The 576716-nt window shown below is 46.3% G+C and overlaps 2 protein-coding genes and 1 long non-coding RNA gene across 5 annotated transcripts; all 3 read left to right on the top strand.

The window, feature by feature from the left end:
• The first annotated feature begins 85471 nt into the window (after positions 1-85471).
• On the top strand, positions 85472-138995 carry LOC126065780 (uncharacterized). The gene is made up of 3 exons (XR_007514928.1): positions 85472-85578; positions 135804-135908; positions 138716-138995. It is a non-coding gene; the product is annotated as an uncharacterized LOC126065780 (long non-coding RNA).
• Positions 138996-215341: 76346 nt separating this feature from the next.
• TMEM132C (transmembrane protein 132C) lies at positions 215342-569997 on the top strand. Of its 2 annotated transcripts, none has more exons than XM_049866224.1 (9): positions 215342-215609; positions 344384-345272; positions 452523-452669; positions 500699-500882; positions 540925-541068; positions 560434-560639; positions 562802-563075; positions 564984-565175; positions 567371-569996. In XM_049866224.1, the coding sequence occupies exons 1-9, from the start codon at positions 215525-215527 to the stop codon at positions 568526-568528; spliced, it is 3279 nt and encodes a 1092-aa protein (XP_049722181.1). In that variant the 5' UTR covers positions 215342-215524; the 3' UTR covers positions 568529-569996. The 2 variants fall into 2 exon arrangements, with proteins under 2 accessions (XP_049722181.1, XP_049722182.1); XM_049866225.1 differs by lacking the exon at positions 215342-215609 and adding an exon at positions 340584-341692 and having other exon boundaries at positions 567371-569997.
• LOC126065777 (vasculin-like protein 1) lies at positions 527470-535445 on the top strand. 2 transcript variants are annotated; one of them, XM_049866229.1, is made up of 2 exons: positions 527470-529435; positions 535161-535445. In XM_049866229.1, exons 1-2 carry the CDS (start codon positions 528270-528272, stop codon positions 535414-535416), a joined length of 1422 nt encoding a protein of 473 aa, XP_049722186.1. In that variant the 5' UTR covers positions 527470-528269; the 3' UTR covers positions 535417-535445. The 2 variants fall into 2 exon arrangements, with proteins under 2 accessions (XP_049722186.1, XP_049722185.1); XM_049866228.1 differs by lacking the exon at positions 535161-535445 and having other exon boundaries at positions 527470-529782.
• Positions 569998-576716: the final 6719 nt, after the last annotated feature.

Raw genomic sequence — 576716 nt, 5'->3', positions numbered from 1 at the left:
TTTTACAGACCTCAGTCTTTGGGTCCCTTGGTATCCACCAGGTATATTTCAAACCTTCTCTAGTTTACTTTTAAATTAAAACCAGCGCTATTTTTAGAGTGTCTTTGTTTGAAAATCGAAGAGCAAGAGTGTCTCAATGTTCTTCCCCATCCCCTGGTATAAATCAACTCCTTTAAAACAAATTGATCAAAACTGACCTTTAATAGTGGTTGTTCTGGAAGGAAATTCAATTTGAGTATCATCTGTCTTGAACTCCATCTGTGGGTGCTTTATTCACTCATTCATTCACTCACTCACATATTCACTCTACTCTCACTCATTCATTCACTCACTCCACTCATTCACCCACTTATACACTCACTCATTCACTCATTCATTCACTCTCCCGTTCACTCACTCATTCAGTCATTCATTCATGAACACCTACCACATGTGGAGCCTTGTTCTAGGCCCTGGGGATACGATGGTAAATATGACAGACAGTGTCCCTGTCCTCAGGGTGCTCACATGTAATAGAAGACCCAGACAATGCACAAAACAAGCAGATAAATACAGCCTTCAGGTGATGGTAAATGCTGGAAAGGTAGCACAGGCAACTTGATGGGGAGAGACTGACGGGGTGACGTTGGGTTGGCCACATGGCCGAACAGGGCGCCGGGGAGGTGGCACAAGGACACTGTCCTCCAGGGAGGGGAGGCACAGAGGGGCCAAATGGGGACACGGGCTCTGAGGCAGGAAGAGGCTTGGCTTGTTTCAGAAGCAGAAATGGACCTGGGGGCTGGAGGACGGATCAGGTACTACCTGACTGACCACGGGTCTGCAAGACCCTGTATAAGGCAGCTTCGAAGCAACTCATTCTCAATCAGCTACAGAACATGGGCAGTCTTTGGGGATGTTTCGGTTGGTTGGTTATTTTTTCTTTCTAGATCATGGCAGGATCACAAGAAATTTCACTGAAGCCACTGATGACCTAACTTCCGGCACCGAAGCATTTAGGCATTCTTCTAACCATTAATTCCCAGCTGCAGCTCTCGTCTGACAGCTCTTCCTGAACAGAGCAGAGCTATCATAAGTTGGCACGTGCAGTTGTATTTTAACATCAAAGGTTTAGTCTGCTAACATCCTGGGTAGTAGTCTCATGTGGAACAAGTCCACTGTGGCCTTGGAAACACTCTAAGAAGATGCCTGAGTCCCTGGGTGATGCAGATGGTTAGCAGGGCTAACACACTCAGCTGCTGACCACAAGGTTAGCAGTTCAAGTCCACCCAGAGGCGCCTTGGAAGAAAGGCCTGGTGATCTACTTCTGAAAAATCAGCCATTGAAAACTCTATGGAGCAGAGTTCTACCCTGGCCCACATGGGGGCGCCATGGGTCAGAGTCAACTCCACGGCATCTGGTTACCTGGAAGAAGACGCTGGTGTCCACTTTCGTACCCCACCATGAGTGATGTGCACCTTTGTTACTACAGCTCAAAACTTAATTAATGCTGAATATTTTCCTTTTAAAGCCTGATTTCACTTCATTTGATCAAATGCTGAAATTTTCCACTAGGCCAGTAACACAATTCGGTTCTTAAAAGAAGCTAAGCCTGACTTCGTCTGGACAATTGAGTTATTTAGCTTGAATCCCACAGCACACCAAATGCCTGACAAAATGAGCAGCTGTGGGTAATACTGCAAAGATGACCGTGATTATGGGGTTTGCCAAGTTTGGTGGAAAGAAAGTGGATTGAAAAGCTTCCATGCTTGTCTATGGAAATAAAAAACAAAATCTACACATGACATATTAGAGGTTTAAAAAACAGGCTCAGACGTGCAGGGGAATTTGAACAGTGACTAAATATTTGATGACTTTTAGGGCATCTTTTAAAAGCTGTTTAAGATAGAGGGTGGAAGTATGGTCCTTTTTTTTAGGCGTGCTTATGATTTAAATTTTTTTTTTTATGATTTAAATACATATAAGGAGATATTTATGTATCATATTAAAAAAAATAATAACTCAAAAGGGATCCATCAACCCTTGCAAAAATTTCTGATGACGTTTTGTTTCCAATTTTTGTTTTTCTTGGTTGGAGTATTTTCAGCTGATGACCATGACATTTGGAATTCAACTCCATGCTTCTCCAACCACAGAGAGAGGCCGCAGCCATTGTATCTGGGTCCTTAACATTTGGACAGCTATCCTTCAGAAATTTGCCCGTCTTTAAACACTTGGCCTGGAGTTTTCCTCCTGAATGCACAGTGATGAGCTCTTTGAAGGCAAGTTTTGAATCCCGTGTACAACAGAAACTTCCAAATGGACTGTTTGGCCACAATGAGAAATCTTTATTGAAAAGCCTTCTGAATACAATAATTGAATAGACATAATTGCCAGGCTCCTTGCCATGTAAAATTGTAAATAGCACTGACAATGTAATTTGCACTCATTTATGATACAGTAGCTCATTACGGCTCCAATTTTCGTCCCCTTCATTAGCAAGCTCATCTGTTTCTCTGATGATAGGCGTTCCTTTTGTAGTTTCAACAGCCCTTTGCCCAGGGAGATTCTTGGGCCCGTAGATTGGTGGTGAGGACTGGGCATCATATGGCGCTGACGGCAGGGCTCACGGCACAGTTGTGTCCTAAATGTAATGTGATACCACATCCAAAGAGAGGCAGGTCCTGTGGAACAGTGGGTGCAAATATTGCACTTGAGTCATGACTGCTACTGCTTGGGGTTCAAGAATACTTTCAAATAAATGGATAAAGTGGGCCCTGGTGGTGGTGTAAATGGTTAACATGCTTGGCTGCTAACCAAAAGGTTGGCTGTTCAAGTCTACCCAGAAGCACTCAGACCCCTGGCGATCAACTTCCCCAAAATCAGCCATGAAAGCCCTGTGGAGCCCAGTTGTACTCTGATACACATGGGGTCACCTGGAGTTAAAATCAACTTGATAGAACTGATTTGGTTTTGGTTTTCACTAAAATTATAACAGTAATGGCAATGATATGAACAGTAGTGTGAAAGAGGTAGGCGTGCCATCAAGTACCATATTCCTTGGGGACAGTTCGTAAGGAATGCTCAGTCCATGGATTTGTTGTATCTTAATTGCTGTAGCTTACTACTCCTCCATGAGATGCTGACAGCCGGTCGTTCACCTTTTCCCATCAGGCGAGATTTACGAGGGTGTGAAGGATGTGGTTATGTATGTTCTCACGGGGCAGGCTCCTGGGCTGCCTGTGTATGCCCAGGTGCGAGGCAGCTTCTGGTTCTCCAAAGGTCTAGACCTACAGGGTGACGTTTAAGAGGACAAGTTTACTTATGGGCCAGTTATATCTACCAGTCTAGCATTGTTGTCACCTGCCATCAAGCTGGCTCTGACTCACGGTGACCCCATGTACATCAGAATGGAAACATTGTCTGGTCCTGTGCCCCCTTCATGACCATTGGTTGTGGCCGTTGTGTATTTTCAGTGCCTTACAACCTAGGGGATTCATCTTCCAGCACTATATCAGACAGTGTTCTTGTGATCCGTAAGGTCTTCACTGGCAAAGGTTCAAAAGGAGATCACGAGGCATTTCTTCTAGTCCCTGCCAGTCTGGAAGCTCTGCTGAAACCTGTTCACCTGTTTGAAGTACTGGTGTCATAGCTCCCAGCATCATGGCAGCATGCAAGCCACGACAGTACAACAAACGGACAGACGGTGGAATTTAGCATTAGGAGCAATAAAGCTGCTATTGTTTATATAAACATGTCCTTTATTTTATTTCAGTTGATTCCAAACTCAAAGAGGAGGGCAGTAAAACCTCATAAAACCCGACAATGAATGTGGTGAAAAACAGGCAAAACTATGCACTGATAAGTAAGCACAAGTAAGTCTGTGCATACCTTGCTCACTGTAAGCAGGTGTGTACCTTGCTCACTGTAAGCAGGTATGTACCTTGCTCACTGTAAGCAGGTGTGTACCTTGCTCACTGTAAGCAGGTGTGTACCTTGCTCACTGTAAGCAGGTGTGTACCTTGCTCACTGGTTAATCGCCACTGCCTGGAAGCTACCGCGTGACGCTCTGCTTCCATCCCGTTGGCTAGGACTTAGTCGCCTGACTATGCCTTGTCCCCGGTTGTGCTGGGTAATGTAGTCCCTACTCTGAGCAGCCACGTAACAAATTAAAAACCAGAAACCCCACTGTTACGGGAAAATGTACAGAGGAACAACCAGCAGTCTGTCCCACGGAAAATACGGTTGCCTTAAAATGGAGAAGACGTACATTTGCTGGACCCACAACTCCCTGCCCAGGTCAAGGGCGTGTACCATCCCATCTGTGGCGGTGCAGATGCATGATGGGATACTTCTGACACTACAAAAGGCTGTCACTCAAATGGTGAAAATGGCATTTGACGAGAGGCAGAGCAAGACGTATATGAATGTAAAACAGTATGATTTTTATTTTACCTGTCGTACATTCTGCTCTGCCCTGTAGGATTGCTATGAGTCAGAATCAACTCTATGACAGTGAGTTGGCTTTAAGGCATAGTGCATTATATAGCTTAAAGAACATATATTAAGTGCTTAGAACATGGGCTGACACAGAACAAAGACTCATTAAACAGGTGTCATTTTTAGGAGACCGGTAGATTTATTCTTCTCTTAGTTAACTGACATGGAGTGGGTATCTCTTGATAAAAGAGAATTTGTAAGCCCAGGCTGTCATCCATGAGGGAATTATGGTCTAAATTGAGAAGGATTTAGAGCGCATTGATTTTGATCTCCCAGTCCATGAACTCTGCCGATTGGGCCATGTGGAGCATCGCCAGGGCCCCCGCCTCCCTGTCAGTGGGACACCAGGGTGGCTGATATCTCTGATGAGTCCATTACCTGCATCTCATGCCACACGGGCTCTGGCAGAAACCATTAAAGACGAGCTCTTTTGTTTTAAATGAGACACTCTGAAAGGCCTTCTTCAAGTCAAAGCACATAAGGGCATTTTTATGGCAAGGGTGAATTTGTTTTCCTTTTGCTGTCTTGTCAAAAGCACCAGGCCCTCCTCCCCGATGTTTATTTCTCAGACCCAGATAGATTAGATTTTGACCTCATTTTCCCCGTTATTGAATCCATGGGTTCCGATACCTGTTCAAGTAGCAGAGAATCAAGGAACAATAACCAAATATGGCTAAGTTATTCTTTTGTGCTAAATCAGTTACACTCCGATGTCGAGTTCTTATATACACTTAAGTAGATCATAATCATGACCACCACATGGGGTTGTTGTGGGGCTGATACGGAGCAATATTGGCACACAATGTTTGTTAAATGCTGTTATCATTAGTTGCTCCAACTCAAGGCGACCGTATGTATAACACAATGAAATATGGCCCAGCCCTGTACCATCTTCCTGATCGTTGGTATGTTCGAGCCAATTGTTTTGAGTATTGTGTCAATCCATCTTTCAAGGTTTCCCTTGCCTTAGCTGACCCTTCACTTCACCAAACATGATGTTCTTAACAGCAACCGTCCTTTCCTGATGATATGTCCAAAGTAAGTGAGTTGAAGTCTCGCCTTCCTCACGTCTAAGGAGCATTCTGGGTGTACTTCTTCCAAGACAGATTTGTTCTTTTGAAAGGCCCCAGTATATTCAATATTCTTTCCAACACCACAATTTGAATGCATCTGTTCTTCTGTCTTCCTTTTTCATTGTCCTGCTTTCACACACATATGAGGTCATTAAAAAGACCATGGCGTGGGCCAGGCGTACCTTAGTCATCAGAGTGACATCTTTGCTGGTGGATATTACTGGGGAAAACCTTAAGCTGAACTACAGGTTCGCAGGTATTGGTCTTTGGATGCAGGGTGGTCTAGGACCATTTCATAGCTCTATGTTGGATCAGAGGGGGCCTCCAGCTACATGGCCAAAGGAGCGGGCAGCCCCATGCTAGACCCCCGATCTTGGGAAGATTGACCCCTTCTGGCCTTGCAAGGAGAAGGAGGTGCATCTGAAGAAGCAGGAGCTTCCAGTACCAGCACCCCAGGATCAGGCAGGGGTGCAGGTAGCTGGAGAGAGTTGGTTGGGAAGACCCCCAACCCCTCATAAAGGGGCTGTGGCCACTTGGCCTCAGATAATCTTTGACAAGTGGGAATATGTTCCCAGTATTTCAAAACCATCCAATGTTTCACAAAAAGCCAGATATAGAACTTTTATGTGAAATCTCGGAAACCCTGGTCAGAAGTTCGAATCTGCCAGGCGCTCCTTGGAAACTCTATGGGGCAGTTCTACTTTGCCCTATAGGGTCGCTATGAGTCGAAATCAACTCGACGGCAGCGGGTGTGGTTTGTAAAATGTAGTTTTTTTGTTTTTTTGTTTTTTTACATGTTGGCTACTAATTAAAACGTTTTTACAAACTCTGCAGGCCAGGTACAGTGCATTTGCAGACTGCATTTGGTCGGATGGCCACCAGTTTACAACCTTTGTTCTGAAAGAGCAGGGTGTATCCCCACAGATCTTGTTCTCAGATCAACAGAATATTTCAAAACAAATGAATGTTAAGAGTGTTGCTTACAATTTGTTGACCAAATATGAAAGTGGAATTTTGAGTGAACAAATGAAAGTTTTTGAATAAATAAAAGCATCAGTGTAGGGGTTAAGAGCATAGGGTTTGGAGTGGGCAAGCCTCAATTATGATCTGGTTTCCATTGACCAGGAAACCCTGGTGGTATAGTGGTTAAGAGCTCAGCTGCTAACCAAAGGTCGGCAGTCACTCCCTGGAAACCCTATGGGGCAGTTCTACTCTATCCTGTATGGTCACAATGAGTCAGAATCGACTTGATGGCCGCAGGTTTGGGTTTTGGTCCCACTGCTAGTAGCTATACCTAGGTATTGAAAAAAGGCTCAATATTTTGTCTGTAAAAAAAGGGATGAATGCACACACGCATGCACACACCCGCAGGCTCACACACATGCGTACACACGCAGGGACACGCACACACCAGGCTCTCGTGAGGATCATTTCAATACCAGTACAGTACCAGTTGCCATCCAGCAGACTACAACTTCCAGGGACCCCACGTGTGTGTGCGCCAGAGTGTCTCAGCGGCTGGTTTTTCAGAAGTAGATGGCCAGGTCTTTCCTCCGAGGTGTCCCTGGGTAGACTTGAACCTCTAATCTTATGGCTCGAAGCCGATTTCCTTAACCCTTTGCACTACACAGGGACTCCATTGCGTCAGTAGTGTAGGTTAACTTGTCAGAATAATGAGCCAAACCCAGGGTACCATTATGTAAATGGTCACTGTTCCTGTTGTTCAGTTGTAGCAGCCAAAGGCCTTAATTCAGCTCAAGAAACATCCTTTGTTTAACTGAGACTGGCTTGTGAGCAAAACTACTCCTGATAGCAAATTAAGTTGCATTTATTGCTCAGAAATTTGGGCTTCAGAGTCCTGTGGAAGACAGATGCAATTGGCTCTGGTTTTTATGTCTGTGTGATGTGTGTTCCTTTGTGAATTCCTGGAAGGGACTTGTGTGTTTATGGCTTTTCAAACTAGCTTGCAAGTTAAAACTGCAGAGCCCTTTATAGTTTTTGGTCTGGCGGCAACGGGCTCAGTTACATGGTAAGAGAGGTCCCCTCCTGTCTGTTCATCTGACACTGTAGTCTTGGTTCCATTATCTCTTCTCTCCATCCATTATGCTGATTGGAGCAGAGATTTCAGGGACCCCAGCAGCAGAACGTGCCTGAGGGAATTAGAGCAGAGGTAACTCCCCCACTTTCCATTCCACTGCTAACACAGCTCCTTTTCCTGCAAATGCTTACCTCAGATATTGCGGTGATGCATTTTCCCACTAAAACCTCTCCTTATGTATGATTATGACTGTCATTTCCTAAGCAGGAGGTTGATGTAGATGTTTTGTCTCTGGTTCTCCAGGGAAATAGCTCACGCTGTAATTCCCTTATCCTGAGTGGCCGCCTTGTCCTTTGGCCTGGGATGTGGGCAGACAGAGCTCGGATGGAGCCATTTTGACTAATGGATTTCCTCTTGCTTCCCCACATGTGGGGAAAGGATGCTTTCTCAAAGTGAGCTGTGTTCCTCCCAACATAGGTTATGGATTAGCAATTGAAATTTAAGGAAGCATATGTCTTTTGTAAAAATAGATCTTTTATTATTATAAAATAAATCTGTCAGGGAAAAATGTGGAAGATTTATAGTCAAAGTAGAAGATAGAAAGAAGTCTTCAAATGTTGACTGTGATTATGTTAGTCCATTTTCTTAATGTCTTTTTTTCTGTGCATTTTAATTAGTATTGTGCTCATGCTGACATTACTTTTAATCCTATTCCCATCATTCAATATTAAATATAAACTTTTCCTGTAATTTCTGACTTCATTGTGAACATATTATTAATGCCAAAAATATCCCATCTATGATTTTGCTATAATTAAGCAAAAGAATTTCATCTATTGTTTTGCCATCATTAAGCAGTCTCCTGCTTTGGGATATTTAGATGGTTCCTGATAATTTGCTATTATAACCAAGAAACCAGGTGCAGTCGAGCTGACTCTGACTCACGATGACTCCACGTGTGTCAGAGTAGAACTGTGCTCTGTAGGGTTTTTAGTGGCTGGTTTTTCAGAAGTAGATCACCAGGCCTTTCTCTGAGGCACCTCTGGGTGGACTCGAACCTCCAAACTCTTGGTTAGCAGCTGAGTAGGTTAGCCATTTGTACCACCCAGGGACTCCAATTTGCTATTATACACAGCATTAATAATGACAACAGACAAGGAGCGCTTGCTGAGGTAAGTGCTTTATATTTGTCATCTCAGGGATCCTCACAAACCCCTAACATAGATTCTGTCATTGTCCCCATGGACAGGTGAGAACACTGAAGCTTAAAGAACGTCAGTAATGAGCCCAAGGGTAAGTAGTTCACACGTGGGAGAGGCAAAACTTGACAGCGGTTGGAGCTTGGGGTATTTTCCATGTTGGATTCACTTGGCAGGGCGAGTGATGTGGAGCTCTGCTCTAGCGCTGACCCGTCCCGTCACGGCATCCTTGGGAAGACTGCGACTTAGGGCTGGGATCACAACCCTTGGTCCCCCACCTCTCTGGGACCAGAGGTGTCATATGCTCCATAATGATCTCAGTTCTTACAGCCTTTGCTCGAGGGCTCCAAACGAGCTCCTTCTAGTTCATGCCCCTGCTGGGAATTTGCCTTTCTAGCAAGTTCCCAGGAGATGCTTATGCTGCTGGTTAGGGACCAGTTCTGAGAACCCCTAGCAGAGCAGTGATGCTCAAAATGTATCATAGATAAGAATCACCTGGGGATCTTGTGCAAATGTAGGTTCTGAGCCAGAATATCTGGGGTGAAAATGCAAATTCTCAGCAGGGGTTCGAACCAAACTGAACCGGGTTCAAAGCCCTTCTTTCGTCATTGACTCATTACCAACTTCCTGTACATTTATTTCCTTCCTTTACCTCAAGGCCTCGGTGTCCTCATTGATTTTGCTGCAGCTTATTCTCATGTCCAACCTATTTAAGGCACCGTACTCTGAGGAGTGTCTTTAAAGGAATATGTTGTTTTAATTTCCTGAGCTTTGTCATCCTGGTAAAGTCATAATACAGTTAGTTACCACCTATTGAATACTTACTGGGTGCTGAGCCAGACCCTTTACATTGATCATATTTAACTCTCACAACCATCCTCTGAGATAGCTATTATCATTTTCCTATTCTTCAGCAAGAAGAAACTAAGGTCTGGGATTTTCTTTTTTAGGCTTGGGATTTTCACCAACAAGTCCACAGTCATCAGCCCATGAGTAACAGAACTTGGATTCAAACCCAGATCTGAGTCCAGTGCCAGTGCTGTGAACTATTATGTTTAATTCTCCCTCCATGTTATTTCCCACAGTTTCCCAAAGCCACTCAGTATGTGACCCAACAGGCCATTGGCCCCTAGATGGACCACTTCAAATTCCCATGGCCTCTCTGGTGCTCAGACTCTTGACTGGGAAGATAAATGTTTCCTTGCCAGATTTAGGTGCCTGCTAGCGTGGGCAGAGCACCCCAGTGTCCATTCCTTTTCCATGAACTGAGCGTGAATGAACAAGCAGAAGGGAAGTTCTGAATTGCTTAGGTGTTTACTTGAATGGGAAACCCTGGTGGCGGGGTGGTCAAGAGCTATGGCTGCTGACCGAAAGGTCGGTGGTTCGAATCTGTCAGGCGCTCCTTGGAAACCCTATGGGGCAAGTCTACTCTGTCCTAGAGGGCCACTATGAGTTGGAATCGATTCGATGGCACTGGGTTTCGGGTTTTTTTTTTGTTTGTTTGCTTGTTTGTTTTGGTTTTACTTGGTTGGGAACCCTGCTGGTGCAGTGGTTAAGAGCTCGGCTGCTAATCAAAAAGTTGGCGGTTTGAATCCACCAGCTGCTCCTTGAAAGCAGTATGGGACAGTTTTACTCTGTTCTGTAGGGTCACTATGAGTTGGAATTGACTCAGTGGCAACAGGTTTTGGTTTGGTTTACTTGGATCATCTGTGTCTTTTTTCTCCTGGTTACTTAGGCCGTTGCTCTGTCTCTCCAGGAACTGAGGGTCTCATTTGGGGACCCAGAGGAATGAATGGGCACTTTCTTTGTATTTTTTTTTTTTTTTCAGAGTAACATGTAAGTAAGTGTAGTCCAGGGTTCCTTCTGAAATGGCTCAGATGAACGGCTATACAAATACTCTTCCCACATCCCACAGAATGATCAGTGGGACTAGGCCAGACCAGACGTCCTCAGCTGGAGGGTTCGCCGAGCTCCACCTCTTAATAGCTGTGGGAAACGTGTGCGTGCCCATTTGTGCTCATTGCTGCAATTTCGTCATCTCTTCAGTGGGAAGGACAGCATTTTCAATTCCTACGCACTCAGGAAGCCCTGAGTGGCGTAATGGTTAAGTACTCGGCTGCTAACTGAACTCGCCCAGCAGAATTGGCTTAACAGCACACAGCAACAACACACACTCAGGAAGTTTTGTGAATCCAAGGGAGGGTCATGGTGTACATCTGTTGTCCCTGCCGCTCAGGCTTCTGTTCCACCTTCTGACAGCAGCACCCTGCATTACCTCCCAAGATCCACTTTTTTCACTCTCAGTCCATGTCCTTCATGTGGGGTTGGCGCTCTTCTCTAGGTCCACCTCTATGACCCTCCCAAGCCACAGAGGGCACGTGTACGGAGCTCTAATGACAGGCTCAGAAGTGGGTCTGCAACCGAGGCCACACTTGTCTGAGCTGATGAGTTTCACCCTGAGACTTTTGAAGAAACACCTAGGAGACAGGCTCTCTTTTACTGGAATTTCCGAGTTAGAACTGGTAGATGACTTGAGAACAAACAACGGTAAAGAAACCCAAAGTTGAGATGGAGATGCAAATTCCTAATTACCTGATTTAGGTACCTGGATCCAGCCAGTCCTGAAATTATCAGATGTTCAAGTCAAAAAGAGTCTTTGTTTCATTAAGCAAAAGTTATATTTTCTGTCTCCACCCAATATAATACAAACTCCATGAGTGCAGGCATTCTATTTTGTTTTGTTTCATTTACGGTTATGTCCCCAGCACCGTGAACATAGGAGGCACTCTTCAAATATATGTGCATTTGAAGGAATGAGTAAATGAATAAATGATGTTCCGCTAAGAATAAAAGGCCAAAGCTTAAATTTTACCCATAAACTTCTGTACATTCCTGAATCCATACCTTGACAGAGAAATCCACCCTGGCTGTAACTTGGCCTTTCTTAGCAAAGGGAAATGCAGTATTCCTTTTGCCTTACTCAGTTTTTCTGCTCTTTCCTGCTTATCGTGCTGTGGGTGCCACAGTTCAATTCTCTGTGACCATCTGGCCATACTCCACCCTGGGGTCCCAGGGAATTAAGGTCCTCAGAACAGGGCTCTCTTGGTTTGGTTTCCCCAGAAGCAGAGCCAGAGACAAGGATTTGAAGGCAGTTGGTTTGTTTGGATGGTGAAAGAAATGCGGCTAGGGGTATGGAGAGGCGAAACAAGGCAGGAAGGCAGCTAATGAAGGGCGGTGTTTTGAGCCTGCTACCACTGTGGGCCACGAGCCATGGTGGCACAATGGCTAAGTGTTTGTCTGCTAACCTAAAGGTCATTGGTTCAAACCTATCCAGTGGCTTCTCGGGGGAAAGACCTGGCGATCTGCTTCTGCAAATGTTACAGCCAGGACACCCTATGGGGGCAATTCTACTCTGTCACCTGGGGTTGCTATGAGTCGGAATTGAGTGCATAGCACACAGCACCACCATCGTTGTGGGTAACTGTGGTGAGACGCTGGGAGTCTGCGTTGAACATACGTTCCTGGTTCATGTCTCCTGGGAGGGGGCAGGGGGCACGTTTATGCGCTGACTTCCCATGGCCACCCCTCCGAGTGCATCTGCTCCCAGACCCTTGCTTTCCAGCAGGGACAAAGTGCTCTTGAAAAGCCACGGTAGGCTGAGGGATGCGCTAATGGCGGTTCAAAGTCTGGCTGGCGGGCAGTGGCGGCTGAGCAGGCGGTATGTCCTGCACACTGTCTGCTCCAGGCATAGAGTCTGTTTGAGCCAGAATTTAAAGGCAATGCAAAAAGTACACTTTCCATGCACTGTGAGTGTGTTCTAGATCCATTGTAAACGCGGGGTTGCGGAATGAATACTTCACAGGGAAACTGCGGGAGGGCACCTCTGAGGGGAAGATCAAGTCCCAGGAGAGCACTCTCTGATCATGATTTCAGAAGATTCGGGGGCCTTTTGGCCATTTTATCAGAGAGGGAAGAGATGATCAAATGCTCGTGTGCCTGGCTCATGACTGCTGCTTTGTCTTAGCTGGGGGCACTCTGCAGAGCCCCCTGCACCTACCTTCTGAGATTGAGCAAAAGCGCCCCCATCTCCACTAAGCCAGTTTTGATCTCCCAGCCCTCACAGAGCCAGCTGCTGCCTCTATTGTGCAGGGCCCCCTGCCTTTGTCCCGGCTCTTCTCAAATCCTCTCACCAAGGAGAGGTTGGCCTAAGCACCAGGTAGAACAAGCCAGCCTCCTGCTTAAACCCCGGCGCTCCCCACTGCCTTCTGCTTGAAGCCTCATTTCTTTGATTTAGGAAATGGCACACACACACAGACACATATACGCCCACATCCACACACACTCACATGTACACACATGCATACAACACATACACACACTCACATATTTACATACACCACACACAGATACACATGTACACACATACATGCTCATGCCCACACATGCTCACACATACACATGCACACTCATGTACACACACTCACATACATGTATACCCACACGCACACAAACATACTGTACATACACACACCACACGTACACACACCACACACATACACACACATACATCCACACACTCACACACAAACGCAGATGCAGACACACTACTCACAGTCATGCACCACACCCCCCCCACACACACACACTCACACAGATGCACGTGCTTTGGCCCCAGCTGTCTCTTCCTCCAGCCCCGTCTCTCACACCTTCACGCGCTCAGTACACCCCACACTGCGTGGACACTGAACTGGCTCCATTTATAGAACGTCGGGGCCTCATTTCAGGCCATTGTCTACGCCGTTCTGGTTGTCTGCATCATCCCTTTTCATCTTCATCTCCTGGTAATCGTATATATTGACTATGGTGGACCTCCATGGCTATTCCCTGCCTGACGTCCACACCCGCAACCATCTCCTTCTTCAGATAACAGCGGGGATCTCCCAAGCCCCACTGGATAATTTTAGGCTGAACTGTCCATGAAAACGCCGGAGGCTCCCCTGGCTAAAGGGTGGGCAGGTGACCAACCTAGGCCATTCATACTCTCTCCTCAAGGATGCAAATCTCCAGCCACAAAGTGAAGGCAGTGAAAAAAAAAAAAAAAACCAAACCCAGTGCCGGCAAGTCGATTCCAACTCATAGCGACCCTACAGGACAGAGTCGAACTGCCCCATAGAGTTTCCAAGGAGCGCCAAGTGAAGGCAGTAGGGGCTCATTTATCTGTCTGTTGCTGTGGTAACCAATGTATCCCTGAAGCTGTGATTTTGGTTCCTGTCCTTTCCAATGCCTGCTTTTTCTCTTTGCCTTTTATTGTGTGATTGATCTTATTTCCCTCCAATAAAGTTTCATTCTGGGTTAAGTTAACCAAAATCAGTTTCAAAGAAAAATTCAGCTCAGTCTTTCCCTGCTCTGTACGTTAGTCCTGTTGCCCCCTTCCTCCTTCTAAATCTTACCATCCCTCTCTTTATCTCCTCTTCCACCCTTTATGCACTTCTTCATAAAACCCCAATTAACACATGACTGCTGCACAGTGATTAAGGGCTCAGCTGCTAGTCCAAAGGTTGGCAGTTTGAGTCCACCAGCTGCTCCGTGGAAGAAAAGACCTGAGAATTTGCTTCTGTAAAGACTACAGCCTAGGAAACTCTATGAGGCAGTTCTACTGTGTCACATGGGGTCGCTATGGGTCAGAATTGACTCAACGGCAATGGGTTTGGGGTTTTTTTTTTTGTATATATTGGTCCTGTCATCCCCTTTCCTCCTTATAAAATGTATCCCTGACTCTCTTTACCTCGTATACCACCCTGTATGTGCTTCCTCATAAGACCCCAGTAACCCATGACTGCTTTCAGATCTGTCTTCCCATAAACCATCAAGCCTTTGAGCACAGGACTCTGTCTGATATACCACTAAGTCCCCAGTGCCAAGGCCAGTTCTGGGGCCGTGGGTGACACCACATAAATTACTTTGGAACAGTGCTCCAGTTGGCTGGTAAAGCAGCAAGTGACAATGAATTAAGGAGGGAAGTGAGAAAGACCTGCCCCAGGTGAATTGCCCACATGTTCTCGATCCTGCTGTAAACAAGGCATCAATCAGAAGCTTAAGTCGAGTGAAGTCAGATGAAAACATGCAGACTGCAAAAACCCAGAGAATTACCTTAAAGCTACCAATTAATTTTCACCTGTCTGTAAGTGCAAAGACAAGGAACTTAGACATGTGACTAGAAAGAAAGCCTTGAATAGATAAATCAGCCAGCCTATCACCACGCAGTTAGCACAGAGAGGAGCAGCCTCCAGGTAAAATATCAAGAGGAGATGAGTTTCCCAGACCTGCCCCAATGCTTCTAAAAATGTAGTATAGACTACATTTATCCTCCATTGTGACCTACAGATTTTTTTCTTTTAATGAAAACCTGACTTTTTTTCTTGTTACCTTCTGATATTCTTGCTTTCATATTTTTTGGTTACTTGTGGTGTGTGTGTGTGTGGTGTGTGGTGTGTGGTTTAATATTCTTTTGAAATCAAAATAAACCTTTGCTTATGTAGAACTTTTCAATATGAGAATTTTCAAGCATGCACAAAGATAGAAAGAATAGTATAATGAGTCTCCATGTACCCCTTAAGCGTGTTCAACACTTATTGACACACTGCCTTGTTTGTTTTATTTCTACAAACACCTCTAATTCTCTCCAATATGGAAATACTAAGTACCACGTCGCTCTACCTAGAGGCACCTTGGAAGAAAGGCCTGGTGGTCTACTTCTGAAAAACCAGCCATTAAAAACCATGTGGAGCACAGTTGTACTCTGACACATGTGCGGTCACCATGACTCAGAGTCAGCTCATCCTTGGTTTGGAAGAAGTACCCCATTAAACTTCCAGATATAACCCTCCTTGCCCCTATTATGTAGCAATAATCCAGTTTCTTCATTACCGTTCAGTAATCTGTATCAAGGAACCCTCCTGGTGCAGTGATTAAGCACTCTGCTGCTAACCAAAAGGTCTGTGGTTGGAACTCACCAGCTGCTCTGCTGGAGAAAGATATAGCAGCCTGCTTCCATAAAGATTACAGCCTTGGAAACCCCATGGTGCAGTTCTACTCTGTCCTATAGGATTGCTTTCAGTTGGAATCGACTCTGCAGCAGTGGGTTTTGGTTGAACCTGTATCATTCACTGTAGCCGGTAGAATAAGTCCTTTTCCCATCTGTTGGTTCAGTGGCCTAAGGAGCAGCAAATGTCCAGAGAGCAGTCTCATCCTCCAACTCAACGGAACCATGGTTGAGTCCTCTGGTGAACGAATTACTCACTTGGGGTCTGTCTTAGTCATCTAGTGCTGCTGTAATAGAAGTACCACAGCGGATGACTTTAACAAAGAGAGCTTTTTTCTTTCATGATCTAGGAAGCTAGAAGTCCAAATTCAGGGTGCCAGCTGCAGGGCAATTCTGTCTCTGTCTGTCAGCTCTGGGAGGGAGGTTCTTGTCATCAGTTTTTCCCTGGTCTAGGAGCTTTTCACTGCAGGGACCCTGGGTCCAAAGGACACACTCTGCTCCTGGTACTGCTTTCTTGGTGATACGAGGTCCCCCTGTCTCTCTGGTCACTTCTCTTTTTTTTATCTCGAAAGAGATTGACATAAGATACAACTTAAGCTTGTAGATTGAGTCCTGCCGCTAACCCCGCCTTGTTAACTCATAGAGGTAGGATTTACAACGATAGGGAAAATCATCAGATGACAAAACGGGGGAAAACCATACAATACTAGGAATCGTGGCCTAGCCAAGTTGACACTTTTTTTTTTTTTTTTTTGGTGGGGGAGCTGGGGAGGAACACAGTTCAGTCCATAACAGTGTCTCAGATCCAAACCAGCAGAACCCAAACCTCTGTACAAGAACACTGACTCAGAGTTTTTACAGTTTTATTATTGCACGTGAGTATTTCTGGTATCCTCTGCAAATTTCACGCACTGAATCTTTTTTCATTGACTTATTACAAATCTGAAACTGGCCTTTGCCGTCAACATTATTCATGAAAAAGGAACACATTTTGACAGCTTTAAAAGGCCAGTCGTCTGAGCTGGGGTGTTTATGGGAGACTTTACTGTGAGATCCAGGACACAGGGAAATACCCTGGACACCAAGCAGATCTGGATTGTGAATGTGTGGGGGACACACAGCCAGGGCTTCCCCTCAGTTCCTGAGCCTAGAGTGTCTGTTTTCAGTGATGCACGTGAATAATAAGCTTGGCTGCCCCAGAGCTGGGATCTTCCTTTCAAACTACAGGCCTCAATATATCAGTCACATAAAATATGTTAACATCAACTTAAAAAGATTGAATAAACCGGAACAGAATAGAATAAAAGAGAATAGAGGAAGAAATAACAGAGAACACTGCAGGCATGAAGGGTATGTTCAACTCGTGAACAGATCGTGAATGGTTAATGGGTACAGGGTTTTACTTTGGGGCGATGAGAATATTCTGGAAGTCCTGGTGATGATTGAACAACATTGTGCATGTCCTTAATGCCATGGATTTGTACATTTAAAAAATGGCTAACTTCTGGCCTGAGAGAAGCAACCACAAAAAATCCAGGGACCAAAAATCCTTCCCTAATTGGACTAAAAACACAGAACCAGCTCCAGCCAAGCATATGTGATCCACAGTCTCCGGCTTTCATCCCTGCAGGGAACAGGGTGGCTATTATAATGCAAAGACATTTCTGATAGGGATCTGACTGCATTTTTTTTTTTTTTAGCGAATTTACTGGAAAGACAAGTTTCCCAGGTCTGATATCTCTGCCTATTCAACAGAGCCCTCACTGACCCACAACAGGGAACTGAGGGCTGAAGCTCCCCCCAGACCACCTAGCCTCCTGCCTTCGGGGTCTAAAGAGCGTGACACCTACCAATCTGTAGAGGTACTTGCATTGGGGGCCTAAGGTACAAATGCAGAGCCCACCCACCAAGGTGCTTTAGGAATGGAGACACACCTACCTCACTGACACCTGGGGGAAGCCTGTCAGCATCCTGCCCCCCCTGGAGTGTGAACCCCAGCTGCTACTAGAATCTGGTGCACACAACTATCACCACTACTTCTCAAGGTGGATAGGTGACAGGGTGCATCACACACTTGATGACCCAAAATCAGATTCTACTCAAGAATAGTGAATGGACTCAAGCATATATATCTGGTAACAGCCCAAACCAGCTGGTAATAGGTCATAAGTAAGTCAAGGGCTACAACAATCAAGACACCACAATCTAGTAGCCCATCCATGTATATTGAAAGAAAACAAAACAAGGTAAGACTCAGTGAGCAAATATAGAATAAATCACTGCAATATCTTAGTGATGGCTCGGAAACAGCAGTCGATATCAAACCACATAAAGAAGCAGACCATGACAGCTTCTACAACCCCCCAAACGAAAGGATCAAAATCTTTCCCAAATGAAGATACAATCCTGGAATTATCAGATACAGAATACAAAAAACTAATGTACAGAATGCTTCAAGACATCAGGGATGATCTCAGAAATGAAATAAGGCAATCTGCAGAAAAAGCCAAGGAACACACTAATAAAACAGTTGAAGAACTCAAAAAGATTATTCAAGAACATAGTGGAAAAATTAATAAGTTGCAAGAATCCATAGAGAGACAGCATTCAGAAATCCAAAAGATTAACAATAAAATTACAGAATTAGACAACGCAATAGGAAGTCAGAGGAGCAGACTCGAGCAATTAGAATGCAGAGTGGGAAATCTGGAGGACCAGGGAATTAACACCAACATAGCTGGAAAAAATCAGATAAAAGAATTAAAAAAAATGAAGAAACCCTAAGAATCATGTGGGACTCTATCAACAAGGATAACTTGCGTGTGATTGGAGTCCCAGAACAGGGAGGGGGGACAGAAAACACAGAGAGAATAGTTCAAGATCTGCTGACAGAACACTTCCCTGACATGAAAGACGAAAGGATATCTACCCAAGATGCTCATCGAACCCCATTTAAGATTGATCCAAAAAGAAAAACACCAAGACATATTATCATCAAACTTGCCAAAACCAAAGATAAAGAGAAAATTTTAAAAGCAGCCAGGGAAAAAAGAAAGGTCTCCTTCAAGGGAGAATCAATAAGAATAAGTTCAGACTACTCAGCAGAAACCATGCAGGCAAGAAGGCAATGGAATGACATATACAGAGCACTGAAGGAGAAAAACTGTCAGCCAAGGATCACATATCCAGCAAAACTCTCTCTGAAATATGGAGGCGAAATTAAGATATTTACAGATAAACACAAGCTTAGAGAATTTGCAAAAACCAAACCAAAGCTACAAGAAATACTAAAGGAAATTGTTTGGTCAGAAAACCAATAATATCAGATACCAGCACAACACAAGGTAACAAAACAGAACATCCTGATATCAACTCAAATAGGGAAATCACAAAAACAAATTAAGATTAATTAAAAAAAAAAAATGCTCAAAACAGGGAATCATTAAAGTCAATATGTAAAAGATCACAATAATCAAAAAGAGGGACTAAATACAGGTGGCATAGAACTGCCATATGGGGAGGGATACAAGGTGATATAGGACAATACAAGTTAGGTTTTTACTTAGAAAAATAGGGGTAAATATTAAGGTAGCCACAAAGATGTATAACAACTGCATAACTCAAAATAAAAACCAAGAAAAACATAATGACTCAGCAAACATAAAGTCAAATACTATGAAAATGAGGAACACACAATTCACAAAGAAAAAGTCTCAGCACAAAAAAGTAAGTGGAAAAATGAAATTGTCAACAACACACATAAAAAGGGATCAAAATGACAACACTAAACACATACTTATGCTGAATGTAAATGGACTAAATGCACCAATAAAGAGACAGAGAGTCTCAGACTGGATAAAGAAACACGATCCGTCTATATGCTGCCTATAAGAGACACACCTTAGACTTAGAGACTCAAACAAACTAAAACTCAAAGGATGGAAAAAATATATCAAGCAAACAATAAGCAAAAAAGAACAGGATTAGCAATATTAATTTCTGACAAAATAGACTTTAAAGTTAAATCCACCACAAAGGATAAAGAAGGACACTACATAATTATAAAAGGGACAATTGACCAGGAAGATGTAACCATATTAAATATTTATGCACCCAATGACAGGGCTGCAAGATACATAAATCAAATTTTAACAGAACTGAAAAGTGAGATAGACACCTCCACAATTATAGTAGGAGACTTCAACACACCACTTTCGGAGAAGGACAGGACATCCAGTAAGAAGCTCAGTAGAGACACGGAAGACCTAATTACAACAATCAACCAACTTGACCTCGTTGACTTATACAGAACTCTCCACCCAGCTGCTGCAAAGTATACTTTTTTTTCTAGTGCACGTGAAACATTCTCTAGAATAGACCACATATTAGGTCATAAAACAAATCTTTGCAGAATCCAAAACATTGAAATATTACAAAGCATCTTCTCAGACCACAAGGCCATAAAAGTGGAAATCAATAACAGAAAAATCAGGGAAAAGAAATCAAATACTTGGAAACTGAACAATACCGGGCTCAAAAAAGACTGGGTTATAGAAGACATTAAGGAGGGAATAAGGAAATTCATAGAATGCAACGAGAATGAAAATACTTCCTATCAAAACCTCTGGGACACCGCAAAAAGCAGTGCTCAGAGGCCAATTTATATCGATAAATGCACACATCCAAAAAGAAGAAAGAGCCAAAATCAGAGAACTGTCCCTACAACTTGAACAAATAGAAAGTGAGCAACAAAAGAATCCATGAGGCACCAGAAGAAAACAAATAATAAAAATTAGAGCTGAACTAAATGAATTAGAGAACAGAAAAACAATTGAAAGAATTAACAAAGCCAAAAGCTGGTTCTTTGAAAAAATTAACAAAATTGATAAACCATTGGCTAGACTGACTAAAGAAATACAGGAAAGGAAACAAATAACCCGAATAAGAAATGAGAAGGACCACATCACAACAGAACCAAATGAAATTAAAAGAATCATTTCAGATTATTATGAAAAATTGTACTCTAACAAATTTGAAAACCTAGAAGAAATGGATGAATTCCTGGAAAAACACTACCTACCTAAAGTAACACATTCAGAAGTAGAACAACTAAATAGACCCATAACAAAAAAAGAGATTGAAACGGTAATCAAAAAACTCCCAACAAAAAAAAAGCCCTGGCCCGGACGGCTTCACTGCAGAGTTCTACCAAACTTTCAGAGAAGAGTTAACACCACTACTACTAAAGGTATTCCAAAGCATAGAAAATGACAGAATACTACCCAACTCATTCTATGACGCCACCATCTCCCTGATACCAAAACCAGGTAAAGACATTACAAAAAAAGAAAATTACACAATGGAATACTACGCATCGATAAAGAACAGTGACGAATCTCTGAAACATTTCATAACATGGAGGAACCTGGAAGGCATTATGCTGAGCGAAATGAGTCAGAGGCAAAAGGACAAATACTGTATAAGACCACTATTATAAGATCTTGAGAAATAGTAAACCTGAGAAGAACACATACTTTTGTGGTTACGAGGGGGGGAGGGAGGGAGGGTGGGAGAGGGTTTTTTATTGATTAATCAGTAGATAAGAACTGCTTTAGGTGAAGGGAAAGACAACACTCAATACATGGAAGGTCAGCTCAATTGGACTGGACCAAAAGCAAAGAAGTTTCCGGGATAAAATGAATGCTTCAAAGCTCAGCGGAGCAAGCGCGGGGGTCTGGGGAACATGGTTTGCGGGGACTTCTAAGTCAATTGGCAAAATAATTCTATTATGAAATCATTCTGCATCCCACTTTGAAATGTGGCGTCTGGGGTCTTAAATGCTAACAAGCAGCCATCTAAGAAGCATCAATTGGTCTCAACCCACCTGGAGCAAAGGAAAATGAAGAACACCAAGCCCACATGACAACTAAGAGCCCAAGAGACAGAAAGGGCCACATGAACCAGAGACCTACATCATCCTGAGACCAGAAGAACTAGTTGGTGCCCGGCCACAATCGATGACTGCCCTGACAGGGAGCTCAGCAGAGGACCCCTGAGGGAGCAGGAGAGCAGTGGGATGCAGACCCCAAATTCTCATAAGAAGACCAAACTTAATGGTCTGACTGAGACTGGAGGAATCCCGGCGGTCATGCTCTCCAGACCTTCTGTTGACACAGGACAGGAACCATCCCTGAAGACAACTCATCAGACATGAAAGGGACTGGTCAGCGGGTGGGAGAGAGACGCTGATGAAGAGTGAGCTAATTATATCAGGTGTACACTTGAGATTGTGTTGGCAACTCTTGTCTGGAGGGGGGATGGGAGGATAGAGAGAGAGGGAAGCCGGCAAAATTGTCAAGAAAGGAGAGACTGAAAGGGCTGACTCAAGACGGGGAGAGTAAGTGGGAGTAGGGAGTGAGATGTATGTAAACTTATATGTGACAGACTGATTGGATTTGTAAACGTTCACTTGAAGCTTAATAAAAGTTATTTAAAAAATAAATAAAAATAAAAAAAAATAAAATAAAATAAATTAAAAAAAGCCCTGGCCCGGATGGCTTTACTGCAGAGTTCTACCAAACTTTCAGAGAAGAGTTAACACCACTACTACTAAAGGTATTTCAAAGCATAGAAAATGGCGGAATACTACCTAACTCATTCTATGAAGCCACCATTTCCCTGATACCAAAACCAGGTAAAGACATCACAAAAAAAGAAAATTACAGACCTATATCCCTCATGAACATAGATGCAAAAGTCCTCAACAAAATTCTAGCCAAGAGAATTCAACAACATATCAAAAAAATAATTCACCACGACCAAGTGGGATTTATACCAGGTATGCAAGGTTGGTTTAATATTAGAAAAACCATTAATGTAATCCACCATATAAATAAAACAAAAGACAAAAACCACATGATCTTATCAATTGATGCGGAAAAGGCATTTGACAAAGTCCAACACCAATTTATGATAAAAACTCTCAGCAAAATAGGAATTGAAGGAAAATTCCTCAACATAATAAAGGGCATTTATACAAAGCCAACAGCCAACATCACTCTAAATGGAAAGAGCCTGAAAGCATTTCCCTTAAGAACGGGAACCAGACAAGGATGCCCTTTATCACTGCTCTTATTCAACATTGTGCTAGAGGTCCTAGCCAGAGCAATTAGGCTAGACACAAAGAAATAAAGGGCATCCGGATTGGCAAGGAGGAAGTAAAATTATCTCTATTTGCAGATGACATGATCTTATACACAGAAAACCCTAAGGAATCCTCCAGAAAACTACTGAAACTAATAGAAGAGTTTAGCAGAGTCTCAGATTATAAGATAAACATACAAAAATCACTTGGATTCCTCTCCATCAACAAAAAGAACATCGAAGAGGAAATAACCAAATCAATACCATTCACAGTAGCCCCCAAGAAGATAAAATACTTAGGAATAAATTTTACCAAATATGTAAAAGACCTATACAAAGAAAACTACAAAGTACTACTACAAGAAATTAAAAAGGACCTACTTAAGTGGAAAAACATACCTTGCTCATGGATAGGAAGACTTAACATAGTAAAAATGTCTATTCTACCAAAAGCCATCTATACATACAATGCACTTCCGATCCAAATTCCAATGTCATTTTTTAATGTGATGGAGAAGCAAATCACCAACTTCATATGGAAGGGAAAGAAGCTTCGGATAAGTAAAGCATTACTGAAAAAGTAGAAGAAAGTGGGAGGCCTCACTCTACCTGATTTTAGAACCTATTATACAGCCACAGTAGTCAAAACAGCCTGGTACTGGTACAACAACAGGCACGTAGACCAATGGAACAGAATTGAGAACCCAGATATAAATCCATTCACGTATGAGCAGCTGATATTTGACAAAGGTCCAGTGTCAGTTAGTTGGGGAAATGATAGTCTTTTTAATAAATGGTGCTGGCATAACTGGATATCCATTTGCAAAAAAATGAAACAGGACCCATACCTCACACCATGCACAAAAACTAACTCCAAGTGGATCAAAGACCTAAACATAAAGACTAAAACGATAAAGATCATGGAAGAAAAAAATAGGGACAATCTTAGGAGCCCTAATACAAGGCATAAACAGAGTACAAAACATTACCAAAAATGATGAAGAGAAACCAGATAACTGGGAGCTCCTAAAATCAAACACCTATGCTCATCTAAAGACTTCACCAAAAGAGTAAAAAGACCACCTACAGACTGGGAAAGAATTTTCAGCTATGACATCTCCAACCAGCGCCTGATCTCTAAAATCTATATGATTCTGTCAAAACTCAACCACCAAAAGACAAACAACCCAATCAGGAAGTGGGCAAAGGATATGAACATGCACTTCACTAAAGAAGATATTCAGGCAGCTAACAGATACGTGAGAAAATGCTCTCGATCATTAGCCATTAGAGAAATGCAAATTAAAACTACAATGAGATTCCATCTCATTCCAACAAGGCTGGCATTAATCCAAAAACACAAAATAATAAATGTTGGAGAGGCTGCGGAGAGATTAACTCTTATACACTGCTGGTGGGAATGTAAAATGGTACAACCACTTTGGAAATCTATCTGGCGTTTTCTTAAACAGAAATAGAACTACCATACAGCCCAGAAATCCCACTCCTCAGAATATATCCTAGAGCAATAAGAGCCTTCATACAAACAGATATATGCACACCCGTGTTTATTGCAGCTCTGTTTACAATAGCAAAAAGCTGGAAGCAACCAAGGTGTCCATCAACGGATGAATGGTTAAATAAATCGTGGTATATTCACACATTGGAATGCTACACATCGATAAAGAACAGTGAAGAATCTGCGAAACATTTCATAACATGGAGGAACCTGGAAGGCATTATGCTGAGTGAAATTAGTCAGAGGCAAAAGGACAAATATTGTATAAGACCATTATTACAAGATCTTGAGAAATAGTATAAACTGAGAAGAACACATACTTCCGTGGTTACGAGGCAGGGAGGGAGGGAGAGGGTTTTTTTACTGATTAGTTAGTAGATAAGAACTGCTTTAGGTGAAGGGAAGGACAATACTCAATACATGGAAGGTCAGCTCAACTGGACTGGACCAAAAGCAAAGAAGTTTCCGGGATAAAATGAATGCTTCAAAGGTCAGCAGAGCAAGGGCGGGGGTTTGGGGACCATGGTTTAAGGGGACTTCTAAGTCAATTGGCAAAATAATTCTATTATGAAAACATTCTGCATCGCACTTTGAAATGTGGCGTCTGGGGTCTTAAATGCTAACAAGCTGCCATCTAAGAAGCATCAATTGGTCTCAACCCACCTGGATCAAAGGAAAATGAAGAACACCAAGGTCACACGATAACTATGAGCCCAAGAGACAGAAAGGGCCACATGAACCAGAGACTTACATCATCCTGAGACCAGAAGAACTAGATGGTGCCTGGCCACAACCGATGACTGTCCTGACAGGGAGCACCACAGAGAACCCCTGAGGGAGCAGGAGATCAGGGGGATTCAGAGCCCAAATTCTCATAAAAGGACCAGACTTCATGGTCTGACTGAGACTAGAGGAATCCTGGCAGTCATGGTCCCCAAACCTTCTGTTGGCCCAGGACAGGAACCATTCCCGAAGACAACTTATCAGACATGGAAGGGACTGGACACTTGGTAGGAGAGAGATGCTGATGAAGAGTGAGCTATTTGTATCAGGTGGACACTTGAAACTCTGTTGGCATCTCCTGTCTGGAGGGGGGATGGGAGGATAGAGAGAGTTGGAAGCTGACAAAATTGTCACGGAAGGAGAGACTAGAAGGGCTGACTCATTAGGGGGAGAGCAAGTGGGAGTATGGAGTAAGGTGTATATAAACTTATATGTGACAGACTGACTTGATTTGTAAACGTTTACTTGAAGCTCAATAAAAGTTTAAAAAAAATGGCTAAAATGGTGTATTGCATGCAATGTATATTTTGGAACCCTGGTTGGTGCAGTGGTCAGGAGCTCTGCTGCTAATCAAAAGGTCGGTGGTTCAAAACCACCAGTGGCTCCGCAGGAGAAAGATGTGGCAGCCTGCTTCTGGAGGGATTTACAGCCTCGGAAACCCTATGGGGGTTGCTGTTGAGTTGGAATCAATTCGATGGTAGTGGGCTTTGGTTTGGTGAGTGGCACAGTGGTTAAGAGCTCAGCTGCTAACCAAAAGGTCAGCAGTTTGAATCCACCAGCCACTCCTTGGAAGCCCTATGGGGCGGTTCTACTCTATCTTATAGGGTCGCTGTGAGTCTGAATCAACTTGACAGCAATTGGTTGTTTTATTTATTTGTTTTGGTTTATGTATATTTTACCACTATTAAAAAGAAAAAGTAATAGGCGTTAGGTATTGCAGAATAATAGTTTATGTTGATCAACACCTCCAAGGCATCAGCAGTGGCAGTAAAACCCAGATACCACATACAGACTCAGCGGGAAAGTGCTGCAAGCGATTAGCAATGTCTGCCATGGGCACAAGACAGTAGAGACATGTGCGTCGCCAGGTGTGCACTATTTGTTCTCTTAGTAAATCAGCATGTATTGAGGGCCTAGGCTGTTGCTGTCATTGTCATAGACCCTGAATATACAGCAGTGAACAAAATGGACAATCTTTCCTCTGAAAGAAAGACACTACAGATAGACAATAACATAAACTAAATACATAATAAGATGTCAGGTAGCGATAAGTACTCTGAAGGAAAGGAAAGTGGTACAAAGACAATAGATTCCGCAGAGCTGGGAGCCGATATAGGGTATCAAGGAAGACATCTCTGCTGGAGGACTGTTGCAGTAAGCCAGAGTAAATCAAGGAGCGAGCCATCAGGTATCTGCAGGAAGAGCATTCCAGACAGAAGGAAGAGCAGAGGGAATGTCTTTGGCATATTCAGGGAACATCCAAGACCTCTCCTTGACCTCATAGCCACCTATGTGCAATTTTGAATTGTACCTGGAGTCCAGAAAGAGAGGCACAGGAATGCTAGGAACAGTCGCCTCCAGAGAAGAACAGTGGGAAGGAGAAAGAGACTCTTGCGTTTCCTACTTTGTGCATTTCAGTGTTTTTGAAATCGTTTATAACAGCACGTACTACTCTTCTGAGAACACACTCTAAGACTTTATAAATGGTACGCATGCTGTCTCAATTCACAAAACACATGAGGTGACGGTTTTTGAGTCCCTTCTAGGTCTTCAGGGAGTGCCAGCTGAGCAGGTATTGGCTGGTTTCCCTGGAGCTACCAGACAAAGCTTCAGAAGTTCATTTCAAAAAGGATCTCTCAAGACCCTGTCCAACTTGGTACTGTGTTTCAAGGATCTAACTGAGTGCTTCTCAGTGGGGAAGGAGGGGTGGTTTTCTCCCCCCCTCCAGGAGATATTTGGCAATGACTTGAGACATTTTTGGTTATCACACTGGTGGGGGGGTGCTACTGGCATCCAGTTGGTAGAAGCCAGGGAGGCTGCTCAACATCCTGCAATGCTCAGGACAGCCCCTACCACAAAGAGTGACCCAGCCCATAATGGCAGTAGAGCCAGGACTGAGAAACAACGGTCTGGGGACAGGCATCACAGACAAACGGGAACCGAGTCCCTGGTCTCTCCCCTGATTTTGTCGCAGTTGCCATGGAGACCAGGTGATGCCCGCATGCACACTGAGTGAATGTGTAGGAGTTTCAAGGTCAGGGCGAGGGAAAAAGACAACTAGTAAATGAGACTGCCAGGGAAAACTAGCAAGCTGGGCTCTGCAGGTGCTGGCCGTCTCATCCATCACACTTGGAGATTACACCTGGGAGTCGCACCTGGAGCAGGAATCCCTGAGTGATCAACTGCAGTGTCAGTGCTGAGGACCACGGCCGGGAGCACCAACTCAAAGAAAACACGATAACGAGAGAGGTAGCTGCACAAACTCTTCCGAGAGACCACGGTCTCCGTGATCAGGGTATTTCTAAAGCCCAAGCAGCACAAGTGGAGTGGAAATGTGTTTTGGAAATTCAGAAAGATGGAGAGAGTTTGCTGATTGGAGAACAGATCATTTTTGTCATTTCTTCTTTGTGGTGAATTTGACATTGGAAGCAGTCACCTTGATTTTGCTGTTGCTCCTTTCTAGTTTCAGTTTCCTTCTATTTGACTTTATTGTTACTTTTGAAAAGGCATTTTTTTTTAAACTTGATATTGATCTTCTTACCGATGAGAACAAAAAAGTGTGGCCATTTTCAGGGAGAGTTATTAATGCCATAGTGGGGACAACTGAGGTATTGTCTGTTCAGGCGGCAGAAGAGAGTTCAGTCTTCTCTAACAATGGCCCACCTCTGTTTATTTTTTTCTCTCTTTCTTTCTTTATCTCTTTCTGTCTGAAAGCTAATACGAAGGTCTCATTTTAGCTGTAATTGAAACTTGAATTATTGGTCAAGGTCTTAGACTGGGTTCTCCCGAGGAGCAAAACCAGTGAAGTGTATATATAGAGAGAGAGAGAGAGAGAGCTTTATATCAAGGAAATGGCTCACGCAGTTGCATAGGCGGGAAAGTCCCAAGTCTGTGGGTCAGGCTGGAGGCTTCTCCTGACTCACGTAGCTGCAGCACTGATGAACCCAAGATCGGCAGGTCAGAGAGGAGGCCTGTGGCTTATAGGCTGCAGAGGCTGATGAAACCCAAGAAAAGCAGATAAGCTGCCAGCTCAAGTCCCAAGAACTGGTGGTCAGAGGCAGGATCCAGAGCAAGCGAAAGCTGGAAAGTCCAGAAATACACATGCCAGAATGGCCACATATATTGGATGCAGGACACACCCCCAAGGAAACTCCCCTTCAACTCACTGGCCGCTCATAGCATGTGCCATCACGGAGGTGGTTACATCATTACGTAGCTGCCAAGCCACATCATAACTGCCAACCCCCTGGGAATCACGGCCCAGCCAAGGTGGCACACAGCCTTAACCATCACAGTTGACATTAGGCTAACAGCTGTGAGGGAAGGGCTGCGGTTATCAGAACTCAACTTAATGTACTTTCAGTACTTGTGTAAGCCCCAGGTTTTGTTATTTTAACGTCTTATACCACTAAAAAAATCACGCAGGGGTCAGGGTACAAATAAATTGATATAAGTTGATGCATTTTGGAAGACAATTAGCGATTACAACTACAAAAAGAAAGAAAGAAAACCAAACCCGTTGCCGTTGAGTCCATCCTGCATCCTGGTGACCCCATGTCTTACAGTAGAACTGCTCCATAAGGTTCTCTTGACTATAATCTTAACAGAAGCAGATCACTGGAACATTCTTCCACGGTGTCTTTGTGTGGATTCCAACCACTAACCTTTGTTTTAACAGCCGAGAGCAAACTGTTTGGGCCACCTAGGGACGTATAGCAATTGCCTCAGAAACCGTGAAATGTGCGGTCTGTTCTCGTTATTTACAGTAGTCATGCAAAAGGGAACAACAGTCGTCTTGTTCTTCCCTGGCTCAGCCAACTTGACACCCCTGGAGATACAGTCGATTCTCATTATTTGCAGTAGTTCTGTTCTAGAAAGTCACCGTGAACACTAAATTAGCGGGAAGCAATGGGTCAAAACAAAAATCATTTTTTTTTTAATTTTTGTTTTGACCCATTGCTTCTGGGGGAAATACTGGATTAGGTTCCTGCGAGCCTCTGATCAATACGTAACCTTGTTTTGTGTGTGTTTCTCTTTAAAGACATCTTATTTAATATATATTGTTGATGCATCCATATTGAACTCATGGCCAACACCACAATAACTCATAGCTGAATAAAGCTTATCTAACGCACTTATTTTCTCCACAAGGCGCACCACAGCTGGTTTTCACTTCTGATCGCCATCAAGCCAGCCCTTCTGATCGCCGTCAAGCCAGCCCTTCTGATCGCCGTCAAGCCAGCCCTGACTCGCGGGGACCCCACGTGTGTCGGAAGAATTATGCTCCACAGGGCTTTTAATGGCTGACCTTTCACCAGGCCTTTCTTCCAAGGTGCCTCTGAGTGGACTTGAACCACCAACCTTTCAGTCAGCAGCTGAGTGCATTAACTCTTTGTACTACCCAGGGACCCCCTTCTTAGGAACGCTAAACAGCTCTTTAGCATTCTGCTTGGGGACTATCTTTAGCAGCAAAACCAACAACAAAAAGCGCAAAAATGTGACAAAGTGACCCTAAATAGACCACAAAAAGGACACTGATTTGCAGCATGAGAGCTAAAACAAGAAGGCAGAGTGTCCTCTTGTTCTACCCCAGCTGGGAATATGCATGTGAGTGACTCAAATTTTTCACTTCTGTGTGCATGTCCATGAATGACCCTTGTCCTCTTCACATCACTGGGCTTCCTTTTCTGCCTTGCCTGTTATAGTTTGTCCAAATTTGGTGGCCATTTCAATATGTGTGGATTTTCATCTTAATGTCCATATTTTAAATATTCCATTGGCAGATTGTGCCTGATGACTTATTAACCCTTCACACTGTTTGTGTGCTTCTAAATTTCTCTCTCTGGGGGCATTGGTGGTTCGTTGGTAGAATTCTTGCCTTCCATGTGGGAGAGCTGGGTTCAGCTCCTAGTCAGTGCACCTGCCGCACAGCCACCACCCATCTGTCAGTGGAGGCTTGCATGTCGATACGATGCTGAACAGGTTTAGCAGGCGTCCAGCCTAAGATGGACTAGGAGGAAAGGCCTGGTGATCTGCTTCTGAGAATAGCTAATGAAACCCCATGAGCCTTTGCCATGAAACCAGAAGAACTGGATGGTGCCCGGCTACCATCGCGGAACATTTTCATCAAAGAATCTATAGAAGACCCCTGAGCAAACAAGGGAAAATGTAGAAAAGAATTTCAAATTCTCATGGACTCCAGACTTCCTGGAGCCACGCAGTTTGGATGAACCCCTGAAACTATTGCTCTGGATGATCTTTAAGCGTTAAAGTAAAAATATACCCTGAAGTTTTCTTAAAACCAAACAGTAGTTTAGCTTAACTAGTAAAAAAGATCTGCCTAGAGCATTACGCTCTTTTAAGAACTTTCTATATGGGATTAAATTGATAACAGTAACTGAAGATTAGATAGGAGCCTTAGGGGGCTCTTAATCGGGGAGGAACAACTGGGAAAAGAAGGGTGAGAATGGTTGCACTACTCGAAGAATGTAGTCAATGTCACTGAATCGTACGTGTGGAGACTGTTGAATTGATGTATGTTTGCTGTATGTTTTGCCGTGTATATTCTCAACAACAACAACAAAACCCCGTGGATCCCAATGGTTCAATCATGGGGATGATGTAGGACCGGGAAACACCTCATTTGGCTGTGCCTGAGATCACCATGAGTCTGGGACAGACTCCAGGGCAGCTAATGATAACAACAACTATTTCTGTGTTTTTAAAATGCGTTCAAGGACATTCTAGGCTCCTTTGCCCGCAGAGTCCCGGTTAGTCTCTGCCAACGTGAGGTACTGAGATGAGATTTAGAAGGTAAAGGAGAAGGAAAGTCATTATCTGCCAGCGGCAGGCGGGCAGTGGTGGATGTGCCGATGTCGTTTTGCCAGAAGCATCCTGGCTTCCTCTGAGAACCAGCCATCTGGGAGCTGCAGAGGCTGCTGAGAACCCTTCTCATTTCGCTTGCTCAGTCCTTCCCATTGTCGGGTAAACCTTTGATTCCCTGTACAAAACAACGCCTGTTAAAAGCTTTGTGGCTTCAGGTTTATTGACCAAACCCTGCTGAGAGCACCACTGGTTTCTCAGTTTGTTACACTTCATGTATGGCTGACGTGCCCTAGGATAGAGCACATGTTTGGACTGGGCAGAATGAGGTATATTTCTTTCCTAGAATTCCAAATTGTGTCACCCATGAAAAGATTTCACATAATTTGTTTCTTATTTTGTAGCTGTCTATCAGCCTGATACACAGTATGTCCAAGGGATTGGTGATTTGGTGTTGTTAGTTGTCATCGAGTCAGTTCTGACTCACGGCAACCCCATGCACAACAAAATGGAACATTGCCCGGCCCTGCACCATCTTCATGATCGTTGGTATGTTTGAGTCCATTGTTGAGGCTGTTGTGCCAATCTGTCTCTCTGAGGGGTTGATGATGGTGAGGTTAATACTGCAGAGATCAACTACTGACTGTTAGGCCCCAGGAAACCACCCCTTCTCCATGAACAAGTCTCTGAAGTATGCTCTCACCCATGATGAGTGTTATCTAGATACAATTTCTCTCCAAATCCTGTTATCCGCCTTTGGCTGCAGACAAATAAGTTAATTCACATTCATGTCAATAACTCAGCCACACTGAAATTAAATCAATGAATTTAATTGGGTTTCCATGTATGCTATAATTTCGCAATGAAAGCCCTCACAGTGAGCGGTTAGATTAACCTTTGGATGTCAGAATCGAAGGCCACAATTTGGTGGAGAATCCAGCCCAGATTCCCTGCCTAGGATAAGGACTGTCAGTCACGAGTCTTCGTGGACAATACCATGGCCAAATGCTTTAAGGGGACTAAGTTAAAAAAAAAAAAAAAACCCAAACCTGTTGCCATCAAGTCATTTCCAACTCATAGCAACCCTATAAGACAGAGTAGAACTGCCCCATAGAGTTTCCAAGGAGCAGGTAGTGGATTTGAACTAATGACCTTGTGTTTAACAACAGAGTTCTTAACCACTGTGCCACCAGGGCTCCCAGGGGACTAAGTAGGCCTCCATATAAAGATGACTGTGTAGCTGTTTTCCATCACTTGGAGATTCAGGATCAAATGCTCCAATGTTCTGTTTTGGTTGTCCAGGTTTTAGGGGACAGGAGATGTCTTTTGTGAGTATAGGAACCTGAGCTCCATCACCTGTCAAGAAAGCAGAAGTTAAAAAAAAATCTTGGAAGTGAAAATACCTAGTACATGTTCTAAAACTGACACACCAAAATAAAAATTCATTTTGTTCATAAGTATTGTGAGTTTGGTTATTTGGTTTACAAACCCACAGCAGATCAGGAATAGAAGATTCTGAAAGGAGACAGCAATGTGCAATGAAGTGACAGTGATAAAAAAGGGAAGACGCTAAGAAAAAAAAACACAGAAAGCAGCTACGGGAACGCGGAAAGCATACCGGCTCGGTCCATCCCATGTAGGAGCAGATATTTGTACAGACCACAGTAGACCCCATGTTTATCTACACATGTCACCAAAATGTCAGTAATCTTTATAACCATGAATTTCAGACACGTGATGATATTAAGTAATAATCAGTAGAGTCTGTTGAAGGAGTTGTTGTTGTTAGGTGCTATTGAGTTGGTTCCAACTCTTAGTGACCCCACACACAACAGAACAAAACACTGCCCGGTCCTGCTCCATCCCCACAATCATTGCTATGCTTGAGCCCATTGTTGCAGCCACTGTGTCAATCCACCTCGTTGAGGGTCTTCCTCTTTTCCGCCTACACTGTACTTTACCAAGCATGATGTCCTTCTCCAGGGACTGATCCCTACCGACATGTCCAAAGTATGTAAGACACAGTCTCATCATCCTTGTTTCCAAGGGGCACTCTGGTTGTACTTCTTCCAAGAGAGATTTATTTATTCTTTTGGCAGTCCATGGAATAGCCAACATCCTTCTTCAACACCACAATTCAAAGGCATCAATTCTTCGGTCTTCCTTGTTCATTCTCCAGCTTTCATATGTATATGATGCGATTGAAAATACCATGGCTTGGGTCAGGCGCACCTTAGTCTTCAAGATGACATCTTTGCTTTTCCACGCTTTAAAGAAGTCCTTTGCAGCAGATTTACCCAATGCAATGACTCTTTTGTTTTCTTGACTGCTGCTTCCATGGGTGCTGATTGTGGATCCAAGTGAAATGAAATCCTTGACAACTTCAATCTTTTTTCCGTTTATCGTGATGTTGTTTATCGGTCCAGTTGTGCAGATTTTTGTTTTCTTTAGTTGAGGTGTAATCCATACTGAAGGCTGTGGTCTTTGATCTTCATTAGTAGTGCTTCAAGTCCTTTTCACTTTCAGCAAGCAAGGTTGTGTTATCTGCATAATGCAGGCTGTTAATGAGCCTTGCTCCAATCCTGATGCCCCGTTCTTCTTCATATAGTCCATGGACTATATGAAGTTGAAGAAGTTAGGGAATATACTAATATATTTAAGGATGAAGCCCATCCCCTACATATCAATAAACTTGTACGTAGATCTTAATAGGTGTCAGGTATTTGTTGATGAGTATTATGACCGTGGCTGTCTTCAGATGAGGAAACTGAGGCACAGAGAAATCAATGAACTTTCCCCCAATCACAGAACCATTAAGTGATGGAGAGCAATTTAAGCCCCAGCACCCCAGCTCCAACCCCAGGTTCTTAATGGCTACAACATGCATCACTCGTTCATGAGAATCCAGATAGCCAAGAACTGTATTCCACTGGAAGAAAAGAAAAAAAACGCTGTGTGAAAATAAAAATGATTAGAAACACTCAGTGTACCTTTAATAGGAGGGTAACAACACAGCTCCTTGGGGCCCTGTGGAGGCCGTACTTCCTCAGTAAACATTATCATTGCTGAGCAGATTCTAGTTTCTTAAGTGAACAGGTGTGGGGAAACCTAAATAGGAAATAAATGACTCAGATGGATCAAAATGATGGGAACAGAAATCTGAAGATTATACTGTCTTTGTGTTACAAAGCACTTGTCTGTTTGCTGCCGTCTGCACATGTATATAGCATTCCTAATGACCGATGGTTTTGTAGGAATATCACATCTCTTTGGGAAAAAGTATCCACACGCATTTGATAAAGCAGCACAGGGCAAGGAACACAGTTTGAGCTGGTGGCAGGTTGTGTAGCATAAAGATTATGTGCTCTAGGGCCAAAGAGACCTGAGTTTGACCCCTGACTCTACTATTTATAAGCTCCTTGATCTTGTGACAGTGAACTCCTTGTACCCTTCATTTCCTCATCTGTAACACTGGGAAAACAGTAGTAAGTACCTCATCAAGCCATGGGGAGTATTAAATGAATTGGTCTCCATAAAGTTCTTAGGACACTGCCGGAGATTGAGGTCAATTTTCTGTAAAGAGCCGGGTAGTAAGTATTTCCAGCTTTGTGGGCTACTGAGTGTTTGCTGCAACTACTCAACTCTGTGTTTGTGGTGTGAAAGCAGCCATAGGCATTAGCCAACCACTAGTGTGGTTGTGTTCCGATAAAACTTTATTGACAAGAACAGTGAGCCCAGTTTGGTCTGAGGGCCATAGTTTGGTATACCCTTCACCCAATAATGTTAGCTATTATTATTATGTATTTTATGAGACGTAAAAGACATGCTGTATGTAAACTGCAGTCCCTGGAACACAGAAGTTATTTGACAAATGGTTACCAGTTGCCATCAAGTTGAGTCTGACTCGTGGTGACCCCATATGTGTACAACTGTGCTCCACAGGGTTTTCAAGGACTAATGTTTTTGGAAGTAGATGATCACCAGCCCTTTCTTCTGAGGCACCTCTGAGTGGACTCAAACCTCCAATCTTCATTAGCACCTGAGTGCATTAACTGCTCCACTCAGTAACTCCCTGACAAACGGTAGTTATTATAATAATGCAGACACTTTTATATTTAACCTGTAAGATTGCATCTAGCTTTGTGAAGACAACTCTTAGGACCCTTTATCCTTGCTTTTTAGTTTTCAGCAAGGAAGGTTAAGAGAGAAGGTTAACTAACCTAAGAAGCAACTGTGGGCCAGAATAAAGATAGGAAGATGAAGCAATTTTGTTACAGTTCTGAGATTCGTCATTCAGACTGAAATGTGAAGAAGGGCAGGTTTTCTTCTTATGTGCACTTTCTTGACCTTGGGCTATCTATCGCCCCAGAAAGCTGCAGATCCTGCCCCCTTTTTTAAACGTTAAACGTGGCCACCTTAAGTCAGTGTAGGTGCGTTAATAAAGGTGCCAGGGCAGGCAGGAGGCAGGCTGAATGACAGGAGCTCTTGGCTTTCTCAAATGGGCATCACTCTGTAAAAACACAACGTCATTTGTTGAGTGTCAAGCAGACTAATATTTCAGACCTGGGAACATTCGCCTAGCAGCATCAAAGTAATTGAGTACTGTAATGGCTCAGCATTCTGCTTAAAGTTAGACTACTGGGATTTTCATTATTCTTTCCACAGGCACATTCTTCAACAGCTTTTAACTGCTGCCTCCCCCACCTTGCCCCCCCCCCCCACAATAACTAGAATGTCTCATCCAGTCCTAATGCAACAACCTTTGAAGGACATCAGCTGCTGGAAACACGTGCACTTAACCAGAGAAGCACGACCATCATCCAGCAAAGATAAACCCTTACTTAGTAGAGCTTGAAATTACTTCCATCTATAACGCACAGTGAGGAAGAGCAGCCTCACCTGCCTGCCCTATCAGCTGTCGTTATGGAATGAATTGTGTCTCCCGAAAAACGATGCTGAAATCCTCACCCCTGTGAATGTGACCTTGTTTGGAAATAGGGCCTTTCTTTTGTTGTCACTTCAGGTAATGAGGTCATACTGCAGTAGGTTGGGTCCTAATTCTAATCCCTTCTGAGCGGTGTTTTACACAAGCGGAGAACGGGCATGGAAACAGTCACACAGGAGGGAGACACCATGGGAAGATACATCTCCAAGCCCAGGACCACCAACAAATGCCCGGGACTACCAGAAGCTGGAGGAGATAAGGAAGGATCTTCTCCTTGAGTTGGCGAAGAGAGAGCATGGCCCTGCCGTCGCCCTGAATTCAGACTCCCAGCCTCCAGGACTGTGAGAAAATTAGTTTCTGTTCTCCGCACAGTTCTACCCACTTTGTGGAGTCTGTTATGGCAGCGCTAGGTGACTAAGACAGCTGTTGACTCTCCGTTTGACTTGGAGGAACTCTAAGGGGCCCACCCCTTTCAAGAAGCCTTCAGAAACCCCTGACCTCTTCCTCCTCATGCAGATTACAAGGGTAATCACAAAATTATCCTTGTAATGACTTTCTTTAGGGGTCACAATCTCAAATCCCAAAAGTCACCAGAGAAGGGATATCAGCGAATGAAGCAGGTCACGTGGAGACTCTGGACAGCATGTGCCCCAATAAAAGAGAACAGCCAGGCTCACCTGCAGTCTACCACATCCATGCTGGCATGTCCCCAGTGCCTACTGATTGTCTCCATTTTCAAGGACAGCAGGGAGTGTTGATTTCCATAAGCATTTTTTTATAGAACAGTTACAGGTTCACGGAATTATCACAAAGATAGTACAGAGGTTTTCCGTACACCCCACATCCAGTTTCCCCAATTTTTAACAACTCTACATTAGTAAAATGCATTTGTCACAATCACTGAGCCAATATTGATACATTTATGATGAACTAAAGTCCATACTTCATTCAGAAGGAGACTTTATTTTTCAAGTAAAATGTGACTTTTAAATGTTGATCATTGTGGTGGCTGAAGGGCCTCCAATCATGACACGTCCTAGCCCCCAAAAGCTGAGAATGTGGTACCTTGTGGGGCCAAAGGGACTTTAGGGATGGGGCTAGGTTGAGGACCCTGAGATGGGGAGATGGTCCTGGATTATCTGGGTGGATCCAATGTTATCACAAGGGTCCATATAAGAGGCAGGAGAGTCAGAAGGAGAAGGAGATGCGCGGAAGCAGAGGTTGAAGCAATGTGCTCTGAAGATGGAGGAAGGGGTCACAAACCAAGGAATGCTGACAGCTGCTAGAAGCTGGAGAGACCCAGTTCAGACTTCAGACCTCCAGAACTGTAAGAGAACAAATCTGCTCTTTATTTTAATTGTGACAAAACATATAACAAAACATTTGCCGTTTCAACCATTTTTACTTGCACAGTTCAGTGGCTTTGATTACATTCACGATGTTGTACAGCCATCACTGCTATTTCCATAAGTTGGTGTTGTTTTAAGCCACTGTGTTTGTGATCATTTGTTATGGTAGCAGCAGTAGGAAACGGATGCAATCATTAGTTCAGTTCAAGGAGAAACACTGAGCCAACCAAGCACAGACTCGGCTCCTGGGCAGCCACTTTGCAGAGGGTCAATGTCTGGTTGAGTGTTGATCACCGGGCTGGCCCTGGCCCCAGTGAGGACTGAGACCATGCTCCCCTTCACATCTCACACTGTGGCACAGCACCTAGCACATAGACAGGACTCAGTATATATGTGTGTTTTAGTGTCCTAGTGCTGCTGTAACAGAATGACCACAAGGGGGTGGTTTTAAAGAACAGAAATTTATTTTCTGACAGCTTAGGAGCTTAGTAAATTCAGCACACCCGCTCCAGAGGAATGCTGTCTTTGTTGGCTCTGGGGGAAAATTCTCATCTCAGCTTCTCTAGCCCAGGCCTTTTTCTGTTACTGTCTTGCTCCTATGCCTAATCTGCTCTTTTTATATCTCAGAAGTCCTTAGGTTTAAGACTCACCCTAAAATGATATGCCTCTATAACATTACAAAGAATATCTATTCCCAAATGGGATAACAACCGCAGGTAAATTGTTAGGTGCGCTGGAGTCGGTTCCAACCTTATGTACAATAGAACAAAACACTGCCCAGACCTGCGCCATCCTCACAGTCATTGCTATGTTTGGGCCCACTGTTGCAACAACTATGCCAACCCCTCTGCTTAAGGGTCTTCCTCTTCTTCTCTGACCCTTTGCTTTACCAAGCATGATCTCTAGGGACTGGTCCCTCCTGACAACATATCCAAAGTACGTGAGACAAAGTCTCACCGCTCTTGCAACTAAAGAGCATTCTGGCTATACTTCTTCCAAGGCAGATTGACTTGTTCTTCTGGCAGTCCACATTATAGTTAATATTCTTCGCCAACACCATAATTTAAAGGAATCAATTCTTTGGTCTTCCTTATTCATTGTCCAGTTTTCTCATGCATATAAGACAATTGAAGATACCATGGCTTGGATCAGTTACACCTTAGTCCTGAAAGTGATATCTTTGCTTTTTAACACTTTGAAGTCTTTTTCTTTTTTTTTTTTGCAGAAGATTTTCTTAATGCAATGGGTTGTTTGATTTCTTGACTGCTGTTTCCATGGGTTTTGACTGTGAATCCAGGTAAAATGAAACCCTTGACAACTTCAATATTTTCTCCATTTATCATGGTGTTGCTCATTGGTCCAGTTGCGAGAATTTTTGTTTTCTTTTTGTTGAGGTGCAATCCGTACTGAAGGCTGTGATCTCTGATCTTCATCAGTAAGTGCTTCAAGTCTTCTTTGTTTTCAGAAACAAGGTTGTGTCACCTGCATATCACAAGTCATTAATGAGTCTTCCTTCAGTTATGATGCCGTGTTCTTCTTCATATAGTCCAGCTTCTCTGATTATTTGTTCAGCATACAGATCAAATAAGTACAGTGACACACACATTTTCTGATTTTAAACCACACAGTATCGCCTCGTTCTGTTCAAATGTCTGCCTCTTGGTCTACGTACAGCTTCCTCATGAGTGCAATTAAGTGTTCTGGAATTCCCATGCGACATAAGCAATGACATTCCTTGTTCCACATCCTCCTCTGAATCCAGCTTGAATTTCTGGCAATTCTCTGTCAGTGTACTGCTGCAACTGCTTTTGAATGATCTTCAGCAAAATTTTATGTACATGTGATATTAATGATATTATTTGATAATGTCTACATTTTTTACATTCTGTTAGATCAACTTTCTTTGGGATGGACACAAATACAGATCTCTTTCAGTCACTTGGCCAGGTACCTGTCTTCCGAATTTCTTGGCATAGACAAGTGGGCACTTCCAGCATTGCATCCATTTGTTGAAACATCTCAATTGGCATTCTGTCAGTTCCTGATGCCTGTGTTTTGCCGATGACTTCAGATCCGCTTGGAATACTTCCTTCAATAGCGTTGATTCTTGATCCTGTGCTGCCTCCAGAAATGGTTGAACATTGACTAGTTCTTTTTGGTACATGACTCAGTGTATTCTTTCCATCTTCTTTTGATGCTTCCTGCGTCATTCAATTTCTGTCCATAGAATCCTTCAACATTACAACTCTAAGCTTGAATTTTTTCTTCAGTTCTTTCAGATTGAGAAATGCCAAGTGTTTTCTTCCCTTTTGGTTTTCTAACTCCAGGTCTTTGCATATTTCATTATAATACTTTACTTTTGTCTTCATGAGCCTACCTTTGAAATCTTCTGTTCAGCTCTTTTACTTCATTATTTCTTTCATTTGATTTAGCTGCTCTACATTCAAAAGGAATTTTCAGAGTCTCTTCTGACATCCATTTTTGTCTTTTCTTTCTTTTCTGTCTTTTTAATGACCTTTTGCTTTCTTCATGTATGATCTCCTTGATGTCATCCCACAACTCATCTGGTCTTTGGTCACTAGTGTGCAATGTGTCTATTCTTGAGATGGTCTCTAAATTCAGGTGGGATATACTCAAGGTCATACTTTGTCTCTTGTGAAATTGTGTTAATCTTCTTCAGCTTCAACTTGAACTTGCATAGGAGCAATTGATGATTTCTTCCTCAGTCGTCCCTGGCCTTGTTCTGAATGATGATATTGAGCTTCTCTATTGTCTCTTTCCACAGATGTAGTCAGTTTGATTCCTGTGTATTCCATCTGGCAAGGTCCACATGTATAGTCGCCATTTATGTTGTTGAAAAAGGTATTTGCAATGAATATGTTGTTAGTATGGCAAAATTCTATCATGTGACCTCCAGCATTGTCTTTATCACCAAGGTCATATTTTCCAACTACAGATCCTTCTTCTTTGTTTCAAACTTTTACACTCCAATCATGAATAATTATCAATGCATCTTGGTTGTATGTTTGATCAATTTCAGGCTGCAGAAGTTGATAAAAAGTCTTCAGTTTCGTTATCTTTACCCTTAGTGGTTGGTGCATAAATTCGAATAATAGTTGTATTAACTGATCTTCCTTGTCCAAACCAAAATCAAACCTGTTGTTGTTGAGTCAATTTCAACTCATAGCGACCCTATAGGGCAGAGAAGAACAGCCCCATAGGGTTTCCAAGGAGTGGCTCTTGAATTCAGCTGACCTTTTAGTTAGCAGCTGAGCTCTCAACCATTGCGCCACCAGGGCTTCCTTGTAGGCATATGGATATTATCCTATCACTGACAGCGTTGTACTTCAGGATAGATCTTGAAGTATTCTTTTTGACAATGGATGCAACGCTGTTCTTCAATTTGTCATTCCCAGCACTGTAGACCATGTGATTGTCCTATTCAAAATGGCCAATACCAGTCCGGTTCAGCCTTAGGATATTGATTTTTATGTGTTCCATTTCATTTTTGATGACTTCCAATTTTCCTAGATTCATACTTCATACATTCCATGTTCTGATTATTATGTTTGTATCTGCTTCTCATATTGAGTGGTGCCACCTCAGCAAATGAAGGTCCCAAAAGCTTGACTCCGTCCATGTCATTCAGGTCAAGTCTACTTTGAGGAGACAGCTCTTCCCCAGTTGTATTTTGAGTGCCTTCCAACCTGAGAGGCTCATCTTCCAGCACTGTATCAGACAATGTTCTGCTGCTGCCCATAAGGTTTCCACTGGCCAGTTTTTTCAGAAGTAGATCGCCAGGTCCTTCTTCCTAGTCTGTCTTAGTCTGGAAGCTCTGCTGAAACCTGTCCACCATGGTTGATCCTGCTGGTAGTTGAAATACCTGTGGCATAGCTTCTAGCATCACAGCAACATGCCAGCCACCATAGTAGGACAAACTGACAGGCGAGAGATGGACCACAGGTATAGAGATTAGGATTCCAGCACATACTTTGGAGGACGCAATTCAGTGCTTAGCAGTGTAATAAATGAATGCTTCTAACATATTGAAAATCACTATATAAATGATAGATGTCCTTGGGCAAGGAATTCTATATATTCCTTATACTTCTTGGGCAAGAAGTGCAATAAATACAGACTCCATTTATCTTGGCCACTTAGGGGTCCTGAAGTACTTCACCTTAGTTCTAAGCTACTTGAGTGTGTCTTTGATTTCTTATAATGGAACCAAATGAGGCAGGTACTTACAGTTTGCAGGTGGAGTCTCATTACAGAGAGGGTAGCTATGCTTTTAAATATTATACAAATGCAGAGAGCACCATTTCCAAGTTCATTGTCAGTCTTTTTAACTTCAAGGAGCTAGAAAAAAGCTCATTGGCCTATGTTAGTTTCTCTTAACTAAGGCTTGAACTGTTAAGCTTTGCTTTTGTTTGGCTCATACCCCTGGGGTGAGTGCAGCATGAATTTAAATCTGCACAAAGAAAGTTGGACTAACAACAAGAAAATCATCAATATCATTATCCTCTAACCCTCTGCAGAGGCCAGGGCTTTAGCTCCATTGGATAGAATTTATCCTTTGGAAAGAGAGATTAAAGGCAGCATGAAGAGACCCCACACATGCAAAGCACAGACACTGGATTCTGAGTATCAGTATATTTAGTCTGCTTTCCCTGCAAGGACCCAATGGAAGAAAGGGCTTTTCTGGACTTCTTTCCCCATTTCTCCCCCATTTCTTTCCCTTCCTGTACAAATGCATTTGTAGACTTTCCCATTGAATATCTGTGTATATTTTGCCTATTCCTGGAAGATAGCCAAGCTCTTTGTGGCCTCCCGAACTCTGGGTAGACTGAGGTGGCCTGTGTCGTTGTGGGTCTTGATGTTTGCTGACACAGGTGGGATGCCCTTCTCTACTCATCCTGGGTTCTGCACTCTCTTCCTCAGCCTTTCCTTCTCTCCATCTCCCAGTGAGGCTGCAGACTGTCCCTCCAGAATTTTATTTCCGTGGACCTTACTCTTCACAGATTGGGAGAAGAAACTGATGTGGGTGATGGTTAAAAAGGGAGACTACATCACAGAAGTGGCTTCTCTTTTCTGCCTCCTCCTGGAAAGTCTGGGCTCTAAAAGCTGGCTGTGCTGATACCAGACTGTGGCCATACTCTGCTCCTCCTACCCCCATTTTCTCATCTACATAAGAGGACAGTTCCAGCTGCCTGTCAGCCTCGTGAATTTAAGGCGATGCACCGGAAGGAACCCCAGCAAGTTCTTGGTTCTCAGGAAATGACAGCAATAACTATCAATCATTCAGTCTTTCTTCATCAACAGACAAGTTAGCTAGCCCTTAGCAAAATTAGGTAATACTAAAACCATTATCGTCATAGTAAGGCTCTGTTCCTTTGACTCCAGAGTCCGTGCATTGACCACTGTGCTATCCTACATCTGTAATTACTGCTGGTAATAATAATAAAGCATTTCTATTTATTCAAATTATGCACTATGCGTATGTAGATATAGATGTAATGGCAGATGTAGGTAGAGGTTAGGGACAGAGACAGAGATGGGAGAGAGATGCACTGTTCCCCTTAAGGAGCAAACACCCATTGGAAGACAGAATTAATGAACTGCCCCGAGCATTTAAATGTCAGATACAACACACTGAGAAACAGTCAACAATTATAGACATGGAGGATAAAGTAAGCAAGTATTCCATAAGGACAAATAGAATGAATAGAGGCAATATTTAAAGAGCAAATTCTAAGGATCTTCCAAAACTGGTCAGTGACATGTATCTTCAGATTCAAGAATTTACATCAAATCCTAGGCAGATTAAAAAAAAGTCCACGTCTAGATAGTGTATGGCAGGTAAAATCAAACACACTTTAACAACACGTAACAGTAAAAACAGTAAGAATTATGAATAGTTTACCCAGTAACCCAGTGCCGTCAAGTTGATTCCGACTCTTAGCGACCCTATAGGACAGAATGGAACTGCCCCATAGAGTTTCCAGGGAGCGCTTGGCAGCTTCCAACTGCCGACCCTTTGGTTAGCAGCCATAGCACTTAACCACAATGCCACCAGGGTTTAGTAATGATTAAATTTGAGGATATAAAAAATAAAGTAATGCTAGAACTCCGGGTAATGTTAAACTCCAATTCTGGAAATTTTTACATGGTATATTTTAAGATTATGTGGTTAGGTACGTACGATTTGAAAGTATATTAAAGTGCCCTAATACATGGATTTGGAAACCCTGGTGGTGTAGTGGTTAAGTGCTATAGCTGCTAGCCTAAAGGCTGGCAGTTTGAATCCACCAGCTGCTCCTTGGAAACTCTATGGGGAAGCTCTACTCTGTCCTATAGGGTTGCTATCGACTCAACAGCAGTGGGTTTGGTTTGGTTTTTAATATTTGGATTTAAAAAAATCAAGCATATTTTAAGAGTCATTCATGAAATATAATGATCCAGAAAGAACAATGGTAAAATATGGAAATATTATACTTAAGAAATACCAACTAAAGAAACCTGATATAGCATTATTAAATATTAGATAAAACAGGATTTGAGGCAAAAAAATTATACAGACAAAAAACAAACCCGTTGCCATTGAGTCAATTCCAACTCATAGCGACCCTACAGGACAGGGTAGAACTGCCCGATAGGGTTTCCAAGGAGCAGCTGGTGGATTTGAACTACTTACCTTTTGGTTAGCACCTGAGCTCTTAACCACTGTACCACCAGGGCTCCATAAGATAAACATGGAGTTCTAAATAATGATAGAACATTTTTACAAGAAGGTGTAACGTATCTGTAAATATATATAACTAGGCACATAATTTTAAAATACATAATGCAAATATTGTCAGAATTATTAGGTGAACTTGACGAAGCCTTTATAAAAGTAGGATTTAATATATCCCATTTCAAACTGATATGTCAAGCAGATGAAAATTAGTAAGAATAAAATATATTTGAACAAATTTGAACTAAAATGCATAGATAGAACTTTGTAATCTTTAATGAAAGAATATGCCTTTCCAAACATAGAAGAACATAGTTTTAATTATCTCAATAAATTTTAAAGAATTAATATCAAACAAAATGTGTTTTCTTACAAGAAAACAGTAAAAGTGAGAACCAAAACTTCACGTATGTGGGATTCATGAGTTAAAGAGGAAACTGTAATCGGAATGAGAAACCTTCAGTGTTGGGTCAGCAATGAAAACTACACGTACATACCTTGGGAGATGCATGAAAATGGCATTTAGAGGAAAACATTCCCATAAATGCGTTTTAGGCAATAGAGTGTTGGAAAATTGGAACAGAAGAGCAAAAACAAGTAGAAAGCAGAAAAGGATTTTTAGAAAATACCGAAATTAATAAAACAAAAACTGAAGGGCAAAGACTGATCAAAAGAAATTCACGTGCATGAACACACAAATGAATATATATGTATGTATGTATCTTATATATGTATTTTGTATGTATATTATATTAAGAAAAAGACACGAAAAGAGGTAGTTGTAGATAAATTAGCATCATCAGAGAAAATCAGAACATTTTCCTTGTGTCTTAGTCATCTAGTGCTCCTATAACAAATACCACACGTGGATGGCTGTAACAAAGGGAAATTTATTTCCTCACAGTCTAGTAGGTTACAAGTCCAAATTCAGGGCGTCGGCTCCAGGGGAAGTCTTTCTCTGTTGGCTCTGGAGGAAGGTCTTGTCCTCAATCTTCCCCTGGTTGAGGAGCTTCTCAGGCACAGGGAGCCTGTGTCCAAAGATGAGCTCTGCTCCTCGTGCTGCTTTCTTGGTAGTATGAGGTCCCCAACTCTCTGCTTGCTTCTCTTTCCTTTTATCTCTTGAGAGAGAAAAGGTGGTACAGGCCACACCCCAGGGAAACTCCCTTCACCTTGGATCAGGGAGGTGACCTGAGTAAGGGCGGTGTTACAATCCCACCTTAATCCTCTCAACGTAAAATTATAATCATAAAATGGAGGACAACCACACAATACTGGGAATCATAGCCCAGCCAAATTGCTACACACGTTTTTGGGGGGAGATAATTCAATTCATGACACCTTATAATTGCAGACTGTCTTTCTTAGCTTCAAAGAAGTGAAGACAGAAAGTAAGAATGATGATCATTCACAAGTCACGTGGGGAGAATTTTTACTTAATTTTCATTCAGTCATTAGAAAAAACAACTAATGCCCGATTTGAGGGGCATCCGGGAAGATTGGGATCACATGGGGTTTTAGGCTAGGAATTAATTGTCAACAGAAAAATATGGGAACAGAAAAAAAAAAGCCTTTGCAAACTCATGAAAACAAGGGATGTTGATGAAACTTTTGAGCCAGCGTTATAGAGTAGCCTGATGGAAAATGTCCCTCACCCTAATCAGATTGCAAGCAGGCTTCTACTGCTCTGAACTTTCTGTCACCTAAATCTGTGTGCCCTGTGTTCACGCTCTCTCTTTGCTTTTTATTGGTGAAAATGCACACGACAAAACATACGCCCATTCAACAATTTCGGCACCGCAATTCATTGACAACGGGGTCCTGCTTCACACTGTGTCACTGTTCTCCCATCTCTGCCTGCATTGTCTCACCACCACTAACTTACCCTCGGCCCCTTAAAGTCCTCGCCTGACTAAGAGTTACTGTCGTCCATTTAATCTCATGTAGATGACTTCTTAAAAGAACGCAATGCTCAAGGCAAACATTCTTTATTAAATGAGCTAAATTGTTGCTTAGTTTAAAGAGGACTTCATGAGATAGTTTTGGCTCGAGGTTTAAAGGTTGTTTCCAGGCAGTAGACTCAGGGGTTCCCCCAGTCTCAATACGTCCAGCAAGTCTGGTTTCCAGTAAAAATTTGAAGATCTGTTTCACATTTTTTCCTCCCTTTGATCAAGATCCATCCATTAGGTCCTTGACGAAAACTTTCACCATACTTTGTGTTTTAGTGGGCACAGAGTAGTTAGGGCCCTGATAAAGACAAGGACTGAAGAAAAAGGAATTGGCAAGACTTGGCAGAAAATAATTTAGTACAAAGAACTATCTGTAACATATCAAATTTGGTCCACTTGTGTATTTTGCTGCTTTGTACACGGGCTGCATAAAAGTTTACTTTTTGGACAAGAGGGTGTCTTAGTTATCTAGTGCTGCTATAACAGAGGACCCCTGGTGGTGCAATGGTTAAGAGCTCGGGTGTTAACCGAAAGGACGACAGTTCGAATCTACCAGCAGCTGCTTGGATACCTTACGGGGCATTCCTACTCTGTCCTGTAGGGTTTCTAGGAGTCAGAACTGACTCAATGGCAGTGGGTTACCACAAGTGGATGGCTTTAACAAACAGAAATTTATTCTTTCACAGTCGAGGAGGCTAGAAGTCCAAATTCAGCGTGCCACACCCAGGGGAAGGCTTTCTCTCTCTTTTGGCTCTGGGGGAAGGTCATTGTCATCAATCTTCCCCTGGGTGTAGGAGTTTCTCAGTGCAGGGACCCCAAAAAACACGCTACATTCCTGGCTCTTCTTGCTTAGTGGTAGGAAGTCCCTGTCCTCTCTGCTTGCTTCTCTCTTTTATATCTCAGAAGAGATGGAATCAAGATTTAACCTAATCCTGTAGATTGTGTCCTGCGTCATTAGCATAACTGCCTCTAACCCTGCCTCATTAACATCGTAGAGGTAGGATTTACAACGCATAGGATAATCACATCAGATCACAAATGGTGGACAACCACACAATACTGGGAACCACGGCCTAGCCAAGTTGACACATATTTTGGGGGGACACAATTCAATCTACAACAGAGCGCTTGATAGGAAAATTGGTATTAACATATAATAATATTGTTACCATTTTGAGTCCTCACTAGGCCAGATGCTTAAAAAATAATAGTAACTTATCCCCAATCTTTACAACACCCCAGCTGGACAGATATTATTATCCCCATTTTACAGGTATAAAAACTTAAGGCAGACACTCTAAGTACAGTGGTGGTAGAATTCTAATTCACGTCTATCCAGAACTCAAGCCTAGCCATGTTTTGTTTTGTTTTATTGTACTTTAGATGACCGTTTACTGAACAAACTAGCTTCTCATTAAACAGTACACATATTGTTTTATGACATTGGTTAACAACCCCACGACATGTCAACACTCTCCCTTCTCAACCTTGGGTTCCCCATTACCAGCTTTCCTGTCCCCTCCTGCCTTCTCGTCCTTGCCTCTGGGCTGGTGTCCCCTTTTAATCTCATTTTGTTTTATTGGCCTGTCTAATCTTTGGCTGAAGGGTGAAGGGTGAAGGAGTGACTTCGGAACTGAGCTAAAAGGGTATCCAGGGGCCATACTCTCAGGGTTTCTCCAGTCTCTGTCAGGCCAGTAAGTCTGGTCTTTTTTTGTGAGTTAGAATTTTGTTCTACATTTTTCTCCAGGTCTGTCCGCAACCCTCTATTGTGATTCCTGTCAGAGCAGTCAGTGGTGTTAGCCGGGCACGATCTAGTTGTACTAGATTCAGTCTGGTGGAGACCATGGTAGCTGTGGTCCAGTAGTCCTTTGGACTAATCTTTCCTTGTGTCTTTTTAGCTTTCTTCATTCTCCCTTATTCCTGAAGGGTGAGACCAGTGGAGAATCTTAGATGGCGGCTCACAAGGCCTAGCCATGTTTTGATGCGCTGTTATATTTCCAATTAAAAGGGAATGTATAGACCAGCCCACCTCCTGTCTGTCAGTGTGTCGTACTGTGGTGGACTGAGTGTTGCTGTGATGCTGGAAGCTATGGCCAGAAATTTAACTACCAGTAGGGTCACCCGTGGTGAACAGGTTTCAGCGGAGCTTCTACACTGAGACGGGCTGGGAAGAAAGGCCTGGTGATCTATGACTGAAAATTGCCCGATGAAAACCTTGTGGATTACAACAGATCATTGTCTGACTCCCTTGGTTTGGGAACATATTCAGGAGGGATCAATCCTTAGAGGAGGACATCAGGCTTGTTAACGTAGAGGGCCAGCGAGGAGGACTCAAATATGCCGGCGATTGTGAGGACGATGCAGGACTGGGTGGCATGTCATTTTGTTGAACATAAAGTCACTGTGAATCAGAGCTGATTCGATGGCAGCTAACAACAGCAACATAGACCAACAGCTGATTTCTCAGCCAAAGGATAAAAAATATCCCTAAGAAATATCCTTCAACAATGACAGTGAAATAAAGACTTTCCAGACAAACAAAAATTGCTTCTGTTTCCAGAAAACCATCACTAAAGAAAACACCAAGCGGTGCTCTTCAGGCAGAAAAAAATAGTCTTAAGTCTTGGGCCAAAAAGACAAGAAAGTGAAATCACCAGAAAGGGTAAACATGTGAGTAAACATAATAACTGCACACAACAATAATAAAAATAATTATTTGAGGTATTTAATATATGTGTGTATACACACAGAAGTACCCAGGAGGTGCAGTGAACGTGCTTGGTGGACATGCTCGGCTGGCAGCTCAAGTCCATCCGGAGGTACCTTAGAAGAAAGTCCTGGCAATCTATTTCTGAAAAATCAGCCGTTGAAAATCCACTGGTCATAATTCTACTCTGACACCCAGGGGGTCACCGTGAGTCAGTCTACACGACAGCAGCTGTTTTTTTTTTTTTTTTTTTTGTATACACATACTTACATACACACAGACGCATTTTATGCATAAACTTAGTTTGTAAAACTTTAAAGGAAACCGAGGTGGCAACTAACTTAAAAGTCTGGAAGTGGTTACCTTTGAGAGGGAGACTTTGGCAGTAGACCTGGGTGGGCTGAGGGTGGTGCTTCTGAGATGTTGTCAAGTGTTAGTTCTTCATCTGAGTGAGAGATGCTGAGTTTCCCTTTGTGATAAATCATTGAGTTATGCATTCCTGTTTTGTGCACTCGGCTATACAGAGAGTATATTTCACAGTAACAATTTTGTTCAAAATGCACCTATTAAATTGATGAAGGAAAAAAAAAATCAGTAATCACCAGTTTTGAAACAGGTGGACAAAAGATACTCTTATACATATTCCATTGTTTATACATATGCAGTTGTTCTAGAAATATGTCTATGTTTCCTGGAGAATACTTGGCAACACGTATCAAATGAACATATCCTTTGAACAAACCATTGTTTCTCAAGAACAGAAAAAAGACTGTGGTCAATGATTTCACAATGAGAGGTTTATCAAAGCATACTTTATTGTAGAACACAACTAGAAACTATTTAAATATCTTATTAGAGGAGATCATTTAAATAAATTAGGCTCTCAGCAAAGAATGGAATATTACTCATCTTTAGGAAACCCTGGTGATGTAGTGGTTAAGAGCTATGGCTGCTAACCAAAAGGTTGGCAGTTCAAATCCACCAGGCATTCCTTGGAAACCATATGGGGCAGCTCTACTCTGTCCTACAAGGTCGCTATGAGTCAGAATCAACTCAAAGGCAATGGGTTTGGGTTCTGTTTTGGTTTGGTTTGGTTTATTCATCATTAAAAATAATATTGAACAGTGCTGTAATGGCATAAGGTAAAAGAATAAGTGAAAAAGCAAGTCACGTGATACCAGTAGTAGCAAGCATCAGTGTGCTGCTTAGCTTGGCCAGGCCCTATTCTAAGAAGCACTTCACCTTTATTAACCGGTTTATTCTTCAAAGCAATGACATGACTCAGGTAAACAGGTTCCCCTTTCACAGGTGCCAAAACAGCAGCACAAGAGTCGCCTGCCTGCGTTGCTTGTCTCGGAGGTGGCAGGGCTGGGATTTGAACAGGGGTGATCTGATTTGAGCAGGAGACGCTGTGTTTCCATAGAGCAGCATGTCCTGTAATGTCTCATCTGAATTTTGTTTCAAAAAAAAAAACCAAAAAACTCAATATATATATAGAGGTAGGTAGATAAATTAAGAGACAAAGAGGTAGAAACTGACCTACCCATGATTGCCTTCCTACATGGGCAAAAAGCAATGTCTGGAAGACTTTGTGACAAAAATGTTGATGTTTGTTCTTTTGGTGGTTGTTAGGTGCCATTGAGTTGATTCCAACTCATAGTGACCCCATGGGACAGAGTAGAACTACCCCGTAGGGTTTTCTAGTCTGTAATCTTTACAGGAGCAGGTCATCAGATGTTTTTTCCACAGAGCTTCTGGGTAGGTTCAATCGCTGACCTTTTGGTTAGTAGCCCAGGGCTTAACTGTTGTGCCACCGGGGCCCCTTGACAGAATTTTAAGAGTGGTTACTTTGGAAGTTGTTGTTGTTGTTAGGTGCCATACTGAGTTGGTTCTGACTCATAGTGACCCTATGTACAACAGAAGGAAACACTGCCCGGTGCTGCGTCATCCTCACAGTCCTTATGCTTAAGCCCATTGTTGCAGCCACTATGTCAATCCATCTCATTGAGGGTCTTCCTCTTTTCTGCTGACCCTCTACCAAGCATAATGCCCTTCTCCAGGGACTGACCCTCCTGACAATATGTCCAAAGTATGTGAGATGCAGTCTCACCATCCTTGCTTCTAAGGAGCACTCTGGCTGTACTTATTTTGGATAGTATAGATTATATATGTTTTCTGTTTGTATCTGTTTTTCTAATTGTTTACTATAATTACATTTTGGGCTATTATGGACCTAAATAACTTTTCAAATGGTGATCGTCACATAATGGAAACTCAGGGAATAACAGCTGGCATCATCATCTCATCATCATCATCTTTTTTATCAAGAAAGAAGAAGAATAGTAAAAGCAGGAACAAACAGGAATTGGTGTTCTACAGAGCAGACTACTTTTACCTTAGTTTATTCATAAGATCAGAATGTGAAAGTCACTTGTGATAAAGGTGGTGGCATCTGCCATTAGTCCTCCTTGGGACAGTAGTTCCTCCTTGGGTAAAAGCAGGACTTCCAACTGGTTCTGTTCAGTTCAGTCATGGCTGATGAAGCAAAATCAGAACAGACCGAACGTTCTAAAATTTGTGTGAAGTGGAAAAATAACCACAACAGGAAAAATTACAGGTCAAAGCCCTGGAGTGGGAGACGGGGCAGAGCTCACTGCTGTTTATGACTCTGCCAGTCAAGAGATTTGGTTGCTATGTAATGCGCATGCTGCCCTTGTTTTCTAAAAAGGAGATTAAGTTTCTAGCAGGGCTTTGATCCATAATTTTTCCCATTCTGGTTATCATTCAGGCTCACCCACATTTTTAAAAATCAGGGTCCATTTGGGTTTGCTTCCTCTGACATGACTGAACAGAGAAGAACTGGTTCGAAGCCCTGAATGAAAGGCAGTGGGGGGATAGCAAAGCATAATCATTACTACTTAGTATTTAGTATTTCCGTTACTCAGCTAGGTCATGTTTTTGTGTTTTATCATGTTCAGTTTTGTCTCTGTCAGAATTCAGGGTACCTTTTCCTATCCTGGGGCCACCTGTGGGAAACCTGGCTGTGAGGAGGTTTTCAGACTGGTTGGGCATTGTGGCTCTCATGGATAATTCGTCTGGCAACTTCCTTTTGGGAGGCCCAGGGCCAAGAGAGCCATGAGTAACTCCTGACACCTGCTGGTCCTTTTGCCCCTGGTCAGCTCACTGCATGTTGAGATCCAGCTGATGGCCACTCATGACAGACTCGACTCTACACTGGGTTGATAAGGTTCACAGTATAATGCCACCTCCAGAACTGGTGAGTCCAGAGGCTTTACTGTAAGCTAAGAGGAAATCAAGAAACCTGAGATAGTGGGTAGAAAACTTAGGGCAGCAGAGTACAGTGGCTATGTGCCTGGATTTTGAAGTCTATCACATAAGCCAGTTGACTTCCTGATGGGGTATTTTTTTATCCAAGTTGAACAACCCCTTCGTGTCTCAGTTTCATTGTCTGCAAAATGAGACTGAAAATAGGACCTACTTTTGGGGGTTGTTATGGAGAGAAAAATAAGACATGTTAGAACAGTTCCTTGCGTGTCGTTAATCCTTAACACATGATGGATGGATGGATGGATGGATGGTGGGTTGGTGTGTGGGCGGGTGGGTGGGTGGTTGGTTGGGTGGGTGGTTACTGCTGTCTAGTCAGCCTCCAACTCATGGCAACCCTATGCACAATGGGATCAGACCATTGTGATCCTAGGGTTTTCACTAGCTGATTTTCAGGAGCAGATCCCCAGGCCTTTCCTCCTAGTCTGTCTTAGTCTGGAAGCTCCATTGCAACCTATTCACAACCGTAGCAGCACACAAGCCTCCACTGGCAGACACGTGGTGGCTGCACATGAAATCCATCAGCCAGGAATCGAACCCGGGGCCTCCCGCCTGGAAGGTGAGAATTCTGCCACTGAGCCACCACTGTCCCCTAATACATGACAGTCATGCTTAACTCTAAACATGTGAGAACATACAATCCAATAAAGCTATTTAATGCATCTGACTCACCTTACCATGTAAAATGTACCCTGTAAAAGAAAACTGGAACTGGTGACAGGAACCATTCCCGTTCAGTGTTTTTGTGTCTTTCCCCCCAGAGTCCACAGTGCTGCAGGCAGCGCCCAACAGCTTTCAGAAGTAATAAATGTGCTATATATACCAACTGCTTTTATCCCTTGCCTTTAGTCTAAAATACAGGAAGGCTTGGATGTACATATAGCTGTGAAGCCTTTTATTATTCCTATTAATGGGAAAATGAGCTCAGGTAATGCACTCAGATTGTGTCTCAGTCACCCCAGCTCGTGCCTGATTTCGCGCTGTCTCGGAGACAGAGGACTGGACCTTGTACCATAGTCACATGGTAACAAGCCTGAAGAGCTGCAGCACAAAGAACTTTTTAGGGCCTCGACTGAAAGTCTCACTGTGCAAGCTGCAGCACCTCTGCCAACGACAGTGAGCCTGCTCTCTCACAATTAACAGTGCCTAATCTTTTTTTTTTTTTAATCTAGTTTTTTAATGAAAACTAGACGGCAGTGGGTTGATGAAAACTGAGCAGTGTCGTAAATCTCACTGCCAGCGTTTTGATAGAAATCACGAGACTGAGCCGTCCTCATTGCAGAGTTTGGAAGCAGCATGGATGAGAGGTCAGGCTGTACGGCATCAAAGGAGCCCTGGTTGCGCAGTAGTTAAGCACTCAGCTGCGAACCAGAAGGTCAGTGGCTCAAACCCACCAGCCACTCCCAGGAGAAAGATGTGGCAGTCTGTTTCTATAAAGACTACAGGCTTGGAAACCCTATGGAGCAGTTCTACTCTGCCCTATAGGGTCACTATGCATCAGAATCGGTTCAACCACAAAGGGTTTTGTTTTGGGTTTTGGTATGGCATGAAAGTTAAAGCCCGGATCCTATAACCAAGCCTCTGCACACTACCAGCTGTGTGACCTCGTCCTCTCTGTGCCTCAGTTTGCTCATCTACTAAATGGGGATGATGATAACACTCACTACATCATAGGGCCACTGTGAGAATAAAGTGGAGGCGGGCTAGCATATGTGAGCACATAGAACAGGACCTGGTATGTAATGAGCACACAGCAGTCTTAGCTATGATGACAATGATGATGATGAGGGAAAAGAGACACCTCCTGGTCTCCTTCAGCATCTGTAGCCCCCGCGTTCCTGAGCTCCTTGGTAATCCATCTTCCCCCGTTTGGGCTTGCTTGTCTCTGTGACTATGCTGGGCTTTACTTAACTTGGGGGTGATTATGTTTAGCACACACCCCACACTGATGTGAGCTTGTAAAAATAACAAAGAAAACCCTATTCCAAAATGGGATCTCATCCATAAGATAGGAGTTAGGATTCTAACCCATATTTTGGGGGACACAATTCAATCCATGTTGTTATTGTTGTCAGGTGCCGTTGAGCTGACCCCGAGTCAATCCAAACCACGTCCTTTGTCCCTGGACACTATTGGCAACGTCCCCTCAGCGTCCTCTGCCAGGTGGGCCCCTGGCTCCCGGTGGGAAGGGTAATCCACCAGCACTCCTGATGTGATGTGTGACTTGGGATTAACAGAAGAGGTGGGAGAGGACTCCCCATGACAGCGTTAAGGGTGGCTGTGTACACTTCTGTGTGGCTACGTTTGCTGAAGAGAGAGGGGAGGGTTGGCTGCCATGAAACATTTTAGTTTCCATGCTGAGCACTGCTCTGAGAATTCAGGAACAGAGCTAGGCTCTTCTAACAAGTTAACCACACAGAAAAGCCATTCTGACATTCAATTTGGGAAGACGAGAAACTGCCGCACAGCGACCCATGTGTGTCAGAGCAGAACTGCACTCCGTAGGGGTTTCAAGGCTGTGACCTTTTGGAAGCAGACCACCAGGCCCTTCTTCTGAGGTGTCTCTGGGTGGGTTTGAGCCGTCAGCCTTGTGGTTAGTAGTTGAGCGCTTAACCATTTGCAGCACCCAGGAACTCCTGAAAAGACCACGGAGGTCATCAAGTTGAGGCACTGATGTTCATATTTAAGTCAGCAGTGATTTCTCTTGGAAGTTTGTGATTAGTATCTTCCTATCATTTTGTCTCCATTTTCCTTAGAAATGTGTCCAATGACTGATGAAATTTATCAGTTTGTGAAGGAAGGAGGGAAAAAACCAACCCTTCAGTATTGCTTTCCACCGATTATTATTTTCCCATTCTTACTTGTTTTTTGGCCATTCTCCCAGAAATTCTAATGAATCGCTCAACACGACAGCCCACTCAGTATTTGGACACAAGACGCGGTTCAGGCTGAATTTCCTATCTCACCTTCAGCCAGAAAACCCTCCAAACCATCTGTCAATGTGGAAAACCATCACTGAAAAGAATCAAAAGAATGTATTCTTCGTAAATAATATCTGCATTTTATTGGCTATTCTAATTGAATATTTGGAATACTGTTCTTTTTTCCATAAGAAATTTAAGATAGTTTCACAATTTAATCATAGACACCAGAAAGAAAAAAAAAAAAAAACAGGTATGGACGGTGGTTCTTTGAAACCCGCTTTGAGAGGCTCTCTAATTAGGAGCGCGAAGTGCCCAATGTCAGTCTCTTCTCCTCCCCTGACAGCAGAGACTCATGTTCCTGTCTTAAGACTGCTCAGGGACTAGTCTTAGTTCCAGCGACAGAGTAAAACGTAGCTGCTAATATTGCAGACTCTTAAACCACACTTGGCCTGGGTTCAAACCCCAGCTCAACTACTGATTATATATATATATATATTTGAGCAATTTATGTGATTCTGTTATTCCATTTCCTCATCTGTAAAAAAGGTATATTGAGCCCATTTCATAGGATAAAGAGATGATGTAATAAAACAATACAGGTAAGCAGGTTGCACACAGTAAAAGCTCAATAAATGTTAAGACTTACTATTTTTGTTTGTCTCAGCAATTCATGAAATTAAGATAAAGTTGCTGGTACTGTTTGGCTAAGTGCTGCCTGATTGAGAAACCCAGAAGCACTTTTTATTAGGGCTTCGAACCAGTTCATCTCAGTTCGAACCCCTGCTGGTAATTTTCGTTTTTAATAAGTCCCAGGAACCCTGGTGGTGCAGCAGTTAAGAGCTCAGCTGCTAACCAAAAGGTCGGCAGTTTAATCCACCAGCTGCTTCTTGGAAACCCTCTGAGTCGAAATCAACTTAATGGCAGTGGGTTTGGTTTTCAGTTTAACGAGCTCCAAGGCGATGCTGATGATTCCACCCCAGATATACTGAATCAGAATCTACATTTTAACAAGTTCTCCAGGTGATTCTTATATATGATAATAAATTTTGAGACTCATTGTTCTACCCGTGGTTCCCAGAATTGGTCCTTAACCAACAGTGTTAGCATTGTATGGGGCAGTGGTTCAGCTTTGGGCTGCTAGCCGGAAGGTCAGCAATTGGAATGCACCAGCTGCTCCTTGGGAACCCTGTGGGGCAGTTCTACTCTGTCTATAGGGTCGCTATGTGTCCGAGTCCACTCAACAGCAACGGGTTTTTGGTTTGGAAATTTGTTAGAAATGCAAATTCTCAGCATTTCCAACCAAAAAGAACTGGTTCAAAGCCCTGCATTTAACATTTATTGCAATCATATATTTTTAATATTGTCTGTTGCTATTGTAATCCTTTAGACCAATTAGGGAGTACATGAAGACTCTTATATGGTAGTAGGATTGTTGGGAATAGTAGCCAAGATTGGGGGATTACTGAGTTGTTGTTGATGTTGCTAGGTGCCGTCAAGCCAGTTCTAACTAATGTCAAACCTGTGGACCGCAGACTGAAACATTGCCTGGTCTGGCCCCATCTTCGAAATCATTGCTAAGTTTGAGTCCATTGTTGCAGCCACTGTGTCAGTCCATCTCCTTGAGAGCCTTCCTCTTTTTCACTGACCCTTTACCAAGCATTATGTACTTCTCCAGGGACTGGTCCCTCCTGTCGTAACATGTCCAAGGTACATGAGACAGTCTTCCCATCTTCGTTTCCATAGATCACTTGGGCAGCACTTCTTCCAGGATAGGCTTGTTCATCCTTCTGGCAGTCCATAGTATAGTCAATATTCTGTGCCAACACCACAATTCAAAAGTGTCAGTTCTTCAGTCTTCTTTATTCATTGTGCAGCTTTCCCTTGCATATGAGGCGATTGAAAATACCACAGGTTGGGTCAGGCACATCTTAGAACTCAAAGTGACATCGGTGCTTTTTGTTGCTTTAAAGAGGTCTTTTACAGCAGATACGCCCAATGCAATAAGTCGCTTGGTTTTTTGACTGCTGCTTCCACAGGCATTGATTGTGAATCCAAGTAAAATGAAATTCTTGACGACGTCAATATTTTCTCCATTTGTCAGGATGTTGCTTATTGGTCAAGTTGTGAGAATTTTTGTTTTCTTTATGTTGAGGTGTAATCCATACTGAAGGCTGTGGTCTTTGATCTTCATCAGTAAGTGCTTCAAGTCCTCTTCACTTTCAGCAAGCAAGGTTGTGTTATCTACATAACACAGGTTGTTAAGAGTCTTCCTCCAATCCTGAGGCTGTATTCTTCTTCATATAGTCCAGCTTCTTGAATTATTTGCTCAGCGTACAGATTGAATAAGTATGGTTTAAGGATACAACCCTGACACACACCTTTCCTGACTTTAAACCAAGCAGTATCTCTTTGTTCTGTTCAAATGATTACCTCTTGGTGTGTGAACAGGTTCCTCATGAGCACAATTAAGTGTTCTGGAATTCCCATTCTTTGCAATGTTATCCGCAATTTATAATCATCCACAAAGTCTAATACCTTTGCATAGTTAGTAAAAGACAGGTGATCATCTTTCTGGTATTCTTTGCTTTCAGCCAAGGTCCATCTGACATCAGCAATGACATCTCTCCTTCCACCTCCTCTCCTGAATCTGGCTTCGATTTTTTTTAGTTCCCTGTTACGCTATTGCAACCGTTTTTGAATGACCTTCAGCAAAATTTTACTTGTGTGTGATATTAACGATATTATTTGATAATTTTCACATTCTGTCAGATCACCTTTCTTTGGAATGGGCACAAATATAGATCTCTTCCAGTCAGTTGGCCAGGTAGCTGTCTTCCAAATTTCGTGGCATAGAAGAATGAGCGCTTCCAGCCTTATATCCCTTTATTAAAACATCCAGTGGGTAGTCCATCAAATCCTGGAGCCTTGTTTTTCACCAATGCCTTTAGTGCAACTTGGACTTCTTCAATAGCTTCAGTTCTTGATTATATGCTGCCTCCTGAAATGGTTGAAGATCGACAAGCTCTTTTTGGTGCAGTGACTCTGTATTTCTTCCATCTTGTTTTGATGCTTCCTGCATCATTCAGTATTTTGCCCACAGAATCCTTCAATATTGCAGCTCAAGACTTGAATTTTTCCTTCAGTTTGTTCAACTTGAGAAATGCCAAGCGTATTCTTCTATTTTGGTTTTCTAACTTCAGGTCTTTGCATAGCTCATTATAATATTTTACTTTGTCTTCTCAAATTGCCTTTTAAAATCTTTGGTTCAGCTCTTTTACTTCATCATTTCTTCCATTCACTTTATCTTCTCTAAGTTCAAGAGTAAGTTTCAGAGTCTCTTCTGACAACCATTTTGATCTTTCTTTCCTGTCTTTTTAATGACCTTTTGTTTTCTTCATGTTTGATGTTCTTGATGTCATCCCACAATGCTTATGGTGTTGTGTTATTAGTGTTCAGTGCACCAAACGTATTCTTGAGATGGTCTCTAAATACTCAGGTGAGGAATACTCAAGGTTGTACTTTGGCTTCCATGGACTTGTTTTAGTTTTATTCAGCTTCAACTTGAAATTGCAGATGAGCAATTGATAGTCTGTTCCTCAGTCCGCCCCTGGCCTTGTTCTGACTGATGATATGGAACTTCTCCACCTTTTCTTTCTACAGATGTAGTCAGTTTGATTCCTGTGTATTCCATCTGGCAAGGTCCACATGTATAGTAGATACTTATTTTGTTGAAAAAAGATATTTGCAATGAATAAGTCATTGGTCTTGCAAAAATTCTATCATGAGATCGCTGTTGTTGTTTCTATCACCAAGGCCATATTTCTCAAGTACTGATCCTTCTTTGGTGGCGTAGTGGTTAAGTGCTACGGCTGCTAACCAAAGGGTCGGCAGTTCGAATCCGCCAGGCACTCCTTAGAAACTCTGTGGGGCAGTTCTAGTCTGTCCTGTAGGGTCGCTATGAGTCGGAATTGACTCGATGGCACTGGGTTGGGGATCCTTCTTTGTTTCAAGCTTTCACATTCCCATCAGCAGTAATTATCAATGCATCCTGATTGCATGTTTGATCAATTCTGGACTGCAGAATTACCCGTCAGTTCCTTCATCTTTGGCATTAGGGGTCAGTGCATAAATTTGAATAATAGTCGTATTAACTGGTCTTTCTTATAAGCCTATGGAAACTATCTATCCTGTCATTGATATACCTCAGGATAGGTCTTGAAATGTTCTTTTTGAAGATGAATATGATGCCATTCCTCTCCAATTTGTTAGTCCCGGCTTGGCAGCCCGTATGACTGTCTGATTCAAAATGGCCAACACCAGTCCATATCAGCTCACTAATGCCTAGGCTATTGATCTCTATGCGTTCCATTTCATTTCTGACAACTTCCAGTTTTCCTAGTTTTATACTTTGTACATTCCACATTCTGATTATTGATGGATGTTTGTAACTGTTTCTTCTCCTTTGAGTCGTGCCACAATCAACAAATGAAAGTCTAGAAAGCTTTACTCCATCCATGTCTTTAAGGTTGGCTCTACTTTGAGGAGGCAGCTCTTCCCCCGTTGTATTTTGAGTGCCTTCCAACCTGAGGGCTTATCTTCCAGCACTGTATCAGACAGTGTTCCACTGCTCTTCATGAGATTTTTGCCGGCCAGTTTTTTTAGGAGTAGATCGCCAAGTTCTTCTTCCTAGTCTGTCTTAGTAGGGAAGTTTCGCTGAAACCTGCCCACCATGGGCGACCCTGCTGATACTTGAAATACAGGTGGCATACCTCCCACCATCACAGCAACACGCAAGCCACTGCTATATGAGAAGCTGACGGAGGAGCAACTACAATACAACACACCCAATAGATGCTCTCCACTGCTTAATAGCCATGTTGTCGTTAGTCGCCATTGGGTCAGCTCCAACTCATGGTAACCCATGAACAACAGAATGTAATGTTGCCTGGTCCTGTGCCATCTTCAGGACAATTGGTATGCTTGAGACATGTTGTAGGGACTGTGTATTTGGAGTGCCTTTCAGCCAAGGGAGCTTACCTCCTAGCACTATACTGGACAGTGTTCTATTGTGATCCACAGGGTTTTCACTGGCTGGCTTTTGGAGATAGATAACCAGACCTTTCTTCCCAGTCTGTCTTTGTTTGGAAGCTCTGCTAAAACCTGTCCACCATGGGCGACCTTGTTGGTATTTGAAATACTGGTGGTAGCGTTGCTTCTAGCATCCTAGCAACATGCAAGCCACCACAGTATGACAGACTGACAAGCAGGTGGGGCTAAATAGTCACAGGAAAGTATAATTTAAGTGTATTTAAAGCCCTCTTTATTACGTCGTCTCTCAGAGAAGTCTGCTTCTACAAATAGGATCCCTCCTTTTTATTTTGTCTGTTTGTTTGAAGAATAAAAACAACCAATTTTTAGAAAGATGTAATTGAAGTGGATATCCATAGAAATATTTTCCCCCAGTGTGTTCAGAAGCATAACTCGTGAAGTCCACAGTCATTGGCAGAAGTGAAAAGGACCCAGCCCACATTTGGCGGTCTGCGTGGAGCGCAGAGCGGTCTCGGAGATGGCAGCGTGTTGAGAGGTGACTGCCGCATGAATTCTGAGAAATGACTGGGTGGGATAGGCTGGTGGGAGGAGGAGCCTTTAAACTGGCCATGTTTCAATCTGGAGCAATTCATTATCCAACCAGGAATTCTAGGCCCCAGGAGCAATATGGCAGCCTTCACAAATACCCAGGCAACAAGAGCAAAGGGATTCATTTGCATTTAAATTAAATTTGCATAAATATTTTAGCAGAAGTAAATGGAGACAACCACAGTCTTTGTTGAGCTTTGTGTCTCCCTGGCAGGGCTTAATAGAAATGGCTTGCTTTGTTGTGAGCTCCCCAGCTGTGAAAGCTAGACCCCCGGCACCCAGAGAAGGCCTGGAGACCAGCCCCTGAAATAATGCGCTTTCCACTGAAGTATACTCTGGGATAAAATGAGTTAAGACTTTCCCTCCCTTCTGCTTTTCAAACCACTACGGAAGACGGCTGTATGTATTTTCAGTGTCTGAGACATTTCCTCAGGGACATCGGTGGCTCAGTGGTAGAATTCTCACCTTCCAAGCGAGCACAGCCACCCGTCTGTCAGTGGAGGCTTGCTTGGTGCTATGATGCTGAACACGTCTCAGCAGAGCTTCCAGAGTGAGACAGACTCGGAAGAAAGGCATGACGATCTGCTTCTGAAAACCAGCCAATGAAAACCCTGTGGATCACAAGGTCCAATCCACAGCCGATCACGGGGATGGCACAGGACTGGGCAGCATTTTGTTTGACTGTGCATGAAGTCACCACAAGTCGGGGACCACCTTGGCGGCGGCTAACAAGAGCAAAAACAGACTTTACCTCAGTTAGAACCGAGTGAACTCTGGACCTAATAACACTCTAGAGGTAGGTGGGGAGGGAGAGGCAGAATATGACCAAAGCAGTGATTGGATTTTTTGTTGGAGCCACTTATAAAATGCTCCCCCCCGGCTCTTCAATGCCGAGCTCACCCCCAGTACCTCCTCACAGAAGTGCAGGGGGGTCCTCAAGTGGCAGAAGAAAACCTGGACTAGAGGTCACGGGGACTAGAGGTCATGGAAAAGGGCTACAGTTCTCCACGAAGCTCAGGGGAGGGGTGGGGACAGAAGGCCAGGCCAGGGCCTCGATCCCGAGCCCGCTACCCAGAAAGGCTGTACCGAGATTTGGCTGCACAGTGGCACATTGGATGATGTGTGGCTTCTGGGCACCTGGGTCCTAAAGTACTTCCTGCCCAAGGATGAGAGCTCAGGGCCTGCAGGTGTGTGAGAGGACACAGGAAGAGGCAGAAGAACCTCAGTCCCATCTCGAGAAGGCCATTCACATTGCATTCTACCTCAGCAGAGCCCCTGGGATCATGCTTGGGGAGGGCAAGGGCCACCTTGGAGACTGGAATTTGCATGTTGTTGTTGTTGTTGAGTGCCATTGAGTCCGATTTAGACTCATGGCCACCTCCTTTGTTACAGAGTAGAACTAACCCCTTAGGCTTTTCTAAGCTATAATCTTTACAGGAGCAGATCACCAGATTTTTCTCCCGTGGAGCCGCTGGGTGGGTTCGAACCACTAACCTTTCATTTAGCAGCTGAGTGCTTAACCACTGTGCTACCAGGGCTCCTTGGACATTGCAGTCTGGTAATGTTACCTATGATACTGATGCAGGCTAGATGTCTCCCACAGGCTTCCTTCCTTTTCTGTATAATTGATCCCTCTTAATTTTGTGAATCCTAAATATTCTGATGAGCCCTGGTGGTGCAGTGGTTAAGAGCTGTGGCCGCTAACCAAAGGGTCAGCAGTTTGAATCCACCAGCTGCTCCTTGGAAACGCCGTAGGACAGAACGCCACCCATAAACTGGATCTTCAATAACTCAGTCTTTACGTACAAAGAGCTCCTCTGATGGAGACAAATGTAGCTTTACCATTCACACTTATTCATGCTGAATGGATTCGTCTAATTTGCCAATGCTACTGAAATGCAAAAAGTAAGCGAGTGGCTGTGATGAGGTGCTGCTATCGTGAGGTGGTGTTTTGGGTTGCCATGGAGTTTTAGAATTGTCTGTGTAGAGGAGGTAGCTAGTGCTGCGTGAATTTTTTATGCTTTATTTTTCAAGCAAAGACATGTGTCCTGTGCATATTGCACAATCGATAAGATTGTATTGAGTAAATATTGTGGAGAGAGGTCCATAGACATCCACTGTTGTTGTTGTTCTTGTTGTTAGCTGCCACAGAGTCAGCCAGGCTCTTGGCAACCCCGTGCACAGCGGAATGAAATGCTGCCAGGTCCTGTGCTCCCAAGTCATGACAAACCCATGCATAACAGAACCAAATGCTGCCTGGTCCTGAGTCATCCCCATGACTGGTTGCAGATTGGACCATTGTGATCCATAGTGTTTTCATTGGTGAATTTTCAGATGTAGATCACCAGTCCTTTCTTCCAAGTCTCTTTTAGTCTGGAGGCTTTGAGTCAGCAGCACTTTTCACCTCCGAGGGAGTGCTGTCTCTCTCCAAGCCCTATGCTAAGTAGCTGGTTCTGTTACCACAAATTGCGGGTTCGAGCCTCCTGTCACAAAGCCAGTACTGAGACAGGAGGAGGTAAGCACTAAGAAAGCTTTATTGAATACTGGTATTCAAGAGACAGGGGGCGTTAAATTTCTCCCAAATTCTGTCTGCCCTAAATGGTTGATAGGAGGGTTTTATATGGGAAAGATTAGGGTTACCTAATGTTTTGAGCACGTAGTCCACAGATCCCCCACCTGTCTGCCAGTTTGTCCTACTGTGGGGGTTTGTGTGTTGCTGTGATGCTGGAAGCTATGCCACCAGTATTCAGATACCAGTAGGGTCACCCATGGAGGACAGGTTTCAGCTGAGCTTCCAGACTAAGACAGACTAGGAAGAAGGACCCGGCAGTCTGCTTCTGAAAAGCATTAGCCAGTGAAAACCTTGTCTGATATAGTGCTGGAAGATGAGCCCCCCAGGTTGGAAGGCACTCAAAAGATGACTGGGGAAGAGCTGCCTCTTCAAAGTAGAGTCGACCTTAATGATGTGGATGGAGTAAAGCTTCCGGGACCTTCGTTTGCTGATGTGGCATGACTCAAAATGAGAAGAAACAGCTGCAAACATCCATTAATAATTGGAATGTGGAATGTACGAAGTATGAATCTAGGAAAATTGGAAATCGTCAAAAATGAAATGAAACACATAAACATCGATATCCTAGGCATTAGTGAGGTGAAATGGACTGGTATTGGCCATTTTGAATTGGACAATCATATAGTCTACTATGCTGGGAATGACAGCTCGAAGAGGAATGGTGTTGCATTCATCATCAAAAAGAACATTTCAAGATCTATCCTGAAGTACAACACTGTCAGTGATAGAATAATATCCATACGCCTACAAGGAAGACCAGTTAATACAACTATTATTCAAATTTATGCATCAATCACTAGGGCCAAAGATGAAGAAATAGAAGATTTTTATCAGCTGCTACAGTATGAAATTGATCGAACATGCAATAAGATGCATTGATAATTACTGGCGATTGGAATACAAAAGTTGGAAACAAAGAAGAAGGATCAGTAGTTGGAAACTATCATCTTGGTGATAGAAACAATGCTGGAGATCGAATGATAGAATTTTGCAAGACCAATGACTTCTTCATTGCAAATACCTTCTTTCACCAACATAAACGGCGACTCTACACATGGACCTCGCCAGATAGAACACACAGAAATCAAATCGACCACATCTGTGGAAAGAGACGATGGAAAAGCTCAATATCATCAGTCAGAACAAGGCCAGGGGCCAACTGTGGAACAGACCATCAACTGCTCATATGCAAGTTCAAGCTGAAACTGAAGAAAATCAGAGCAAGCCCACGAGACCCAAAATATGACCTGAGTATATCCCACCTGAATTTAGAGACCATCTCAAGAATAGATTTGACTCATTAAACACTAGTGACTGAAGACCAGACGAGTTGTGGAATGATATCAAGGACATCGTCCATGAAGAAAGCAAGAGGTCACTGAAAAGACAGGAAAGAAAGAAAAGACCAAGATGGATGTCAGAGGAGACTCTGAAACTTGCTCTTCAGCGTCGAGCAGCTAAAGCAAAAGGAAGAACTGATGAAGTAAAAGAACTGAACAGAAGATTCCAAAGGGCCTCTCGAGAAGACAAAGTAAAGTATTATAATGACATGTGCAAAGCGCTGGAGATGGAAAACCAAAAGGGAAGAACATGCTCGGCGTTTCTCAAGCTGCAAGAACTGAAGAAAAAATTCAAGCCTCGAGTTGCAATAGTTAAGGATTCCATGGGGAAAATATTAAACGACACAGGAAGTATCAAAAGAAGATAGAAGGAATACACAGAATCATTATACCAAAAAGAATTAGTCAATATCCAACCATTTCAAGAAGTGGCATATGATCAGGAACCGATGGTACTGAAGGAAGAAGTCCAAGCTGCTCTGAAGGCATTGGCGAAAAACAAGGCTCCAGGAATTGATGGAATATCAATTGAGATGTTTCAACAAACAGATGAAGCACTGGAGGTGCTCACTCATCTATGCCAAGAAATATGGAAGACAGCTTCCTGGCCAACTGACTGGAAGAGATCCATATTATGCCTGTTCCCAAGAAAGGTGATCCAACCGAATATGGGACTTATAGAACAATATCATTAATATCACACGCAAGCAAAATTTTGCTGAAGATCATTCAAAAACGACTGCAGCAGTATATCGACAGGGAACTGCCAGAAATTCAGGCCGGTCTCAGAAGAGGACTTGGAACCAGGGATATCATTGCTGATGTCAGATGGATCCTGGCAGAAAGCAGAGAATACCAGAAGGATGTTTACCTGTGTTTCATTGATTATGCAAGGGCATTCGACTGTGTGCATCATAACAAACTATGGATAACACTCTGAAGAATGGGAATTCCAGAACACTTAATTGTGTTCATGAGGAATCTTTACATAGATCAAGAGGCAGTTGTTCGGACAGAACAAGGGGATACTGATTGGTTTAAAGTCAGGAAAGGCGTGCATCAGGGTTGTATTCTTTCACCATACCTATTTAATCTGTAAGCTGAACAGATAATACAAGAAGCTGGACTATATGAAGAAGAACGGGGCATCAGGATTGGAGGAAGACTCATTAACAACCTGCGTTATGCAGATGACACAACCTTGCTTGCTGAAAGTGAAGAGGACTTGAAGCACTTACTAATGAAGATCAAAGACCACAGCCTTCAGTATGGATTGCACCTCAACATAAAGAAAACAAAAATCCTCACAACTGGACCAATGAGCAACATCATGATAAATGGAGAAAAGATTGAAGTTGTCAAGGATTTCATTTTACTTGGCTCCACAATCAACAGCCATGGAAGCAGCAGTCAAGAAATCAAAAGATGCGTTGCATTGGGTAAATCTGCTGCAAAGGGTCTCTTCAAAGTGTTGAAGAGCAAAGATGTCACCCTGAAGACTAAGGTGCGCCTGATCCAAGCCGTGGTATTTTCAGTTGCATCATATGCACGTGAAAGCTGGACAATGAATAAGGAAGACCGAAGAAGAGTTGATGCCTTTGAATTGTGGTGTTGGTGAAGAATATTGAATATACCACGGACTGCCAAAAGAACAAACAAATCTGTCTTGGAAGAAGTGCAGCCAGAATGCTCCTTAGAGGCAAGGATGACAAGACTGCGTCTTACATACTTTGGACATATTGTCAGGAGGGATCAGTCCCTGGAGAAGGACATCATGCTTGGCAGAGTACAGGGTCAGCGGAAAAGAGGAAGACCCTCGACGAGGTGGATTGACACAGTGGCTGCAACAATGAGCTCAAGCGTAACAACGATTGTAAGGATGGCGCAGGACCGGGCAGTGTTTCGTTCTGTTGTGCACAGGGTCGTTGTGAGTCGGAACCAGCTAGACGGCACCTAACAACAACAGTCCACAGATGGTCTTACGTATCACAAAACAACTACAAAAACTCTTTATTAAACTAAAGATAAACATGTGAGGCATCTGGACTCTAATGAGTATATTTATAACAGGCTGAAAAACTCTCATAAGAATCTCTTGGCTAGTGGAGCTGTTTTGCCAAGTCCACTGTGGCTGAGATAGGGAGCAAGAAAGAAAGCGTGCCTGTCGGTTTGGAGGCTGAAGGCCATTTCTCAAGAGAACAAAGAAGAGGGACCGAGGCCACAGAAGCTGAGATAGCTCCGCACCCCTTTGGAAGAGACCGGTGCAGCTGGTGCAATTAAAAAATGTTTAGAGATTACTTAGAGCATCATTATGGCGTTAGTCATGTCAAGCGCTCGATCACCTGAGTGTTTGTTATGTTTTAAGAGTGGAACAGGCTGCTCAGCTATGTTTTGAACAGAGCTTGCACCATTTTCCTTTTTGTTTTTAGAGATCAATCACAGCTTATACAGCTGTATTAAAACAAATGGGAAAACATATTCTCCCTAATATTAAAACACTGAAGAAAATGCATTTTCGCTACTTTAGTTCAGCAGGTCGGGCTCTTGAGCAGGCGTGCCCTTGGGGTGAACAGCTGCAAAAGGAGGAGGGAAGCTGGAGTGAGCAAAGGGAGGTAGACGTTGAACTGGGGTGAGGCAGCAGCAGCCTCAGCTAACCCCGTGGGGGTGCTGGAACCGGAGCGGCCGTCAGAGCTGTCCTGTACTGGCCCAAAGTGGCCAGGCTTTCATGCGCCAGCTGCAATCGTTTTGGAGCATGCCCCCCTCCCCCCGAAGTGCGTGGCCTTGAACGAAAAGGTTTTCTGCCACTGAGATAGTACCGGTGCCAGCTGGGACCTGAGGACTGCCCGCTGTGCCCCCGTGTCCCAAAGCTGGGCTACACGTGGGGGTCTGGATGCCACGTGTCCCATCCAAGTCCACCGTGGTGCTTTACTTCTCGCAACAACCCTACGGGGTAGATCATTTCATTTTCCCACTTTACAGATGAAGAAACTGAGGCTCAGAAGGGTCCTTGGAGGGCTTAAATTGGAAGGGGAAATAATCTAATTGAACAAGTGGAAGAGCTCATGTACCATGGTTGGGCACAAAACCATGTATCTGTAAGATGTGTTGGAGTCAGGTTCAGGAATGTCAGGTGTGGGCCAGGTGGGCAAGGTGAATGTGGGCAGGTATAAGACAAAAGGGAATAGAGAAGAGTCTGGGGAATGGAGGAGAACCCATGCCCCATGTAAGGACCCTATGCGTGCTGCCCTGCAGGAAAGTAGGCCCAGATCTCTCGGATTTGCCAACCAGTATCAGAAATCCGGGATTTGGTGTCTAATCTCCCTCTTTTTAAACTCTGGCGACAGCCTTTTTTCTTAGTGTTTTGCAGGCCAAGCTGACTGGGGCCAAGCAGATGAGGAACAGGTCCTTGGGAGGGGCACAAACAGCCTCCAGGTAGCAGTCTACGGTAATGCCTGTAGACTGGGGGTTTGGTCTTGGGTCTGAGCTTCGTTGACTCCTTCCACGAGGGTTGTCAGTATGCAGTGAGTTCTGCCTGATGGGCTGGCAGTTGTTGGTTCTAAATATTTTTCACAATCCTCCTAACTCATGGCCAGAGGGACCATCGTTGGCTGCTTAAGGCACGGCCCACGCTGGGGCCCAGAGGCTCAGAAGAATGAGTTTGCATAATTGGCCCTAAGGCACAGCGCATAGCATGTCGTACACGTGAAGGACATTATCAGCCCGAGTCGGGAGGGTCTCTTTCCACCCTCCACTACTGGGTCAGCTCTGTGAGGAACGTAGACCTCGGCTGTGACTTAAGAATTCTAAGCTGGAAGAAGAAATGATAGGGCAATGTAAGTGCAAGCCCTCCACCTTTCTCTGAACTCCAGCCCAGGCTCCACGGTGGCTGTGTGGGCGACGTTCCCATTCAGCTAAGGAGAGCTACACATGCAAATGGGTCCTGGGGTTTGGGCTAAATGGTCACAGCCTGGCTACATTTTAATATTTCATGTGCCATTTCGTATCCCAAATAGATTCATGGAAACCTGTTTAGCAATTTAATGAAAAGAAAATCAAGTTTGACTTAAAGATGCATTGATATTTTTCTATAGGCAGAAATGAAGCAATTGAGTATCTCTTTTAACTGGAGGTGCTGCTGTTCTCTGCCTTTTCAGCTAAACGCGAACACGTTTTGAGAAGGGAAATAATGTGGTTTCATTATGGAGGGACTGAGTCCGACTGACGGCCAGGGTCTTTCTGGTGGGTAAGAACAGTGAGTCCCCATACACACAAGGGCTGTTTTCAGCAATCGGTGGCTTTCATTGTATTTGAAGTAAGCCGCATGCATTTTCATTGCGTTGGAATTTGTTTTTTGTTTGTTTGTTTGTTTTTATTTTGTTCCGTGTTTTAACAAATCAGCCGTTAGGTTTTATACTCCACAAGGGCAGGCACCAGGCCTGTGCTATAAACCAGGGTCTACCTACTGTCTTGCAGAGTGCTGGGCACGGAGCTGGTGCTCGTATTCACGTCTTGTTGCAGCAGCCCCTAGTTTGTGTTCTCAGTACTTCAAAATGCCTGAAAATCTTGGTGTTGATAAAAGAAACCCTGGAACGGTCATGGGTTTAGGGATTAGTGACACCTGTCTTACCCCTTCCTCTGCCATAAACCTTAAGCACACCACAGGCCCACACAGGCTTTATCTTCTCGTCAGTAAATGAAACTGTTAGACAAAGCCAGTGTTTCTTAAAACAGAAGACATGCATTTTTCCTGGAATACAAGGTGAATTCAGGTGGCACCGGATAGAACGTCATTAAATCACACCATGAGAAAGTATTTCCTGTTTACGTCCTCCTTTAGCCTTCTGGTGCCAAGGGGGAACAGTGTTTTGGGTAATTGCATGTTTTTAAACTGTCTAGAATGCTGGTGTGATGGCTGGTGCACAGATACCATCTTGTGAAGCTGAGGTAACTTTGAAAATAAAAGCTAGGGACTAAAAATATCAGAGAAAAGAGAGAAAGACAGTATGTACATGGATATTGGTGGCAATAAGGTTCCACTATACCTACCTCTGGACTTCATGTTACATGAGAGAAAAATAAACCACTATTTTTAAGGTAATATATATTTTCTGCAACTTAACAGAATTCCTAGTTCTGACAATCATCTGTGCCTCAAATCTTCGTAAATTCCTACAAATAAGGCATCTTTAATCTTTATCCCATTATCCTACCCTCACTTATTCAATCATTCAGCCTCTCAAATCCCACCCCACCCCACCCCCCCCATCTTTGGTAACTGATAAAGAATTACTTCTATTTCTGTAATCTTTGTTCCACAGTTAGTAGTCAGTATTGTTTACGGTCAGTAAATCCTTGACAGCTTCTCTCAGTGACTCCAATTCCCTATGCAGAGGAGCTCTAGGATTACAAAGGTCCAGCTCTTCCATGAGTCCGGCCCTGCCTCCCCGCCAAACCTAATGGTAACTGTGAGACCTGCTCCTGGCAGACAGACAACGCCTCTTCCTGCCACTGGTGGGGGGTGGGGGGGCTGGAGAACGCGTCGGGGCATCCTGTCTCCGAGCATCTGATAGCTCCGAGCTTCTGTTAAGGATGATGGAAAAATTAGGAGACAGATAGTGATGGTGATCACACAGCCTAACGAACATAATTAGTGTCACTGAATTGTTCATGTGAAGATGTTGGAATGGCAAACATTTTGTTATATGTATACTTATTGTTAGCTGCCTCTATGTTGGCCAGCAATTCATGGAGACCTCACTCACAATGGGATCAGACCATTGTGATCTATAAGGTTTTCGTTGGCTGATTTTCAGACACAGATCTCCAGGCCTTTCTTCCTAGTCTTAGTCCATGAGCTTTGCTGAAATCTGTTCAGCATCATAGCAACACACAAGCCTCCAGTGACGGGTGGAACCCCTGCATGAATCGCATTGGCTGGGAGTCAACTCAGGTTTCCCTCATGGAAGGTGAAAATTATGCCTCTGAATCACTGCTGACCCATATATATATTTACCAGAATTCAAAAAAGGAAGAAATGTGACCGTGTTGAAGTGGAAGCTCAACAATCCTTAACTAAAATGAAACAACTTCAGAAACACACTTGTGAATGATACACTCTGGCTTAAGTCAGATCCTGGAGAAAACCCCGGAAAACAAGCTGACTTTCCACTTGTTACAGAGAGAGACGTAAAGATTATTCCTTTCTAAACACACTTTACATTCCCAACATCTTCGGGGTGGTAGAGGTTAGTGGTCACTGATGGGATTTACGATGCTTGTGATCAAAAGCTTCATATTACGTGTAGCAAGTGTTAAAGCTGGATTTTTGAAGACTGGGTCTGGGTACAAAAAAGGTTGAGTAGGTGTCAGACTTCTGTAATGGCTTCTGAAATGGCATAGAAATGCTCTTACTGCTTCCATAAATAATTGTGGTAGTAGAAAAAAACACTCCAAACGACCCTTAAAAAGCTTTTAACATAATCAAATTCAGCTATTAAGAAAACAGACCTTTGCCACATTAATACCAATTCTTTTCAGAAAATTAAAATTTAAAAGTGATTAAAGATTACAATGTAATTACTTCGATCTCATTCAGATATCAATAATTTCTTCAACTGTGAAATAATTTTCAGAGATAAATGTCAAATTAAAAAACAGTACCCATCCAAACCAAACCCGTTGCCATCGAGTCGATTCCGACTCATAGCGACCCTATAGGACAGAGTAGAACTGCCCCATAGAGTTTCCAAGGAGCGCCTGGTGGATTTGAACTGCTGACCTTTTGGTTAGGAGCCGTAGCACTTAACCACTATGTCACCAGGGTTTCCTAAAAAAACAATAGGCAAATGTAAATTAAAAAATATAAGTTTTTTCCCCCAAAAGTAAAGAGACAAATAAAAAGATCCCAATTATTTCTTCCTTCTTATTATTTTTCCCATGGAAGGTTGACTTTGCCAGTCACCGTGACTTTGTCCTTTCTTGCAAATATCTGTGTGCCTGGAGTCAGGAGATCATGTAGAATATTTGGTGGTGGAGACCCTTCCAATGAGACAACAAACAGGATGCAGGCTTAAAATGACTTATTAAAAAAAGAAGAAAGTAGCCAGTCATTGTCAGGTTGATTCCAACTCATTATGACCCTGTCTGTGCAGAGTAGAACTGCACTCCATACGATTTTCAAGGATTTGACCTTTTGGAAGCAGACCCCCAGGCCTTTATTCCAAGGCACCTCTGAGTGGATTCCAACCTTTGGGTTAGAAGTCAAGCACTTAACGGTTTGCATCACCCAAGGACCCTAAAATGATTTATATAAGTAGTAAATTTAAATACCAATAGGTGCCAGGGAAGGCGGTGGGAATGAATATACTAGTGGGCTGATTATAAGGCAATAGGGAATGGTGGGGACTGTGGTAAATGAGGGAACTCATGTCCTGTCTAAAAGGGGGCAGCTGGGACAGAAATGTGAACACCACCATGTATAAATATATGTCCAGTAGTATTAGATATTCTGATTTTTTAAAGAAACATCCAAATATAGATTTTGGTGTGAAATTTCTCAAATTGGGGGGAGGGCATTTCTTTGTTCATTTGTTTTTTAAACACTGTCTGAAACAACACCATCAAAAACAAAGCACTTCAGTGAGCCACACCCCACCCATGGGTCTGCATTGGACTCAGTGACCACAGATCCTAAGGACCAGAGATGCCCAGAAAGAAAGGACTGGGTGTGAGGAGACACCTGGTTCCATAAGAATTAAAAGGACAAAGAGATGCAATTCCATCTTTCAATTTATCCTCCTTCTTAGAAGTCAGTTCAGTAGCTGCAATGGAGAATGGATGGAAGCGAATAAAAAATGGGATATTATCCATCGTATTTTTGTTGTTGTTGTTACCAGCACCCAGTGCAATTCTCACTGAGTTAAAACCAGCTTTTCTATAGAAGAATTATTCTTCTGATTTCCTCTCCTCTGCCCATCAGTAGGCCTAAAGCTGGAAGAGTGGAGGCCAGTTCTTGCTACTTGGCTCTGCTACTTGTAACCTGCGTTGTGTCAGCAAGTCTTCTAAGTCGTGCTTTTCTCTATAAAGAAGGTTAAGCCTGGTGGGCTGTGAGGATAATCAGACTACAATACTTAAAAACCCGTAGATATTTGCCATGAACAAGTGTCAGGCCAAGGAGTTTTCTGCAGCCCTTTCTTGAATTCTCTTACCTACCCTACCAGGTAGTTACTGTTATTATTTTACAGATGAGGAAACTGAATAGTATTAAAGACAGTTAATGACTCACCCATATGTGTGGCCCTGGTGGTGCAGTGGTTAACAGCTCGGCTGCTAACTCGTCAGCAGTTTGACTCCACCAGCCTTTCCTTGGAAACCCAATGGTGCAGTTCTACTCTGTAGGGTCACTGTGAGTCAGAATCAACTCAAGGGCAATAGGTTTGGTTTTGGATTTTTCTTTTAATGATTCCCCCAGGAACTGAATGGGAACAGGGGCCTTTGTGACTCTCAAGGCTATGCTTTCAACACTCTATTATGAAGCTGCTAAGAGGCTGCTAAAATCCTCACAACTGGACCAATAAGCATCATCATGATAAATGGAGAAAATGTTGAAGTTAAGGATTTCATTTTACTTGGATCCACAATCAACGCCCATGAAAGCAGCAGTCGAGAAATCAAACCATGTATTACATCGGGCACATCTGCTGCAAAAGACCTCTTTAAAGTGATAAAAAGAAAAGATGTCACTTTGAGGACTGATGTGTACCTGACCCAAGTCATGGTATTTTCAATTACCTCATCATATGCATGCGAAAGCTGGCAATGAATAAGGAAGACCAAAGAAGAATTAATGCCTTTTAATTATGGTGTTGCCAAAGAATATTGAATATACTTGAATTGAGTATACTTTAATATATTTTAATTGAATATTCTTGACTACTGCATATAATTAAATATTGAATATGGACTGCCAGAAGAACAAACAAGCCTGTCTTGGGAAAAGTACACCCAGAGTGCTCCTTGGAATCAAGGATGGCAAGACTTTGTATCACATACTTTGGACATGTTATCGGGAGGGACCGATCCCTGGAGAAGGACATCATGCTTGGTAAAGTAGAGGGTGAGAGAAAAAGAGGAAGACCCTTCATTGATGGCCTCAAGCATACCAACAATTGTGATGACGGCGTAGGACCGGGCAGTGTTTCGTTCTGTTGGATGTGATGTTTCACTCCGAGGGAACTGACTCGACAGCACCTAACAACAACGAGACGCAGGTGAAGATACCTCGTGGTACAGTGGTTAACTGTGCACTCAGCTGCTAACGAAACAGTCAGCGGTTCAGAACCGCCAGCAGCTCCGCAAGAGAAAAGACCTGGTGATTGGATCCCATAAATATCACAGCATAGGAAACCCTATGGGGCAATTCTACTCTGTTACATGGGGCTGCTATGAGTTGGGATGGAGTTGACGGCACCTAACAACAATAAGAGGCCAGTGAGGCATCTGCCCATGAGAGGAATAAGTACCAAGCTTTATTCAAAGGTTTTCTGACATTTATGCAGAGACAAGTCTAGAAATTTTGTTCAGCAGTCTTTTAAGGGAGTTGGGAAAACTGAAAATTATAATTCAGTATTGGCTAGAAGCTTCAGTTATCAGTTTAATAAGGAGCTTTGTGGACCTAGCTGCTTGGAGGAGGAAAAACACCAGGGCGTATCAGCCAGTGAAAACCCTGTGGATCACAGGGGTCCAATCTGCAGCAGATCACGGGGCTGGTGCAGGACTGGCAGCACTTTGTTCCCTTGTGCATGGGGTCGCCATGGGTCGGAGGCTGACTCGATGGCAGCAGCTAACTTAGCATCCTGCTAGAGAGGTAGGTACAGAACACGTGGACGGATATTTGCACACCCACTACCATGAAATTTATGTTGAACCTAAACCTGGTGTGTACCTTATCATCATAAAATTGATACTAATCTCCACCATTTACAATGAAGAAGAGAGAAATTTCCCAGATATTCAAATATTTGTTTTAAGACAGCTGAGCCAATGGGTGCTTGCTGCAGAAAACTATGACTGTTGTAGAAAGCTACGCTTGATTGCCTGTGGAATAAGCCACCAACTTTGTAATGATGAACTTGCTGCCCGTGGCCTCGCTGGCTTTATTTTGTAGCTTCACAACTCTGTAAGTGACCTGACCTTATAGGTCATGTTCTTGATTTTCTCCCTGCAGCCTGTGCATAACTGCATTATGACACTAACATATCCATTTCCAAGGAGCAATGCAAATGTGTGTTTCCTCCCTCCCTCTCTATACAGAGAGAGAACACGCTGCTTCATAGACGTGTTGTCACCAGTCCTCTGCCCTCCAGGAGCTGTAGGTAAAGGGACCTAGCAATAATAGGGGGAAAACTTCCAAACTCGAAGGCTGGGGAGATGTGCTCAAGAGCGAAACCTCCCTGAAGAGTCTTTGGCACAAAGCATTGCCTTGGGGTGGATGATATTAGAGAGAGTCTGAGGATGACATTGATCGCAAAGGATTTTTTTTTTTTTTTTTAACTTGTTGGGTGCCATCAGGTTGATTTCAACTCATAGCTACCCCATTGATAAAGTAGAACGGCCCCATAGGGTTTTCTAGGCTATAATCGTTATGCGAACAGATGGCCAGGTCTTTTCTACTGCAAAAATGCTGTGTGGGTTCGAACTACCCACTTTTCAGTTAGCAGCCAAGTGCCTTACTGTTACACCACCAGGGCTCTTTATTTTAACTAGAGGGAAAGTGAATATTGTCTGATGGTTTCTTCACTCCATTAAATGTATGCAGTGTGGTTGTTAAGATGCCACTGGTAACCCATTTGCCTCCACAAGGGCTTTTACCCTTCATAAACAATCTTTGCACACCTCCCACGGCTCTCCACCCAGGACCTTCCCAGATGCTTCCTCCTGCCAGGTTCACCTGGAGGAGCTGGTGGAGGTGAGTGTCTGAGAGCCTTGCATATGGACACATGACTGCAGTGCTAAGAGAAATCTCAGCAGAGTTTAGCAGTGGTTACCACGGGTGGGAGGCAGGGGGAAGGACAGTGCTAAGAGAAATCTCGGCAGAGTTTATGAGTGGTTACCAGGGGTGGGAGGCAGAGGGAAGGACAGAGCTAAGAGAAATCTCGGCAGAGTTTAGCAGTGGTTACCAGGGTGGGAGGCAGAGGGAAGGACAGAGCTAAGAGAAATCTCAGCAGAGTTTATGAGTGGTTACCAGGGGTGGGAGGCAGAGGGAAGGACAGAGCTAAGAGAAATCTCGGCAGAGTTCAGCAGTGGTTACCACGGGTGGGAGGCAAGGGGAAGGACAGTGCTAAGAGAAATCTCGGCAGAGTTTAGCAGTGGTTACGAGGGTGGGAGGCAGAGGGAAGGACAGAGCTAAGAGAAATCTCGGCAGAATTTAGCAGTGGTTACCAGGGGTGGGAGGCAAGGGGAAGGACAGAGCTAAGAGAAATCTCGGCAGAGTTTAGCAGTGGTTACCAGGGGTGGGAGGCAAGGGGAAGGACAGAGCTAAGAGAAATCTCGGCAGAGTTTAGCAGTGGTTACGAGGGTGGGAGGCAGAGGGAAGGACAGAGCTAAGAGAAATCTCGGCAGAATTTAGCAGTGGTTACCAGGGGTGGGAGGCAAGGGGAAGGACAGAGCTAAGAGAAATCTCGGCAGAGTTTAGCAGTGGTTACCAGGGGTGGGAGGCAAGGGGAAGGACAGAGCTAAGAGAAATCTCGGCAGAGTTTAGCAGTGGTTACCAGGGGTGGGAGGCAGAGGGAAGGACAGAGCTAAGAGAAATCTCGGCAGAGTTTAGCAGTGGTTACCACGGGTGGGAGGCAGGGGGAAGGACAGTGCTAAGAGAAATCTCGGCAGAGTTTATGAGTGGTTACCAGGGGTGGGAGGCAGGGGGAAGGACAGAGCTAAGAGAAATCTCGGCAGAGTTTAGCAGTGGTTACCAGGGGTGGGAGGCAGAGGGAAGGACAGAGCTAAGAGAAATCTCGGCAGAGTTCAGCAGTGGTTACCACGGGTGGGAGGCAAGGGGAAGGACAGTGCTAAGAGAAATCTCGGCAGAGTTTAGCAGTGGTTACCACGGGTGGGAGGCAGGGGGAAGGACAGAGCTAAGAGAAATCTCGGCAGAGTTTAGCAGTGGTTACCAGGGGTGGGAGGCAGAGGGAAGGACAGAGCTAAGAGAAATCTCGGCAGAGTTCAGCAGTGGTTACCAGGGGTGGGAGGCAGGGGGAAGGACAGAGCTGAGAGAAATCTCGGCAGAGTTGAGCAGTGGTTACCAGGGGTGGGAGGCAGAGGGAAGGACAGAGCTAAGAGAAATCTCGGCAGAGTTCAGCAGTGGTTACCAGGGGTGGGAGGCGGAGGGAAGGACAGAGCTAAGAGAAATCTCGGCAGAGTTTAGCAGTGGTTACAAGGGTGGGAGGCAGAGGGAAGGACAGAGCTAAGAGAAATCTCGGCAGAGTTTAGCAGTGGTTACCAGGGGTGGGAGGCGGAGGGAAGGACAGAGCTAAGAGAAATCTCGGCAGAGTTTAGCAGTGGTTACCAGGGGTGGGAGGCGGAGGGAAGGACAGAGCTAAGAGAAATCTCGGCAGAGTTCCCCAGTGGTTACCAGGGGTGGGAGGCAAGGGGAAGGACAGAGCTAAGAGAAATCTCGGCAGAGTTTAGCAGTGGTTACCAGGGTGGGAGGCGGAGGGAAGGACAGAGCTAAGAGAAATCTCGGCAGAGTTCAGCAGTGGTTACCAGGGTGGGAGGCGGAGGGAAGGACAGAGCTAAGAGAAATCTCGGCAGAGTTTAGCAGTGGTTACCAGGGTGGGAGGCGGAGGGAAGGACAGAGCTAAGAGAAATCTCGGCAGAGTTTAGCAGTGGTTACCAGGGTGGGAGGCGGAGGGAAGGACAGAGCTAAGAGAAATCTCGGCAGAGTTTAGCAGTGGTTACCAGGGGTGGGAGGCAGGGGGAAGGACAGAGCTAAGAGAAATCTCGGCAGAGTTTAGCAGTGGTTACCAGGGTGGGAGGCAGAGGGAAGGACAGAGCTAAGAGAAATCTCGGCAGAGTTTAGCAGTGGTTACCAGGGTGGGAGGCGGAGGGAAGGACAGAGCTAAGAGAAATCTCGGCAGAGTTCAGCAGTGGTTACCAGGGTGGGAGGCAGAGGGAAGGACAGAGCTAAGAGAAATCTCGGCAGAGTTTAGCAGTGGTTACCAGGGGTGGGAGGCAGGGGGAAGGACAGAGCTGAGAGAAATCTGGGCAGAGTTGAGCAGTGGTTACCAGGGTGGGAGGCGGAGGGAAGGACAGAGCTAAGAGAAATCTCGGCAGAGTTTAGCAGTGGTTACCAGGGGTGGGAGGCAGGGGGAAGGACAGAGCTGAGAGAAATCTGGGCAGAGTTGAGCAGTGGTTACCAGGGTGGGAGGCGGAGGGAAGGACAGAGCTAAGAGAAATCTCGGCAGAGTTTAGCAGTGGTTACCAGGGTGGGAGGCAGGGGGAAGGACAGAGCTAAGAGAAATCTCGGCAGAGTTCAGCAGTGGTTACCAGGGTGGGAGGCGGAGGGAAGGACAGAGCTGAGAGAAATCTCGGCAGAGTTCAGCAGTGGTTACCAGGGTGGGAGGCGGAGGGAAGGACAGAGCTGAGAGAAATCTGGGCAGAGTTGAGCAGTGGTTACCAGGGTGGGAGGCAGGGGGAAGGACAGAGCTAAGAGAAATCTCGGCAGAGTTTAGCAGTGGTTACCAGGGTGGGAGACGGAGGGAAGGACAGAGCTGAGAGAAATCTCGGCAGAGTTGAGCGGTGGTTACCAGGGTGGGAGGCGGAGGGAAGGACAGAGCTGAGAGAAATCTCGGCAGAGTTGAGCAGTGGTTACCAGGGTGGGAGGCGGAGGGAAGGACAGAGCTGAGAGAAATCTCGGCAGAGTTGAGCAGTGGTTACCAGGGTGGGAGGCGGAGGGAAGGACAGAGCTGAGAGAAATCTCGGCAGAGTTTAGCAGTGGTTACCAGGGTGGGAGGCAGGGGGAAGGAAGGGGAAGTCATTGCTTCAGAAGTACTGAGTTTCTGTTTATGGGGATGGAAAATTTGGCAATGGCTGTCGGTAGCGGTTTTCACAACATGATTGTTGCAATTGATGTCACTAAATTATACACAAGAAAAAGGTTAAATTGGCCAATGTTCTCCTAGGTATACATTTTTTACGACAACAACAAAACACTCACCAAGGAGTCCTTCAGAAGCCATCTTTCAGCCCAGCTGTGTCTGCCATGCGGATGTTTTTGTTGTTTATTTATTTATGTTTGGTACAAATCAGAAGCTTTAAGGAGGTATCGAAAGAGCCATGTGCCCTTCTGTCCTGGGGTTGTTTCTGTCTTCACAGCGTCCTGACCCCCACCCCCATCCCTGAGGAAGCAATGATTTTTTTCCAGAAAAGAGTGATTGATGCTGTTTAAAAATACTTGAGCAGGTGGTACATTATCCTGCTGTCAGAAACCCAGCTCACTGGGTGGACCCTGGTGCAAGACCCATCTAATAAAATGCTTTTTGAACATCATAACGAGAAAAAAAAATGTCATCGGCGTTATTGTTCAACGATTGTCTTTGCTTGTACTAAACCATGATTACATTTTAAAAACTAAAAAAAAAAAGATTAGCATGAATAAAAGAAATAAAAATTAGCAGGATTTAGAGGGACAAGGGCAGCTGAATTAAAAATGCTCATCTTTTATTAATCAAATACATTTTGCATAAGATTATTTTTATTAGCTTGGGCCAACATAGCTCAATTATTTATACATAATCATGGCATCGATTGGGCTATGGCAATTTAATGCTGCTTTAGAAAACTGTAATTTTGCAGAGGTTTAGATAAGCTGAGTTCACATGGGTGTTTTCTTCACGTCTCAGTCACAGACTATCTTGGAAGCAGTTGCCAAAGGCCACCGGTTGATATGCAGCTATTGAGTGATGCTGTTGTCAGCCCCCAACTCCTGGCCACCCCATGCACAATGGGATCAGACCGTTTTCATCCATAGGGTTTCCGATGGCAGGTGTTTTGGAAGTAGATCTCCAGGCCTTTCTTCCTGTTGTTGTTAGTTGTTGTCGAGTCAGTTCTGATTCATGGCAACCTTATGTCTAACAGAATGAAACATTGCCAGGTCCTGCGCTATCTTCATAATTGTTCGTATGTTAGAGCCCATTGTTGCGGCCTTTGCGTCGATCCATCTCATTGAGGGTTTTCCTCGCGTTCACTGACCCTCTGCTTTACCAACCAGGATGTCCTTTTCTACTGATTGATCTTTCCTGATGAAGTGTCCAAAGAAAGCAAGCCGAAGTCTTGCCATCCTTGCTTCTAAGGAGCATTTCAGTCTTAGTCTGGAAGGTCCACTGAAACCTGTTCAGCACCTTAGCGACGTGCAAGCCTTCGTTGACGGATGGGTGGTGGCTGTGCGTGGGTGCACTGACCAGGAGTCAAACCGGGGTCTCTCATACAGAAACAGAGAATTCTATCACTGCACTGCCACTGCACCCTCATTTACAGGAATAGGGGCCGGGATTTCAATACATATTTTGGGGGACACAATTTAGCCCATAACAGGATAGTTGTATATCCATTCTTAGACTTTATTACCACTTCGTTCTAACAGTTTTTAAAAGGATTAATAATTTACTTCGATCTATTTTAAATATTTTATGCTGTAAATTAACTAGGTATTCATATTACTTGCAAGCAAATTCTGGGTCAAGTTTGGCTCTGAATGAGCCTAAAACCTACAGGAGCACAAGTCATTGAAAATTCTGCCAGAGGCAGATTCCAGGGTCTGAGTGAAGTGAGCAAGGTGAGGATAAGAGAAACCATCAAAGACTTCGTTGAACAGGGGGCCGGTAGGGGAAGGTGTGTTGACTCTGCCCCAGCTGACTGCTGCCCATTGGGAATTCAGCCCAAGGGGAGTGGGGGGACTGACTAGGGATGCTTATGTGAAATTTACCTATTTTAAAAAAGCTTTGGCAACTGATTAAAAATTAGTTGAAAATCTGTATTAGTTTCCTAGAGCTGCCACAGTAGAGTACCACACGTTGTCGGCTTAAAACGTCAGAAACCTATCATCTCAAATGACCCTAGAGGACAGAATAGAACTGCCCCATAGGGTTTCCAAGGAGTGGTTGTTGGATTCGAACTGACAACCTTTTGGTTAGCAGTCATAGCTCTTAACCACTGTGCCACCAGGGCTCTGCCTCTGGAAGCTGGAAGTCCAAAATCAAGGTGTTGGCAGGTCCGTGCTCCCTCTGGGGCTCTGGGGAAGGAACGGCTCCATCCTCCCTGCCTGCTCCCGGTGGCTTCCAGCATCCTTGGCGTGCCTTGCCTTGTAGATGCATCACTCCAGTCTCTGCCTCTGTCTCCACGAGGCCGGCTTCGCTGTGCACCTGTGTACATTTCCCTCTTCGTGGAAGGGCGACTGGAGCCCCTGGGCAGCGCGCACAGTTAAGTGCTCAACTACTAGCCGAAAGGTTGGCAGTTCAAACCCACTGTGCCTTGGGAGAAACCCCTGGCTATCTACTCCTGAAAAATCAGCCGTTGAAAACCCTGTGGAGCACAGCTCTGCTCTGCAACACATGGAGTCACCGCGAGTCAGAATGAACGTGATGGCACCTAACAACGACATAAGGACATCAGTCACACTGGGCGTAGGACCTGCTCTCACCCAGTATGACCTCATGTTAGCTTAAGTCTACAAAGACCCTGTTTCCAAATAAGGGCACATTCCCCGGTTTTGAGCAGACATGCATTTAAACACTTAGCACCTTAAGTAAAACACCATCGCTGAGACTGCCACGTGACAGCCCTGGAATCCATACGGCTGTTCCATCGGAGATCTGTAGTATCTTACGGAGCTGGTGGTAGCAGCAGAGTGGATGAAGCTTTTTTTTTTTTCTTTCTTTAAGTTGTTGTAATGTTCCCAGCACTATAGCTAAACCGAGGAGTCCCTGGGCAGCACAAACGGTTAAGCATTCAACTTCTAGCCAAAAGGTTGGCAGTTCAAACCCACCCAGAGGCACCTGAGAAGACAGGCCTGGCGATCCTCTTCTGAAAGGTCATACCCTTGGAAACCGTGTGGCGCGCAGTTCTACTCCACGTGGCTGGGTTCACCGTGAGTCGGAGTCCACTCGATGGCAACTAGCGACACAGCATGGCTAGACGGAGAATTATGAGAAAATCCGATTCTGAATTACATCAGACTTGGTTTGAGGAAATTAAGAATAGCCGGTGTGGGAAGCCAGGGCTGAACGCAGGCCCATTGCTTCATTTCAACCAGTTCCCCTCACACAGTAGGTAAAACAGTAAAGAACATGCCTTCTCAGGTGTCGTTAGCAAGGGTTTAGCTAAAAAGCTGCCCATAAAGTTACTTCGTTTTGCATATTTCATTTCAGCATTACAAGCGCTGACGTGATCGTAAAGGGCTTGTGTTGACGTGAAGACGGCTTGTAGACTGACTTGGGGCCAAGTATTCTTCCCGTAGGATGTCTTATTACAATGCTTATCTTATGCTTACCTCCACTGAATATCTACTTACTGCCAGTTCCACACAGTACCTGGAATTTAGGGTGGGTGCTATGGTATCTAAAGGAACCCTGGCGTCACAACAGTTAAATGCTAGGTTGCTAACCAAAAGATTAGTGGCTTGAACCCACCTAGTGCCATCAAGGGAGAAAGACCTGGCCATCTGCTCCCATAAATACTGTTGCTGTTGTGTGCCATCGAGTTGATTCTAACTCACACAGGGGTCGCTATGACTCTGTAAAGATCACAGCCTAGAAAACCCTATGGGGCAGTTCTTCTCTGTCACATGGGGTCGCTATGAGTCAGAATCCGTTTGACAGCACCTAACAACAAGGAGCCCTGGTGGCACAGTTGTTAAGAGCTACAGCTGCTAACCAAAAGTTTGGCATTTTGAATCCACCAGCTGCTTCTTGGAAACCCTATGGGGCAGTTCTACTCTGTCTTGTGGGGTTGCTGTGTGTCAGAATCGACTTGACGGCAACAGGTTTGGGTCTTTTGGTTTGAGAACAACAACGTATAATATCTAGAGTCCCTAGGTGGGCAAGTGGTTAAGTGCTGGCTATGAACAGGACATTGTACATTCAAACCCACAGAGAGATGCCTTGGAAGAAAGGCCTGGCTATCTGCTTCCAAAAGGTCACAGCCTTGAAAACATGGGAGCACCGTGAGTCGGGTCGACTCAAGCAGCAAGAGGTTGTTTTTCTTGTATATAATATCTGCCAATGCAAATAACTTTGCAAGTCATGATTTAGACATGTGTTCTGTAAGAAAAAAAAAAAAATCCTGTTTTTCTGATTTTTGGTGAAGTCTTCCAGCTCTTCAAACTTGAAACCATTATTGAGAAGAACAAGCAGAGAACATTTGAGAAGGTAAATATATTCTAAAAAAAAAAAAAAAAATATTTTCTAGCTGTGAAATATTATGGAAATAAGGTGCCTGGTTAATTGTATTTGACATTAACTTTTCAGCTTATCATTTGGTATTGCAAACCACAATTTCTAAGAGTTGAATGAAAAACAAGTTGAATAGGCATCGTAATTTCCAACTCTTTCTTTTTTCCCCTTTTGAAGAGATTGCAGAAGCCCCATTGAATTTTTTAGAAGAATGCTGGGGAAATCTGTTGGGTGCCAATCACAGTAAATAATCATGGTCTCATTGGAGCCTCTGGCACAAGTTGTAACGTTGTGTTCAAAGTAGGTCCTTCTGCTGTGACAGCTGCTGCTTGTACCTGTGCAAAGTCAAATATGGCCTTATTGCCAAACAGATTCAGACCGCGGCTGGCAGGAATGTTTAGGGGCTCCAGGCTTTACTGGGACAGGCAAACCCAAAAAAAAAAACCCACCACTGCCATCGAGTCGATTTTAACTCATGGTGACCCCGGTGTTACAGAGTAGGGTTTTCTTGGCTGTGATCTTTATGGAAGCAGACCACCAGCCCTCCTTCTGCGGTGCCACTGGGTGGGTTTGAACCACCAACCGTTTGGTTAGCAGCTACGTACAAACTGTTTGCAGCACCCAGGGACCTACCTGGGATAGGCAGGAGGGTCGTTATAGCTCTGAAGGTGGATAACAGGAGGATTTTCAGGCCCAACATTGAGAATAATACAACTACCATGATGTCTTTTATCCCTAACTACCTTGGACTTCCTAAAATTTCCATTAAATAACAAAAAGATGTGCCCCTTCACCCAATGAAGGATAAAAAGAACAACTGAAATAATTAAATTTGTTTAAAATTCCCCAAACTTTAATTATTTTAAAACTCATATAAGAGCTCTTTTTTTTTTTTATTATAAAACATGGGATTAGAAATCATAGTTCAAAGAGAGTTGGTCTTCCTGCATTGCTCATACATACATATGATAACCAGTTGCGGTGTCAACTCCAACTCGTGGCGAGCGACCCCATGTGTGTCAGAGCAGAGCTGTGCTCCATGGGGTTTTCAGTGGCTGATTTTCAGAAGTCGATTGCCAGGCCTTTCTTCCTACTCCTTAGTCTAGAAGCTCCACTGACACCTGTTCAGCATCATAGCACCACAGAAGCTTTCACTGACAGCTGGGTGCTGGCTGCATATGCGAGGCACTGGCTGGGAATTGAACTCGGGTCTCCCGCACAGAAGGCAAGAATTCTACCACCGAACCACCACTGCTCTCAAACACAGGTGGTGGTTGTTGTTGTTGTTAGGTGACGTGGAGTCCAATCCGACTCACAGTGATCTTACATATAACACAGGTGGGCCTGGGAGAAGAAGCCAGTCGCACCTTCCAGCTCTCCCTCCCTGCTCAGGCAGTTCCCGCCCCCCAGTGCAGGACCACAGTGAGCCCTGCCGTCCCCTTGAATGCAGCCGAGAGGGAGAGGGAGCATCTGACCCTGTAGGCAGCCAGCTGGGAAGGGGAAATCAATGAGCTTACCAGCAGGTCCTCCGGGAGACATTCTGAGGGAACGTAAGGACATTATTTTATTACAACTTGAAACAAAATAAAACACTGCATCAGAGAAATGTCCTGCCCTAGAAAATGCAAGTCATTGGGATTATTTTCCTCCTTTTTTTTTTTCTCTTCTCGCCTGTTTATTTACTGCACTGGTAATTCACCAGTAGATAGAAACTAAATTGAGACCCTTCATTACTGTCGATTGTAGTTCCTGGGTGGTGCAAACAGTTAACGTACTAGGTTACTAACTGAAAGGTTGGCGCTTCTAGTTCACCCAGAGGTACCTCGGAAGAAAGGCCTGGTGACCTACTTCCAAAAAATCAGCCGTTGGAAACCCTGTGGAGCCCAGTTCTGCTGTGATATACGTGGGGTCGCCGTGAGTCAGACTGACTCGACGGCAACCGGGACTGTGTTACTGCCGATTGATAGGGCATTTGTCTCCTACCCTGCAAAACTAGCAATGAAGCGAATCCCATCTGTTCAGGAAACTTCTGCTGTGTGCCTAGTTAACTTGTGCTTGGTGCCCTAGGAAATGAAGAGTAAGCTGTGTAGGAGTCTCCTCTCAAAGGTCCCTCAGGTAGAAGAGGTTATTCTAATGATCATAATAACTGACAACAGTTAACAAATGCTCACTGCATGCTTGGTCTTTTCCAGACCCCTTCTGATGTTAACACACTTCAGCACTGTAACAACCCCATGAGGAAAATACTCTTATTAACCAACCTCATTTTACGTGTGCATAAAACCAAGCGATAGAGATGTTAAATGACAGCCCCGAGGTCATGTAAGTAACCTACAGAGACGATGTGTGAACCCACACATGAACCCTGCAGATCTGGGGGGTTTCAATCGTGTATTTTACAACTTCCGTAACTACGGCAGGATTTATTCAGTGGGAAACATTCGTATAAGTTATAGGGAATAGGGGACATTTTCTTAGGAGAAGCTGGGTTTCTGATAGCAATAGAAGGAGGAGTAGGGCTTTAAATATACAGAAAGATTAAAACTAGTTGCCACAGAGTCAACTCTGACCCATGGCGACCCTGTGTGTATCACAGTAGAACTGTGCTCCACAGGGTTTTCGGTAGCTGATTTTTCGGAAGCAGGTCTCCAGGCCTTTCTTCTGAGGTGCCTCTGTGTGGACTTGAACCTCCAACCTTTCAGCTAAGCAGCTGAGCACGTTAACCATTTGCACCATCCAGGGACTCAGCAGAAAGTTTAGAGGGGAGGGTGTTCCAGGTAGAAAGGAGGATGAGAGTAGGTGTGGGAAGGTGGGAACCTGTGGATGAGGTGCGGACACCCTGGGGTGACAAGCTAGGCAGGCTTCCTGGAGGAGGTGCCCTGTGGGAGTGAGGAAGAAAAGTGCACATGATACCTGCATGCAGGGCTCTGAGAGGACCGCAGGCCCCACAAAGCAGCCGAGGTATAAAAGATGATGCCTGCTGAGGATAAGAACGTGAACATAGTTCTCACAGGGATGGGGAATGCAGAGAGGAAGTCCTTTCCATCAGCTAAGGAAGAATGTGAATTATACGCTTAAAACAATTTCATCACATAAGTAATTCGTAATATTCCATATAAAATATTAAAGCACTGCAGAGAAAGCTAAATTCCCTTGGATCACAGCCTAGTCCCCTCCCCTATGCCCAGATGTAACTAAGGGTATCAGGTTGATGCATAGCCTTCCAGAGCTTTTTCTAAGATTTTACCAACAAATTTGACTATGGTTAGGAATTGTGTGTGTTTGCCTGACAACTCTCTTACTGCATGTGTTACTCAACAGCGGGCCTTAGCCCTCAAGTGTGTGTGTTGGGAGTTCTTTCCGTGTCAGTATTTGCAGCTCTTCATAGTGATCCGTGGAGAGATGAGGGTGTGTCAGCCATACTCCATCGTGGACAGACATTTAGAGCATTTCAGACTTGTCGCTGCAACAATCAAGGCTGCAGTGAGTATCTCGGCTTGGGCCCTTGGCCACGCATCTGTGCTTCTCTGGGCTGCTAGAAGATGCGGAATTACAGGGCAGTGGGCGTACCCACTTTAAAATGGAATAAACCAGTTGCCGCTGAGTTGACTGTGACCCATGACAATCCCACGTGTGTCAGAGTAGAACTGCGCCCCATGGGATTCTCAGTGGTTGATTTTTCACAAGGAAATCGCCAGGCCTTTCTTCCAAGGGGCCTCCAAGTGGACTGAACCTACAAACTTTTGATTTAACAGCCAAGCACGTGAACCATTCACACCACCAAGGGACTCCTATTATTTAGTAGATACTCTCAAACAGCCCTCCATAGTTACTGTGCCAGTTCGACTCCCACCAGTAGTCTGTAAGACTCCCCACTCTATCCCCTCTGGCCAAAATGTGATATTATCAGATTATTCCATGCACACTGTTTTAATTTGCTTTTTGCTGATTGCTAGTGAGTTTGATCATATTTTCGTGTTTACCAACCATCTGTATTTCTCCTTCTGTAGCTGAGACTTCCTAGGTGTGGGTTGGGGCTACCTTAGGGTCACACAGTAGCCTCCAGTGTTGTGTGGACACATGAAATTGTGTTGGGGATGGGCCTTGTTGAAGCAGTCGGAAGACCTGGGATGCTTGCTGTAGTTAATATTTCATGAACACTCACTGTGTGTAAAACATTGTGCCAAGTGCTTTAAGATGTATGTTCCTGCTTAATCCCAAAAGCAGTCCTGCAAGGGAGATGTTATTATCCTCTTATCAGATGACAAAACTGAAGCTTAAACAAGTAAACTTAATTTGTCTAGGGTCACAGAGTTAGGAAGCGGTAGAGACAGAATTAAAACCAGAGCCCTGTCCTTAACCAGCAGTCATAGATTGAATCGTGTCCCCCAAAAATATGTGTTATAAATCCTAAACCCCTATACCAGTGATGTGATCCCATTTGAGAATAGGGCTTTCTTTGTTATATTAATGAGCCCACCCTATCAGTGTGAGGTGTGTCTTAAGCCAGTCTATCAAATATAAAAGGAGCAGATTAAGCACGGAGAACCAGAAAAACCAAACCTGTTGCTGTCGAGTCGATTCCGACTCATAGCAACGCTGTAGAACAGAGTAGAACTGCCCCATAGAGCTTCCAAGGAGTGCCTGGTGGATTTGAATTGTTGACCTTTTGGTTAGCAGCCAAAGCTCTTAATCACTGTGTCACCAGAGTTTCCAGACACAGAGAAGGAAGCACAAATGGAGGGAAAGATACACACCACATGAAGATCGCCAAGGAACGCCAGAGAAGCTGAGACAAGGATTTCTACCCAGAGTGGACACAGAGAGACTTCCCCTAAAACTGGCACCCTGAATTCAGACTTTTAGCCTCCTGAACTCTTTAAAACACACACACACACACAAATTTGTGTGTTAAAGCCACCCAGTTGTGGTATTTCTGCTATAGCAGCACTAGGTGACTAAGACATCCTCCCTGTCCTGAATCCCCTTGGGATCCTGGCTAAAGACAGGGGGGACAAACACAGATGGAGAGTCCAATAATTTCACAGAATGCCGGAATGCAGAAGCTGGAAAGTTTCCAACCGCCTGCCTAATGTGACCCGAGATAAAGTTTTTAATAAATCATTCCACAGTCTGACTACAGCACCAAAGGACAACAGGTTAAAAACTGGGTGGGTTCCAAATTGTAGCTTTATCACTCTCAAGCTGTGTAACCCGGGGCAAACATTTGAATATACTAAATCTAAAGTAAGGAGCCTCAGTGGCACAACGTTTAAGCACTTAGGTGTTAACCGAAAGGTTGGCGGTCCAAACCCTCCCAGAGGCTCCGCGGTAGAAAGACCTGGTGACCTGCTCCCATAAAGATTACAGCTTAGAAAACCTTATGGGGCCAGTTCTTCTCTGTCACATGGGGTCATTATAAGTCAGAGTCGACTCGACAGCACCTAACAACACCACCAAATTTAAAGTACTTGTGCAGATCTCAAAAAATCACCCATGCAAAGCCCTTAACACATAGACTTCCTAGTGCACAAATAGCTGGTGCTTGATCATGTCGACCCTGCTGAGTAGGCAGCCACGTCAGCTGCAAGACTGTCTGTGTAGCCCACAGGGCTGTGAGCAGAAGGCCAGGACTGACTCAGAGTGAAGAGAAGATGTAGGTTGGAGGAAATGATCCAAGCGCTCAGATGTCACGAAGAAAGAGTGTGTCATTCCCAATCCGTTTCAGCCTGAGCACCAAAATGTCATAAAACGCGAAGGCTCATTTTTATTCTTTGCCTCCACCAACCTCACTTCAGCTTCTCCTTAGCATACCAGACAGACTCCCTTGATAAAAAGCAATCTCGTCAAAGCCAGCCATGCTGGGCCCTCTGCAGATTCGGCCCTTGTCTCACTCTTATGAAATCTTGTGCCCTCAGTTACTAAAGCCCCCGTGGAGGAAGGAGCCACGTTACTGCCACCGTGTCCACAGCAAAGGTGCAAATCCCTTCCAACCCGTTTGTTGCCCAAACTAGAACTTTCACCTGAAGGAGGCTTTGAAAGATGCCATTTGCACATCAGCAAGTACCTTCAGACATGACAGCTTATTACTTCAGCGCTGTCCTCCCCTCCTGTCCTGCCTCGTGGCTTTTCTGGTTTGGGAGGAGGCCTCACCTCTCATGATGACAAGCACACACACGCAAATCAGTACATAGGCCACTCACTGTGCTTCCCGGGTGCCTCTTCTCAGCCACGGGGGACCTCTGCTTGTCTCCTTTCTGCAGATGAGCTTGCTTTCACATGAACAGGCATGCACACCAATGAGTATTAGCGTCCTGTGCTCACCCTGGGCTTTTTTCAAACAGACAAGTCCTGCATTCCAGGGATTCATTGACACCCTGTAAGACCTGTCGTTCTTTGGATCTGAGAAGGGCTAGCAGGCAGGAGAATCATCCCTCCTCCTTCAGCATGCTGACCAGTAGCTCTTGTGCACCAAGCCCTGGCTATGCTCCAGGCACAGATCTAAACCAAAAAAAAAAAAAAACCCAAACCTATTGCCCTCATGTCAATTCTGACTGACTCATAGGGACCCTATAGGACAGAGTAGAACTGCACCATAGAATTTCCAACGAATGGATGCTGGATTTGAACTGCCGACCTTTTCCCCAGCCGCCGAGCTCTTAACCACTGCACCACCAAGGCTCTGAGCACAGGTCTAAGGATTAAGAATTCACAGGTTTTAGAATATTTTACAGAGTCCCTGGGTGGTGCAAACAGTGAGAGCGCTGGGCTACTACCTAAAATGTTGGAGGTTCGAGTCTACCCAGAGATACCTATGAAGAAAGGCCTGGTGATCTCCTTGCAAAAAAGCAGCCATTGAAAACCCTATGGAGCAGGATTCTACTCTGACACAGATGGGGTCACCATGAGTTGGAGTTGACACAACGGCAACGGGTTTTAGATCACAGATAATCTGTTCATTAATATGCACAGTTCCATGTTATAGAGACCATGTTAAGGGTTCACAGTTCCATGTTATAGAGACCATGTTAAGGTTTCACAGCTCCATGTTATAGAGACCATGTTAAGGTTTCACGGTTCCATGTTATAGAGACCATGTTAAGGGTTCACAGTTCCATGTTATAGAGACCATGTTAAGGTTTCACAGCTCCATGTTATAGAGACCATGTTAAGGTTTCACGGTTCCATGTTATAGAGACCATGTTAAGGGTTCACAGTTCCATGTTATAGAGACCATGTTAAGGGTTCACAGTTCCATGTTATAGAGACCGTGTTAAGGTTTCACGGCTCCATGTTATAGAGACCGAGTTAAGGTTTCACGGTTCCATGTTATAGAGACCGTGTTAAGGGTTCACAGTTCCATGTTATAGAGACCGTGTTAAGGTTTCACAGTTCCATGTTATAGAGACCGTGTTAAGGTTTCACAGTTCCATGTTATAGAGACCATGTTAAGGTTTCACAGTTCCATTTTATAGAGACCGTGTTAAGGCAACTTGCTCACCCACGGGGGCCTAGGCAGTAGTTACCTGGAGTCAGGATTTGAACTCAAGCACACTAAGTCCTGAATGTGCACTTGTCACCATTACACGATCGCTTTGGGTCAGTTGTCCCAGAAAGAGCCCAGGGCGTGGATGACTGAGAAAGTGACGTATTAAGAACACACCTCCAAGGAAGCGAGACAAGGAAGGAAGGAAGAAGCAAAACCAATGGGATTTCCTGCAAAATCCTACAGAGGTGGCCCTCTCCTGACTCTGCAGGGGACTGTGGAGTGAAAGTGACATCTCAGAGCTGGGCCCAAAGGAGGCAAAGGGCTTTCATATGCGAGCGCCTTTAATCATTGGCTAAGGGCCCGGGGAGGCAGGAATGTCAACTCCCAATCTTTGCATCTCTCCAGTCAGAGAGGAAAGAGCTCCAGGAGCCCTAGGTGGTGCACATGGCTAAGCGCTCTGTTTTAAAGTCCTGCGAGTCCTTCACTTGGCTGACTGTGCTGAAGGCACCCATTCGAATCACCTTCAGGCCAAGTGCTGAGCAGTTAGGCATAGCTCCTCGACTCGATGGCACTGGGTTGGTTTCCTATGCCTCACAGTCTGCAGAGTTACTCAGAATGTCCAATCCCAGATAGCCCACGCAGTCTGGCTAATGACACCCTGCTTTGCCACGATACATAAGCTTCTCCTACAGTTCCAGCTAGTTGTTACCTTTTCCTCGGGTGCAGCCCCCCGTGTGGCCCTGCGTCCTGGCGTGTGTGCCTCCCTGAGTCTGGGGGCTGTGAGTATAATAAACCTGTTACTTTCCATGGCCTCTGTGATGCCTCAGTCCTGCCCTGAACCTGGCTTAGCATCCCAGGAACTCGTTAAAGCATGGTGAAAGAAGACTTTTGGTTCTTATTTACTTTGTTCTCTAAAAAAAAAAAAAAAAAAATTTTTTTTTTCTACTTATTTAACAACAATAAAAAATATAGCACTCAAATAGTTTAAAGAAATACTTTCAATTGACAAAAAAGATACTTATTTGCCCTACGTTGATAACTAGACAGTCTCTCTATCCCATTTGTAGCACCATGAACTTCAAACATACAGGCTGATATTGCAATATTAGAAATTTCTAGGATTGGAACCGTGAGTATTGCTGGATCATAACATCTCTGAAACAACTTTTTTTTTTTTTTCCAGCCACAAGGACAATGCTCCTGACAGCCCGGGCCTTTCATTTATTTTGTATATCCTGTAATCCTTCTGTTGTCGTTGTTATGAAAACTATTAATGCTGATATAGTTTAAAGCAATAACTTTAATAAGTGAAAACAGCACTCGTGTGTCCTACATCTCTGTCCTGTTTTTAGCACTGTGCACTTTGGAAGATAGAGGCTGTGTTAGTTCCCCAGTGCAGCTGTAACAGGGTACCACAAACTGGGTGGCTTATGAGAACAGAAATGTGTCGTCTCACAGCTCTGCAGACTGCTGTTGTTAGGTGCTGTCGAGTCGGTTCCGACTCATAGCAACTCTGTGTACAACAGAGCGAAACGCTGCCTGGTGCTGCACCATCGTCACAATTGTTGCTAAGCTGGAGCCCATGTTGCGGACTGGGAGTCTGAGGTCAGGGTGTCAGCCATGTCGATTCCTGCTGAGGGCCCTGAAGGAGAGTCTGTTCTCTGCCTCTCCCGTGGCCTCCGGTGGCCACAGGCATTCCTTGGCTTACAGCTCTGCCTCCTACGATCTTTGCCTCCACCTTCACGTGGCCGTCCTTCCTCTGTCTGTCCCTTGGGCTTTTTTCTCCTCTTTCATAAGGCACCGCTCATATTGGATTAGGACCCACGCTACCCCAGTATGGCCTCATGCTAACTTAACCAGTAACACCTTCAAAGACACTCTTTCCAAACAAGGTCACATCACGGGAATGGGTGCTGGGACTTCAACATATCTTTCTGGAGGACACACTCAATCCATAACATAGGTCAACACTGAAATATTTTAGCAGACGCTGATATTAGAACCATGAGTAATACTGCATCCGGAAACGTCGTCAGTAATTTTTGTTGTTGCTGTTGCCACAAAAGGCCATGCCAGTTCCCCCGGGCAGGGGCATACGGAGCCCATCCCCCTCAGGCTCTAAATGACAGCACATGAAAAGGAGCAACTCAGGGATCCAGCAAAACTCAGGAGCATTTTGGGCAGTTATGCTTCCTTCATCTTTATTTAGCAACTTACTCCAAGAACTATTTACTGCACATGAAAGCTTATCAGGAGTCACTCAGCAAAGAAAGACTAAGAAATGCATAAATATGAATAATCACCTGAGAAGTATAATTAGCCGTGGGTTTCAAATGTGAAGTGGTGTGACGCTCTTCCTGATGTTTCCCCTGCTCTTGGGGAAGGTTGTCTGATGCCGTCAATTCCGCCCCACGGATTCATCTCCATCAATTGCTGTTTTGCGGGACCTACGAGCTCCACATTCAGGGCTCTTTGTTCTGTTATTCTTTCAACTAAACCCTGAAGATAAAAGGTATTTTACTTCAAAGAATATGAAGTCCTTCTTTTAGTAAGCCGTGTATTGGAGTGGCATATTTTCAGACATTCAATACGAGAATGCGGCGCAAACCATAATAGACGTCTCCCTGTTTGTTTTCAGATCACCATAAACCACTCTTTTCCGGGCCATTAGCCTTTGTAATCAGATAGAGTGATGTTTGTGTGTATAGATAAACACGTTTGCACAGGTCTGCAAATGTAGAAGCCACATATTGAAATAGAACCATTGCCAGTGAGTTGATTGTGACTCCTAGCGACCTTGTGTGTATCAGGAGAACTGTGCTTCACAGGGTTTTCAGTGGCTGATTTTTTGGAAGCAGATCACCTGGCCTCTCTTCTGAGGCATCTGTGGGTGCATTCAAACCTCTAACCTTTCGTTAGTAGCTGAGCACTTTCTTGTTTGTGCCACCTGGGAACTCCTGTTGGGAATATAGGAGAGTTGATAAGATAGAGTTCACCCAAGCTTTGTACGCCACGAGGAATCCAGTCCTGGTCACCAGGACGGCCATTGCGTGTTTTGCGGATGCTGTTTCCAGAGCCCACCCAGCACCACCTACAGCAGACAGCTTGGGGAGGAGGGTGTGGGGCAGAGGGGAGGGCTGGGGCCAGCTTTGCCATTGGCCCACCTGCCTCGCAGTCATTCAGACAGGGTGGGAACCTGGTCGGCCCACCTTCGCTGGCCTGGGGAATGTGGTGAATTTCTTTCGCCTGAACTTTGCTGAAATGGAATGTGAGCACTGAACCCTCAGCATGCCCAGAGGCCACAACTAGTTTAAGATGAAATGACCTTGTAGTCTTCAGGGCCCGGCTAAGCACGCAGGCCGTGGTGGGGGGCAGCCCGAGTCCCGACCTGGCCTTGGCACCCCTGCTTTCTGTTTTGGTTCACAAGCTTCACCCCTCTTGTCCCATTTTCTTACTTACAATCCTGTAGTAACGCTCCCCTTCCTAGTTGCACTGAGAGGATTGACCGTGATCGTGGCTGTGGTCTTTGATCCCAGGCCTGTCACTTAGTAAGTGCCCAGTACACATGGCACCTGTTGTTGTTCTTGCAAAATTACAATCTGCATCTGCTTAGCGGGCACAGCATGTGAGGCATGTGTGAAGAGCGTGTGTTGTTCAGTCATCACAGTGTTGCTGCTGTTAGTTGCCATCGAGTTGGCTCTGACTCATGACAACCTTACATGCAACAGAAGGAAACGTTGCCTAGTCGTTTGCCATCTTCATGATCGTTGGTATGTTTGAGTCCGTTGTTGCTGCTATCCTGTCAATCCATCTCGTGGTGAGTTTCCCACATTTTGCTAAGCCTCTACTGTACCAACCATGATGCCCTTTTCTAGCAATTGGTCTTTCCTATGGCGTGTCCAAAGTAAGCTAGTAGAAGTCCTGCCTTCCTCGCTTCTAAGGAGCTTTCTGGTCGTATTTCTTCTGAGACTGACTTGTTCATCTTCTGGCAGTCCACGGTATATTCTTCCCCAATACCACAGTTCGAAGGCATCAGCTCTTCTGTCTTTCCCATAGCCATCTGTAAAACTCCTACTTTATAGACAAGCAAAGCTGGAGTCCAAGGTGAAGCCTCACAGCCAGTAGTGACAGAAGACCTTCTGCTCTAAGGCCACACACGTGTGGTCAGCTACCTCGATAGTTACAGACTCAGGCTGCCCAGCCCAAAGTGCTCTCATGCATGTAAAGTCAAAAGGAAGCATAGGCATCCTGGAAATGAAATCAATTTCCTGAATCCTTAAACCTTAAGTTGAGCCTGGGGCCATCTTGTTCCCACGCCGCAGCGTTTCGCTCTCAGATAGAGGCCTCTTGAAACAACCACAAAATGGCAGCCTGTGGCCTGGATACAAAGGACGGTGTGTTTGTCTGGTCCGTGCAGCATTTTTTAACTTGTCATTTGGAAAATTTCATAGATATTCAAAAACAGAATCATGTAACTGAACCCGTAAGTTCCCGCCCTCCCTCTTCAATAATTATCAACTCTTGGCCAATATCCGCATAGCAGTTAAAAACCCAGCATAACTGGCAAATGTTTGATTTGGAAACAACGCAAATATCGTTGGCTTTTGTTGACTTGATCCAACCTGCTTCATGTAAGTTGCCTGCTTTTGAGTTTCAACTCTTCAACCTTCCTCAAGTGCTACTGGAGACACAAGAAATGGTTCTTAGCTTTCGGGAGCCTATTATCAGCGCACTTCCAAACGTGATAAAAAAGAGAATATAAAATAGGTCCTTACCAGTGCAGACATGTGGAGCACACCAAGATCTAGAAGACGGCACCCTCAGTGGGACCCAGGCAGTCCAGATGAGTGCCATGTGGGAGAGGGAAAGCACATGAGTGTGTGTGTGTCTGTGTCTGTGTCTATGTCTATGTCTGTGTGCGCACGCACAAGCATATGAGTGAACGTGCATGTGTGTGTGCACGTGTGTGTGCGTGAATATGCACGTGTGTGTGTGTGCGTACACGTGCACATGCACACTGTGTCCTGGGACTACCCCACAGATACTAAAAGTTGTGCATTGTTTGCTATGAATGACGGAGCGCCATTTTAATAGAATAACCATGGAGGGAGTACAGCCAGAACGCTCCTTAGAAGCAAGGATGGCGAGACTTCGTCTCACATCCTTTGAGCATGTTATCAGCAGGGACCAGTCCCTGAAGAAGGACATCATGCTCAGTAAAGTAGAGGGTCAGTGAAAAAGAGGAAGACCCTTGACAAAATGGATTGACACGGTGGCTGCAACAATGAGCTCAAGCACAACGATTGTGAGGATGGCACAGAACCGGGCAGTGTTGCATTCTAATGTACATGGGGTCACTGTGCTTGGAACCGACTGGACACCACCTAACAACACCACCACCAAAGGTAGGGGGGAAGGAGATACAGATACACTCTCCTCAGTCATGAACCCCATCCCTCTGAAGCACAAGTGACAGATCCTTCTCTATGAAATTTGCATGTTGTCACTCTCTGGCCTGTATTTGGATAGACAAGAGTGAGACTGGAATATTTTACATATTTTGCTGCAAGCAGAGAGTATTTATAATTATGATTGTTTAATATGTATTAGTTTCTGGTTTGCTTCCCCCTAGTATAATCAAATTCACCAGGATAAGTCTGCTAAAGGCAAGTAGATTGGTGGAAACTACACTTTGTTATAAGGAGCCCTGGTGGCACAAACAGTTAAACACTCAACTGCTAACCAAAAGCACCCAGTGGCTTTTTGGAAGAAAGACCTGGAGAACTGCTTCCGTAAAGATTAGAGCCCGGGGAACCGTATGGGGCAGTTCTCTGTCACACGGGGTCGCTGTGAGTCGGAATCAACAGTAACAACAACAACACACTTCATTATGGACCCTGCAAAATGCCTAGATGCTGCTGTTAAAATCAGTCATCCAGTGTGCTTTTAAGGCCTAACGTGTTTCCTCTTTAGACTGTCAGCCTTCTTCAACACGGACACGATGCGATACGACCAGCTTGTGCCACTGGGGCCTCCGCAGCCGAGCTCTGTAACCTGTAACTTGGGTCATTCGCCCTGAACTGATAAATTTCCCATTACCCTAGAGCGAAAGCAGGCATGGCTTCTGTAGTTTTCTTATTCTGAAAGTTAGTTTGCTGATTGGAAAAAAGAAAAAGATGACATTTGTAGAAAAGACTGCTCAGCATAAAAATGAAGTGTTTTCCTAATGATCTTTCATTTCTTTAAAAAAAAAAGACCTTTTTCATTAGCCATAAGAAGGATACACATATCAAGTATCTTAAAGAATTTCATGCACAGATGTTAAAAATTAATTTCTACTAAGGATGGGCAGTCCAGTGAATAGTTAATGAGATGTATGCAAATAATGTCACATTATAAATACAGACTGATATTTCCTTTTTCCATCAGCTACGAAAAATCACAATAAAAATGTCAAACAATGGTGGGGAAAATGGTATTTGGGAAGCTGAGGGAGGGCATTTATGCTTGTCTTCATTAAATGATGCACCTTTTTATTGTCCAAGTTATTCTGCTTACAAGCTTTCATATTCTAATTTATTTCTCAGGCTGCAAACTCTTTCCTCGTATGAAATTCAGCTCAGTAGTAATGTCTAGTGGAGCTGCCTGCCTCTTAGCTCCATTCCCCAAACGTGCTGAGCACTGATGGCGCGTCCAGACGAAACAACAAAGAAATCCTCCCATCCTTCAGCACCCAGCCAAAGCCCCCCTCTCCAGAAAACTGCTTGTCTCACAATGAGCACACTTCATGATTTTCAGATCTTACCATTTGCTCTTACACAGTACGGTATAGTGCAGGAGCCCTGGTGGTGCAGTGGTTAAGTGCTCGGCTGCTAACTGAAAAGTCGGCGGTTTGAACCCACCAGTCTGCTTCTGTAAACATTACAGCCTTGAAAACCCTGTGGGGCAGTTCTACTCTATCCTGCAGGGTCGATATGAGTCAGAACCGACTCGACAGCGACAGGTTTGGTTTGGTTGATGGTATACTGCAGAATCCTCAAATTTAGAATTTGCAGCTTCCTTCCTCAGCGTATTGTTGTTGTCAGCTGCCATTGAGTTGATTCTAACTCATAGCGACCCCATGTGTGCCAGAGTAGAGCTGGGCTCCGTAAGATTTTCAAATGACTGATTTTTCAAAAGGGGATTGCCAGACCTTCCTCCTGAGGTGCTTCTGGGTGGATTCAAACCTCTACCCCTTCAGTTAGTAGCTGAGTGTGTTAACAATGCGCACCACCCAGCGGCTCCTATATAAATAAAAAAATATATATATACTAGGGAATATTCATGTGCACCCCTAAGAGTCAGCCATCTCTAAATTCAGCAAAGCTGCATTAAAGGTTGCTTGTTATCCTAGTGGAAACCCTGGTGGCGTAGTGGTTAAGTGCTACAGCTGCTAACCAAAGGGTCGGCAGTTCGAATCTACCAGGCACTCCTTGGAAACTCTATGGGGCAGTCCTCCTCTGTCCTATAGGGTCACTACGAGTCGGGATCGACTCAAGGGCAGTGGGTTTGGTTTTTTGGTTTTTGTTGTCCTAGTCAGAGTATCCATATGATGCCAGATCATTAATATATCATAATGCTCATGAAGACACTGAAATGGTGAGACGTAGCTTGCTTTTAAAGTAGCCACCCAGATAATCCTGAATATGCCTGAAGCCAAGAAGGGATTTATATCCAGGATGTCTAAGAAACTCTTGCAAGTCAACAAAGAAAAATGAATGAACACAACAAAAACAGAGAATCCAAAAGTAAAACAGGCAAAAATATTACAACTCACCTCCAACCACTGTGGCCAATGCAGAAATGCAGGCCAGGATCCCGGAACTTCAGGTGTCCCAGGAGATCTACAATATCTGGACATTCATGTGAAATGTTCGAATGTTAAAATGCCAACCGGAGCAGTTTTAAAACACTTTGTAACCCAAACACAATCCATCAGATGTCAAAGGCCATGCTTGCTACAGAGGGTTGTAACCTCTGTCTTAAAGTCACAATCAAGATGCTATTCATTCCAGACTCTGGCCATCCACATTGGAACTGAGGCCCAGAGAGGGGGAAAGACCTAAAGATCAAGTGTGAACTAAAAGCAAGGTCACACAGAATCCCACATCTTCAATCCAGGACTCTCCACCGAGGGAAAAGAGGCCAAGGACACACCAGTAGTTAATTCCTATATAGTAGGGAGATTCTGAGCCCATGATCATGAAGGGCCTCCAGTGTGTATGTTTCAGTTTAAAAGACACACACACACATATATAATTTGGATTTGTTCTGTGAATACCAGTTGCCACCAAGTTGACTCCCATTCGTGCGTGGTGACCCTGTGTGGGGCAGGATAAATGGCTCCACAGGGTTTTCGTGACTGTACCCTTTCCGAGCAGATCACCAGGCCTTTCTTCCTGGGTGCCTCTGGGTGGGTTCAAACTGCCAGCCTTTTAGTGAGTAGCTGGCTAAACCATTGGCACCACCCAGGGATTCTTATTCTGTGACTAGCATAATAATATTACATTGTATTTTGTGGGGTTAAAAGCATCGATTTTAAAAAATATATAAGCATGTAAAATATGCTACATTTCTGCCATCCTGTTTTGGCATTTATTCATTTTAAACTGAAAGCCTTGACAACAGGTGTGGGTCAGGTTGTAAGCGGTGAATAAACCTTCTGTGCTTCAGTTACCCCCTGTGTAAAACGGGGGTGCTGTAATTACTGTCCAGTGCTGTGGTGAGAGCTGAATTTACAGCATGTTATTTTTTTTTATTATTGTTAAACCTCCCACATTTACTAAGAAATGATTTATTATACACTTAAAAAAAATAATCTGACAATATGCTCTCATTCCAAAAGAGAAAAACTAGAAATTAATTTTCTTCCAACAGCTAATGGATAAGATACAACTCTCACTGTTTTGTTTTAGTAAAGACATCGTATCCATAAAAAGAAAGTCATAACTCAATTCTATAACTGGTTTAAATGCTGGTGTTTGCATAATGCATGATTTCTTTATTAAAAGGCCACGGCAGAAACACATATCACCCCATTTCCAAAAAAGCCTCAGGAAAAATCTTTCCTGTAGCCTCAGTTGATTTGAAATTGCCCTCCTATTGCTTGCCCTACTTTGATATTCTTGGCAACAGACAAAATGGCTCCTTTTAATTCTAAGTCAAACTGTTTGAGGATACAGGGGTTGAGTTATATTGCTATTTTCAGAGTGTACTCCTGGGTTTATTTTATCTTTCCTGGGTAATCCCATTACAGAGGGGCAAAAAGGCACTACCACATTTATTTCAGATTCGCTTGTGTGCTGTAAGCCTTGGTTTTTCTCGATGATCAGACATACACGCCAAGCTGATGTGTTTGTCCTAGCACACACCCTCTTGTGTGTCTACCCATGGATAATCAGACTATGCAAGAGAAGTCTCAACTGTGAGGAGGAGGATGAGCAAGTCTGGGGAGGGGAAGCCAGGAGACCACAGTTCCCATCTGAGTAAATGACTTCTGCTTTTGTGTTACATTTTCCCTGACTATTACCTGTCAGCCCTGGGCCGGGCTGTGGCTGTGGGATCAGAACTTAACCGGAACACAGACCCTGGCCTGAGGTTGTCACGATCTAGAATGGCTTGTGAAGAAATAACTGTTGTCCCTGGTAGGCACAGGGCATGGGCTGGTGGAGAGAAGAGTTGATGCCCTGTGAGCTCAGGGAGACATGCTCAGCTTTCCCATGGAAGACAGGAACCCCACTATTTGTGGGAAGTAGGTTTTGAGTGGAGTCCTTGGGTGGCACAAATGATTAAGCGGTCCACTGAAAAAAATACCCGTTGCTGTCAAGTTGATTCCATTCCAACTCATAGCGATGCTATAGGACAGAGTAGAACTGCCCCATAAGGTTTCTAAGGAGCGGCTGGTGGATTTGAAATGCTGACCTTTTGGTTGGCAGCTGAGCTTTTAGCCACTGTGATCGACTACTAGCAGGAAAATTGGCAGTTTGAACTCACTGAGAGGCATCTAGGAAGAAAGGCATGTTGACCTGCTTCTGAAAGGCTTCAGCCTGGAAAACCTTGTGGAGCTCTACTTTGCATACATGGGGTTACCATGAGCAGGAATCAACCCAACAGCATCCAACAATAACAATACCCTAAATATTATATATGGCCAACCATATAATAACAAGTATTTTATATGGCCAGCATAAGGAAGTCCAACCTGGACCCCATGGAAAATGGTCCCAGGACCCAAGGAAAACAGTGACGATTTCCCTTGTGTCCACAGGAAAGTGACATCATCTTGACATTATTAATTAAATATGCGTGAAACAGTGATAACCTGCTCTGTCATCATACTGAAATGTCCTTAGAGGATAAAAGGGACTTCACCTGCATTAACTCCGTGGGTCAAACCAAACGCTGCGTTAACCACAAAGGATTTTGTAGGACAAGCCACCCTCCAATCCATGTGGGAGCCTAAGAGAATGGTGTTTAAATTTGTCTGGGTGACTCCCATTTGAACCAGATGGGGATTTTTTTTTTTAACTTCTTAGCACCTTATGGGCCAAGCAGATTCTCATTTAGAAGCAGGAGTGGAGCAGGAATGCAAAATCTGAAATGATTTTCCAGGTTCTCATTGATCCAAATGCATGAGGGTTAGCTGGCAGCTGCTCCCCTGACATCGATCTCAGAGATGTCTTACGAGCAAGTCCTGCAATACAAGACAACTTTATTTTCATTCTCTGTGCAAGGGAGAGAAGTCAGAGAAATTTTCTATTCATTTATGGCGATATATAATACTTAGCCCAATTCTAAAACACAAAGGTCAATTGAGCAAATACAAATTTTTAAAAAATTGCCTCTGCATATAATGCAAAAGTGCTGTGGCCAGAGAGTCTTCTCAGAATGCCTTAATGGGAGCAGCCTTGAATATATCATTGTGTACTATTGGGTACACGTGTTAAACTGTACTTGGAAAAGAATCCCACCTTTGTAATTGGAAGAAAATTCAAGTCAGGCATAGAAGAGGGTATTTTATGTATTTTATATTTTACTAAATGCAAGAAATCAAGCTTCCATTTTAAATAAAACAAGTCATTCAGCTCAAATGAAAAGCAATCAGAAGCCAAGCAATGGACGAAATCCACATTGATTTTGAGCCAGCTGTCTTGTAGATTCTGAAGTCCTTTGTTTGGTATGTCTCAGCTTTGAAAACGATGAACAAGTTAAATAAATGCTTGAAGCAGTGCTAACTGGAAACTTAGTACTTGAAGAAGACAGAGTGGTAGGTGCCTTACTTAGTATGTATTCCTAGCACGTAGCACAAGGTTATGCTTATTGTTTATTGAATTAATTATATCAAAATATACCCATAACTCAGATGAAATGATAGCAAAATTCCAGCAGAGATGAGAAGGTAGTTTATGATGAATGAGTCCTGGGAATATAGGTCCCAATCCTGGCCACGAGCTCACCACCTGATGTTGGAAAGTGTCAGAGTCCGGGTGTCAGTTAAACCCCCTATAAAATGAGAGACTGGCTCTCCATCAGTGTCGTCATGCTCCAGGGCAGTGACAGGTGCAAGGGTACAGACTTAGGGTTTTGAGCTGATGTTGTGGTCCGGGAAGCCTTGGTGTAGCTCTGTTCCTCTTGTTTTACCAAAAGTTAGAACAAAAAGGGATTAAGTACTCAGCCATAAAGAGAAACCAAGCCCTGCTGCATGCCACTACGTGGATGAACCCTGAAAATATCCTCGTGATGAACAAAATAAGTCAGTCCGGAGAGGACAAATACTGTGTGATCTCACTTATGTGCAGTAAGCAAACATATAGAAGCCAAAGATTATTAGTGGTTATGGGGGGGGGGAGTTTTTGTTTAGGAGGCATTGAGTGATTTGGAAAAAGATAGCAAGACTGGTTGCATAGCTTGAAGAAAATAATCAATATCACTGAATTGGACACGTTGAAACTATTGAGATGGCATGTGTTTTAAGCATCTTTAGCACAATAATTTTTTTTTTAAGGATTAGGCTGCTCAGATTCTGTGGTCCCCATCCTCTTGAAGACTAGTAGCAACAAAGACACGTTCATCCATTTGTTCACATAACAAGCATCTCGTTAGCCCCTCTACTATCCTCACCCCCATCTCTCTCTGGCTCCCCCTGCAGGGCCTTGTTGATTGGACAGGCACAGGTCGCCCCAGGGCTTGTCATCAGCTAAAGACTGGGACCTGGTGGTGCAGTTGTTAAAGCACTCAACTGTGAACCGAAAGGCCAGCAGTTTGAACCCACCAGCCACTCCACAGGAGAAAGATATGGCAGTCTGCTTCCATAAAGATTTACAGCCTTGGAAACCCTATGGGGCAGCTCTACTCTACTCTGCCCTGTCGGGTCGCTATGAGTTGGAATCGACGCAAACACAGTGGTTTTAAAGATTGGGAAAACCTGAGCGAGCACAGAAATTTGAGGGCAGCTTTGCATAAGGCTGGCTTTCTGATACATGAGCGTCTTTTCACCCTCAATCAGTTATTTGTTGCAAGTGCAGTTGGGAAATGCCTTGTAATTGCTACACACACACACAAATAATAATAATGGTGATGTCTTGGTAATGCTGGCCAATTTACAAAGAAAGGCAACAAGTAGGGAGAACCCCTGGTATTCCCAATAAAGCCAGATGCAGCTCTCCACGTGGCAGGGAAGGGACATGCTAAGTCTATGCAGTCAGGTTATTCAGTATAGACAGCCAAAGGGAGAAATTCACCCTCATCAACTTAAAGACAAAATGCTGCCCCAACACTGCTGATACCTTTCAAATTAATGGTCACTCACCATATCATAGTACCAGTACATCTAAACAAGGGAGTACCCCTAGTTCATTTTCTAGCTTTTCGTTTATCTATATCCACTCCTTGGGTCATTTCATCCAGTCCAGTGGCTTTAAATTTAATTTATACACTGATAACTCCTAAATATATATCTCCAAAGTCCTTTATCCAGTTGTATGCTTGACATATTTTAAATCTCTAATACACATCTCAAAGTCAAATTGTCCAAAGCTTAATGCCTGATCTTCTTTTAAATCTCTCCTCCCACTATCTTCCAATCCTCAGTGAATGGCAACAACATTCATCCACTGCACAGGCCCGGAAATTTAGGGCTGTGGTTCTCAAATTTTAGCATCAGAATCACCTGGAAGACCTATTAGAACACAGATGATTGGGACCTTCCCCTAGAATTCCTGATGCAGTGAGCCTCGGGTGGGCTTGAGAATCTGCATTTCTTGCAAGTTCCCAAGTGATGCTAATTGTCCAATGATCACATTTTAAGAGTGACCTAGAGTTATCCTGGACTCCTTCCTTTCTCTCAGAGCCCATACATAAACTCTCAATAACTCCTGTTGTCTCTATGTTCAGAGTATTCCCAGATTCCAGCCATTTCTTACCACCTTCTCCACCATCACTCTGGTCCAAGCCACCATCACTGTCTTCTGGCAATGAAGATAGTCCCTCAACACTTCTCCTGGCTTCTGCCTTTGTCCTCTTCCGATTTATTCCCCATAGAGCAACCAGACTGATTCTTTAAATATCTAAGTCAAATTGTATTATTCCTCTGATCAAAATTCTCCCATAGGTGCCCATCACACTCAGAATAAAGTCCAAAGCCTTTCCAAAAGCCTACAGAGCCCTTTAGGTAAGGGCTTTGATGGGAAAGTGGGGTTAAGAGGTAAACTGCCTGCCTGAGGTTACATGCAGAGCAAGTGGCAGAGTTGGGATTCAAAGTGAGTCAGTCTGGCCCCGGTGTCTTCATGGTGCATCACCAGTAGCTCCCGATAATGACTCAGGAATAAAGAACAAGGTTCTTGTTGGTGGCCCATGCTCGATCCAGCATATACTGATATTAGTAGATAATTCGCTCTGCAATTCTCTAGGTAATGTTCATCTTCCTGCTAGAATGTAAACTCTACCATGTTGTTGTTGTTAGGTGCCTTCTAGTTGGTTCCGACTCCTAATAACCGTATGTACCACAGAATGAAACACCGCCCGGTCCTGCTCCATCCTTAAATCCTTGTTAGGCTTGAGCCCATTGTTGAAGCCACGGTGTCAGTCCGTCTCATTGAGGGTCTTCCTCTTTTCCGCTGACCCTGTACTCTGCCAAGCATGATGTCCTTCTCCAGGGACTGATCCCTCCTCACAACATGCCCAAAGTATGTAAGACACAGTCTTGCCGTCCTTGCCTCTAAGGAGCATTCTGGCTGTACTTCTTCCAAGACAGATTTGTTTGTCCTTTTGGCAGTCCATGGTATATTCAATATTCTTTGCCAACACCACATTTCAAAGGCGTTCATTCTTCGGTCTTTCTTATTCATTGTCCAGCTTTCACATGCATATGATGCAATCGAATATACCATGGCTTGGGTCAGGGGTACCTTAGTCTTCAAAGTGACGTCTTTGCTTTTCAACACTTTAAAAAAAAACTACTATGTTGGCATCTAAATCTAACTTGTTGATTGCCTGTCCCCCATGCCCACAAAGATGCCTTACACAGAAAAGTCGCTCCATAAACATTACTTCCATCAATAAATATCAGTCCCACCCACTACTTAATTATGAGTTGTCTTAGATTCAGGTTAGTCCACTTTGTGCCAAAGACAGAGTGTAGAAAAGCCCTCTGTATCAACACTTTTAATCAAGCTGATTTACATTGGTCTGATGGACCTTCTGGTTTAGAGGAATAATGTTATGAGTACTTTGTCTCTCATTTACCGTTTACTTAATCTGGATTATAATGTTCCCAGTGTCTTACCCAGCCTGACAATTTCTTCTCAAGAGCTCAGTGCACATCAAATGTATACTCTCGTATCTTTTAACAGAAACATACTGGTGATTTAAGGTTTCTCCCTGTATAGAAACTGAGGTCTCAGAGAAACACAATTTTTGCAAGTTTTCCCTGAGGGCAGAGTTCAAATCATATATTGCTGTTCAGAAACCTGTCAATTTCAGAACCTTTTCCTCTAGCGAGAGTCAAACATCCACGGTGCTTCATCTACAAATGAAGAACTGTAGTTGGATTCACGAGCTTTGATCTCCAAGGGAGAGTCTTTCTTAAGAATTTCAACTGTGGAAAATGTGTATTTGAAAAAAAAAAAGGGAATCCTTATAAAGATTTCATCCACAGAATCTTTGCCCCCCCCCCCTTTTTTCTTTTACCATATTGTCTTATTTTGGCTAAAGGTAAAAGCTTTAGAAACAGGTTGACAAATAATCAAATTTTCTAAACGTTTTAAGATTCTGCTTCCAAGGAAGCTGCTCTCCAGAGCTCCCTCTCTGTCCAATTTCACTTATTTCTGCGTTTATTCAATTAATCAGTCATTGAACAAGCAGTGAATGAGGCCCAGTGTTACGCTGTAAGTTGTTTTCTTTTTCCTGGGGCGAGAGGTGGGGGGAGGTTGGAATGGTTTGATGAAACATGAGGAATAGGGTCGTCTTAGCTTAGGAGAAGCTGTAATGGCAGAATCGATGCCCACCCAGCTGGTAGTGAACCAATCCTATTCCCTGGTAGGATACTGTTTGTTTCACTCAGTTGTCACATACTCTTAGGTGCATAGTTCTTCCAAAGAACCTTTTATGAAACCCTCAAATTCCCTCCACTCTGTTTCTCAGAATAGAAAAAAAGTTACACCAGGTAACATGACATCCAGAATTGGAGCCTTGCTCAGCGGCAGCAAACTGCAGGCGGGCCCTGCAGTGGCTGAGAATCTGGCCGGTTTCCAGTATCTGGAAGACGGGCATCGGTGCTGGTGTGCCTGCTTGGTGTGCTGTCGGCTTGTGGGTTGTGTGTGTGTTGGAGGCAGGTGTGGGCAGGTCGGAGGTGATGTTTGTTTCGTTGTTGCTGATTGGTTTTATTTTTTCCAGAGTGGATTTTGATATTTGAAAGACAGTGTTTAAACTGCAGACTTTTACTCTGTTCATTTTAACATTAAAAAAAAATAAGCTGATGAGAAAAGAAGAGAGAAGAGAACCCAGGTTGCATCTGCGTCCACGCACGGTGCTGTTCGGCTGGTTGTTGAGTCCTGGAGTGATACCTGAGGACGCTAGCGTGAAAAAATAGGGCAAGACTCGATTTAAATGGATTTCAAATAAGTAATGTTTTTTATTTGGAAAAGGAGAACTTATGGTGGGTAAATAACTTGTGCTCCAATATCCAAATTGGCCACTGGACAGTGGGTTTTGCCAGAGATAAACTCATCTGGAAACACCTGTCCCTCTACTTGTCATCGTCTTTCGGATGTGCCCCTAAATTTCTAGTACCTGTGGATTTCCATGTGTTTCGTCTATGGCTCAGTCTGCATTACGAGAAAATGTGTCGTCTTCCAGAGAATACTTCTAGATATGTGTAACGGGACAGCATTTCAATTGTTTCCGTCTGCCGAACTGCCAAATTGGAAGTCTGATTTTTTCTTCGACCCCTCATTTCTCTCCTGTCTGGTTCCTCTCGGCACTGTAATCGGCCACGTTTCCTCCCAGCCCTGATGGCCTCCTCCTGGCCTCCTGTGCCCTCTGCGACGCCTCCCTGGCCTGATGGCCCTCTCCTGGCGTCCTGCCTCTGTGTCTAAGGGGGCTTCCATGTGCAGTGGCGCCTCCATGCATGGGGGGGATCTCTGTGCGCAGGGGGGGCCTCTGTGCCTAGGAGGGCCTCTGTGCCTAGGAGGGCCTCTGTGCCTGGGGGGCCTCTGTGCCTAGGAGGGCCTCTGTGCCTAGGAGGGCCTCTGTGCCTGGGGGGCCTCTGTGCATAGGGGAGTCTCTGTGTGGGGGGGGGCCTCTGTGGGGGGGCCTCTTTACCCTCTGCTGAAGCAGCACACCTCCCTGGCCTTTCCCATCAGTGCCCATTTTGTACATTTGGTTTTGTTTTGCTTTTTACTAAAATGGGTCTTTGTGACCCCATATCTTTGATGGGCAGGAGCTTAGACAGTGGAGTGGTTTTCCTGTTGCCACAAACACGGGGTTTCTGAGTCAGAGAGAATATAGGATAAGAACAAAGGATCGTTCTACCCACCCACCCCTCCCCCCACCCGAGTCATTCTTTCAAAAAACAAAGAAAATATTTAAGTACAGGTCATGTTTTCTAAATTAAGGTCCAACAGCCTTGTATATGGGGTGGGGCCGGGGGGGTCTTTGGAGATCTGGAAGCTAGACTACCCACCTTCCACAATTCTGGCTGGACGTGACTTTAGGGATTCTTGTTTATGTCCCTGTGGATATTCCTGTGGAGTAGAGGGTGGGCACCAGGGCTGCTGGCCACCCTCCTCCTGGGACCATGAGATCTGACGAGAAGCCGCTCAGAGCGGTGGGCGCCGCCAGGGACCCTTCTGCCAGATGCCTGGGCTGAAGCATGCGTCTGCCACTAACTACCTGTGTGTGACCTCAGGCCAGGTGCTTAACCTGTCTTCATTTTTTTTTTTTTTTTCCTATCTTCAAAATGAGGTTGATAATAGCATTACCTAATCAGGTTCTTAGGAAGGCCTCATTGGTTAATATTGTAAGGCACTTAGGTATCAGTATCTGATAAATAATCGCCACAGTGTGGCTGCAACCCTTGGCACACAGCAGAAAAACAACACATAGTTACAGACAAGACGAACTCCCAGGTTGGGAGTCAGCCATCACTGGTGTTCTAGCTCTGTTCGTGGACTGCTGAACGTACAGGGAAGAAACCTGAGAAGGTAAGTGAAAATATCACCAGTTGCCATGGGTTCATGGGAAGGAAGACATGGATAGGTGGAGTACAGGGGATTTTTAGGGCCTGATACTGTAGTGGTGGATACCTGACATTACGCATTTGTCAAACCCCTGGAAAGTGTGCAGCACAGAGTGAACCCTAGTGTAAATCATGGCCTTCACTTCAGGATAAGTTATCAGCTCTGGTCCATCAGTTGTAACAAACGTATCACCCAAACCCATTGCCGTCGAGTCGATTCCGACTCATAGCGACCCTACAGGACAGAGTAGAACTGCCCCACAGGGTTTCCAAGGCTGTAATCTTTACAGAAGCAGACTGCCACATCTTTCTGCCACAGAGCAGCTGGTGGGGTTCGTACCGCCAACCTTTCAGTTAGCATCTGAGCACCTAACCACTGTGCCACCAGGGCTCCAACAACTACCACAGGAGTGCAAAGTGCTAATAACAGGAGAAACCGTGGGCAGACGGGAGGGAGCATATAGGAACTCTTTGCACTGCTATGCAATTTTTCTGTAAACCTAAAACTGCCTTAAAAAATAAAGAGAGAGAGAGTGTGTGTGTGTGTGTGTGTGTGGCAGGGAGGGCTTAGAAAGGTCAGAGGAGGATCGAGGCCAGAAGTAGAATGTGCCAGAAAAGAAGATGTGGCCAAGAGTATCACACAGACAGAGAGGCCCAGGAAGACTGACTGTGTTTGTGTTGTTATGGGGAGAAAACCCAGTGGGCCTGACATCAGAGATCTATAAAGAGATAGTGATTGTTGTTCAAGGGGAAGAACGTTAAGGGCCTTTGTGTTAATTAAATTACTAAGTGGGTACAAGACAGGGACTATCCGATATTTCTTTCTCTGTCTCTACATCCAGAGCCTCGTGTGTAATAGGCACTCAGTGCATATTTGTTAAGTAAATAAGGACTGACATTAAATTGCAACAGTTTAACACTTACATAAACGTTATGAGGCACATTGGCTACTAACCAAAATATGAGAGGTTCAAATCCACCCTGGGGTACCTCAGAAGAAAAATCAGCCATTGAAAACCCCTTGTAGTGCAGTTCTACCCTGAAGCACACAGGGTCGCCATAGTCATAATTGATTAGACGGCAGCTGGTTTGGTTTTTGGTTTTAGGTACTGCAGGCAACCTCGCACTCCCCATTTACGGAGTGAGGAAACCATGGCACAGAGAGGTAGACTAAGATTTGAACCTGATTCTAGTGCGAGTCTTTACCACCATGCTATATATGGCCTTTTAGGGCATGTGTGACTCGAAGGGAAAGATACAGGAAGTGGAAACCAAGTAGGAAGAGAAAGGAATAGAGGTTGTTAGTGGAGAGGACAAAAGACTGGAAGGCGATAAGGAAGGAAATATCGGTCAACCATTATTGGGTCATTAACGATCTTCTGGAGTCCCTGGTGGTGCAAAAATTAATGCACTCAGCTGTTAACCCAAAGGTTGGAGATTTGAGTCTGCCCAGATGCACCTCATCCAAAAAACCAGCCTTCAAAAACCCTGTGGAGCACAGCTCTACCCTGACACGGATGGGGTGGCCATGAGTTAGAATCAACAGCAACTGGTTTTTAATCCTAGGGAAATTTCCACTTTATAGAGTTTTGGATAATGTACTTCCTTTATAACAAAACAAACTGTACAGTTTAAAGGAACTTACTTGGTTGAGTTTTATGATTAAAATGCACACTAAATACGATAGTGTTTCAAAGAAGGGAAGTCGTGGTTTGAGCCTTCTATCTCTTGAATTTTCCATGGAATTAAGGTATGTTTTCAGCTACTGCTACTGCGGTTCCTTTTTTAACATTTCCGGAGTTGTCCACAGGCTTACTGTGACGTGTCTCTGCAAAGCCAGATTCAAGTTCCTTTGCCTAATAGTCCAGTCCCTGAGTGGGACAAACGGTTAAGCACTGGGCTACTGATCAAAACGTCGGCAGTTCAGATCCACCCAGAGGTGCCTTGGAAGAAAGGCCTGGCACTCTGCTTCCGAAAGGTCACAGTCATGAAAACTCCATGGAGCAGTTCTACTCTGCAACACACGGGGTCACCATGATTCAGAATCTAATCGAGTTGATGACAACTGGTTATTATGTAATCATTCACTTAGAAACAGCTTGTCCAGGTGCTCCAGTGAGGGGCCACCCTGTCTCACTCCTCCTATTTTCAAGTGATGACGGGTACAAGGTTGGATCCTGGTACTCTGCAGTTTATTTGGGGATATACGGTAGACTAAATGCAGAGGTGTCTGATGACCAATAGGACACAAATTTTCAAATCCACGTCCTCTGAGGAACTGGCTTTTAGGAGTTACAAAAAGGAAGCCACTAGTATGTGAAATCCGTGCTTGGGTTCCCCGTTAGGAACTAAGAAGTGGAATTCAGCTAAATGATATGTCACCAGGGGTCCTGCAAGGAAAAGCCTATGCTGAATATTGCCGTGGATTCCCCCAGACCGTTGCGGAACCCACCGTGAGAGAAAGATAATGGAAACAAATTGTTTTCCATCCAACTTCAGAAATGTAATTAGGGACAGTCTTGGGCAACCATGGCTCTTTATGTGTGGCTCTGAGGCGCGTTCAGACTGAGTTTGGCATTGCTTGCCAACTTTATGGATCCTTTTTTCTAAAGAGCTGTTTGTTAAAATTCTTTGCCTTTTAAACCAGGCTCCAAAGTTAACTGGGTGGGCAGGAAGGAAGGGCTGAGACTTTGTCACATGTGGGACTTTGTGTACTTTCAGAAGCTGCCTTTGTTCCACTGGGTGCACATGTTTTCAACTTCTGCTCCTTGCACCTCACGCAGCCACAGGAGCCGAGATCCTTGCACCTCACGCAGCCGCAGGGGCCGAGATCGGAATCTTTCTTCCATTAAGAAGATCAAGGATTTAGGAAAGCCCTTGCAGTTGGGAGGAAAAAGCTATTGGCTGCACTTTTTTTTTTCCTTTTCCGAGAGAAATACAAAAGGAGAAAAGAATGGCTTCATTAAAGTCCTAACTAGTTTTGAAGGCAGCTATGCTCCACAGTTTCACTCCAGGCAGGCGTGGCTGCAAAGCCAACCTTATCAAACCTGCACCACACTGCAAAGCGTATGTTTAACTGTCTTCCAGAAGGTGACGGGTGCTCAACCTATTATTCAGGTGGTAAACATAGAGGACAAATTAACCATCGCCTCCGGGCTTTCCAGAGGGTTCTAAGGCAGCTCTGGGCAATGGAGAGGTGGGAGGGGGCACTGATCATTACGCCTTGAAAGAAGAAAATGTTTTGAGCATCACTTGGAAAAGCAGTGCACTTACGAGCGGCTTAATGGTGGCCTTCGACCCTAGGGATGGAGGAGACCCACACCTCTTGAATTCTGAACATATAATGAAGCAAATTCATTCATTCAACCCCTCACTCACAAGCATTTACCAAGAGCCAGGACTAGTGCTAGTTTGTAAAGTGCTGGAGATTAAAGGAGGAGCCCTTGTGGAGAAGTGGTTAAGCCCTCAACTGCTAACCGAGAGTTCAGTGATTCAAACCCACAAGCCGCTTTGTGGCAGAAAGCAGTGTCAGTCAGCTTCTGTAAAGCACTCTGTGGGGCGGCTCTTCTCTGTCACTTCCCTCTGAACACCTCCTGGTGAATGGATTAGAGGCGGAGCACTTGGGCCTTCTGCAGGTGGTCGGGGTGATGGAGTCTAGGGAGGCTGGTAGTGGTGGGAAGGCAGAGGTTGGATGCATGTGAGTGACACCAAGGACTGCAATGCATTCATTTTGGCTTTCAGAACAGCATGAAAGAAAACTTTAAAAAAGTAAGAATAGACTATCTCACCGTGCTGAGGTATATACAGATTCCTGCAACCCCTGGGTGGTGAAAACGATTAACACGCTCAACTGCTAACCAAAAGTTTCGAGGTTTGAGTCCACCCAGTGGCTCCTTGGAAGAAAGGACTGGCAATCTACTTACAAAAAATCAGCCATTGAAAACTCTGTGGAGCACAGTTCTGTTCTGACACACATCGGTTGACTCGATGGGAACTGTTTTTTGTGGGGTTTTTGTTGTTGTTGTTTCTAATATACAGATAACTGTGCAGCTTCCCTTCCACTCAGCTGAACTGTGTTGAGTGGGTTCCACCCTCCTCGGTGGCTACTAGGGGCAGATAAGCAATCAAAGCTACCGCCCCATTGCAGGTGACCAAACCCAGGTTATGAAAAAACCGGTTGAAAACACTGCTGAATCTCAGCTCTACCTGTTCAGGTAATGACTTTTCAGTCAGTTTGCACTGACCGGAAACCCGTCCTCAGGAGACACAGCAGGTCTGCTTTTCCCAAGATGTTCCCCAGCACTCAGGTTGCAGACAATCCCTTCCACTGAGAACCTGACCTGCCTCCTGAGATAAGATCGATTATCCCGGCACAGCGTTCTCCCCTGACCTTTGCTCACCGTGTCAATCGATCACTAATTAGTAGTCACTTCATTTCCAGGTGACCTTTCTGATTATAAAATCATTACAGGAGAGGGACTCAAATCCAAGTAGCCGGAAATGGTATCCATGCAGTGAAAAGTCTCAGCTGATCCTCTGCTCGGTTTTGCAGAGTCACAACCACCTGATTTGTCCCTCTTGCTCTTGGATGTGCTGACAGCAGAGGCCCTGTGGGAGCCACGACTGGGCATTGTGTGGTATTGGTCCAAGCTGCTAATCTGGAGCGGCCTTTGTTGTTGTTAGTGGCCGCTGAGTTGACTCCGACTTGTGGTGACTCTATGTACAACAGAAAGAAACGCCGCCCGGTGTTGGTATGTGTGAGCCCGTTAGTGCGGCTACCGTGTCAGTCCATCTCATGGAGAGTTTCCCTTGTTCGTGCTGACCCTTCACTTTATCAAACATGATGTCCTTTTCTCGCCATTGGTCCTTCCTGATGCCATGTCCAAGGTAAGCAAGACAAATTCTCTCCATCTTCACTTCTAAGGAGAGTTCTGGCCGTACTTCCTCCAAAACTGATTTGTTTGTCCTGCTGGCAGTCCTTAGCCCTCAAGTGACGACTTTGCTTTTCAGGAGTGAGGCTCATCGATACAGACATTAGACGAGAGTGGCCCTAGCTCCACCCTCCCAGCTGTTCTCCTGTTTCTCTCTCCTTGTTGCATCCTCTTGGTCATTTCTCCTGCTGAAGTGTTCCTAGTTAATGTAAATCAACAAAAATGTGTCTGGATCCAGGCACTTGGACTCTCAAACCTGTCCTCTTTGCCCTCGCCACAACCACAAGTTCACCATGTTTGTGTGATTATCTGGTTCATGTCAAACAACTTCTTGAATAGCCTGGACTGGCCCCAGGACTCGAGTCAGCCTGTGAGTGAAAATGGTTTGCATTTCTAAAAGCTCAGGTACCATTGTGGGAGAGCTTTCATCCAGAACATGCTTGAGGACCCTCCTTATCCATATGAGTCAATTCTAGTGAGGCTCCCTGGGAGTGCTTGCAGAAATGACTGCAAGTGCGGTGAAAAAGCCTAGAAAATAAATATGCTTGGAGGTAAGGGGACACGCAAGTGGAGCAGTCGCATACTGGCACGTCAGTTACCAAATCTTAGCTTTGATTTCTGTACAGTGAACGTTACCCTTTTCCTAAATGACCTCAAATTCAGCTCAGAGGCTCTGGGTTTCTCCTTAACTAGTGGTTTTATTCTTTTTTTTTTTTTTTCTCTCTCTCTCTCGTTAAACAGTTAGTACACCTACTGTTTTATGACATCGGTTAACAACTTCATGACATGTCAACACTCTTCCGTCTCGACCTTGGGTTCCTTATTACCAGCTTTCCTGTCCCCTCCTGCCTTCCTGTCCTTGCCCCTGGGCTGGTGTCCCCTTTAGCATCATTTTATCCTATGGGTCTGTCTAATCTTTGGCTAAAAGATGAACTTGCGGAGTGACTTCTCTACTGAGCTAAAAGGGTATCCAGGGGCCATACTCTAGGGGTTTCTCCAGTCTCTGTCAGGCCAGTAAGTCTAGTCTTTTTTTGTGAGTTAGAATTTTATTCTACATTTTTCTCCACCTCTGTCTGAGACCCTCTATTGTGTTCCCTGTCAGAATAGTCAGTGGTGGTAGGTAGCTGGGCACCATCTAGTTGTACCTGCCTCGGTTTGGTGGAGGCCGTAGTCGATGTGGTCCATTAGTCCTTTGGACTAATCCTTCCCTTGTGTCTTTAGTTTTCTTCATTCTTCCTTGCTCCGAAAGGGGTGAGACCAGTGGAGTATCTTAGATGGTCGCTCACAGGCTTTTAAGACCCCAGGCACTACTCACCAAAGTAGAACGTAGAACATTTTCTTTAGAAACTGTGTTAAGCCAGTTGAGCTAGATGTTACCAGTGGTTTTATTCTTGTCTGAGCTGTTATTAGCACTGGTTGTACTCGTCGTCTGATCCTGGTCAATGTGATACATGAATATATAGATAATAACATTGCATTTGCTTTGTGAATGGGCTGACAACATCCAAGTTTGAATTTAGAAGTATTAATGCTTAACTGGTAAAGAATGTCTGCCTTGAGCATTGTAATCTTTTATATGGGATCAAATCAACAACAGCAACTCAAAAGGTTAGATGCATAGCTTAAGGGGCGGGGAGTTTATGCTAATAGGGGAGGAACAATTCAGAAAAGGGGGGTAAGAGTGGTTGTGCAACTTGAAGGATGTAATAAATGTCATTAGATTGTACATGCAGAAATCGTTGACTTGGTGTATATTCTGTTGTGTAGGTTCTCAACTACAACAAAAATAAAATGAAAATTTTTTTAAGTATTAGTGGAAAATGGAGAGGGTCAGCAAAAAAGAGGAAGACCCTCCACGAGATGAATTGACACAGTTGCTGCAACGATGGGCTCAAGCGTAACGACGACTGTGAGGATGACGCAGGACCGGGCAGTGTTTCACTCTGTTGTACATGAGTCGGAACCAACTCGATGGCGCCGAACAACAATAATGTAAAATGGAGAAGCATTTCTCTCTCTTTGTCTTCAGATGGCACTCTCATTCCCAGGTGGAGAGAGTCAGGCTTGAGCCACCCGAAAACATCAATGGCCCAGTGACAAATGTCACCCTGAAGGTGAACCAATGTCATAATCATTTTCAGAAGTTAATTGCCGCTCAGGAAGATCTGAAACTGCATACTAGACCATACACTGGGGGGGGAGGCGAGGGGTCCGAACATTGTTCAGTGGCCCCCACCATCAGACAGGTCCCACATGACGACAGCTGAAGACAAGTGGCTGTGGATTTACAGAAGCTTCGGGGAAGACTGTTATATGAGAGCCTGTGTGCCACAGTGGTATGGTATTGACGGCGTGCAGTCTAGAGCTCTGTGTTCAAGTCCTGTTTCTGACTCTTAGTAGCTATGAGATCATGGACAAATTACTAAGAAGCGCTCATCTTAAAAGCCCTCAGCAGTAAAATATTTTGTCATTGATAGCTATCATGGAGTCGGCTCAGATGCATGGCAACCCCGTGCGCAACAGAACCTAGTATTGCCTGGTCCTGCTCCATCTTCACAATCATTGATAAGCTCCATTCCACTGCCTGGCCACTGTGTATTTTGAGTGCCTTCCAACCTGGGAGGCTCATCTTCCAGCACTTTATTGGATAGTGTTCTGTTGTGGTCCAAAGAGTTTTCATTGGCTGATTTTGGGGAGTAGCCTGTCTTAGTGTGAAAACTTCACTGAAATCTGTCCACCATGGGTGATCCTGCTGGTATTTGAGATACTAGTGGCATAGCTTCCAGCATCACAGCAACGGGCGAGCCACCACAGTACAACAAACGGTCAGATGGGAAGTGGCTTTGAAATATAGACGTCAGTTTTAACTAGCTCGTAAGTTCGAGGAAACTAACTGGGAGAGCCCATGTGATTGGTTAGGGACGTGCCTTGCATGTGGCACTGTAGTTACGGTTAATCCTACCGTTGTTCATATTGTGACCATTCTTCCCAAAGCATTCAGACCACCATGGCTTTCGTCACGTGCACGTGGGTTTGCATGTAGAGGACATTCTTTATCCAAAGTTATTTTTCCCATGGTTCCGGCATTATTGGATCCATTTCTTATCTCAACTCTAACAGAATCCTTGACGTTGGCAATATCATTTATCAAGCCCTGGGCAGCCTTCCCTAATGGGACTTTTTCAAAGATTTATGTAGCCCATTGAGCTCAGGGGAGCACTTATTTGTTTGTGTGTTTGTCTTCTTTGGGCTCTCTACAAGATTCTTAGGGCATCATTGTAAAATACTACAGGTTGGGTGGCTGAAAACAACAGAAGTTTATTCTCTCACAGTTCTGGAGACCAGAAGTCTGAAACTGAGGTGTTGGCAGGGTTGGTTCCTACTGGAGGCTCTGAAGGAGTTTCCCTTCTATCCTTTCTCCTAGCTTCCGGTGTCTGCCAGCAATCCTTGTAGCTGCATCACTCCCGTCTCTGCCTCTGTCTTCACCCTGGTTCTTCTCTCTGTGTATCTCTGTGTGTCCTCTTCTTAAAAAGACACCAGTCATTGGATGTAGGGCCCACGCTCCTCCAGCAGGATCTCATCTTAACCAATTATATCTGCAAAGACCTTATTTTCAAATCAATTCACATTCTGAGGTTCCGGATGAACTCCGTGGGCCCTACAACCAATGACTGGTGTCCTGATATAAGAAGAGGAGAGGTCACAGACACACAGAGAAGAAGCCATGTGAAGACAGAGGCGGAGATTAGAGTGATGAGCCGTAAGCCAAAGAACGCCGAGCGTTGCCGGCAGCCACCAGAGCTAGGAGAGAGGCTGGAACGGATCCCAGGGGATCTCCCCCATCCCACTACAGGCACCAATGCTCTTGATCTTGCAGTGCCACGATCCAGGCCCGAGCTTTTAATCAGACCTCTCCTTTTTCTTCTCCTTGGGCAGGAGAGGCATCGTTTCTATTTCTGCCCAACCAGCTTTCCTCTTAATTACCTGAAAGCCCGCTTACAAGTGATGGCAGTAGAGGATAAAAATCCGTTGACAGGATAAACCTCAGTTCAGTCCTTTGGCAGCTTTTTCCACACGTTGAAAATTGAAAGCCACTGCAATGTCAGCTGTAATTATCCGAGCCCATTATCTGGCTGAGGGCAGGTGACACTTAAAGAAATTGCACAGATGCTGACATTAGTCTCCAAGAGCCAGCTATGAAGCCCCAATCTGAGCACGGTGGAAAACATCCTAAAATAGAGCAAAACCTCCTGCATCAGGCAGGTGACGGGGGAGTACAGGGAGCATTGATGTGGCAGGTGAGCACTTTCAAGCAGGGAGAGCATCTTAATTTCTCGCTGTTGTGTGCCATTGAGTCTATTGCAACTCATGCAGCCGCATGTGACAGAGTAGAACTGCCCTGTAGGATTTTCTTGGCTGTAATCTTTACATCAGGTCTTTCTCCCATACACCCACTCGGTGGGTTTGAATCTCCAACCTTTCAGTTAGTAGCCGAGCACTTAACCACTGCATCACCAGACTGCTTTAGTTTCTTAGTGCCACCGTAACAGAAATACTGTAAGTGGGAAGCTTTAACAAATAGAAATTTATTTTCTCACAGTTTAAAAAAAAAAAAAAAACAGTTTAGGAGACTAGAAATTCGAGTTAAGGGCCCTAGCTCTATGGGAAGGCTCTCTGTCTGCTCTAGCATAAAGTCCTTGTCTCAGCTTCTTGAACCTTCTCAGCATTCCTTGGAGATCTCCAACTGGGATCTATCTTTCCCCCATTCACGCTTGCTTCTTCTCTGTGCCTAATCTGCTCTTTTTATATCTCAATAGTGATTAGGTTTAAAACACACCCCACACTGATATGGCCTCATTAACATAACAAAGAATTCTATTCCCAAATGGGATTACATCCACAGGCATGTTGTTGTTGCTGTTGTTATTGTGTGCCCTCCAGTGAATTGCGACAGAGTAGAACTGCCCCAAAGGGTTTCCTAGGCCATCTTGAATCAAACAATATTATGTTTGATGACAAATCAAAGAGGAAAGATGTCACATTCATTGTCAAAAAGAGCATTTCAAGGTCTATCTTGAAGTACAAAGCTGTCAGTGATAGGGTAATTTCCATATGCCTATGAGGAAGACCAATTAATATGACTGTTATTCAAATTTACATGCCAAACACTAAGGACAAAGATGAAGAAATTGAACACTTTTACCAACATGTACAGTCTGACATTGATCAAACATGCAGTCAGGATGCATTAATAATTACTGGTGATTGGAAATCAAAAGTTGGAAACAAAGAAGAAGGATCAGTAGTTGGAAAATATGGCCTTGGTGATAGAAATGATGCCAGAGATCACATCGTTGCAAATACCTTTTTTTCAGCAACATCAACTGCAGTTATACATGTGGACCTTACCAGATGGAATACACAGGAATTAAATTGACCACATCTGTAGAAAGACACAATGGAGAATCTCAATATCATCTGTCAGAACAAAGCCAGGGGCTGATTACGGAACAGATCATCGGTTGCTCATATGCAAGTTCAAGTTGAATCTGAAAAAAAAATTAAGTCCAGGAGAGCCAAAATATGACTTTGAGTACATTTTTTGTATGCAAATAACGTGCACCTTTTCATTTGGCTGCAAACGAATCCCTCCTCCTGCTAGATATTCTTGTAAGCATGCTATGCTAATTTTTTTAAAGCAGCATGTAAAAAAAAATTGGCATAGTGGTACCTATGAAAATACCTCACAGGGGGAGGATGTGGTTGGCAAACAAAGAAGTTGTGCATTATTTGTGAAAAAATACGGTATACTCCACCTGAATTTAGAGAGCATCTCAAGAATAGATTTGATGAGTTGAACACTAATGACCAAAGATCAAGCAAGTTATAGGATGACATCAAGGACATTCTACATGAAGAAAGCAAGAGGTCATTAAAAAGACAGGAAAGAAAGCAAAGACCAGAATGAACGTCAGAAGAAGCTCTGAAGCTTGCTCTTGAACTTGGAATAGCTAAAGCAAAAGGAAGAAATGATGAAGTGAGAGCTGAACAGAGGATGTCAAAGGGCGGCTCAAGAAGACAAAATAGGGTATTACAATGAAAAGTGCAAAGGCCTGGAGTTAGAAAACCTAAAGGGAAGAACACCCTCTGCATTTCTGAAGCTGAAAGAACTGAAGAAAAAATTCAAGGCTCAAGTTGCAATTTTGAAGGAGTCTATTTTATGGGAAAAATATTGAATGATGCAGGATCCATCAAAAGAAGATGGAAGGAATACACAGAGACCGTACCAGAAAGAACTGGTCGATGTTCAGCCATTTCAAGAGGTATCGTATGATTAAGAACCGATGGTTTTGAAGGAAGAAGTCCAAGCTGCACTGAAGGCATTGGCGAAACGCAAGGTTCCAGGAACTGACGGAATACCAGCTGAGGTGTCTCAATGAACGGATGCCGTGTTGGAGGTGCTCAGTCATCTATGCCAAGAAATTTGGAAGACAGCTACCTGAACAACCAACTGGAAGAGACCCATATTTGTTTCCACTGCAAAGAAAAGGGATCCAACAGAATGTGTATATTATTGAACAATATCATTAATATCACGTGCAAGTAAAGCTTTGCTAAAGATGATTCAAAAATGGTTGCAGCAATACTTTGATAGGGAACTGCCAGAAATTCAAGCCAGATTCAGAAGAGAACGTAGAAAGAAGGATATCATGGCTGATGTCAGACGGACCTTGGCTGAAAGCAGAGAACACCAGAAAGATGTTTACCTGTGTTTTATTGACTGTCTCGTTTATCTAGTGAAAGTGAAGTGAATTAGACCATGGTGTTTTCAGTCGCCTCCAATGCACGTGAAAGCTGGGCGATGAATAAGGAAGACCAAAGAAGAATTGATACCTTTGAATTGTGGTGTTGTTGAAGAATATTGAATATACCATGGACTGCCAGAAGAGCAAACAAATCTGTCTTGGAAGAAGTACAACCAGAATGCTCTTTAGAAGCAAGGATGGCGAGACTACATCTCATGTACTTTGGACATGTTGTCAGGAAGGATCAGTCCCTGGAGAAGGACATGCTTGGTAAACGGTCAACAAAAAAGAGGAAGACCCTAAACGAGACGGATTGTCAACAGTGTCTGCAACAATGAGCTCAAGCATAACGATTGTGAAGATAGTGCAGGATCGGGCAGTGTTTCGTTCTGTTGTACATAGGGTCACTATGTTGTACATAGAGACGGCACCTAACAACAACCACACTTATCTAGCGCTGCTCTAACAGAAATAGCACAAGTGGATGGCTTTAACAAAGAGAAATTTATTCTCTCACAGCCTAGGAGGCCAGAAAACCAAATGTAGGGTGCCAGCTCCTGGGGAAGGCCCTTCTCTCTATTAGCTCTGGGGACAGGTCCTTGTCATCAATCTTCCCCTGATCTAGGAGCTTCTCGGTGGAGGGATCCTGAGTCCAAAGGACATGCTTCCCCCCTGGTTCTTCATTCTTGGTGGCATGAGCTCCCCCGTCTCTTTGCTTGCTTCTCTCTTTGTTATCTCAAAAGAGACTGACTTGCGATACAACATAATTTTGTAGATTGAGTCCTGCCTCATTAACATAACTTCCTCAAATCCTGCTTCCTTAACATCGTAAAGGTAGGATTTACAACACAAAGGAAAACCATATCAGGTGACACAATGGTGAACAGTCACACAATACTGGAAACCCGCATAGCCAAGTTGACACACATTTTTGAGGGACACAATTCAATCCATAACATTGACCGTGCAAACACATTTGACTGTATGAATCATAACAAATTGTGGATGACATCGCGAAGAATGGGAGTTCTGGAACACTTAATTGTGCTCATGAGGGACCTGTGCACAGACCAGTGGGCAGTCATTCGAACAGAACAAGGGGATACTGTGTGGTTTAAAATCAGGAAAGGTGTGCGTCATGGTTGTATCCTTTTACTTATTCAAGCTGTATGCAGATGAAATAATCCAAGAAGCTGGACCATATGAAGAAGAACGGGGCATCAGGATTGGAGGAAGACTCATTAACAATCTTCAATATGCAGATGACACAACCTTGCTTGCTGAAAGTGAAGAGGACTTGAAGTACTTACTGATGAAGATCAAAGACCACGGCCTTCACTATGGATTACACCTCAACATAAAGAAAACAAAAATCTTCACAACTGAACCAATAAGGAACATATGATAAACAGAAAATATTGAAGCTGTCAGGGATTTCATTTTACTTGGATCCACAATTGACGCCCACGGAAGCAGCAGTCAAGAAATCAAATGCACGCCCACGGAAGCAGCAGTCAAGAAATCAAATGATGCGTTGCATTGGATAAATCTGCTGCAAAGAACCTCTTTAAAGTGTTAAAAAGCAAAGATCTTTGCTTAGTCTCTTTGAGGACTAAGGTGTGCCTGATCCAAGCCATGGTATTTTCAATTGCTTCATATGCATGGGAAAGCTGGACGATTAGTAAAGAAGACCGAAGAAGAATTGATGCCTCTGAGTTGTGGTGTTGGTGAAGAATATTGAATATACCATGGACTGCCAGAAGGATGAACAAATATGTCTTGGAAGAAGTACAGCCAGAATGTTCCTCAGAAGTGAGAATGGCGAGACTTTGTCTCACGTACTTTGGACATGTTACCAGAAGGGATCAGTCCCTGAAGAAGGACATCATGCTTGGTAAAGTAGAGGGTCAGCAGAAAAGAGGAAGACCTTCAATGCGATGGACCAACACAGTGGCTGCAGCAGTGCACTCAAATGTGGCAACGACTGTGAGGATGGTGCAGGACCCGGCAGTGCTTAGTTCTATTGTACACAGGGTTGATATGAGTCAGAACCAACTCAACGGCACCTAACAACAACAATAACAACAATCTTTACTGGAGAAGATTTCTGGGTCTTTGTCGCAAAGAGCGGCTAATTGGTTCAAACCACGGACCTTTCAGTTTGCAGCCAAGCACTTAACCATTATGCTACCTGAGTTCCTTTCCACAAGTATAAAACCATGTTGCTGTTGAGTCACTTCCAACTCATAGCAACCCTATGGGACGGAGTAGAGCTGCCTCATAGGGTTTCCATGGAGCGGCTGGTGGATTTGAACTTCCATCCATTTGATTAGCAGCTATAGCTCGCTGTACCTGTTAACCACTGCGCCACCAGGGCTTCTCATGTATGTTACTGTTGTTAGGTGACGTCGAGTCGGTTCCGACTCATAGCGACCCTGTGCACAACAGGACGAAACACTGCCCGGTCCTGCGCCATCCTTACAATCGTTGTTATGCTTGAGCTCATTGTTGCAGCCACTGTGTCAATCCACCTCGTTGAGGGTCTTCCTCTTTCCCGCTGACCCTGTACTCTGCCAAGCATGATGTCCTTCTCCAGGGACTGATCCCTCCTGACAACATGTCCAAAGTATGTAAGACGCAGTCTCACCATCTTTGCCTCTAAGGAGCATTCTGGCCGCACTTCTTCCAAGACAGATTTGCTCGTTCTTTTGGCAGTCCATGGTATATTCAATATTCTTCGCCAACACCACAATTCAAAGGCGTCAACTCTTTCGGTCTTCCTTATTCGTTGTCCAGCTTTCACGTGCACATGATGCGATCGAAAATACCATGGCTTGGGTCAGGCACACCTTAATCTTCAGGGTGACATCTTTGCTCTTCAACACTTTGAAGAGCTCCTTTGCAGCGGATTTACCCAATGCAATGCGTCTTTTGATTTCTTGACTGCTGCTTCCGTGGCTGTTGATTGTGGATCCAGGTTCAATGAAATCCTTGACAACTTCAATCTTTTCTCCGTTTATCATGATGTTGCTCATTGGTCCAGTTGTGAGGATTTTTTTTTTTTTTCTTTATGTTGAGGTGCAATCCATACTGAAGGCTATGGTCTTTGATCTTCATTAATAAGTGCTTCAAGTCCTCACACAAGTTTAGGGGGCAGGATTTACAACACATAATTATGAAGGAGGGAAACCCTGGTGGCACAGTGGTTAAGTGCTACAGCTGCTAACCGAAGGGTCAGCAGTTCGAATCTGCCAGGCGCTCCTTGGAAACTCTATGGGGCAGTTCTTCTCTGTCCTATAGGGTCGCTATGAGTCGAAGGACGTAATTCAATTCATCACAGAGAAATGGTTGCCTTCTGACTCCCTCATTGAAATCAACTCCATGGAAACTTTTGTTTTTTTTTTGTCCAGAGTGAGTGTCTTCATTTAGTGTCAGTCTGGCCTTGGAGGCAAGGAATGTGTCTATCTATTTTCTGCTTTGCCTATCACCCTGGAGCAACAGAATGTAAAATGAAAGACACTCCTGTAGGTGCTTGGTGTTATCAAAGTCTAACATTCCTTAGTGGTTTGAATGAACAGGAGAACAGAGGATCAAATAATTAATGGCTTAAGTTAATGAAGGTATGGCCTGTGTCTCTCTTTCCAAATTAGGGCTGTATTCGGAAAAAAGCGGTAACATCTTAAAAACAGAAAATTAAATCTAACCTACAGACACACATCGGAAAATAAAAACCGCCATCACCCTCGTAATTATCACTCTTGCTCAGTGTCTGTCAGATTCTCATATTAGGACAGGCACAGAGAGAAGGTTTGTAGAATCACCGCTACCCAGAAATTTAATTTCCTTTGGAGACGGACGATTCTGAGTGATTTCATAACAAATGTGTTTCCATTTGCAGTAGGAGAGCTGTATCTAAGACCCTTGGCAAATGAGATCAACACGCTGGGAGGCGTTTGTTTTGTCCGTTTGCTTGTTTTTCCTTGGTTTTTTTTTTTTTTTTTGGTTTGTTGGTTTTTAAGCATGTTTATCAAAGGGTTAGGTAATCACACACCTTACTTTGCAGCACTTGTGTCCACCTGGGGCCCCCTCTCTCTGTAGTCTTCACCCTCAATCATAATCCCCATCATCATTGCCCCTGCCCTCTGCAGAGGTCCCCTTTCTGGTATATTTCAGGGTATCCTTCAGTGTCACCTGTGAAAAGGACACAGCGGTGGTATGTGGATATATGTGTTTGTTATTGTCGTTAGCTGCCATCAAGTCAGCTCCGACTCAGGGCGACCCCATGCCCAGAAGAATGAAACGTTGCTTGCTCCTCTGCACCTTCACGGTCGTTGGCATGTGTGAGTCCACTGTAGAGTCCACTGTTGAGTCCACTGTAGAGTCCACTGTTGAGTCCACTGTTGAGTCCATTCTTGAGTCCATTCTTGAGTCCATTGTTGAGTCCATTGTTAAGTCCATTGTTGAGTCCATTCTTGAGTCCATTGTTGAGTCTATTGTTGAGTCCGTTGTTGAGTCCGTTGTTGAGTCTATTGTTGAGTCCATTGTTGAGTCTGTTGTTGAGTCCGTTGTTGAGTCCATTGTTGTGTCCGCTGTCTATTTTGGCTGTGCTCCAACCTAAGGGGCTCATCTTCCAGCACTACAGTGGGTACTACTCTGCTGTGACCCATAGGGTTTCATTGGCTGATTTTCAGAGGTAGATTTCAGAGGTAGATCACCAGGTCTTTCTTCCTACTGTGTCTTGAGGCACCTCTGAAACCTGTCCACCATGGGCCACACTGTTGGCATTTGAAATACCGGTGGCACAGCTTCCAGCATCACAGCAACATGCAGGCCACCACAGTCCAACACACTGACAGACGTTGGCGGGTATGCGTTTTAAAGTTACGTAAATGTTATTCGCTCTCCATCCCGTTGCGTTCCACACTTTTTGAGCCAGGACTGTCTTAAAGCGCTCCCCCAGCTGTTGTGGGCTCCTCCAGCTCATTGCTTCTGCCAGTTTCAGCGGGTGTAGTTCTGGCTCACCAGCCCTGCTGCCACCTCAACAAGAGGCCTGTCTGCACGGCGTCCTGCTAATTGCTCAGCCCCTGGAGTTGTCGATGCTAAGGACGTCGTCCAAGCAGAGAAAAGACAATCCACCATGACCTGTTTTGTTTCTGTTCTCTTTAATATTCAACTGATTGAAGCAAACAAGACAGAACTATGTTTTACTGAAGACTTCAAGTTCAACCGAAAAGCTCTAGTGTTCTAGTTATAAAATTGTACTTTAGAACAATTTTAAGAAGAGTTTTAATAAGCTACTGAATTAAATTACTTTAAATATTTCAAAATACCTTCATACATTTAATATATCTGGTTCTTTTTAAGCAATGTATTTGCCTAATTAACAAGTAAAGCTCTCTCCCAAATACTTAAAAAAAAAAAAAAAGCCCTTGTAAATTGTGATAATAAAAAGAGGACTCTCAAGCTCTCTTAAATATTCCAGTATTGTTTATATTTAGGTAAATTCCCTTATACTGTTCAACTTAATATCACGCATCTAAAATTAATTTCTAAATTCCGTGTTTTAGCTGAAAACCAAGGTTAATCTTTATCCTAACGTGACCCAAAACCAAAACCAAACCCATTGCTGTCGAGTCAATTCAGACTCAGCAACCCTGTAGGAAAGAGTAGATCTGCCCCATAGGGTTTCCAAGGCTATAATCTTTACAGGAAGAGATCATCGGGGCTTTCTCCTGTGGAGCGGCTGGTGGGTTCAAACAGCTGGCCTTTCGCTTAGCAGCCGAGTGCTTTAACCACTGTACCACCATGGCTCCATCCTAGTGTGACAAATTGTCTTAAATATTATAAACACTTTACACTCAAAATATTCCCAGTAATTCGTAAGCTCAACACAATACTAATAAGCAGGCTTAACTTACTTCGTCACTATTTTTCAGATTTTTTTTTTTTTTAATTGTCCTTTAGATGAAAGTTTGGAAACCCCGGTGGCATAGTGGTTAAGTGCTATGGCTGCTAACCAAGAGGTCAGCAGTTCGAATCCGCCAGGCACTCCTTGGAAACTCTATGGGGCAGTTCTACTCTGTCCTATAGGGTCGCCATGGGTCAGAATCGACTCAACAGCAGCAGGTTTGGTTTTGGTTTTAGGTGAAAGTTTACAGAACAAAGTCGTTTCTCATGAAACAGTTAGTACACATATTGTTTTACAGCATTGGTTAACAGCCCCGTGACCTGTCAACACTCTCTGTTCTCAACGTTGGGTTCCCTGTTACCAGCTTACCTGTTCCCTCCTGCCTTCTGGTCCTTGCCCCAGGACTGGTGTGCCCCTTTAGTCTCGTTTTGTTTTATGGGCCTGGCCAGTCTTTGGCTGAAGGGTGAGCCTTGGGAGTGACTTCATTACTGAGCTGAAAGGGTGTCCAGAGTGCATTCTGTCAGGGTTTCTCCAGTCTCTCTCAGGCCAGCAAGTCTGATCTTTCTTTTCGAGTTAGAATTTTGTTCCACATTCTTCTCTAGCTCTGTCTGGGACCTTCTGTTGTGATCCCTGTCAGAGCAGTCAGTGGTGGTAGCCGGGCACCGTCTAGTTGTACTGGACTCAGCCTAGTAGAGGCCATGGTAGATGTGGTCCATTAGACCTTTGGACGAATCTTTCCTTGTATCTTTAGTTTTCTTTATCCTTCCTTGCTCCTGAAGGGGTGAGACCATTGGAGTATCCTAGATGGCTGCTCATAGCTTTTAAAACCCCAGAAGCTATTCACCAAAGTAGAATGTAGAACCTTTTCTTTATAAAATGTGTTATGCCAATTGAGCTAGATGTTCCCTGAGACTATGGTCCCCACAGTCCTCAGCCCAGCAATTCCGTCCCTCAGGGAGTTTGGATGTGTCTACGGAGCTTCCCTGACCTTGACTTGGACAAGTCGTGCTGGCTTCCCCAGTATTGCGTACTGTCTTACCGTTCACCAAAGTGACCACTTACCTATCGTCTATTTAGTGTTTTTCTACCTCCACCCCTCCCCTCCCATCAAAGATTGTTTCTTTTTGTGTGTAAACATTTTCATGAGTTTTTACAGTGGTGGTCTTATACAATATTTGTCCTTTTGTGATTGACTTATTTCACCGAGCATAATGCCCTCCAGATTCATCCATGTTATGAGATGCTTCACAGATTCATCGTTGTTCTTCAGCGTTGTGTAAATACCCCATTGTGTGCGTACCACAGTTTGTTTATCCACTCATTTGTTGATGGGCATCTAGGTTGTTTCCATCTTTTTGCTATTGTGAACAGTGCTGCAGTGAACATGGGTGTGCATATGTCTATTTGTGTGACAACTCTTATTTCTCTGGGATATATTCCTAGGAGTGGGATTGCTGGATCCTATGATATTTCTATTTCTAGCTTTCTAAGGAAGTGCCATATTGTTTTCCACAGTGGTTGTACAATTTTGCTTTCCCACCAGCAGTGCATAGAGTTCCCATCTCCCTGCAGCCTCTCCAACATGTTATTTCCTGTTTTTTTGATTCCTGCCAATAATGTTGGGGTGAGATGGTATCTCACTGTGGTTTTGATTTGCATTTTTCTAACATCATCACTATTTTTGATTATTGACTGTTCTGGGTTTTAGGCCTACTAAGGAAATAATTTTACCGTCTCTTTTTTGTTTTCAGCAAATTGAGGTTACACTCCTAAGCAAACTGGGGCTCATCACCCCATAGTAATTGGGGTTTTCTCCTTGGTGGGCCGAAGCTGCCTGCTCAGGAGGTAATCTGGAATTTTAGACACTTGGGTGATGTTCTCATCTCCCAGATGGCCTAGTCAGCCCTTTACCTGGGTCATTTCTAATCATCTCTGAAGATTCAGTTAAGCCATCATCTCCACCCAGACCCCTGCGATGAATCACTTTCCTCATCCTGGCTGGGTTTTCATAACCCCCTGAGCTTATTTTAGGAGTCCCCCTGGTGTCGTAGTGGTTAAGTGCTACAGCTGCTAACCAAAGGGTCGGCAGTTCAAATCCACCAGTCGCTCCTTAGAAACTCTACGGGGCAGTTCTACTCTGTCCTATGGGGTCGCTATGAGTCGGAATAGACCGATGGCACTAGGTTTGGTTTTTCTTAGTTGACGCCAACTGAAAGGTTGGGGTCTGAACCCACCCAGAAGTGCCTTGAAAGAAAGGCCTGGCAATCTGCTTCCAGAAGGTCACAGCCTTGAAAACCCTATGGAACAGTTCTACTCTGCATACATGGGGTCGCCACGAATTGGAAATGACTCAGGGGCAACAGATTTTTTTGGGGGGGTGGGGGTTGAGCACATATTATACTGTCTTCATCACATAATGTCTTATGTATCTATCCCACCGTAAGGGTCCTGTTCATCTCTGAGTCCTCATCTCCTACCTCAAATAGTACATGGGATACAACAAGCAACCGTTATATCTGTTTTTTTTTTTTTTTTTTAAAGAGACAACTAGGGTGTGAGATGAAACCGCAAATCAAAACTTGCCCCTTAATAGACTTCACAAGCGTAGCGTCATTAACTAGATCTAGAACAGGGGAGGAAAAGCTGTGTTCTAGAATAAAATCTCCCCCACACAGCAAGGTATTAAGCTACTCCAGTGATTAGGTCAAGGGAGAAGTCAGGAAAAAAGAAAAGGCAACTTTACGAAAAATATATATATCTTCATCTATAGTAGCGTTAGGCTTTTAGAATTCAGATCTTATTCAGCAAACTGGGTGAGGCCGTCTTTTAGAAAGTGATTAGTTATTCATACCAAGTGGTGTTTATTTTCTAGCTACCCAGACATTTAAAGTAAGATTTTTGACAAGTAGAAAAATATGCTTCCATGGTTTACTTCCAAGTAGGCAAAATATCAACTTGAAAGAAATTGTTTGTACAACCCAAAGGGGAAGTAGAAAGAGGAGAAGCCTAGAAGACAGGAGTTCAGTCTGGCTTTGAAGAGTTGCCTATTTCTTGGTTACTTCAACAAAACAAAGGAGAGGAAAGCAAATTGGAAGTAAAAAGGATGGGGGAGGTAGGGAGGGACAGACAGAGAGAGGGAGGGAGGGAGGGAAGGAAGGAAGGAAGGAAGAAAATTCCTATGGATGACCTATTAAGAAATTGTTTTAATGCAGGGAACAAAGATAAAAGCAAAGTGTGGCTTTCCCCTGGGTATAGTAACTCTATGTAACTCATTACCTTCTTGCAAGTCTATGCCACTAAAATTAGAAATAGACTCTGGAGGAGTTTAGATAAATAACTGGATAATTGTCGAGAAAGTTAATTTGAAGGTATTTCATAAATGCTTTTTTAATACTTTTTGTTTCAAGAATGTTGTGCTGGAAATTCTGTAGCCTTTTCCTGCGGCTAACTCCTGCAGCTCCACGTGACAAGATCAGTTTGTAGAAGGAGGTATTGCTGGCACATCTGAAGTGGAGATGTCCTATTGAAATGCCAGTTAATAGGCAACAGTTATCCCCTTGGACACTGATTGGGAGGAGCAAGGTTCTCTCTTCTCTAAGGAGACTGAAGTCTGATCTCCTTCTGCATGAGAAATGTGCACCCCCAAAGGAGTTTCGGGTTATCAGTGCAGGGACACCGTGAATCCTCTTTCTTCTAGCTCTGGACCCCGTTAGTGGAGAAGAGAGGTGGGAGATGGGGGCAGAGCTGTAAGAGTAGAGGGCGTCCGGGTGCTTGGCCTCCTGCAATCTTTCAATTGATTTGGAAGTAGAGACATTACCTGCAAGGCTCTGTACAAGGACGGTTGGCCCCCAGCTCATGGTGACCACGTGCACAACAGGATGAAGCTGTCTGCTCCTGCGCCATCCCCATGACCGGTTTTGGATTGGACCATTAGGATCCACAGGGTTTTCACTGGCTAAATTTCAGATGTAGATCACCAGGCCTTTCCTCCTAGTCCATCTTACTCGGAAAGCTCCCTAGAAACCTGTTCAGCATCAGAGCAACATGCCAGCCTCCACTGACAGATGGGTGGTGACTGTGCCAGAGCTGCCTTGGCCAGGAATCGGACCAGGGTCTCCCGCACAGAAGGAGACTTCTGCCCTGAACCACCGCTGCCCTGGTCCAGATCTATGGGGAATGATATTTAAGGGATGATTTAACATGTGAGTGGACCAGGTATATACAGATAGGAGGAGGGGGGTAGGAAAGGAAATATCAAAACCAGAAAGTATGGGGGGAGGAGAATATTTTCTCCCTTTGAAGTCATAACAGAAAATTCAATAAATAAATGCATGTATAAATAAATAACATAAAATTGTGGGGGGGGGTGAGAAAGGTACCAAACCTTATAAAGTGAATTTTTTTTTTCTGGAAAAATTTCTCCCTATATAATTTAAATGATATTAAGTTCACTTACTTAAACAAAGAATTCTACTACTTAAAATTTTGGAAGTATATAAACCCTGCAAACTAAATGTGGTGGAATAAGAGGACAGGTTTTAGAGTCAGATGGTTTCTAATCTTGGCTCCCTGACTTAAGGTTTGTTTGGCCCCAGGCACATTAATCAACCTTTCTAAAATCCCCTTTCCTCACTTGCAAGATGGAGGTAATACTGTCACAGAGTTGAGAAGATTAAACGGGACAATGTGCCTAAAGCATTGTGACATGCAAACCTCTGTAAAATCTTCCTATTGTTATTGATACGACTAAGAAATATTCCTCTATTAGTGAAAATCAGCATAATAACAGAAATGATAATACTAAAGATGCCTGGTTTTTCAAACCCTGTGGTTGGTATTGACTACCACCTGGTGACAGCGTACTAGAGAGTCAGTTTCTGTCCTCCCCAAGGTGACCCATCCTCGTGATTGCTTCATCTCCAGCTGTAAACAAATTGTCATATAACTCCTCAACCACAAGCATCAAAGGGAAGTCTGAATGCTGGGACTGGGAGCCTAAACTCGGGGGGACTTCACAGTGAGGATTCCCATTGTCCTCCCTAAGCCATCTGTATGGGCCCCTGTGGGACTCTGGGATAGAAAGAGATGGGACCTACTACAGGACAGACCTCACAGTTTTGACTGGCTACTGAGTAAACCTGTAATCAAATCTATGCCTCCACCCCCATGGGGGCAGCATCCACATGCACAGTACGAAGTGAGAGAAGGTGCCGAGCAGGTGTGTGGCTCCTGGCTCTTCCAGCCACCCTCCTGCCTTATTGGCATCTCCAGAAGTGGCCTGTAAGCAACCTCTTGAACTTCACCTGTAGGAGGTGGACAGCTGCTTCTCTACCTAATCTGGGGTCCTACCTGAATACTTCCAGAATACAGCAGGTACTGAGAATCAGAGAAGCTGGCCAAGGAGGATGTGGGAACCTGGAGTGGGCATGGCCCATTTGAGGGGCAGCAGCTGCCCAGCTTCAGCCAGTTGCTGCCATGAGAGATGTGAGCCCAGTGTTGCCAGGCTGTGTGATTTTTCAAGAGAAACCAGTAGTCTGGCTCTCCATTTTTAAATGTTGGTGATGGAGATTTCATATAGCCAGTAAAGCCTGTTACTGTGGAGTCCGTTTTCACTCATGGCAACCCCATGTGTGTCAGAGTAGAACTGTGCTTCAGAGGGTTTTCAATGTCTTTCTCAGAAGTAGATTGGCAGGACTTTCTTCCAAGGCTCCATTGGGTAGACTCAAACCCCCAACCTTTCAGTTAGTAGCCAAGTAAGTTAACTGCTTGCACCACCCAGGGACTCTATCTCTCTTTGATTACTTAAACAAATCTCTTCTGGCATATATATTCCTTGAGTTTTTGAAATAATACAGATTAATTTTAAAGCCTATTTTTTAAAGACGGGTCAAAAAATATTCTAGGCAAAATCACAGACACTCTGAATCCCATCCAAGCTAGACATTTACCACGTAATAAGGCCAACCACTCATCAAAAATTGATGAGGCCACAGCAGGGTAACAAATGCGTAACCAGGATCTGAGTTATTCACCAAATGCTCAATTTTATGTGGATGATGCGGTAAGTGAGGGATGAATACCTCAAGGTGGAAGGCTCCAGTACTCCCAAGGAAGCCACCTCACACCCTGGGGTAGAAAGTTCCTTGACCTCTTTCACGTCACCTGTTGAGCAGTGTGAAGTCAGGATCCAACGTTGCCTTTGAAAAGATCTGAATATTTGTGAGGTTTTCAACATGTAGAGTCACTTCTGGCCTTCCTTCCTTACAGCCCGGCTTTCCTTGCTTGTGTTCTTAGCTCTGGATATTTCTTGTTCATGTGCCATCCTTGGAGGCCCAAGACTTCCATAAATCACTGTCATGTCAGGCTTCCTTGCTTTTTGTGGCATCCAAAGTGTCCAGTAGATTCTGGTACCACTTTGTCTTCCATGGAGCCAGGAAGCTCTTCAGGACCATGAAAGGAGCCCCCTCCCCAGCCCTGAAAAGTAGGTGTGCTCAAAGAGAAGGCACAGGAGGAAGCGTATCTGTGAACGGATAAAGAGTCAAGACAGGGACAAGAAAGGAGGAAAACACAGGGAGAGGCTGCTATTTTTAAGCAGAACATTTCTTTTCTGTTTAGAAGCTGTGTGTTGAGTTGGGAGAGAGGCAAATTCATGCTGAAAATGAATTTTTATTGACAGCAAAGTTCTTGTAAATGGAATCTATTTTTAACTGGCGCTAACAACAGTCTTGCTTTAGGAAAGAAGCCATGACTGGCACTGCGTCCTGTTTGTCTTTTGCAGGCGATTGTCTCAAGAAGAGCACAAAGCACGTTGTTCGTTTATATATTTAATGGGACAGTTCTCTCTCTCCTTCCCTTTGCAAGATTCCAGACTTAAACCTTAGACAGCATCCTCTTAGCAGTAAGAGAAATAAGGCAGATTTCCCAGCTCCCAGAGTTCTGTCCTCCCTTCATTTTTCAGGTCTACCTTTCGGGAGCCTGACCGTTAGGACCCTGCCACCAGCATTAACTATTACAGATACTGATTAAGCACTTTCTGTACACAAGACATTCTAGAAGAACCTGGACAGGAATGAAGCCCGGATTCCTTCACCTGAAATTTGGGGCCCATCAGTGACTGGCAGCCGTGAAACGATGCGCCTACATTGGGGGCCTCTAAGCTGTAACCTCAATAAATAGATCCTCTCTTCCCCACCTGGGCTCCGAACGAGTTGAGACATAAAAGATTACAGACAGGAGAATAAAATATTGCCTTCATTACTAATAGAGCCTTTACAAAAAAAAAACCAAAAACCCCATTGCCATCGATTCCATTCTGACTCGTAGTTACCATATAGGACAGGAGTAGAATTGCTCCACAGGGTTTCCAAGGAGCAGCTGGTGGATTCGAACTGCTGACCTTTTGATTAGCAGCCATAGCTCTTAACCACTGGTATTTGATCAAGACCCCTTGGAAGAAGGTGAAAGAGGTGAATTGGAATTAGCAAGCATCAGTCAATCCAGGCTCCCTCACTGGACACCACCTGCGTAGTTCCGGGAGGTTGGGGCTCACCAGGCCAAGCAGATTCCCCAGTGACCCCCTCCCAGTACCATAGCTAGAGCCCTTCCTTTGTTGTTAAGTGCTGTCCAGTCCATTCTGACTCAAAGAGACCCCATGTCACAGAATAGAGCTCCCAGCGACCCCAGGTGACAAAGTAGAACTCGCAGAGACCCCCAAGTGACAGAGTAGAACTCACAGTGACCCCATGTGTCTTAGTCATCTAGTGCTGCTATAACAGAAATACCACAAGTGGATGGCTTTAACAAAGAGAAATTTATTCTCTCACAGTCCAGTAGGCTACAAGCCCAAAGTCAGGGTGCAGGCTCCAGGGGAAGGCTTTCCCTCTGTGTTGGCTCTGGAGGAAGGGCCTTGTCATCATTCGTCCTTTGGTCTGGGAGCATCTCAGCACAGGAACCTCAGGTCCAAAGGACACACTCTGCTCCCGGTGCAGCTTTCTTGGTGGTCTGAGGTTCCCTGTCTCTCTGTTCGCTTCTCTCATATCAAAAGAGATTGGCTTAAGACACTATCTAAGCTTGAAGACCTCATCAGTATAACTGCTGCCAGTCCATCTCATTACATCGTTGTGATGGGATTTAGAACACAGAGGGAAATCACAACAGATGATAAAATGGTAGACAATCGTACAAGGGGATCGTGACCTCGCCAAGTTGACAGACTTTTTGGGGGGACACAATTCAATCTATGAGGGGACACAATTCAATCTATGACACCACGTGACAGAGTAGAGCTCAGGCGACCCCGTGTGACAGGGTAGAACTCATGGGGACCCTTTCTAGGCTGTAATCTTTACAGCAATAGTTCACTAAGTCTTTCCCTCATGGAGCTGCTGGGTGGGTTCGAACCACCAACATTTTGGTTAGCAGCAGAACACTTAACCACTTTGCCACCAGGGCTCCTTAGTGGGGTCTTAGTGACATAGTAATTAAGCAAGGAGAAAGGGGACATTTGGACCCTTACCGTGGTGTCCTTTGGGACTGTGCCCACTAACCGATCTGTTATCACATTCACCCCAATTCCTCTTGCCCCCATCTGTCCCCAGAGGAGGAAATCCTTTTCTAGCCCCTACAAGTGTATTTTGTGTACCCTAAAGTTACTCTATTCTTCTCAGGAATTTTTTAAAATCCAAGAAGAAACTCTTTCTCTTTGCTGTAAAACCCTTTCCCTGAGGCATAAAACACCAAAATGCGGGGGAGGATCCTGAGAGAAGAGCAGCCAAGGGGATGTGGGGTGAATGGGGTACTGGAAGGAGGACACAACAAACAGCCACCAAGCGCTCTTACTGCCTTGGGCCCCAGCACAGAGCAGTGGGGAGGCTTTACCACCTGTGGGCAAATCTCCTCCCAGCCTCCTTGCTTCCCTCTCTGCCAGGGAATCAGTTGAACTGCTAACTTTTGGGGAAAACCAAAAAATAAAAAACAAACCTCATCCCCTCTCCTCAGCCAGCCCCTTAAGAGCAAACAAAACCCAGAAGTTATTACAGCCTCCATCCACCTTTATCAGCAAGTAATTTTCTAGAATTCTCTCCATCCTGAAGGCTCGGTCACTTTACAGAACCTTCATGCTCTGAAAAGGGATGGGGTTGGGGGGGTGGCGGGGGGGTGCAGAATCACAGGTCAAGGTCGGGGGAGGGCTAGGCAAGACAGACCCCCCGGCCTCCTCCTCTGGGTCTGCTGCTCTCTGATTCTAATAAACCTCAGCCCACAGCTCCTGCCCGGTTTTGTCTCGTTAAACCTGCTCCTCGTTCGTCCAGCAGAGTAGCGTCCCACACTCAACTCTACACCTGCTCAGCTGGAGAGAGAGAGAGACAAGTGATCTCAATATAGCTCAGGTCTCTGCCAAATCCCCCCGCTCCAGCTGGAATCTGCCCTTGGCGGGGAGACAGGTACAGAGCACTGCTTCTGGGGCCTTCTCCTAGCGGAAGGCTCTCTCTTCCTTAAGCACCATTCTAATAGTTAAAGAGTCTCTGAACAGATTCCATCCGTTGCATCACTGCTCTGAAGCCACCTCAGAAGGGAAATTACTGTCTTGGGTTTATTGAGTTATTCTGATGACACCTGGTTTTCTGCTCTGTGTCATTTTCAGGACCCAAGCCCGGCAGAAAATGTGACTCCAGTGACTTTTCCACCGTGTCTAGAACTTCAGCTGCTTATCCCATGAGGAGTGATTCATCCTCTAGACCACCCTGAGGTATGTCAGTGTCTCCTTGGGTAACTTTTCCTGCCCACACCTCGGAGTACTATACTTACTCCTAAAGGAGGGAACTAGAAAGAACCGTGTTGAATGTAAAGTGGTGATGGTGGAATTAGGGCATCTCAGCAAAGAGCTGAGCTCGCTGGGATAGAGGTGGCCAACCGTTGACTGCCAGTGGAAGACGACGGCTTTGGCTGATGGATCAAATGCACACAGTCCTCTCAAAGCTACAAACTCCTGTGGAGTCAGCTTTGAATGTTCCTTTCTCCTGGGGAGCCCCTCAGCTCTTGCACTTAAGAACATCCACCTGGCCTAAACCCAAAGATCCACTGAGCGGCCTTTTGCCGGCCTGTAAATAACAACAATTCAGCGTAATATAGACTTTGGAGTCCCTTCTGGTGGCTGTCGCAGCTGAATCAGTGGTACTTGAGCACAGAGCGTTTGTGTGAAGTGTCAAAAGCTGAGACGATGGAATCCCAAGCAAAAGACTTTCTGCCCCTTAGGAATGGAGGACAGAGCTCAGACTAGAGCAGGGGCACCTGGCGATTTGGGGTTCTGAACATGGGTAGCCAGCACTCGTTAACTGACCTGTCTCATCAACATTCAACGCTCCTGCCTTCTTGCTATCAGTCAACCCTCCATCCCTCCCTCCTTTCCTTCCTTCCTTGCTCCCTCCCTTCTTTCCTCCTTGGTACCTTGGCCAGATGCAGTGCGTTCTGGTAGCTAATCATCACCCTCAGACCCCTTTGTCAGACCCTCATTGTCCTGGCTTCCCTTGCAGCTAGGGTGGTCATGTGACCTAAGAATATAAAGAGGACAGTTTTCCGGATGATTGGGGAAATGTGTCCTCCTATTAATAAGACAGCCAGTTTTCCTCACCCCCTCCCTTCCTCTGTGGCGCAGTCATTAGAACGGGACGCCTAGAGCTTCCTCAGATGACTCCTGACTATAAGGCAGCAGTCTGAAGATAAAGGACCAACAGGTAGGGTCTGGGAGAGTGGAAAAAGGGGGAGCAGCTGACATCCATGATTCAAGTGGGATATTTTTTCTTTTGTTTTCTTTAACCATCCAAATAACCCGTGTTTACTGCTGAACCATTGTTGTTGGCTGCCTCAAATCAAGCCCGGCTCATGGCGACCCCAAGCGTTACGGAGTAGAACTGCTCCATAGGGTTTTCTTGGCTGTAATCCTTGTGGGCACAGATAGCCAGGCCTTTCTTCTGCAATGCCGCTGGATGGGTTCGAACCGCCAACCTTTGGTTTAGCAGCTGATCTGAAACCACTCTCACTGCCAAACTACAAAAAAGGAGAAATTAAATAATCCACATTTGCTATGCCGTAATGATAATGTTTTTCTTTTTTTCACTTTTGACTGTTCAGAACTCCCTGCCCCAGCACAGAAACAGGGAACACACTTGGTTTTCAGTCTCTCTTCTGTCTCCCCTAGCCGTCCAATTCCCAAATTAGAAAAACCATTAACTCTATCTAACCTTGGAAAGCTTAACTTCAAAAACCCTCTTGGAGGGCTGGCCTCCTGCAGGGGGCTGCTTGCCTGGCGGTTAAGGGCACAGGGTGGCCCCCGGTAGCCGCTCTCAGGATGACTAAGCAGCGAGTCCTAATGTCAGTGCCCCTTGGAGCGCAATGGAGCGGCGTACACCCTCTCACAGTCCCTCGTTTGCTTATCTCTTGAGTTCAAGCACAGCCTCTTTGGAGGGTTGGCCTGTTGAAGGGACAGCAGTTTACTGCCGAGATAATCCAGCCACAATGGCGGGCTGTGAACAGTAATTAACTCACGCACAGGGGCCTCTCAGCAGCCTCAGGCCCGTACAAAGGGAGCCACCTCGGTGCCGATAAGGGGCTTTCCGGTGGGTGCGCAGACGGTTCCATGGGCTGTCCGAGGTTTGGATGGTTACTGATGCAGTGCAGAGAGCTGATTGTTGAAATAAATAAATCAGGAAAGTCAAAGAATATTTAGAATTGTCTGTAAGACAGCACTGATGCCAACCAACTTAAACGCTCGGCTGCTAAAATAAGACACCCTGTCCTCTGTGAAGGCGCCTTATAAAAACGTGACTGGGCTTGGCAGAGGCTGGAAGGCTCCTTTTGTGAGCTTTTTAATGCTTATGCATGAGCGTTGTTGAATTTTTAGGTATGTAAATCTGGGCTTAGCGAGGATGGAGGCTGCTTATTTAATAAACACCCCAGCAGGGCTCTGATGCAGTCAGAAAACAGGAGCAAGTCTGGCCTGGTTGCACCGTGTCTGTAGTAAAACCGCTCTGTCACCAGCAGAGTTAGTACGGCTACATCACCCAGTTCAGAACAGATGGGCCTTGTGGAGTCTGCACGTAGCTCCTTGTTTATTGTAAGCAACGCGTCCCTTAGCGGCACCCTTATTGGTGCCCATCACAATGATGGCACGGCAAACAATAGCTCTGCATTATTGATGAGGAATTGTTTGAATCTAAGTAACTGCAACGGTCGATGATGCTTCCATTGTGTGGTCAAGTGGGTTTGGACAGGGTATCACTTGTGACAGAGTTCCTGAGTAGTGCAAATGTTTACCGTGCTTGGCTGCTCACTGAAAGGCTGGAGGTTCAAGTCCACCCAGAGGTGCCTTGGAAGAAAGGCCTGGGGATCAGCCATCGAAAGCCCTGTGGAGCACAGCTCTACTCTGACACACGTGAGGCTGTCATGAGTCCAAGCCAAGTCAACACGAACTGGTTTTTCATTACGATTATGATTTACTAAATCCTAGACCCTTTACCAATAGCTGGAACGAACTGCAGCTTCCTGTTTTCCTCTCAGCCCCATACTTCCTTGAGGCGATGAACAGAGCTGAGTTTCTGCTTGGAAGAGGAGAAAGGAAAATAGAAGATTAAACACCAAAAAGCTAGCATCCCAGAGTATTATTTCAGCCACATACATGAAAATAGCCTGACGGCATTTCCACCATCTATAAACATGTCGTTACCCTCACGACCTGGCCTGCTGTGAACATTACTCCTGTGACCTGCTTTTTCACACGTGAAGAAAGGTAAGAGGATTTCTGTCAGGCATGTGTGGAGGCAGCGGGCAGCGCTTGGGAGGCTCCTTTGCTGTTATCATTTGCTTTTCCCCAGGAATCAGCCAGGCTTGACGTACTGCTCTGAATGTACAAAAATAGATCTCCCCGGATGGATTTTTTGGCCCAAGGGATGATAAATTGTGCTGCTCCTCTCTGTGCGAATCAGAAATTGAAATAGATGAAGCAAGTCTTCAGCAATGTCAGGGCAAAGGAGGCTAGATTTCTTGAGGAGTGTCTTACTCTGGACATGTTGAAAGATGGGTTGGAGGAGAGGTTTCCCTGGCTTTCGGTATGGAGATACGGGCGGGGCCGTATCACTGCAGCCAGGTAGGCAATATCGAGCATTTCCTACCAGTAAAACCATGACCGTCCTATTCTGCATTTTTTTCTCATCGATATGCATGACTTTCAACATCTTCACAGTTTGGCTATTTACATTTAAGAAAGGCTAACAAGAACAAGTGGGTCAAGCCAGGGAAAAGAATCATAGTACCAATACATGAGCTTATGCGGAGTGAAATAAGTCAGTCACAAAAGGACAAATATCATATGATCTTGCTTATACAAAAAGACAAGAGAAGGCAAATGTACAAAGACCAAAGGTTATTGGTGGTTACCAGGGGCGGGAGGGAGGCGGAAAAGGAGGATTAACAGTGATGGAAAAAATCACAGTGATTAAGGGTAGGGCTGCAAGGCTGATTATTGTAATTGCTGTCAATAAATTGTGCCTGACCCAATCCAGGAAACCCTGGTGACGTAGTGGTTAAGAGCTATATCTGCTAACCAAAAGGTCAGCAGTTCAAATCCACCTGGTGCCCCTTGGAAACCCTATGGGGCAGTTCTGCTCTGTCCTATAAGGTCACTATGAGTCTGAATCAACTTGACAGCAATAGGTTTGTTTTTTTTTTTTTTTTGGACCCAATCCATGGTGCTTTCAATCGCATCATATACACGTGAAAGCTGGACAATGAATAAGGAAGACTGAAGAAGAATTGATGCCTTTGAATTGTGGTGTTGGAGAAGAATATTGAATATACCTTGGACTGCCAAAAGAATGAGCAAATCTGTCTTGGAAGAAGTACAGCCAGAATGTTCCTTAGAAGCGAGGATGGTAAGACTACATCTCACATACTTGGACATGTTGTCAGGGGGGATCAGTCACTGGAGAAGGACATCATGCTTGGCAAAGTTACGGGGTCAGCGGAAAAGAAGAAGACCCTCAACAAGTTGGATTGACACAGTGGCTTCCACAATGGGCTCAAGCATAGCAACAATTGTGAGGATGGTGCAGGACCGAGCAGTGTTTCGTTCTGTTGTGCATAGGGTCATTCTGAGTCGGAACTGACTCGATGGCACCCAACAACAACAACATCAATAAGTTGTACACCTGTAAAAAGGTGAAGAGACAAAAGTTGCGTGATAGATATATTTACAACAAAAAAGAGTTTCTGCTTAGGCTGCTTATGTACAACCAAACACCTCATGGGATTTGGTTCCTTGGTTTGGAGGCTTAAGGTCATGCTTTCATGGAACATCCCAGTTAATTAGCCTAATAATATGTTTAGTGCTTTTGTTCTATCTCCTAGTTCACTGTGTAGTGCTTGGGGTCTTAAGCTTGCAAGTGGCCATTCAAGGCAATACAATGGGTCTTTATTCACCTGGAGCAACAGAGGAAGAAGGAGAATCAGTAATGGGAGAAGGATATGGAATGTGTGGCTAATTGCCTCCATAAACAACTTCTCCTTTGCCATGAGACCAGAAGAGCTGGATGGTGCCTGGCTACCATTACTGAACATTTTGATCAATGATTCGTAGAAGATTCATGATCAAAAGGGAAAATGCAGAAAAGAATTTCAAATTCTCATGGACTCCAGACTTTCTGGAATCACGGAGGGTAGATGAACCCCTGAAACTATTGCCTTGAGATAATCTTTAAAGCTTAAACGAAAAACATACCCTGAAGTTGTCTTAAAACCCAATAGTAGTTTATCTTAGCTAGTAAAAAAAAAAAAAAGTCTACCTTGAACATTATGCTCTTTTAAGAACTATATATATGGGATCAAACTGATAACAGCAACTAGAAATATTAGATAGGAACCTTAGGTGGCAGTGAGTTTTTGTTAATGGGGGAGGAACAGCTCAGAAAAAGAGGGTGAGAATGTTTGCACAACTTGAAAAATGTAATCAATGTCACTAAATTGTACATATAGAAAGTATTGGATTGGAGTGTGTTTTGCTGTGTACATTCTCAACAACAATAAAAATAAATTAAATTAAAAAAGTATGCTAATTAAATAAGTCAGTCATAAAGGAACACAGTGAATTGTATGACTATCTACATGAAATGTTGAGAACAGGCAAATCCATAGAAACAGAAAGTAGATTAGTGGTTGCTTAGGGCTGGGGAGGGTTGTGAGGAATGGGGAGTGACTGCAAATGGGCACAGGTGAAAATAGCCTCAAGTTGACTGGGGCGATGGTTGCACAACTCTGAATATACTGAAGGCCATTGAATTGTATAGTTTAAATGAATTAATTGTATGATGTGTGAATGATAGCTCAATGAAACTTGTACAACCTCCCCCCCAAAAAAAGAAAGATAAAAGGAAACGCCTTCTCTTCATTAAAAATAAGTAAGTACAAACCAGTTGCCCTCGAGTCAATTCCAACTCATAGCGACCCTATAGGACGGAGTAGAACTGCCCCATAGAGCTTCCAAGGAGTGCCTGGTACATTCGAACGCCTGACCTTCTGGTTAGCAGCTGTAGCTCTTAACCACTATGCAACCAGGGTTTCCTTCTCTTCATTAAATCAAGAAGTATTTTCAAAGTGGTTACTAGAGATTCTCGTACAATCTAGGTACCAGGTCAGCGTTTGATAAATACTGTATAAAATCCCTACTGTGTTTCCAGCCCAATGCCAGCCCCACTGGCCAAACACAAACAGAAGTGACCACCTCAGGACAGGGCACAGCCTAACCACTTCACCACCATTTTGTGTATTTGGAGCATCAATTATTGGCAACTATTGGAATGCTTCCATCAGCCAGCACATCCCTTTGAGATATACAACTATCTCTTTCATTGGTTATTTGTTTCTTGGACTTGGTATGTAGGAGACAGTGTAAGAAGCAACTGAAGTTTGGCCAAGAAATCCAAGCCGGTAACTGACCTCAAAGACTCTTCTATACCAAACAGTCAACAATTACTTTAAAATAGAGATAAGAATGTAAGGGGGGCAGGGAAACTAGATAAATGGAAATGGAACAACCGGAACCAAAATAATGAGAATGTTCACGCATGGTGAAGAATGTAACTAATGTCACTGAACAATTTGTGTAGAAATTGTTGGATGGTAACCTAAACTGCTATATAAACCCTCACCAAAAACACAATAAAACACTACTAAAAAAAAAAAAAAAAAACTCTTCTGTGCTTAGAAATCAGTCTTGGTCCCTATTCTCTCTGTTTTTAAGGTAAAATTAAATGCTTTAACAGATGAATTCCAAAGTGAATACTTACTCAAACAGGATAGAAGTTTATTTCTCACTCAATATAAACTTCAAAGCCAATGCTTCTGCCAAGGGAGTGGCTCTGTTCCATGTAATGATTCAGGGACCCAGGATCTTTCCACCTTGTGGCTCCTCTATGGTTCACACACAGCTTCCAAGGGGCCAGTGCTGCTGGGTGGAGTTGGTGGAGGGGGCAGAAGATGGAAGATTGCTTGTGGGAGGTGTATACAAGCCTGCCGGGAAGGTGGTCCTACCGCTTCTTCTCACCTTCCACCAGCCTGACCAAAGCCTGCCAGGAGGCAGGGAACAAACTCTAACTCAGGAATGAGAGCAACAATGGGTAAGAATACATTCTCAGCTACCTTCTCAAGCAATCCATACAGAATAGCTTTCAGTTTAATGAGGATGGTTCTGTGGTAGAATTCTTGCCTCCCATATGGTAGATTCAGGTTCGATTCCCGCTCGGTGCACGTCATGTGCAGCCACCACCCATCTGTCATTGGAGGCTTGCATGTTGCTCTAATGCTGAACAGCAGAGCTTCCAGGCTCAGAGGGACTAGCAGGAAGGGCTTAAGGACCTACTCCTGAAAATCAGCCAGTGAAAACCCTGTGGTTCACACCTGTTCGATTTGCAGCCGATCGTGGAGATGGCACCGGACTGGGCGGTGTTTCATTCCGTTGTGCACGGGGTCGCCATGAGTCAGGGGCTGACTCGATACCAGCTCCTAAGAACAAGGGCAAAGTGGAAGTGTGGATCTCTTATACAGAAAGTAGCTGGAAACACACAGTTAAAGGAACTAAAATGTAAAGCTTTTTCTTTTAAAAATAAGTTATTACCTATAAAAATATGAGGTCATAATTTTGTATAATATAATAAATAATAGTTTATAATGTGATATCTTGATTTATCATAAGATTTTTCTGAACTGAGTTGCTGTCAATTCATTTATTAGATAATCAAAATTGATACGTTTAGCAATTTCATTTTCAATTGATGTAATTGAAAGCGATGTCAGGTGCTTCGGCAAATGCCAATGGTTTTTCATCATTTTTAATTTCCAGAGGATCTCTCTGCTGGTGCAACTGTTACTGGAGCTGTTAAGAGCATTTTCAAGGCTGCAACAGCTTTGGAATGTATTTCTCATAAATTGTTGTTGTTGTTAGGTGCCGTCGAGTCGGTTCCGACTCATAACAAAATTAGTTTGAGATATTTATTTTAGTACACCATGAGCTGATGATTCCTGCAGAACAATTTTCATGGAAATATTTCACTCTCCATACAGGTCACTTTTGTCCAAGCCTGAGTTTAATTTTAACCCTGAGTTTACACAAAGGATTTTAATGTCTCCTCCAACATTGCCTGAATCTTACAAGAAACCAACAGTGGCTTTGTGGTTTGTGTATAATTCAAAACACTTCTATTGCTGCCTTTCCAACTAAAAGGGAAATTTAATTTTAAACTGTCTTCCTCATTAATAATTGGGTCATCTGGAGCTTCATATGAATAGTGTCCCTTCTAGTTGAATGCAAAGTTAATTTCTGTGTCTAAGCCTGGGGATATCTGTTTTGCAGTATTGTGGCTGTTATCCAAACCAGAGATTCTAAACTCTATGAAGAATTCTGTTAACTGCTTGGTATGCTTTAGTAAGGCGTCATGGTGTGGTGCAAATCATTAACGTCCTCGACTACTAACCAAAAGGTTGGAGATTCGAGTCCACCTAGAGGCACCTTGGAAGAAGGGCCTGGCGATGTACTTCCAAAAAGTCACAGCCATTGAAAACCCTACGGAGCACAGGCCTACTCTCACAGACATGGGGCTGCCGTGTTGGGTCTATTCTTTGGCAAGTGGTGCATTCCAGGATGCCTATAGTCCAGGAGGAAATAGGCAACCCGAGATATTTCAGAAAACCTTTTCGTAGGTAATGACAGTTCTCCTTTCTCTTTATAATCTCTAAGAGTGTTGACAGCTGTAAAAGTCCCTTTTAAATGAGTGGGATAAAGGCTGAATTATGTGCCTGGCCTCCACCCCATTAAATCAACGTGGCACCATTACTGCCTGGTAAAGGTCCTTTGTAGCCTCAGACTGTAACGGGGCACGGGTGAACGGGATTTTATGCTCAGTGATAAAGGAAATTATTCTCACAAAAGAGGGATCATGACCTTCGCTCCCACATCATGCTGCTGATGGAAGGCTGCCCACCAGGGCTTTCCCCAGGACCCCACAACAATGGAGCTCAAAAAAAATTTTTTTTAAGCCCACCCACCCTATTTTGCACTGTAGCCGTGACTGTGGGACAAAACCGCTTGTGCTCCTTGTTCTGAGGGGTACACTTCTGAAGGAGTGTCTGTCCCTAGGAGACTCTTCAGATGGAGAACAGTAAGCACGGAGCAGCTTCATTGTCTCCCTGCCTCTGGGCAGGAACTTAAGCCCTCTTAAACTATCCCCGGACACTGCGTCTGAAGAAGCCATTCTGCCTTTCCCACCCAGACAGGAGGGTGGATGTTTCCAGAGTTTGTAAAATGCCTTTCAATCTTGTTTTAAATTTAGGGTCTGCTCTCAGCAAAAGGAGCCTTGGTGGCTGTCTTAGTCATCTAGTGCTGCTACAACAGAAATACCACAAGTAGATGGCTTTAACAAAGAGAAATTTCTTCTCTCACAGCCCAGGAGGCTAGAAGTCTGAATTCAGGGTGCCAGCTGCAGGGGAAGGGTTCTCTCTCCATCGGCTGTGGAGAAAGGTCCTTGTCATCTCTTCCCCTGGTCTAGGCGCTTCTCAGCACAGGGACCCTGGTCTAAAGGATGCACTCCCTTCCTGGTTCCTCATTCTTGGTGGCATGAGGTCCCTCTCCTCTCTGCTTGGTTCTCTCTTTTCTATCTCAAAAGAGATTGAGTTAAGGTACAAGCTAACACTGTAGATTGAGTCCCACCTCATTAACATGACTGCCTCTCATCCTGCCTCATTAGCATCATAGAGGTAGGATTTACAACACATAGAAAAATCACACCAGATGACAAAATGGTGGACAATCTCACAATACTGGGAATCATGGCCTAAACAAGTTGACACACATTTTGGAGGGACACAATTCAATCCATAACAGTCATACAACGGTTAAGTGCTCAACCGCTAACTGAAAGGTTGGTAGTTTGAACCCAGCCAGTGGCTCCAGGGAAGAAAGACTTGGTGGTCTGCTCCCTCAAAGATTACAGCCTAGGAAACCCTACAGGGTCGCTGTGAGTCCGAATCAACTTGGAGGCACCCAACAACAACAATTTTCAGCAGTATTTGAAAGGAGACACAGTCTACCCTGGCAACACACTCTGCCCCCAGCACTGACCCTGTGTCTTGCTTTTCCCCTTCTTTTGCATCTTTTTCTCTTTATTTCATTAGAAAAGCATTTACTGAGTGTTTACTGTGTGCCAGGTGTGGAGCTGTTTGGTGGGGAAACAAAAATAGAACACTGATGGCAGCGTTCACCGAGTCCACAGTCAATCTGGGAGATGAAGTAAAATTCCAAGATGGCATCAGGAAATCTAGACTGGTCTGTACAACCAGACAGGAAGAGAGGCTCAGGTTCCTTCTAATCTCAGACTTCCAGTGCTACCTGGGGCGTCCACCCCACAACCACCATCTTGTTATTGTTGTTGGCTGCTGTCCAGTCAGCCCCTGAGTAACAGCGCCCCCGTGTGTTACAGAGTAGAACTGCTCCAAAGGGTTTTCTTGGCTCTGGTCTTTATGGAAGCAGATCACCAGGCCTTTTTTTTCCCCCCAGAGCTACTGGATGGGTTCAAATCACTAACCTTTGGGTTAGCAGCCAATCTCGAACTGCTTGCACCCGACCCCAGGCTCCAACTACCACCTCAGTGATGGGCTTAGTGGATGGACAAGCTTTTAGCTTCTTCGTTGGCCTTCCTCCAAGACACCCTACACCTCCCAACTGTATGGGATCAGTATCAATCCTAGGTGAGCTGGAAAGCCCACTCTCCCTTGTCTGTTATTTATAGCAGAACCTAAAATGGAGGGCTTCAAGAGACTCAAGTTCTTACAGCTCGTTTTTTTTTTTTTTTCCCCCCTCGTAGGACCATTAGCTCTGTCTTGGATTTCAAAATTCTAGTTTGAAACTTCAAAGCTGAGCTGAGGATTTACTTGCTTGGTTTTTAGTTTTGTTTTGTTTTGCATTACTGGTATAATGTGGGAGCCCTGGTGGCATAGTGGTTAAGAGCTTGACTGTTAACCAAAAGGTCGACAGTTCAGATCCACCAGCCACTCCTTGGAAACCCTATGTGGGGCGGTTCTACTCTGTCCTGTAGGGTCGCTATGAGTCGGAATCGACTCAAAGGCAACGATTTTAGTGTAATGTGACACTCTAGGGTAGTCAGCTAGGATGTTCTGGCTACTTTGGAGCAGGGCAATGGTACAAGGAAGTGCAGGAAAAAGACATGCCTTGTTCAGCATTTCACAGGAAGTTTTGTGTCTGCTAAAGGACCACAGGCTCTTTATGGCCAAGTCACTTCCTTCCTAAGTCCCCTTCCCATCCCTGCTGCAGCCCAGTGAGGAGCACAGAAATCACTCAATATCTGCAGGGTTTCCTGGATTTCAGCATGGCTTCCAAACTCAGGCTAAAAGAAGAGCCAGGCTGCTGGGGAAACCAAGACTGCTCCCAGGGAGTGGACCAGACATAACTAAATAAGCCTCTCCCTTCCCTAGCATGTGTACTATTCATTTATATATTTACCTGGAGCAAATAAATTTAAATACATTCTCAGAGTTAAATCAACTCATTAGAACACATTTAAGAAATTAGGAAAGTCAAGTCCGTGCCTGACTCCTGCAGCTCATTAACCTTTTTATCTATGCCTGATGCTCATCCAGGTGACCATGGCCCTGCGTGAGGGTGGCGGTCCCTGTCCTTAAGACCTACGCCCTTTACAGCTCGCGTGCAGTGTCATGTCCGTTAATTCAAACAGCCCTAGCAGAGACCCCCCTGGTGAGCAAAGCAGGAATAACCAGACCAGTTGCCGTCAAGTCGATTACGGCTCACGGAGATGCCATGTATGTCAGAGTAGAGCTGTGCTCCATAGGGTTTCAGTGGCTGATTTTTCACAAGTAGGTCACCAGGCATTTCTTCCGAGGCATCTCTTGATGGACTGGGACCTCTCACCTTTCAGCTAACCAAGCACATTAGCCATTTGCACCACCCGGGCAGGAATAAACGCCTGCATTATACAGGTGAGCGAGGCAAGGTTCAGAGAAATTCATACGTTGCCTAGAGATGCTTAGCCACAAGTCTGGCAGTACAAAGGGTGAGCAGATATTCAGCCCAGCTCCATGGCCTCTGACCTGGGAAGCTTGCCCGGTGGGCTGGGTATTTTTCCTATGCCACTTCCCACCACCTGACCCATTCTCTGCCCCCTCGGTCCAGCTCTGACTTCTAGGATGCTGTCCCCTGGGCTCCCTTGTCATGGGACTTCCAGTTCAGTTATTTTCCCCACAGGATTCTTGATATCTTGAAAAGTCTTGCTCACTCCAACATTTTCTCTGTACTAACAGTTATAAAACTGCCTAGTGTTTAAAATAGAATCAATCTGAGTTGTACTGGTAAAATGAGTGAAATCATAAGCCAACTTTTTTTCTCTAAGTGTTAGTTGTTACCTCCTCCTTCCCCAGTGATTTAATATATCATTTATGTCATGTTCTAATGTTCAATATATACCTGGTAGCTCAATGGTTTAACGCTTGGCTGCTAACCAAGAAGTCAGCAGTTCGAACCCACTAACTGCTCCGCGGGAGAGAAGACTTGGCAATCTGTTCTCGTGAAGATTCAACCCATTGCCTTCAAGTCATCCCGGCTGTGGAGCGGTTCTGCTTGTCACGTGGGGTCACTATGAGTCAAAACTCGACAGACAGCAGCACACAACAACAACAACAGGTCGTGACTGTATTCTTTTTGATGGGACTTTCTGTATTTATATCAGTACAATTCTGTATGAATTATTCTAACTGGTTTTCTTATTTAAGTAGCTAATAAGGTTTATCCCCCTAATTATTTCTCTTGTTATAGAATATTCTGAGATTTTCTCACTTAAAAAAAAATTCTTTCAAATGAACTTTTTAAAATTCTTTGTCAAATTTCAATAACTATCCTGTTAGAATTTGATTAGAATTGCTTTCAGTATATAGGTTAATGTGTGAAGGAAGGCCTTTTTGTGGTATTGAGTCATCCCATGAAAAGGCTCACCTCACCAGGCAGTTCTCCTCTGAGGCTCTTGAGTGGAGTTCTGTAGTATTCTACATAATTCTTACGAGTGTATAATTCATAGACTCATCAGTTTATTCTTTTTTTTTTGTTTTGTTTCTGCACAGTTTATGATTTTTGTTGCTATTGCAAAAGAAATCTTTTTCCCATTATACTTCCCAGCAAAACAAAATAAGAGATAAATATGGGCTAAGAGCAAGCAAAATTATTCTTATTCAGACAGTATAATTATTTGCAGGAAAACCCAAGAGAATCTACTAAAATACAGCAGTAAAAACAATAAGACAATTAAAGAAAGTAGATAACACAAAAAAATTTAAGACTAAAAACCACTAGCTTTCTGTAAAATAATTATCTCTACTTAAAAAGAATATTTTTGTATGTGAGGGAATTTGATAATTTTTTTTTACATAAACATCTACTATATATCATTAATTTTGTATTAGAAAAATTTCCCCTCCTGTTCAGGTATTATTTGAATCTATAAGTTTTAATTGTTTCTATCACTGTATAGTATTTTATTCATTAGGAACCTTTTAAGTCTTATTTTTAAAAACCGCATCAGACCCAGAAAGTTACAAACCACATATCTTTGACTCTATTCAATGCATCAGTCTTTGACTTGTATACTTATCCCGCATCCCTTCTTATATCTTGCTTCCACTTCCAAAGGTGTTTGTGAGGGCAACGAAGCTGAATAACACTCAAAATAAAATTACTGTGGAATCAGGATGAATAATTTTCAATTAAAGAGCCCTGGTAGTCCAACGGTTAAGGGCTCGACTGCTATTTGAAAAGTCAGCGGTTTGAACCCACCCAGTGGCTCCTCAGGAGAGAGACCTCGTGATCTGCCCCTGTGAAGATTACAGCCGAGGAAACCCTATGGGGCAGCTCTACTGTGTCACATGGGGTCTCTCTGTGAGTCAAAGTTCACTTGACAGCACCTAACAACAATTCCCAATGATCTGGATTCTAGGAGAACCAGAAGGAGTTTTCCATTTCTTCTCCTTTCCCTCATCTCTGTCCCCCCGCCAACCTGCTTTTCCAACAGCCTCCCCATCTCGGTCAACCCCAGCTCCATGAATGCAGTTCATCAGGCCAAACCCTCTTGTACTCTCATACTTCACAATGGCGGATATGTGCTCGGGGTGCTCCTGGGGTTGGCTTCCTGGACAGCATCTCCCACCTGTGCATCACAAAAGACCCTCACTTAGATGGTCCCACGCTTGGTTTAATTCTCTGTCGTCACCATCTTGAAATTGTTCTTACTTCTTGAACAAGGAGCCCCAAGTTTTTATTTTGCATTGGGCCTTGCAAATTATAAAGCTAGCCCTGGGTGCTACATCAGGTTGTATCTAGGCTCTGAGCACTTCTCACCTAGGCTGCCAAGAACACCCAGGCCCAGGCCACTATCATCTCCCTCCTAGGGGACTGCAGTAGGTCTCTGCTGCTGCCCTTGCTCTAGCCCCCTGTCTAATCTCAACCAGCATCCAGAGGGAGCCTCTTAACACAAGTCAGATTCTGTACCAACTCTGCTCACACCTTCCGCTGGCTCTCTGCTCACTAAGGGTCAAGGCCGAGGACTTAGCAGTGGCTCCCTCTGGCCACCCCGTCCTGGCCTACGTTACCCTATCTGATGTCTGTGACTCTTTCTCTCTCACTGTCCCAGTTACATCACCCTGGGCTCCCTGCTGTTCCTCAAACACATGGCATCTGCTTCTGCCTCATTTGGGCATCCACATGGCCGACTCACTGGGCTCCTTCAAGTCTTATTAAGCAAAGGTCTCCCTGGCCACCATGTTTAAAATTTAACCCCACCGTGGGGCTACCAGGAGTCCCCAGATAGTGCAAACAGTTAACATGCTTGGCTGCTCACCAGAAGGTTGGAGGTTCTAGGCCACCCAGAAGTGCCTCAGAAGAAAGGCCTGGCAATCTAGTTCCAATAAATCAGCCATTGACAAGCTCTGGAGCACAGTTCTACTCTGACACACGTGGGGCTGTCATGAGTCAGAGTCGACTCAGCTCCAACTGGTTGATTGGTTGGCTTAGGGCTGCCAAAACCAAACCCAAACCAAACCCAGTGACGTCGAGTCGATTCCGACTCATAGCGACCCTATAGCACAGAGTAGAATAGCCCCATAGAGTTCCCAAGGAGCGCCGGGCGGATTCGAACTGCTGACCCTTTGGTTAGCAGCCGTAGCACTTAACCACTACACCACCAGGGTTTCCAGACCTGCCAAAGTTAGTAAATAAATATAGGATATCTAGTTAAACTTAAAAAAAAAGAAAAACGTTTAATTTAGGAGCCCTGGTGGCTCAGTGATTAAGAGCTCAGCTGCTAACCAAAAGGTCAGCAGTTTGAATCTGCCAGGCACTCCTTGGAAACCCTATGGGGCAGTTCTACCCTGTCCTGTAGGGTCGCAATGAGTCAGAATTGCCTCAACGGCAATGGATAGTTAACTTTCAGATTAGCAATGATTTGTTCCTAATATGAAAACATATTTACACCCCAAAATTATTCATTGTTTTCCTACCATGTTTAAAATTCAAGCCCACCACCACCATCAATCCCCCTCTTCCCCTTCCCTGCCTTCTGTTTCCTCAGTAGGACTTACCACCATCCCTCAGGCTCTACCACTGACTTCTTTCTCTATCTCCTTACCAACTCCGTCTCCATCACTGAGTATCAGACAAAACCGAAGCCCACGGCAGTCAAGTCTCTCCCTATAGGGCAGAATAGAACTGTACCATAGGGTTTCCAAGGCTGTGATCTTTACAGAAACAGACTACCACATCTTTCTCCCACTGAGTGGCTGGTGGGTTCAAACTGCCGACCTTTTGGTTCACAGCCAAGCGCTTAATCACTGCGCCACCAGGGCTTCTCACCAAGTCGCCTTTGTCTGCCTTGAGTTAGAATCGGGAATCATGGGTAGCCAGCTGGTGGCTGCTCAAGACAGTGACGGAGGAACGAGGAATTACCCTGTGCCCAGAGAGGCAGGGGAGGCCTATGCAGACAGAGACAGACAGACAGACAGACAGAGACAGAGAGAGAGAACAGAGAGGGGAAGGAGGGGCTGCCCAGCTCCTTCATCAGACCCACGCTCCTATCTGAAGCTGCCTGTGTACCTGCCTGCATTGCAGCCGTTTTTTTTTGGGGGGGGGTAAAATATATACAATATAAACTTTGTCATTTTAACCATTTTTAAGTGCACAATCAGTGACATTAATTACATTCCCCATGCTGTGCAGCCCTCACCCGCTATCTGTTTCCAAACCTTTCTTGTCACCCCAGACACTCAGCCCCCTTAAGCAGTCACTCCCCATTCCCCCCACCCTCAGCCTCAGCGACCCCTCATCTACTTTCTGTCTCTGTGTGTCTGCCTGTTCCAGATATTTCATATAAGTGGGGTCATACAATATTTGTCCTTTTGTGTTCTTTCCCTTGTAGTTTCTCTTTTGTGTTATAAAATTTAGCCGGATTTCTTTGAATCTATTTAGTCAGAGCAGAAAAAGCAGCAATATCACCTACCGTTTACCTCTTTCCATTCCAACTCAGCAGGATCTTAAATTACTCTAATATTCTGCAACCGCAACAGAAATAAACAAAAGATGAAATTTAGGTCATGCCAAGTTTTTTTCTGGCTCAATAAAAGTGCAAGTCCTCTAAAAAAAACCTTCCCAGGCAATTATAAATACGGCAAAACAATCTAAAAGTGTGGCATTTGGGATTGAGGCGATAGAAATCACTTTAAAGCAGTTACCAGTGAATTTATGAGTAAATACACACGTTTCCATGTGTGGCCCGGAGCTGATGCAGCCAAATTCAACCGTGAGAAGCTGTGACAGGAGAAAAGCATTTCGTGTTAAGCAAGTTGTTGTGGTGAGATCAACATGTTGAAAAATATTAATTTTGATGGTGTGAGGCTAAATGAGTTGTGGGGAGAGGTGGAAAGGAGGGCTGGGGGAGTCTCTTCACCAACAAAACCCTGAGATTCCAGGATATGAGATGGCCAGTTTACGCAGCACTTGGATTTTACAGTATCTATGTAGGTCAAAACGATTAGAGCATTTAAGCTGGAACTAATACAGAGCATTTTCACTATTGGCAGATTTCAGCAGTAGGTTAATCCTTTGTTTTGTACATGAGCTGTAACTTGGCCTTCCAGGGCCAGCAGTCAGCAGACCCAGAGTTTGGGGCAGAGGTCAGCAAACTTTTTCCCTAAAGGGCCAGGTAGTAAATATTTTAGGCTTTACAGGCCGGGGTGTCTCTGTTTGCAACCACTCAACTCTACCATTGTAGCTGGAAAGCAGCCATAGACAAGTAATAAATGGGCATGACTGTGTGCCAATAAAACTTTATTCACAAAAATAGACAGTGGGCCAGATTTGGCCCAGTGACTGTCGTTTGGTACCCCTGATTTAGAAAACAGTCGTCTTTTCGTGCCTGTCTAGTTAGCATTTTTTACAAATGTATCTGAAAAAAGAAAACAAAGGAAAACCACCACTTCCCCACCCCTCTAGTAACTCTTTAATTGAGGAACTTAATAAGAACTTGCAAGAAGTCATTTCCAAACTCGAGTCCTCACACTCAAGACTCTCCTGAATTTCAGATTATCGGGGAGGAAGCCAAGGACTCTGGTGCAAGCGAAAACGGTACCTTTTACTTTAGGGTTAGGTTAGAATTAGGGTTCAGGATGTGGTTCTCAAAAGAAAACGGGGTGTAGAGAGGACCCGGGAAGCCAACAGGGCTGTGCACAGAAGCAGTCATGGGGTTTTTTTTTTTTTTTTTTAAACACAGAAGCCAAATATTCAATTTTGAGCTGTTTGAGGCTCTGAAAGGTCAAGCCCTCTATCTCCCTAGACCTGGTTTCCCACTCAGCTTTTGCTGCTTAGCTCTCCTAGGCCTCTGGCCAGGAGAGGGGCAGGGCGGTGTCGTTCGCTGTCATAGACTTCCCTGCAGACAAGGCACGGCTTTTCCAGCCCAGGTAATGCGGCGCGATGGCATTTAGAGCAGCATCTTATCTCTGTTGTAATTATGGAGACCCTGGTGGTGTCTGCGTACCACTAGCCCGGTGGTTGTATACTGAGAACCCAAGAGACAAGTGGAAAAAAAAAACATACATGGGAACAAAGAAGACACACCTGGTGCCTTTTCAGGACAAATACTTATACCAACTTACAATGTATTCAAGTTATGACGAACCGTATTTATGATCTCCATTTTTTTTTTTTTTTTGGTACAACTTATCATTAGTGATAACTACTATGTACAATTTTACAGTGCGTATTTGCTGATGTTATCATTCTCAGATGTTCACTCACAGATGCTCAATTTTATGATTTACTGTTCAAAACACTGCCGTATAGACTCAGTTTTCTAAACTAAATCAGAGGCTTCAGTTGCTGGAAAACAGGGACCCAAATGCTCGCTGATCGCTTTGCTAAGTTGGCAGGTAGATCCCGGAAGCAGTGAAATGTCACCGTGAAATATATGAAGAAGAAGAGAAAAGGACCATAGAGACAATTCTCACTACTTCTCTGACCAGAAATGCCATTCCTATTCCAAGGAATAATCCAGATGCCTGGAGCCTTCCCCAAGTGGAGTTATTACCGCAACAGACAAAATGTCCATGTTGTCCAACTCTTCTTCATTGTCAGAGTAAATTTTTATGATTTGTGTGTTTTTTTATGTATGTATGCCTGTATTAAAATATATCTGTAAGTTTATATGTAATGTTTCCAACTCCCAAAGGTTGGATTGATAAAAATACTACTAATAAAAGGCAATAATAATGAAAACAAACAAACTAAATGAGGTATCCAACTTACATGGGAGCTGACTTAGAATCGGCAGAATGGAACCCCGTAATGGGAGTACCTGTAATTAAAAAAAAAAGCAGTTGCCTTTAAGTAGATTTCCAACTCGTGGCAATCCCGTGAGTGTCACAGTAGAACTGTGCTCCATGGGGTTTACAAGGGCCATGATCCTTCAGAAGTAGATTGCGAGGCCTTTCTTCCTAGGTGCCTCTGGGTGGACTCAACCCTCCAGCCTTTTGGCTAACAGCTGAGAGTGTTAACTGTTTGCACCACCCACGGACTCCTAGTCCTTTCCAACCCAAACCAAACCTGTTGCTGTCAAGTCGACCCCGACTCATAACAACCCTATCGGACAGCGTAGAACTGCCCCATAGGGTTTCCAAGGAGCGGCTGATGGATTCGAAGTGCCGATATTTTGGTTAGCAGACGTAGCTCTTAACCCGTGTACCACCAGGGCTCCGGGCCTCTCCAACTCCCCTGTAAATTCAGCTTTGGCAGTTGCCTGCGGGTCTGATTAGTGCCTCGGGCTCCAACTAGTCAATTAACCATGTTGTTCTGGCGCCTCCTAGGTACTCGGATGGGTGGTGAGCGAGGTCAAACCGAGGGATGTAAGGAAAGTCCACTTCACTCAGGTCAGTCACAGCCTAACTGGGAAAACAAGGTTCACTCTTAACGAGCAAACAAGCGTAATTGATTACTAAACTGTGTAGTGCAGATGGAAAGCACTGGAGGGCTTGGGGGGTGGAGGCAGGAAGAGTAAGCCAGGAACAGGGAGGGCTTTGTGTACAGGCTGGATGGGACTCAGGCAATTTGCTGAGCGCTTAGGTAATTGGGAAGAAGAGGGAAGGATTTTGCATGGAAGAGAATTTGATTCAAATCACTTCTTACCCTGTTGTGTTTCATTGCTCCCTGATGGTCATGGTACAAAAGCACAGAATTAAGGAAACCTGGACCTGCCCTTGCCCAACACAGACAAATACACTGTCTCTCCCACCCCACCCACCCAGCCGAAGAGCACAATCAAAAAAGGGGGTTTTAACAAGGAGTGGTAGTAGAAATATAGAGAAACCCCAAACACTTTGACTTCCAGCCAATTCTGACTCATAGCAACCCTACAGTATGGAGTAGAACTGTCCCTTGGGGCTTCCAGTTAGAACTCCCAGTCTTTGGGTTAGCAGTGGAGCTCTTAACCGCTGTGCCCCCAGGGCTCCCTGTGGAGGAAAGCGCTGTGTTTTATTCCAGCCACAGGCAGGAGGCAACTCTTACCTGTATCACCCTGTAGTGACTCAGTGTGTGGGAACACACAGGACATTGCTGATTTTGAGGTCCATACCCAGAGCAGGAACTTTTTCCTGCTTTTACAAGTGCTCAGGGGGATGCAATCCCTTAAAATGACCCTCCCTGCTAAAAGAGCCCATCTGTCCTGAATTCCTGGGCAATTTCTGTCTTGGAATATCATCATCCAATTGCTGGGGACATACATCACTACAGCTTAGCAGTTTGTTTTGCAAAATGCAGTTGCCCTGTTAAACACACCAGCTATCCTGCCTGCCTGCATTATTTGCTCAGAGCTTACCCTTCCCATGTAATGGAGCCCAAATTCATCAAAAGTCTTAGGCAGAGGGGGGTGGAGAAAGTAATGAGAGACTATTGCGTGACACTTCAGCTATTAAACCAGGTGACGTCAACCATCTTCCAAACGCTGGGGGTTTTTTGCAATTCAGAATTCCCAGAACTGAGGACTTTAAGTCCCGCTGTGGATAAAGCTGGATTTAATGTAATTATTTTTGTTAGGTCCCGACGATGACCCATTACAGATATGGTAAGCACACTACCTTCTACTACGATAGTAAGTTGTAAGTTCATAAATCAGGCTGCCAAACCTACTACTCACATTTAGGTGTCGTGGGACAAAACTGACTGCATTTCCTAAGCTCGTTTACCAGTGTTGATCTTCATGAATATTGCATGGAAAGCCAGTGGATTGAGAGAGGGAGACACAGAGGGAGAGGGGAGAGGAGGAATCAGTATGTACGTAGACTAAATTTTGCATTCTTTGACATTTAAAAGAGAAGTCTCAGTATTTAGGTCCATAGTGTGCTTCAAATCAACGTGCTCTTGGAGGAAAACTCAGAGGTGACATTTACTTATTTGTACTTTTAGCTTTAGTATCTCAGGCGGATGATGCATAATTCATGCCAGAAGCCATTTGCTCAACAGAAACTAATTTAGTTCATTCCCTTCCAACGCAACCGCACACACACGTGACAAGACGTGCTGCTCTGAGGCTGGGAAGTGGATATGGGAGACCCCAGTAAAGCTAAAGGGAGTATTTCCTGTTGGTACTTTCAGGGCGTCTTCACGTAGAATTTTGTCTCCTTGTATGAAAGTCTTGGCTTATTTGCTTGGGATTATACTCATTACTTGGATCCACAACCAACAGCCATGGAAGCAGCAGTCAAGAAAGCAAAAGACGCATTGCATTGGGTAAATCTGCTGCAAAGGACCTCTTTGAAGTGTTGAAGAACAAAGATGTTACCTTGAAGACTAAGGTGCACCTGACCCAAGCCATGGCATTTTCAATCACATCATATGCATGTGAAAGCTGGACAATGAATAAGGAAGGCCGAAGAAGAATTGACGCCTTTGAATTATGGTGTTGGCGAAGAATATTGAATATACCACGGACTGCCAAAAGGACGACCAATCTATCTTAGAAGAAGTACAACCAGAATGGTTTTTAGAAGCAAGGACGGCGAAACTGCGTCTTACATACTTTGGACATGTTGTCAGGGGGGATCAGCCCCTGGAGAAGGACATCATGCTTGGTAAAGTACAGCGTCAGCAGAAAAGAGGAAGACCCTCAACAAGGTGGATTGACGCAGTGGCTGCAACAATGGCCTCAAGCATAACAACGATTGTGAGGGTAGTACAGGACCTGGCAGTGTTTCGTTCTGTGGTATGTGGGGCCCCTTTGAGTCAGAACCAACTCGATGGCACCTATCAACAACATACTTATTATTATGATAAGCAAAGTTGTGTATCAGCGTTATCAGAGATAAGAAAAAATGAACTGGGATATCTGCCACAGGTCCCCAAATTTCCACGCTAATCATGGCATAAAGATATGGGGTAATCATTTTGGAGAGTGGTGTCTGGGGTCTTAAACGCCAGCAAGTGGCCATCTAAGATGCATCAATTGGTCTCAACCCACATGGAGAAAAGGAGAATGAAGAACACTGAGGACACAAGGTAAGTATGAGCCCAAGAGACAGAATGGGCCATATAAATCAAGACTACATCAGCCTGAGACCAGAAGAACTAGATGATGCTTGGCTATAACCGATGACTGCCATGACAGGGAACACAACAGAGAGCCCCTGAAAGAGCAGGAGAGCAGTGGGATGCAGACCTCAAATTCTGGTAAAAAGACCAGACTTAATGGTCTGACTGAGACTAGAAGGACCCTGGAGGTCATGGTCCCCAGACCTTCTGTTAGCCCAAGACAGGAACTGTTCCCAAAGCCAACTCTTCAGACAGGGATTGAACTGGACTATGAGATAGAAAATGATACCGGTGAGGAGTGAGTTCCTTGGATCAAGTAGACACATGAGGCTATGTGGGCAGCTCCTGTCTGGAGGGGAGATACGAAGGCTGAGGTGGGCAGAAGCCAGCTGAATGGACACGGAAATACAGGGTGGAGAGAGGGAGTGTGCTGTCTCCTTAGGGGGAGAGCAACTAGGAGTATATAACCAAACTAAACCAAACCCAGTGCTGTCGAGTCGATTCCGACTCATAGAGACCCTATAAGGAGTATATAGCAAGGTGTATATAAGGTTTTGTATGAGAGACTGACTTGATTTGTAAACTTTCACTTAAAGCACAATAAAAATTTTAAAAAATATGGGGTAATGTTACTGAATTGTACATGTAGACATTGTTGAGATGGCATGTTTTGTTACGTTTATTTTTACCACCACAATTTTTTTTTTTTTCTATGTAGTATAATTAGTATTCAGAGTCCCTGGGTGGTGCTAACTGAAAAGACGTTGGAGTCCACCCAGACGTGCCTCAGAAGAAAGGCCTAGCGATCTCCTGAAAAATCAGCCATTGAAAACTCTATGGAGCACAGTTCTGCTGTTGCACACGTGGGGCCGCCATGAGTCGGAGTCGACACAGCAGCAGTTAGGATTCCCTTACTGTAATGACAGTCTCTCATAACTGGACTCGAAGGAGCCCCGAAAATAGTGAAGCTGGAGACAGCAGGGAAGAGTGGGCCCCTCAAGTCCCTGGCTGGATGATCAGACTTGGACAGAGAGGAAGGGAATGAATCCATGAACAGAGGTCCTCACAGTTAGGTAACGTTCCGGGCAATGATCATTTTATGAGTTACAATTTGTTGTCTAGAACTTAGTAAGAAAGGTTCTCATTGAGCCCAGCTATCTCATGCAGCTATTTCTTGGGGAAAAAAAATATTTTATTTCCATTGTTTAAATAGGAAGTAAAAAAAATCAATCTACATGACAAGGACATTTTTAAAGGCTAATTTAGTGAAAATTATATGAAAATGCAGAAAATCATTTTTTCCGAGTAGCCTGGATCCGAGTTCTTTTCTATTTATATGCAAATGTTGGATGCCTGAGCCTATTTTATGTTTTACAATTTTGAAATATTACCTGTTTCATAAACCTTAGATTAATGAAGTCCTGATATGATGACAGTGAGGGCCTTTTAGAAAGCAGCTTTAGAAGATACATTCCTTAATGTAAAAATTTTAACAAGGTATTTCTTTACTCTGCGTAAAGCCACAATGAACATTTTAATTTTTAGCTATACTGGATTCTAATCTTTTCCATATTACTCTAAGGATGTGTGATCCTTTTCTAAAAGAAAAACGATTAGCATTACATTTTAAAAATAAACATCAGCCTCTTAGAAGCAAATCCAAGTAGCCAGCACTCCAATTTTGCTGTAATTTTCTACAATATTTCATCTATATAATAACCTGTTTCAGAGTATTTTCTTAGTTCTTCAGTGTTCCCCTGAGTTTTATTTTATTGCCTATATTTTAACCGTATTTAAGGGTTATGAAAGAGAAGGTGCTTAGGTGGTACAAACGGTTTATGCTCAACTATTAACCAAAAGATTGGTGGTTCAAATCCACCAGTGGTGCCACAGAAGAAAGGCCTGACAATCTGCTTATGTAAAGATCACAGCCGAGAAAACCCTAAGGAGCAGTTCTACTCTGTAACATATGGGACCACCATAAGTCAGAACTGACTCAGTGGCACTTTTGGCACTGCATTGCCAGAATTGCCAAAACCCAAGTGGGTTTTCTGGCACGAAAGAGAAGCTTATAATTCAAATTAGTCCTAATTATTTGTTCTCGGGAGTCCCTGGGTGCTGCAGACAGTTGACACGATCACCTGCTAACTGGAAGGTTGGAGGTTCGAGTCCTACCCAGAGGCGGATTAGAAGAAAGGCCTGGGATCAAACCACTTCAGAAAAATCAGCCATTGAAAACCCTGTGGAGCGGGGTTCTACTGTGACACCCATGGGGTCCCCATGAGTTGGAATCCACTCAACAGCAACTGGTTTTGACGGGCTTATTTGCGGCCTAATGAGAAATTGTAAAACACCTTGCTCCACTCAGAGGTAGGTTACGGACAGTAGTTGCTCTCTGGAGGGAGTTCCTCTCACTTGTGGCCACATCGCAGTAGAACAGGAGCCCAGCTGGGTGTCGCTTATTTCTGTGGGTTAAGAATGGGCTGGAAGAGAAGCCCGAGGGAAAACAAGATGGCGAGCCTCTTCCTGGTGCTTCTCACGGGTTTTCAGAGTCAGAAGAGGGCCCCGACAACCCGAGAAGAGCCCTGTTGCTGGGCAGTGGAACACAAGTGGAGATTCTACAAACTCTCCTCAGGGGGTTGGCCCTGCTGGGGTTCAGTACTGTGATTTTACCCCTATGCAAAAATTAGGTTTGCTCCGCTGGGTTTCCTATTCCCAAGCCCCAAGCCTCATTAGCCTGGCCTCTTCCTACCGGACCCTGGTTCAGAGAATCCGTCAGAATGAACAGAGTTAAGCAGGCACGCTTGTGGCAAACACCTTATCTGGGTGTCCAGCACCTTCATCAGAGACCGCGTTTTAATTTATTCTGATCCACACAGGAAAACTGCCTCTCGTGAAGGGCTAAAGGAAGATTGCTGATGGGAATTAGACCTACGTTCATCCTTGTGAGTGGTTCCCCGATGCGTCTTATCTACTATAAGCTTCGCCTGAAGAAGTTTTTAGTAAGGAGTAATGTTTAAAGTTACATTCTGTTACACTGTTCTTTGAAGTCTGAGCTTTTTAAGAAACTATATTTTGCTAAAGGGGTCCCTGAGTGGTGCAAACAGTTAACACACGTAGCTGCTAAAGGTTGGAGGTTCAAGTTCACCCAGAGGCACCTTGGAAGAAAGGCCTGGTGACCTACTTCTGAGAAATCAGCCTCTGAAAACCCTGCTGTGACACAGGTGGGGTTGCCATGAGCCAGAGCCAACTCAGTGAAAAATGGTGTATGTCCTACTGGTCCTGTTTCTCTTGTTGAACCCTGACTGATTCACTACCTGAGCTAAAAAGAAACCCACTGAAGTATTATTGGAAGCTCAGAGAATCTCCTACATGGCTGCATTAAAAAGGAGACGACAGAAGCAACAAAATCGTGCTAAAGAACTGGTCTGCGAAGGCTCCGGTACAGTCGGTACTGGGCCAGACTCTGCGTCTCAAACACCAAAAGGCCCACTGAGAACTCTGGGCATAGAACTCTGCTGCCAGAGCTGGCTCCCTGCCCCCCTCCCCCAGAAAACAATTGTAACCCCTGTCATTGTCGCCTTCTACAGAAACACCCCTTCCCCAAAGCTTCTTTGCATGAGGGTCAAAAAGCCAGCATGGGTGCTGGGATGGGTAGAACTGGGTCACCTGCCCAAACGCTAGCTGCGAGGGAGTCGGAGAACCGAGCACCTGGTGTTTTCAGGTTTTGTAGTGTAAGATGGTCTGTGACTCATACCAACATTCTTCAGGTAAAGAGGAAAGGGTTTCATCTGTCCCCCATGTTTGTAAAGTGGGCCACACAAACTGCTTTTTCCGTGCTCACAAGCTCCAGCTTTACGGCGGTGGTGGCCACGAAGGCTGTGAAAGTAGGTCACCTTGAGGCTGCAAGGTGGAATTGTCATCTAAGTAGGTCTTGGTAACCCCTCCTATCAGCTTGGTTTGGGAGGGGGCATTTGGGCCACCCGCTGTCTGTGAGATTGGCTGGGGGCTCCAAGAACACTGCAAGAAGAAGGCCCCTGCTGGGCTGGCCGTAGTCCTTCCTTGCTTGGGATGCCGCGACAGAAGACTAGCTGCCCAGAGCTACACAGACAACTCGCAGACAAGAGAAGAAAGCCCAGAAAATTGCAAATATGCGGGGCTGCCATTGTGATGCTGGAGAGCCGCACTTAGCAGTTTAAGCCATTATTAGCTGGGTGCCCTATGAGAGACTGAACATACAGATGGTCATGGCCAGGCCATGCATGACAATGGGTCTCTGACCCACCACCTCTGCAGGAGCCAGCCTGGAACCCAAAGCACAGACGGTCAGGAGGTGGTGAGTGACTGCCAGCTTCCCTATTTTTCACACCAACCTCCAACTTGGGACCAAGCAAAAAAAGCCAAATACATTTTTCAAACCAATCACATAGGCTGCCTGCTTCTAGCCAGTTGCCTCTAGCTTCCCCAGGCCCGCGGCTTCCGCTCAGGGCATACCGGAGGCCTTCCCCTTTCTTTATATAACCCTTCTCACTCGCCTACCTGACTCAGTCTCTGCCAGACACAGGTGGTGGTGGCCCACAAGCTTGTCAGAGCCGGCTCTGAACAAATGGGTTCTGCTTATCCTCATTGGGATGATTTTCATTTATTTCTGTTGTCTTTGGGTGCCATCGAGTCAATTGCGACTCGTAGTGACAGAGTAGAATGGCCCCATAGGTTTTCCTAGGCTGTCATCTTTAGGGAGCCCTGGTGGTGCAGTAGTTAAGAGCTTTGCCTCTAACCAAAAGGTTGGCAGTTTGAATTCACCAGCCACTCCTTGGAACTCTATGGGGCAGCTCTACTCTGTCCTATAGGGTCACTATGAGTTGGAATCAACTCGATGGCAACAGGTTCGATTTTTGTTTTTTTTAGTCTTTACAAAAGCGAGTCACCAGGTCTTTGTCCTGGAGCCACTGGGTGAGTTGGAACCGCTGACCTTTTGGTTCACAGCTAAGGGCTTAACCATTGGGCCACCAGGGCTCTTTAGTTCTACTCTGCTCCTTTTAGCATAAATCATTCCCACTGGATACCCTTTTCTTCCACTATTAAAATACAAAAACACATAGACTGTATAGATAAGTCCCCAGTTACAGACCCTCATATGACCTGGTGCTCCTCCCCAGTAGTTGGTAATTTCGTGGTTAATTTTAAAATGAGCAGTCTACTGTCTGCCTGCCATGGTGGTATGTTCCAGAAGAAAGGCGAAGCTGAGTCTGCCTTGTTCAGCACCGTATCACAAGTCCCTAACCCAGTCCTTGTCACCCAGACAAGATGCCGAAACTGGCAAATGGAATATAAATGAATGAACTGAATATTGTTTAGCTCTCAGCTGAGAAAAGAACATTATAACTAAATGTCAGTCCTACTGCCAGTGGGAAGGGCGGGGCGTCAGCAGAATGACCCACCCCCAGGGTGGCCTGGGAGTGGGTGGGTGTTAGACAGGCCTGGGAGCTCCCTGAGTGGAAGTAACTTCCAAGCACACTGGAAACACACAGGAGTGTCAAAGAGAGTCGCTGAGCCTGTAGACAACTGTAAGGGACCTACGCTCACTAGGGACGTGGGGCCAGTGAGCTCGTCCATGAGGGCAGTGTATTGTCAGGATGCCACCAGGAACAGATGGTGGCAGAGGACAAACACACACAGTACATAACACACAATACACAGAGGCAGACACAGTACATACACACAATACACAGAGACAGACAGACAATACACACACACAGTACACAGAGACAGACACACACAATACACAGAGACAAACAATACACAGAGAAGAACACACAGTACACACACGCACATACAATACACAGAGACAGACAGACACAATACACACACACACTATACATACACACATGTTGTTGTTATGTGCCGTCGAGTCAATTCCGACTCATAGCGGCCCTATAGGAGAGAGTAGAACTGCCTCATAGGGTTTCCTAGGCTGTAATCTTTATGGAAGCAGATCACCAGGTCTTTTCTCCCGCAGAGCAACTGGGTAGGTTTGAGCCACCAACCTTTTAGTTAGCAGCCAAGCACTTAACCATTGTGCTTCTAGGGTTCCTCAGACACACACATACACAGAGACAAACACACGATACACCACAATGCACACAATATACACATACACGCATACAACACACACAACGTACACACTTACATACAGAGACCACACACACACAACACGTCTTGGCACTGTGTAAATGTCCTATAACTAAGACACAATCCCCTGTAAAAGAAAATGTGGGAAACCCTAAATTGCCTAAGTTTTTCTGCCCTTCTGGGCCATAGGATCTCAGCATCAATGCTGAATTATATGAAAATAGAGAAGGTTGCATTTCTTCCCCAGCTGAATGGATATGCTGAGATTCACACCCACTACAGACAGAGTCCAGGGCCAGCTGTTAAGAGAGTAACATCTTCTCCATCTCATTACACATATTCCCGCTAACACACGGCTCACACAAGCAAGGAAGGTGCGGCAGATAAAGACAAATCTTTACATCGGTGCAACAGGACACATTGCTGACTCCCGGTGATGGAAAAAGACAGGTTTAAATTGTTTGGTGGCTTCAGCGTCAACCTCTTCCCGAACAGTTCGTAGCCTGATGGTATTTGCTAATGGCGTCTGTTGACCAAGCAAGTAGAACGCCATCGGGGACCTTGGGCTCAGCACTTTCCGCTCCCTGTCTTGATTAATCCTCTTAACCCTATAAGGCAGATCCCACATTCTATTCCTGTGAATGCCCTGTAATATTTTTCTGCATTGAGAGCTGACCCATGGACAAAGCACTGAAGCCATGCTTATATTTATAGAACACAATAGAAATGTTAATACCGTTGACACTGTAAAATTGTGGCCGATGGAAGGTGGAGGGCATAGTCCAAGTAGGGAAGGAAGAAAAAAGAAGAGAAATAGAGGCCCTGATACCTTTACTTTGCATAGCAGCAAATCATGGCTCTGACCAGAGTTGGTGGAAGAAGAAATAGAACAGAGACATTAGCATCTTATTAAAATTACAAAGGGTGCCGGTAAAAGAAGCTAAGGAAGGAGAAAGAAGAGACTCGTGAATAGGAAAAAAACCCTCATTGTTCATGGGAAAGCAAATGTTGTGTAAAGCTGGTAAAGAAAGAAATACCATTATAAGCATTTTCGGGACTCTGGAGGAAAGCACAAGAAAAATCCAAGGTGCCAGAGTTGAAAAGAGGTCATTTCAGAAGCATGGCGTTGAGTGCAGCGAGGGAGTAGAATGGGAAATGTTGAATTTTGTCAGAGAAACTTCTCTCAGCTGTTTAATTAGTCGCCACGTGCAAATATTAAAGCAGTCACCGTTGAGTCAGCTCTGACTTACGGTCACCCAGATTGCCAGGCCTTCCTTCAGGGCACCTTGGAGTGGACTTAACTGCTGACCTTTCTTAAGTAGCTGAGCGCATAACCATCTGCACCACCCTGGGACACCCTCTCTGCTCTAAGTCCCTATGAAATTTGGGAGGTGAAGCTGAGGTGGCCACATTTTGTCTCTTACTTTTGGTCATTTTGGGTTCTGGGAGTAGGAAAGTGTGGGAGCCTGTAGGGTTCCTGTAATATAAGAGCTAACTCACGTTATCTCCGCAGGAACACAGTGCCAGATGCTACCGCGTCTTATGATTTAATTCTGAGTACCTTTGAAACAGGGCTTCCAGCCGGTATGTTCTGGTTTGAAGCCCTGATGAGAATTTGCGTTCCCAAGCCCAGATATACTAAATCAGAATCTGCATTTTAACAAGACGTCCAGGTGGTTCTTACAGATGATGAATTTTTGAGACCTGCTGCTCTCCTAGTGGTTCTCAGAATTGGTCCCTAACCGGCAGCATTAGCATGGCCTGGGAACTTGCTAGAAATGCAAGTTGTCAGCAGGGGTGCCAAGGCCTGCTTTGAAATCTCTGAGAGAGAGCTGTTGTTAGTTACCATCAAGCTGACCCTGACTCGCGGTGACCTTACGCACAACAGAACAACACAACAGATTACGCACAACAGAACAACACGCTGCCTGGTCCTGCACTGCCTTCGCGCCTGGTCCTGCCCTGCCTTCGCTATCCTTGGTGTGTTTGAGTCTATTGCCGTGGCTATCGTGTCAATCGATCTCATTGGAGGTTTCCCGCATTTTCGACAAGCCGAAGTCTCAGGCCATCCTCGTTTGTAAGGAACATTCCGGTTGTATTTCTTCTAGGGCTGATGAAGGTCAAAGACGCCAGCCTTCGGTGTGGATTGGAGAGGGCAGATACCGTCAATGTCGATTACAGTGGTTGATTTAATATTATATAAATACAGTTCTTGAAATTCAGATTGCATCAGCCCTTGTGTTGTCTCTCAGAAAGGAGAGCACTGAGTGCACCAGACTTTCCTTTTCCTTTCTCAGTTCTCCTTGAAGATCAGCCTGCAGCCCTGTGTGGGTGATGAGTGATAATCAGTTCTGTCTCAGAGGTCCAATATTGCGTATTTTTAATGAAAGCGGGAGGGGAAAACAGAGAGATTATCTTCCACTTAGAGGTTAACACTCACCGAGGAGATGGTTGATTAGTTTCTACCTTGAACAAAGCCTGGGGAAATTAATTTGATAAGCATCTCATCCATGCTGACTTTAGTAAAACTTCTTCAACTTCCTCATCAAAAGAACCATCTGGGGGTATTGTTGAAAATACAAATGCCAGGCCCCGCCCTGGAAGATTCAGATCCATTATTAGGTCTCAGATGGGGCCCGGGAATAGTTACATTTAAGGAATCTTAATGAATCATGAAGGTGACCAATTTGGGCAACTCTGCTGTTGAGACTTGGGCAGGTTAAGACCAAGAGCTAGGCCCACACTTGTCTCTCAGTGGAAGAGTTTGACAGCACGTGCCACATGGAGCTGTGGTGATGACCAGATGGAAGTCATCCACTCAGCAGGTGTCTAGTGATCACCCACCGTGTGCCAGGCATGGTGCTCTGAGGTGAGGAGACAGCAGTGAACAGAGGCCTCACCTCCTGTCAGGAGTGGTAGACGGGCTGTGGTGGAACAGTGGGTGGGCCTTACACCTGGAGGTGAGGGCTGTGGTGGAGAGGGACCCGCAGTCCCACTGGGCTGTGCTTAAGTTATTGTTTCCCTTACAGGGGACCTGCCCCGTAGGGTCTTCAAGGCTGTGATCCTTACAGGAGCAGATTGCCAGGTCTTTCTCACACAAAGCGACTGAGTGGGTTCAAACCGTCAACCTTTCGGTTATCAATCGAGCGCTTAAGCTCCGAAGGTCACGTATCATCTGTGTTGTATATTATTTTTTTTTATAATGTAAAATCCTTTAAAAATGTAAAATCCATTTTTGTCTCTTGCACCTTACAGAAACGGCCCCTGACTAAATTCCGCCTACCCAGCATAGCTTGCCAACAACCCTGCTCTGGAAGGAAGCTGATCGTAAACAGTACATACAATAAATGCATAAGATACATTGAATGTTAAACACGGAAAGTGCTATGAGGGGGAAAAAACAGGGCAGATAATAGCAATGGGAGCATAACGGGTGGGGACACGTTGCTACTTTAAATAGGGTAATTGAGACATGTCACTAAGATGACATTTGACCGAAGAATTGAGATAGGTGAGGAAATTGGCCATGCCTCAATTTACCTCCGGTTTTCCTTATCCTCAAAATGGTTGCCAGTAATCCCATCTCGTTGGCACGAGTGTGTGTGCATGTCTGCCTGTGTGTGCGCGTGTGTGTGCGCATGTGTGCATGTGTGTGCCTGTGTGCGCGCATCTGTACACGCATGTGTGTGAGTGCATGTGTGTGTCCATGTGTGCATGCGTGTGTGTATGTGTGCGGACATGCCTCTGTGTGCCTATGTGTGTGCGTACATGCGTGTGTGTGTACGTGCAGACGTGCATTAAATGGACTAGTGTGAATCAGCTGCATAGTCGGCAATGGATGACATGAGGGACTCTTCCACGGGCACCCTTCACTGAGCCCCCAGCATTCTCTGCGCACTCACTACCTACGTGCCGGGTGTTACCCAAAGGCTCTGCACAGAACAGTTCATTGAGGCTCACAACACCCCTACGAGGTAGTGGGGTAGATGGAATTCCAAAGATGTCCCCCAAGAATAAAATGAAGGAAGAGAGGGTGGGTGGGAGGGAGAGAGAGAGACGCATGTGCTAGGTGCTCAAAAATGCTTTCTGAATTTAAATCTAATCAGATAAATTGGATTTCAGCAAAAACTAGAGACACAGTAACTTCGCCTGCAGCATTCCAGCAGCATGCAAACTGAAGAGTGAGTCAGAGGGCCTCTTTAACATCAAACGAGCCATTTAATCCAGTGTGGTAACTGCCCTCAGTCCAGCCCCAAAGTCGTTCTTCAGTGGTTACTCCCCAGGTCTGGGTCCTGTCGACTGAGCAAGACTTGAAAAGAAGTCATACAGGAAATGCCCAGTGTGGGTACGAAAGCTAAAATAAAGGAAATGCTAGTGGCCCTCCTGATGGATGGCCATTGATGTGTGTCATTTTTCTTCCTGAGCTAATGGGAAGGGGGGACCCACCATGTGCCACCTCACCCATGCTCTCGCCTCACCCATCTGCAGGGGTGTTGAAGCCCTGGCTACGCTGGAATCCAAAGGCCAGGATATGCGTGTGATTTATAGGGTGACCCCAACCAAGGAAAGCAAGGCCATAAAAATAAAGACAGACGCGGCTCCCCTAACTCATGCCTCTGGAGGGAAAGAACAAACGGATGAGAAAAGAAGTAGTGATTAGGAAAGTAGGAACCCAGCTGGAATTTTTTGCGTCTGCTTGTTTGCAGCTGGTAATAAAACTTTAGATGACAAGCCTTCCTCCCACCTGGAGGCAGATAAGGATAACAGCACTTAGGTATCAGTGCCTAGGAGGCCCTGGGTGGTGCAAACAGTTAACATACTTGGATGCTAACTGAAAGGTGGGAGGTTTGAGTCTACCCAGAGGCACTCTGGAAGAAAGGCCTGGCAATCTACTTCTGCAAAATTAAAAACCAAAAAAAAAACAAACGCACTGCCGGGGTCAATTCCGACTCATAGCGACCCTATAGGACAGAGTAGAACTGCCCCATAGAGTGTCCAAGGAGCACCTGGGGAATTCGAACTGCCAACCTCTTGGCTAAGAGCCGTAGCACTTAACCACTGAAAACCCTACAAAGCACAGTTCTTCTCTGACATACGTGGGACCACCAAGAGTCAGAGTCCACTTAACGGCAACCGGTATTTTGGTGTTTCCAGAACCCGGAAGACTTGGGAGGAGTTGTCACCACAGCAGGACCAGTTTGGTGAGAGTTTGAACCATGGGAGGGACCCAGCCATACCCAAGACACCTCCCAAGGCAGAGAGAAAGAGTGGAAGAAAGGCCCTGCCTTCTCCTCTCCTCCCCAGTACCTCCAGTGCCTCCAATTGCTTGAACCTACCTGGAAGCTGGAGTCCCTGACGGGGCAAATGGTTAACGTGCTCAGCTGCTACCAAAAGGTTGGAGGTTCGAGTCCACACAGAGGCACTTCAGAAGAAAGGCCTGGTGATCTCCTTCCAGAAAATCCACCATTGAAAACCGTAGGGGACACAGTTCTAGTTTGACACACGTGGTAACGCCGTGAGTTGGAATCCACTCAAGGGCAACTGTTTTTTTTAACAAACCCTGAAAGTCAGGTTCCTGGCAGTAAACAGCCCCACCGGGTCACCCTCAATAAAGACCCCAGGTGCCCAGACTTGCCCATTTCTATAGGGCTGCGAGCCAGCTTTTTGCTCATCAAACTTAAATATAAAGGGACAGTGCAGCGTCAACAGGGAAGACGGATGTAAAAGAAACCAGGAAAGAAATCTGAAAGAAAACAGACCATGCAGGCAAAAGAAGTCTTTAAGAAAAACTCATTAATATTTTTTATTTGAGTCCATAAAACTGGAAGAGGATGTTCTTTTTATGAAAATGGATGTTTGGAAGATAGGAAAGCCTTTTTAAATAGAATAGTGTAGCAGAAATATAAAATTTTAAGGGGTTGGGAAGTTAAGGCAATGAAACGCCCAGATATTAGAATTAAAACAAAAACCAAAAACAATTACAACGGCAGCAACAAAAAAATAAGGATAGGGATAAAAGGAGAAAAAAGATTACAAATCTAATGAATCCAGCTAGGGAGCCTAATATTTGAAATAATGAGAGTTCCAAAGAGAAAACTAAGGAGAGAAAATTATCATATAAATAGCCAAAGAAAGTTTGGCAAAATGAAAGACAATTGTTTTTAGATAGTGGCTTTTACCAAATACCCGTAAATATGAATGAAAATGAAAAAGAGAAGACATACTGAGGGTCATCGTGACATTTCAGAACGACACTCCCTCCTTCTTTACAACTGTCCCCCCTCTTGGGCTAAAATTCCAGCTCCTGAATTGTTCTGGCATTGGTGGCAGACACAGAAGGGCTGATGGCCCTTGGCTGGCAGGGGAGAGAGAGCTGATCAAAGCCTTCTCACTCTCCATCACCAGTTTTCAATGACATTATTCAGAAGAATTTAGATTGGTTCAATAGCGAGGATGTTTGGCTATTTCTTTCTCAATATCTGTTTCCATTTCTGTCTTCACACTTCCTTTTCTGATTAAAAAAAACATACATGGGACTAGCAGCATAGATCTGGAATGAGTTTTTGTTTATTTGGTTCCTTTTTTTTCTCTTATGAAGCAAAGAGTTGGGGGAAAGCTGAGTTCATTTGTGTTTCCACATTGGCCATTTCAGTGAAGTTATTTCACTAGTACTAGGAGAAATACAGCTGTAAATCAACTGCCAGTGAAAGACCTTTGGAAAGTACCTTTCCTTACCTGACTTGGGTGACAGACCCCATCAAAAATACAGCTCTACTCATTATAAAGCGCGGTAGTAACCAGACCCCACCAGTAAGGTGCAGTGCTGGTCTCCCCATTGACCAAAAACCAAACCCACTACCATCAAACTGATTCAGACTCTTAGCGACCCGACCCTGTAGGACAAAGTAGAACTGCTCCACAGGGTTTTCAAGGCTGTAAATCTTTATGGAAGCAGACTGTCATGTCATTCTCCTGAAGAGTGGCTGGTGGGTTGAAACCACCAATCTTTCTGTTAGCAGCCAAGCGCTTAACTACTGCATCACTAGGGCTCCTTTGACAGTAATTAATAACCATGGGCAAAGACTGTAATCAGTCTTTAGTTATCAGCTGGGCGCCTAACCACCATGCCACCAGGGCTTCCCCTCTCCAAAAAAACCCCACTGAAATAAAAAGGAAAAGTGCTAATATTTCTAATATATAAAGAGCACTTGTAAATCAATAAGAAAAAGACAAATATGCCGATAGAAAAATGGATGGGGCAGAAGAAAAATGTCAACATACTGTCCATCAAAGTTGGGGTAGTACTTTGGAGAGTGCCATCTGGGGTCTTAAACGCTAGCAAGCGGCCACCTAAGATGCATCAGTTGGTCTCAACCCACCTGGAACAAGGAAGAATGAAGAGCACCAAAGACACAAAACAATTATAAGCCTAAGAGATGGAAAGGACCATATAAACGAGAGACTACATCAGCCTGAGACCAGAAGAGCTAGATGGTGCCTGGCCACAACCGATGACTGCCCTGACAGGAAACTCAACAGAGAAACCCTAAGGGAGCAGGAGAGCGGTGGGATGCAGACCCCAAATTCTTGTAAAAAGACCAGACTTAATGGTCAGACTGGGACTGGAGGGACCCTGGAGGCTATGGACCCCAGACCTTCTGTAAGCCCAGGGCAGGAACCATTCCCAAAGCCAGCTCTTCAGATAAGGATTGAACTGGAATAGGGGATGGAAAAAGATACCGGAGAAAGAACGAGCTTCTTGGATCAAGTGGTCACATGAGACTATGTTGGCATCTCCTGTCTGGAAGGGAGATGAGAGGGCAGAGGGGGCCAGAAGCTACCCAAATGGACATGAAGAGAGAGAGTGGAGGGAAGTACTGTGCTGTCTCATCAGAGGGAGATCAATTAGGAGTGTATAGCAAGGTGTATGAAAATTTTTGTATGAGAGACTGACCTGATTTGTAAACGTTCACTTAAAGCACAATAAAAATTAATTAAAAAAAAAAAAATTGGGGTAGTGTTCTGTGTATCTTAAATATTTTGGTTAGAAAATGGAGTCCAGCAATATATACAATTATTTATATATCATCGTCAAATGGAGTTTATCCCAGTAATGCCAACGTAATTTAGTGTTCAAAAATCAATCGAAATGGAATTCCAGCTCCAGACCAAATGGAATTCCAGGTCCAATCCAGCCTGTCTCTCCTACTGGATGGAAATATAAACCTCGCGAACGACGCTTGTAACAGCTGCCTGAAGACTCTCAAAAGTAAATGAACCTAAAAGAAAAACGCTTTAGAGGAATGAAGAGGGAAAAATTAGCTCTACGATAGTTTGGGATGAGTTCCTGGGTGTTAACTGTTTGTTAAATCTCTAAGCTGCTAAACTGAAGGACTAGAGGCTCTAGTCCACCCAGAGATGCCTCAGAACAAAAACCTGGCAACTGACTTCTGCATAATCAGCTGCTGAAAACCCCGACGGAGCCCAGTTTTACTCTGACGCACATGGGGTGGCCTTGAGTCAGAGCTGACCCAACAGCAGCGGGTAGCGGGGAGTTTAGGAATGGGCAGTCTTTATGGCGGAGGTTGCATCTGAGCTGGATGCAGTGTGCTAGCGAAGGGCAAAGAGGTGGTCAGGGTGTGTGGACAGTAAAAGCTGAAGCCAGAAGGCGGGGAAACGTCACCTGGGTGGGGTGTCTACAGCCTGAGGAGTCCTGGTAGCACAACGGTTAAGTACTCGGCTGCTAACTGGAAGAACGGTGGTTCAGACCCACCCAGCAGCTCTGAAGGAGAACGAGCTGGTGGCCGACGTGCTTCCATAAAGATCACAGCCTAAAAGACCCGGTGGGGTGGTTGTGCTCTGTCACATGGGGTTGCTATGAGTCAGAATCGACTGGACTGCCCCAGCAACAACTGTTCAGCCTGGTTCACTCAGGGTAATGGTCATTCATGTCACCTCTCACAGCCTGTCTATTGGCAGTGCACCGTCTCCCTCTCAGGCCCAGGGGCGGAGGACCCAGTCAGCAAGGTACGCACAGGCAGATTTGTGCTTACTCACTAATCTGTAGTGAGTGACTTCATGTATGACGAAACCCATGTGAAATCATTCACTGCAGATTAGTAAGTACAGGTCAGCCCGTGTGTACCTTGCCGACTGGGTCATCCGTCCCTGTCAGAGGCTGTAAATTTGAAAAGAGGCTTTGATTCTGTAGGAAGGTGCTGGGGGGTTGCCATACCTAGAAGCAGAATCTTTGATGTGGTGAAAAAATGTGACATTGTTCACCACAGGTGATCTGGTAAGCAAGGTGAGCACTGTGCTTACCTTGCCTATTGCACAATCCGCCCCTGCTCAGGACTAGTCTAGTTTGGACAATAAATTACATATTCATTTTTGCACAGGGCTCCTGAAGGAATCAAAGTTCCTAACCCCCTAATTCTCAGCATTTCTGAATAGATGCCCCGACTTTTCTAGCAGCGTTCTCTATTCTTTGGTGCCCATGGCCTGGGGCCTCTCCTCCATCCAGGAAAACAAAAGGCAGTGAGCCATCCTTAAGTGGGCTAGGAGTGAGCAGGGTAGGGTAAAGGAGAGTTAGCCTTCCTGAAAACAGCTGTGTCGGGGGAAATGTTTGCGTGGACACGATGACTCAGTTGGCAGCCGTGGACTTGGCACAAGTCAGCGTCCTGCGACTAATTACGGTCTGTCAATAAATGTCAGGGATTTATAAAAGCTAGGTCCAAGGGCATATGTCAGGAATGGGATAATTAGCATTCTGAAGGATGTACCCAAGTGGGAGGCTTTGGCAAAATCTTTTCTTTCAAATCCTTAATCATAATAGGCATTTCAGAAACAGGGGTGGGGGAGAGAGGACCCACACCAGCTGATGGACAGCGGGGCAGCAAATGGCAACGAACTCCCTGAATAAAATACGTCCCCTGGGGCCAGAGTCAGGGTTTCCAGGGCGCCTGATATCCTAAAAGAGATCTCTGCTCAAATGCCTGTGTGTGCATGTGTGTGTGCACTTTCTGCATCTGGGTGTGTCTGTCATTCCACACTCATGCCATTTTCTTCTGAAGGAAATAATTTACAGGATAAATTTATTTAAAAAAAAAAAGTTCCTACATGAAGGACAGAACTAGTATTGTGGTTTAGTGTCTACTGAATACTTCCAGAAACTATATCCAACTGATGGATATTCCTCAAAATTCAGAAATGTTACAAGTGTCCTGCACAAGGCCGTAGTTGTTTTTTGTGGGGTTTTTTTGCTCCTGCCTCAGATCTCTTCCCCAATTCTGGAAAAGGCACTGTGATTTTCATTGTGAAACTACCCCTACCTGGCTGTCTTCCATAGGCCCCGAGTGGAGAGCACGTGACCAAGGCCTGGCCGATCGGGGTAGTCCATCCCCCTGGCCACAGTGATTGGTCCAGGGATGGTCATGTGACCGTATCAGACTTCCCTCTTGCTAAGTTCTGCTGAGGGACTTTATCCCTAAGAACCTGCCTGGGCGTGGAGATAAGAAGTTGCTATACACACACACACATACACACACATGCACGCACACACACACACAGAGGCTTTGTAGGAGATTCTAGGGTGCACAGAGGTAGGCAAACTTGCACTTAGCCTTGACCACAGACAAAGGCTTATGAAGAAGGCGGTGATGGTTCGGTGGTAGAACTCTCACCTTCCATGCGGGAGACCTGGGTTCAATTCCCGGCCAGTGCACCTCATGTGGAGCCACCACCCCCCCGTCATTGGAGGCTTGCGTGTGGCTGTGATGCAGAACAGGTCTCAGCAGGGCTTCCAGACTAAGACGGACGAAGAAGAAAGGCCTGGGGATCTACTTCCAAAAATCAGCCAGTGGAAACTCCGTGGATCCCAGTAGTTCAATCTGCAATCAATCATGGGGATGGGCAGGACTGGGCAGTGTTTTGTTCCATGGTGCATGGGGCAGCCGTGAGTCAGAGGACAACTCAATGGCAGCTGGCAACAACCCCAATCAGCTCACAGCCTTCACGATGTGGCCCAACCACCTTGTGATCAGCGGTGACAGTGCCCTCATTTCACAAGCGAGGGCTGATGGTTTGCACTGACAGGTGTCAGATAGAATCTCCCAGCCTCCTACATTCACCTTTGGCATCAGGTGACACGTACCTTCTCTCCTTCCCCTTATCAGTTTTTGTCCGGCACAAAACCCAATCTTCCCACATGTTCACTAAACTTTGGCCTCCCCAGTCATCCGTCTTTTCCAGAATAATGTTATCAGGCTCCTTAGTGACAGAGGACAGCAATGTATCCCTGAAGAGAGCAGTTACCTTACCCAGGTCATCTCCAATATCCACAAATCTTTGTCTTCGCTTTCAAAGGTTCTCTGTGCAGGCAGAAAAATTAAGTGCAGAAAATGGCCATCGGTCCCAGAAAGCAGTTGTAAAATTGTGCAGTTTCTTCTTTTCTAGAAAAAATTAAAACAACCTGAATACAGAAATGCACTGAATACCTTCTGCACATTTCTGGTCATTGAGATGCCCCACATACAGCAGTAGCCACCACCATTGGTGTCCCAGTGAGCACCAGCCGCCCACTAGCCCAGGGACAGGAGTCCTAATACATCAACCACGTCGATACCAAACCAAACCCATTGCCTTCAAGTCAATTCAACTCATAGTGACCCTGTAAGATGGAGTATTGCTGCCCCATGGGGTTTTCAAGGCCGTAATCTTTACGGAAGAGTGGCTGGTGGGTTGGAACTGCCGATCTTTCGGTTAGCAGCCAAGCACTTAACCACTGTGTCATTGGGGCTCCTTTCACAGCAATTAACAACCCTGGGCAAAGACCTTAATCAGGAGACCTCAGTCATAAGTTGCCTGAGGGAGACACTTGCCAAGCCTGAGGGAAGCCGGTTCTGAGCCGTCTTTGGAGAAAACCTCTGCGTGCTTGGAAAGGAAAAGTCTGGCATCGAGAGTCCTCTCCCACTGCACTGAGGACAAAGAGGACCCAGCGATATATAGGGGCCTGGGGGCTTCTAATAGTCCCTGGGCACTAAGGTGATGCTGACTAGAGAGTTGGTGTTGGTTATTTTATGGTAAGAATCATGTGAGATCAGAGGTCATGTGAGGTCTGACGGAACCCACCCAGTCACTCCACAATGAATATCCTGCCTCCCCCTCAAAGGCGGAAGTGTCTGGGCAGGTTGGTTTGCCCCACGCCAGGTCACTGATGAACGTGTGATGGGGCAGGAGACACTTGAGCTCATTTTGCTGAAGGTAAGAAATCGTGACAAATACGCAAAATGAAGAATCATCGGCCTTGCAGGTTTCAGTGAAGACCCTACGAGATCAAATGACAGCAATCTTGCTAGTTCCACTTGACCTCGTGAAAGTGCTCTTTAGTCTCTGGTTTGAGACACCAGGCTCTGGAATTGCCCGTTACACACCCAGGAGAAAAACATGTCCCCTGTGCACATGACTGGCTGACAGACGCGGAAATTTATTTGCAGCCGAAACCAGGTAACGTATCTGGAGCATCGGGGTGGGGGGTGGGGGGGAGGATGTTAACCTGAGTCCTTGTGGTCAACAGCTTTCTTGGAGAGGTGCCATCGTGACTTTCAAACACTAAACTCATTATCTGCCAGATTTAAAGATCAGTTTCCTCAGAGGTGGATGGAGATGCACTCTTAGCTCAGAGAAAGTCAGCGAGGTGGCGCTCCAGCCAGCGCCATCACCATCTGCTTCATGCCGCATAGATTTGATGAAAAACAAAGTCCTTCAGGGAGGAACGCCATTTTCGAGGCACTCATTGGAATGGAAGCTGCAGTTTTGGTTGATCGCCCTATCTCCTAGTGATGGGAGAGATATTCTACCGCAAAAGAGACAAATGTCTTTTGAGATGCTTTTAAATAACTTTTGCTTGCATCCTTATTTAAAATGTCTACAGTTTGGCCACTTGCTACTCTTTATGGCTGAGGCTGGGGGTGCTGGTGGTCTTGTTCCCTCTTTTGTGCTGTGGGGCTGTGGCAGATACTGTTTTGGACTAAAGAACCATCTCCAAAAAATAATTGCTGACCTTTAACTGAGCACTTACTATTTGTCTGAGACCGATCTAAGGGCTTTCTTCACATTACCTGACATGAGGTACAAGAGATGTACCATTTTCTTGCCATTTTACAGATGTAATCTCCGAGGCACATGACTGAGGAGAACCACATAAGACCACAGAAATGGTGGCGGTTTCTGCATTTTTCCCCCTCTTTCTCCTTCTCATCCTCCTTCTCCTTTTCTTCCTGCTCACCTGCCCTCTCCTCTACCTCTGTATCAGTCAGCATCTTAGCAGAAAGCAGGTGGCGCACTCATATTTGAAGAAAGTTTGGTAAAGAAATGGGTACGTCCCTTGCCACGGTGCTGCGAAAAGGGGATACTGCGGCACCCCAGGGTTGGTAGTGGTGAGGCGTCCTTACCACCCGCGTTTGAAGGGATAGCCTTTTAGGGGTGACACTGAGGGAGTGAGTGGAATAAGCCTCTCTCCTGTTGGGGCCTCTCATTGGCTGGACCCAGATGAAAGCCAGAGGGGCCAGGGAGCCCAACGGTGTCTCAGGGCAGAGAGCAGAGGGAAAATCTGGACAGTGGGTTTGAAGGGGCCAAGAGAGGGTCTCCAACACGCTCCATGACTCAAGGGCACCTCATTTTGCTCAGTTCTATACAGAGTGGTGTTCCAAGTCTCGGCGGGGTAAAACGTAGAACATGACCGGGAATTCTTGGATCGGTAAAAGAGCCAAAGTCCTCCCATGGAATCTTCCCTCAAAAAAAGAAATCTCCCTTTTAGTGATGGTAAACCTGTTGCTATGGAGCTAATTCCAACTCATAGTGACCCTACAGGACAGGGTAGAATTGCCCCCATGGGGTTCCCAAAGCTGTAATCTTTACAGAGGCAGACTGCCACATCCTTCTCCCACGGAGTGGCTGGGGGGATGGAACTGTGCGCCTTTCATTTAGCAGCCAAGCACTTAACCACTGTGCCACCAGCACTCCTTAGTGGCGGTAAACCAAAAAACCAAACCAAACCTGTTGCTGTTGAGTCGATTCCAACTCATAGCGGCCCTATAGCACAGAGAAGAACTGCCCCATAGAGTTTCCAAGGAGCGCCTGGTAGATTTAAACTGCCAACCTTAACCACTACGCCGCCAAGGTTTCCAGTGGTGCAAAAGCCACTCTCAGTTAAAGGAGAAAGTTGATCCAGGTTTTGATAACGCGGTTATTGAACAACTTAAACCAGCTGTCGTCGAGTTGACCCTGACTCCTGCCGACCCCGTGTGTGTCAGAGTAAATCTGTGCTCCATGTGGTTTCCAGTGGCTAATTTTTGGGAAGTTGCCTCTGGGTGGACTTGAACCTCCAAGTTTCCAGTTAGTGGTGCACACAGACACACATTCACCCCACATAAACTCAGCAACCAAAGTCAAATCTGACCTCTGAAATTTATGCAAAATTGGCTATTTACTAATGTCTCCTCCGCTACATCTTTGAGTAAGTTCAATGTCTTTTCCCCCAAATTTCTGTGAATGCCTAGAAAGTTAAATTCAGTGTACTCATTCATCCACTCATTCATTCAACAAATATTTATGGTGTGCAGGGTAGAAAAGGCAGATAAACTACCCCCTCTGCTTCTGGTTATCCAGATAATAAGATAATTAGAGGCAAAACTTGGCGTATTTCTTAACATTTAAGACTTAAATTTCTTGCAGCCATAACCCCTGGCTCAAAGAATAATGAAAGTTATAGGAAATTCAGGAAGCTAAGGGTCATGCTAATTTCTATTAAAATTTATTTATTTTTGTTTGTTTGATTTTCTTGCTACCTCCTGGCCTCCTAATAGCCAGGGCGATCTTCATTTTTACCGTGTGCATGAGTGTGATTGGGGTCTTTCTTTTTTCCCCTGTACGTTTTTATTGGTTTTTACTGAAATACTGGTTTGTCTGCATGTACGGTGGCAACCTGGGTGGGAACTCAGTCAAATTGACAGGGATTGTACTGTTGTTACCGTTGCTTGACTCACTTTGCCTGTAAGCAGAGTAGAGGCAGGCATTCTGATTTCATTGATTTCATCCTGTGACTTGCTGTTGAGTCTCTCCAGTCTTCTCTGCACTGCAGACCCGGCGTTTGCTTTCCTAATCAAACGTACAAGGTATCTGACGCCACTGGCCAGAATACCTGGGGTATTTCTTCTGCCACATGCCAGTACTCGCTGTTGGCAATATATTCCTTTTAGCTGTAGGATCTTATCGTTTATGTCCAGGGCTCAACGGCTAGCACTGCAGTTAATATCGACTAATTCTTCCATCACCCCAACAGCAGCTCAGTGTCTCCTAAGGAATGAGTCCCCTTGTTACCCTGCCCCACTGCCCCTGGTAACCATTAACAACCTCCAGTCAGATACACTGGCCTGCTGTAGATATTTCATGCTTGAGATCATACAGTATTTGTCATTTTGTGACCAACTCAGCCACTTATAACTTCCATTAGTTCAGCAAGTCTGATGCTTGAAGCCTGTGCTCAGGGGGGTATTTGGGGGATCGACAAATGCCAGGATCTAGAAAGGCACAAGAATATTGGATAAAGGATTCTAGTAGTCAGCAGGGCCATCCCCCCCATGGCCGTACACGTTCTGTGCTGCACACAACCACTCCATCGAAGGTCAATGTCATAACAGCTATCACAGGTTTGCACATGCCTGTGCCACCCATTCCAAGAAACAACTTTGTTCACACTTAAACAATCTTGTAATTAGGAAACAAGGCATTGGTCCTTCAGTGGTATAATTCTCACCCTCCGTGTGGGAGACCCATGTTCGATTCCTGGCCAGTGCACCTCACGTGCACCCACCACCTGTCTGTCAGTGGAGGCTTGCATGTTGCTATGATGCTGAACAGGTTTCAATGGAGCCTGCAGACAAAGATGGACTAGGAAGAAAGGCCTGGCAATCTACTTCCAAATATCAGCCAGTGAAAGCCTTATGGATCACAACAGTCCAATCCACAACCGATCATGGGGACGGCACAGGACCAAGCAGCGTTGCCTTCCATTGTGCATGGGGTCACCATGAGTTGGGGGCCAACTTGATGGCAGCTAACAACAACAATTGGGAAACACCTTAAAACCATGGCATCTGGCAACTGTAACTGCCAATGTTTGTGATTAATGATCTACTAGATACTGGTAAACCTTACAACAGAAGGAATCTAGGTTTGGTAAAACGTGCTATTTATTTTGACACATTTCCTCTCTGATGACTGTGGAGTTGTGTGTTCTAACAAACTCGGTGCATTAAAACAATTTCCTGACAGATAGTAGTTAAAGTGTTGTGAGGAAAAGCCACGAGCTAGTAGTGGTGGTGCCAGAAGCCAGGCAAAATAAAACAGAACCGCCCCTGTATAGACACAGTTAGTGTCAGTTATTGAGACTAAAGAGGCTTATCTCCAGCTTCAAAGTTTCTACACAATTCAGTGAACTTTATACTTTTAAAAGAAGAATTTGCTTATTTAGTAGTTTCTCACCAGGGCAAATGAAAGATGAAATGCATTTTTTTTTTTTTTTTTACCTGGACACGTTCATATGCCTCTCGTTGTCTACGGGCAGCACAGGACCAGAACACAGAGTGGGGAGCCCCGGGACTCGTTCCCAGGCCCATCTCTCAGGAGTTGAGGTCATGGATGGGGGTCTGAGAAGTGACCACTGCTTCTGACCTGACCACGAAGCCCCTCATGGCTCCCTCCAGCCACAGCCCCCAGAGGGCTCCACAGGAAGCAGCCAGGGGTCATCAAAGGGAACCCAGGGCCTGCCCCGCCAGCAGGCCCTCATGATTCTCAGCGTCATGCGCCACTGGTGCAAAGTGGTGGGACGAAGCACGCTTGATTACGTTTTATCGTGCTGGAAGGTTTGGCAAGGGATACTGGTCATGGTCACAAGACATGATTGATGTAATACATGTCGCTACACTGTGCAGGTGAAAAACCTTAGGTCGGCAAATGTTGCGTTATGTACGTTTTTACAACAGTAAAAATAAAATGTTTTAAAAACTATTTCGGTATCCCCACTTCCAACTTCATTAGACATGTTAGCTCCGTATCTTTTGATATTTTCAACAAATAAAAATACAGTTTTAAAACATTTACATGCCATGAGCTTGTATTTAATTTTAACTTCTCAGGCTGTAAAAATTAAGTTTATATTCTCATAATTAAGTACAAGGAGAACAGTGAGAAATTATCACCCAGTGTTTAAAACTCCAACACGGCCTTCTCGGAAAACGCTAACACCAGTTCTGAGGAGTGTCCCCCGCCCTACTTTTTTGTCTCCCTGCCAGGTGTTCAACAATATGATCGTATTTCTAGAAGGAAGAGCTTACAAATGGTAAAAATTTGGTGATTGTCAAATATGTGGAATTGAATACCAAAAACGTACAGAACCAAGTTGCCCAAAACAGAGTTTCTCAACCTCAGTACCATTTATTTTTATTTATTGTATACTATTGGTATCTATAGGAAACCCTGGTGGCATAATGGTTAAGTGCTACGGCTGGCTGCTAACCAAAAGGTTGGCAGTTCAAGTCAGCCAGGCGCTCCTTGGAAACTCAATGGGGTAGTTCTACTCTGTCCTTTGGGTTGCTATGAGTTGGAATCAACTCGACAGCAGTGGGTTTATTGGTATCTATATTTACTCTTGACATTTGGATCTTTACTTGACATTTGGAAGGAGCCCTGTTGGTGCAGTGGTTAAGTGCTTGGCTGCTAACCAAAAGGTTGGCAGCTCTAACATGCCAGTGGCTCCACAGAAGAGAAGACCTGGCAAACTGCTCCCATAAAGATTTGTTGTTGTTGTTGTTATTAGGTCCGGTCAAGTCGGTTCTGACTCATAGTAACCCTATGCACAACAGAATGAAACACTGCCCGGCCCTGCTCCATCCTTACAATCATTGTTATGCTTGAGCTCATTGTTGCAGCCACTGTGTCAATCCACCTTGTTGAGGGTCTTCCTCTTTTCCGCTGACCCTGTACTCTGTGAAGCATGATGTCCTTCTCCAGGGACTGATCCCTCCTGACAACCTGTCCAAAGTATATAAGATGCAGTCTCTCCATCCTTGCCTCCAAGGAGCATTCTGGCCAGACTTCTTCCGAGACAGATTTGTTCGTTCTTTTGGCAGTCCATGATATATATTCAATATTCTTCGCCAACACCACAATTCAAAGGTGTCAACTCTTCTTCCGTCTTCCTTATTCATTGTCCAGCTTTCACATGCATATGATGCGATTGAAAATACCATGGCTTGGGTCAGGCGCACCTTAGTCTTCAGGGTGACATCTTTGCTCTTCAACACTTTGAAGAGACCCTTTGCAGCAGATTTACCCAATGCAATGGGTCTTTTGATTTCTTGACTGCTGCTTCCATGGCTGTTGATTGTGGATCCAAGTAAAATGAAATCCTTGACAACTTCAATCTTTTCTCCGTTTATCATGATGTTGCTCATTGGTCCAGTTGTGAGGATTTTTGTTTTCTTTATGTTGAGGTATAATCCGTACTGAAGGCTGTGGTCTTTGATCTTCATTAGTGCTTGAAGTCCTCTTCACTTTCAGCAAGCAAGGTTGTGTTATCTGCATAATGCAGGTTGTTAATGAGTCTTCCTCCAATCCTGATGCCCCGTTCTTCTTCATATAGTCCAGCTTCTCATATTATTTGTTCAGCATACGGATTAAATAGGTATGGTGAAAGAATACAACCCTGGCACACACCTTTCCTGACTTAAACCAATCAGCATACCCTTGTTCTGTCCGAACAACTGCTTCTTCATGTATGTAAAGGTTCCTCATGAGCACAATTAAGTGTTCTGGAATTCCCATTCTTCGCAGTGTTATCCATAGTTTGTTATGATCCACACAGTCAAATGCCTTTGCATAATCAATAAAACACGGGCAAACATCCTTCTGGTATTCTCTGCTTTCAGCCAGGATCCAGCTGACATCAGCAGTGATATCCCTGGTTCCACGTCCTCTTCTGAGACCGGCCTGAATTTCTGGCAGTTCCCTGTCGATATACTGCTGCAGTCGTTTTTGAATGATCTTCAGCAAAATTTTGCTTACATGTGATATTAGTGATGATATTGTTTTATAATTTCCACATTTGGTTGGATCACCTTCCTTGGGAATGGGCATAAATATGGATCTCTTCCAGTCAGTTGGCCAGGAAGCTGTCTTCCATATTTCTTGGCATAGACAAGTGAGCACGTCCAGCGCTGCATCTGTTTGTTGAAAAATCTAAGTTGATATTCCATCAATTCCTGGAGCCTTGTTTTTCGCCAATGCCTTCAGAGCAGCTTGGACTTTTCCTTCAGTACCATCGGTTCCTGATCATATGCCACTTCTTGAAATTGTTGAATATCGACTAACTCTTTTTGGTATAATGACTCTGTGTATTCCTTCCATCTTCTTTTGATGCTTTCTGCATCGTTTAATATTTTCCCCATGGAATCCTTCACTATTGCAACTCGAGGCTTGAATTTTTTCTTCAGTTCTTTCAGCTTGAGAAACGCCGAGCGTGTTCTCCCCTTTTGGTTTTCTATCTCCAGCTCTTTGCGCGTGTCATTATAATATTTACTTTGTCTTCCCGAGAGGCCCTTTGAAATCTTCTGTTCGGTTCTTTTACTTCATCAATTCTTCCTTTTGCTTTAGCTGCTTGACGCTCAAGAGCAAGTTTCAGAGTCTCCTCTGACATCCATCTTGGTCTTTTCTTTCTTTCCTGTCTTTTCAGTGACCTCTCACTTTCTTCATGGATGATGTCCTTGATGTCATTCCACAACTTGTCTGGTCTTCGGTCACTAGTGTTCAATGCGTCAAATCTATTCCTGAGATGATCTCTAAATTCAGGTGGGATATACTCAAGGTCATATTTTTGGTCTCGTGGGCTTGCTCTGATTTTCTTCAGTTTCAGCTTGAACTTGCATATGAGCAATTGATGGTCTGTTCCACATTCGGCCCCTGGCCTTGTTCTGACTGATGATATTGAGCTTTTCCATCATCTCTTTCCACAGATGTAGTCAATTTGACATCTGTGTGTTCCATCTGGCGAGGTCCATGTGTGTAGTTGCCATTTATGTTGGTGAAAGAAGGTATTTGCAATGAAGAAGTTGTAGGTCTTGCAAAATTCTATCATTTGACCTCCGGCATTGTTTCTATCACCAAGGCCATATTTTCCAACTACTGATCCTTCTTCTTTGTTTCCAACTTTCATATTCCAATTGCCAGTAATTATCAATGCATCTCGATTGCAATGTTCGATCAATTTCAGACTGTAGCAGCTGATAAAGATTACAACCTAGGAAACCCTGTGGGGCAGTTCTACTCTGTCACATGGTGTCACTATGAGTCGGCATCAACTCCTCGACACCCAGCACAACAACAACGTTGACATTGGGGGCCAGGTAATTCTTTGGTGTTGGGGTGTACTGTGCGTTGCAGGTTGTTTAGCAGCATCCCTGGCCTCGATCCAATAGCACTCTCCCGTTTGTAGCAACCAAAAATGTCTCCAAACATTGGCAGATATCACCTGGAATCAAGCCACCCCAAGTTAAGACCCCACCGATCCAAAGCCCTACCACTGAACCAATAGTGCACCCACCTTCTCCCACTAATGTATAGGAATTTGCCGGAAGTACCTTCTCCTTTTCTGATCTTCCAAGCAAACCTAACCTTTAGCTTTAAACTCCTTGTGTTTGCCCAACGCAGCATTTTAATTCCATTCAGCCCGGATGTAAGGAGCAGGCTTTGGGCTAGACTTTTATAGCTCATGACCTATACACAAATACAAGGCTGTGCATTAGGAGAGCTGACATTTAGAGAAGGGAGGCATCTTTGCTGGAATGTGGAGAGTCAGCGCTGAATACATCAGTGCTCCGCAGGCGAGACTTAGGACCTTCTGAAGCTTGGGTCCAGCTGAGCTGCGACTCATCATATTGGGGACGCGCCCCCCATCAGCTGGCATGGTACCCAAGACCCAGGGATAATTGTGAATGGATCTGGTACTGGGTGGCTTTCTGGGAGGGGTGGAGTTGACTGTAGAGGAGGCAGGTCCTGTACCAGGAGGGATGTCTGAAATGATAGTAGAAGTTTTCTGAAAACAAAACGAAAAAAGGGAAAGTGGTGAGGGCATAGAATCTGCACCTCACATTTGTGAGAAATGTTTTATAGTCTCCAGCTAGGTTCGCCAGTCCCTCTCCTGCTGGCTTCATTACTAGAGGGGTCTCTTCTCATCAATCTTGCCCGAGGCTCTGGTCCCCCACGGACACACAGAGCCAATTATTGTGGCTCTGTGACAACCCCCTCCTTCTCTCGGAGCTGTGGATAGAGAACGTTTTTTGGCCCCTATTTGTGCTTGTCCCAGCCTCTTGAGCTAAAGTCTGTTTTCTCAAAACCCCAGGCTTTTCTGCTGGAGAAACAGTGTTCAACATACGGAAGCAAAGATTTATGGGCACATCTTTCCAAGGTAGATGTGGACAGGAATTTCGCTCATATCAGAAAATCAAAATGAAAAAAGAAAGGCTAATGCCATCCGCTACTGCTAGTGATGCAATCCGTGAGAAGCTTGCAGTTTCAAAAGCAGTTGCCGTTGTTTTTAAACATCCGTCAAAAGTAGCTTCCAAATGGTCGTGTTAAGTCTTCTGTAAAGCTGCTGCAGAAATGTGGTGTGGAGCAATTGTTCCCCCATCCCGGGTGGATTTGGTTTAGAAGTGAATAATCTGGCTTTTGAACACTTACTTGGACCACCAGCAATCAATCAGCGAAGGCTCACATGTTTCTGTAATGCCAAAGAGGTTTAAGTGGAGCGTCCAGACTAAGACAGACTGGGAAGAAAGGCCTGGTGATCTACGTCTGAGAATCAGCCAACGAAAACCCTGTGGGTCACAATGAGACATTGTCCGATACAGTGCTGGGAGAGGAGCCCCCAGCTCAGAAAGCACTCAGCATACACAGTGGGCTCGAGCAGACCAACAGTCGTGAAGACGGCACAGGACTAGGCGACAATTTGTTCTGTTGTCCATGGGGTTACTGTGAGGCAGAGCTGACTCGACGGTAGCTAACAACAGCAAGACAAGATGGTCTATGTGCAGGCCATGTCCCGTCAGTGGGGTTCAGGGCCTTTCGTGGCACAGTGGTAGCTCCTTCGGGGCACAGTAGAAGACACAGTAAGATGTGCCAGGCCTACAAGGAACAGCAGAGAAAGCTGTACAGAGGCGGGACCTGCCCACTGAATAAGCAAGGTCTGAAGGGTGGGGAAGATGTGCTTTTTAAAATATAAAATGTGGATTTTTTTTTTTTTTTTGACTGTGGGCAGTTTATTGAGGTGAGGAATAATATCTGAGAAAGAAAAAAAAGGGGGAAGGGGAGTGGGATTGGACAAGATAAGGCTGCAGGCTGCAATGTACACCCAACACCTAAGAAGGCAAAGTATGGGGGGGGCACCTCAGGATTGGGCAGGGTTAGCCTCCCACTGTAGGCAGGTCTGGGGACATCTGGGCCAACCCAAAGTAGAAATATGGAGCAGAGCAGACCCTTGAGGGGAGTCTGTGCTGGGTGGAGTCCTGGGGTCCTCGTGTCCTGGCTGTGCCTGCTCATTGCCTGGGGCTGCCTGGGAGACTGTGCCTGAGCTCAAAGGCCTCCAGCTGGATGCTGCCAGGCACCTGCCCTCCTGGTAGCCAAGTGAATATTTTTTAAATAATATTTTATTGTTTAGGTTTCCATTCTACAATTTCTACACAAATTATTCAGTGACATTTGTTACATTCTTCCCAATGCCTGAACATTCTCATTATTTCTGTTCTGGTTGTTCTGTTTCTATTAATCTAGTTTCCCTGCCCCCTTACATTCTCATCTTTGTTTTAAAGTCATGGTTGACCGTTTGGTCTCATATGGATGATTTTTTTAAAGGAGCACGGTACTTACGGATGACATAGAATGTGAATCTTTTAATTTGTTTTAATACCAAAGATGGCTATTTTGGAGCCCTGGTGGTACAGTGGTTAAGAGCTACGGCTGCTAACCAAAACGTCAGCAGTTTGAATCCACCAGCCACTCCTTGGAAACCCTATGGGGCAGCTCTGCTCTGTCCTATAGGGTCACTGTGAGTCAGAATGGACAGCAACGGGTTTTTTGGTTTTTTTTTTTTGTTTGTTTATGGCTATTTTAAAACACAAGTTTTTTGTTTTTAAAATAATGTCAAGTGATATCAAAGTAAGCTGAAGGACTTAGGAAGAAAATGAGAAATCTCTCTCTTTTGGATCACTTGATTTTTCCTTCTTGAGTTTTTTGGTCCAAGCAGAGTGTGGATGTAATGAGGGTGGATCTGGGTCTAGATGCGGCCGGACCGTGAGAGAATTCTTTTCCTCCCCACCAGGGGAACCTACGGAGATTCATCGAGATGCCGCCCTCCATCTCAGCACCGTGCCCAAGAGAAGGGGCCCGCGGCTTGGGAGCCAAGACAAAGTGACGATGCTCTTTTTCCAGCGGCAACGACGCTGACAAGAATTGGATCTCTTCTATCAAAGTTGCGAAGTTCCTCGGTGGTGCAAACTATTAGCGTGCTCGGCTGCTAACCGAAAGGTTGGAGGCTCCAATCTACCCAGAGGCACCTCGGAAGAAAGGCCTGGTGATCTAATTCTGAAAACCCAGCCATCGAAAACCCCGTAGAGCACAGTTCTACTCTGACTCACATGCGGTCGCCATGAGTCAACTCAACAGCAAGTCAAGTAAAAGTTTCCCTGTGCCTTCTGTCAGGGGAGGAAATTGAGGACACGCAAATGGATTCCAGCCGTCCGAGTTTACTTTGATGGATGGGCTTCCCTTCCGTATCCGACTTGGCCACCGTCTCCAGTGCACAGGGGATTTGCGTCATCCTCAGGGTGGCTAACCGTGAAGAAAATGTTTTCTGATTCTGCTAATTTACCCTTCACTCTGTCTTCAGATATCAGCACCTGTTTATCATGCCACCTTCCCCCGACCCGTTTCCTTCCTTCCGAGCTACCAGTCCATTAGCTATGCGCCAACTCTCAGAAAGTGTCACAGCTCATGAGTTGAAGAGTCAGCTTGCTCCCTGTCGCTGGGTGATGAAGAGGGACTATTGATTTTTCTCCAGGAATAGAAGGAAAAAAACGTCTATGAGTCACAGGGAGAACTCTGAATATCAATCCGGGATTCCAGCCAAGCAGGGGAAAAGGGCGGGACCTGCCAGGAAAGTGTGAGAAGTATTTGCATCTTCACCAGACTCCCTCCTCCTGTTCCCTGGGAGCGGTTCCTTCAGCTCCCAGGGGTTGGCTCTGCAGCCAGCCTCGTGCTGTGTGTCCTCGCAGACACTCACATTGTTCATCAACCCTGTTTCCTGCAGCAGCCCTGGACGTGGCCGGTGTCAGCTGGAACCACTGCCAGTGCCCCCCAGAGCAGAGCGGTGGACGAGGCTGGGGAGTAGTGAGGCTGCTGTTGGGCTCCTGGTGGGACCTAACACATTGGGCTTTTCTCAGTGGCCTCAGGAGGTTTGATGTTCGGTTTCATCTTGGAATTTGAGCATCTTGACTTGGAGGATTTAGTTCATTCACCAAAGGAAAGTCATGGGGTCTTAGGGATGGGAGAGGGAGAAAAATACAGAAAGAGAGAGAGAATGGAGATGGAAAGAGAAAAAGAGGGACGAAGAAAGAACAGGGCTGGAGAGACGGAAGGTTGGAGGGAGGGAGAGATGAAGGAAAGGAAGGGAAGGGGAGAGAGAGAGAGAGAGATGGAGGGAAGGATGACAGAAGGGATAGAGGGAGGGGAAGAGGAGGAAGGGAAGGGAAAGGAAAACAGAGAAGCAAACTCTGAAGGAGAGCCGGCGCTTTGATCATCACCTGTTAGGAGAAATGGAGCAAATACCCAGACACCCACCAGGATGATTCTTCAGTAGGGGAATGCTCACCAGGATGGAGCCCTGGCAGTGCAGTGGTTAAGAGCTTGGCTGCTAACCAAAAGGTTGGCAGTTTGAATCCACCAGCCGCTCCTTGGGATCCTACGGGGCAGTTCTACTGTGTCCTACAGGGTCACTATGAGTTGGAATTGGAATTGATTCGATGGCAATGGGTTCGTTTTCTTGGTTTCGTTTGGTTTGGTTTGGAGCGCTCACGTGTTCTAGGCTGGGTCTTTTTTACTGACGGTCTAGTCCCCTTCAAGTACTTTATGACCCCGGGTATACATGTGAAATACTTGTCCGGGAAAGGGGGGCCATCTGTGATCAGAGACCGAAAACCACTTCTATTACCTGGATTTATTACCTGGATGTCCTCAGCCCCAGCTCTCACCCTCCAGGCCATTTTCTGCCCCTTTGAATTCTTTTATAGATTCGAGAGCAGGATCTTTTCAGCTGAAGGGCAGGGAAAGGTTATAAAATATTGAATTCTTTTATGTATATATTTCTGTTTCATCGAGCTGCCCATTTCTGTACCAAACAAACAAAACCAGTTGCTGTCACGTCAACTCCGACTCATGACAACCCCATATATGTCAGAGCAGAGCTGTGCTCCATGGGATTTTCAATGGCTGGCTTTTGGGAAGTAGATCTCCAGGCCTTTCTTCCCAGATGCCTCTGGGTCGACTCAAACACCCAGCCTTTTGGTGAACAGGAAAGTGGGTGAACCATTCAACCACCAGTGGACTCCTTCTGCACATTATAACTCTAGAATGTGCTTTGACATCTGGTAGGGCAAATCGCCATTCTGCCGCTCCTCTCTCTCCTTCCGTTACTCCTTTTGGCCTAAAGTGTCTTGACTATTCTTAAGCATTTTCCCTTCCACAACACAGAGTTAGAAGCAGCGGCTGAAGTCACAGCCCTGCCTCCCAGCCTCTGTCTCCCCCACAGCCCAATGACGTGTCTTACAGGCCACGCTCTCCTGGTACTCAGCATTTAATGGGACACACAGCTTCTCTCCCTCAGGTGAGCTCACACTTACAAGTGAAACTGTGGGTGCAAGAGTGTGCATATTTTGCTCTCCAAGATACAAGCACCCTCCACTTATCCGATTCTGTGTTTGATCTTCCTAAACGCAGTGCTCTCTCAGGTGCCATTTAAACATTAACTGCTCACGTCTCCTCTACGAGGGGGAAACGTCTAGTGGCAATGAAGCTGGAGCCCGATGGGTGCCCAGGGACCCTGCCTTTCCAGTCCCAAATACAGCGACTTAAGCAAAGAACTGCAAATATGCAGTGCCATGTACGTTAACTCTGAATGACAAAGTGTTGAGTAGGATACCCCGGGGATTCTGAGATACTTGAGGCCCCTACTTGGGACCATCTGTCAGAGTGCGTCATGGTACAGCTGGTATATTTACATGACTAAATACAGTCTGCCGCAGGCAGCTCCTTCAAGAAGCTTAGCACTTTGTGGTGCTGGTATTAGGATGGATTGCCAGTGCTGGAGAAAGGAAAGGCACACACTGGAAGAAAGTTCATTCAACTTTGTCACTCAGTACAAACCAGCAATTTTCAGCTGCCACAGTCAACAGCATTTCCCTGTTCGTAAAAGTAAAATAAAGCTTAGGGTGCTAGAAGGAGCTGCAACCTCTTGTGATTAAGACAGGCCTTCCTTCCTTCCTCCCTCCCTCCCTCCTTAACTTCCTTCCTCCCTTCCTCCTTCCCTCCCTCCTTCCTTCCTCCCTCCTTCTTTCCTTCCTTCCTTCCCTCCTTCTTCCCTCTGTCCCTCATTAACTTCCTTCCTCCCTCCCTCCCTCTCTCCCTCCTTCCTTCCCTCCCTACCTCCCCCATCCTTCCTTCCCTCCCTCCCTCTCTCCCTCCTTCCTTCCCTCTCTCCCTCCCCATCCTTCCTTCCTTCCCTCCCTCCCTCTCTCCCTCTTTCCTTCCCTTTCTCCCTCCCCATCCTTCCTTCCTTCCCTCCCTCCCTCTTTCCCTCCTTCCTTCCCTCCCTCCCTCCTCCTGCCTTCCTTCCTTCTTACCTTCCTTCCTTCATTCATTTAATAAATGTGTATTGAGCACCTACTGCGGGGGCTGTGGTGATTCAGTGGTAGAATTCTCACCTTCCATGCGGGAGACCCACGTTCCATCCCTGCCAATGCTCCTTATATGCAGCTAACCTCCTGTCTCTCGGTGGAGGCTTGCGTGTTGCTGTGACGAATAGGTTTCAGTGGAGCATTCAGACTAAGACAGACTAGGAAGAAAGGCCCGGTGATCTGCCTCTGAAAATCAGCCAGTGAAAAAACCCTATGGATCACGACAGTCCGATCCCAACTGATCATGGGACTAGTGCAGGACGGGCCATCATTTTCTTCTGGTGTGCATAGGGTTGCCCTGAGTCAGGGTCAACTCAACAGCAGCTAACAACAACAAGCAAAGTGGCTCCTGCTGTCGCCAAAGAAGAGTCACAAGTGTGAGCTGGTGGAAGCAAAAGTCCTCAGGGGAGTAATCACACTCCAGAGTCCCCTGCAGGGTCACGGTGCAGGCAAGGAGGGAGGGCAGGGAGATTGAGAATCTGCAGTGGCCACTGACAGTGTCTGCTGCCCTCGCCGTGGGCTGCACACTCAGGGTTGTCTATTGCCGCTGCCAGTGTCGGCCGCACTAGCCATGGGCTGCACACTCAGGGTTGTCTATTGCCACTGCCAGTGTCGGCCGCACTCACTGTGGGCTGCACACTCAGGTTTGTCTATTGTCACTGACAGTGTCAGCCGCACTGGCCATGGGCTGCACACTCAGGGTTGTCTACTGTATCTCACTCTTTTTAAAAAATGCTGGAGGCAGCACACTAAATCAGTGTCATGGCCCCCTAGTGGGTCACTCCCCGCTGTTTGAAAAACACTTGACAAGATCGTGTCTCAACACACGACCCATTGCCCAACAACAGCAGAATCACAGTCCCCCCAAAATAACGTTTCTACAGCAGCAGAGTGCTCCTTAGAAGCAAAGATGGGAAGACTTCATCTCACATACTTTGGACATGTTATCAGGAGGAATCAGTCCCTGGAGAAGGACATCATGCTTGGTAAAGTACAGGGTCACCGGAAAAGAGGGAGACCCTCCACGAGATGGACTGACACATTGGCTTTAACAACGGGCTCAAGCCTAACAAGGACTTTAAGGATGGAGCAGGACCGGGCAGTGTGTTTCCTTCTGTTGTGCATAGGGTCGCTATGAGTCAGAACCGACTTGACGGCATTTTAACAACAACAGCAAAGAAGTAGATATAGTTCTTTTTTCTTCTTCTTCAAGGATCCAAAGGGTAGATTTTATTTTTAACCTGCTTGCTTCCCTCAAGGCCCTCATGTAGGGTGAGAATAATTACGGCATTTGTGATAATGAACTAGTTTGGCAGTTACAGTCACACCTGACTGCAGTCTCTAACTGGGCTGCGAACCTGATTTCTCAAAAGTGACTCCTTGGGTTGGATTTCTCAGTCTCTGTCACAGCCAGCCAGGGAAAAATTGGGGGCCTAGAATACAGCCAACCAAATTTTGTGCTTTAAAAGAAAACAGAAAATCTGCCAAACGGCTAACCATTTCAAAGGCGCAATCGTGAACATGAGCATATCTGAAATCCTTCTGGAAATTTCCAGCAAGCAGCACTCTGTCCCCTTGATTATTTGGTTATCCCTTGAGGCCGCTTCCAAAAGAGGTGATAGCGGGACCATTCAATAATATGAACGGTGGAGAGGCAGCTGTACTGGAGGGTCAGCTGGTTCTATAGGTTGACAAGCTATATGTGAGAATATATATACACACACACACACATATACGTGTATATACATATATACATAAAACCCACTGCTGTCGAGCCAATTCAGACTCATGGAGACACTATAGGACAGAGTAGAACTGCCCCATAGAGTTTTCACGGAGCGCCTGGTGGATTCGAACTTCTGACCTTTTGGTTTGCAGCCGTAGCTCTTAACCACTATGCCACCAGGGTTTCCATACATATGTACATATACAATTTATTTGTATATATGTGTGTGTATATATATAAATTATATGACATTTGCTTCCATTTTCAAATTATAAAAGAAATATATAATCAATATGAAAAGTATGAAAGAGAGAGTAATAAAATATCACCCATGGATGGATCCGTGGTCCCTCAAACCCTTTCCAAACCGAAAAACACCAAACCTGTCACCGTGGAACCGATTCTGACTCACCGCAAGCCGTGTGGTACAAGTAGAACTGCTCCGTATGCAGCAGGCCTTTCTCCCGTGGCACCGCTGGGGGGGGGTTGAACCTCCAACGTTGAGGTTAGTAATCAAGCGTAAACATAGTCCCTTTACAAAGCTGTCTCCAAATTACCCAGCCTGAGTGTCCATCTCTACCTCTGGGACTGTGACTGGTGCAGAGGGGGAAAAGGTACAATACACCACCTACCTTCCCTGTACCCCAACAATTCTGCCTTCAGGTCCTAACCAACGATTATACACAACACCACTTTGTACAGTGTTTGAGCTTTCCACATAGCATGTCAAGGTTTTTTTTTTCCCATGGCTGACAACAATGGAGAGAATTCCATTTCTTCAGGAAGAGTCAAGTGATGATCCTAAGAAAGGCTTCCTTCATCCTCCTTGCAGTCTCGTACTGTGGGAGCAGCCCACACCCCAGTCCAGCACGGCCCCAGCCCTTGGGGAAGGTAGGCTCAGCTGACAGCAACCCCAGGACAGCTGCAAGAAGACCTCAGTAATTCCCTGTTTCTGTTTGTCGCTGATTCCAAAATGTCCCTCTGTTTGCTTTTCATTTGTTACAAAATCTCGTGCAGCCTTGCTTCCTTCCAGTGCCCAAACCAATGCATCTTCCTCCAAGTTCTGTCCCTCGACATCTGTCAGCCAGGTTTTAATTGCAGGGAGAAGCAGTGCTTCTAAACACCCATGAGTTTTGTCCACCATCATGCCAGGGATTGTCAGGATTTCCCTCAACAACAGAGACATGAAAACGGAAGGGATAACTTGTTAACAAGTTTTCTGTGAGTATTTTTATGCACGAATTTCCCCTGAGGTCTTGTTTATTTAGCATAGAAATCACAAACTTGGAGCCAGAAAAACTTATAAGCGTACAGATTTTCTTTAAAGCTTACTCAATGTTTCATATAAATTTAATTAGTGGCTAGCATTTATGCATTGGGACGGTTTCCATAAAATTGCAGACTTGAGTCTTCTCTTGAAAGCTCAGATGATTCAGCCACACTGGGCTTGCATTTGCACATGGCACCAATTGGTGGGAGCTGAATAATGACTGCCCTTTCACCAGAAAGGTTGTATCTCAATTTGCCACAGTCCCCACCTCTCCCTATTGTCTGGTACCCAGCTCACTTGACTCATTCACACAGCCAACTGGCCTCTCTCTGTCTGCATTTGCACCCTCTGGTATAACCCAAATAACCAAACCCACTGCTGCTGAGTCAATTCATACACACAACAATCCTGTAGGACAGAGTAGAACGGCCCCATAGGGTTTCCAAGGCTGTAAATCTTTATGGACGCAGACTGCCACATCTTTCTCCCAGTGGAGCAACTGGTGGGTTCAAACCGCCAGACTTTTGGTTAACAGCCAAGTATTTTAACCACTGTACCAGCAAGGCTCCTTGCCTTTGGTATTTTGTTGTCAAATGCCATCGAGTCACTTCTGACTCATAGCAACCCCAGGTACAACGGAAGGACACACTGCCCGGTCTTGCGCCATCTTCATAGTCATTGCTGTGCTTGAGCCCCTTGTTGCAGCCACCGTGTCAATCTGTCTTGTTAAAAGTCTTCCTCTTTTTCGCTGACCCCCTACTTTACCAAGCATGATGTCCTTCTCCAGGGACTGGTCCCTCCTGGTAACATGTCCAGTGTACGTGAAACGAAGTCTCCCCATCCTCACTTCTAAGGAGCATTCTGGCTGTGCCTCTTCCAAGACAGATTTATTCGTTCTTCTGGTAGTCCATGGTATAGTCAGCATTCTTCACCAACACTATAATTCAAAGGTGTCATTTCTTCTTTGTTCGTCCTTATTCATTGTCCAGCTTTCCATTCCTCTGGTATACCATACCATACCCATTGCCGTCAAGTCGATTCCAACTAATAGCAACCCTATAGGACAGAGTAGAACTGTCCCATAGGGTTTCCAAGGAGTGGCTGGTGGATTTGAACTGCTGACCTTTTGGTTAGCAGCCAAACGCTTAACCTCTGGTATAAAAAAACCAAACCAAATCTGTTACCGTTGAGTCGATTCCGACTCATAGCGACCCTATAGGACAGAGTAGAACTGCCCCACACGGTTTCCAGGGAGCACCTGGTGGATTCGAACTGCCGACCTTTTTTGGTTAGCAGCTGCAGCTCTTAACCACTATGCCACCAGGGTTTCCACCTCTGGTATAGGGAGTATTGATTAACATTCTACTCATCAACTATTTATTGAGCCTGTGATTTGAGTCAAACACCGTAGTAAGTGCTGGGAGTCCAATAGTGAACATGACAGGCATGAACCCTGCCCTAAAAGGGGTTTGCATTCAAGTAAATAAGACCGATTCCTAGCATTATGCGACCAAAAAAAGCAAACCAGTTTCTCAGAGTTGACTCGGACTCATGAAAACCTGGCGTGTGTAGAGTAGAACTGTGCTCCACAGGACTTTTTAATGGCTGATTTTTTTTTCTTAATTTTTATCATGTTTTAAGTGAACATTAACAAATCAAGTCAGACTCTAATACAAACATTTAAACACCTTGCTATACACTCCTAATTGCTCTCCCTCTAATGAGACAGCACACTCCTTCCCTCCAATCTCTCTTTTCATGTCCGTTCTGCCAGCTTCTGACCCCTCTACCGTTTCATCTCCCCTTCAGACGGGAGATGCCAACATAGTCTCATGTCTACTCGATCCCAGAAGCTCATTCTTCCCTAGTATCGTTTTCTATCCCATAGTCCAGTCCAATCCCTGTCTGAAGAGTTGGCTTTGGGAACAGTTCCTACCTTGGGGTAACAGAAGGTCTGGGGACCATGACCCCCGGGGTCCTTCTAGTCTCAGTCAGACCATTAAGTCTGGTGTTTTTACAGGAATTCGGGGTCTGCCTCCCACTGCTCTGCTCCCTCAGGGGCTCTCTGCTGTGCTCCCTGTCAGGGCATCATCGGTTGTTTTAAGGGCTGATTTTGGGGAGGGGATCGCCAGGTCTTTCTCCCAAGGTGTATCTGAGTGGACTCGAACTGCCGACCTTTCGGTTAGCAGCTGAAGCGTTAGCCATCGTGTTAAGTCCAGCATTATGTGACTGGGGAGCAAAATTAAATGTGCGAGGTCACCCTAAAGCTTAGGGCTTGGTGAATACAGGCTGTCTGTCGCACTTTCACTTTTGTTTGCAGCCACACCAGGAAGTTACTTTGCCAATTTTGGTTGTATTCGAGATTGTACGTGGTCTCAGGAATCTCAAGTCACCGGCTTGAATTCCCAGAATCCTTCTGTACCTCCTGCCCTCGCAGCAAGACCATGTTTGACAGCTTAGGATAATCATTATCATAAAAAATGACATGTTTTAAGATCAACCAACGTTGTTGTTGTTAGGTGCCATCCGGTCGATTCCAACTCAGGGCGGCCCTGTATAACAGAGTAGAACTGCTCCACAGGGTCTTCTGGGCTGTAATAACACCAGGTCTTTCTCCCGCACAGCTGGTGGGTGGGTTCAAACTGCCAACTTTTTGGTTAGTAGCCGAGCAATTAACTGTTTGTGCCACCAGGGCTTCCTTGGTCAACCATCTATTCACTGAAGCCAGAACGACCTTCTCAGAACGCTCCTGTTTGCCACCACTTACTTTAAGGAGAAACCAAACATCTCCTTCAAAAAACACACCCAAACCCGTTGCCATCGAGTCACCTCCAACTCATGGCAACCCCGTGTGTGCAGCAGAGTAGAACTGTGCTCCATGGGAAGTGGCCGACTTTTCGAAAGCAGATTGCCCAGCCTTTCTTCCAAGAGTGGACTTGAACTGCCAAACTTTTGGTTAGCAGCTGAGCGTGTTCACTGCTTGCACCACCTTGAAGCCACCCCAGACTCACAAGGGTTGTCATGATGAGGGATGGAGGAGGTGGTGGGAGTGGTTTCCAGACTTGCCTCTCCCTCATTCCTGCCGTGCTCCTGAGTTCTCAGGTTTGGAGCCCCCAGCCAGGGGAAAGAGGGAAGAGCCCCTGTCAGTCTCCAATTCTGTTGTCAGCCCAGTGCAGCCCACCTTGCAGACCCTTTGTTTCCCCTCCACCCCCCACCTTGCACATCTGAATTCAGCACACAAGCACACAGCAAATTGCATCATCTTGTTCTATCCATTTGCCAGCCGGGAGCCTAACGAGATCAGACAGGTAATGTAATTCTCACGCTCCGGAGCTATCTGAGTAAAGCAGAGTTTGATCTGATTTTTATTTCATAAAGCAGACTCTGCAGATTGGCCGACAAGAAGAACTTCCCTTTCCATCCCAGCGATCATTTTCATCTCTGGGTCTGTTTGTGTAATAAAGTAGGAATTTTTGGTCTCTTTGACAGAGCTCCTGACCTTATAACTTGGAAGCATTTGCTCTGCTTTGCAGGGGTGGGGGAAATAGCCTCAAGATAGTTGGAGTCTTGGGTTCCTCCTGTACACATATGAGTAGTTGGAGTCTTGGGTTCCTCCTGTACACATATGAGTAGTTGGAGTCTTGGGTTCCTCCTGTACACGTATGAGTAGTTGGGGTCTTGGGTTCCTCCTGTACACGTATGAGTAGTTGGGGTCTTGGGTTCCTCCTGTACACGTATGAGTAGTTGGGGTCTTGGCTTCCTCCTGTACACGTATGAGTAGTTGGGGTCTCGGGTTCCTCTTGTAACATATGAACGTAGATAGATAGCTGTTGTCCAGTCAACTCTGACTCATGGCGACATAGTATACAACAGAATGAAACATTGGCCAGTCCTTTGTCATCCTCACGAGATCAAGGATATGTTCCAGTTCATGGTTGTGGTTACTGTGGCAATCCATCTCACTGAGGGCCTCCCTTACCCTCACTGGCTCCCTGCTTCACCAAACGTGATCTCCTCCTCCAGTGACTGATCCCTCCTGATGAAGCTTCCAAAGCAAGCAAGTCAGACAATGATCTGATGTGATCCACAGGGTTTTTATTGGCTAAATTTTGGAAGTGGATCTCCAGACCTTTCCTTCTAGTCTGTCTTAGTCTGGAAGCTCCAATGAAACCTGCCCACTAGTATTTGAAATACCAGGGGCATAGCTTCCAGCATCATAGCAACATGCCGGCCATCACGGTACGACACACTGACAGACAGGTAGTGGATGCATGAGAGAGCAGATGTTTCCAAATGTCCTGTCACCCCACAGCCAGATCCCAAAGACAGCACAGGCCCCCTGGAACAGGACATGCGATTGGTCATCTTAGTGGGCTTTCGTGCATTCCATCGTGATCTTGTCTCAATTTGTGGCAAGGATATATGTTTTTAATCTTATTTATTTTGTTGTTGTTGAGAAGCCCAGCTACCGTTACTGAACATTTTGATCAAAGATTCTATAGCAGAACCCTGATCAAAAGGGGGGGAAATGTAGACCAGAATTTCAAATTCTCATGGACTCCAGACTTTCTGGAGACATGGAGGCTGGATGAGCACCTGACACTAGTGCTCTGAGATAATCTTTAAACCTTAAACTGAAAACATCCTCTGAAGTCTTCTTAAAACCAAACAATAGTTTAGCTTAACTACTGTCAAGGATTTTTTTTTTTTTTTTGGCCATTGTTAATATGAGTTGAGGAAATAAAATGTGATTGAATCTAAGATCGGGGGAAACCAAACCCACACTGACAATTACTTGAGTACTTACATCAAAATACCCCCTTTTAATTACAGAAAAACAAAAGGCAATGGGTCTCACTTACAGAGGCACCAATGAAGTCTCTTGTATTCACCCGATGAAATTAATGGAGCCATGAGTCGAATCTCTGTGGCTTATGAATTGCACTGTCCAGCAATATTGATCAAACAGCTGAAGCGCCTAATTGAATTCACTTCTGAGAAGAAGGTATTAGATGGAAGCAGATCTTGGGCCAAGAGGTGAGAGGTTGCTGAGCAGGCAGGCTGGTGCGTGTGTTCCTGGTGACCGATTTTTTGGCACAGGCTGACACAGTCAGCTTTCTGCAGAAAAAGAGCTTGACAGGGGAATCGGGACCCCTGCCAGATGCTGACGGCTCTGCTGGTTTAATTCTCCTTTCACTCTGAGCACCTTAGTTTTATGGTGGTGTCCAGCTGTGCAAAAACAGTACAAATGTGGTGAAATCTGAAAATGTCTCCCATGAAGATATTAGTGCCAGGACCAGTTGCCGTTGACTCGACTCCAACTCGTGGTGACCCCACGTGTGTCAGAGTGGAACTGTGCTCCATGGGGTTTTCAGTGGCTCATTTTTCAGAAATAGATCACCACGCCTTTCTTCCGAGGCACCTCTGGGTGGACTGGAACCTCCAACCTTTCAGTTAGCAGCTGAGCACGTTAGCTGTTTACACTACCCAGGGACCCTGAGAGAGGGTAATACAAAAAAAAAAAAAAAAAAAAGAACACACATGTTGGGATTCAAACGGACCTGGATTCAAAGCCCTGCCCTGTACCATCCAGCTGTGTGATATTGGGAAAGCCACTAAACCTTTCTGGGCCTTGGTTCAGTCATCTGTAAAATGGGAGTGGTAACAGCACCTGGCCGAGCTGCTGCACTGTATTAAGTGAGATGGTTTACTTAGGTGCTCAGCCCATACTGAATGCTCGTTCCTTCCCCTTCTGCCTCCTCTAGCTTTTGCCAGAAAATGACTTTCTTTAATCCTTTGAGGACCAAATAAACTAGACCACAGGAAATTAAAATTTCAAAAACCACAAGGTCCTTAGAGATGGTCTGGGCGATGGTCTCACTTAAACGGAGTGCAATTAAAAGGACTGAGAGAGCTCAAAGTCACACCGCAGGGCAAGGATAAGTGTGTGGTCTTAAGACCCCTGTGCCCTTCCAAGGGCTGTGTGCTGTGGCAAGACAAATTCAGCTGACATGCTTAAGTGATAATGCAATTTATTGTCTCAATAAAAAGGGATCTAAGCCAAGGCAATATGCATGCAGATGACACAGCCTTCCTTGCAGAAAGTAAAGAGGACTTGAAGCACTTACTGATGAAGATCAAACACCACAGCCTTCAGTATGGATTACACCTCAACATAAAACAAAAATCCTCACAACTGGGCCAATAAGCAACATCATGATAAACTGAGAAAAGACTGAAGTTGTCCAGGATTTCATTTCACTTGGATCCACAATAAACACCCACGGAAGCAGCAGTCAAGAAATCAAACGATGTATTGCATTGGGCAAATCTGCTGCAAAAGACCCCTTTGAAGTGTTAAAAAGCAAATACGGTCACTTTGAGGACTAAAGTGCCCCTGACCTAAACCGTGGTATTTTCAGTCGTGTCATATGCATGCGAAAGCAGGACCATAAATAAGGAAGACCAAAGAAAAATTGATGCATCTGAATTGTAGTGTAGGTGTAGAATATTGAATATACATACCATGGACTACCAGAAGAGTGAACATATCTGTCTTGGAGGAAGTACAGCTAGAATGCTCCCTAGAAGGGAGGATGGTGAGACTTTGTCTTATGTATTTTGGACATGTTATCAGAGGGACCAGGAGAAGGTCATCATGCTTGGTAAAGTAGAGGGTCATTGAAAAAGAGGAAGACCCTCAACGAGATGGATTGACACAGTGGCTGTAACAATGGGCTCAAACAAACATAGCAACGATTGTGAGGATGGCGCAGGACCGGGAAGCCGTTTGCTCTGTTGTACATAGGTTGCTATGAGTCAAAACCGATTGGACGGCACCTAACAACAAGTCAAGGCGGGTGACTTCACGTGGGTCACTGACATCACCAAGGGCCTGGGCTTTCGCCTTCTTTAGCTCTACCATCTAGGATGTCAGCTTCGTCCTCAGCACCTCCCTGTCTCCCCCTGCCCATCGTGATGAGCTCAAGGTGTTGCACCCAGGCATGACTACGGCCATAGGAAGAAGATTCATCCAGGAACCATTACACAAAAGAGCAATCGCATTTCCATGATTCAGGTCTGAAAGGAACTCCTAGGTTTTGAGAAGGGTCGCATGAAGCTAAAAAGGCCCAGAAGAGGAGGGGCCACTTGATGCGTGGTGACCCCCACTCGCTGAGCCCTGCAGCACGATCCCCCCCGCACACACACAAAGCCTAAGCTGCACCCACCTTCACTGAGATGGGAGCTGAGCCTGTTGGTACAGGACACCCAGACCCAGACCAACTGCACCACGGGGTTCAGGTCGGTGCGTCTCAGACAGTTCTTGTCCCCAGGGCCTCACTGAGTGACCGTGGGAAGAGTGAACTAGGGAAGAATGTCATGAACAAACGGTGCTTCCCCAGACTGACCCAAGACCTGTGCTGTTGGAAACACCCTGCATGTTTAAAAGGTCGCTGTGAGTCCGCATCAACGGCATCAGGTTTTTTAATGTTGAAATAAAATGACAAAACAAAAATCAAAATTAGTTAATTAAAATAATTAATTAATTAAACAAATATAAAATAAAACAAAGTTTAAATGCAATAAATAAAGCAATTTCAATGAATAAATATAAAATAAAAAGTACGTAAATTTTAAATGAAAATTAAAAATTTAAAATGCAACGAAAACAAAAATAAAATTTATGAAATAAATTAATCTATAAATAATGAATATAATGACAAAAATTAGTAAATATATTGACTAGTTAAAAATTAATAATCATAATAATTTATTTTATTTATTAATTAAATTAAAATAGTTTAAAACAATAAAATTCAAATGCAATAAATGACTAAAATAAATAAATGAGAATACACATAAAATACATAAATAAAATTCAAAATATAAATAAAACTTTTAAGTAATAAATAAATAATAATCAAAGAAATAAATTTAATAAAATATATAAAATTAGAGGCTTGGTGGTGTGATTAAGAGATCAGACTGCTAACCAAAATGTCAGCAATTCAATTCCACCAGCCACTCTTTGGAAACCCTATGGGGCAGTCCTACTCTGTCCTATAGGGCCACTATGAGTTGGAATTGACTCAGTGACAACAGATTTGGCTTGGTTTGGTTTTTATAAAATTAGCTACATAGTTGATTAAACCAAGTAAATAAATGGAATTTTAAAATGAACTAAAAATAAATAAAATTGTAATAAAATAAGCTGAATAAATAAATAAATTGGTAAGCTAGTTAATTAAAAATACATTTAGTAAAGTAATCCAAAACTATACAAATAAATGAAATATATAAATAACTAGAATTTTTTGAATTAAATATCTTCCATCAGTTTAAATAAATAAATAAAATTTTAAACAAATAAAAAGTATATAAATTTTAAAATATAATAACCCCAACCCACCCAATAATATTAATTAAAATTTTAAAGCAATAAAAATAAAAAGTAAAGTAAATTGATAAACAATAAATATAAAAGATAAAATTAATGTATACAATTAATTAAAATGAATAATTGAATAAAATTAATGAATAAAAATTTAAAATTAAATAGCAAATAAAATTTTAAATATAAATACATAAAATATATATATATAATAAACAAATAAAATGAACAAGCAAATTAAGTAAAATTTAAAAATAAATAAAAATATTAAAACAATAAATAAATAAAATGAGTGGAAGTGGATTCTCCCCTGGAGGCTCAAGAAGGAAAGCTGACCTGCCGACACCCTGGTTTTATCCCAGCCAGACCCGTGTCCGACTTCTGACCCCTAGAATAGGACAACAACTTTGTTTTGTTTCAGGCCACCAGGATGGTGGTAAATTGGCACAGCAGCCTTAGGAAACTAGTGCAGAAGGTCACTGCGGTCGGAGGCGGCAACAGCGGGCACAGAGGGCAGGCTGGTTCCAGCTGGTCCTCCTGCCCTTCCCCTGCGGCTCAGTCCTGCCTGCTTGCTGGGCCTGCTGACCAGCCAAGAGCGCCCCCAGAGGCCAGAGACGGGACAGCTTCCCACAGCATCTTGTTCGATTTCCTAATTTTTAAATTTATTTTAAAATTTTATTTTTAATTATGCAATTATTTTATTGTATTTAAATTTTATTTATTTTTAAAATCTTGAGTATTTTAATTTATTTAAATTATTTTATTTTTGTATTTTCAATTTAATTTTATCATTTTATTTGTATTTAATGTATTTAATTAAATAATTAATGTTATATGTATTATCTTATTGATGATTTAATTTTACTCATTTATTTTATATATTCATTTTCTTTTTCAATTTTTGTTTGTATTTAAATTTTAATTTATCTTTTATTTTAATTTACTAATTGCTTTATTTATTTAACATATTTGTTCATCTTATTCATTTTATTTATTTTTAATTTAATTATTTCTTTAAATGTTGTTTCAATTTATTTAAACTTTACCTATTTATTATATTTATTTACTCATTGATTTTATATAATAATTGATTTTATATATTTATCATTACATTTATGTTATTACTGTTTTATTTACTAGTTGTATTTGACTTTTTTCATTCAAATTTTTATTTTAAAACTTTTATATATTCCTTTTATTTACTTATTATATTTAAATTTTATTTATTTATATTTCAAAGTTATTTGCTTTATTCCTTTAATTGATTAATTAATTTTGTATACTCTAATGATTTTATTTATCTTATTAATTGATTTAATTGTGTTTTATTTATGTAAATAATGTACTTATTTTATATATTCATTTTAAAATTTATTTTATTAAAATATTTTAATTAAGCAATTTATTTTAATTATTTTATATATTTATTCATTCTATTTATTATTTTTATCATATTTAAATTTGTTTTTATTTGTTTTGTTTAATTATGTTTATTGATTTATTTATTTTATATTTATTTATTTCCTATACTTATTAATTTTATTTAGTTTTATTTTATTGATGTATTTTTTTATATTATTTTCTATTTTATTCCCTTGCTACATTATGAAAATTTGCAAACATAAATCAAAATGGAAAAAAATACATATATTTTAAAGGCTGTATCTATGTTAATGAAATAAATTGGTTTGTAATTTTCTTTCATTTTATTCTATCTTTGTTAAGTTTTCGTATCATGTTATGCTAGCCTCATAAAAACGAATTGGAAAGTGTTTGCTCCTCTTTAATTTTTTTGAAGATTTTACGTAAGATTGGTCTTATTTTTTCCCTTAATGTTTGATTAAAATTACCAGCGAAACCACCTGGGCCCAGAGTTTTCTTTTTGGAGTCTTTTGATAAAGATTGGTGGTAGGCAGAACAGTGTCCCCCAAAGATGCCCTGTCATAAGCCCTGGAGCCTGTGAATGTGCTCCTTTATAGCAAACGGGATTTTGCCCACGTGATTAAAGCTACAGACCTGAGAGAGGAGATTATCTTGGATTACCCAGGCGAGCGTTGAAATTGGAGAACCTTTCCCTCTAGGTCGGAGAGATGGAGGTGTGGGAAGGATTCTGTACCCCGTTGCTGGCTCTGAGATGTAAGGAGCTACGTGTAAGTCCCTGAGAGAGGCCCCTAGAAGCTCAGGGAAGCCTCCTGCTGACAGCTGCAGAGAAACTGAGACCCCAATCGTACATCCACATGGAGCTAAAATCTGCCAACACCTTGTCTTAGTCACCTAGTGCTGCTACAACAGAAGTGCCACAGTGGGTATGGCTTTAACAAAAGGAAATTTATTCTCTCACAGTCTAGTAGGTTACAAGTCGGAATTCAGGGCACGGGCTCCAGGGGAAGGCTTTCTCTCTCTTTTGCTCTGGAGGAAGGTCCTTGTCATCAGCCTTCCCTTGGTCTGGGAGCACCACAGCACAGGAACCTCAGGTCCAAAGGACGCGCTCTGCTTCCGGCACCGCTTTCTTGGTGGTGTGAGGTTCCCTGTCTCTCTGCTTGCTTTTCTCTTTTATATCTGAAGAGATTGCCTCAAGACAAAATCCAATCCTGTAGGCTGAGTCCTGCCTCACTAACACAACTGCCGCCCATTCTCCCTCATTAACATCATAAAGGTAGAATTTACAACGTATAGGAAAATCACACAATACCGGGAATCACGGCCCAGCCCAATTGATATACACATTTTTGGGAACATAATTCAATCCGTCACACACCTGAATGAGCAAAACACCTGATTCTCCCTTAGAGCCATCAGAAAGGAGCACAGCCCTGCTGAGTCCTTGATTATATCCTGGGGAGTCTCTGAGATAAGTCTGTGTTGTTGTAAACCAATAAAGTTGTAGAAATTTGTAATGGCTTTAATAGAAAATGAATACAGACTTTAATGTCCACAATAAATATAGATTAGTCAGATATTCTCTCATCTTGTGTCAGTTTTGGTAAAGTATGTGTCTCAGTGAACTTGTCCATTTCATCTAAGTTATCAAAACAGTGGGCATACTAATGGTGATTGTAATATAGTGTTGTTATCCTTTTAATGTCCATAGAATCCATAGTGATAATCTTTTCATTCCTGCATTTATAATTCATGTTTTCCTCTTTTTTTCTTGATCAGCCTGGATGGGCGTTTATAAATCCGGAATTTGGACCAGTTCTAAGTGGTTCATTCATGGCCAACTGACTTCTTAAAATGTGGGTGATCTGGAGCCATAGCGGGAGCAGGAAAAATTACAAGTCAGCGTCCGGGAATGGGAGACTCACACCAGGTGTATGAGCCCTTTCGGGAGCTGGATGCATGAGACTGGATCATTGCCAGGACCAAGGAGAGCGGCACAGTCAGCTGCCATCTTGGACCGGGGCAGCGCTGCTTCCAACTCTTCCAAAATTCTCCGACAGGCAAGAGATTTGGTTGCTATGCAACGTATTGTTTTTTAAGAGGGAGATTAAATTTCTAGCAAGGCTTCAGTCTGTGATTTTTCCCATTCTGGTTGTGGTTCAAGCTCATTCAAATTTTAAAAATTCAGATCTTTTCTGGTGTCACTTCCTTGGCCATGATTGAACCCGGAAGAATACGTTCAAACCTGTAATAAAGTTTGTTAATACTAAGCAAAAACACTTCGCGCTTTGTTCATTTTCTCTGTTGTTTTGCTCTTTTGTTGATCTCTGTTTATTTCATTCCTTCCCCTTACTATAGGTTCACTTTGCCCTTTTTGTTTTAGAGCTTTAGAGACTTAGTCACTGATTTTAGCTCTTTCTTCTTTTCTCCTATAACCATTCAATGCTACATATTCCATTCTTAGCTCTTCTTTAGCCATGTTCCACACAGTTTTTTCATGTTGCATTTTCAGTATCACTCGGTTCTAAGTATTTTCTCTTTCCCCATGTGACTTCATTGATCCGTAGGTTATTTAGAAGCTGTTACTTCATTTCCAAATATTTGGGCTTTTGTAGATATCTTATTATTGATTCCTGTTTTAATTCCATTTTGGGTCAGAGAATAAGCCCTGGATGATTTCAATCCGGTTAATTTTATTAGAACTTGTTATATATCTCTGCAAATGGTCTATATTGATTGAGATAACATGTCTATTTGCAAAGAAGGTACATTCCACGGTTACCAGGTGTGGTGTTCTGTAACTATTAACTGGGTCGAGGTAGCTGACGCTGCTGCTCAGAGCATGTGTGTCTATACTGATTTTTTGCTACCTGATTTTTCAGCTGCTGATAGAAAGGCATTTACATTTTCCAGCAATGATTTTGGAATTTTCTACGGTTCTCTTAATTCTGTCAAATTTTGCTTCATGTGTTTTGCATCTTTGTTATTTGATAATACATATTTATGATTGTCATGCCTTCCTATATAATTGGCCCTTCTGGAAAATTAACCACTGAAAACCCCATGGAGCACAGTTCCACTCTGACACACATGGGGCTGCCATGAGTAGAGTCCAGGTCAACTGGTTTCTTGGCTGTTTGTTTAACCTGCATGAGGGTAAATGGAGTGGGGGTTTACTTGGCCATACCTGATGCTGAACTCCTCCGTGTAATCTTTGACCAATTCCCCTTGCCTTGCCCAGCTTTGGCTCCCCAGTTTCTCCCGCACTTTCTGATTTGTCAGCTCGCCCTGAATCATACCTCGGTGTTTCAGGAAAGCTGGTTAGTGATGTTTGCTGATCCTCCAACTCCCCCTTCTGGATTATTCCTTCTCTAGCTTCTCCCACAATTGTGTGAGGTCTCATTGCTAAAATAAATTTCTTGTTCAAAGGGGTTCTGCTTCCCTAATTGAACGCCAACTAATACAATGGCATTTGTGCTAAATGTCTTTTGTAGTGGGTGGGCAGGCTAAGAATTCCACTCCGTCCTCTCGTCAAACTTGCTCCTAGCCTCAGCTGGCTGGAGCTTTAATCTCTTGGACACTCTGCAAAGATCAAATGCCCGGCTTGGCTTTCGATAGGAATCAGCACCTACTGAAATTGTGTCAGAGATGGGCCACAGCAGGAGGCATCGCAGCTTGTACTCACAGGTCACAGGTACAGTAGTGGCCAACGATACTCTGGAGAAGTTAGTTGTTAGGTGCCGTTGAATCGGTTCCAACTCATGGCGACCCTGTGTACAACAGAACAAAACACTGCCCAGTCCTGCACCATCCTCAGAATCGTTGTTACGCTGGACCCCGTTGTTGTAGCCACCGTGTCAGTCCATCTCACTGAGGGTGTTCTCTTTTTCTCTGACCCTCTACCAAGCCTGATGCCCTTCTCCAGGGACTTGTCCCTCCAGATAACATGTCCAAAGTACATAAGATAAATTTTGCCATCCTCGCTTCTAAGGAGCATTCTGGATGTGGAGAAGAGAGGCATTAATTAGTGAAAAATGCTGCTGAACTTCGTGCCGCTTTTCTAATTTGGTTGCTAATTTGTTTTAAATGTGAAAATTTGAGTTTTTCTTATTTTCCTTTGTCTGCCAGCAGCGAATTCCAGTCTTCGCCACCAGGGGGCACTGTTGACTCTAGAACCATTTGCAGGCCGTGGTTGGTGGTGGGCCTGAACTATTCCTCTCATAAATTAAAGGAATTGTTGCCTCCTTCCAATGTTTTGTTTTGTTTTGTTTTTTCCAATGTCAGAATAACACAATTTTGGCAGATTTTCATTTGAAGCCCAATCTTTTTTTCTTTTAACAGGGCATCAGAGAGTTTTAAGGGGAGTCAAGAACGGTGTGGCGAGTCTAGTTAGGAACCATTTTTAGTTTCCTGGAGTGTCTGAACCTGAGAAAGGTGGTGGAAGATCATTGTATATAAGTCACTAGTGTCCCTCCCTGCTTCCTCAGAAACTGGGCAGATCTGTAATGGATCATAAACAACGCTGGCTCTCTATGCTGATCACGGTCAGCCAGGCGACATTTAAAAGGCACGTCCGTATCGCAACCGCAGGGGTGTCTTGCATCTTATTACGGTTATGGGTGTTATTGAACTGAATTGTTTCCTATTAAAAATTCAAAATGCGGGTCCTAATGAGTAATGACTGTAAAATTTAGAAAGCAAAACCTGGGGGTGGAGAGCACCAAATCAATGTACTGGCTCAGCCCACCACAGCCCAATGCCACAGACTTTGGGATTAGTTCAGTCTATTTCTTCTAGATGGTGGTTATGGAGATAGACTGGGAGTACCAATTTCCATTCCTGTTTATGGGCTGTCCTGTGTTCCTGTGCTGTTCTGTCTAGCACCAAGTCCCTGCCCTCCTTCTTTCTGTCCCTCACTCCCGCCCCGTCTCCTCTGTTAATCTCCTACCATCCCGAAGCTAGAGATCAAATGCCAGTTCTTCGGAGATAGCCATCATTTAGAATGCATTGAGTGATGACGATGTTTTAGGTTCCATGATGGGCTCTGGAGTTGTGGCCATGGTTAAAACCAAGTCCCTGCTCTTCTCTGAATGGGGTGCCCAGGGAAGACAGTGCAGAGGGTGACATCTGAGCGGAGAAGGAAATTGTAAGAAGTTTCAGGCAGAAGGAACAGCACATGCCTAGTCTCTGAAGGGAGAGATGAGTACAGGCTGCCCAGGGAGCAGAAGTAAGGTGAGTGCAGGTACAGTGGAGGTAGGTGATGAAGTCATTCTTACCTTCTGCAGGCTCTTGTATCATTGGATTTGTGCCTATTTCCTGATACTTATTGAGATACTTATGCATGCATATCATCTCCCCTGTAAGGTCTGGTGACCGGCTTCTGAAATATCCCAGCCATTGGAAACCCTGTGGAGCACAGTTCTCTGAAACACATGGGGTCGCCATGAGTTGGAATTGACTCAACAGCAACTCGTTTGGTTTTTATTAGGGTCTCTGAGGGCAGGAACCTAGGACAGTGCTTGTCCATAGTAACCACTCAACCATGACTTACTGAATTAAAAAAATGACTAGCCATGGAGAGTGTCTTATTCCTGCAAGCAAGACCTGGTAATCCAAACGAAACAGTCACAGCTGATAAGTGAATTGTGCTGTGAATTTGAATGCCTGGGTGTTTCAGTGAGGACAGGTTAGGTTATGGTGCAATAACAAACATCCCCAAAATGTCAGTAGCTTAAAACAGCAAACATTCATCTCTCATTCAGTTTTTTATGTCCATTTCTGGTTGGTGGGGACTCTGCTCATTGGGTCTCTCAGGGACCCAGATTGATGGAGGAGCCACGACCTTGACCAAAGCCAGTCATCTTGCCTGACCACTGCAGTATTGGGTTTGGTGTGTGAGGTGTGTATCACATAAACATCATCCATCGACCTCATGACACAGTAATCAATCTCATGGTTCTCCTGGAAAAATCGAATGCACTGCATATGTTTATTTTTCTTTGAGTTGAGATGCAGAGGTTTCAGATAAATACGGTTTGAACAATATAACTCTGGATAAGTATGTAGGGAGCAGAATAGGTAATGATTTAGGGCACCGCTACTCAAAGGGTAATCCACTGACCCACAGCGTCAACATCACCTGGGAGCTTGTTAAAAATTCAGAGTAATGAGCCCACACCCCTGATCTACTAGTTCAGAATCAACATTTTTAACAAGTTCCCTAGGTGATTTGTATGCATATTAAAGTCTTATAATTTTTTTTTATAGCAGAGATTCTATAGGTTTGAACCCCAGCTCTGATAATTGCTAGCTGTGTGACCTTGGATAAGTTACCTAAATTCTGTGTCTCAATTTCTTCATCTCTTTTAAAAAAAAAAAAAAAAAAAAGAATTGTTGCCATTGAGTCAATTCCAACTCATAGTAACCCTATAGGACAAAGTAGAACTGCCCCATAGGGTTTCCAAAGAGCAGCTGGTGGATTTGAACTGCTGATCTTTTGGTTAGCAGCCATAGCTTTTAACCACCTCACCACCAGGGCTCCCTTCCTCATTTCTAAATGTGGTTAATAACAATAGTAACATCCAAGGGTTATTGTGAAGGTTAAATGACTTGATGCCTCTCAAAGCATTTAGGACAGTGGCCGGCACACAGTAAGGTCTCTGTAAGGTGTTAGATATGATGGTGATGATGCAGAAAGGCCTGACAATCTGAGTCTGTGAAGATTATGGCCAAGAAACCCCTATGGAGCAATTTTACTCTGCAACACATGGGGTCACCATGAGCCAGAAGCAACTCGACGTCAACAGGTTTGGGTGGGCTTTTGAGCATCAGTCTTAAAAGTTGTTCTGACAAGCCAAAAATCACTTGCATCTTGCATGCTATCTAAGGAAGCTGAGCCTGTTAATAAATGAAGTATTAAGCTCCCTGGAGGCTGAGTTCAGGTGGAGACACCAGAGTACACGGGAGCTCTAGGGCTGTTGCGCAATGCTAAGTGGAAGTTACAAAAGGATAATTCTTCTACCTTTGTTCAAAATAGAAAGGTCTAAAAAAGTGAGACCTGACAGAAAGATGACCTAGCAAGTGTGACCTAACACAGGTTACCCATACACCTGGGCACACCTGAGCACACACTTAAACACAGAGGAGCCTAATGAACGATTACGCATGGGGACTCTGATGCTAGATGGCCTAGACCCAATCCCAGTTCTGCCACTTCCTAGCTGGGTGACCTTGAACAGGACACCTTACCTCTTTGAGCATTGGTGTCCTTGTTAGTAAAATAACCAGAGTACATATTCATGGGGTAGTTAACAGGATTACTGGGCAATTAGCAAGTCCTTAATAGGTGTTAATTGTCATCATTATCACCATCATAGGCATCCTCACTGTTACTGTTACCAACTTCATGCTCTGTTCTCTCATTCTGGAAATCTCTTCTCCCAGAAATCCACCCACTCACCCTCTCACTTCACACAGCCTCCCTGAAGTCACACCCCCAGGTGACACTTTCCTCTTATTGTTTACTTCTAGCAATAGTAACACATCACCATCTTATAGAATGGATTGATTTGTATATTTCTCTATAGTCTGTCTCCTCTACAAGATGTAAGGTACATGAACCCCTCGGAACCTTTGTTTTGTTCACTGGTAGAACCCCAGGATCTACAACTAGGTGTGACAAATGGCCCCCAAAAAACCCCAAAACCAAACCCATTGCCTTCAAGTCGATTCTGACTCATAGCAACCCTATAGGACAGAGTAAAACTGCTCCATAGGGTTTCCAAGGAGCGCCTGGTGGAATCATACTGCCGACATTTTGGTTAGCAGTCAAGCTCTTAACCACTTTGCTACCAGGGCTCAGCACTTGACAAACGCTTGTAGAAGGAATGAATGGATTAAATGTCAAAGAAGGACAATAGTACTATTAGTGTTGTGAGGACTAAACATTGAAAACAATGCCAGCACACTGTTAAATATATGCGTGTCTCTCTACCTGCCTGCTTTCCTCCTTCCTTCCTTCTTCTTTTTCTCCCTCCCTCCCTCCCTCCCTCGGTCCTTCCCTCCCTCCCTCCCTCTTTTCCTTTCTTCCTTCTCTAATAGTGAGCACTCTCCTTGGGGCTTGGTATTGGATCTGTGGAATGGGCATAGCTGCCTTGTGAGGCCAACAAATAGCCCTTCTTTTCCATGTTGTCAGTAACATGTACCCATAGGCCGCCTGTCTGGAGTTGGACTGTATAAGACGTGCATGAGCTAACCGCACAAATCCCATCCCTTATTTTATGAGATATTAAATATTTGGAATCCAAGCATGAACAAAAGAAATCTGAAGTTGCTCTTTGACTCAGTTGCCTTGGGCACATGTGGAAGCGGCAGGCTTACTCTTTCCGATGACTCTCCTATAAATCATGTTAATTGCCTCCATGTGCCCACAGCCTGTTGGGAGTTTGGCAAGAGCCTCTGAGGAGATTAGAGGTCTCTGATGTTGGTTATGAAATTCAGAGCAGCATCTGGAAGTAATTTAAGTCCAGGAATTAATGATTTTTGGGTTAAATAATACATGACTTAAAAAAATAAATACAGGAAACTTTATTAGCTCTTGAACCTCTAAGTAAGTTCACACCTCCATTTTTGTGGGTTTACCATAAAATAATAAACCGAACACATTATCCCTTTTATTTGTATGTTTGGCTTTGCATGCTTGCTTGATTGATGTTTAGAAGATCACATGATAGATTAGGTGGAGTCCTAAAGTGAGGGTTGTGGAAGAGAAGGACCCATTCTCTGGGTCTCCTGTTGTCTGTATTAGAACAGCAAGCTGCTTCTAGATGATTCTCCGAGATGCAGAGTAAAGATTCAGAGACATCTCTGGACAGTGGATGCCTTGGGGTGCTGTGGCACGGGCTTACCTGATTGAGAACCCTCATCTCCTTGTTCTGTCTTGTTTTCTCACTTTGAATTGTCACGGGTTTTGCCGCAGTTGTTCACCTCCACCCCACCCTCTTTTGGAGACATGGACTCCCAGTCTGTTGTTGCTAGGTGCCATCAAGTCAGTTCCGACTCATAGTGGCCCTATGTGTTACAGAGTAGAACTGCGCCCATACAGTTTTCTAGGCTGTAATTTTAACAGAAGCAGATCACCAGGACTTTTCTCCTGCAGAGTCACCGAGTGGGTTTGAACTTCCAACCTTTCAGTTAACAGATGAGCGCTTAACCATTGCACCACCAGGTTGTGCCTCTGGCTCTGCAGTAGATAGGCCAATATTCTGTGCCAAAAGAAAAGATATTATGGGGGTGGAGGACACAAATGATGAGCCTTCAACAAGAAGAGCAGGGGCTGAAGGACACATTCGGGGGCTGTTTTTGGTTCATATCACTTGACAGGAGGAAGGGAGGGTGAAGCGGACCCCAGCTCCTCTGCTGGGAATAATGAAAGTTGTATTTTTCACTGATTGTAGGAGGCTGGAAACATTGAAATGAAAAATATTTATTCTCCAGTGACTTTCAGGCTAAGAAACAAAACAGAGAAGAAAATATCCCTTCTCTTATTATTTTTTTTTTATTGTAAGAGCCCAAGTCTACTTTATGGCTGTTCCCAAAGGCTGTGTCTACACTAACTTGAAAGAAGTGAAGAATTGGGCAATTATCTGCATAATCCATTTAAAGAATTAGTCTCTGCTATCAGGAAAAAAAAAAAAAAAAATTTTTTTTTTTTTATCAGGAGCCCTGGTGGTCAGTGGTTAAGAGCTCAGGCTGCTAACTAAAAAAAGTCGGCAGTTCGAATGCACCAGCTGCTCCTTGGAAACCCTATGGGGCAGTTCTACTCTATAGGGCCCCTAGGAATTGGAATCAACTGGACGGCAATGGTTTGGCTGGTTATCCAGACCTATCAGAACCAATGTTTTTAGTTACCTTTTGGGCCTGGTTAGAGTTTTCCTAGGTTCTTGGGTGGTGCAAAAACTGAAGCAGAAAGATTGGCTGTTGAGTCTGTCCAGAGGCCCTGGGAAGACAGGCCTGACACCTGCTTGATCTGCTTTGGAGAGATCACAGCCTTGAAGACCCCATGGAGCGGTCCTACTCTGCGCACATTAAGTCCACATGGGGTCACCACGAGTGGGAGTCCACCTGACAGAGACTAACAGCAGCTAGGGTTTTCCCAGCTGCCTTCTCCCCATCGAAGGTCAATGGAACTACTGAGAAAATCAGAAGGCAGTCCTCATCCTGGACAAGCCCCCAGCCCCACGGAGCTGACAGAAGGCCTCCCTTGCTGGGGAAGGCCCTGCAAGCCCACCCCCCGGTTTCTCCTTATGCGTGGCTCCTGTTCCCCAGGACTGAGCTGGGAGTTCAGAAAGGGATTTGCAGTTGCTTCTGGTCTTTCACTTTTGTTTCTTCTCATTCCATCTGTGAATTTCTTTTATTTTGAAGTTCATTCCTGGCTGTGGTGACACTTGGCTTGGTCGGTCGGGCTTCCTTTCTGAGGTTGAAGGAAGCCAGCCACGGAGGGGGCAGGCGGGCCTAGGCCATGGAGGAAAAGAACTGGGCAGTGTGGGGGCCGCCCGGAGCTGCCGTGGAGGCTTGAGGAGGGGGTGGCTGGGGGCGGTGTCCGTCCGCAGCGCACCTTCTCTCCGGGACCCCAGGAGAGTGAGGGCCCCAATCTCAGGGTGCTCAGACTGCCTGGGGTAGGTGAGGCCCAGCATCCGGTACCCAGGCAGGGGAGCGCTGGGACGACAGCGATGAGGGAGTGAGCTAGGAGGGGGCAGACGCAGGAGACCAACTGGGGCATGGAGCACGGGTCTTCTGGCTCTGCCTCTGCAGAGAAACTGCTGGCAAGGGCAAGTCTGCGGGGATTCCTGTCCTAATAGTTTATACAAGCAATTGGAGGGGGATCAAATCATACAAAAGGGTGTACAGTGAAAAATGATCCCTTCACCTGGACGTCCCAGAGGTACCACCGAGTTGTGCATTACACACACGAGTGTACACACAGAGGTATGTACGCATCGATACACATCCTAGTCCCTGTGCACGCGGTGCTGCGCGTTGCTTTTCCCACCTAGTAACCCTCGGGGAGGCCTTCCTGCATCAGCCGCTCCGGACTTTTAATTCCAGAAGTTCCCGGTCCTCAAAGCAGGAACTGGGATGACCTGAAGTTGGGGAGTGGGGGGTGATGACCTCCGGCCCGCAGTGTCCCCGGGAGGGTGGCCAGGGGCAGGGGCGGTCCCCATGTTGAGTCGTAGGTCCTTGGGCAGAACTCTGCAGAACCTGCGCGGCGGGGCGCAGGCACGAGCTGTAAATACAGAGGTTGGTTGCAGGAGGACCGGCCCCCGGGGGTGCGTCTGAGCCGCCAGCAGGCGTCGCCCCCTGCCCTGCTCCCGCCTCCCGATCTTCTTTCTCCGCGCCCCGCCCCGCGCCTGGCTCACCCTCCCCTCCCGCGCGCTGACCGGGCCGGGTGGTGGGCGTGGCAATGGCGGGGGGCGGGCCCGGCGGGGGGCGTGGCGCGGGGCGGGGCGGGGCGGGCCGGCGGCTGGAGCTGCCGCCTGAGAAAAGTTGTCGTGGCTGCGGGCGCGCGAGCAGCCGGGAGCCGGAGCCGCGCACCCAGGACGCGGCGGGCAGGCGCGGACGGCGGGGACGCGGCGGGCCCGACCGTCTCGGCTGCTGGGTGGCCGGCCGGGGATGGGGCAGCCGGCGGGGGCCGCGAGCGCGCGGGCGGCTTGAGCGCCGGGACGCAGGATGCGCTCCGAAGGCGCGGCCCCGGGGCCGGCGGCGCCGCTGTGCGGAGCGCTGAGCCTGGTGCTGGGCGCGCTGCTCGGCAAAGGTAAGCACCGCGGACGCCTGTGGCGCCGGCCTCGGAAGTGCCCGAGACCCCGGTGTCGGGGGACTTTGGTGAGCTTTGGTCCCACGGGCAGCGCCTCAGCAGGACACGGCGGCCCTCCGTGGTTGGGCGCAAATTCAGCGGCTTCAGGATTTCCGCGTCCTCTGCCCGGGACCACCCTGCCACCCCGGACCAGGTGCCGTTCCGGGGTGAGGAGGGGGCGTGGCCGAGGGACACAATATCTGTCCCTGGTCCCAGAGTTCCGTGGAAGCCGCTTCCACCCCCAGCGATGTGGGGCTGGAAATCCAGGAGCGAGGAGCCGCCCTTTGCGCCCCCTTCCTTCCAGCTAGGGGGCCTTACCCTCGGCCCAAACTGTGGGGCTTGAGTCCAGGAGGGGAGACCCAGCACCTTGCATCTCTTTCCCGCAAACACGGGGTTCCTGAGAGCTCACCGCGCAGCGCACTGGAGACCCGGCTTGCAGGAATCCGGGACTTCCTCCAGGGACCCCAGATTAGGCCCGGCGAGGTTGGCGGGTGCCAGACGGGGCTCCGCGTGGTGGACCCGGCTTCCTAGCAGCGCTATCCTTGCTCACTCTCCACATCTCTGCAGTGGGACTGACGCCGCTGCCCCTGGGTCTCACAGCATTTAAGTGCGCCACGGCAGAGCGCACAGGGCTCGCCCAAAGCAACCACGGGTACAGCACTGCCCGTTAATGACACGGTTGCGGGGCCCGAGGGGTCGTGCGGACTGGCGGCGCCAAGGCAGGCGGCGGGAGCAGGAGAGGAGCGGCCTCCGAGCCGGGAGCGGCCGGCCCTGCGAGCCTTCCCGCAGGGTACCGGCTCCGGGATGGCCACGAGCTCAGTCTCGGCGCCACCAGGGACCAGGCTGAGCCCAAAGCAGCGGCTCGAGGTCCCGGCCTGCGGGTTCCAGAGAAGAAGCCAGAAGGTTGCTTTCTGCCGCCTGGCGGGACGAGAGGTCTGCAGGTTCGCTTGGGCAAACCGGGGTGTGCACGAGTGCCTCCTGCGCCTTCGCTATCCGCCGCGCGTGCGGCCGCAGCCCGGGCATTTAAGTGCGCCACCGCAGAGCCTGAAGGTCTTTCTTTGGGCTAGGATGCCAAAGAGTAGCCTTAGGTTTTCCAAAGTCTTTATGCACCTTCTGAAATTCCCCCCAAAAATCTACTCTCCCCGAGGGCGCAGGTTCCCAGACAGCGAAACTGTTGCTTTAAATAGTGGTCCCTTTCTGTTTTAAATAGCTCCGGGTAAACTGGAGTGTGTAGGGAGAGAATGGGTGGGAGGCGTGGGGTGGGGTGGGGTGTCCTTTTCTGTTTTAACGGCAAAACATCCAGAGTCTGGTGTCTGAATTCTGCTCTGAGCTCTGTGTTCAATCATTTATGAATTTCTAAAACTCAGTTTCCCCAAGTGCGAAAATCCCTTCCCAACGTACTGCGCAGCTTTTTTTCTTTTCATTTTTTTTTAATGCTAAAATGACTTAATAGACAGAAAGCACTTTGTAAAGGGAGGTGGGAGTGTCATTTTGAGCAAAGGGCGACAGTCCTCACTCAGCTCCCCCCTCCCCCCCACGTCCTAGTGAGGATTTGATCAGGTGACGGCTCAGAATTTTTTTTAAGGAGGCTTTTCTTCATTAAAGTTCACATTCTTTTTATTTTTGTTTAGGTGATTTCCATTTAACTTAAGTAGTGGCTGCTCCAAATTTCTGTGTCGAAGGGGCTGGAGCAGCAGTTTGATTGGAAAGGGGAGCTAGGGCTGGTTTTGAAGCTGCTGTTTACACAGCAAAGGGGTTGTTGCCCCATAATTATCTGTGTCTAGACCCCGGAGCTGCCTCTGCCTCCTGCTTGGCTTGATTTGGTGGGGTTTTCCCTCCTTGCTTTTGGCTGACGCTTTTCACCGCTTGGTGTGAGGGCACGTGGGTTGGCCCTTCATTCTCTGTAAAATAATTTTCAGTTTGTTTCTCATGATGGAGAGCAGCAGTTCACCCCCCGCCTTTGGTTCCCTCATTCCCCCAGGAGGAAGAGGTTTGCTCCCTAACATTTCTTAAAGAGCGGAACGTTTTCAACCCTTGCTCAAATCTGTGTTATCTTTAAAAAAAAAAAAAAAAGTCAGATTTTTTTCTGTCCAAGGGTTTAAGTGCTGATTTCTGGAATCCTTGAAACCGCTGGTCAATTTTTAATACCAATTGTATGTTTATTTCTGACTGTGAATTTACAGGCTTTGCAATTCATCAGGGTTTGAAGTAGACTTAATTGGTCTTGGCAGGTTCCATGCACAGGACTGGTATTCTTTTCCTGAAATCACACACTTTAGCTGAGGTACCAAATACCCATTGCCCTCCATTCCAGTCCATTACACTCATAGTGGCCCTACAGGACAGAGTAGAACCACCTCATAGAGTTTCCAAGGAGCGCCTGGTGGATTCAAACTGCTGACCTTTTGGTTAGCAGCCCTAGCTCTTAACCACTACACCACCAGAGTTTCCAAGGTAGAGGTAGTGAATTGGCCCACAGAAGGCAGGTAGAAGGATGGTGGAGGGCTGACATGTTCTCAGGAGTTTAGCGGTGGTTGTCACTCACACAGGAGACAGCTGGGAAGGTTATACAAGACCGTATCCCTTTTCTGAAATCTGTGGGGCCAGACGTCTTTCAAGATTCAGAATTTTTCAGATCTTAGAGTGGTGATGCGGGTAGATGGATAGACAGACAGAAGTAACATGGGGTCATGATACATACTATATATCATTGTTTTTATAATGTGTTATTATCGTATATGTGTGTTTTAATCAGAATCGACTCGATGGCACTGGGTGGGGTGGTGTTATAAAGAAGCTTCAACGACACAAGGGTTAAGCAATCTGCTGCTAACTGAAAGGTCAGAGGTCTGAACCCACCAGCCGTTCAACAGGAGAAAAGACCTGGTGATCAGCTCCTGCAAAGACGACAGCATAGGAAACCTTATGGGGGCAGCTCTACTCTGTCATGTAGGATCCCTGTGAGTCAGAATAGACTCAACAGCTCACAACAACATACATTTTATATATTATTAGTATGATATTAATGTTATATATATTGTATTACACCCCCAAGCTGCGTCTACCGTTGCACCCTGTGCAAAGTTGTACATACTGATGACTTTTGCAGTGAAATATATGAAGATTTGCATGCGAAAGGACAATAAGTACCCCAAATAGCCCCCACTTCACTTTAGATCATTTGGCCACTGTCTTAGTTATCTCATGCTGCTGTAACAGAAACACCACAAGTAGGTGGCTTTAACAAAGAGAAGTTTATTCTGTCACAGTTAGGAGGTAGAAGTCCCACAGCGCCAGCCTCAGGGGGAGGCTTCTGTCTCTGTCGGCTCTGGGGGAAGTTTCTTGTCATCGATCTTCCCCTGGTCAAGTTGCTGCTTAGCACAGGGACCCAGTGTCCAGAGGATACGCTATTCTCCTGGCTCTTGTCTCTTGGTGGTCTGAGAGCCCCCTGTCTCGGTGCTTGATTCTCTCTTTTATATCTCCAAAGACATTGACTTAAGACACAACCTGATCTTGTAGGCTGAGTCCTGCCTCGTTAACATAACTGGTGCTAATTCTGCCTCTTTAACATCATAGAGGTGGGACTCACAACACACAGGAAAATCACATCAGATGACAAAATGGTGGACTGTCACCCAATACTGGGAATCATCGCCTAGCCAAGTTGACACATATTTTGGGGGGGCATTATTCCATCCGTGACAGCCACCAAATGCATTTGAAAAACAAAAACCTTTGGATTGTCCAGGCTTTCTCTAGGTGCTGTCTCAACTCATGGGGACCCTGTGCGTGTCAGTAGACCTGTGCTCCATAGGGTATTCAGTGGCTGATTTTCCAGAAGTGGTTTGGCAGGCCTTTCTTCCAAGGTGCCTCTGGGTGGACGCGAACATCTGACCTTTTAGTTAACAGCCTCCTGTGTTCACCATTTGCACCACCCAGAGACTCCCAACCTTGGGTGCTCCTTTCCGTATGACTACGGTGGGACAAAGCTGATGGGGTGCTCCTCTCTGGATGGGGTGTTTATCTGAGTCTCCTCTTTCCTCTCATGCTGTCTGCCTGACCCTTCCCTGGGACAGCTGAGTTTTTCCTTCCAGCCCTTCCTCATCGCGAGGTTGGCCGGGTCAGGCAGAGAAGTCAGAGCTCTCCGCTATAGTGTAGTTAACACCTCCGGAAGTGGAGGTTAAGGCAGAGCCTTTGGGTGTATTAGGTGTTTCAGACATCCGTACTCGTGAAAAGCAAGGTTCATAAAAATGGTTCTTCTGTGTATTAATTGACAGTAAAGGGGAGTACTACTGAATTAATGGAATAAAGTGAAAAGTCTGAGAGAATACTTTTACAGCCATCTACTTTTTTTCAAAAAAGCTTTAAAAAACTTTATTAAGGTGTAATTTTTGTACAGAAAATATACTGTTTTGAGTGTACGGTTCTATGACTCTGAACAAATGCACACCGTTATGTAAACAGTACCACCCGCAATTAAAGTATAAGAGGTCCTCATGGCTCTTTATAGCCACCTCCTTCCCCCACCTCAGCCTCTGGCAACCACTGATGTGTTTTCTGTCCCCACAGTTCTGCCTCATTCCTGATGCCATACAGACGAGGTTCTGCGGAGTGAACCTGCCGCCTTTCGCCTAGAGTGATCCATTTGATATTGGCTCACGTATCCGCCATGTTTTCCTTTTTACTGCTGAGTAGTATTCCATTGAATGGATATGCCACTGCTTGTTTACTAAGTTCCCAGTAGAAGGACATTTGGATTATTTTCAGTTTTGTCAATTGTGAGAAAAGTCTCTATGAGTATTCACAGACAGGTTTTTGTGTGAAGCCGTGTTTTACTTCTCTTGGGTAAACACCTAGGACATGCAGTTGCTGCGTGGTATGGCAAATGCGTGTGTAACTTTATAAGAAGCTGCAATGTATCAGTTGTTCTCTATCTCTGGCAGCACTTGATGGCATCCATTTTGTTTTGTCTGATTTTGTTACGGCTTTTTTCTGATAGGTGCGTAGTGATTTCATTGGGGTTTTAGTTTGCACCTTCGTGAGCAATGCCATTGAACACTCTCTTTCCTGTACCTACTTGCCATCTTTATATCTTCTTTGGTAAAGTTTCTTTTTCAAATCTTTTGCCCACTTTTAATCTGTTGTTCGTTTCCCTGTTATTGCTATTTGATGGGGTTTTATGTATTCTGGAAACAAGTCCTCCATCAGATATGTTCCTATAGATGTATTCTCCCATTTTGTATCTCTGGACGAGCAGAGGTTTTAAAGAGGGTTAATTTAGGAATTTTTTTCTTCTTAGGGATTGTGCTTTTGGTGTCACACCCGAGAAATCTTTGCCTAACCCAAGATCACAAAATGTCTCTGCCTGTCTGTAGTGCTGCCCAGGCCTTCGTATCCTTACTGATGTTCGTCAGTTCGTTCTGTCAGTCACTGGGAGGGAGTGCTGAGGTGTCCAAATGAGTTGTGGGCTTGTCTGTTTTTCATGTCAGTTCTCTCAGCTTTTGCCTCATGTATTTTGAAGCCCTGTTTTTAGGTGCATACGCGTTGAAGATTGTCATGTCGTCTCGGTGAATTGACTGCCAGGTGACTGTGAGGTGCAGCCGGGGATGAGGACGGGGTGCCTGTGCCCATGTTTGTCTAGAAGAGAGAAAGACAGTCTGATCGACAGCTCTGCCATTTTGTATTCAGTGGGAAAGGGTACCCCTTCCAGAGCAAAATCGAAGAGCTCTTTCCAAAAGCAGGTGGGATGGATGCAGGACGCAAAATTAGCAGATGTCCGTCCCGCCAGGATGTGTCCGGAAGCCCAGAACAAATGACAGCTCTTCTGAGCCTCAGTTTTTATTCTATAAAGTAGGGAAATAATATCTACTTTATAACATCATTGAGCCCTGGTGGCACAGTGATTAAGAGCTCAGCTGTCGGCAGTTCAAATCTACCAGCTGGTCCTTGGAAACCATACGGGACAGCTACTCGGTTGTATAGGATTACTATGAGTCAGAATTGACTCAATGGCAATGCTTTTTTTTTTTTTGGTGGGGGGTTGAAGACATTTAATGAAAAAATGGGCTTAAGATACTTAGCACAGTAAGGCTTGGGACATAGTCCAAGTTCCATAAATCATAAACCAGTTGCTGTCGAGCCAACTCCAATCTGGTGATCCCAAGTGTGTCAGAGTAACACTGTGCTCCATAGGATTTCAGTGACTGATTTTTTCAGAATTGCCAGGCCTTTCTTCCAAGGCACTTCTGGGTGAACTCAAACCTCCAACCTTTCAGTGAGCAGCCGAATGTGTTAACAATTTGCACCACCCAGGGACTCCTCAATAAATCACAACTATTATTTTTTGTATTATTATTAAAGCTATAAAGGAGACTCACACAATACAGTAGTAGAAACCTGTATGTAACAGAGGATAATATAAACAGACAATGTGTTTGATAATATCAGAGAATGAGAAAGCTGGTCAAGTGTGAGGTGTGCATTTATTGTAGACCTAAACAGATAGCTGGAGCCTGGTGTCGCAGTGGTTAAGAGCTCGGCTGCTAACCTCAAGGTTGGCAGTTCAAATCTCCCAGGCGCTCCGGGGAGACCTTTTGGGGCAGTTCTACTCTGTCCTACAGGGTCGCTATGAGTTGGAACCGACTCGACGGCAACGGGTTTCTTTTTAAACAGATAGCCAGGGATTTATATTCTAAGACATTCATGACATACTTCATGTTTAAATACAGCTTAGATGTGATTCCACTTAGCTTCGCTTAATCATACTCTCGATACTGTCTTAAGCACGCGTCTCCCTCTGATTCCCTGGAGTCAGCAGAGCCGTCCAAGGCAGCCCCCGTGTCTCCACTCGGTTTTATGTTTTTTCTCAACACTGCAGTTAACTCTTTTCATCTTTCCTGCTCAATTGGTCCCTCTGGCCCCTTAATTATAATGTTTGCTTTTGCCCGTGTTTCCTCACTGTCCCACCGGACTGAAGATGCTGTAGAAATGTGGCCATAGCACCAGCTGCTTAGGCATGTGGTAGTTGATTCGCAACTCTTTGAGGCAATAAGGGATTCTCCCCTTCTCAAAACCAAGAAAGGAACTTTAAGGCAAGCGCCCCCCCCCCTCCGACAAATGGCTAGTTCTGGTCTTATCATTGAGTTCCAGCTTAGTGGTGAATTTAAGCCAAAGTAAGAAACTCATTCCTCCCATAACCAGGATGGACACTGGAATCATTGCCTTGTCTCCATTGGAAACAGTGGGGTTGTGCTTGAGGTCCTGAGCATTCTTTCTCCCACTTGCCTGATTAAAGCAAGTACTCATCTTATTCGTCAGAACTCTTTTAGTTGCAAATGCTGAGAAACCCAGCTTAAGCAAATCATATGTAAGCAAACAAAAAAGAAAGGATGTATTAGCTCAGGTAACTGAAAAGTCTAGGGTGGACTTCAGGTGGTGCTGGATCCAGGTGATCGGGCAATGCTATTAGACAGTGTTTCTCTCCATCTTTTGGCTTCACTGTCCTCTGTGTTGGCTTCATTTTTGGGTGGTCATCATTGTCACCAGCAGCTCTAAGCTTGCATGATATTCACATAGCACCTCCAACAAAGTGACTTCCCAGATGATTGTAGGAGAAGCTGCAGGGCTGACCTTCATGGTACTCACTTGATTCCCTGGCCCAACGCAGAACCAGTCCCTGTGAATAGAGGGAGTGGAATTTTCTGATTGGTCAGGTCTGGGACACACGGGTGCCTGGAGCCTGGGGGTGAGATCATCTCTACCCAAACCACTTGGACAAGGAGTGTGGAAGGAATGGTGCCCCAATGACAAATCAGGCTGTATCAGAAAAAGGAGGTTGGATGCAGGGCAGGCAAAACCCATGCAACCAACCAAACACAGCGAGGGAAACCAAAGTCCACTTGCCTGACTGCTTCTCACAGGGATCCTGGAGGCCCAGGACCACAGCCCAGCCTGCCTCAGTCACGCACACACAGAGCTGCATCAGAGACGTCATGGCCTTCTCCACCTCCAGACTCGCCTCCAGTCCAGGGTGGACTTGTCCCCGCTTCTGTTTGATTTGGCATTCATTCATCCATCCATTCATTTATTCAGTAGACATCCTTCCCGTTCCTACTGTGGACCAGACACTGTCATAGCAACATCTATTGCTGACCCTTTCTTGCTGACCAGAGATCTAACCTCCCTGAGGTGCTCTCTTTAGTCTTTATGGGCTCTAGGTTGAGTTCCTGGGGACCTATAAGATCTAACGCCTCAGGAACCTAAAAACCAAGTGCCGTCCAGTCGACCCCAACTCACGGTGACCCCGTGTTTGTCAGCGTAGAATTGCACTCCACAGGGTTTCAGTGGCTGGTTTTTCAGGAGATTACCAGGCCTTTTTTCTGAGGCATCTCTGGCTTGACTCGAATCTCCAACCTTTTGGTTAGCAGCAGAGCGCATTAATTATTTACACCACCCAGGCACCTAAAGCAACCCCAAAAGGTCTCCCTCTCTGCTGTCCTCATTTATAAGAAAAAAATCCGGGGGTAGCCTCCATTTGGGGGGTATTTGTTCTGCTCAAGCTCTGTTCCATCTTCTGTGCTTCTTAAGGGGAAATGTACTAGTTTCTTTGGCTTATTTCAGCCTTTTGGGTCAGTACCCAGCCCCAGGCCACCATTTCCTTTATGTTCCCCTTTTTAACTATAAGCAGTGAATGGGCTCAGAGAGCAGACTTTACTCAGTTGCCTTCAGACTCAGCGTTTTCATCTACTCTGCTCGTATCCTGTTAACAAAGTGCCATTTCCTTGCTGGAATCGGCCACTCCTAGCCACTGGTTGACCAGAGCTTAGCTCTTGGGCCTGACCCCCCAGCCCCTTTGGGTGTCATGAGATGGCTGCAGTGAGTGGTTTTGGCTGGGAGGTCACCTGTGAGTTCTGGGGGATCTGCTTCCCCATTACAGTCTGCAAATGCAGTTTCTCACTGATTCCCAGGGGTCTGGGGTGCCTTTAGAGATTTGGTCTCAGGCAAAGGGGATTTTATTTCTCTTGAAATTCTTCACCTCCTGTTCTCCGAGCACACACACTGCTGAGGACCTGGTACCATCACTTTCTTGTTAAATTGTCAGGCATCCTGTAGAGACAGCCTTTACTTTCTTCCAAAACACCAAGGGGAACACCAGGCATTCTATCATATGCGTGAGACACCAGCTGAGTCTTGGTTGGAGAGGCCCCCATTCAGTCTTTTCTTGACCAGCAGTCAGATCATGCAGTCCCCTACTCAGAACCCTCCAGAGTCTCCCGCCCAATTCAGACCTAAAGCCACAGTCTTTACAGTGGTCTGTGAAGTGCTGTGTGGTCCGTGGCCCTCTCCCCTCTCCACCATTCTGACCTCATCTCCAGCTTCCCTCTTCTCGCACACACACTCTGCTCCATCCGTTTCCCCTCCCTGTTGGTGCTCACCACCCCACGGAGACTCCCACCACAGGGCCTTTGCACGTGCCTGCCATATCCTCAAGACATCCACAGGGCTGACGTTCACCTTCTTTAGGTCTCCACTCAGTGCCGCCTTCTCACCAGAGTCTTCCTCGGCTGTGCCACCTGCTCGTCTTTGTCCCAGCACTTTCTATGCCCTTTCCTGTTTTATTTTTTTCTCTTGCACTTATCACCTCTTGATAAACCATCAGTTGGATTTGTTTATCTGTTTTTCCCTCCCCCAGAATTTCAGCTTTGTGGGTGCAGAGATTTTCTTCTCTGTTGAATATGTCTGTTTTGTTGTTCCCCAACCCTAGCACCTGACACGTATTATTAAAAAAACAAACAAAAAAACATTGACATTCAGTTCCAACTCATGGTGACCCCATGCGTTACAGGGTAAAACTGCCCCATAGGGTTTTCTTGGCCGTAATCTTTAAGGAAGCAAATTGCCAGGCCTTTCTACTGCGGCACTGCCAGGTGGGTTCGAACCGCCAACCTTTAGATTAGTAGTCGAGTGCAAACCATTTATGCCATGTTAATATTTAATGAATGAATGAACCAAGGCATAAATGCCTCAGTTCTATCTTTGGCTTCACATGTTATCTGTATTTCCTTCTTTGTGTGTGTGTGTGTATTTCATTCTGAGCTCATCTGTTAGCTCTGTTTTGTTTTCAGAATCTTTCTTTACTTTGGACATTTATTTTCAGGGGCAATGTACACAACCAAACATACATCCGTCCACAGTTTCTACCTGAACAGTTCAGTGGTATTGGTTACATACCTCACAGCATGTCACCATTCTCACTGTCTCTACCCATATTGGTTCATCATTAATTTAGACTCTCTGCCCCTTACACTTCTCACCTGTGCATTAGTTTACCTGTTGTCAGCTTAAACTCCTGTAGATAATTCTCAGTAAGAGCATACTGCTCAAGGCAAACATTCTTTGTTAATTGGGCTAAACCGTTGTTTAGTTTAAGAATGGCTTCATGGGATAGTTTCCATTCAAGGTTTAAAGATTATTTCCGGGCGTTAGTTTTGGGGGTTCCCCCAGCCCCAATGGATCCAGTAAGTCTTGTTTCCACTCTGTTAGCTCTTGATAGCTCAGAAAAACAGAGGAGTAAAATTTACGTTCTAGAAGTCTTTAGATGGCGGCGATTTCATAAGTGGCCTCTAGCTGGGGCAGGAAGAATTCCAGCCAGGATGCTCCTTAAAAGCCAGGATGGCAGGACTTTGTCTCACGTACTAGGGACATGTTGTCAGGAGGGACCAGTCCCTGGAGAAGGACATCATGCTTGGTAAAGCAAAGAGTCAGCTAAAAAGAGGAAGACCGTCGATGAAATGGACTGACACAGTGGCTGCAACAATGGCTTTGAGGATGGCGCAGGACCGGGCAGTGTTGCGTTCTGTTGTGCATAGAGTCACTGTGAGTGGGAACCGACTCGATGGCATCTAACAACAACAACAACTAGGGCAGAGCCCTTCATCGCCTCTGTTTCAGTCACTCCAGCGAAGTGACCCAGCCTCTCCGAGCCCCCTGCCTCTTTCTCTCTGGTGAGCTGCAGGAGACTCTTCTTTTTTGAGAACCATGGGTTCCTAGAAACAGCCACATGAAATGAGTCAACTTATAACACAGACCAGAATTTCCTTGTCAACAGTGGAAAACACCCTGGACGGGGGCTTTATCTTAGCAAATGAATGTCAGAATCACTGGAACAGTGGCAAGTTTCTGCTAATGGACACAGGGTTTCTTCTGATAAAAATGTTCTGACATTTGGCATCCAACGTGGCTTGGTCCAAGTGTTGAGTAGGTCGCCAGGACTTGTTTTATTAGTTCTTTGCTTTGCCTGTTGGAATGCTGGCTTATTTTTAGGTGCCACATGGTAGCTTTTGGTGGTTCTATACCCTCACCTTTGAGAGATCAAACATCTCTCTCCCAGTAACCCCAGCAAAGCCCACACCGTGTCTCCTTGGCTCTGTTTGGTTCACGTGCCCATCTGGGAACCAACCAAGCTGGTCGATGGAATATAATGTACTCTAATTACCAGGCCAGGAGCTTGTAGTGGAGCCCAGGAGGGCTGAAAGTGGGGTGCAGAGGAAAATTGAGGTGCTGTTGCAAAAAAAAAAAAAAAGTGAGTGGTTGGGGCCAGAAATAAATAGTGAATATCCCCACAGGTCCAGTCTCAGGAGTAGGAGCAATACCAGCAAAGAGGACAGAGGATGGCCCTGCCCACTGGTCGCATCTCTTTCCTCCCCAGAAAGCCACCTGAGTTAGTATGTCTGGGCAGGAGGCGGCAGGAAGATGGATTTTCCTAACGGAGTTTGTGTCAGAGTTGCCTGAACCCAGGGAGGCACACATCATCTATCGCTCGCCTGTCAGCCGGCTCTCTCTTCAATGCCAGAGGCAAAATAAGGCCATGCAGGAGGCGGGCCTGAGAACTGGTGGAAAGAGACCCTGAAAAACTCGTCGCTGTCAAGTCTATTCTGACTCATAGTGACTCTATAGGACAGCGTAGAACTGCCCCATAGGGTTTCCAAGGAACACCTGGTGGATTCCAACTGGTGACCTTTTGGTTAACAGCTGTAGCACTTAACCACTATGCCACCAGGGCTCCGGAAGAGACCCAGTCAGCTCAAAAAAGGAGTGGTTTCAGCACGTCAGCACCCCTGCCTCACCTGACAGGTCCCACTGGGGAGGCAAGAACAAGACTTAGGGCTCAAATTCCTGCTCTGTTGTAAAAACACAGCCAAGCCGCTTAACGCTCCTGAGCCTTGGTTTCTGTATCTGTGCAGTGGAGCTAGGAAAACTGGCCTCACAGAGTTATTGGAAAGGGTCAGATGAAACAAAACAGCCAGAACAGAAATAATAAGAGTGTTCACCCATTGTGAAGAGTGTAACCAATGTCACTGAACAATTTGTGTAGAAAATTTTAAATGGCCGCCTAAACTGCTGTGTAAACCTTCATCGAAAACACAATAAAATATTATTTTAAAAAAAGGGGCCGGGGTCAAATGGCTCATGCATATTTGGCTTTTTTATTTCCATTTGTCCATACCCAAGATGTATTCTCCATTCTTCTCCACCCTGCCCTGAGCCCCAGGAGGTTGACTGAAGATGGCAACTGCTGGTTCCCATGCCAGCTGGATTCCACTGGGAGTTGGCCATTGGGAGGCACTGGTGGGAGACTGGGGGACAGTAGAAGGGAGAGGCTGGGGCATTTACTCCCGGCTCCTTCCCTGCTCTGGCTCATATTTGTGTCTGTGCCAGAGTCCCTCCTTCTTGGTGACAATGGCTTCCGTTGGGTGACCCTGTCCCAGACCCTACATCTTGCTGTACTTGAATAACCCGCCCTCCCCCTCTGGCCTCCCCAGATGAAGATGGTGTCTTGCTGTTTCATATCCAACCCAGCACCTCCGTTTTGTTTCCCAGATGAGTAGTCCCTTCGTTAAGGAGCCCTGGTGGTGCAATAGTTAAGCGCTCCTCTGCTAACTGAAAGGTTGGCGGTTTGAACCCAACCAGCGGCTCCACTGGAGAAAGACCTGCTGATCTGCTCCCGTAAAGATTACAGCCTAGAAAACCCTGTGGGGCAGTTCTGCTCCGTCACGCAGGGTCACTGTGAGGAGAAATCAACTTGATGGCACCAAACAGCAGTTCCTTCTTTGAAGGCTCTTGAACCACCTGAGTTGGATTCTGTCTCCTTCTGTTATAAATAAAAAGCACACGCGGTGAGACATGGCTGGGCATTGTCGTGGTGATTTTTATGTTGAAACGACTTTGAATGGGTAGAAATCTTTCAAGGACAAGTGCATTGATCTTGTTTCCTCCTGGACTGTTTCAGAATAAGTTGTTGAGTAGACGGGCTGCCTCGTGAACGTTTGGTTTGCGCCTCCTGCAAACGAGCAGGGGTGGATTATCCAGGAGGCAAGGAAAGCACGGTGAGGTCGTTCACTACCGATTAGCGAATAAGCACAAGGAAGCCTGCACGGACTTTGCTTACGGGGTGATCTGCCCGGTCAGGTCTCGTCAATTTGAAAAGAGGCTTCGATTCTGCAGGGATGTGCTGTGGGGTTGGAAGGGAGACAGCTGGCAGCCGTACGTAAAAGCAGAACCTTTGATGGGGTGAAAAAATGTGAAATTGCTCACTGCAGATGATCTGGTAAGCAAGGTATGGACTGTGCTTACCTTGCCTGTTGAACAATCTACTTCAGCAAACAAGGACAATATCTTATAAAAGCACACACACACACACACACACACACACACAAAATTGCCGTTGAGTCACCTCCAGCTCAGAGCAACCCCACACATGTCAGAGCAGAACCGTGCTCCACAGGGTTTTCAGTGGCTGGTTTTTTGGACGTAGGTCACCAGGCCTTTGTTCCGAGACACCTGTGGGTGAACTCGAACCTCCAACGTCTCTGTTAGCCGAGCGTGCGGACATTTGCCTGTTTCATATTAGTGGGATCATACAGTTTGTGTCCTGTTGTGTCTGACTTACTTCACTCAGCATAACGTTTTCCAGGTTCATCCACGTTGTGGCGTGTATCAGGGCTTCGTTCCTCTTCACGGCTGAGGAACATTCCGTGGTGTGTGTAGACCACCTTTTCTTTATCCATTATCTTTTGATGGACATTTCAGTTGTTTCCACCTTTTGGCTATTGTGAACGGTGCTGCAGTGAACACTGGTGTAAGGTGACTGGGATGTGTGTGTGTGTGTGTGTGTGTGTGTTGAGAATATACATAGAGAAACACCCCATCTCAACAATTTCTGCATGTACAGTTCAGTGGCACCCATGACATTTTTCAAGTTGCGCAACCATTTTCACTACCCTTTTCCAGATCATTCCACCACCATTAATGTAAACTCAGTGCCCCCAAATGAAGACTCGCCTTTGACCCCCCTCCCACCCCTGGCACTAGTGCTGCGACTACAGTATCTGCATTAGTAAACAAAACGTTAGCATCTTCATTCAGGTTAGCGGTGGGTGACTTCACAGCTTTCTCAGAGAACAAAGGGTACTTGGTTTTTAGGGATTCAGCTGGAACACACACACACACACACACACACACACACGGATTCATAAAACTTTTTGCAGGATTTTCTGAAAGAAAGGAAGTATGCCCAAGAGCTGTGTGTAAGCCCCCATCTTCAAAGACAGAAAATTGCTTGGAATTCTTCAGTCAACATTGTCTAATTTGTGGTTTTTCCGATATGATTCTCAAATAATTTTTGCCGTATATTAGTATCGTCTGTGCTACCGTCTATTTAATAACAGTGCTCCTCTCTTTCAGATCTTTTCTCAATCTGAGCTTTGCCCTGAGCAGTTTCATATGCTAATTGTATTTTTCCCAGTAAACACTAAAACGAATGCATAACTGATGACATTTTTAAAGGTCCCCTTGTGTTTTACCAAGATTACCTCGCACGCATTGTACTTGGACAGATTGGCCCAGGGCACAGATGCAAGCGGGTCGGCACACCTGGTACCTGCGGCCTTTTCTGCCCATGGTTTGAGTCTCCTGATTGCATCCCCTGGCCTATAACGTGGAAGCGGGGCTTCTGGAGGAGGTCGAAGGATGACTTCCCAAGATTTTGAAAGGGCAGATCTAAAGGAAGACAAAAAACAAAGGCTCTCTTTGCAGCCGTATAAACACGGTGGAGCATTTGAGAACGATGAATAAGGGGTCGTCACACCAGGAGGTCAGCCACACTGAAGAGCGATCCGGGTAGCTGTCCCCTTCATCTGGTCTTGGTGCCGACTTTTTCTAGACCCGTCCTGCCACCGTCTGTTACCACCGAGTCGACTCTGGCTCATGGCGACGTCACGTGTGTTAGAGCAGAACTATGCTCCGTAGGGTTTTCAACGGCTGAGTTATTGGGTGTAGACCAATTGCCAGGCCTTTCCTCTGAGGCATACCTGGGTAGACTTGAACCTCCAACTGTTGTGTTTAGTAGATGAGCGTGTTAACCGTTTACACCACCCAGGGGCTCCAGGTCATTCCCAGGCTTTAGTAAATGAACCAGAGCCCTGGTGGTGCAGTGGCCAAGCACTTGGCTACTAAGCAAAAGGTTGGCAGTTCAGATCCACCAGCCACTCCTCAGAAGGAAGTTGTGGTAGCCTGCTTGCATAAAGATTACAGTCTTAGAAACTCTAAGGGGCAGATCTACTCTGTCCTACAGGGTTGCCATGAGTTGGAATCGACTCGATGGCAATGAGTATATAGATACAACTGCCTCCCTTCTGGCGAAGTCGAGCCCACAGCCTTTGTTGCTCTCGTTAGGTGACGTTCGTTGGGCCCTCACGTCATGGCGATTCATACAGTGGAAGGAAATGCTGCCTGGCCCTGCACCAGCCCCATGATCAGTTGTGGATCAGACTGTCAGGTTTTCATTGCCTGGTTTTTGGAAGTAGATCACCAAGCCTTACTTTGTAGGCCGTCTTAGTCTGGGAGCTTCAGTGAAACCTGGTCATCATCATAGCAACACGAGCCTCTGCTGACAGATGGGTGGTGGCTGACCTTGACATGCAGTGGCCGGGAATCCAACCTGGGTCTCCTGTATGGAAGGCGAGAATTCTACCGCTGAAGTGCCACCGTGCCCACCTGCAGCCTTTAACCCGTAACCCACTGCTGTGGAGTCCATTCCGACTCACAGCGACCCTATAGGACAGAGCAGAACTGCCCCCTAGGGTTTCCAAGGAGCGGTTGGTGGATTTGAACTGCCAACCTTTTGGTTAGCAACCAAGCTCTTAACCACTGCACCACTGCAGCCTTTAGACCTTGCAAATAGTGAGGCGACCAGGGCAGAAAGCAAGGACCGGAATCTGGAAAACTTCAGTTGTCGAGGAAGTTGCCGTGTTCTGCGCCAGCAAAGGAGGTCTCGGAGTTATCTCAGAGCACACCTGAGGGAAAGTAAACACCTGGAGCTGGGAGAAAGCTCCCGCAGCCATGCCATTGCTGGAGGACTTTGGAGTCTCGCCTGCGCTGGTCCAGGTGTCCTTTAACCCTGCGCTGGTCCAGGTGTCCTTTAACCCTGCGCTGGTCCAGGTGTCCTTTAACCCTGCACTCAAGGCTTTTCTTCCACCCACTCCGTGCCAGCAGCACCCCCTCCCAGCTGTGAGGAGCAGCAATGTCTCCAGACATTTCCAGTGTCCTCTGGGGGTCAAAACCTCTCCCTTCTGCTCCGTTTGACAACCACTGCTGTAGCTGTTAAGAAATTAGAAGTGGATTCCTTACAGGATTTCCTTGAATTTTTTTTTTTTATTGAGCTGTTATTCACATACCATAAATTCGTCCCTTTGAAGTGTGCAATGCAGTGGTTCTCGGTACATTCACCAAGCTGTGCAACATGACCACTGTCTAGTTCCAGAACATTCTCCTCAGGCCAGAAAGAAACCCGCAACCATCAGCAGTCACTCCCCATCCTCCGCCCTCAGCCCCTGGCAACCACCAGTCCACTTTCTGTCCCTCTGGAGCATTCTTAGGTTTCAATTTATCATTTCTATTTTGGAGGGAGGGGGTATAGAGGTTATTGGCAAAAAAAGAATTTACTTAAGAAAAAAACATTCAGCCATTTTCCTGGAATTGAGTTTGTTCTGTGAATCAGTCTGTACTTCAGATAGAGTGCTGTTCAGAATGTAATACTGTGATATACCTGTCTCGTGGGGAGGGCAGGGGCCGTTCTTTATAAGAAATGTTCTGGTGTTACTCTAACAACCCTTCTGGTCATCAGCTTCCAGGTGTTTGTTAAAATTCCAAATTAACAGAAAGAGAAAATATGGGGCCTTAAAAAATATATATATATATGCGTCTTTTGTCATTGGAGTTTGGGTAATTATTAAGCACATTGGAATTTTCAATATAGCGATTTTGATGGCAACCAATGGACAGTGATTAGGATTTTGACATTTTTGTAAAATCTTTGAAGATTGAAGAAGAAAACGAGAAGATCAACTGGAAAATAGATTTACTGACCCAGAGAAAGGTAGGAAAACAACAAAAGAAAAAAATATCCCTGAACTCTTATTTCTTCTTGGAATCTATGTCTGGGATGGTCTCTTCAGTGTGTATAACTAGTGGTTTCAACGTATATTAAAATGCAGAGATTTGAAGGCCCAGCACAGCGTTCTAGGCCACTCTTATGTTCTGCCTGCCCTACACCCTTCTACTGGGAATCACACTCCCTGCCTTTACGGGGGGCAGGAGACATAGAGTTCTCACCTTCCACACGGGAGACCCAGGTTCAATTCCCAGCCCGTGGACCTCACGTGCAGCCACCAGCTGTCACTGGAGGCTTGCGTGTTGCCATGATGCTGGCCAGGTTTCAGCAGAGCTTCCACCCTAAGACAGATTAGGAAGAAAGGCCCAGCGATCTGCTTTTGAAAACTAGGCAGTGAAAACCCTGTGGATCGCAACGGTCTGATCTGTGATCCATCATGGGGATCTCGAAGGACCGGGAAGTATTTCGTTCCGTTGTGCATGGGGTCGCCATGAGGTGTGGCCAACTCAAGGGCAGCTAACAACAACAACTCTTCCGGGGAACTGCTGCCTCCCTCCCCCGTGCCCAGCTGGTCCTAATGGACACCCGCAAGGCTGCGGAGGTCCCAGGTGCTGTTCACAAATACGTCCTTTCTGCTCCTTGCACACGCACACATGGATCTGTGTCCTCTCCCCTCTTTGGAGTTACTAGTAACGTGTGGCGCTCTGGCCAATTAGATGCAAGGTGGAATGACATGTCACTTTTAGGCAAAGGTTCTAAGAGCCCTTGTACAAGTCCCCGTGCTTTCGTCCCCCCGACAGCAATAGTAGAGGTGTAGGCTGAGTCCTCCAGAGTGCTGTAACCCCTGCTGGCCTGGGTGCTAGAAGCGAGAGGTGAGCTTTGGTCTGTTTAACCGCCAAGGTTGAGCAGCTGTTCTCACTGCAGTGTGAACTACCTAGACTGACCCACCGGTGCCCCCCGGCTTCCAGGACAGTGCTGGCCCAGTGGACTAGCACGTGGTCACAGCAGCCTCCTTATTATCATAGATTTGTCCTGGGCACGTGCCTCAGTCCCGCTTGTTAGGATCCTGCTTGGCCTGGTGTTTTTCCAGGCTGGACCTGGAACAAAATGCTCTGGGATGGACAGTTGGCACCTCAGACTGCTCAGCCCCCAGTCTCTCTGTTCTGATTATACTGCCCGGATAACGAGTCCCTGGATGTGTCTGAGCTTGATTCTGGGGCCCAGGATGGATACCTGGCCCTGGTTTTACAAACAGGAGCACTCCAAGCCCTGGCCACCACGATGGGTTCCGAGTGGGGCACCTGGCCCAGGGCAGGTCAGACAGGTAAGATGAGTATCCGTCGGAGACCTTGGATGGCACTGCGAGGAGAGGATCTTGCTGGCACGGGGATTGTGAAAGTGGAAGGCTATAAGCCAGTGGCTGCTGATGGCCACGTCACAGGGGGAGCAGTTTCCCTTAGAACAAAATGGGCGAAGATGAAAACCTTGCTGCTTGTTGATGAGAGGTGGGCTCCTGATGCCTTTGGAAAGCCAGAATCAGATGTGTCTGGGCTTGTCATCTGTGGGGACTAGAAACGCCTCCTGTGCCCTCTCCGGGCACTGTTTCTCTCACTTGCACCTGAAGGGGCCATGGCTGACACAGCCCCTTTCCTCTCGGGGAGTTGATGAAGGTGAGGCTGTGAGCTGCCTGTATGTAGCCAGGTTTCCAACTGTGTGGATGCAGCCAGTCTGCTGTAGGAGGAAATGAAGCCGAGGTGCCAAGAAAAGCAGGAACAGATGCAGAGAGGAGCGTGAGGATGGGATTTGAGTCCCCCATTTGCGCCTAGTTCCTGCTTTCCGAAAGCTTGGTTGTCCTGCTTTTCCTTTTGGGATACACCCTGGAATTCTTCACTAAATGCCTGAGCTGGTTGATTGCCTGACACTCTCCCAGCCCACCCCTCTTCTCCTGCTCAGGTCTGTATCCTAGGGCACTGCCCTGGCCAGGCCCTCTTGCCTTCTGGCTTCTAAATACTCCTCCTACTGGGAGGCAATGGTGGGAGACTCCAGGGAGGTGAAAGAGAAGAAGTCAGAGTCTCTCTTTGGCTCTCTCCTTCTTATCCTGCTTTGTGGGCTGCCTCTAGCGTGGCTGGGTCTTCTCAGCAGCTGTGGCTTCCACAGGGCAGCCCCTTCCCTCCATGGTTCTGTTTTGTCATCTGTGGTTGGCCCTGTCCCTGACCACCTGTCCCATCGTCCCTCCATCCCTGGGGCTGGGAGTGGCCGTCTAGGGGTGATGCTAGCTAAGCTGCTCACCTTCCGTCTTTCTCTCCTCAGCTACTGCACCACCATGCGTTATGGATTGAATTGTGCCCACTACAAAATATGTGTTGGAACCCTAACCCCTATACTTATGGAGGAGCCCTGGTGGTGCAGTGGTTAAGAACTCTGCTGCTAACCAAAAGTCGGCAATTCGAATCCACTAGCCGCTTCTTGGACACTCTCTGGGACAGTTCTACTCTGTCCTGTAGGGTTGCTGTGAGTTGGAACCAACTGGATAGCAAGAGGGTTTTATACTTATGGATGTGACACTGTTTGGAAAGAAGATTTTCTTTGTTACATTAATGAGGCCATACCCGAGTAGGGTGGGTCCTAAATCTAATCACTCTGAGTTATAAAAGGAGCAGAACAGACATAGAGACACGCCCACGGTGGGTGGGGGAGGAGACAGATGCCGACAGAGAATCACCAAGGAACGCCTGGGACGGGGAGGAATCCACACAGCCGAGACCCTGGTGGGGGCTTTCAGCCTCCAGAACTATGAGAAAATAAATTTTGGTTCTTTAAAGGCACCCACTGTGGTATTTGTGTTACAGCAGCAGTAGGTAACTAAGACACCATGTAACCAGCTCCCTGTGTTGAAGCTCCTCTGTTGAAGTAACTAGAGCAGTTTCTGTTTTTCTGACTGGATTCTGACACATAAAATAGCCTTTTTGTATGTGTTTGGGTTTTTTTACACACGTTCAGCTTTGCCTTCTGTTTCTTGCAGTCAAAAGAATCTTGACTCAATAGAGTGCTTGGGAAGATAATTAGATGGAGGATCTTGGGCACAAAACCTACCTCCATCAGATCTGTGCTGTGTAAAATGGGAACCTGTTTTTGTGTCAGTTAACAAGGGGTTGATAACCCATCCCTGCCTGACCCTCCTCTCCAAGTTGATGTGACAAGTGACATTGTCCTTGTCTTTCCAACTCATTCCCGTGGAACATGAGGTCCACAGGGCAGGGAGCCGGTCTCGTGTGTCAGTACTGAACTCCTGGTGTCTACAGTGGGACCTGGCACTCAGTAGGCACTTCATAAGTATTTGTTAAATGAGTAGATAAGAGCTGCACGTCATGACCAGAGTGAAATAAATTGCAACAAGCATGTTTTTAAATAAATAGAATATGATAGAAACTATCAGAGTGCATTTCACGTGGTAGGTCTAAGCATCCTATGTGTTGTGTATGTGTGTGCACATTATAAAATTTATTTCTTACAGTAGATCTTGCTGAAAAGGCTTGAAGGACAATGAGCAAGGTCATAACTCAGCTTGTGAAAAATGTAACCAGTTAAGCCGGTTGCCATTGAGGTGACTCATGGAGACCCCGTATGTGATAGGGGAGAACTCTGCTCCATAAAGTATTTAATGACTGACTTTTTGGAAGCAGATCACCAGGACTCTCTTCCGTGGCCCCTCTGGGTAGACTCGAACCTCGAACCTTTGGTGAGCAGCTGAGCATGTGAACCATTTGCACTGCCCAGGGACTCCTGTGTAAACATAAACAGTTGTGTAAACCTGACCCCGTAGTGTCTCTGGGGTTGTTCTCAGTGAGCACAGAGGAACCCCTGATGTCTGGATCCCAGCCACCCCTCTGGCCTCATCTCTCACTTCTCCCAGTGTCACCCCCACTTTCCAGCTATTCCAGGTCACTGTCAATTTTCTAATCTCTTTTGTGTAGACAGTATTCCTTGTTCACAAACTTAGTAAAATATTGAAAAAAAAAACTTTTGTGATGTGTATGAAAAAGTCACAGAGTAAGTAGGTCTTACTTCTTTCTTGTTTTTCGTGCAAAAAAAATATATTATTCCCTCCCCAGGGTTTTTTTGTTTTGTTTTGTTTTACTTAACAGCACATAGGGTGGCCAGAACACTTGTATTTGTTTACAGAGCTGGCTCTATACAGAATTTCAGAGGACTCGGGGACAGTAGAGTGTTGCTGTCTGTTTGTATTCTAAAACAGTGCGGGCCATTTCTTCTGCAGTTGGGTCTTTCTTTTGTGGCTGGGCAAGGACAAAAACTTGAACATGTTTTATCTAGGGAAGAAACATCTTTTTCTGAGCTCTTGACCTGCACGTTGAGAAGGTGAGGCCGTTTATAAACTCTCAGGCCTCTCAGTGTCTTTTTTCTTTGTTTCTCAACCTGTAAGGTCAGGGATAATTCTTTGTGACAAGGAATGAACATTCTGGTGACAACACAGCCTCTCTCAGAACAAACCAGGGCATGTCTCTCCTGCGTCCTCCTGTCACCTCCCTACATTTGTTTTAATTGCTGTTCTCTTCGAAAGCTCGGTTCCTACTAAATTATTCATGGTGGTGTAATGTTTATGTGATCAGGGTAATTATTATAATTGTGCGTTGTGAATTTTCATAATTAATGACCTCAGTCAGATTCCACTTGGCACAGAATATTTCCATCAGGGAATCAGATGATTGGATCGCCCATGGAATCGGAATGAAATAAAATGGTGACATCCCTTGGCTTTTGCTAAGCAGTAGAAAGTATGATGGTTCACTGAAGGGAATGGGTGTGGGAGCCGTCTTGAGGAGAAGCGGAAGGCATGGGATCCGTTTCTCGCGCTGCCTTGGAGAGTCCCTATCACGCCCAGCTCAGCATCTCTCTCTGCAGGCCTCCTACTGTGGAGCTGGGCAAGAGGATCGTGGCAGAACAGCCCCCAGTAAGACCACTGAGGGGTCATTCACATGATACCTTGGCTGACAGTGGGGCTCACCAGCCCCTCTTAGTAACTGAACCTGCCACGCTACCCAGCAACTGTCAACAACAATGAAGCTGCTCCCGATTAGGTCCGTGATAGCGAGGGGACGGTACCAAGGACTGGGGCTCCAACTGAAAGAACACACAATGCTGTACAGCAGTGTTCAAGCAGCACTATTCACAATAGCCAGGAGAGAGAAGCAGCCCAAATGTCCATCAGTAGACAAACAGATAAACAAAATGTGGCCTATCCATACAACGGAACAGTACTTAGTCATGAAGAGAAATGAGGCCCTGATGCACGCCACAACATGGAGGAACCTTGAAAACATGCTGCGGGAACTAAGTCAATCACAAAGGGGCAAATATTGTACGTTGTTGTTGTTAGGTGCTGTCAAGTCAGTTCTGACTCCTAGCAACGCTATGCACAACAGAACGAAACCCTACCTGGCCCCGTGCTATCCCCACAGTCGTTGCTGTGCTTGAGCCCACTGTTGCAGCCACTGTATCAGTCCATCTCATTGAGGGTCTTCCTCTTGTTCGCTGGCCAAGCATGATGTCCTTTTCCAGGGTCTGGTCCCTTCTGATGACATGTCCAAAGTACGTGAGACGAAGTCTTGCTGCCCTCGCTTCCAGGGAGCACTCTGGCTGTATTTCTTCCAGGACAGATTTGTTCTTTCTCCTGACAGTCCATGGCATGTTCGATATTTTCACCAGCATGACCATTCAAAACAGCATCAGTTCTTCTTTGGTCTTCCTTATTCTGTGAGTACTCTTAAATGAAATTGCTGGAATAGGCAATTGCACAGAGATCAAAGCTTATTAGTGGTTACCAGGGCAGCAGGGAGGGGATAAGGCGAGTCCTTGTTGAGGAAGCAGTGAGTTTTTGTTTATGGTGATGGAAATCTGGCAGTGGGTACTGGTCATGGGTGCACAACATGATTGATATAATTGTGTCACTGAATTCTACACGTGAAAGATGTTGACCGGGCAAATGTTGTGTCATCTTTATTTTTCCAATAAAAAAATTCAACCATAAAAAGAAAAACAACCCAGTTATAAAAAAAATACAATACAAGTGATTTGGGAAAAGGCCAGCGGCACTGTGAGCATGAGAAGAAATGTTGTGTTTTACAAGTGAAATCTTAGTCGGATTTCAAATATTTAATTTCAAAGCCTCGATTCCCTCATCTTTGACTTATATCTGAGAAACCAATGTTTGGTTGTGGCTGGGAGTGTAAAGTAGATATTTTGTATAAAAAAAAGCTACTCCCAAAGACATTTCAAACTATATTATTCCATCAGGTCTCCAGACCAACTTCAGAGTAGGGCAGCTGCCCCTCCCTGTTTTACAGACAACGGAACTGGGGTGCTTATTGTCACATAGAAAATAATTGCTGACCATCTTGGGCTTCTGACATCCAAGCCTCTCTCTGCAAAGCTGCCACTTCTTCCCTCTCTTCTAGGTGGAATCTAACCCTATAGGTGGCTCCTGTGGAATCTAACGTTGTAGGTGGCTCCTCGGGCTTTTCCTCCAGCACAAGCCATGAGCCTTTCAGTTCCCTAAAGGAGGAGACAAAGAACCTAAAACAAAACAAAACCCCAGACCCATTGCTGTCCAGTCGATTCCAAGTCACGGTGACCCCGTGTGACAGAGTAGAACTGCTCCATTTGTGCCACCCAAGGACCTTTGAAACAATCAACAACAACAAAAACTTACATTATTTTAGCCATCCAAGTGGGAATGAAACAGTATCTCGTTGTCTTTTTGATTTCCATTTTTCTAATGGCTAATGATGCTGGGCATCTTTTCATGTGTTTGCTGGCCACCTGGATGTCCTCTTTGGTAAAATGTCTATTCAGGTCCTTTGCCCATTTTATGTTTGGGCTATTTGTCTTTTTGTTGTTAAGTTGTTGAAGTTTTAAATATATTTAAGTTATTAGATTCTTGTCGGATATATGGTTTCTGAAAATAATTCTCTTGGTACCTTGTCTTTTCTCCTTTTTGGTAAAGTCTTTTGATGAACAAAAATATCTAATTTTTATGAGGCCCCATTTATTTGTTCTGTCTTTTGCAATTTGTGCTTTTTTTTGGTAATTAGATAACCCACTGTTAAAAGTTAAGCCTGAGAGTGTTGCTACTGCTTTTTCTTCTAAGAATTTTACGGTTTTAGTTTGCACGTTTAGATCCTTAATTCGTTTTGAATTTGTTTTCTTGTATGGTGTGAGGTATGGATCCTGTTTAACTTTTCTGCAGTTTCCCAGCACCATTTGTTGAAGAGACTCTTATTGCTCCATTGAATGGATTTAGCACCCTTGTAAAAAATGTGGGTTTATTTCTGGACTCTCGATCTGTTCCATTGGTCTGTGTGTCTATTGTTATACTAGTACCAAGCTGTTTTGATCACTGTAGTTACATAGTATGTTTTAAAGTCAGGAAGTGTGAGTCCTCCTACTTTGTTCTTCTCTTTCAACATTGTTTTAGCTATTGAGGGTCTCTTGCCCTTTCATATAAAGTTGAGGATTGGTTTTTCTTTTCTGTAAAGAAGGGTGTTGTAATTTTGATCAGGATTTTGTTGAATCTATAGATTGCATTGGGTAGTATTGACATCTTAGTATTAAGTCTTCCGATCCATGAACATGGAACATCTTTCCATGTATTTAAGTCTTCTTTAATCTTTTTCAGCAGTGTTTTATGTTTAAGTCCCTCACATCCCTGGTTAGATTTATTCCTAGGTATTTTATTCTCTTAGATGCTGTTGTAACTGGAATTACTTCCCTAAGATTGAAAGAAAATAACAGATGTTGGCAAGGATTTGGGGAAATTGAAATTCTTACCGATTGGTGGTAGGAATACAAAATGGTACAGCTGTTGTGGAGAACACTGGTGGTTCTTCAAAACACTGAAAATAGATCTACCATATGACCCAGCAATTCCACTCCTAGGTACATACCCAAAAGACTTTAAAGCAGAGACTTGTACATCAGTGTTCATTGCAAAACTATTCACAATAGTCAAAAGGTGAAAACAATCTAAATGCCCATCAACAGATGAATGGATAAACAAAATATGGAACATACACAATGGAATACTACTTAGCCAGTAGGAGAAATGCAATCTTGACACATGCTACAATATTGATGGAGCTTGAAGATATTATGCTGAGTGAAATAAGTCAGTCACAAAAGGAGAAATATTGTATGACCTCACTTATATAAAAAGATAAGAAAAGGCAAATGTGTAGAGAACAAAGTTTATTAGTGGTTACCAGGAGCAAGAGGGAGAGGGGAAGTGGGTTAATGGTGATGGAAATATTTAATTTATTAAGGGTAGGGTAGGGTTATAATTGCTGTCAATAAGTTGTACACCTGTCGAAAGTTGAATTGGACAAGTGTGATACATTTAAAACAATTAAAAAAAAAAGAGTAACTGCTGAGGCTCTTTATGTACAACCAAACACCTCATGGGATTTGGTTCCTTGGTGTCTTAGATATCTAGTGCTGCTGTAACAGAAACACCACAAGCATATGGCTTTAACAAACAGAAATGTATTCTCTCACAGTTTAGGTGGCCTAGAAGTCCAAATTCAGGGTGCCAGCTCTAGTGGAAGGCCTTCTGTCTCTGCCAGCTCTGGAGGAAGGTCCTTGTCTTCAATCTTCCTCTGGTCTAGGAGTTTCTTAGCCCAGGGACCTTGAGTCCAAAGAATGCACTCTGCTCCTGGCTCGTTTTTCTTGGTGATAGAAGGTCCCTCTCCTCTCTTCTTGCTTCTGTCTTTTATATCTCAAAAGAGATGGACTCAGGATACAACCTAATCCTGTAGATTGTGTCCTGCCTCATTAACATAACTGCCTCCTTAATATTATAGAGGATTTGCAATACATAGGATAAATAGATCACAAAATTGAGGAACAACCACGCAATACTGGGAATCATGGCCTAGCCAAGTTTACACACATTTTGGGGAAAAACAACTGAATCCATAAAACTTGTTTTGGAGGTTTAGGGTAATGGTTTCATGGGACATCCAGTTAATTAGCCTAATAACATGTTTAGTGCTTCTGTTCTACCTTCTAGTTCATTGCTCAGTGCCTTGGGTCTTAAAAGCCTGCAAGTGGCACAAAAATTGGTCTCTATTCACCTGGAGCAAGAGACGAAGAAGGAGCATCAGGAATAGAAGGAGGAAATGGAATGTATGGCTAATTGCCTCCATGAGCAATTGCCCCCTTTGCCATGAGACCACAAGAACTAGATGGCACCCAGCTACCATTATGATCAAAGAGTCTATAGAAGAATCCCGATCAACATGGGGAAAACGCAGAACAGAATTTCAAATTCTCATGGACTCCAGACTTCCTGGAGCCATGAATGTTGGATGAACCCCTGAAACTATTACGCTGAAATAATCTTTAAACCTTAAACCAGGAATATCCCCTGAAGTCTTCTTAAACTGAACAACTGTTCAGCTTAAGTAGTAAAAAATTGTCTGCCTTGAGACTTATGTTCTTTTAAGAACTATCTATATGGGCTCAAATTGACAACAGCAACTCAAAAGATTAGATAGGAATCTTAGAGGGCAGTGAGTTTATGTTAATGAGGGAAGAACAACTCAGAAAAGGAGGGTGAGAATGGTTGCACAACTCAAAGAATGTAGTCCGTGTCGCTGAATTGTACCTGCAGAAATGGTTGACCTGGTGTATGTTTTGCTGTGTATATTCTCAACGACAACAAAATAAATTTAAAAAATTCTGTCATGTTTATCTAGCACAGCTATAACAGCAATACCACAAGTGGGTGGCTTTAACAAAGAGAAGTTTATTCTCTCACAGTCTAAGAGGCTAGAAGTCCAAATTCAGGGCGTCAGCTCCAGGGGAAGACTTTCTCTGTCACCTCTGGAGGAAAGTCCTTATCACTCACCTTCCCCTGGTCAAGGAGCTTCTCCGTGCAGGGACCCCATGTCCAAAGGATGCACTCTGCTCCTGGCACTACTCCCAGCCTAAGAGAAATATATTAGTAATCGCCATACTTCCAGGATGTTATGAGGTGTCCAATGCATAATGGGGAGTGAAACACTTTTTGAAAGAATGAATAAACATTGTTTTCCTCTGTATCTCTCTGTACCCGGTTTTTTCGTAGCGTCCAGATTTCTTGTTCTCTGTCTCTCTTTGTCTCCTCTATTGATTGCACATCACAGTATGTTAGAAAAGAGTTGCTGATTTGGCATACGAGCTTATGGCTTGAAGCCTGCACCCTGAAATAGTACTTATGGGTGATCCAACATTTAGACCACGGTTTCCCAATCTTTGGCCATTCATGTATTATCATTGGGATGCTTTCGGTGCAAGTAATAGCAACGTCAGTGCAATCTAGCTTAAACAGGAAGGAAATACATTATGTTAAAAACACAAAGTCCAGTAGTGAAGGGGTTCCCAGGTTGATTGGTACTGTGGCTTGTCACTGCCTGCAAGGCCAGGCTATTTCTGTCTCCCTCACATCATCCTACATACTGGCTTTTTCCTAACCCATAGGGTTTCCAAGGAGTGGATGGTGGATTCCAACCGCCGACCTTTTCCTTAGCCGCCGAGGTGTTAACCACTGTCCCACCAGGGCTCGATACACATTAAAATAAATATATAATAGTAGAAATAAAAGCTATCTGTGGACTGTTTGGGACTCACTGGATTTAGGCTCAACTTCCCCTCCTGAATCACACCCCGTAATCTTTGGAAGGAATTAACTGCATGTTTTTTATAGACATGAGAAATGTGCAATACAGCTGTAATTCTGTCACATTTTTTTTTCCTCCTAATTGCAGTGGATGTATATCAGGTTTTGCCTTTTTAAAATTTTATTACTCAATAGGTAGAATGGCTCGGACCGGCTGACGTTTTGCTTGGTGGTGCTGAACTGAAATAAAGAGTGGCAAATGGAATAAATAGCGGCAGTGGAGGAGATAATGCAGTATCGACTGGTTGGCTCTGGTTGATTTTCTGTGATGTGAACACCTTGGGCTGGCCGTGATGGCCCCCTGCCGATTTGGGGACAGCTGCCTGAATATTGCAGGGTTGTAAACTCAGGAGGGCTTCAGTGTGGAGCCAGGTTTATTTAAAGTCATAAATGGATTATTGGATTACCCCTCTGTCATGCCTCTCAGTAATTCATGGCCTGGAGTGTGGTTTCGGGCCTCTAATGAGCTTCGCCTTCCTCACGGTGGTGACTGTCTTGCCTTAATTAGTGTTGAGTCTTCCGCATTTTGTTCCTCCTGCTGTGGGTTAGCATTTCACTGGGGCTGGGAACACGCAGTGGTTAAGACCTCGGCTGCTAACCAAGAGGCCAGCAGTTCAAATCCACCAGCCACTCCTTGGAAACCCTATGAGGCATGTCTACTCTGGACTGTAGGTTTGCTATGAGTCAAAATGACTGGAAGGCAACAGGTTTGGTTTTTTTTAGTGGGGGGTGGGATGCTGGCATGGCATGCAGAAGGCGGACTTTAATTCTTAGCTCCTATTATGAGTTTTTTGTTTTTTTTTTATGAGTTGAAGTGTGTCCCCCCAAAATATGTGTGGTAAATCCTAACCCCAATACCTGTGGAGGAGCCCTGGTGGCATAGTAGTTAAGAGCTAAGCTGCTAATCAAAAGGTCGGCAGGTCAAATCCACCAGCTGCTCCTTGGAAACCCTATGGGGTAGTTCTATGTCCTATAGGGTCGCTCTGAGCCGAAAGCAACTTGAGGGCACCAAACAACAACATACCTGTGGATATAATCCCATTTGGGAATAAGGTTTTCATTGTTATGTTAATGAGGTCATATTGGGTTGGTGTGTGTCTTAAACCAGTCACTTCTGAGACGCAGTAAAACCTGGGAAAGCCAGAACTCCTGTAAGACAGAAACTTGTCAGAGAAGGAAAACTCAAATATTTTCCACTAGAACAAGCAATAGAAAAGTAGTAAGACTGCACCCTGTCAAAGGCGGAAAACTTTCGAGACCTGGAAAAACAAGGCAGTCGTGCGGAGTTAGGCTCTCACAGGTTTCGCTGTATAAAAAGAACAGGTTAGGCACAAGAAGGAAGCACAAATGGGGGAAAATGGATGCCACATGGAGATTGCCAAGGAACCAAGGAGCAGAAGCTGAAAAGAGACAAGGACCTTCCCCAGAGCTGACAGAGAGAGCCTTCCCCTAGAGCTGGTGCCTTGAAATTGGACTTCTAGCCTCCCAACTGTGAGGAAATAAATTTCTGTTCTTCAAAGGCCCCCACTTGTGGTATTTCTGTTATAACAGTACTAGATAACTAAGACAGCTCTACTCCCAATCTAGAGCAGCGTATCTCCTGGTGGGCAGAATTTTTTTTTTTTTTTTTTTTTTTTAGGATTCAGCATCTCATCTGAACTTTTTCCTTCTGACTCCATATGATTCTGAACGAAAATGCTCTAGCAAAATGATTTGTTTTTGTTTAAAAACACAATCCTCCACTCAGAGCCTGACTTAACCCACAGAGACCCCCAGGCATTGAAAACCAATGATGGGCCGTGCTTGGCTGGCGTGAAATTCAGAATTAAAACAGTGCTTAGGTATAAAGTAAATGGATAAAAGTTCAACAAAATGTGTATTTTCTCATGATTACTACTTCAGTATCAAATTCTCCGGGAGAACATCCCCCCACCTTCTTTCGGGTTCCCCGTGTTGCTTGTGCTTGGTGTAACTGCTTGGGTCACCTAAAGCCGCTTTAGCTGTGAACACGGCTTTCAAGGTTACAGAGCGTTTTCATGCTTTTCACCCCATTTTATCCTCTCAACAACCCTAGGAGAGGCTACTCCTCTTTTGCCCAAAACTGGGGTTCAGGAGGGTGTTTTAAGATAACGTTTATTTTGCGCCTTGTTCTGGGCTCTGCTGGACTCACTTTTGTGTCTGTAGTCACGGCCAAGTCAGCAGGCAGCTGGTGGATCAAGGATGACCTTAGCCAAGATCTCCCTGGGAGCTCTCAGCCCCCAGCAGGCTCCCCCAGGCTTGTTCACATGGCAACTGCAAAGCCTGCTGAGGCCAAACTCGGAACAGGCTGGCACAGTGCCACTCCCCATGCATCCCATTGTCCAACACCATGTGTGTTGTTTTGTGCCCTAGGATCCATTCCAACTCGTATCCACCCCGTGTGACAAAGTAGAACTGTCCCATAGGGTTTGTATTTTTTCTAAGCTGTAATGTTTATAGGAGCAGATCTCCAGGTCTTTCTCCCATGGAGCCAGTGGGTGGATTCAAAATGCCAACCTTTTGGTTAGCAGCCACATGCTCTCGGGTCACCAGGGCTCCTTACAATATGTGTAAGGGGGTAAATATATCCCTCAGTGGTCACTTAAGATTCCCTCAGAGACCATGGTTTCAGGGGACATCTAAGTCAATTGGCATAATAAAATCTATTAAGAAAACATTCTGCATCCCACTTTGGAGAGTGGCGTCTGGGGTCTTAAACGCTAGCGAGCGGCCATCTAAGATGCGTCAATTGGTTTCAACCCACGTGGAGCAAGGAAGAATGAAGAACACCAAAGACACAAAGTAATTATGAGCCTAAGAGACAGAAAGGACCATATAAACCAGAGACTCCATCATCCTGAGACCAGAAGAACTAGATGGTGCCCAGCTACAATCAATGACTGCCCTGATGGGATCTCAACAGAGAACCCCTGAGGGAGCAGGACAGCAGTGGGATGCAGATCCCAAATTCTCATAAAAAGACCAGACTTAACGGTCAGACTGGGACTGGAGGGACCCCGGAGGCCAAGGCCCCCAGACCTTCAGTTGGCCCAGGACAAGAACCATTCCCAAAGCCAACTCTTTAGACAGGGATTGACCTGGAATAGGGGATGGAAAAGGATACTGGTGAAGAACGAGCTTCTTGGACCAAGTGGACACATGAGACTGTGTTGGCGTCTCCTGTCTGGAGGGGAGATGAGAGGGCAGAGGGGGCCAGAAGCTGCCCGAATGGACACGAGGAGAGGGAGTGGAGGGAAGGAGTGTGCTGTCTCGTTGGTAGCATTGGTAGGAGAGTAATTAGGAATGTATGCCAAGGTGTATGTAAATTTTTGTATGAGAGACTGACCTGATTTGTAAACTTTCACTTAAAGCGCAGTAAAAGTTAATTAAAAAAAAAAAAAAAATTCCCTCAGAAATCTTACAGCTCTGTAGGTTCAGTTGTTGTTGGGCGCTGCTGAGTTGGCTTCAACTTACGGCGACCTTGCGTACAACCGAACAAAACGTTGCCTGGTCCCGGCCATCTTCACTATCGTTGGCATGTCTGAGTTCATTGTTGAACGCCCTGCAGCCTAGGGGGCCCATCTTCCAGCTCTATATTGGCCAATGTTTTGTTGTGATCTGTAAGGTTTTCATTGACTGATTTTTAGAAGTAGACCATGGGACCTTTCTTCCTAGCCTGTCTTAGTCTGTAAGCTCCACTGAAACCTGTCCGCCATGGGTGACCCTGCTGGTATGTGAAATACCAGCGGCCTAGCTTCCAGCATCACAGCGACATGCAGGCCACCACAGCACACCAGGCTGACAGACACGGAGTGGGCGATATGGTATTTTCCCCTATTTCCCTGGAAGGCCTTGAATCCCGAGGTTCCTCTCAAGCCTGAGAACTGAATAACTCTCTACACTTTAAACCTCTACTAATGTTTAGAGGACGTTGATCTGCAGCTTTGTGTTGTGGTTTTGTGGCTTCCCCCGCCCCCCCCCAAATAAGGATTGAATTATCTGGAATGACGAAACCACAGCTGTTAAGCGGTGGGCATAGATGACATTTAACCATCATTATGTGATGCGAAGAATTCGCAGGTGATTAAAACTGAGACCTCCCAGCAGCAGTGCTCTCAAGAACTGCCATTTGCAAATCGCCTCTTTTAAGAAGACCTCTGGATCTATTTCTTGGTAATTTCAGAGAAAGTGTAACACGAGCTTCATCTGCGGCTGGATTTTTGAAGACGGTGCTGACCACTGGCAGCGTTTTCTGGTTTGATCCTGAGGTCTGAGGTCCGGCCGGAAGGGCAGTGCCTTGGACAGACAACAGACTGGTGATGTTTATCATCCTGACGTGACACTTACGTTAGAGGTTATCTCAAGGAGTCTGTCGTCTGTTTTCAGGGTTTGCTTGAGACTTAATTCAGGTATTCAAAATCTCTCATCCCACGCAATTAGTGCAGCCCATTCGCATCAGAGTCCATCCTGATGGTCCTTTGTGTGACACCATTGTCCAGGCAGGCATACAGATTTTTATCCTGAGAAAAACGTCCATCCTATTGACTTCCATTGAAAAATCCCCAGAAGTAAAAGGTTCAGCTTAGAACACGCCTCTTTGGCCCCAGAAAGAAATCCTAACGTGCAATTTGGAGGGTTATGCTTTTTTTTTTTTTAACGTTATTTTTAGAAAGGCTAAGAAATGATAATGATTGTCTAAGGTGTAGTTATTTATGTGACGGTGGGGTTTCTGAGGCAGATGTCTGTTTAGTTGTTCTTAGCATTCTGGGCTTTTTGTTGTTGTTTATTATGCTTTAGGTGAAAGTTTACAGCTCAAGTTAATTTCTCATTCAAAAATTTATACATATATTGTTTTGTGACGTTGGTTCCCATCCCCACAATGTGACAGCACACTCCCCCTTTCCACCCCAGGTTCCCTATGTCCATCCATTTAGTTCCTGTCCCTTCCTGCCTTCTCATCCTGCTTTTGGACAGGAGCTGCCTATCTGGTCCATATATTTCATCGAACTAAGAAGCGCGTTCCTCACATGTGTTATTTTTTGTTTCATAGGAGTGTCAAATCTTTGTCTGAAAAGTGGGCTTCAGGAATGTTTTCAGTTCTGGCTTAGCAGAGTTTCCGGGAGTCATAGTTTGGAGGTTCTTCCAGTCTCTGTGAGACCAGTAAGTCTGGTCTTTTTTCATGAATTTGAGTTCTGTTCTACATTTTTCTCCTGTTGTGCCCGGGACTCTGTTGTGATCCCTGTCAGGGTGGTCATTGGTGATAGCCCAACATCATCTAGTTCTTCTGGTCTCAGGTTATTGGAGTTTCTGGTTCCTGTGGTCCTTTAGTCCTTGGGGCTAATATTTTCCTTGTGTTTTTGGTTTTCTTCATTTTTGTTTGCTTCGGATGGGATGGGACTAGTAGGTGTATCTTAGATTGCCGCTCAAACTTTTAAGACCCCAGATGCTACTCACCAAAGTAGGGTGTAGAACATTTCCTTTATGAACGACGTCATGCCAGTTGACCTAGATCCCCCGAGACTGTGGTCCCCAGGCCCTGGCTACTGGGTCCCTCAAAGCGTTTGGATGTGTCTAGGAAATTTCTGTGCTTTTGCCTTGGTCCAGTTGTGCTGACTTCCGCTGTACTGTGTGTTGTCCTTCCCTTCACCAAACTTGACACCTGTCTGCTATCTAGTTAGTGATTTCCCCTCCTTTTCCCTCCGCACCCTCATAACCATCAGAATGCTTTTTCCTGTATGCAGACTTTTTCTTGACTTCTTATAATAGTGGTCTCATAGAATATCTGTCCTTATGATTGACTGATTTCCACAGCATAGTGCCCTCCAGATTCATCCATGTTGTGAAATGTTTAACAGATTCATCATTGTCCTTTATCACTGAGTGGTGTTCCATTGTGTGAATATACAATAATTCGTTTATCCCTTCATCTGTTGGTGAAGATTTAGGTTGTTTCCATCCTTTTGCTATCGTAAATAGTGCTGTGGTGAACGTGGATGTGCATCTATCTATCCATGTGATGGCTCTTATTTCTCTAGGGCATATTCCTAGGAGTGGGATTGCTGAATCATGTGGTTTTTCTATTTCTAGCTTTTTAAGAAAGCACCATATTGTTTTCCAAAGTAGTTCTTCCATTTTGCATTCCCACCAACAGTGCATAAGAGTTCCAATTGCTCCACGGGTCTGATCTCTAAAATCTATAAGATAATGCAACACCTTAACAACAAAAAGACAAGTAATCTAATTAAAAACCGGGCAAAAGATAGGAACAGACACTTCACCTAAGAAGACATTCAGGTGGCTAACAGACACATGAGGAAATGCTCGCGATCATTAGCCATTAGAGGAACGCAAATCAGAAGTACACTGAGATACTACCTCATCCTGACACTGCTGGCACTAATCCAAAAAAGACAAAATAACGAATGCTGGAGTGTTCTGGTCTTTAAAGCCTTAGAGAAGGAGATATAAAAAGAAGGGATCTTTGTCACCGCCCACAGAGGCTTCATTTTCTCATCTGTCAGATGGATTACTGGTAAGGTTTTGGAGGGTGGAAAAATGAAGGAATCAGCAAGGGCTCAACAAAATTAAATTATTTCAGAAATGTGAAATGGATTTTTGTTTTTCGTTTATTTCTTCTTCCGTACTACTCTTGCCTACCTCAAAATAAATAATGTAGTTGGTATGTCCACCACTTGTCTGTCAGTTTGTTGTGCTGTGGTGACCTGCATGTTGCTGTGATGCTGGAAGCTAGGCCACCAGTACTGCACATACCAGCAGGGTCACCCATGGTGGATAGGTTTCAGCAGAGTTTCCAGACTAAAACAGACTAGGAAGAAAGGCCTGGCAATAGACTTCCAAAAATTAGCCCACACAACAGACTGTGGATCACAACAGAATATTGTCAGATTACCAGCAATCATGAAGATGGTGCAGGACCAGGCAACGTTTTGTTCTGTTATACCCAAGGTCGCCTTGAATCAGAGCTGACTTGACAACTAACAACAACAACAACAGCGGATCTGTCGGGAGAGGGTGGGTATGTCCCAGTAGGGTTATCTGTGGGGTGAGCTCTTTGGCTGTCAGCAAAGCAATAGTGCTGGCTGCTGTAGGCAAAAAGGATGTGGGTCTTTCAATTGAGGGAAAAGTTGAGGAACTTGACTTACAATAACAGTAATAAAAGGAAAGAACTACCTGAAGTCTCTCACCGTTGCTGGCATGGAAGACTTCATTCTGTCTTGCATCCTCACTGTTCAGAGTCCCTGATGCTAGAGCCCAGTGGCCCACCATAAGGTCATACACCCCTCACTGCTTATATGGCCCCCAGAGATGAAAGGAGTTTCCTGTGACCTTATCAGGTGGCTCTGTGGATGGCTCCTCCTCTTCCAGTGGACAGAGTGGGGGAGGAATAACCTCTTCCCCCCGCCCAAAATCAGGGTGGTATCAGGGAGGGAGAAAGGCTGCTGAGTTGCCAAAAGGTGCAAATACTCCCCCAGCTGCAGGCCAAATTTGTCTTAGAAATCCAAGAATGTTTGAGTAAAAATGTTCAGAATTTTCTGTACATACAGCTCTAAGCTCCAGCTCTCTGGAGTTGAAGGAAAAAAAAAAAAAGAAGAAATAGTGAAGCTATCAAGGACCCATCGTTTAATGTACATTATTACATTTCACAATTGTTTTGCAGGGGAAATTTCTATCAGGTGCCATGAAAATGAGGCCAGATATTTTCATAATCTCCTGTGACCCAAATGTATTATGAATTCCTTCATCCAGTTTTAATATAACTCTAAATTATTCCTCAATGTCTATTAATAATTAAGGGAAGCAAAAACTGTATTATCTCTTAATGGTATTTTAACTTTTTCATTTCTTTTTGGAATAAATGTTCCCTGTGCTATGAGTTGAATCGAATAGACAGCAACGGGTTTTGTTTTTTGGTGCCTCCCTTAAGGAGCCCTGGTAATGCAGTGCTTGAATGCTGAGATGCTAACCGAAAGGTTTGACACATAGAACACTAGTGACTGAAGACCAGATGAGTTGTGGAAGGACATCATGCAGGAAGAAAGCAAGAGGTCATTGAAAAAACAGGAAAGAAAGAAAAGACCAAGATGGATGTCAGAGGAGGCTCTGAAACTTGCTTACAAACATCGAGCAGCTAAAGCAAAAGGAAGAAATGATGCAGTAAAAGAACTGAACAGATTTGTAAGGATGGCTCGAGAAGACAAAGGGAAGTATTATAATGACATGTGCAAAGAGCTAGAGATAGAAAACGAAAAGGGAAGAACATGCTCGGCATTTGTCAAGCTGAAAGAACTGAAGAAAAAAATTCAAGCCTCGAGTTGCAATAATGAAGTATTCCATGGGGAAAATATTAAATGACACAGGAAGCATCAAAAAAAGATGGAAGGACTACACAGAGTCATTATACCTAAGAGAAGTAATTAGTTGATGTCCAACCATTTCAAGAAGTGGCATATGATCAGGAACCGATGGTACTGAAGGAAGAAGTCCAAGCTGCTCTGAAGGCATTGGCGAAAAACGAGGCTCCAGGAATTGATGGAATATCAGTTGAGATGTTTCAACAAACAGATGCAGCACTGGAGGTGCTCACTCATCTATGCCAAGAGATATGGAAGACAGCTACCTGGCCAACTGACTGGAAGAGATCCATATCTATGCCAATTCCGAAGAAAGGTGATCCAACCGAATGTAGAAATTATAGAACAATATCATTAATATCACGTGAGAGTAAAATTTTGCTAAAGATCATTCAAAAACGGCTGCAGCAGTATATTGACAGGGAGCTGCCAGAAATTCAGGCTGGTTTCGAAAGAGGACGTGGAACTAGGGATATCATTGCTGATGTCAGATGGATTCTGGCTGAAAGCAGAGAACACCAGAAGGATGTTTACCTGTGTTTTATTGACTATGAAAAGGCATTCGACTGTGTGGATCATAACAAATTATGGATAACGTTGCGAAGAATGGGAATTCCAGAACACTTAATTGTGCTCATGAGGAACCTGTACATAGATCAAGAGGCAGTTGTTCAGACAGAACGAGGAGATACGGCATGGTTTAAAGTCAGGAAAGGTGTGCGTCAGGGTTGTATCCTTTCTCCATACCTATTCAATCTGTATGCTGAGCAAATAATTCGAGAAGCTGGACTATATGAAGAAGAACGGGGCATCAAGATTGGAGGAAGACTCATTAACAACCTGTGTTATGCAGATGACACAACCTTGCTCGCTGAAAGTGAAGAGGACTTGAAGCACTTACTGATGAAGGTCAAAGAGCACAGCCTTCAGTGTGGATTGCACCTCAACATAAAAAAAAAGAAAACAAAAATCCTCACACTTGCACCAATGAGCAACATCATGATAAACAGAGAAAAGATTGAAGTTGTCAAGGATTTCATTTTACTTGGATCCACAATCAACAGCCACGGAAGCAGGAGTCATGAAATCAACAGACGCATTGCATTGGGTAAAACTGCTGCAAAGGACCTCTTTAAAGTGTTGAAAAGCAAAGATGCCACCTTGAAGATTAAGGTGCGCCTGACCCAAGCCATGGTATTTTCAGTTGCGTCATACATACGTGCAAGCTGGACAATGAATAAGGAAGACTGAAGAAGAAATGACACCTTTGAATTGTGTTGTTGGCAAAGAACATTGAATATACTGTGGACTGCCGGAAACCCTGGAGGCGTAGTGGTTAAGTGCTAAAGCTGTTAACCAAGAGGTCACCAGTTCAAATCTGCCAGGCGCTCCTTGGAAACTGTATGGGGCAGTTCTACTCTGTCCTATAGGGTCGCTATGAGTCGGAATCGACTCGACAGCAGTGGGTTTAGTTTTTGGGTTTTATGGACTACCAAAAGAACGAACAAATCTGTCTTGGACGAAGTGCAACTAGAATGCTCCTTAGAAGCAAGGATGGCAAGACTGCGTCTTATATACTTTGGACGTGTTGTCGAGAGGGATCAGTCCCTGGAGAAGGACATCATGCTTGGTAAAGTAGAGAGTTAGCAAAAAAGAGAAAGACCCTAAACGAGGTGGGTTGAGACAGTGGCTGCAACAATGAGCTCAAGCATAACAATTGTACGGATGGCGCAGGACCAGGCAGAGTTTTGTTCTGTTGTGCATAGGATTGCCGTGAGTGGAAACTGACTCAATGGCATCTAACAACAACTATAACTGATAGGTTGGTGGTTCGAACTGACTAGCTGCACCACAGGAGGACGAAGTGGCAGTCTGCTTCTGTAAAGATTTACGGCCTTGGAAACCCTATGGGGCAGTTCTCCTGTGCCCATAGGGTCACTATGAGTCAGAATGGACTTGGGGGCAGTGGGTCTGGTTTTGGGTGCCTCCCTTGCTATGCCAGAGCTCTACAGAACTCCAGATTGTACTATTCCATGAATTTCATGCCCTTAGTTCATGATTCCTCTGTCACATTGGAATGGGACCCCATCCCTAGCCTTTTTATCCCCAGTGGTCTTTGTTTAGGTCCCTGGGTGGTACAAGCAGTTTGCAGTTAGGTGCTAACTGAAAGGTTGGAGGTTCCAATCCACCCAGAGGCACCTCGGAAGAAAGGCCTGGCAATCTACTTAGAAAAAAATCAGCCATTGGAAAACCTGTGGAACACAGTTCTACTCTGACACACGTGGGATCACCATGAGTCGAAATCAGCTCAACAGCAGTGGGACTTTGTTTTCCCAGAAGCCACTGCCCACCTTACTACGGGACTATCTTGCTCTTTTTGTTGAGGCAAGTGCCCCTCCCTCAGTCTCATCCCTTGGTGGTGAGTGGCCTGTCACCTCCCCACCCCCACCCCCGGCTCCAGAGGCAGTCACATGACCAAAGCCCAGCCAGTGAGTGTGGCACATCCCATAGGAGCTAGTGATTGGCTCAGGGGTGAGCAGGTTCTTAAAGCGGGCCCTTCAGAGGCAGGAATGATGGTTCTGGGACATGGAATGCAGCGATTAGGAAAAAGTTGATTTTTCTGCACTGGGGTTGTAGGAGTCCACACAGAGGGAAGCAGCCCAGATGAGCCTCATGACATCATCCGAGCACTGGGACCCACGCGTTTCCCCTGGACTTTTCAGTTGTAGAGATGTGGATCGATGGATTGGTGGATTGCTAGATCGATAGAAAGATGGCTGAGCCAGCAGAACGTCGTCCAGCCCTGGGTCATCCTCACCATTGCTGCCATGTTTGAGTCCATTTGTGTGGCTACTATGCCAATCTCTATCACCAAGGGCCTCCCTCACCCACACTGGCCCTCTGCTTCACCAAACGTGATGTCCTCGTCTAGTGATTGATCCCTCCTGATGACACATCCAAAGCAAGTGAGTAGGAAGATGTTCTATTGTGACCCGTAAGGTTTTCATTGGCTAGTTTTTGGAAGCAGATCACCAGGCCTTTCTTCCTAGTCTGTCGTAGTCTGGAAGCTCTACCGAAACCAGTCCACCATGGGTGACCCTGCTGGTACTTGTAATACCAGTGGCATAGCTTCCACCATCACAGCAATACACAAGCCCCTACAGTGCGACAGACTGACAGATGGGTAGTGGATCCCATTAGGCTGACAGACGCATGGTGGAACCCATAAAATCCCCTTTGTGCTTAAGCCACGGCCTGTTTGATTTTCTTCATTTGTTAAATGAGTCTGATCAAACTCACTGCCCTTCACTGGTCCTTTTTTTCTTGTAGTTCTCACAAATCAGATTCTAAAAATCCATTCCTTTTTCCCACCCTGGAAACATGTTGCTTAAGACATCAGATGGCCCTCAGGAAGGTAATCGAAGGAACCACCTGGGCCGGGGAGCAGAGAAGCGGCTAGAGCTGTGTCCACAGGCCGTTGGCTCTGAGTGGGTGGGAGAACGTTGACAATGCCCAGTCTTCCTTACTGCTCCCGCGGGAGAGGTCCCACTCCTTCCAGGAGTGATTTCCCAGCCTGGAGGAGCACCGGTGGTGGGAGCGGGGGGGGAGGGCAGCTGCAGTGTCACGGAGGATGAGTGGGGGTGGGGGTGCATGGGATGACCTGTCATTTGCCATCCATGTCTTTGGAAGGGACTGCCCTTTATTAAGCACTTGGTAAACATGCTACTAACCGAAAGGTTGGAGGTTGGAGCCCACTCAGAGGCGCCTTGGGAGAAAGGCCTGGTGATCTACGTCCAAGAAATCAGCCCGTGAAGACCCTGTGGCGCGGAGTTCTACTCTGACGTGGGTGGGGCCCCCATGAGTCAGAGTCGCACTGATGGCAGCTGGTTGGTTTGTGAGGTGTGTTTGCGGCGGGAGAGGGGGGAGTAATTTCAGTTGCTCTCAGGATAACTGCACAGGAGACGTGAGAGCTCTCTCTCCCTATCACCTTGCCCCGAGGTGCTTCCTTCAAGGAGCTAATTAGCTCTTAGTTTCCGTTGCCTTGTCTCCCTGGGCCCCCACGGTGGGGCAGGGAGGGGCAGGGAATTGCACTTTAAAATATGATGAGGAGCATCTTCTGGCTGCAGTGACAGGAACAAGTTCCACCTCTGTGCTGTGACAAGGAGAGACTTTTGGAATATTCTGTGTGACTCTCTGATGATGGACGGTCCAGGGGACATCGGAGGGAGGAAGGGTCAGCGTTCTCAGCCACGCAAAACAACCATCCTTTGCGTAATCTCCCGTGATCCTCACCCTTCCTCAGACTGAGACCTGGTGTGGCGGAGATGGGGAAAGGGATTAAGAAGGAGCGGTATTCGGGGTTGGAGAGGTGGCTTTGGAAGGAGAAGCCAGAAAAAGAGAAATGTCTGAGTCTTTTTCTCTCTCTCCCTTTAAATTTTTTTTTTTTAGTGAAAGTATACACAGCGGAAGATAGACCATTTCACCAATTCCTACCTGTACAATTCAGTGACATTGGTCACATGCTTTAAGTTGGGCTACTGTTCTCTCTGTTGTCTTCCAGATTATTCCACCACCATTACCTGAAACTCGCTGCCCCTTGAGCTTCCCATCCAACCTTTCCTTGCTGTTGTCAGTTTGTTCCCACATAAATAATCCTTTAAAAGAGCACAGTGCTCAAAGCAAACTACTGCTTTACTAGTTAAGATAAGGTATTTTTTGGCTCAGAGAAGACTTCAGGAGGTAGTTTTGGCTTAAGGTGTAAAGTTTAAAGATTATCTCCAGGCAGTAGTTTCAGGGCTCCATCCAGCCTCAGGGGGTCCAGAAAGTGGATTGGACTGAGAACTTCAAATTCTGTTCTGAATTCCCCGCCCCCTCCTTTGAGTACCTATCCTTCCAGAGTCTTGCGTCTTCTTCCTCTGCATCCTGGTTTCTTTTTTCTTTTTTTTTTCATCCAAGAAGCTGATTAAACCGGGATATTTTTGAAGCCATTTGCTTTTCGGCATTCTTCCCAAGTACAGTTCAGCGACATTAGTTACACCCATCCTGTTGTTCAACCTTCACCATTATCGGTTTCCAAAGTTGCCCATCAACCTTAACAGAAGCTCAGAGTCCCGGGGGTCTTCTTTTGTAAACTTGAGATGCTTGGCTTAGCGCAAGCACCCCATCCTTGCATTTTTCTTGATGATGATGATAAATAGTATTACAGATGTTAGAAGTGTGACTGACCCACAGAGCTTTTTTTTTTTAGACCACAGGGAGGGGAGGGGAAGGGAAGGAAGCTGGCTTGCTCCTCTGTCTCCTCTTCGTCTCCCTGTTGTTACAAACCACAGCCCCGACACTCTCTGATACAAACAGGTCCGCGTGGTATCCTAGCCCTCCCTCATTAACTCGCCACACTCCATCCAAAGGTCACATGGAGTGTTGTTGCTCTTCCGTTATCTTCTTCCTGCGACTCAGTGTAATTATGGAATTGTGAAATGTCGCCCGCCCAGTGCACTAGGTGGTGGGCCGCTTGTCCCATGCAGAGCAAGCTGTGGGGAACTGATAGCGGGGCCACCATGAAAACAGTACAACAGGGACAGAGGGAAGGTGGCCGGCTCTCCCCCTGGATCCTCCACTGCCGTTATTTAAAGGAGAAAAGTCCAGAGACGTTACCATGGAGACAGGGTTAGCCCCAAGTGCCAATCAAGTGAATTAGGTTTGCCCGGAGGTGAGTTTTACTCTTCCACAGCACGTTCAGAATAATTACTGTGTTCCCTCTCTCCTTCGAGGTTGGGATGTGGCTGCGCAGGCTGGACGAGGCTCGCTCAGCCCCCTGCACACGATGGCTCACTGATGTCCTCATCTCCCCAAGCTGCCAGCTCCAACCTACCTCTCCACCGGGGTCCAGGAAGCACCCCCCTTCTCTGACAGCAGCTGTCTCCACCTAATGGTCTCAGTTTTTTCTAACCACCTGTACAGAGTGGAGCCCTGGGGGTGAAGTGCTTAAGAGCTCACGCTGCTAACCGAAAGCTCGGCAGTTTGAATCCACCATTTGCCCCTTGGAAACTCTATGGGGCCACTCTACTCTGTCCTATGAGGTTGCTATGAGTCAGAATCGACTTGTCCAGCAATGGGGTTGGGGTTTGTTTTTTTTCTTCCATGGAGTACTTTTCCTTGCTGCAGTTCGCCGTGTTCTGTAAGGAGTGACTGTCAGCTGTGGAAGCTGAACCAGGCCCTCTGGTGTCATTCTAAATTTGGCACAGATTGAATTAACCAGGACTCTGAGGTGCCACTGAGAGAAGTGCAACTTTAAACCGGCTCTAAAGGGAGCTTATTGGCTCACAGATGACAAAGCTAACCAGCAGGGATGGCCTTCAGGCATAGCTGGCTCCAGGTGCCCCAATGATACCGTTGAGAATCTTCCATCCCTCTCTTGGGCCTGCTTTCCTGTGGGTTGCCTTCAGTCACAGGCAGGCTCTCCCAACAGGATTAAAGATAGCTACCAACTGTCCTGGGCTTGTCTCCTACCAACCTGGGCTGGGGAGAAATGTCTTTCCCCTTTTATTTATGTTTCCCCAGTGGAGCCACTGCTCAGGCTACACTTCCAGCCTCCTTCGCAGCCCTCATTCACCCCTGTGGAAGGAAGAGGAGCTTAATAAGACCACAAAGGGAGAGCTGAGAAAGCCAAGCCCAAGCCTCTACCTGCAGAGAGGATATCTTTTCTTCTGCTCTCAGCTATGTGGGCAGGCTCCACACTTTGGGGACATGGGTTTAACCCAACGGGGAACGTCAGGGCAAGCCTTTCGGCACTCATCCCTAAGCTACATTTTCAGGGGTCTTCTTTGTCAGTAATTGTTGTTAATTGCCTTAAGTGGGTCTCTACTCATGGTGATCCCACGTACAGCAGAACAAAACGCTGTCCAGCCCTGTGCCATCTTCATGATCATTGGTACACTGGACCCCATTGTTGTGGCCACAGTGTATTTTGAGTACCTTCCAACCTAGGAAGCTCATCTTCCAGCACTGTATTAGACAATGTTCTGTTGTGATCCCTAGGGTTTTCATTGGCTGGTTTTCAGAAGTAGATTGCCAGGCCTTTCTTCCTAGTCTTTCTCAGTCTGGAAGCTCTGCTAAGACCTGTCCACTATGGGTGACCCTGCTAGTATTTGAAATACAGGTGGCACAGTGTCCAGCATCACAGCAACAATCAGGCTCCTACGGTGTGACAGACTGATAGACAGTGGTCAGTGATAGAGCTGGTGTTTGTACCCTCTCCATCTACCTCATCCTGTACACGCAATGTGGCACAGTTTCCTAGCAGCCACGGAGAGTGCTCAGAGAAGCTAAGTGAGTTTTCTCAGGCCACTCCGTGACGTTGAACGGCAACCTCAGCACCCAGGCTCTCCCTCCATGTCCTGAAACCCTGCTTACTCTGCCAGCGGCCTCCCTAAAATCAGCGAGAGACGGAGAGACAGTCAGAACTCTTTTCAGAGGCTGGAACTACCCAGTTATCCCAACAGGCTGTTTCCTTTCTTTATTAAACAGTGCGCGTGCACCATTTCTGGAAGCAGGACAGTGGATTTGCTGGGCCAAACAGAAATGCTCAATCCACGGGTCCTGGAGGACCAAGCGTGTCTTTTCGCCATGATTAGTTTAGACCAGAAGCAGCCCTGGTGATGCAGTGGCTAAGCACTCAACTGCTAACCAAAATGTTGGCGGTTCGAACCCACCAGCCGCTCCATGGGAGAAAGGTGTGGCATTCTGCTTCTAAGTAAGGATTACACCCTAGGACGCCTTGTGGGGCAGTTCTACTCCGCCTTATAGGGTTGCTGTGAGTTGGAACCAACTGGACGGCTCACAACAACAGCAGCAGCTTAGGCCAAGAAGGGCCAGCACCCAGGATTGTGGACGGGCCAGCCAGGGAGACATGAAGCGGTCAAACTGGGGTTCTGCCAGGTGGTTTTATGGCACCGCTGCTGTGTGCAGAACTGTGGTGGAAACTCGGCGTGCGGAACAAGCAAGCTTAGGACTGGGAGGGTGAAGACATATCCAAGTGCGTGGGGATTAATTTATTTTAGTATACGTTTCCCCTAAGAGAATCTTTAAGTTCACACAGAGAAAAAAGACTCGCCCCGGTGTTTGGGGCTAGATGTTCTCTTCTTACGGCCAGTTGTCTGAGAAGTTGATTAAATCCATCACTCACAGCTGAGAAGAAAGGGTGGGAAACCCTAGAAATTGTTAAGGTCCCTGGGAGACACTTGAACTTGGAATCTATTTAATAGCTCTTGGCACAGAAAGCAAACAAGAGTCTCCGAGAGATCAAAGGACTTTTATCTCACTCAAAGGAGAAATCTGTTACTTCAATCACTTATTGTTTGAGCCAAAAATATCCCTGGAGTGAGAAAAGGGGGAAGAAATGCGTTGTCCGTTTCTGCCGTTATTGCAGATCTGAGGGGTTGCTTCTCAGGTGATTTCTGAGCTTTATAAGGAGTAGTTTTTTATTTTTTTTTTCACTTGGTGAAAGCATGAGCTGATAGCCAACTCTAAAAAATTAGCACCCTGTATTTGGAATTGCTCAGTTATAGCTGAGTGCGTCATCAGCAGAAAGCCAACTTACTCTTTTATTCCTTAACTTTTATTTGAGAACATGCTCTATGCTGCCCTGGCGTGGGGATTCCGTGTCTATAAGACAACTCATGAAGCTCACATTCTGGGTGTTGGGATTGGGCGGGGTAGGGAGGCAGTGAACAAAGGGGCAGATGCGTATTGATTTTCATGGGTGCGATGGCTGGTCTAATATGTCAGCTTGGCTAGGCTATGGGACCCAGTTACTTTACCAGACACTAGTCCAGAGGTAGCTGTAGAGGTCTTTTGTACCTGTGGTTAATGCCAGCCGTCAGTTGGCTGTAAGTGAAGGAGATGACCCTCGATGATGATGTGGGTGGGCCTCGCCCAATCAGGTGGAGCCTGTAAGAGAAAAAGGGAGGCTCCCTGGAGAAGAAATTCTGCCTCAACATCAGCTTCTTCCTCAGAGTTTCCAGATGGCTGGCCTGGCCTGAGGATTTCTTACTCTCCACCCCTGCAACTGTGTGAGCCAGTTCCTTGAAATAAATCCCTCTGTATGTATGTACATGAGAGCACACACATACACACACACACACACACACACACACACACACACTAGTGGTCGTCTGTCTCCATCTCACCTCCAGTTGTAAAACCACGGGGCAAGTTTTCTTTCCTCTTCCTTCCCGGTTTCCATTTTTCCCTCTCCCAGCAGTAAAACTCAATAGACTTCCTTGAGGGTTTTCGTTGACTTTGGAAACACACGTTTTCCATTCCAGGGAGGGGAAAACAGCAGGGGCCACCTATAGAGAGGGACTGAGCTGGGCGCTAGGACCACACGCCAGATGCCAGACGGAAGGGTCAACTTTGAAGTCTTTGAAGGAAGCCAGGCTTTGCGTTTGAAACTGCAGCTTTAGAAAATTGGGAAAATGAGCTTCATGGCTCTATGTGTTGCAGACTCTGAAAGACCAAGATACCCATTAAAATCAAGTCTCCTGTGAGGCTGTGGTGCCAGGGGGAAGCAACACTGTCTTCTCATTATTGTGAACTGCTTCTTGTTGGCTTGCTGTACCTTAAATATTTTAATGTTGCATCGTCTTGGTTTAACTTTTTGTTTCATTTTAATATTATTATTTTGATCACAGGTACAGCAATGTCTTAATCATAACCTTTGGTCCATGACACATTCTGTCCTTGCTCCATGTCACTCGCTTGTATTTATCCAAAAACCAAACCAGTTGCCATCAAGTTGACTCCAACTCGTCATGACCCATGCATGTCTTAGTGGACGCAAGCTCCACAGGGTTTTCAAGGCTGTGGCTTTTCAGAAGCAGATAGCCAGGCCTTTCCGCCGAGGTGCCTCTGGGTGAATTCAAACCCTAACCTTTTGGTTAGTAGCCGAGCGTTTAACCATTTGTGCCAGCTGTTTTTTAGATGATGTAATGTTGTTAGGTGCCATTGAGTCAGTTCCAACTCATAGTGACTGTATGCACAACAGGACGAAACCCCGCCCAGTCCTGCACTGTCCTCACAGTCATTGCCATGTTTGAGCCCACTGTTGCAGCCACCGTGTCAGTCTATGCAGATGTTCAGCACTGTCCTCACAGTCATTGCCATGTTTGAGCCCACTATTGCAGCCACCGTGTCAGTCTATGCAGATGTTCAGTAAGCTTAGCTGCTGACAAATTCATCTTCCTCTTCCTCGCGGACCCTCTACTTTACCAAGCGTGATGTCTTTCTTCAAGGACTGGTCCCTCCTGATAACATGTCCAAGGTACGTGAGAGGAAGTCTAGCCATCCTCGCTTCTAAGGAGCTTTCTGGTTGTACTTCTTCCAAGATAGACGTGTTCATTCTTCTGGCAGTCCGTGGTGTATTCAATATTCTGTAAGCACCCATAAACCTACCACCCAAAACAAAAGCTGGTAACTTGACTGATCATATCCATTTAAACTGAATTTTTTGAACAGCTATTACCCATATGCATTTTAAAATACAGTTAAATACCCTAAAGACTTGATTTTATCTGTTTGTTCAATAACCAGATCTGTTTCAAATGTGTATTAAATCCCCACGTCGGAGTTTTTGTGCACACAACCGAGTATTTCTCTGTTGTCTTCTGGATAGACGCTGTCTCTTCTCTGTTTTACTGCTCAGAATGCAGGCTTGTACTGGTCTTTTTCTAAGCAAAGCCATCTCCCTTCTTAACTGGTTTCCTTGAGGAACAAAAGCCAAGAGTGACCCAGGTCTCCGCGTGGTTGTGTAATAAAAAGAAGGAAGAACAGATGTTCAGTAAACTTAACTGCTAACAAATTCATCTGTGGAAGCCAGAAATACTGATTAAGTGTTCTAGAGCTCCAGGGGATGGTACTGGATATTCAAGCACCGATTACAAAACAGGAAGGGAAAAGCGGGCAAACCAACGTCTGTAGAGGAAAAAACCACCCAACCAACAAGCCAACAAAAGATGAGCCAATAGCCTACAACGAAGTTTGATATACCCCATGTATCTTTTCTGTTTCCTCTTGATCGTTCCCTCAGGGGGGTTTAGAAAAGAAGTTCTCTGTAGGAGAATTAGTGATATGAATTAGTGGAAGGTGTAGAGATTGGAGAAGAGAGTGAAATTCTGGCTGCGCCATTTATTAATTCTCTGGTCTGGGGCAGAATGTCAAAAATGTGTCACAGACAATGTGGAATGGGGATATTATGTGTTTGTGAGTTCATTTATACAAAATATATTTATTGAGGACCTACTAGACTCCAGGCTTGTGCTAGATTTTGAGGTCACAGTGATGAGTAAAATCAGCATAGACCCCCACCCCCTCAACCTTACAGAGAAATGAATTGAAAACAGAAGTTTGAAAAGGATAGTGAACTTGACCTGTGTTTGAAAATGCATTCTTACAGGACTAATTTGAGTTTCCTCTTCTGTTGGCACTGGACCACCAAGGACACTTTTTCAGAAATGAAAAACAGTTCCAAGCCACTGCTTCTCAAGTCCCCAGGGAGCAGGTGCTTGGAAAGTTACCTTGCTTGAATTTTTCTAGCACTGGAAATGTAACCAGTCTATGGGCTAAGTGCCCATGAGGAATTACTTTATGTGCTCACATGGTAAGTGAAAACATACACTCCCCTGGAGGAGTAATTTGGCTTGGCCAAGGATGTTATACAGGAACAACAAGGGCCATTATGTGCTCTCTTGGTCTATGACATCAGTACAACTTCAAGAGTTAATTACATTCTTAATTACAGCTTTGTATTGAATTAGGAGGCTATCATCCACAGCATAATTGAAACCCTGCTGAGATCACGTCTGTTGCCAGCTAATTGCGTGCCATTTTTTTTTACTAAACTCTAAACAAAAACCAGTATTTCATTTGTCTCGGCTCTTAATTAATTGACAGGAGAAACCTAATTGGGATTTTTGTCAACAGACTGGGTATTTCTAAGTAATCACTGGGAGATGAGTTGAAGTACTTTGTTGCTCTGTGAGAGGCGGGGTTGTCTGTTGGAGAGACGGCTGGATGAGGAGGTGGGAGTTGTGAGTTCTAGCCCTGCTTCCATCACTTCCCACTGTGACCCAGGACGTGCCGCCTCGTCTGTGTTTTCATCTAAAAAATGAGAGCAGGGTGGGTCTTAAACACCGTTGTTCACTCAGATACCCCACATTTGTGACTTAGGGTAAAATGCCCAAATTAGGGAGGGTAGATGCTACTTTGATGACAAATGACCCAAGCCATGGTCTTTTCAATCCCCTCTTATGCATGTGAAAATTGGACAATAATTAAAAAAAAAAAAAGGAAGAAAAACGGAGGCGTTTGAACTGTGGCATTGGCGAAGAATATTGAACATACCATGGATTGCCAGAAAAACAAACAAATCTGCTTTAGAAGAAATACAATCTGAGTGATCCTTAGAATCGAGGATGGCAAGATTTCAGCTCGCTTACTTTGGGCACACAATCAAGAAAGATCAATTGCTGGAAAAGGATGTCATGTTTGGTAAAGTAGAGGGTCAGCGAAAATGAGGGAAGCTCTCGATGAGATGGATTGACACGACAGCTGCAGCAGTGGACTCGAACACACCAATAATCGTGAAGATGGTGCAGGACCGGGTGACATTTCCTTCTGTTCTATGCTGACAACAGATAAAGCTGTTGGTCATAGGACAAAATGTTTAGGATCCGGGGTCACTGCTCTTCTGCATGAAGTAGGACCCCTTGGTTATAAGCCACGGAAACTGGATGGCTAACCCAACAGAGGAGGAATTGCAGAAAGCTGTTAGGACCATCAGAGCCAGCAACAGTCAGACGTGGAGATACCACCCCTGGTCTAGTTAAAAGAAATGTAACAGACTTCGTAGGGTGTTGCTTATGGAGTGCATGGCTCCCATGTGTTTTTTGTCCACGCCTCACTCTCTGGAGAGTGTCTGAGGGGCCTGGCTGGTTTCTCACACTCCCTCTTGGCTGGGGGAGGACAGGGCCCCTCCCCTGAGAGTCCTGTCATGGCTTGCACGATGAGGGAGAAGCTGTGACCCTCAGGAAGAAGGGGATTGAATACTGGGATGCAGGGATCGGTTAACCAATAAGAATGGTATGCACTGGCTTGCACTGAGCAAGGTACGCAAGAGCTTGATCGTGTTTACTTGCTCATCTGTGGTAAGCAATTTCTCATGGGTTTCACCACATCCTTGATAGGTGGGGGACAGGTGAAATTGTGCGCTGCAGATGGGTGGGAAGGCTGAACTGGACCCGTGCGTACCTTGCTTACTGGGTAATCCGGCCCGGCTGGGAAGCTACAAATGGCAAACCTCACTCTCCTTTCCATCTGGAGCAAATACGTGATGTGTCTGACTTTCTTCTGAAAAGGCCCTGCCCTACGTGAGCCCCGTGGACACTCCCAGGTGCTAAAAACACTGGCAGCAGTGTCCAGAAAAAAAACTGTCAGCATAAAGATGGTGGAAAGAAAAAAATTCCTGAATCATCTTGCCCCATAGTCTAATAAGACTCAACCTAAGTCCCCAAAAGTTACAAGCTGGAAACACTTGTGTTTTTGTTTTTCCTAAGTGTGTTTTTCTTGGGTGAATTGCCTTTGTCATAAAATCAATTCATTTTATTTCACTCGTCAAGCTGCAGTGAAATGTGAGATCGGGTGAGACTGTAATTTCTTTTTTTTCACCTTTTGAGTGTGTACCCGTCTTCATTTTGTAGAATTGTACAAGTCAGGTTTGTTGCTGTTAACGTCTCTTGACTTGGGAGCTTGACTTTTTCTCAAATTATTAGTTGTACCAACCTATTTAGGATTTGTATCTTTTCTTTCTACTGTTTTGCTGATTCTCGTTTAGAGTCCAGTTGATAACAAACGCACCCAGAAGGCAAAGATGTCATAATTCAATAATAAGGGAGTTTTAAACAGATTTCCGTGGGGGCAGTGGTGGTTCGGTAGCAGAGCTCTCGCCTTCCGTGTGGTAAACCCCAGCTGGATTCCCGGGCAGTGTGCCTCATGTGCAGCCACCAGCCCCCTGCCAAGGGAGGCTTGTGTGTTGTCGTGACGCTGAACAGGTTTCAACAGAGCTTCCAGACTAAGACAGACTAGGAAGAAAGGCCTGGCAATCTACTTCTGAAAATAAGCCAGTGAAAACTCTATGAATCAAAAAGGTCTGATTTGCAACCGATTATGGGGATGGCACAGGGCGGGGCAGTGTTTTGTTCCCTTGTTCATTGAGTCACATGAGTTGGTAGCCAATTCCGAAGTGGCTAACAACAATAGCCACATTGTAAGGTAACAATAGGTAACTAGACCACCCTCCTCCAGATACCACACACTGCGGGAAGGAGTAAGTCCCCTGCTTGGATGGTGCTGGACAGCTAAGGTAACACATGACTGCTCCTCGGGGCACCAGTCAGTTCCATCTTCCCATATACCTGTCATGCATAAGAGTCACTTTGGGCTTCTGGGGAGTTTGGAAGACATCTGTGAGAAGGTGAGATCATGACCAAGGAATTGCCCCAGAAGGTCCTTCACACGCCGGTATTGTGCTATGTCTGTGGTTGCTGTGTGCCCTTGAGTCGACTCCGACCCATACTGACCCCATGTAACAGAGTAGAATTGCCCTCTAGGGTTTCCCAGGCTGTCATCTTTATGTGAGCAGATCTCCAGGTCTTTCTCTCCTGGAGCCTCTGGTGGGTTTGAACCTCCAGCCTTTCATTTACCAGCCGAGCGCTTAGCTGTTGCACCACCAGGACTCCTTTGCCCTGCATCTAGTGGGTCCTATTTCATTTAGGGTTTTGTGCATTGATTATGTGTCGACACTGAACAACCCCTAGTCTCAACAGCCCTGTTCTCACAGGGCGGCTCACCTGTTCTGTAGACTAGCTGTCTCACCATGCTGCCGAAGGAGAGAAGTCCATCGACATGACAGGCAGGAAGAATAGACTGGGGAAGGTAAAATATGCAATGTGATGTAAAATAAAGCAGAACCCATCCATTCAATCAGCATATATTTTCAAGCGCCTACACTGGGGTGGGACTGTATATACGGCAGTAAACAAGGGGGATGAGGTCCCTGTTCATGTGAATCCCACATCCTAGAGAGCGAGCACTGAACTGAACAGATCAGCTGGCAGACCAGCAAAGCTTTGAGCCACTGCTGTAGATGGCTTCAAGGAGAATGCAGAATTTAAACGCCAGGTCCCGAAGAAATATTTCAAGGAGATCCTGGCTCCGTGCAGACAGAAAGAATTGGGAGCCAAGAACTCTGTTAAAAGCAGCTAAGTTTGCGGAGCCTGGCTGATGGGGAGCATGGAAGGCAAGGTGTTAGGTCCATCAGCTGGCCACTGGCCGCCAGCCACCATCCGCAGGACAGAGCACGCTGGCCTCCATGGTGAGATTGTCAGGCATGATGGAGCAGGCATTTCAGCCAAGAAATATTCACAGATTGCAGGCTAGGAAAGTGGGGATGTTCATCTTCTCATCGCAGCTCTGCTCGTTGGGGGACCTGCTGTCCTTTATTGTTAATATAAAAATCAATATAGCAGGAGGCGAGGCTTTGCTGTGATAATATTGGCTCCTCTCACCAGGCGTGTGGAATTAGATTACCGATAGGCGCGTCTCCGTCGCCTCCCCAGGCTCCAGATAGAACCTGTGGGCTTTGCCAATAAGCGCGGTAACAGTCTGTGGACCATGGAGCAGCGGGCAGCCCATCGTGGGGGGAAAATGTAATTCCCCTGCAAGACGCCATGGGAGGGAGCAGGAAGCAGCTTGCCTGATTGCATATGCTCAGGTGCCCTGGGCCCAAGGGCTTCAGGGGAAGCTTTGGTACCTGTGTGCACTAAAAAGGTATGCCAGGCATACATGAAGAGAGGGGAAGAAAAAGAAGGAAGGGCAGCTGAGGAGAAAGCAAGGTTTGCAAGCAGTGCTTTGAGAAAACTTTGCCTGAAGACCTTTGGTTGTGATATAGTCATTCAAATAAAGGGGCCAGTCATACATGGTGTTTCTGAGATATGCCTGGTGCCACAAGGAAACTAATTTTCAGACACACATGATACGGCTTAGAGAATCGCCGTGAGCCTGTCTATATTCTGGGCCTACAGCATCACATGTCAGTGACCCTCTGTTCCACCTGTGTCCCCTAAGGTTGGAGTCGTGAGCACACAGAAGATCAATTAGCAGTTTGTCATGGCAGAAGTTAAACGGGCATTTGTATTGTCATTTTTAAAAAATTATGGCAGTAATGAGCCCAAACCCATGGCCATCAAGTCAGTTCTGACTCAGAGTGACCCTATAGGACAGAGTAGAACTGTCCCCATAAGCTTTCCAGGGCTGTAAATCTTTATGGAAGCAGACTGCCACATCGTTCTCCCACAGAGTCGCTGGTAGGTTCAAACTGCCAACTTTCTGGTTAGCAGCTACGTGCTTTAACCACGGTGCTACCAGGGCTCCTTAATATAATGGGACATGCAAAGAATAAAGTGAAAAACCACCAGGTGGTCCCCGTGTAGGTATGGCAACTGCCAGTAAGTAGTATTTATGTACTTCCCGTTAGTTTTCTTCTGCACTCTTTCTCTCTCTATACACACACACACGCACCCCACATTCTATGTATCCATTCATCTCTTTATGTACTCTTGGGTTATTTCCACCTTCCCGCTATCGTGAATAATGCTTCAAAGAACACTGAAGTACATGGGAAGTGGGGACTTATTGCTTAATGGGTACAGAATTTCTCTTTGGGGTGATGGGAGAGTTTTGGAAATAAATAGTGCTGATGGTTGAAAAGATAAATGTAATAAAATTTTCCAAATATAAAAAATGCTTGTGTATATGTGTGTGCATTGTATTCCTTTATAAGTATATATAAATATGTGTATTTATGTTTTTTTTAAATTTTACTTAAAATACACAGTTTATTTGTACCCTTCTAGGGTCACGCTGTGATTTTTTTCAGCATCCGCTGGGGGTGTTTTCATTTCAGCATATGCTTCCCCGCATAGTGTTATCCCTACTGAGGGATACCGTGATTGTTTCCAGATTTTGCCATTATAAGCAGAGACACGGTGTCCCTGGCCACCCTGGTACCATCCTGCTGGTCCTCCATCAGCCTGATTTGCCCCAGCAGCCTGACCATGGTGCCGCCCTCACTATAAAGCAGAGCATTTCAGTGACCTAAGGCCATCACCCTCCTGTGGTTGTAGGACTGGTAGTAGTTTCTCTTTCGTCCAGTGTCAGTTCTGCTCCTGAGTGTGTGGTCCCACAGTGAACAAGACCAATGCAGTCCTTCCTTGTGTGCTTCTAGAGTTCGTGCTCTGTGGTGTCCTGAGTTACGGAGCAGTTACGGGACATTGCCAGTGTCCACTCAATACCAGAATGCATAAATGGAATGAATTAATTAATGCATACACAAATGCATGATTTTACAAAGATAACAGTAATTCAACCAGTTAGGTGGGAAAATCTCATCTATTATGTTTTATTACTTTTTGATAAGTGTAAGTATACAAATATTTATCAAATTCCAAAGAAAGAAATAGTCAAAAATCTAGCTTGGTTTTCGTATCTGTGTCCATCCCCACTGCCATCTTTTAACGAGATCCCCAGCCTCCTTGGACCCTTCCTCTTGTCCGATGCTCTCAACGTGACATTGTGCTTTTACTTCACGTAGCAGGTAAAACGTCACTTTTTAAGTCACAAAATCTACGAGGCAAAACTATGAAGATGAGTGCTTCCGAGCCTCGGACTGGTGCTCAGCCACCTCTGAGCCAAACATCCTTCCAAACAGATTTACAAGTCATCCCAGTGCTCCAGTGGGGTCTTGGTTTTCCCTGCTGCCCAACACCTAGTGTGAGGCTGAGCAGAAAAAGAATGTCCAGAATTGAAACCGTAACCTGAGGAAAAAAATGTGGTTGGAGACAGCTCCTACAAAGACCTGTCCACAGCGCAGGTAATTAGTCTGTCACTTTCGGGGAAGGAGATATTGCAGCAAGATCTCTATTAGCCTCTGTGCCACCTTTCACTATTCCTGGGGCTGAGCAGGTTGGAAGGAAGGGAACCTCGAAGCTCGAAGGCCCATCGTATGTCTTCATAGCTTCAGAATCTCATTACTTTGCAATATTTTTTTCCCTTTTTCTCAACCACGTAATAAAACAGCACTTAAGATTTAATTGTATTTTCGGTAAAGCAGAGCCTAATTCTCTTTAATATTTATTCCATTTTACCTTGAACTTGCTTAATTGAGCTTCTGGGAAGCCCAAGGTTACCTGTGTCATAGGAAAAAGAGCTTGGTAAAAACTATGGAAGTGAAAGTCACCTTAAGTGCTTTTCTTTTTCCCTTTAGGGTCTCTTTTCTCCCCAACCCCCCTACCCATGTCACAGAGCACACCATGAGTCGAATCAGTTCCTTATCCACCATCTATTCACTTGCATATGGAAGGCAAGAATTCTACCACAGAACAACCAATGGCTCATAGGGCTGTGTTTTTTAACACTATTTTTAAGCTGAATAAATAATGAGTCTATGAAACTCTTAATATCATAGATATAATTGCTGAGGACAAGGGTAATTTTTATGTCAGCTGGTATTTAAAAAAATCATTATATAAAAATTATTGGTCATATATATATGGATAAGGCCAAATTAGGGAGGTGGTTTGCAACTGACCCTGGGGAAAGAAACATTGTAGTGGAACTCATCTCCCCCTCAGGGCCACATCAACTAGGGGGCATGGATTCTTGCCTGTTACAATGTGTCGTGATTCAAACCCAATGCCACATAACACTTGCTGTTTGCTCTCTGGCTACCCAAACCCTCTCCACACCTGGAAAGCAAAGATTTGGATACACGTTCTGATTTATCCCTGGCTTTACCCTTTCTGCGCCTTGGTTTTCTTCAGTTGCCCTTACTGCTGGTTTCCATGGGAACTCCTGTGGCTAACTTTCCTGAGTCAGAAATTTCTGCCTTTGACCCAGGGCCTTGGTGGGGACAGCCTTGCTCTGTGACTGACAAATCCGGCCCAGACGTTATTGGCCAGCAAAAAGATTTTGGTAACCCAGGGATTTGAAAAGCATTTCTGTTTGTTTCATCTAAGGAACTCAGCATTTCACTATTAAAGAACGCAATATGGTTGAACTTTGGAATTATTTCAATTTTTTTTTTCTATTAAATTTTTTTTTTTTTTTTTTTAATACTCTAATCTCAGTAAACTCGGCTGGGGGGTTCGGAAGAAAGGAAAGCAGTCTGGAAGGCTAAAGATTAATCCTTTGAGGGCCCAGGCCTGCAAAGCTTTCTGGCGTTTGTGTACCATTGAATGCATGGGGTAAAGGTAGCTGGCAGGCAAGAGGATTAGCTTTTATTGGTCTGTGAAAATATCACTGCTTAAGGAAGGAGTAGAACAGAGTTATGTTTTCCCTGCTCTGGTTCTAAAGAGGAGCAGCTTCCTGCCGCTCTTTTTATTCTTTGTGCTCACAGGACAGGGAGATGGTTTAAATTATCATCTCGCAGATGGCTGCCCCTTGATCTTAAGATGGTATGCAGAGGTCTTGCAGCCCTGGAGGCTCTGAGCTTTTGCAGCCTCCTGCTGTTTCAGCAATTGGCAAGTCAGTTTTGTTTGGGGGCAGTGTTGGTGGGGGTGGGGGGTACTCAGAGAACTGGACCCCGTGGAGAAGGCATGTGGAGACCATTAAGCTGGTCCCAAGATGTCTGGGCTGCTAAACATTAATAAGGAACAATGTTTGTCAAATGCATACAGTCAAATATTTAGTTAAGATTGTCCTCATTAAAGGTTCTGAGGATCCGTTTATCCTGTGGGATGGAACCCTGTGAAACACGGTGGCGGTGAAGCCCAAGGCAACCTCATTGCTAGGTGCATTTTTGAGTGTGATCTCCTTCACTGCCCACAGGACACAAAACGCTGCATTGCCCAAAGGTGAGGGCCTGTTTTGTTTAGGTCGTGTCTGTACAACACCCAAGAGAAGCGAACCCAGTGCTGCGGAGTCCATTCTGACTCATGGTGACGCCATGTGTTACTGAGTACAACTGTGCACCATAGGGTTTTCTTGGCTGTAATCTTTATGTAAGCAGATTGCCAGGCCTTTCTTCTGAGGCACTGCTGGGAACGTTGGAACTACCAACCGTTATGTTAGTCAGGTGCAAACAGTTTGTGCCAACCAGAAGGGCCCGATTATGCCAGCAAGTAGGAGAAGGTAGCATCACTCCAGTCTCCATTGCCTCTGACACCCTAGGAAAACTGAGCAGGTATTTTCCTAACTTCAACATTATCTTAAGGAAACAAGGCGCCTAATTCAGAATAGCCACGGCCCAGTAGTGCTTCTCCAAGTATGCGAACATGCATACACACCGTTGTTGTTAGCCGCTGTCGAGTCAGCGTGACTCATGGCGACCCTGTGCACAACAGACCCAGTGCTGCCCAGTCCTTCACCGTCCCCATGACTGGTGGTGGACTGGACCGTCGTGGTCCATACGGTTTGCTTTCTTTGGCTGATTTTCAGTAGATCACCAGGCCTTTCTTCTGTCTTAGTTTGGAAGCCCCACCGAAACCTGCTCAGCATCACAGCAACTCTAAAGCCCCGCTGACTTATGGGTGGTGGCTGCACATGAGCTGCAATGGCCAGGAACCAAACCTGGGCCTCCCACAGGGAAGGCGAGAATTCTACCACTGGGTCGACAGTGTCCCTGTCACATGCACGTATACACTTATGTACGTACGTGATACAGGAGCGTTGTTGTCTGCCGTCAGGTCGGTTCTGACTCACAGTGACGCTAAAGGCGGAGTAGAACTCTCCCATGGGGTTTCCTAGGCTGTCATCTTTATGGGAGCAGATCGCCACGTCTTTTCTCCCACGGAGCAGCTGGTGGGTTCGAAATGCTGAAATTTTGTTAGCAGCTGAGTGCTTAAACCATTGTGCCACCAGGGCTCCTCCATGTAGTAATACCCCTGGCATATATCTGAATATCTCCGAGAAGCTCATGTAACAAAAACCCACATGGTAATTCTGTTTACGTTTCATTGCCCCAGCAAACAATTTAATTGAATAACCTAACATAATTTGAGAATCTGACAGTTATCCCTGCCTGCTGTGTAGTTGCATTGCTAACCTTAGGCAAGTTATGGAAACTCAAGTTTTTTTTTCTTTTTTTTGATTCTGTCTATTGATATGAGGAAATTATTTTTTATAATCTGTGTCCCTACTGCTCTATGTAGTCAGACCCCCTCTGCCTGGCTTCTCTTGTTCTGTCAGACATCCTCAGGGGCTTCTCACCATCCTGCCTCCTGCCCTCACTCGATCCCTGGTGGAAAAATTCTTGTTTTAGCAGAAAAAGTAATCCACTGGTTTTCCATGTAGAGGGCAGAGTTTTAAAGGAAGCTGTTAGAAAAATCAAATTTCCATATGCATGCCTGTTTACATTTACCTGTTATAAGAATGAAAAGAAGCCGCCCCCCTTTTTTTAATATAGCAATTAAAAAATACAGAGTAGTATAAAAACAAAAACCCGTTGCCACCGAGTTAATAAAGACTCATTGGTGACTCCATGTGTGTCAGAGTAGAACTGTGCTCCAGAGGGTTTTCAATGGCTGATTTCCCAGAAGTAGATTGCCAGGCCTTCGTTCTGAGGTGACTCTGGGTGGACTTGAACCACCGACCTTTCAGTTAGCAGCCAAGCATGTTCACCGTTGGCACCACTCATGGACTCCACAATATTTCCAGTTCTTCCTTATTGATTTTGATGATGCTTTGAGTACCTCATGCATGCAAGGTTTCTCAAGGAGACTATTTCAATTGTTTACATGGTGTCTCAAAAACGTCTATGCTCCATGCAGTTCTTCTGCTTCTTGAAAGGCAGAGCAGGGTGATTTGCTTGAGGGAAGTCAGTTGCCCTTTTATTGTTGTTAGAAAAGCTGCTTCTTCACCCCAGCCCCTGTACTAGTATCTAGGAATATTACTAGTGAGAGCCACAGCAGTTTTCCATCTCGGAATTGTCAACCGCTCTCTCTCTCTCTGTACCTTGAGCTAGAGTGGTTTTCTTAGAAGTGGTAGACCATGTCATTCTCATATGTCAAGGTTCTAAGCCAAATCCCTGCAGCACTGTCTCTGGTTTTCTTGAAGGAATAAATATGAGCGGTTGTAACCCTCCCGGCAGGAGGATCCCACGGCACCTCCACGTCCACCTGTCGAAGTGACATTCAAGGAAAGGTTTCTGGGTCTAGTGCCGTGGGAACATGCAGGCCCCCAGAACTGGCTCCCCTTCCCTGGGTTTGCCCACGGTGCAAACGAGTAGGTGTGTCCCGGAGCCTATTATCTCTCTTCATTTCCTCTGAAGGGAAGTTGGGCGTTTTCCCAGTCGTCTCTGAGATTATCTTTATTCTTCAAGGAGCTACAGTTGCCCGAGACCCTGGAACTCTTGCCAAGTGGTCTGGGATCTTGGACGTTTGCCCAGGGGCTCTGTGCAAGCCCTCCACCCTCTTGACGGGCACAGAATTTACTGAAGAGAATGTGGGTCCTGGAGTCCAGGACCAGAAAACACAGTGAGATGGGCACATAGTTGTTTTGAAAATCAGGTTTGGTTTTGCTGACTCTCTCTCTGTGTGTGTGTGTGTGTGTGTGTGTGTGTGTGTAAGGGAGGGAGAGGTGGGAAGACAGTTTTCTGTATTCTTTTTTTTTGGTCTGTTTCTAGGAGAAGGAAATGGCTGCAATTACTTCTGCTGTCTGGCTTTCATGACTCCCGTGACCCCACCCCATCACAACAGGATACTAGAAGTGTTTGTAGTTTGTATTTCATAAAGACGTGGAGGTAATCCTCAGGGACCTGTAGCTTCAGGGCTGACATCCAGCTCGTAGGATCTGCTCAGATCAGTGATCACTGTTGTTGGCTGCCATTGAGTTGGCCCCTGACTTCTAGCTACATCACGCCCAGGGGCACAGAACACTGCTTGGCCCCCTGCGATCCACGGGGTGGGTTGTGTGTTGGACCGTTGTGATTCACAGGGTCTTCACGGCCTGCTTTTCAGCAGTAAGTCAAATCACTAAAGCTTTCTTCCTAGTCTGTCTTAGTCTAGAAGGTCTGCCGAAACTGGTTCAGCGTCGTAACAACACGTAAGCTTCCACTGACAGATGGGTGGGAGCTGTAATAGGGTGATACCAAAAAACCAAACCCATTGCTGTTGAGTCAATTCCAACTCTATACTGACCCCATGTGACAGGATATTAATATTTATGCTAATATTTATGGAAGCAGACTGCCATGTCTTTCTCCCATGGACTGGCTGGTAGGTTCAAACCACTGACATTCCAATTAGGAGCTGAAAGCTTAACTACTGAGCCACCAGGGCTCCTTGATAAGGTGACAGAAGCTGCAAAACAATTGAAATGGCCACTTCCTTAAGCCCCTTCCTCAGCCTCAGCCCAGTCTTTTTCCTGGGAAGCTCCCTCCCCCAACGGGGTCCCCAAGATTCAAGGCTTTGAAGATACCTGAGCCAGCAGGGGGCTTCTGGGATCCACTCTAGCACTACCAGTTGTTAAATATTTTGAATATCTCCCGATTAAGCCTGCTGCTTTCCAACTGTATTCCACAGACATGTAGGAAATCATAGCCCTCGTTAGAGGGCACGTCACCATTTTATTCTAATTTCATTTACAAAAAAATAAAAATCTTTTTATCTTTTTAAATTTCACCTTCCACTTAATTTGAATTTACTTTATTCTTTCTACTTCCTTGAAACCAAATATCATTTGTGTACATTCTTCTTCAGTTTTCTAATATGCACATCTAAGGATATTAATTTTCCCTTCAGTGCTACTTTGGCTGCATCTCACCAGGCTCTTGTCATTTAGTTCTAAATTGTTGGATGCTTCCACTTTGACAAGTTGTCTTTAACTCAAGAGACTTTTAGATGTATCATGGGTTGCTGAAGTTGCATGACTGCAATAGAACTGTTTTAATTTTTTATTTTTAATTCAAATGTGCATTCATGTAAAACTCCCCTTCCACATCCTCAGTTAAATGTTGGGCAAGCCTGAGACACTGCTGCTTGGTGAACAAGGAAATTACCTTGTGATAATATAGTGACAGTGTGATAGCTTTATGCCTCTTTGGATAGTATTTGGCTTTTAATTTTTGGGAAAAGAATTTTAGTTATGTGTGTATCCCTCACAACGTCCTTGTTTTATTGATCAAGTCTATAATAAATAAATGTATGAATTTGTACCTATACAGTAAATGAATAATGCCTTTTTCTATGTTTTATATATTGGCATTTGATTTATAAAACAGAAGATCACTTGCTAAGTAAAATGAACAATCACTGTTGTACTGAATGTGGCCAATTTAAGAGATCAGTAATAGCTAACATTTGTTAAAACACGTGCCGCTTGTAGCAGAATTCATACTTAGATAATCTCATCCAACATTTGTCATTGTAGCCTGTGAAGAAGGACCAATTATCTTCATTTTATAGGAGAGGAAAATTGAGGCAAAACAGGTAAAATAACTTTCCTGGTGACTAAGTATTTAAGCCAGTATTAACTAGTTCAGTCCTCATGACAACCCCATTGGGTAGGTACTCTCATCATCTGCATTTCACAGATGGGGACATTGAGACACAGAGAGGTCAAGTAACTTGTACAAGGTCACCCAGCTAGTAAGGGGAGAACTCAGAACTAAGCAATCTGACTGTAGGATCACAGGCTTGTAACTACTTTCCTGGACAGACGAGGTAAGAACCCAGGCCTAGTGCCCCCCCCATGTGACCTTTCTGTCACTCTAAACTGTCTCTCATGTAATTATTTTATTGGAAAGGAATATGAAGACATTTTTCTAGATCTATCCACAGTGCTTTATCCCAGATCATTAAATTAGATCAATGGAGGAAAAGAATGTGTTATTTTGCCTCCATAGTATTGAGGTTTAAGTGATCAGGGTAATTTTCCATTATAATTCTGTGTTTTAAATAAACAGAACCAACTTCCTTGTGAAAACACTTGTCTAATATTGGGCAATAAATGTTTAAGTGATTTCAGCTTAATTACTACTCATAGTATTGTACTGGATAAAAGAGAATGGTTTTGGAGTTCGCCCATTAGATGGGAAGAGGCTGATTTTATAAAAGCATAGGCATGTCTACATGACTACATTTAAATACGTGCGTAAGTAAACAGATGCTTATTTATATACATGGTCATTATGGAGCTTGGTGAGAAATAGAATTTTCTCCACACGATCTGTGGTCCTATGGGAGGGGGATGGATGCTGTTGACACTGGGTGTCCATTTCATAACGGAATGCCTCCAGTTAAGTAATTACACAATAACGATGTTCCAGCCGAAACTCTATATTTAACATGGAGCTACTATTTCTAGCAAGACCATTCTTTGGAAAGGTTGATACAGCATTCCTTTTATTTTGCTCCACAAGTTAAATATCAAACACGTATCCCGTTTCTCAGTGGTGCGACCATTTACTCAAAGGGTCTGTTGTCACTGTGACAAAGGAGGAAATAAACCAACAGGTTTATTTATATTTATTTTATTATTTATTTATATTTATGTTTATTATTTATAGGGTCGCTATGTGTCGGAATCGACTCGACGGCACACTGTGGTTAAACCAACAGGGATGAGAAACCGTGTCGCTTAGCCACTGTTGACCGAGTTGTGGTGCCAGTTCCTCTCCCTAGTAGCTGGGTAAAGGGGCCCTGGTGTCACAGTGGCTGCTAATCAAAAGGTTGGTGGTTCAAACCCACCAGCCGCGCCAAGGTAAAAAAAGATCTAATGATCTGCTCCTGTAAAGATCACAGCGTAGGAAATCCTATGGGGCAGTTCTGCCCTGCTACATGGGGTTGCTATGAGTCAAATTCAACTGGGGACGGCACCTGACAACAATAGCAGCTGGATGTACGTTAGGTGAAGTGCCATTTATAATGTGCAGAAGTCCTAATGGCCCAACTCACTGTGAACCATTTTAAGAACCCTGCCTCTCCGCTATCTTTCTTTTGCTACCAGAAGTCAGTTGGGAACTCGTCTCTGTCCATTTCCATTAAGTCAAGAGAGACTTCCCAGAGGAGATGGCACAGTGCATCTAGCACACCTACCCCTTATCCAGGCATCTGTGCAGACACTGGTCTGAGACACTATTGCTTTTACATGTTGCATTTTCCTATTTTATTTGCAGCTTGGCCTCTTTCCAAGTTGGCGCGACAAACTTAAGTCTAAAGCCGTGGAAATCAGAAACCAGTCATCCTTGAAGAGAACGCTTCACGAGAACAAGCCACGGAAACATTTAGCCTTCAGAAGGGGGAGAACTTCAGGAGGCACTGGGGAGGGAGTTTCTTATTTTCTTCTTTTTTTCATGGTCTCTGATCTCGTTAGCATGTTCTTTCAGTACTGCAGCTGTTTCTGCAACATTTTGCCTGAAGATTATAGTGTCTGGTTTATTACATTCAACAGGGAATGGCTCGATAAGAATAATTATCGCTGTGCTGGGGTTTGACTCCTTGATTGTGTTTCCCCGTTGTTCCTGGAGACTTGTGTCGCGTTCACTCCTCAGCCTCATCCTGGGCCGGACTGTGCCGTTTCTGCAATACTGAATTAGGAGGAGGCTTGGGGGGGAGTGTGGATTTTTCCGAGATGGGCTTTTGATTACATTTCTGCCTCAGCCTGCCTTCTCAGCCTGAACTGCCGCTGGTACACAGGCCTCAAAGCGACATCCTTTATTCAGGTACAGCATAAACCGAACGTGTCAACAGGGATCGTGGAAGTGACCAGTTCTGGCAGCCCAAATGAAGTTGCCTTCAAGAGCAGGGTCTCTGGGTTTGGGTGGCCTTTGCATCCCTCCCTCCTTGCATTCTTTCCTTTCCGAGGCCTTTTGCGATTATATTGGTCTCCTTGCCATTTCTTTTCTTTGGGAGAGTTCACAGCTCCCCTTCTCAGATTTCAAACACACTCTCTGCCAGACCTTTTTATCCTCCTGTTTGGATGGTTTCCTGTCCTCCTAATTCCTTCCTCCTGGAGTTCTGGAAGGGGATGGCAGATTTCTTTTTTTATCCCAGCTAGTGAACATGGGAGGCTCCGGATGCCCTGGTGATAACCGAGGACCTTAACGCCCCAGGGAAGATCAGCTGTGTGATGCCCCTGAAATAGCCACCAGGAAAACAAAGCCAGTGATCCCCACCTTCCCGCCCCTGCTCCACATTGAACTCTGGCAGGGCACTCCAATGCAGTGTTTTGTGTCTGCCTTTTGCGTGTGCCTTTTTGCCTTTGTGGAGCCTGGTTAGGAGCTTGACTGTTGACCAAAAGGTTGGCAGTTTGAATCCACCAGCTGCTTCTTGGAAACCCTATGGGGGCAGTTCTACTCTGTCCTGTAGGATCACTATGAATCAGAATCAGCTTGATGGCAACAAGTGTTTTGTTTTTTTTTGCCTTTGTGGTTCAGTGGTTGAGAATTCGGCTACTAACCAAAAGGTCGGCAGTTCGAATTCAATAGCCGCTTCTTGGAAACCTGATGAGGCAGTTCTACTCTGTCCTCTAGGGCCGTTGTGAGTCAGAATTGACTCGATGGCAATGGTTTTTTTTGGCTTCGTCTTTGGTTTTTACCTGCTGCCTGGAGGAGGTCAGAGCAACACAACCGGTTCATTTAAGGACCGGCTGGCTATCAGGTCCTCTCTTAATAAAGAAACCGGTGTCATGAGTAAGGTTTCTGCTATGCATCATTTATGTACAAAAAAGATGGCAGCTGGGGGAGGGGTCCCCGAAGGTGGAGACAAGCCTCCTGTCCCTAGGATCTTTGGAACACCACCTCAGTGTGCATTCATTCCGCTGAAGGGACGCCTAACTCTTCAGTTGCCGGTATTGTAACAGCTTCCTTATTCAGAGTAAATTCATTGCCCCCAAGTCCATTGTGACTCACAGAAACCCTGTAGGACAGAGTAGAACTGCCCCATAGGGCTTCCAAGGCTGTAAATCTTTACAGAAAAAGACTGTTACATCTTTCTCCCACAGAGCAGCTGGTGGGTTCAAACCGTCAACCTTTCAGGTCGCAGTCAAGCACTTTAACCGCTGCATCACTAGTGCTCCTTCCGTGTTCGGAGTAGACATTCCGAAAAAACCAAACCTGTTGCCCTTGAGTCGACTGCACCTCTTGGCGACCCCATGTGTGTAAGAGGAGAACTGCACCCCGCAGGGTTTTCAGGGCTGCGACCTTTTGGAAGCAGATTGCCAGGCCCGTCTTCTGAGGCGCCTCTGGGTGGGCTTGAACCGCCAGCCCTTTGGTTAGCAGTCGAGTGCTTAGCCATTTGTGCCACTCAAGGACTCAGGTAGACATTCTGTCTGCACGTATGATGGTCTCAACTGGCTGCTTTGACAGAGGGCAGGAGCATCATTTATTTGGGGCTAGTTCTGGTGCATTGCTAGCAACTTCCATGGCTGTTCCGTTATTCCACGGTAATACGGTGCTCCTGTTAAAAACTGCGGAGGGAGGTGGAGCTGCTTATCCTTGTGAGAAACGACCTCACTGCTGGCATCTGGGAGTGTCGAAGAAATTGCCCATTTTCCCGACTCCTTCCCAGTGTCATTTATTACTTCTCGCCCCTGTTCTTAAGTGGCCTCAAGGGCATCCTGACCTTGCCAACCTGAGTCAGCCCATTTTAATAAACTTTGTACTTGAGAATCAAATGATGGCGCTACTTAGAACTGTTTGAAAATTAAATGTGAAAAAAAAAAGACCACCTTTTTTCTAGGTGTTTCTTAAAGAAAGAAAAGCCAAACCCTTTGCTGTCTAGTCGATTCCGACCCACAGTGACCCTATAGGACAGAGTAGAACTGCCCCATAGGGCTTCCAAGGAGCAGCTGGTGGATTTGAACTGCCAAACTTTTGGTTAGCAGTGGAGCTCTTAACTTCTTAAAGAAAACAAGTCCAACGATCATTAAAACAAACTTTTGGAAGCTCAGCGACTCTTGTTTTCGTTTTGCCTGATGCGGGTTCTGGCTGGCTTCTGATTAGTGGAAGTTAATTTCACAGTCTGCCTCTCCAGACAAGTGAGACATTCTAGCAATGGCCAAAAGCTTCAGAGATGCAGTTTCCTGGGTAAACGTGTGGAGAAGAAAGTAAGAGATAAAGTCGGTTTGAGAGGAAAATTATGGGTATGGCCCTGAATCGGCAGAGGTCTACTGTGGCCACAGAGTTTACCTTGAGACCTGTGAGGGTGGAAGTTATGTTTGTTCCCAGGAAGCTGTGGATGGGAAAGCAGGTTGGCTCTTGACAAGGCAGGAGTTTGGTGAGTCCGTCGGGAACAGCAATGGAACACACCACTGGTTTTATCCCAGAAAGGTTCCCTGTGAACGTGACCTTGTTTGGAAATGGGGTCTTTGCAGATGGAATCAGGTTAAGATGAAGTCACACTGGATTAGGGCGGATGCTAAATTTAATATGACTTATGTCCTTATAAGAAGAGGGAGGTTTGGACACAGAGATAGAGACACACAGGGAAGCCAGCCATGTGAAGGAGACAGACTGGAGTGATGCATCCAGAAGCCAAGGGTTGTGGGCAACCACCAGAAGCAAGAATAGGCAAGGAGAGATCTTTCCTCAGAGCCTTCAGAGATGTTGCAGGGGAAAAAATGACAAAGTTTAGTAAAGCAAAAAGTGAGTTTTATTCGGCATGTATTCAAAAAGACAGAAGTGGGAAGCAGACAAGCCTGCTGCCAGAGCTGATGTCTGCCGAATCCAGGGGAGGTTACAGGATCATCAGCATATATTAACATCACAGAAATGGGTGAGAGCTTCACGTTTTCACGGATTGGCCAGAAACTGTGCTCTTACATTTTGAATTGCCTTTCTTAACAATCATTGGTACAGGTTTCAGTAACCGACAGTCAGGAGGGTCTTCATTGGTCCAGCAAATTTCTATTCACTGAATATTAATAGAAGAAGATAGGATTGGAGAAGTCTTTCGTGTTCTGTTTGATTGGCTTTATGTGAAAAGTTCCGTAAAAATACTTTTCTTCCCTAAAAGATAATTTCTAAGATTGTCCCATCTATTGTCTTTATCTCAGGGCCCAGTTGATATGTCCTTGGGAGTCTTCGGGGGTCCAGCTTCAGCTGGGTCATATTCTCTTTGCTCAAGGACAGGTAATAATAATTCCAATATTATTTTCTAAATCAGAGGGGGCACAGCCCTACTGACATATTGACTTCAGACTTCCGGACTCCAAGACTGTGAGAGTTTTGCGGTAGTAAGTGGCAGCCGCCCTGGAAAACTAATACCTATCTAACCTTTTATAAAATATTATTGGTATAGAGTCCCTAGGTGGAAAAAAAAAAAGGTGGTGCAGGCAGTTAATGTACTTGGCTGCTAACTGAAAGATTGGAAGTTTTGAGTCCACCCAAAAGTGTCTTAGAAGAAAGGCCCGGCAATCTGCTCCCAAAAACCCAGCCATTGACAACCCTGTGGAGCACAGTTCTACTCTTAACACACATGGGGGTGCCATGAGTCGGAGTCAGCTTGAAGGCAACTGGTTTACTGGCTCTATTATTTGTACTTATTGTCTGTCTCCCCTGGCCCTCACTTCACAGGGTAGGGGCAGCCTTTGTCTCTTTTGCTCACTGATGTATCTTGTTTGTCTAGCAAAGTGCTTGGCACATGGTGGGTGCTGAATAAATATTGCTGAATGGAAGGAGGGGGGTCATAGCTGGGGAGAATTCTCTGAGTAAGACTTCTCAGCATGCTACCACCCCCACCTCTTCTGAAGCCTTTGGCTGCCTGTGCCTCCAGCTTTCTGATCAGCCAGCTGATTACACTCAGATCCTCTTCTTCTTTCTTGTTGCCTTTCTCAAGATATCCAGTTTTTTCTTTTTTCTGCACAGAAGATGAAATCCATCCGTGGTCTTAGGTTTATTAGCTGTTGCCTGAGCCACCTCACATGATGTCAGGGGTGGAGGCAGGCTGAGCTGTTTTAGAAGTACCCAGCACAAAGGGCTTTGAGTAATTCCCTCGATTTTGTAAAGATGCTGGGGTGGCTTAAATGATTAGCGGGAGATCCTTAAGGAGGACTTAACTTAAGCATTCATGGTTCTTCCCTGTCTTTCTGAGTGCCCCTCCTGGCCTGCCTGGATTCTTACATCTGGCAGGGAAATTCCAAAGTGTTTCCGAGCCTGTGTGCTTATTTTCTGGTCCTGATTTGAGTAAGGGTATGTGTTGGGGGGCGTCCCCTAGTTCAAAGGACCGAGGTTAGCGCCCCCACCTCCCCCACCAGCATGTGGTCTGCATTCAGGGAAACTTGCCAGGTACCTCAGAGGAGCTCCGGCTCTGAGTGCAATGGGGGATCACGTTACAAAGCTTCTAAGTTCTTCTGGGAGGGCAGGCCTGTCAGCCCTGGGGGCTGGGGTCTCTCTCTCTCTCTCTGGGCTTAATCGTGCCTTTGCTGGTTGATCAAGGGGGTCAGGAAGTTCCAAGAAGTGAGGGTGTTCACTGATTTCATTTTCACTTGTATACCGAGGCTGTGACTCAAAGCAGCCCATTGTTGGCCTGGGCACCTGTTCTGTTTGGTAGAAGCCAAGAGCTCTCTGTCTCCCCGACCCCTTCAGTAGCTTCTGAGTTACCTTGGAGTTGACTCAGACGCATGGCGGCCCTGTGTGTGTACGAGTAGAACTTCTCTCCATAGAGTTTTCAATGGCTGGTTTTTCGGAGGCAAATTGCCAGGCCCTTCTTCCAAGGCCCCTGTATGTAGACTTGACCCTCCAACCTTTCGGTTAGTAGCTGAACACATTGACCATTTGTACCATCCAGGGAAGTTCAGATATGTGCTAAAGGCCTTCAGAGTTTGACAACAGGCATCGTTAACAGTGTGGAGATCTTGATAACTGCAGTGTCCACACGGGAGGCGTGTTTGGCTTTCTCACATTCACCCTGTCGAGAATTATCATCTTATTTCCCTAGGTCCAAATGACTTCTGCCTAATTATTTTTATAAACTTGGAAACTCTACCTGTGGTTCTTCATTCTGAGTTTTTTTTTTTAAGCCTGTATTTTATTAAATTAACACTTTATTACAAGATGAAAAAGGTATAGTATTTTATATGTATATATATATAAAGGGTTGGCACAAATCAGTAAGGAAATATAAATAACCCAGTAAGGAAAAGGGAGAAAAAAAAAGTTAAGAGTCAGGAATAGTCACTTAAACCAAGGCTTCGTTATATTAAATGAATTAATCAATAAATGAGTCTGCCAATTTTGGCATTAGCACTCTTCATTGATCCAAACTGTGGATCCTGTACTGAAAGGAATTCTGTGAAGACAAGTGAAATGTAGGGTGTTTGGGGAAGCAGCCTGCTTACAATTGCTGCACTCTACTCTCTGGGTGTCTGCTGGCGAAGTCTGTGACCAGCTTCCATGCCACTTTAAATTTGTTCCCAGAAGCCTAGGATGGAAAGACATCCTGCCCACGTTTGTTCTTTTACTGTTGTCAGGGGAATACTCAGTAAGTACTTTCATTTGGAGTAGTAAAGGAAGATAAAAGTGGTCTGTTGATGTGAGAGAGTAATTGCTGTAATTACTAACCACTTATCTCCCAAGGTGCTTTATATTTCTCTAAAGGACTTTGAAATATTTCAGCTCAGTGTCAGCCATACTTTTGGAGGGAGACAGACCTCAAGAAAAAATATGTAGTTTGCCAGAAAAATAAAAGACTACATTACCCAGCATCCTCTGTAGCTAGGGGTGGGTAACTAAGTTCGGAGAAATAGGATATAAACTGATGTGGAATGAGCAGCTTTTAGGAAATGACCTTAAAAGGGTAGATGGGCTCATCTACCTCTTCCCTCTTTCCACTGGTTAGAATGTAGGCATGATAGCTGGAACTTGTGCACCCATCTTGGGCTATGAGGTAGAAGCCACAGGCAGAGACTATCTTGCATAGTAGGAGTCTCTCACACCATGGAATTGTCACACCAACCCTAGACAACTTTATTTCTTTGGACTTTAAATGAGAGGGGGTACATTTCTGTCTTCTTATATAAGCCAGTGGTATTTTGAGTTGTCCTAACTGATACTATTCTCTTGCTTTCTCTCTGATGGTTTCCAGACCATAGCCAACCCCACTTCCCTCATTACAAGTTCGCCAGCCACCAGGGATGAATTACCCAATAAGCAACATACCGCAGGCTTACTCGGGCTTACTCAGTTATCTGTAATGCACATTTCACCCACGTAAAACTGTTCACATCACATAAGTAAGTAAAAACAAGTAAGTCTGTGTATACCTTGCTTACTGGTTTGTCTGCCCTGCCAGCCACACTTATTGTTCAGTAAGAAGAAGGAAGGGAAGGAAAGCGTTCTTGGACTAAGTCTTTCCTCAGAACACCTGCTAACTACCACCATGTGCAAGTATTAGTCGAGGTTTCTAATTGTCCTAACAGCCTAGGAGAGAAGCTCCCCAAAACCTCTTTGAACTGGAGGAAGGAGCAGAGGCCAGGCTCCCAGCGGATACCCCCTGGCTCAGGTGTTGCTCGTCCTTCCCTGGGAGTTTGATCACCCCGCTGCCCCTTCCTCCTTTACTTCTCTTTGGCAGGGTGCTTACAAAAGTTGGGCAGGTGTCTAGAAGCCTTTGCATCGGATTATGCTGCTCTCTGACCAGATGGGTTTCCTTTGCCCCAGGCTTTGATCCTTCCCAGGGACGGTGGGGATGGAGTTTGCCACCTGATGCTGCTGCTCTCCTCTGCTCCAGGCCCCTTGGGGTCGGGGTGTTTCCTGTTAGTGGCCAGAGCTTTTTCTGCCTCCCCCTGCCTCTGCCCCCGGAGCTCCTCAGGACGGGCTTTGCTGACCATGGTTAAATGCACAGTGGCACAAAAACCAAACCCAAACCCAGTGCCATTGAGTCGATTGCGACTCAAAGCGACCCTATAGGATAGAGTAGAACTGCCCCATAGAGCTTCCAAGGAGCGCCTGGCAGATTCGAACTGCTGACCCTTTGGTTAGCAGCCGTAGCACTTAACCACTACACTACCAGGGTTTCCCAGTGGCCCAAGGAGGGGATTTGCTTTACAGCAGCTTTCAGGAGGTGTAAATGTCGTGTTTATGGTGCAGAGCAGGCAGGATCCCTGAGATGGTCCCCACGGAGGCTCAGCACACGGGCGCAGTGGGCTCTGCCTGTCGATGGCCAAGCAGAAGTTTGGGTGACAGATGACACCAAGTGGGAGCTGGGGATGGGGAGGGCCGTTGAGGCGTTTGTGCAGGTACAGCCCGCCCGCTAAGGTGGTGGGGAAGGAGCTGATTTATTTACCTCTTGGGTTTTTTCTAGAGGATTGTGAGACTCTGTCTCACGTACTTTGGACATGTTATCACGGGGACCAGTCCCTGGAGAAGGACATCACGCTTGGTAAAGTAGAGGTTCAGAGAAAAAGAGGAAGACCCTCAACGAGATGGACTGACACGGGAGCTGCAAAGATGAGCTCAAACATAGCAACAATTGTGAGGGTGGCACAGGACTAGGCAGTGTTTCGTTCTGTCGTACGTGGGGTCGCTATGAGTTGGGACTGACTAAATGGCACCAAACAGCAACAGGTATTCAGAATGGAACCCAGGTTGCACAGTGGTTAAGCACTGGGCTGCTAACAGAAAGGTTGGCAGTTCAAGCCTACCCAGAGGCTCGAAGGAGAAAGACCTGGTGACCTGCTTCCATAAAGATTCCAGCCGAAAAACCTGAGGAGGCAGTTCTGTTCTGTCCCATGAGGTTGCTGGGAGTTGAAGTCCACTCAACTTCAGCTCACAACAGATATTCAGAAAGTAACTAATAATACAAGCGACCTTTTCGTAGCTTGGAGAGCTATAATTTAGTGTTCTCCTCTCTGGCCCAGGAAGTGATTGACTTCTTCCACTGAATGCCTTTATTTTAAATAACAGCTTTGTTGAGACACAATGTACACACTCTAATAAAATTCACCCTCTTCGGGTCTACAAAACTCCATGATTTTCTAGTCCATTGGGCGTCCTGCTAGCAACGCTGTCAAATTTTAGAACATTCTCATCACTCCAAAAAGAAGCCTTGTACCCATTAGCACTGCCCCCGCTCAGGCAAACGCTCCTCTCTTTCCCGCCTGTTCTGAGGTTTCCTACAGGTGGACTCATCCCATAGGTTGCCTTTTGTGTCTGTCTGCTTTGACTTAGCCTCCTGTTTCCAGGTTCGTCGATGTTGCCGCATGTATCAGCGTGTCATTCCTCTTTATGCTGGATGATAATTCCGTTGTATGGGTAGACCACATTTTCTTCATCCCTTCACGAGTTGATGGACACGCCGATGTTCCCACCTTCCGGCTCTTGCAAATAGTGCTGCCGTGAGCATTTATGTACAAGTTTTTGTGTGGATGTGTGTTTTTGTTCTGTTGGATGTAGTCGTAGGAGTGGAATTGCTGGGTTATGTGATCTCATGGATTGAGCTGTGTCCCCCCAAAATATGTGTCCACTTGGCTAGGCCAAGATTCCCAGTATTACATGGTTGTCCTGCATTTCCTGATTTGATGTAATTATCCTGTGTATTGTAAATCTTAATCTCTGCCTGTGGTTAAGGAGGCAAGATTAGGTTATGTTAAAGAGGATTAGGGTGGGAGGCAACACCCTTACCCAGGTCACAGCTCTGATCTGATTAAGTGGAACTTCCCTGTGGTGTGGCCTGTATCACCTTTTATCTTACAAGAAATAAAAGGAAAGAGGAGCCAGAAGAGAGATGGGGATCTCCTAGCACCAAGAACAAAGAGCCAGGAGGGGAGGGCTTCCTTTGGACCCAGGGTCCCTGCACTGAGAAACTCCTAGACCCAGGGGAAAACTGATGACAACCACCTTTCCCCAGAGCTGACAGAGAGACAAAGCCTTCCCCTGAAGCTGGTGCCCTGAAATTGGACTTCCAGCCTCCTAAACTGTGAGAGAATAAATTTCTGTTAGTTAAAGCCATCCACTTGTGGTATTTCTGTTATAACAGGACTAGATGACTAAGACACATGGAAACTCTAAATTCAGCATTTTGAGGAACTGCCAAACTGCTTTCCAACATGGCTGCACCATTTTCCAGTCCCAACAGCAATGGATAAGGGTTCCTTCCAGTTTCTCCACATCCTTACGAACACTGGTTCTTTTTTTTTTTTTTAATTTTAGTCAGCGTTGTGGATGTGAAGTGGCGTCTCATGGTTTTGATTTGCTCTTCCCTAGTGATTAATAATGTTGAAGCTCTCGTCTTTGCTTATTGCCCATTTGATATCTTTTCTGGAGAAATGTCTATTCAAACCATATAACAATTTTTTTAAATTGGGTTGTCTTTTTATGGCTGAGTTGTTAAGAGCTCTTTATGTATTCTTGGTACACGCCTCTTATCAGACACATGGTTTGCAAATATTTTCTCTCTTGATGGTGTCCTTTGAAGCATAAAACCTTTTAATATTGATGGAGTCCAATTTATCTGTATCTTTGGTCGCTTGAGCTTTTTAGGTTATCCGTAGAAAACCACTGCCTCATCTAAGGTCTCAAAGGTTTCCTCCTGTGTTTTCTTCTAAGAGTTCTATCATTTTAGCTCCTGTCTTACACCTGTAAGATGTCTTGCTGGTCATCTGATAGTTCACGCCCCTGCTGTTTCTCTCCTTTCCCTTTAGTATCCAAGCGGTTTGCCTGACAACAGTCTACACGGGATCCCCCGGGAAGCAAGAGTCAGGACAAGGGTTTTATTTCTGCAGTTTTGATGACAGTGGAATTGAGACAAAGGAGACAGAACAGGTTTTCATTTAGCCCCGTGAGCTAGAGTGAGGTCTGGAGGCAAAGGGTGTAGAAAATGCCGAGGTTGGGAGAAAAGCTGAGCCCTTGTGAGCAAGGATGCCCAGAGTCTTTCTGGGGAAGCTTTGTTTGTTGTTAGATGTTGTGGAGTCCATTCTGACTCTTAGAGTTGCCCCATAGAGTTTTCTAAGATGTAGTCTTTATGGATCTTTCTTCTGAGGAGCCTCCATGTGGGCTTGAACTGCCAACTTTTAGGTGAACAACCAAGTGCTTAACCACTGTACTACCAGTGCTCCTTGGGGAAGTGGAACCTGTAAGGCACTGCATTCCTGTTTCTTGCTCTTGGGCTATATTGTCCCCTTCTGCTCAGTGAAGTCCTCATCAATCCCCCTATTTGAGATTGTTGCCTTGCCACACACCCTGGAGTCCTGGTGGCGCAGTGGTTAAGAGCTCAGCTGCTAACCTAAAGGTCGGCAGTTCAAATCTACCAGCTTCTGATTGGAAACCCTATGAGGCAGTTATACTCTGTCCTGTAGGATCACTATGAGTCAGAATCAACTCAAGGGCAATGGGTTGGTTTGTCTGTCTGGTTTTCCACACACCTAAAAAGAAGCCCTAGTGGTGCAGTGGTTAAGCGCTCAGCACTAACGAGAAAGTTGGGGGTTTAAAGCCACCAGCTGCTCCGCTGGAAGAAAGACCTGGTGATCTGCTTCCATGAAGATTACAGGCTAGGAAACCCTATGGGGTGGTTCCACTCTGTCAAATGGGGTGGCTAGAAGTCAGCACAGACTTGCCGGCGCTGGGTTTTCCACACACGTTCCTCTCTGTCTCTGCTAGCCTACTGTATATTGTACCAGCTGTCTTGTTAACGTTTGTCTTCCACACAAGAAGGTAAGCTGCCTGCAGGGAGGAGTTTGTGTTTTATTTTCCGCCGTATCCTCAGCACCTGCAGGAGGCACTCCACGTGTGTGTGTTGGATAAATGAATGAATGAATAAGCGACTTGCCCTTGAAAATCCTCAGGGTTTAGAAAGTAGAGTTTTTCCTCTGCTCCTGGAACCCAGCACCCTTTCTCAGATGGGGCTCTAGGAGCAGTATTCAGCTTGTCTTTGGGGATCACAGCTGATGAAACATGCATGTCTTTAAAAACTAAAATGGGGACGCTGACCACTAAATACTTGTTACACTTTCTACTGTCAGTTTGACTTTTCCCTAAAAACATCAGTAGTGAGTGCTATGAAGAAGTAACAGACGAGTGTCTCAACTATTTTATAAATCGTGTGGCGGGGGGTGCCTGCGCTTCAACAGAACCTGTCTGAAGTGTGATAGTCTTGGGGGCTGAATACCTTGATTGCCCAGGACAAGGAACAGGCCCTGAACCACTCACGTGGTCCTGAGGCCACAGCATGTATCCTGGGGCGAGGCATTGGCGAGCCAAGTGGCCCCAAAGCTGACCGTGCCATTTATAGCAGGACTGTGCATTGGACCAGTGACAATAAGTAGACCTGGGCAAGTTGGAAAAGAAGAAGGTACGGAATTTGAATTGCGCATGTGGGCTTTCGAGGTGGGTGATAAGAAAAACCTGCTCATATACTGATGTTACTTGAATTCATTTGCTAACCTCTCCTAAAAGAAATAGGATGTGAATCACAGGCTGGTACAGGTGATGAACGTGGGAACGGTCAGCCAGGGGAGACTGCATAACTGTGTCAGGTGCTGTAATGGTGCTTCACGTGTGTCTAATCCCATAGCAACATGGGAGGTGGTACCGCACCTATCCTGCAGATGAGGAAACTGAGGTTTAGAGAGGCTGCAGGACTTGCCCGAGGTCACAGGTGGCACAGCCCAGGGCTCACCCACACAGCCTGCCTCCGGAATCTGTGCTCCTCCAAGTCTCTCTGTCATTTTCCCTCCTTGGTTTTTGGGAGAGCTTTTGAGACCTGTTGGGGTTGTTGTTGTGCACCGTCGAGTGGACTTCAACTCAAAGTGATCCCACGTGACAGAGTCGAACTGCCCCATAGGGTTTTCTAGGCTGTAATCTTTACTGGAGCAAATCGGCAGGTCTTTCTCCGGTGGAGCTGCTGGGTGGATTTGAACCGCTGACCTTCCTGTTAGCAGCTGAACGCTTAACTATTGCTCCACCAGACCACCACTTGTTATTTTCTTCAGCTATGTGGGAAGCAAAACCACAAGTTCCTTTTACACGCACCCTTACCCTCACCCTAGTCTGAAAACACACACACACAGAAGTTCTTACTTGGTTTTGGGTCCTCTGAGGATGTTTCCAGCTTGCAGAACCCCGTGATGAAATGCGGCTCAATCGCCTTGAGCGTGGCAGCTGGGCGGGTCTCCATCACCTCTGACACGCCGTCCTTTTCCTCGGGTGGTCGTGTTGCTCGTCACACAGACGCCACTTGACAGGATCCTGATTGGCACCAACTTAGAGACAGCAGCTAATTAGTCTTTACAGCAGGATGAAGCTAATTTGAAGCATGCTAATCACTAGTTTTTTTTTTTTTTTTAATAAGAGCAAAGCTTTATAGCAAGAAAGGCGAAATATTAATTTAGAACCCAGGAGGATGGGTGATGATGTTTTAATTTTTTAATTTCTGTTAAATCACAAGAAGAATGATAATCGATATGGTGAGACTATACAGTGCCTGTGCCTTTGTCCCGCAGGTATTCACTGACTGCTGGCTCCACGCTAACGCTTTGCTCGGCACCAGATATACAATGATCACGAAACCAATGTTATGCCTGCTCTTGTAGACGTTACAGAGCCCTGGTGGTACAGTGGTTAAGGGCTCAGCTGCTAACTGAAAAGTTGGTGGTTCGAACCCACCCAGGGGCTCCCCAGGAGAAGGACCGGTTGATCTGCTCCTGTAAAGATTGCAGCCTAGAAAACCCTATGTGGAAGTTCTACTCCGTCACATGGGGTCAGTATGAGTTGGAATCATCTTGATGGCACCCAACAACAATACATGGGATTAAGTTGCACAGAGCTACCATATTTTTGCACAAATAATGTGTGTCTTCTATGTTTGTTTGCCAATCAAGAGGTATTTTCGTTAGTGCCAATATGACAATTTTTTTACGTGTTGCTGTAAAAAAGATTAGCATAGTGTGGTTAGGAAAATACCTCATGGGCAAGGGAGCAGCTGGCAAACAAATGTCGAAGGCATCGTTATTTTCATAAAAATACAGTGTATGCACACACACATACGCGCAATTGAGTGCTTGTGAAAACTGGTTAAGTCTAATAAGACCTGCAGTCTGGTTAACGGTGATGCTCTGATGTCCTGGTTTTGCCTTTGTATTACAGCTATACAAGATGTCTCCATTGGGGGAAGCTGCGTGAAGGGTACATGTGACCCTGTGTTGCAATTTCCTGTGAGTCTATAATTATTTCAAAAAACAAAATAAACTAAAAAAAAAAAAAAACCCAGAAGAAGAAGAAAAAAAAACCTCTCTGGCTGCTACCGGGAGACTGGGTTGTCGGTAATTCAGGGGGAAGCAGTAAGACCAGTTATCCGAGCAAGAGGCAACTTAGACTTGGATGGGGATAGTGGACGTGGAGAGGATTGAATGCAATCAAGGAACACTGTCAGTGCTGTTCCATGGTACGGGTCGGGTAGGTTACAACCCCTCCTAAGCAACCAGAGCTCTGATGTTGACATGTCAAAGGCAGGGCTGCTATAGTTTCTGCAGGTTTTGATCTCGTGTGCTGTCTCTGATTCCTTCTGGGATGTTTCCTCCTGACATTCCTTACGGCATGACTGAAATCAATGAGTTGTCTGAGAGTCATGCTAGAGAAGGTGCCCAGGAAGTGTCTCCTGGGCATTCAGGGGAGCCCAGCAGCGCAGTGGACAAGCACTTGGCTGCTAATGGAAAGGTTGGCGGTTTGAACCCACTAGCCACTCCTCGGGAGAAAGATGTGGCAGTCTTCCTCCATAAAGATTTACAGCCTCGGAAGCCCTATGGGGCAATTCTGCTCCGTCCTGTAGGGTTCTATGGGTAGGAATGGACTCGATGGCAATGAGTTTGGTTTTTTCTCTTTTTAGGGAGGTGGTATCTGGGCCCAGAGAAGACCCGGCTCCCTTGTCCACCAAGGACTTGGCCCTGGCGTGTGTGGCCAGAGCGACGCCAGCTTCCTCCTCTCCCATCCCTATTCTGACTGTGCAGATCCTTCTCCTCCGTCCTTCCTTTCGGAGGCTTAGTGGAAGGTGATAAGTGATTCATGGTCTGTCCTGATCAGGTAGCATCGACTGGCCCACCTTGATCTAACTCCTAATTCCATCGTGGTGGATTCTACACTCAAAGGTTATTTTTCTACACAACAAAACACCTTCCATCCATCTGCCTACTCCATTCATCTGATGCCTTTTGAGCAAGGCGTGTATCAGCCTCTTTATCCCTGAGAAACGATTTCATCTCTGCCCCACACTATGTTGTTGTGACGTGCTGTCAGGTCAGTTCTGACTCATAGCAACCCCATGTACAACAGAACAAAATACTGCCCGGTCCTGCACCATCCTCACAATCATTGTTATGCTTGAGCCCATTGTTGCAGCCACTGTGTCAGTCCATCTCCTTGAGGGTCTTCTTCTTTTTCTCTGACCCTCTACTTTACCAAGCATGATGTCCTTCTCCAGGGACTGGTCCCTCCTGAAAACGTGTCCAGAGTATGTGAGACAAAGTCTCACCATCCTCGCTTCTAAGGAGCATTCTGGCTGTACTTCTTCCAAGGCAGATTTGTTCGTTCTTCTAGTAGTCCATGGTATATTCAGTATTCTTCACCAACACCATAATTCAAAGGCGTCAACTCTTCTTCGGTCTTCCTTATTCATTGCCCAGCTTTTGCATGCATTACGGGGCAATTGAAAACACCGTGGCTTGGGTCAGGGGCACCTTAGTCTTCAAGGTGACGTCTTTGCTTTATCAACACTTTAAAGAGGTCTTTTGCAGCAGATTTGCCCAGTGCAATGTGACTTTGATTTCTTGACTGCTACTTCCCTGGCTGTTGATTGTGGATTCAAGTAAAATGAAATCCTTGACAACTTCAATCTTTTCTCTGTTTATCATGATGTTGCTCATTGGCCCAGTTGTGAGGATTTTTGTTTTCTTTATGTTGAGGTGCAATCCATACTGAAGGCTGTGGTCTTTGATCTTCATTAGTTAGTGTTTCAAGTCTTCACTTTCAGCAAGCAAGGTTGTGTCATCTGCATAACGCAGGTTGTTAATGAGTCTTCCTCTGATTCTGATGCCCTGTTCTTCTTCATATAGTCCAGCTTCTTGGATTATTTGTTCAGCATACAGATTGAATAGGTATGGTGAAACGATACAACCCTGACGCACATCTTTCCTGACTTTAAACCAATCAGCATCCCCTTGTTCTGTCCAAACAACTGCCTCTTGATCTATGTAAAAGTTCCTCATGAGCACAATTAAGTGTTCTGGAATTCCCATTCTTTGCAGTGTTATCCATAGTTTGTTATGATCCACACAGTCAAATGCCTTTGCATAGTCAATAAAACACAGGTAAACATCTTTCTGGTATTCTCTGCTTTCAGCCAGGATCCATCGGACATGAGCAATTATATCCCTGCTTCCACGTCCTCTTCTGAAACTGGCCTGACTTTCTGGCAGTTCCCCGTTGATGTACTGCTGCAGCCGTTTTTGAATGATCTTCAGCAGAATTTTTCTTGCATGTGATATGAACGATACTGTTCGATACTTTCTGCATTCGGTTGGATCACCTTTCTTGGGAGAAGGCATAAATATGGATCTCTTCCAATCAGTTGGCTAGGATCTCTTACAAATTTCTTGGCACAGACGAGTGAGCACTTCCAGCACTGCATCTGTTTGTTGAAACATCTCAGTTGGTATTCCAGTGATTCCTGGAGCCTTGTTTTTCGCCAGTGCCTTCAGAGCAGCTTGGACTTCTTCCTTCAGTACCATCGGTTCCTGATCATACGCCACCTCCTGAAGTGATTGAATGTTGACCAATCCTTTTTGGTACAGCAACTCTGTGTTCCTGGCATCTTCTTTGGATGCTTCCTGCGTCTTTCAAGTATTTTGCCCCTAGAATCCTTCAGTATTGCAATTCAAGGCTTGCATTTTTTCTTAAGTTCTTTGAGCTTGAGAAATGCCAAGCCTGTTCTTCCCTTTAGTTTTCTAACTCCAGGCCTTTGAGCATGTCATTATAATCCTTTACACTATAACCACATCTTTATATAAGTACTTGTCCTGTCAGCCCATGTTTTCTTATTATACAGTGATAATTACTGACCATTAGCAAGTTCTTGGGCAGACATGATTTCACATCTAGGCTTTTGAACTCATGCACTAAGTTACATTTTATCACGTTGTTGTTGGCGTTAGCTGCCATCTAGCTGTCCCCTGACTCATGGTGACCCCACGCACAATGGAACAAAATGCTGCCCCGTCCTGCGCCATCCGCGTGATCGGTTTCGGATCAGACCGTTGTGATCCGTAAGGTTTTTGTTGGCTGATTTTCAGAGGTAGGTCACCAGGCCTTTCTTCCTAGTCTGTCTTAGTTTGGAAGCTCCGCTGAAACCCGTTCAGCATCCCAGCAACACACAAGCCTCCGCTGACGGATGGTGGCTACGCGTGAGGTGTGTTGGCTGGGAATGGAACCTGGGTCTCCCTCATGGAAAGTGTGAATTCTACCACTGAATCACCAATGTTCTCTAAGTTTTATTATAGGATAAGTAAACCCGGGTGGGATTCATCTCAATTTTGTGTGCACAAGTTCATACGGTTTTCACAGCAGTAGCGTCTTAATGTGAATATCTAGAAGGTCAGGAGGAGCCCCAACAAATATGAGGCCTGATCCCCCTTCCCTCAAGGTGCAGCGGTGTGTTTGTTATCCATATCTGAGGGCGAAACTATTGATTTTGCCTTCCTAAGACCTATTCCCTCTTCAGCTGATAATGGCTCCTTGGTATTCCTGGGAACCACCTGTCACTCCCTCTTGGTCCATGTGACCAGATGTGACCAACCCTACCCACTTCCAGGACAGTGCATCCAAGAATGGAACCACCCGGCTGCAATGAATGGTGGAGAGAGACCAGTCTGATGCTCTCTTCCTAGAGTTTGAATCTTGAACACGGATCGGAAAGCTGTTGGAATGGATTATCCAGGGCTGATACCTCTAAAGTCTGTCAATCAGTGCATGTGTTTAGATTTCAGGAGCTGCCCCACGCTGTCCTTTCTGGGTGCCTGTTTCTTGAGGTTCTTCTTCAACCCTATAAGCGTCCCCAGCTCTGCCAGAGTCTGCTGCCAAATTCTTATTCTGCACGCGTGAGCCAGAATTGTTTTTCTTTGCGTGCAAGTCAAAACTCTGTCTGGCTCATAGAGTATCTCCTAGACATCCCCATGATATCATTCACTTATTCAACACACATATAATGAGCAGCCACTCTGTGCTAGGCAGGAGTCCGGGGTGGTAGAGCACTCAACTACTAGCCAAATGTTGATGGTTTGAACTCACCCAGAGGTACCTTGGAAGACAGGCCTGGCAATCTGCTTCCAAAAGGTCACAGCCTTGAAATCCCTATGGAGCAGTTCTACTCTGACACACGCGGGGTCGCCAAGAATCAGGATCAACTCGATGGCAACTAACAGCAATAACAACAATACGTGCTAGGCACTGTTCAAGGCCTTGGGAGCACAGAAGTCAGACAGTCTTTGCATTTAAGAAGCAAAGTGTAGGATCAGGGCAAGGGGGAAGTGGACAGCCCTGACCTTAAAAGTCACAATACCTGAGTTTGGTCCTAATTGTTCTCAAAAGATTCACGCTCCTTCTGTTGTTCTGGTGGTGCAGTGGTTAAAGCTCAGCTGCTAACCAAAAGGTTGGCAGTTTGAATCCACCAGCTGCTCCTTGGAAACCCTATAGGGCAGTTCTACTCTATCCTGTGGGGTTACTATGAGTCAGAATCAAAATCGACTCAATGGCAATGGGTTTTTTGTTTCTGTTGTCCCAAATAGCCACAGGAGTGGGCTCACACATACCAAGGATCATAAAGGTGGCACAGGGCGGGGCAACCCTAGGTTCTGTTGTACACGGGGTCACCGTGAGTCTGGCCGACTTGCTGGCAATTCATAGGAACAGTTGTCCTGTTCCCTCATCTGTAACAAAAGGTTGACCAAGGTGGGGCAGGAAGTTCCTCCTGTCTTAAAACCTGTGCCACGACAAAACAGAGAGGCGGGCTGGGCTGACTGAACGTCTGTGTGTTCGTCAAGAGGGGGAAACATGAAGTGAGTACTCCTGAAGTTTTCAGTACTGCTGTGTTCAGTTGCCTACTTAGTGAAGAGTGAGCGACTGGCCAGACGTTCCAAGGGTGTCTTCAAGCCTGTGTAGGGAATCTCAAATTCGTGGGTGCCAGAGAGATCAGACGGTGCCTGCCTGGCCCTTGCCATCCCCATCTGTCTCAGCAAGGACAGACCTTTTGAAGTCCGGAAGTCCTCAAACAGCCAGCGTCTCTATTGGTGGTCCTAAAATATTTAGCACTGGGAAAAGAAAATAAAGGGGATTGATAAGCTTGTGTGTGGGGCAACATCTTGAACTGTTTTCAAAGGGTTGAGACTCGACAAAAACGGAAACATATTTCTCCAAACTCCTCTTCCTTTTAATTTTTTTTTCTACCCCTGTGCCTGTGGGCGGAGATGAAGGCCATATGCTTCCAATTCCTGAGCTCTCAGCTCTCCAAAATCTGCTTGGGAAGGAGCTGTTTGATGTGCGGCCATCCGAGGACCCAGGAGTCTTTTTGATAAGGCCCTTTCCTCTAAGCATTTTTCTTTCGGAAGGGGAGGCTGCTTTTTTTCCCATCAGGAAACAAATGTAAATCACAGAAAGCTTTGAAACTCCGGGACTGTGCAACTTCAGCAGGTTTGAAACTTGGGAAGTTCGTTCATCAGATGTATGTGAAGATGAAGAAGCCAGCGGAGCGAACCAGGAACGAGCAGGTCGGCGAGACGGAGCGTGTCTGCCCTCGATTCCTGGAGGAGAGGATCGTTCGTTTTAGACAGTCCCATCACTCGCTCCTTGTGCTGCCGCCATCAGCATCCCAGGTGCCGCACTCTTATTCACAAAATGACCAGGTTGGGTAAGCAGCAGTTACGGGCTCAGTTCAAAACCAGGCCAGATGCTGTTCCCGATGGCAGAAATATAAAAATGGTAGCAATAGTCACCACCACCCGTCTGTCGGTCTGTTGTACTGGGGTGGCTTGTGTGCTGCGGTGATAGTGGAAGCTTTGCCACTGGGCTTTCAATACCAGCAGGATCACCTGTGGTGGACAAGTTTCAGCAAAGCTTCCAGACTAAGACTAGGAAGGAAGGCCTGCAATCTCCTTCCAGAAATCAGCCAGTGAAAACCCTGTGGATCACAAGAGCCTATTGCCTGCTGTAGTGCTGGAAGATGAGCCCCCTAGGTTGAAAGGCATTCAAGATACACAGTGGCTGCAACCATGGACTCAAGCAGACCAACGACTGTGAAGATGGTGCAGGACCAGGCAGCGTTTCATTGTGTTGTACGTGGGGTCACCACAAGTTGCAGCTGGTCGATGGCAACTAACAGCAACAGGAGTTGGCGAACAAATGGTGCCTGAAACTCCAAGCAAGAGAATAAATATGAGCTTAGGGGAAGGCGAGGCACCCCATTACCTATGATTCTTTTCAACTTCTCAAAATTCAGATATTTCTAATGGTATTGTCTGTAGTTACAAGGTTGTATTGGGAAATTAATGTTTTCATCTCAAGAAAAGATTCATTAATGACGTGACTAGTGAAAAAGAAAGTTAGCTATCATCTGTGTGTCTTCTCTCAAGGAGCCCTGGTGGTGCAATGGGTAAGCACTTGGCTGCTAACCAGAAGGACAACAGTTTGAACCTACCAACAGCTCTGCAGGAGAAGAGACCTGGCAATCTGCTAACCTAAAGATTAACCCAGATTACAGACTAGGAAACCCTACAGGGCGATTCTACTCAGGGTCAGAATCAACTGGTCCACACACGACAACAGCTAATTTTCTTGGTCAATCTCTTATTGTTGGGTGTTGGAAATATCCACCAATATAATGCAGAAACAATGCAAATATTTTACAAAGTGAAATTGCAGATCTTGCAAAAGATGCAGGATTTGCTGAAGTCCGTGCAAGGTTTTGACCTATCTGCTCCAATCATATGCAAAGCCACCGAAAAATGTCAAGTGAGCTTCTGGTGGCAGTAGACCAGCTCAGAACTGAAGAAGAAGGAGAAAGAAGAAAATGATTTAAATGCCAAAGGATTAAGAGAGGGCCTTAGGAAAACTGAGGAAATACTCTAAGCCTTTGGGAGAGGGGAGGAAAAGACCATCTTCTTTATATTGAGCAACATAAAAAAAACCCACTGCTGTCGAGTCGATTCTGACTCATAGTGACCCTGTAGGACAGAGCAGAGCTGCCCTGTAGGGTTTCCAAGGATAGGCTGGTGGATTCGAACTGCTGATCTTTTGGTTGGCAGCTGTAGCTCTTAACCACTGCTCCACCAGAGCTCCATTGAGCAGCATAAGTCACATAAATATTTGCTTCTCATGCGGGCGCTCAGTTTTGTAGGAAAAAGTTATCTTGCCCTTTTTCACCAAAAGTAATATTTATTTCCCTCTGTTCTAAGAGTAAGCACGTGCTTTTAGTTAAAACCTACATGTTGTTAAAAGGCAGATCAAATGTAGTTATTTTAATAACTTTTACTTTTCAAAAGACAGTGCCAAACAAAACCTCCCCTCTCTGCTACCTCAACTGTTTACATTGAAACTTTACTGTATGTTGGAAGTGCGTGCTCTTTTTGTCCTTTTCCGGGCGTCCTGTGTTATCCATATAACTGGCTTAGTGTAGATGAGGTGCCCACACGATTCTCCACCTTTGGTCCCCAAAACAGTAAAGATGACAGAGCTTGTGCTGGGAGCATCTGCCTTGTGTCACACACTCAGCTAAGGACTGGGGAGATGAGAATAAATAAAAAGATGGGCTCCCCAACCTCAAGAATCTCATATGCAGTGTGGTGGGGCAGGTAGACTGGTATTCCAGTAACTGCAACCCAGGAAGATAGCAGTCTCAAAGAGGAGGAAGTGATCCTCCAGGAAGCACCTGGAGGGCTTCCTGGAGGAGGAGACATCAAGGAGGCCTTGCAGGAAAAGAAACCCTTTCCCCAGGAGGCAACAGGGGAGGGGGAATTTGAGGCAGAGGGAAAGCAGAGCCAATTAGCAACCCCTGGTTGGCTGGAGAGCAAGGTGATTAAGCAACTAAGTCTTAATTAAGAGATTGCCCATGGGAGTCCATGAGCCAGAATCTGACCTGTGGAAGACACTGTCGTTGGGAGTCGTTGCTGTTAGCTGCCGTCGAGGCTGCCCTGACTCGTGGTGACCCCATGCACAGTACAACAGAACACCACCCGGTCCTGAGCCATTTCCACCATCAGTTGCGAATCAGACCGTTGTGATCCATAGGGTTTTCATTGACTGATTTTCAAAAGTACATCACCAGGCCTTTCTTCCTAGGCCATCGTAGTCTTGAAACTCCACTGAAGCCTGTTATATCACAGCAACATGCAAGTTTCCACTGACAGCCAGGTGGTGGCTGTACAGGAAGTATGCTGGCTGGGAATCAAACCCGGGTCTCCCACAGGGAAGGAGAGAATTCTACCACGGAACCATCGCTGCCCTCTTATACCAACGTAATATCTTACTATTAGTTAATAAGTAACATTTATTAATTTAAAACCATCCTCATTATCATCCGTATACTTCTTTCCCAGATCACGTATGTTTCTGAGTTCTCTTGCCATAGAACCAGGTCTGAAAGCTAGAAAGGCCTGGCCCCTCTCTGAGTTCAGCTTTGGAGTTGGGCTCCGTGTCCCACCAGGAACCCTGGTTTCCGCTGAGCTTCAGCACCAAACAAAATGCAAATCTCCAGGGACAGCTTTCCTCCCTGCCCCCCGCGGTTGGGCTCCAAATGGTGTCTGAGCTTGGTTTTTACAAGGGGCCTTTAAAAGCTCGGGGCCCTTGAAAGCTCCCCACCCCCTTTGTCCAGATGGGGATGGAGGTGGCAGGGCTGCCTCATCGATTGTGCTCCGAGGAGTCCTCCCCAGGAAGGCTGTGATTTATACTCTCCGGCTTGTCACAGGGTGAAAGGAAGGGCTACTTTTTCATTTTGATCAAATGTTAGGTTTGAAAGCCACCCACTGCTGTAAGCTCAGCTGGATCCGCGGCCGAGATGAAACACATTGCCTGCTTTGTTGCCGAGGGGGTTTCAGATGTGAATGCGTGTCCCTTTGCAGGGCTCCCAGAGAAGGGGTGTGTGGATGGAGGGGGCGAGGGCCCTCTGCCTCCCCTGGTGGAGGGCAGAGGATGGGGAAGGCGCTGTTCATCCTACCAACCCCCTCCCTCCTAGGGGAACTCAGACTTCTTCACTTTTCCCTGTTCTGTTTCTCCTGGCACCTCCCTGTTTGCCAGCCTGTGCGGGGTGAGCTGTTCACGCTGCTGGATGCAGACTCTTACCTCTGTCTTCCCTAGTGCTGACAAGGCTCGGACACAGTGCAGACTCACCCACTTCCCCTTGTGGATCCCGGGGGATGGAGTTAAAAAAGGCACCAGTCTCAACCACGCATTTGATCCCCTCCCCACCCCCGTCCCCCAGTACCATTCCAGCCTCTCAGCTCCTAATCACAGAGTCCTTTGATGGTTTCCTGGATCCCAGCGGCCAAGTGCGACCTCTCAGTACACAGGACACGGAAGTAGCCCTTGTCTCCCTCCCCGTTCATTAAGTGGGAGCCCTGTGTAATGGAAGTGGGTTCCTGCCACCCAACAGGCAGCCAGGCAAAGAACAGGGCATCTTGCCATGCCCCTGATGGTAAACCAGCCCCCTTCAGCTCTCAGCATTTTCTTCCAGTGCATTTGTGGATTGTACCGGAAGTGTTCTACGACACCTCAGCTTTAATCATTCCTTTAACATGCACTTATTAAGCACTTGGTACGTGCTGGGCAGTGCAGTTAATGCGCTCAGCTGCTAACCAAATGGTTGAGGGTTTCAGTCCACCCAGAGGTGCCTCAGAAGAAAGGCCTGGCAATATACTTCCAAAAAATCAGCCATTGAAAACCTTATGGAGCCCAGTTCTACTCTGACACAAGTGGGGTCACCATGAGTTGGGGTCAACTCAACAGCAACTGGTTTTGTAGTGTGCTGGGAGCTGTGGCACAGTGCTGGGCTGCTAACCAAAGGATTGGCTGTTTGAATCCATCAGCCGCTCCTTGAAAACCCTATGGGGCAGTTCTACTTTGTCTTATCAGGTTGCTATGAGTCGGAATGGACTCAACAGGGGTTGCTGTGTTACATAACGGGAATAGTAGACCTGAATAAAAAAGACAAAGTCCCACACTACTTTCCTGTGCAAAGAGACAGAAAATAGACGTGTGCCTGAGCAGTGGAAGGGAACCCAATAGTGATGGAGAGTAACTGAGAAAGGGCCTGGGTTTATAGCTCCTTGGACAACGTGATCAGAGAAGACTTTCTGCAGAGGTGACATTTGACTTGAGACCCAAATGACCAGATGGAGGCAGTCCTGGGAAGGGCATTCTGGACTGAGAAGACAGGACACGCAAAGGCCCTGAGGTAGGAGGAAATGAATTCCTGGTCCATATAGAAAGCCAGCCAGTGTGACTGGGGCTGAGAGAATAAAAGGAAGCAGAACAAGATATGCGCTTACACAGCCTGTCCAGGCCCAGATCCCAGAGGTTTTTGGTGAGGACATTGGTTTGTTTCAAGAACAGAAGCCTTCGAAGATGTGTCCTTTCTTGGAGCACTGTCCTTGTTTCCTCCGGATACTGATTTATGTACAATAAAACCCACCCTTTTAAGTAGACGATTCTATGATTTTTAGTAACTTTACTCTACTGTGCAACTATCGCCAGTACTCCAGTTTTATAACATTTCCATCACCCCGGTAAGACCCCTAATGCCGTTTCCCAATTCAGTCTCAGTCCCACTCCAAGACCCAGGCAACCGGTACTCTCCTTTGCCTCTACTGATCCTTGGCTGCCATCTTGTTGTCCTGGAGGGAGGCCTCCTGTCTGAGATCAGAGAGGGAGAGAAACTGAATTCCATGATATTATTGCTGAAGGCTCACCCGTGGAATTTCCATTTATAAGAGGCAATCCGAGACCCTCACCTTTTAAAATTGTGTGTGTGTGTGTGTGTGTGTGTGCACGTGAGAGAGAGACAGAGACGGGAGGGAGAGGAGGAGTCAGAGAAGGGAAAGAAAAGAGGGAGAGAGGGGGAAGAAGATAAAAAGGGAGTGAGTTATGTCTGTGTGAGCCAGTTTCAGTTAGGTTTTTTGTCACTAATATGTTGGAAGTATCCAAATTATATCCCAGAGAGAGACAGAAAGGGGGTTCAAGATAAAACAGACATAAGCAGGAGAACAAAGATTAGGTTTGCTGATGGCAAAAAGCTGCGTGTGATGTACACAAGTGATTATCCTCAGCAAAGCTGGTGGTATCTTTGCTACTCCTTTGCACAATACACTTTGAATGCGTACTTATTAATTTCCTATTTCCTGTCTCATTCCAAAAAGAAGGCTTACAAAGATGCTGACGAGACAGGAAGATTAAGTAAATTAAAAGAAGAAAAATGAAGCAAAGGGAAAATGAGGGCTGGGAAGGAAGCTGGAGCGTAAAGAAAGCTTGGTGAGCAAAATACTAACACAGGGACTGTCATGGATTGAATTGTGTCCCCAAAGTATGTGTCAACTTGGCTAGACCACGGTTCCCGGTATTGTATGGTTGTCCTCCTTTTGTGATCTGATGTAATTGTCCTACGTGTTGTAAATCCTAATCTGCCCGTGGTTAATGAGGCAAGATTAGGTTATGTTAAAGAAGAATCGGGTGGGATGCAACACCCTTACTCAGGTCACAGCCCTGATCTGATGTAAAGGGACTTTCCCGAAGGGGTGGCCTGTATCACCTTTTATCTTACAAGGGAAAAAAGGAGAGAGAAATGAGCAGACAGAGAGGGACCTCATACCACTAAGAAAGACGAGCCGGGAGCAGAGCGAGTCCTTTGGACCCAGGGTCCCTGCACTGAGAACTCCTAAATTCAGAAGAAGATTTATGTCAAGAACGTCCCCCAGAACAGAGAGAGAGAGAAAGCCTTTCCCTGGAGCTGGCACCCTCAATTCAGACTTCTAGCCTCTAGACTGTGAGAGGAAATTTCTGTTAAAGTCACCTACTTGGGGTATTCTGTTACAGCAGCACTAGATTAAAAAAACAAGGACTTAGGCACAATTTTTAAAGACTGATGACAGTGGAACCTTAGATTTTATAGTAAACAATAGTAAGAGGGAAATATGCTTAGTTTCAAGAAACTTGATATTCATAAGTTTGAAATCAAGTAGTGGCCGAATTTCTCTCTTGGGCTACTCCATCGTTTTTAAAAGCAGTTTTATAGGGTTGGTATGGATGTCTCAGTAGCATCCATGGATGGAGTTTAGTTCAAAGACTACTATCTACTCTGCTTAAGGGTATTAGATCAGTCAGGAATGCTCACCTGCTAAATGAAAGGTTGGAGGTTCCAACTCACCCAGCAGCTCCATGGGAGAAAGACTTGGTGGTCTGCTTCCATATAGATTACAGCCTAGAAAACCCTGTGGGGCACTTCTTCTCTGTCACATGGGGTCGCTAGGAGTTGGAATCGACTTGACGGCACCCAACAATAACAATACTGTGTTAAACAAAAAAGGTTTTCGTTGTCGTGTTGGTAGTTGCCGTCCGTTGGCCCTGACTCGTGGCAACCTTGTGTGGAACAGAATGAACTGTTGCCCCGCTCTGCGCCATGTTCACGATTCTTGGTGTGCCTCAGCCCATTGTCATGGCTCTTATTTTTAGTCATCTTTAATAACAAGAAGTCCTGTGGGGGGAAGGGTTCAAGGACTGGTTCAATGACCTAATGTGTCCTCAGAAACCCAGGATCTTTCTCTTTCTGCTTGGCTTTCCTTAGGTTTTTGGCTTTTTTGCCTCAGATAAAAAAAATTACTCCTGCTCCTTCAGGCATCGTACCTTTGATCAAGAAAGTAAGAGGGGTGGAACTGGTCCTATCAGTCCTTTCTTATCCAGAAAGGAAAAGTCTTCCCTGGGCAGTTATTTTTGTTAGTTGCCATCAAGTTGGCCCAGACTCATGGTGACCTTTCGTATAACAGAACTAAATATTGCCTGCTCCTGCACCATTTTCCTGATTATTGGATATCCCCTTCATTATAATTGTCCAGAACTGAATCACCTCTACCTTCAAGTAGTCTGGGAGGTAGAGAAACTGTTAAAGAGAAGTGAGGCTGCTGATTGACAGACCAACTACTGTCACCTTGCTGAACTTAATGCAATCACGTTCCCTTGGCAAGAAAGAAGATGGGACTGAATACTGGGGAGGAAGCTGGCAATGTCTGCCAAAGACAAAAAGACGAATAAGACCTATTCCCAGCTAGATGGCTTCGCTGTTCTGTGCGTAGAAGAGAGGCGTGCATGGTCTGCCCCAGAACCCTGGAGTTGGGCACCTGGCCCATTAGGGAATCCGGGAAATTTCGAAGTTGCTGAATCCTGAGCTCAATCTTAAAGGATAAATAAGGATTCACTAGAGGAGGAGAGGTGGGGAGGACGTGGAAGGCAGCGGCATGAGTTAAGACAGAGAGAAGTCCAGATCCGTTTGGCGTTTTGGAGGAAGCTCGAGTGGTCTGGTGTTAATGTATCATAGCGTGAGAGTCAGGGAGATGAGATTAGAGAGATGGAGGGGCAGGGCATAGATGGCCGTGCATGCTGTTCTTTGAGTCCACATCCCAGGGTATCAGCCTGTCATTCAGTGACTTTAATCAGGCGAGTGGTTGGGTTTATGATATGTGGTGACTCTGGAACCTAGATTTCTAGGTCGAAATCCTGTCTCTCCCATTTAACCTCTCTGCTTCATTTTTCTCATCTACCAAACAGATTTTTTTTTTTTTAACCAAACAGAGATAATAAGAGTCGTATTTCCCTAAAATTGTCTTGAGGTGTAATGAGTTAATACAGATAAAGCACTATGAACTGTGCTTGCCACGTGTTAAGCTCTTGCTCAGTAAGTGTGAGTGATGAAGATGATGACAATGATGAAGATGATGATGATAATGGTGATGATAGTGATAATGATGACAACAGTGAAGATGCTGAGATGATGGCGATGGTGGTGATGATGATGGTGAGATAACGACTGTGATGGTGCTGATGGTGAAGATGGTGGTGGTGGTGTTGATGACGATGATGATGGTGGTGGTGATGACAGTGACGACGATGATGATGATGAATGGATTGGTGTGGGGGTAAAAGTAGAGGTAGGAGACCATAGTCATATCACAGTCGGTATGAGAGATGACAGGACTTAAACTATGAGACTGAAAAGGGGAGTTGGTGTGAGACATACGAAGGAATCAAATTTTCAAAACTTGCTGAAGAGTGGGGTGAAGGAACAAGAGGCATCAAGAGAGTTTTCAGGATTTGGGGTTCGTTAATTAGGTGGGGCAGTGCTGGTGGTGTACCTAAAATGACTGAACATGAATTTAGTCTATCAGCACAGCGGCAGTGTGGGGGGACAACAAGCGTTTATAGTATGGAGATGTGTGAGGGGTAACGGGTGGGTTGACCGTTTGGCCCCCAGCAGCTGTTCATCCAGTCATCTGATATCTCGAGCACCTTTGTGCCAAGTGCCATTCCAGCCACTGGGGATAGCCATGGAACAAGCCAAGTCCCTCCCCCCTTAGAGCTTATGTTTTAGAAGGAGAGATGACAGTAAACCAATACATCAATAATCACATGATACTCACCGTGCAGAGACAAGGCTATGAGAAAAAAGTTAAGGAATGTAAAGGGTTAGAATAGGGTTTCTCAGCCTTGACGCTATTGTCTATTGGCCAGGTAATTCTTTTTTGTAGGGGGCTGTATAGCAACATCCCTGGCCTCTACCCAATAGATGCCATTAGCACCCTCCTTCCCAGTTATTCCAGCTGAAAATGTCTTCAGATATTGCCAGATGTCCTTTGCAGGGCAGAATCACCTTGGTTGAGAAGCTACTGAGTAAATGGGAAGGACACAGTGCTAGTTTAAATCATGAGATTAAGGGAAGTATCCCTGAATTTGTTTCCTGGGTCCGCTGTAACAAACTACTACAAATGTGGTGGCATAAAACACAGAAATTTATTCTCTCATAGTTTCGGAGGCCAGAAGTCAGAAATCAAGACTGTGGACAGGCTCTGAGGGAAAACCTGTTCCGGGCCTCTCTTGTAGCTTCTGGTGGTTGCCAGAAAACCTTGGTGTTCCTTTCCCTGGCTTGTGGCTGCATCACTCCAGTTCCTGCCTCCATTGTCACATGGCCTTCTTCTCTCTGTCTGTGTCTTCACCTGGACTCCTAATAAGAACAGCAGTCCCTGGATTTAGGATTTACAAGGTTAATCCATGATAATATCATCACAGGATTCTTAGTTACATCTGCAAAGACCCTGTTTTTAAATAAAGTCACACTCACCAGTGCTGGGGCTTAGGACATGGACACATCTTTTTGGAGGACAGTAAAAAAAAAAAAAAATTTTTTTTTTTTAATTCAACCTACCCCACTACCCATCTTTGGAAGACAGTATTCAACCCACTCCACCACCCATCTTTGGAAGATAGTATTCAACCCATTCCACCACCCATCTTTGGAAGACAGTATTCAACCCACGCCATCACCTGTCTTTAGAAGACAGTAACCCATGGTGGACAGGTTTTGGCAGAGCTTCCAGACTAGCACATACTAGGAAGAAAGGCCTGGCAATCTATTTCTGAAAATTAGCTAGTGAAAACTGCATAAATCACAACAGGACATTGTCCAACTTGCTTGCTTTGAACATATCATCAGGAGGGATCAATCACCAGTGGAGAACATCATGTTTGGTAAAGAAGAGGGCCCACAAGGGTGAGATGGGTTGGCACAATAGCTGAAACAATGGATTTGAACATGCCAACAATTGTGAGCATGATGCAGAACCGGACAACGTTTTGTTCTGTCGTCCATGGGGGTCACCATGAGTCAGAGTCAACTTGATGGCAGCTATCTGCTGTCTATTCAACCTATTACACTCCCAAAGGATGTGACAAATGAACTAGGACATAAGTGAAGTGTGGCAATGAGGCACATAAAAAACTGAGAGGGGTGGCTATTCCAGGAAGAAGGGACTGCAGGGGAGATGGAGCTGAAACAAGAACAAGCATGGCGTGTCCAAAGAACGCAAAGATGGCCCCGGGTCTAGAGTGCAGGGATCCAGATGGGATTTAGAGGGTGTGTTTGGAAAGGTAGGCAAAGGCCAGACCATGTTGGGTCTCAGAGGCCATCCTAAGAACTCTGGCTTTCTTTTTCTCGTTCAGTGGGGGGCTCAAAGTTTTAACCAGCAGTTTGCAACGGGTTTGTTCTGGTTTTAGGTTTTTCCATTTGGAGAAGGCTTTAGAAGATAGCAGTGACTTCGCAGCTGTTAACCATCAAGAAGCCGTAATCACTAAGAGAATGTTTGAAATCACCAGTTCAGGATATTTTAGAAGGAAGCGAACCAGAGGAATACTGCAGTAGCCTGCCCTGATTATTTCCTGGGCTCAAAGTACCCAGGTGCACTGGAGAGATTGTTTTTCTTCCGGTTCCTGAAGGTCTCAGGGTCTGAATTTTGAAATTGCTGATAAAATGCATCCTGGGATGTCGTCATAGGAATCTGAGACTTTTGTTCTGCCTCAAGACGAAATTTCATTGATTATTTGCTCATGCTTTTGATGGGGGAGGGGGGCGAAGCCTTCAGAAGATCTCTAATGATAAAGTATCAACTTTCAATATCAAGAAAATTAGGTGATAGTTATTATTTTAAAGAGGAAAATACAGACAGGGACTTAGAGAATGAAGAGACAGAAAAAGTGAGGAACTTGCAGCAGCAGGTAAACCACATGGGTTCTAGGTGTCTCAAGGGCTGGAGTACTAAGGTACAACTCATCTTATAAAAGACAGATCAAATAGTGAAAATATTTAGAACCTTTGGGAATTTTGGAAGTTAGAACTGTGCTTTGACAATAGTACCCACTCCCACAGAGTCAATTCCAACTCATAGTGACCCTGTAGGACACAGTAGAACTACCCCATAGGGTTTCCAATGAGCTGCTGGTGGATTTGAACTGCTGGCCTTTTGGTTATCAGCCAAACACTTAACCACCAGGGCTCCTTGGCCATAGTAATTATTTAAATTGGGAGCAATGGTGGTTCAGTGATAGAATTCTCACCTTCCATGAGGGAGACTGTGCGGATCATAACAGATTATGGATAACATTGTGAAGAATGGAAATTCCAGAACACTTAATTGTGCTCATGAGGAACCTTTACATAGATCAAGAGGCAGTTGTTCGGACAGAACAAGGGATACTGATTGGTTTAAAGTCAGGAACGGTGTGCGTCAGGGTTGTATCCTTTTACCATACCTATTCAATCTATGCCGAGCAAATAATATGAGAAGCTGGACTATGTGAAGAAGAACGGGGCATCAGGATTGGAGGAAGACTCATGAACAACCTGCGTTATGTAGGTGACACAACCTTGCTTGCTGGAAGTGAAGAGGACTTGAAGCACTTACTAATGAAGATCAAAGACCACAGCCTTCAGTATGGATTGCACCTCAATGCAAAGAAAACAAAAATCCTCACAACTGGACCAATGAGCAACATCATGATAAACGGAGAAAAGATTGAAGTTGTCAAGGATTTCATTTTACTTGGATCCACAATCAACAGCCATGGAAGCAGCAGTCAAGAAATCAAAAGACGCATTGCACTGGGTAAATCTGCTGCAAAGGACCTCTTTAAAGTGTTGAAGAGCAAAGACATCACCCTGAAGACTAAGGTGCGCCTGACCCAAGCCATGGTATTTTCAATCGCATCATATGCGTATGAAAGCTGGACAATGAATAAGGAAGACCGAAGAAGAACTGACACCTTTGAATTGTGGTGTTGGCGAAGAATATTGAATACACCATGGACTGCCAAAAGAATGAACAAATCTATCTTAGAAGAAGTACGGCTAGAATGCTCCTTGGAGGCAGGGATGGCGAGACTGCGTCTTACATACTTTGGACATGTTGTCAGGAGGGATCAGTCCCTGGAGAAGGACATCATGCTTGGCAGAGTACAGGGTCAGCGGGAAAGAGGAAGACCCTCAATGAGGTGGATTGACACAGTGGCTGCAACAATGAGCTCAAGCATAACGACGATTGTAAGGATGGCTCAGGACCGGGCAGTGTTTCGTTCTGTTGTGCATAGGGTCGCTATGAGTTGGAACTGACTCGACGGCACCTAACAACAACAACAACATGAAGGAGACCTAGGTTCAATTCCCAGCCAGTGCACCTCAACCACAACCCATTCGTCAGTGGAGGGTTGGGTGTTACTGTGATGCTGAACAGGTTTCAGTGGGGCTTCCAGACTGAGACAGTCTAGGAAGAAAGGCCTGGCCATCTACTTTTGAAAATCAGCCAATGAAAACCCTGTGGAGCACAATGGTCCAATCCACAACTGACCAGGGGGATGATACAGGACTGGTGGCACTCTGTTCTATTGTGTGTGTGGTCGCCAGGAGTTGGGGGCTAACTCAATGGCAGCTAACAACAACAAAAATTAGTTGTTGTCAAGTCACTGTGGACTCATGGCAACCCCATGTGTCAGAGTAGAACTGCTCCATAGGGTTTTCAAGTCTGTGACCCTGTGGAAGCTGACTGCCAGGCCTTTCTTCCAAGGCACATCTGAGTCGGTTCAAACTGTCCACCTTTCAGTTAGTAGTCATGCATTTAATTGTTTGCACCACCAAAGGACTTCAGCTACACCAGGCATTCAAATGTGTTTGTTGAAAAAACACCAGACTTAGTGGCTTGACAGAGACTGGAGAACCCCTGAGAGCATGGCCCCCGGACACCCTTTTAACTTAGTACTGAAGTCACTCTTAAGGTTCACCCTTCAGCCAAAAGTTAGACAGGCCTTTAAAACAAACAATAACACATATAGTTCAGACATGTATACAAGACTAAATGGGTATACCAGTCCAGGGGCAGGGACAAGAAGGCAGGAGGGGACAGGAAAGCTGGACGAATGGAAAGGGGGAACTTGAGGTCGAGAAGGGGAGACTGCTGGCATGTTGCAGGATTGGTAACCAGTATCACAAAACAGTGTGTTAATTGTTTGATGAGAAACTAATTTGCTCTGTAAACTTTCACCTGAAGCACTATTTATAGATATATATATGTTTGTTTTACATACTCATAAAATGTATGGCTCTCATGGTGTGTTTACAACAGGAAATTTGTAAAGAGAAAGTGATCGCTTGCTGCTCCGCTTGTGGGGCATATCCAGGAAGTGAGCAGAAAGGGAATCCGTTTTCCTTCGGTTTGTCTCAGTCCCCCCGTGATTTTCATAGGGCAAGTTTACTATATGAAGATACATGTTGTTGCTACAAGGTGGTTCCAAAAAGCATGCCAGCAACGACTAGCGTTCAACTGTAGAAACACCTGTTTCTCTGCTGCCGAGGGCAGAACCTGCTGGACTTGCCGAACGAAGAGGCTTTGTGTCGCTCTTCAGCCTGATACTTTCCTGCCCGTGTTTCTAAGGATAAACGTAACCACGTACTTCTGCCTCACTAGCCAACTATAGAACCTACCCACCACATAATATGCGATTCCGTTGCACCATTTTTTGTTTTTGCTTGTTTTAAAATTGTAAGGTGATGATATAAATGTAGTGGGTAGGTTTTTTGTTTTTGTTCCCTTTTCTAACAAACAGAATCCGAATGGCATGGAATGTGCTGGAACAGAATAGCACAGAAAATGGACAGTACTGCAGAATGAAACTTTCATTTTGATTAAAAACCTCTTGCCGTCAAGTCCATTCTAACTCATAGCGACCTTATAGGACAGAGTAGAACTGCCCCCTAGAGTTTCTAAGGAGCGGCTGGTGGATTCAAACTGCTGACCTTTTGATTAGCAGCGGGGGTCTTAACCACTGTACCACCAGGGGTCCTTCATTTTGATTAGCTGAATTCATATATTTGCGTGTGCATGTGTGTGTGTCCTAGACATGATGAAATATGTTTCAGACTGTGGCTCACACCCAGAAATGGTTTCAAAGCCATTGCTCCAGAGTTCCCGTGCACCCTCTTCACTGCTGAGTCCTCGAGCAGAGAAAGCAGTTTCACGGCGCACCCAAGGCGCCTGAGGAGTCAGCTGCAGGTTTGTAGTTAATCAACACTTCACTTGATCAGACCTTCCTTTCTTAGGAGTAGCGCAGGCTCCTTGTCTCAGGCCGTCAGTGAGAGTCACGAGTATGACTCTGAGCCCCAATGGCCACCAGCTTTACCTCTCAAATCTCTCTGCCCACATCATTTCCATTGCTGTGTTACTTGTGTTTGTGTGAGATCCGGGACTGAGTCTGATACACAAGCATGTCTTGAGAACTGAGCCAGGAGTCTGAGTGATGTCAGCAGTATTTGAAGTTAGTTAAAAGTAAGTAAATAAATAACACTTGCCCCCCAGTCAACTCCCAAACTCATGGTGACCCCATGTGTGTGAGAGTAAAACTGAGCTCTATAGGGTTTTCAGTGGCTGTTTTTGGGGGAAGTAGATTGCCAGGCCTTTCTCCTGAGATGTCTCTGAACCTCCAACCTTTCATTTAGCAGCCAAGAGCTTTAACTCTTTGCATCACTGAACAGGTCCACTGAGGCTTGTTACGGTACCCATTTTAAAAGATCACTTGGAGATGCAAGAGGAGAACAGATTAGGGAAAAAAAAAAAAGCAACCTTAAGTACAACTACTCATTTACACTTTCATAACCCAGTGAGGAGACCAAGACTGAACAGAACAAACATAGCCAGTGCCCCTCACCGCTGTTGACAGGAGAGCACAGTTTCAGAAATGCCCTCCTCAAACAGATAACTGACACTATTAAGGTGCCTCTCACCGTAAGGAGTTGCTGCTGCTGGCAAGAGCTGTCCCAGTGATGCTGACCCTCTGCGGGGCTCAGGAGTACTGAGAGGACCCATTCGTGAGGCGCAGACATCTGGATTCCCCTCTGCCCTGGACTCCGGGAAGGCCCGGGGATGCTGTGATGGGTCATCCATCTGAGCTGGGCATCGTTGTATCCCAGACAGAGACCTTCATGCAGGCTTAGGTCTTTATTGGTGGGAGAAAGAAGAGATGTCAGCTGAACGGTAGGTTGGGAGGGAGAAAGAGAGATTAATTTCCTGGGGGTGTTCATACAAAATTAGCCGAGCAACTCCCTCCTGTCCCTTACTCTGCTCACTTTGGTGGATTAAAGCAAAAAATGAAACCAGCTGCCATCGGGTGAATTCCGACTCACGGTGACCCCGTGTGTGTCAGAGTAGAACTGGGCTCCATAGGGTTTTCAGTGGCTGATTTTTCAGAAGCACTTTGCCAGGCCTTTCTTCCAAGTCACCTCTGGGTAGACTTGAACTGCCAACCTTTGAGTTAGCAGCCGAGCGTTTAACCGTGTGCACCACCCAGGGACACCTTTGGCAGATTAGCCTGCACAATTTCGTGGGCTTTGATAGGTTTTTTTCTCATCTGGGTTTTACAACCTGTGTGAGTTCTCTACGGCTGCTGTAAGAAATTATCATGAACTGGGTGGCTTACAACAACAGACGTTGGCTCTCTCAAGGCTCTGGAGGCCAGAAGTCTGAAATCAGGTGTCAACAGGGCCATGCTCCCTGTGGAGGCTCTCAGGGAGGGTCCTTCCTTGATTCTTCCAGCTCCTGGTGGCTGTCAGCAATCCCGGTGGCTGCATCGCTCCAATCTCAGCCTCTGTCCTCACGTGGCCTTGGTGGCCTCCTCCCCTTCTCTTCTCTCTTAAGGACACTTGACAGTGGATTTAGGATAATCCAGGATGATCTCATCTTGAGATCCTTAACGTAATTACAAATGCAAAGACCCTTTAAGGTCACATTCACAAGTTCCGGGGGTTGGGTGTGAACATATCATTGGGAGGCTCCCATTCAACCCACCGTACAACCCAAGAGAGGACACGTAATGGGTTAGAGTGAAGTTCTGGTCAATAATTGTTCGCCAGAGTTTACACTGTGCTATGGATGGGGGTAGTCTGCTGGGGAAGGACAGGCAGGAATACAGGGAACCCGACAAGCCAGTGGTTGTCACGGTTCTGCCACTGATGAGCCAAAGGACTACAAGCCACTTAATACCCCTGTACCTCAGTTTCCTTAGCTATAAAACCTTCTTCCTAAAGTTCCTTTGCTCAAATATCATCATCTTAGTGAGGTCTTCTTTGATCAACGTATTGAAACTTTACCCCCCCCCTTTTCCTTTTGAGCCCCCGGGTGGTGTAAATGGTTAGCGTGATCTGCTGTTAACTGAAAGGTTGGAGGTTTGAGTCCACCCAGAGGCACCTCTGAAGAACCAGCCTTTGAAAGCCCCGTGGAGCCCAGTTCTGCTCTGGCACAGGGGGTTGCCACGAGGCAGCAACAGGGCCCTGAAGCCACTCTTTATTGTGCTGCATAGCATGTGTCAAAAACCTGACGTACGGTGTGCTTATCTGCTTATCGTCTTCTTCCCTCAACGGAAGGCCACCCCCAGGAGGGCAGGGCTTCTCTCATCTGTCTTGTTACCTGCTCTACCCCAGCATCCAGCACAGACTCTGTTGCTGTTGTTGTTGTTAGGTGCCGTCGAGTCGGTTCCGACTCAGAGGGACCCTGTGCACAACAGAACGAAACGCTGCCCGGTCCGGCACCATCCTCACAACTGCTGTTATGCCTGAGCCCATTGTTGCAGCCACCGGGTCAGTCCACCTCATTGAGGGTCTTCCTCTTTTCCGCTGACACTGTACTTTGCCAAGCATGATGTCCTTCTCCAGGGACTGATCCCTCCTGACAACATGTCCAAAGTATGTGAGACGCAGTCTCACCATCCTTGCTTCTAAGGAACATTCTGGTTGTACTTTTTCCAAGACAGATTTGTTCATTCTTTTAGCAGTCCAAGGTATATTCAATATTCTTCTCCAACACCACAATTCCAAGGCATCAGTTCTTCTTAGGTCTTCCTTATTCATCGTCCAGGTTTCATATGCGTATGAGGCAACTCAAAATACCATGGCTTGGGTCAGGCGCACCTTAGTCCTCAAGGTGACTTCTTTGCTTTTCAACACTTTAAAGAGGTCTGTTGCAGCAGATTTGCCCAATGCAATGAGTCTTTTGATTTCTTGTGCATGCTAGCACAGAGCCTAGCCTATAGTAAGTGCTCAGCAATCTGTGTGGAATGAAGAGTGGGTGAGGGGCTGCCACAGGACATGCTGCCAGATGTCTGTGAGAATGAAATGAGGGAAGCCACATCAGGTTTTCTCTCACAAAAGATCTTGTGTATGTGTGAGCTCACCTTCCCCCCTTCCCACCCCCGTTTCCTGAATTATTTCTTCAACACTGCAGCCCTGGTGGAGCAGTGGGTAAGAGCTCAGCTGCTAAACAAAAGGTCAACAGTTCGAATCCACCAGCCACTCCTTGGAAGTCCTATGGGGCAATTCTACTCTATCCTGTAGGGTCGCTATAAGTCGAATCAACTCCACGGCAGTGGGTTTTACACCAAATCTGTAACGCCTTGGGTGTCTCTCATTAACAATGAAGTATGCCACAGGGTTTCAAGTAATAATGCAGCCAATTATATTATGTAAGTTTCCCACCTTTTCCGAAGGCAGAGAGACTGGTGAAAAATAGATCACGATACAGCTGAGTCGAACCTGCCCTTCCTTGGCTAGGATCTTGTTTTTAAGACCCTTACATACGTATTTATTTTGCATACTTTTCTGGCAAATAGAATCAGATACTCCCTGGAAACATAAAGCCGTTAATGCTAAACGTATGTGTCAAAGAGGAAACCTCCGATCTTTGCAGAGAATCAGCTTGCTAGAATCTGGTCTGGCCTCAGAAGAGTTAGTTACTGATGCTCTTTTCAAAAGGCTCAAAAAAAAAAAAAGAAAGAAAACCCTGCACGGGTGTGAGAAAGAACACCTATCACTTTCCACCCTCCGGAGGAAAGGACTTCCAGAATCTCGTGCCTGCGAAGCGCTGCTCGGAGGACCACATCTGAAGGCTGTAATCTCAGGCCGTCTGGGCAGAGGCAGATAGTGGAAAGGAACCGTCCCAGCTGGGAGCCCGGACCAGATTTAGTACCAGGATGGCCACAAAGAGCAGCTTTGAGGGTGGAGACATCTGTCAGCTTGAAACAGCGCCAGCGGCAAGACACAAACTTCAGGGGCTCAAAGGGAACCACTTCTCTGAAACTTTGCTTGTTTTTTGTCAGCAGGGAAAGTGGTGGAAGGCCCATCAGCATCTTAAGAGGAAACCGGGGCTTGCTTTTGAGTGGCCGGCCGGCCAGCCAGGATGAGGGGAGCCATCTCTGATCCTTACTGGTTGTCTCATCTCCTTCTCTTAGTCTGTGTCCTGGTGAAGAAAGGTGGTTCTCAACGTTCCTTACCATGGTGTTTTTTTTTTTTTTTTTTTTCCTGTAGCCATTTTTAAGTTCGTTTTTAGGCACAGACATGTGCATGAATTCCTTAATGGTAAAGGTCATTTTTCATGGGCTAGAAATGGTTGAAAATCATGGAAACTCAAAGAAATTGAAGCATAAAGTTTATTCTGAGCACTTATTCTATATGCATTATAGAGAGACCATTCTGTTTCCAAAACAAAGCAAATGGCTGGAAGTAGGCTGGTGACAAGGAGGCTGATAAAGGCAAGAGGAGGCAGAAGAACAGATCAACCTCTGGCTCCTCTTCACATGATTGAGGGAACCCTGCCTTCCCCCTTTTACTGAGATCAGCTGATACCAGGTCACAGTGTGACCCCTGGCTCTCCACACACCCACAGCCATACCTTTCTGAGACTTAAGTTAGGAGATCCTAGAGTCTTCCACTGCAGTCCTGGTGGTGCAGTGGGCAGGTGATATGGCTGCTAACCAAAAAGTCAACAGTTCAGATCCACCAGGTGCTCCTTAGAACCCTATGGGGCAGTTCTACTCTGCCCTCTACAGCCACTATGAGTTTGTTTTTTTGGTAGAGTCTTTCATTAAATCAGGAGGTAATGGTTGTGGCGTGACTGCCCTTTTCTGGCAGGACCAAGCCAATGCTTTTGCAGTTTGGGTCAGGCTTTTTAAGTTAATATTTGGTTTTGTGGACAAGAAAAACCTTAAAATCAAAGTTGGATATCTGTCACTAATTTTCCTCTGCAACACAAGCCACCACCTCCTCCCCGATTTCGGTCCTCTCGTTCGCCAAAGGAGCCCCTGCTCTGAGTTAGCTGTAAACTTTCAGACCCTGTTGATGCTTTTTACACACACAAGTACGTGCCCATAGAAGAATGGAAGGCATCGCGTTCTGAGTTTTGAGAACTTACATAAATGCCATCCTACTGTACATACTGTTTTTCACTTACTGTTTATAAACTCCGTGCATTTTTAATATCTAACTATACTGCCAAATATAGATGCAGATTCGTGCTGATCAATAGAACTTTGACAATGATGGACTAAGACCAAAAAAGCCCAAACCAATTGTCGTCGAGTTGATTCCAACTCATACTGACCTTACCGGGCAAAGTAGAACTGCCCCATAAGGCTTCCAAGGAATGGATGGTGGATTTGATCTACTGACCTTTCGGTTAGCAGCCAAGCTCTTAACCACTGCCCCACCGGGGCTCCAGTGATGGACTAGCCATCTGATATGTGGCTAGTGAGATTAAGGAACTCTTATTAATTTTACTTATTTTTGATTCCTTTATATTTCAGTAGCCACACGTGACTAGTGGCTACCGTCTTAGCAGTCTCAGGTCTGGATGATTCTTTTTGCTATTTTTTTAAGTTAACGTTTTATTACGAGAGATTTTCAAACATATACAGAAAAGAGGACAACGTAACAGATGCCCCCACACCCACCCTCTGCTTCAGTGATCACCTGCAGTCTCGTTTCTAGATTCCTGCTCTGAGCCTCTGTACCCACAGTATTTGTTTGCATGAATGCACTACGGTTCAGCCCCCTTTGCCCTAGTGATAGAGGGACGTTTACTTGTTTCAATCTTCTGTGAAAACAAGTGAAACGGTGAATCCCCTTGTACGTGTGTCTTAGTGCATGTGGGGGGTGTGTGTATGTGTGTATGTGTGTGTGTATGTGTGTAAGTCTGTATATGTGTGTGTATGTGTAGGTGTGTATATGTAGTGTATGTGTGTACATGTTTGTGTACCTGTGTGTATATGTGTACATGTGTGAGTGTGTGTATATGTGCATATGTGTGTGAGTGTGCGTATGTGCATGTGTGTGCATGTATGTGTGTATGCCTGTATATGTGTACGTGTGTGTATGTGTGTGTACATGTGTGCATCTCTAGAGCAGACACTTAGAAGCGGGACTGCTGGGTCGGAGGCATATGCGTCTTTAGCCTTCACAACTGCCCCCCGCCCTCAGCCACACGCAGTGCAGTGACCACAGGGTTGAAACACTATGACCCGCCCCTCAAAGAGCTCACAGCCGTGCCCCGCCCGCCCACCCCAGATTTGGAGGCTTGCGCGTTTCCCACGACGCTCGGGCCCTGGGTATCCGACCCGGAGCCCCTGGGTGTCCCTGGATTCAGGGCCAGATGAAGGCAGGCGAGATTAATAACACAAAGCCCCTCCCCCCTCCTAATCACCTTATCATTCCCGAGTTCAAAGGGAATTTCTCCCCCTCCCCAGGGGTCTTATTCCCCCTCCCCGCTCTTGTCTTTTCGGGGCAGGAGACCATGCATATTTCTGGAAGTGGCTTGAATGAGCCTTTCTCGGTGAGCACGTTTCCATAAAGACACAGTTAATGCAGGAGGGGATTCACAAGCCCACAAGCTGAGAAGGCCGAGGGATTGCCTTTCCTAACCAGCCCTGCTTGAGCTCTCGGAATTCCGGTATTGTAACTAGCCTTTTTACTGAGAAATTCCTCAAAATTGGAGGTGTGTTTATGGATTACCTAAGTATTACTGTGCTTTTTAGACTATTAAAGAGGACTGGCATCTGTTTAACTGGCATGCTGGCATGCTTTGGCCGTATTGCTAATACCAAAGAGTGGATTTCAGCTAAGCTGCTTAGTTTAAAGATAGAAACCTAACAAAAAACACAAAACAAAGGAGGCAGCCAGGTTCAGGGGAGAGAGCAAGGAAAGACCAGATGAGCAGCCCCGCAGAGCAGTTATCTGAGGGGTTGAAGCCTGTTCCCGAAGACGAAGGGAACAGTCTAGAGAATAAGTTCTGCACTAATTAAATCAAGTTGTTGGTCTGAGGCACGCTGGACGTGTTCCTGGGTCGTGGGTGGAAGAAGAACTGGGAGACTCCTCCGCTCCCTTCAGAAGACACAGAGTCCTTGGGTAGTACAAATGGTTAACATGCTCAGCTGCTAATCAAAAGGTTGGAGGTTCAAGTCCACCCAGAGGTGCCTCAGAGTAAAGGCCTGGCAGTCTACTTCCAAAAAAGCAGCCACCGTGAGCCCTGTGGAGCACAGTCCTTCTTTGACACACATGGGGTCACCATGGGTTGAAAACGACTTGATGGAAATTGGTTTTGGAGCCCCTGGGTGGTACAAATGGTCAGTGCACTTGGCTGTTAGCTGAAAGTTTGCAAGTTCAAGTCCACCTAGAGGCACCTTGGAGGAAAGGCCTTGTGGATCTGTTTCTGAAAAATCAGCCACTGAAAACCCTGTGGAGCGCAGTTCTGCTGTAACACACACGGGGTCACTGCGAGTTGGAGCCGACTCCACCGCAGCGGGTTTTTATTTTTTTCAGAAGACGTAAGAGCAGGCCTGTGATTGGGTGTGGATTCATCTCCACGGGAGCCTGTGTTCAGGAGCAGCGTGTGTCCCCAAGCCTTCCGAAGGAAGGATTTCACTGTTTGGTTTCCGTCAAGTGAAGAAGGGGTCAAGAGCTTTGAAGGACCCCATTCAGGGGATCTTAAGTCAAAGATCAGATGCCAGAGTTTCTATTATTTAAAGCGGCGCTAGCCTGGCTGCCACGGATCTAAGCCTTTCTGTGACTTTCTGTTAAGCCCCCGTGTTGCGGGGAGGACTTGCCCCCATGATTCCCTGACACAGGGCTGCACTGAGATTCCCCGACGTTGGTTTTAGTTTTTGTTTTTACAGTCATTTACTTTTTGTCTGCGTTATTCGTTTGTCCTGGGATTTTAATCAGTTTCATAAAAATTTGGCCCTGGGGGAAATACAGCCAGAATGCTTCTTAGCAGCAAGGGTGGCAAGACTTCAGTTTGGTTACATGTCATCAGGCAAGACCAGTCCCTGGAGAAGGACATCCCGCTTGGTAAAGTAGAGGGTCAGCAAAAAAGAGGAAGACCTCAGTAAGATGGACTGACACAGTGGCTGCAACAATGGGCTCAAACATAGCAACAATTGTGAAGATGCCACAGAACCAGGCAGTGTTTCATTCTGTTGTACATAGGGTCACTATGAGCCGGAACCGACTCCATGGCACCTAGCAGCAATAAGAATGTAAATCATAAATACTTCATTTGCTGGAAAATGTTACAAGATCCTCTGTTATCAATATTTTTACAACAATAAATAAATTTTAAAAAAAAGGTAGTGAAATGAAGCCTACATTTCTTTGGGCCTCACAGTAGCTGAATGTAGATAAATGCGTATCTGTTAAAGGGAGCATGGTCTTTTGTTTGGGGGAAGATCTTTTATAAAGTTATAATAAAAAGTTAGAGAGGAAATGTAAGAAATTGGATTTGCACCATCCTCAACAACACCTGTGTTGCATAAAATGCAACAAACCAGAAGTAACCAGGGTGGAAAACCGCATCTGCAGCTTTGGTTTGCCGCAGCAGAGAACGAGAGCCCCTGGGCGGGGCTGGCCCCACAAATTACTGGTGAAGCCAGGCTTGTGCCTTTAAAACCCCTCTGGAGCCACCTCTTGGCCTGGGCTTTTGCAGAGAGCTGGACTGCAGCCCAGGGACAGTCTTCAGTAAGTTCTGAAGCACGTTTCTCTGGCTGGCTCCAGGGGTGGTTGGTACCATCCGCTTGGACCAGGAGAGCACGCATGCTGCAGGCTGTGTGTTATTGAGCCTTTACTTGGATGGGCATTCTGCTTAGTGGGTCGTCTCCGGTAGAATCTGAGAGGCTCTGCAGTGTCAGATATGGAGTTTGACTCCTTAGCTCCTTCCCCGGGGGCCCTGGAGGGGCCCCATTCACTACCCACCAGGAACACTCTCCACCTTGGGTAGGAATGTGGCCTTCTCTTTCACCAACATTCAACACCGTTTCCTCCTTTCTTCCTCCTTTTTTCCTCTCCTTCTTCTCTTCCTCTCTCCCTCCTTTCCTCCCTCCCTTTGTTCCTTCTCTCTCTCTTTCTCTTTCTGTCTCTGTTTATCTCTCTCTCTTTCTCTTCCTCCAGTCTTTATTTTAAGCACTATACAGTGAAATCAATGTGACTGAGCCCCTCCTGAATCCAAGCACCTGGCCCCCACCAGCCCAGACTGGGGCAGACCTCTCCAGTAGGAAGCAAGGCTGCTGGCTTGAGAGACCAGCTCAGGACACTCTGAAGCCCTATAGAGCTGCTGGCCAGGCGATCTGCAGGCCAGGTGCTCCATGGGCCAAGTACTCCACAGGCCAGGTGCTCCATGAGCTAGGTGCTCCGCAGGCTAGGTGCTCCTTGGGCCAGGTGTGTCGTAGGCTAGGTGCTCTGCAGGCCAGGTTCTCCACAGGCCATGTGCTCCATGGGCCGGGTGCTCCATGGGCCAGGTGCTCTGCAGGCTAGGTACTCCTTGGGCCAGGTGCTCCATGGGCCAGGTGCTCCGCAGGCTAGGTACTCCACGGGCAAGGTGCTCCACAGGCCAGGTGCTCCATGAGCTTGGTGCTCCACAGGCTAGGTGATCCTTGGGCCAGGTGCTCCACAGGCCAGGTGCTCCGTGGGCCAGGTGCTCTGCAGGCTAGGTACTCCTTGGGCCAGGTGCTCCATGGGCCAGCCACTCCATGGGCCAGGTGCTCCACAGGCTAGGTACTCCACGGGCCAGGTGCTCCACAGGCCAGGTGCTCCACGAGCTCAGTGCTCCACAGGCTAGGTGCTCCTTGGGCCAGGTGTGTCGTAGGCCAGTTGCTCCTTGGGCCAGGTGTGTTGTAGGCTAGGCACTCCGTGGGCCAGGTGCTCCAAGGGCCAGGTACTCCACAGACCAGATGCTCCACAGGCCAGGTGCTCCGCAGGCCAGGTGCTCCATGAGCTCGGTGCTCCACAGGCTAGGTGCTCCTTGGGCCAGGTGTGTCATAGGCCAGTTGCTCCTTGGGCCAGGTGTGTTGTAGGCTAGGCGCTCTGTGGGCCAGGTGCTCCAAAGGCCAGGTGCTCCACAGACCAGGTGCTCCACAGGCCACGTGCTCCGCAGGCTAAGTACTCCTTGGGCCAGGTGCTCCATGGGCCAGGTAGTCCTTGGTCCAGGTGCTGTGTGGGCTAGGTGCTCCTTGGGCCAGGTGCTCCGTGGGCCAGGTGCTCCGTGGACCAAACACTCCATGAGCCAGGAGCAGCAGACCAGGCATGGATGCCTCACAGGGTAGACACCCAGCAGCTTCCTCTCCCATCTGAATTTGTTGTCTGTGTTGTTGCCCTGGATTTGATGCAGTAGCTGGAAGTATCTTGTCTCCACTTTATAACAGAGTGTTGGTTCACACTTAGCTTGAGGAAAACAGTGGCAGCTGTCTGAACACATACCAGATACTCGGTTCACAGGAGGCAGTTCTGGAAGAGTCTACGCAGGCTGTCTTTTGTCAGGCTCCACGGCTCGGCTCGCTTGGAGAGAGGTCGGCCAGGGACGCCGGAATGGGGGACTCAGCGGCCTGGGCTCATGGAGCACTTACTGATGCACTTCATTCATTCATTCATCCATTTGCTGATTCATTAATTTGTTCACTCACTCATTTGTTCATTTGCACCTTCACTCACTTCTTCATTCATTCATTCATTTATTTCATCCATTTATTCATTCAGAAAGTATTTACTGAGCAGTCCCACGTTCCAGATACTGACCTACACCTGAGATGGAGAAGATAAAGGCTCTCTCACGGGTTCCTGGATGTAGTGGGAGAAAAGAGACACTAAGCAAGGAGGAAAGAAAAAAACCCAGTTGCCATGAAGTCGATTTCCAGCTCACGTTGACCTCATACGCGTCAGAGAAGAACCGCACTTCACAGGGTTTTCAATGGCTGCTATTTCAGAAGTAGATCGCCAGGCCTTTCTTCCAAGGCACCTCTGGGTGGACTTGGCTTCTAACCTTTCAGTTAGCAGCTGAGTGTGGACTATTGACACCACCCAGGGACTCCTACACAAAGAAACTAACAAATGAATAAAATCGTTTCAGAGCCACAGGCAAGAGCAAGCAGGCTCTTATGTGGGGGATCTGCTGGGAACCATAGGGTTGGGGTGAGGGCCGCCTTGGCTGGGATGGCCAGGAGGTGCGCTGTCTCCCAAGCAGGCACCGCCCTTGTCTTTATGTTTGTCTGTCTGGACCTTAGGCGCCGTGACTGCAGGGACATAGTTTTGTTCACTGCAGTATCACCAGCACCCAGAACAGTGCACACAGTAGGCGCCCAGTATGTGGGTGCTGGGTGTGCCGGTGATCACATGTGTCGTGAAGGCAATGTGCCTGAAGTGTGGGCAGAGCTGGGCAGGTGACTCAGGCAGGTCATTCCAGCCTGGCCCCTGCCACGCCCAGTTTAGATTTTGGTGTATATGCATAGAGGAGCCATTCGAGGGTGTATCAGTTTCCTATTGATGCTGTAACAAACAAACACAACTTCACTGGCCTAAAACAACACGCATTTACTACCACTCAGCTCTGGAGGTCAGAAGTCTGGTGCTGGTCTTGTTGGGCTAAAGTGCAGATGTCAGCAGAAGGAGTCCCTGTTTAAGTGCTGTTTTACTGGCTGAAAGGTTAGCAGTTCAAACCCACTCAGGGGCGCCTCAGAAGACAGGCCTGGCCATCTGCTTCCAAAAACTCACAGCCTTGAAAACCCCATGGAGCAGTTCTACTCTGCACACATGGAGTCATCATGAGTCAGAATCGACTCCGTGACAACTAACAACTCAGCAAATGTTTACTACCAAGGCAGGCATGTAAACAATTATAAGATGCTGGGAGGGAGGCAGGCAAGTTCCCTGCTGGAATCCACTTCCTTGCCTTTTCCAGCTCCTAGAGGCCACCCACATCCCTTGACTTGTGGCCCCTTTCTCTGTCTTCAAAGCCAGTGGTGTAGCGTCTCCCTGACCCTTCTCCAGCACAGCCCCCCCCGACTCACCTCTCCTGCCTCTCTCTTCCACTTCTGAGGAGCCTTCTGATTCCATTGGCCCCAGCTGGATGACCCAGGATGATTTTCCTGTTACATTCAGGGCTTCAAAACGGTTGAGTCCAGTCCAACCCCCTCCTGAGAATTTGCATTTCCACCCCAGATATACTGCATCAGAATCTGCATTTTAACAAGATCCCTAGGTGATTCTTCTGTATAATAAATTTGGAGAACCCCTGCTCTACTAGTGGTGCTCTGAATTAGTCCCTAACCCGCAGTATCAGCATCGCCTGGGAACTTGTTGTTGTTGTTGTTCGGTGCCGTTGAGTCAGTTCCGACTCATAGCGACCCTATGCACAACAGAACAAAACTCTGCCCGGTCCTGAGCCAACCTTACAATCGTTGTTATGCTTGAGCTCACTGTTGCAGCCACTGTGTCAATCCACCTCGTTGAGGGTCTTCCTCTTTTCCGCTGACCCTGTACTCTGCCAAGCATGATATCCTTCTCCAGGGACTGATCCCTCCTGACAACATGTCCAAAGTATGTAAGATGCAGTCTCGCCATCCTGGCTTCTAAGGAGCATTCTGGCTGTACTTCTTCCAAGACAGATTTGTTCATTCTTCTGGCAGTCCGTGGTATATTCAATATTCTTCGCCAACACCACAATTCAAAGGCGTCAGTTCTTCTTTGGTCTTCCTTATTCATCGTCCAGCTTTCATATGCATATGATGCGATTGAGAATACCATGGCTTGGGTCAGGCGCCCCTTAGTCTTCAAGGTGACATCTTTGCTCTTCAACACATTAAAGAGTTCCCTTGCAACAGATTTACCCAATGCAACGTGTCTTGCTTTCTGACTGCTGCTTCTATGGCTGTTGATTGTGGATCCAAGTAAAATGAAATCCTCGACAACTTCAATCTTTTCCCCGTTTATTATGATGTTGCTCACTGGTCCAGTTGTGAGGATTTTTGTTTTGTTTATGTCGAGGTGCAATCCATACTGAAGGGTGTGGTCTTTGGCCTTCATCAGTAAGTGCTTCAAGTCCTCTTCACTTTCAGCCAGCAAGGCTGTGTCATTGGCAAAACGCAGGTCATTAATGAGTCTTCCTCCAATCCTGATGCCCCGTTCTTCTTCATATAGTCCAGCTTCTTGGATTATTTGCTCAGCATACAGATTGAATAGGTATGGAGAAAGGATACAACCCTGGCGCACACCGTTCCTGACCTTAAACCCACCAGTATCCCCTTGTTCTGTCCAAACACGTGTGTAGAGTAGAACTGTGCTCCATCGGGTTTTCAGTGGCTGGAACCATTGGGAAAGAGACCGCCAGGCCTGTCTTCTGAGGCGCCTCTAGGTTTGAACCACCAAGCTTTTGGTTAGTGGTCCAGCGCTTAACCGTTCGTGCCACCCAGGGACTCCTGGGAACTAGATAGAGATGCTGATTCTCGACCCCCCAACTTACTAAGTTAGAGCCCCTGGAGCGGGGCCTCAATAACAAGCCCCCCAGGTGATTCTGATGCACTTATGCCAAGGCCTGAGAGCCCCAGCTTGGCCCCAGCTCTGAGCCCTCCGTCCTGCCTCTGCTGTCCTGAGTGTCTGACACAGCCGGCCGGCAGGGTGCCCTCAGCAGAGGGGCCTGAGAGCCCCAACTCTGAGCCCTCCGTCCTGCCTCTGCTGTCCTGAGTGTCTGACACATCCAGCCAGCAGGGTGCCCTCAGCAGAGGGGCCTGAGAGCCCCAACTCTGAGCCTTCCGTCCTGCCTCTGCTGTCCTGAGTGTCTGACACAGCCGGCCGGCAGGGTGCCCTCAGCAGAGGGGCCTGAGAGCCCCAGCTCTGAGCCCTCTGTCCTGCCTCTGCTGTCCTGAGTGTCTGACACAGCCGGCCGGCAGGGTGCCCTCAGCAGAGGGGCCTGTTGGGAAAAGCCAGGAGGCCCTTCTTCAGCATCGATTGTGGGGTGGGTGCACACACCTCATGAGCAGAGGTACACTGTGATGGATTGAGGAGGGGGTTCTGAGCCTCCAGATTTTGTTCAGGTGTATGTTAGCGAGCACGTGCATTTTGCTTTAGGAAGGGCATCTCATATTTATTTATCAGCTTCCCTAAAGTACCCAAGACCCCCAAAAGGATAAAGTAGCTCTGCGCTGTGTGATGGACTTGAGGGACGATAATAGTTGGCATTTATGGAACCCTTCCTGAAAGTCAGACTGTTTTAAGCATTTTATATGCATTTACATATTTAATCCTCGGTCCAGTAAAAAAATCCTCAGACCCCGTAGGGTTTCCGGGGCTCTAAATCTTTACGGGGGCAGACTGCCACATGTTTCTCTCTTGGAGCTGCAGCTGGTTTCAAACCACCAGTCTTTCAGTTAGCAGTTGATTGCTTTAACCACTGCACCACTAGGGCTCCCTGGTCCAATTTTAGGAGGTAGGTTTTACTCTTGTTGCCCTGGTTTTACAGAGAAGGAAACTGAGGCATGAGGCCATCCAATCTATTGCGGTCAGTCACACGGCTGCTGAGTGGTGGAGACAAGATGGAAACCCAGGCAGCCGGTGTCAGAGCACTTGGCTTTTGCCCCAGTGCCTGCGTCTACGGCAGCGGCTGACAAGCTGTGGCCCGTGGGCCAACGCTGCCATCTGATTTCGTATGGCCTGTGTGCTCAGAATAGTTTTCACATGTTTAAGTGGCAGCATTTTCAATGGTTATGTAAGTGCTTACATAATATCCTCGATTTTGCCTCTTGGCCCGCGACGCCTAAAATATCCACTATCTGGACCTTTCAGAAAAAATATGCTGAGCTCCGCTGCAGACTGTCTCCGGAGGGGGTGTGTGCGTGTGACACAGACTCTCCCCTCCCCAGTCCCTTGAGGACTCTGCTCGGGGCTCAGTCCACAGGTGGTGCAAACGGCCACCATGCTCTGCGGCCAACCTAAAGGCCAGGGGTTTAAGTCCAGCCAGAGATGCCTCAGAAGAAGGGCCTGGTGATCTAATTGCTAAAAATCAGCCTTTGACAACCCTTTGGGGCCCAGTTGTGCTCTGGTAAGGCTGGGATTTGAACCTGGTAAGGCTGGGATTTGAACCTGATAAGGCTGGGATTTGAACCTGGTAAGGCTGGGATTTGAACCTGGGTGGACTGGCCCCAGAGTTGCCCGCTTCACTGGGGTGCTATCTGTCACCTCAATTCTCTGCATGTTTTCAGAGTGTTGGCAGACATTTGTATCATTTCTAGTTCTGTGCAATTACAGACGGTGCTGCTGTGTGCACCTTGGAAGTGTCTGCCTGCACATGTAAGCGAAGAGGCTCCAGGGGCTGCCTTCACTTCCTGGGGCGGCCGTGACAAATCACCACAATGTGCACGGCTCACAGCACGATCTTATTCTTTCATGGTTCTGGAGGCCAGAAGTCTGAAAGGGAGGTGTTGGCAGGGATGCTTCCTCTTGGAGGCTCTGGGGGAGGGTCCAGACCTTGCCTTGCTCTCAGCTTCTGGTGGGTGCTGGCAATCCTTGGCGTTCCTTGGCTTGTAGACACGTCCCTCCAGTCCCTGTCTCCGTCCTCTCGGCCATCTCCTCTCTGTGTGTCTCCTTGTCTTCCTAACTTCACTTCTAAGGGCGTTTGTCGTTGGATCGAGGGCCCATCCTAGTCCAAGATCATTGCATCTCAATAACCATAGATTAGTCACATCTGCAACGACATTTTTTCCAAATGAGTCATATTCCCAGGTTCCAGGTGGATGTAGCTGGAGGGGGCACTGTGCAATCAACTACAGTAGCTCCTGAGCGGTGATAGCCTTAGGGCAGCAGATGTCATTGTGGGCTACTGTCTAGTCGGCTCTGACTCATGGCTACCCCACGTATAACATAACGGAACATTGCCCAGTCTTGCATCTCCTCCACAGCCATTGGCATGTTGGAGTCCATTGTTGCAACCACTGTGTATTTTAAGTGCCTTCCAACCTGTGTTTTTTTTTTTTTTTTCCAACCTGTGAGGCTCACCTTCCAGCACTACATTGGACAGTGTTCTGTTGTGATCCATGGGGCTTTCATTGGCTGATTTTTGAAGTAGTTCATCAGACCTTCTTCCTAAGCTTAGTCTGGAAGCTCTGCTGAAACGTGTCCACCATGGGTGACCTGCTGGTGGATTTTCCAATACGCAAGGTAAGCATGGGCTTACCTGTGCTTACTGGGTCATACACCACTGTCCAGGAGTGTACATTTGATAAGAGACTTTGATTCTGTAGGAAGGTGCTGGGAGAGAGACAAGATTCCAGCCATACCTAGAAGCAGAATCTTTGATTTTCTGAAAAAAAGGTAAAATTGTTCACTCCAGATGATCTGATAAGCAAGGTAAGCACTGTGCTTAGTAGAGGTCAGAGGATCCAAAAATAACCCAAGGAAACCCATTGCAGTCAAGTCGATTCTGGGATGGACACAGTGAAAACAGCAGCGGGTCCTGAGAATATTCTCTCCGAAGCAGCAGCACCAATCACTGCACCCTCACCAGGGAGAGAAAACTTTTAGAAATCTGGGCCCCTCCCCCATGCGCGGAGTGTTTTCTTTTCCCTTCCCTCGGCCCCCCTGGCCTGAGCTCTGTGGCTGAGGGTCTGCTGCACCTTCAGCAGAAGGCTTCTGCCCAGGAAGGCAGAGCGGGGTGGAGCCTCACCAGGCTCTCCATGATTCCCCACACTCACCTTCACACATGCCGCTTTTGGCTTGCTGGTTTCCAGAGGAAGTGTGTCCTTCTGGGATCATTCTAAACCCTGATGGCCTCAAAGCCTGGTACCTGGTGTGTACCCAGGCAAAGGCCCATTGATGTTGCTGTCGAGTCGATTCTGACTCATAGCGACCCTATAGGACAGAGTAGAACTACCCCCATAGAGTTTCCAGGGAGTGCCTGGTGGATTCCAACTGCCAGCCTTTTGGTTAGCAGTCATAGCTCTTAACCACTGCAACACCAGGGTTTCCCAGGCAGTGGGAGGCAATTAGGGTGTTTTCTGTAGGGAATTCAAAAACAACAATAAAACCAAATGGAAGTTGGTCTGCTTTTCATTGTCACTATGGGCCAGCAATTGGAAATATCTCAAGTGGTAGAGCGCTGCCCCCCAGGGAGATGAACTGCTCCCTCCAGCCCTGCCCTTGCTAAGACTCCGCCCAGTGCTAATGCCCCCTCCCAGATGTTGGCCCCCCCACTCCCTTTCCAGCCTCGTCAGTCCTGCACCCCTGTCTTTTTCCTTCTCTGATTGTGTGGCCACCTTCGAGTTTGTAACACAGTCATTAAGGTGCACATCTTACCCCCTCTGTTGTATCATATTTACACGGTTATTTCTTCCTATCTTAATTCTTCCCTTTCGTGGCCAATCTTCTCTCCTTGGCTTGAAGTTCTGTAGCCTGATAAAAACCAGGTGCTGTCAAGTTGACCCTGGCTCATCGTGACCCATGCGGATCAGAGTAGAACTGTGCTCCATGGGGTTTCCAATGTCTGTGTCTTAGTCATCTAGTGCTGCTATAACAGAAATACCACAAGTGGGTGGCTTCAACAAATGGAAATTTATTCTCTCACAGACTAATCGGCTAGAAGTCCAAATTCAGGGCGCCTGCTCCAGAGGAAGGCTTTCTTTCTCTGTCAGCTCTTGGGGAGGGTCCTTGTCATTGATCTTCCCCTGGTCTAGGAGCTTCTCAGCACAGGGACCCTGGGTCCAAAGGGTGTACTCCGTTCCTGGCTCTGCTTTCTTGGTGGTAGGAGGTCCCCATCCTTTCTGCTTGCTTCTCTCTTTTATATCTCAAAGGAGATCGACTCAAGGTACAGCCCAATCCTGTAGATTGAGTCCAGCCTCATTAACATCATAGAGGTGAGGATTTACTACACATAGGATAATCACATCAGATCACGAAATGGTAGACAACCACACAGGACTGGGATTCATGGCCTAACCAAGTTGACATACATTTTGGGGGGATGCAATTCAATCCATAACGGGCTGATTTTTCAAAGGTAGATCACCAGGCCTTCCTCCAAAGTGCCCCTGGGTGTACTCAAACCACCCCGTCTTTCAGTTAGCAGCTGAGTGCATCAATCATTTGCACCACCCGGGGACTGCACACAGAGACCTGTCATTTATCTGTGTGTCCCCCAGAGGAGCCAGTAGCACTTGACAGAGGGAAGCCTCTCAGTTAATGTCCAGTGAATGAAGACCATTCTGCATATTATTCCCTAGGTGATTTTTTATTTTTTTGAGATTAAAGTTAAGGCCAAGATTGATGTCTTGTCCCTGTATTGTTAAATATGAACAGTTGTAAGCTCAGTGGGCTTGTCAGTTAAAACAAACAAACAAAAACCAGGATGTTGAGTATCAGTTAGCTCAAAGTGACAGGAAGCTTATCACAGACTAGATTAAATAAAGAAGGGAAACATCCAGAGACCGTCTGGCTTCAGGCCCTGCTGGATCCAGGGGCAAACAGTTAACACACTCAGCTGAATAGAACCTCATCCAGAGATACCTCAGGGGAAAGGCTTGGTGATCTACTGTGGAAAATCAGTGATTAAAAACCCTGTGGAGCACAGTTCGCCTCGCACACACATGGGGTCGCCATGAGTCGGAGTGGACTTGACGGCTATCGGTAAAAGGTATCTCTTGACCACTCTTCAATGTTGACTTTACTTTCCAGCCCCTCCAGACTTACACAACTGTTGTCGTTGTTAGGTACCGTTGAGTTGATTCTGACTGATAGTGACCCTATGTGACAGAGTAGAACTGCCCTGTAGGGTTTTCTAGGCTGTAATCTTTACGGGAGCAGATCGCCAGGTCTTCCTCCAGCGGAGCTACTGGGTGGGTTTGAACTGCCGAACTTTGGGTTAGCATCTGAGTGCTCAACTGTTGCACCACCAAGCCATCTTACACAACCGTTAGATACTAGTATTATTTTTATCAAGCACTAAACCAGTATCTCCACAGGAAAAACATAGCTGGATGTAAACTGTGAATCAAAATAAGGCGTATTTTCTACATCACTATAGAGATAAGCACAAATCCCTGAGTTCAAATCCCAACCTTGGTATTTCTAGCTGCTTGGCATTGGACAGCTTGCTTAACCGTAGCCTCTCTGAGCATCACTTTCCTTATATTTAAAATGGAAACAATAAAAGCACCTAACACGTGTTCTTGTCAGCCGCCGTCACATTGACTCTGACTTACAACGACCCTGTGTGTTGCAGAGTAGAACTGTGCTCGGTAGGGTTTTCAAGGCTGCGATCTTTCAGAAGCATACACAGAGGTGTGGGAAGTTTGAGTTTCTGTTCAACAAGTCACGCATGGACCTACGTGCCATGGACTGTCGGCTGCTCTTCTTTCCAGCCTCCTTTCTTGTTAGTGCAGGTGCTATGAGGCTACAATTTCACCTTCAATTTAAGGGACTTTGTTTTCCTTGATTTTTCAGAATTCTCCCCTATAAGTCCCCGTTCTTTTCAAAGAGTTCATTAAATGTTCTCTTTCACAATGCGAAAAGCTAAAGACTTTATTACGAAAAAGAAAATCGCTTTCATCTTCTGATGTATTCATTTCTTTTTTTGTTTATTCAGCCATCAGGAAAGCATTTTCTACTTCTACCCAAAGACTTCTCATTAATATAATCACTCTAAATACTGGTGTAACCAAACAAAACTACAGATGCTAACCAGCAAGCAAATGAGACTCATATGTGGGAAAAATGTGGACGACTCAATGGGATATAGAAGCTTCTTTTTTTTCTTTTTAAATTATCTGTAATTAGTGGGAAAGAAAATATGTGGACCATATTAAAAATAAGCTCCTTATTTTTTAGGAAAAAGACCGTCGTAAAGAACAGGAACGCCGTTCCTTTTAATTTACATGAATCGCAATAATTGGGACAGTCAGGATAAACGCAAGGTTCCATCATAAATAATACCACCATCTGCAATAAATGGACGGCTCCCTCTTTGAATAGACACAGCTAAACATTCTCCAACCATATGCTATAAGAGTGGCAAATGCAGTAATTTTAATTCTGCTGTAAATGCTTACATTTATACAGCTCTAAATCCCTCCTGATGTTTGAATCTGATTTTTTTTTTTTCTTCCCCCTTCTCCTTCCATTTTCAAACTGTTTTGGAGGCATAGTAAAAGCCATGTGTACTTTTTGGATCAACAAGATAAACCTGATATACCATTTAGGTTGCAAAGAGCACTGAAGAAAACATCAAGAATGTGATATTCCATAAGAAACAAGCTCAAAGAAGGGCGTGCTGTATGTCACAGTTGGCAAACTAGGGCCTGTGGGCCAAATCCAGCCCACAGACAGTTTTGTATGGCCCGCAAGCTAAGAATATTGGTTACATGTCTAAGCCATTGGAGAAGAAAATCAAAAGAAGAATAATATTTTCTGACAAGTGAAAATTACATGAAATTCAGATTTCAGTGTTCATAAATAAAGTTTTATTGGCACACAGTCACGATCGTTTGTTTACGTTTTGCCTGTGGCTGCTTTCTGTTACAACAGCAGAGTTGAGTATTCGCAGCAGAGACCTAAAACATTTATTCTCTGCCCCTTTACAGAGAAAGTTTGCCAAGTCCTAATCTATACAGCTTTTGAAGTCAAATAGCATGAGCGTAGACACAGCCAAGGTAGATCATCTAAGAAGTTTTTGTCTGGAAGAAAGAGAAAGCAGTGTACGAGTCTACTGGCTCACATACCTGGAAAGAGAGTGATAAGACAGGATGCTGACTGGTTCATCCATTGGCCTCATATTGTCTCAAAGACCTGGATCTTATATCCCACCACTTGGCCAGCCCCATGCTGATTTTGTCCTCTGGGCATATCACGTGTACTTTCGAGATGGCCGAAGCATGAATGGGCAAACTGGTCCCTCATTTGCTTTGGTGGTCCTCTTAGGAGTGAGGGTACTTCTTTCCTAGACGTTCCATCACACCTCTTCTCATTGGCCCAAATTGGCCTGGGCCAGGGTTTCTCAACCTCAGCGCTGTTGACATTTTGGGCCTGATAATTGTTTGTGGTGGGAGCCGTCCTGTGCATTGGCTTAACAAGTTGTTAGTTACTGTCGAGTCAGTTCTATCGCATGGCAACCCCATGTGTGTCAGAGTAGAGCTGTGCTCCACAGGATTTCAATGGCTGAATTTTTTAGAAGTAGACAGCCACGCCTTTGGGTGGATTTGAACCTCCAACCTTTTGATTAGCAGCCAAGTGCATTAACAGTTTTCATTACCCAGGTCCTCCAGTTTTCAGAAACAAGTATGGAAGGAACACAGCCTTGCCCTTGAGTTTAGACCTTCTGACCTCCAGAACTATAAGAGGATAAATTTGAGTGTTTTTTTTTTTTAATTTGGTTGTGGGTTTAATTTTTTAAATAAGCTTATCAAAAAATGAAAAAAAAAAACTTGAGTACAGATAGACTAAATGATCATACAATCCAATTGTAAAATACTGAGGTGCGCATTTCTATTTTTTAATGTGTATATATGTGTGTGTAGATACGTATATTTCCTTCATCCTTCTAGGCTCTTTCAGTACCGTTATTATAAAACGACTGTTTTAACACAATCTCAGGATTTATCAAAATGGCTGGAAGCCTGTTTAGCCCTTGAAAAGGATTACGTTTCCTCCTTTTTAAATCGTTGGGCAAAATTTCCAATAGAATGCAATATTTTACACATATGATGACAAGCAACAGTATGTTTCTTGGAGGATGGATGGTTAGCTGTTTTTGTAGAACCAAATATCATTCTCTGAGAAACCAGGTCAAGTAATGATAGAGTGATAATGGCTGTGAGTAAATCTGTGTTGTTCTAAGCCACTGAGTTTGTAGAAATTTTTTACAGCGTCCATAGGAGACTCATGAACCTTGGCAAGGGGGTACCTTCCCGGAGGAGAACCACCAGCTTGGACACGTCAAGGCTCCCTGTAGAGCTGGGATCTGAGCTGCGTTCCCAGGGTCCAGGGGGTTCAGGAACGAATGCGGGGGAGTCGGCCACCTCGTTGGCCATTTGCCGAGCCTGCCTGCAGGAAATACAAAGGCCATGCATTTGAAACATCCCACGTTAGATTTATAGCTGCCTGGTCGGTATTTCCCCCTGCGCCTACTCCAGGCACCGTTCTCAGGCTAATAAAGCCTGATTCTGGACGTTGTAGAGGATCTGTCTTTAAAAGGCACAGCTCCTTTGCTGGCTTAGAGGAGCTGACTGAGTAGCACCTGAGAGTGATTACAGTGTTCTCCCAGCACAAAAGGGGGTATCCCCCGAGGCTCGCCGGGAGTATAAGTGCCTGCTCTCTTACAGCAGAGTTTCGCTCCTATGAGACTGCAAACCGCACTAGGTGATTCCAGCAAAGGACACTTGGGGTGTGTTCGGAAAAGGCACTAAAATCAAATAATCCATTTATCAAGGTGCTTTTGTTTCAATAAAAAAGAAACGAGGAGCCAGATTTAGCAGAGAGACACTCTGTGTCTGGCGAATGCTAATAAATCACAAATGAGGAGAAAAATCAACCCTGAAATACTCAGGTGGCTCATGTTTCAAGCAAGCTGCGGGGTTGGGAAGCGAAATCCAGTCAGGGTTTACCTGCGGCAGGTGGGGGAAGGCAGGCTCTGTTCCGCAGGAGTCTGAGGTCTCGGGGGCGAACACGAGAGGTCTGATTTAGAATTTGCCAGGGGAATCACGAAAGGAGTCTGCTTCCCTTCATTTCAGATTTTTTTCTCACATGGATGTCACCCAATTTTTTTTTCACATATAGATATCACCCAGTCTTTTTTTTTGCATTCCTGTAGCCTCTTATTCTTAGAAATTTTTTTTACTGTTACTTATCAACATGATGGAAATCATGGTAATGATCATGATGATGGTGATGGTGGTGGTGATGGCGATGGTGATGATGGTGATGGTGGTGGTGATGGTGGTGGTGGTGATGGTGATGATGATGATGGTGATGGTGGTGGTGATGGCGATGGTGATGATGGTGATGGTGGTGGTGATGGTGGTGGTGGTGATGGTGATGATGATGATGGTGATGGTGGTGGTGATGGCGATGGTGATGATGGTGATCGTGGTGGTGATGGCAATGGTGGTGATGGTGATGGTAACGGTGATGATGGTGATGATGATGATGGTGATGAGGATGGTGGTGGTGGTGATGATGGTCATGGTGGTTATGATGGTGATGGTGATGGTGATGATGATGATGGTGGTGATGATGATGATGATGGTGGTACCAACAACTTCTCCTAGATGCTGAGCACTTACCCCATTCTGGGTGCTTTGCTTACTGCTTCAAGTGAGGCAGTTTTAATATTATTACCATTATAGAGGTGAGGGTTCTGAGGCTCAGAAGTCTAAGGTATTTTCAAAACAATAAATAACCCATATCCAGTAAGTGGCGGGACAGAGACTCACTGTTGGATTTTTTCTGACTCCAGGAATGTTCTTAACAACCAGGGTGCGTTTCCTCTTCCTGGCTGAAGATGGTGTTGGTTAAAACCCTTCTCCGGCTTCTTTCTCTTACCTTAGCCAGCCATTTAATTTCTGTGCAAATCAGTCCAATCAGGGTTTCTCAGCTTCGGCACTCGTTTAATTCTTTGTGCGGGGGCTGTCCTGTGCATTGTAAGATGTTTAGCAGCATCCCTGATCTTAACCCACTAGATGCCAGCAGCTCCCAATCTCCAGTTGTGACAACCAAAATACCTCCATATATGGACAGATGTCCTCCTGGGTGGGATGGGTTGACATCCCCCTTGGCTGAGAACCTCCGACTTAGACGACTTAGATGTTCTTTGTGGAAGCATGTTGCATGCTGCGACACCCCACCACACCAGCAACAGGAGTGGCTCCGAGGGGCACAGCTTGGATTCACCCCCCAAAAAGAGGTGAGAAAAGCCAGGTTGATCAAATCTAGCTTTATTAGTGAACTAACAGACAGAGGTCGGTGCCAAGATTCCCAAGACAGACAGCAGTGCTCTTAGTCATCCGGGTAGAGGTCCACACAGGGCAGTGTGGACTTAGTCATCCGGGTAGAGGTCCACACAGGGCAGTGTGGACTTAGTCATCCGGGTAGAGGTCCACGCAGGGCAGTGTGGACTTAGTCATCCGGGTAGAGGTCCACGCAGGGCAGTGTGGACTTAGTCATCCGGGTAGAGGTCCACGCAGGGCAGTGTGGACTTAGTCATCCGGGTAGAGGTCCACGCAGGGCAGTGTGGACTTAGTCATCCGGGTAGAGGTCCACGCAGGGCAGTGTGGACTTAGTCATCCGGGTAGAGGTCCACGCAGGGCAGTGTGGACTTAGTCATCCGGGTAGAGGTCCACGCAGGGCAGTGTGGGGTGTGGGTTTGTATTCCTAGTGTTCATGAGCACGGATTCATGCAAGGGGACCAGGAAAAAGCATGTCTAACCTGTGACGAATGGGCTTGTTTTTGCCCAGTTGCCGTTACCATGGGGTCAGGTGTTTGGTGGTGTTTCCCCGCCCAGGTCAATGTCAGACTAGGTGTGCTGGTTTTCTCTCAGGTCTTATGCAGACAGAGCCCATCTAGTATTGTTCACGCCCTCATACGTACCCTAAAAGTAATTCCACTTTTACCCAGGTATCTCATGGGCACCATGGCTTACACATTTAGAGCAAACACCAGCCATCCCACCTTCCTCGACTGACTTGCCACACCACCCATTCCCAGGCCTGCGCTTTCCCTCCACCAGTTTTTCACTCACAGTGTTCCCATTCTGGAATCCTTGCCTGCTCCTTTTTTTTTTTTTTCTGTTAATTGTAGCAAATATGTGTGTAGTCAAAGCATTTCTTACTTCAACATCTTGTACAATTCAGTGACATTAGTCACATTTATCATGTTGTTTGACCAGCGCCATTATCTGTTTCCAAATGTTTCTATCACCTTTAATGAAGCTCGTTGCCCCTTAAGCAATAACCTTCCCTTTCCCCGTCCCTCCCAGCCCCTGGTGGTGTTGCTGCTATGTGCTGTCTGGTCAGTTCTGACCTATAGTGACCCCATGTGACAGAGAAGAATTCCCTATAGGGTCTCCTAAGCTGTAATCTTTGTAGGAGCAGATCACCAGTCTTTCTCCAGTGGAGCGGCTGGTGGGTTTGAACTGGCAGCCTTTCAGTGAGCAGCCGAGTGCTTAGCCATCTGTGCTACCAGGACTCCTTTCACCCCTGGTAACCACTAATAAACTTTGGTCTCTATACGCTTGCCTGTTCTAGATATCTAGTCTGTATACATTTTTCGGGAGCCGTGGTGGTGCACTGCTTAAAGAATGTGGCTGCTAACCAAAAGGTCAGCAGTTCAAATCCACTAGCCGCTCCTTGGAAACCCTATGGGGCAGTTCTACCCTGTTCTATAGGGTTGCTATAAGTCAGAATCAACTCTACAGCAGTAGGTTATATATATAAAGCTTTTCTATTCTAGCTATTCCAGGGGCATTGTTTCAGATCAGTGAACATTACTCACAGTCCATAATCCTGTCTTGGAGACACTGAGCAGATGAACCAGAATAAGAGGACGATATTTGTCATTGCTCACTGTGTCATGTGGCTGTAGAATAGCTTGCTAGAAGTTATATTTCATATAACTGCTATTACATTTCCTGTAAGTAAGTGCTAGCAAACTATTCTATGGTGCCATGACACAGTGAGCAATGAAAATTCATGTAAGTGAGATCATACAATACCTGTCCTTCTGTGACTGACTGATGTCACTCAGCACTGTGTTTTCAAGGTCCAGGGTCCTACCCCTCCTCAGGTCCCAGCTCAGAGACAATCAGCTCTCTGAATCCATCCCTGGCCAACGCATCCAAAAGGGAGCATCCTGATGAAGGTGATTTATTCTGTGAGCGGAAAGGGGCGTTATCCTCCAGTGATACTCCTTCTGGGTGTTAGACGACACGGACTTGTCCTGTGTCCACTATCTTGGAATCTCAAAAACTCAATTTCCAGGAATGGCTTTGCGGTAGAGTTCTCTGACCAACAACTGACAGAGCGCACAATATTCCCAACACTGGCAGATAAATGCAGATGAAGGAAATGGGTAAATGGGAAGGAAGGCCACAAATGAACTCGCTGTCAGCTTGCAGGCCAGATGCAAGGTGTAGTGTCAACAATTCCCCCGCCACAGCCTTAGGACACCAGATCCAGGCTGTACCACAGGTATTTCAGATCCATGGAGATCACTTAGAGCCTGCAGTCCTGTCTCTGGAAGACACTGAGCAGAGGACCCAGGATAAAAGTACGGTATTTGTCAGTGCTCACTGCATCCCCACGGCCATGGAATGGTTTACTAGCAACCAGGAGATAGAGTTTTAGGGGAAAAAAGACATAGCAAAGGCTGGTCCTTACCTCTGCTTCTGTAATCTGCCAGATCAAGGATTTCTGACATGTGAGATGACTCTCGGTGATGGACGTGGTGTGTGAGCACGCCACGAGGCCCTGCCCAACGCCAGGAGTCACCCAAGTGTGCGTCTGCGTGGTTGGTCACTGAGGGCCCATGGGCGTGACGTGAAATCACCAAGCCTCACAAATGAGCGAGGTATTCCCTCTTCAGTTCTGGTTTGTTTTTGTAAAAAAATATGTAATGCAACATTTGCCAATTCAACATTTTTCAGGTGTGCAATTTAGCAAAATCAATTACGTTCATCATGTTGTTGGGCTATCACCCATGATTTCTGCCAGATTTCCCGTCACCACAAACAAAAGCTCACTGCTTCCTAGACAGTGTCACTTCTGTTTTATTCTAGTTTCATTACAGAGAAAGTCTAGTATTGGCGTCACTGTATCTTTAGCACCTAGCACTTGATAATTTCCCCATTCAACAAAGAGATGACAAGCTCAGAGCCACCAGCAGGTACTAACTGGGACATGTGGTCTTGGTTTTTGATACACGGTGAAAAAACCCGTTGCCCTCGAGTTGATTCTGACTCATAGCGACCCTACAGGACAGAGTAGAACTGCCCCATAGAGTTTCCAAGGAGTGCCTAATGCATTTGAACTGCCGACCTTTTAGTTAGTAGCATAGCTCTTAACTGCTACACCACCAGGGTTTCCTGATATATAGTAGGATTATTTAAACACAATTATTAAGTTATCACAATCAATACATTATTCTAAATGTATTAATTACTAATTAATAAACTTTTTATTTACTTTATGATGGCTAATTATAATTAGTAATTAGAATGTATATGTGACTAACATCATGAAAGTGACGCCTGAGTGTCTGAAGCTCAGGAAACACCACCGTAGGTTGGAGCTATCTTGTGTTCAGAGAGCTGTGCCTGGAGGGGAGGGGATTATGCACATATGTATATGCTCAGTAAATTCTTTTTTTTTTCACTTAGGACAGTAGTTTCAGTGGTTTATTCAGTCTCCATGGATCCAGAAATTCTGGATTCCATGAGAATTTGGAATTCTGTTCTGCATTTTCCCCCTTTTGATTAGGACTCTTCTATAGAATCTTTGATCAAAAAGTTCAGTAATGATAGCCGGGCACCATCCAGTTCTTCTGGTCTCATGGCAAAGGAGGCAGTTGTTCATGGAGGCAGTTAGCCACACATTCCATTTTCTCCTCCTGTTCCTGACTCTCCTTCTCCATCGGTTGCTCAGGTGAATAAAGACCAACGTTTGTGCTTTGGATGGCTGCTTGCAAGCCTTGAGACCCCAGGCACTACCAAAAAGCTAGGAGGTAGAACAGAAGCACGAAACACATTATTAGTATGCTCAGTAAATTCTCGATACGTCTGTCTACCTTCCTGTCTAGCTAGTTAGCTACTGAAACTGAAGCTCCGAGAAGGTATGAATGTGCCCAAGGTCAAATGCCTGGTGAGTACATCAATGCTGGGTCTCTCTGTGGCCAGCCTTCATGGCCTGAGCCACCATACTGGACCCCTCCCTGCTTTACTACGTCTGTCTCTTCTTGACTGAAGTCAAATCTCTCATGTTCTGGAATAATCCAGAAGTAGGTTCAGCAAGAAAGTATGAGCTAGGCATTTTCTGCTCCATGCAAAGGGTCACATGAGAACAAGCCCACTCCATCTTCATGTTATAGAAAATACGTTCTGCACTTGCTTCAAATCAAAAGGTTCATCTTTTAGGCATTTAAAAAATTTTTTTAAGTAAAAAGACAAAAAAGTAGAAAGGAAGGAGTCCTTGTGTGAGGAAGAATGAAGCATGACGAGAAAGCTTGTTGACAAGTGCTTCCTGTGGTGGAAAGTGCCACTCCACAGGTGGGCTTAGGATCCTGTGCTCTGCTTCTTCATCAAGTCCTTGGCCCATTATCTTCTCCTAGCAAATTAGTCACTAAATCTCTGCACTTCAAGGCTTAGGAGTTTTTTTTTGGAGAGAGATGAATAAATGCATGCAAATAAAAGCATTAGATGTGGATATTAGTCCTTTCTTTCTTTTTTTTTTTTTAAACAAAATATCACAAGGTGCTTACATGGTCAATGATTTAGGTCACCCAACCAGAAAGAACCTTTTCTGGAATGCTGTACCTTGGCAAGGTCATTGAAACTACAGTGGCAATCCAGGCCTGAAATGAGCGTGTTCAATGGGAGTGCTGACCCGTCCCCAGAGAGAAAGGGGCAAGCATGCCCTGGTAATTAGGGACCTGGGAACAAGGCGCCAGGCCTGAGAACAGGGAGAATGTTCTTGCTTTGAAAAGCCATCTTGACAATACAAGTCGTTTGGCTGGAGAACCGAAGGCAACTTTGATCTGCCAGCCAGTGTGCCTGCCGGGAAAGGACTAGCGAGCTTCCAGAAGAGAAGGAGGTTGCCCTTATGCTGGATGGGTGGTGCATGCTTCCACTAGAGGGAGGGGAGAAGGGAAGTGTGCAGGTTGGAGCCGAGGAGAGAGAGGACTTCCGTCGTCTTCTCTCTGAGTATATGAATGGAGGCTTGTTTGGATTTTCTGGGCTTGTTTTGAAAAACAAGTGCGAGAAGATGGGCTTTGTGGGGCTGCAAAGTTAGCAGCTGGGTCTTTTTAACGTCTTGTGTGCTGGAGCATATGTTGCTGTACATCGCTGTTGAGTCAGCCCCGACTCATGGCGACCGTAACTGCAACAGAAAACCACATTGCTCGGTCCTGCACCATCTTCACGATCGTTGGTATGTCTGAGTCCACTGTGGCCACTGTTGTAGCCACCCACCTATTTGAGAGGTCCCGTCGATTGTGCTGACCATCTACCAACGGTGATGTCCTTTTCTCCCAAATGGTCTTTCCTGATGATGTGTCCCAAGTAAGTGATGTGAAGTGTCCTGTCGTTGCTCCTGAGTCCTTCTGTCTGTATTTCTTTTAAAACTGACTCGTTTGTTCTTCTGGCAGTCCACGGTATATTCAGTATTCTTCGCCAGCACCACAGTCTGAATGCATCAATTCTTCTGTCTTCTGTTTTCATTGTCCAACATTCACGTGCATATAAGGCGATTGGCAAGACCATGGCTTGGGTTAGGCACACCTTAGTCATCAAAGAGACGTGGAGCTATATAGCAAGTTGTTAGTGCAGCTCTCAGCCATGTACGTAAAAACCCACAGGGAACTTTAGGACGACATTCACACAGGCAGGAGCCTGCTGGCTGTGCTACTATGGATGTATGAAACAGATCAAGAAAGACAGAAAGAAGAGGATGACTCACTGTTGTTTCCTGCCTCAGTGGTGAACTTCTTGCCCCCAGAGTAAGTTGGCTTGATTGGTTGAAAGGTTCTAAATCAGGGGTCTTAAACTCAAATGTACCTGAGGGCCAAGAGGTTATGTCATTGAGCAACATCTGTTGGGTGTAGGGTAACAGCTGGCATTCGGGTACCCAGCACCTCTGTTGTTGCCAGGAGGGCGTAAAGTCTAAGTATTGCCAGTTCCTCCCATGTTTGAAGAGAAGTTGGCTACCCAGGTGCTCCTCAGTTTTAAAATTGGGCTCCAGTTCATAAAAGTCTTTTAAAATACCATAAGGCAAACAGTCCCATCTTCAGGCTTGATGGCGCCCGGTGGTGAGCAGTTTGCAAAGCCGTATCTGAAGAAACTTGGAGGGCAGAGGGCATGCAGTTGAATCATGCCTCAGTGCTGGGCACCCAGGGACCTAAATCCAGGCGGAGCCCAGCCCATGAGTGGTGGGTCAGAGGGACCCAGTGGCATTGGAGCAGGGCTCCCATCCTGTGGAGAGAAGGTGGTATACTTATTTAGCTTGACCTACTCATCTTATCTGGAATAGCCAGCACCAGACACTTTCTCCCCAGCTATGAAGGAGAAGGTTGGGATGGTGGCAACAAGGTAGGGCATTTGTTAGTTAGTGCATCTAAGTCACAGTGGATCCTGGAAATCACTCCATATTCATTCGTAAAGATCTTTCTTCCTCATTCTTCTTTGCTGCTGACAGTGCTCCATTGTGTTTTATTCCTTGTTTTTACTGTAGTTTATCCAACCATCCTCCTATATATGGGCATGTAGGTTGTATAGACTATTTTGCAATTTGAAACAACACAGCAGTGAGTGATCTTGTGTATCTTTGAACTGCCAGAGGTGTACCTTCAGGGTAGATTCCTAGCAATGGGATTGGTGAGTGAAAGACAAATGCATACGTAGTTTTATTAGCTATTGCCAAATTCCCTTCCAGAAGGGGCGGACGACTTTGCATTTTTCAGGGCAGTATGAAAGAGTGCCTGTTGCCTGTCGCTTTGCCAGCAGTGCATTGTTTTACTTTGGCATTTTTGCCAATTTGGTATGTGAGAAATGGTACTCGTTTATGGTTCTCTTTGTCTTTTGAATGTCTTTTCATATATTCACGGGTGATTTTAACATGTTTTTTGGTGAATTATCTGCTCATACTCTTTGCCCATTCTTCTCTCAAATTGTTTTTAATCTGTTTTTCCTCAAATTTCAAGCACTCTCTATATTAGGAATATTAGCCCTTCATTTGTGATATGAATATTTTCATCAAGTTTGTCATTTTTCTTTTGCCTCTGTTTATGGTATTTTTTGTCAAGCAAATTTAAAACAATGTTTTACAGGCAAATTTATCATTTTTTAAATTGCACTTGGGTTTTGAGTCATAATTAGAAAGCTTTTCCCTACACTCAGGTTATAGAAGGATTAATCCATGTTTTCTTCTAGTACTGAAAAGGTTTCATTTTCTTACATTTAGATCACTGATCCATTTGAAGTTTATTCTTGTATATGGTGTGAGGTATGGATCTAATTTTATCTTTTTTCAAAATGGTTAACCAGCTGTCTCAGCACATTTGTTAAGAATCCAGTCTGTGCCTCATGATTTGAGATGCCATCTTTATCACAAACAAAATTTCCCTATATGCTTGGTTATTGATGAATTTTATTCTTTTCCCTTGGTCAGTTTGTCTGTTCATGCGCCAGTACCATTACATGCATTTTAAACTCATGCAAATTATTAATAAAAATGCCCACTCTACTTTTCATGGGTAACTTGCCAGCTTTCTGTTATGTTGAACTATATGAAATTGAAACTATTCAACCACTCTTAACCTACAGAAATGTGAGTTTCATACATTTCAACCTAATGAGAGTCTAATTTGTGGGCTGTGCAGAGTCATTTACTGGCTGATCCCAGAAGAAATATGAGAATTCCAGTCAAGCAAAGTTCAGAATTCCTTTCCCTCATTTTTCAATTACTTGTTGTTGTAGTTGTTAGGTGTTGTCAAGTTGATTCCAACTCATAGTGATGCCTGTACAGCAGAACAGAACACTGCCCTGTCCTGTGCCATCCTCACAGTCATTGCTATGCTCGAGCCCATTGTTGCAGCCACTGTGTCATCCATCTTGTTGAGAGTCTTCCTCTTTTTCTCTGACCATCTACTTTACCAAGCATGACATCCTTCTCCAGGGACTGGAGAACTTGTAGAACTAACATATTTTGAGGAGCCCATTAATAATTCCATCTTTGTCTTCTTTTCCCCCGTTTAGTGATAGAGGGCCGTGGGGTCGCAGACAACATCCAGAGATTCTCCTCGCTGCCTCCCTACCTCCCTGTGAGCTATCATGTCCTCAGAGCAGAGGCCTCCTTCTTCCTAAAGGAAACCAACCAGGACTTCATGCGCAACTCCAGTTTGCAGTCCAGAGTTGAGTCTTTCTTCACCTACAAAGCCAAGCGGGCCCCGATATTAAACGCTAGCTATGGGCCTTTTTCAGTGGAAAAGGTTGTGCCTCTGGACTTGATGTTGACTTCAAACCCTCTAGGCCCAACCAATAAGTTCAGCTTCAACTGGAAACTGAAAGCCTACATCCTGCAGGACAAAGTCTACCTGAGCCGGCCCAAAGTGCAGGTTCTGTTCTACATCGTGGGCCGAGACTGGGATGACCACAGTGCCACGGAGAAGCTGCCGTGCCTGCGGGTGTTTGCTTTCCGAGAGACCCGGGAGGTGCGGGGCAGCTGCCAGCTGAGAGGGGAGCTGGGGCTGTGTGTGGCCGAGCTGGAGCTGCTGCCCGGCTGGTTCAGCGCCCCCATGGTGGTGGCCGGGAGGAAGAAGGCAGTGGAGCAGCCGGACGGGAGCCCGGTGGAGCTCTACTACACCGTGCGGCCGGGGGACGAGCGTGGGGACTGTGCTGTGGGTGACGTCAGGAAAGGCAACGCCATCCGGCCAGGGAAGGACGGGCTGAGCGAAACCACCTCACACCTACAGAGGATCGGCACCGTCAGCCTTTACCGGGCCCAGGCCAGTGCCCAGCTCAGTGAGCTGCGGCTGGACGGCAACGTGGTTATCTGGCTGCCGTCGAGGCCGGTCAAGCAGGGAGACGTGGTCACTGCCTACGTCACTATCGCCAGCAACTCCACTGTGGACCTCTTCATCTTGAGGTACGTGCCCTGGCTGGCCCATGGGTGATCTTTGCCATGCCATGCCAGATGTGGGATTGGACTGAGGCCTGGGGACACATACTCTAGAAGACTTGGTTTCTGCTACCTTAGGGACCCTTCAGATACTCAGTGGAAGCCAGATTACGTCCCTGACCACATGTATGCATAAGCTCCTTTTGTTGTTGTTGTTAGTCGCCATTGAGTTGACTTCAGTTCAGGGTAACCTTATGCGTAACAGAACAAAATCGCTGCCCAGTCCTGGGCTGTCTTCACCATCACTGGTATGCTCCAGTCCATTGTTATAGCTACAGTATCAACCTCACGGAGGGTCTTCGTCTTTTTTGCTGACCTTCTACTTTAGCAACCATGATGTCCTTCTCTAGCAACTGGTCTTTCCTGATGATGTGTCCAAAGAAAGCGAGCCATAGTCCCAGCATCCTTGATTCTAAGGAGCATTCTGGTTGTATTTCTTCTAATGCTGATTTGTTTGTTCTTTTGTCCGTTCTTGGTATATTCAGTACTCTTTGTTCCTCTTACCCTGTGTATTACGAAGATGGGGGAGGGTACAGAAATTGTATGTAAGAGAAGAGAGACTAAACTAAACCAATGACATTCTTTGACCTTGAGTTATCAGATAGGAAGAGGGACTTGGTTTTCCTTTTGCTTTCTGTTCTTTGGTAGACAGCAAGAGAGTTGATGGCATGGCTGAAAGTATATGCTCGGGGGCAAGAGAAGACACAGGCGTATAACATCTCACTCTGGGTCTATGTGTGTTGGAAACCAGGAATGTCGTCCATTCTTGTTATTTGGTGGGGTCAGTGTTGCCAGTGAGTGGGTGGGAAAGCCTCAGTTCCTGAGTACTGCTTGGCAATGATTAAAGAAACCTGCCCAACAGAAAATTATTCAGCAGAGGTATTCCATCTGATATTTAAAAAAAATATATAAAAAACTAAAATAAAACAACAGAACGATCCACTTCCCATCACCATTGGTGGTGCAGCAGACGGTGCCAAAGTTTCAGTAAGACCGCTTGGTACAAAACCAGTTGCCATCTGATTCATGGCAACCTCTTGTGTGTCAGAGTAGAGCTAAGCCTGTAGGGTTTTCAGTGGCTAATTTTTCAAAAGTAGATTGACAGGGTTTTCTTTCTCGGCATCTCTGGGTGGCCTGGAACCTCCTACCTTTTGGTTAGCTGCCGAACACGTTGACCATTTGCGGACGAGTCTGTGTAATGATTCTAATGTTTGGTACAGAAGCGTCTGTTCTCTGAGGCTAAATAATGCTGGAGGAAAATCTCCTTAAAGCAAATCCTGTTTAAATGTGGACCAGAATTTTCTAACAACAAAAAAAGAATAGATTGAGATTTGTTTAAAAAAAAAAGAACCTAAAGATTATGAAAATAAGTTTTTCTACTGTAGTAAAGAAAGACTTAGGTTATAAGTGCCGCTGTGCTGTGGTTGTTTTAGAATAAAAAATGAATTTCATGTGGAATGATTTGCTGGGAAAAATATTTGCAAAAAAGAATAATAAGATGTTATACCATGATTTTATACTTTTATAGTATGTTTATACTGATGGTTTTTTTTTTTTTTTTTTACAAAAAGTGTCCAGAATCTTCAATAAGTTCTCCAAGGTATTTTTTAACCCTTAGGTACTCAAGTAAGTCTCTCCTGAGGTGTCTGTCTGGCTGTCATCCTTATAAATTCTTTTTTTCAATTTTTAAGGGGACATATTTTGCCAGATCCTCATTTTTCAGTGTCCTTGAACTTGATTGGATACAACATCGCTTGCAGGGACCTCAGAAAATCCTACATCCTTTAAAAGATTTCACACTTCACCTTCCCATAGATCCCCACTGCGTTGGCCTTGTAAACATCCAGTAGTCAGGGAGGTGCTGGCCGACCCCGTGGTGGGGAGGGAGAGAGCTTCCTGGCTGTGGCTGAACACGGTGGGTCTGTGTAACTGACAGCAGAGGATAGTAAATACGTAGGTTAACGGGTCTGGGTTTGTTCCCTCCCACACTGGGTGGGGAAATATACTGACCTGGGAGACTTGAATTTATTTCTCAGTAAGTTCCTCAGCTCTCTTATTTCCAAGTCATTCAGTTGTAATATTTTCTGATTTATTTACCCAACTTACATTTGTTCATTACAGATTACAGACTATTACACACCCAGCCATGGCTTTGAAACCGAGACATAAAAGGACATGGGAATGATGGCATTGCTAATAAGTACTGAAATTTTAGAATCCTAATCATCTCCCGTGTCTGCTTAACTGCCCACTTCAGGAAATGCAAGCTCTACTGTTACGTAAAGGTTGGTGGTTCGAATTCACCCAGTGGCTCCGTGAGAGAAAGACCTACAATCTAGGAGATCCTTGGGGCAGTTCTACTCTGTCACATGGAGTCGCTGTGACTTGGAATCGACTCCACGACACACAACAGTGACAACTTTTACCAGGGGTGAATGTGAGCCTGGCCACCTAGGTCCCTAGGTCTGAGGGACTTGGACCTTCCAGCTGCTCCCTGGAAGGAGGAGATGGTCAGACATGGCTCATGGAGATGAGAAACTCTTTTCTTCATTCTTCATCACAAAGACCAGCATGGAGGTGGGGACGGAGATCCTGGAACAAGCTGACTTGAATTCTGATCTTGTGCTGTCCACCTGCTGGCTTTGTGACTTTAGACAACTTATATAACCTCCCTGGGCATCGGTTTCCTCCTCTGTAAAACAGGGATACCCACAGTCCCTACTCCCTAGTGTGGCTGCGAGGGTGCAGTGGGCTTATATCTGTTAGGTGCTTAGAACAGTGTCTGGCACATAACCTCCCCCGCCAAAAAAAAAAACAAAAAACAAACCAGTTGCTATTACGTCGACTCAGACTCGTGGCGCCCCCACGTGTGCTGGAGTCGAACTGTGCTCTATGGGATTTTCAGAGGCTCATTTTTCAGAAGTAGATCTCCAGGCCTTTCTTCCAAGGTGCCTCTGGGTTGACTTGAACCTCCCACCTTTCTGTTAGCAGTCAAGCACATAAACTGTTGCCACCAGCCAGGGACCGTTTTTGAGCACAGAGGATAACGATGGCATGGTTCTGGGTTGTAAGGCTTTGTCACATTAAAGAGTGTTTGTTGTGGACCAAATTGTGTCCCCCAAAAGGATATGTTGGAGTCCTACCTCCTGTAACTGTGAACGTGACCTCGTTTGGACAAATTGGGTTCTTCTTTTGTTATCATTTGGGTCAAACCAGGTCATATTAGAGTAGGGTGGGTCCTAGTCCTAATTCCTTCTTATAAAATGGAGGGCACCCAGTGGGAAGACAGGTGCCATGCGACAACGGAGGCAGACGTCCATAAGCAGCACAGGTGCTCCAAGCTGGCCACCCACCACCAGCAACGGGGAGAAGGCGTGGAACAGCTCCTTTCTCAAAGCCCTCAGAAGGAGTCCCCGTGGCTGATGCCCTGATTTGGGCTTCCAGCCTCCAGAACTATGAGGCAATAAGTTTCTGTTCTTCAAAGCCACCACTTTATAGTGGCAGCCCTGGGAAACTCCCATCTAACAGGGACCCCATGTGTTACAGAGTAGAACTGCCCCCTAGGAAGCCGAGGCGCGTTGTTTAGTGCCATAAATTAGGGCAGAAACTGTCTTCCCTCCCTCCTGGTTCTTCACGTGTCTGTGCAGCCACAGCCCGAAGTCCCAGAAGAGCTGGCTCATCTCGCCTGCTGCTCACCCGGGCCTGGCGTGTGTCTGGGCCCTCACCTCTGACTGTGTGTTTGAAGCAGGTTTCCTTAGGGCTGCAAAGCAGTCACTCATTAGAAACTCCAAGCAAAAGAGTCCCCCAAAGACGTGCACATGAAAGTCCTGGTGTTGCTGGCGTGGAAGATTCAGATAACGGGGGACAGACAAATTACCTGAAGACCAGTCTCCACGGGTCCTTTCTCATCCTTGTGATGGGATTTCAGGGTTAGAGCAGGAGGAGTTAAAGGCTGTAGACGTTTGCGCCTGAGCTGGAGCTGTCTTTCAAAATGATCTTTTGACAACAGGCTGTCAGGTGAAGTTTTGTTCTGTGTGGAGCCTGCCTGCCTGTCTTTCTCCCTGTTGCTCCCCTTCCTGTCTCCTTCTCTTCCTTCCTTTATCTTCCCGCCCCCTCTCTTTTATCCCTCCCACGTGGTAGAATGTAGTTTTTGAATTTTACTATTATTAATCATTTTTATTTTGAAATAATTGTAGACTCATGAGAAGTTGCAAAAATAATACTGTGATCTCCTGTGTGCCCCTTAACCCACTTGGCCCCGTCCCAAGAGCCAAGTGTCCAATGCAAGAGAATCAATTGAAAGTGAAGGATCCTGAATATTTACAAGATGGTTGAGGAAGAGAGAAGACAAGATATTTTGCATTGCGGGTCTTTGATTCCACGTCTCTGGATTTCTGTCGACCTCAAGTAGCTTCCCCGAGTCCTGGCAGCCGGGCCCCAGCTGCCAACCCTTCCCTCAGCAGGAGCTGGCTGATACCTCAACACAATGGACCATTCCACAGAAGCAAAAATATAAATCTCTGTCTCTCTCCTTTTCTGCTCATCCTTGTGGACCTTGTGATGTTCCTCAAGAATAACTGACAATATAACAGCAATTTACAACACTGCGTTGCCTTTGCTGGGTAGGTTTTGTGTGCCGGCTCTGATAATGGAGCCTTCGGGACATATGTCCTAAGAAATGATTTTCTTTCCATTAAAGCACCATGAAGTAAGGAGGTAGTCCTTCGCGAAGGGTGAGGAAGCGGCAGGAGAGAGACTGCGCTGTGCTGAGTGGCCTGTCTTTGACAGCCCTTGCTTTGTGGAGGCAGATCACAAATAAGAGCAGGGTGGTTTTCTCAGCTAGCACCTGGAAGGCACTGTTCCCGTTCTTCCTCGGCCGTTAGATGTGGGACCCAACTTGTCATTAGCTTTGTCCTGGTCTGACTGTGGGTGCCTGCATAGTCATTATTGTTAATGTTCCCCAGCCAAGTCAACACAATGCCGAGGGTACTTAACAGCTTCGGGATGTCCCCAGCATGCTCCAAAATAAATACATAAAAAGGATGATGGGTGGGTGTGGGGAGGACAGACTTTAGAAAGAGGTGCTGAAGTGACTGCCTGAAATACCACAGGCCTTCTGAGACAAGTACTGTTTTTCTAAACAGGGTGAGATTTTGAGGTGGATTAATGTCTAGAACCTGAGTGTACGAGGAAGGAATTCAGGCAGAGTTCAAAGACTGGCTCGCACCTCCAGTAAGGGGGTTCTTTAAGGTCAGTCCTTTACGGGAAGACCAAGGGCCCAACCAGCCCAGCACAAAGGGGAGAGCCATGGATGCCCCTTGGTTGGGGGCGGGGGGAGCTGTGGATTCAGGGAGCAGGTGGCTGCCAACAGATGGGAGCCAGTTATGGGCCCACAAAATGGAATCTCCTTACACAGCCAATTTACAGCCTCACCATTCACAATAGCCAGAAGGTAGAAACAACCCGAGTGTCCATCAGCTGATGAATGGATACACAAAACGTGGACTGTCCATACGATGGTATAGTATTCGATCATAAAAAGAAATGAAGCCTTGATGGATGCTGCAGCATAAGTGAACCTTAAAACATGGTGCTCAGTGAAGGAAGTCACACACAGAGGGCCACACGATTTTGCTTATACGAAATGTCCAGAACGGGCCAATCCAGAGGGACAGAGAGTAGGTTGGTGGCTGTCAGGGGCTGGAGGGTGTGTATGGGGTGAGGAGTGGCCACTAATGGACATGAGTGTTCTTTTTGGAGTGACAAAAATGTTCTGGAATTAGGTAGTGGGGACAGTGGCACAACCTGCAACTGTACTAAACACCAGTGAATCGCACATTAAAGAAATGAAACTGAAAAAAAAAAACCTCGAGAAATGGCGTCTGGCGTAGGAAAGGTTAAATTACCTTGGCCTTCTTTACAGCCTCTAAACTAAAAAACAAAACAAAAATGAAACCTTGCCTATGAGTCAACTTCAACTCATAGTGACCCCACGTGTGTCAGAGTGGAACTGTACTCCACAGGGTTTTCAGTGGCTGATTTTTTGGAATTAGATGGCCGGGACTTTCTTCCAAGGGCACCTTTGGGTGGACTCGAACCTCCAGCCTTTCAGTTAGCAGCCCACTGGTTAACCATTTGTACTACCCACAGACTCCACCTCTAAACTAGCCACACAGCACATATTGAACAAGTTAAAAAAAAAAAAAAATCTAGTCTGTAGAAGCTGTTTCCATCAAATGTTTAACTCCCTCACCCACACTTACAGTATTCTTAGAACCTTTGCCATGGTATAACTTTCCCACTAAAATATCTTTCTCTTATGCTTTCTTTGTCCCATGTCCAATTCAGAAGCCACTTCATTCTTGACTAATGAGAATGTCCGAAGTAGAGACCAGCAGCTTCAATCAGAAGCATAGGCTGAAAGTGGCCGATTGAAATTCCAGTATTGTCCAGCCGGGGGATGTTGATGGGTGACCGGCTGGGGAGGGGCACATGGCAATGCCAAGAGGGCGCTTCAGAGGACCTCAGCCCCCCATAATTGCCATTAGCCAGCCCCTAAACTACCCCAGATCAACACGTAATCTAATGAAAACTGTATATTAGTTACGTAAAAACAGTTCCGAAACAAATATCGGCAAGTTTTGCGTGCTCTCCCCTCATGGAAATCGTGGCACCACCACTGCTGGGGACATCTGTGAATAGGGGCTCACACGCCTTTAATAAAGGGACCAGCTGCTTCTCATTCCCCAAGTCGTTGTTTCCAAGCTAGAAGCCAAGTCCGTTTCCACCAGATCTGCTGGTTTTGAAAGAAGCTGTGGATGGAGATTTCTAAGCACCATCTTCCAACAGAATCCCTTTTCAGACGTCACTGTGAGTAGGCTCCATCCAAGTCATGGCTCAGGGCGGAGGGACAGAGGGAGGGTGCATTAGAGCCCCAGGGCTTCAGTCACAAAGTGCCACAAACTTGGGGGCTTAAAACACCAGAAATCTGTTATTTCACAGTTCTGGAGGCTGGTGTTGGTGCCGTCCATTCTGACCCGTAGCAACCCTACTGGTCGGAGTAGACCTGCTCCATAGGGTCTTCTAGGCTGTAATCTTTATGGGAGTGGATTGACAGGTCTTTTCTCCAGAGCCCCTGAGTGGGCTCAAACCGCCAACCTTTTGGTTAACAGCCGAGCACAAACCGTTGAGCCACCAGGACTCCTTATTTCAAAGGCTTAAAGTCCAAAATTGAGGTGTTGGCAGGACCACACTGTTTTTGAAGTCTCTAGGGGAGTGTCCTTTCCTGACTTTCTGGGCTTCTAGTGGCTCCTGGTGGCACAGTGGTTAAGAGCTCAGCAGCTAACCAAAAGGTCAGCAGTTCGAATCTACCAGCTGCTCCTTGGAAACCCTATGGGGCAGTTGTACTCTGTCCTTTAGGGTCGCTATGAGTCAGATTTGACTCCACAGCAACGGGTTTATTTTTCTGTTGCTTTGTTAAGTGGCTCCTGGCATCCCTTGGCTTGTGGCTGCACCACCTCCAGTCTCCATGTGGCCATCTTCTCCGGGTCTGTCTCAAACCTCCCTCTCTTTTCTGAGGACAACAGTCATTGGATTTAGGGCCTACCTAAGAACCTTTTTTTAAGAACCTTAGCTAATTACATCTGCAAAGACCCTATTTCTAAATAAGGTCACATTCACAGCTTCCTGGTGGAGATATATTCTGGGGGAAAACTACTTAACCCAGTAGAGAGAAAATGGACGACCTGTGTTTCAGAGGCTTCCAGCCCTGACACTCTAGGCTCCTTAGATTTGCTGTGCCCCCTGGCACGAGCAGATGCTCCCTGTGGTCAGAAGACAAAGCCACACTTCAGAAGTCTGACTCATGTGGAATATACAGTCCTCTCCCTGGGATGAGTCTGGACGGCCATGCCCAAGTCCACTCCCCTAATTGCTCAGCACAGCCTGGACGTATGCTCTTATAATTTAATTTCAGGGAGTGTTTTTTTCCCTCATCCCTTTCGTGTCAGAGGATATGAAAGACCCTTGAAGGCCCTTTCCTGATACCTGGCTTGCCTGGGGTAATTGAGGGCTCTTCATTTCCAAGGAGGCATAAACCCACAGGGCCCAGAGGAACCCCTGGGAACAACTTGACTGTCGGTAAACTCATTAGGAGCGGACCCAACAACATTTCTAAGTTTGCATTGACTGCAAATTTGGGGTGAATTCAGAAAAGTCTGGAAACTCCTTTTCCCATACCCTGTCTAGAATGCATTTCCCCTGCTGAACGTCTCCAGAGGAAGGGTTTGTTTTCGTTTTCCTCAGCTCATCGTTTCGAATATGTTTTTCTGGAACAGAGAAAAGGACCGATTTTCTTTCTGCTTGGGAAGAAGCGAAGAAATAATATTTCCTGCCCGTCCCCCACCCGCTCTGCAGCTCCCCACAACACAGCTGGGTTGCCAGGCAGCCCTGCTTCGGCAGTGACTTCACTGTTGTGGGAAACGTTTAAACATAAAATTGACTCCAGCTCTGTGAAAAGAGAGGAGCCAGGGCCCTGCGACCTGGTTCCTGCCTCCTTTGTTCCCTGTGCTTTTGCCCATTTGAAAGTCGTCTGAGTTTTCGAGTTCCCCAGATCACAGCTTTGTCTGTCGCAGAGATTTCACAGGTGCATACGTGGCTTGGCCCACAGTCCCTTCTGCCTGGAAAGGTCTGGGGAGAAGCAGCCAAACCAAGGGGGCAGGTAATAACTGCAGGAACAGCGCTCTGTGTTCCTGTGCACGACGGTGATTTTTAAGTCCTGCTATGCTGGTAAAAAAAAAGTGTGCTTGAATTTAGGGTTCCTAACTATCTGAAATGGGTGCAGAGGCGGTTCTGTGCTAGAAATCTCACCGTCATGTGAGAGACTCAGGTTTGAGTCCCGGCCGGTGCACTTCATGTGCAGCCTGCCTCCACCCACCTGTCAGTGGAGGCTTGTGTTATCATGCTGAACAGGTTATCATGCTGAACAGGTTTTAGTGGAGCTTCCAGGCTAGGATAGCAAGGAAGAAAGGCCTGGAGATCTGCTTCCAAAAAACTGACCAAGAAGAGCCCTGTGGATCACAGCGGTCTGATCTGCAGCCAGTCACGGGGATGGCACAGGCCCGGGCATTGTTTCATTCTGGTGTCCGTGGGGTTGCAATGAGTTTCGGCTGACTCGGCTATTAACAACAAAAACACATGTCTGAAATCTGTAGCATTTATGTCTTGAGATGCCACACAATTCATAAGCTAAATTAAAATTTTAAATTGGGGCAAAAAGGGTATTTATTTCAAAAACATTCTGACTGTATCCCCCCTGCTTAGGATCTTTCTGGAAATCCCATTGTGGCTACAGTTCCCGTTCCCCAGGATCCTAGAGAAGTTGAAGGTACTTGCTGGTGTTGATTCATCCTGTGTGCTCTCCTCAGGGCCAGCTCGTGCTCCAGCCTGCTTCCTGAAGGATGACCAGCGTTTTTAGAATGGAGGGTGCTGGAAATGGAGACATCAGGAAAACAGGAGAAGGAGGTGGTGTTGGAGGGACTTACAGAGAAAATAAAAAAACAAAACCCATTGCCGTCCAGTCGATATCAACTCATGGTGACCCCATGTGTACAGAGTAAAGCTCCACGGGGTTTTCATGGCTGTCACCTTTCGGAAGCAGATCACCAGGCCCCTCTTCAGAGGCACCTCTGAGTGAAGTTACGCCTCCAACTTTTTGGTTAGCAGCTGAGCATATTAATCCCATGCACCACCCAGGGACCCTAGAAGAGAGAAAGGAGGCCCGGCTCTCGGCCACTTTCCCAGGGCCTGGCCATCTTACTCCCCCAGGCTGGATCCCTCTGGTCTCTCTCTCCCCCTCTTTCCTCCAGGGTCGGATACACTTTCTCAAGGCCTGGCCTTCTTACCTTAGTTTAACTTACTTCACCTAGAACTTTCGTCCCCAGTCTCCTATCTTGGGAACCTCCCACTGGAGGGAACCAGGGTGCTCAGACCTACACTGTGGCCGTCTCTCAGATGGAACTGCTTCTGAGGGTGTCTGTCAAGTTGATTCCAACTCGTGGAGGCTCTGTGTGGGTCACAGTAGAGCTGTGCTCCTTAGAGTTTCCAGTGGCTCCTTTTTCAGAAGCTGGCCTTTCGCCAGGCCTCTCTCCCAAGGTGCCTCGGGGTAGGTTTAAACCATGAGCCATTTGGTTATTAGCACAACGCTTAACTGTTTGTGCTACCCACCAGAAAACCAAACCCGTTGCTGTGGAGTGATTCCAACTCATAGCGACCCTACAGGACAAACTAGAACCACCGCCCCAGGGTTTCCAAGGAGCAACTGGTGGATTTGAACTGCTGACCTTTTGGTTAGAAGCCGGGCTCTTAACCACTATGCCACCAGGGCTCCTGGTGTTACTGAGGGACTCCATAATAATTGATCTTTATCCCAACTGTGTTTCTTATTACTCCACAATTCTTCTCAAGATCCAAACCATGAAAAGAGCATATTACACTCATTTCCGTAAAGAATGGAATAGCATAGCAAAACGGTAAAGTACAGAGTCAAACTCTTGACTTTTGATTTGGACAAAAAGAATTGGAAAGTTAACCCGTGTTAGAAGCAGGCTTCTTCTTGTTCCAAAGATTAGGTAAAGGTTTCTGAAATTGAGGGGAAAGTGAACAAAAGTGTCAGGTGGGAGGTGGAAGAAGTTAAGTGCTGGTGGGACCCTGAGAGGGGTCTTAAACTCTAAACCAGTGGCATCACCAAAGAGGTACGGGGGTGTGGGCCACATCCCATGGTGCTGTCAGAAGGGTGACATCTAAAGGACCCCAGGGTCAGTGGTGGCTGGTGAGCTGGCACTACAGGGGGAGGGGCCGCCAAGGCAGTGATGTCACGAGGGCTGGTGTCACCTGTCACCCAGTGCCCTAACTCCTCACCACCCTGTCACCTGCCAGTCAGGGTGCGGGCAGCTGGGTGTGGCGCCCACCATTGGAAAGAGAGGAGGGTCCCCGCCTTGGCCAGTGGGAGAGGGGAGGAGCTAGGGAGCCATGGGGTGGGGCAGGAGGGCAGGGTTCCCCGGCAGGGGGTAACACCATGAGTAACCCCACTGGGTGAAACCAACCCTAGTGACGTCACTGCTCTAAATCCCAGAGATATAGAAAACCCCAGAGCAGTGGGTATCTCTTCCCTGCCTCTGGATAAAGCCCAGAGAGAAGCAAGATCTCAGAGTTTTCCTGATGGGAAAAGAGCAGTAGGGTGGATATGGCTGAGAGATGTACAGGCTCAAAGGTCTTAAAATCCTAGAGGAACCCTAAAACCATGACCCCCGGACACCTGCTAACGCAGAACTGAGGCCGTTCTTGAAGTCCACCTTTCAGCCAAAGAACAGACAGGCCTATGGAACAAACAAGAACACACATGGGGAATGTGCTTCTTAGTGTAATCAAGTACACCAGGCCAAATGGGCAATACCTGCCCAAAAGCAAAGACAAGAAGGCAGGAAACGACAAGAAAACTGGACAAATGGACACAGGGAACCAGGGTAGGAAGGGAAGGGGGCAGAGTGCTGACACATTGCGAGGGTTGCAACCAATGTCACAAAACAATTTGTGTATAGATTTTTTTAAGGAGAAACTAATTTGTGCTGTAAACTTTCATCCAAAACACAGTAAATAAAAAAAAAGAATATAAGCTGCAAGAAAAAAAATTAAAAATGTCTTAAAACCAAAATACCAGTTGCTTTCGAGTTGACTTCGACTCACGGTGACCCCGTGTGTGTCAGAGGAGAACTGTGCTCCACAGGGTTTGCGATGCTGGTTTTTCAGAAGCAGATCACCAGGCCTTTCTTCCAAGGCACCTCTGGGTGGACTCGAACCTCCAAACCTTTGGGTGGCAGCCAAATACATTAACCGTTTCCACTACCCAGGGGCTCCCAAAAAGATCTTACCAAAAAAAAAAGCTCATTGCCGACTCATAGCCACCGTATAGGACAGAGTAGAACTACCCTGTAGGGTGCCCAAGGCTGTAATTTTTACAGAAGCGGACTACCACATCTTTCTGTCTCAGAGTGGCTGGTGGGTTTGAACTGCCAACCTTTCGGTTAGCAGCCAAGCTGCTTAACTGCTGTGCAGTCAGGGCTCCACAAAATTCCCAGTGTTTCCTGTGCAGTACAAAGGGACGCAGAAGCAAGGAAGAGAGAAGGCTGGCTGTGTTGTCAGAATAAAGAAGACACACCAGTGGGCTGCCTGTGAAGTAGCTCTGTTGATTTGGGAATATCGTTTAAGGATGGACACAGACAGCTTAGCAGATGCCAGTGCTCCATACCCTGAGGACCTGATGCCTCACTGGCCATGAAGACTGTAGCTGCTACCCTAGGGATGGAGCCCATCAGATAGAATGCTCTCAGCTGCAGGTAACAGCACTCACCAACAGTGGCTTAAACCGCGGCTCTCACACTGGAGCTGCATCAGAACCACCTGGAGGGTTTGTGAAAACACAGATTGCCAGACCCACCCCTGGAGTTTTCCGATTCAATAAATCTGAAGTGGGGCCAGAGAATTTGTATTTCTAATTAGTTCCCAGGGGCTGCTGCTGCTGCTAGTCCAGAAACCCGGCTTTGGGAACCACTGGTGTGTAATATAAGCACAGAACAGTTACTGAACAAGGAGCTGGGGGAGCCGCTGTCCTGGGGGTGCTTCAGCGGCTCCATGTCATCAAGAACTCAGGCTCTGCTGTGTCCTGAGACCAGAAGACCTGGATGATGCCCAGCTACCATCACTGAACGTTTTGATCAAAACATCTATAGAAGAACCCCGATTAAAAGGGGAAAAATGCAAGACAAAATTTCACATTGTCACGGACTTCAGAATATTTGGAGCTATTGAGGCCAGATGGACTCCTGAAACGATTGCCCTGAGATCATCTTTAAACCTAAACCTCAGACCAAAAATACCTCCTAAAGCCTTTTTAAATTAAAGCAGTAGTTTGGTTTAACTAGTAAAAACTGCCCAGAGCGTTGTGCTCTTGTAAAGAACTATCTATATGGGGTCAAACTGAGTACAGTAACGTGAAAGATTAGGCAGGAACCTTAGGGAGCGGTGAGCTCCTGTTAATGGGGGAGGAAGAGCTCAGAGCAGGAGGTCGAGAAGGGTGCACAACTCAAAGAATATGATCAGTGTCACTGAATTGTGTGTGTAGAAACTGTTGAATTGGCGCGTCTTCTTTCCTTTTAATTTTTTTAAATAATTTTTTAATGTAATTTAGACGAAGGTTTACAGAACAAACTAGCTTCTCATTAAACAGTGAATTGGTGTGTTTTCTGCTGTATATATTTTCAGTGACAACAACAACAAAAGTAAATTACTTAAGAAAAAAAAAACCTCAGGCTGCCTTCCTCACTGCCTACTGAGGACTCTGTGTGGCTTACAAGGTGACGGCCACCACCACAAAGACGGACCCACCAATTTTGGGAGTAGAAAGCAAGGGGGAAGATGGGAGATTAAGGGCTGTCTCCTTGCGGGGCTCTGCCCTTTCTGGGAGGAAATGTTGCCCACAAGCCTGGCAGCACGCTTTCCTTTACATCACGCTGGCTAGAACTGGGTCCCGTGAGCACCCCTCAGCAGCTCCAGCTGGGGGGAAAAGGGGCACAATGACCACCATAAGTTATCTATTTTCTTTTTAATACAGTGAAACCTGTGAGAGCCGGAACTCGGCAGGACTGCCTTGATTTTCCAGGTCTCGCAAGTTTTCCGCCTTCAACAGTCTTACCACTTTTCTATTGCTCCTTTTAGTGGAAAATGTTTGCGTTTTCCTTCTCTGATAAGTTTCAGCCTTACATAGGTTCTGGCCTTCGCAGGTTTTACTGTAATTAATCTTTTTTATTGTTGTAAAGATATATGTAACACATTTGCCAATTCAATGTTTTTCACATATGCAGTTCCATAGCATCGATTATTTCAGTCACGCTGTGTAACCATCACTTAATTCCACTGCCAAGTTGTCCATCACCAGAGACAGACACTCACAGCTTCCTAAATGAGTCCCCTTTTCCCCCTCCCTCCAGCCCTGTCACCAGTAATAAACTTTGGTCCCTCTGCTCTTGCCTATCCTAGCTATCTCGTGTAACTGGGATCATACAGTAGTTGTCCTTCTGTGGGGGACTTACTCCTTAATCTTTTTCATGGTAAACATATATGTAACAAAACATTTGCCTTTGAACATTCTTCACGTCTACAGCTCGGTGACATTGTGTTCATCGTTTGCGTGCAGCTGTCGCACTACCCGTTCCCAAATTTTTCATCACCCTTAACAGAAGCCCAGTGCCCCCTAAGCAGTGACGCCCTCTCCCCATCCCTCCAGCCTGCCCCTGCTAACCACTGATAAACTCAGTCTCTATATATTTGCCCATTCTAGGTATTTCATATAAGTGGGATCATACAATATTTGTCCTTTTTTTTTTTATGTCTGATCATCTTTCTTTGTTACACTTAGAGAATCTTATTTTGACCAGCTTGGAGGTAGAAGCTCTCAGACAGGACAGCTTCCGTCTCTGGACAGTCTACTCCTGACACTTTTCCCTGGCCTTCTCCATTCTCTTGGCCACAAGTTCCATATATTCTGTGTTCTCCTTCTTGTTTTTCTGATTGTGTTGTTTCTTCACAGCAATGTGCTGGGTTTGTGTTGTGCGGAGTAACAGACGCTGAATGTCAGCTGCTTTGGTCCTGGGTCTCCTGCCATCCTTGTTCAGGACTCTCTCACAGAGTCATGAGAGAGACTGAAAAGTCCGAGGACTCTGCTGCTAGCTCATTTGGGCCCAGGCCACAAGGCACAATACCGGTCAGTCTAGGAATATCCTTCTCCCCTTTAAAAAAAACAAAAAAAAACTCTTTTTTAAAATTGAGGTGAAATTCATATAACATAAAATTCACCATTGTAAGATGAACAATTCAGTGGCATTTGGTACATTCATAACGTGCAAATGTCACCTCTGTCTAGTTCCAGAACGTTCTCATCACCCCAAAAATAAACCCCATACCCATTACGTGGTTACTCCCCACTCTTCCCTACCCAGCCCCTGGCAACCACCACTTCTCTCTGTCTCTATGGATTTGCCTACTCTGGGTCCCCGCTCCATGTTTTATTGTAATAACCAAGGTAAGGACACTCAGACTGGCATCTATAATACAAGCCCAGGGTTGCACTTTCTGCCACCAGCTCCCCTGGGTCTGTAACAGGAATGTCACTTACTCAGCACAGGGGACATGGTCACAAGGCAAGACACCCTGCTGTGAAGAAGGACAGTCAGGAATCAGAGGAGGAAATGCAATGTGTGGCTAATTGTCTCCATGAACAACTGCCTCCTTTGCCATAAGACCGGAAGAACTGGATGGTGCCCGAGTGTCGTCACTATCTAGCGCTGCTGTAACAGAAATAGCACAAGTGGGTGGCTTTAGCAAACAGAAATTTATTTTCTCACAGTTTAGGAGGCTAGAAGTCTGAATTCAGGATGCCAGCTCTGGGGGAAGGCTTTCTCTCTCTGTCGGTTCTGGAAGAAGGTCCTTGTCATCAGTCTTCGCCAGGTCAAGGAGCTTCTCAGTACAGGGCCGCTGGGTCCAAAGAATGTGCTCCGCTCCTGGCACTTCTTTCTTGGTGGCATAAGGTTCCACACCTCTCTGCTCGCTCGCTTCTCTCATATCTCAAAAGAGATGGACTCAAGATACAACCTAATCCCATAGATTGGGTCCTGCCTCATTAACATAACTGCCTCTAATCCTGTCTCATTAACATCATAGAGGTAGGATTTACAATGCCTAGGAAAACCACATCAGATGACAAAACGGTGGACAATCACACAATACTGGGAATCATGGCCTAGCCAAGTTGACGTACATTTTCGGGGGACACAATTCAGTCCATAACATGGGCTTCTGTTACTGCATATTTTGATTAAAGATTCTGTAGAAGAAACCCTGAGCAAAAGGGGGAAAGGCAGAAAAGAATTTCAAATTCTCGTGGAATCCAGACTTTCTGGATTCATGGAGGCTGGATGAACCCCTGAAACTATTGCCCTGAGATAATCTTTAAACCTTAAACCAAAAATATCCTCTGAAGTCTGTTTTAAACCAAACAGTAGTTTAACTTAACTAGGGAAGAATATCTGCCATGAGCATGATGCTGTTTTAAGGTCTATCTGTATTGGATCAAACTGACCAACAGAAACTCGAAAGATTAGACAGGAATCTTTGGGGGCGGTGAGTTTATGTTGATTGGGGGGGACCACTCAGAAAAGGAGAGAAAGGCTGCATAATTTGTAGAATGTCATCAATGTCACTGAACTCTACAGGTAGAAACTGTTGAATTGATGTATGTTCTGCCGTGTGTATTCTCAACAACAACAAAAAAGAAATAAAACAAATTATTAAAAAAAAGACAGCTTAAGGGGAGCTTTGTTGCTGTTCCCAACAGAGATGCGAGCCACCTAACACATCTGGATGACCCACCCCCATCCAGAGCCTGGGCAGCAACATCGTGGTCACGCGCTTCTCACAAAAGGCACAAAGTTTGCTTTCATCATCCATGCCTCGGTGAGATCCTGGCAGGTGGTGGCTGGGATGGAGGTGTTTGGCTTTTTGTGGAAGCAGCTGCTTGTCTCCAAGGCGCCATGCACACATCCGCACACACACACACACACATCCACACACACATCCACACACACACATCCACACACACACATCCACACACACACATCCACGCACACATCCATGCACACATCCACACACACACACATCCACGCACACATCCACACACACACATCCATACACATCCACACACACCCACACACACACACCCACACACACACATCCATACACACACCCACACACACACATCCATACACACATCCACACACACATATCCACACAACACATCCACAATCCATATACACATCCACACACACATCCACACACCCCCCACACACACATACACACATATGCACACACATATCCACACACACACATCCACACACATGCACACACACATCCACACACACACAAACATATCCACATACACGCACACATCCAGACGCACACATCCATACACACACACAAATCCATACACACACATCCACACACACGCCCACACACACACACATCCACATACACACATCCACACACACACCCACACACACACCCACACACACACCCACACACACACCCCCCCACACACATCCACACACACACCCACACACATACACACATCCGCACTCACATCCACACACACATATCCACATGCACACATCCACACAGACACATCCATACACACACCCATACACACCCGCACACACATCCACACACATCCATACACACACATCCACACACACATCCATACACACACATCCATGCACACACACATCCACACACACCCACACACACACATCCACACACCCACACACACATATCCACATGCACATACACACGCACATACCCACACACACATCCGTACACACACGTCCACACACACACATCCACACACATATCCACACACACCCACACACATACACACATTCACACACACTCATATATCCACACACACATCCACACACACACCCACACACATCCACACACACATCCACACACACCCACACACATACACACATTCACACACACTCATATATCCACACCCACACACACATCCACACACATCCATCCACACACATCCACACACACATCCATACACACACATCCATGCACACACACATCCACACACATCCACACACATCCACACACACCCATACACACACATCCTCACACACATCCACACACACACATCCACGCACACATCCACACACCCACACACACATATCCACATGCACATACACACGCACATATCCACACACACGTCCACACACACATCCATACACACACGTCCACACACACACATCCACACATACATCCACACACACACACACACATACACACATATCCACACACAGACACACACTCACACACACACACACATCCACAGATTACTTCTTGTGCAGCCGAGCTGGGTACAGGCTTCGTAGACAACATGGTTGTTGCTAGTTGCCACTGAATCTGCACTGAGCCTTGGTGACCCCATGCACAAGGGAACAAAATGCCGCCCGGTCCCTTGTCGCCCCAGTGATCAGTTGTGAATCAGACAGCTGTGATCCACAGGGTTTTCACGGGCTGCTTTTCAGAAGCAGACCTTCAGGGCTTTTCTCCCAGACAAACTTAAGATAGCCAGTAGCCATCGAGTTGGTTCACTCACGGGGAACCCCTGGGCCCCAGAGCAGAACCGTGCTCCATAGGGTCTTCGGTGCCGGATTTTATGAAACAGGTCACCAGGGCTTTCTTCCAAGGTGCCTCTGGGTGGGTTTGAACTGCCAACCTTTCAGTTAACAGCTGAGCACTTAATAGTTTGAAGCACACAGGGTCTCCCTGAGGACATTGAGGGTCCGTTAACCGGGACGAAGAGGGGATTGACAGTTGGGTAGAGAACGAGCAGCCCCACGCACTGAGACTAAGCTTTGCCATGTTACGAAAAAATGGCCTAGAAGAGAAATTAGTTCAATTATACGTGGGAAATGGAACCTCTGAGTTTGTAGAATGAAATCTATACTGGTTGGATTTCTCATCTAAGAGAAAGAAATTTGCTGTGTGTCTATAGTCATTTCATTCGATCCTTTATGCCTAAGTAACGTCTAGAAAATTTGCAAAAAAAACCTTTTCTGGATAGGACAAAGATTCCCAGCTCACCCTAGTCGAGGCCATCTGGTCACCCAGGGGGCCTTCTCCCAAGCCATATTTTCAGCTTTCCTCTTCGTGGCTGGCTAGAGGGAAGAGTGGGCGAGGAGAGGCCAGGACTGGATTTGACACAGACCCTGAGGTCATGCACAGGCAGGCGGCGTGGACGTGAGGAGCAGAGGACGCAGGGGATGCGTGTTCCGTGACGTCCCAGCCATGCGAGCAGCCCGAGAGGTCAGTGCCATATGGGATCGTCCGCTTCCAGGAATGCTTTCCTTCTCGCCTCCAGCAGGGACGCCTGGCCGCTCCATGGAGTGTGTGCACCGCATGTTACAGAATCCCGTTAGTGCCCCGGGCATCCTCCTTCTGACGGCTCTTTCTGGGAGCCTCGAGGATAACCACAACTGAGAGAATTGTCAAGGTCCAGGGATACTCCTCCCGTTCTCCTGCCCTGGAATCTGCGTGGGAGCAGTAGCGGCTCAGTGGTAGGGTTCTCGCCTGCCCTGTGGGAGACCCAGGTTCCGCTCCTGGCCAGTGCACCTCAAGTGCAGCCACCACCCGTCTCTCATTGGAGGCTTGCGTGTTGCCGTGATGCTGAACAGGATTCAGTGGGGCTTCCAGACTGAGACAGACTGGGAAGAAAGGCCTGGCGATCTACGTCTGAAAATCAGCCAGTGAAAGCCCTACGGTCACAGCAATCCTATTCACAACCAGTCGGGGGATGGCACCGGACTGGGCAGCATCTCCTTGCCTTGTGCATGGAATCACCACGAGTCGGAGGCAGATAACAACAGACGCTGCGTGTTGAGTCAAATCAGTCCCACGGGTGCTTTTTGTTTGGTCTCTGTGGGGCTTTAAAATGTATGGCACTAGTTGCTCTATTAGCTATGGTTCTTGGTTGCAAACAACAGAACCTGCCCTGGCTGGGTTAGTCAGAAAATGGATGTCTTAAAGCCTGTTTGGTATCTCACAACATCTTCATAGAACCAGCGTCAGGCTTCGGGCCACAGAGCCCAGAGCAATGGACCAACCCTCTGTGGAGACATCTCCATTAAAGCCCCCACTGCAACCCAGAATGAGGCCTGCAGCTGTCACCCTGAACCTGGAGCACTGCTGTGAAATCATGTCCCTGTCACTGTCCCAAAGCTCCCTGCATGCCGGGAAATGCCCACTCACGCTCCTTTTCCATGGCAGTGTCTCACATGGCCAGGGCTGATAGGCTGAGGCCCAGTTACATGACCGCACACCAGCAGCAAGGGAGTCTGGGAAAGTGAGTTACTGGCTTCTGCCTCCTGGTAATCCGTTACCATCAAGTCGATTCCAACACATAGCGACCCAGTAGGTCAGAGTAGAACTGCCCCATAGGGTTTCCAAGGAGTGGCCGATGGATTCAAACTGCCAACCTTTTGATTAGCAACCATAGCTCTTAACCACTGTGCCACCAGGGCTCCCCTTGTGGTAGTGGTACTGATCAAAACAAAACCCATTGCCATTGAGTTGATTCTGACTAATGGAGATCCCATATGTGTCACAGTAGAACTGCTCTATAGGGCTTTCTTGGCTGTAAACTTTACAGAAGCAGATTGCCAGGCCTTTCTTCCCTGATGCCTCTGGGTGGGTTCAAACCACCAACGTTTAGGTTAGTACTTGATCACAAACCACTTGCACCACCCAGGAACCTTGATGGTACTGATAGTGGGGAAATTCCAAATATGAGACTGAGTATCCCAAAAGCAAGGCAAATGCCCAACCTAGTCGCTTCTTATTGGGTGCTGTTGAGCAGATTCCAACTTAGAGGGACCCCATGTGACAGAGTAGAACTGCCCCATAGGATGTTCTAGGCTGTACTCTTTACGGGAGCAAATCTCCAGGTTGTCCTCCCACTGAGCCACTGTGTGGGTTTGAACCTCCGATCTTTCGGGTAGCAGCTCTATCTTAACTGTTCGCGCCCCCAGGGCTCCTTGCCTAGTTGCTAATACTTACAAAAAAAAAAAAAGATCAGGAGATTTCACACAGAATGCCAGGCTTCCGGCTTCCCTTGGAAACTGGGAGTGTCTGGCTATGCAGATAGCATTTCCTCCCAGCAGTACATGCCTGGGGCCGAGTGGCAGCTGCCCCCTTGGGTGGCCGTGAGCGCTCCAGCTCCGCATCTGAGCGAGCCCCAGTCCACTTCACTCATATGTTACCCACCTGGCACTCGGCTTGCTTGTCTAATTAAGCAGAATTCGGGTTGTGGCCCACCTAGTGACTTTCTTCGTTCGCCTTCCAATGCTGTGTGGCTAGCTGCAGGGCGGTGGCTCAAGGAACAGTTGGTCCCACGAGTAAACGCAGAGCTGCTTCCTAGCCTGGAGGTATCCTCTGAAACCCGCATCCTGAGATAAGCTTTCAGACAAGGGACACTGGCCCTGCTCACCCAGGGGAGACCCGGGGCCCTGAGGAGCTATGTGATGTCCCCGGCAGTCACCTGCACAGAGGTGAGTGCAGTGCCAGCTAGCTTGTTCTCACGGCTGTCAGGTGTCAAGCACTTGGCAAGAGTGGGAGGATATTCACTTCCAAGGACTGGGATTTGAGGCCACAGAAATCTACCGCCACCTGACCATCTGTGAAAGGGGAATCTGGCCTTCAAGGTGGGAAATCTCAGCCCCACAGTATCCCCTGCCCCCCACTCCCACTCCCCCGTCTCCCCGCTAGGTAACCACTTCTCTTAGTTTCTGATGTAATTCTTCTTCCTGTGGCATCTGTTCTTTTTTTTTTTTAATAGTTTATTTCATTTTTTTGTTGTTGAAAATATACACAGCAAAACATACACCAAGTCAACAGTTTCTACACGTACAGTTCAGTGATACTGATCACAATTTTCAAGTTGTACAGTCATTCTCACCCTCCTTTTCTGAGTTGTTCTTCCACCATTAACATAAACTCACTGCCCCTTAAGTGTCCATATAACGTTTGAGTTGCCGTTGTCAGTTTGATCTCATACGGATAGTTCTTTAAAAGAGCACAGTGCTCCAGGCAGACAGTCTTTACTAACTAAGCTAAACTAGTATTTGGTTGGAAACCCTGGTGGCGTAGCGGTTAGGTGCTATGGCTGCTAACCAGAGGGTCGGCAGTTCGAATCCACCAGCCGCTCCTTGGAAACTATGGGGCAGTTCTACTCTGTCCTGTAGGGTCGCTATGAGTCAGAATCGACTTGCTGGCCCTGGGTTTTTTTGGTTTAGTATTTGGTTTAAAGAAGACTTCTGAGGATATTTTTGGTTTAAGGTTTAGAGATTATTTCAGGGCAATAGTTTTGAGGGTCCATCTAGCCTCCACGAATCTAGAAATTCCGGTTTTTATGGGAATTTGAAATTTGTTCATTATTTCCCCCTTTTGATCAGAATTCTTCTATAGGATCTTTGATCAAAATGTTCAGCAGTGGTAGCCGGGCACCATTCAGTTCTTCTGGTCTCATGGCGAAGGAGGCACTGTGACATCTATTCTTGCCAAAAGTATTTAAACCGAATCTAGTCACAGAAAAATCCAGAGTGTGGGTCATTCTCCAAAGACAGCTGGCATGGACTCATCAAAAAAGTCAATGTCTTGAAAAGCAAAAAACATGAGGGGACTCTTGAGGTGAACAAAGACTAAGGAGACATGGTAACAAATGAAATGGACGATTCTGGATTTCAAAATTGGAAAACAAGTTACAAAGAATATTTTGGGACAATTTGGGAATTTTATTATTGTCATTTTGAGGTGAAATTCACATAACATAAAATGAACTATTTTAGAGTGAACAGTTCGGGGTCATCTCATGCTTTCACAACGGTGTCCATGCATCAACACCACCTACAGCCAGAGCTTTCCGTCACCCCCAGAGGAAACCCTGTCCCCATCAAGCTGTGACTCCCCATCGCCCCTTATCCCCCAGCCCCTGGCAGGTGGGGAAATTTGATTACAGACTCTATATTATGTGGTATTATTGGGTGTGTAATCAGTGTCTTGGGTGTGACAGTGCGTCCTGGCTACATGGGGAAAGTTCCCTGTTCTTAGGGGTTGTGTGTGCAGTGTTTAGAGGTGAAATGTCATAGTGTCTGCTTCAGACTTTCAAATGGATCATAAAGAAAAGCTACGTGATACATACATACATGCATGTACATGCGTGTATCTCGGGAGAGGAAAACGAAATTATATGGCAAAATTTCAAGTTTGTGAATTGAGATAAAGTTGTTTCTGTTGTTGTTAGATGCTGTTGAGTTGATTTTGACTCACAGCAGCCCCATGTGGCAGAGTAGAACTGCCCCATAGGATTTTCTAGGCTGTAATCTTTATGGAGCAGATCACCAGGTCTTTTCTCCCGTGGAGCCACTGGTGAGTTTGAACCGCCAACCTTTTGGTTAGCAACCGAGTGCCTAAGTGGTGCACCACCAGGGCACCTTTCGGTAAAGGTTACAATCTAGAAAACCCCATGAGGCAGTTCTCCTCTGCCACATGGGATCACCATGAGTTCAAATCAATGCAGAGTCATCTAACAACAACAACGAATATGCCCCTGGTGTTTGCGTACAGGGAGGCAGTAAAAGGTGATGAATTAAGTAAATTTCAGATTTTGCTGTCATTTGTCTTGTGATGACAGTCACAGGAGGGAGGTGCGAGGCTCTGGCTCTGGATATCAAGCTGGGCCACGTTCACGCAGCCAACTCTTCTAGAAAGAAAGAATACCAACTTGCCTTTGGCCTAAGAGAGAGGCAGTAAATACCTTTCCTGTTCTCTTTGGAAGAGATAAAGACTTAGCCACCCCTCGGTGGCTCCTCCCCCTTGGCACAGACAGTATTCGATTTCGATTTCGTCTTTTGTCCCCTGACCCACTGCACTTGAAATACAGTTGCAGCAATTAGCTCTGTGATGAAAGACCATTAGGAAGTGGTCTTAAGTCAAGATCCAAAGAATTCATTAAGAAATCCTATTTTTAAATGAGACAGAGGGAGAGAAGACTAAAAGGAAGATGTTTAAAAATTATTCGGAGGCCTAAAGGTCATTATACTGGGCTCCTCTCCCTAGAGGTTAATTGAAGCCACTAAGAGCATTACTCTGACAAGAACAGAAAGTTACCCGCATCTGTGGGGCGGAGGGGGAGGGAGATTTATTGCCTACGGAGTGCTGAGTTGTAGTTTATGGTGATTGAAAAATCGCATTGATTAAGGTAGGGCTACACAGCTGATTAATGTAATTGCTGTCAGTAAGGTGTACACCCAAAAAGGCGAATTGACAAAGTTGTGCAATGGATACATTTACAACAATAACAACAACACCTCATGGGATTTGGTTCCTTGGTTTGGAGGTTTAGGGTCATCGTCTCGTAGGACATCCCAGTTATTGGCCTAATAATGTGCTTCGCGCTTCGGGTCTACCTGTTGGTTTGTTGCTTGCTGCCTGGGGTCTCAAAAGCTTGCAAGCCGCCATCTAAGGCACAGCAGTTGGCCTCTGTTTGCCTGGAGCAGCAGAGGAAGAAGGAGAGCCAGGAATAGGAGGAAGATATGGTGTGTGGATAATTGCCTCCATGAGTAACTGCCTCCCTGAATAACTGCCTCCTCTGCCATGAGACCAGAAGAACTGGATGGTACCCAGCTACCATTACTCAACATTTTAGTCAAAGATTCTTTAGAAGAGTCCTGATCAAAAGGGGAAAATGTAGAACGAATTTCAAATTCTCATGGAATCCAGACTTTCTGGAGCCACGGAGGCTAGATAAACCCCTGAAACTTGCCCTGAGGCAATTTTTAAACCTTGAACCAAAAAATATCCCCTGAAGTCTTCTTAAAATCAGACTATAGTTCAGCTTACCCAGTAAAGAATATCTGCCTTGAACATTGTACTCTCCTAAGGTCTATCTGCGTGGGATCAAATTGACAACAACTCCAAGGACTATACAAGAAACTTTGGGAGCAGTGAGTTTACGTTAACGGGGAAGGAACAACTTGGAAAAGGAGGGTGAGAATGGTCGCACAACTCGAAGATTGTAATCAACGTCACTGAATTATATGCGTAGAAACTTCTGACTTGGTATATGTTCTGCTAGGTATGTTCTCAACAGCAACAACGAAAATAAAAATAAACTCTACGTATTTAAAAAAAGTTACCTGTACCTGGAAAAGCCTCATATGAAATTCTGAAATCCAGTCACCTGGCATTGCTGCTCATTCTGCTAGCTCTTTAACTGCCTCCAAAGAAGCAGGTGATGGGTCTGTCATTATGGGAACTGCTGACTTTTTTTTTTTTTTTTGCATATAAAAAGTTAAGGAAAGTGCTACTTTAAAAAAATACCTCCAACTATTTTCCTTTTGCCATTGCCTCCAGATTGCCAGCACTTTGGCCATCTAGTTTAAACAGTTCAGGAGTGTGCTTATTAGAATGGAATTGAACAAAGAGAAAGGCAGAGGAAGAGAAGGGTGCAATTTGTAAGATTCAGCTGACCTCCTTTTTCCTGTCGTCTCATCCCCTAAGGTTTCATGCTCTTAGTTCTTTGCCTTTCTCTCTGTCATTTCTCTGTTCACGTTCAAATAAACATTGTTGCAGTAGCTGCTGTCGAGTTGGCCCCTGACACATGCGATCCCTGTGCCATCCCCTTGATCGGTTGAGGATAGGACCATTGAGATCCACAGGGTTTTCATTGGCTGGTTTTCCAGAAGTAGGTTGCCAGGCCTTTCTTCCTAGTCCATCTTAGCCTGGAAGCTCAGTATCATGACATGCAAGTCTCCACTGATGGACTGGTGGTTGCAGCACGCGAGGTGCATTGGCTGGGAAACAGAGCCATCACCATTCGCAGTGTGACAGGATTTGTCATGTTTTAAATGCTATGTCTGGGTCATATCCAGGGAAGAAGCCAGGAGCCTCATGGAGCAGGCATCCCTCAGGAAAGCCAGCTTGTCCGGCAGGAGACAAGTTCTCTTCTTTCGTCCTTGGTCCGTCCCCTCCTGTAACTAACTGGTGAGCATCCCCGTGACTGCTGCAGGGAACATTTTCTGGCTGGTGTCCGAAGGGCTCGCCGAGCGTCTCGTGTTTGCAAAGCCTCTAGGGAGAGTGTCTCTCTCAGCGTTCTGGCACCTGCTGAAAAGTCTGTGTGGAATAAGAGTGAACTTTTCAATAATGGAGTAAATGGGGATTAAAAGGTCCCTGCTGGGGGCTTTACGCTAGCTTCTAGAAAGGTCTGCCTTCAAACACACAGCCGAGCCCCTGTTTGTGGAACATGAAAGGAGAGGCCACCGAACAGTCGGGAACTACAGTAATTGAGCCGTAACGAATGTGAGATGATTAATCTCTGTCGTTTTCAAAGCCACTGACAGCTTATAACGCTGCATTTTCCTTGTGTTGTTTTTTTTTTCTGACTCTTATGGAAAATAAAAGGAGCCCTGGTGTCAGCTGCTAACCTAAAGGTTGGTGGTTCAAACCCACGAGCAACCCCACGAGAGAAAAGACCTGGGGATCTGCTCCCATAAAGATTACAGCCTAGAAAACCCTATAAGCAATTCTATTCAGTTTACCCTATGTGGGTCGCTATGAGTCGGAATCGACTTGATGGTACCTAACACCAAAAACAACAAATAGAAACTGAGAAGCCAAGGATGCGATCGCTAGGTGGTCCGATGTCTATCACTGGTCGAACTCATCCAGCATCCCAGATATGTTAAGGTAACTGTGTTCAGTAGTTTGAATGCAAGATTCAGCTCACTGCTGGAGAAATCAGCAACAATTCCAGAGACACCAGACTCCGGGGGCAGAGAGAATGGGAGAGAGCCAGCCTTGGCCCTCCCAGGAAGTTCTTGTTTGCTAAGCTCGAGCCTGAGAACTACGAAGTTCTGGATCCCTGGCCCCTGGGGGAGACAGACAGATGGCCGGCCTCGGATGAGAGCGCTGCCAAAGAATGAAGGGTCTCACCTGGGATGCAGGATGCTCGTACGCTGACAAGACGCTGAGCACCCAATGTCTTCTAGGAGACAATCTGGCACCTGACTCTAGAGACCACACCTCAGAAACACTGTCTTTTCCAGAATGTAAGGTACCCGCTCTATTGTTTTCCTAAATGGCTTTTTCCAGGCGGTTACCTTTCTCCATCTCATTCATTCAATCAACTGTGTAACTAGTTGCCATCAAGCCAACTCTGACTCATGGTGACCCCCTGGGTGTCAGAGTAGGACTGTGCATCGTAGGGTTTTCAATGACTGATTTTTTGGAAGGAGATCTCTAGACCTTTCTGCCAGGGTGCCTCTGGGTAGACTGGAACCTACAACGTTTTGGTTAGCAGCCAAGCATGTTAACTGTTTGCACCACCAAAACAAACAAACAAAATAATCTGTTGCCGTCTAGTGGCTTCAAACGTGTGGTGACCCCATGTGTACAGAGTAGGGCAGCCCCATAGGGTTTTCAACGTGACCTTTTGCAAGTAGATTACTAGGACTTTCTTCCAAGGTGCCTCTGGGAGATCAAATCAACACCCTTTGGGATAGCAGCTGCGTGAGTTAACGATTTGTAGCACCGAGGGACTCCAGAATTACCTGTTTAACAAACAGCTGCGTACTGGACTCCACGGCAGCCGTGAAGTGAAGCAGCGTGAATCAGCACTTTAAGCAGATTGGCTCTGTAGACTTCGGAATTCTGAGCCTGGATTTGTCCTCAAGGGCTTTGCATCCTGCCACATCAGGGGTGGTCCCTGGGTTTCAGAGGGCTGGGGTAGTTCAGGAACTCTGAGCCTCATTCAGTCCTGATTTAAGACATCCTATGAAAAAAATAAATAATCTGTCTCTATTCGCCTGGAGCAACAGAGGAAGAAAGAGACTCAGGAATAGTAAAAAGGAAACACAGTGTGTGTGTGACTAATCGCCTCCATGAACAACTGCCTCCTTTGCCATAAGACCAGAAGAACTGGGTGGTTCCTGGCAACAATTACTGAACGTTTTGATCAAAGGTTCTATAGCAGAGTCCTGATCAAACGGGGGAAAATGTTGAACAGAATTTCAAAATCTCATGGAATCCAGACTTTCTGGAGCCATGGAGGCTGGATGAACCCCTGAAACTATTGCCCTGAGATAATCTTTAAATCTTAAACTAAAAATTTCCCCTGAAGTCTTCTTAAAGCCAATCAGTAGTTTAGCTTAACTAGTAAAGAATATCTGCCTTGAGCTTTATGTTCTTTTAAGGTCTATCTACATGGGATCAAATTGACAAAAAAAAACCTTGAAGGATTAGATAGGAACGTTGGGGAGCAGTGAGTTTATGTTAATGGAGGAGGAGCAACTCAGAAAAAGAGGATGAGAATGTTTGTACAACTTGAGGAATGTAAATCAGGGTCACTGAATTGTACCCGTAGAAACTGAATTGGTGTATGTTCTGTTGTGTATATTTTCAACAGCAACAAAAAATAAAATAAATTATTATTTTTTTAATGGAGGACACTTAAAAATCAACAAGCCTGATAATACTTTCATAGTTTGCCTCCGAGGACTGATGCAATTCTGTATTTTGAAAAATAGTTCCAGGGATTCAGGGAAGGACAGCGTCATGGCCGTTTCAGGAGTCTACCACAAGGCATAACCTTTATTGGCCAACTCGTCAAAACGTTGTTTAGTACACAGGTTAGCATCTGGTAGCATGCACAAATGTCTCAGTGGGCCTGTATAGCATTTTTAACAATAGAGAAATTTTACTTAAGAATCTGGTCTTCTGTTTTCTCTTAAAAAGCAAATCTGAAACATTGAACCCATTTTTCTGCTCCAATAGTTTGGAGTCAAGTAGCAGCTGTTCGGAGCCTAGGTGGTGCAAACTGTTAAGCACTCAACTATCGATCCAAAGGTTGGTGGTTTGAGTCTACCCAGAGGCACCTCAGAAGAAGGGCCTGGGGATTTGTTTATGAAAGGGCACACCCTTGAAAACCCTATGGAGCACAGTTCTACTCCGAAATACATGGGGTCTCCAGGAGTCGGGGTTGACCTGAGGGCAAAGGTTTTGTTTGTTTGTTTTTGGTGGCTTTTGGAGACTTGTGCTCTCTGCTCCACCATAGCCCCAATCACGTCCTACAGTATCTCCAGACAAGCCTTCGTACTGACTTAAATTACTTGCTGATGCCTGGAGGCGTTTTGTTTACAGTTCCTACTTTACAATATTGGTGCGTGTTGTGGACTTTTGCTTCAGAGAGTAAATTGTGTTAACTTACTGCAGTGCTGCAAACAGGTTGACCAGATAACTGTTTTTATTAGTCTACGCTTTGGGCCTACGTCAGTTCCTTAGGATGACTTCTCCATCTGGACTGACTGTTTGATGTTATGAGGACCCCATTACGGAGGGAATAATAATAGTTTTCCTGTAGGTCGTGTGAAGACCAGTCTCATCACGGCTTTGCCGTGCTTGTATTACAGTGTCACCCTCCAGACGACAAAATAACAGTGCTGTCAATAATCCCAGTGTTTCCAAAATAGCAGCGATGCGTGACAGGCGTCTACTTAGCAGTGCAGGGAGTAACGTGAGTGAAACTACTGCTTCTTGGCAAAGTGACTTGAAGATTCCACTCGGAGACTCTTGGCCGGGGAAGGATGGAGTGTTTGACACAAGGAAGCATAAATGAGGAAATGGAATCGAGTTGAATACTCAGGCAAAAACCAAACCAAACCCATCACCGTCCGGGGGATTCTGACTCATGGTGACCCCGTGCATGTCGGAATGGAACTGCCCTTCACAGGGTTTTCGGTGTTTGACGTTTGGAGGTAGGTCACCAGGCCTCTCTTCTGAGGCACCCCTGGGTGGACTCAAACCACCAACCTTTCAGTTAGCAGCCGAGCAGATTAGCCATTGCACCACCCGTGAAACCAAACCCACTGCCACTCGGTTGATTCTGACTCGTGATGACCCCGTGTGTAACAGAGTTGGAGTGCTCCACAGGGTTCTCTTGGCTGTAAGCAGATCACCAGGCCTTTCTTCCACCATGCTGCTGGATGGATTCGAACTGCCATCATTTAATGTCAACGCGAACCATTCGCACCACCAGAGGACCGGAGTGCCTATGAAGATTAGGGGTCCCAGCCTACTTACAGGGCAATGCACGGGTCTGCATTTCACCAACCAAAACCAAATCTGTTGCCATTGAGTCGATTCCGACTCATAGCAACCCTACAGGACAGAGTAGAACTGCCCCATAGAGTTTCCAAGGAGCGCCTGGCGGATTCTAACTGCTGACCTTTTGGATAAAACCCGTAGCACTTAACCACTACGCCACCAGGGTTTCCACATTTCACAAATGCGTTACTAAAAATAGATTCATGGTATAGAGGGAATACACTGTGCTTCCTAGAGCAACTGGCCATAGAACTTTCTGGAAATATTCTGTATCTGTGTCACCTAGAACGATCACCTCTTGCCTCATGTGGCTATTGAACAGTTGAAATGTGGCCAGTATGACTGAAGAACTAAATATTTAATTGTATTTAATTTTAGTTAGGAGCCCTGGTGGCACAGTGGTTAAGACCTACGGTAAGCTGTGGCCGCTAACCAACAGGTCAGCTCTTTGAATCCTCCAGCCACTCCTTGGAAACCCTACGGGGCAGTTCTACTCTGTCCTACAGGGTTGCTATGAGTCGGAATCAGTTTGATTTGGTTTGGGGTTTTACTTAATATGAACTTCAACAGCCACATGTGGCTAGGAGCTACCCTATCAGATAGCACAGAATGTTCAGGAGAAGTCTGATGGGGGACCCCTGACTTCTGGAAGTTTAGCATCTAAAATAAATTTAAGTTTGTGCATATCTTGCTTAACAAGGTGAACAATAATAACTAATGAGAAAATAGAACAGCTATAACAATAAAAAAAAATAAATAAAAATAGACCGTAATAAAGGGACCCTGGTGGCACAGTGGTTAACAGCTCCGCTGCTAACCAAAAAGTCAGCAGTTCAAATCCACCAGCCACTACTGGGAAACCCTATGGGGCGGTTGTACTCTGTCCTATAGAGGTGCTGAGTCGGAATTGACTCGATGGCAACCAGGTGACCATAACAAAAGTTATGTGAGGAGGAGGCGGGGCCAAGATGGCGGACTAGGTGGACGCTACCACGGATCCCTCTTGCAACAAAGACTCGGAAAAACAAGTGAATCGATCACATACATAACAATCTACGAACTCTGAACAACAAGCACAGACTTAGAGACGGAAAACGAACAAATACAGGCAGACAGAGACCGTTTTCAGAACTGGGAGCCAGCGTACCAGGCAGGTGACCTTCGGAGCCCGATCTGGGGCAGAGCCCAGGGGGGCAGACGGCACAGACAGGGGGCCCAGCCCTACCCCCCCGAACCCATCCCGGGAGAGAGTCTAGCTGGTTGGCACGGGCGGCGTAGCGGCACAGCCGGAGGGAGAAGCACCCGGGAGGCAGTGACTGATCTTGGAGCGGGGAGAGCAGCGTCCCAGCCGGGGAGCCGTCCCGCCGGGAGTTTGGCAGGAAGCGGGGGGGGGGGGTCAGCTATATTTCCCTAAAGCGACCCCGGGGCGGGGCCCACACTTTCGTGCGGGGGGACGCCCACCCAGTTCGCGCATGTGGCACGGCGCACTAGAGGGAGAAGCCCCCAGGAGGAAGTGATTGGACTTGGAGCGGGGAGAGCAGCGTCCCAGCAGGGGAGCCGTCCCGCTGGGATTTTGGCGAAAGCGGGCGGGGCATGAGCGTGGGGTCCAATTATATTCCCCTGAATTGACCCATGGGGCTGGCCCACCTGGTCGTGCGGGTGACGCCCACCCAGTTCCCGCGAGCGGTGTAGCGCACCAGAGGGAGGAGTCCCCGGGAGGAAGTGACGGGTCTCGGAGCGGGAAAAGCAGCGTCCCAGCCTGGGAGCCGTCCCGCTGGGATCTTGGCGAAAGCAGGCGGGGCGTGAGCACGGGGTCCAATTATATTCTCCTGAATAGACCCTGGGGGCGGGCCCACCCGTTCGTGCAGGAGATGCCCACCCAGTTCGCGCGAGCGGTGCCACGCACCGGACAGAGAAGTCCCCGGCAGGAAGTGACTGGTCTCGGAGTGGGGAGAGTAGCGTCCCAACCGGGGAGCCATCCCCCCCGGATTTTGGCGGACGTCGGTGGAGCGTGAACGCGGTGATCAGCTCTATATTCTGTGGTGCTACACTCCTAGCTCTCTGATCCCTCCCCCACCCTCCCCAGGTGGCTCCATTAACATCCGAATACCTGGAGCCAGAGGGAGAATTCAGATAGGGATTTGACTGCAATTTTTTTTAGCTGATTACCTGGAAAATCTAGTTTCCTAGTGATGGCTCGGAGACAGCAGTCCATATCAAACCACATAACGAAACAGACCATGACAGCTTCTCCAACCCCCCAAACAAAAGAATCAAAATCTTTCCCAAATGAAGATACAATCCTGGAATTATCAGATACAGAATATAAAAAACTAATTTACAGAATGCTTAAAGATATCACAAATGAAATTAGGATAAATGCAGAAAACGCCAAGGAACACACTGATAAAACCGTTGAAGAACTCAAAAAGATTATTCAAGAACATAGTGGAAAAATTAATAAGTTGCAAGAATCCATAGAGAGACAGCATGTAGAAATCCAAAAAATTAACAATAAAATTACAGAATTAGACAACGCAATAGGAAGTCAGAGGAGCAGACTCGAGCAATTAGAATGCAGACTGGGACTTCTGGAGGACCAGGCAATCAACACCAACATAGCTGAAAAAAAATCAGATAAAAGAATTTAAAAAAATGAAGAAACCCTAAGAATCATGTGGGACTCTATCAAGAAGGATAACTTGCGAGTGATTGGAGTCCCAGAACAGGGAGGGGGGACAGAAAACACAGAGAAAATAGTTGAAGAACTCCTGACAGAAAACTTCCCTGACATCATGAAAGACGAAAGGATATCTATCCAAGATGCTCATCGAACCCCATTTAAGATTGATCCAAAAAGAAAAACACCAAGACATATTATCATCAAACTTGCCCAAACCAAAGACAAACAGAAAATTTTAAAAGCAGCCAGGGAGAAAAGAAAGGTCTCCTTCAAGGGAGAATCAATAAGAATAAGTTCAGACTACTCAGCAGAAACCATGCAGGCAAGAAGGGAATGGGACGACGTATACAGAGCACTGAACGAGGAAAAGTGCCAACCAAGGATCATATATCCAGCAAAACTCTCTCTGAAATATGAAGGAGAAATTAAGATATTTACAGATAAACACAAGTTTAGAGAATTTGCAAAAACTAAACCAAGACTGCAAGAAATGCTAAAGGAGATTGTTTGGCCTGATGACCAATAATATCAGGTACCAGCACAATACAAGGTCACAAAACGGAATGCCCTGATATCAATGCAACTCAAATAGGGAAAGCACAAAAACAAACAAATGAAGACTAATTCTAAAAAATAAATAAATAAACAAAATAATACACATAACAGGAAATCATGTAAATCAATAGAAAAACGATCACAATAATCAAAAAGAGGGACTAAATATAGGAGGCATTGAACTGCCAGATGGAGAGTGATACAAAGCGATATAGAAGGATACAAGTTAGGTTTTTACTTAGAAAAATAGGGGTACATAATAAGGTAACCACAAAAAGGAATATCAATTCCATAACTCAAGAAAAAAGCCAAGAAAAACGTAATGACTCAACAAACACAAAGTTAAGCCTTATGAAAATGAGGATCTCACAAGCTACTAAGAAAAACGTCTCAGCACAAAAAAGCATGTGGAAAACTGAAATCGCCAAGAACACACATGAAAAGGCATCAAAATGACAGCACTAAAAACTTATTTATCTATAATTACGCTGAATGTAAATGGACTAAATGCACCAATAAAGAGACAGAGAGTCACGGACTGGATAAAGAAACATGATCCATCTATATGCTGCCTACAAGAGACACACCTTAGACTTAGAGACACAAACAAACTAAAACTCAAAGGATGGAAAAAAATATATGAAGCAAACAATAAGAAAAAAGAAGAGGAGTAGCAATATTAATTTCTGACAAAATAGACTTTAGACTTAAATCCGCCACAAAGGACAAAGAAGGACACTATATAATGATAAAAGGGACAATTGATCAGGAAGACATAACCATATTAAATATTTACGCACCCAATGACAGGGCTGCAAGATACATAAATCAAATTTTAACAGAATTGAAAAGTGAGATAGACACCTCCACATGTATAGTAGGAGACTTCAACACACCACTTTCGGAGAAGGACAGGACATCCAGTAAGAAGCTCAGTAGAGACACAGAAGACCTACTTACAACAATCAACCAACTTGACCTCATTGACTTATACAGAACTCTCCACCCAACTGCTGCAAAATATAGTTTTTTTTCTAGTGCACATGGAACATTCTCTAGAATAGACCACATATTAGGTCATAAAACAAATCTTTGCAGAATCCAAAACATCGAAATATTACAAAGCATCTTCTCAGACCACAAGGCAATGAAGCTAGAAATCAATAACAGAAAAACTAGGGAAAAGAAATCAAATACTTGGAAAATGAACAATACCCTCCTGAAAAAAGACTGGGTTATAGAAGACATCAAGGAGGGAATAAGGAAATTCTTAGAAAGCAACGAGAATGAAAATACTTCCTATCAAAACTTCTGGGACACAGCAAAAGCAGTGCTCAGAGGCCAATTTATATCGATAAATGCACACATCCAAAAAGAAGAAAGAGCCAAAATCAGAGAACTGTCCCTACAACTTGAACAAATAGAAAGTGAGCAAGAAAAGAACCCATCAGGCACCAGAAGAAAACAAATAATAAAAATCAGAGCTGAACTAAATGAATTAGAGAACAGAAAAACAATTGAAAGAATTAACAAAGCCAAAAGCTGGTTCTTTGAAAAAATTAACAAAATTGATAAACCATTGGCTAGACTGACTAAAGAAAAACAGGAAAGGAAACAAATAACCCGAATAAGAAACGAGAAGGACCACATCACAACAGAGCCAAATGAAATTAAAAGAATCATTTCAGATTACTACGTAAAATTGTACTCTAACAAATTTGAAAACCTAGAAGAAATGGATAAATTCTTGGAACAATACTACCTACCTAAACTAACACATTCAGAAGTAGAACAACTAAATAGACCCATAACAAAAAAAGAGATTGAAACGGTAATCAAAAAACTTCCAACAAAAAAAGTCCTGGCCCAGACGGCTTCACTGCAGAGTTCTACCAAACCTTCAGAGAAGACTTAACACCATTACTACTGAAGGTATTTCAAAGCATAGAAAAAGACGGAATACTACCCAACTCATTCTATGAAGCTACCATCTCCCTGATACCAAAACCAGGTAAAGACATTACAAAAAAAGAAAATTTTAGACCTATATCCCTCATGAACATAGATGCAAAAATCCTCAACAAAATTCTAGCCAATAGAACCGAACAACACATCAAAAAAATAATTCACCCTAATCAAGTGGGATTTATACCAGGTATGCAAGGCTGGTTTAATATCAGAAAAACCATTAATGTAATCCATCACATAAATAAAACAAAAGATAAAAACCACATGATCTTATCAATAGATGCAGAAAAGGCATTTGACAAAGTTCAACACCCATTTATGATAAAAACTCTTACCAAAATAGGAACTGAAGGAAAATTCCTCAACATAATAAAGGGCATCTATGCAAAGCCAACAGCCAATATCACTCTAAATGGAGAGAACCTGAAAGTATTTCCCTTGAAAACGGGAACCAGACAAGGATGCCCTTTATCACCGCTCTTATTCAACATCGTACTTGAAGTCCTAGCCAGGGCAATTAGGCTAGACAAAGAAATAAAGGGTATCCAGATTGGCAAGGAGGAAGTAAAGCTATCACTATTTGCAGATGATATGATCGTATACATGGAAAACCCTAAGGAATCCTCCAGAAAACTACTGAAACTAATAGAAGAGTTTGGAAGAGTCTCAGGTTACAAGATAAACATACAAAAATCACTTGGATTCCTCTACATCAACAAAAAGAACACCGAAGAGGAAATAACCAAATCAATACCATTCACAGTAGCCCCCAAGAAGATAAAATACTTAGGAATAAATCTTACCAAGGATGTAAAAGACCTATACAAAGAAAACTATAAAACTCTGCTACAAGAAATTCAAAAGGACATACTTAAGTGGAAAAACATACCCTGCTCATGGATAGGAAGACTTAACATAGTAAAAATGTCTATTCTACCAAAAGCCATCTATACATATAACGCACTTCCAATCCAAATACCAATGTCATATTTTAAGGGGATAGAGAAACAAATCACTAATTTCATATGGAAGGGAAAGAACCCCCGGATAAGCAAAGCATTATTGAAAAAGAAGAAGAAAGTGAGGGGCCTCACTCTACCTGATTTCAGAACCTATTATACAGCTACAGTAGTCAAAACAGCCTGGTACTGGTACAACAATAGGCACATAGACCAGTGGAACAGAATTGAGAACCCAGATATAAATCCATCCACGTATGAGCAGCTGATTTTTGACAAAGGACCAGTGTCAGTCAATTGGGGAAATGATAGTCTTTTTAACAAATGGTGCTGGCATAACTGGATATCCATTTGCAAAAGAATGAAACAGGACCCATACCTCACACCATGCACAAAAACTAACTCCAAGTGGATCAAAGACCTAAACATAAAGACTAAAACGATAAAGATCATGGAAGAAAAAATAGGATCAACCCTAGGAGCCCTAATACAGGGCATAAACAGAATACAAAACATTACCAAAAATGATGAAGAGAAACCAGATAACTGGGAGCTCCTAAAAATCAAACACCTATGCTCATCTAAAGACTTCACCAAAAGAGTAAAAAGACCACCTACAGACTGGGAAAGAATATTCAGCTATGACATCTCAGACCAGGGCCTGATCTCTAAAATCTACATGATTCTGTCAAACAAAACTCAACCACAAAAAGACAAACAACCCAATCAAGAAGTGGGCAAAGGATATGAACACACATTTCACTAAAGAAGATATTCAGGCAGCCAACAGATACATGAGAAAATGCTCCCGATCATTAGCCATTAGAGAAATGCAAATTAAAACTACGATGAGATTCCATCTCACACCAACTAGACTGGCATTAATCCAAAAAACACAAAATAATAAATGTTGGAGAGGCTGCAGAGAGATTGGAACTCTCATACACTGCTGGTGGGATTGTAAAATGGTACAACCACTTTGGAAATCCATCTGGCGTTATCTTAAACAGTTAGAAATAGAACTACCATACAACCCAGAAATCCCACTCCTCGGAATATACCCTAGAGATACACGAGCCTTCACACAAACAGATATATGCACACCCATGTTTATTGCAGCTCTGTTTACAATAGCAAAAAGCTGGAAGCAACCAAGATGTCCGTCAACGGATGAATGGGTAAATAAATTGTGGTATATTCACACAATGGAATACTACGCATCGATAAAGAACAGTGACGAATCTCTGAAACATTTCATAACATGGAGGAATCTGGAAGGCATTATGCTGAGCGAAATGAGTCAGTTGCAAAAGGACAAATATTGTATAAGACCACTAGTGTAAGATCTTGAGAAATAGAAAAAACGGAGAAGAACACATACTTTTGTGGTTACAAAGGGGGGAGAGAGGGAGGGAGGGAGGGAGGGAGAGGGCTTTTTATTGATCAATCAGTAGATAAGAACTGCTTTGGGTGAAGGGAAAGACAACACTCAATACAAGGAAGGTCAGCTTAATTGGACTGGACTAAAAGCAAAGAGGTTTCCGGGATAAAATGAAAGCTTCAAAGGTCAGCAGAGCAGGGGCTGGGGTCTGGGGAACTTGGTTTGAGGGGACTTCTAAGTCAATTGGCAAAATAATTCTATTATGAAAACATTCTGCATCCCACTTTGAGTTGTGGCGCCTGGGGTCCTAAATGCCAACAAGCGGCCATCTAAGATACATCAATTGGTCTCAACCCACCTGGACCAAAGGCAAAGGAAGAACACCAAGGTCACACGACAACTAAGAACCCAAGAGACAGAAAGGGCCACATGAACCAGAGACCTACATTATCCTGAGACCAGAAGAACTAGTTGGTACCCGGCCACAATCGATGTCTGCCCTGTCAGGGAGCACAACAGACAACTCCTGAGGGAGCAGGAGACCAATGGGATACAGACGCCAAGTTCTCATGAAAAGACCATACCTAATGGTATGACTGCGACTAGAGGAATCCCAGAGACAATGCTCCCCAGAACTTCTGATGGCACAGGACAGGAACCATCCCCGAAGACAAATCATCAGGCATGAAAAGGACTGGTCAGTGGGGGGGAGAGAGATGCTGATGAAGAGTGAGCTAATTAAATCAGGTGGACACGGGAGAGTGTGTTGGCAACTCTTGAGTGGAGGGGGGATGGGAAGATAGAGAGAGAGGGAAGCTGGCAAAAGTGGCACGAAACGAGAGACTGAAAGGGCTGACTCAATGGGGGAGAGCAAGTGGGAGAAGGGAGTAAGATGTATGTAAACCTACATGTGACAGACTGATTGGAATGGTAAATGTTCACTTGAAGCTTAATAAAAATTAATTAAAAAAAAAAAAAAGTTATGTGAATGTGATCCCTGGACGGGCAGAGCAGAACAGTGCAAGGTTTCCTCATGCTACAACCTCGGAAAGTAAAACCGTGGATGAGAGGGGCTACTGTACAGCGTTTTAAAATGCGCAAGAATAGTATAATTTTATATTGGTTTCCTAGGACTGCCTTAACAAAATACCACAAACTGTGGGTGGCTTTGCCGACTTGGCGGTGCAGTGGTTAAGAGCTCGGCTGCTAACCAGAACGTCGGCAGTTTGAATCCACCAGCCGCTCCTTGGATACGTATGGGGCAGTTCTATTCTGTCCTAGAGGGTCGCTATGAGTCGCAATCGACTCGACAGCAACGAGTTTGGTTTTTGGTTTGGTGGGTGACTTCAGACAACAGACTTGTATCATCTCATGGACCGAGTTCCCTCCGAAGGCTCCAGGGGAAGGTCCTTTCCTGCTCTCTGGGCTCCGAGGATCGTGGACATGCCTGGGCTTGTAGATACATCTCCACGGGCCGTCTTTCCTCTGACCGTCTCTCTGAGTTTCTCCCCCTCTTTGTAAGGACACCGCTCAGACTGGATTTCCAGTGCCAGCTGCCATCGAGTCAGTTACGACTGGTGGCAACCCCACGTGTGTCAGAACAGAACTGTGCTCATGGGGTTTCCATTGGCTGATTTCTCAGAAGTGGCTTGCCAGGCCTTTCTTCCGAGGTGCCTCTGAGTGGACCAGAACCTACAGCTTTTTGGTAGCAGCCCAGCCATTATTTGTTTGCACTCCCCAGGAACTCTGCCTTATTGGTGGAGATTGGATTAGCTCTCACCCTATTCCAGTATGACCTCATGTTAACTGATACTGTCTTCAAAGGCCCTATTTCCAAACAAGATGCTAGGGGTTAGGACTTCAGTGTATCTTTTCAGGGGACACAATTCAATCCATACTAATTAGAAAGTCAGACTATTGATGACCTAGACAGGAATTGAGACTAAGTTTTTTGTTTTTTTTTTAAATTGAGCTAGATTCAATTCAATTAAAAAAATACAAACAACAGTGAATTAGTTGATCCTCAGATATGGCAAATTTCAAAATTATTAAGCAAATGACTGAAATGTAAGAAATCTTGGTGTAGATATTGGCAGTTTCTGTGCTCTGATTCTTGTGTGTTTTTTAATTTTTTTTTAACAAATGCCCATGTCTTACGACAAAATCTTGTCCTTCAAACCTTTGTGCAGCTGAGTGGGCTACTTTTTTTTCTTTCCTTGTTTCATTTGGCTCCTCTTGTTTTTATTTGGAAGTAAGCCGAAGACATGAATATTCATGATGCTGTTGAACAAGATTTTTATTGAAAACAAAAATGGATCGGAAGTTTTTCATTTGTCGCCGTCTAGTCAGAGGGTGAAAGCCCCATTGAAAGGTTGGTGTCCGGGATTTTGGTTATTTACCGTTTCCTTTGGCTAAGAATGCAGTTTTTTGGCTACAAGATGTCACCCCCCAATTGGAAAAAAAGGCAAGAAAAAAATTGCATTTGTGTACTGCCATTTCCTATCCTAGAGTATCAGAGGAAAGAGGAGATTAGGTGATTAATGAAAAAAGGGGAAAATAATTGTTTTTTCTGTTTGTCCTCAGTATTTTTTTTTTTTTATGGGAAGAGAAGACACAGGCATCTGAGGCTAAAATGTGCCTTTGAGTTCTTTGGGGCGCCCTCTGCTTTCTGATTCCCGGAAAACTCACCCTCTTCATCCGTGCTAATTTGTGTGTGTGACTCCGCCTGCTATCTCTGTGGGAGGGAGGGTGCGTGTTTGGTGAGGCTGATTAGTCAACGCGTTATTCTTCCTCGCGCGTTCCAGCATCCAAGGCTACCCGTTTTTCACAAGACCTAGTGTTACTTGACAGAAAATAAATACACCATCAAAGATGGATTGCAGTTCTGACTAAAATGATGAAGGGCAGTGAGCATTTCACTTTGGGTTTGTGCGGACAATACTGATGGATGGAAAAGAAGTTCCTGGGAGAGTCTTTGTAATCCAACCAGTTATTCCTCTTTGCAGGCAGAGGTGAGTTAGGGGCTTTGCACCATAAATCATTAATTTATTCATTCATTCATTTCATCAACAACTGTATTTATCAAGTACCTACAAAGTGCAATCTCCTACATACTAGCGATTCAAGAGTGAGCAGAATAGACAAAAACAGCCTGAACAGAGCTTATATTTTATGGGTAGGTAGGCAAATTCTTAATGCGATTGGCTGCGAACCAAAAGGTTGGAGGTTGGAGTCCACCCAGAAGTGTCTCAGAAGAAAAGCCTCTGGTGAACTGCTTCTGAAAACTCAGCCGTTGAAAACCCTGTGGAGCACAGTTCTTCTCTGACACACGTGGGGTTGCCATGAGTCAGGGTTGACTTGATGACGATTAATTAAGCAATTATCAGACAATGAAGCGTGATAACTTGAAAATAGAGTAATAAGTGCTAAGAAGAAAAATCGAACAAAGCAAAAATTGCATTTTCTAAAGAATAGTTTAATAAGCCTTATATCCAGAAATGATTTGAAAAAAAGGTGAAAACAAAGAACAGAAGAAGCGGCAGTTTTCATAAACACAGTTAAAGCGATGTTTCTCCAAGCGTGCTTTGAACGTTTCTGGCGGTCCCTGGGCCAGTACTTTTAGTTGGTCATAATTGCGTCTTTAGTGTCATGGTTAGCATCCATTTTTACCAAGGGACGTGAGCTTTCCAAGCTTCCTTTCCCAGCCACCACCTGTCTGTCAGTGGAAGCATGCATGTTGCCTTGATGCTGAACCGGTTTCAGCGAAGCTTCCAAACTAAGACGCACTAGGAAGAAAGGCCTGGTCATCTACTTCTGAAAGCCCTGTGGATCACAACGATTTGATACTCAGTCGATCGTGGGGATGGTGCAGGACTGGCAGCATTTTGTTCTGTTGTGCGTGGGGTCACCGCGAGTCAGAAAGCTAACAACAATCGCAGTATATGGATCTGAGAAAACTTGTGGTGGCAGGACACAAGCGATTGTTGCAGTGAGCGGACGACAACATCTTCTGTGCACAAATAATAAGAAGGAAACGGAAGACAAGACCTTGTAGGTTCTTTCACCACCACAGTGTGACGGAGAGGCCTTGTTGAGGTGGTTTACCTGTCTCTGTTTTCTGCTGCTCCGTAGCACACACCCTGAATCTAGTGGCTCAAACAAGCTGCTGTGTTATTTGCTCATGCTTCCCTGCGTTGGCCAGGACTCTGGCCCTTACTTCGTGGGGTGTATGCTGGGCTTACCCCTGCAGCGGCAGTTTGGGTTGCAGGATCTAAGGTGGGCTGACCCCTATGCCTGTTCTGGCAGCCTTGGTGGCTAAGTGGCTGGGGCTTCTCTCTCCTGAGGTCTTTCAACCTCTAGAGTCTCACCCGCTTGCGTGGTTTCTCCAACATTGTAGCTGGGCTTCTTCACATGGTGCTCAGGGCTCCCAGAGCACCCAGAGCACTGTCTTAGCCATCTGGTGCTGCTTGAACAGAAGTACCACAGTGGGTGGCTTTCACAAACAGAAACTTATTTTCTCACAGTTTAGGAGGCTAGAAGTCCAAATTTAGGGTGCAGGCTCTAGGGGAAGGCTTTCTCTGCCGGCTCTGGGGGAAGGTCCCTGTTCCTGGGTTTCTTGGTGACCTTGTGGTGTGGCAACAATCTTCCCCAGTTCTGCTTGCTGGCTTGCTTGTTTAATCTCCTTTCTATCTCAAAAGAGGTTGACTTAAGACACACTTAGAACTGATATGGTCTCAGAATAAAACCCATTCCCTGATGAGATTATAACCAAACTGGGAAGAAAAAAAAAAAAAAGACCCACTGCCTTCAAGTCAATTCCAACTCATAGCGACCCCACAGGACAAAGTAGAATGCCCCATAGGATTTCCAAGGCTGTAATCTTTACGGAAGCAGACTGCCACATCTTCCTCCCAAGGAGAACCTCCAACATTTCGGTTAGCGGCGGAGCACTGAACCACTGAGCCAGTGCACAGCCGTTGGGGATTAGAGGCTGTTTCAGGATAAGAGGAGCCTTGGTGGCGTAGTGGTTCAGCGCTATGGCTGCTAACCAAAAGGCTGGCAGTTCAAACCTGCCAGCCGCTCCTTGGAAACCCTGTGGGGCAGTTCTCTTCTGTCCTTCAGGGTCGCTATAAGGCGGAATCAGCTGAAGACAATGGGTTTTTTGTTTTGTTTTGTTTTTTAATTTTCCTTAAGGGTGGGTTTTTTAAATTTTTTTAAGTTGTACTTTAGATGAAGGTTTTCAGAACAAACTAATTTCTCATCAAACAGTTAGTACATGCATTGTTCTATGACATTGGTTAACAACCCCACGACATGTTGACACTCTCCCTTCTCAACCCTGAGTTCCATATTGCCAGCTTTCTTGTCCCCTCCTGCTTTCCAGTCCTTGCCCGAGGGCTGGTGTGCCCCTTTAGTCTCGTTTTGTTCCATGAGCCTGTCCAATCTTTGGCTGAAGGGTGAACCTCAGGAGTGGCCTCATTACTGAGCTGAAAGGGTATCCAGGGGCCATACTCTCAGGGTTACTTCAGCCTCTGTCAGGCCAGCAAGTCTGGTCTTTCTTTATGAGTTAGAATTTTGTTCTACATTTTTCTCCAGCTCTGTCTGGGACCCTCTTTTGTGATCCCTGTCAGGGCAGTCATTGGTGGTAGCCGGGCACCATCTCTGACAATGGGTTTTGTTTGTTTGTTTGTTTTCAGGATAAGAGGAGAAGGGAGAAATGCAGAAAGGCAGGGGCAATGGGAAGACTGACAGGGCAAGAGTCAACACCTTGGGCTTGAAAACACAAAAACGCAGTCTGGGGAACACTGCTATGACTCAATGAGAGAGAAAGTGTGGGGCAGGCCACCGGCTGGCCAGGAGGTAAGAAGGAGAGACAAGGCACAATGAAAGAGACCTAGTTTTAGGGTCCTTTTTATTTGAAAGGGAGATTTATTTGTCTTGCTTTCGTGTATTTTACCATCTAGGTCACCAGGGAATAAACGAGATAACCAGATTTCACTGGTGAACTCTTTGAGAGGTACCTAAGAAACTCTTAAGTGCATTTAGACATACAGCAGTAATAGTAATAGCTGTCATTGATCACGTCCTTATTATATGCCTGGCACTATGTTAATTTCTGGCACACATTGATTCGAGGGAGGTTTATGCATTGAGTTCTTCAAAGCTGTGGAAAATACTCCTGGCCACCTCCCCAGCTTCCATTCCTCCCTCTGTCATAACAGATTCTTGTTAGAGTTGAAGTTCGTGTTCTCACTCCTCCTGACCCATCCCTGTTCCTCAGGGAACATTGATCCCTCCTTCAGCTCCAGAAATTTACACGATTGGTGTTCTGGTTAATACTGCCATATGCAAATTACTGTGAAATTTAGAAGCTTAGAACAACTGTTTTGTTTTGCTCATGATCTTGTGGGAGAGTGCTTAGCTGGGCAGTTCTTACTTGGGGTCTCCCATGTGGTTGCAGAGATGTTGGGTGGGGCTGGAGTTATCTGAAGGCCCTATTGGGCTCAGTAAGTCCCTGGTTGCTAGGCTACTAACCTAAAGGTTGGTGGTTCAAACTCACCCAGCGGCTCTGAGGAAGAGAGGCCTAGTGATCTGCTTCCGTAAAGATCAGAGCCAAGAAAACCCTCTGGAGCAGTTCTACTCTTGTCACATGAGGCCTCCATGAGTCGCGGTCAACTTGACAGCAACATGTTTGGCATTTTGTCTACTGGGCTAGACATCCAAGATGGCTGAGTGGGGATGGCCTCGGCTGGGGCTGTCAAGAGCAGCTCGTCAATATGGTGGACTAGAGGCCATTGGACTTCTTACGGGGTGGCTGGCTTCCCTCAGGGCAGGCATTCCAAGAGATCCTTCCTGTCCTAGCCCTGGAATTCATGGTCATCCTCCCTGCCACTGTCTATTGGTTCAAGCAGTTACAAATCAAAGTCGTGGGGAGGGGATGTAGACCCCACTTCTTGATGAAGGAGTGTCAGAATTCGGGACCACATCTTAAAACTACCACCACTGGTCTAAGGATAATCTTGTTCCCTTCACTACCAAGCGGTTCAGGAGCGGGCACGGGTCCTGACGTGTGCCACTTGAGAGAAAGTTCCTCATCTTTCTCTGGATGCTGTTGAGTCTGGTGTGACACTTGGAATTCAGCGGCCTTTTTTCCTTTCTAACAGTTTGATGATGAAGCCAACGTGGGAGATTTCAGGGAGGAAAGAAGGAAGGAACTGGAGTTCTTGGAGTTCACTAGGTCTCTGGAGCAACTGGGTCTGAAGCCATTGAGCTAGCCGTGTTTTGAGTGAAACCAGCTTGAGTTGAATACATCACTATCATCTTGGCGTACACGCTTTAATATTTAGCTCTGAAGACATTAGTGAGGGGGGAGAAAAAGAAAACTCAGTCTTAAAAGAGGCATTGCTGACCTCAGTGTGGGTCTTTTTCCAGGTGTTGTTGCCTCTGTGTGTGAGGTTGCTATTTGCAAATGTTATGTTCCTTTCATGGTGGATGTCTCTTCTGACCCTTTCTTCTTCCTCCTTCCCTACCCCGGGCTCCTTTTCTGTTTATCTTGCCATCTTTCCCCTTTTCTACTTTGCTTTGATGTTTCAAATGCCCACAGGTCCTTTGCATACTTACTGTTTGCAGAAAGCCCGGAGCACTTTGGCTATGAAACATTATAGATCTGTGTGATAATAGTTTTCCAAGCATTCCCTGCCAGGGTTAAATGGTATTTCTGGAGAATATACATTTTTGGCTGGGTGGAAGATAAAATTAGGCCAAGGCGATTAAAGGAAAACTGCTTTCTATTTAAAACGTGATGTTAAATTAATAGAAAATGTAATGCCGAGGAATTGGTTCACCTTCTGACATTTGTAGAATTCATAAAAAATAGATGATTCACTTGGGATAAATTAAATCTGAACCAAGAAAAAAAGATAAATACAAATGTGAAACCCCTCGCGTGTATCCTCAGGACGGTGGTTGTGGCTGCGTCCAACAGACCTGACAGGCTTACGCGGCCATACTTGAAAGAGAGGTGCTTAATAATAGCGTCTTGTACCAGTACATCGGTGTAGGGTCGCTGTGAGTCGGAGCTGACCCGACGGCAACAGGTTTCCTTTTATCAGTATATCCTGTTTATAACCCATGCGATCCCCCAGCTGGGCACGTCCCTTCCAGGTGAGACCCTCCACCTGTCTGTGGGAGGTGACTAAGGTTGTTTAGTGGTTCTCCCACCTGACAGTGGTCACAGGAAGATGCTTGGAAGAAGCGCTACCACCAGTTGCTGGGGCGTCAGTTCCGATCCTTGGCGCCCCCACGCATGTGAGGGTAGAACTGTGCTCCGTAGGGTTTTCAGTGGCTGAGCTATTTCAGAAAAAAAAGAGCCCTGGTGTTGCCGTGGTTCTGCATTTGGCTGCTAACCAAAAGGTCGGCGGTTGGAACCCAACAGCGGCTCTGAGGGAGAAGGATGTGGCAGTCTGTTTCTGTAAAAATCGCGGCCTTGGAAACTCTGTGGGGCAGTTCTACTCTGTCCTCTAGGGTCGCTATGAGTCAGAATCTACTCGACAGCGGTAGGTAATGCTCTTTCCGAAATAGACCTCCAGGGCTTTATTCCAAGGTGCCTCTGGGTGGACTTGCACCTCCGAGCTTTCAGTCAGAAGCCGAGCACGTTAACGTTTGTACCAACAGGGACTCCTGGAAATGAAATAGCCAAGTCTAATTCCTGGGCCACAAGATATGGATTCAGCTTTCCCCGGACTTAACGTCGTCTCTTGCCACACTGGGGACACATTGTGGAGGGCCCAGTTAGGATACACGCTCCCAGTGTTGGGAAGTTTTACAGCGACTAGAATCGTGCTCTCTGTATATGCCAGTTTTGTTTCCAGATGGTCCTCAGACCAGGAGTCAGTTGCATTTGGCCATCTTCCCTCCTAGTAACCAAAACCCCAAAATAAACCAGAACTTGTGGAGCTGATCCTGACTCATGGCAACCCCTCGAGTGTCAGAGCAGGACCACGCTCCACAAGGTTTTCAATGGCTGATTTTTCAGAAGTAGATCACCAGGCCTTTCATCCGAGGAACCTCTGGGTGGACTTGAACCTCCAACCTTTCGACTAACGTCAACCATTTCTGCCACCCAGGAAGTCCAGAGTTAGGATAATGCAAACTGATTTCCTTCTTCCTCCTACCAGCAAAACTGACTTTGAAAGTTAAGAACTAGAGGCCACGTGATTAAAATTTTCAAAAAGCTGTTTTTGGTTTTATCCCTCCTGTCCTTACTCCTCTACTCCAACTAGCGAGCGTCAGGAGAAATCTGAATTTGGGGGACCCCGAGTAAGCTTGAGCTAAGCTGAGTCTTAGGGGTGACTGCGTTTGAAGGAAAGAGCCGCTCGGTAGATAAATCATGGTTGTCAAGTCCAGCTAAGCGGGTCTGGGTGACTGGTGTGCAGCCTGAATTCCTGTTTGCTCCAGACCCAGACTCCCAACCCAGAATGGAAAACATTGAGCTCAGGGGTGTGCTTCCTGGTTCAGCCACCTCTGCTTGGGTGATGTCCACGGTCAGTCTTGGATGGGGACATGGGCTCCTTACCCATTGTTGTTGTTCGTTGCCATCGAGTCAGATCTGACTCATGGCGACCCCACGTATGCAGGGTAGAACCATGCGCCATAGGCTTTTCAAGGTTGTGACCCTTTAGCAGCAGATCACCAAGGCCTTTCTTCTGAGGTGCCTCTGGGTGGGTTTGAACCGACAACCTTTTGGTTGGTAGTCCAGCATTTCACCATTTGCACCACCCAGGGACTCCTCCGCTCCCCATCAGGGTTACATTTTGGTACTTTGAGATGACAAAGAAATCAGTAAGTGGGACCCTTGGAAAATAGGAAGAGCCGTGTCATTCATTGTGGAGGACGATCTTTCTCCCACGGAGATACATGTTATGTGAATGTGAATGTTTTCATGAAACCGTCCCTCTTAATTACATTGCTAGATGAGATGGAGTTTCCATTATCGTGTCGTTTTAATCAACAAAGTAGAAATGTAAGATCTGGTTCTGCGGGTAACGAGTGAAGGCGACCTCTGGCTTTTGGGGGTTTATAATTGGCAGATGGGGCACCAGCCCTACATAAGAAAAGCCACGGAAACAAAGACGAGACAGGAGGAGGCTAGGGTGCAGCATAGACACTGGCTTGTGGGTAATGGCGAGGCACTGGGAGCCGACCAGCCCACTGGGCTCATACTGCAGCCCCAGAAGCAATGACGGTGGGTGTGTTGCAGTATCCATTCAGCAAGCACTGTGCCTCAGATATTGTGCTGGGTGTTTGTACAACAGAGATGGATGAGATACCAACTTTCTATGCTCACATGCCATTATGGATTGAATTGTATCCCCCAAAAATGTGTGTCAACTTGGCTAGGCAGTGATTCCCAGTATTGCGTGGATGTCCACCATTTTGTGATCTGATGTACTTATCCTGTGTGTTGTAAATCCTAACCTCTGTGATGTTAATGAGGCAGGATTAGAAGCAGTTATGTTAATGAGGCAGGACTCAATCTACAGGATTAGGTTTTATCTTGAGTTCATCTCTTTTGAGCGATAAAAGAGAGAAGCAAGCCGAGAGAAGAAGGACCTCATACCACCAAGAAAGATCCAGGAGCACAGCATGTCCTTTGAGAGTCCCTGTCCTGAGAAGCTCCTAGTCCAGGGGAAGATTGATGACAAGGAACTTCCTCCAGAGCCAACAGAGGGAGAAAGCCGTCCCCTGGAGCTGACACCCCGAATTCAGACTTGTAGCCTCCTAGACTGTGAAAGAACACATTTCTGTTTGTTAAAGCCATCCACTTGTGTATTTCTGTTATAGCAGCATTAAACTAAGACACATGCCTAGTCCAGGGGTGGTGAAGGTGTCAGCTTTGGTCCACGTACAGTGAATGCCTGGCATGACGTGTTAAGAAAGACTCTGAGGCCTTGCCTGAGTTTAGGGGAAGAGGGAATTGATTGTTGACGTATGCACGGACAAGCAGCAGAGCGGCAGCTTGCTAGCCACGTGTGCTATTTCAGTAACTGAGCTCTCTTCCTTTCAGGCAACATTGGAGCCTTGACGGCAGACACAGGGATGGACAAACCCAAACGTCACAAATTTGAGGGCCAGTACAGCTTTGATGTGCATGGAATTTTTCTTTCCTTCCTCTTTCCTCTTCTCTTCCTTTGTTCTATCTGTATGGGATCAACAGATATTCTTACAAGTTTCATATTTACCTTTATACAGTGTTCTTATTCATACATCCTTTATATCCATTAAAATGCACAGATCTTTATTATTTATATGCCCTGTCACTTTTGACAAATTCCAATACTCATGTAACCCACGCCCCTATCAAGATATGGGACCATGTTATCATGCCAGGAGGTTCCCTTGTGTTCCTTCCTGGCCAATCCCCTGCCCCCACACTGAGCAGCCGCTGCTCTGATTTCCATCACGATAGATTAATTTGCCTGTTCTCTAGCTTCATATGTATGGAGTTATAAATACTGTACTATCTTATCCAGCTTCTTAGCATGTTTTTGAGATTCCTCCATGCTGGTATATGCATCCATGTTGTTGTTGTTGTTGGGCGCCTTCGAGTGATTTCGACTCATGGAGACTCCATGTGACAGAGTAGAACTGCCCCAAAGGGTTTTCTAGGCTGTAATCTTTACAGAAGCAGACTGCCACATCTTTCTCCCTTGGATCAGCCGATGGGTTCGAACCTCTCACGTTTTGGCTACTAGCCAAGGCTTAACCTCGTATCACCAAGGCTCCGTGAGTGACATGTAGTGGTATATATTTAGTTTATCTCTCACAACACACCTATGAAATAGGTACTAGTGTTAGTCTAAGTTTACACAAGTAAGTGTGAGCTCGGGTTCAAACTTCTGGAGTCCAGGATATAGTCTTTAAACAAATGGGTTGGTAGGTGGCTGAAGAACTTTTCTACTTGTCACAGAAGTCTAATTTTTAAGTTTGTTTTGCTGTTGTTTGTTCTTTAAGGATGAGGCAAAGCCTAGGGTATGTGCAGGCACAACACAGTGTGCTGCGTGTTCCTTAGCCAGCCTCATTTCTTCTGTGACGGCTTCATTCTTGGGCAGCCTCTCCTCACAGAGTAGCAGCCGGGTGCCAGCTGATCCGGGTCTATATCCTCACAGTTTAGCAAGCCCAGTTGTCCAAGCCAAGTCGTGGTCTGGTTCTCAGTGGCCCAGACTGAGTGATATGACCATTCTGAACCAATCACTGTGTTCCTTTTTGGCCTGGATTGAATACCGTCCCCATCCCTGGAATAAGTGAAAATATTGGGTTCAGTCCTAGCTAAACCCAGTCATTGGAAATGGCCTCCCAAAAGAAAAGAAAAAAAAAAGAGAGAGAGAGAATTGATATTGGGTGAACCAAAACAGCGGAAGCCTGCCAACTAAAGTGAGTTTCCAGGGGAAAGGGGAGTGGCTGTTTTAATGTGCACCATACTTCATCACACTTCATGATGCGGGAAGCTCTGCCACTGATATTTCAAAGACCAGCAGGGCCACCCATAGTGGAAAGACTTCAGGAGAGTTTCCAGACTAAGACTAGGAAGAAAGGCCTGGAGATCTGCCTGAAAATCAGCCAGTGAAAACCCCTATGGATGAGAGCAGAATGTGTCCAGTATAGTGCTGGAAGATGAGCCCCCTAGGGTGGAAGGCACTCAAAATACACAGTGGCCGCAACAACGGACGGACACGAGGTATGAACGATCGTGAAGATGGTGCAGGACCAGGCAGTGCTTCATCCTGTTGTACAAGGTAAGTAAGAAAAAAAATGTTGTTGTTGTTGTACAAGGGGTCGCCGTGAATTGGAGCCAACTGGAGGGCAGCTAACAGCAGGGGCAGCGACATCAGGGACACTCACGGATGCTCTTGTCATGTACCGACTACCTGAACTCCGCTCCGGATGTATTCAGTGCTCAGTACGTCTTGGGCTCTTGCTGCTGAATTTTCACTGCTTAGCAACACTTTGGGTAGTGAGCTTTATAAAAAGCTTTATAAAAAGCTCACCAAAGAAAAAGGGCAGAGGCCGGGGCAGCCCCTGCCTTCCAGCATCTCAGCCTGCGGTGCTGACTTAATTTGAAAACGAGTAGCTGGGAGAAGGAGCATGTTCGTCAGAAGCCTGGGACTTCTTTGTCCTATTTTAGAAGAGAGAGTTAAGGAAGGCATGTTTGAAAAAAAATGACAATAACACAGTCGTATTGGTGACGCAGCATCTGAATTAAAAAGCCGTTTATCTCCTCTGTGTATAAGCTTCAAGGGAAAAAGTGGCAGCCGGCGTTTTAAACTCTTTTCTGGCGTGCTCTGCTTCTCTTCCTTCAGGTGCCACGAGGGGCCAGACAGGTACATAAGATGGCACATCGAGTCAAAACCAGTTGCCGTCGACTCAGCTCTGACTTATGGCGACCCCAGGTGTGTCAGATGGATCTTGGCTGGAGGCAGAGACTATCAGAAAGATGTTTAACTGCGTGGATCATAACGAATTATGGATAACATTGCAAAGAGTGGGAATTCCAGAACACTTAACCGTGCTCATGAGGAGCCTGAACTTAGACCAAGAGGCAGCCCTGAGAACAGAACAAGGAGATACTAAGTGGCTCAAAATCAGAAAAGGTATGTGTCAGCATTGTATCCTTTCACTACACCTATTCAATCTGTATGCTGAGCAAATAATCCAAGAAGCTGGACTATAAGAAGAAGAACGGGGCATCAGGATTGGAGGAAAACTCAGTAACAACCTGTGTTATGCAGATGACACAACCTTGCTTGCTGAAAGTAAAGAGGACTTGAAGCACTTACTGATGAAGATCAAAGAACACAGCCTTCAGTATGGACTACGCCTCAACATAAAAAAAAAAAAAAAAAACTTCACATCTGGACCAATATTGAAATTGTCGAGGATTTCGTTTTACTTGGATCATAATCAACACCCATGGAAGCGGCAGTCAAGAAATCAAAAAACACATTGCATTGGGCAAATCTGCTGCAAAAGACCTCTTTGAAGTGTTAAAAAGCAAAGATGCCACTTTAAGAACTAAGGTGCGCCTGACCCAAGCCTTGGTGTTTTCAGTTGCCTCATGTGATGCGAAAGCTGGACAAGGAATGAGGAAAATTGAAGAAGAATTGACGGCTTTGAATTACGGTGTTGGCAAAGAATATTGAGCATACCACGGACTGTCAAAAGAACAAACAAATCTGTCTCAGAAGAAATACAAGCAGAATGCTTCTTAGAAGCAAGGATGGCAAGACTTCATCTCACACCCCTGGAGAAGGTCATCACGCTTGGTAAAATAGAGGATCAGCAAAAAAGAGGAAGACCCTCAATGGGAGGAATGGACATAGTGACCTCCACAACGGGCTCAGGCATAGCAACGGTTGTGAGGATGGCGCAGGACTGGGCAGTGTTTCAGTCTGTGGTACACAGGGTCACTATGGGGCAGAACCGACTCGACCTAGCATCTAAGGACAACAACATGTGTCATAGTAGAACTGCCGCATTTTCAGTGGCTTATTTTTTGAAAGTAGATCAGCAGGCCTTTCTTCCGAGGTGCTTCTGGGTGGGCTCAAACCTTCAACCTTTCAGCCAGCAGCCCAGCATGTTAACTGTTTGCACCAACCTTAATTGTGCATTGGGGGGAGTGAAATTAACTCAGTGAATCAAAGCCTTCACTGAGCCTCCGTCCAGGGAGGCTTCTTCTCTCTCTGCCCAGGACTGCTGTGCGCAGTTGTTCAGGTTGATCACTGGCCAAGCAGGCTGAGCCAAGCAAAGGATGGGGGCTGAAATCCAGGCCACCCATCGCTCTCCAAACCAGGAAGCCATGAATCCGTGTCCGCCCAGAGGGGAGACTTTTTTGTAATCCTCTCAAAGGCACTATACGTGCTATTTCTCCATTACTTCCCATCACGGCCCGGGGAGAGGCTTCTTCCTTTGCTTTGCTGAACTTGCCCAGGCCCATCTTTCTGACCTCCATCTGCAGGCTCAGGACCCACTTGTAAAAAGGCTTCTCGGGCAGATGGTTCAGCTGGTGTTTGGACAACACCTCGTTCTACACCTACAAGGTTTCGGCAGCATCTTAGGTGCCCATCAAAGGGCGAATGTGCCTATCTGCCTGGGCTCTGCTTGTGCAGCAGATGGTGGGAGCCTTTTTCACTCTGAAATCTTACCTCCTCCGTGCTCTGGGAACAAATATAGCTTCCCCTTTGTATACATTCTTACAAAGTAGAGTTAAGATACAGTGGTTGGTATTAAGTAATGGAGAAAGGTCCCTGCCATTTTCTTATAGTCAACAAAGGTTTATTGAACACCTGCTATGTGTCAGGGTCTCTTACAGCTTGTGGGGAGTAAGACGGTCCACGGATCCATTCTGCCTAGAGCTGCCATCCCAGCTGTATGAAGTGGACGATAAATAACTAACAAGCGCACGTGTAAGGTAACCTCAGATACCAATAGACAGCTGTCGTTAGCTGCTGCCGAGTCAGCTCCGACTCAGGACAGCCCCATGTACGGCAGAACGAAGCGCTGCCTGGCCCTGCACTATCTTCACAGTCGTTGGTATGCTGGAGTTTATTGTTGCGGCCTTTGTGTATTTTGAGTGACTTCCAGCCCGAGGGGCTCATCTTCCAGCACTACCGCAGAAAGTGTTCTGTTCTTACCCATAGGGTTTTCGCGGGCTAATTCTCAGAAGCCGATCAGGAGGCCTTTATCGCTAGTTTGTCTTTCTCTGGAAGCTTCATACCAGAACAAAAACCCACTGCTGTTGAGTTAATTCCGACTTATAGCGATGCTATAGGACAAAGTGGAACTGCCCCATAGGGTTTCCAAGAAGCAGCTGGTGAATTCAAACTGCTGACCTTTTGGTTAGCTGCAGTAGCTCTTAACCACTGTGCCACCAGGGCTCCTGAAAGCTCCCTAGGGAGATATAACGGAAAGCTGGCAGAGTGGCTGTGTTAGACTGAGTTGCCAGGGAAGTTTTTCCTGAACAGGTGACATCTGAGCAGAATGTGAAGACAGGAGGGACCTAGCCGTGTGAAGATCTAAGCAGAGAATGTATCAGGTGGTGAGAACAGCCAGTGCAAAGTCCCTGAGGTAGGAATGAGTTTGGCATGTTCAAAATGCAGAAGGATAATTGTGGCTGGAGTGTGGAAGGCCAGGGAGAGAGAGGTGTCAGAGCAGAGTGGAAAACCCAGCAGGAAGCCAGGTAAGGGGCTGGTATTTCACTCACCAGGTGATGGGATTCCTGAGCTCCCCCCAGGTTCCTGTCTTGTAAATCCAGCCTCACACTGATATTTCCATGGGATGTCTGCTCTTCACCTCACACCAGACAAAGCAAAACCCTTGGTCCCTTGCCCACACACTCCTCCTGCCAGCCCTTCCCACAAAGGAAGGCCGGCAATGATGCAGAACAACCAAGCGTTCTCCATCTCACTAAACGGCACCACCACCCAGCCGGGGGCTCAGGCCGCAAACCCGAGTCATGTTCAGGCTTAACTCCTCCCCATTTATTGCTTGGTGAGCCCTGTCAGCTCTATTCCAGAGTATTCCGACAGTGACCCCAGCCCGCCATCACTCACCTGGCCACCGTCATTGCTCACCTAGACAACGGCAATGCTGCCCGATGGCTCTCCCGGCTTCCCCTCCATTCCATAATCCATCCCCTCCCGGCAGCCAGAGAGATTTTATACAGCATAAATCAGGGCTCGTCAGCTCCATCTGGTTAAGGCTGCCCAAAGGCTTCCCATCACATTCCAGGGCTGATTTTGATGGAAGACTTCCCCGAGTTCCCCAGGAATGCAGTTCATGACTTCGTATAAGACTTTCTGTTTTTCCTCTCCAAGTCCACTGCTAACCTATGACATCCTGTGGGTGGGGTTGGACCCTGTTCATCTTGCTTCCTCAGGCCCGGGCAGGTACCTGATACACAGTAGGTGCGCGGTGATTGTCAGATGAGTGGCCTTTACAGAGTGATGAAGGTTCTCCAAAGAAATTATTTGTCCATTGGGGTAGAGTGAGAATTCTCTCTCTTATGAAATCCTGGACCAGGGTAACACATTTTAGATAGATAATTCCCCAGGGGGACATAAAAGGTGGGATTTAGAATGGACAATGGTAGAGGTATCAGGTGACCTGAGAAGAGTTCAAGGCAACAGGCAACAAAGTGGCCCCTGCAGAAGTGGCACTGATGTTGGACTTTTCCATTCCCTATTTCAGCATTCTTTCTTTCTCCTTGCAGTTCTTGTGGGGTTTGTTTGTTTGGTTGGTTTTCCCAGAATTCTTTGTGGCTTAAAGGATAAAAACTAAATATTTCTGTAAGAAATAAATGTTTACTGTGGTAAAAAACACAAAAAGGCCATTTGCATACTATCCGGCTCTTTCTTCTGAATGAGAAAATAAAACCCTAACTTCCTTACTTACCTCTTCTAATTTTACTATCCTAACTGCTGTCGAGCCGATTTTGACTCGTAGCAATCCGATAGGACAGAGTAGAACTGCCCCATAGGATTTCCAAGGCAGACTGCCACATCTTTCTCCCTCAGAGCGGCTGGTGGCTTCAAACCGCCGACCTTTGGTTAGCAGTGAGCGAATGCTTAACTACCACAGCACCAGGTTTCCTTTACCATTCTATGATAACTATTATAACAAATGTGTACAGAGTCCGAATGCATATAAGACCCCTCCTCTAAAAAAACTAAATTGTGCTATGGACTGAACTGCATCTCCCAATAATGAACCAAACCCGTTGCCGTCTAGTCGATTCCGACTCATAGCAACTCAAATCCTAACCCCTATACCTGTGGTTATAATCCGCTTTGGGAGTAGGGTTTTCCTTGTTATGCTAATGAAGCCTTACCAGTGTTGAGTGTGTTTTAAGCCAATCACCTATGAGATTTAAAAAGGTCAGATTAGGCACAAGCAGAGATGGGGGAAGACAGGTGCCAGGCCGCATGAGATCTCCAAGGAGCTGAGAAACGGAGGCTGAAAAGAGACAAGGACCGTCCCCCAGAGCCTATATAGAGAGAAAGCCTTCCCCTGGAGCTGGTGCTGGTGAATTAGGACTCCTACCCTCCTAAAGGAAAGCCTGGTGGCGTAGTGGTTAAGTGCTACAGCTGCTAACCAAAGGGCCGGCAGTTCGAATCCACCAGGTGCTCCTTGGAAACTCTGTGGGGCAGTTCTACTCTGTCCTATAGGGTCGCTATGAGTTGGAATCGACTCAACGGCACTGGGGGTTGAGGGGCTGGGACCCTCCTTAACCGTGAGAAAACAAATTTCTGTTTGTGAAAGCTACCCACTTATGGTGTTTCTGTTACAGCAACCCTAGATAACTAGGACAATGTGTAATCTCTGTTAATCTCTGTTAGCATCTAGTAATATCTGTTCTGGAGGAGGAGGAAGGCAGATGGCAGGAGGAGGAGGAAGGGAGATGCAGCAGGAGGAGGAAGAGATGGCAGCCTCAGCTTGGATGTATCAGCTGGGAATGCTTTGACTGCAAGTACCAGAATACTGAAATAACAGTCACTTAAACAGGTGGAAACCCTGGTGGAGTAGTGGTTAAGTGCTACGGCTGCTAACCAGAGGGTCGGCAGTTCGAATCCACCAGGCACTCCTCGGAAACTCTATGGGGCAGTTCTACTCTGTCCTATAGGGTCACTGTGAGTCGGAATCGACTTGATGGCACGGGGGCGGGGGGAACAAATAGTGATTTATTTCGTTACAGAAGGAGAAACCTGGACGTGGGTAGTGCAGGTTGAACAGCTCAACCATGCCAAGGCTTTGGGTTATTGCCTCTGTGATGCCCTTGGCCTTCCCCTTGGCATGCAAGGTGGCTAATCCCACATGACCCGTGGACAGAACTGCTATATAAGCAAAATCCTGTAGTGGAGGCAGAAAAAATGGAAGCCATGGGCTCAATTTGACCTGGAATCATGCTCTGTTTAGCTTATACAAAGATTTACGTTTTACTAATTTAGTTGCCAACCTTTAGACTTTTCATTTGAAAATTTACTTTTCTGACTACTCAAGAAAATTTGGGATATTCAGCAGTTCTGGATCAGCTGGAGCCAAATGGAGCATGACCCCATCTCCAGGTCTCGATTTCCCACAGCTGGATGGCTACACTTCTTGACATTACCTATCCTGGCCCCAGTAAGCATTCAGGTTTGGGATCCCTGATCCATGGCTTCATACTGAATGAGCTAATGCTGTAGATGTGTTGGGGAGGGGGGCTATTATTGTCGTGGTAAACCAGGTGAGAGGACATTGGTGGTTCAGTGGTAGGATTCTTACCTTCGATGCGGGAGACACAGGTTCAATTCCCAGCCAGTACACTTCCTGCGCAGCCACCACCCGTCTGTCAGCGGAGGCTTGTGTGTTGCTGATGCTGAACAGGTCTCAGTGGAGCTTCCAGACTAAGACAGACCAGGAAGAAAGGCCTGGCGATCTGTTTGGAAACCAGCCAGTGAAAACCCTATGGATCACAACAGTCCGATTCACGACCGGACCATGGGGAGGTGCAGGAGAGGATGGCGTTTTGTTTCACTGTGCACGGGGTTGCCATGAGTTGGGGGCCAACTCAGTGGCAGCAAACAGCAAAACTAGGTGGGGACCTTGTGAAGCCTTTGAGCTGGCGTTTGAGGAATAAGTAGGATTTCAACATGGTAAAGAAGAGGAGGGTTTGCAGATGAAGGGCAGGTGTGCAGAGATAAAGGCCTGGATGTCTAAGCAGGATTATGGCTTTCGTATCTGCTCAGGGGCAGGTTATCCAGCAGGCAAGGTGAGCATGGTGCCCGCCTTGCTTACCAGATCACCTGTAGTGAACAATTTCACATTTTGTCACTGCATAGCTGTTCTCTGTCTCTCTCCCAAGCCCCAAGCACCTTCCTACAGAATCAAAGCCTCTTTTCAAATTTACAACCCCTGACAGGGGTGATGACCCAGTAAGTGAGGTAAGCACGGGTTTGCTTGTGCTTACTTACTAATCCATAGTGAACAATTTCACTTATTTTTTACCGCATCAAAGATCAGTGATTACAGATTGGTAAGCAGGCACAAGTAAGTCTGTGCTTACTTTGCTGACTGGGCAATCTGCCCCTGCGTCTGCTGCAGCTGCCGTGGGAAACCCTGGTGCAACTGGGAGTTTGCTGCTTTCAGACTGCAGGCATCAGACGCATTGCTAATTCGCTAAGACAGTCCTCCTTATGAACTACTTACACCCACTATCGTCTCATACCCCAGGAGTGTTTGGGTGGTTTCTTCCCTAATCGCTTTGTTTGGGAAACAATGAAAGATGTTCTTGGCATGCAAGAATAATGGGCACCAGCAGCTGCTGGAAGGTGCTCTCCTCCACACCCGCAGGAAATTCATATTCTTAATAAAAACGCCACATTGTCACGTCTCGTAGAAAACAAACATTATAAGGCTTTTGATGATAATGGCTGTGCCGGCTTGGGTTATTGCTTAAATGATGGAATTAGATTAGTTTGTATTTTAACGAGGTGGCCAATCAGAGGCTGATCGTTACGGGTGCTTGTGAGCAAATGGAGCTAAGTTGTTTTGTTTTGTTCCCCCCACCACCCTTTTTGTCCATTTGTTGTCGTTACTCCATGAACTGGAACTAATATGCTCCAAGTTGGCCTCGAAATCTGTCAGTAGCAGGAGTCAGATCTGGGCCCTGGTCGCTGACGCTGCGCTGCTAAAGGAAGCAGACACCCCCAGCACCGGCGTGGTGCTCGTTTGACTGTGTTCCTGGTGTATTTGGCTAAAAGCTTTTGAGGTTTCTGAGAAGTTAGGTGAAGACACTGCGACTTTAATTCTACTACTCAGCTTCTGATTAGATGAGCTAGGGACAAGTCCCTCTTCTCCCCAGGCCCCTATTTCTCTGTTTCTGTTTATCTGTTTCTCCATTGCCTGTCCATCTATCCATCCATCCATCCATCCGTCCGTCCGTCCGTCCGTCCGTCCCTCCGTCCCTCCGTCCGTCCGTCCATCCGTCCGTCCCTCCGTCCCTCCCTCCCTCTCTCCGTCCATCCATCCACCCACCCACGCTTTTAACAAACACTTGATGTGTACGGATTATGTATTAGGCCATGGGGATTGTCCCCACCCTAACAGCTCAGTGGAGGAGACAGGTATATATCTGATGATCACACAAATATGTGAATACAGTCTAAAATAAAGTGTGAAGAGGAAAACGTGCAAGGCAGGTGTTAGCTGAAGGACCACACAAGAATCTGGCTATCCAGGGACTCAGAGAAGGTCAGGGGGGTTATCCATTTGATGAAGAGGCGATGCCTGGTGTGTATGGCCAGTGGCCACCTGTTTCATTTTTGCCAGGAGATGAGGAGAGGGAGGCTAGCCACCAAGCAGAGGAAGTGGCTTGGTAGCTTACTATACCCACTCCTCACTTACCGACTTTCTTGTTAGCCAACATTTTGCATTTTTGACAATAGGGAAAATCCGTCAGAGTATTTTGCACATCGACAATGTACGTCTGTCAGTGACAACCGTCACGGTGCGAGGTAAGAGTCACGCTGGCTGTGATGGTTAAGGTTGTGTGTCAACTTGGCTGGGCCATGATTCTCAGCAGTTTGGCAGTTATGTAATGATGTAATTTGGCAGTTGTGTAATTAGGTAGTCATCCTTCATATTTGCATAATACTGATTTTGGCATAATGACCTGGCCTTTGGAACCTAACCAGGTCAGCAAGTGAGGAGTGGGTGTAGTCTGTCCTACTTATGATGAATGGATTCAGACCAGTGAACTCTGATATCAAAGAAGCACCTGTCACCTTCTGACTGAATGTCCTGTTGTTCCTGCACCAAACGTCACCCAAGCCTAGTTGATTCTTTGGTTCTTCAGCTTGGGCCGCAGCAAAGAACCTCCTAATAGCTTGTTAATCACCTGCTTCTCTGTTACCTCCTGTTCCACATGGACCAATTTTCCAATGTTCGCTAATTTGGAAGGAAAATTCACAGGACACTGAGGGAAAGGGCCCGGGGGAATAACCCCGTTGATACTACTTAGCACGAAGTAGTCACACAGGCACTGAGGAGTGATCAAATCCCGTTGATGCCAGGAGCTGCACTCAGCTGACCACTTGGGGCATATACCTCAAACCTGGTTAAATGGACTTTACAACGCAAAAGAAATGCATTTAAATTTCAATGGACCCCTAAGTCAGGCCTGGAAAACGTTTTCTTTATATAAAGGACCCCATAAAAAATCCCGTTGCCAGCTCATAGCCACCCAATAGGACAGAGTAGAACTGCCCCACAGAGTTTCCAAGGAGTGGCTGGTGGATCCAAACTGCCAACCTTTTGGTTAGCAGCCAAGCTCTTAACCACTGCACCCCCAGAGTTCTATATTAAGGATCAGAGAGTAGATATCTTCAGCTTTGCAGACCAGATGGTCTCTGTTGCAACTATTCAACTCTGTCATTTATTGCAAAAGCAGCCATAGATTATACATAAATGAATGAGTGTGACCGTGTTCCAATAAAAAACTTTTTTTAAAAAAAACAAGCAGCAGGGCAGATTTGGCCTCTGAACCGTGGTTTGCTGAGCCCTGCCCTAAATCATGCACCTTTTCACGTTGCTGGAATACACTATGTTCTGAAGAACATGATTTCTCAGCTTCGGCACCATTGACATTTTGGACTGGATGATTCTTTGTGGTGGGGATTGTTCTGTGCATTGTAGGATGTTTAAACAGCACCCGTGGCCTTCACTCACTAGGTGCCAGTGGCACCCAACTCCCTAATCCTGACAATCAAAAATGTATCTGGACATTGCCAAATTCCCTGAGGCAGGGGGACAAAATCACCCTTGACTGAAACTCTGCTTTAATTCCTCACCATTGATACCCTCCCTTTTGGCCAAGGGATTACAGCATTAATTTGTGAGGTTTGGAATTTGAGTCTTCCCCGGGAGTTGTTTATATGATTAATCACTATTGTGAATCCTGATCTTCCATATTCTAAGGAAAATAAGAGCTGCTGGCCCTGGGCATAGCTATGAAGAGGGAGAGGCATATTTAAGATAAGAGTTTAGAGAGTTATCTTTGGCAGAAGGGTTTAAAATGGAATGAGCTTTAAGGGAGGAGAAGCAGCATAGCTTAGTGGATTCATGCACAGACCCTGCGGCCGTAATCCTGACTCCACCACTTCCCAGCCATCTCTTTCATGACCCATGGGATGTATGGTATCCCACCTACTTTTTCCACCTCTCAGGTTTCTTGGGAGTCCACTGAAAGTATTTGCTGCCCTCCAGCAGAGACTTGTGTAGTGGTGAAAGCCTAAAGAACCATTTGTTGAAGCAAAATAGCTGGGGTATGAGGCTTAAATGTGAGGTTGTGTATCCAGGAAGTGTGATTGGGTAAAACTTTTGTCTCTTTTGGCTTTTGTACATAAGGCTTTAAAGCATAATTATGGTTTCCCTTGTGATAGCTAGGGAGCCTTGGTGGGTTTGGTTTTATTTTTTGTATGTATGTATCATATTTGGAAAACTAGAGGTACCTCCATGTAACCAAAGCCATTGTCATCCAGTTAATTCCAACTCATAGCGACCCTATAGGACAGAGTAGAACTGCCCTATAGGGTTTCCAAGGAGTGCCTGGTGGATTCGAACTGCTGACCTTTTCGTTAGCAGTCATCGCTCTTAACCATTGTGCCATCAGGGTTTCCAACCTAATGGAAGGCACCCCACACTACATCTTGCCACCTATGACTGGTGAGGTACATGAGCACCCAGCAATCATAGCACCCAAGAGCCCCCAAGGTTTGGGGGACCCATGTATTTCCAAATAATATTTCTCAAAATCTGTATTAGCTATCAAAAATTTAAACACACCCCGTGACTCAGCATGCTTCCATTAATGAAAACACATGGTATCAAAAAAAAAAAAAAAAATTCAAAGCAGAATGGGATCTTAAACTATGCAAGAGTGGGTAAGTTACTTGAACTCTCAACTTGATTTGCTCATTTCTAAAACCAGAACCAGGTGCCATTGAGTCAACCCTGACTCACAGCGACCCCAAGTGTGTCAGAGTAGACTTGTACTCCATAGGGTCTTCAATGGCTGATTTTCCAGAAGTAGATTGCCAGATCTTTCTTTCGAGGAGCCTCTGGGTGGACTCAAAACATCAGCCTTTCGGTTAACAGCAAGCGTGTTCACCATTTGCGCCTCCCAGTGACTGCCATCTGTAAAATGGGAATAATGTTAGTTCCTACCTGATAGGGCTGTGTTGATGGTGGAATTAATTGGTATTTTAAATTACTTAGATGGTGTCTAGCCTGAAGCAAACCCTCTGTGAGTGTCCATCAAAAAGCATAAATAAAATAAACACTAAAGGAAAGGAGGATGTCCCGAAAGTCAAATTCCTGGGCTCACTAAACTTGGAGATTTGGAAATGTTTGGTTGCTTGTGGAAAATCCTGGAAATTCAACAACGCTCTCCAGGTGCAGTGTGGGGTGGTCTGGGACAATGCTGATGAAAGATTACTCCCCCAAAGCCAGGGTATCCTGAGACAGGCTCACGGGGCACCAGGAGGTGCTAGTACTCAGGTTTCTGGGTGGAGCTGGTCCAGGAGAGCAGGCTCTGTGCTTTCACCAGGCTTCTGACCGATTCTTTGGTGACTACTGGAGCCGCCACTGAAGGCTGGTGTTTGGGGCTACCAGAGACCCCAAGATTAAAAACAAACTGTGGGTACCCCAAGCTACCTCCCTGTCTACTCAGGGCTCCTCTTTATGGATCACAGCCTAGAAAATTCTATGGGGGCAGCTCTACTCTGCCACATGGGGTCATTATCAATTGGAATTGGCTCGAGGGTGTAAAAGAACAACATACCTGTGGATGTAATCCCATTTGGGAATAGAATTTTATTTGTTATGTTAATAAGGCCATGTCAGTGTGGGCTGTATTTTAAACCTAATGGCTACTGAGATATAAAAAGAGCAGATTAGGCACAGAGAAGCAAGCAAGCATGAATGGGGGAAAGACAGATGCCTGTTGGAGATCTCCAAGGGATGCTGAGAAGGCGGCACAGGAAGCTGAGGCGAGGCATAGAGAGACGCTTCCCGTAGAGCCCGCACCCTGAATTCAGACCTCTAGCCTCCTAAACTGTGAGAAAGCAAAGTTCTGTGTGTTAAAGCTGCCCACTTGTGGTATTTCTGTTAGAGCAGCACTAAGAAAGGAAGGAGGCCTGGTGGTGCAACAGTTAAGCGCTCGACTGCTAACCAAAAGGTGGGCGGTTCCAACCCACCCAGCAGCTCCGCAGGAGAAAGACCTGGCGATCTGTTTCTGTAGGGATTACAGCCTTGGAAACCCTATAGTGCACTTCTACTCTGTCACGGGGTCGCCATGAGTCGGAGCCGACTCGACAGCAAACAACAACAGGTTAATTCAGGGGAGACAGGATTCTGTATTGCAGGACTCCTTCGAGCCTTACTAGAACAAGGGCAGTGGGGCTCTTAGGGGCGTAGGTCAAAGTCTTTCCCTTCTGTGGAACTCAGAGCCACATTGTGCAGCTTGGAAAGGGCCGCCTTTGAGAGTTCTCCATCTGGGCCTGGGCTCAGACCTGAGTGCAGCTGAGCAGCCCACGAGAGCTTTGAGGGGATCGAGGCAGGCCCTTCGCATACATGCCTTCATGGCTGCAGCCCTGCCGGGCATTTCCAGCAGAGGTGCCATCTGTATGGGCATCAGGAAAGTCTCTGGGCTGAGTCCTGGATGGGGAACTGACCAGGAAGGGAAGGACCTCAGTCATGAAAGTGTGACCTTTGGCTCTGGTTCACATAGGGACAATGTGTCAGGCACCTTTGCACACAGTGACCCTAAGAACAACTGTCCTCATCCCATGTCCTTTAGTTAGAAAATGGCACCACAGTGTGTGGCCATTCTCGAGGTCCATGCAAACAGAAGTCTACATTATAGACAAGCCGGGCCACGTGTTAGTGCCCCAGGGCTGCCATACAAGCTGCCAAAACTGTTGTTGTTAGGTGCCATGGCTTTTATTCTGACTCATAGCATCCCTGTGCACAACAGAACAAAACACTGCCCCAGTCCTGCGCATCTTCACAATCGTTGTTGTGCTTGAGCCCATTGTTGTAGGCGGTATGTCGGTCCATCTCGTTGAGGGTCTTCCTCTTTTTTGCTAACCCTCCACTTTACCAAGCATGATGTCCTTCTCCAGAGACTGATCCCTCCTGATAACATGTCCAAAGTATGTAAGACGCAGTCTTGCCATCCTTACATGCAAGGACCATTCTGGCTGTACTTCTTCCAACACAGATTTGTTCATTATTTTGGCAGTCCGTGGTATAGTCAATATTGTTCGCCAACACCATGATTCAAAGGCATCAATTCTTCTTTGGTCTTCCTTACTCATTGTCCAGCTTTCACACCATGGCTTGGGTCAGGCGTGCCTTAGTCTTTCAAGGTGATGTCTTTGCTTTTCAACCCTTTAAAAAGGTCTTTTGCAGCAAATTTGCCCAATGGCAGTGCACCAAAACTAGGGGAGTTCAAGCAACAGAAATTTATTCTCCACAGTTCAGGAGCCCCAAAGTCCAAAATGAAGGTGTTGGCAGGACCGTGCGCCCTCTGAAGGCTCTAGGAGAGGATCCTTCCTTGCCTCTCCCTGCTTCTCGTGGCCCCAGGCATTCCTTGGGTTGTGGCCACATCACTTCAGTCTCTGCCTCCGTCTTCATGTGGCCTTCTCCTCCCTGCTCTCCTCTGTGTCTCTCCTGAGGACACCTGTCATTAGATTTGAGGCCCACCCGAATAATGCAGGATGGTCCCGTTGCAACACCCTTACTTCATTACACCTGCGAAGACCTGTTTTCCAATTGAGGTTACATTCACAGATTCCGAGACGTGAACTTATCTTTTTGTGGGCCACCATTTAGCCCACGACAGACCATGCCGTCTTGAAAACTACTGATGCTATTGGTAACACCCTTATTTGATTGACATCTAGGATCCCTATTACAACCAATCGTTCGCATCGATGGGTCATCCGGTTTTGAAACTCTAGAACGGTGGTTCTTACACTTGAGTGTGCATCAGAACCACCTGAAGCGCTCACTAAAATGCAGATTACTGGGCCTCATCCTAGACTGTCTGATTTGGCAAGTCTGGGGTGGAAACCAGAATTTTGCATCTCTAACAAGTCACAAGTGATACTGATGCTGCTGGCCCAGGGACCACACTTTGAGAGCGGCTGGTCTAGTGTACTTTCTCTGAGAGAATTCACAAGCAGTCCGGGCCCACAATTTGCTTATGATCTATGCTTGCAGATATGCCCCACTCCCCAGACTGTGGCATGAAGGCCTCCCTGCCTCTGGCACACGGGATCCTCCGGGGAACAACATCACTCCCAAGGGTACCACTGGGCACTGAGGATGGCTTGGCCAGCTGCCACGTGGAGCAGCTCTGATGGAGACAGGATATATTTTGCAGAAATCACAAAACAACACTTCTTAAATGCAGACACATTTTCTTAGGTGAGATTACAATGACAACAAAGGCAATATGTCCATATTTGTCATGATAAGTAGGCTGCCCACTGAGAGCACTCCTGGAAGTGGGGACCCCTCTGACATCCCAGGAGGGGAACTTCAGTACCATCTGCTTGTGACGCCCCATGCGATTCCTTATTTTTGTTATGAGTTCCAGGATTACGGCCGTGTTTTCCCTTTGAGGCTTGGTCTGCCGAGAACTTCCCAGCAGCGAGCTATACAAATTGGTGGAAAATGGTCTCTGAAATCGCCAGCCCGTTCGTTAAAAACGATGGCTTGGTATAAAGCAGCAGGAAGTAGCCGTGTTGTGGGTTTCTGTGCCTGACGGTCTCAACGATGCCCACTCTGGAGTGCTTCTCTGCTCAGGACAGTGAGTTCCCCAATGCCTTGTGCCCTCCAAGCAGAAGCCCAGCAGTGAGGCCGTGTGGGAGGGAGCAGGGCCAGGGTGCCGAGGCCTGTTGGTAAGAGGTCTTCAGCCCAGGAGAACTCACTGCACAGTGAGGCAGTGGAGAAACCAGGTGACACAGCCAAAAGACAAGGGGAGGTTGGTGTGATCAAAACCACCCCCTGTATGCCATTTCTTAGGCATCCACAAAGTTGCCAGTAGTATTTTTTTCTGATAAAAATGACCCAGGCTTAGACAAAAGGCCACATATGGTATGATCCCGTTTACATGAGATGTCTAGAATAGGCAGATGGATTGAAAAAGAAAGTAGATTAGCACAGTGGGTAAGATCTATGGCTGCTGACCAAAAGGTCGGCAGTTCAAATCTACCAGCCGCTCCATGGAAACCCTATGGGACAGCTTTACTGTGTCCTATAGGGTCGCTATACGTCGGAATGAACTCAATGGCAACGGGTTTCGTTTTTTTTCTTTTTGGTTTTGGGGTTTGGGGGCCAGGAGCCCTAGGAGCACAATGGTTAAGTGTTAACCAAAACGTCTGTGGTTCGAACCCACCCAGCGGCTCCCCAGGAGAAAGACCTGGCCATCTGCTTCCATAAAGATTACAGCCTTGGAAACCCTATGGGGCAGTTCTACTGTTTTCGATATGCTCGCTATTGACACAATGGCAACAGGTTTTTAGGGCCTGGGGGAAGAGGGAATAGGGAATGGCTGCTAATGGGTACAGGGTTTCTTTCGGGGTGATGAAAATGCTCTAAAACTGATTGTGTTGCTGGTTGCACAGCTCTGACTATGCTAAAAACCACTGAATACGCGTTAAAATGGTGAATTACAGGGACGTGAACTACGTCTCCATTCAAAGAATGACTCTGGCTTAAGGATGCAGCCAAGGTATCTTTATCCAGGAAACAAAAAGGTAGAGAGTGCAGCCAATACCCATCGTTTTGCCATTTAAATTTTGTTCAGGTCTTTCAAATATTTATCTTAAAACCGACATTTATTGAGCACTTAATATGTGCAGAGTGCTCATAGCGAGGTTCCACAGTTACGAACTTAAACCCCTCAAAGCCTCCCAGTAGTGTAGGATGGGCCCCCGTAGCTACAAAGAGACCAGGCTGGGATTGATACAGAGGGGTGGGTGCTTCTCCCAGGCCTTCAGAGTGACCCGGAAACCACAGAACATTCTGCTCCACCAGCAGCTTTTGCTCCCAAGCTCTGTCGGGGCGATCAAATAGGGTGTTGTGGACCATGCGATGTGAAACGACCACTGAGCACGGCTTCCCTGTGGCAGGCTGTGAAGGGTAGGCTTCCCCTTCAAGCTGGTCTCCGATAGCCCCATACTCCTCTCCTGGTTACCTGTGACGCTGAGGACCCCATGCACCAAAAACAGTACTCAGTCAAGTGAGTAACTTACTTAGGACTCAATTAAAAAAGAAAAAGTTGCCTTTGAGTCAAAGGCTCTGCCTCATGGTGAGCCCATGTGTGTCAGAGTGGAACTGTGCTCCACAGGGTTTTCAGTGCCTAATTTTTTGGAAGTAGATTGCCAGGCCTTTCTTCTGAGGCACCTCTGGGTGGGTGGACTCAAACCTCCAACCTTCCAGATAGCAGCGAGCACATTAACTGCTTGTACCGCCCAGGAACTCCCTCCAAATAGAAGGGCACTACAAACCCCATGTCAGGGCTACGAGGAGGGTAAAGAATTGGGACATGTAGTACCACGGGTGGGTATTTACCTCCGCGCTGCGTGGTGGGGACGGCCCTCTAGAATGGAGGTTGGTGCCAGGTCGTTCTAAGATGGAATTTGAGATGTGGCCGTGTGTTCCCACCAAGAGGCCTGGTTTGTCCAGAGAAGAAAATAATGACATAGCAAGACAAAAGGCATAATCTTAGCAGGGCCCCCAGCCTTTCCTTTCCCTGCAAGCCAGAGTTCCTGGGTTGATGAGCAGTTTTCTTCCAAGTCCTCATGGCCTCCAAACCCTGCTGAAACGCAAACAGGCGAAGGCTGTCTCTTGAAGCAAAGCAGGTCAGTGCGTCATTTCCTTTGAGCTCGCGTGAAAGGACACGTGCCGTGCCACATGCAGATAGACGCTCCAGGAATGCTCGTTTGCCGTGATTACGACTGCACTTCCAGCGCAATTTAGCCGTCAGCTGTTTATTGAAAAACACTGATTTTTTTTTTCCAATCTTTATCACTTATGGCTCTTAAAGACACCGTCAAAGGCTCACTTCCGACTCCTTAAGCTTCAGGAGGTCAACGAGGCCAAGGAGAGGAGGAAAGGCCTTTCAGGGAGGAATTCCATCCCGGTGGGATGATACAAACAGTGGACTCACTCAGCTTCTAAATGGAAGGTTGGAGGTTCAAGTCCACCTTAGAGGCACCTTGGAAGAAAGGACTGGCAAACTACTTCTGAAAAATCAGCCACTGAAACCCTTATGGAACACAGTTTTACTCTGACACACATGGGGTCGTCAGGAGTCGGAGTCAACTCCACAGAGACTGTTTGTTTGTTGTCCTGGTAAACATTTTGAGTTGTCACAGCGGGGAAGGGGTAAGAGGCTATCGGCTTCCAGTGGGGTAGAGGTCAGGAATGCTGCTAAACATCTTACAGGGCAACCCCACAAGCCCCTCAAATCCCTAGCGAGTGTCAGGGTTGAGAAACTGCTCTACATCATAATGAACGTTTCAGCCAGACGACAGGAGAGTTTTCCTTTTCAAAGCTGTGGATTCTCCCCCTTCCAGCCACCTCGCGGAATCTCAGCGGCTGACTGATAGAGAGGGTGGAGGCTCCTGAGGGACGGCCAGCATTGCCCCCACCGCCTCCTCCTCGTTTTGATTTTCATCCCCTTTTCCTTTTATAGCCGCCGTATATCATGTTTATAGCATGTAATGCTTCAAGGTTGGACTCCGAAATGTCGAGTCAAAAAAAAAAAAAAAGGCCTCTGCCTGGATACGCAGAGGTTTCTGTTCTTATTTAGGAGATGGGAGTGACACACTATGGGCTGATTTCATTTTTGAAATGGGACAATGCAATAACTGATTGAGGCAGAGAGCTGTTGTCCACCCAGCTGCATCTTCTAGGCCTGGAACATTGTCACGTTGGCTGCGTGGCGAGGCCTTGGTAGGTACGTCCGCCGGTTTCATTTTTCACAGTCTGACGTCAAAGCATTGCCATTTTGAAGATCCTTGTCATCTTTACCTGGAGCCCTTGGGTGACCTTGTCTGACATTGAGAAATGACAGCATCCTTCAGACGTTCTTGCCTTCACATTTCCGAGACCACAGTGCGTGAGGCAACAGCAGGAAAAGCAGGAGGAATCTAATAATTCTTAAGTATAAAAAAGTCTTTGAGGAACGTATGAAACTGAATACTAAGAATGAAGAAAATAAACGGGGTGGAAATTGAGCCGACATGTATCTACAGGCTAAGAGCCAAAGACTTGTCCCCTCCCCACCCCCCACCAACAAACAACATACTTTTTGCCTCAGAAAAGCCCCCTGGTGGATTTTTTTTTTTTTTTTTTTTTTCAGATCCCTGCCTTATGAGTCCCTGGGTGGTGCAAACAGTTAACTACTCGGCTGCTAACTGAAAGGTTGGAGGTTCGACTCTACCCAGGGCACCTAGGAAGAAAGGCCTGGCTATCTACTTCCAAAGGTCACAGCAGTCGATAACCCTGTGGAGCTCAGTTCTGCTCACATACGTGGGGTCGCCCTGAGTCAGAATCGACTGAGCTGCAGTGGGTTTGGTTTTCGGTGTTGGCCTTGTGGACACAGTGGGTCAGCGAGATGTGAAGACTTACTTTCTGGAGGAATGCTGTTTCCTTGACAACATGCCTTCCTGCTTTATTTCCCACTCCCCTCTTTGTATTCTCACGGTCTTTGAAGAAACAGTGACAACTAAATTACACGGAGTGAGCGGCGATTTTGATAGGTACGGCCCCTTGGGCCGTGGGCATCGGAGGGAGTTCTGGCTGCCCTTACGTCTCGTTATCAACGAACGTGAATCTCGTTTCTGCAGAGAACTCACAATACCTGCTGAAATAAGTGCTGTGCAGCTAAAACGTATTTTTAGACACACAAATGGGCGTACACACGTGTGCGATTCAGCGGTTTCGGTGCTGGTACTAGTGTGAAATCCCGGAAAGAAATGGCACCAAGGAGTCATAATGCTCCCGAGCTTGTGGGTTCCCGCTCCAGCCCAGGGAGGCACTGGGGCTCAGGCGGAGGATGCTCACCTTCCGTGCAGGAGACCTGGCTTTGATTCCCGGCCAGTGTACCTCCTACAGCGCCACGACCTGTCTGTCCCTGGAGGCTTGCGTGTTGCTGTGATGCTGAGCAGGTTCTAGCAAGGCTTCCTGTGTAGGATGAACTAGGAAGAAAGGCCTGGCGACCTACTTCCGAAAACCAGCCAGTGAAAACCCTGTGGGTCACAAAAGTCCGATCCGCAACTGATCATGGGATGGCGCGGGACCAGGCAGTATTCCTTCCGTTGTGCCTGGGATCACCCGGAGGTGGGGGCTGACTCGATGGCAACGATCAACAACAATTGTAGCCTAGAAACTTCCTACCTGAACCCACGTGGCATCGACAGTGAAGAAACAGGCACCAGGACACGGGGGGCAGGTTCTGACTCCTTGGCTGTACTCTTACCATGCAGCCAGCTCCCTGCAGGCATAGGAGCACCCAGCAAGGCTGGTACCGCCACCAGCTCCCCGCAGGCGGAGGAGCACCCGGCAAGGCTGGCACCGTGCACAGCGTGAGGGGAAGCCTTTGGCCTTCTCTTCCTCCCCGCTTCTCCTAGTTCCCACCAGCCGCCCGTTAGATGGTGCCTGTTTCCCCTCCTCTGTTATCCACTTCACTACGCTGTTCCTACCTCTCCAGCGGAGAATATGACCACTTCTTAGGGGTTTTACATCAGCTTCCCAAGTCTGAGCTACTTTTTTCTCTCCTGGACTTTCGACTTATGCGAGAGCTTTTTCTTTTTTTTTTTTAATTGAGGTATAATTTAAAAAACAAAAGTACCAGTTGCCTTCAAGTCAACTCCGGCTCCTGGCGACCCCACATGTGTCAGAGTAGAATGGTGCTTCATGGGTTTTCAGTGGCTGGTTTTTCAGAAGTAGATCTCCAGACCTTTCTTCCAAGGCACCTCTGGGTGGCCTCCAAATTCCGACCTTTCGGGTAGCAGCCAGGTGCGTTGAGTGTTTGCACTGCCCAGGGCCTTCGTGGATGTATGAGTCCATTTCAAGTCTTTTTTTGTAGTTTGTCAGAGATCATGGGCAGGTGCTCAAGAGCTCCATCTTGTTAAAGAGCCACCAAGTGAATAGTGTGGTGACTAGAATTTTTTACAGCGTACCGAACGTGCTTTTCCTGCAGACAACCAAGAGAAGCTAGAGTTCACCCTTAATTCATTTGTGTGCCACCAAAATTATCATGTTGAAAGTTCACCAAACCAAAACCAAACTAAACCCATTGCCATCAAGTCAACTCTGGTTCATAGTGACCGTATAGGACAAAGTCAGACTGCCCTATAGGGTTTCCAAGGAGCAGCTGGTGGATTCAAACTGCTGACTTTTTGGTTAGTAGCCGAGCTCTTAACCACTGCCCCACCAGGGCCCTGAAATGAACCCCCAAAAGACTGAGAATCACTGGCTCACAGTCCAGACTGGCCATCACAGTTTAACCATTTCTTTGAAACACAGTCTAACTGAAGTTTGGTTTAAGGGGACTAAGTGTGGAGCAGGGAGAATCACGTGTAGGCTAATGGGTGTGATAATTCGGGAAATAAAACCCCTACACCTTCTACCTGAGTGAACACTTGTTGTTGTTAGGTGCCAATGAGTCAATTTCGACTCATAGTGAGCCCATGTGACAGAACTGTTCCACAGGGTTTTCTAGAAGCCCTGGTGGTGCAATGGTTAAAGCACTCAGCTGCTAAATGAACTCAACGCCCACTCCAAGGGAGAAAGATGTGGCTTCTGTAAAGACTTACAGCCTTGGAAACCCTACGCGGCGTTTCTGCTCTGTCCTGTAGGGTTGCTGTGAGTCTGAATTGATCCAACGGCAATGGGTTTGGTTTTTTGGGATCTTTACAGGGGCAGATCACCGGGTCTTTTTCCCATGGAGCTAGTAAGCGGATACAAACCACCAAACTATCGGTTACTTAACTGCTTCACCAGTGAAAGAGACTGGGTTTTGAGTCAAGAGTTTAGGATTGGCTCAAGAACTAGCCCTGTTCTGCATGGTGGTGTGATTCTAGGTCACAGCTTGTGTTTTAGGGACAGATTAGATAGAAACCCTAGGGGGCAGTGAATTTGTATTAACAGGAGGGTCAGCTCAGAAAAGGAGGGTGAGAAAGGTTGCACGACTCGAGGAAGGTAATTGGTGTCACTGAATTGTACATGTAGAAATTGCTGGTGTATGTGTTGCTGTGTCTGGAGCCCAGTTCTGCACTGACACCCATGGGGTCACCATGAGTTGCGGTCTACTCTCCGGCAACTGGTTTGGTTTTGGTTTGGAGGTTTAAGAACTAGCTCCACTCCTGTATGGTTGGTGTGATTCTAGAAGAGTCCTTCATCCCCAATTTCCCAATCTGAACCTGTTTAATAAATAGCATCCGTCCTTTCTGTTCCATGGGATAATTTATTCACGTCAGCAAGTACCTTTTCTTTGGCAATGACTGTATGCCAGCCCTGCCCTAAGTGCTTTGCCTACATTTTCTCATTTAATTTGTAACTGTACGAGCTAATCCCCATTTTTTCAGATGAGCAAACCAAGGCTCAGTTGGAAGTGGCCCATCCACCAAGCAGTGTCAGTAAAGACAGGAGCTGGGCTTCAACCCAGCTTAGTCTGACTCTGAAGACCAAACTCTGAACCACAGTGCTGTTCTCTCGGGGGACAGACAAAAGGTGGATATGAGGATGCTTTGTGGGCAACACAAAACAAGCTGCAGCATTGTAGGCACCACTGTTATCAATGATAAGGAGCAGGAATGTTGGCCGAAGACAAAGGGCCATGGGATAAATTTAACCAGCTTGCTATCTGGCGCCTCCAGTTTTCTTGGAGAATGACAACTTTGAGTTTGATGGATTTGGCTGCAATTGAACATTTCCGGAATCTTAATAAGTTCGGAATTACTGACTGATTCTGTCCATGAATTTTGCTCCAAGAGGCCCTGCCCCCGTCAGCACAGAGGAACACATACTTTCCCGGCAGCGTCAGCTGGCCGACTGGACCCAGGGGAACGAGGGTCAATGAGAGGCGAGTCCCGCACTATTTCTGTGATTTCTCTTTGGTGCAGATCTAAACTGTAAGCAGGCTTAGAAATTCTGTAAGCACTCCAGGCACTTAAGACGCTTTCCTGAAGCCATGTGGGGCCCTTTTCACCTTGTCCTCAACCTGCTCCTGTTCCAAGCCAGTCCCTGGTGCGCTCGACCCCAGCCTCCATGCCTTGTCCCCGAGCTCATCCCTGTCCTGCGGACTCGGCACCGACCCACATCCTGCGTCTGGACGGCCACTCCTTCTCAAGGACTTTGGGTGGTCCTAGTGCCACCAGCTCTGAACCTCAGGCCGCCCTACCTAGCTGCCCTCCTGCTGGCTGCCTGCCAACAACATTCCCTCCAAGCCATGTTTCTGATGATTTCCTCTGGACTGGTGATTTATGGTCCTTCCCAATCCCTCTTAGGGTCTTTGTTTTCTGTAGGATCCACAAATTCTACAAGGATCTACAGATTTTTCTTATGCTTGTATTTCGGCGAAATGGATCCTCGTACTTCACTATAAACCAAACCAGTTGCCATCAAGTCCACTTCGGCTCATGGCGCCCCCATGTGTGTCAGGGTAGAACTCTGCTCCATAAAGTTTTCAATGGCTGATTTTTCAGAAGTAGGTCACCAGGCCTTTCTCCCAAGGTGCCTCTGGGTGGACTCCAACCTCCAACCTTTTGGTTAGCAGCCAAGTGTACTAACCATTTTCACCACCCCAGGGACTTACGGGAACAGGATGTCTGTTCTTGCCATTTCTATTCAACATTGTACTGAATGTTCCAGCCAAGGCAATTTAAAACATCCGTCATCGAGTTGATTCTGACTCATAGCAACCCTATAGGACAGAGCAGGACTGCCCCGTAGGGTTTCCAAGGCTGGACTCCTTACAGAAGCAGACAGCCACATCTTTCTCCTGCGGACCAGCTGGTGGGTTCGAACCACTGACCTTTCGGTTAGCAGCCAAGTGCTTAACCACTGTGCCATCAGGGCTCTTTGCCAAGGCAATTAGGCAAGAAAAACAAACAAAAGGCTTCCATGTTGGAAAGGAAGAGGCAAAACTCTATTTGCAGATGACACGACGTCGTATATAGAAAATCCTAAGAAATCCACTAAAAGACTTAGAGCAAAAAAATGAGTTAAACAAGGCTGCAGGACATAAGATCAACATAAAAAAAAATCAGTTTTGTTTCCGTACACTAGCAGTGAGCAATCTGAAAAAGAAATTAAGAGAACAGTCCATTTACAATAGCATCCAAAAAAATAGGAATAAATTTAATGAGTATAAGACTTATACTCTGAAAACTACAAACCATGGTTGAAAGTAATTAAAGATGTGAATAGTTGGGAAGACACCCAGTGTTTGGGAACTAGAAGACTGAATGCTGTTAGGATGGCAGTATACCCCGGTTTGATCTATGGATGCAATGCAATCCTTATCAAAATCTCAACTGGCTGCTATGCAAAAAAAAAAAAAAAAGGACATACTGATCTTAAAATTCATATGGAAATGCAAGAGACCCAGAATAGTCAAAAGAATCTGGAAAGAGAACATATTGGGAGGACTCACACTTCCCTGTTTCCAAGCTTCTTGCAAAGTTACAGTAATCAAGGCTACCATCCCCAGAGGGACTCCTGGGCCCGGGACTGGGCCCCCATGCCTCAGAGGGGCAGAGGGTACATGGAGGGGAGGATACTGGCAGTTGGCAACCTCTTGTTTTTGTGTTTTTTTTTTTTTAAATCTTATTGTGGTGAAATGTATAACAAAGTTTGCCATTTTAGGCATTTTTAAGTGTACAATTCAGTGACATTAATGACATCCATCGTGTCATGCAACCATCACCTCTGTCCATTTCCAGAACGTTTTCATCACCTGCAACAACAACTCACCATTTCCCTCCCTCCCGCCGCCCTCGTGAACCACTAGTAAACGCTGGTCTCCACATGTTTGCCTATTCTTGATGTTTCGTATAAGCCAGATGGCACAGTGTTTGTCCTTTTGCAGCTGACCTCCTTCACTCAGCATCATGTTTTCAAGTCCTGATTTTGACATGAAGTAGCCAAGGTGACAGGTGAGCCGTGAGTCACCTTGTCCTCTTCAGAGACACCGATGGCTCCAATGGAGGGCACCTGCCCAAAGACCCCCACTTGTGGTGGGGACTCCGTGACTCCAAGCCCAGGCAGGGCTGCTGTCTTCCTTTGAATAGCACTTTCCGTCTGTGCTGTTCTCCTGAGCATTTTTTGTTCGTCCCACTTAACCAGTCGCAGAGCATTTGAGAAGGCCGCTTCAGTCAGAGCTGGGATAATAGCTCTGCCATTACCTCAAGCATTGTTGAAACATGAAGGGTAAAATGTGTCTCATTATTCAGGTTCCCAGAAGCACTGGCTTCGAGCCAGAATGGTGCCATTAGCTCTCGAGGCCTTCCTTTCGATGCTCCCCCCTTTAAATAATAATTTCTCCTAAAGGAAGTGAAGAAAAGTTGAAGGCTATCATTGACCCCCATACAGCAGAGCTCCTCGCATTTGAAGGCAAAGTTTGTATGCATGAGTCTTTGGGAACTCATCAGATGAGAGTTTGACATACAGTTTTTAGAGTCAAGAAAATTCTGCCATCTCTGATTCACAAGGAGGAATTCAAAATGCAGGCAAGGGGTGGAAGCTTCCTGCCTGGGTGAGAACAGCCTGATGACTCCTGTCTATGCCTGACTCCTGCGACGTTCCACAGCAGTCTTTTTCTTCCAGTGGGCTACTAATACACGCCTGTAGGCCTCAGTGTATCCGTCTGTGAAGTGGGAAATTGGGCAAGACTCCCCAAACTCTTCTGGTTCTGATCTTCAGTGTTTCTGGTCTTTCCTATTGGCATGATCTTAGTGTGGCACGTTAACACAACAGTAATAATATCTTTATTGTTGTTATGGCTAGTTGGCATTGAGTCATAGCTAACATGTACTCAGTGCCCCTGTGTGCTTAGAGTCCCTGGGTGGTGCAGGTGAGTAACATGCTCGGCTGCTAACTGAAAGGTTCAAGGTTTGAGTTCACCCAGTGGTGCCTCGGAAGAAAGACCTGGCTATCTGCTTCCGAAAACTCAGCCATTGAAAACCCTATGGAACATGCACACCCATTTCATCAAAGCATTATTCACAATAGCAAAAAGATGGAAACAACGTCACTGTCCACCAACGGATGAATGGATAAACAAACTGTGGTACATACACATAATGGAATACTACGCAACGATAAAGAACAGCGATGAATCCAAGAAACATTTCACGGCATGGAGGAATCTGGGTGTCATTATGCTGAGTGAAACAAGTCAATCACAAAAGGAGAGATACTGTATGAGACAACTATTATAAAAAATCAAGAATAGGTTTAATCACAGAAAGAAATATTTTTTGATGCTTACCAGGGATGAGGGGGGAGGGAGGGAGAATCACTAACTAGACAGTAGACAGGCGTGAATTCTGGTGAAGGGAAAGCCAATATGGGGGAAGTCGGCCCAATGTGACCAAGGCCAAGGAAGACACTGAGAGGTACACAAGAATAAAGGGCAACCACAGTAAATGCGTAACATATATAATCCTCCAACAACGGCAATAACACAATAATATGTGAGTAGATACATAGGCTAATCTCCATGCTGAATAGGTGAGGGAGGTTGTAAGGGCGTATACCCACATATATACATAGGCATGGTGGTGAGTATTTCTGCATACATGTTTGTAAATGCTGCGTGTATACTCATATGATAGAGCACACGGAGACACAGTTATAGAAGTTACGTAGACATCAAGACTGAACTACTGGACTTGAAGGCTAAGGACCACAGTCGCAGGGGGTACCTAAGTCAACTGGCCCGACACAGTTCATAAAGATAATGTTCTACATCCTAGCCTGGTGAGTAGCATCTGGAGTCTTAAAAGCTTGTGAACGGCCATCTAAGAAGCAACTATTGGTCTCTTCCCACCTGGAGCAAAGGAGAATGAAGAAAACTGAACACTCAAGGAAGCGTTTAGTTCAAAGAATAATGGCCTACATGAACCACAACTTCGTTTAACCTGAGACCAGAAGAACTAGATGGTGCCTGGCTACCACTACCAACCACTCTGACCAGGACCACAATAGAAGGTCCCAGATAGAATGAGTAAAAATGTAGAACAAAATTCAAATTAAAAAAAAGACCAGACTTAATGATATAAACGAGACTGGAGGAAGCCCTGAGACTGTCGCCCCAAGACAGCCTTCTAACTTGAAACTGAAGACACTCCCAGAGGCCACCTTTCAGCCAAATATAGACAGGACTATAAAACAAACAAGAACACCCGTGAGGAATGTGCTCTTTAGAACAATCAACTATACGAGACCAAAAGGGCAGCATTTGCCCAAAACGAAAGATGAGAAGGCAGAAAGGGACAGGGAAACTGGATGAATGGAAATGGGGAACTCAGAGAGGAAACGGGGAGAGTGCTGACAGATGGCAGGGATCGCAACCAATGTCACAGAATAATTCGTGTATGAATTACTGGTTGGAAAACCAATGTGCTATATAAACTTTCACCTAAAGCACAGTAAAATGTTAAAAATACACACACACACAAATGAAGTACTGGGATTTTGACAGTCTCAAAAAAGTATGGAGCCCAGCTCTATACTGACACACATGGGGTTGCCATGAGTTGGAGTCAACTGGACGGTAACTGTGAATTGTTTGTGTGCTTACTGTGTCCTTTTCTTTGATCCCTTCAACAATCCTGTGAGGTAGTTTCCACCATTCTCATCATTACCCAGATAAGGAAATGGAGACCCAGGCCAGTTAAGTATGTTGCCGAAGGTCATACCACTAGTGTCAGAGCTGTCATTCAAATCAGGATCTGACTATCAACGTTTAACCATTGTTCTGGCTACCTATTACTATGTAAAAATTCACCCCAATACTTAGTGGCTTAAAACAGTAACAGCAATCATTTATTGTCTTTCATGGTTTATATGGGTTAGGGCTTGGCCAGGTGGGTTTGGCTTATGGTCCTTACTGTGGTTGCAGACAGTGGCTGCTTCCATCCCTCCTTCTCTCTCTCCCTCCCCCTCTCTTTTTCTGTCTCTCTCGCTCTCTATCTCAGTCTCCCCAAGTAGTCTCAGGGCCTTTCCATGTGCTCTTTCCATGTGGGTTAATTGAGCTTCCTCACAGCATGGCAGCCTCAGGACAGGCAGACCATTTACATGGTATCTCTGGGCTCCAAGGGCAAGTGAACCCAAAGGACAGATTAGAAGCTGAATACTCTTTTATGACCTAGCCTTGGATGTCACACAAGGTCACTTGAAGCAGCACCAATGTGCTGTTTTGGTAGCAACAGCCACACAAGCCCACTAACAATAGCTAATCAGCAGCCTTGACAGCGACCATCACTGGGATGGATGAGTTCCAGCATGTTGTTCTCTCCACCCCATTCTGACATCCTTCTGCTCAAATTTCAGAACCCCAGGAGACATCCCTGTTAGCAGAGCTGGAGTTACTTGCCAACTAGCTCTTGGCTAGGCAGGGCACCTTGAGAGACAGCCTTACCGACATCACCAGAAAAGGGGAATTTCTCCCAAGATGAAATAGGGAAATAGAGGTGTATTACCCCAACAGAGGAAATGTATGGTGATCAAAATATGCCTAATGCCCACTTATTCTCTCATAAAGCCACTGTAAAGATTAAAGATAACATATGGCAAGTACCTAGCCCTGTGCCTGACATCTAGAATACCCTCCATAATTACTACCAGTTATTAAGACTCATTTTGAATTGTGGTGTTGGCGAAAAATATTGACTATACATACCATGGACCGCCAAAAGAATGAACAAATCTGTTTTGGAAGAAGTATAGCCAGAATGCTCCTTAGAAGAAAGAATGGCGAGACTTCATCTCATGTATTTTGGACATGTTATCAGGAGGGACCAGTCTCAGGAGAAGGAGATCATGCTTGGTAAAATAGAGGGCCATCGAAAAAAGGAAGACCCTCAATGAGATGGATTGACACAGTGGCTGCAACAGTGGGCTCAAGTGTAACAACGACTGTGAGGATGGCAGAGAACCGGGCAGTGTCTTATCCTGTTGTACATAGGGTCGCTGTGAGTCAGAACCAGTTCTACAGCACCTAACAACGACATCATTAACACTCTTGGAGTCCTTCCCTGGGTAGTGCTGACGGCTAACACACTCTCTGCAAACTGAACGGTTGGAGGTTTGAGTCCACCCAGAGGTGCCTTGGAAGAAAGACTTGGCAATCTGTTCCTGAAAATCAGCCATCGAAAACCTTATGAAGCACAGTTGTCTTCTAACATACATGGGGTTGTCACGAATGAGAGTCAATTCAGTGATAACTAGTCGGTGGTGACCCAATAGCCAACAAGACGCAGTCCTGGGACTTGGCCATAGTTGATAGGAAGGAGGCGCTCTGGTGATGGCCACGTTGGCTACCATGAAGGGTGAGCATGCCCTAAGCATGAAGCCTGCACAGACACCCTACTAGCCAGATGGAGGAAGACCAGGTCCTGGGATTAACTCATAGGGAGTTGGCATTTCTGCTTTCCGCCATCTCCTTTCTTAAACTCGCTTGAGTCTCTGATGCTTAAAACCAAAAACTCCCGGCACACAGAGAGCCCCACGCCCTGGTGACCCCTCTCCCAGTTTTATTTTTTATTCTGTTACTACATTCTTCACCTGGAGACCTAACTGTGCCTAAGAACTGTCAGACTGCACTGGAGAGGAATGTGATAATGAGATTTTTAGAGAAGAAACGGAAACCTTTGTGATTGTGTGGGAATGTTTGTACAGGCTGTATCTTTTTATAAGACCAAACCAGCCCTGTGGCTCCATCTTTCAGATGATAATCCAAAAGACAGCATTTCTCCGGAGGCACTGTTTCTACACTTCATTTCCTTGGATTGTCTTTTAGAAAACGCCCCAGAAACGTTGGTTAGAAATCATTGACAAATCTCTGTGTATAACGGATATGACTGGGAGCCGCTATGGGTTTCTCTCTCGGGCTGCTTCTCGGGGCCGCCTGCACAGCCAGAAATCCTAACCAATCAAACAGCTTAAACATTTCATGTTGTAAAAGATGTGAGAGAGCTCTCCCCAGACAAGCCCATGATGAAGTACAGGAACGCTCCTGGGAGCAGGTTTGAAGGAGAAAGAGACTCCCAAGACTGCACGGGTTTTGCCACGGGTTATCGCAGAGTATTGAAGACTGGAAATTGATCGTGCGATGGGAAGCAGAGGATTATCTTGTGAAGTGGGATTAATAGATTGTTAGTGGAGATGCAGACACACCTGGATGCGGCTCTGACCGGTGTAGTACGTCCCGATACTAGCTACTAGCGAATAGGCTGATCTCCGAGTGGTGGTTGTGGTTGTTAGCTGCCTCGAGTCGGCTCTGACTCACGGTGACCCCGTGCACAACAGAACAAAACCTTGCCCAGTCCTGCGCCACCTGCACTATCGTTGGTGTACTCGAGTTCATTGTTGCGGCCGCTGTGTGTCTGCGTGCCTTCCGACCTAGGGGACTCATCTTCCAGCACTGTATCAGACAGTGTGCTATTGTGATCGTGGGATTTTCATTGGCTGATTTAGATCACCAGGTCTTTCTTCATCACGTGTCTTAGTCTGGAAGCTCTGCTGAAACCTGCCCGTATGGGTGACCTTGCTGGTATTTGAAATACCGGTGGCCTAATGTCCAGCATCACAGCAACTCGCAAGCCCCCACAGCACGACACGCTGACAGACCAGTACTGGCCCAGTTAACATGTTGCCGTTGTTAGCGCCATCAAGGTGGCCACTTATCATGACGGCTGCATGCAGGACAGAATGAAATGCTGCCCGTCCTGCTCCATCCCGTGATCGTTTGTGGATCTGACCTCCGTGATCCGTAAGGTCTGCCTTAGCTGACCTCAGGCGGTGTTTGTGGAATGACTGAACGAGGAGAACCAGGAATAAGCCTTCGAGGATGACGAGCCAGTGGACTGGTGTGAGCTGTGCAAAGGCCCAAGCCGGCTGATCAGGGAGCGCCTAGAAAACGCGCTGATTTTAGGCCTCAGAGCCTCAGAGGGTGGGGCAGGAACAGCTAAGGAACTGAAGTAACAGCACACTGGAGGACAAAGCTCCGGAAGGAGGCTGGACTACTCAGAGAGAACTAGCCAGCCCAAGGCAAGGGTATTTGGTGATGTGGTTGAGTGCCACTGAGTCAATTCCAACTCACAGTCACCCCATGTGACACAGTAGAACTGCCCCACAGGGTTTCCAAGGCTGTAATCTTCAGGGAGGCAGATCCCCAGGTCTTTTCTGAGCCGTTGGTGGGTTTGAACTACTAACCTTTCAGTAATCAGCTGAGTGCTTAACCATTGCACCACCAGGGCTCCGTATTTGGTGATAAAACCAAACCAAACCCCCTGCCGTCAAGTTGATTCCAACTCATAGCAACACCATAGGATAGAGTAGAACTGCTCCATGGGGTTTCCAAGGTTGTAATCTTTGTGGAAGCCACACTTTTCTCCTGCAGAGCGGAGAGCCACTGATCTTTCGGTTAGCAGCTGAGTGTTTTAACCACTGGGCCACCAGGACTCCTCCTTTAGTCTCCAGCACTTTACAAACCAGCACTAGTCCTGGCTCTCAGTAAATGCTTGTTGAGTGAGGAGATGAATGAATGAGTTTGCTTCATTTTACGTTCAGAATTCAAGGGGTGCGGGTTTCCTCCACCCGTAAGGTCCAAGGCCACCGTTGAGCAGCTCCTAAGGGCACTGTTTTTCCAAGTGATGTTCAAAACGTTTTCTTTTCTCAAGGCAACGATCAGTGTCCCCACCCTCCTAAAAACAATGAGATGAGGCTTTCCGTACTGTATTCCAGGAATATGGAAGGAAACGCTGCAAGGAAAATATTGTATCATCCCGCTATCAGAGGCTCGGTGTAAATGCTAAGACCCGCTGGCTCACTCCTTTTCCTATCTTTGTCCCCTTATCCTTGTGCCTTGGTCCTCACTGATTAGGCAATGGTGGAAAACACAAAAGTAAAAGGAGGCCTGTTTTGTGCTGCAGAAAGGTTAGACATTCTTTTTCTGAAAAGAAAAATTATCTTATTACTTTTTAAATTTTTATTGAAAATACGCACAGCGAAACATACACAATTCAACAATTTCTACATGTACAGTTCAGTGACATTGAGTACATTTTTCAGCTTGTACAAACCGTCCTCACCCTCCTTTCCCTAATTGTCCCTCCCCCATTAACATAAACTCACTGCCCCTGGGTTTCCTATCTAATCTTTCCCGTTTCTGTTGTCAGTTTGATCTCGTACAGGTAGATCTTAAAAATAGTACATTGCTCAAGGCAGTCTGTACTAGTTAAGCTAAATTATTGTTTGGTTGAGAGCAGCCCTGGTGGCACAATGGTTAAGCACTCAGCTGCTGATGGAAATATCGGCAGTTCAAACCCACCAGCTGCTCTGCGGGAGAAAAATTTACGGCCTGTGGGGCAGAAGAAGAAACCCTGTGGGGCAGGTCTACTCTTTTCTACAGGGTTGCTATGAGTCGAAGTCAACTGGACAGCAACAGGTTCGGTTTTAGGTTATTGTTTGGTTTAAAGAAGACTTCAGGGGGTATTTTTGGTTTAAGGTTTAAAGATCATCTCAGGACAATAGTTTCAAGGCTTCATCCAGCCTCAGTGACTCCAAAATTACAGGTTGTTCTTATGATATTAGGCAACACTCCCAGACTGGTCACCTGCCCTAACTCGAAGTTTAGTGAATGGATCCCAGCTACTCTGGGCAGGGATTAGTGCTGGGTGCCTCCATTGGTTCTTATCCTTCTTTTGGTATCTATCTACTTGGGGAGGCCAACTTTTTATATCATTTATTTACTCTCTCTTTGAAATCTCGGATTTCTCTTGGTTGATGGACCCCGAAAGCAGCCAGACTATAAAGATGTTTAACCCAGAAATGTTTACAGGTCTTAAAATCAAACAGTAGTTTAGCTTAACTAGTAAAGAACGTCTGCCTTGAGCATTGCGCTCTTTCAAGAACTATCTGCATGGAATCGAATTGAGGACAGCAGCTCAAAAGGTTAGATAGGAACCTTAGGGGGCAGTGAGTTTATGCTAATGGGGAGGAACCACTGAGAAAAAGAGGGTGAGAATGGTCACATAACTTAAAAAATGTCATCAGTGTCACTGAACTGTACACGTGGAAACTGTTAAATTGGTGTACATTCTGCTGTGTATATTCTCAACAATAAAAATAAATTATATTAAAAAAATTTATGGGCCAACAGAACAATGACAGAAAAAGAAAATTTTGCACATGGTTCACCATCATAAACAGCACGCGCACTGCCTGGCTGATGGCGTATTTGCCAAGGGGGTGACGTCTCATTGCTTTAAAGACTCCAAGCCAGGAGAGCATGTCATCCACCCTGTACCCCTTCCCCAGGCGCATGTCTTCCAAGCTCTGTCCGAGAAGGGTCATTCTGATTTCCACCCACCACTCTGCATTTGTAAACTCTGGTGGCCTGTGCTCTAGAAGGCTCTTCTCCCATTTTCCGCATGGCTGGGGCTAGTTGGCAGTGAATGCAAACATCTCTGGCTTCGCTATGACTTCCATCAGATGGATATGAACCGAGTAAGCCACAGTTCCCGCCAAGCTGCCAGAGAGGAGGGAGCCAAAATGGCTTCGCTTTCCCTGCAGGTCACCCCAAGCAGGATTAAAGGACCTTGGCAAGGACTCTGCCTTGCTCTTAGATGCTGAGTGGGGAGCTCATGGAATGGTGTGGACACCGTGGGGGCCTCCCTCCCCAGGCTCCTGGCCAGCAGCATTCTCTCGGTGCTCCATGCCTGCCACCTACCCTCCCCAAACTGCAGAAAGCCTGTGATTTCTGCTCTGAGCCCGCTGACCCATCCGTGTTCACTCTGTGGTCCAACAGTTCCATGTTGTGCTGCTGCGGCTGGTTGCTGCTCCCCTCTGGGTCCTGCTGGAAGCCTCTCCAACCCCGCCCTGCAAAAAAGTCCACAGCCATGGGTGTGGTTGAGTGCGGCATGACAGCTTGTGTGGTTGGACCTGGCATTTGGACCAGAGGTTTCCACCATTTATTAGCAGCTCTGCAGGAGAAAGGCCTGGCAACCTGCTCCCATAAAGATTGCAGCTTACAAAACCCTACCGGGCAGTTCTACTCTGTCACATGGCGTCACTATGATTTCGAATCCATTCACTGGCACCTAACAACAACATTAGTGGGTGGGATGTGAAAGTGCACCTGGATTCATCCATGCCGCACGCCCAGGTAGACACTGCTTGCAATGTCCTCCCTGCAGCAGGAGTTAGCTTTGCCCCCAAGCTCTCGTTCCTCCGTAAATGTCTGTCGAGTGCCTTCCATAAGCCAGGCACATGCCGAGACCAGGCAGCGAACATCTGGTGGAAGAGTGAGAAGGTAGCCCAACGCAAAGTTAGGGCACAGCCCACAAGAACACGCTCACTTCCGACAGCAAGTGCTATTTCAGGGAGCTCCCACAACCACCCCGACTGCGGTAATTCACTAGAAGGACTCACGGAGCTCACTGAAAGCTGTCATACTCACGGTCGTGGTTTGTTACAGAGAAAGGATGCGGATTAAAATCAGCCGAGGGGAGAGGTGCCTGGGGCAGAGAACAGAAAGTACCGAATGTGTTCTACTCTGCCACACACGAGTTGCCAGGACTCAGAGCGGGCCAGACAACACCTGTTTTTGTTTGTTTGTTTGGTTTTGGAGGGTGGGGCCTATTCATACAATGGAGCATTAAAACCAACTGCTGTAGAGTGGACTCACAGTGTTGTCGTGAATGTCCGAGAGAACTGTGCTCCATACAGTTTTCAATGACTGTGATCTTTTGGAAGTAGATTGCCAGGCCTTTCTTTTGAGGTGCCTCTGGGTGGACTCCAACCACCAACCTTTGGGTTTGTAATCCAGCATGTGAAACTTTTGCACTACCCAGGGACTAATGGAGCGGCATGGATAGAGCATATGTAATGAAATGCTAATCGTAGAATATTGGTGGTGGGTGTACGGGTGTTCACTGTACAGTTCCTCTCACTTCTCCTATGTTGGAGCTTTACCTAGTAAAATCTTGGGGGGAAGGGCATTCCCGTAGACATTGCAGAAGCTGTCATGGATATGATCCTGGAGGTTTGCACTGCAAACGTGCCCTTCTGGTGGCAAAGGCAGCTTTAGGGAAATGAGCTTTGGTCCTGGGAGCTGAGATGAGCTGGGGGTGGAGTGGTCCTTCTTTGCATTGGACTATTTATGCAAAACTTCCCAGGGTGCTGGGGAGCAATGTCTCAGGAAGATACAAAAGGGGACACGTCAGCTGCCCAATGAGCTTAGCCTCAAAGACCAGAACAAACCTGTCAGCCGGGGACCTCCGGTTTATGTTGCGTTGAAAGTTTCGGGGGGCAAGGAACGTTGAGACGCAGGTACCAGAAGTCTCTACCCCTGGGGGAAAGCGTGGCTAAGCCCAGCTTTTTCTCTCTTATTAGAATCGACATCTTATGTGGCATAAACAAATCTGCACTGAAGGCTCAGAGGCTCGGCCCTGCCCCCCGCCCCGATCCCTTGGTGGATAAAGCGTGTATTTTCTGGGCCACTGATTTATTTGTGCAGAACATGAAATAATGTGATGACAATTAATGAGATTGGAATGGAAAGCACCTGGGTCTATATTCCAGGAGTCTTTTATTTTGGGCCAGAGTTGCTTTGCAATTAGCCCACGAGGTTTCCCAGCAATAGCTTAGATGGGAGAAAGAAAGGCAAGGTCGAGCGGGGTGAGGCGGCTGCAGACGCTGAGATCAATCTCTCACCTGCAGGTTCAGTGATTCAGGGGCCTCGTCCTCAGGGAACGAGAGGGAAAGAACCAAGTTACTGAATGCACAGACCAGAGTTTGCTGTGCCATGTGGACTCGTTGAGACACTAACTCCCATTCTTAGTGGAATTAAAAAAAAAAAAAAGTGACATTTTGGAAGTAGATCTCCAGTCCTGTCTTCCGAGTCTCCTCTGGGTAGAATTGAACCTCCAGCCTTTTGGTTAGCAGCACCCAGGGACTCCCAGGTTAAGGTTACTGCAGAAATAATTCTCTCAGGGCTGTGTTCTATCACCGCCACCTGTGTGAGACCGGTTTAGCAATTCCCCGCTCAGAGCTGAGCTGCGCGTCCTGTGTGTCGTGGAGTCTGTTTTCTAGAAAAGCTGGAACACATTGCTTTGACCCATGGCCAGACAATGGGGGAGAAAATGGGAGCTCCACGCTGTCTCAAGAGAGCTGGAGTGTATGTCCCCACAGCTATGACACATGTGCCCTGTAACATCTCATCATAACGATTAGTGATGTGCACAGCAAGTAGGGAGCCTGCCACGCCAGGCTCAGGCTCCTCCACAGTGCAGTAAGGCCACGAGTTTCCAGGTCTGCTCAATGCAAGACTCACTCAACCTTCTGCCCTCTTCACAGCCCCCCTCCCCTGTACACTTCCTGTTAATCTCCAGTTGCTGTCAAGTCGATTCCAAGTCATGGCAACCCCACATGTGATAAAGTGGAACCGTGCTCCGCAGTGTTGTCAATGTATGACTTTTCCTAAGTAGATCTCCAGGTCTTTCTTCCAAGGTACCTCTGGGTGGACTCAAACCTCCAACCTTTCGGTTAGCGGCAGAGTGCATAACCTGTTTGCAGCACCCCGGGACTCCCCCTCTCACGTACACTTTCTCTGAAAACCCGTTGTTGATATTGCTTGCCTGTGTTGCTTTATTTTCATTTTTTGTTGGACTTCCAATTCCGAGGATTCAGACGGTGACAGTCAGGGGTCACCGTGGTCCGTAGGTGCCCCCCGCCGCTTCATTCATTCGTCTATTTTCTTCCAGGACTGCCCTCCCCACCAGGGCCACCTTTCTAACATGTTTTCTGTGTTCTTCTAAAACGTCTTGTGTGAATGTGTGCACACGTGTCTTCAGAACTTACGTGAATGCTGTTGGCCTGTAAATCGCACTCTGTGGCCAACCGCGTTCGTTTAGCCCTGGGCTTTTACAAAACATGCATGTTACTGTGCTGTGTCTAGACCAACGGTTCTCAAACTTGTTGTTAGGACTGTTCACACTCCTAAAAATCACTGAGAACCCGAAAGAGCTATTCTTAATGTGGGCAGTACACGTTGGTTGGTATTTGCAGTCTTAGAAATTAAAACTAATAACTTTTTTAAAAAATTCATTTTACAATAACTACTAAAAATTAAAACCAATCCAAACCCATGGCCAATCGAGTTGTTTATGACTCATGGAGAACCCATGTGTTACAGGGTAGAGCTGAGCTTCATAGGGTTTCCTTAGCTGTGATCTTTACAGAAACAGACCACCAGGCCTCCTTCTACGGCACTGCATGGTGGCTCCACCTGCTCATCTTTAGGTTAACAGCCAGTTGTAAACCGCTGTGCCACCCAGGCTCCTACTGTTGCTGTCGTTAGGCGCTATCCAGTTGATTTGCAACTCATAGCTACCCCATGCGATAGAGTAGAACTGCCCCATAGGGTTTTCTTGGCTGTAATCTTCACGGGAGCAGATCACCAGGCCTTTTCTCCCATGGAGCTGCTGGGTGCGTTTGAACCACCAACCTTTCAGTTAGCAGCCGAGCGCTTCATTGTTGTTCCACCAGGGCTCTTTCCAAAACCAAAAACCAAACTGGGTGCTGTCAAGTCAATTCCAACTCACAGCGACCCTATAGGACAGACTAGAACTGCGCCTGCTAATAATTAAAACCCGTTGCTGTTGAGTTGAGTCTGACTCATAGCGACGCTGTAGGGCGGAGTAGAATTGCCCCATAGGGTTTCCAAGGAGCGGCGGTGGATTCAAACTGCCGACCTTTTGGTTAGCAACTGAGCTCTTAACTAATCAATTAATAATAAGAAGAATTCATTTAAAATATCAACAGTAAACCCATTGCATGTTAACATAAATAGCCTATTTTAAGACAGATAAGTATTTTTCAAAATCAAACAATATTTCGTGAGAAGAGGGCTCCCCTGTTGACTTCTGTGTTCAGGCCAATGTGCTGCGTTGTTTGACTTGAAGCATATGGAGTTGGAAAAGGGAGGGCCTCGTGGACACCTGGAAGGATTTGGGGAGCCCTAGGGATCCTTGGACCACCCTTTGAGAACCATGACTGCTGGGTGCCACCCTACATTGAGCACCCACCGCGTTTTACCCATTAATTCCCCCAAATATCTGTTTGTCTACACCACAGTCCCTGCCCTGTCCCCAAGCCTGTGAGCAGCTGGGCAACCCCAACAAGGAAATTCAGCTTTTTATGTGCAACGTTTAATACAGCGTCTAGAACATTCCATAAAGGTTCATTCACACCTTCTGCAAGTGTTTATGGAATGCCAGTTTTAAATTGGGGACATACAGCCGTGGACAGACAAGGTCTCTGCTTGTGGTGCTTATTATATTCCACTGGAAAGACACACTATAAAAAAACAAAAACATAAACGAGACCACTCCAGTTAGTGATCACTGCAGTAAGGGAACAATACTAGAGTGTTGTATTGGAAGGTGAGGAGGCGGGCTGTTAAGACAGGGTGGCTAGGGGTAGGGGGCCCTGCGCATTGTCCGCAGTTAGGGACGGGAGGCCCTGGGTGGTGTCAGTGCTTAGGGACGGGGGGCCCTGGGTGGTGTCAGTGCTTAGGGACGGGGGGCCCTGGGTGGTGTCAGTGCTTAGGGACGGGGGGCCCTGGGTGGTGTCAGTGCTTAGGGACGGGGGGCCCTGGGTGGTGTCAGCAGTTAGGGACGGGAAGCCCTGGGTGGTGTCAGTGGTTGACACACTTGACCCCTAACTGAACAGTTGGAGGTTTGAGTCCACCCAGAGGCACCTCGAAAGAAAGGCCTGGTGAGCTACTTCTGAAAAATCAGCCACTTAAAACCCCACAGGCGTCAGAGCAGCTGTTCTGCTCTGACGCCTGTGGGGTCATTACGAATCAGAATTGACTCAGTGGCAACTGGTTTGGTTTCATATGTCAGGCCGAGTCCCTGAGTGCTGCAAACGGTTAAGCATTTGGCTGCTAACTGAAAGGTTAGGAGTTGGAGTCTACCCAGAGGCATCTCAGGACAGACGCCTGGCGATTCACTTCTGAGAAACTGGCCTTTGGAAACCCTATGGAGCACAGTTCCACTCTGACACACAGGGCGTTGCCATGACTTGGAGTTGACTGGATGGCAGCTGGCTGGTCAGTTGGAAGGGGAGGGGGGCTGTTAGATAGTCAGATGGAGCTGTATCCTCAATCTAAGAGACATTTGGGGGGAAATTGGGGCACGTAGAGGCCACAGTTCTAGTCACTACGTAGCCTTGCAGCTTTGGGAGCGTGCGTTCAGATTCTTAGCGTTGACATTGGGGCAGGTTAACCGGTAAGCACGGTCAGCTCTGGCTTGCAGTAAGATACGCACGGGCTTATTCGTGTTTACTTACTAACGTGTAGTGCAGTTTCACATGGGTTTCACCACACCCTTGATGCGCACTACAGATTAGTGAGGAAGCACAAGAAAGCCTCATGTGTACCTTGCTTATTGGCATAAAGAGTCTCTGCAGCACCCTAATGTGGTCGTGTGTGTAAGCCAGGAGAGCTCACACGGACACACAGACACAGACACACAGACACACAGACACACACAACGGCTTTTTCTCAGAGTACTTCTCCTGCTGGCTTTAGCCCTATATAGCTTGTGCATAGTCTACCATTTGTGGCCCGACATGCTATTTCTTCCTTTTGTTGGCCACCTTTTTTGCAACCAATAGAATTCTAACCCAAGAAACCAAACTCCAGGGCAGAATTCATCAAAAGGGAGCCACAAACAGTAATTTGTGAACTGAGAGAAAAGAACCTTCTTCATTAAAATTCTGCAGCAGGAAACTCACGGTGAGGATTCCAGGTTGGGACTTCCTTCTAAAGCAGGCTTTGGGGTGGGAGGAAGGGTGGATGGGTTTCTTTGCTCTCATTCTCCCCACCCCTACCCCCGCCAGAAAGGGTACATGTGGAAACAGTAAAATTACCTGTAGGTAAGGTGTCACCTCTCTAAAAATATGGAGTCCCTGAGTGGGGAGGGGCAAAAAAACGGTTAACTCAAAAGTTTGGAGGTTTGAGTCCTCCCAGAAGCACCTTGGCAATCTGTTTCCAAAAATCAGCCAAATGGAGAAGAAGAAGAGGCAGGGCCAAGATGGCGGACTAGGTGGATGCTACCGCGGATCCCTCTTGCAACAAAAACTCGGAAAAACAAGTGAATCGATCACATACATAACAATCTACGAACTCTGAACAGCAAGCACAGACTTAGAGACGGAAAATGAACAAATACAGGCAGACAGAGACCATTTTCAGAACTAGGAGCCAGCGTACCAGGCAGGTGACCTTCGGAGCCCGATCTGGGGCAGAGCCCAGGGCGGCAGATGGCACAGACAAGGGGCCCAGCCCTACCCCCCCGAACCCATCCCGGGAGAGAGTCTAGCTGGTTGGCGTGGGCGGCGTAGCGGCGCAATCGGTGGGAGAAGCACCCGGGAGGCAGTGACAGATTTTCGAGCGGGGAGAGCAGCGTCCCAGCCGGGGAGCCATCCCGCCGGGAGTTTGGTGGGAAGCGGGCGGGGCGCGAGTGTGGGGGGGTCAGCTATATTTCCCTAAAGTGACCCCGGGGGAGGGCCCACACTTTCGTGCGGGGGGGACGCCCACCCAGTTTGCGCATGTGGCGCGGCGCACCGGAGGGAGAAGTTCCCGGGAGGAAGTGACAGGTCTTGGAGCGGGGAGAGCAGCGTCCCAGCCAGGGAACCGTCCCACTGGGATTTTGGTGAAAGCGGGCGGGGCGTGAGCGCGGGGTCCAATTATATTCTCCTGAATAGACCCTGGGGGCGGGCCCACCCGTTCGTGCGGGAGACGCCCACCCAGTTCGCGCGAGCGGTGCCACGCACCGGAGGGAGAAGTCCCCGGGAGGAAGTGACTGGTCTCAGAGCGGGGAGAGTAGTGTCCCAACCGGGGAGCCGTCCCGCCCGGATTTTGGCGGACGGGGGCGGAGCGTGAACGCGGTGATCAGCTCTATATTCTGTGGTGCTACACTCCTAGCTCTCTGATCCCTCCCCCACCCTCCCCAGGCGGCTCCATTAACATCTGAATACCCGGAGCCAGAGGGAGAATTCAGATAGGGATCTGACTGCATTTTTTTTTAGCGGATTTTCTGGAAAAACTAGTTTCCCAGTGATGGCTCGGAGACAGCAGTCCATATCAAACCACATAAAGAAACAGACCATGACAGCTTCTCCAACCCCCCAAACAAAAGAATCAAAATCTTTCCCAAATGAAGATACAATCCTGGAATTATCAGATACAGAATATAAAAAACTAATTTACAGAATGCTTAAAGATATCACAAATGAAATTAGAATAAATGCAGAAAAAGCCAAGGAACACACTGATAAAACTGTTGAAGAACTCAAAAAGATTATTCAAGAACATAGTGGAAAAATTAATAAGTTGCAAGAATCCATAGAGAGACAGCATGTAGAAATCCAAAAGATTAACAATAAAATTACAGAATTAGACAACGCAATAGAAAGTCAGAGGAGCAGACTCGAGCAATTAGAATGCAGACTGGGACTTCTGGAGGACCAGGCAATCAACACCAACATAGCTGAAAAAAAATCAGATAAAAGAATTAAAAATAAATGAAGAAACCCTAAGAATCATGTGGGACTCTATCAAGAAGGATAACTTGCGAGTGATTGGAGTCCCAGAACAGGGAGGGGGGACAGAAAACACAGAGAAAATAGTTGAAGAACTCCTGACACAAAACTTCCCTGACATCATGAAAGACGAAAGGATATCTATCCAAGATGCTCATCGAACCCCATTTAAGATTGATCCAAAAAGAAAAACACCAAGACATATTATCATCAAACTTGCCCAAACCAAAGAAAACAGAAAATTTTAAAAGCAGCCAGGGAGAAAAGAAAGGTTTCCTTCAAGGGAGAATCAATAAGAATAAGTTCAGACTACTCAGCAGAAACCATGCAGGCAAGAAGGGAATGGGACGACATATACAGAGCACTGAACGAGGAAAAGTGCCAACCAAGGATCATATATCCAGCAAAACTCTCTTTGAAATATGAAGGAGAAATTAAGATATTTACAGATAAACACAAGTTTAGAGAATTTGCAAAAATTTAAACCAAGACTGCAAGAAATGCTAAAGGAGATTGTTTGGCCTGATGACCAATAATATCAGGTACCAGCACAATACAAGGTCACAAAACAGAACGTCCTGATATCAACGCAACTCAAATAGGGAAAGCACAAAAACAAACAAATTAAGACTAATTCTAAAAAATAAATAAATAAACAAAATAATACACATAACAGGAAATCATGGAAATCAATAGAAAAACGATCACAATAATCAAAAAGAGGGACTAAATATAGGAGGCATTGAACTGCCAGATGGAGAGTGATACAAGGTGATATAGAAGGATACAAGTTAGGTTTTTACTTAGAAAAATAGGAGTACATTATAAGGTAACCACAAAAAGGAATATCAATTCCATAACTCAAGAAAAAAGCCAAGAAAAATGTAACGACGCAACAAACACAAAGTTAAACATTATGGAAATGAGGATCTCACAAGCTACTAAGAAAAACGTCTCAGCACAAAAAAGCATGTGGAAAAATGAAATGGCCAACAACACACATGAAAAGGCATCAAAATGACAGCACTAAAAACTTATTTATCTATAATTACGCTGAATGTAAATGGACTAAATGCACCAATGAAGAGACAGAGAGTCACGGACTGGATAAAGAAACACGATCCATCTATATGCTGCCTACAAGAGACACACCTTCGACTTAGAGACACAAACAAACTAAAACTCAAAGCATGGAAAAAAATATATCAAGCAAACAATAAGCAAAAAAGAAGAGGAGTAGCAATATTAATTTCTGACAAAATAGACTTTAGACTTAAATCCGCCACAAAGGACAAAGAAGGACACTATATAATGATAAAAGGGACAAATGATCAGGAAGACATAACCATATTAAATATTTACGCACCCAATGACAGGGCTGCAAGATACATAAATCAAATTTTAACAGAATTGAAAAGTGAGATAGACACCTCCACATTTATAGTAGGAGACTTCAACACACCACTTTCGGAGAAGGACAGGACATCCAGTAAGAAGCTCAATAGAGACACGGAAGACCTACTTACAACAATCAACCAACTTGACCTCATTGACTTATACAGAACTCTCCACCCAACTGCTGCAAAATATAGTTTTTTTTCTAGTGCACATGGAACATTCTCTAGAATAGACCACATATTAGGTCATAAAACAAATCTTTGCAGAATCCAAAACATCGAAATATTACAAAGCATCTTCTCAGACCACAAGGCAATGAAGCTAGAAATCAATAACAGAAAAACTAGGGAAAAGAAATCAATACTTGGAAAATGAACAATACCCTCCTGAAAAAAGACTGGGTTATAGAAGACATCAAGGAGGGAATAAGGAAATTCTTAGAAAGCAACGAGAATGAAAATACTTCCTATCAAAACTTCTGGGACACAGCAAAAGCAGTGCTCAGAGGCCAATTTATATCGATAAATGCACACATCCAAAAAGAAGAAAGAGCCAAAATCAGAGAACTGTCCCTACAACTTGAACAAATAGAAAGTGAGCAAGAAAAGAACCCATCAGGCACCAGAAGAAAACAAATAATAAAAATCAGAGCTGAACTAAATGAATTAGAGAACAGAAAAACAATTGAAAGAATTAACAAAGCCAAAAGCTGGTTCTTTGAAAAAATTAACAAAATTGATAAACCATTGGCTAGACTGACTAAAGAAAAACAGGAAAGGAAACAAATAACCCGAATGAGAAATGAGAAGGACCACGTCACAACAGAGCCAAATGAAATTAAAAGAATCATTTCAGATTACTACGTAAAATTGTACTCTAACAAATTTGAAAACCTAGAAGAAATGGATAAATTCTTGGAACAATACTACCTACCTAAACTAACACATTCAGAAGTAGAACAACTAAATAGACCCATAACAAAAAAAGAGATTGAAACGGTAATCAAAAAACTTCCAACAAAAAGAAGTCCTGGCCCAGAGGGCTTCACTGCAGAGTTCGACCAAACCTTCAGAGAAGACTTAACACCACTACTACTGAAGGTATTTCAAAGCATAGAAAAAGACGGAATACTACCCAACTCATTCTATGAAGCTACCATCTCCCTGATACCAAAACCAGGTAAAGACATTACAAAAAAAGAAAATTTTAGACCTATATCCCTCATGAACATAGCTGCAAAAATCCTCAACAAAATTCTAGCCAATAGAACCCAACAACACATCAAAAAAAAAAATTCACCCTGATCAAGTGGGATTTATACCAGGTATGCAAGGCTGGTTTAATATCAGAAAAACCATTAATGTAATCCATCACATAAATAAAACAAAAGATAAAAACCACATGATCTTATCAATAGATGCAGAAAAGGCATTTGACAAAGTTCAACACCCATTTATGATAAAAACTCTTACCAAAATAGGAATTGAAGGAAAATTCCTCAACATAATAAAGGGCATCTATGCAAAGCCAACAGCCAATATCACTCTAAATGGAGAGAACCTGAAAGCATTTCCCCTAAGAACGGGAACCAGACAAGGATGCCCTTTATCACCACTCTTATTCAACATCGTACTTGAAGTCCTAGCCAGGGCAATTAGGCTAGACAAAGAAATAAAGGGTATCCAGATTGGCAAGGAGGAAGTAAAGCTATCACTATTTGCAGATGACATGATCGTATACATGGAAAACCCTAAGGAATCCTCCAGAAAACTACTGAAACTAATAGAAGAGTTTGGAAGAGTCTCAGGTTATAAAATAAACATACAAAAATCACTTGGATTCCTCTCCATCAACAAAAAGAACACCGAAGAGGAAATAACCAAATCAATACCATTCACAGTAGCCCCCAAGAAGATAAAATACTTAGGAATAAATCTTACCAAGAATGTAAAAGACCTATACAAAGAAAACTACAAAGCTCTACTACAAGAAATTCAAAAGGACATACTTAAGTGGAAAAACATACCCTGCTCATGGATAGGAAGACTTAACATAGTAAAAATGTCTGTTCTACCAAAAGCCATCTATACATATAACGCACTTCCAATCCAAATACCAATGTCATATTTTAAGGGGATAGAGAAACAAATCACTAATTTCATATGGAAGGGAAAGAACCCCCGGATAAGGAAAGCATTACTGAAAAAGAAGAACAAAGTGGGAGGCCTCACTCTACCTGATTTCAGAACCTATTATACAGCTACAGTAGTTAAAACAGCCTGGTACTGGTACAACAACAGGCACATAGATCAGTGGAACAGAATTGAGAACCCAGATATAAATCCATCCACGTATGAGCAGCTGATTTTTGACAAAGGACCAGTGTCAGTCAATTGGGGAAATGATAGTCTTTTTAACAAATGGTGCTGGCATAACTGGATATCCATTTGCAAAAGAATGAAACAGGACCCATACCTCACACCATGCACAAAAACTAACTCCAAGTGGATCAAAGACCTAAACATAAAGACTAAAACGATAAAGATCATGGAGGAAAAAATAGGGAGAACCCTAGGAGCCCTAATACAGGGCATAAACAGAATACAAAACATTACCAAAAATGATGAAGAGAAACCAGATAACTGGGAGCTCCTAAAAATCAAACACCTATGCTCATCTAAAGACTTCTCCAAAAGAGTAAAAAGACCACCTACAGACTGGGAAAGAATATTCGGCTATGACATCTCAGACCAGCGCCTGATCTCTAAAATCTACATGATTCTGTCAAACAAAACTCAACCACAAAAAGACAAACAACCCAATCAAGAAGTGGGCAAAGGATATGAACACACATTTCACTAAAGAAGATATTCAGGCAGCCAACAGATACATGAGAAAATGCTCCCGATCATTAGCCATTAGAGAAATGCAAATTAAAACTACGATGAGATTCCATCTCACACCAGCTAGACTGGCATTAATCCAAAAAACACAAAATAATAAATGTTGGAGAGGCTGCAGAGAGATTGGAACTCTCATACACTGCTGGTGGGATTGTAAAATGGTACAACCACTTTGGAAATCCATCTGGCGTTATCTTAAACAGTTAGAAATAGAACTACCATACAACCCAGAAATCCCACTCCTCAGAATATACCCTAGAGATACACGAGCCTTCACACAAACAGATATATGCACACCCATGTTTATTGCAGCTCTGTTTACAATAGCAAAAAGCTGGAAGCAACGAAGATGTCCGTCAACGGATGAATGGGTAAATAAATTGTGGTATATTCACACAATGGAATACTACGCATCGATAAAGAACAGTGACGAATCTCTGAAACATTTCATAACATGGAGGAATCTGGAAGGCATTATGCTGAGCGAAATGAGTCAGTTGCAAAAGGACAAATATTGTATAAGACCACTAGTGTAAGATCTTGAGAAATAGAAAAAACGGAGAAGAACACACAGACTTATGTGGTTACAAAGGGGGGAGGGAGGGAGGGAGGGAGAGGGCTTTTTATTGATCAATCTGTAGATAAGAACTGCTTTGGGTGAAGGGAAAGACAATACTCAATACAAGGAAGGTCAACCTAATTGGACTGGACTAAAAGCAAAGAGGTTTCCGGGATAAAATGAAAGCTTCAAAGGTCAGCGGAGCAAGTGCGGGGGTCTGGGGAACTTGGTTTGAGGGGACTTCTAAGTCAATTGGCAAAATAATTCTATTATGAAAACATTCTGCATCCCACTTTGAATTGTGGCGCCTGGGGTCCTAAATGCCAACAAGCGGCCATCTAAGATACATCAATTGGTCTCAACCCACCTGGACCAAAGGCAAAGGAAGAACACCAAGGTCACACGACAACTAAGAACCCAAGAGACAGAAAGGGCCACATGAACCAGAGACCTACATTATCCTGAGACCAGAAGAACTAGTTGGTGCCCGGCCACAATCGATGTCTGCCCTGTCAGGGAGCACAACAGACAACTCCTGAGGGAGCAGGAGACCAATGGGATACAGACCCCAAATTCTCATGAAAAGACCATACCTAATGGTATGACTGCGACTAGAGGAATCCCGGAGACAATGCTCCCCAGAACTTCTGATGGCACAGGACAGGAACCATCCCCGAAGACAAATCATCAGGCATGAAAAGGACTGGTCAGTGGGGGGGAGAGAGATGCTGATGAAGAGTGAGCTAATTAAATCAGGTGGACACTGAAAAAAAAAAATATATCAGCCAAATGGAAACCCTGTGGATCACAATTGTCCAGTCCGCACCCATCATGGAGATGGAGCAGGGCCAGGCAGCATTTTGTCCCATCGTGTGTGGGGTCCCCGTGAGTCGGGGGTGACATGATGGCAGGTGACAGCAGGGAGCACGTAGAAAGTGGCAGGGCTCGAACCCAGACAGGTGGGCCCTATGCTCCAATCCGCACACACTGCCTGGCTTCCTGGAAAGTCCAGGAAATCATGTGTCCCACGCAGCCTCTGGAAGCTTCTCTCAGTTCCCTTCTGAGAACCTGCTGCTGCAGCTCAGGAAGAAATTCCGGGGAGTTTGTGCAAGACCCGGGAAGCGAGCACGGCGCGTCCCCTCCTCGTGGATGGCATCCCAGAGTGCGAGGGGCATGAGAGAGATGGGGTCCTGGGGCCCTGGGGGGCCGGAAGGTGGCTGGGGTGGGTGCTGCCTCAGCGGGGGTTGGTGTTACTCTCCCGGTTTCAGCTGGTTATTAGGAAAAGTCTCACGCCCTTGCCTGAAAAGCAGTGCAGCTCCTTCAGGGCCACTGGGAGGTCAGCACATCAAATACTGATGGGCCAGCTGCACTGACCGTCCTCCAGCCGCTCAGCTGCCTTGTGCAGCCACCAAGGCTCCCAAGGAGCCCACGGACGTTGGTGAGAAGGGACTTCGGAGCCACTACCGATCTGGCCGGGAGAGCTCTTCTGCCCTTTTTGGTTTTTATTACTAACTGAGGCGTTTGCACCACTGACTCTTCCCTAAGGACAATTGTGGCTGCCGTGGTCAAGGCTCTTGACTGCTAACCCAAAGGTCGTGGTTTCAAACCACCAGCAGCTCTGCGGGAGAAAGATATGGCAGCCTGCTTCCATACAGATTACAGCCTTGGAAACCCTGTGGGGTCGTTGTAAGTCAGAATCAAGTCAACAACAGAGGGTTTGGTTTAGTTTTGGTTTTCAAGTTAGGAGTGGAGTGAGTGTGTGTGTATATATGAGTGTGCGTGGGTGTATGTGTGTGAGTATGAGTGTGTGTATTTCTGTGTATATGTGTGAGTTTGTGGTTGTGTGTGTATAAGTTTGTGGTGTGTATGAGAATATATATGAGTGTATGTGTGCATGTGTGAAGGGGGGGAGTGAGTGTGTGCCTGTTTGTGTTTCAGTGTGAGAGTGTGTGTGTATGAGAGTGTGTGTTGTGTGTGTGTGTGTGTATGAAGGAGAGTGTGAGGGAGTGAGTGTGTGCCTGTGTGAGTGTGTATGGGACTGTGTGTGTCACCCCGCCCAGTGTGAAGACGACAGCCTCAGGGATGGTGTGTCCAGGCCCACACTTGCTAACGGAGCCCTGGTCCCTCTACTGATGGACAGATTTGCCTGGAGTCGGACTGCACAGGTGCAAACACAAACTCTGCCACTTACTTCCTGTGTGGCCTTGAGCAAGTCTCTTGGTCACTCTGTGTCTCTGTGTTTTCACCTGTTTTTAAAAAAGGAACTTAGTAAGGGAACCTACTCAATGGAGTTGGTAGGAGGTTTGAAAAAAAAGCACAAAAGCACTCAGCAGAGGGCCTGACTGATATTGGAAATACCAGTGGTGAGCCTCCCTGCTGTTGCTGCTGTCATTGTTGTTGTCATCGGTGTTGACGGTGTCCTTGCTGCTGGTGTTGAACATTCTCGCAAACCCAGCAAAATGCTGGCCCCATGGCCACATCCCTGTCCCTACAAGCATCTAATAACTAAGGCACAGATACGTTTGGTCGTGTTTCTGCAGGCCGGCACGCAGGCCAGAGCCGGGGAACCTCGCTTTTCACAGTTCTAGGCTCTCCCTCCCTGTGGTCCTTGCAAGGAAGCACACCTGGGCAGCTGTGCAAGCAATCCTCCTCGTGGTTTATTCCCCGTAATTAAATAAGCATCATGCCAGTCTGCACTGAGGAATAGATACGGGGCGATCATAAAAGTGCATTTCTCTGCGCATGTAGGATCACAGCGTGGTCATCTCAGAGCAGCGGATGAACGCCAGGGGCTTGGGGGCACGTTGCAGCTCTTCCGGTAATTACAGCTCGCCGTCGTCTGTGTGCCAGACTCACCTGGCTGTGATCCTTTCTGGCTTTACCTTAAGCCAGGGCTTCTCAGCCTCAGCACTGCTGCCATTTGGGGCCAGATCGTTCTCTGTTGTGGGGCTGTCCTGTGCATCGTAGGATGTTTAGTAGTGTGCTTGGACTCTGCCCAATTAATGCTAGTAGCATACCACCAGGGCTGCTTGACAAACAACTTGTAGTTGTTAGGTGCTGTTGAGTCGGTTCCAACTCATAGCGACCCTATGCACGGCAGAAGGAAACACTGCCCAGTCCTGCACCATCCTCTTGATCGTTGTTATGCTTGAGCCCATTGTTGCAGCCACTGTGTCAATCCATCTCGTTGAGGGTCTTCCTCTTTTTCGCTGACCCTCTAATTTACCAAGCATGATGTCCTTCTCCAGGGACTGATCCCTACTGACAACATGTCGAAAGTATGTGAGATGCGGTCTCGCCATCCTTGCTTCTAAGGAGCATTCTGGTTGTACTTCTTCCAAGACAGATTTGTTCGTTCTTTTGGCAGTCCATGGTGTATTCAATATTCTTCACCAACACCACAATTCAAAGGCATCAACTCTTCTTTGGTCTTCCTTATTCATTGCCCAGCTTTCGCATGCGTATGAGGCAATTGAAAATATCATGGCTTGGGTCAGGTGCACCTTTGAAAAAAAACAGCAAACCCGTTGCTGTCGAGTTGATTGCGACACATAGCAACCTTAAAGGACAGAGCAGAACTGCTCCATAGAACTTCCAAGGAGCGCCTAGTGAATTCAAACTGCCGACCTTTTGGTTAGCGGCCGTAGCTCTTAACTACTACGTCACCAGGGTTTCCTATAAGCAAATGAGTTAGTGTCTCCAAAAATGTGAATGGCATAAAAAGGTGTGGTAGGGCGGAGGGGAAACAAGTGTCAACACAGTAAGAGAGACTGAAGAACATAACATCAGGTGCTACATGCGCACTTTGTCTGGGTTCTGACTTGAACAGGCCAATCAATTACATAAAACAATATCTTTAAGGTAATTAGGGGAATGCTTCTATTAGGGAATTATTGTTCATTTTGTTAGTATGATAATGGCAAGGTGATTATGTTAACACAAATGATGAAGCATTCATGAGTGAAGTGGTGTGCTGTCTGGGTTTTGGTTGTCAGTACTCCAGCATAAAAAAGTGGGCTCAGTTGGTGAAACACAGCTGGCAAAATATTGATAGTTGAGGCTGATCAATGAGTACACACAGGTTAATTATAATACTCCCCTTTCTTCTGCACTGTTTGAAATAGTCAATGCTAATTTTTTTAAACAGCTGAGTGAATGCCTGTCCTTCTCATGGAAGAGAAAGCACCGTCAGACTCACCCAGACAAAGAATGTTGGCGCAACAAACTCTGCCATCTTTGGCCCAAATGACATGTATCATGTTATTTCCTTCTGCCATTGTTCTGATCCACAGCGGCTGAGTAAACTTATTTAAGAGATAGCCTTGAGCATGTCGCCAGAATGCCAAGGAAAGGTGCGTTGTGCTGGATATGAAAAGACAGGTTTTGCAGCGTATGGAAGCAGCTCAACGCCTTCAGGAACCTGGGGGGAAGTGTGCTGAAGGTGAGCAGTCACTGGGGAGGATGGAGTTCTTTGTCGTTACGAAGAACATGGTCAACGTGACTGCAAACTAGCAGGAAGGACCGGCAGCTAGATGCACCATAGACAGAAGAACCGCAGGGTACGTATTAGGGTCCCAGCAGGAAACAAGCACACTCAACATTTAAGGAAAATATTTTCATTGAAGGGGCTGTTTGCAGAGGTGCAGGCAGGTTTGCCTGGGACCTCACGCTCACGCTCAGCCACTGCCCATCTGTCAGCGGAGGCTTCCGTGCTGCTGTGATTCTGAACAGGTTCCAGTGGAGCTTCCAGACTAAGATGGACTAGGAAGAAAGGCCTGGCAATCTACTTCCAAACATCAGCCAGGGAAAACCCTGCGGAGCACAACTGTCCAATCCTGTTGTGCATGGGGTCGCCACGAGCTGAGGGCTGACTGAGCGGCATCTAGCAACAACAGCAGGAGGAAACCTGTGGAAACAGAGCATTCGTGTTTGTTTCAGGAATGAATATCCTTGTACCACAGCCTGTAACAGTAGGTCTAGCCCATTGTCTGGGACCAGAAAAACGGGAATAAAAAGAAATACGGAGCTTGAAGTAGCAAAAACACTATGGAAATTCCAGTGGTCTCTTAGCTTCAGCCTTTTCTGACCCTTGATGAGTTGCTGGTAAAGTTTTCATTAGCACCAAAGGTCAAAGGAAAAACTGACACAGCAAAAGGTAATGGTCAAAGGGGTCAGTTTTGGTGAGCGAAATGGGAGATGAAAAAGACGCTCCCTAGGAAAAGCGTTTGACCGCTGCAGCCTTCACAGCAGACCTGAGACGGGTGGGGACGTTTGTTCTGGATGAGCTGGCTACAGCTCTAGGTCAGTCAGAGAGCAACGACTTACGTACATGGGGGAAAGGGCCAGCTCTGGGGGCTTCACACACACACGCTCACACTCACACTTGCACACACACACGCTCACACATAACACACATACACACACGTACACACAGATATCCACTCACACAAACTCATACAGACACACACAACGCACACATGTATACACACATACACTCACGCAGACACACACTGACACACGTACACACATATATACACACAAACTCACACAGACACACACAAGGACACTCGCATACACTCATAAACAGACACATACACACTCACACAAACACACACACACAGACTCGCATACACACAGAGACACACATACACGCTCACACAAATACACTCACACAAACTCACGCACATACACACACTCACACACAGACACATGCCCACACGGCAACACTCAGACACACTCACACAGACACACATACACACACACAACTCTTCCTAAGTAATTCTGCCTACCACAGGCCTTTGCACTGGTGGTTTCCAGTTGGAAATGGGTTCCCCCAGTTGACCACATGGCTGTCTCCTCACCGCCTCTCGGGGCTCTGCCCTTCAGAGAGGTCTTCCCCAGCCATCCTGTTTAAAACTGCCCCTTTCTTCCTACCCCGGTGTTTACCATCCCAGCTTCGTTTTCCTCCATAACCTCCGTGACCCTGAAGAACCGTTTATTTCACTTCCGTTTTGCTGACTGCCTGGCTTTCCAGCTGGAACATGAGCACCCCAGGGGCAGAGAACCGGGCTTCTTGGACACTCCTCCCCTAGGAAGCGCTTGGCACCTACTGCGCTATTGGTAACTGCTTCTTGAATGAATAAATCTCTACTATAGGGTCGCTGTGAGTTGGAATCCACTTGATGGCAGCGGGTTTGGGTTTTTTTTGTTTGTTTTAAGAAAGCAGAAATCCAGATTCTTACAGGAAACCTTCTGGTTTTACTTTAATGTTGGCAACTAATCGTGTACTCTGAGGGCCCGATTCAGCCCTGAGCAGTGTGTACTTCAGCCATACAGGGGCCAGAGTCCAGGTGGTGCCCGGCCCCCCTCCCCACATCCTCCTCATCACACAGGGGTGTGCACACATCCCAGCGCCCCAGAAGCTTCTAGAGGAGAGAACTTTACAGGGAGATCCTACCTGACCTGGGATAGATGGCTTGGAGGATGGGAATTAGCTAGGGTTCCTGTGTTCAGAATTTGTACTGAACATTGATTTCCTTCAAGGAACAATTAATCATCCCTGTGTTACATCTGAGCCAAGCATATTCCGAAAACAGGGGCAACTATTTTGGTTTTTAACCAGTGAAAAACTGGATTGTTTTTGTTGTTAGCTGCCATCAAGTCAGCTTAAGCTCATGGCGACCCCATGTTCAACAGAACAGAACGTTGCCCGGTCCTGCACCATCTTCGTGATTGCTGGTATGGCCGAGCCCGTTGTTTCTGCCACTGTGTATTTTGAGTGCCTTCCAACCTAGGGGGCTCATCTTCCAGCACTGTATCGGACAATATTCTGTTGTGATCTACAGGGTTTTGTTGACTATTTTTGGAAGTAGATCTCCAGGCCTTTCTTCCTAGTCTGTCTTGTTCTGGAAGCTCTGCTAGTGCCTGGCAGAGCTTTCAGCATCACGGCGACATTGCAGGCCCCCACAGCTGGGCACACTGATGGATGAGGGGTGGGAAAAACTGGGTAACAGAGCCCATCACAAGCAAGTTGTGGGGATAAGGCCCACCTGAGCCCTGTTCTGGCACCCTCAGATAGGACCAAAGACCCCGAGGGCAGGCCCATGCCCGAATCCAACAATGACGCATCCAGCATCTAGCATGGTGCCTGGGACAGAGTCACTGTCATTGACGTGGACATGAAAAGTGGAGTCCCTGGGTGGTGCGAATCCTGAACGTGCTCCTCTGCTAACCAAGACGTTGGAGGTTTGAGCCAGCCCAGAAGTGCCTTGGAAAAAAGGCCTGGCGATCTGCTTGTGAAAAATCAGCCACTAAAAATCCTGTGGAGCACGGTTCTACTCTGACACGCGTGGGGTCGCCATGAGTCAGAGTCGACTCGAAGGCCACAGGCCGGTACTAGTACCTGCGTGGTAACCACCCTCCAGGTTTATCCCCCAATTGTTTTGTTAACATTGACTCTTGTGGCAATTTTCTGGTCCTGGACCCAGACTCTGACGACAGCCATTTCCTTGCAATAGACGGAAACACCCACTGTCCTCATCAAAGAAGATGCCTGACTAGCAGCAGGGGCCTTGAAACCTACGGCTTTCTCCCATCTGGATGGCTTACTCTCCCACCCAGCACAGAGACGGAACCACCCCTGCACCCGCCAACAGGAACCCTCCCATCTGCGTGAACCGTTCAGTAGGAAGAACAGTTTGTGGCTTCAGTGAAATCCGGCATCTTGAGCAAAATCCAGATCCTGCAAAACCTCATTTCAAGCAAAGTCCCATTTCACGAGGCGTTTATTCCGGGCAGTTGAGATTGAAGGTCCCCGTGATACGCCGACGACTGGGGGGTCCCCGTGATACGCTGAGAGCTGGGGGGTCCCCGCGATACGCTGACAGCTGGGGGGGGTCCCGCGATAGGCCGACAGCTGGGGGGTCCCCGTGTTACGCCGACGGCTGGGGGGTCCCCGTGATACGCCGACGGCTGGGGGGTCCCCGTGATACGCCGACGGCTGGGGGGTCCCCGTGATACGCCGACGGCTGGGGGGTCCCCGTGATACGCCGACGGCTGGGGGGTCTCCGTGATACGCCGACGGCTGGGGGCGTCCCGTGATACGCCGGCAGCTGGGGGGTCCCGTGATACGCCGGCAGCTGGGGGGTCCCGTGATACGCCGACGACTGGGGGGTCCCCGTGATATGCTGAGAGCTGGGGGGTCCCCGCGATACGCTGACAGCTGGGGGGGGTCCCGCGATAGGCCGACAGCTGGGGGGTCCCCGTGATACGCCAACGGCTGGGGGGTCCCGTGATACGCCGGCAGCTGGGGGGTCCCCATGATACGCTGAGAGCTGGGGCGTCCCCGTGATACGCCGACGGCTGGGGGGTCTCCGTGATACGCCGATGGCTGGGGGGTCCCCGTGATACGCCGACGGCTGGGGAGGTCCTGTGATACGCCGGCAGCTGGGGGGTCCCCATGATACGCTGATGGCTGGGGCGTCCCGTGATAGGCCGACAGCTGGGGGGTCCCCGTGATACGCCGACAGCTGGGGCGTCCCCGTGATACGCCGATGGCTGGGGGTCCCCGTGATACGCCAACGGCTGGGGGGTCCCCGTGATACGCCGACGGCTGGGGGGTCCCCGTGATACGCTGACGGCTGGGGGGGTCCCGTGACACGCTGAGAGCTGGGGCGTCCCCGTGATATGCTGACAGCTGGGGGGAATCCCGTGATACGCTGACAGCTGAGGGGTCCCCATGATACGCTGACAGGTGGGGCATCCTTGTGATACGCTGATGGCTGGGGCGTCCCCGTGATACGCAGACAGCTGAGGTGTCCTCGACTCCTCTGTGTTAGGATAAATGGAGGCTTCCACTTGGCTAGTGTGTATTTCCTCTTTGTCCCCTCAGCACAGCTGGACTCCTGGCTGGTAAGACCAGCAAGCGTGTTCAGCAAATCATTGTAATGTAAGACTTGAGAGAAGTTTCTAAAGGAAAGGTGGCTGCTGAGGCTCCTAGGATGTTCCCACCCTGGGCTGGTGCTGATTTGGTACTCTGAGTGTGGAAGGTGGAGATGGGATTTATCACCACTCCCAGCCCCTTGGTTCCATGCCAGTTCATGGTGTCTGCCTGGTCATCACGTTCATTCGGCTAGGTTATCCTTTTACGTGCTCACAGGGGTTTATGTTCTCCACTCTGATGTTAGCAGGGCAGGGGTGTGTCTATATATAGAGAGAGAGCCCTGGTGGTGCAATGGTTAAGCGCTTGGCTGCTAACTAAAAGGCTGGCAGCTCAAACTCACCTGGCAGCTCCACAGGAGAAAAGATCTGGAGATCTGCTCTCAGCAAGATTACAGCCTAGGAAACCCTGTGGGGCAGTTCTATTGTGTCACATGGGATCACTGTGAGTGAAAATCAACTCAATGGCATCCAACTACAACAACAACAACTTTTACATATATAATTTTTTAAAGATGTTACCTTCATAAGAGATAACCCCTGCACATAAGTTAAGGAGTCAAATAGTTCTCTAAATTTGGTAAAAACTGTATATTGTTGTGTTTGGCTACCACTGAGTTGGCCCCCGACTCATGGCAGCACCATGCTCAATGGGAACAGACCATTGTGATCCACAGGGTTTTCACTGGCTGGTTTTTGGAAATAGATCCCCAGGCCTCTCTTCCCAGTCTGTCTTAGTCTGGAAGCTCCACTGAAACCTGCCCCCCATGGGAAACTGTGGTGTTATCTGAAGTACCAGTGGCCTAGCTTCCAGCATCACAGCAACACTCAGGCCACCACGGGATAACAAACTGGTAGACGGGTGGCGTAATGTAACAACAGCTAATGTTTATCAACTGCTCATTATATGGCCGTATATGGCTGACACTCCTCTAATCTCTTTCTATGTGTTAATTCACTTAATCATCACGACATCTTTATAATGGGGGTTAGTATAATTCTCTTTTCACAGAGGAGGACATTGAGACACAGGTTATATAACTCACTCGAAGTCACACACCAGAAAGTGGTGGAACTAGGATGTAAACCTCGGGAGGGCTTCTCAGCCTCAGCACCACTGACACGTTGGACCAGAAGACTCTTTGTGGTGGGGACTGGCCCATGCATTGCAGGGTGTTTAGTGGCATCCTTGGCCTCCACCCGCTGGATGCCAGTAACAACCACCTCACCCTCGACATCAGGACGATCAAAAATTTCTCCAGACAGATCTAATTGACAAGAGCAACTGGAAAGGTTAGATAGGAACCTTAGGGGGCAGTGAGTTTATGTTAAAGGGGAAGGAGCACTCAAAAAAGGAGGGTGAGGATGGTTATACAACTCGAAGAATGTAATCAACTGATCTGTGCAAGTAGAAACTGTTGAATTCATGTACGTTCTGTGTATATTCTCGACAATGACAAAAGTACAATAGATTATGTAAAAAAATTATAAGCCATTGAAATAAACTTCAAATAAAAAAAACTATTTGGAATCAAATTGACAACAGCAACTCAAAAGTTTAGATAGGAAACTTAGGGTCAGTGAGTTTGTTAACGGGGGAGGAATAACTCAGAAAGGGAGGGTGAGAATGTTTGCACAAATCCAAGGTTGTAATCAGTGTCACAGAACTGTGTATGTAGAAACTGTTGAATTGGTGTATGTTCTGCTGAAAAAAATTCTTTAGATAATGCCACATGTCCCCTGGGGACACAGTCACCCTGGTTGAGAAGCACTCACCCAGGTGGGCTAGTCTGTGCTCTTGACCACTTTGTATACTACCTCCTGGTTTAATGAATGTCTGGGAGCCCCTTCCCCTCGCCCTGAGATGGACAGGAAGTTCCATGATGCCTGGGCCTGTGGCGGGTCTTTCTCCCACACTGTCTCGGCCCAACCCGGGCATTAATGCCATCTGGTCTGTGGTGTCATCTGTACCACCAGGCATGAAAACAGTGGAAAAGCAGAAAAGACAAGCCTGAGTGCAGCTTGGTGGCGTGGGAGCTTTTGGACAGGCCATGTCTTTAACCACGCGGCTCTCTCTTGCCCTTTCATCCCCACAGAGCCAAGGTGAAGAAGGGCGTGAACATCCTGAGTGCGCAGACCAGCGAGCCTCGCCTGTGGGACTCCACACAGGAGACGGGCAACGGCGGCAAGCATGCCACCACCACCGTGGTGTGTCAGCGCCTGGGGCCGGGGCCACGCAACAGGTAAGGGGGCCGCCGCTCAGCAGGCCACTCACGTGTCCCAGTGACGCAGCTGCTGTCTAGGAGGCTCCACCACGTAGGCACACGTTAGCCACTGCATCGTGGAGCCCTGAAACCCACACCTGAAATCTGGAAGCACTTACAGTGACCTTGGTACCCTCTGGCACTCTGCCGTGGGGCAGTGCAGGGCACCAGGCTGCAAAGCTGTGGTTTGGGCTTCGAGCAGGCAGCCTCGGTCAGGGTGGCCTAGTCCCCTCTGCCGGGCTCCTGTGTCCTCCCCACCTCAACTCATCCCCTTCGCTCTCTGCATTTCCAGGGCTGCTTCATTGCAGTGTCCAGCCTCAGCTCAGTCGGCTAGATCTAGTCTTCAATGAGATGTACCTAAAGACGGGGTGACATCAGTGACCATCACTAACATAAGCGTGTTATGTGCAATTCTATATAGACACCGGGATACTTACAGTAATTGTTTTCTAGTAATAGAAACAGTGCATACTCCATCTTAGAATGTTTGGTACACTCAGGTTGTTGTTGTTGTTGTTAGCTGCTGTCTCGTTAGCTACCAGCTCATGGCGACACCACACACCGTGGGTCACAAGGCTGCCCAGTCCTGCGCTATCCCCCTGATTGGAGCGTTGTCATCCATAAGGTTTACATTGGCTGGTCTTCAAAAGTAGATCCCCAGGCCTTTCTTCCTGGTCCATCTTAGTCTGGGAGCTTCATGGATACCTGCTCATCATCACAGCAACATGCAAGCCTCCTCTGACAGACAGGTGGTGTCCACATGCGAGGTAAATTGGCCAGCAATCAAACCCAGGTCTCCTGCCTGGAAGGCGAGAATTCTACCACCGAACCACCAATGTCTCATAAACCCAGGTAGATGGGGAAAAATTAAAATAATATATCAGCAGCCCTACTGCCCGGGGATAACCCACTGCTAACATATTGGGTCATTTATTTTCAGTGTTTTATACATACATAATATCTATATATAGTAAATGTGTAGTAGATTTATTTATTTTACAAATCTGATATCATAATATACATATAGATTTTTAGGATACTTTTATTTTCATTTACATTAAAAACTTCTTCTCACAACATTTAATATTCCCCCAGAAGAATTTAATGTCATCATGATATTCCATCCTATGGATTTAACGTAAGTAATCATTTTCACGTTTTCAGACATTTACTTGTTTCCAAACTTCGTTCTTAGGGTTGCTGTAGCAGTAAACCACCTTCCCTGTAAATCTCTGTCCTCACCTTTGTCCTTATCATGGCGTCTTGGGATCAAAACATGTGATCGTTTTTTAGGGCTCTTGATACCTCCCACCAGGGTGTTTTCCTGAAGAAATTACTATTAAGGGAAGAAAACAAAAAAATAAATACATAAGCAAGTTGCCATTGAGTAGATTCTGACTCATGACGCCCTGTGTGTATCAGAGCAGAACTGTGCCCCAGAGGGTTTCCAGTGGCTGATTTTTTCAGACGTAGATTACCAGGCCTTTCTTCTGAGGCACAGCTGGGTGGATTTGAACTGCCAGCCTTGTGGTTAGTAGCTACGTGTTTAGCCATTTGCTCTGCTCAGGAACTCCAATTACCGTACATGTTTTCTGAAGTGAATACTCTAAGGCTGCCGTGAAAAATCCGCACATTCTCCACCTTGTTTAGAAACGCTCTGTTGAATTATCTAAAACCCCCTCGCTGGCCCTTCCTTTAATCTGTAGCCAGCAAAATCATCTGGTCTCCTGAACAGCGCACAGCTTCCAACGGCAGTGTTCGCTACCCATGCCCCAAGAGCGATTTTTACTGTGTCTTGGGGTGAAGATGGGGTGAAGGGTGTCTGGATGTTTGAACTTGTGAAAAAATGTCAGGGAAGAAACGTGTGCAGGGGCCCCTCGTTCTAAGCAAGAGATCGGGAGCCAAATCAAATCTCCTGAATCGAATGCACATAAAGTCAAATTACCCCACAAGATTAGTCTTGATTATGCAAATAAAGCGTTAATTAAGAGACAATGAATTTGTATATGTAAGTAGTTCTTCAGCTCAGAATCAGAAGGAGTTTCCACGTGAGGGAGCTAAACCTTGCAAGTTCTGGAGAGTCCCGGCGGCAAGCTGCGTGTTCTGAGGCTTCTGGCAACTCCGATTTGGGCCCAGTTGTGTTTGCTGAGAGGGAGACCACTGTGTATGATGTCCTGGAATCATTCTGGGGGTTTGGGCAGAGGTGCTGGGGTTCCATCCTGGTGTGTCCTCACTTGTGAAGGTCAGCTGTTCGTTGCCATGAGGCTGGCCACAGGCAGGGGTGTGGAAGACCAGGCTGTAGCCTGCAGGCCCTCAGCTTCCCTCGTGTGATGCTTTGGGTTTTTGGAAGAATGTCAGTCAGGGCAGGTGTTAATTGTGTGCTGGAATCAGATGTGCCAGCTTGTGAGAGCTGACGGCCCACATCTCTTCCCAACTCTGCAGTCAGGACCTGAGTTAGGTGCCCGTGGAAAGGCAGGTTGAGGCCGTGTTATGGAGGGACGTGAGGGCCAGACCAATAGTTTAAATTCACATTTCCCTACTAATTACTGCCTACCCTAATCTTAAAAAGCCCTGGTGGCAAAGTGCTTAAGCGCTCAGCTGCTAATCGAAAAGTTGGTGGTTCGAATCCACCAGCTGCTCCATGGGAGAAAGACTTTGGCAATCCGCTCCCATAAAGTTTATAGCCTGGGAAACCCTCCGGGCAGTTCTGCCCTGTCTTGTAGGGTCACTATGGACATCATGCTTGGTAAAGTAGTGGGCCAGAGAAAAAGAGGAAGACCCTCAATGAGATGGATTGACACAGTGGCTGCAACAATGGGCTCAAGCATAGCAACAATTGTGAGGATGGCTCAGGACCAGGCAGTGTTTTGTTCTGTTGTATACAGTGTTGCTATAAGTCAGTACCAACTCGACAGCACCTAACAACAGCAAAATAAGTCAGAGTCGACTTGACAGCAAACAACAACTCTAACTTTCCAATCCGTTGACCTTTTTGTTTAAGTTGGTGACTAAGGAGCCCCGGTGGCACAGTGGTTAAGTACTCAGCTGCTAACTGAAAACTGGCAGTTCGAACCCTCCCTAGAGCTCTGAGGGATAAAGACCTTGTAATCTGCTTCCATAAAGATGACAGCCACGAAAACTCTATGGGGCAATTCTATTCTGTCCCATGGGGTCGCTGTGAGTCAGAGTGGACGGGACAGAAACTAACAACAATATAAGTCAGTGACTAAAAGGGGAACTTTGTGTCACTACCTGCATCAAAAATCCACAACCCTAGCTGATTTGAGCAGAAGAGGAAATTATGCAAAGGATATTGCTAAAAGGCTGTGGAACCAGCTTGGAAAATGGGTGGTAGTAGGGGAGACTCAGCAGCAGCCGGACCTCACCTAAAATCGTCCCCCTCCATGTCCACACACACCCAGACACACTTAGTATTTCTTAACATTCCCTTTAAATTGTCTTGTTTGTAAGAAAAAGTACCTTCATTTTTACTGATGATATCCTGGAAATTATATGCTTAAAATGCTGAATATATTAGTTTCTGATGTCCATGATAATTATTACAAAGCCCTAAGATTTATCTTAAATGGCTATCCGGACACCCTCTAATACCCCCAGGCACCACAGCATCCTTTTGAAAAAGCACCACTTTCAAGGACCAAGTGGTGACGGAAGGTATCTTTTTATGATGTTGGAAACCACTCTCTTGCGTGATGCGTTCTGCAAGTTTGGAACATTCTCCATCTTTGTGTTAGTTTCCCGTTGCTTCTGTTACCAACTGCCACAAACTTGGGGCCCTAAAGCAACACAGCTTTATTATCTCACAGTTCTGGGGGTCAGAAGTCCGGCACGGGTCTCACAGGGCTAAAATCATAGTATCGGCTGGGCTGGTTCTTTCTGGAGGCTCCAGGGAGGATCCATTTTGTTGCCTTTTCCAGCTCCCAGGGGCTGCCTGCATTCCTTGGCTCGTGGCCTCTTCATCCATCTTCAAAGCCAGCAGCGTAGCATCTTCAAATCTCTGTGTTTCTGACCTTCATCTTTTCATTATAAGGAGCTTTGTGATTACGTTGGGACAACCAGATAACCCAGAATCACCCTCCCAGCTGAAGTTCCTTAGCTTAATCACACCCGAAAAGCCCCTTCGGCCATATAAGGTCCCATAGTTACAGGTTCCAAGGACTCGGACTTGGGCATCTTTGGGGGCCGGCATTCTGCCTGCCACGTCCTTCGTGATGCATGATGAACCTGTCATGTTCACTCTGTCCTGAGTCACTGGAAGGCTAGGTTTTGATTCGGTGGAGCACCAAGCTCAGGTCATCAGGGTACCTCCCATTCTTCTCCCCCAGGGGCAGTGAATGCCGTTTCCACTCCTGGCCCCTTCCTATGTAGTTGAGGAGGTCTAATACTAAGATGGAGTCCCTGAGTGGTGCAAATGGTCAGTGCGCTCAGTTAACCGAAAGGTCGGAGGTTTGAAAAGACTTCTTTAAAGTGTTAAAAAGCAAAGATATCACTCTGAGGACTAAGGTGCACCTGACCCAAGCCATGGTGTTTTCATTCGCCTCATATGCACATGAAATCTGGACAGTGAATAAGGAAGACTGAAGAAGAATTGATGCATTTGCATTCTGGCGTTGGTGAAGAATACTGAATATACCACGGACTGCCAGAAGAATGAACAAATCAGTCCTGGAGGAAGTACAGCCAGAGTGCTCCTTAGAAGCGAAGATGGCGAGACTTTATCTCACATTCTTTGGACATGTTATCAGGAGGGATCAGTCCCTGGAGATGGACATCATGCTTGGTAAAGTACAGGGTCAGCAAAAAAGAGGAAGATGCTCAATGAGAGAGGAATGAGATGGGGTGACCCAGTGACTGCAACAGTGGGCTCAAACATGACAACGACTGTGACCATGGCGAAGGCCAAGGCAGCGTTTCATTCTGTTATACACACGGTCAGCATGAGTCAGAGCCAACTCGATGGCACCTAACAGCAACAATATTAAGACGGAGAGTCCCTGGGCGGTGCACTCAGTTAACTGAAAGGCTGGGGGTTCAAGTCCAGCCGAAATGTTGGAGCGTCTAGACTAAGATTAGGAAGAAAGTCCTAGAAAATCAGCCTCTGAAAACCCTACGGAGCACAGTTCTTCCCGGATACACCCGTTGCCATGAGGTAGGGTGGATAACAGCTGGTACGTATTAAGGTCTTCCTGATGAGTGGCACCGCCGCGGTGGCCGGGTGCCCTCTCTGGCCGCGTCAGTGCGTGCCGATGACAGCTCTGGCCCGCAAGTGTGCAGGGGGTATTTTTCCTTCAACAAGAGGGTTAGATCAGTCAGTTATCTGAGGGTCCCTTTGCCTCTGAGCCCTCGCTCCCTACTTTGTAATTCGTGGCTGCCCATGGGAGCCTCTTAGCAGAATTTTGTGAGTTATTACGAGCCATGATAGCAGGTGGAGGCCCAGGAGTGGTTTGTTCCTGGCCTCCAGCTCCAGGGAGGCGTCTGGAAAACTTTTGCAATTAGGTGAGTGGCTGAGTGAGCCATGAGAACCAGAGCTACGTCTCCAGGGCGCTGCAGCCTCCCTGTGGTCTGGCTCACAACACAGGGCACTGGGAGGTGGAAGCAGCTTCAAAGGCCTGGTGCTGGTTAGTCTGTGGAGGGGCTGCCACACAAGCTGGGGCAGCAGGGAGTCTGCAAAACACTCAGCTTTTGCCACACACGTGCAGAGAGGTGTACGGCCTGGAGGCTATACACCCTGCCATCTCCATCAGTCCCATCCTTCAAAGCCACTCCAAGTACACACTCCACATCGGACTCCAGATGTTCTTGTTGGTCACTATGGAGTTGCTCCAACAGAACGAAACGAGGCCCAGTCCTGTGCCGTCTTCGGAATGGTTGATATGCTCGAGTCCATGTTGTGGACACTATGCGTTCTGAGTGCCTTCCAACCTAGGGGGCTCAGCTTCCAGCACTATGTTCTGTTGTGATCCAGAGGGTTTTCATAGGCAGATTTTTGGCAGTAGATTGCCAGGTCTTTCTTCCTAGTCTGTCTTATCTGGAAGCTCTACTGAAACCTGTCCACCATGGGTGACTCTACTGAGAGTTGAAATGCTGATGGCACAGCTTCCAGCAACATAGCAACATGCAAGCCACCACAGTATCAATCACTGACAGACGGTGTTAGATGCTCCACACACACAGGCACACAAGCACACACACACAGGCGTGCACACCTGGGAGAGAGAGCTAGTTAGGAAAGCTGTCAAACAAGAAACCTGTTGAGATGGAAAATTTTCTCCCCACAGCCCTGGGCCTTTGGAAATCTACTGGGCTTATGGTCCTGAAACCTTCTGTGTAAATGCTTGCCGAGAAGACAGCTGCAGCAGGTCCATACATACACAGTCGTGTCATATTTAGTCTCTGGTCCCTGGATTACTATTATGGTGTCTGAGCCTCTCGGCAGTCAGCAAAGTCAGCTAACAGCCTGCTCCTTTGCGCTTTCGGTACACACAGCCATTGGCATCCAGCTCAGACCCTTTCTCCATCAGAGCCCCAGGACTCACGTCAACCAGGTGTCCTGGAGGTCAGCAGGGAAGGGCACAGAAGGTGGTGTGAGAAGATAGCACCTTTGTGCTCCTTGCAGCCGTGCTCCTTGCAGCTGTGCTCCTTGGGGGCATCTTCCCCTCCCCCCTTACCTCCTCCTTCATCCTGGCCTGGGTGTAAAGCTTGGCATTTGGGCCAGTTTGAGCAGCTGGGGACCCACTAAGCAAGAATTTCATAAAGCCTGGGAGGTGGCCCCGGGTGGAGGAAGAGCAGAGCTGACCTGGCTGCCTCTGAGTCCAGTGTGGCACCTTTGTTTAGCAAACGAGTTTGCCCTCAGGTCACCCTGAGCCTGACTCCCCAACAGATTCATTCCTTTAGGGGCAATGCCAAAAATTAGGTGTTTCTTTAAGGCATGGGTGTTCTTTGAAGCTAACAGGGGACTCCGTGTGGGCAGTGCAGGATGTAACTGAGCTAAGGTCCCCAATAAGGGTCATGAACACCACCTTCGAGGAGCCCTGGTGGCCCAGTGGTTAAGCACTCAGCTGCTAACGGAAAGATTGGTGGTTCGAACCCACCCGAAGCTCCATGGGAGAAAGACTTGGTAACCCTCTCCCGTAAAGATTACAGCCTAGAAAACCCTGTGGGACAGTTCTACTCTGTCACATTGAGTCACTATGAGTCAAAAATAGACTCAAGGACAGCACCTAACGACAACACACCACCTTCATGACCCCTGAACTGCCACCTGGGCTGTGTTACCCACAGAGCCTATGCAGAAGTCAACTCACCTGTGCATTTCTAAGTTTTCTCGTAGGCTTTGGAAACCCTGGTGACATAGTGGTTAAGAGGTAAGCTGCTAAGCAAAAGGTTGGCAGTTCGAATCTACCAGGTGCTCCTTGGGAGCTCTCTGGGCCAATTCTACTGTGTCCATAGGTTTGCTATGAGTCAGAATCGACTCTATGGCAACAGATTTGGCTTTGGAAACCCTGGTGGCATAGTGTTTAAGAGATACAGCTGCTAACCAAAGGTCGGCAGTTTGAATCCACCAGGTGCTCTTTGGAAATGCTATGAGGTAGTTCAACTCTGACCTATAGGGTCGCTATGAGTCGGAATCGACTAGACGGCAATGGGTTTTGTTTTGTTTTTTTCTTAGGCTTTATTATTAAAATGTTACCATTACGGTCTTTCTGGGAGACAAACATAGTATCTTAAAAATAGAACTTTAAGTAACAGTCACATTCTGTGTATTTCATAGTGCTTGACATTTTACAACAGTGCTTTATGTACGCTCAGTAAACCCTTTCAATGGTCTGAGTACTAAGGAGTCACGCCATGGAGCTGATAAAGAAATGAGGACTCAGAGGGAGAAGGCACCCAACTGAGCTCTTGTGCCAATGATTTTAAAAGGTTTTCTTTTAAAATAATTTTAATGTCTATAAATTAATGGAAAAAAACTCATATGTGGAAAAACTGTAGAGACCAGGGCTTCGAACTGATTCATTCTGGTTCGACCCCCTGCTGAGAAATTGCTTTTTCCACCCCAGATATACTGAATCAGAATCTACATTTCAACAAGATTCTCAGATTATTCCTATGTATACATAAGAATCACCTGGGGATCTATAAACAAGATTCCCAGGTAATTCTTATGGTTCTTGTTAAAATGTAGACCCTGATTCAGTATATCTGCAGTGGGTGGGTGTACATAAGAATCACCTGGGGATCTTTTTAAATGTAGGCTTTGATCCAACATATCTGGGGTAGATGAGTATACATAAGAATTGCCTGAGGATCTTGTTAAACTGTAGATTCTGATTCAGTATATCTGGGGTGGAAATTAAAATTCTTAGCAGGAGTTGAACTGAAATGAGCCAGTTCAGAGCCCTGCTTTCCACTGCAGGGGAGAAAAGTCAATCAGGCGGGTAATAAAATGAGAAGGCCTTTAAAAAAAAAATCTGAAAATAGTGACTAAAATACCCATCAGTATTAATTTAAGCAGTCTCAATTGTATACCTTGTTGTTGTTGTTCTTAGGTGCTGTCGAGTTGGTTCTGACTCATAGCAACCCTATCCACAACAAAACACTGCCTGGTCCTGAGCCAACCTTACAATCATCGTTATGCTTGAGCTCATTGTTGCAGCCACTGTGTCAATCCACCTTGTTGAGGGTCTTCCTCTTTTCCGCTGACCCTGTACTCTGCCAAGCATGATGTCCTTCTCCAGGGACTGGTCCCTCCTGACAACATGTCCAAAGTATGTAAGACGCAGTCTCACCATCCTTGACTCTAAGGAGCATTCTTCTTCCAAGACAGATTTGTTCGTCTTTTTGGCAGTCCATGGTATATTTAATATTCTTTGACAACACCACAATTCAAAGACGTCAATTCTTCTTTGGTCTTCCTTATTCATTGTCCAGCTTTCACATGCATATGATGTGATTGAAAATACCACAGCTTGGGTCAGGCGCACCTTAGTCTTCAAGGTGACATCTTTGCTCTTCAACACTTTAAAGAGGTCCTTTGCAGCAGATTTACCCAATGCAATGCGTCTTTTGATTTCTCGACTGCTGCTTCCATGGCTGTTGATTGTGGATCCAAGTAAAATGAAATCCTTGACGACTTCAATCTTTTCTCTGTTTATCATGATGTTGCTCATTGGTCCAGTTGTGAGGATTTTTCTTTTCTTTCTGTTGAGGTGCAAGCCATACTGAAGGCTGTGGTCTTTGATCTTCATTAGTAAGTGCTTCAAGTCAGCTTCATTTTGAGCAAGCAAGGTTGTGTCATCTGCGTAACTTAGGTTGTTAATGAGTCTTCCCCCAATCCTGATGCCCCGTTCTTCTTCATATAGTCCAGCTTCTTGTATTATTTGTTCAGCATACAGAGTGAATAGGTATGGTGAAAGAATACAACCCTGACGCACGCCTTTCCTGGCTTTAAACCAATCAGTAAACCCTTGTTCTGTCCAAACAACTGCCTCTTGATCTATGTAAAGGTTCCTCATGAGCACAATTAAGTGTTCTGGAGTTCCCATTCTTTGCAATGTTATCCATAATCTGTTATGATCCACACAGTCGAATGCCTTTGAGTAGTCAAAAAAACACAGGTAAACATCCTTCTGGTATTCTCTGCCTTCAGCCAGGATCCATCTGACAGACATGTGGGAGTTGTAAATCTTACATACATAAATACACCTGTTCCTCACTTATCAGCTCTCTCCTTATCTGACATTTTACATTTACGATAATAGTAAAAAATCTACTACCCAACAGTTTTTTGCATTAATGATGCATGTCTGGCAGTAACGAATGCCAAGGTGCAAAGGAGAGTGACGCTGGCTGTGATGGTTAAGTTTATGTGTCACCTTGGCTGGGCTGTGATTCTCAGTGGTTTGGCAGTTATGTCATGATATAATTTGGCAGTTATGTGATGATGTAGTCATCCTCCATTTTGTGATTTGATGTGGTCATCCTCAATTTTTGCATAATACGGATTTTCACATACCAGCCTGGTCTTTGGAACCTAACCATGGTGATAAGTGAAGAGCGGTTGTATACTCAACTATTTGTTTTTGGAGAATTCTGGAATGTGAACATGCTCATAGCTCCTTAATGTAAACAGTTTCAGCAGAGCGTAGTGGAATCTAAGATAATCTGTTTTTCCGTAAAGGAAATTGCCCAGACTGAGTGCTTTCTATAAGAAATATTTTAAGTTAGCACAGATAATATCCTAGACAAGTTCTACCACAAATAAAATCTCCCAATCAATGGCATAAGCTGACATTCTGGGTCCCCAAAGGAAGAAGTTAAGTGTCTCCCACTCCACCCACCCCAAACTCATAGCCAGCTCACATAAACAGTGTCAGGATAATTTATTGATATACAAATTGTGTGTTTTTGCCCTAAAACTTCCCCTCCCTTCCCATTTGCAGCAGGGGGCCAGGCCATTGGCTTCCTGAACGCTGTGTGGGGTTGGGGCAGCAGTTAAAGCACAAAGTTGGTGTTTCCTCTCATTTGTAAAAAGTTAAATTCTTCCAAGAGAATTTTCTAGAAGCATTTTGGTTGGAAGAGGTGGAGACGTGGCTTTGAAGGGGTCTGAGAGAAAATATTTTCTTGGAGACTGAAGGACCAGCTCTGGCAGCTCAAGTCTTGATCTGATGTCTGGAATGGCCAAAGGGTTTCTGCACCGTCTGGTGCTGTTTAAGAGTACAGTCACACACCACATAACACCCGTTTGGCCAACATCCAGCCGCATATACATCCGTGTTCCCATAAGCTTATAACAGAGTTTAGAAATCCCGACTGGAGAATGGGACATAGCGGATGGAGTTAGGCGGAGCAAACCAACAGCTTCCTGAACGGAACACCTGTATCTCATGTCTCTTGTGTTCAAAGCTATGGCTGTGCCAGGAAGCTGCTGGAGGTGGCTGGTACATTTGCTACGTCCAGTTATGTCCGCTACATCCCGTTCTCCTGTCAGGATTCATAACTTTATTATAACCTTATGGGACCATGGACATATGTGCAGTCGGACGTTGTGTGAATGGACGTTATGCAACTCATGACTCCATGGTGTATGCACAGTGTCCAAATCGCATAACTTCCTGTTTCACAGAACCTACTGTGGATGTTAAACGATGTGTGACTGTACAGGGTTGGATGGTTTGTCATCCCACCGAGGCCGCCTGAAATGGAGGAAATTAATTCCCCTGAAGGAAATTAGGATGCCCCCACGGGGAAGGAGTAGATGCTGGGGAGTAGCGTCTAGGGGACATGGCTCTGTGAGAACCTTCACAAACTGTACAGACCATCGCCAGTTTTTCCCACACCATACACAGGAAATGTCAGCACAATCAGTTTTGAGATGATGACACCGTCTGTGATTGGTTTCATCTTCCAGAACTGTTCCCAGTGGGTACCCCGTCCCACGTGCTGTTCTCAGACCTGCTGTTGTTGTTAGTTGCTGTTGACTTAGCTCCGACTTATGGCTTCCCCAGGCACAACAGGGAGACACCACCTGGTCCTGTGCCGTCTTCATCGTCGTTGGAATACTCAAGTCCGTTGTTGCGGCCACTGTGTATTTTGAGTGCTTTCCAACCTAGGGGGCTCATCTTCCAGCACTATATCAAGCAATAGGGTTTTCACTGGTTGATTTTTGGATGTAGGTCACCAGGCCTTTCTTCCCAGCCTGTCTTAGTCTGGAAGCTCTGCTGAAACCTGTCTACCATGGGTGACCCTGATGGCGTGTCAGATACTGCTGGCATAGCTGCCAGCATCACAGCAACACGCAAGTCACCACAGCACAACGAACTGACAGACGGGGGTAGAGAACCTTGCTTTTCCCCCATTAAAAGGGGAATCCAGCTCCCCTTGTAACTGCGTAGGAGTTTGTGATGGGTTCACTGATGATGTATGGCGGAAGTGACATTATGTGACTTCTAACACCAAGTCATAAAAGAGCTCTGAAACAATGTGTAAGTAGCCTGGCTGCCACGAGGCCACCATGCTGTGAGGAAGCCCAGCTACCCTGTGTGGAAAGGCCAAAGGAGAACCTCCGGGCCCCATGACGAGAGAATGACGTGCAGCCAAGCTTCAGCTGCTCCAGCCCCCTTTTTCATTTCTAGCCACCATCTGACTGCAACTGCCAGAACCACCCAGCCAAGCCCTCCTGGAATCTAAATTCACAGAAACCATGTGTTGGTTTTATGCCTCTAAGATTTAGAGTCATTTGTTACAAGCAACATATAGTTGGAATATTGGGGGCTCAGAAGGGTTAAACCACCTGCCAAGCTTGCACGGCTACTAAGGGGGAGCATTCGTATTTTAACCCTATTATCAAGTGGACAGCAACTGACAACAACAAATTCAAATTCTAAAGCCTCCTTCTGCTTCCACAACAAGGAAGAGATTCTCGCGTTAAGAGAAACGGAGGAGCTTGTTTTCCTAAACTAAAGGGACCCCTCAATCCCAACATCACCTCCAGAAGCTCTTTCCTCTGCTTTGTGCATCCCAGCCCCATTTAAGGTGTCTTATGGTCAGAACAAAGAGTTTCTGTTTTCTTTACTCCCAATCTTGGATTACCCAATAGGCAAGGTAAGCACAGGCTTATTTGTGCTTACTTACTAATCCATAGTGAAAAATTTCACTTTTTTTTTTTTGAAACCACATCAAAGATTCTGCTTCTAGGTATGCTGAGCATCAGTCTCTCCCAACCCCACAGCACCTTCCTACAGAATCAGAGCCTCTTTTCAAATTTACAGTCCCTGACAAGGACGGAGAGCCCAGTGGGCAAGGTAAGCATGGGCTTACTTGTGCTTACTTACTAATCTATAAACAGTTTCACATGTTTTTCACCACATCCCTCAAGCCGTTGCCAGACCAGCAACATTAGGGGAAGGCTATGGGGCCTAGCTGGAGCCTCTGACACAGAGCAGGTGCCTTTCAGAACACCTGGCCTTGCCTTAAAGGCCCTGTGTGATCCAGTGGTGTAGGTGAAGCTATGCCGCCACGGTTACTCCATTACTGGTCTCAGAGAGCAAACCAGGTAACAGAGCAGGGTTGTGGGGACATCCATCCAGTACCTCGAGGCGTAGTGTGTCACAGAGGACACTCCAGAATCCTCCCAGCCACCCCTGAGCTGTCATGAGATATAGATTGTATCCACTTGGCCCAAATCCTTTACATTTCAGGGTCTCCCATTCAGGTTATTGGTCTTTCTTGTGCCTAGAAAACGGAAAACTGTGGCAAAAAAATGAGCTGCTTTCTTTTTTATTTTTTTTTAATTTAACTTTTATTTTTTCTGCCTCAAAAGTGAGAGCACTGCTCACTTTGTGCCTTCGTTAGCTAGTCCTGCTGTAACAGAGATACCACACATGAGCGGCTTTAAAGAACTGAAATTTGTTTTCTACAATTCTGGAGGCTCAAAGTCCCAATCAGGGTCTCGGCCATGTGGATTCCTTCCTTGTCAGTAGCCCCACGCATTCCTTGGTTCCTTGGTTATCCTCACATGGTGTCTCTCTTCCCCAGCGTGTGACCTTCTCTGTCTAAATCTGCAGTTTTTACAATTCAGATGTGATTAGATTTAGAACCCATCCTACACTGGCATGTCCTCGTTAACATAACAAAGAAAACCTTATTTTTAAATAGGATTATGTCCAAAGATACACAGGCTAGGACTCCAGTACATATTTGGGCGGCGGAGCGGGGGGGGGGGGGGGTGCGGGACGCAATTCCATCCGTAACACCTGGTGTCTGCATTCCCAGGGATCCCATGATGCAATATGGCACCACAATTTGGAACATGGCCTTTGGAGCCAGGGCCCTTGGATTCAGTCTCAGCTCTTCTCCTTGGAAGCTGGGTTGTTTTGTGTAAATTACTGAGTCTCCTGGGTCTTACTGAAAATGGGGGCGACAACTCATAATAGAAACGATGTGAGGATTAAATGAGCTTGTACATGTCAAGTGTCCACATACAAACTTGGTTCTTGTATTCTTCCAGGAAGCAAGACCTCCTTAAGTTCTTCCAGACTTTTTTTGCACAGTGGCCCTGAATTCTTTGCATTTTAATGCTGACAAAGGCACAGACTCCTCCCGGTAGGTGGCAGTCACGCAGCCACCTGTCCTGCTGCCAGGGTTTCAAACTGGCTCTTTTTCCCATTCAAACTCAGGCTAAGAGCTTGCATTTCTACCCCAGATATACTGAATCAGAATCTACATTTTAACAAGATCCCCAGCCCTGCCTACCGCTTTAGACTCTATCCCTAAAATTGCACTTAAGCGTGTTCCTGCTGGGGCCTGCGTCCTTGTCCCTGGGGACCCTCTGGGCTCACACTCTTGTTGGCATTGTCGGTAGCTTGCTGGCTCTGCCCTTTGATCCCAGTGTCAGGGCAGATGGAACTTACAGGGGAAGACCGTGTCCAGTCAGAGCAGCATCAGTGTCCTGTGGGCACCTGTGGATTGAATACCCGCTGCTTCAACTATTTATAAGCCAATCTCAAAGGTCCAAGGCTTGTCTAAGGCACATTTTCCCCCTCTACTTTTATTTTTTTATTTTAACTTATTTTGAGAGTAAGAGGTAATACATTCGCACAGTCCAAAACTCAAAAATCCCAAACACAAATTTACATGCAAAACACTACTCCACTCCTCCAGCCACCCAGTTCCCCTCCTCAGAGGTAGAGTTTACAGTTTGTCATATGTATTTCCAGAGATTTACACATAAAAAAAAAAACCAAACCCGTTGCCATCAAGTCGATTCCGACTCACAGTGACCCTATAGGACAAAGTAGAACTGCCCCATAGGGTTTCCAAGGAACAGCTGGGTGGACTTGAACTGCCAACCTTTGGGTTAGCAGCTATAGCTCTTAACCACTGCACCACCAGGGCTCCATGTTTATACACACACACACATATTTCCTCCCCCTCTTCACCTTTAAACATCATTTTTTTTCACCTAACAATTTATCTTGGCAACTTTTCTGTATCAGTACATAAAGTTCCTTATTCTTTTTTTTAAACACCTGGATTTTATGGCATATACCATAATTTATCTAAACCAATCCCATATAACTGGCTTTTATGTTATTTCCAGTCATTTGCCATTATTAATACTGCTTTGAATAACCTTGTCCAAACACCATGTTGCACTTTTACTATTATATCTGGGAAATAAATTCCAGCTGTGGACTAAAAAACCGTAACCTGTTGCCGTCGAGTTGATTCAGACTCATAGCAACCCTATAGGACAGAGTAGAACTGCCCCATAGGGTTTCCAAGGAGTGGCTGGTAGATTTGAACTGCCGACCTTTTGGTTAGCAGCTGTAGCTCATTGTAACTCTTAACCACTGCCCCACCAGGGCTCCAGAAGTGGACTAGCTGAGTAAAATAGTGTATGTACTTGTAAACCTCATAGATGTTGGCATGTTACCTGTACTCACACATGGCCAACAAGCTTAAAAAAAAAAAAAAAACAGCTCTCATCGAGTTGACCCCAACTCATGGCGAGCGACACCAAGTGTGCCAGAGTAGAACTGTGCTCCATAGGGTTTAGCTATACCACTGGTATTTCAAATACCAGCAGGGTCACCCATAGTGGAAAGGTTTCAGAATAAGCCAGACAAGGAAAAAGGCCTGGCGATCCACTTATGAAATCAGCCAATGAAAACACCATGGAGTGCCATAGAATATTGTCAGCTATAGCGCTGGAAGGTGAGCCTCCTAGGTTGGAAAGCACTCAAAATATACAGTGGCTGGAACAATGAACTCAAGCATATGAAAGATCATGACGATGGCATAGGACCAGGCAACGTTTTGTTTTGTTGTGCATGGGGTTGCCATGAGTTGAGGGGCAACTAACAACAACAAAAAAAACAACTGTCATGGATTGAATTGTGTCCCCTAAAAATACTGTCAACTTGGCTAGTCCATGATTCCCAGTATTGTGGGATTGTCTACCATTTTGTCATCTGATACGATTTTCCTGTGTATTGTAAATCCCGCCTCTATGATGTTAATGAGGTGGGATTAGTGGCAGTTATGTTAATGAGGCAGGACTCAACCTATAAGATTACATTATTTCTTAAGTCAATCTCCTTTGAGATATAAAATAGAGAAGCGAGCAGAGAAATATGGGGACCTCATACCACCAAGAAACAAGAGCCAGGAGAATAGCGTGTCCTTTGGTCCAGGAGTCCCTGCAGTGAGAAGCTCCTGGTCCAGGGGAAGATTGATAACAATGACCTTCTCCCAGAGCTGACAGAGAGAAAACCTTCCTCTGGAGGTGGCACCCTGAATTTGGACTTCTAGCGTCTTAGACTATGAAATAAATTTCTCTTTGTTAAAGCCATCTACTTGTGGTATTTCTGTTACAGCAGCACTAGACAACTGAGACAACAACAAAGTGTGTAGAGAACGGACTGGAGGTCCTAAAGGGTCCAAGAAGATACGAGTGATACAGTTAGATTGTTGCAGTGGCCCAAAGTGAAGACTGGGTCTCTATCCACCTTCCCAGGACCACCTGGCACAAACCACGGTCTCCATGAGCCCAGGGACCTTGTCTGCCCTCTTCTCTACCATTTGCATGCATCCATCCCTCCTGGCACCAAACATTTTGAAATGGCACCCAAGCCCCATAAATTGGTAGAGGTTTTTGTTTGGGAGAAAACACAGCAACAGCTACTTAAAAAATAAAAAAAGGCAGTGTAGAAAAGAGACAGTCTCCTAACACAGAGAGATTATGTTAATAACTTTAAATTGGTCCTCCAGACCCCTCACTTACTTCTCTTCTCAGAGGCGTAGTGACAGCTTGTTCTGTGAGGCTGTTCTCTGTGCCTTTCCTGGGTTACTTAATATTTTTTTTTCTTTCTGTTTCCAACATCACATTAATTCTTCACAAGTGGTCCTTATTATTCCTCGGTTGTTCCATCTCAAGTGCAGCATTTTCTCACCAGCGGTGTGTAAACTAGGCCAGCTAAATGGCAAAGAGACCTCATCCATCATGCCTTTAATTTTCCACCTGGGGAGGAGGCGCTGAAGCTGAAGTTAAGGATAAAAGCAAGTCACCTTAATACTTCCCTGGCAGCTTCAGCTGAGAGTCGTGGCTCTTTGTTGGGCAAGCAACCTGCTATGGTCATCCTGTAGTGGGTTGGTTAAGATAAAAGGGTCAAGTGCTCTTGCAGAGAACCTCAAAACCACTGATGGAGCAAGATAGAAGTTGATGTCCATTAACACATGAGTAGATAAACAAAACATGGCATATGCACACAATGGAATATTGCTCAGCCATAAAGAGAAATGAGGTCCTGATACGTGCTACGAAGTGGATGAGCCTTGAAAAGGTTGGGCTGGGTGAAATAAGTCAGTCACAAAAGGGTAAATATTGTATGATCTCACTTACATGAAATTGGCAAATGTATAGAAACCAGGAGTGACTAGTCCCTGGAGAAGGACATGATGCTTGATAAAATAGAGGGTCAGTGAAAAAGAGGAAAACCCTCAATGAGATAGGTTGATACAGTGGCTGCAACAATGGGCTCAAGCATAACAATGATTGTGAGGATGGTACAGGACTGGGCAGTGTTTTGTTTCGTTGTACATACGGTTGCTATGAGTCAGAACTGACATGACAGCACTTAACAACAACAAAAACAGAAACCAAAGAATATTAGTGGTTACCAGGGGTGAGAGGCAGGGGGCAAGAGGAATTTTTTCTTAGGGGGCATGGAGTCTATGTTAATGGTGGTGGAATAATTCGGAAAAGGGTAGTGATAACGGTTATACAACATGAAGAACATAATGTCACTGAATTATATATGTAAAAATGGTAAATGTTTTGTTATGTATACATATTTTTACCACAATTAATAAAAATCAAAGATAGAAGTTGATTTCTCCCTTGTGCAAAGCTTTGAGTTGGTGAGGCAGCTCTGCTCTGCAAAGTTGTCAGGCTCCCAGACTCCTTCCCACTTGTTGCTCCACCACCCCAAGGCAGTGCTGTGGTTAGTACAATCTCAGATGGCTCACCGCTACCCCTGTAAATTCCAGCCAGTGGGGAGGGATAGGGCATTGGAGAGCCTGTCTCTACCCTTCAAAGGCTGCACCCAGAACTTGCACTTCCCCTCACATCCCTTGGCCAGGACATAGACACTCGGCCATCCTAGCTGCAAGGGAAAATTGGAAGGATTGTCTTTTGTCCTAGTTAGTCTTGTGCCAAGCTAGAAGGGCACAAGAGTAGGACGGAACAGCTAGTACCCTCTGCCACAAATAGGAATTTGAAAGTATTGAGAGGATGAATGTTAGAGGAAAACCAAGATGGCACTGGGGGCTGGGACTAGAGGAATGCTCTGAAGTGGAAGATTCCGGAATCAAACAGCTGAGCCAGAGTTGTTGTGGCCCCCAGTGTTCCCCTCCTCTTTTCCTCCTCCTGGTGTTCATGCCCTTATGTAATCTCGTCCTCTTGAGTGTGTGTGGGGGCACAGTTCAATGCATAATACTGTCACAGGCGAAGAAGCTGAGATCCAAAGGCATGAAAAGTAATTAGCCCAAAACCACCTTGTAGTTTAGGGAGGGGCAGCAAATGGTAATCTATCTTCAAATCCTATGTTCTTTCCAAGAAATTCACCATCTCTTTGGGGATCGTTCTCTGCATTGTCAAAAATCTGCTTCTTCTGCCCTAACGTGACCTGTAAAATATGCACAAAGATCAGCAGTGTATATAGTCTAAACAGGGAAAAGTTTTTAAAAAATCAGTCATCTCTGATCTTTCAGATTCCCTGGCATTCTGGGTTTACACATTAAAGAAGTCTACTAGAAAAAATTGTGAGCGTAAAATCATTGGCCTAATATAGAGAACGTTGATTGGCATTTTATGTGCATATTTCTGACAACGTATGTTGTTTGGGGGAGGTTTTCCTAAGGAAGTTATTGGCTTTTTGCACCTGAAAGCCTTGCTTCTTTACCTGTTTTATTTAAATGTATTGGGTTGGTTTCAGCCATTACCTGGAAGTGTAAACCATTGTTTTTAGCCCTGTATTGATTGTGACTGTAGTACAGGGGAACGTTAGGGTTTGCTTTTGCTTCCCCCAGTCTGGAGTATGGCGGGCGGACGTAAAACGCCTATGAGATGACTTCTGAGGGTGATGGAAGAGTGGTGCCCGGCCTCCATGAAGTTGATCTCTGTGAATGCGTGTTCCACCGTAGGAGTAAGGGGTAAACGCATGCGTGGCTATACCCCTGGCCTTACCGCCATGTCATCTGAGTAGCATGACACAGTGGTTCAGAGCGTGGACTCTGAAACAAGACTGCTGGGCTCAGATTCCAACACTTCGATGAGCTAACTAACTGGTCTTTGGCAAGTTACCGAGTTTCTCTATGTTTAGGTTTTCTCATTTGTGAAGCAGGGTTGATAATAATATCTCGCTCCCATAAAACCTGATGCCATTGACCCAATTTTGGCTCATGGCGACCTCATGTGCTGTGGAATAGAAGTGTGCTCCATAGGGTTTTCTTGGCTGTAATCTTGATGGAAGTAGGTTGCCAGGCCTTTCTTCCATGGTGCCACTGGGTGGGTCTGAACCACCAACCGTCGGGTTAGTAGCCCAGCACAAACTTCTTGCACCACCCAGGGACCCTAGCTCCTACAGCTGTTTTGAGAATTAAAGTGCTTACGATAGTGCCTCGCAAACATTAAGCACTGTTGTTGCTGTGCATTGTTGCAAGGACCCTGGCTTCTATAAAGTGAGACATACGTATGTGTGGTACCAGAGGCATCACACAGAGGTGTCTACTGGAGAGCAAAGGCAGCTCCTTGGCCCCTCAGAAGACACCGAGGTCCAATCCCAGATGGAGAACATGGCAATGCCTCCTTTGGGGGTGCCCCACCCAGACCTGTCGTTGTCAAAAATGACTCAATGCCAAAGGAAGAAAAGCCAACCCAAACTGGATGGCGAAAGAAAAACGAAACAGAAAGCCAGGGTAAGGTTGAATTCTACACAAGGGGATTTGATAGTTCAAATGCTGTCACAGAAAATGGCCTCCCTCACTTTAAGAAACTTTGGTTTCTCTCCTCTCTTCCATTGTTTCACATGGTGGCCAGGTGGCCATATCAGCTCCAAACTCCTGACCTCTGTAGTTTCAGTCCAGTAGGGCAGAGAGAAGCTCTGTTACAGGGGCCGTAGGTCCCTTCTGACATCAAGGTCCTGGGCTAAATTCCCATTTCTAAACCAACATGGCGCCCTGGTGATGGGATGTGCTCTGATTGGCTAACCTGTGGCTGCACCTGGAGCCCCACAGACACACAGACTGAGAGGTAGGGAGGAGAGGACCCCTAAGCCAGAAGAAGGGGGAACTGATGTCCGTTCCATAGCCCTTCCAGAGGCAAGGGTCTCACAAAGGCATCTTGTGCAAGTGTCCTCCATTGTGCCCCATGGTTCAGGAAAAAAAAAAAAAAAAAAACGCTGCTGTCAAGTTAATTCCAACTCCTAGTGACTTATAGGACAGAGTAGAACTGCCCCCTAGAGTTTCCAAGGAGTACCTTGTACATTTGGACTGCCAGCCTTTTGATTAGCAGTGGAGCTCTTAACCACTGTGCCACCAGGGCCCTACGGTTCAGAAGAGGTGTGTAATTTGGGGAACAAGTGGCGCGGGAGGAGCATGTAGTAGACGGTGTGGTTGCTTGACTTCCTTTCCAAAACACCTCTTAATAATGTCGTCTTGCGATCTAAGAGCAGAGTGGTTCTCTGCAATCACAGCCGGATGCCTTTCTGTGGCCCCTTAATGAGGTACGAGACCTTTCCTTTAACCGCTCGTGGAAGGCAGGGGTTCCAGCCAGAAGGAGAGGGCCTAGGAGTATGGGGATTGAAGACAAGAATAAACCATGGATGTGCGTGGCAGTGAGGATTCATTCTCCTTCTGGCTCCACTCCAACAGCTTTATTATTTGTGCTTGCACCTTTTCCCATACAGGATTTTCGGTGATTTACAACCCTACATTTTTTATGCAATGTAGCATGCCAGAACGAATTTCCAATTCATGATAATAGCAAGTACTTAACTCTGCTTGCCACGTCCCAGGCACTGTTCTAAGCACTTTACACATATTTACTTACTTAATACTTAAGATCCCTACCAAGTAGGTACTATTATCGTTCCTAGTTTCCATGCGAGGAAATGGAAGCACAGAGATTAAGAAACTTGCCCCAAATCATAATTTAGGAGCTACTGAGTTTCTGTTTATGGTAACAGAAAATCTGACAATGGATATTGGTGGTAGTTGCACAAAATGATTAATCTTATTGATGCCACTAAATTGTAGACAGGAAAAACGTTAAATTGGCAAGTGTCGTGTTATATATATTTTACAGCAATAAGAAATGGGAAAAAAGAAACTCGCCCGAGATTGCTAAACCCGGTTCCCAGTAGAGTTGACTCCGACTCATGGCAACCCCCTGTGTGTCAGAGAAGAGCTGTGCTCCGTGGGGTTTTCAATGCTGAGTTTTCAGAAAACAGATCACCAGACCTTTCTTCCAAGGCATCTCTGGGTGGACTCAAACCTCCAACCTTTCAGTCAGCAGCCGAGCATATTAACTGTTTGCACCACGTAGGGACTCCTTCCTCAGCAAAAAGCAGGTCCAAATATAGTTTTTCCTCTACCTCTCTTATGAAAACAGGTGAGCTCTTAAATGGGTAAAAAAGAAAAAGTGCTTTCCCCTACCTCCACAGGAGCCCTGGTGGTGCTGTGGTTAAGAACTCGGCTGCTAACCAAAAGGTTGGCAGTTCAAATCTGCCAGGCAGCCCTTGGAAACCCTATGGGGTAGTTCTACTCTGTCCTATCGGGTCGCTATGAGTCGGAACCAACTCCTTGGCAATGGGTTTGGTTTCTGCGCTCACAAAGGAATCCATATATAAGTTTTGCCTTCTAAAGAATGCATTGAAAAAGAGCAAGTCTGGATTTTCTACCCAAGGAGTGGAGGAAGGGAGTGGAGGCAAAGAAAGAAAGCACAATTTACATTTTCCATTTATACCGTCAGCTTTTTATTAACCAGGTGACACCGAGACGGAGCTCTCACTAGACGCTCTTGTGGAGGGGGCAGTAAAACCTGACAGGTAATTTGGTAAATCAAAAAAAAAAACAGTCAGCAAACATCTGTTGAGGATAATAATATTCAAGAGGTTTCAGTGTTTCCGTGAAAACTTAGTTGCGCTGGGCTTGGATTAATTTTTCATTGTCTCCAGTCTTAAACGAGAATTGCTTACACAGCTGCCTCAAAAGAACCTTGGCTGCATTCTGTCTTTTGCCAAAATCATAAAAGACACACAAAAAAAGTTAAATCAAAACCCAGCGTTGGATGCATTGAAGTCATTCCTGCCCTCCAAGCCCCTGGATTCTTTCTTTGTCTGCCACATTTTCTTTTGATCAGTTTCAATGCTATTTTATTATCGTGCTGTTAGCATGCGAAGTGGGAGAGGAGAGATGAAGAATACACTCCAGCCATATTAGGGGAAAAAATACGGAAAAGCACATACCGCACCGTGGAGGTGGTCTGGGGTTATTTTCTCGTTGTTGAAGCCCCTTAGCACCAAAGAGGAGTGGAGAGGTTAAAAAAAAAAAAAAAATACAAGAACCAAAAACTACCTATCATCTCTCTACCTCTCCACACACCCCCCAACTCCAGTCACACTGAGAAAGATGCAAGACACACTCTCACATTCTGACGTTTTGTTGGAGCACAGCCATTTGGGATGTGCTTTCTCTTGTCGGTTTCCTTTCCAAATAATTAACAACACTTGAGTGCATCCGTGGGTCTTCACAAATCTTGTTTTGACACGCACGTCGGGGAAAAACTGCTCTGATGAATGGGTCTTGGGGTCCTTCCTCCAGAGTTTGGTTAGTTTTCTTTTCTTTGTGTATGCATACTCTGCCTTCGTGGATACTCTTGCTAACGCCGTAAACAGAAACCAGACAACAATGGCCTAACTAAATCGTTGGTTTTTCCTTTTGTTTTTCTTTTTTTTCTCTCTCTAACACAGCATATCTAGAGGTAAGCAGGTTAGGGCTTGGTCAACAGTTTGGTGGCTTCACGTGGCCATCAGGGGCCCAGGCTCCTTCTCTTTTTCTGCTCTGCCATCTTTGTCAGGGGGTGCCCTTCCTCATGTTCACAACATGGCAGCTGAAGCTCCAGGCACCATATTTGTGTTCCAGGTAGGACAAATGCGGGGCGTAGGGGGTAAAGTAATAGGGGAAGTCTGGCCAATTCTGCTCCTTTTGATCGGGAAAACAATAGCTTTCCGCCCATAGGTACCTGCCTAGATTCCATGGGCTAGGTAAGACCCCCATAGCCACCCTGAGCACAAGGAAGTCTGGGGAGGAGATCATGTTTATTTGGGTGATATTTCCTGATGACACACTCACAGTAAGGGGACTGAATTCACATCTTCTAAGAAACATTCTGGTTGTATTTCTTTTATGGCTGTAGGTAACAAAGAAATCCAACTGAAATTTTGTTAAGACAACTTTTTTACAAAGAAATATGTTGATTCGTGAAACCACAAAGTCAGGCACATTTGGGCGCAGGGATTTAGAACCATTCCATTGGGCTCGTCTTCTCTTTCTATAGTGGCTCCATTTTCTCCTCAGCTGGTTCCATCCTGATCAGACTCTCCTGTCCTGGTGCCTGGTTTTCATCCTCCCAGGTGTAATGAGGAGTCCCTGGGTGGTGCAGATAGTTAATGTGCTCACCTGCTTACTGAGAGCCTGGAGGTTCGAGTTCACCCAGAGGCACCTTGGAAGAAAGGCCTGGCAGGCTACTTCCAAAAAATCATAGACATTGAAAATGCTATGTAGCACATGGGTCACCATGTTTGGTCAATAGGTGAATAATAGCCACACCAGAGATAACCTGTGGCCGAGTGAAGGACAGACATCTAAGGAAGTTTCTGTCTCAAATTATGTGCCTCTCTGTGTGCACACAACTCATTCTTTGTCTTTCTTTGGAACATGAACACCCTTGTGCCTTCTATAATTCTCTAGGCAGCAGGATTGTGGAATAATAATTTAGACTAGCTTTTTTTTATTTTGGGGGGGGTTTTATATTATTAAAGGATTATTTTTTTAAATGTAATACCATGACTCTTTTACAAATATAAGATGAACGTGGGTCAAAAATTTTAGTTAACGTATTGATTAATGAGGGAACCAGTAAAACGTAACGACCGTTCAAAGGAAAATTTCAAAAGCGGAGACATGTATAGGCCAAAAAAAAAAAAAAATTTATAAGGAGGTACAAAATTGACTTTTTCCCACATGAGTGGAGAGAGATATCAGTTGTCCCTCCACTGGACATACTTTATTTGTATGTCTATAAACAAGGGTTATTTACATTACTATTATTTATCTGAAGTCCCTGGGTGGTACAAATGGTTAACATGCTTGACTACTAACCAAACGGTTGTAGGTTCGAATCCACCCAGGGGTGCCTCGGAAGAAAGGCCTGGTGGTATTCTTCTGAAAAACCAGCCATTGAAATTCCCGGGGAGCACAGGATACACACGGGGTCTCCACGAGTCGGGGTTGACTCCGTGGCACCTGGTTTTTATCATATATCTACAACTTAGAGAGTTGTGAAGTAGATGGACAGTGAAGGCCTGTGGTGCTGTGAATTAGCTCATATGGCCCTTCTGGCCATGGTCTGGTGACTCCCTCAAAATGATTGATTGGTGGAACTATGCAAATAAGGTGCATGGAACACTTGTGGGGTTAAGACCATGCAAATAAGGTGTATGGCACCCTAACAAGGGGATTGGCCAGTTTTGCCATCCTGCTAGGCTTAAAGGGAGCCAATCCCAGAGGTGAGAAGAGGACTTCACTGCCATCAAGAAGAAGAGCCAGGAGCAGAGCGTCTTTTGATCTTTTGAACCTGGGGTCTCTGCTCTGAAAAGCTCCTAGACCCAGGGGACAGAGGGAGCTAAACACTAAAGACGGTGAGAGATGGACAGAGGGAGCTAAACACTAAAGACAGCGAGAGACGGACAGAGGGAGCTAAACGCTAAAGACGACAGCGAGAGACGGACAGAGGGAGCTAAACACTAAAGACGGCAAGAGACGGACGGAGGGAGCTAAACACTAAAGACAACAGCGAGAGATGGACAGAGGGAGCTAAACACTAAAGACGGTGAGAGACGGACGGAGGGAGCTAAACACTAAAGACGACAGCGAGAGACGGCACTGCAGCAGTGAGCAGCAGAGGCCAGCGGTAGAGAAACGGCGTGGCGGCAGAACCAGGAGACCAGCAGGAGGTGGTGCTATGGGCTTCCCAGCCATGGAGGAAGGAAGCTGAGCACCTTCAGGCAGGAGGCTTCCTGGTGGAGTAGGACGCCTCTGGGCACTATTTGGTGGAGCTAAAGAGCTTTGTTACGCTTACTGGAGCAGGACAAAGGTCAAGTTGAGAGAAGCCTGTCCTCAGGGGACTCAGAGAGAGAGAGAGGTGTGCCTGCAGGCACAGGCAAGAAGAAGCTGTCCTGATGGGAGAACTGTAGCCTGAGTTGTTGACTTGTGCCCTGTTGATCCTGATCCCAAGTTGTACCTGTTACTTCCCTAATAAGCCCCATAACTGTGAGTATAGTCTGTGAGCTCTGTGTGGCCATTGCAAGGAATTATCAAACCCCACAGAGAAGCAGGGAGTGCCGTAAGAGAGACCACTGGTGTCAGAATTGTTAAAAAAAAAAAGTTGGAAGGTGGAGGCTTGTCTGACCTCTGCCTCACAGGGACCAGCCTTGGGCTAATCTGGATTCGCGTTACCCCTGAAGTTAGATGAGGTTGCTGCCGTGCCATTTTTACAAGGCCCAACCCTATAGAACCAGGTAACCAGAGGCGCTGTTCTGAATAACGCATGGTTTCTCATTGGAGACACTCGGTCATCTTTCAGTCCATTTCAAAACCTTTCAAGATATTTCCTACAACATATGGCCACGAAATTACAGGAAGCTGAAACATTGTACCCTTCCTGACATCACAAATGCCCCTGTGGTATAATCCGTGGCCAGCACCTACTTGGCAGATTCTCCGGTGTCCCTTTGTCTGCAGGGACGGACCCAAAGCCCTCTCACCCGGAACCTTTGACATCGTCTAGGGCAGAGATGGCAGAGCCATCGAGAAAGGACAGGCTGGTGGTTTGTGCTTCTGTTTGTGCTCAGTTAATTAAAACCGCCCATCAGTGGCCGTGATCCCTTTGTTCAGTGGTTCCTGTGCTCCCAGTTCTTCCTCCTGGAAAGGAGACTTCCTTTAGGATCTGTGAATTGGGTGCAGCGTCTTGGGGCTCTCCAGCTCCAAGCCCTGTTGCTCTTCATTCATGGCGATAGCTGGCACGTTGGTACGTTGTCTAGCTGCTGGAGACTTTCATAAGCACTTTTCTTGCGTCTTTGTCACCCCAAACCTCTTCAATTGTCCCTGCATTAAAAGAGATGCACGGAGGCTAAGGAACTCGCCTGTGATTGGCAGCGGCATTGTTTTGAGGGCAGGTCTTCTGATTCTGGGACCCGAGCCTGTGTTGTTGTTGTTACTGCCAATGATGAAGAAACAGAATTTTTATTACGTTGGGGGAATGTCGTTGGGAACACTTTGTTGGTGTTTTGTGCCGTCCGGTGGATTCCGACTCACAGTGACCCCACGTGTTACAGAGTGCAGCTGCCCCATAGGGTTTTCTGGGCTGTAATCTTTACCGAAGCAGATTGCCAGGCCTTTCTGCCTCAGAGCTACTGGGGGGTCAAGCTGCCAACCTTTCAATTAGCAGCCGAGCACTTAACTGTTGCACCACCAGGGCTCCTCAGAACAGTTTAAAGATGCTTTAAGGATTAACCCCTGTCTTGTCTCCTGTTTCCCATACTTTTTTAAAAAATTGAAATATAGTTTACACCCCAGACCTTTTACAGAGTGCACTCCGGTGTTTTTAGTGTATTCGCAGACTTGTACAGCCGTCACCGCCGATGGTTAATTCCAGCATGTATTCATCACCCCAAAAGGAAACCCTAAACCCATTAGCAGTCATTCCCCATTCTGCCCCTTTCCCTGCCAACCTGCTTTCTGTCTGTATAAATTCTCGCCTTTTGCAGACATTTCACCCAAGTGGGGCCGGGCCACGTTTGCGCCTTCGTGCCTGGCTTCTTTTGCGCAGCGTGAAGTTTTTAAAGTTCGTCCGTGTTGTAGTGATTTTCAGTACGCCATTCCTCTTTATGACTGAGGAGTATTCCATCGTATGAATGAACGACAGGAACCTGAGTTCTCAGTCCCATTCTTTGCTGCCTCTTTTCACTTTGGGGAGACACCCTGGCCAATGAAGTGTGGGGCGCATAGCAGCTACGCGCAGAGGCTGTGGTCCCGCTCGGCTCGGGCTGGGAGAGGGTGGGAGGCTCCTTCTGTGCCAGCAAAGCTTCCTCCCTCAGGCTTCCTTGGAGCCAAAGACTGCATCTGTGAAATGACTGCCTGGGGCCTTTGGGGTGCCTCTGTTCCCCCACCTTGGAGGTGTCCTCTTGTAAACTAATTGGCCCCTAGAAAGATTGAACCAGCTCTGTCTGCTCTTATTAACTTGCGCCCTGGCCTTACCATCTGGAAGTGGCTATTGATCTTTCAAAAGTTTTAATACCTCATCTTGGAGTCACAAAGAGGGCCGTGGCCTTTGGCTCCCCCCAGGGCTTGGGGTGAGATTCCTCCTCACTTCCAGGTAACCCGCATCTGCCCTCGCTGCCTTGTTATTGTTAGCTGCTGTCAGGTCAGCCGGATTCATGGTGGCCTCGTGTACAACAGGATCGGACCGCTGGGATCCATGGGGTTTTCACTGGCTGATTTTCAGAAGTAGACTGCCAGGCCTTTCTTCCTCGTCCATCTTAGTCTGGAAGTTCTGCTGAAACCTGTTCAGCATCATAGCAGCACACAGCCCTCCACTGACGGATGGGTGGTGGCCGCACATGAGGTGTGTTGGCCCAAAATAGAACCAGGGTCTCCCCCAGAAAAAGAGGGGGCATGAATTCTCCCACAAAACCCCCAGAACCAGGGTCTCCCCCAGAAAAAGAGGGGGCACAAATTCTCCCACAAAACCACCAGAACCAGGGTCTCCCCCAGAAAAAGAGGGGGCACGAATTCTCCCACAAAACCACCAGAACCAGGGTCTCCCCCAGAAAAAGAGGGGGCATGAATTCTCCCACAAAACCACCAGAACCAGGGTCTCCCCAGAAAAAGAGGGGGTACAAATTCTCCCACAAAACCACCGCTGCCCCACTCACTGCCTTGCTGGCTTGAAATACCACTCTTGTCAGGGCTGGAATCATGATGTTTCCCAAATGCCATTCACAATGTTTGCCGAATCCACAGAAACCTGGCACTAGGATTATTTAGTTAGCATTTTTTATTAAAGTGAGTTCATCTCTTTTTTCCCACTTTAAAGTTATTTCCAAGGGAAACTGTATGTCATTTACTGAATACAAAACGTGAATATCATTTGCCATAAATAGAAGGAAACATAAAAATAAATGCAATTACCTTCTTGGCTTGAAGCCCACTTGTCTCCACCCCAGGGGGGTCAGGAGGTCCTAAAAGGCTCCCTCCTGGTCTCTGATTGCCCCAGAGAGCTTCCATCTTAAGCCTTCTCTTTGTAGGAAGGAGAGGAGGCATTTGAATTAGAATGTAGGTCATGCCTTGAAGCCACCCCCAACCCTGGATTGTTCAGCTTAAAATCAACTTGAGCGCAGCTTGCTGTATGCAGAGATCACCATAGGGGTGGCTGAGCTATCAGGGCGTGGCTTACTGCCCTGGTGTTCAAGGCCCCTGGCATGAGAGGTGGCTCTTGCCCTGGCATTCAAGGCCCCTGGCATCAGAGGCAGCCCTGGCCCTGGCATTCAAGGCCCCTGGCATCAGAGGCGGCCCTGGCCCTGGCATTCAAGGCCCCTGGTATCAGAGGTGGCTTTGGGTCTGGCATTCAAGGCTCCCATCTTCAGGTTTCAGGCAACCTAAAAAAAAAAAATTTTTTTTTTTTTTTTATTGACTCACGTTCTTATCTTCACCTCACCTAGCCCTCCTCCCACCTCAGTTGGAGCTCTGTGAGGGCCCACTTGCATCTCCACGGCTTTGGTCTCTCTGCTTCCCCCACCAGGGTCACCCTTTCTCTTGCCCATGCATCCAAATTCATTAGGCCTGCATCTATTCTGATTGTGAAGGAGCAGAGGCAGGTTATTTCCCAAGGGGACCCTTTCCCCCTATTACGCTTACCTGAAGGGGGGCTAGGGAAATTTAAGTGGTTTGGGCTTTGCTTTGGTTCCCCTGGGTGGGGCAAGCCATGCTCATCTGCCGACCGGAAGGTTGGAGGTTCAAGTCCATCCAATGGTGCCTTGTAAGAGAGGCCTGGTGACCTACTTCCAAGAAAGCAACCACTGAAAACCCCGTAGGACATAGTTCTACTCTGACTCACCTGGGGCCACCATGAGTCAGAGTCTACTCAAGGGCAAGTGGCTAATCCTCTGTTGGAGAGAGAAGTACCCTGTGCACCGTAGGATGTTTAGAAGCATCCTGGCCTCTACCCACTAGGGCCGGTGGCAGTCTTTCTGTCCAGTCCTGATGTCTCCAGGCCTCGTCATCTGTCCCCTTGGAGGCAGATCACCCCTGACTGAGAAACTATCACCCTCCTGCCCTCCCGAGGCTGAGGGTGCTATTGAAAAGTAAACCCACTGCCTTCGAGTCGGTTCCGACTCATAGTGACCCTATAGGACAGAGTAGAACTGCCCCAGGATGGAACGCCCAGACTCTACCTACAGCTCTGTTGGAGTCTCCATTCCCAGGATTGTTTTTTACCTTTTCCTTTTAAAATACACACTAAGAAAAGACATGTTTAATCTGCAAATCACGATGCACTCCCGAGCCCAGCCAGCCCTGAACAAGTGTGCAGCGTAGGTCAGCGACAAGGCGCCTTGCAGACTCCTGCTTTCACCAGCGAGCGAGGAAACTCTCTCACTGCGTTTGCAGAGGGCACGTCGGACCGAGGTTTGGCAGCATTTCATCGCTCACGCGGACTTCCCTTTGAAGAGGGTCGACTCTTACCACAGTGGCTACGATAGTCCCGGTCTCTTTGGATCTGAGCCTTTTCCCCGGTCTTTAAAATACTGGCCACTATAATAACCAGCCGGGATGGCAGGCACACGTGGGGCCCAGCTGGAGTGGGTTTCAGGGCCAGGCAGCTGAAGTTGATTTTCCCTGCTTCTCCTCTTCCCTTTTTACTGCGTTAGCTCGAAGGGGCCTGGTTCAGGGCCATCCGCCCGGTGCCAAGTCGTAAAGGAACAGGGATGAGGAAATGGTGAAAGCAGGTGTTTTATCCTTACTCCCTGAGGGGACAGATTGGGGTGATGTATAGCTGAGGTCTGATGCCACCAACAAAAGGCGGGGAACATGGAGCTGTAGACTGAGGGGCAGGGGGTGCCCTCAGATTCCAGCTTAGCAGACCTGAAGGAGCAGCTTCCAATCCAGGACTTCTCAGGTCTTACATTTACTTCGCAAACATTGCACCCCACCGTGAGGCATAAGCCGCCAGTTGCTATCCAGCCGACTCCGACTCGTGGTGACCCCGTGAGTGTCAGAGTAGAGCCGTGCTCCGTGGGGTTTTCAGTAGCTGACTTTCTGGAAGTAGGTCACCAGGATTTTCTCCTGAGGCACTGCTGTGTGGACTTGAAATGCCAGCCTTTCAGTTAGCAGGTAAGCATATTAACCAATTGCACCAGCCAGGGGCTTTTGATATTAGGGAGACAGGAATTAAAGCAATATGGTCCCAAACTTCCATGACCACATGCCCTGTTGGGGAGACAAACTTAAAAAGAAGAGGTTGAAATATTTACAACTCATGTGTATTTGTGTGCTGGGGCAAAAAACCCAAAACCACAAACTGGTGCCTTAGAAAACAGAAAGTTACTCTTGGCACAGTTCTGGAGGCTAGAAGTCCAAAACCAGGGGGTCCGCAGGGCTGTGCACCCTCTGAAGGCTCTAGGAGAGAGTCTTTCTTGTCCCTTCCAGCTTCTGGTGGCTCCTGGCATTGCTTGGCTTGTGGCAGCGTCACTCCAGCTTCTGCCTCCATCATTACATGGTCTTCTTCCCTCTGGGTGTCTCTGGGTCCAGACCTCTCTCTCTTCTCGCTTATAAAGGCACCAGTCATTGGATTTAGGGCCCACCTGTCTGTCAGTGTGTCGCACCATGGGGGATCCCACTGGGGTTTGAAATAGCAGTGGCGTGCATAATGCTGTGATGCTGGGAGCTTTGCCACAGGTATTTCAAATACCAGCAGGATCCTTCATGGTGGGTAGGTTTCAGCAGAGCTTCCAGACTAAGACAGACTAGGAAGAAAGGCCTGGTGATCTCCTTCTGAAAGTTAGCCAGTGAAAACTCTATGGGTCACAAAAGAATATTGTCCAGTATAGTGCTAGATCATGAACATGGCTCCGGACCGGGCAGAGTTTTGTTCTGTTGCACACACAGTCATGTGAGCTGGAGCCAACTGGACAGCACCTAACAGCTAATCCGTGTGACCTCATCTGCCCTTGAAGACATCAGTAGAGACTGTGTTTCCAAATAAGGTCATATTGAGAGGTATTAGGTGTTAGGACCTGAACATATCTTTTTGGGGAGTGCCATTCGAGCCACTATACCATGTAATAGACAAGAAGCAGCACTGGAGACTGAAAAAAAAGAGTAAACAACCATATGGAAAATAGGCTAAGAATACTAACAGGCAATGCATGGAGAAGGAAATAAAAGTTGTAATAAACTTAAGGAAAACAATGCTCCGGGGCCAGGGAGATCCCCATTAAAACTGCAGTAGGGTTCCATTTCTCATCCATCAGGGCAGTGTGAATTCAAGCATTTAATAATATCACATGTTGTCTGGGGCAGGAGAAGCAGAGACTCACACCCCACTGTGGGACTATTGGTACAGACACGTGGGAAACAATTTGGAGTTTTCTTTTCAGTTTGTGAATGTTCACCCCCTTCCGATACAGCAGTCCCACTTAGTGACTGCCCTAGACAAAGCCACATAGAGGCATTCAGACTTTATTTATTGCAGTGATACTTTTAAGAGAAAAACACTGAAAACAACCTAAAATTTCATCAACAGAAAAAGGACTAATTAAATCAATATGCACCCTGGGCTCTCTGTTTATTTTTATCTTGCACTCCTAATTATAAATGTTTTTGAGCAGGTATTCGATATGTGTATAATTTTATCAGGATATATAGATGCACTTCCATGCTGATATAGTATGTACATTATCAAACATGTATCTGAATAGTAAGTTTTTGAAAATGAAGACAAGCGACAACAAATGTTTGCCTTTAGAGTTGTGCCCCTTGGAAGAACCATCTATACGGGATCCCGTTGGCACCAGCAACGGGGAAGGTCAGATAGAAAGCTGAGGAGGTGGTGAGTTCATGAGCCCTTCTGAAAACCGGCCAGTGAAGACCCTGTGAATCACAGCAGAACTTTGTCCGACTTACTTGCTTTGGACACAGCAGCAGGAGGGAGCAGTCACTGGAGGAAAACATCATGTTTGGTGAAGTAGAAAGAGGGCCAGCGAGGGTGAGGGGGACTCTCAGTAGGGTGGATTAGCACAGTGACTATAAGGATGGTCTCAAACATGCTGGCAGTCAGGAGGGTGAGGCAGCATTTTGTTCCGTTGTACATAAGGTCGCCATGAGTCGGAGTAAACTCGGAGGCAGCTGACAATAACATACCAGGCCAGCCTAGATTCCAGAGGAGGGGCTCAACAAGACCTGGATACTAGGAGGTATGGTTCACTGGGAGCCCTAGTGGCACAGTGGATAAGAGCTCAGCTGCTAACCAAAAGGTTGGCAGTTCAAATCCACCAGATGAAACTTGGAAACCCTATGGGGCAGTTCTATCCTGTCATATAGGGCTGCTGTGAGTCAGAACGAACTTGACAGCAACGGGTTTGGTTTGGTCTTTGGTTCATTGTAGCATTATTTTTTGTTGTTGTGTGCCGTCAAGTTGATTCCAACTCACAGCAACTCTATAGGACAGAGTGTAACTGCCTCGTAGGGTTTTGTCTTGGTTACCTGCTGCTGCTATAACAGAAACACCACAAGTGGGTGGCTTCAACAGAGAGAAGCTTATTCTCTCACAGCCCAGTAGGCTAGAAGTCCGAGTTCAGGGTGCCAACACCAGGGCAAGACTTTCTCTCTTTGTCGGCTCTGGACAAAGGTCCTTGTCATCAGTCTTCCCTTGGTCTGGGAGCATCTCAGCACAGGAACCTCAGGTCCAAAGGATTACTCTGCTCCCGGAGCTGCTTTCTTGGTGGTATGGGGTCCTCACGTCTCTATACTGGCTTCTTTCTTTTATATCTCAAAAGAGATTGGTTTAAGACTCTCTAAACTCGTAGACCTCATCAACATAACTGCCACTAATCCATCTCATTACATCATAGTGACGGGATTTACAACACAGGGAAATCACATCAGATGACAAAATGGTAGACATTCATTGAGTACTGGGAATCATGACCTAGCCTAGTTGACAGACATTTCGGGGGAACACATTCAATCCACGACAGGTTTCCTGGTCTGTAATCTTTCTGGGAAGAGATGTCCAGGTCTTTTCTCCCACAGAGCCACTAGTGGGCTTGAACCACCAACCTTTGGGTTATCAGCTGAGCACTTCACTGTTGTGCCACCAGGGCTCCTGTAGTTAGCTGTGGTAGACGGCAAACAACTGGTTAAATAAATCCTGGCACTTCCATTAAATAGAGAATTACACAGCACTTAAAATGAGCCGTATCTGTGTCCACTGACCTGGAAAGCTCTCTAAGAACAATTGCTAAGTGAAGAAAAGGAGGCATTGAGTGGTATGTGTGCCATGCTGCTATTTGGGGTGAAGAAAAAGGCCTGTAACAAACCTCTGGAGAGCTATACAGCGGGAAGGGATTTGAGAAATTAAGGGTCAGTGCTGGGAGGGAACCTTACTTTATACCATATTCCTTTTGGTAGAGTTTGTGTTTTTGTTACTGTGTGCATGTATTGCATTTAAGATTTTTTTTAATGTCAAAAAAATCGTTAAATAACTACAGTAGCCAAATACATTTTAGCAATATATATATTATAAAGTATGTTTATTTATAATTTATATTACTATATTACATTTATAGAAATACATCATGCATATTATAAAGATGTATATAACAATATGTATTTAGCAACCTGTGACCTAGTTTGCAAGACTAGAATTCTGCCCTGTTATGGTTCAAAGGATTATTAGCTACCGGGTGAAATGGGATTTGGGCTTGTCTTTTTCCACTATTACATAAGCGAATAAACCCGCCAAATTGCTGACGTTATTAAAATACCCCGTAATGATGGGCGAGTCTTTTCCTCTGCATCTTCTGATTTTTTTCTCTTTCTCTAAGAAAAACAATCATGCCTTTTGTGAAAAGAAAATTGTGGCCAATATGAAACAGGAAGCTAAGCTGAAGAAGGAGGGAGATGTTTCTCTCTTAAAAAACCTAAAACCAAACCCGTTGCCATCAAGTCAATTCCGACTCAGAGTGACCCTATAGGATGGGGTAGAACTGCCCCATAGGGTTTCCAAGGCTGTAATCTTTGCAGAAGCAGACTGCCACATCTTTCTCTCATGGAGTGGCTGGTGGGTTCAGACTGCCGACCTTTAGGTTAACAGCCAAGCACTTTAACCACGGCGCCACCAGGGCTCCTTGTTCCTCTCTTACATTGAGCCAGCTTGAACCCAAATGATATGACATTGAAAAGAAATGCCCTAAGCAGCGAGCACCCTGGGTTTACGGTTTTGTTTGTTTCTCCACTGCACTCCTCCCCTAACTTGTCTCTGCAGTCGTGGTTGGTTAAAATGAGGCAGATCTCAGCCCTGGGACACGGGCTTAAGGAGCTGGCGCTCAGAGAGGGCAGCTGAGTGGGGAGGAGCGCCGCCCTGCTGGCTGGGAAGGTCACTGCTTCCCTGATAACGTGATGCGGCATTTCTTTAAGAGCCCGTCTGCTAATTGAAAGGCTGGCAGTTTGGATCTACCCAGAGGCACCTTGGAAGGAAGGTCTGGTGATCTACTTCTGAAAATTTAGCCTTTGAAAACCCTATGGAGGGAGCACAGCTCTGCTCTGATACACACGGGGTCACCATGAATCGGGGTCAACTTGACAGCAGCTAGTTTTTTGGTTTTATCATCTCTGAGGGTGTAGTCGTTGTTGTTGTCCGTTGCCATCGAGTTGGCTCCAGCTCACAGAAACTTTACGTACAACGGAAGGAAACGTTGCCCAGACCTGTGCCATCTTCATGATGGTTGGTTGGTGTGTTTGAGCCCACTGTTGTGGCTACCATGCCAATCCATCTCATGGAGGGTTTGTCTTGTTTTTGCTGACCCCCCTTGGCGTCATTTTCCAGCGACTGGTCTTCCCTGATGACGTGGGGGTACAGAGACCTGAGTAACAGACAGAAGACAGAATGCTGTGGACCTGAAGACCAGGAGTTCAAGTTGCTGCTCTGCATGGTCCACTTAGTGGGGTACTCTTGGGTACTTCAGGCCATAGATGAGGAAGGAGAATCGAGCGAGAACTTCTTGGCACGTGGACCTATAATCTGCAGCTTCTTCTGAGAATGTTTTCTTGCAATGCGGGGTGGTTGCCGTGGGTGTTGCCGGCAGTGAACATCAGTGGCCAGACAAACCCCAGAAGCAGCCTTTCCCAAAGTATCCCATGAGATGTCTTTATATAGATCGCAGACAGAAGGATGTTAAATCAGTCAGAGCCCAAAGCGAGAAAGGCATCTCCACATCTGCCTCCACACATCCTTGGGACAGCCAAGGCCAGTGGAGCGGCCCCTCTGGTCTTTCTCCTGCCTCAAGCTCTAATGGATGTGTTCCCTGGGCTATTTTCTTATTGGCAAGTGACTCACACTTTCACCTTGTACTGTTGAAATGTATCATTGGTGCATTGATGTAAAATTTTCTGCTAAATAAATTTTTGAAAGTTTACGGAAAAAGTGAGCCTCTTTAAAGAGAAAACCCACACAGTACATAATGGAACAAACAGACGTAGATTTGGCGGAAAGTCACAAAGGCGGTGGGTGATCCACATTAGAAGTTTGGAGACACGGCACTAAAGGACAATAGCAATAAAAATAACAGAACAGTACTCTACATCTAAGGAGAGCATAACATCGAGCCAGGCTCTGCTTCAGGCATGTTTTATATATTAACTCATTTAAGCCTCATTACAGCTCTGTGTAGTGGGTCCTTGAATGCATCCCCATTTTAAAGACGATGAAATGATGCGGGGGTTAGAGTGTCAAAAATGACGCTCACCAGAGCCCAGTAGATGACTCTGAAGTCCTCCTCCAAAAAAATTGGATAGATGGGTGGAGGGGGGGAGGGATGGATGGACAGACAGACGGACAGATGGATGGATAGATGGGTGGCTGGCTGGATGGGTGGGTGTATGGATGGGTGGGTGGGAGGGTGAGTGAGTGTGTGGATGGATGGATGGATGGGTGGGTGGGTGGATGGACGGACGGACGGTTGGATGGATAGAGCACTCAAGGGAGCTGGCTGGTGACCTTGGGTTGCCTCCATCACGAGGGCTCTGCTGCACACTTCTTCCGCTTCCATGCGGACCATTTAACAGCAGGTCCTGGCCCTCCCGTTTGTCTTCTTCAAAGACTAAGAGGCCTGGGCCCTTCAGGAACTGAGACACTGCCCTCAGCTCTGAGTATCAAGTCTGCGTTCTCCTCTTGTAGCAAGCCTGGCTCTGCCGTGGGCGCGGTGAAATCACACAGGCAGCCATCCCCTAAATTCTCCTCTTCCTCTCCCCCACCCCACCTTTTTTCTCTTCTCCCTTCCCTTTCCACCCCCTCTTCTCTCTCTCCTCTCTGCCTTTCTCACTCTCTTGCTCTTTTTCTTTCTTCTCTCCTCTGCTCCTCTCCCTCGATTCCTCCCCCCTTCCTCCCTCCAGGACCAGTCTCACACTCTCTCTCTCTTCAGATTAAAGTAAGAACAAGATCTCTGCCCTCAGCTGCACCAGGGGCCTTCTGCTCTCGGTTCTCTAGAACAGACTGTGAGGGGTGGGATATTACTCCCACTTGGCAGATCTCAGAGTAGAAACACCTCCCCAGGATCACTCGGGCAATAAACGGAGTATGCCAGCTGACCTGCTGGGTCCTAATTCCCTGGGTCATCTTTGAAGATGGGGGATGTATCAAGGTGGCTAATTCTTCCAGTATCACTTCCTCCACCCCTCTGTAGTGGAGTCTTTCTTGCCTACAGGCCTGGGAGTCAGGAGTCTGGGTTCTGAGTCCTGGCTCTCCTGAGTGCTGGGGAGGGAAAAGGGGGACCTGTTTGTACCCCAGTGTGAGGCTTGTTCTGAGCCCCTCACTAAGGAGACAAAGAAGAAGGAAGATAGACCAGGTGAGGACCCTTCCGCTGCACCAAGGGCTCCTACAGCCTCCTGGGGCCTGAGAACCAAGTTCATCCAGGGTTAGCACTGAGTGCCTCCCTCCCCAGCACGCTACTGTTCCTGATAAGCTCTTAGCAGCCCCTACAGCTTGGGAAGTCAGGTGAAAGGGGATATGCCTGTGGGATTAAATTCCAACCAAGGTTTCTTGTGCAATTAACAGTGCTAGGCTCCAGGCTAAGTGTTCTACGTCTACTTGGGGGCAGTGGTGGTTCAGTGCTAGAATTCTCTCCTTCCGTGTGGGAGACCTGGGTTCAATTCCCGGCCAATGCACCTCATGTGCAGCCGCCACCCGTCTGTCCGTGGAGGCCTGCATGTTGCTAATATGCTGACCAGGTTTCAGCGAAGCTTCCAGACTAAGACAGACTAGGAAGAAAGGCCTGGCAATCTACTTCCAAAAATCAACCAGTAAAGACCTGTGGATCACAACCATCTGATCCTCAAGTGACCATGGAGATGGCGCAGGAAGGGGGAGCGTCTCGTTCCCTTGTCATGGGGTCGTCGTGAGTTGGGGGCTGACTCAACGGCAGCTGACAACAACAGCAACGGTTATTATTATTACCTGTTAACTGCCGGCCCCCACCCCATGCACACACACACACACACACACACACACCAGCTGTGTCCCTAGTTCCTCAAAAAGTGCCTCGCATGTCGTAGGCCAACCAAAACACCAGGTGCCACTGAGCCGATCCCGACCCTTGGCGACCCCCTCTATGTCAGGGTAGAACTGTGCTCTATAAGGTCTTCAGTGGCTGATTTTTTGGAAGTAGATCACCAGGCCTTTCTTGTGAGGCTCTCCTGGGTGGACTCAAACCTCCAATCTTTCAGTTAGCAGCCGAGCGCTGGGCTGTTTGCACCACCTAGGGATTCCATATTGCAGGCACTCGGTGAATTTTTCTGGGAGAATGCACGGGGCACGTGCTGAAGGAGGTAGCCAGCGGCTCCTGGCCCTGTGCCTGGAGATCTCCAAGCCTGTCCCTCCCAAGAAGCTGGCACCTGGGGGAAGTATAGGAACAGCTCTCCCGGGTGCTTTGTAGCCCTGCTCAGAGCATGGGGGTTTCGGAATGGAGAGGATTTTTCAGCCAGGATGAAGTTTTCCATCTCCAGCATGAACACACTATTATTCAATTCCCTGCAGCCTGCAGCCCAGGGCGCAGGCATCAGCGACGTTTACTCTAAGATGAAATTGCAGCCTTTAAACCGATTTCTCAGAGGACGCAGTTCATTTCGGCATCTTTACACTCTATTCGGGCAGCTTCCGAGACACCTAGAGATGGCTTTTGCTAAATTGGAGGTCCCCTTGGATTGCCTCGGCCAAATAGTTATGGCTTCAGTGCCTTCGATTTGAAAAATGGTCCCCTCCCCAGCAGAGCTGCTCAGGGAAAACTGTCTGTGGCAGCGGCGTCCTTCACACGGGAGGATTGGGACTGCCTGCCAGCAAGTGTTCCTTCCTTAGGACGGGCCAAACGGTCCGCACAGCTGGAGGAAAACACTGCTGTCCAGGGAAGACAGCGGGGCAGCGCTGTTCAAGCCTCTGTTTATTTTCCGCCCGCTACATTTTTCCCTGGTACCCCATGGAGGGGGCCGTTCGTCCAGGGCATCTGCCTGCCTTTCAAGCCAGACTGCCTTGTGTGGAGCACAGGGAACCACTGAGAGATGAAAGCAGCGGTGCCGCCTCAGGGAACGTGAGGAGGGCAGGGATTTCTGGGGCCGTATTTCTTCAGAATCTGCTTCCAAAGTGCTGATGTCACCACTGCTGACTGCTCTGACTGGGATCACAACAGAGGGTCCTGGACAGAGCAGGAGAAAAATGTAGAACACAAAAAAATCAAATTCACAAAAACGACCAGACTTGCTTGTCTGACAAAGACTGGAGGAACCCCGAGTCTATGGCCTAAGATACCTGTCTCACCTGGAACTGAAGCCATTCCCAGAGACCACCTTCCAGCCAAACAGTAGACAGGCCCATAATACAAACAATAACACCTGGTAGGAACCTGCCCCTTAGAACAATCAATTATACAAGATCAGAAGGGCAGCATTTGCCCAAAAGCGAAGATGCGAAGGTAAGGAGTAGGAAATCCAGAGGAAAGCGAACGTGGACCCCAGGGCAGAAATGGGTAGCGTGCTGACACATTGTGGGGAATGCAGCCAATGCACTGTTTGTGTACAAACTGTCGAGTGGGAAACTTGCTCTGCAGACTTTCACCTAAAGCACAATAAAAAAAAAAAAAAACCAACAACAAAGTGCCCACGTTAGATGCGGGATAAACATCACTATAGCCTAGAGCGAGGTTCCTGGGTGATGCAAACAGTTGGTGCTCCATTGCTAACCTAAACATCAGGGGGTTCCAACCCCCCCGGCAGCACCAAGGAAGAAGGCCTGGCTATCTGCTCCTGTAAATATTACTCGGAAGAAACCTCCATGGGATACATTCTACTCGGTAACACGCGGAGTGTCCATGAGTAGGAGTCAACTTGACAGCAATGGGTTTGGGGTTTTTTTTGGTGAGTCTAGCATGTTAAAGCAAAGAGAAGAGATTATCTGGCCATTTTACGATATCTTCATTTTACAAAGGGGGAAACTGAGGCCCAGAGAGGGAGAAAGGGAAATGGCAAAACCAAGCAACAGAAACCAAATATGGCGACTGTAAGCCAAAGGGAATGTGTTGAAGCCGACAGTAGGGGCTACAGGGCTGGTGAGAGGGCGAGAGGCAGGACAGATTGGAATGGGCAGGAACCAGGGAATGAAGGAGGCAGGGCAGTGGTAGCTGGATCCAGAGCCCCCTGCAGGAACGTCTGTCAGCATCTGGCCAGGTGATGACCAACCTCAGGCCATTCCTTCCTCCTCCCTTGACCCTTGTTGGCAAGGTCCCAGAAGGGAACATCCACTTGGTTACACCACCTTGGCTGTACGAATCTTCAGAGTGGATATTTTGGCCACTTGAGCTTTAGGGTGGAGGTGACCACCAGAAATGAACCTCCCATCCCAGCTCCGTGGAATAGAAGGGTGATTTCCCAAGAGGACACGTCATGCTGTTAGAACAGGATGGGTTTTCCCCACCTTTTGGCTGTTGTGAATTATGCTGCAATGAACAAGCATCCGTCAACGATGAATGGATGAACAACGTGCTCTAGCCACACAGTGGAACATTTACTCGGCCATAAAGAGGAATGGAGTCCCGATACATGCTACGACACAGATGAACCTCGAGAACATTACGTTGAGTGAAATTAGTCAGGCACAAAAGGACAGATATTGTATGAACCCACTTATATGAAATATCTAGAATAGGCAAGTGTATAGAGACCAACGCTTATTAGTGGTCACTGGTGGGGGGAGGAGGAAATGGGGAGTTATTGCTCAAAAGGTTCTGAATTTCCATTTGGGGTGATGAAGAAGTTTGGGAAATAGTGGTGATGGTCGCACAGCGTGGCAGAAGTACAGTCATTAATTCACTGAATTGTACGTATAAACATGGTTGAAATGGCAAATGTTATATATAAAAACCAGGGGCCATTAAGTCAACTCCAATTCATGACAACCCTATGTGTGTCAGGGTAGAACTGTGCCCCACAAAGTTTCGATGGCTGATTTTTTTTAATGTAGATTGCCAGGCTTTTCTTCCAAAGCACCTTTGAGTGGACTTGAACCTCCAACCTTTCAGTTAGCAGGTGAGCATGGTAATCATTTGTACCACCCAGGAACTCCTTATTATATATACTTTACAACAATTAAAAAATAATGATAAAAGAAAGGATGGGTAGTGGGAGACTCCGAAATGAGAATTTCCCATTCTCTCAGGGCTACGACTGTTTTCCGATTCCTAATCCAGTGTTCCGTCTGTTGCATCAGGCTGCCCTTCTGTGGGTCCAGAGGCAGATGGGAAACACAGTGTAAAGAACCCACCTCCCCTGCATGTAACATGACTGCCCCATCACACTTAAGCCCACCGCTCACAAGAGCTTGTCTGGCGGAAACCCGTTTGTTAACACTAATTGAGTCAAATGCCCTGCCATGGCCATAGCGCACAGACTTGTGGTACTGAAGCCTTCACGTTCCTCCAAGGTGGTGGTCCTTTGGAGCTCATCTATTTTCTATTAGGGATGCTTTTAAAGCACTTAATAATAGCTTTTCCTAAGTGAAGGCCTCTGCAGAGATGCTGAGTGGTTCAAACAGTCTTAGTCGAGCTGAGAGGGGCTGGCGTGGCTAGGAGGGCTGGCCCCTTGCCTGCTTCCTGGACTCTTAAGGGGAAAGCGGGGAGAAAGACTTGTAAGTGCAAAAGCCAGGCTTGCCGGTGAGTCCCGTTGAGCTGTGAGGAATTGCAGATTCCTGAAGAATTACTGCGGCTGTGCATTTCAACAGTCCACCTCCAGAAGTGAGTTTCTTCTCCCCACTTTTCTCCAGGGTAAATTTTCCTCCCCAAATCAGCTCAGCCAGCTGGATGCACCCTTCAGGGTCTTGCCGGTAAGTCCCACGAGGAAAGAACAGCAGGTGGATCTACAGGAGAGCTGGCTGGTGCAGGCGGCCACACTATCCAGAGATAACGAGGCTGAAGGCTTACAGCAGAGGAGCTCAGATTCGTCCATTTAACTAATTAGGATTTATTAAAAGAAAAAAAAAGTTACTGTTGAGTCACGTCTAACTCCTGGCAACCCCACGTGAGTCAGAGCAGACCTGTGCTCCGTACGGCTTTTGGAAATAGATCACCAGGCCTTTCCTCCAAGGCACCTCTGGGAGGACTTGAACCTCCAGCTTTTTGGTTAGCAGCTGAGCACATAAACCATTTACACCACCCAGGGATGCCCCAGCCCATAGTATGAGCCACCGGATGTCTGTGGAATGCTCATTTGCTCTGTGTTCTCATCAGCAAAGCTGTCTTCTCCAGTGAATGGGCCTCAGCGTCCTGCCGAGTGGGTACTCTGCGTGCAGGGGCTCGGCTGGGAACGTGTGCTGGTCGTCTGTCCTCCTGTGACCCCCTCCCTTCCTGTGACCCCTGCAAACTGCATTGCAAACCCTTGGCCAACTGGACTGGGGTGAAGTTTCCTGGTGGGCGCCCTAGAGAGAGACTGGAGGGGGGCTGGAGGGGAAAGGCATGGTAGTTTTTGCTCTTTCTGCTTCTGACGATGTCTCTGGCGGTCTCTGCTTTTCCTCTGTGGCTCCAGCCCCCACTGACAGCTCCTGACGTGGGCCCTAGCTACTGGGGTCTGGTACCACCACCTCTACCTTCGTCCACAGCCCTAGGGATAGTAGCACCTCCTCTTGTTCCTAGTCCACGGGTTGCCTCGCCATCCCGTTTGCCGCTTCAGCTCCCCAATCGCAGCAGTGGAGCCCGGTGGTGCAGTGGTTAGGAGCTCAGCTGCTAACCAAAAGGTCGGCAGTTCAAATCCACCAGCAGTTCCAACCTTATCGGGCAGTTCTGCTGTGAGTCTGACTTGACTATAGGGTCACTATGAGTCTGAAGTGACAGCAGTGAGTTTTGGGTTTTTTATCCCAGTGATAACCAGTTCCCTGAATTAAATCCCCTCTGTGGAACCACCTGGCACAGGCTCAGTTTTCCTGCTCAGCAGAGTGTAAATGGCACCCAGTGCACCAAACCCTTCTAGGGTCCTGGTGGGGCATGGCTTTCCATACGCCCACCTCTGCCTTTCTGCCCCAAGGAGTCTTGTCTTGCTGCTGCTGCTGACTTCGGTACAAGAGAAAGACCATCTCCATATTCAAAACTATCCCCCTTAAAAAAAAAAAAAAAAAAAAAGGTACTTCTTAACCCTGGCTACCCGTGAGTGGCCAGGAAGCACTAATGCAATAGTCAGATCCCAGCCCACCGCAGGCCAAGGGACTCTGAAGGGCAGGGCGAAAGGGTTGGATGGGTGTTTTTTTTAAGCTCACCAGGCTATTCCATCATGCAGCCTGGGTAAAGGCCACTGCCTGGAATAGGAGGACGTAGATTGTTAGTGGGCACAGCCACGGTGCTCCTTAGGAGCGAGGATGGTGAGACTTCAGCCCACTTACCTTGGACACGTTATCAGGAAAGACCCATCTCTAGAAAAGGGCATCCTGTTTGGTAAAGTAGAGGTCAGTGAAAACGAGGGAAAGCCTCCATGAGGCGGATTGATGCAACAGCTGCAGCATTAACAAAAATTTCTTCCAGAATGAAAACGCGAGCCCCCAAGTACAAAGAGAAGAGGCATAGCAAGAATTAGATTGCGTTCTCAGTTCTAGCAAAACCCTGCCTGCTTGGCACGTGCCCCTGATGATGGGTGCCACCCAAAGGAACCCACGGACAAGAGCAAAGTACCCCCCAGGTGTGCTGCACCTGCGTTCACTCCAGTCTCCTTGCTTCTTTAACCACGTAAGTGGGGACAGAGAGCAGCTTGTGTGAGCTCCCCCCGGCAGGCAGCCGGGACCCACTATGGACCTCACGGCAGGCAATTCCGTGTCCCTGGTGTCTGAGCACAGACTCTGGCAGGGCTCGGGCACTTGGAAGACCCTTGACGGGTGGATGGATGGACAGACCGGCTGGGCACTGAGCAGAGGAAGGCTCCATTTAAAAAATAAAAACTTCGCTTTCTGCCCTCGAGTGCCTTTTGGTCTTAGCGGTTAGTGCTACCATGGAGACCCCCCAGCTCATCAATTACAAACATTAGCCGTAAATCAGGCTTTTGCATAGTTAATTCAGCCTCTTCATTAGGTATTTGGGAGAGCTCAGCGTGTGTAAAATTCAACAGCAAGCTTTGGAGCAGATCCAAGTCCTCTCTCCTGTGATATTTGGGAAATGGGAAGTTTTCATAGCGGACCTTGGAGCGTGTCTCTTCTGGAAGGTCTCCAGTGGTTTCTGCATTTAGGTTTTCTCTTGGAAAGAGTTCAACCCTCTGGAAGCGCTGATAGCTTCGAAGGCTGCCCCTGCCTTTCTCCCCAACGAAGCAGGGACTCCTACTCCCTCCTTGAGTAGGAAAATTAATATTAACCTGACTAGTGGGAGGGAAGAGAGGTGTGGATATCAGGGAACGCAGCTCCTCGTGCAACCACTCATTCATTATTCAGTCCACAAATATTTGCGGAGCACTTCCTCGGGGTCAGCGCCAAGGTGTGGTGAGGTCAGAGCAGTGGACAGTCAATGCCCTGACTTACCTGGGCCCGCACTCTGGAAAGGGGAGACAGATGGTGAGCCGCCAAGTGCATGTAAGTGTATACAGTGGTGTGTGTGGGTGTAAGGAATAATTAGGGTCAGTGTCGTGAATGGGGGCCGTGGAGAACAGGGATGAGTACAGAGAATGAGCACGACCCTATAATGCTCAGGTGTGAAGGCAAGTGCGAAGACACAGAGGTGGGGGCAGGCTGGGTGTGTTTGAGGAACACCACGGAGCCCAGAGTGGAATGTACGGGGGAGAAGATGGCAGGAAAGCAATCAGAGCCGGAGGACATCTTATTGTCAGGGTTTGGGGGATGGCTTGTCCTTGTCATCATTGTTAGCTACCTTTCAGTTGGCCCCAACTCGTGGCGACCTCGTGCAAAGTGGAATGAAACACTGCCCAGTCCTGCGCCATCACCATGATCTGTTTCAGATCAGGCCATTTTGACCTGTAGGCTTCTCAGGGGCTGAGCTTTAGAAGGAGATTGCCTGGCCTTTCTTCCTAGTCTATCTTAGTCTAGAAGCTCTGCTGAAACCTGTTAGGCATCACAGCGACAAACAAGGTTCCACAGACAGACAGAGAGCTTTACTGACAGACAGATGAGAGTATTGCTAATACCAGGACCAGGCTTAGAACGGTCACTCGATAAAAGTTGTCAAACCACGTTCATCTTCAGCTAACAAATGCCGTCTATTTTCCAGTCTACAAGCTCGGGTGTACAAAACAATATATGCAACTCCCATTGTTTATCTGTAATTACACCTCGAGCCCCCATTCTACCTGGCAGCAGGGAAGTTAACCTGCAGTCTATGGAGGGCTGTCCGCTTCTCCCCAAGATTGGCCCGGGGGGGAGGGCGGTCCCCATGGCACTGAACCGGGGGAAGACGTCAGGGCTTTAGATGTTCTCTCTTCATTCACAGAATGTCCACTCTCATCTCATGCTTGGACGTGGCCACTCTTTAATAGTGACATTCACCGAGTTTTCCGTTTTTCTATCTGGTCTCAGTGCAAAAACCAGTTGCCTTCGAGTTGACTCCGACTCGTGGCAACTCCACGTGTGTCAGTGTAGTACTTTGCTCCATAGGGTTTTCAATGGCTGTTTTTTTTTTGGAAGTAGATTGTCAGGCCTTTCTTCCAAGGCACCTCTGAGCAGACCCAAACCTCCAACCTTTTGGTTAGCAGCTGTGTGCATTAACCCTCTGCTCCACCCAGTGACCCTGAGTGCACAGTCCCTGCCACTTTTGCTGCAGCAGCCAACCCCTTCTGCATGATTCCGGGCCACGTCAGGGTCGGCCTCAGTTCACTCCCTCAGCTAACCTCAGAGATCTTCCGGGAATGAGGCAAAACTCCCAGTGCACTCAGGGCCTTAGGAGGCTGGGGAATGGGTGCTTCTCAGGCCTTCTCAGTCCTACTTCTGTCTTATCCTTCTGGCAAAGTACGAGAAAGGCTGTGGAACCAGTCAGCACACAGAAAGAGCTCAGCAGTCAGAACCTTCGTCAGGGCCCATCACTGCTCAGCCAGCACCCCAAGCTTACCACCTCCCAACAGCTACAACTTCTCACAGCACAGGGCAACTGGTTGGCAGTTCCTCTCTTGGTTTTGCTGGGGCTCCTTATGTTGTTGCTTCTGACACGTCATCAGGGAAGACCAACTGCTAGAAAAGGGCATTGTGGTTGGTGAAGTAGAGGGTCAGTGAAAATGAGGGAAAACCTCAAGGAGAGGGACTGAGACGGTAGCCACAACAGTGGACTCAAACGTACCAGGGATCATGAAGGCGGCACAGGACCGGGCAGCATTTCATTCTGTGGTGCAGAAGGTCTCTAGGAGGCTGAGCCGGTGCAACAGCAGCCAACGGCAGCATTCTCCAGGTCTTTTTTCTCCACCCGTCTCTTCCTGGTGATTTTGATGCGTTTGTTAAATTCCCTCTTCTGTCTAAATCAAATCGAGTTTTTTCTGCTGCTTGCAACTTGGAGGGATTGTGAAGGATTGGCCTCAGCACCGTGGAGAACTCCCACAGACCGTCAGGGCCTTTGTGTCAACCCTGGGGTCGGAGGAACTTTCTAGAAAGCCTTTCTGGGTGTGTGTGGCATGACTTTGATTTTGCCTTCCAACTTCCAGGGGGAGAAGCACATGGCCTTCACCTTCATGAAACAGACATAAAATAGAATCAATAAAACAAAGCCTGGGCCAAACGCTTCTGTTCTCCTAGAGCTGTTTCCCTATTACAAGGTTGATTTCTTCATTTTGTTAGTCTCATTTCTTTCTGCAGGCACTAAGCTGTCAGTGTCAGTTGACGACTTTGGATCTAAAAACCCTCACACCCCACAGTGGGGAGGTGAAGCCCTTTTGGCTTTTTAACACACTTCAGACTCCATTTTCTTACCAGACAGAGTTCGGAAGCTAAGAGGTTTGGTCAGTTGGGTTTCCAGTGGTTCAAACCTCGTTGTGACTATTGGGGGAGTTCATTTGCTCCTGAGTAAGAGGTTTTATTTTTTCTTAAAGCCAATTTTGAAAATTTCTTTCTAGAGTTACTGCAATAAATCTACACTATTGATTCAGCAAGTGGGGGTTCTTGGGTGCGCTCTGGAGTCACTGAAGTATTTAAGTTCCTCTCTTTATTACTTCAGCAATATCACAAGCCCCATTTAGGCTGGCATGGGGGCTAGTTGTCCCCTCCCAGGCAAAGGCTTAGCAGAGATTTTAGCCTGCTTAGGGATGCTAGGGAGGCACGGAGGACAGGCAGACTGCACTATCTGCTTTTCTTGGTCCCTGCCCTCCACTGTAACGTGCACCACGGCGTCACTTCCCAGAGACAGATGCCAGTAAACCTGCTCCAGCACGTCTGAGTGAATCCCAGTCCACCATGAATACCTGAGAATCACCATCTCGGGGGTGGCCGTCCTCAGGGAGTGCCTGGGCCAGCCTCAGGGGCACGGCTTACACTTGGCATCGGGCCCACCAGGTGCCACGGAGCTGGCTCTGATACACACAACCCTGTATGTGTCAGACTAGAACTGCACTCCATAGGCTTTTTTTTTCAGAAGCAGAATGCCAGGTCTTTCTATCAAGGTGCCTCTGGGTGGACTCAAACCTCCAACCTCTTGATCATCAGACAAGTGTGTTCACTCTTTGCACCACCAGGGACTCCCGGCATTAGGCAGTCATCCCTAAAGCCACCGAGCCTACGCATGGTGTCAGGTCTTCTGAAAACACCTGCAAGTGCTTCCTTTGTCCTTATATTCTGGGCAGAGTTGTGGGGTGGAGGAGGGTGGGCAGAGGGGGGAGGAGGGCCCTTCCATTGAACAAAGTCAGCCTGAAGCTCTTCTCTTGCACTTTGCCAGGAGCACCGGTCTATTCAGCGAGGTGGTACAGATGAACTTCGAGATCGCCGGCTTCAGCAGCCTCTCAGGGACCCAGCCCATCACGTGGCAGGTGGAGTACCCGCAGAGAGGTCTCACGGACGTTGCCGTGTCTGAGATCTTCATCAGCCAGAAGGACCTGGTGGGCATTGTCCCCCTCGCCATGGTAAGACTTGTGCTTTTGAGGACACCCCTGAACGTGGCTGCCTGATCCTATCCTTGCTCAACCTTCCTTTCCCAGGATGTTTCTTACAATTTTCTTATGGCGATGTTTAAAAAAAAAAAAAAAAAATTTTTTTTTTTTTTTTATATTAAGAGTTTCCCATATTCCTTCACCCTGGAAGTTGTTACATTTTATTTGTTGTTGGTGTCAGCTTCTGTTGGATTGGCTCTGACAGGGGCCCCACGTACGACAGAATGAAATGTTGCCCCGTCCTGCACCGTCTTCGCTATCCTTGCTGTGTTCGAGTCCATTGTGGTGGCCACTGTGTATTTTGAGTGCCTTCCATCCTGGGGGGCTCATCTTCCATCGGTCAGTATTCTGTTGTGATCCACAGGGTTTTCATTGGCTAGTTTTTGGAAGTAGATGGTCAGCCCTTTCTTTCTAGTCTTAGTCTGGAAGCTCTGCTGGAACTTGTCCACCATGGGTGACCCTGCTATTATTTGAAATATTGGTGACAGAGCTGTCAGCATCACAGCAACATGCGAGCCGTCGCAGCGGGACAGACTGACAGATGGGGTGGTGGAGGCTTCATGTAACTTTCTCTGAAGCAGCGCCTCTCGGTGGGCCATCTGCTGCTGGCCAGGACCCTGGGTGAGAACTGAGGGGTAAATGCTATATGCTTCCTTGAGGCTCTCCTTCACAGAGAACACACTGCACTCATCTTTAAAAAAGGGCTTTCTCAGGCCATCTTCCTCTCTTCCTAGACAATCAAAACTGAAGGGAGAGATTAGGGATCTCATCAGGGCACTGGCGCCATTGTTGGATTTTTCCACCCAGAAACATCACGGGGTCACTTCTCTGCACCCTTGCCTGTGCTCGGTTCAGGGAACCAGACCCGTGAGGCTGGGTGTGCATCAGCAGGCCTGTGGCGTACCTGGGATGCTGTTGGACTCAGCTGCCAATCAGCTAGTGATGGGGGGCTTACTTCCACTTCCGGTCCTCAGGGAAGCGTGCTGGCGATATGCTCCGTGTTCCAGAAGGGAGAGAGCAGGCACTGTAAGGACTGTGAGGGAATCGTCTTTGACAGGGAGTGGAGAAGACTGTTTTTAAAGAGACAAGGAAAAAATAGAGTTTTATTGTTTTTCAAAAGCATCCTAGCCTGATCTCTGTGCTCCTTTTCAACTTGATAGTTTTACGTTTGTAACTCTTGAGAGCATTTTAAGGGTCCCTTTGATGTTGTAGGGCAGGTGAAACACGTTGCTCAGTGAAAAGTAACAATATGAGCAGAATAAATGTTTCCTCGTCACAGCGGGAGGTTTACTTGGGAATTAAATTTGAAAATGGCCCTTCCGTTCAATTAACTGGCATAAATGTTGCTGTAAAAAGCAACCTATGACTCAGACAAAGCTGTTTTGACTTGATAGTTATGTTTGCAAGGTTACTGGCTGTCTTAGGCTGGGTTCTCTAAAGAAGCAAAACCAGTGAAGCATATATATATATATATATATATATATATATATATATATATATATATATATATATATATATATATATATATATGTATGTTGTTTATCTCAAGGAAATGGCTCAGATGGTTGTAGAGGCTGGCAAGTCTCAAGTCCGTGGATCAGGTGTCAGGCTGGAGGCTTCTCCTGACTCACATAGCTTCAGGGGCTGACAAATCCAAAATCAGCAGGTCAGATAGCAGGCCAGTGGCTCCCAGGCTGCGGAGGCTGACAAATCCAAGATCAGCAGGTCAGATCGCAGGCTGTTGGCTCCCAGGCTGCGGAGGCTGAGGAATCCCAAGATCAGCAGGCAGTACAGCAGGCAGCTGGCTCAGGTCGCCAGAACTGGAGGTCAGATGATGACAAGCTGGATGCAGGATCCGGAGCAAGCAAACAAGCTTTGCCAGAATGACCATATATATATATAGTGGATGTAGGCCACACCCCTGAGGAAACTCCTCTTACAATTGATTGGCTAATCACATCAGATCACATCATGGAGGATGACTACATCATTATACATGTGTCAGATTACCTCATTACATAACTACTGAACCACTGAGAACCATGGCCTGCTTAAGTTGACACAATATAACATCACACTGGATAATTGTCCAATAAATGGACACCTACCGCACTGCCTGGCACAAGGCAATTGTTCCACAAGTGTTAGTAGTTATTGCCGTCACTCGCTGTATTAACATCATCATTAGCTGATCTCTGGTTTTCACCGTTCAAGGACTCCTCCATTAAAGTGTTGTATTGTTGTTGTGTGCCGTCAAGTTGATTCTGACTCATAGCAACTCAGAGCAGAACTGCCCCATAAGGTTTCCTAGGCTGTAATCTTTACGGGAGCAGATTGCCAGGTCTTCTTCCCACAGGGCCACTGATGGGTTTAAGCCACCAACCTTTCAGTTAGCAGCTGAGTGCTTAACCATTTGGCCACCAGGGCTCCTTCTCCTTTAGAATAGGGACCACTATTTCAGTAGCATGTAGAACAACGCATGGCACATAGTAGGTGCTTAATAAGGAGCTGTTGAATGAGACAGATCTGGGGGTCCTCCCTATGAAGGACGCACCACCAGATTTGTGTCCCGCACCCAAGTGTAAGCTCCTTGAGGTCAGTGACTCTTGTCTTTTTCTTCATTTGCTTGCTGGCACCGAGCACAGCCCCTGACGAATGGAGATTGCTGCGTAAGTACACTTTGCCTAAATTAACCCAGCCTAAAGGAAGGTTTGTTATTTTTACTGTTCAGTGTATGATTAACGGTGCCAGGGCACCCTTAAAAATTGTCAGCCTTTATTCTCCAGCCCCATAATTATGTCATCATTTGAACGCGCTAAAGCTCAGATCTCTGAATGGATTTATAATTCAGTGTAAGTAAATTTTCACAAGGGGGAAGAGGAAATCTTCTGAAAGAAAAAAAGATGGAGAAACTGTGTCTGTGTGGATGCAATGCATACTCCGGAGTCATTTCAGTCTACCTTGCAGTTGTTGTGTGTATTTAGGCCTGCCCTTCAGCCTTATCCATCCGTTGTTCAAATCAGAATAGAGTTCAAGTGCCACGCAAGGGCTGTTAATAGTCAAGAGTTAAAATGCAAGCTGTGGGCTAAGACAGGAGGCTGATCACTCTCTTTCAATGGCTCTCAAAATCACCTAGGTGCTGTCAAGTCGATTTCTGCTCATGGAAGCCCCAGGTGACAGAATAGATCTGCCCCATAGAGTTTCCTACGCTGTAATCTTAATGGGAGCAGATAGCCAGGCCTTTCTCCCTTGGAATCACTGGGGGGGGGGGGTTTGAACCACTTAGCCATTGTGCCACCAGGAATTCATAATCTCCTGGAAAACCTGTTGCCGTCGTGTCAATTTCCACTCATAACAACCCTACAGGACAGATTAGAACTGCCCTGTAGGGTTTCCAAGGAGTGGCTGGTGGATTTGAACTGCCGACCTTTTGGATAGCAGCCGAGCTCTTAACCACTGCACCAGCAGGGCTCCTAAGAGAGTGTCTGACTCAGCAAGCTGGGGGTGGAGCCTGAGAACGTGCACCTCTGATGAGCTCCCTGGTGCTGTAGATGCTGCTGGTCCAGGGCCACGCTGTGAGGAGGTGACATTTCAGCAGAGACCTGGATGAAGGGGGGAGGAAGTGAACATTGCCCAGTCCTCTGCCATCCCCGTGATGGGGTGTGGATCAGACCTTCGTGATTCCTAGGGGTTTCATGGGCTGATTTTCAGGAGCAGATCGCCAGGCCTTTCTTCCTAGTCTGTCTTACTCTGGAAGCCCCACCGAAACCTGTTCAGCATCATGGCAACACGCAAGCCTCCGCTGACAGACTATGGGGTACATTGGCCGGAAATCGAACTCAGGTCTCCCGCATGGAGGGCGAGAATTCTACCACTGCACCGCTGTGTCAGAGCCTCAAGTGAGCATCACCGGAACCTTGATTCACTTGTCCCTTTCGTTCCTGCCTCATCTGAAGGGGCCTGGAAGAGGCAGGGCTGATCAGAAGGCAAGAATCCAGCAGTCCTCGTTCCTCTGCCAAGCGTTGCTGCCAGGCAGCCATCCTGGCCCCAGCAGTCCTCGTTCTTACTGAAAAACGCCGACCAGCGTGGGTGAACGAATCGCCAAAAAAGACGATAAGCCCTGGAGTGACTCAGAGCAAGTGTTTTAAAGCAGTTGCTATAAGGGATGTAAAATTCGCTTAGTTGTGTTCCTGGTATGTTCTCAGATACATCCTTGCCCAATGCTAAGGTATTACAAACAACAACCTTTCTCAGATTCTGCATTGTACCATATAATGGGGGGGGGGGCCCGAATGCTTATACAACCACCTCTGTGCTCAAATGCTCCAGACGCCTAGTCCCTGCACACCAAAAATTCTTGAAAGTAAAAATGAAAGAGACTTGTTAATGGAATTCCATTTTCAAGAACCTTAGGTGGGTGCAGATTTAAATGAGAATTAATCTTTGTATTTTACTTTATAAATTAATATGAGAACAGCTGGATGAAATGAGATTTTTTTCCCTCCTTGCCTCCATCTGGATTTTGTCATGCAGTATAAAAAGGTCAAAATCAGCACATTCATTTATTTTATTGAAAAGTGTTTCTTTTTTCTCTCAAACATGCATGTGGGAGAGCCCGTGTTCCCTTTGAGGGGTCACCTGCCACTGGGTTACATGTGAGCTCCCGGAAACAGATCTCCGTTAACTAAAAGCAGCCCATGGCAAAGGGATACCCTCCCAGGGTTGCAGCAGAACATGATAAGTCCTCAGCTCCTTGCAAGTCTCTTCTGAATCTAAAGAGGACTTCTGAGCAGTAGGGTACCCCAGATGAGTGTCGTTCGCAAAGTGGACGGCCAGTTTGCCACCTCCTCGCTGCAGGTCCTTCCCGCTGGAGTCTGGGTGGGGTTCCCTGTTGCCCAGAAGCAGGGTCGTATGGTGGCGAGAGGGGCATCGGAAAGACATCTTAAAAATGAGAGAGCCAGAAAATGGTTTTTAAAAGGTTGCAATAAAAAGTATGCCTTAGAATGTAACTCCAGCCTCTTAGCTGGCCTCCTGGCTTCACGAGTGGCTACCGGGAAGGAGAGTGATGTCAGACAGACCAGAGTTCAGACCCCATATCTGCTGCTAACTAGCTTTGTGATCTAGGGTGAGTGACTTCACCCCTCTGAGCCTCGGTTTTCTTACCTGTGAAATGGGACCAAGTCACAATGCTGAGCACAAGAGTACAAGCTGCTGCCCATTGTACATTCAGAGACCCCAGGAGTGGGTCCAGGTGTCCCCTACAGCCGCCCACACACTGTCCCCTGGCTCAGTTGATGGCAGCGCCATCCTGCTTGACCAAGGAGATCTGAGCTCCGTCACTTCTGCTGCATGGATTTCCTCTCATCCACTCCCTCCTGATTTTCCCAAAGCGTTGCTAGAACATCTCCCCACACTCTGCAGGCCCCACGAACAGCAGGAGCGGACGCTTTCCCACCTTCCATGTGGGAGACCCGAGTTCAGTTCTCGGCCAATGCGCCTCCTGCGCAGCTGCCACCCATCTGTCAGTGGAGGCTCCTGTGTTGCTGTGATGCTGAACAGGCTTCAGTGGAGGAGCGCCCAGACTAAGAAGGACGAGGAAGAAAGGCCTGGCAATCTGCTTCTGAAAATCAGCCAGTGAAAACCCTATGGGCCACAACAGTCTGATCTGCAGCTGACCACAGGGATGGCGCAGGACTGGGCAGCGTTTTGTTCTGTTTTGCTTGGGGTCACCGTGAGTCAGGGGCAACTGGACGGCGGCTAACCACCACCACGTGCTAGCACCATGCGAAGTGTTTGCAGACAGTATCTCCTTAAGTCATCTCAAAAGCTCCATCAGGCAGGTGTTACTGCTCCCACTTCACAGGTGAGAAAACCAAGGCTCAGAGGGATGAAGCTGGTAAGCGGCGGACACAGGGTCTGAACTCTGGTCTGTCTGACATCACTCTCCTTCCCTGTAGCCACTCTTGAAGCCGGGAGGCCAGCTAAGAGGGTGGAGTTTTGTTCTAAGGCATACTTTTTATTGCAACCTTTTCAAAATCACTCTAGCTGTCTCTATTTCAAGGCGTCCCCTACGCCCCTCTCCCCACCATACAACCCTGCTTCTGGGGGATGCAGAGACACAATGAAACCTCCCCTGCTGCAGACACCCCAGTCGGACCCCACAGCTGGCAGAGTGGAAGTTCCCAGCACAGAACGTTGCAAAGTTCACCATGAATATCTGCCTTTCCGTGACCTGATTACTTCTCAGCTTTCGTGTCTAGGTAGGGACTCTGGGAACTTCAGAGTCAGCAAAAGAAAATGCCGCCTATAATCTTGGGGCTGCTTTTAATTGAGATTATGTACAAAACAGTCATCTTACAGAGGGCCACCAGGGGAATATGAGAATGTCCCCATTCTCTGCAAAACTTCCAGGGGCTTCAGGCTCTACGTAGGGAAGGGGGCCTGATTTTGTGTGTTTTCTTCTCGGTTCTGCCTAGAGGCTGGGATAAAGAACTGGGCTTGGTTCTGCGGGCAGCTGAAGGCTGAACAATAAGAATCATAACCCCCGTTGCTGTCTGCTTAGCACTCTACAGTTTATAAAATACCGTCACATACATGGTCTCGTTTGATGTTCGTCAGTGTCGGTCATGGAAAATCCTCTTTAGAAGCAAACATCACCAGGACCCCCTGAAAATGTGGTCGTTTAGTCCTGGGGAACCTAACGGGAGAGAGTCAGAGACGAACTTAGCAAGAATTTCTGATCACCGGAGCTATGCTGGTTTGGGGAGTCTGGGGAATGAAAGCTTGCTGAATGGCATTTAGTCTCATGCCCAGGGTAACAGTAAACATTTACTGAGCTGGCCCTGTGCTAAGTGCTTGACGTGCATAACTTCACCGAATCCTAACATCAGTGGCTGCAGAGGTGTTGAGCCTGCCTTGTTTTCATTTCATGGCTGAGGGCACGGGAGCCTGTGGGCAAAGTTCACGTGGCTGTGGTCACGCAGCCTGGCGTGGTGGAGTCGGGGCTTGAACCCAGATCTGCCTGACGGCAGGGTCCATGTTCTTCATCACCATGCCTTGTGTTGGCTCTGCAGTGAAGCCTATGAGAGCCAGAACTTGACAGGACTGCTTTGTTTTTCTGGTTCTCACTAGTTTTCCGCCTTTGACAGGGTACAATCTTACCACTTTTCTGTCGCTCTCTGTTAGTTGAAAATATTTGACTTTTCCTTCTCTGACTTTCCGCTTCCTTTTGCAAGAATCTGTATAAGGCTGTCAGAGAAGGAAAACTCAAAATATTTTCCCGATTGCTGCTCACGTGTCTCGGAATTAAATCTGCAGAGCTGGGCTGAGTCAGAAGAGACTGGGAAATTTCTCCACTAATTTGTGAAAGGTTTGCGGTAATCTGAGACATCACCCTGGGGGTAGCCCAGGCCCCCTGGCTGTGGCTGTCTGGTGCACCCTTTTCTTTTGATGTGGACCTCAGGTTCTGCGGATTCTCCCAGACCCCTGAGCAGACATGCTCGCGGACAATTAAGGAAGAGGTAACGAAACCTGGGCCAGCCAAGGAGCTCATCGGAAGGAAGGCCAAGAGAGCACCCAGGGAACAGCTGCAATTCAAGTGCTCAGCACCCCTGTTACCCCATTGCCATGGAGTTGATTCTGACTCATAGCGACCCTACAGAGCAGAGTAGAGCTGCCCCATAGAGTTTGCAAGGAGTGGCTGGTGAATTCGAACTGCCAACCTTTTGGTTAGCAGTCGAACTCTTAACCACTGTGCCAGCAGGGTTTCCGGCTGAGGGCACAGGACCCAGCACTTGGTCTCCTAAAAAGTGTGTTATTCAGGCACCGTGTCTGTTGGTATAGACAGCAGGCAGATATTGTTTAAAAAAACAGTGAAACAAAACAAAACAGACATGTTGTTGTGTCTCTATATCAAGCTACTTTTAACTACTTTTCTTGTTTTCTTCAGATTTCAATTATTTTATTGTTATTATTATTATTCTGTTATCAGTTTGTATGTTTTTTTCCAAATTCGCCTCGCATAGAGATGCCAGATCAATGGATCGTTGAATTTGAGCCAAACTCCCAATAGTAATTAATTTAAATCTGAAATGTTGGTAGGATTTAGGTGCTCAAAATCATTAGTCATCGGGGAAATGAAAATTGAAGCCACAATGAAATCCCACTCACTGTAAGGACGAACACGGAAAAGACGGACAAAACCAAGGATTGGGGAAGATGTGGAGAAGCTAGAACCCCCGTGCACTGCTGGCAGAAATATGAAATGGCAAACAGTTGTTGGAAAACAATCTGACAATTTCTTAATACATTAAATGTGCACCAATTGTACAACCCAGGACTTCCATCTTTAGGTGTCTAGGAGAAATGAAAATAGCTGTCCACACAGAGGCATGTGGACCGATGTTTACAGCAATATTACCCACCCAAAACACTGAAATCAACCCAAATGTCTTCCAGCTGCTGAACAGATGAACAATTGAATAGCCAGACAAGACAGCGCTACTCAGCAGTAGAAAGGAAAGAAGTCTTTACGCACCAAACGACAGGGCCGAATGGAGCCAGGCGTAGGAGATGACATACCACATGATTCCATTTGTGCGAAATTTCTAGAGAAGGTAAAACCATAGTGACAGCAGATCAGTGACTGCCTGGGGCTGGAGCAGAGATGAACTAAGAATGACACAAGGAAACTTTTGGGGATGATTAAAATACATTATGTTTTGGGGTGATAGAATATATTAGAAATATACACCTACTCCTCACTTACGGACATGGCTGGGTTCCCACGACCAGGTAATTACGCAAAAATTGGCATTATATGAAAATAGAGGATGACCACATCAGATCACAAAATGGAGGATGACTACATCATTGCACTACTGTCAAATTACATCATTACATAACTGTCAAACCACTGAGAATCATGGCCCAGCCAAATTGACATATAGCTTAACTACCTTTACAGCCAGCGTCGCTCTCACCTCAGACCTCGGTAGGTCGTTAATGTGCGAAATAGTCAGATAGTAGGTTTTTTACTGTTGTCTTAAATGTGAAATGTCAGATAATAAGACAGTCAATAAGTCAGGAGTAGATTTTTCTAAACCTAGATAGTGGTAAAAGTTTCATAACTAAAACATTACTAAAACTCATCGAACTATACACTTAAGATGTTTAAATTTTACGGTATGTATTATATTATACCTCGATAGAGCTCCAGAGCAGTCAACAGCATTAAGGGAATAAACTCTGATAATAAACTGTCCCTCTGCTCAGGTGTGTGGCCTGCGGCTTGTTTGTGTTAAGTCAGAAACATGGGAAATGTGTTTGTTCTGATGCTGTGTGTTGCCGGCCTCCGCCACTAGGGGGTAGTGTCACCCATTGTTTGTGTGGTAGATGCTCGGCTTTGGATCTCCAGTTACGGTCAAGTGGGATTCATGGAAAGGGCCCTGGGGTCACTGTAGTCAAAGCGCTTGGCTGCCAATCGAAAAGTCGGCGGTTCAAACCCACCCGCCCACTCCGCAGGAGAAAGATGTGGCAATCTGCCTCCATAGAGATTACAGCCTTGAAAACCTTATAGGGCAGTTCTACTCTGTCCTGTAGGTCATATGAGTCAGAATTGACTCAGCAGCCCTGGGTTTTAGGATTCATGGTGTGTTTTTTACAGATGTGGACATGTAACATTCAAGGGGAAAATGAGTCCTATATGTCCCAGGGGCAGATGACCCAGTAAGCAGAGTAAGCATGGTCTTACTCGTGGTTACTTACTAGTCTGTAGTGAACAATTCCACGTTTTTCACCACATCTGGGGTAGCCCACAGATGCTGAATGGACTCTGCCCTGGCAGAGTCCCCGACCCCCACCGGAGAGTACCCGGGAACGTGAAGGCGTGGTTGTGCCTGTGGAGTGGCTGGGTAGACCATGGCAGTGTGGATCCCCCCAAATCCAGTGGAGGCCCCCCCACCGAGTCCCTCCTCTCCCCACTACTCTGCTGTGCAAGGTGAGGGGCAGATGACTAAACTGGGCCACGTGGATTCCTTTTATTGCTGGCTGGCATGGAGCAAGGACAGGAAACCACTGCTCCCATTCATTCATTCACCACCACCACCCCCCAGGCAAACCATGGAGCAGCCCCTGCTGCCTGGGTCCAGTCATTGTTCCCACCTGTTCCTGAGCCTGGTGCCTGACCATCAGTTCCATGACATACCCACGATCCTTCTGGTAAATTCCCTTTTGGCTTGAGTTACCAGGGTTAGTTTCTGTGCTCACATCCCCAAGTTCCCGCTTGATTACAGCTCTCTAGGGTGACTTTATGGCCACCCAGAAAGCCCGCCTCCAACATTCTCTCCCCTGCTAGCCCACCGCTATTGCTGCAGAGACCACCGCTGGTAACTCCTCCCTCTGTGTTAAGCTTTTCCCTCTCCTGTGGTTCTCTCTGAAATGCCAGTGCCTCTGGAAGGAGCTGCCCATTTCCTGCAGCCCATCAGATTTAAACGTGAGCATGTTTTCTGAAAAACACACTGTGTACCAGTGGACCCCAACATAGCAAAAGAGAAAGGAGGAAGCCAAAGACTCAAAGAAGAAGCTATTCTACAGGACAAATAGTCTGCGTGAACCAGAGTTTCTTCTACCCTGAAACCAGAAGAACTAGATGGTGCCTGGCTGCCACGACCATCTGTCCTAATCAGGGCCACGATAGATGGACCCTGGTAGAATGGGAGAAAAGTGTGGAACACACCCTCAAATTCATTTCGTTGGCTTCACCTAATTGCAAGGGTCTGCAAAGTGTATTCTTCCCTGGGACCCAGAAAGAGAGAGATCCATGTATGCGTGAACCCAGAAGTGACTCCAACACTAGGTGTGTGCTTTTGACAGGAGGATTATAAGGGGCAGAGGAACACAGGGATCACAGGTCACTATTGCCTATCTCAGGATTTCAAGGGCAGGCTCTGCCCTCAGGCCTGACCTTTGAAACACCCATGATTCATAGCAGTGAATTCGCCTTATCCATGGTGGTTATAGTCTATAAACAGGAGCCCTGGTGGCGCCGTGGTTAAGCACTCAGCTGCTAACTGAAAGGCTGGTGTTTCAAACCTACCAGCCGCTCTGTGGGAGGAAGATGTGGCAGTCTGCTTCTGTAAAGATTTACAGCCTTGCAAACCCTGTGGGGCAGTTCTACCCTGTCCTGTACGGTTGCTGTGAGTCAAAACCAACTCAGTGGCACCGGGTTTTTGTTTGTTTGTTTGATCTATTGCTCCATAAGAAATATAGGGTTAGGCTTCTGCCAGCCTCTGGTCACAACATTGTCAACAACCAATCAATACATAATCTTGTTTTATGTGTGTTTCTGTTTAAAGTCACCTTATTTAATACATATCACTGTTTCATTAGCCCTGAAGTCACAGCCAACAGCACCGTGCCACATGCCTGAACAAAGCTAACCTAACGCACATATTTTCTCTGTGAGCCACATCACAGCCTTGTGCTTAGGAATGCCAGACAGCACTTCAGCACCACGAAGGCAGGGTGTCGCCATGTGCAACCTCAGCTAGGAGCATCGATTCACATTTTTTGCTGTTCTATCCACGTCCATGAGCAAATCTGCTGCAAAAGTCCACTTGAAACTTTCAAAAAGCAAAGATGTCACTTAGAGGGCTAAGGTACACCTGATCCAAGCCATGGTGTTTTCAGTCACCTCATATGCATGCGAAAGCTGGACGATGAATAAGGAGAACCAAAGAAGAATTGACGACTTTGAATTGTGGTGCTGGCGAAGAACGGTGAAGATACTGTGGGCTGCTAGAAGAAAGAACAAGCCTGCCCTGGAAGACGTACAGCCAGAGTGCTCCTTAGAAGCAAGGCTGGCGAGACTTCATCTCACGTACTTTAGACATGTTATCAGGAGGGACCAGTCCCTGGAGAAGGACACCATGCTTGGTAGAGTAGAGGGTCAGCAAAAAAGAGGAAGACCCTTAATGAAATGGATTGACACAGTGGCTGCAACAATGGGCTCAAGCATAACAACAATTGTGAGGGTGGCGCAGAACCAGGCAGTGTTTCGTTCTTTTGTGCGTAGGGTCGCTGTGAGTTGGAACTGACTGCACAGCACCTAACAATATGCATGTCAGTGCATCACCACAAAAGCACTGTTAGCATTGACCTTGAGGTCACAAACACATTCTAACAGGCAGGCGAATTCGCAAAGTGGACTCTGCAGATCGTGAAGACCAACCGTGTGTACTTCAGTGATGCAGAAGGATTGAAAACTACAAGAGAGACTACAACTTTGGAAAAATAAAATGCGGATTTCTTAACTGCCTCCTTTCTTGGCAGCGTTGCAAAAAATTTAAGATTTCTCAGGGAAGTTGAGGCCAGGTATTCCATGTGCCACCCCAAAGGACATTCCCGCTTAACAATTTAGCCTCAGCGCTGGCCCTACTGGGAACTTGTGCCTTCTTACATTGAATTGCTTTCTTTTTTTAAATGCACGTTTTGGAATAGAATCTTCGTCTTATATTAGAGGCAAAGTGACAGATAAGTAGTGTTCGCCTCCTGCACCCCAGTTTTCGCGGAGCAGGAATTGGACGTAAATGAGGTGGGAGCTGGGTTTCCCTTAGTGACAGAACGCGGAATGATTGGGCTGTTGTTTCGAGCCCAGCTGGCAGAGCTGTTAGCGTATGTCCTCAGGGAGACGGGGAGATTGGCTCGGCGACCGTTTGAGACAAGTGGCGACTCCTCAGGATTGATCTATTACGCGGTTTACTACCAGAGTCTGTGTTTCTCCCGTGGTAACTGCTGGCAGAACTCGGAGCTGCAGTAAGGAAGAGGAATGAGGCGTGTTTTAACTTCCTGTGATTCCTGTGGCCAGCACTCTTCTCCGCAAGGTGAAAGCCACATGGCCAGATCCCGGCAGGTCATTTTCAGGAGATCGTCTACATTCTGTATTCTGACCCTCCCTGTGCCCCAAGGAAGCCCATGAAGGCCTGTGTAAGGGTCACATTAAGGTTTCTTGCTGTTAGTTGCTAGCGAGTCACAGTGACCTTGTACTAGAGAGCAAAATGTTGCCAGGTCCTGTGCCATCTTCATGACGGTTGTTGTGTTTCAACCCATTTTTAAGGCTGTTGGGCCAATCCATCTCATGGAGGGTTTCCCTCGTGTTCACTGACCCTCTGCTCTACCAAACACGATGTCCTTTTCTAGTGATTGGTCTTTCCTGATGACATGTTCAAAGTAAGCGAGACAACGTCTTGCCACCTTCACTTCTAGAGAAGACTCTGGTTGTATTTTTCCTAAGGCCTATTTGTATATTCTTTCGGAAGTCCACGGCGTAGTCAATATTCTTCATCAACACCGTGTTTAAGTGCATCAATTCTTCTTCGGTCTTCCTTAGTCATTGTCCAGCTTTCACATGCATATGAGGTGATTGAAAAGACCATGGCTTGGGTCAGGTGCACCTTAGTCATCAAGGTGACATCTTTACTTTTTAGAACTTTAAAGAGGTCTTTTGCAGAGGATTTGCCCAGTGGAGGGAGACAGCATTGCCCCAGAACCGAAAGAAAATGACCAGTCATTGGCCGGGACTATGGAGAGCAACAAAGTAGGAGCAGGGGTGGGTAGTGCTGGGAACTGGACCTTGCAATTTTAAATGTCTTGGCCAGGGGAGGCCACACTGGGGAGGTGGCATTTGAACAAAGACCCAAGGAGGTGAGGATGGAGTCCTCTGGGTATCTGGAGGAAAAGCTTTCCGGGCAGAGGGAACAGTGTCCTCAAAGACTCTGGCATGTCAGAGGCACAACAGAGCAGCCACAGGGGCTGGAACGCCTGACTGAGGGGGAGGAAAGTAGCAGGGAGAGTCCAGGAGGCCTCAGGGGGTTCCTTCTGAGTGGGAGGGGAGTGAGGGAGGGAGAAACAGGAGGTGTAGGGGTTCCCACCCTCGTCTGCGGCATGGAGAGTGGACTATTTAGCAATGTGTGTGTCCTACCGCACATTGGACAGAGGCAGGTCCTCTCTGTGTCCTTCGCCTGCACATCACAGGGCTTTCTTCTTGGCTGTGGGCGGGGTCCCTGCCAGGACTGTGTGGCTCAGACTACAGAGTCTGATGGGTCCTGCCCTGCCCCTGAACTGGACAGTGAAGCAGGGTAGCCTCCTGGTGTTCACTGATCCCTGCTCAAAACCCTGAAGACTGGAGACCTGATGAAGAGCTCCTGTGCTGATGGGGCAGCGATGAGGCTGCTCATTAAGGTGTGGCCGGAAATGCAGCCAGTGAGCTGGGCTGTAGCTAAGGAGACAGGTCCAGGAGTGTCTGGGGCTCCAGACATCAGGAGATGCAGTGCTCACAGGAGGAGGGGGAAGCCAGGGCCCCATACCTGGGTCTGAGGTTGCTCCCAGGATCAGCGAACCTGGCCAGGACCTCTGACTGCTGTCAGCATTGCCCTTCCCTCAGCCTCTGACCTGGGGCCAATCCTGTATCAGCGCCTCAGTCATTCCGTCTCTAAAAAGAGCACAACCTTCCGCTGCCGTCTCCCGGGGTTACTGGGAGGGTGGGCTCAGTAGTATTTAGCAAACTGCTTGGGCCACATGGGTGGAAAGGCCTTCATGAACCCTTGGGGTTATTTTAACTCATCAGCACAAAGGAGTCAGAAAGATAATTCGCCTTAGAGAAGCGTCTGCACGATGAAACCAGGAGCTGTCAGGCTGACCCTGACTTGTGGTGACCCTGCATGTGTCAGAGCGGAGCTGTGCTCCGCAGGGCTTTCAAGGCTGATTTTTCAGAAGTAGATCACCAAACCTTTCTTCCCAGGCACTGCTCGGTGGACTCCAACCTCCAACCTTTTAGCTCGTAGCCAAGCGCTTAACCATTTGCCCCGCCAGGGACTCCTTCTGTGTGATTGTTGTTGTTTTCGTTAGGTGTTGTTGAGTCATTTCCGACTCATGTTGACCCTGTACACAACAGAACAAAACTCTGCCCGGTCCTGAGCCATCCTTAAAATCCTTGCTATGCTTGAGCTCGTTGTTGCAGCCACTATCCATCCAGCTCGTCGAGGGTCTTCCTCTTTTCCAATGACCCTGTACTTTGCCAAGCATGATGTCCTTCCCCAGGGACTGATCCCTCCTGACAATGTGTCCAAAGTATGTAAGATGCAGTCTCGCCATCCTTGCTTCTAAGAGGCATTCTGGTTGTACTTCTCCCAAGACAGACTTGTTCGTATTTCTTGCAGTCCATGGTATGTTCAATCTTCTTCGCCAACACCCCAATTCAGAGGCATCAACTCTTCTTCCGTCTTCCTTATTCATTGTCCAGCTTTCACGTGCATACGATGTGACTGAAAACACCATGGCTTGGGTCAGGCCCACCTTAGTCTTCAAGGTGGCATCTTTGCTATGTGATTACTTAGTTTGAAAAAGCAGCTTTTGCAGTTCCACTCCAAGTGAAATGAAAACGTACGTGTGCACAAAATCCCGTACAAGGATATGTATAGCAGCACCATTCATCACAGCCAGGAAGTGGAGACAGCCCGTACGTCCAGCAGTGGGTGAACGGGTAAACAAAGTGTGGTCTGTCCCTACGATGGAATACTATTCAGCCATGAAAAGGAGTGCAGTACTGATGATGCTACGACATGGATGTACCTTGAAAACATCAGGCTCCGTGAAAGAAGCCAAACGTATTGTACGATTTCATTTGTATGAAGAGTCCCAAACAGGCAAATCCGTAGAGACAGGAAGTAGACTAGTGGTTGCCAGGGGCTGGGGAGTGGTTGCTATTGGGCACGAGGTTTCTTTGAGGGGGGATGAAACTGTTCTAAAATCAGATTGTGGTGAAGCGGCAGAGCTCTGTGAATATAGTAAAAACCTCTGAACGGACTGAATACCACACCGTAAGGGAATTGCATGGTGTGAATCGTGTCTCAATGAACATTTTTTTGTTTTTAAGGAGCTTTCTTGAGCTGGTTGACATACGCCTCTGCTTTTCAAAGCCGAGCTGCAGTACGCGGAGGGATGGTGTCTCAGAGCGTGGCCTGCGCCCCGCCCTGCCTCCCCCACCCACCGCCCCCCTTAGCTCTGTAGATTCCGGGGTGAGTTACTGAAACTCTGTGAGCCTGTCCCGGTCCGTGAAGGGGCAGAGTTACAGCAGTTGCCTCATAGGGTTGCTGGAGGAGTGAGTCAGCCGGTGCACGCAGAAACCCCCGGAACAGCACCAGCACTTAGAAAGAGCCCAAATCTTCTCGGGCTCTGGGGTGGCCGTGTGGGGTTGGTATTTTTACTAGAAGAACAGTGCCGGTTGGATAGATTCAGGGTTCACTCAGAGGGGCTGTTTCCATAGAGGAGGAAGCTCAGGGTGCAGGTGTCGAGTGTCAGGAGACTAGAGGGTCCCTGTCTGAATCCTCCGGGCCTCGGTTTCCCCCAGGTGCTATCACCGATGCATCCCACCGTGTTGAAGACCAAATGGAGTAAAAGCCCCTGTGAAAGTTGTCTGCAGAGGATGGAAAGGCAGCAGCACGAGCACTAGGACTGTCGTTATTATGTACCCAGCAGGCCATTGCCTGCAGCCTGTCGCACGGTAGATGCTCAGTAAGTACGAGCTGGTCTGATTATTTATGGCTTACACGGCTAGCTGGTAAGCCGTTGTCACTCAGCTCCGAATACACTCTGCCTGGAGTCCCTGAGTGGTACAAATGGTTAACACGCTTGGCTGCTAACCAAAATGTTGGTAACCCAAGCCCACCCCGAGGCACCTCAGGAGGACGGCCTGGGGATTCTCCTTCCGAAAAATCACCCATTGAAAACCCCATGGAGCACAGTTCTACTGTGACACACATGGGGTCCCCATGAGCCAGAATCAACTCCGTGGCAGCTGGTTTGGTTTTTTGGTTTATTCTGCTCCAGAATGCTGGACTGGAAACAGAAAGCTGTGTTCACAAACGTATGTAACTGGTACCATATTCTGCCGTGCTAAGATTTCTGGGAGGAATTGTGATGTTAGGATACAAGGGGTGGTTGAGAAGAAAGTATAACAAGGTGGCTGCTGCTGTTGGCTGCCGTCCGGTCTGTCCTGACTCATGGCGACCTCGTGTGACAGAGTGGAACTGCCCCGCAGTTTTCTTGGCTGTAATCTTCACAGGACTGGATTGCCAGGTCTTCCTCCCTCGCAGCTGCTGAGTGGGTTCAAACTGCCAACCTTTTGGTTGTCAGTTGAGTGCTTAACCATTGCGCCACCAGATTTCCTTAGCAAGATGGTCAGGTCTGCCCATTTATCGAGGGAGAAGGTCTTTACTCTGTGCTCCCTGTAGATGTTAGGAAGAGAAGGCCTTCGGAGGGCAATCGTTCTCCTCTCCCGGCCTCCCCTCGCGGCTCTGTGGAACCCAGGGCAACTGCAAAGAGGAAATGACGAGAAATGATGACAGAACGTTAGCTCCCATCGGCCGTGCGCTTCCCCAATGGCATCTCCCTGGGCATTTTTTAAATCAATCTCACGAAAAATCAGACAGGACTCTTGGGGATTGGTGCGTTTGGAAGTGAGAAAGGGGGTGGCAGTGTGGCCAGAGAGTAGGTCCAGTCGGGCCTGGTGAGCAGGCTGCCCTTTGGGGCCATCAGGATCCGGTTCCATCTGCCTTCTCCCCGCGAGAAGCATCATTAGAGGCCCCAAGCAGCAGAGCTGGGTGGCTGCACGCCACGGCCTGTTGAGGGGAAAATCGTATTCGTGGTGGAATTTTGAGAGGCCTCCAGATGACACCTGTGTGCGTGGGATGTATTCCTAATCGCAGGATTATGGAAATAGCTGGTTGTGCCTAACACAGTCAGCTTGCTAATCGGATGGCGCAGCCCGGGCTTCCTCTGGCGGATCTGGAACCGTCTCTTCAACCACCCTCATAATCAGCACACGTGGGCTGAGCGGCACATGCATCACCTTAACTAGGAGGCCTGGAACGGGCAGAAGGAGGCACCGTGCGGAGTAATTTTTCTGCAGCTGTAAATTAGCCCGAATTCTCAGTCTCTGCACCAGCCTCCCCCTCCCTTACCAGCCCTGCCTTCAGCCTTGCTCCACGGAGACGCCCTGCCCCCTCCCCTGCCTCACCAGGAGATAGCTCTGCCCTAAATGCATGCCCCTTTCCAGCTGGAGCAGTTACCTGCCTTCCGACTCAGCAGCCTGGCCACAGAGCCGCCTTCTCGTGGTGGTGATGGTGGTTGCTGGCTGCTGTCAACTGGCCACAGAGCCGCCTTCTCGTGGTGGTGATGGTGGTTGCTGGCTGCTGTCAACTGGCCACAGAGCCGCCTTCTCGTGGTGGTGATGGTGGTTGCTGGCTACTGTCAACTGGCCACAGAGCCGCCTTCTCGTGGTGGTGGTGGTGGTGGTTTTTGGCTGCTGTCAGCCGGCCTCTGACTCACAGTGACCCCCTGCACAATGGGAGAAAACACTACCAGCCCTGTGCCATCCCCATGATTGGTTCCAGATTGCACGCTTGTGATCCATAGGATTTTCACTGGCTGTTTTTTGGAAACCCTGGTGGCATAGTGGTTAAGGGCTGCAGCTGCTAACTAAGAGATCGGCAGTTCAAATCCACCAGGCGCTCCTTGAAAACTCTATCAGGCAGTTCTACTCTGTCCTGTAGGGTCGCTATGAGTTGGAATTGACTCGACGGCAGTGGGTTTGATTTTTTGGGTTTTTGGAAGCAGATCTCCAGGCCTTTCTTCCTGGTCTGTCTTAGCCTGGAAGCTCCACTGAAACCTGTTCAGCATCACAGCAACACAGGAGCCTCCACGGACAGACAGGTGGTGGCCACACATGAGGTCCATTGCCTGGGAATTGGACCTGGGTCTCCTGCATGGAAGGCGAGAATTCTACCACTGGACCACCACTGCCTCTCTTCTCATGGTTACAGAACCGGAAATGTCCCATGCAAGGGTACCAAGTAGCAGTCTTAGTCCACCATCTCAGGTGTACAAAGAAGCATCTATGTGAGTTAGCCTTAGGTTTGGCTGCATGTAACAGAAAACCCTCCTGGCCAATAAAGCTAGAACAAATAGCTGTTACATAATTCAGTTCATGACCAATCCTTGGTCATCAGCAATTTAGGCTTCCCCTATATTTCTACCCTACCATTTTCAGTGGGTGGTGCCTTCATTTCCAAGTGTTCCTCATGGTCCCAGATGGCTGCCATGTTCCAACCATCACACCCACATTCCACGCAGCAGGAAAGAAGAAAAGACAAGGACTGCCCCTCAAGCAGACGTCCTAAAGTGCCACACAATAGCTCAGCTTGTAGCCGGGCCAGAGCAGGTGTTCTAAAGCTTTCAGTGGCATCAGCATTGCCTGGAGGGCTGGGGATTGATTCTGCTGGGCAGGTGGGGGCGGGGGCGGGGGGAGCAGAGAATGTGCTTCTCTAACAAGTTCTCAAGGGGTGCTGATGCTGCTGGTCTGGAAACCACTGTGCTAGAACTTGGTGGCACAGCGTTTAAGAGCTCTGAGGCTAACCAAAGGTTGGCAGTTCTAGTCTACCCTATGCGACAGTTCTCTGTCCTACGGGGTCGCTATGAGTCAGAATCGACTTGACGGCAACGGGTTTTGGTTTTGGTTTGGTGCTAGAACTCAGTCGCATGTTCACACGTCACTGCGGGGGCGGGGGCGGGGGCGGAAGTTTATAGTCTTTTAGCTGGGAGCCTTCACCTAAAAAAAAAAAAAAAAAATGGTGTTTCAGTGACTAAGGAGAAAGGGAATGGATACTGAGTGGCAATAATTTGCTACAATACTGTAATTCTTTAGGTCCTCCACACCCAGTCAATGCCTTTGTCTCACCCTGCCTTTCTAGTCCCTCCAGCACACCGGGATCATTCCTGCTGCCACAAGGGACCGCTCCCACCTTTCCCCCACTGTACTGTGGAAACAGGGTATTTCCTGTCTCTGCCAGACCCCAAAGACCCCTTGTCCCCCTTGGTGGGTACCTCCCAAGAGAGAGGAATCTTACTCCCTGCTTTCCAGGGTAGGTGAAGGGGAACCCTGCCCCCACCCCATTTTTGGCCGAGTTGCTTTGTCAGCCCCAGAGCCCCTCCCCTCCCCGAGTTCAGGGGAAGCTAAGCCCTGAGCACCAGCTGCTGCCTGGTTGGCCAGCCTTCGCCTCCGGCTCCCAGGACGGCCCAGAGCTAGCTTCCTGCTTGAACGGGAGGGCAGGAAAGAAGACCCCAGAAGAAAAACCATAGCATGGATTAATATCTCAAAATATCACCGAGCCATACATCTGTCATCCCTGCCTGGCGGGCAAGGTGATGAAGGCTTGTTTTCTTTCCTTTCTCACCCCTGTGGCTCAGTGCGGAGGGCCCCCAGGTGCCCCGGCCCCCCACCCTGGGGCTCAGCCTCAGGCACTGCAGACCCTGCTCTGCGGGCCCTCCCCACACCCCAGCACCCACTGATGGTGCTGCCTTACTGCAGGGAAAGTTAATTAAGCAGCTCCTCATTCTAAGACAGGGAACAAAGGCCCTGAGATCAGAGGGTGCCTGTTTGAAAAATAGCGAAGAGACTGCTGTGGTTAGAGGAGAAGCAAGCAAAATAGACTATACAGTCAGGGAGGTAATACGGGCTTGGGTGTGGAACCTAGAGACTTAGTAAGACAGAACAGAGAGGCCCCCAAATCTGCAACCGAAAGAACAAGAAATAGGCCAGGGTGTAGAAACAAAGCCATTCCCCAGAACAGTGGGGCAGGGTATCTAAAATTAGCCCACAAACTTCTTTAAAGTTGCCTTTCAGAAGTGGCTGGAGAAAACCAGGCCCAGGGACATACACGCTCAGAACATCCACCTGTGACCGCTGTGTGACCTACCACCAGGGGCAGTGAGGGGCTACAGCCGCAGCCGAGGAATTGAACCCGGGGAGCGAGAGACCACACAGGCATGACACCCCATAATAAGTCCTGCTACGAATCCCAGAGGTCTCCAGGACAGGAGCCATCTTGGAAACCTGCTGCACGCACACTGCTGGTAACATATCCCCACCTGTGCCTATGAATAAACGTGAATCTTTTCCCGCCCAAGAACTTCTAAAAACTCAGGCTGTCTTTTGTTCTGTGAGATGAAGGTAACCGTTGCTCTAGGCCCTCCTCGTCTCCGCTTGCAAGACTCTTCAATAAAGCTTTGCTCGTGTGGAAAACTGCGTGCCCTACCTCATTCTTGACCAGTGAGAGGCAAGAACCTTATTCCGGTAACCATTTGGCTTCTTAGCATGCTAAATTAGCTCCCAAATTACTGGCGTTTGGATGGTCTTTCTCTTACAGCTCAAGAGTGGTCTTGTGAACTAGCACACTGACCCTCATGGGCCTAAGCCTTGGGCTCACGTCCTGGGATTACAGTTCCCAAGTGGCCCCTCTGTGACAGGCACTGAGCTAGGGGATGGGGGCAGCTCCTCCCAGCTGACTCCCAGAGCAAACCTAGACAGAGGTGGTACTGTGCCCATTTGACAGATGAGGAAAACAAAGCTCACAGAGGGCAGGAGGCTGGAACCAGATCACGCAGCAAGTCCAGAGGCAGCAAGAGGGACATTGGTTTATTGTATGCTCGTAGAAGCGATGGGGGCCTCAGCCCGTGAGTGCCGACAGCAGGACTTCCTTTCCCGGGCTGGAATTTCAAAATTGGACCTTTGGTTTTTGCAGACTCTGCCACATGAGCCGTGGCACCTCCTAGCCATCTCAGCGCATCCTCTTTGTTGGGCGTGTCTCCCGGTCCTCCTAGAGAAGCAGGAAGACTTGGTCATTGATTTTCCATTCATACACTTTTCTTTGGGGAGCAGTTGATTTTGCAATGCCATTGACTATGCTTAGAAGCCCTGGTGGCACAGTGGTAAAGAGCTCGTCTGCTAACCAAAAGGTCAGCAGTTCAGATCCACTAGCTGCCCCTTGGAAAACCTATGGGGCAATTCTCTCTGTCCTGTAGAGTCACTATGAGTTGGAATTTTTCAATAGCAACAGGTTTTGGTCATCAACTATGCTTCAGTCTGGACAGGTCAATTACAGGGACTTTTTTTACTAATCCAGTCTCATGGTCACCCGCCTACAGCCACAAACCTGTGCAGACGTACGCTGAAATAGTCAGATTGTAAAGGATTAACCACTTCTAAAATTAGTCCCAATCATGATGGAAAAAATTAAAAATGGATAGTGGTGGTGGCTGGACAATATGATGAACAACATAATGTCACTGAATCGTGAACGTAAAATACGTAGAAAAGGCAAATGTTTTGTTATATATACTTTCACCACAATTAAAAAGAAAAATATAAGTCCCAGCTCAAATTCTTCTTCTGACTTAACACTAGGGTCTGTCCTGCGTTGGGGCAATGCGTCTGTCCTTCTCGCTGGCCCAGAGCTTCTGGGTCCCTCAAATGTGATGCGAATCTATGGCCAGTCCAGCCAGGAGTACAGGCTTTAATTAAGGCAAGTAAAAAGATTTTGGAAACCTGCTTGAAATGGTGCTGAGCTGCTGGCAAACAAGGATTCAACCAAATAGAGTAGGTAACAACTGAGGAAGAGCTGTGAGGACAAAGACAGAGATTAGCATCTACAAGGACGACAACACCTAGACGACAAAAGAGAATGACCTGAACAACAAAGGGTTAAGAGAGACCCTCCAGGCGAGGGCCATGTCGTATCCTGAGGATGATTCGCTTGTTCAGGGGTCAGCAAGACTTTCTCTGTAAAGGGTTTTAGGCTTTGTGGGGTACAGTTGCATATTCTTGGGTTGGTTAGTTTAAATACATGACTGTATGGTGTTTTCAGTCACGCCGTATGCATGTGAAAGCTGGACAATGAATAAGGAAGACCGAAGAAGAATTGATGCCTTTGAATTGTGGTGTTGGTGAAGAATATTGACTATACCATGGACTGCCAAAAGAACGAACAAGTATGTTTTGGAAGGAGTACAACTAGAATGCTCCTTAGAAGCAAGGATGGCGACACCTCATCTCACATACTTGGGACATGTTTTCGGGAGGGATCAATCCATGGAGAAGGATGTCATGCTTGGTAAAGTAGAGGGTCAGCCAAAAAGAGGAAGACCCCCAACAAGATGGACTGACACAGTGGATGCAACAGTGGGCTCAAGCATAACAACAATAATGAGGGTGGTTCAGGACCGGGCAGTGTTTCCTTCTGTTGTGCATGGGGTCACTATGCGTCAGAATCCACTTGAGGGCACCTAACAAAAACAACAAGGGGGGTTTACAGGGTGATCACAAGGTAATTACCTTAAAACATTTCCTGAGGGCTGCTGAAGGAATTCCCGATAAGGGTCTTGCTTCAAGACCCCTTCCCTTAGGAACATCCTTTCCCTGTATCTTTAGTTTCTTTTGTTAGATGGTCACAAGGGAAATCCTTTAAGTACTGAAGTCCATCTAAGGGCTTGACGGTTACATGGGAAACAAGTAAAAGTTAAGATGGACTCAGGGCTCACCTCAATTTTGGAATTTTCATGCAACAGAAAAGAAGAAAACCTCACTTTGGAACTGTCTTCCTCTTTGACTACCCCTCACTCCTGTCTTTCCACTTGTTCTAATTTGCTCTGAATTTATAAATAGTGAAGATCAAAAAAATAGAAGATGCATTTGGGAGCTTTTACCAAGGAGTTTGCCTTGGAAGCTGTTATTCCGTGCAGGGAAAAGTATATCAAGTTCCTGTCTGATTTTTTTTTTTTCTTTTAACAAGAATTCTTATACCTTTTGATTTTTAAGAGTAAGAGAAATATAAATACCTAACTGCACAGCTGAAGAAAATTAAAACAAGTCCACAAGAGCCAAAATATGACCTTGAGTATATGCCACCTGCATTTGGAGACCATCTCAAGAATAGATTTGACACATTGAACACTCATGATCGAAGACCAGACAAGTTGTAGAATGACATCAAGGACATCATACATGGAGGAAGCAAAAGTCATTAAAAAGACAGGAAAGAAAGAAAAGACGAAAATGAATGTGAGAAGAGACTCTCAAATTTGCTCTCGAATGTCGAGTAAAACAAACAGAAGAAATGATGAAGTAAATGAGCTGAACAGAAAATTTCAAAGGGCGGCTCGAGAAGACAGACTAAGGTATTATAATGAAATATGCAAAGACCTGGAGTTGGAAAGCTGAAGGGGAAGAACATGCCTGGCATTTCTCAAGCCTCAGATAAAGCAAATATAGAGAAGATGAAGAATGGCTGAGGGAACCCTGGTGGCACTGTGGTTAATACGCTCAGATGCTAATACAGAGGCTGACAGTTTGAACCCACCAGCCACTCCACAGGAGAAAGGTGTGGGAGTCTGCTTCCATAAAGAAACCCTATGGGGCAGTTCTACTCTGTCCTATAAGGTCACTTTGAGTCAGAATCGACTTGATGGCAATGGGATGGGGAAAATACTGAACGACGCAGGAACCATCAGAAGAAGATGGAAGGAATACAGAGAGTCACTGAACCAAAAAAAAAAAAAATTGGTCGACGTTCAAACATTTCAGGAGATAGCATATGATCAGGGACTGATGGTATTGAAGGAAGAAATCTAAGCTGCACTGAAGGCATTGGTAAAAAAAAAAAAGGCTCCAGGAATTGAAGGAATACCAATTGACATGATTCAGCAAACAGATGCAATGCTGGAAGTGCTCACTTGTCTATGCCAAGAAATTTGGAAGACAGCTAGTTGGCCAACCGACTGGAAATAATCCATATTTGTACCCATTCGAAAGAAAGGTGATGCAGAAATTACCAAACTGTATCATTAATATCGCATGCAAGCAAAATTTTGCTAAATATAATTAAAAAATGGTTGCACCAGTACATAGATAGGGAACATCCAGAAATTCAAGCTGGATTCTGAAGAGGTCGTGGAACTAGGGGTGTCATTGTTGATGTCAGACGGATCTTAGCTGAAAGCAGAAAATAGCAGAAAGATGTTTACTTACGCTTTATTAACTATGCAAAGGCACCCAACTGTGTGGATCATAACAAATTATGGATAACACTGAATGAAGAATGGGAATTCCAGAACGCTTAATTGTGCTCCTGCAGAACCTGAACATAGACCAAGAAATAGTCATTCAAACAGAACAAGGGGATTCTGTGTGGCTTAAAATCAGGAAAAGGGTATGTCGTGGTTGTATGCTGTCACCATACCTATTCAATCTGTATGCTGAGCAAATAATCTGAGAATCTGGACTATATGAATAAGAACGGGGCATCAGGATTGAAGGAAAACTCATTAACAACCTGCATTATGCAGATGACACAACCTTGCTTGCTCAAAGTGAAGAGGACTTGGAGCATTTACTGATGAAGATCAAAGACCACAGCCTTCAGTATGGATTGCACCTCAGCATAAAGAAAACAAAAATCCTCACAACTGGACCAATGAGCAACATCATGTTAAATGGAGAAAAGATTGAAGTTGTCAAGGACTTCATTTTACTTGGGTTCACAATCAACAGCCATGGAAGCAGCAGTCAAGAAATCAAACGACATATTGTATAGGGCAAATCTGCTGCAAAGGAATCCTTTGAAGCGTTAAAAAGCAGAGATGTCCCTCTGAGGATTACGGTGCACCTGACCCAAACCATGGTGTTTTCAATCGCCTCATATTCATGTGAAAGATGAACTACGAATAAAGAAGACTAAGAAGAACTGACACCTTTGAATTATGGTGTTGGGAAGAATATTAAATATATCATGGACTTCCAGAAGAACGAAGGAGCCTGTCTTGGAAGAAGTAGAACCAGAATGCTCCTTAGAAGCTAGGATGGCGAGACTTCGTCTCATGTACTTGGCAAAAATTATCAGGAGGGACCAGTCGCTGAAGAAGGACATCATGCTCAATAACATAGAGGGTCAGTGAAAAAGTGGAAGACCCTCAGTGAGGCGACAAAGGCTCTAACACAGCAACAATTGTGAGGATTGTGCAGGACTGGGCAGTGTTTCATTCTATTGTTCATGAGGTAGCTATGAGTTGGAACCAACCGAAGGCCACAGAACAACAAAACCTTATTTTATTGATTCTTTTCTTTTAATCAGAACATGTCTGTGATTTATGATGGAAAAGGGGGCGGAGGAACAGAAGACAGAGTAGAAGGAGAGGAGAGCCATTTTAATAATGCAAAAAGCTCCCACATAGTAGCTGCGCCTTAGTGGTGTTCCATGAGGCTCTGGAACGGCATTGAGAAGCATTTTTTAAAATCTTCTGGAGCAACAGAAGTGCACACCTTGAGCTTTCAGAAGGAGGCTGCCTTCTGAGATGTTCACATGGGGCCTGAGGGAAGATGGCCTACAGCTTGAACCTTCTCAGAGCAGCACCAGGTGACAGGGCCATGCTGATGGCATCCACTCCCAGCCAGCCACCACACAATGGGGTTCTCCCACCCAGCTGGGTTTGGGTCCATTTCAGAAAACAGCACCTGGTTATGCATTCAAATAGTGCACTACACATGTGTGATAGCTAACGTTACAAGTCAACTTGGATTGGCTTTGAGTCTCAGTGGTTCGGCAGTCATTGGACTGATTGTTCTTCCATCCTATGATCTCCATGATGAGATCTGATATGATGTGATAATCTCCATGATGAGATCTGATATGATGCAATCATCTCCATGATGAGATCTGATATGATGTGATCATCTCCATGATGAGATCTGATATGATGCGATCATCTCCATGATGAGATCCGATATGATGTGATCATCTCCATGATGAGATCCGATATGATGTGATCATCTCCATGATGAGATCTGATATGATGTGATCATCTCCATGATGAGATCTGATATGATGCAATCATCTCCTTGATGAAAACTGATATAATACGCTCATCTCCATGATGAGATCTGATATGATGCAATCATCTCCATGATGAGATCTGATATGATGCAATCATCTCCATGATGAGATCTGATATGATGCAATCATCTCCATGATGAGATCTGATATGATGCAATCATCTCCATGATGAAAGCTGATATAATACAATCATCTCCATGATAAGATCTGTTATGAGCAGCCAATCAGTTGAAAAGGATGTTTCCTTGGGGGTGTGACCTGCCTCCAGGATATAAGTGAACGTCCCAGGGAGGCTCATGCTCTTTCTCTCCATTGCTTGCTCGCTCTGGATCCTGCTCTCAACTCGTCACTGTCTACCTTCGGTTCTTGGAACCTGAGCCAGCAGCCTGCCATTTGACCTACAAGTTTTGGAGTGAGCCTCTGCAACCACCTGACATCTGACCCAGGTATTTTGGGACTTGCCAGCCTCCACAGCATTGTGAGCCACTCCCTTGAGATAAATTTATAAAGAGCTTCACTGATTCTGCTTCTCTAGAGAACTCTGCAGAAGACACTCCCCTGCGAAGAAGAGACCCTGGACATAATGGCACAGTGTGGCTTTGTTCCTCGTTGGCTAAACATCTCCACACCACTGTCAGCTAAGTCACCTACAACTGCCTTTGAAAAACATGGACAGCACCTACCCGGAGGGGAAGGTAGATCTGGAGCCGGCAGTCCTCAACATAACTGCTCTGACAGCGGAAGTTCCTCGAACCAGCCGACCCATCTCTACTGTTCCGTGGGCTCTGGCCTCGCTATGGGAGGACCAGATGCTGAAATCACAGAGAGCCCATCTGCTTGGCATGGCTCTTCCTGGGGTCATGATGGTACGAGCCAGCATAGTGGCGGTGCTGCAGGGAACCATAGCCACTGGGACAGCAGCCTCCACACCTGGAAAGCCTCTGCTGCTCAAGAGAAGCCACCTACAGTGATGAGGAAAGAAAAAGAAGACAAGGTGGAAAAGCTGCAGCTCGGACAGAAAGACTTTCCTCCTTTGAATCCACAAGCTGGCCAACAGCATCAGCCATGCAGACCTACTGGGACCCCTTCTGGAGTGTGGAAGAACCCACCTAGTATCAAGCAACCCTCCAAGATGCTGGTCATCAAAAAAGTTTCCGGAGACGATCCTGCTGCTGCCTTCTCTGCTGCCTTCACTTCTCCAGGATCTCACCTTGTGAACAGGAACAAATCATCCACCGCGCTCCCAAGGGTCTGTAGGAGCCAGGTTCTCAAGCTGGTACCATCTCCTTCCAAGCCCAGCGCCTTACGTCTGACCAAGGTGACCCGCCGAAGTACCGACAGGAGGAGCGTGTCCCTGAGGATCCTGAAGTATAACCAGAACGTAGACCCTGGACCAAAGTCAGCTGTGACCAGCCCTATCTCTGTTTCCAAAGCAGTGGCACTGGCTGGTGGCACAGTTCCCAGCTCACCCAAAGGCACCACCCCACCAGCAGGGACCAGCGCCTCACGTCTGACCAAGGTGACCCGCAGAAAAACTGACATGAGGAGTGCATCCCTGAGGATCCGGAAGTATAACCAGAACAGAGACTTCTCAAGAAACAGGGGCAGAGACAAGCTGCAGGACTTGGAGAACAACTATACACCTGAACCCAGGGAGAAGGCAGAGGACAGCTGTCTGCAGAAGGGCCTCGCTCTCCCCATGGTACAGGAAGGGAAGGTCCCCTTGCACTCTCTGGAAGCTGAGCTCAGGTTACTGAAAGAGATGGGATGGCAGGAATGTCCCAAAAGTGAGGAGGACTGCCTCCCCCTCACAGAGGACGAGCTCCAGGAGTTCCACAGGAAGACGGAGCAGCTAAGAAGAAATGGCTTTGGGAAGAAGGGCTTCTCCCAGGGCCGCAGCTCCAGCCCCTTCTCGCCTTGGAGGAGCGTGGGTGCAGCCGAGCTGGAGGACACAGAGGCAGATGCCAGCGGCAGTGACACATCAGATGACGAGGCCTGGGACTAGAACTCTCAACGCCCTCCATTAAATGGGATCCCGGAACTCGGCTCGTGTGTTTAGGGAGTGTGCAGTATAAATCCGTCTTTTCCTTTGTGCACATGGGAAATAATCATTCCAGAGAGAGGGTGATGGGCTTGTTTAGCTTTTGTTGTTGTTCTCCTCTTTTTTCTGCTTAATAGAAGTTTGTGTGGTGGGAAAAAGTATCTTTAAGAAATTGATATATATATATATACATGTACATACACAGTACATGTACAGCAATGCACGGGGAAGCTGGCTGTGCAGAGAGGACATGGGGCGGGGGGATCTGCAGGAGCCTCTGCTTCCCGTCTTGGGACACTCACTTCTGTGTTCAGGCAGTCGTTGTCAGTGATAAAGTTAAGTTATAATTGTATTGAATAAATGCTAATAAACTGGATATTTTCTTCTGTTTTTGACAGCTTGGGTAACATCAGCCCTTAACCAAGCACTTGAATTTTTCTTTTTATTCTCCTCTTTTTGGGTACAGCTGTAAAATATTTGGATTTAGGAAACGTTGTGTTATTTTTGAAGCCTTGATATTCAGGGTGGATTGTAAAATAAAAATTTTTGTGAAATTTCAGAGATTGCAGATTATTTCATAGCATTACTTCCAGATTTAAGACATGAGGCTATTATAAGTCTGTTATGAAGAAGAAAACTGCATAAAATAACTTACTTGGGATTAAATTTTCCATCAGTAAAAAAAAAAAAAAAAAAAAAAGGCCCCGTCTTCTGATCCAGCTACTCCAGCCAGGAAGGCCAGCAATGCTCTCTGCCCGATACAAACACAAGGGTACGCTCTTGCCCACGTCCTGGGGAACAACCCATGGGAACTCCAGTCCCAGATGACACGCAAAAGCGAGGGAACTTGAGTAAGCAGATCATTACGATTTTCAATATTTGTTTCTCATCACTAAAGTTTCTTTTATCACATTTTTTGTTTGTTCATTTATAATTACAGCATTTATTATGACAGGTATCAAAATTGAAGTATGAGCCATTTAGGAAAATTCGTGGTCAATTTTTGGTCGTGGGAGATTGACAGAACTTTACACTGATTGTTGAAACAACATACTCTCTTTGCTGTAGAATATGGGGAGTATTCTTTTTGTAGAAAATGTGTTCTGTAGTGAGGATCTCATTACCCAACATCCACTAAAATTTGACACTCCATCTCGTTCCACTAAAATGGCGTACGCTGCTTTGCTTTCAACACTAATACTATAAAATATAGTTGCATTTAAAAAGGAGTTGCATCATGGATAGCAAAGACACACACACACACATATATATGACGTACATGTATATACGTAACTCACATATCCCGTTTCAACGCGTGAGTGAGCAGAGGAGGGGGCGCCACAGACTGTTAGTGTTGAGGACCATCGCAGGCCTTAATCCAGCCCTGAGTGCAGTTGGCACCGTTTCTCAGCCTTGATATATTCTAGTGGCAAGGAGAAATCCAGTGACACGTGTACATCTATATAAAATAGATATTTTAACTTTTTAAGAACTTTGTTTTTAAAGCCGTTTTAGGTTTGCAAGAAAATTACTCAGAGGGTGCAGAGGTCCCACATAGCTCTCTCCTTGCACACAGTTGTCCTGTTATTAGCATTTCTCAGCAGGGTGGTACACTTAGGACAATCAATGTACCCATACTGAAATATTATTGTTCACTAACGAGCATAGTTTACATTAGGTTTCGCTCCGTGGCGTATGGGTTATTGGGGTTTGGACAAATGCATAAAATCACATAGCCAGCATTATGGTATCACCAGAATAGTTTCACTGCCCTCAAAGGGCCCTGTGCTCCACCCATCCACCTCTGCCCCTTTCCCCCTAAACCCCTGGCAGCCACTGATCTTTCACTGCTGTCTCTCTAGTTTTACCCTTTTCACATTGTCACATAGTTGGAATCATATAGCATGTGGCCTTGTAAACTGGCTTCTTTCGCTTCGTAGTATCTATTTAAAGTTTCCCCGTGTCTCTTTATGGCTTAATAGCTCATTTCTTCTTATCAATGAATAGTAATTACTCCTTCTTGTGTATGTACCACAATTTGTTTACCATTCACCTATCAAAGAACATCTTGGTTGCTTCTAAGTTTCGACAATTATGAATAAAGTTGTTATAAACATAAAATAAAAAATTAAAAATACGATTTACCTAGAAAATGACAAAACTAATTTACGTGTACATAGTAGTTGTTGTTAGGTGCCATCGAGTTGGTTCCCACTCATAGCGACCCTGCGCACAGCACACCACCACACTGTCTGGTCCTGCACCATCCTCATAAGCCTTGCTATGTTTCAGCCATCGTTGTAGGCACCGTGTCAGTCCATTTCACTGAGGATCTTCCTCTTTTTAAAAAAAAAAAAAAAAATTTTTTTTTGTTTTTCTACCAAGCATGATGTCCTTCTCCAGGGACTAATCCCTCCTGATAACGTGTCCAAAGTAAGTGAGACGTAATCTTAACATCCTTGCTTCTGATTGTACTTCTTCTGAGACAGATTTGTTCATTTTTTTGGCAGCGCGTGGTATATTCAAAATTCTTCACCAACACAACAGCTCAAAGGCATCAATTCTTTGGTGTTCCTTATTCATTGTCCAGCTTTCCTATGCATTTGAGGCAATTGAAAACACCATGGCTTGGGTCGGGTGCACCCTAGTCTTCAAGGCGATATCTTTGCTGTATTAACACTTGAAAGAGCTGTTTTGCAGCAGATTTGCCCAATGCAATGTGTCTTTTGATTTTTTGACTGCTGCTTCCATGGGTGTTGATTGTGGATCCAAGTAAAATTAAATCCTTGACAACTTGAAACTTTCCTCCTTTTACCATGATGTTGCTTATTGATCCAGTAGTGAGGACTTTTGTTTTCTTTATGTTGAGGTGTAAACCATACTGAAGGCTGTGATCATTGATCTTCATTAATAAGTGCTTCAAGTCCTCTTCACTTTCAGCAAGCAAGTTGTGCCATCTGCATAATGCAGGTTGTTAATGAGTCTTCCTCCAATCCTGGTGCCCTGTTCTTCTTCTTGGAGTCCAGCTTCTCGGACTATTTCCTTTGCATACGGATTGAATAAGTATGGTGAAGGGATACAAACCTGACACACAATTTTCCTGACTTGAAACCACTGTGTGACTTACTGGGTGGTTTTACATTTATGAGGGAAATCCAACAAAAAGGCTTGTTTTCTCAGGAATCACAGCCTTTTTCAAATTTGTTTACGGTACCGTGTTTTATTCTTTTCAGTTAATCAGAGCAGGTCTCTGATTTATGATGAAAAAGGGGTGGAGGAACAGGAGAAGAAAGGGTAGAAGAGCAGGAGAGACATTTTAATAATGCAAAAAGCTCCCAGCTAGTAGCTGTGCCTTAGGGGTGTTCCATGAGGCTCCCAAACAGCACTGAGAAGCATTTTCTAAAATCTGCTAGAGCGATAGGGAGTGCACACCCGAGCTTTTAGGAGGCTGCCTTCTAAGATGCTCAGACAGAACCCAAGGGAAGATGGCCTGCAGCCTCGACCTTCCCAGAGCAGTACCGGGTGACAGGGCCCAGCTGACAGCATCTGCTCCTGACCAGCCCCTGCACAATGAGGGTCTCCCGCCCAGCTGGGTGTGGGTCCATTTCAGAAAACAACAGCAGGTTAAGGATTCATACAGCGCACTAGATACGTGGGTATATAATGTTATAGGTCAACTTGGCTAGGCTATGATTCTCAATGGTTTGGCAGACATTGGACTGATCGTTCTTCCATAATGCAATCACTTCCGTGATGAGATTTGATGTGATCTGACCACCTCCATGGGGAGATCTGATATAATCCAGTCACTTCCATGATGACATCTGATATACTGCTATCACTTGCATGATGGGATTTGATATAATGTGATCATCTCCAAGATAAGATCTGCTGTGAGCAGCCAGTTAGTTGAAAAGGGAATTTCCTTGGGGGTGTGGCCTGCCTCCAGTATATAAATGGATGTTCCAGCAAGGGTTCTTCTTCTCTCTCTCAATTGCTCACTCCCTCTGGATCCTGCATCTGACTCGTCATCATCTAACCTCTGGTGATTGGGATGTGAACTAACAGCCTGCCGTTTGGCCTGCCGATTTTGGATTCAGCTTCTGGCTGAGTCAAGAGAAGCCTCCAGACTGACTTCTGACCTACAGATTTTGGAACTTGCCAGCCTCCACAAAGTCGTGAGCTACTTCCTTGAAGCTGGTTTTGCTTCTCTAGAGAACTCCGAAGACAACACAGTCCTGGCTAAAAAGAGACCCTAAATGTAATAGCGCAGCTTGGCTTTGTTCCTCATTGGCTAAATATCTCCACACCACAGTCTGCTAAGTCACCTGCAGCTACCTTTGAAAAACATGGACAGCGCCTACCCAGAGGGGAAGATAGATTCAGAGTCAGTGGTCCTCGACATAATGGCTTTAACAAGGGAAGTTCCTGGCACCAGCCCACCCTGCTCCTCCACTGTTCCATGGGCTCTGGCCTCGCTAAGGGAGGACCAGACGCTGAAATCACAGAGAGCCCATCTGCTTGGCATGGCTCTTCCTGGGGTCATGATGGTACGAGCCAGCGTAGCGGCGGTGCTACAGGGAACCATAGCCACTGGGACAGCAGCCTCCACACCTGGAAAGCCTCTGCTGCTCAAGAGAAGCCACCTACAGTGATGAGGAAAGAAAAAGAAGACAAGGTGGAAAAGCTGCAGCTCGGACAGAAAGACTTTCCTCCTTTGAATCCACAAGCTGGCCAACAGCATCAGCCATGCAGACCTACTGGGACCCCTTCTGGAGTGTGGAAGAACCCACCTAGTGCCAAGCAACCCTCCAAGATGCTGGTCATCAAAAAAGTTTCCGGAGACGGTCCTGCTGCTGCCTTCTCTGCTGCCTTCACTTCTCCAGGATCTCACCTTGTGAACAGGAACAAATCATCCGCCGCGCTCCCAAGGGTCTGTAGGAGCCAGGTTCTCAAGCCGGTACCATCTGCTTCCAAGCCCAGCGCCTTACGTCTGACCAAGGTGACCCGCCGAAGTACCGACAGGAGGAGCGTGTCCCTGAGGATCCTGAAGTATAACCAGAACGTAGACCCTGGACCAAAGTCAGCTGTGACCAGCCCTATCTCTGTTTCCAAAGCAGTGGCACTGGCTGGTGGCACAGTTCCCAGCTCACCCAAAGGCACCACCCCACCAGCGGGGACCAGCGCCTCACGTCTGACCAAGGTGACCCGCAGAAAAACTGACATGAGGAGTGCATCCCTGAGGATCCGGAAGTATAACCAGAACAGAGACTTCTCAAGAAACAGGGGCAGAGACAAGCTGCAGGACTTGGAGAACAACCATACACCTGAACCCAGGGAGAAGGCAGAGGACAGCTGTCTGCAGAAGGGCCTCACTCTCCCCATGGTGCAGGAAGGGAAGGTCCCCTTGCACTCTCTGGAAGCTGAGCACAGGTTACTGAAAGCGATGGGATGGCAGGAATGTCCCAAAAGTGAGGAGGACTGCCTCCCCCTCACAGAGGACGAGCTCCAGGAGTTCCACAGGAAGACGGAGCAGCTAAGAAGAAATGGCTTTGGGAAGAAGGGCTTCTCCCAGGGCCGCAGCTCCAGCCCCTTCTCGCCTTGGAGGAGCGTGCGTGCAGCCGAGCTGGAGGACACGGAGGCAGATGCCAGCGGCAGTGACACATCAGATGACGAGGCCTGGGACTAGGACTCTCAACGCCCTCCGTTAAATGGGATCCCGGGAACTCGGCTCCTGTGTTTAGGGAGTGTGCATAATAAATCCGTCTTTTCCTTTTCTTACGTTATTGTGGAATTCTTTGTGCACATGGGAAATAATCATCCCAGAGACAGGGTGATGGGCTTGTTTAGGCTTTGTTGTTGTTCTTCCCCATTTTTTGTTTAATAGAAGTTTGGGTGGTGGGGAAGGCTTTAAGATATACGTACACAGGCAGTACCCACGGGGCGACGCACACAGGGAAGCCCGGTAGTGCAGAGGGGACATGGACGTGTCTGCGCAGCAGCTTCTACTTCCAGCCCGTGGGGCACTCACCCTGTGCTCGGGCAGTCGTTGTCAGTGGCAAAGTGACTTTGGGAGTTGTAGTAAATTAATGCTAATAATTAGGATATTGTTTTGTTTTTGGTGGCTCCGTAACTTGAGTCCTTATCCGAACAAATATGGTTTCCTTTCATTTCCTGCCACCCTCCAGCCTGGTTTTGGATACAACTATAAAATATTCGGATATAGGAAATGTGTTATTTTTGCAGCCTTGATATTTAGGGTAGATTGCAAAATAAAAATGTCTGTGAGATTTCAAAAATTTAAGATTATTTTGATAATATTATTTATAGATTTAATATATGTGGCTATTGCAAGTCTGTTATGAAGAGAACAACTACCTCATAAAATAACTAACTTGGAATAAATATTTTCTATTAACAACAAAAAAAAAAAGAGTTAAAAATACACTTTACCTCGAAAATGACCAAAATGATTTACATTTATTTTGTTGTTAGGTGTCATCGAGTCAGTTCCCGCTCATAGTGACCTATGTAGAACAGAACGAAACACTGCCTGGTCCTGCACCATCCTCACAATCATTGCTGTCCTTGAGCCCATTGCTGCAGACACTGTCAGTCCATCTCGTTGAGGGTCTTCTTTTTCACTGACCCTCTACTTTACCTAGCATGATGTTCTTCTCCAGGGACTGGTCGCTCCTGGTAACATGCCCAAAGTATGTGAGATGTAATCTCGCCACCCTTGCTTCTAAAGAGCATTCTGATGGTACTTCTTCCAAGACAGATTTGTTAGTTTTGTTGGCAGTCCATGGGATATTCAATCTTCTTCACCAACACCACAATTCAAAGGCATCAATTCTTCTTCAGTCTTCTTTATTCATTGTCCAGCTTTCGCATGCCTATGAGGTGATTGAAAACGCCATGGGTTAGGTCAGGGGCACCTTAATCCTTAAAGTGACATCTTTGCTTTTTAACTCTTTAAAGAGGTGTTTTCCAGCAGATTTGCCCAGTGCAAGGAGTCTTTTGGTTTCTTGACGGTTGCTTCCATGAGTGTTGATTGTGGATCCAAGTAAAATGAAGTCCTTGACAATTTCGGTCTTTTCTCTGTTTATCATGATGTTGCTCATTGGTCCAGTTGTGAGGACTTTTGTTTTCTTTGTGTTCAGGTGCAATCCATACTGAAGGCTGTGGTCTTTGACCTTCATTAGTTAGTGCTTCAAGTCCTCTTCACTTTCAGCAAGCAAGGTTGTGTCATCTGCATCACGCAGGTTGTTAATGAGCCTTCATTCAATCCTGATGCCGCATTCGCCTTCATGTAGTCCAGCTTCTCAGGGTATTTGCTCAGCATACAGATTGAATAAGTATGGTGAAAGGATGATGCACACCTTTCCTGGTTTTAAACCACTGTGTAGTTTACTGTGTGGTTTTACATTTACATTTATGAGGGCAAATCAAACAAAAAGGCTTGTTTTCACAGGAACCTTGGGCTTTTTTCAAATTTGAAATGACAGCGATTTAAAGTACTTTATTTTATTGACTCTTTTCAATTAATCAGAACAGGTCTCTGATTTATGATGGAAAAGGGGGTGGAGGGACAGAAGAAAGAGTAGAAGGAGAGGAGAGCAATTTTAACAATGCAAAAAGCTCCCAGGTAGTAGCCGTGCCTTAGTGGTGTTCCACGAGGCTCCAGAACAGCACTGAGAAGCGTTTTTTAAAATCTTCTGGAGCGACAGAAGCACACACCTTGAGCTTTCAGAAGGAGACTGCCTTCTGAGATGCTCAGAGGTTGTCCGAGTGAAGACAGCCTGCAGCCTGGACCTCCTCCAGAGCAGCACCAAGTGACAGGGCCTAGCTGACAGCATCTGCTCCGGGCTAGCCCCCACACAATAGGGATCTCCTGCCCAGCTGGGTTTGGGTCCATTTCAGAAAACAGCATTGGGTTATGCGCTCAAATACTGTGCTAGGCATCTGTGGTGGCCAATGTTATATGGCAGCTTGGCTAGGCTATGTTTCTCCGTGGTTTGACAGACACTGGACTGATTGTTCTTCCAAAATTCAGTCACCTCCACAATGAGATCTAATATATTATGGTCACCTCCATGATCAGACCTGATATAATCTGATCTACTCCATGATGAGATCTGCTATGAGCCGCCAGTCAGCTGAAAAGGAGTTTCCTTGGGAGTGTGGCCTGCTTCCAGTATATAAATGCACATTTCAGTAAGGCCGTCTCTCACTGGCTCACTGGCTTGCTTGTTTGCTTGCTCCGGATCCTGCATCCATCTGACCTCCGGTTCTTCGGATGTGAACCAGTAGCCTGCTACCCCACCTGCTGATTTTGGGTTTGTCAGCCCCTGCAACCGCGTGAGTCAGCAGAACCCCCAGCCTGACGCCTGACTAACAGATTTGGGAATTTGACAGCCTCCACAACTTTGTGAGCCACTTCTTTGAACTAAATCTCTCTCTCTCTTTCTCCACGTTTCACTGGCTTTGCTCCTCTAGAGAACCCAGCTTAAAAAACATGTCCCTGGGAATTGGCCTTAACTACAATCCCATGACAAGAATGTGCTAGGTGCACAATAGGATTTGCAAAAGGACTGTTGAGTCTTCATGGATGTCTCAGATTTGACGGCCTCAAGGATCCTAATTTTTAAAAGGAGGAACTTGAGACTCCAAGAAAGTAAGCTATATGATCAAGGTTATACGGTAAGTCCATGGCAAAGCACAGACTAGAATCCAGGACTGCAGAATTCCTATACCCAACAAGCAATTAACACTCACCAAAATTGTCAGTTGGGAAAGAAGCTTTTAAATAAAGAGATATTCTCCTATGTATCTTAGCCAGTTTGTCTTGGAGGCCAATGTTCCCTTCAACCATTGGGTGTTTTTATGGCTGTTTATTCTGTGCTCCTGAAATTGATATTGGCCAATAAAAAAATCTTATCAGGAGGGACCAGTCCCTGGAGAAGGACATTATGCTTGGTGAAGTAACAGGGTCAGTGAAAAAGAGGAAGACCCTGAACGAGATGGTTTGACACAGTGGCTGCAGCAATGGCATCAAGCATAACAACGACTGTGAGGATGGCACAGTGTTTCATTCTGTAGTACACAGAGTCGTTATGAGTCGGAACCAACGTGATAGCACCCAACAACAACAACAATAGCAATGAAAAAAAATCTAATAGCCAGCCAGCCTTAGTCTTGCTGGAATGTAGTTTAGGGATGGGGAGTGGAGGCAGAGGAGAGTGTGTGTGTGTGTGTGTGTGTGTGTGTGTGTGTGTCTTCGTGGAGGGAGGGTGAGTGAAACCGCATCACCCATTAAAAAACTAACCGTAATTAGTCCATGAGGGTGTTTGCTGCTTTAATGAAGCCAGTAGCCAAGGGCTATCCTGAGACGGAAATATAAAGACTCAACTCTGAACCCATTACCTGTAATGAACCTGGAAATGGACTTGGGGAATGTCTGTTGTATTCTTAGCATCTGTAACAGCCGTTGTGTGAGCCGCTGAGATGGCAGCCCTGCTTCAGGAATCCTGGGGACCCAGGCCCGGCAGACAGTTCACTGGGGCTGGTGGGCACAGGCACCAGGGAGGAGGCTGGGGCTCTCTGTATGACTGATGGCTCTTCCAGAAGGGGTCATATTTGTGCCAATTGCTTCCCTGGACAAAGAACGCAGAAAATCTCTTTCCTTACATTTCCTGCTTCACACTGGAGCAGTGTTTCTGGAGAGAGATCTAGGGAGCAATTAGCCCAAAGGTAAAAGGTGTCAAGAGGTTCCGAAGACACGTGGCCTTTTTCATCTTCATTTGACCATAAAGAGAAGGACTGCAAAAGTGCAAGCAGCAGTATTCCACACACTCAAAAGAAAAGGTAAACACCCTTTGTATCATCATTTTGCAAATCACAACAAGTATGGGAAGTGAGATGCTGATAATTTTGCATGAAATCAGTATGGACAGGACAAGACAAAGTCCCCTAAGACTGCAGTGGGATGGCTCCCATGGGGCGACATAGGATGACAGTCTGATTTTGTTAAGAGTCTGCATAATGAAGCCCTAGTGGCCGAGTGTCCGTTGCTAAAATGCAGTGATGGTGGGTGTCGGGGATAAAAATTGCGTGACTCATTGGTCTCGTAGTGAAGTTCTGTTGTTGCCTGGCAGGCTCCATCCATTCTATATTCTTCTGATAACATGGTTCTGATTTTTTAAACTGTCTTTCCCTCATTGGAATGAGTCTTGATATGACTGTCAGCCAAATTGTCCCTCCTTGACCCAAGCTAGACCAGTCAGATCTCCCTCCAGAAAATGTAAAGCCTTAGCAGAGTGACTCAGGGACAGAAACGCTGGAATCTTCCATCCCATCTCACTCTGGAAAGGCTGCCATTATTACCTGCTTTCAACATCTTGGAAGGTTGTCTGGCCCTCTTTCCAAGGTCTTGTTCAACTTCTCCTTTGATTCTGTGAGTGACCTAAGTTCTGTCTCAAAAGTAACTGTATCAATTTTCTATGGCTGCTGCTGCAAAAAAAAAAAAACTACCACAAATTAATTTTCTTACCATTCTGGAGGTCAGAAATCTGAAATGTGTCTTACAGGGCCACAATCAACGTGTTGGCAGGGCTGGTTCTTTCCAAAGGCTCCAGGGTCTTTCAGTTCCTTGCCTTTTCCAGCTTCTAGAGGCTGCCTTATCTCTTGGCTCGTGGCCACATCAGTCCAGCCTTTGCTTCCATCCTCACACCTCCTCTCCCTCTGACCCTTGTGGCTCTCCCTCTGATCCTTAATCACGTCTGCAAAGCCCCTTTTACCACGTAAGATAACATATTCTTAGATTCCAAGGATTTGCACAAGGACATCTTTGGGGGCGAGGGGAACCATTCAGCCTCCCGTGGACCTTTTTGCTCAAACTAGCCAGAGTTACGTTCTGTTGCTTACAGCCAAAACCTACCTAACTGACGTGTAACATCTACTTGGTCTCTGCAATAGAGAAAAATGCTATTTTTGATTGTTGACCCTAAACTGAAACTAAATCGTTAAACATTCTTGGGAAATTGCCCCTTTCACCCAAGTTCGTAAGGTTAAGTGCTAAGTTCAAACAAGAGGACACCCTGGCATCCAACTTGAGAAAAGGCTCCTCCAAAATCGTCTTGTTTCCAACAGAGTGGAATCGCTTCCTCAGCACAGGTGTGTCTGGTTCTCTCGGCAGGACACTGAAATCCTGAACACAGCCATCCTCACGGGAAGGACAGTGGCCATGCCCATCAAGGTGGTCTCCGTGGAGGAGAATAGCGCCGTGACGGACATCTCGGAGTCGGTGGAGTGCACGTCCACTGATGAGGACACCGTCAAGGTAGGTGACTCCTCAGCCAGCAGGGTTACCCAGCCAGCAGGATTGCTCAGCCCGCGGAGATAAGATATCTAACCGTTTTTTACGTATGCCCTGCTTCTGGTTGATTCACTAAACTCTTCTGTTTCCATTTCTTTTTTGTTTTTTGGTTCCATGCCAGCCAAGCTTTAGTCAATTATACATTGACCGGAGTCAGACCCCAAATGCCTAAGGCAGTGAGGCAGGTGGTATAAACGGGTGACATGGAAGCAGAGAGTTCTACCACCGAACCACAGGTGCCGCTCACATGGGGCAGACCCCGAGTGCTCTATAGGAAGGAGGTCGGGGATGCCGTTCTCAATCACACCGCCCAACAGGAATATAATCTCCTGCCACATCAAAACCAAACCAAACCCAGTGCCCTCGAGTCGATTCCGGCTCATAGCAACCCTGTATAGGTGCTTCCAAATTTTCTTGTAGCCACATTCCAAACAGCAAAAATAAACATGTATAATTCATTTTAATGTTATTTTATTTCTAAGCCAAAATATCAACATATCAAAATGCCAACAATATTGATCACATTTCAACATGTAATCAATATAAAAGTTATTAAAGGTCTTTTACGTTTTTTTCACAGTAAGCCTTTGAAATCTGGGGTGTATTTGTCACTGACGGCACATGTCAGTTTGGACTACCCCCACGTCAGGTGCTCGGCAGCCATGAGTGGCGGCTGCTTGCACAGATCTGAAGTCTAAGGCACGGCTTCTCACGCTCGGCACTGTTGACAGTTTGGGCTAGGTGTTATGGGGGCCGTTCTGAGCGTTGTAGGATGTTTCGCAGCATCCTTGGTTTCTACCAACCAGATACTGGTAGTGCCCCCCGAGCTGTGACAGCCAAAAATGTCTCCAGAGATTGTCAGATGTTCCCTGGGGGGGAAATCACCCCCAGTTGAGAGCCCTGCTCTAACAGAGCCCTGCTCCGATTCTGGTTAGATGAACACCCCACCTTCTGGTGGCTGGAAAGTAACTTTGGCCAGGAGGGAGAGGCACATGGTTTGGGTCCAGGGCCGGCCCTCACCCTCGCTGCCACACACCGGGTCCTTGTGATCATTGGCCTTTACCACTGATTTGTAATTTCCCTGAAAGCCAGGACCCTTGATAAACGTGACCCTTTGAAAGGACACCTCCAGCACTGACTATTTCCCTAGGTGGGCAGGGAGTCCATCCTTTAGCCTGCAAAGACCAAGGGAAACGAAACCCAGAAACAGAATTCCTCACAGTTTTATACACAGCTTCCCTCAGCTGCTCTTGAAAGACTTTGACATGGAGGCTATTACCAGTATCTCCAGGAATATAATCCGTGTCTTTAGGGAAACGAGCAAATCCAAACTGAAATTGCCTCCTGAAATGAACCCACGCTGATACCCTGGCTCTTGACAAAGCAGTGTGAAGTCCCAAGTTGGCAGGAGCAGGGAATGGTATCCCAGCAGGAGGGCTCCGTGGGCTCAATCCCGACCAGCCAGACTCAGCCTCTGACTTGGGTTCAGTGGGGTCAATGATGCTTCCAGAGCTTGTTGGTACAGCTCGGCATGCCATGGAGAGAAGGAACTGGAAGGGAACGGCATTAAGAAGTGCCTACTGTGTCCCTGGGTGGCATAAACACTTAACATGCTCAACTGCTAATTGAAAGGTTGGAAGTTGGAGTCCATCTGTATGCACCTCAGAAGAAAGGCCTGGCAGTCTACTTCCAAAGTATCAGCCATTGAAAACCCTACAGATCGAACTTCTACTCTGACACACTCTGACTCATATCTATGAGTCAGAGCCAAGTTAATGGCAACTTGTTTTTTGCTCTGCAGTAAGCCCATGAAGATTTGAATTTAGACAGATCTGAGCCCTGCCAGGAACTCTGCAGGGTCTGAGATTTCCCCCTTGAGCAGTGTAACAAATTAGCCCATCACAGTTTCCCTGATGCTAGAAGACGACATGAGACTCCTGGGTCAGAGACAAACGACAAGTATCAGCATTACCTTGCTGCATTTCCCAAAGGGAACCACCTAACACCTGCACACGCGGTGGGCTTCGTCACCACAGAGAACCCTGAGGTTAGGGAACACAACTCTTTTATAAAAGGCAGTAAGTCTGCTGAATCTTCTCCCTAGAGAGAAACACCACCTTTATTGTACTGGACTGTAAGCATACCTGCCCTTTGCTCCAGAAGGAGACACACTGTCTCTCTCAGGGATGTTCATCATATAAAACACCCTTGAAAAGATAAAAACAAAGACAGGGAAGAGTATCTTCAAGAATCTCTCTCTAATACTGCAGTGTGCATTTCCCAAGAATAAGGACTTTCTTTTACATAATCACATACATTTAGCTTTGATGTCTAATCCACTTTCTGGTTCCCAGTTTCGCCAGGTGACCCAACAGCATGTGGTACATTTTGTCCTACAATACAGGCTCCAGTCGACAATCACGTAGTGCGTTTAATTGTCATGTCCTCTGCTCCTTTAATCTGGGGCACTCCTCAGCTTTTCCTAGTCTATTAAGACACTGAACATTTTTGAAGAGTGCAGGCTTTTTTTTTTTTTCATTTTTAATAGAATGTTCCTCATTTGGGGTTTTTCTAAGGCTTCCTCCTAGTTAGAGCCGGATTACCATTCCCAGAAGGACTCCATAAACAATGAGCTGTCTGCATATTTTGTTCCATCTGTTTTTGTGTGCTTTTAAACACTGCAATAATTGTAGGGGATTTTTTCCCTGATTATATGAATAATGTCTACTATTAGTTTAAAAAAAAAAAATCAAGGCAAGTGGCCCAGAAAACTCTTAAGAAAGATTTACCTGTGCACCCACCACCCTTAGAAAAACATCATGAGCATTTTGGGGACCACTTCTTACACCTCTTTTTTGAACCACATATACCCATACATAGAGATGTGATTTTATAAGATTGGGGTTGTATTACACATGCCTTTTTTTTTTTTTTTTTACCATGACTCTTTTTTCCCGCAAATCTATCTGCACACACACGTGTGTGTATATGCATATTAAACACACACAAATAAGAATTTTTCTCTCATGGCCTGTTTGCAGAAATGGAGTCATCCTGTGCCTTTCTGTGTCGTCCTTCTCCCCTTGGGATGCACCTTGAAAAAAAAAACTAAGCATCTGGAAAATGAGCTGCCTCATATACTCTGGGCCTGCACCGATTCCAATGCTTGGGCTAACAGGAGTTGTAGCATTTGAACAGGAGAAGCCTTGGACATTGACATCCATGCTGATTTACTTTTAACAGATGGAAGGATAGAAGCCCAGGGAAGGGCCGGGACTGACCCAGCACAATCCAGGAACGATAATAGGAGGAGAACTATAGCATCCACCAAGCACTTCCAGTGCCCAAGCAACGGCACTATGGCACCTAACATGCTTGTTAAAACACTAAAGATATGGCCTGCAGTCACTGACGGGACATACTGTGACTGCCAGTGGTTTTGTTAATTATGGTCTATAAGGAATGCTGCCTTGGATTGGACAGCATACAGTGTTTTCCCAAATTCATGGTGGTGATTCATAAAACAAAGATTATTGGTCCATTTGCTGTGTATCGTTCTGTGTATCATCCCCACCCTCAGGGAACCTGACCCTGTCCTGACAGAGGAGGCAGACGGTGAGGAGACCTGTAGAACATGACACATGGTGCTATCCTGACGGAGGAGGCAGACAGTGAGGACACACGTAGAACATCACACGTGGTGCTGTCCTGACGGAGGAGGCAGACAGTGAGAAGACACGTAGAACATCACACGTGCTGCTGTCCTGACAGGGGGAGACAGTGAGGAGACACGTAGAACATCACACGTGCTGCTGTCCTGACAGAGGGAGACAGTGAGGAGGCACATAGAACATCACACGTGGTGCTGTCCTGATGGAGGAGGAGACAGTGAGGACACACGTAGAACAGCACACATGGTGCTGTCCTGATGGAGGAGACAGTGAGGACACACGTAGAACAGCACACGTGGTGCTGTCCTGATGGAGGAGGAGACAGTGAGGACACACGTAGAACATCACACATGGTGCTGTCCTGATGGAGGAGGAGACAGTGAGGACACACGTAGAACAGCACACGTGGTGCTGTCCTGATGGAGGAGGAGACAGTGAGGAGGCACGTAGAACATCACATGTGGTGCTGTCCTGATGGAGGAGACAGTGAGGACACACGTAGAACATCACACGTGGTGCTGTCCTGACGGAGGAGGAGACAGTGAGGACACACGTAGAACAGCACACGTGGTGCTGTCCTGATGGAGGAGGAGACAGTGAGGAGACACGTAGAACATCACACGTGGTGCTGTCCTGATGGAGGAGGAGACAGTGAGGACACACGTAGAACAGCACACGTGGTGCTGTCCTGATGGAGGAGGAGACAGTGAGGAGACACGTAGAACATCACACGTGGTGCTGTCCTGACGGAGGAGACAGTGAGGACACACGTAGAACAGCACACGTGGTGCTGTCCTGATGGAGGAGGAGACAGTGAGGACACACGTAGAACAGCACACGTGGTGCTGTCCTGACGGAGGAGGAGACAGTGAGGACACACGTAGAACAGCACACGTGGTGCTGTCCTGATGGAGGAGGAGACAGTGAGGAGGCACGTAGAACATCACATGTGGTGCTGTCCTGATGGAGGAGACAGTGAGGACACACGTAGAACATCACACGTGGTGCTGTCCTGACGGAGGAGGAGACAGTGAGGACACACGTAGAACATCACACGTGGTGCTGTCCTGACGGAGGAGGAGACAGTGAGGACACACGTAGAACAGCACACGTGGTGCTGTCCTGATGGAGGAGGAGACAGTGAGGAGACACGTAGAACATCACACGTGGTGCTGTCCTGATGGAGGAGGAGACAGTGAGGACACACGTAGAACAGCACACGTGGTGCTGTCCTGATGGAGGAGGAGACAGTGAGGAGACACGTAGAACATCACACGTGGTGCTGTCCTGATGGAGGAGGAGACAGTGAGGACACACGTAGAACATCACACGTGGTGCTGTCCTGACGGAGGAGGAGACAGTGAGGACACACGTAGAACAGCACACATGGTGCTGTCCTGATGGAGGAGGAGACAGTGAGGAGACACGTAGAACATCACACGTGGTGCTGTCCTGATGGAGGAGGAGACAGTGAGGACACACGTAGAACAGCACACGTGGTGCTGTCCTGATGGAGGAGGAGACAGTGAGGAGACACGTAGAACATCACACGTGGTGCTGTCCTGATGGAGGAGGAGACAGTGAGGACACACGTAGAACAGCACACGTGGTGCTGTCCTGATGGAGGAGGAGACAGTGAGGACACACGTAGAACAGCACACGTGGTGCTGTCCTGATGGAGGAGGAGACAGTGAGGACACACGTAGAACAGCACACGTAGTGCTGTCCTGATGGAGGAGGAGACAGTGAGGACACACGTAGAACATCACACGTGGTGCTGTCCTGATGGAGGAGGAGACAGTGAGGACACACGTAGAACAGCACACGTGGTGCTGTCCTGATGGAGGAGGAGACAGTGAGGACACACGTAGAACAGCACACGTGGTGCTGTCCTGATGGAGGAGGAGACAGTGAGGAGACACGTAGAACAGCACACGTGGTGCTGTCCTGATGGAGGAGGAGACAGTGAGGACACACGTAGAACAGCACACGTGGTGCTGTCCTGATGGAGGAGGAGACAGTGAGGAGACACGTAGAACAGCACACGTGGTGCTGTCCTGATGGAGGAGGAGACAGTGAGGACACACGTAGAACAGCACACGCGGTGAGGGGGACCATGAACCAGGTTATACTCTGGAGAGTGACTTGTGCGCGGGGCTGCTTTGGATGGCGTGTTCTTTGAGGAGGGGACACTTGAGCCAGTTAGTAGGGGGACTGTGTCAGCTGCAGTTGAGTCCACCATGACTCATGGTGACCCAGTGCAGGATGGAACAAACGCTGCCCAGTCCTGTGCTGTACCCATGATCTGTTGCAGATCAGACCACTGTCATCCACAGGGTTTGCATTGGCTGAGTTTTCAGAAGCAGATCGCCAGGGCTTTCTTCCTAGTCTTAGTCTGGAAGCTCTGATGAAACCTGTTCCGTGTACAGCAACACGCAGGCCTCCAGTGACAGAGGGGTGGTGGTTGCGCATGAGGGGCACTGGCTGGAATGGAACCTGGGCCCCCCGCCTGGAAGAAGAGAGTTCTATCACTGAGCCACTGTGGCCCTAGTGTGGGAACAATGGCTATGAACATGGCCGCTGACCTTGTTCCTCTTCATCCATCGTCCTCTGTGGGGCTCCCCTTGTTCTAAAGACACTCATGCTAGATGGCCCCTCCCTACTGTCCCTGGGGCCCCACACTGCCTCCACACATTCCCCGGGACTCCTTCAGCCACAGGTTGAGGGCGCTGCCCACATGGGGCCAGGGTGCCCTGATTTAAAACCTTATTAGAGAAAGTTCGTTTATTGAATTTCCAGTGCAGCCTGTCTGACCTCCAGGACACGATTCCAGCTAATGGATCTCAGTGCCAAGATAAAAGCAATGCATGTGGGCACCTGGCAGGTCCGCCGTCCCTGGTAACTGAGGTGCATCCGTTAGCTCCCCACACGGTTGATAACCTCTCCTGGGCAGCAGCTACCTTTTCCCTGAGTGTTGGCTCCTGTCAGCACTAAACTTCCTCTCTGCCAAATTTACTATCGATTTCCTTGAGAGAGGAGAGAGCCTTCTGGAGACAGCCAGGATCTTCAGGTGTAGCCTGAGTTTTTAAAGAGCCTGTGGGTTTACTACCACGTAGGGGTACACCCCAATAGGAAGATGGGGCCACGTCTGCCCAAGGCAGGAAGGGTTTTCCATCTGCGCTTCCCCTGCCCGAGGGACTGGAAGGAATGCTGGCGGTCTGTGTCTGCAAGCACCCTCTGCTTCCAAAGAAAAGGAGCTCAAGGTCGGCACAGCAATCTGCAGAATCCAGGGCAGCCTTTTCAGCCACTGCCCTCCTGAGGAGCAATCCGTGGCTCCCTACTGCTCTTCAAGAACCTGCCACGACCTGCACGGCCCTGCGTGATCTGTCCCTCAGCCTCGTCTCCACCATGTCCATCCCACTCCATGCTCCTGTTGTCCCCAGCACACGCTGCTTACTCTCCAGAGCCCAAAGTCCTGCTCCCCTGGACAGAGGCCCTGCACCCCAAGGAACGAGCAGCTGCATGTTTGCCAGAGAAATAGGTGTGGGAAATGACTAAACAGCCCCCATCCTTAGAGTCCCACAGTGGTGCAAACGGTTGAGCACTCTGCTGCTAACCAAAAGGTTAGAGGTTCAAGTTCACCCAGAGGTCCCTCCGAAGAAGGTCCTGGCTATCTCCGTCTGAAAATTATCAGCCATCGAGAACCCGGTGGAACATAGTTTGTCCTACTCTGACTAAACAGCAATTCTTTTATTTTTTAAATCCCTGGCTAAAGAGAAATAAACCACAGATTTGGAATATAAATAGACTTTTCTGTCCCTCAGAATTGCATTTGCTCGACGCACGGCCAACAGCAGCTCCTTATTCTGTCTAAACTGCAGGCTTTCTTTTACATGGGTTGGACCCCAGGACCTTCCTCACCCCTGAGACAGTCTTGTGGTCAGCAGGGGAAAGAGGGCCCTTCCACTAAGTTAAGGGAGAGAGAAATGTTTTATGACACCCACGTGGAGAAGTGGGAGGACAGACCTTTAATCCTAAATTAGCAAACCTCACTAAGTCTATTTGTATGGGCCCTGAACACGGACATCTGAAATGGGTTATGGTCACTGTCTGATGAAACAGGAAGAATCTATCACTTTACTGACAGTAGGAGAGACAGAAAATAAATAGGTAAACACACCTGATACACGGGATGACTCCAGACATTGACAAATGCTCCGAGGAGCGCCTCATAGGGCAGTAGGGTAAGGAGAGGTTACCAGGGCAGCCTCTCTGAGGACACACAGTTGACCTGAGAGCTTCCTGAGCAGAAGGAACAGCGAGAGCAAAGGCCCTCGGGTATATACAAGCTCTGGCATCCAAGGAACAGAAAAAGGGCCAGGGGGGCAGGAGTCTGGGGGGTGAGGAGGAGAGCAGAGAGAGGCGAGGTGGAAAAGTAGCCAGGGGCCAGGTTGTCTAGGGCCTTCGAGTCACCATGGTCGGAATGTCATTTTACTCTAAAAGCAGTAGGTTGCTACAGGACATTTTGGTCTGGATTTTAAGTTGATCACTCTGGCAAGTATGTGAGTGGTCCTATTGTAAGCCTCAGTTCACAGATGAGGAAACTGAGGCCCAGACAGGTTTAGTGACTTGCCTGAAGCCACACAGCTGATAAGTGGCGGAGGCAGGATTGAAACTCACTTGTGCCTGATCGCTGAGCCTGTGATGGTCTTAGGCCACCCATGGGCTCAGGCAAGGACAAGAGGATGGGGTTTTCCTCACAGACGATGGTGGGATTCACCCCAAATGCGCTGCACAGTATGGTGGCCACCTGCCATGTGTGCTCCTTAAGTTGAAATTGGTCAGAATCAGATAAAAGTTAAAATTCACTAGCCACATTTCAGCTGTTCACTGGCCAGCAGACCAAAACGCCCATTGCCCTCCGGTCGGTTCCAACACATAGCTACCCTACAGGACAGGGTAGAACTGCCCCTCGGGTTTCCAAGGCTGCAGTCTTCACAGAAGCAGAGTGCCACATCTTCCTCCCGCAGAGCAGTTAGGGGGTTCAAACTGCAGACCTTTCAGTTAGCAGCTGAGTGCTTAACCGTTGCACCACCAGGGCTCCGTTCAGTAGCCACGTGTGGCAAAAACCACACGCTGTGGAGTCGACTCCAACTCATGGCGACTCCACGTGCGTCACAGTACAGCTATGCTCCTTAGGGTTTTCGATGGTTAACCTTTCAGAAGTAGATCACCAGGCCTTTTTTTCTGAGGTGCCTGTGGGTGAACTTGAACTTCCAACCTTCCGCTTAGCAGCCGAGCACGTCAACTGTTTGCACCACCCGGGGACTGCTATTGGAACATAAAGAACTCATCCATCATCACCGAAAGTTCTGTAGGAAACAGACCCAGAGCCTTCGACCGGACAGATGAGAGCTACGCCACATCCATTCCTGGGAGAGGTTGATGGTAAAAATAAACCACGGCACTGGCCAGAGAAGAGCAGGTTGTCCTGACCCTCTGCCTTAAGTTACAAAGAAGACTGTTTTAATAAAAGGCTTTCGCACAACACAGCACAGTGCATTTATGAGTCAGATTTTAGTGGTGCCAACTGGAGCTCTGTCTGGATTTGCTTAACTGGGGACAGAGGTCTGCAAGCCCTGGAGTCTGTGTGGCTGGGGATGAAGGGTCTTCGTGCAGATGAAGTTGCTGGCTAAATCCATGCACCCCAGGCCAGGGAAGTCTAGGTTGGGATCTGGGTACCTGCTTTCCCTCAGGGAGCTTTCAATTCTGGAAAACAGTTCTCTTCTGGGTCTTGCTTTTTCTCCTGCCAGATGCTATAACTCCTACCCCTCTGTGACCCTCTGCTGAGAGCAACCTGAGAACAAGGGTTTGGTGCATAAGGTGGGGCCTTTTATACCAGCCTCCAAAGGGCTCGTTATGTCTTCAGGGAAAACCACACAGATATGGAATGGTTCAGGCTTGAGAATTGGCTTAAAGAGTGAGGGGAGACGACAACAAAACAACAACTCGTTGCTGTGGAATTGATTCGGACTCGTGACGGCCCCGTGAGTGTCAGGGCAGAATTGTACCCCACAGGGCTTTCAATGGCTGATTTTTTGGAAATAGATCTCCAGGCCTTTCTTCCCAGGCACCTCTAGGTGGACGCAAACCTCCAACCTCGTGGTTAGTAGATAAGTGTGGTAACTGTTAGTACCACCAGGGACTCCGAATGAGGCTTAGAGCAGTGAAGTATCTGCCAAATCAAATGCAAGTCTGTCTGGCCCCAAACTCATGTCCCTAAGATGCATATGAGGCACTTCCTTTTGTCTGGGAAGCTGCCTTCCTGTGGACCTGATTGGAGTCCCTAGAGGGTGCACATGGTTAACACGCTGGGTTACTTGGTTCAAGTCTACCCAGAGACACCTTGGAAGAAAGGCCTGGCAATCTTCTTACCAAAGATCAGCCATTGAAAGCCCCATGGAGCAGTTCTACTCCACGCCATGAATTGAAGTTGGCTCAAGGACCAACAGGTGGGCCCACTGTTCAAGGGGGCTTAGCAGTCCTGCCTCCCCCCATCTCTCCCTCACTCTTTCCATCTCTCTCCCTCTCCGCCTCTCCCTCTTTCTGCCCGCTCCCTTTCTCTCTCTCTGTCGCTCTCTCTTCCTCACTTTCTCTCTCTCTGCCTCTCTCTCACTGGTCCAAGTGGGGTGGGCAGCCTGCCGCCCCCCCCAATGGCCCCGCCCCGGCCGCACCACCAGCCCCAAGTGGACGGAAGTCCCGAGACCAGAACGACACGATGCTCCAGGTCTTGGCAGCGCTGTGCGCTGTCAGCTGGATAAAGTGTGATTTATCTGCCTGGCTCTGGCATGCTGTCGGCCCCTGCTGCAAGGGGCAAGAAAAGGAGGGAGTGCGTAGAAACTGCCTTGGAAATACTGCTTATTCTGGCTTTTCTCTACCTTTATCTTTTTCCTTCTCTCCCAGAGGTGTCAGAAAAGCAGCTGTAATGCACTTTAGCAATGAGAAGTGCTGAACTGCGGCGGAGGCCGCCTTAAAATGTAAAGCCTGGGCTCTGGCAGCTGGGGGAGAAGAACACGTTGTGCCAAAGTTAGGGGTACCCGCCGAGGGGCTGGCAGCAGGAGGGGAGGGTTTGGCCCAAAGTTGGGTGTTGATGGCCAGGACTCAGGTGGTCACCACTCAGGCAGGAGGCTGTCATGGGGCAGCTTCCCCAACCCTGAACCAGCAGCCCATTGCCTTGTGTCTACTACTCGTGGCGACCCCACGTGTGTCAGAGCAGAACTGTTCTTCCTAGGGTTTGCAATGGCTGATTTTTTGGAAGTAGATCTCCAGGCCTTGCTTCCAAGGCATTCTGGGAACCACCAAACTTTGTTACGCAGCCGAGTGCTTTAACTGTCTACAACGCCCAGAGACACACATACACACATGTTTATGTATATGTTGTTCTTGTTAGTTGTCATCAAGCCGACTCCAACCCCGTGCGTTGCAGAGTAGAACTGATCCACAGGGTTTTCAAGGCTGTGACCTTTCGGAAGCAGATGGCCAGGGCCTGTCTTCGCAGGCACCTCTGGGTGAGTTTGAACCACCAACCTTCCAGCTAGTAGTCGAGTGCTTTAGCCGTTTGCACCACCCAGAGAGAGAGAGAGGGAAAGGGGAGTGTTATGAATTGAATTGTATCCCCCAAAATATGTGTTGTAAATCCTAACCTTTATGCCTATGGTTATAATCCCATTTGGGAATGGGTTGTCTTTGTTATGTTAATGAGGCATGATCAGTGTACGGTATATCTTGAGTCAGTCTCTTTTGAGATATAAAAGAGATGAAATGCAAGCTAGCAAGCAGAGATGGGGGAGCCTTGCCCAGGAGCAGAAGCCCAAAGAGACAAGGACCTTCCCCTAGAGCCGACACAGAGAGAAAGCCTTCCCCTGGAGCTGACGCCCTGAATTCGGACTTCTAGCCTCCTAGACTATGAGAGAATAAACTTCTGTTTGTTAACGCCGTCCACTTGTGGTATTCCTGTTATAGCAGCACTAGATGACCGAGACGGGGAGAGATATCTACTCTAAGGAACCGGCTCATGGGATTGTGAGGACCATCCAGTCCAGCACCTGGATGCAGCAGGCTGGGGACCCAGGCAGGATTTCTATGCTGTAGCCCTCAGGTGGACTCAGTCTTCCTAGAAAATCTGTTTTTGCCCTGAAGTTCTTCAACTGATTGGATGAGGCCCACCCACATTATCGAGGGTGGTCTCCTTTACTTGGAGTCAGCTGATTGCAGATGTGAACCACATGTACGGAATAGCTCATAATGTTTCGACTAGTGTCATCTAGCCTGGCCACGCTGGCCCATCCCTTAGGGCCAGGCCTGCCATCTGCCGGGAAGGGCGATAGCCTCCATCCACGGTGGGAGAGACGGGGACAAGTCAGAAGGGACAGCTCAGTCACACAGCCCCAGGACGGTGCATGAAGAGCAAAGCTTTGGGCCTGGAGGCCTGACTCGCTGATGACGGGCGCTGTCGTCTTGGGCAAGTTGCACCCACTTCCCATGCCTCAGTTTCCACATTGGTAATAGGGATATGATGGAAATGGCAGATCCTTTGTATGTTTATAGCGGACACTTATAAACACATAAAGACCCATGGAACCTCTTATCACGGATCCTCGGTGTTTGCTCTTGTTATAGAACAGGCACTTACCCACGGAAGCCCTTCTCCTCCTACCTTCCAACCCAGCCCGGCTTTCCCATCAACACCAACCTCTGACAGGTGTGTGTGTGCGTGTGTGTATGTGTGCAACTGTGTGCGCGTGTCTCTGTATCTCTGTGTGTCTACATGTATATATGTGTGTACTTGTGTGTCTGTGTGTGAGTCTATGTGTCTATTTGTGTCTGTGTATACATCTGTGTGTGTATATGTATGTATCTGTGTGTCTCTCTGTGTCTGTGTATCTGTGTGTGGGGGTGTATGTCTGTGTGTCTGTGTGTGAGTTATGTGTCTGTGTGTGAGTTATGTGTCTGTGTGTACATCTGTGTGTATATATGTATATGTCTGTGTGTCTCTCTGTGTCTGTGTATCTGTGAGCAGGGGTGCATGTCTGTGTGTCTGTGTGTGTGTGCACATGCGCCCGTGTGGTGGGTGGGCGTCAGAGGCGATGTGTGAGCAGTCGGCTGAGTGTCCCTGGTGTGGGGAGCGCTCAGTGACCCAGATACCTGAGCACCTCTTCCCCCGCCCACTGCCGTGGTTGCCTTGGCAACACTCCACCCTGGAGATGCTGTGACCAGTTCTGGCCCTTCGATTCTCTGCTGAGAACCGCGTTGTTTGCATGAAGATGTAATATGCAGGGCAGTCCCCAGGGCCATGCTCCCCAGCCACCCCACAGCCTACCCCTGTTGGTGGAAGTGCAGGCTGGCGGGTTGGGGCTACAGTGCAAAAGTAATAATGATAACCCCTGGCACTCACAACCCCTGGGTGCTGGGTGTGGACGGCAGAGCAGGAAACAGACATCAGAGGGAGGCAGCCTGCTGACGGCTGGGGGCACGCTTTCAATGCTTGTAACACCGGGCACAGGTGACAGCCCTCCCAGCGCCCCCACCCCTCCATCCTGGCACCAGGGCAGAGAACTCCAGTGCTTCCAGGGCACAGCCCTGTAACAAGGACGAATGCAATGGTTTTTCAGTGTTGGCGACTAACTTGATATGTTTAAGATACTGCAGGCCACGTGGGACCCAGGGCCATGGTTTACGGTCTCTGATTCATACACTGATTCATTCATTCATTCATTCATTCATGCTGCCTGTAGCTCCAGAAGTGACTGAGGGTGAGAATGGTGGAGGAAGCACGTTGAAAATGTAAAGCAAGGGGGTGTTGATATTTTATATTACGGAGCAGGTACACAAATTGAAACGTGCAAGAAATGCAAATTTAATTCTTCTGTGTCTGAACTTAACTTCCACTTCCAGCCCCTGCCCCCTAAGTGGCTAGAACAGTGTTTCAGGAGCTGATATTTGAACACGTTTCGTTTGAAATGCTGATTACAGACCCAGTGGAGGTGCTGAGTGAGCGGCTGGACACGTGAAGACAGGATTTTGAGAGTCCTTAGCACAAAGGGGAAACCCTGGTGGCGTAGTGGTTAAGTGCTACAGCTGCTAACCAAAGGGTCGGCTGTTGGAATCCGCCAGGCACTCCTCGGAAACTCTACGGGGCAGTTCTCTGACTTAGAGGCTCGCTATGAGTCGGAATCGACTCGACGGCAGTGGGTTTGGTTTTTGGTTTTAGCACAAAGGTGGGGTTTAAAACATCCTAACGGAAGAATTACAGTAACTACAGGATGTATAAAATCCCATGGAGCCCTGGTGGCACAATACTTAAACATTTGGCTGCTAACTGAAATGTCAGTGGTTCGAACCAACCCAGCAGCTCCGTGAAAGAAAGACCTGACCATCTGCTTCTCTAAAGATTATGGAAAAAAAAAAAAAAACAAAACCCAAACCCATTGCTGTCGAGTTGATTCCAACTCACAGCAACCCTACCAGACAGAGTAGAGCTGTCCTTCAGGGTTTCCAAAGAGCAGCTAGTGGATTCGAACAGCTAGCCTTTTGGTTAGCAGCCAATCTCTTAACCACTGTGCCACCAGGGCAGTCTACTCTGTCACACGGGGTCGCTGTGAGTTGGAATCTATTCGACGGCACCTAACAACAACAACAAACATAAGATGCCGCGTGAACACAGAGGAAGGGTCGACTGTATTAGTTCAAGGAGCAGGACTCAAAGTGTGGTCCCTGGGCCAGCAGCATCTGGGACTTTGTAGAAATGCAAATTCTTAGGCCCCCTGCAGACCTACTGAATGAGAGACTCTGGGGCGGGGCCCAGGAATCTGTATTAATAACCCCCAACCTCCCCACAGTGACCCTGGTGCTACCTCAAGATTGAGAACCCTGCTGGCTGGAGGAGGATTCAGGCACAGAGTCCCATGAGACATCAATGGTTGGATGTCTTTTGTGTGACCAAATTCTGTCTTACTTAGTGCTGCTGTAACAGAAATACCACATGTGAATGGCTTTAGCAAAGAGAAATTTATTCTCCCACAGTCTAGGAGGCTAGAAGTCTGAATTCAGGGTGCCTATCCCAGGGAAGGCTTTTTCTCTCTGCCAGCTTTGGGGAAATATCCTTGTCATCAATCTTCCCCGGCTGAGGAGCTTCTCGGCAGAGGGACCCTGGATCCAAAGGATGCGCTATTCTCCTGGCTCTTGTTTCTTGGTGGTATGACGTGCCTCTGATGGGCCACAATCACTCCATCACACAGTCCCGCCCAGTCACCTGGGTGGGAGCCACAAGACCATGGCTAGAAAGGCCACGTAAAAGTAATCAGTCGCACCACAGGCCACCCCCTGGCTTTTCTAGCCATGGTTCTTTCATGTTTGGAGGATAACTTCCCCTTCCCAATCATTTTACCAGTCCAAAACAATCATTAACAGATCGGTCTTTCAGGCTGAGGTTACTCAGGTACCAGTCATTCAGGTCTCCTGCAGGTGTTCATCTGATTTGCTCAGGTGCTCCGACCATGTGGAGAAGATGCCTTTGCTTTCCCTTGGAACATGCCCCCAGCCTCTCCCCTAGGGGGCAGGTGATATCATCAGGACGTCGCCAAGGCTCGTGGAGAAACTGGAACCTTCATGCATTGCTGGTGGGAATGGGAAATGGTGCAGCTGCTATGGAAAACAGTGTGGTGGTTGCTCAAAAAGCTGAATGTAGAACTACCTTATGACCCAGCAATCCCAGTCCTAGGTGTGTACCTAGAAGAAGGGAAGGCAGGAACACAAACAGAAACCTGTACACCAGTGTTCACTGCAGCATTGTTCACAACAGCCAAAAGGCAGCAACAGCTGAAATGTCCATCAACAGATGAGTGGATAAACAAAACGTGGTATACGCACACAATGGCATAGTGTGTGTACAGCCATAAACAGAAATTAAAAAAAGTCGTAAAGTCCTGATACATGCCATGACATGGATGAATTGTGAAAACAATATGCTGAGTGAAATAATTCAGTCACAAAAGGACAAATATGATCCTACATAGACGAAAAAAGCAAGTGCATTGAGACCAAAGTTTATTAGTGGTCACCGGGGGCGGTGGTCATTGTGTCGGGGGCACTGAACTTCTTTTATGATGGTGGAACCAACTGGAACAGGACAGTGAGAACGCTTGTACAATGCGATTGAACGAAATCCATCTCAATGAATTGTGCATTTAAAAGATGCTGCATCGAGGCGTGTTTTGTTATATGCATCTTTGCCACAATAAAAACAAATCTAAAATTTTCAAAAAGGACTTGACGATAGAACATGACAACTGAACAGGTGCTGCTCAACCCAAACTCTACAACCTGCCGGTCACTGGCCCCGTCGCTGCCGTGGCTTCGGCCGTCATTTTTTTTTTTTAATAATTTTTATTGTGCTTTAAATGAAAGTTACAAATCAAGTCAGCCTGTCACATATAAGCTTATATACACCTTACTCCATACTCCCACTTACTCTCCCCCTAATGAGTCAGCCTGCTCCCTCCTTCCAGTCTCTCCTTTCGTGACCATTTTGCCAGTTTCGAACCCTTTCTACCCTCCCATCTCCCCTCCAGACAGGAGATGCCAACACAGTCTCAAGTGTCCACCTGATACAAGTAGCTCACTCTTCGTCAGCATCTCTCTCCAACCCATTGTCCAGTCCCTTCCATGTCTGATGAGTTGTCTTCAGGAATGGTTCCTGTCCTGGGACAACAGAAGGTTTGGGGACCATGACCGCCAGGATTCTTCTAGTCTCAGTCAGACCATTAAGTCTGGTCTTTTTATGAGAATTTGGGGTCTGCATTTTTTTTTATCCCACTGTTCTCCTGCTCCCTCAGGAGTTCTCTGTTGTGCTCCCTGTCAGGGCAGTCATCAGTTGTGGCCGGGCACCAACTAGTTCTTCTGGTCTCAGGATAATGTAGGTCTCTGGTTCATGTGGCCCTTTCTGTCTCTTGGGCTCATAGTATCGTGTGACCTTGGTGTTCTTCATTCTCCTTTGATCCAAGTGGGTTGAGACCAATTGATGCATCTTAGATGGCTGCTTGTTAGCATTTAAGACCCCAGATGCCACAGTTCAAAGTGGGATGCAGAATGTTTTCATAATAGAGTTTATTATGCCAATTTACTTAGAAGTCCCCTTAAGCCATAGTCCCCAAACCCCCGCCCTCGCTCCGCTGACCTTCGAAGCATTCAGTCGTCATTTTTTAACATCAGAGCAAGCAGAGACCAGTGGGAAATTTTCTCAGTAGGCAGCCCACCCTCAATGCAAGATGCAAGAGACTCCCAGAAACGAGCCCAAGGGACTTACAAGATCCTTGTGGAGCTTAGGTTCCTTTGTGCAGGCGAGCATCTCATTTTGTGATCCGGAGGCTTCCACCTCTGGTCACTCAGGAGATGATTAATGTGCCGAGCCTCCCCCAGACATTCGTGACACCGTCAGGGATAGCAGTGACAGTGACTCTTTCATGCACAGCAACTTCGTACTCTTGGCCTCCTTTTAATTGTTCATATCTTCTGGAGCGGCCTGGCTCCCTCTCACCAGGGCTCAGAGAGGTAATAAATGAGGCAAGTCAATGGCCTGTGAATTACAACATTGATTAAAGAAGTGATTACTGATAGAACTCTTACTGGGCTATTATGCTAACGTCTGTCCAAATCCTGGATGGTGTTCACCTCCTAATGACAAGCCTGGGACAGCAACGAAAATTGGTTTCTGTCCTTAGTCAACATGTAAACATTTTTAAACCAATCTTGACCGTAAGTGAGAAGATCCATCCCTGCACCCCCTCCCAGGTGCTCTGCGCCACTGTCTCGGCCAGATGGAGAAATTCTCTCAGCCCAGCCCTCACCAGCTGCCCTCCAGATACAAATGTAGGTTGAAGATGAAAACTGGGCCCAGAGTGGCCGTCCATAGTGCCCTGAACCGGGGAAAGAGGGTGTCATATCACAAAGAGCTCATTGCTCAGCACTGGCTGTTTTTAAGCCCTCCCCCACACAAGGGGATCCTGTTCACTTAGGAGTCCACAGTCTAGAAAGAGGCGGATAAGCAAATGGACAGTTATAACATAGTGCTGCGTGAGCAGTTCACGAGTGACTTCATTAATTCTGCAGTTTTACCCAAGACTGTATGTGTGTGCATTTGCCTAGCAAGAATGAGCTCTATATGCATATCAGTGGCCCCAAGACAGTTAGTCACCACTACCTGAGATCCTTTTGGAAGCTTTCAAATTAGGTTATGGTGTTCCTGATGGTCTGGGCACCATTTCCTCTCAGTCTCTCGCCTCAGCTTTCCCTTGTTTGGTTGTGCCGAAGCAGGTGTCCCCATGAAGAAAGAACTGTTCATCCATCCATCCATTCATGCATGAATCCATTCACCCATCCATTCATCTATCCACCCATCAGTCTGCCCATCCATCCTTTTGTCATCCATCCATCCATACATACTTAACCCATTTAGTTGTCCATCTATTCATCCATCCATTCATGTACGAATTCATTCGCCCATCTATTCCTCCATCTACCTATTAGTCTGTCCATCCATCCATTCAGCCATCCATCCATCCATGCATAATCCATTCACTCATCTATCTTTTCATCCATCATCAATCTGTCCCTCTATCCATCCATCATCCATCCATACATATATACATGCATATATCCATCCATGTATTTATTCATCCACCCATCCATCCCTCCACTCATCCATCCATCCATCCCTCTGTCTGTCCGTCCATCCATGCATCTGTCCAACCACCCATCCACACATACACATATCTATTCACCCACCCATCCATTCATCTATCATCAATCTGTCCATCCATGCATCCATCCATCCAGTCTATGCTTTGCTGAGCTCCTGACTCATGATCAGTTGGTGCTGGGATCCAACAGACCAACAGTGAATAAGATGTACTTCTTGCCTTCAAGGACTTTAGTTTTGCAGATATCACACGGGCCCCTCCTCAGCTCTCAGCCACAGCTGCAGTGGGAAGCTTCGTGCAAGTCCAGGCTCACTTTGTGACTGGAGAGTCCCCCTGCATGTCTCTTTCTGCTGCCTGGAAGAGCCTTCCCAGATGCCACTGGCCTGGTGCAATCATACCCTGAAAGTGCCCCAGGAGGTAGCTCCTGACTGGTGGGAGATAGGAGCCGGTAGATAAGTACTCCCACCTCTTATTCATCAGGTCGACAATTCTAGATGCTTCTCCTGAGGCCCTGGAGAAATTGAGCCCAACGCACAGCAGCCACCTCCAAAGTGCACCACAAGCTTCTGTTTGGGGTTATGAAAAAGGCTTGGGAGTAGTTGGATTATACACCACAAATGGTTCATACAGCAAATTTATGTGGAAAAAATATATTACTACAATCAAATTTACCAAAATAATGGGCCTTTCTATCGCCTGTTCCTCTTTCCTTGTCTCTCTCACCCCTGCTCCTTGGGGCTGCCTCTCAAGTAAGCTGCCTGCACTGAACCCTTGTCTCAGGCTCTACTTTGGAACCAAGCTCAATGAACACGGTGTTTTGCCAAGGAACAGGACAAAGGGAAGCAAGGTGGTCTCCTGGGCCCCGTGAACGTCTCCTCCACCCCCTCCCTCTGTCTTTGCAGGTGTCCGACCGCTGTGACTACGTCTTCGTCAACGGCAAGGAGATGAAAGGCAAGGTGGACGCAGTGGTGAACTTTACGTACCAGCACCTGAGTGCCCCCCTGCACATCACTGTGTGGGTACCCCGGCTGCCTCTGCAGATCGAGGTCTCTGACACTGAGCTGAGCCAGATTAAAGGCTGGAGGGTTCCCATCATGGCCAGTAAGAGGTGAGCCCAAGCCGGGAGAGGCTCCAAAACCAAGCCAAAGCACTTGCCATCTAGTTGACCCTGACTCATGGTGTTCCCACATGCATCAGAGAACTGTGCTCCATAGGGTTTTCAGTGGCTGATTTTTCAGAAGTCGATTGTCAGGCCTTTCTTCCAAGTTGCCTCTGGGTGGACTCGAACCTCCAACCTTTCAGTTAGTAGTTGAGCATTTAACGATTTGGGCCACTCGGGTTCTGGGTGATGCTCTGTGCCATGATAATAATGGCTTTCTCTGCTGACCGTAACCCTGAAGGAGCTAGTCGTGGACCTGGTGCAGGGCAGGTGCTAGTTTGATCAGAGGGATTATCATTTCCCAAAACCCTAACAAGAAGCCCCTGAGGAAAGCAAGGCTGCAGGGTAACTCAGGCAGCCACAAAGGGTGCTCAGTGGCTGGTTGTCTGGAGGCTGCACCTGGGCTTCTGTTACACCGCCCCTTGAAAGTGGCTCAGGATGTCACAAGGGAAGTCATAAGTTGTCTAACCCCTCCGCCCCCAGGGAGTTTGAGGCCTGGTTTATTTTCTCCAAGTGAAGTGGCAAATCCTTCTCCTGTGCTTTGTGAATATAAGCTTGAAAAGCTCTCTGCAAATCACGTTACGGGATAAAATTTAATTGCATTTGTGCTGACAGTAGGCTTACTTAAATATAAACAAAACAGACCCTCTAACTTATTTACATTGTGTGGTTCTGGGTTGTGACACGTAGGAGTTCTGGTTTCATCCTTTCAGGAGCTCCTGTCTCTGTGGGCCCCACTTCAGCCTATGTTAGCTGGATGAGGCCAGTAGCTGAGTTGCTGGTTCCCTGACTGAAATCCTTCATCCCAAACCATTTCATTTTAAGGGACAAATTCGAGTACACCTCGAGAAGAGTAACTGGAAAGGGGGCTGTGGAATTCATTTTCTATGGGAAGACATGAAGGGTTGGCCTGCTTGGGAGAGAGCAGCCAAGAGTCCATGCACAACTTGGTGGTCCTGAGCGGCTAAGAGAATGAGTATGAAATAGTAGTTTAGTTTAACTAGTAAAAAATATCTTCCTTGAGCAGTATGGAGCCCTGGCGGCACAGTGGTTAAGCACTGGGCTGCTAAGCAAAACGTTGGCAGTTCAAATCCACCAGCCATGGCTTGGAAACCCTATGAGGCAGTTCTTCTCTGTCGTACAGGGTCACTATGAGTTGGAATCAACTGGATGACAATGGGCTTTTTGGTTTGAGCAGTAAGCTCTTTTAAGATCTACCTATATGGGATCAAAGGAACAATACCAACTTGAAAGATACAGATAGGAAATTTAGGGGGCAGTGAACTTATGTTAATGGGTATGAACATTTCAGAAAAGGAGGGCGAGAATGGATGTAATCAACATCCCTGGGCTGTCCATGTAGAAACTGCTGAATAGGTGTATGTTTTTCTGTGCATGTTCTCAACAACAAAAACAAAGAGAGAGAGAATGGGTGTGCTCCGTGTCCTGAAGACTGGTGGTCCTGAGCGGCCAGGACAATGGCTGTTCCGTGTCCCTGAGGAGGGAAGAACTGGGACTGGCTGAGTTCAAATACAGGCTCTACTGCTTACCAGCTTGTGGCCTTGGGCAAACTTCCTGACCCCTCTAGGCATCAGTTTCCTTATCTAAACATCAGAATAATTAGCTTTGCCTCATAGTCTTATGGAATTAAAATAGTTACCACACGTGGGAGATGACAAGGCCTGGCACATCTCAAGAAAGTCCTACAGTGTTATCCAATAGAACTCTGTTTGGGTGGAATGTTCTAGAACTGCCCTGTCCAATATGGTAGCCACTAGCAACAGAGCACATGCAAATGGCTAGTGTGACTAACGGACTGGGTTTTTAATTTTGTTTAATTGTCATTCATTTAAATTAAAATATACAGAGCCACACATGGCTAATGGACAGTGCAGGCTTAGTGAATATTACCTCTGAAGTCTAATATTTGTCAATAAATGTACTCAGGAAGGAGCTTGCTAACCCTCTAGCTACCTGGGAAAGAACTGGCGCTCTTGCCTTGGGTGTCATCTTGCCGAGGCTGGCGTGGGTGACCCCTGCCTGTCTGCATGTTACTCAGAGGACCTTGGTCCTATCTCTGGAGCTGAAATCTCCCTCTGCTGTCCCATAAGGCCCACCCAGGACAGTGAGGAGGAGGATGAGGAGGAGCGGCGGGGCCGGGGCTGTGCCCTCCAGTACCAGCACGCCATGGTGCGGGTCCTCACCCAGTTTGTGGCCGAGGGTACTGGCCCATGGGGCCAGCTGAACCACCTGCTGAGCCCCGACTGGCAGCTCGACATCACCCACCTGGTGACGGACTTCATGAAGCTGGAGGAGCCCCGCATTGCCACGCTCGAGGACAGCGGGGTCCTGGTCGGGCGGGAGGTTGGCATGACGACCATCCAGGTAGGAGCTGGAATTCCTGCCTCCCCAGCCCTGAGCACTGACCAGCGGAGGGGCTCATAAGATGGGTGGGCTATTGTTGTGGAGGACCCTTGCCTGCTGTGATGGCTGTCCCTGGCGTCACAGAGGGGCCGGAAGGCTAGCACTTGGACCACAGGTGGACCAGCTTTTTGAGCTCCACTCTGCCTCCAACAGAACTGAGAAGGAAATGGCCACATGCCCTTCGCACCCACAGCACCCTGTCAACTGCCGCACCCTCTGTTCCCACCACCACCCCAATCCCCCACATACCTCTGAGCCCCTCAAGGCCCCACTTTGCAGATCCACCCCTCCTACACCTCTTAGAGTAAGTTTATCATCTCTACGGCGCCCACCAGCGAGCGGTCAGGCTGCATCCTTCCTTCCCCCGTTTTCTCTCAGCCACTGTCTGCTTCTGCCCTGTACTCACTCACCAAGCCCTCTCCGCACACTTACCACCTATCTTTTGCTCAAAGAAAACCCACATTTCTGGTGGAATTCCAGAAAAGGCGACTGGGTAGTGCTCAAGTCCCACCCCTCCAAAGCCACGCTAGACCCTACAGGACCACCCTGTGTGGACGCAGCTGGTGCCCTCCTATCAGTCCCCCGCATACCCACGCCCAGCTTTGGCTGATGTGAGGAGCCGCAGGTCAAATTTCTGCAGAGGACAGGTTGTGGTGGGAGTCCTCGTTAATCCCATAAATCAGATGGCCCATGGTCCAGGCTGCACGAAGTCAGGCTGTATGCAACTCTCCACAAGTCCCATCAGCAGGATGACCATGGATGGTTAACCGGGCTGTACGCTGTACGCTGTACAAAGATGTCTCACCTGGGCAGGAGGGGCTGTTCCCTTTTAGAGACTGTGTGGATTTTAATACTCATTTCAGTGTCCCAGCACTTGGGGGAGGGGTGACTTTACCTGACTCACGCAGGCGTGGCATAGACTAGAGTGTGTGCTGAGGGCATGAAGTCACCTGATTCACACAGGTGTGGTGTGCACTACAGTGTGTGCTGAGGGGGTGACTTTACCTGATTCACACAGGTGCAGTGTGGACTAGAGTGTGTGCTGAGGGGGTGACTTTACCCGATTCACACAGGTGCGGTGTGGACTAGAGTGTGTGCTGAGGGGGTGACTTTACCTGATTCACACAGGTGCAGTGTGCACTACAGTGTGTGCTGAGGGGGTGACTTTACCTGATTCACACAGGTGCAGTGTGCACTACAGTGTGTGCTGAGGGGGTGACTTTACCTGATTCACACAGTTGCAATGTGGACTAGAGTGTGTGCTGAGGGGTGACTTTACCTGATTCACACAGGTGCGGTGTGGACTAGAGTGTGTGCTGAGGGGTGACTTCACCTGATTCACACAGGTGCAGTGTGGACTAGAGTGTGTGCTGAGGGGGTGACTTTACCCGATTCACACAGGTGCAGTGTGGACTAGAGTGTGTGCTGAGGGGGTGACTTTACCTGATTCACACAGGTGCGGTGTGCACTACCGTGTGTGCTGAGGGGGTGACTTTACCTGATTCACACAGGTGCGGTGTGGACTAGAGTGTGGGCTGAGGGGTGACTTCACCTGATTCACACAGGTGCAGTGTGGACTAGAGTGTGTGCTGAGGGGGTGACTTTACCTGATTCACACAGGTGCAGTGTGGACTAGAGTGTGTGCTGAGGGGTGACTTTACCTGATTCACACAGGTGTGGTGTGGACTAGAGTGTGTGCTGAGGGGGCGACTTTACCTGATTCACACAGGTGTGGTGTGGACTAGAGTGTGTGCTGAGGTGGGTATTCGGCCCCTTTGCCCGTGTCCTGGATGGAGGAAGCATTGCTGAGGAGAGTTCCAATCCCTGGACTCAGGTGTGACGGGCTGTCTGTGTCTGCCCATCCCACAGGTCCTATCCCCACTGTCAGATTCCATCCTGGGGGAGAAGACGGTGACTGTGTTAGATGACAAGGTGGCAGTTACAGACCTGGCCGTCCAGCTGGTGGCTGGGCTGTCCGTCACCCTCCACCCCAGCCCCAACAATGGCAAGGCCATCACAGCTGTGGCCACGGCCGAGGAGCAGCTGCGGACCCCCAAACAGGTAGGGGCGTGGGTTCCCGAAAGCCAGAGGGAGCAGGTGGGGCCTGAGCCCGACCAGAGCAAGGGGAGTAGCGGGGAACAGGCAGGTTAGCTGAGCCACGCTCCAGAACGGCCCGTGTCGTCATTGCAGACGAAGGCTTCCCTCTTTAAGGTAACACTGGCCAAGGTGACGGGGGCAGGGGGATGCGTGGACAGCTGGGGCCCAGCCTCCTACCCCTCCACTCTGTTCTCTCAGCAGCCAGAGGTCTTTTAGAAACCTGAATCAGATCATGCCTTTGACCTGCTTAACATCCTCCGATGGCTTCCCATTGCACTCAGGATAAAACCTGTCCTCCTCACCCTCCCCGGGTGGTGTAAACGGCTAACACCCTCATCTGCTGACCGACGGGCTGGGCATTCGAGTCCACCCAGAGGTGCCTCGGGAGAAAGGCCTGGTGATCTACTTCTGAAAAATCGGCCACTGAAAACCCTGTAGAACGCAGTTCTACTCTGACACACATGTGGTCACCAGGAGTCGAGGCTGAGTCCATGGCACCTGGTTTACTGCGGACGACGACGACAATCCAGGAAGATCCCCCCGTCTTAAGGTCACCTGTACCGCATAACACAGCTCATCATGGAGGCGATAGCTCACCTTATATCCAGGTTCCGGGGGTTGGGAATCGACATCTCGGGCGGGAGCCATTCTAGAAACACCCGCCACAAGGGGGCAGGCGCGACCTGACTTTGATGGTGCCAGGGGCTGCTGGAGGGGCCTGCGATGCCTGCAACTCCAAGTCCAGCCCACCGGGCTTCTTTGCTTTTCCCCAGGGCAGGGAATGGGTGCCCTGTGTTCTGATTTGCAAGAAACTGGGGAACGAGGGGCGCAGGAGCAGACAGTGGGCTGCAGTGTGCTGAGTGGGTGGTAAATCAGGGCGGACGATGGGTATCACCACCTCCGTGGTGGGACAGGGCTACCTCTCTCCCTCAGACTACTGGGGGACCTCAGGGCAGACTCGGGGGGATGTTGGTATCTGATCTGCGGACACGACTCTTGAAAGGGCAGTGTTTCACATCATTCCTGGCCTGTGTGCTTTGGAGACATTCACAATTTCTCATCTGTGGGGAAACACTTGACGTCTCCTGAGAAAGCCCTGTGTTCCCATGCTGCTGCCATGGGCTAACGGGAGCACTGAGCCTCCGTCACATGGCGGGTCTGATGGAGATGGATTTTGGCAAGCCCGGGGCATTTGGAGGGTTTATTTAATTCAGATTATCTGCCATTCTGGGGGCTCATTTTATGTTATGTTCTTTCTCCGCCTAGAGTTTGTGAAGAAAAATTAATTCAAGATGAACAGTCAGCCAAGATGAGCTAGGCTACTGAGTTACCAAACCAAACCCAACCCATTGCCGTCAAGTCAATTCCGACTCATAGCCACCCTATAGGACAGAGTAGAACTGCCCCAGAGAGTTTCCAAGGAGCAGCTGGTGGATTTGAACTGCCGACCTTCTGGCTAGCAGCTATAGCACTTAGCCACTATGCCACCAGGGTTTTCCCTACTGAGTTAACAGTGTTTTATCTCAGCCCTCAGGGTGTCAAAGGCTGGCACCTTGGGCTTGATAATGTCAACTTTAAATACAAAATCTGAAAGCGTTTTAAGCCTCATGGCTGTGCTTACCCCATATACCTTGTTTGTTCTGAGGAAAGCTGAACCCGAAGCCAACCAGCTGCCTTGGAGTCCCCTCTGACCCAGTGTGTGTTGGGGTGGAACTGTGCTCCTCCGTAGGGCTGTCGATGGCTGGATTTTCAGGAGGAGATCTCCAGGCCTTTGTTCTGAGGCCTCTGTGGACTCGAACCTCCAGCTTTTCAGTTAGCAGCTGAGTGGGCTCACCGTTTGCACCCCCAGGGACTCCCTGTCCTTCTCTGTGAAGACACTTTGGTGAACATGTTCAAGGACATCTTTGTAAAGCAAGCCAATCGGAGCTGAGCACCTCAGGGTTTTTGTTTTCTGATAAGGATTACACTGGGGCTGTTAGTGGACGTCTGCAGTCCTTCTTGTTTATATTAAGGTGATTTCTGTGGCCTGAATGCTTTCTCCCAGGTTCAGCAGCCCCTGGGTCTGGAGCTGGGGTCCTGCCCCCTGTTCCAGGAGGGGCAGGCAACCATCTCAGCAGGGCGTGCCCTGGGCAGACCTCTCACTCTCTGTCTCCCCTTAGGAAGCGGTGGTCAGCACGTGGCTCCAGTTCAGTGACGGCTCGGCGACGCCCCTGGACATTTACGACACCAAGGACTTCTCGCTGGCCCCCAGCTCCCTGAACGAAGCCATCATTTCCGTCTCCCAGGGCCGCTCCCCGAGGTGGCCCATGGTGGTGGCTGAGGGCGAAGGCCAGGGGCCGCTGGTCCGGGTGGACATGACCATCGCAGAGGCCTGCCAGAAGTTCAAGCGCAAGAGCGTGCTGGCTGTGGGCATCGGCAACGTGAGGGTCAAGTTTGGGCAGAACAAGGCCGAATCCAGCCCCAGCCAGGATGACAAAGACGAGGAGATAGAGAACCATGCCAGCGACCGCCGGCAGAAGGGCCAGGACGGGCACCCCCTGGGCAGCCCCTCTGGGGGGCGCGAGGAGGGGGCGCTTCGGAAAGCCACCACCACGTCCCGGTCGCTGCTGGACAACAAGGCGGTGAGGACTAGCCGGCTGGATGGGGGTCGGCTGCCTGGGGAGGGGCAGCTACAGAACATCCCCATTGACTTCACCAACTTCCCAGCCCAGGTGGACGCACCCCGGGCGGGGGCTGGGCTGGAGGAGAGCGGGCTGGTGCCGGCGCATCGGGGGCTGAGCGACCTGGAGATCGGCATGTATGCCCTGCTGGGGGTCTTCTGTCTGGCCGTCCTTGTCTTCCTCATCAACTGCGCCACCTTTGCCCTCAAGTTCAGGCACAAGCAGGTGCCCCCAGAAGGCCAGACCCCCATAACGCACTCCCACGACTGGGTGTGGCTGGGGAACGAGGCGGAGCTCGTGGAGAGTGTTGGGGACCTGTCTCTGCCCCAGGACGAGCACACTACCATCCTGGACCGTGGGCTGGGGGGCTGCGAGGAGGGCAACCTCCTCCTCAATGGGGGCTCCCAGAGGCACACTCAGGGCCAACCACCCTGTGCTGCGGACTCTGGGGGCAGGGCCGAGCCCCTACACTCCCCCACCTCTGGGAGGAAGCGGGTCAAGTTCACCACGTTCACCACCATCCCCCCGGACGACGGCTGCCCCACCATCAACTCCATCCTGGGCGGGCACGAGGAGGACATCAAGTGGGTGTGCCAGGACACGGGCAGCTCCAGAGACCTGAGAGACTACCGGGAGAAATTCAAAGAGAAGGCATAGGCTCCCAGCCCCCAGCTATCCCACCATCTGTCTGGTCCTGAGAATCGGGCACAGGGGGGCAGGAGGAGCTGGAGTGGGCTCAGCAGGGCAGGGCTGGGAGTCCATGGCAGACAGCTGGCCGTTTTGAAGCCGGGAAGGGACGTTTTTGTACCAAGGGTTTTTTAGTGGTAGAAGATGCTGGGTTTTTGGAAGTTGGTGGGCAGAACAGACTCAGGTGGGCTGACCGAGGCGCTGAACTGGGCAGGCAAGGTGAGGAATAGTGTTTTATCAATCAAAATATAATACAGACAAGCTACCAAAAATTATTTGTTAAAAAATGCAAAAAGACAAATAAAAAGAGACAGAAATCAGAATCTGTTTATATTTCTAATAAAGGAGCAAAATCTAAAAAATAGGGCCTGTAAGAGACATCTTCCGTTTTAATACACCGTTTCCCTTTCTGAGGGCGGCCTGTCCACCTGGGTGCCGGCGGAGGTGTTTCTGAGCACGGAGGGTCTCGTGCAGGAGGCCTGAGGATTTTTCTAATCCTTCCTTAATAATTTCTCCTTCTCCGTTTCCACTCTCCTTGTATTCCTTTCCTTTTGTGTTCGTTTGGTTTATATTTAAGTTTATTTTTGAGTGTCGGGTGGTATATTTTCCCGAATCTAAGCACAAATCATGTCTCTCTCCATTAGATGAATTCTTAAGAAGTCATTTGGATGCTTTTCTATGTTCCTCCAGCCTTGTTGAAATTTGTTCAGGTTTTACAATTTGAGAGAGTTTTCAGATCCTCCTAGGAGGAGGGGTGGGGCCCTGCCAGGCACCATTGACCCTCCACCACCATCACCATAGGGTAACACCAATCAGGCAGGCCACCCTGGGCTGCTCCTTACCCTCAGCGACCCCAGCACTGGTGGCATGGGGGTTCTCGTGCCCGAGAATAATCTAGAAACAATCAGGCGGGAAATGTCTATCCTGAGACATGCTAATGCTGAAAAATGCACAAAGATGAAAACTGTTTGGGGCCTTTACATTGTTTTTCTTTGGTCGGTGGGGTGTACCAGCATAAATGGAAAAACGAATCTATGTCAGATTGTCAATCTGCCCTGTTTTTAGCAGCGTACTTATGCAAGTAGCTCACTGCAAGCACGCGTTCGTCCACAGTGATGGGAACGTGGCAGGGAAGGACACACGTGGCAAAGTCAACCCCTTGCTGATCCCCAGACACCCGCCGTTCCGGTGAGCGTCAGCATCCACCCCAGAAGGAAGACATCTGGCCAGCACTGTGTGCCCTCAGCCGGGGATGTTGTAGATACCCAGGGGTGCTGTTATTCTTCCTTAAGTACTAAAATTAATTGCTACTAAGGGGGTCTGGAAGCCTCATAACCTCAGCTGGACCTTTACAAAAGAAATTTCTGGTGCATATTACAGACAAAAAGGAAGAAATATTTATTTATACCTGTGTTGCTAGTTGTCATTAAAATGCTTCCCATCAGGATCTTGTGGGGTATTTGTCTTATTTAAAAATATTCAGGGATATGATTAATTGTGGTAAATACGTAGGCAGTAAGACATCTCCACTTCAGGGTCTTCACACCTACCGTCCAGTCACGTTAATCACGCCCATCGCTGTTGGAGCCTGGCCTTGACCGTCCCGTGTTTCCGTCGCCTTCACAGGAGGGCAGTGTCCAGGGGGGTAGTGCTTATGTTTCATTGAGTTGCTACGCCCACCTCACCCCCAAAACGTACAACTTGCTGAAGAAATAAGCTGCCTGTTAGGCTAAAGGGAAACGATACATTGGCCAATCACTTTTTCCTCCCGGCTTCTGAACTGGCCCAGGGTAGCTCCTAACAAGGAAGCCCTTCAGGCACTTAGCGCCGCTGTCTTCGGCACAGCATCTCCCACCTGAGCCAGTGCAGGATCACCCCAAGGCTGCTGGGAAGACGGGTAGGTGGCCCAGGCCTCCCGCAGGGCGTCTGACTCCGCGGGTCTAGGTGGGGTCTGGGAATCTGCATTGCCAACAAGTTCCGGGCATTCGGTGCTAAAGGTCTGGGGAGCCCACTCTGAGAACCCCTGGTTTACGCGGAAGAAGGAAAGCAGAGCCACTGGGTGGGAAACTGTTGTCGTCGTTCCAGGTGTGAGTGGGATGGTTGTTTCTGTGGTTGGTTGGGGAAGAGAATTTTTTGATAGAAGACGAAGTACTGGTATTTATTTTAAATAATAGCTTTACTGAGACAATTCATATACCATACAGTTAGCTCATCTAAACTGTACAATTTGGTGCATCTTATTCTTGGTGGAAACGACTTGATGGCACCAGTTTTTTTTTTTTTTTTTAGCGTATTCACAGAGCTGTGCAGCCATGACCACTCTCCAATTCTGAACTCCATACTCACTAGCGCTGTCGTTGGGTGACGTAGAGTGGATTCCGGCTCACAGCGATCCCATGTGACAGAGTAGAACTGCCCCATAGGGTTTCCTAGGCTGTAATCTTCACGCAGCAGATGGCCAGGAGTCTTAGTTATCTAGTGCTGCTATCACAGAAATGGAGCCCTGGTGGCGCAGTGGTTAAGAGCTCGGCTGTTAACCAAAAGGTTGGCAGTTTGAATCCGCCAGCTGCTCCTGGGAAACCAAACCAGGCTTGTCACCTCCAAGGACTCTCGTCTTATTATGCTAATACAAGCTTTACATGTGTTTTCCTGTGTTAAAAATGTAATTAAGCTGACATAAAAGCAATCTAGGCTCATTACAGAAGATCTGGAAAATGAAAAAACATAGAAGAAATAAAGGAGAAAACCTCTAGCCCATCTTCCAGAAATAAAAGTGAATAACTATATAATCTTCGGAGCCCTGGTGGCACAGTGGTTAAGAGCTCAGGCTGCTGACCAAAAGGTGGGCATTTCGAATCTACCAGCCACTCCTTGGAAACCCAGTGGGGCAGCTCTGCTTGAGTGTTTTGTTTTTCCCCCCTAATATTGCTCACAGCTTTGTGAGGCTGTGGTCGTGTTTTGGAAATATATCATTATAGATGTGACTGTCAAGTTATTTTTCCGGTTTTTAAAGGTAGCCCATGTGCATTGTAGAAAATTTATGAGGATGACTTATTTCACCTCTGTTGGCACTTTGGTGACATCCTTACAAGTGTTTGCCCTAGGGTTTCTTTCTTCCTTCTTAGTTAAGATCAAACTGGAAATAATGACTTTTAAGCAGAATGCTCCTTAGAAGCGAGATGGCAAGACTTTGTCTCACGTACTTTGGACAAGTTATCAGGAGGGACCAGTCCCTAGAGAAGGACATCATGCTTGGTAAAGTAGAGGGTCAGCGAAAAAGAGGAAGACCCTCAACAGGATGTATTGACACAGTGGCCACAACAATGGGCTCAAGCATAACAATGATTCTGAAGATGGTGCCGGACGGGGCCCTGTTTCATTCTGTTGTACGTAGGGGTCGCTATGAGTCAGAGCCGACTGGCCAGTGCCTACCATCAACAACAACAAGCATAATGAACAAGGGCAGTTCCCCAGATCTAGACAGAAGATGACAGGCTTGCCGTGTCCCGTGGGACTGGCTGTGAGCTGCATAAGGGGGCGCGCCAAGGGCGGGAGGGGGAACAGCTGATGCTGAGTTAAGTCCACCTCGTGGTTACCCCATGTGTGTCAGAGTAGAACTGCTCCATAGGGTCTTTAAGCGCTAATTTTTTGGAAGCAGACTGCCAGGTCTTTCTTCCCAGGTCCCTCTGGGGAGATTCAAACCATCAACCTTTTTCTTAGGAGTGACAGAAGGGGCTAAAATCCAGCCTGGTATCTCTTTGTCAACCTGCACCTATCTGCTGGAGGAAGGGTGCATGGCGCTTATTTGGACACAAGCACCGTCTGGTGTCAAGCACTGTTGGCTGCACCCACCGAGAGGAGGCAGCATTGTACACAATGCTCCCAAGAGGCTGGCAGGAGCACTGCACGATGGTGTGAAAGGTCAAGGCTACAGATGCCCGCACCAGGAACTGGTCTGATCCTCGCTGGCAAAGAGGCAACGGGACTCCTGCAGACTAACCCTTCCATGGGTAACAAAGACACAAGTGGCAAACTGTACTTAAAAAGGGCTGTTTGAAGGCACTGGAAAGCAGCCATGGCTGTCAAGATGGTGAGGCCAGGGAGAAGTGAAACGTATTGAGGGGAGCCCACGCTGGCAGCCATGCTTCCTCTTGAGGCACTTGCCACGTCTTAGAAACTGAGCCAAGAGCTATCATGAGGTCCAGGGCCACCAAGGGCCCAACGTCACTCAGTTCTGCTTCAGCAGTCAGACCCTGCCTCCCTCTCAGGACCCCGTAGCATGCTTTGTCATTAGCTGCTGTGAAGTCAGACCCTGACCCATGGTGACCCCATGTACAATGGAGTAAAGTGCTGTCCAGTCCTGTGCCATCTCCGTGATCAACCAATCTGGCTGTCCAACCCACAGTGTTTTCACTGGCTGAGTTTTCAGCAGTAGATTGCCAGGCCTTTCTTCCTAGTCCCCCTTGGTCTGGAAGCTCTGTGGAAACCTGCTCAGCATCATAGCAACACACAAGCCTCCGCCGAGAGAAGGGTGATGGCTGTGCGTGAGGTGTGTTGGCTGGGAATCAAACCCAGGTGTCCTGCACGGAAGGTGAGAATTCTACCGCTAAACCACCACAGCACTGCAAGTTCTTCATAGCGGCCCAAGATATTCAGGCACTTGTCCGCTAGAGACCAAATGTGAGTGTACTGGGCTGGTCTCTGAATCTCAAAATTTATAGCTGGAAGAGGCTGCACTTGGAAGGTTTCCTGCTTCTAAACTAACGAACGAAACAGTCCAGGAGCTCTGACGGCCGAGTCCTGTTTCAGGAGGTCTTCCTTTCAGCAGAGGTGGTCTTTTAAGAATTTGTGTCCAGCAGGGTTTCTAAAGTGGAGCAAAGGGGAAGAGGAAAGTCAGGTTATCCTCTTACCCTTTTTCTTTCAGGGAGAACGTTAGGTCTCAGAGAATGAGGCAAATTATGACATTTTTCTCAATTTATCTTTCACTGACCAAAATGTTCTGTCCAAAAGCTCTCTGTTTTTTTCCCCCCTGTCCTAAGGGGGCAACTGTGTGGGAAGAAATTACTAGACTGTGAGATGGCATCGATTAGAGAAACCGAGGTGAGGTTGGAGGTCAGGATCTACATTTCCATCCTGTGCCATCCGGCTGCCCGGGGCTGGTGACGATGCTCAGGGCCACAGCCATCAGAGGGTGTCTGCAGCCGTGGAGAGAGAGGACCAGTGCATTAGAGGGACGGCGTGGACGGGGGCTGGACATGTGCTGGTTCTTGTCAGCTGCCCTTGAGTCAGCCCCAACTCATCGTGACCCCACATTCAGCGGAATGAAGTGCTGCCCGGTCCTGCGCCACCCTATGGTCAGCTGTGGATACAACTGTTACGCTCCGCGGGGTTTTCGTTGGCTGATTTTTGGAAGCAGATCTCCAGGGCTTTCTTCCGAGGTGCCTCTGGGTGTACGTGAACCTCCAACCTTTAAGTTAGCTGCCAAGTGCACTAACCACTTGCATCACCCAGGGACAAAACTAAAACTACTTCAGAATAAATCCCTTTCTCTCAGTCCTTGTCCCAGGTTCTGGTGGAGAAACTCAGTCTAAGACATAAGACCATCAAGATTGGCTAACAGACCACACCCAGGGCCAAGAGAAAGGGAGGGATCTTGAAGTTTTTACTGGAGCAACTGGTGCAAGGATGGTCCAGCCGTTTACTAAGATGACGACCGAATGACAAAAATCTCTACCAAGGACATCTGTGGGATTTCTCTAGCCCAAATCGAAGATTGGATGTGGGATCAAGGTCAACAACCATCTTCACTCCTCGGTTTGTTGGTGCGTGCATGCGTGTGTGTGTGTGTGTTGTCTTGTGTTTGAGTGAGGAGTACTCCTCTTCCCAGCATCCCCTGTGGAAATGAAATGTCATATTCCACCGCAGCCTACTGCCAATTTCACACCCAGGAGAACAGACCCTGCAATTAAATACATTTTTGAGGAGTACAGTTGCTGGGGTGCAGGGCAGTGTTAAACAGTTAGTAGGCATTTTCGGTGAAGATCAGTTACATGAAAAAGAAAGGCTACGATCACCCAGAGTCCAGGTGCAGGCGTAGCAAACCAGAAGCTGGTCCTACCTCCCTTCCTCAGTGACTCTCCACTGTTTACATCGGGGCACTCCTGGCCTCAGGCAGACTTGCTTAATAAGCGGCTATAGTGAAAACAAGTGTGTTTCCAATTTAAACAACCTCAAGATACAAAAACTTATTTCGGGTAGATTGGCTCCTAGGCCACAAACTCAGGTATGTAAAAACTATAATTTTCTTTCTTCTCTATAATTGAAATTAAATTTTTCTTATGAAGTTTTTACCTTTAGGAACAAGAATTTAATTTCAACCAATACTCAGGTTTTCTTCCTTTCTCTCCAGGGATGCATCCAGGTTCCAACAGGCTGGAGAAGTGCCAGGACATTGAACTGGCAGTGGGGTGGGACAGGTGTATCTGGTCTTATCCTTCCGTCCATGCAGACATCAGCCGAGTCATTCCTGGTCCCAACATAAGATTCTTCCAGGCCCAGCTTGCCTTCAGCGTCCTCCCACGTCACTTACCATTCTAGGATTCCCTGGATCATTCTAGAGTTCCCACACCTTGCTGGGCGTAAAGAAAACCTGGAGTCAAAGGCCGTTCCCCACATCCAAGCTACCCCTGCATGAACCAAAATCTGTGGCCTTGGTTCTGTTCTACCTCCTAATTAAGTGAAGTAGTCCTGGGGTCTTATAAGCTCGTGAATGGCCACCCGAGATACAACAATAGGTCTTATTTGCTTGGAAGGGCAGAGGAAGGAGGCCCAGGAATGGGAGAAGGAAATGGGCTGTAGGTCTAATTGTCTCCATGAACTACTACCTCCTCTGCCAAGAGACCAGAAGACATGGATGGTGCCCGGCAACCATTACTGAATGTTCTGAGCAAGGACCCAACAGATGGGTCCTTATCAAAATAGGAAAAGCGTGGAACGGAACTTCAAATTCTTGTGGAAACCAGACTTACTGGATCCATTGAGACTGGGGAGCCCTGGAATCTAATGCCCAGAAACAATCTTTAAGCCTTGAACCAAAAGTATCCTGTGAAGCCATTGTTAAACAGTTTAGTCAATTAATAAAAAATGTTTGCCTTGAGCATTGCATACATAAAGAATTATCTGTGTGGGTTTAGACTGGCAGCAATTCGTCTAAAGCACAGATGAGAACCTTAAGGGGCAAAACCAAAAAACCAAAGCTGTTGCCTTTGAGTCGATTCCAACTCATAGCGACCCTATAAGACAGAGTAGAGCTGCCCCATAGAATTTCCAAGGAGCGCCTGGTGGATTTGAACTGCTGACCTTTTGGTTAGCAGCCATAGCACTTAAGGGGCAGAGCGCCTAAATTAATATGAGACAACGTGGGTAGAGACAGTAAGAATGGTGGCACAATGTGGAGTCTGTGAGCAATGTCCCTGAGTTGTTCATGTAGAAATTGTGTACAGGTGTGTGTTTGGTTGTGTACATTGCCACCAAAAATAAATAATTTGTTTGGTAAATCCAAGGCCATCAAACCACTCTTGGGATGGAATGTATATTGGTGCCGCCATCTTTGGAAACTACAATCTGCAAGAGGCATGAATTTTGCAAACACTAAAGAGAGCTGAGAGGGAAGGACAGAGTCTGGGGTTTGGTGGTGGGAAAGGGGAGGGGTTGCCCAGCATTTGCAGTCTCGTCTCATTTGCTGTGACGCCAGTCCCTGTGCACTGGTTTGAATTTTTTAAGCGTGCCTAAATAATGAGAATTTTCTGTTTGATTGAGCCAGTGCCGCATTTCCAAAGAGCTTGCTTTACAACTTGGAAAGAGATGTCTGTAGCCTGGCAAATTCTCCTCATTTGGAGCCACTTAATGAAAAAGGCAGATGTTCCTTATGCCTGGGAAGAATAGACCAGAGGGGAGAAAGGAGAAGTGTTGCCAAAAGGTGTCCTCCTCCTTAGCCCAGCGTTTTCCGCAGCTTGATACACGTCCCGCTCTCCTTTTTGGTCTTGACTAATTTCTCTCCCTTCCCAGGTGATCAGAGTAACTCATTCCGGAGGATAAGGAAATTCAGACTGGGGCAGGGGGCAGGGCAGGGCAGGGCAGGACCGGACCAGACCGGACC

Source organism: Elephas maximus, chromosome 22, assembly GCF_024166365.1.
Source record: "Elephas maximus indicus isolate mEleMax1 chromosome 22, mEleMax1 primary haplotype, whole genome shotgun sequence".
Classification (NCBI taxonomy): Eukaryota; Metazoa; Chordata; class Mammalia; order Proboscidea; family Elephantidae; genus Elephas; species Elephas maximus.
Note: the sequence above shows the minus strand (reverse complement) of the source record. Positions and strands in the feature narration are given on the sequence as shown.

What these genes read in the sequence shown, in the direction of transcription:
- TMEM132C (XM_049866224.1), top strand. Translation starts at nt 215,525, where the DNA reads ATGCGCTCCGAAGGCGCGGCCCCGGGGCCGGCGGCGCCGCTGTGCGGA. An exon ending in GGGCCGGGGCCACGCAACAG is followed by an intron (nt 452,670 to 500,698) that starts GTAAGGGGGCCG and finishes GCACTTTGCCAG; the next exon opens with GAGCACCGGTCTATTCAGCG. An exon ending in CTGATGAGGACACCGTCAAG is followed by an intron (nt 541,069 to 560,433) that starts GTAGGTGACTCC and finishes CTGTCTTTGCAG; the next exon opens with GTGTCCGACCGCTGTGACTA.
- LOC126065777 (XM_049866229.1), top strand. Translation starts at nt 528,270, where the DNA reads ATGGCACAGTGTGGCTTTGTTCCTCGTTGGCTAAACATCTCCACACCA. An exon ending in TCTCTGGAAGCTGAGCTCAG is followed by an intron (nt 529,436 to 535,160) that starts GTTACTGAAAGA and finishes AGCTGAGCACAG; the next exon opens with GTTACTGAAAGCGATGGGAT.